The sequence below is a fragment of the Hippocampus guttulatus genome, chromosome 22 (genome assembly GCF_054856545.1).
Source record: "Hippocampus guttulatus isolate MCC_2025c chromosome 22, RoL_Hgut_1.0, whole genome shotgun sequence".
Lineage (NCBI taxonomy): Eukaryota > Metazoa > Chordata > Actinopteri > Syngnathiformes > Syngnathidae > Hippocampus > Hippocampus guttulatus.
The window spans coordinates 7,599,965-8,081,132 of NC_141282.1; the positions used below are offsets into that span (position 1 = coordinate 7,599,965).

The window sequence follows — 481,168 nt, forward strand, 5'->3', positions numbered from 1 at the left end:
CCGGAAGCGGGACTGACAGCAGGCGACTTCGAGCATCCTCCGTCCTTCTCCACTTCCTCCTTCCTAACACGCTCGCCGTCACGCCAGCTTCCCAAATGCACAAAGTCTCATCTTTCAAAACAAGCCTCGGCAGCTCCTGATGCACGCAGGCCTTTGCTGGTGTAGCAGGGTGAAGTCATCGGCGTTTTTTTTTCGTCTTCTTCTTCTCTCTGCATGATGAGTTTGGCCGAAGACTGCAAGGAGGGGAAAAAAAACTTCAAGGTGGGGGTGCGCGGGAGGAAAGAGTCCACGACATCATCTCTCCACGCCTTTTAAGGAGCTCTCCAGCGGAGGCCCGACAATGTTGGCCCACTTTCCCATCGCTGCACTTCCCAGCCTGTTCTCTCGGGAGACACACACACACACACACACACACACACACACACACACAACAAAACAGCCACCATTTCTCACTTCCTTTAGCGGCTAACGTAGCGCAAGCTCGTCCAAGTTGCGAAATTTTTCAAGCCATTAACGACAACAACAATAAGAATAGAAGCAAGATGAGTACTTTGGATGCCGTGTCCCCATCTTCAACCCACTGAGTCATCTGTGACCTTTGAACCCCCCCACCCCCCAGAGAGAAACACACACACGCACACACACACACTGGCAGAAGGATAACGGAAAATAAGAGTGATGGAACAGGAGAAGGAGGCGAGTGACACGAACAGAGGGAAAGTGGTGTTTGTCTGTGTTTGTGTACGTGTGTCGCCAAGTTTTGGCTACATGAAATTCTTAGTTTTTTTCCCCTTCTCTTTAAAAGGTAACTAATAGCACATTTCGACCACAGCAACACTGTAGTCATCTCAATTACCTTGCACAATTTTTTATTTACGGTAGTGTCATTTGAATTTTGGGGTGATTTATAGTGATGACATATTTTTTACCGGCTCAATTGTTCACCTTCTCCAGTAGTGTGGGAGTACGTTTGGGGCTAGTCTTATTTCAACCTGCATGACTTTTTTAAGTATCATGGTTGTCATATTTAACCTGGACGAAGACTGTCATCTTATTCAACACGAACAACCATGTGGGGTTTTACGGTAACTTTCGTTCACCCGTTACAACTTTTAAAGGTGATTTACAGTTATCTCATTTGGACCTGCCCAATTTGTGGATCATTTACATTTGTGCAAATGATAATTAGGTGTCCATTTTCAAGTCTCAGTTTCACTCTGCAGCCTTTTGGAGATAACGATTGGCCTTTTTGATGTTTTTTGAAGGTGCCGTCACAGTAAAATGAAATGAGGTGTAAAATTAGGCCTGTCCAGGTAGGAGCAGCCTTTCAAGTCTCATCTGTGAGGGATATAAAAGGCAAAGCGTGTTGACATCAATCCTGAGCCGGACTTTTCCGCCCGCTGAACCCACAAGAGTTCTCCCGGCCGGGTTGCCGTAGCAACAGCGCGAGTGTATACCTCACAGAGGCTCGGACCGCTCTCGTGTCCTTCTCCTCTCCTGGGTGAGCTTCAATTACCGGCAACACGTTCCCCCCAGCGCGCCGCCGCTGGCCTATTATGGTCAAAGGAGCGGCGGCGGTGGGCCGGGAGCGGCATCTCCTCTGCACTAAATCTTGCCGCGTTTGTCTCGTGCTCACGGCGCTGTGACAGACCGGGGTCAGCGGGGTCTGGCCTCCAGGTGATGTGTTTCCATACGGCCCGGGTGGTGAGGAAATGCACATATATGGCATGCTCTTTATTTACTAGTTGTGACTGTGAGACTGAAACACTGTCTTTTTAAAATGCTCTACTGTCATTCTCGTGTTGCCGGGCTTCAAACGAACGTCTGGACACCACGGTGAACTTGACACACAGGAAATTCAGTGAGGCTTTAATGTGCTTCCTATGCAGACAGCGAAGGAGGAGTGAAGGAACGTATGGGGGGCGGGGGAGGGGGCATCTTCAGGTGCCACAAAAAGAACATTACAAAATGTGTTTTGGGCTCCTGGTCCACGCAGGAAACATTATTCTTGCCACAGTAAATGCAATCTCTTCTGCAGCTAGTCACTACTTGTGTGATTACTTTAAAGTTCGACACCACACCTCAATGCCAATTCGAGGATCAGGATTTCTGGAGCCTACGTGTGCCGCGAGCTTTGCAATCAAGGTGGCACAAACCGCAGCGTGGGTGCTTGTTTTGTTTTAATTCAGCACAGCAAATTGTCATCGGTGCTCTCTTTCAAAAGTCGTCAGCTTGTGGTTGATGACACAGCTTTCGCCTCAAGCTGATTGGACATGAATAGCATTCTTGTGTCATTTTCACAACCGCTAGATAGCGCTGCTGCACCGACGACGGTCAAGAATTACGTCACAGTTTCACTTGATGTATAACAATCGGTGATGGATGCTGAATACTTTTATGATAATTAAAATTGAACAATTACTACCAAAAGGATCAGCTAATTTAAATACGAGGGGCAGAAAGGAAACAATGAAAGAGGAAAGGAATTAACGATTGATGCAGGTGGGATAGAGGAATGCAACCTAGCAATGATGGAGGGTAGGAAAGAATATAAATATAATACATGTAATTTTAACAAAGTAGTGGAAATTAATTCAAATCAAGCATGATTAAAGCATATGCGTGGTTACTTTTGTCCCACTCTGTCGGGCTCAGTCAATGTAAAATGGAGGTACTGTACAGCGAGAGCAGGCGTCGCAAAACGTTGCCGCAAATCCGCACCCACAGTCGCGAAATAGCCCTGATGTTCCGCCCGTGAAACCCCGTCGTTCTCTCCGTACAGCAACCGAGCTGAAGACGGTAATGTCCGCCACCTCAATGCGCTGCTAAAACCCAAATAAACCACTGTGAAACCTTTCCAAAGTAAGCATTGTGTCCTGTGTATTCCAGAAACATGCCGGCGAAAGGTCCTCTGCAATCTGTACAGGTTTTCGGCCGCAAAGTAAGTCAAAAGTGATGAAACGGGCTCACGTGTGACATTGCGGCTAAGTGTGGCCTGGGTACAATTAGCTCGCTAGCATCTACCAAGTTCTTTCGTCATGTTCTTAACGTTGACGCATTATTTTACAATTGCATCAACACGCGAGTAATTGTTATATAAAATTACAGTAATACATGTGCTTATTGTTGGGAAATTCGAAGCTATAATGTGGAATTCTGCTTAGTTTGTTACTAGCCGGCTACGCCGTATTACAGCTTTTTCCATAAATCAAAAACTCATTTTTATCTTGTAATTTGTTGTCTCGTAGAAAACCGCCACTGCAGTCGCCCACTGCAAGAGAGGCAATGGCCTGATTAAAGTGAACGGCAGACCTCTGGAGATGGTGGAGCCAGCCACCCTCCAGTACAAGGTGAGCAAGCCCCTTGTACATAAATATCGAATATGTATTTGATATGAGATAAAAGTGGTTGCGTCCCTCCTTTCTCGTGTAGCTTCTGGAGCCCGTACTGCTGCTGGGGAAGGAGCGTTTCGCTGGAGTGGACATCCGAGTCCGAGTGAAGGGAGGCGGACATGTGGCGCAAGTTTACGGTAAGCAAAACATTCACATTCAAAGTTTTCCTCACATTAAATGGCATTTTTATGCCTTCCAGCAATCCGCCAGGCCATCTCCAAATCCCTGGTGGCGTACTATCAGAAGTGTAAGTTGATCACGACAGCACACATTTTCATTTTATATCTAGTTACATTTTTTAAACATTTTCTTCCCCCCACCCCGCAGATGTGGACGAGGCTTCCAAAAAGGAGATAAAGGACATCCTGATCCAGTACGACAGGACTCTTTTGGTTGCCGACCCACGCCGCTGCGAGTCCAAGAAGTTCGGTGGACCCGGAGCCCGCGCCCGCTACCAGAAGTCCTACCGTTAAAGGCCGTCTCCATTTTCCTTGTAATAAAAGTGGAGTTGAACCCCAGAAAAGTGATGTTTTGTCCCGTTATGTGTAGAGTTGTTCAGAATGGCGGCACGTGTCATAACAGTTTTTATATTAAGGATGTCAACCCATGTGACAATTGGGTGGAAGGAGGGAGGGGCAAACTGACAGATGAACCAGGTCATTTCTATATGAGGTACATTTAAAAATGCATACAAATGTTTTGATTTATGAAACAACTTGACCCATTGTCTCATAAAATGTCGAACATTTAATTAGACAACAAAACAAACTGCATTTTTCCAGGTCAATATACAAAATACATTTTCAAAAGAATATTTAACCAATTACCGGTACTTTTTGAAATGCATTAAAAACATGAAATGCATTAGCAAACCTGTTCAACTATTAATCAAATGCATTTTAAATGGGATGTTTATGTAAAGCAATGTAATGATGAAACGACTTCAGTCATGGCCATAAAATGAAATGACCAGTTATTAAAGATAAATGCTGATCTCATAAACTAACAATTTTCTAATCCGCTTTTCCTTTTGAGGTTTGCGGGTGTGCTGGAGCCTTTCCCACCTGTCTTTGAGCAGTAGGCGGGGGACGCATAGACGCTCACAATCACATGAGAAAATGAAATTAGTAAATGCTTGCCGGCTGAAAGAACGCAAGCCGCACTTTGCACACTGCCGAATAGAATTTTGGTGTGCATCATGAAACAATGTTCGACCAGTTTGTCAATGCCAAAAAGACCATTTGATGCTCTGTCTTGCTCTTTCAGTATTTCGACGGCAGAGGGAGACAAAGGACACTTAAAAAAAGGGAAGCCCAGAACTGCATGACAGGGCGCCACCAAATTTCTTAAAATATTTGTTGTCAATTTTGATGCAGTTATTTTATCATAAATGTCTACATTTCAATAGAAATCAGAATTAATTATGAACATCATTCTGGATTTTTTCTGGATGTATGTAAAATAGTTTTCAGATTATGCTTTATTCAATGAAAAAGACATACAGTATATATATATATATATATATACAGTATATACACATACACACACATATGTATATATATACATACACACACACATATATACATATATATTTTTTGAGCTATATATATATATATATATAGTAATTTTTGGAAATAATTCTTTAGTTTTTTTTAAAGCTCATATACAAATGGTTTGGCCCATCTGTCCGTTTTTTAAAATCCAGTGTGTCCCTTGAGTACAACAGTTTGGCCAGCCTTCATCATGATGAGCTGATGCCCAGATGTTGCTGCTCTCTCCGCAGCAAAAGTGACGCTAGAGAGTGGCGGGTGTGGGAGATTGGGTTAACTGGTGGTGGAGGTGGGGAGCCAGGGGGGTTGGAGGGGGGGGGGGATAATAGGTCCTGTTTACAGCCTTCCCAATAATCAACCCAGCGGGAGCCCCACTCCCCCGCTGTTACTGTTGTTTACTACTGTTTACTCTTACCTCCTCTCATGGACGCTGTCATGGAGGCTGCAGTGAAGAGAAAATGTCCGAAGAACCCATGCCTGGAAAGACGCAAGAAATCTGTCACTTTACTTTGAAGTTCATTTGCACACTGTATTTAAAAAAAAAATTTAAAATAAAATTAAAATATAAAGGCAATTTTGGTTTCAAGTATCCATTTCTCTTCAGCCACACCATTTATAATTTGTTGTGAAAATTTCAGCACTCCAAGACAGCTTCTTTCACAAACATTTGGGAGGCCTATCTACTTTAGGGAGACTGACAAAAACGTTTCAAGAAGCCATGTTTCAAGAATTGTTGGCAAGAGTTGAGCGTTATTGGCAAATGATCACCATTTAACATTGCAGCTGCCCACGTCACGGCTCGTTTATGAAGCTGAGCGCCGCCGTCAGCAACTCTCGCAATCGTGCAACACGCAACCAAAACAAAATCCTGCCAATCGAGCTCATTTGAACTGCTTTTAGTGCCACACGCACACACTTGACGCCTGCCTTTCCTCTGTTAACACCTCCACTGGAAAACACGGAGGTGGCGAGCCAGGATGCATTTTGTCATCGCGTGCGCTGTGCACGCGCGCACGCACAGAGTGCAATCAACACATCAAGGCATATGAAAATGTTTCACAAGATGGTGGATGATGACAAGCGTTTTTAAGAGGGAAAAGAGTGCGAGCCTCGATTGACCGATTGTGTTGCCAGCTTCAATTCATTGGCAGATCCAAAATGTCCGGCGGTTACTGATGTCTACCCCACAATCCTCTGATCAGTTTTGCTTCGGTTATCGCAAGTAATCGAGTGATGACTGATTCAGTTCGCCTGTTATCGCGTGTGAAGTTTTTTTTAAAAAGACATCCTTTTAGATTTGGTGAAGCAGCATGTGGTTCAACATCCAAGAATAAAAAATTGTACGCTTGTGGTCATTGGGTGCACGTGCTCTGCCGCTTCCCCCGATACTGCCGCGTATCTATTACAGCGCGTGGGCTGTGTTCAGGGTGAGTCGGGTCATTCGAGGGTAAGCGAGAGCTTGACTGTGACGCCCCGACGCAATCGCTAAGGTCACACACCCCGCCAACTTTAACCTCAGCTCAAGGCCGAGCCACTCCAACCTCCGACCTTCACCCTGGAAGGTCAGGGTTCCCGGTCAGGATTCGAGGCGGCACGCCAGACAAGCTTTGAAGTCTGCAGGTTATCTTTCACTGCGTGTTGTTGTTGTTGCCGTTGAAGGCGCACGATCTTTATGAGCTTCTAATTGGAACGCTGCACCTTGACAAATTTGGCCATTCCGATTTATGGATTGGTTGCAGGACTGAGCGGCATGGCCTTCAATTAACGTAACGTGAAGCAAGCTATTTTGAAGCGGAAAGAGAGAGAGAAAAAAAAGGTCTGGTCGGACTGAATACATGGAAATCTGTGCGATTATTTTGTGCATTTTAAATAGCCCTACTCTCCCACCCATTTTTTTCCTTCATGTCGGTAAGCATTGCGGATTTTGGGGCAAAAATCCAGTTCGTGTTGCACAACAAAATGCTTGCTGCTGCTACTCTGCCCACTCACAACATTTCTCCTCATTCATGCATACTTTTTCAACCGCTGGCACAAAACGGTGGGGCGCAATTAACGAGCCATCAACCGTCGGTCGGGTAAAAGGCAAGCGACGGGACTCAGGCCAATCTTTCTTGGCAAGCCTCCCGACAACCTGTTGCGGGACCCCCCGCGCCGCACCGCCCCGCGCCGCTAAGCAGCGTTGTGGCTCACAATGTTACAAGGGCTGCGAATCGATTGCCCCCGCGACTGCTGCCAAACGCCCTCGCCGTGCCATCCGCCTCCACCGCTCCCCCTACTGCCCCCCCCCCCCGTCACAGTGATTAAAAAAAAAAACGCCACAGCTCTCACTCGACACCCATGTGTTCTTATTTCTGGGCGAGCGTGACGGAAGCAAGGGGCCCCAGGTTGAGGCGTCCCACCTGGCCGACTGAGCCGCCGGATCACCCGACGGTGGTCATGTTAGTCTTAACTGCAATTCCAGACCTTCTCCTGCCAGCCACTGTTTCTTTTTTTTAATTTTAATAAACACTCATCGGCCAAGCCTTCATCCGACATCACCCAATGAGTTGGAAGACTTGTTTGAATCCAGTCCTTCCAGGCCCATTTAGTCACGTTGCAGTTTTCAAGACAAATGTTGAACGTGTTGGTCAGGTTGGGGATGCTGCTGTGATTGACCATTCCAAAATGGGTCTGGTCGGACTGAATGTGAAAAAGCGATATCTATATATATCAAATGTGTATCTCCCAACACCTTATCCGACATCTCCCCGTGAGATGGAAGCGTGACAATCGGGAAACAACGGCTGTTAGTTACAGAAAATGCATTAGTGGCGTGAGCCGGACCAGAGGAAGTGGTGGGATTATGGTGGGCCAGAGTGGGACAAGCGCGGGCGAGGGGGGGGGGGGGGGGGGGTGCAGTTCTCTCCTGCCCTCTCCGCAGTAAAGTGTCCAGATTTACAGGCCCTCTGGGGAACCGGGGTGGGGGCAAGACACGGATACGCAGTCGTCATTCCGTCAAAAGTGGACAGCTCCTGATTTTAAGATCATCCTAAAAGGCTCGACGCCAGGTGGCCGCCCCGGGGCTTTTGATGAAACTATTGCTACCTTGGTTCAACAGCTGTAAACAAGTCCACGCGCTGACTGAGCAGCGATGCCAAGTCGCCTGTAGCCTGCTCCTTTTTGGCCCGCATGTGTTGTACAAGTCCCGGTGCCCACGCAACGCGATGATTATCTTGTCCTACACCGTTTGTCCCCCTTTTACCCGGCGTGCATGTGACAACTCGCACATCCTCCAAGCCGTTTGGCTCTGATGTCGCTGTATCGATTCGGCTCCATCTATGCATTTCCCCGTTTGGATATTTTTGGAACATTCTTATGCCATTTACAAATATTTGCACATATTGCTTGTTTTGCCAAAGTTTGTCTATTTTGTTCTTATTGTAATGACAATCAATGTCGTTTGAGCTGGAACAATTAGATGGCAAAAAAATTCCAACTCAATCCTGCCAGTTTAGATTCCTGTCCAACACCTTGCAGTGTCATTTCAAAGCCATGGCGGCGGTCCTCGGAAAAAACACCTCAGCGGAAACGGGAAGTGCGTTGGGGCGCGGGTCTTGACCCCTCTCATGAGTCAAACGGAGCCCACCCCTGAAGGGACACGGGAAGGTTCCGGTCCTGCCAACAAGGTGTGGAAGGATTTTGGGAGGGGGCGCCCTGGATGCACATCTGAACGGATGTGTGAGTCGGAGGGAAGGAGGGCACATCTACTTGCGTACGGCGCCTCAACGTCCTCCTCAAAATGACTCGAAACCGCGAGGAGCTCCACAAAAGGTTACGGCCGCATCATCCGGAACGTGAGAAAAATGATGGACAATTTTCCCGTTAATCCCGCACATGGCGAGCGGATGCTTTTAGCGCCAGGGATTGTGTTTTATTTTTTGGCCAAAACACGGATGATGTCATGGGAGCGGCGTTAGCCCTCCATCTGATATTTCACTTTAATGGAGCGGCCAAAGCAGTCAGCCGGCCCAGGGAGCCCTTGCGCCGCCGCCGCCACAGATTTGGCTCCACTAACAACGGCAATTTCATGTCTCCCTCCATGCTCCCCCCCACCCCCGGTATCACATTCCCAACACCCCGCTTGTGCTGCTGTGCCTTAGTTTTGGGGATGCTATTGTGGTCGTGTAAGACATGACAGGTCTGGTGGTGGATTTAATGCGTGTAAAAACTGTGCGATGAGTTGTGTGAATGGGGTCATAGCACATTTTTGTAAATTTGGGGTTGCTATTGTGATGATTTAAGCAATGCGGCATGACGACAAGGGTTTGGCAGCACTCTATGTGTGGAACAATTGCGCGATGAGCTGCTTCAACCAGCCCAAGCAGACCTTTTTGGTATGCTGCTGTACTTGAACATACATTGTTCACACGTTAGTAATGTTACCAATGCTCTTTCGAACAGTTACCGGAAGGGAAATATCTCCACGGGCCCGGCGGGACTGAATATGCGGATTCCAACCAGACCCGTTTAGACATGTCGCTTTCCACTTCCCATTTTGGTGAAGTTGCGGATGCTATGGTGATACTTTCAGCCGTTTTGCATGCCTAAATGGGTCTGGTAGGAATTACTAAAATGATGACTTATTTGAATCTAGTCCTGGCAAACCCGTTTTGGCATGCTGCAGAGTCCTTTTTTTTCCCCCAACAGAGTGGAATTTCCACAGCCGTCTCCCCCCGCGGGATGATTTGCTGTCAGGCGTCATATCGCGGCAGAGTCACCTCCAGTTTAAGTTACATGATGGACGACGGGGCACTCGGATCGACTTTCTGATACGGCGAGGAGCGTCTGAGATGAGGGAAGAATAATTGCAAAGGCGACGGATGGCGGGAAGAGCTGGGATCAACGTTCTCAAACTGATTGCGCGCCGAGTAGACCTCAGAATCAAACGGGATCGTCCGAGAAGAAGACGCGGATGAATTAGGAGGAAAAGGGTGGGATGGGGCTTGCGGGGGCGATGACGAGGTTAGAGGGGACTTCTATGTTGAGCCTTCATTGAGCACTTGATGGATGCTCTGTAACCAATGGAGGTAAAGAGCACCCCCCACCCCCATCTCAAAAATGAGTCTCACACTCACACGCACACACGGCAGATTAACTTTGGCTGATTTATGGCAATTTACCTCAGGAGACCAAACAGCTGGGGAAGGACAAAGACCACAAGTGGCAAAGGCATAAATTCAGGGCACTCATTTGTTCAAAAGATGATGCGGAGCAGCATGAAGCACGCTGAGGATTATATGACTGGATACCAAAACAACTTCACTTTTGGGCTTTGGCAAAATTTGTACGCATTGACCGTGTGCAGGAAAATATCAGAATGTGTTTTATGAAGAATCGTTCAACGTTTAAAAAGAGCTGACATTCATAAGCATGAGTACACATTGACAAATATCGGTATTTAATATTTAATACAGACAAATACAGTGGCATATTTTACGATACTGGTTCATATTTTAGGACTATCAATCAAGCGATCGATGACCAAATATGGACAGGCAATTTACCAATATCAGTAATTGTTTCACGAAGATCAGGTTTATCAATATTGGCATGTGTTTTACTGACAGTATCTCGGTAGGCATTTACAAATGTTTCATGAATTCTGGTCGTCATGCGGACTTCTCAGCGGACAAGAAAAAGACCACAACCAGATTCCAATGCGCTACCTTCAAGAAACGACACCGGGTACCATGTCGTTGGTGTTTACACGCATCTTACAAGCACGTCGCTACGTTTACAAGCACTTGGCCAAGTGTTGTTGCAGGTGAGCATGTCGCCTTCTGCAAACAGGAGCGTCCGACGACCACACGGGGAGTCGGCATCAAGGGGGAAGAAAGCGCAACGTCCCTGGGGCTCGTGCCGTTTCATTAGCGTCAAGCTGGGAGCAAAGATGTGCGGCGGCCACGACCCGTGCGCTCGGGACGGGGCCAACGGGGGTTAATGGGAGCTCACGGATGACTCCATCGCCTACTATTGATCATCATTTGGCAGAAGCGTGAAGACATGAGTCAAACTGACTCACTCGAAGGAATGTCTGAATGAGTGCGGGGTGCGATTCTGCCTCACAAAACTGGGAAATTACCAAGGCGGAAACAGATAACAGGAAAAGGAAAGTTGCAGGAATGTTGCCTCTCCAAAAGATGTGTTTGGAAGCGCTATGGTGATGAGCCAGAGATGGAATGGAGGGCGGTGGTGAGGGGGCAGGGTGCTTAGCTCCCTACTGGTGTTAACTGTGGGTGGCAAGTAAATAAAACCGGCAAGATGAAGCCACGTTGTTTATGTTGCCTGTTTGTGGGCCGGTTGCATCCTTATGTCTCGGCTATGTAGCACAGAGACGCTAAATGGTGCCATAATGGAGATTCGCGCTTACACAGTGGGAAGGAAATGCACTTTTTACCTCCACCGGAGAGGTTTTGTTATTCTTTGGTTTAGCTGTCTAGCAGGCCAAAAAAAAAAAAAGAAGCCAACATTTCTTCTTCTCATGACATCTTAAATGCAGAACACTCACTCTTGGATGTCCACATTAAGTATGGGGGGTCCCACCTGTCCTGCCTGCCCTGCTCCACACACACAAACACACTCACACACACTCGCACCCCCCCACCTTCCCCGTGCCAACCGTGAGCAGCGGGTCATTGAGCGGTAAAGTGGTCCTAGAGCCGTCAACGCCACGCAGTGTGAAACAACGCATTAGGACGGCTCCCCCTTCCAAATGTCGGTCAGGACGAGCCCCACCACGCATCCCCTTATCTCTGTGTGTGGGCCCCCCGCGCCCCACTCGACAGGAAACCTTATTCCACAAACAAGGCAAATATGTTGTGGATTTCATTTCGGATATACATGTCGTTGGGCATTTTTAAATAGATGGGTTGAATTTTTGCCGGTTCATGAGTGTAAACAAAGATCATTATTTGAAGACTTTTTACGATGGCTGAATTTGCTTGAATTTAAGTACATTTATCAAGACTGAATTCATTAATTCTGTATTTAAAATGACACTGTTGGTAGATATCTGAAGTTGCAAATTCCTATTTGCGATTTTTGTCATTCCCGGATAAATAAAAAAACAAACCAGAAGGTACTCACTAGTTCTGGAGTGAATGAATGGTTTTGTTTTTTTTAACCGAGTACTTACTTGACAAGTTATGTGTAGGACTACGTTCTATTTTTTCTGAAGTACTTTCACTTGAGGACAATTTTTGCCTTCGCTGCCCACCTCTGGCCCAACCATTGACACACGAACAAACCAAAAACGGATTGCTGGATGGAAGAATGTACTGCGCAGGTGGACCGAATGAAGTGTATTTATGTGGACAGATGTATTGTGGGTAATTGACGCAGCCGTGTTTGTGTGTGCGTGTGTGTATATAGTATAATGTCATTTCTATTTCTTTTTTAAAATCGGGACACTTTGCTGATATCGTGCAACGTGATCCGTGGCTGCTGCACATCAGTTTCACGCAGCGTGACTAAGCCGCAAGTAACAGGAGCTCCGGCCCACCGTCATCCCTGCGGACCCTCGTTTCCAACGCGGCCGAACGAGCACCCCCACCCGCCACCATCCCCTTCAAGACCACAACCCCACCCCCCCAACAACCGCAACCCCATTCCCAGCGGCGTCCACGGGGAACCCGTGAAAGCAAACAGTGAGGTCATCTCCGGGCTCTCATCGAGCCAGCCGGGATTACGCTGGCTGGCAAAGATGCACAAAAGGAGAGTGAACTTGGATTAAGTCATTAAAGTGCAGACTCCTGCAGCACAGGGACTCTTTACACACACTCTCATGTTTTAGCCACCATGCAAAAAAAAATATATATATATATTCTTCCAATGGCTACGGCAAGACTCATTTCCAGCTGTAATTACAGGAACCTGGAACTATATTCCTGTGGTGCTAACATGCAGCGTTCCCCCAAAAGTTCCTGATTCCAGGCTTAAATTACGCTGGAACTCAATTCAGACAACAGTTTCCAAAAAAGGTTTGAGAATCTGGAACGGGAATTCTACTGTTATCTCTCAGTACGTGAGTGAAGCATCCCATATGACTTTTGTTTTTCCCTGCATGCACCTGCGCGCGCACACACACACACACACACATCCTGAAACACAAGCTCCAATAACATCCACGAAGGTAACACTAGAATTTTTATTGTATCAAACAGGTGGCGCCGACCTTCACGCCGGCTCAAATGTTGGGCACCAGGCACGCTCTAAGTGTGCGTAAGCAAGGTGTGTGTGTGTGTGTGTGTGTGCGCGCGCACACTCTTCACACCTCTGGAACAAATAGGGGGGGGTAAAAAAATGGAGTGACACACACAAGTACACGCACACAATCGACACACAATGTGTGTTTGGACAGTAACGTTATTCCGGATGAGTTTTGGGGAAGCAACCTGTTGAAAATAATTCAAATCCTGTGTCAAAACACACGCACACAGCTGCAAAGAGGCGCTCATGAGTCGGCAAAGCGCGCCAATACCTCGGCTAGCTTTCTCCTCTCTTTGTACTTTTCTCCTCTTCGCTACAGCGCAGGTTGTTTTTAAAGTGCTCTATTAACAAAGTTGAGTGAGTTCAATTTTATTTGGACTTGCTCTGTCCAGTGACGTTCAGGCGCCGAGAATAAAGAGTTTTCTACAACCTCCCGCTGTTTGAATGGCTATTATTACAGTATTGGGATGATATCAATCTGTCATCAAGTTCATCCCAAAAGGCGTCATTAAAGACGGTCACGCCGGGTCATCATAAACGATCAACACGGAGCATCAGTGGGCTCAGACAGCGGTTTCGGATGACAAAGGTCCGTGTTCTTTACCCACTGTGGCGCGGCTTTGCGACGTGTTGTTTTAAACGCGGGCCATCGCGCCGCATGATGTCAACGCCGACATCCATCAATATTCTAGTTAGATTCTCTCTGGAGCCACTGGCATTTAAAAAAAAAAAAACAACAACAACAAAACGAAAAAATTCTGACATTTGGCCACAAATGCGGAACGTCACGTGCCCAAACCCGCCAAACAGCTTCGCCAACTCCCTGTGAAGGCTGCGATCGCAAGCTGAACGACGGATTGATGACAGCCATCTCGGCCTGCGTCATGATCACAGCGAGCCTCGGCCGTGCCGATGACATCCAAGTCTGACAGAAATGGTTTTATGCTGCACTGTCGAGGTTTTGCCGGAGTGGAAGTGCCTCCAGACGGGGGTCAGCGGGGCCAGACGAGCTGGCCTATCGTCCACATCGGTCTGGCTGGGGGTGGGGGTGTCTTAGGGTACTAATCCGTCACTTTCCCAAATGAAGACAGAATCAATCAGGACGGGAGCGCGGCTCACTGACAGGCGAATGGCCAAACGCCGCCTTGATTACGAGGGCGGCCCGGCAAAAAAGGACCAGCAGCTGCCGTCCCGCGGTTAATTAGCCCCGCCATCCATCGGTGGGGACGACGCTATTGAGTCATAACGCCAACGCCGCCAGTTCACGCAGAGTTAGTGGCTTGCGTTAAGGCCGGCTCCTCCTCACCGCTAATTGACAAACTTCAGCCGCTAGCACTTTGAAGCGCACCCCCCCTTCGAGCCCCGAGATGCAATCGGGGGCCTCCCTAGCCGGCCGCCTTTGAAATCCAAGCCCGTCCCGTCGGCCGCCATCTCGGGCCGAGAGTGAGAGGAGCCGTCTGTTAGCTTAGCTCAAGGGAGTGGGCGGGGGTGCTCGCTCCAGCTTTTGTTTTGGCTCTCTTTCGCCGCCGCTCTGGTACAAGTGAAATCAAAACACCAAATCTAACCTTTTTGATTATTTGTTACTAATTCAGTCTCACCGAGCGCGTTTAGGGATGTTACATCCCGCGCGTACCTAAACGGATCAGGCAGCAAAGGATGATAACCCCGCACACCATTTTTCACAACTTTCAGTCCTCCCAGATTTTTTTCGGTAAATGCTGGTTAAATCTCAATAATATATCGAAGTTGCCTCAAATGTTTGAAATTGATGTCAAAGCAGTAACACGCCTAAATTGAACTCCGCATTGGTTTGTGCATTGATGGCTTAGGGGGTAAAAAGTTGTTGTGGCCAGTCAGTGTCAAGTCCTCGTACTTACAATTATTTCCAGTCCCCGCTGAGGTCCCGGCGGTGCACATCCGGATGAATGAAGAGATCATTCAAGGCAATTCCTACAGACAAGAAAGCTATACGTCACAAAAGATCTTCATTCTGTGGGTTATAAACGCGTCTCCTTTATTGTTGCTTAAAACCTGCTGTCTTTATTGAGATGAGTCCACTTTTTCCCCAGCGGCCCCTTTTTTACAATGTGAATCAGTGCAACATCAGATTGGCTAATCCATTTCGCAGGTGTGCAGCCGTCTTACATGCGCGGCGGCGTCCGTCACGGTGCGACCCCGCTCGGAGATGGACGCTCTGTCGGGAAGGGAAAGCAGGTGGGAGGGCTGAGGGCAGAGGAGGAGGGGTTCCCAAAGTTCACGTTCATTAACAAGTCGGCTGCTGAGCATCCATGTCAGCACTGCCGCTAAGTGGCTCCCACCTGGAAGGACGAGAGACACACACACACACGCACACGCACACACACACCTACTTTCAGAGTCTGTGTGTTTTTCTACACTTTAGTTCTGCTATGCAATGTATGCTATGATCCTGTTGAAAGATTTGTCTCACTTTATTGATTCATTTGGTGATCATTGGAAGACGAGGTATATCATTGACGGGCATCATTCTTGTCTATGCTTGCATTACGTTATAGTTTCATGTTTGACTTCAAAGCTAAAAACAATCAAAAGGTAACACTCCGTACGTTACATGAACTATGTTGAACGTCAAGATTGTGATCTCTGATGACTTTTTGGGGGCTGTGGGACAGATTTACGCTCCGAGAGGCCTGCTTGACTTTGCGCCCAGGATATGTCATGATTCTCCCTGACAGCTGAAGCTTCACCCCCAGAACCCCCAAGCACCCCTCAACTCCCCCTGAGGCGAATCCTGGATTTACGGCACAGTAGCCCGCTAGCGAGAAGACACAATCGGGGGCAACAAAAGGAATGGGACAGAAACAATCCTTTTATGTTAAAAATGCATCTCAGGCTCAAGTATTGATCAAGTTTCAAGTTTTTTGAAATGGGTGTCCTTTATTACACGTCAGCTTGGAGCTAAGATTAGCACCGCCAGCAACAAAGGACTGGCAAAATTTCAGAAAACAGACCGATGGGTGGATGTAAAATGGTTGACTTTCACATTTTTAATTTTCTTCATAGTAAATCAATGACATAATTAATGAATAAATTGTCAGTATCAGATATATATTTACGATGGTTTATTTAAGTTTTGTTTTTTGTTTTTTTTACATATTACTCAAATGCAAAAATGAATTAAAACACAGGCCAATCAAAACGTCTATCGTTTGGTGATCTTTGATAAAATGCATCAAGTATTACACGACTGTTGGTGGGCCAGATTCAAGATTCTTGCTTGCATGATTTTAACATATTTCATCTTGAATTTACGCGCCAAGGCCTTTGTCACTAGTGCGAATCAGTGGACAGTTCGTGTTCATTCGCAGGTCTAGTGACCGGCACGCCACCACCGTGTAAGAGAGGCACATCCATTCGCCAAAGGTCCATCCTTTTTTTTTTGTTTGTTTACAGGCAAGACACAGTACAGTATAGCCATGCTAGCCGGTTAGTGGCTAATGCTAGTTCGAGCGAGGACGTCCCATCACACAAGGTCATGCGTTTGTGTAAAAATAGGAATCCACCACACGAAGAAGTTTCCAATTGTGGACCTGCAAGTGGGGCCAGATCACCACCTCCTAACTTTTTGGGGGTGCATAAGTTTAACACCGTTTTAACAAAGTCTAACATCATGCAATAACATCGGACTAAACGTTGACTGTATAAAATGATTCATCAGATTAGATCAGGTGTTTTTTTGCTTATGCTCGCCTCGGAGTTGCACCAACTGTGAAAAACACCCAGCATAGCTGCCACGACTGTTACTCAACCTTGGTTTTCAATAATAATTGGATATTTTTCTGATGTTTTTGGTCACATTCAACTCAATGGTGGGCCGGCGTTGGTAAATTTAGGTACAGCTGTAGTTTCATAGTTGTGAGTATATTGAGAATATTCACTGTTTGCCGGCACCTGTTGTGAAATGTGAGGTGACATTAGTATAGTGTGTGTATTCCCCACGCAGTGTGTGTTTAAAAAAAAAAAAAAAAAAAAGATGGTAGTGGCCAAAGCCCAGGATAGGGTTTCACATTCTATATATAAGCCTGGTGGGTGCCGAGTGTCGCGGCTATTTAAATGCCGCAGCAGTCGCGCTTGATCTAGCATACGCCACGTCGCCACAATATGATGGACCTTTTCGAGACCAACGCGTACCTCTTCAACGATTTGCGCTACTTGGACGACAGTGACCATGGTGCGCTGCAGCACTTGGACATGGCGGACGTGTCACCGCTCTACCACCCCGCAGCCGCCGAGGACGACGACAGCCCGCCATCGCCCGGCCGGGAGCGGGCGGCATCCGAGACGGGAGAGGACAGCAGCGGCGAGGAGCACGTCCTGGCGCCGCCCGGCCTGCGCGCACACTGCGAGGGTCAGTGTCTGATGTGGGCCTGCAAGGTATGCAAGAGGAAGTCGGCGCCCACCGACCGCCGGAAGGCCGCCACGCTGCGCGAGCGGCGGCGCCTCAAGAAGATCAACGAGGCTTTCGACGCGCTCAAGAGGAAGACAGTGGCCAACCCCAACCAGAGGCTGCCCAAGGTGGAGATCTTGCGCAGTGCCATCAGCTACATTGAGAGGCTGCAGGAGCTACTGCACAGCCTGGATGAACAGGACCACTCCGCTAAACAAGACACTGTAAGTGGACCAGGCCTACGAGACTTTCAACCGCGGCAACGCGTGAATCCGCTGTTGATGACCAACGCTATCATAATGAAGGTCAGGAAACTGACCTGAACTGGGAAGATATCCAACTTTGCAGCGGAAAGATCAAAACTGACCAAAAGTGGGAAAAGCAACGTGACTTAAACTTGAAGGTCTTAGTAAGAAGGAACTCCCAGAGAGCCAGAGTGCTCAAGCATCAATGGCTAACTTTCAATTGACGTATGAATCCGCTTAGGATGAATAAAGAAGGAAAAATACAGCAGAAAGAAAATCGGAATCATCTTCATTGGCCAAGTATGTAGAACACAAAAGGAATTTGTCTCGGGTAGTACAGGTTACACCGGTATTATCAATAATGAACGCAACCCGTGGCGCAAAGACTTTTGGTTGCTGCACCGCTTGCTGTGCAGTTTGACCAGGAAAAGCTATTGAGTCCAAAGCGCCGGGATGCTAGCCAACGTACCAGCTAGTTTGAGCTCCATCCCAAACCGCGTTTCTCACGACTTTGCTGCAAAAAGCTCCCAAACAGAGGCTAGCGATAAGAGCGTTAGCATAACTTTGCCTGTTATGAAGTTGGCAGACGACGGGCTTACTGGAAATCGTCAGCACACGTTTGCTTTGTGGTCGTATGTTACGCATGATCATTGCGATATTTACAGAGCGACACTTCCATGATTAAAAACATGGGGTCGTGTCTCCAGGCGATTGCTTCTGGAAACCATTGGAAAAAGTCCTGCGAGACCTGGACCAACGCGGCCGACCATTCCAGCGCTGGATCGGTGATCCCGAGGGAGGGTAAAGTGCCGCCAAACCTTTAACCATTTTTCCCGCAATTAAATGTCAATCTTTGCTTCTTTTTTTTATTTTTATTTTTTTTTTTTGCGTTCAGGGTCCGGCGAATCTTCGGCATCCTGCAGCCTTCTGCGTCTGTCGTCTATCGTGGACAGCATCAGCAGCGGCGGCGACAATGCCGCTTCGGAAAAATAATTTCCCAGAGTTTCTCCCATCTTTATCTCGGTGTACATATTTTATAACTGTCAGAATTCAGATGTATTTATTTTATAATCGAGTGAGGACAAACAAAGGAAGCTGTTGGACTATTTAATAATTTATACATAAAAATAAACGGCTTCTTTTGGAAACAGCTCTAGAAATGGGGTTCTTTTTGAATGACCGCATCGAATGGGCTCCCATACAAGAAGTGTTTAGTGCGTGAGCTGTTTTGAGCACGAAGCAGACACAAGAAACCCGATAGCACCAACAGCGATGTGATTTTTTTTTATGGTGTTCTGCACCCCCGACCCCCCCTCCCCACCGTTCCACCCACCGGACCTCGATTTCACCCACTTTGCTCACCCGCTCATGACTTGACACGCCGCAGCTCCCTTCGTGTTTTATCATCTGCTCATCGGCCTCGGGAAAGGTTCTCTGGACGTTAACGCGAATACATTCGGAAAACGGAGTCAAGAGGAAAAACGTGAGGGGCACCAAATGCGGGGTTTTCCCCAATGAAGTTTCAGCTCAGGATCACCAATTTAGCAAAAAAGTAAAAAAAAGCCGCGTTTGGGTGTCATTTGAGGCTTTGGCCTTCTCTCCTTCTCAAGCCGCGACGCGGGTTTGATCGCCGCCGATGTGTTTGTCAGCTGTGCGGGAGTAATTCGGGGGTGTCGCTGTGTTGTTTTAGGTGCGCAAAGTTCCCAGAGAGGCGAGACAAACGCTTTGACACGTTGTGAGAAATCGTCGCGCGACCGTTGACGGCACAACATGAAACCCTCGCTGTCGCTCTTTTTTGGTGATCCGAAACAATTATGAAGACGGAATGTAGGATGTAGTCAAAAGACACGAAGCCACAGAAACTCAGCATTGCATTAGAAGTGTCACATATGTGGCATGTACTTCGGTTACGCATGTGATCCCTTGAAAACACAATATCAATCTCAGCTAAAATTTTGATCATCATACACGTCAAGTGGTCACGACCAAATATATTGGTATGGTCGTCAAGATCGAGAGCGAGCGAATGTCTTCCTTTTTTGCGAAGGGAAATTATTGTTCACATTTTTATTTGTTATTTTTCCAAAATCCAGCAAATTTAAACCTTAAGAGTTGTAAAAAACAACAACAACAATTAGAGACTTTTCTGCCCTGCAAGCTTGATGACGCAAAGTCTAAATATCGAGTGAACTAACGACATAAAATTGCAATTATTGGATCCAAATCAGAGTAAATGTGCACAGTTTTGTCGGCGACTCGGAAGATTAGCTTTGCAAGTGTAAGAAATGACGGCAGGGCGCATTTGGAAGCGCCGCCGGGCCATCTGTGTGACGTCAATGAGCTTTCACGGCTCAAGTTTGGCCAAAGAAGCGCAAGTGGAAGTGGGAAAAAGTGTGGCGAGCGGAATGAAGGTTGGCGCCAACGCCTCCGAGGTGTTTGCTTGAAATGGGACACCTTTGCCTCGCAGCTGCGGCCAGTGGCGCTCACAAGTGCCACCGACGTCTATGGAACGTTGAGGTTTTGTGACTTTAGGCACTCATTCCCACTTTCACTTGAAGAAAAAAAAAAAAGGATGAGTTAACAGTTGATTGTGTTTTCCCCCAAAATAAAAGCTATTCGGTCGGCACTTTGTCATACAATAGTTCCCCGCATACTTGCAATTTGGCATTCACACATTCACCAAATAGTGGGGTGGGGGGGGGGGGGGGTACTCATCCTGCTTTGCTCTGGAAGCTCACACTATTTACTGTTGACAGTCTGAAACCGGAGGTCTGGCCTCTAAACGATACATCGATGATCAAAATAGTTGTCGATTCCTGTGACCATGTTGTCCACGAATCAATGAATTGTTGCACCTCAATAAAAATGGTACGAACGATTATGCGAACGGCCTGACGAAATAATCACCGCTTGTTCATGTGTCTCTGCCAGCGCCCCATCGAGCAATTAATTCGGCTGCGCATTTTTGATTTTCCCAAAGTCAACTTGGCGGTTGCTAAAGCGTGTCTTGAGGAGCAGGGGCAGACTCACGAGGGGGTCCGAGTGGGAAAAGATCAGCAAGGGCAGATGTGGGAATGTCAGCAGGCAGGGCATGGGGGCGTGGGGGGTGCGAGGAGGGATAGGGCAGGGCCAGTGGGCCGCGGTAATTAGATCTGGCCAATGTGGGCCCCGGGGCATAAAAGGGGGGCCCGTGGGCAGCGGACCCCTCACATCCCTCAGAGGTGGCCTGCGCTCCCAAAAGCATGGACGTCTTCTCCGCGTCGCAGCTCTACTACACCGCCCCGTCGCCGGACGCCCTCCACCTGGCCGAGGACGACTCGGACGAAGACGAGCACGTGCGGGCACCGGGCGCGCCCCCGCACCAGCCGGGCCACTGCCTCCAGTGGGCCTGCAAGGCCTGCAAGCGCAAGTCCAGCTTCGTGGACCGCCGGCGCGCCGCCACCATGCGAGAGCGCCGCCGCCTCAAGAAAGTCAACCACGCCTTCGAGGCCCTGCGCCGCTGCACCTCGGCCAACCCCAGCCAACGCCTGCCCAAGGTGGAGATCCTGCGGAACGCCATCCAGTACATCGAGAGCCTCCAGGAGCTCCTCCGGGAGCAGGTGGACCACTACTACAGCGGCTCCGAACCCGCCAGCCCTTTGTCCAGCTGCTCCGACAGCATGGTGAGACCCTCGCGCACCCCTGACACGCAAACGCCTACCAACAGTAGACAACATTTTGCCAAACTAGTGTTTCCAATTTGGAATAACTGTCAAACTAATAATGTCCCCCAGCCTCCCCACGGATGCGCCAGGAACACCGCTCAAGAAACAAATGTCCGTTTTAGAAACTGATTCCGGGTCAAAAAAAGCTAGATTTCCAATTGGGAACTCGTTCCAATCCCCGCATCTCACTTAATGCAGCCCCGTAGCCCACCAGGTGAAACACTTGAGAATGTATTTTGCGTTCACTTCTCCACCAGCCCTCAAAAGCCACCCTGCCAAGCAAGAGGGAAAAAAATTCTCCAAATATGTTTGGCAGTGGATGGAGGGTCAGATTTACCATTTGTACCCTGTATGGCCCTTGCCCCGCAATTACGGCACCCCGTGATTACCCGCATGTCAAACTCCCACCCTAATATTTCTCCTTTAAGAATTTCTAGTTCAAAAAGTTCGAGAAATTCTTTCCGGGTTTTAGAGACAGATGGACGCCCATAATTTGCGCAACCTGTCGCCATTGAGTTTGCCTCCGCCGTAGTCCTACAAACTTGTTGAAGTTTAGAAATACACACGTATGTCACCCTGAGACACAAACATCCACCATTAGCCCCTCCGTACGCCTTTCGCGGTGACTTTCCCACTGGTGCTAAAAATGCATTTTACAGAGGTCGAGGAAAAAAAATGAGAGCATTCCGACCGCCTGGCGTACCTCTGCCACGACGGGCGCAGATTTACAAGGAGAAAGTGTCATCTCGCACAAGCTGCTGTGGCTCGCACGGACTCAATCGATTGGCCACGCTGGGGAAGGAAAGGAAGGAGCCCTCGCTGTCCCGCTTTGGGCTTCAAGGCGCACCCCCCCCCGACCCTACCAGCCCAGGATTTATTAGGTTGTCCACAATCTCAGGAAGGGCAGAAATATTTATGTATTCTGCTTGTTTTTTTTTTCCTTCTTTCAGCCGGACAGCAACAGTCCAGTGTGGCAGCAGCTCAACTACAGCAGCGCTTATTCCTACGCAAAGAACGGTAAGAGCTGTCTCACACTCAGGCCTTCTCCCCCTCCCTCCATTCATCCCGGTGAATAACAATAATAATCTCTCTGCAGAGAGTCTGTCGGACAAGCCGGCGGGTGCCTCCAGCCTGCAGTGCCTTTCCAGCATCGTGGACCGGCTGTCAATGCCCCAATTCGGTCGCCGAGCGAGCCAGGCTGTCCCGTCGCCCACCAACTTGGCCGACACGCAGCCTTGTACGCCGGGTAGCCCCGTCTACCACGTCCTGTGAGGAACTCGGCAGTTGTTTCGTTGTACAGTGCGCGATCAAATTGTAAATATGAAATGTAAATGCTCATTTATTGACACACTTATTAAATGTTTTCTTTTGTACCAGGGAATCTGGTGTGGTTGGTGTCAAAAATCAAAGCAAGTGTGACCAACAGGAATGGTGAAGGGGGGGTCGGGGCGGGGGCGCGTGAGAGGAATTGGTGAGGGGCCAACCGAGTGTACTTATTTGTTCTTTCCAACCAAATGTGAGTCATCATCAACACCCTTGATGATTTCATCAACACATCCACAGTCGAGAGCAAATGGCCTTTAATGGGACGTTTTCTCGGATTGGGGCAGGGGCTTTGTGTGAAAGGGAATCACGACTTCAAGGGTGTCACCCTGAGGTGAAAAAAAATAGACAACGACCAAATAACATTAACTTGCTCAAAAACATACAACAGTACTTGATGTGGTATGGACTTGTAGTATTGCTAAACAGTGGGTGAAATATTCACTTTTTTTTTTAAAGATAAATGACAAAGAGCGACAAATGACAATTTGCCAAAAAGCATGTGATTTCACATCACGTGCAAACAGTGCAGCACTCCAGTAAAAGTTGAAACACGTGGAACAACTTACCATAGTAATATCATGTGTCTATTTTTTTCTACATGTTTTCAGCATTATTGTAATGAATGAAAATGAGACTTATGGTATATTGTGAGATTCATTTGCACTTGATAGCTTTGTTTGCGGCACTCACCAATGCAGCAGAGAGACAACGGCAAGTATAGCAGGCATTCCAGGCGTCGGTTTGAGGTCCACTGATCTCCCTAACTTTGTGTGCAACACTAAATGTCAGCCATGACATTTTTCCATGAGAAGCGTCATGTCGGGAATGGCCAGGCCTGTGTCGAACAAACCAGGATTAGTATGACAACGCCGTTTCAGAAAAATTTGCATTACCATTCTAGGTTTTGTTGGGCTTCATTTAGATAACTCATTCAATTAAACTTTGTTGATACCATGCTGATCATAGGTATAAAAATGCAATTCAAAGTGCTTCATCACCTACCTTTTTTAATATTTCCAATACATCAACCAACCAATTATTTGTCTTTCTGAATTAGCTATGTTTTAAACGTATGTGTAAATTGGTAAACCTTTTAAGTCATGTTTTCTCATAGGTTCTTTGCTACACCTTCAGCTGTTGTGAAAAATAAAGCTGAGTTGAGTCATTTTTCTTTCTTTCTTGACGAGTATGCCAGCTCTTGGCTGTAGTATCGCGTTACGCCACTGGGTGGAGCTGTTTTATTGCCATCATTCTTTCTACTTCCGTTACTTGACTCAGAACTCGAACACCAAATAAAAAACTTTACCTGACATTAATTCATTTAGTATTTTACTTTAACTTTCAAAACATTCGAATGTTTTGAGAGAAGCGTTTTCCCCCATCGTGACATAACACTGAAAAGGCCACTTGACTCGCCCATTCAAAACTAATGAGAATGATCATGCTATTAGCTTCGTCCCACGATGGTTCTTTGAGGCTCATTTAACTTTAGCAAGTTAAATAGCCATAAACTTAATATAATGCTGTTGTTGTTTCAATACACACGACAAACATTGCCAGCCAGGTAGTTTTTTTCGTGTCAACAGACAATTAGTGAGAATAATTGACATTACCTGTCACGCCGACTTCGAGATCCGGTCATGCGACGGAAGCTATTTTAGTGCGCCCTTGGCTAATGTATTAATACTAGTCTGCTGCCCCCTTGCGGTAGGGAGCATAGATAGCTAGATAGATAGACAGATAGATCGATAGAGAGATAGATCCTATATTCATCTCGTGAGGAAAATAAAGTGAAAACAAGGGCACTCTTTTCACTGTACACAAGAACATATTTATTTATACAAATATAGTATTTATAACAATTCCATATCAACAATGTATTTTTTAATTTATTTAAATGATTCCAAGATAGAAAACAACGCGATGCGACCCCAAAAATGTATCATGTTTATTATTATTATCATCACTGGTACAAATCTGGCAGTGTGTCACGTGTTACACTTTAAATGAAGTGATCACTCATGAATATTATAAAATGTGAGGATAAAGTGTATATTCTTGTGGGGGTTTTTTGGTCGGTCTGGGATGACTAGAAGACAAAATATTAAGGAAAGAAAATATAAACACACACACGCACGCACACATTCAAACAAAATTAAATGTTTGAAGAAGAAAGAAGGAACACTGGATTATTGTATCCGAGGAAAGAAACATTCCACATTTTCACCAGCAATGATTGTCAAAATACCACCACCCACATCATCTGCACAATGTAAAGATCTTCTATAATAATCTTTCAAAATGTTCACAAAGGGAACAATAAAACTCTAATTGTTAATATAAATTAACTATGACAAATAAAGATAAATCTGGTGTATTTGGGTTGGAAGAAGCTGACATTCTGCTCGTCTAATAGAGAATTATTGCACCAAAACAAGGGAGAGAGTAAATTATGACAAAGGATTTAAAAATGAAATACATTTGTGAGACAATAGGAAATACATTTATATTTTTAGAACATTATTCATCGATGAGTACAAATTCCTAATCCAAATAATAGATTTCAATGACATTTGTCTGGTTGTGTTTATTGCTAAAGCTACCGAATACAAAACGAGTCTTTTGCTACCATTAAAAACTATTTTTTTTTTGTCTCAAAAACAATGCTCAAAACAAACACTTTCAGGACTGAGGCATGATGGGAAAAAAACAATGGAAAGACAGTAATGAGATGACAAAAGGTTAAAAAAAAGTTCCTTTTTTTTCCCCCTCCCAAGCACCAAATTTGGGACAAAACGCTTGCGTTGTTTTTCAGCTCAGGAAGGCCAGGATTGATGCGAGAGTCGTGCTAACTCCAAGAACTTCGGATTGGTCGACATCTCCAAGAGATCCTGCAGACATCGCATCGGCCTTACTTTTTCTTCTTCTGGAACAACCTGACAGACAATGACGAGAACAAGCTGAGAGCAGTTGTCTGTTGTTTGGCAGGTCATCCAACTTTGGAACTTGACCAAAATGAGCCTTTTTTTTTTCCCAAGCTCCCCACCCTGCCGCAGCCATGAAGCGCCTCACCTACGACGTGTGATTCTGCTGAGTGGACATGTTGTGCTGCTGCTGCTGCTGCTGCTGCATGAGCAGCTGCTGCTGCTGGCGGCGGCGGGCGGTGCGCAGCTTCTCGAAGCGCGCCTCCATCTCCTCCAGCACCTTGGGCGTGTAGCGCACCACTAGCTTGACGCTGTCCTTGGCTGCCTTTAGCAGCTCCACCGCCTTCTCATGGTGCTCGCCCTCCACGCTCTGCAAACGGCCCAAAACGGGATGAGCAATTCTTTTGTGTCATGTTGTTAGGTCAAACTTGGTTTGGGAAACGAGGTTTCAGATCCCTGGAATCAACCACTAAATGGCTCTCTTGAATCCAAAATGGCAGGCTTCCTGTTTTGTACTTTTATCAGGACTCCATCTTACGTTTTGTGTGTACTTTTCTCGACGATACGCACCACCCCGTTGACGGACAAGAGCTGATCGCCTCGCTTAAGACTGCCGTGGCGCTCGGCCACCCCGCCGGGAATGATGCGTGAGATGTAGATGGGCGAGTTCTGCTCCTTGCCGCCCATCACATTGAAGCCCAGCCCTTCCTCCGTCTTCGGAAGCTCCACCACCCGTGGGTGCGAGTGGCCCTCGCTGGCGGCAAAAGCGGCAACCGTGGCCTGGGTCCAGAGGAGACGCTGATTAGTCGTGATAAACGTTCAATATATATAGAGAGACATTAAGGGGCGTGCCCCAATCCTTTTGTCCACATATTAGCTGATTATTTTTATCTTTTCCTGCTACGGAATCAAAAAGCGACGCGTCGACCTTCAGCCGACTTCATCGAGGCGAGACGAAACAATCTGGCGGTTGAAAAACACCGGAGGCCCTTTTTGCAGAGATAAAACACTTGGCAGCACCGCGCTGCCTCGGCGCGAATGAGTTCCGACCGCATGGTGTCCGCTCTTACCTTGGCCGTGGCTCTGGCCTGGTACTCGGGGCAGCCGTTGACGGTGATGGTTTCATGCATGTATTGGTACACCTGCAAAGAGAGAGACGCACGCAGGATTCATTGTACGAGGGTGACGACGCCGCTGCACCCGGAGGTGATATTGGGTACTCACTTCGCGGATGGCGGTGCAGAACTCGCTCTGGAGCACCTTCTTCAGCGACTGCAGCTTGTAACCGGGAACGTCGGCCGACTCCTGAAGCTTCTCCAGAAGCTCAATGGCCCTGGCCACATCTGGTCGGCAAAAAAAGAGAGCGAGAGGCACATGACTAGCCTACCTCGACAGGCATGATTAATTGAATTTGGTGGGATGGCTGTCATGTTTGTAGCAATGAGCTTATGTTGTGTGTTTGTCTGCCGGCGGCATTGATTCCACTTTGTACCACTTGCAATTAGTGAAAGGTACGATGAGCCAAAGAGGGAATAGTCACCATGAAGAAAATATGGCAAATGTTAACATATTTAACAATTTTAACTAATTGGGCTTATGTTGTGTTGAAGAATGGACTCCACCAGATGGCAGTCCAATTAATTCAGACCCGACGGGTTGGTCACCTCAACAGACAGCTGTCCTCTTCTTTTTTGGCGGCATGAGAGTTTGTGGCCAGGGAGAAAACATGACATTGTAATTGCCCTCCACTCGCTATTATGTACAAGTGGGTCATTGCGGCGGATGTGAGAGGCACGAAACATGGACGGCGCCAGCACACAAAGCAGCCAGAGGGTGAGGAAAGACCCCAGAGGACCGCCTCAAGCCCATGACATCATTGGGAAAATCATTTCCTTCAGAATTATAACAGGAAGCGCCATGGTGGACCTGGGACCACATCCGCTTACTCCGCTGCTACACAGCGCCTGGCCAAAGCTCGAGGCTTGCGCAAGAAAGGTCCCTTTTAAAACCCCAAATAGAACAATACTAGCATGATTTAACTTGCCTTTATTAGTTATAAACTGATATTTGATGGGGGTGCGCAGGAAATCAATCAATAATAATGCTTGTATGATTAAACCTGATGCCTTTATTAGTGACAAACATTTTTAAGGTTGTGGGCGCATGTGCTTTGGCATCTCAAGATGTTTAAGGGGGCGTGCAGGAGGTCGCCTGTTTATTGCCAATAAAGGCATCACGCTCAATCTTACAAGTTTTATTATTGAGCTATTGAGTTAAAAATGACATATCGCGCGCACCACCCACAGGTGCAACACGGTTGAAAGATCCCCGCGCTCACTCAGTGAGTTGGCAATTCCCGGCGCACCACATGACGTCAACTATTCAGGAGTGTTTTCTCAAACATGTCGAAACCCGAACAAAAGCATTCATCACGCAGCGGGAACTTCTTCCACGTGATTGACGTGTTGCAAAATGAGAAAGAGGAATCATAAATGTATTTATAGCCAATGCCTGTCCGGATTGGTGCGCGGAATAGCCGCGGTATCTTCTTTCCGCCAACATCATATTTGAGTGAGCGTCTTTTTGAGGCGCTATTTAAAAAAAAAAAAGACGTAAGCAAATAGAGCTACATAATAATTAATCCCTGCTGATTAATTTCAGTGCCAGTAAATCAACAGCATGTTTATTATTGGCATCAATATCGTATTGACAGCTGTTCTGAATATCGCTATTCAAATGATTAGGCACTGCTAACAGTGCAGCACACAAGAACACTTTGCAAAATGTAACACGAATCAATATCAAGCGTATTAAACTAAAAGCACACACGCGCATGCCTGGCTGGCATACGCGCGCGCACGTTACAAAATAGACATGATTAATCATAACAACGACGGCGCCACCGTCAAAATAATAAGCGTCGTCACGTCAAAGCACGTGAACGCACCATCGTGCATGCCAGCACGTGAATACAACATTTGGGATGGAGCGTCGGAATCACGACGTTGTCGGCGTACAGATCGCAACGGCACCGCGATCCGTCGCATCAAAATGACTTGACGCTGAGAGGTGGTCGCGTCGACGAGGAACAAGCTCCTCACCTCGATCCAGAGTGAGCGGCTGTTGGAGCACCGTCGCCATGGCTGGAGGACGGAAAAGGTGGAGTGGAGGAGCAGAGCCGGAGAGCGAGAGCTGGATGGAGGCAGGCAGCCAGGCAGGCAGGCAGGAAAGCAGGCTGCAGCAGCTCTCTCTCACAAACACACACACACACTGATAGAGAGAGAGGGAGAGAGAGAGAAGCAGAAATAAAATTTATAGCGTAAAATGCCACAAAATCAAGCTAATAGTTACAAAAAAAAATGACCTCCTAAAAAATTGGACAATTGTCACTCAACCGCATTGACAACACATATAAAATATTTATTCTCATCGCATCAGACCGACAGAAAAAGAGAGGTATATAGAAAGAAAACAAACATTGAAAAGAATCTTCGCATCAAATGTTTGTGGCTTTTCTTTTGACTTTGTGAGTCGCAACTAAACGTGCATTATTGATCGAACGCTGCACGGGAGGTCAACGATTGCCCCACATGCATGCACAGCTCCATCACATGCGGACCACCACCTCACGTGGCACAAGCTTAACTCATACCTAATCCAGCCAGCCAGCCAACCAGCCTGCCATTCTCCCTTCATCCGTCCATCCGTCCGCCCTGCATCCTCCCATCAGTCATCAATTTAAGCTCTTTGGGATTAATTCTCATGTTGACATCTTTACACACAGAAAAAAAAAACTCTCGCTGCCTTTATAGAACCGCCCAATCAAATCATCTCGAGATTTCTTCTTCTTCTTCTTCTTCTTCGACTTCTTTGAACAAGGTCGACTTTGGGAGAAAAAGGTTGACATTTTGAAAATCGCTTATCGTTTGCACAGAGACCAAAAGAAGTCTACAAAAATAAATTCCTGGAGGATGTCTCAAGGTTGTCACTTGTTGCTCATCAGGATTTACATCTGACGTGGAATTTCCATGATCCCTCTGGACCCCACCGGCCCCTGCACACACACAACCCCGCACACACACAAATCATACGTTGGTTGGTCACATTACAATTGATAAATGAATGTACTGTATAATCAAATATATAAACACAACAAAAAAACAATAAGGAAAAAAATTATGTTAAAAAAATGCTTAGAAATTTGAAATAAAATAAAATCACAGTGTCCTCTGGTGGATGGGAGTACGTGGTGCATGTACCATGCATCAAAAATGTCTTAGAAAGGACATATTTCGTCCTTTCAAAAACCAAATTTAGTGGTTCTCAAACTTTTTACACCACCAAAAAAAAATTATACTCCTCACGAGGGTCACGGGTATGCTGGAGCCTTTCCCCGCCGTCTTTGGGCAGTCAGTGAGGGATGCCCTGAACTCGTTGCCAGCCAACCTCAGGGCACACAGAAATAAACGACAACCATTCACACTCTTAATCGCAATCATGAACATTTACTCTTAGTTAAGTCTAAAATAAATCAAATCTGAGTACAAGTTGGCCCACCCCTCCTTAAGCCTATAACCGAATGCACTTTTGATACATTACATAGTCATGACGAAAGTTGAACAGGCGCGGTCAGAGGCGTGGTCATGAGACCAGTTCAAAGTTCGCATTCTTAAGGATGCAAGTTGGAGGAGTTCGACACTCAGGTGGCCTCTGACGTCACCGGAAGCGTCTGCGTGCGTGCGTATCCGCGCGCGTGTTTGTGAGCAAGCGAAAATTGTGCAAAAGTTTTCAAAAGTTTTCAGCGGCAGCAGCAGCAAGCATGCACGCGCAAATCTCGAAAGTGTGCACGAGGAGCAGCAGCTTTGGGAGTCGCCTATGGGGCGTTTGCGTTTGTGGGAAAACATCGACTGTGCAACGCGGCTGCGCGGGCGATTCACGCCAGGCGGAACGCTACGGCCGAGCCTTCGCGGCGGCCCGGGACCGGCCGGAGCAGTACTGGGCTGAAGTGGGTCAGGACATATGCTGGTTCGAACCATGGAGCAAAACTTTGCACGTGGAAGACCCGGTGTTCCCCAACTGGTAGGTTTATTTTTTTTTAAGGAAAAAACGACTCTTGGAATTGGAACGTGAACGCACCACTAGCCCATGACAATAACACGTCTGCTTGTAAACCTCGATTTTGAGTGCAAAACAGGATGTGAGGTTTAAATTGTCTTCCTTTTCGCTTAGGAAGGGCCTGTTGTCAAAATGTAAAACAAACGCAAAACGTCCCGTGGGGTTAGTAGAAAAACGACCCACTAAATCACAACAACAAACGAATCAAAACAAAAGCGTGAAGAGCAAAACAAAAACGATCCACTAAGGGGCGCCGACTTGTTTTGCATGCAACAGCTCACCAAAGTACTAAAGAGTTAATTAACAAAACTAACTATTTTAGAATTAGATAACCCGTGACGATCACAACCAGAAAACTGTCTGTCAAAAAGTTTGTCTCAGTCTCGAAGTCAAGTATTTTTCATGAAACTGGAAATGTTTTCATTTACAGGCCATATTCCTCAGGATTTTTAAATATAATTTGTTGTGTTGTGCCTGTCTGTATTTCATTTTTGTCTGCGAGGTTTGTGGGTGGCAAGTTAAACATGTGTTACAACGCCGTGGATCGTCACGTGGAAGGCGGCCGCGGCGAGCGGGCGGCCATCATCTACGACAGCCCCGTGACCAGCACCAAGTGTATCATCACCTACCGGGAACTCCAGGACCAGGTAACTTGCGTTTCAAACTACGGAATCCATCCACCATAGTCAATAATGACTAATTACTAATATTACAGGATTACTGTACTGTAATATTTTTGTGTGAACCGCAAAAACATGACCCAATGGTCAACGAAGAAGTGGACTGCCACCAAGAGAGGACAGTTGAAAAAGACGATAGCCGAGTCAAGCGCCAATGAAATAAAGACAATATAATGTTAAGAATGAAGTAATTCAATTTCATGGATCAAATCTTGGCTTTTTGTGTTTTGTTTTTTTTTTGAATATTTGTATTTTGCCTCAGGTGTCACGGCTCGCCGGCGTTCTGGTGAAGAACGGGGTTGGCAAAGGCGACCTGGTGGTCATCTACATGCCGATGGTGCCCCAGGCCATGTTTGCCATGTTGGCGTGCGCCCGCATCGGCGCACCGCACAGCCTGATCTTTGGCGGCTTTGCTTCCAAAGAGCTGTCGGTGCGCATCGATCACGCCAAGGTGAGACAGGAACGTCGCCAGGGTAAATGTAAATACGGGTCTTCTCATCCATAGAGGTGGTTGCAAAAAATTGCGTACGTCAATAACATGTAACGTAGGCGCAAGTGGAATTGGAAGAAGCCAAATATTTGACTTTTTTTTTTTTGCAGCCCAAAATGATCGTGACCGCCTCGTTTGGGATCGAGCCGGGCCGCCGCGTGGCCTACGTGCCACTGGTGGAAAAGGCCTTGGAACTCAGCTCTCACAGGCCGTCCAAAGTACTCGTCTACTGCAGAGACAACATGGTGAGGAACTTTTGGAAGACCTAGAATACTTGGTTTCTACATTTTTACGTCCAAGTACGTATGCAAGGTCCAGAAATGTACAGGTACCATGTGCTAAAGGTTCCAAGAACTTTGATTTCGAAAGCGTCGATGGACACAATTGAGTCCCAAGTCATATGCCAGTATGTTAAAGTGCCTGGAATGTCCGATGAAAATGTGACTCTTGATGCACGCACCGTTTGTGTCCTTGCAGGAGAAAGTGTCGGTGAGCGGGGACTTGTCTCTGGACTGGGATGAGGAGATGGCGGTCGCGCGGCCCCACGATTGCGTCCCCGTCCCCTCGGACCACCCGCTCTACATCCTGTACACGTCCGGCACCACCGGAACGCCCAAGGTCTCCAAACTGGAGTTTGTGTAAAATAAACCACATTTGGAAGCCACTGATGCAATAATTGTTGTTTTCGCCTCTCAGGGTGTGGTGAGGGACACCGGTGGGTGCGCCGTGATGCTGAAGTGGACCATGTCCAACATTTACGGACTTCAGCCCGGCGAAGTAAGCGCACGTTAGCTTATTTTGTGCATGTGTTAGCGTGGCGGCTAACCTGCGGCGACAGGTTTGGTGGGCGGCGTCGGACCTGGGCTGGGTGGTGGGCCACTCGTACATCTGCTACGGCCCGCTCCTGCACGGAAACAGCAGCGTCCTCTACGAGGGCAAGCCCGTGGGAACCCCGGACCCCGGCGCCTTCTTCCGCGTCCTCGCCGAGCACGGCGCCGCCGCCATGTTCACCGCGCCCACTGCCGTGCGGGCCATCCGCCAGCAGGATCCCGGCGCCCGAAGCGGGGCGGCCTACCCCCTCCCCAGGTAGTGGGCGAAATCTCCCGCGCCGCCCACACATCCGCCCGGGATGCTGCGATTGACGGGTTTGTCCTCCCAGGCTGCGCGCCGTCTTCTTGGCCGGGGAGCGCTGCGACGTGGAGACGCTGGAATGGGCCAAGAGAAGCTTCGGGGCGCCCGTGCTGGATCACTGGTGGCAGACGGGTAACAAAAAAAACCAACAACTTCAAACTCACGATTGCGCTCATCCTAAACACTTTTTGATTTCGGCCGATGTTTTTCTCAGTTTTATAGAAAAGCCTGTAATTGATATCTGTGTTCTGATTTGGATGTCACCATTTTGCCACACGTGGTTCTTCTACTTGCTGTTCTGCCATTTTGAAAGCTAATCCGTGCGCTATTTTTGGCGGCGGAGGTGGCCGCTGATGTCATCGGTGTTGCCGGGCAACAAATGTGCGTTTCCCAGCTGTTCTCAGACCTTTGATGGGCAACCGGCGTGCGGGTCCACCCGTCTTCATTGTGTTGCCAAATAAAATGGCCCTTCATTAAAAACGCACCCCCGCCCCGATGGTGCGCAATGTTAATTGCGGCGTGAAGTGCACTCACTTTGTGTCACGCCGTCTTTCATGGCACACGGGAGCCGGAAGACGGTCCCTGGGGGCAGAAAAATAAGAAATGCTAATAAACACGAGGCGTGAGGAAGGAAGGCAGGAGGAAAAAAGAAGAAAGGTAAAGAGAGACTCTCAAGGCAAGTGGTGGAGAAAAGCAAGGAAAAAGGAAGGAAAAACTAAAGATGAGAAAGAAGGCCTGACAATTGAAAGAAGTGGAAAAGAGAAAAAATAGACGCAAGGACTGAAAGAAGGAAGGAACGGAAGAACAGACGGGGGGTGGGGAACCACAACAGGAGTGTCATGGAAAGACGAAGGAAGGAGTTCAAAGACACGGCGGGGAATGACAACAACACAGCATTAAACCATGGGGGAAAGAGAAAGCAGGACTTCAAGAAGGCAAAACGGGAGCAGATAGGAGCCATGTCAAAATGATGAGGATTATTATTTCTTTCAGAGACGGGCTCCCCCATCACATCCACGTGCATCGGCCTGGGCAACTCACTGATGCCCCCCGCAGGCCAGGCCGGTAAACCCGTGCCAGGCTATGACGGTATGATTCAAACCCCGACCACAAGAAAAAGAAATGTATATCTAAAATAAACACCGTCTTCATTTTTGAAGTGACGGTGATCGACAACCACATGCGACGGGTGAAGCCGGGAACTCTGGGAAACATTGTGGTAAGGTAAGCGTCATCATCTTCATCGTCGTCATGTGACCCGTTTCCTGTCTGTTTTGGCCACGCGTATCCCCCACACGGAGCTACTGCCACGCGACATTTTTTAAGGCGTTATCTTAACTCATTCAGTACCAGCCAATTCTAGACAAAGTCTGAAAAGTCGTCATTTCTTGCGTACTGTGTGCAGATTACCTCTGCCGCCCGGTGCCGCTTCCTCCCTGTGGCAGAACTCGGATCTGTTCAAGCGCCTCTACTTCACGAAATTCCCGGTGGGTTTGTGGATGGAGCGGTGCCAGGTTGCCCCCCGGTGGACAAAAGCAGCAAGACTATGACTGAGAATGGAACTTACTCATCCTGCTGGCTTGTCCTCGAATCAGGGTTACTACGACACCATGGATGCCGGCTTCGTGGACCCGGAGGGCTTCCTGTACATCATGTCGCGCTCTGACGATGTCATCAATGTGGCTGGACATAGGCTGTCCACAGGAGCTTTGGAGGAGGTAAGAGTGTATGCCCGTGATGCCTCGGTGCATTCGCCACATTGGATGTGGCACAACGTCAGGGGGTTGTTATTATAATTTTTTTTTTTGCAGTCGGTTTTGCAGCACCCGGCAGTGGCCGACTGCGCCGTGGTGGGCCTGGAGGACCCGCTGAAGGGCCACGTACCCCTCGCCTTGTGCGTGCTCAAAAGCGGTGAGGGGGTGCCCGAAACTGAAGAACGTCCACAGAACAAAGCAACGGGTTTGATTGGGTCTCATTGGTGTCCTCAGGCGTGCAGCAGTGCCAAGAGGAGGTCGCGCGCGAGACGGTGAAGCTGGTCCGGGACACGGTGGGACCCGTGGCCGCCTTCCGAAAGGTTCTTTTCGTCCGCGGGCTACCCAAGACACGATCCGGGAAGATCCCGCGCTCCTCATTGGGAAATCTGGTCAACGGGAAGCCGTACAAGGTACATCCGACGTCACCTCCGCGCACACGCTTTCGTTGGGAACGTCGGGTCCTTGAAGGCAGCGGGAAGTTGCCGTGACAACCGTGTAACATTTCTACGCAGATCTCGCCCACCATCGAGGACCCCGAAGTGTTCGAGGAGATCGAGAAAGCGCTTAGGTCGCACGTCGCCTGAACTCAGCGTGGCCAACAAGTCGAGTCGAGATACCTTTCACTTCAGTTTAGCGCAGGTGTCGCCCATCCAGCCCGTTTTCCGTGTCACGCCGCTCCATCGCCCCCGATTCAAAATGATCAGGATCGTGATCAGGCCTCTGCAAAGCTTGCTGATGAGTTGAGCATTTGAGCGGGGTGTGTTGCAGGAGGGAAACTTTGAAAACCGGCTGGATGGGGGCACCCCTGAAGACTTGAAAGAGCGGCAGTGAAGACCCATCTGAAAAGGAGGAAGGAAGAGATGAGACGTAAAAAAAAAAAAAAAAAACCTGCAAAAAGAACTCAAGCAATTTTTTAAATGTGAAGAAAGTTCTAATAATCATATGAAGTTTAAAATAAGCGTATAATACATTTAAAAGAAGCCAGTGAAAATGAAAACAAAATGTGGCAGGTTCAAATCTAAATGTAAACAAAACTTCAGTAAGCAGCTCACAAATTTTTTTAAAAATTAAGCCATTTCAAATTATAAATGCAAGCTCAAGACATTTGTTTACATTTTGTACATTTTTTTAAATGAAACTCCATCCACTCACAGTAGTTCATCCTTGTATTTTTTTTTTTTTTGCTCAACACTTACTTTGAGGTTTTTCACCGACGTACAAAGAAGTCAGAAATAAATGAAAAAATATCCACACAAAATGGAACCATGAGGATGTTCTTGTTCGTGCAAATTGAAAGACTTCCAAAAACAAAACAAACAGAAAGTTAGGCCTTGCTCCCAAGAGTTTTTTTTTAACACACACACACACACACACACACACACACACACACACACACACACACACACACACACATAATGAGCTGAGGTCATTTTCCCGTTAAGTCACTTAGGGTTGTTCTCGCTCGTGTGCTTGTTAGTCCTCCGGCCACAAGAGGGCAGCGGCAACATCCTCTTATCAAGTACAATATTGCCCCCCCCCTCCAAAAATGGGGAAAAAATGACATACACACACAAAAAAAAGTTTGCCAGGGTCCAAGAGCAGCATATTATTTATCTTTGTTTCCACTAACTTCATGTTTGCTCTTTTTTTTACACATATAATTAAAAGTCATATTAATATGAATTTACATAACCTACTTTAAATACACAGTACGCTTTCGGAAAATGGCGACCAGCCCGCTGCAGGAGGGAAACTCGACGCCATTTTATTTTTGTGGCTGTGGCAGCTCATCAAAATCCCTGACTTGATCCAAAGTGGATGCTATCGGCGTTGAAAATGCAAATGTTGCACAATTTAAACTTCATTTTTTCCAACTTTTGCCAATCAACTTTTTCAAAATAGGTCTCATTGGAAACCTGGCGAAATGTAGAAAGTAAAACGAGCGAGCAACTCAAGGCCGTTTTACTTTTGTAGCAATGGGAGGCCACCAAAATCACCAAACTTTACCAAAAGCTTTGAACTTGGTTTATTCCAATTTTTGCCCATATTTTTTTTCCTCAAAATGGGGCTCATTTAAAAATTGGTGATGTGAAGAGTGTGAATCACGGAAGAGACTCAGTGCGATTTTAGTTTTATGGCAAATGGGAAGCCACCAAATTCATCAACTTGACCATAAAGCGAGTGCGGCCTCTGCCGTCAAAATGGCCATTTTGGACACGTCAAACCATATACAGTATATCTGCCAATTTGTGCCAATAACATTTTTAAAATGGCTTTTAAAAGTTCTATATATATATATATATATATTTTTTTTTTTAGTTTAGCACCGGAGGGGGCAGCAGGCTGGCGTCCACATTTGAGAAACGGGAGGTGGGCTGGTGCGATAGGCAGAGGGACGAGGGGCTTCTTGGCAGTGCAAGGTTATCCCGATGGCGTAGCCCTCCGACGACCCCCCGCCCCCAACCTCACCCACGGGGGAAACCACCCCGGGTGGGTGGGCCCATCCGGCAGCTCCGTTCAGAACTGGGCCTAAGAAAAACAAAAGAATGAGTCATACGGCCGTCTCCAACTTGGCAGGCCGCGTTTCTCAGCCGCATGCGGTTTCCAAATTCCAGAAAGCTGGGTCCTTTTTTTATTTTTTTGGGCCTTGTTGACCGAATTAGTTTTGAGTATTTTCGTGCATCTCAAAATGGCAACGTGACTCATCTGAGCTTGGCGCCCAATAAAGGCCAGCCTTGATCGCAAAGATGCGCCAAGCCTCCGGAAAAAAAAGGCTCATCTCATGCCTCGCCTCCTTTGAAATCTGATGCCAAACACGAAGAAGAAAAAAAAAAAAAAGAAGCGGTGGTGGGCGGCCGATGTTGCTCTGCGTGTTACATACAGCGGTACACTTTTAGGTCCATCTCCTCAGCACGAGTAGGTTCTCACCGTGGAGCTGTCCAGGCGCTGAATCGGCAAGGCTCCCGCTGTGGACGGGGACAACGGGGGGGCGATAAAAAGACTGCATCAGCATCCGGGCGGGCAACAATCGCACAAGCAAAGACAACACTTGAGGGCAGGGTGGGCAAAACGGAGGCTGCGCCAGCCACGTGTGGCTCATTTCTTTCCTGAATGTGCTCCGGCGAACAAGAGTGCCGTCATATCAGGAAAGTATTCGCAACAAAAAGTTCTGCCTTGAGATGTGATTTTAATTCATTCCGTGACCGCAGTTGTAACTCAAAAAACTGAAATGGAAATGTCAGTAATGAATTACAGCCTTCCCAACTGCTCTTTTTTTTTTTTTTTATAAGACACTTTTGACATATAACATTCGAATACAGTTGATCAGTTGTCAGATTTTTTTGCCTTAAGTATCTGTGGCCGGTATTGGAAGTCTCTACAAGCATTCGATACCTTAAAGTAAGGCCTGTATCGGCCGATATCGACTCGTGGTATCAGTATGGCCCATTCCTAAAAAATGTACAATCATTACATCATTACACAGACCAGTTCTAGCTATTTTTTTTTTTTGGTTTCAATCCAACCATCGTTGTGCTGCTCCTTTTGGCCATCTGGGGGCAGTATAAGAGCTACGTACGTGGAGATTGGAACAACGCCGCAACTTGTGCGTGGCATCTTTAAACTGCCATCATCTTAACACAAAACCATCTTAAAGTACGAGGTTGTTTGGAACAAAGAGGTGATTGGGGAAACGGGGCGGGGGGGTTGACCACAACACTCACGGTCTACTTTGACCAGGGGGGGCGGGACACGTCATAGCTGACCTTAGAACCAATCCAAATACACGTCGTCCAGCGCCTCGTTAAGGACTGCCGAGGTGCCGGAGGAGAACAGGAAAGACAAAGTTTGGCCGGATGCGAGACGAGATGGCGGGCGGAAATGCCGGCTTACCGTCGGGCGGGAGCCGCCGCGAGTGGCCCGACGTGGCGGTGAGACGGAAGCCAGCCGGCAGAGTCTCGGCCGAGCCGGGCATCATGCTGATGCCGTGCACGTCCCGCGGCGGAAACTGCCGCCTCCACGACGGGCCGCGGAAGTCTTTGTCGTCGCACTGTTGTGACACGTGGCGGTTGAAGGCGATCGGACGTTTACGACTCGACGGCGACGGGAGCTGCTCTCACCTCGTCCAGCCGCCGCTCGGTGCCCAGCGCCAACAGATTATTGTACTCGCGCTCCAGAATCTGACGGGCCTGATGATGGAAACGCGGACCCAAATCGGTGGGAGTTATTTTGGCTACGCGGATGCTTTTGAATGGGGAAGTGCGCGATTGCGTGCGATTACTTGAGTGTTTTGGTTGGGGATCTGGAGGAGCAGTGCCAGGCTGCTGTAGTCAAAGTTGTCGTCCAGGGCGACCAGCGCTCCGTGCACGCCACTCTCGTGCAGGATACCGGCGTAGTCCCGCAGGCCGATACTCTGCACCCAGCGGACCACCCGCTCGTTGCTCCACACCAGGACGTCTTGAAGGAAAAATACACATTTCGGAGTTGGTTTTTTTTTTTTTTTTTCCAGGTGGGGGTTTGCCTGTGGCGGAATGGCGCCTTTCTATGACCTCTCATTTCGTGCTGGCTCGTCTCCCGCCGCCGTTCCAACTCTTTCCGGTCGTAGTTGAGCTTCTTTAGACACATGATGCCATATTGTAAACTTGTTCTGAAATCACACAAAATGGTTCGACGTGACTCATCGGAAACAGCCGCGTCGCGCATCCAAAATCCCAGCGCGCCCGCGACCCCGGCGACTTTGACGCGTTACCTGTGGAAGCTGTCCACCATTTTGAGATGCACCCTCAGGTCCTTCTTGGTCAGGTGGTCCAGCATGCGCGCGTCCACCAGGCACTCCATGAAGTAGCTGCGGTACTGAGGTAGTCCGAGACTGGGCAGCCACTCGTTGCCGATCCACTCGTGGTTCATGTCGCCGTAAGCGAGCGTCTGGACGGCAAATACGGACGGTATGAACATTTGAAAAAAAATATCCGGGAGAGCGCGAGTGTCCCGGCCGAGGCCGCTCTTAATCCCGGCAGGCCCGGTTTGTTTTCGCTTACCTGCGCCCAGCTCCCCTCTTCCGACTGGGATTTCTGAGTATGACAAAGAGACAAGTCATTGTTCGCCAGCATGACCGGCTAGAAGCAGAAGCTCACCACAGAAGGGGCTCACGCGGCTCAAGGGAAAGGGCGGTAGCGTTAAAGCGTCGCAGGGGCGCCGACTGACCGTTTTGGAGGGGGCCGCCATGGTCTCCATCTCCTCGTGGGTTACCCACACGTTGCCTGACGGCTACGGGGGGGGGGAGGTGGTAGTGGATGTCCAGCAGGAGGCGCAAGCAGTGTTAAAGAAGAAGAGCAGCGCCACTGTAAGCCAACAGTGTTAAAGCATCACAGTCAAGACCACCGAAAGGCCCGGCGGCAAGGGAGGGGGGGGGGGGTTGGGGTTGATGAGACTCAACACAACACACACGCCTCAACATGCACGCTAAAGCCAATTACAGCAAATCCCCGAGTTATCGCGGGGGGGGGGGGGGGGGATACAGGCCAGACCCACCTGTGTTGCGTGAAAATCTGTCATATTGAGAAGTCCACTAGCTGAATGCAAAAGTCAAGCGAAACGCCATAAACGGGCTTACGGCAATTAGCAGGGATGTTCGCGTAAGTCTAAAAGCTGACCATGGGGCGAACCATGAACAGCGATTTAGCAGGGGTGGGGGGGGGGCAACACGACGGCGACAACACAGAGCACAAGAAAACAACAACAACAACAAGAGACAAGCCGGCTCCTTCTTTTGAGGACTCACAGTTCTGGAGGTAGGGGGCGCCGACGGGCTGGTGAGCGAGACCATTTCCTGGATGGCCAGCCGGAGTTTGAGTCTGTGCAGGGGGTTGCTGATGCCGATCTCGCGCTGGATCTCCGTGTCGGACAGCGCCGACATGATGGCGCCGCTCTTCACGTTGGCGCGACAGGCCGCCACGTACCAGGCCGGCATTCCCAGCCACAGCTCCAAACGCAGGAGAGGCCACAGGTGATTGGGCCCGCCTCGACTCGTTTTATCGCTGCCGTGCCGTTTCATGAGATGCGGAGGCGCCCGAGCGCCGGCTCACCTCCAACCAGGCGACCACGGTGGGTCCGTCCCACTGCGCGAAAGGTAAGCCCTTCCTCCTGGCTTCTTCCAGCAGCTCGTGTCTACGTGGGCAGAGGAGACAGATGGAGCGCATTTATGGTCCACTCGAGCTGGACGTGCATTCCGAATGATCTGCGGCTAAATAAAATTGGCTTCGGGGGCTGGACTTGAAAACTTTTTTGTTTTTTTTTACTCAGCTTTGACCTCGTACGCTCGACTCATTCCAGTTTCCCGTTTCACAGCAAGCCATCAAACGCCGTCGACGTACTCCACCCGCATGCAAAGACAACATCTCAAATTTCACGCACCCCCCCCCCCCAAAAATTCACACAGTATCTCGCAAATCATTCCTGGCACGGAAAAAAACAAACAGATCAAATGGACACAACACAGCACGGAAAGCGTTTCCAAACGCAAGCGCTTTGGGTCTTCTTCCATCCAGCACATGAGGTCACGGCTCATGTTTGCATGTTCAGCTCGGGTCTAAGAATGCATGACGACTGAACATAGCTGGGGAAAGGGAAGTAAGGAAACAGTTATGAAAAATTACAACAACAAAAAAAAATCATAAATCCAAAACATACCCACACACAAATAAAGACACAAAAATTGGAGCGGACGGCATTCCGGGAGTGAAAAGCAGATCCGGCTGTCAATCAGTTGTTAGAAGGAAGACGCGGGCAGGGAAAGACAGAAAGAAAGAAAGAAAGAGAAGGAAGGAATGGCCTTCTCCGAGGAGCGAGACGAGAGAGCTGAGACAGGACACGATGTATGACGGTGGAGGTCAGCGGTGCGTCCTGCCCACTTACCCGCTTTGTTAGAGGCGAAGGGAGAAGAGAGAGAAAAGTACACAGCAATTAGTTGACATTTCGAGCATCCGGCACAGACACACACAAAAAAAAAAAACAACAACCCTGACTCGAGTCTCGTGCGTTGGCGGGAAGTCAAACATCGTTGCTGCATTTCTCCAAAGAGACCCAAAAACAACAACAACAACAACATGGAAAGACGTTTTGGCGTTTCTTGCGCATCCTCAATATTGGACTTAAGGGTCCACGTGCAGTCATTCTCCGCGTCCGAGTACACAGACCTGAAGCCCGGACACGACCGATACGCAACGACGACGACCAGAGCGCAGCGATGGATGGCGCGAGATGCCCAAACGGCAAGTTGAGGAGCAGGCAGCTAGCTGGCCGGCATGCATGCGTTGTGCGGGGGGGCTCTCGGTCCCGGGTGCCGCCAAGACGAAGTCCGTGCGGCGGAAAGGGCAGAAGAAGAGCGAGGAGGAGGAGGAGGAGGAGGAGCGGCACGACCACACGCAGGGCAAAGGGCATTCGTGGTTAGGCGAGACAAACCCAGCGAAACAACCGCTTGACACGCTCCGCCCGCTTCATCGAATGATTTTTTTGGGGCGCACCTTCTCACGATCGACATGCCGACCAAATTTGCCGTTCCTCGGCGAAACGGGCTCGGGGGTGGCGAGGACAAGCAACCCCAAAGGGCCGCTTCCAACCCAAAAGCGGCAAAGCTTACTTCTTTCTCAAGCGGCGGTCCTTGTCGGCCTGCGCGCCCAGCTTGCCCGGCCCCGCCTCCTGGCCCGCCACCTCCGACTCCATCGCGGTGGCTGCGGACCGACGGCAGGCCGCTCACGGACGAGTCGCATTTTTGGGCGCGGATCGGGCGACCGACCTTGCGGATCCAGCATGACGTGTCTGTGCGGCAGCCGCGCCAGCCGGCCCTTCTCCTTCTTGCCGAAGAGGCGACCGATGGACGACTTGATGCCTTTCTTCTTGGGCTGCTTGTGCAGCGAGTCCTGGCTGCTGGCCACGCTGCTCAGGGGGCCTTCCGCTTCCAGGCTGGAGAGGAGGCACAGTGCGGAGAAGGCGTTTCGGCGAGTGGAGACGGCGGGAGATTTCCGGCCGGGCGTACCCTCGGGCGTCGTTGCGCGAGGACGCCGGGAGGGTGCGCGTCATCCGGGCGCCGCGCGGCGTGGTGGGCGGAGACGTCTCGCATTTAATGGTGGCCTTGTCCTCGCGCCCGTCGTCTTCCACCGCCGCGATCTGATCGGCGGATCGTCAAACCGTCAACTGCCGACACGTCAATCAAAGCCAAGCGCGAGAGTGTCCGCGCGCCGCACCTTTCTCCTGTGTTTCCGCAAATCGCTGGGCTGTCGGGAGACAAAGGAGGCACGAGCGCGGACTTTTTGTCACCGGGTTGTTTTTCCGCGTTAAGGAAGAAGGTGAGGTCGGTTGGAGCGGGCTCATACCGTACCAGGGTCATGACCCCCATGCGCTCCATGTCCCGGGCGGGGCTGCGGGGGTCCAGCTTGGGGGTGGAGTGCCCGCTGGGCGGCGAGGAGGACGCCAGGGAGGAGGCGGTGGCCGAGGCGGTGATGGAGGCCCCGTGGTGGCGGTGGTGCATGCGGGCCAGGTTGAGCCCCTCCAGGCTGACGCTGGCCACGCGGCTCTCGATCTCCTCGGCGCGCAGCTCCGTCGACTCCTTCTCCTCCTGGATCAACCTGCGAATGGGGTGGGGGGTGGGGGGGGGTGCCCGCGCACGCCTTCAGCATCCAAAGCAGCGGCGTGGCTGCGCTCCGAGCAGCGAGCCGACCCACCGGATCTCCTTGTTGATGGCGTCCAGCTGCTCCTGAAGCATCATGGCCAAAGTTTGCGCGTCCGAGTGGCCGCCTGGCGAGAGCAGGTCCATGGAGCTGAAGAGCGTCTCCCGGTCGTCGTCGTCCATGTCGGACATCTCCGTGTCGCTCTCAAAATGGTGGCCGCCGCCCGCCACGCCCAGCTGCTGCGAGCGCCACTCTTGCTCGCCCAGAGACTTGGCCTGACAAACAAACGCCAAGGCCACCGGGGGGCGAGCACAGCTTTTGTGAATGAATACTTTGCTCGATTTTGGCCACAAAAGCGTCCCGATGGCGTATTTCGAGCTACGAGGGAGGATTTGGATCGACGGAAAAAGACGAACGCGGTCAAATCCCAAAAAAAAAAAGAGTCGAGTGCGATTTCATTCTTCTCCTCACCTTGGTTTCGCGCAGGCCCACGCGACCTCGCCTGGGCCTCCGTATGACCTTGGCCGAGCGGTAGTGGTCCGACTGGGTCTCGGCCAGGGAGCCCAGGGAGAATCGGAGCTCGCCCGAAGTGTCCAGGTGAGACCTGCACAAGAGTTGACGCTTGACATTGCGCAATCGACAAGGAATGGGAATGGGGGTGGTTAAAAAAACACAAGCAGCCTAACCGTGACATGGTGGGCTCCGTGAGGGATCCCGCCCTCAATCTGAACTGGTCCAGCTCCGACCGCAGCTTTTCAATTTCCTCGGCCAAATGCGTCTGCAGGCAAAAAATAGTCAGACGGCGTCTAAATTTGAACCGCGGTCGTATGCCGAGCTCGGCGACGGTCACCTTCTCGTGTAAGGACTCCTCATACTGCTTCCTGTAGCCCTCCGAGTCTTGGATCAGTAAATTCTAGAGGCACCCCCCCCCGACCCCGCCCCCAAAACAAAACAAAACCCGGGTGAGGAGAAAAGGAGGAGTCGAGTGAGAGCGCGGTCGGGAGGGAACCTTCTCTTCCAGCGCCGCCATGCGTTCCTTCAGGTGCAGCTGCAAGCGCTCGTTGGACTCGGTGAGGAGGCGGTCCACCGTGTCCGAGAGACGCTTGTTGTGCTCCTCGTTCATCTTCTCTCGCTGGCGAGCCTGCGGGGGGGAGACCGAGGAGATGAGCGACGCGGCCCCCTCCCGGCGAGCTCGACGGTGGCGGCGGTCACCCGTAGCAGCTCCTGGTTTTTCTCCTCCAGCTGGCATTCCAAGTGGCGCATGCGCTCCTCGACGTTGCCGTGACGCTCTTCTGCCTACAACGCACATCTGGTCTCAGCCACACATCTGAGGCTCACACAAAAATCAAAAGGCAACATTTTGCACCTTGAAATTCGACATTTCGACAATCTTTTTCTGGAGAAAGCCACCTCGTAATTCATTTGCAAAAAAATCCCCCCCCCCCCCGAAAAAAATGTGCCCTTGACTTTGCAAAAATGCTTGAAAAAAAAAAAAAGGACCACTAAAATCAGCATTTCAAATTTCAAGAAGGAAAAAAAAAACCACCTTCAAAATTCAAAATGGCCCGAACAATTCTAGATGGGGGGGGGGGGTCGGGGACAGTTAAAAAATGGCGGCGACTTTGGGCGTGCCGCTTTCTTCTTGGAAGGAAAGGAAGGTTTTGCAAAAAGCTTTCGGGGCGTGACCTTGGTGAGCGCGGCGATCCTCTGGGCCAGCTCGGCCTCCACCTCGGGCAGCGTCTCGGCCTTGCGCATGGTCTGCTGGAGCTTCTGCTCGGCCAGCTCCAGCCTCTCTTGCAGCTGCCGGTTCTTCTCCTCCATCTGCGCCGAGCGAAAGCAAAAAAAGAGGACGAGGAAAGGCGCTTTTGAAAAAAGGGCATGCGGCCGGACACACCTGCCTGAGGAAGGCCTCCTTGTTGGCCAGCTCGTTCTCCAGCTTGTCGTTGATGTCGTGCACCGACGTGGACTCGCGCTGGGCGCTCAGGTAGCGCTTCTCCAGCGTGACGATGCGCTCCTCCATGTCCTCCTTCTGGCACATGGCCTGCGAACGGCAGACGACAAGATCCCGAGACGCCGGCGAACTCCGGCGACGCCGCCCCCGCGCGCGTTCGTCACCTCTTTGATGTCCCGCCGGTACTTGCTGTTCATCTCCTCGGACTTGATGAGGTCCTTGCGGGCCGTCTCCAGCTCCTGCTCCACCTCGCAGACGCGCGACGACAGCGAGGACATGCGCTCCTTCATCTGCGCCAGCTCGTAGTTTTGCTTCTCCAGCAGGTCCTGCAGCTCCGCCACTTGGCCGGCCTCACGCGCCGACTCCAGCGAGCCGTTGGACAGCCGCTGGGGACGGCGACAGAAGTGAGCGCGCCGCGCGACGGGGGGGGTTGACGGGGGGGCGCCGGCCGCCGCAGACCTTGCCGCGGACCTTCGGCTGCGCCTCGCCTCCCTCCGGGACGTCTTCGCCCGACGCCACCTTCCTCTGGATGTGAGCATTCTGCTCGCGTAAGGCCACGATCTGCAGGCGGGGGGGGCGTAGAAGCGTGACGAAAAAGCGCCGATCCTTGTCCGCTCCTTTGATGATTCCCGAGGTTTTCTTTTTGTAGCAAATGCGCGGCGATGGCAAAAGGTTAATTGACAACTTTTCCTACCTCCTGGTTGGCTGCCGTAAGCTCCTCCTCCAAGGCGGACACCCTCTCCAGCGACACGCGCAGTCGCTCGCGCACCTTCGCCGGGAAAACAATCGTTGGGGAAACATTCGCTCCGACAAACAAAGCACAAATTTTCCAATTTCCATTTCAAAAAAAAAAAAAAGGTCATTCAATGCTCTATTTGGCCGAGCTGAGCCACACGTGGCCGAGAGCGCTTTTGGGATGACGCCGGCCATGTTTGCGCGCCGCACCTTCTCGTCGAGGGCTTTGTGGTGTTCAAACAAGGACTTGAGGGCCTTGAGGACCTCCACCTCGCTGGAGACGCCCGAGGGCGACTGCGCCTGCCTCTTGACCACCGTCATGCGCAGCGAGCGCTCGTGCCGCGACACCAGACATTCCAGGTGCTCCAACAGCAACTGCGCACACAAGGACCGCTCGTTCCTTTTGGGCTTGAGTTTTTGTTTTTTGTTTTCTTCCCACCGCCATCGTTTGCCGGAGCGCACCCTGGTGTTGTTCCTCTCGGCCTTCAGTTCCGAGATCTCCTCTTCCTTCTCCAGCAGCTGCTCCCGGCAGGCGTTGAGCTCCTTGGTGAGCGACGCAAACTCCTAAACAAGAACCGGAGAGAAGATCACGCGTCAGGCGGACGACCAAAACACGACCGCGGGGGGTGGGGGGGGATGAAGAGCAAGATGAGCCACACCGCGTCGGGCTTTAAGCGGATAAAAGGGTCCCCGGGAGGCTCCCGCTCGTCACATTACGCCGGTTGGATGAAGGAGATGCGATCGAAACGGACGCTCGGCCCCTGAACTTGTTTCGGGCCCGTTAGCGAGAGCGTTGCCCCACGCCAGGAAAGCCTCCTGAAAGCTCGCAGCGCTGCTCAGTCGTGTGTCAAGAGCTGCCAACTCCCCCTCAAGTGCCACAGTTGGACGGGCAAGCGGCCCAAAAACAAAACAAAACAAAAAAAAGGACTCCTGGGAGAGGGGGTGCGCCGAGCCCCAAATCGGAACGTCGAAGGGTGCGCCGTTTATTAAGTCGCGGCTGCGACTTAATAAAATTGAAGATAAAAGGTAAGCCTGACGCACAGGTTTGCTTGCATGGACGTGCGACCTCGTTGACGCTTTTTGCCAGCGTCGTCATAATAAAAAATTTAAAAAAAAGAATCAAATGCATTGGAAACAAAACGAATCCCTGATTGAGAAGGGAAACCGCAGCGCTGGAGGAGAACAAAAAGAGGATCTCCTCGTTCGCATGCCGCCGCGCTCATGCGCTGGTAACGGAGCTGCGGTTGCCACGGCGAAGCACGGAACCCCTCTCTGTCCGACTCGGCTCGAAAGTTCGTCGGGAACGTTCGGAGGGGCTTCGCAAATTATCGGCCAAGGATGCGCTTTCACTTGGAAAAGCGCTTTGTCGGCCACCGACAACTTGGAATCGGGCGTCTATCGGCTTGATACCGAGAAGCGCGATGGATACTCGCCCCCTCCCGAGTTATTCCGGGCGGGCCTCCCTGGAAATGGAGCCCGAAAAGATCTGAATGATTCCCACTAGCAGCGGAAGCTTTTGACGCTACGTTAGCAAACGCGAAGCCGGTTGGGTTTCATAGCAAAGAGCGCATTTCGGTGAGGCCGCGACCGAATTTCCCCCCTCGGAGGTCTTCTTCCGATTCCGAGCGCCGCTCCATCTCGCCATTTTGGCGGCTCAGCCGCTCCCTCTTGTACTGGCAGACATCCGCGGGTGCGGCCCAGGCGCATCGTCGAGGAGCGCTCGTCTTTGTCGCCACGGCAACAGAGGCTTGAAGGGCTGCCGGCTGCCCCCCCCCCCCCTCGCCCCTCTCCGCCGTCCGTGGGGTGACGTGTCGTTCGGGGCCGATAAAATCGAATTGTCATCTTGGCTTTCGTGCGGTGCGCGTCGCCATCTTCCAAAACAAAGTCCACGTGCAGGTGAGATGCACAAAATGTCTCTTCACACCTTAATGAGAGATTGATCCGAATCAATCGATCCAACAACACCTCATTGATCAAACAAAAGTGGGGAAAAAATCCATTTTCTTCATCACCCTGCAAGGCTTTTGTGTCACGCGCCATCAAATAAAAGAGCAAGGCCGATTTGCCGAGAGCCTCCCGCAGGTTCTTTCGCCATCATGTCGGATGGGCTGTTGTCGTTCGTTTTGGGTTTTTCTCCCCCTTTTTATTTTTGAACAAATTTTAATATCATCGTGATGATCTCGGAAGGGTTCCGAGTTTGTACAGTTCGGCTAATCGAACGCTAGCGGAAATAGCGAAGGAATGTCCGAGCCGCTGCAGGGATTCATACATCCGCTACAAAGCTAACTAGTTAGCATCGCGAGGACGACATTTATGGCACAACGGAGGGAGGGTGGGGGGGCGGGGGGGGGCAGGCTCCAGCAGTGGAAAACTCGCTCATCCTTTTAATCGCGATGGAATCCAAAGTGGGTCAAACTGCATTGCCCATCTGCCCCGCGTGGATTTTAAACACTGATTAAAAAAAAGAAGATGGAAAATAGGCCAAAGGCCTCCTTGGTTCGGCATGCACAGTCAAGAGAGCAACGCCGCATGCGCAATCGCACGCGTCGTCGTCGTCACGCGAGCAAACAAAAAAGGTCAAAGGCTTCAATCGGCGGCTCCGCACGCATGGATCACGTCCGCCCTCATTTGCGCGCAGGCACCTTTGGGTCCAATCTGTGACGCGTCAGGCGGCGCGAATGGCGGCGCTTAACGGCCCCGCAGCGCAAATGTCAGTCCGCCGCGTTGCACGCTTGATTGACGCCCGTCAAACACGGGCATTTGGAGTTCAAGGTCGAGGGATGTTTTTGAAGCGCTGCCCCCGAAGCATCCCGGGTCCGTTCAAGGCGGCGCCGAGAAATAAACGCAAACGCAAACGGGAGCGAAAGGATGAAAACACACACACACGTCAAATCAAAGCGTCATAAGTCGGGCGTGTCCAGGTACCGAGACGGCCTCTCGATGGACGCGTTGTCGATTTTTAGCAAAGCGCAAAGTTTCGTCTCAAGAACGTCCGTTAGCTTGATGCTAACACAAAATGCAAAGATCAAACACGCGAGCGGCATTGACGTTGTCCACTATCGGTACTCGACTCCAAAAGCGGGCGTTTGTATTTGGCCTCGGTTGAAAACACAATTTGGCCGCCGACTTCTTTCAGACACGACGAATCGTCAACATTTTCTGCAAGGCGAGTCGAGCTCCTCCCGTGGCTTGTTGACCGCCCAAACCCACTTGGCGCCGCTCCCTGTCGGCAATTTGAGAGAATTCAACGACAAGATGGAGGTGCTGCGCTGTGGCGGAAGACATTGGTCTCCATCAGTGCCCCCCCCCCCCCCCCCCCCCGCGGGCTGTGTGCAAACAAGCTGCCGTGACGGAAGTGTCAGCGGCGTGGGATTGTGCAGCTGCGTCTCCACAGCCTCCTCGGATTCGGGTTTACGCCCAACTTTGGTGCCCCCGTGTGAGAAATCGGCAAATATTCCGCGATGAGCGGATTCCTTCAACGACGACGACTTTCCGCGCCTTTTTGTGCCGCACGAGCGCCCCCTTTTTAACCCCAGGACACCTAAGACGCACCTTGATGAGAATGGAGCAACTGGGGGGGGGGGGGGTATGAAATTGAGGTGGGGAGGGATGCCAACTCAGATCAGGCATTTTGCCAATCAATATTTTTTTTCTAATCACGACGATAAAACCAAAATAAATGTGATTCAAATCAATACCAACATTTACATTTCAAATGCATGAATAAACACAGATGAAAGATGCCCTAAAACAAAAAAAAAATGCAATAAAAGTAAAACAATGCTGCAAAAATGCAAATCAATGAATAAAACGAAAACTATACAACGAAAATAACGTGTCACCGGAAAGAAAAAAAAACAGAAGCCGGCAATCAATATGTCATTGATGCACGCAGATGGCGATCAACGCAACGAAGTTTCGGAGTGCCGATTCGGAGCCCAGAAGTCACGTGACTTGCCTGGAAAGTGTAGAACCTGGTGCCGTTGGGCGGGTGCGCCTTGGGGCAGTTGCTCCCCGCGCTCACCTCGGAGAAAATCATAATCCGAGCGACTACAACAACATCCCAGATCGGGGCACGACCGCCGCCGAGCAAACAAAAGGATCCCCCTCACCCCACCCAAAAAAAAAAAAAAAGAAAAATAAGATCTTCACAATGGGGACGCACGCACGAGCGCGCGCTAGGCGGCGGCGCGCCCGAGCGAGCCGCGCAGCATCCGAGAGGCCGAAGAGGAATCGCGCCCATCAGGCTGCATGGCGGCGCAGAGACGCGGCGCGGCTCGGACTGCAACGGCGGCGGGTCTGCGCGCGTTAAGCACGACCCAGCAACCGGCAGCCACCACCCGCCTCCCCCTCTCTGCGCGCCTCACCCCCCCCCCCCCTCCCACCCCTTCTTCCTCTTCGCGAACCAATCAGCTGCAAGAGGAACCACAACAGACGCAGTACAAAAAAAAAAAATAATGAAATCATCAACATATGCACGACTGCGATGAATCATGACAGTGTCGGACAAAGACTTTCCAACCGACACGCACGTGACGTCGGTCATTTTCCAGAAGGGCAACGAAAGAAAGGCTGTCGTGTGCACGCCACAGCAACAGGTAGCGCCAGAGACACCGATTTTGCTCTGAGCCGGTTGACAGTCGGTCCAGACAATCAATAAAGAAATACTAAGGCCTTATATATATTCTTCAAAAAATAAAGAATTGCTTGAATTAAAAAAGAGACAATCGGGGGAGTCCCCCCCCCCCAACCCCGGTCTTATTGACGCCATTTATCCTGGAGGAATTTCTGTCTCATTTTTTCATTTGCAGCAAGTGCAACACACACCAAAAAAAGAAAAGTTTCCTCCCACCGCTTCTCTCTACTTTATTTGCAACTTGGGCCTCATCGGTCTTGCGATTGACGACTGGCAGGAGGAAGAGAAAAAGAAAGAGGAGGCGATCTCATAAGTTCCTCATTAACGCCCCCTCACCAAGGAGAGCGCTCACATTAAGAAGACACACACACACGCACGCACACACACACACACACACACACAATATAACAGGAGGACTTTGTGCCAGCAAGTCTAACAAGATTTGGAGATGAAAACGCAGAGACATTGGACATAAATCACCAAAATGTGGTTTAGAGAGCCTGCGCAAAGTCTAAGTCACATCACAGCAAAAAATAGGATGTGGATTTTTGTCACGAAGACTTTCGGGGGGGACATGAGGGAGAAGATAAGGGGAACAATGTGTTCCTTTGCGCAGTGTTTCACTGTCCTCTATGAATCAAGCTGAGTTGAGTTTTGGTTATTCCTTCAGTGCTCACCAAAAGGCAGTTTGGGAGACCCAAATTCCAAGCTGAAGGTCAGTTTGAATCATTGGGCAGCTTGGGGCGCACTTTCAAAGTCCGATGGCGCCCTCTTCGGGACACTATTGGTATCGAACAAAATACTTCCGCTACTTGACAACGTCAAAATAATCCAATTGAAAAATTCCGCTTCGTGGAAGAAATTACATTTTGCACCATGATGCAAAGTGTCAGAATGTTTTGGGGAAATTGTGCACGTCGTGTTCTCCGAGGAAAAGAACTATCCGGACTGTTCTGGACGCAAAAAAACAGCATCCGCAATGGGGTGAATTTACACATCCGTGAATTTGTTATTCTTCATAAACAGTCTTCTAAATTAAGCTCATATAGAAAAAAAAATGCAAGTACAGAGATGTGGATTTTTTTTCCCAAGACATTTGAACAGAAACGTTCTGAGTTCTGGTAAACATAAAACGATGTTTGGAAAAGAAAAAAAAACAAACGAAAAGATAAAAAAAGATCAAGGAGCTTTATTCTTCTCTCATCCGTCAAAGGGTGTTTAAAAAGAAAAAAGATTGAAAGTTGAAAATATCTGCTGGATCACGGGTGCTGCTATTCGGAGATGCAACATTGAAAATTTGAAAGGTGGCAGCGTTTGTTTTCCATCTAAATAAGCGGACGCCAGCCTCCGACTGCGTTTTGAAACGGCGGTCATGCTAATGCGCGCGAACGCGCGCCAGCCTATGGTCTTGGTCTGGCTGCCGTTTGTTCTCAAAAGACTGTTAAGGCCTCGGGCTCATGCTAATCGTGTCGATCCAGCTGGCGTGACGAGCGACGGCTGATAAAAGTCATCTCTGTTGCATGCCTCCAGTTGTCATGGGTGCAGCGCGTGGCTAATGCTAAAAGAGGACAACCCGCGTGGCTAGTCACAAAAATCAACTGCAAAACGCCACAAAAGTAATGCTTTGCCGCCAACTTGTTGAAGCGGGCAGAGGAGCGTCATTTTGACCAATCTGATTCAGCTTTGCCTTTTGGCATCCGATCAACCTTTTAGTGGAGACGTCAAATTCTGCAAAACTTAAGTTCTTTCTGACGGGGCTCGGTCACAATTAGTGAGGCTGACTCTTTGTGGGGCACGCCATAAATCGGCGATGAGGAAAGTAGTAATTGGTATTTGACGGATGGCAAAACAGACACCAGTGCCTTTTCTCCGAATCAAATCATCGGTCGGCTATTTATTTTTAAGGCTAAACATGTTTGGGTGAGCGTCCATTCCTTGCAAAACTCACCGTTTTTTATCTTTGGTCGCTTCTCACCAGAGGCAACGTTTGGTCGTGACCTACATTTTTTTTTTTAGCTGTCACTCATGCGGCCGTGCGTCATGCTGCTGCCTGACTCGCGCACGCTCGACCCTTCCTCCGCGCTTTCATCGTCTTCATCTTTCCAGCTAGCGCGATTAGCGCGCCAAGGTGGCGTTGACATCCATTAGCCCGGAATTAACGGCAGCGCAAAGGCCCGCCGATCCATTAGCTCGACAGGAAGAGGCCCGCGGTGTAAGAGCTGATGATTTGAGACTTTTCTGCAGGGTCGGGTCGCGAGCGGCGCGCCGCTCCGTTCGGCGACGAGTGGATTTCGGTGGCTTTCTGCCGAAACGTTGCGTGGGATATCGATTAGCGACCATTAGCGGCGGTATCTGAATTGAGAAAGCATTCAGAAGCAAAGGTACGAGAACCTCCTTCTTTTTCCGATCCCTTCCAGGTCTTTGCGGCCGAACCCGTGACGCTCGCGTGTCAAACGCCTCTTTGTCGGGGAAAACAATGGCAACATTTTTCTAAGTGCCGTGCGAATGACTCGCTGCTGCGGTGAACCAGTTGCCACGGGACTACGACATTTATTTGCCCTCCCGCTACAACAAAAAAAAAGGCAGAGAATGTTGGGTTTTGACCGCTTCTGATGTCCACGTCGGCTAAATGCCGGCTCTTTTGCGTAAAAAAGTCTGAGACATTTGGCTGCGTGGCCATAATGCCGTCGTGAAGGTACGGATGCTAACGTTAGCCTTGGCCCGACCGGCCTTAACCGATCGCTCGTAACGGCCTCCAAATTGCTCGACGAGCCATCTCCTTTCCCCGCGGCTTGTTACTCTTGAACGTTTATTTGTTTGTTAGCGTTCATCACCAGTCAAAAGCCCAAATGAGCGCGGAGCCGTTTCCCATCTGTCGCGCGGGACCGAGCTAATCGACACGTTCGGGAGTTGCGACGCCGACGTGGCTCTGTAATTGCCGGGCCGCTAATTATACCCTCTTCTCGTTCGTCTCCAAGATGCGGAAGGTGATGCGGCGATACGCGGGCTGAAACTCTCTTGAAAAAGGCAGTCGGGCGGCCGCGATTAGCTTCGGTATATCTCACGTCAATTAACGACCGCCCCCGACCGGCGCTCGGCAAAACCCGTTCGCGGCAAGCCGGCAAACACTTAATTGCGGCGTGTACGGACAAGAGGACTCTCTGCAAATTCTACTAACGACCCAGGCTAAACTTAGCTTGTAGCAAGAGAATGAAAAGAGTCCTTGTCCTGTCAGCTGCTGGCAATGACATCATGTTCTATTCCTGGCATTCAAGTGGAGCATCGAGAGGCGAAGAGGTTAGCGGCGAGGACCCGGCGACGGATCCCAGAGCAGCTCGTCGTTTCCCGCTCATTACTTTGATAGGCTACCGTGTCGGGTTTTCCAGGAAATCTTTTCTGAGCGCGCTCCAGCACGTTGGAGGGAGAGCGACAAATCTATTATGGCCTCCGAGGTCGAGCCGGGACAACCGCGCCAAGAGGATACGCGCGCCGAGAGCGAGAGGCGGCACCAAATCTCGCTGCGAAGCAACAGGAAGCGCTCTCACATTCCAAAGGCCGCCACGGAGCATCTTCCGAACGCGGCCGCTCGCAAAAAGAGGAGCGCCGAGGGCGAAAAGTGGCAACGCGGGAACCGCTCGATAGCGACTCGGACTCCCAAAATGGACGCGGGGGGGGGGGGGGGGGGGGCGCCATCCTACCTGCGGCAGGGCGGAGCTGAGCTGCCTCTGCAGCGAGTCTCGGTCGTAGACGACGTCCTGCAGGTGCTGCTGGGACAGGGCCAGGCTCTCCTGCGTCTCCCTCAGCGTGTCCAGCAGGCGGTCGCGCTCGTCCAGCATGTTGACCATCAGCTGCTCAAAGTGCGAGTCCGGGTCGCACGAGCCGCTCTGCGAGCCGCGCTGGCTCGGCGCCGCGTCCTCGCTGATGGTGGGCATCACCTCGCACATCATCTTGCCGCTGAAAAGCAAACGTGCGGAAAACATCAAGCGGGGCGCTTTGGGGTCGCCGCCATCTGCCTAAACGGGCCGCGGAAGACGTCAAAGGAGGAGGACGCGTGGGGCACTTGAAATGCCAGGAGCCAAATATCAGTCGGTCGGACAACCCCGGAGCACGAATGGATTTAATGCTCGTTGCACTCTGACCTCTTCTGAACGCCCGTCCCCAAATCAAACAAACTAGGCCGCGTCCTCTCAAGCTCATCTTGCCCCGACCGCCACCTCGAATACCGACAGCGCGACCGACGGGGCTGGCAAACGCGAGCGTTTCCTAGCCGAGAGGCGAGCGCGAGAAGCGTGTTCGGCCTACATTTGGCACCGGCGGCGGCGGAACCTCGGTCACGGGGGGGGGGGGGGGGGGGGGGGTGCAAAGACATCGTCGGCGGCGCTGCAGCCACGCGAAGCTGCCAATCAGACGCCGCCCTCGCGCCATCCCTGGTCCTGGAAATGTTTTGGGGCCTCCTCTCACGACACAACATTAGCTACGCTGTGCGTGTGCGTGCGCGCGCGTGTGTGTGTGTGTGTACTGTATTCATGAATGGAGAGGAGCAGATTGTAGCGAGCACTCGCAATGATTCAAAAACGCGCCGCTTGCCAACAAACAACCTGTCAAGTCGCTCCAGTCTCATCCGATCAAAATACAGCCTCCTCTTGATTTTCAATCAAAGCTAACGAGCTTCGCAGTTCTGCCTCGTCTTTAATTTTAACCAACAAACAATCGTGGTCTCTGTGTAGCAAGCGTGGAAGCGTCATTCCCACAAAAGCACGAGGACACATCCAGGGAGCAAATACACACATACATGCATAAAAGGAGTCAGCGATTGGGGGGGGGGGGGGCTTGTGTGTGTGTGTGTGTGTGTGTGTGTTGACTCAAAGTGGCCCAATATTTGTGTGTGGGGCGGCTATGCAACGCCCACAAAAGTATTGGGACACACACAGAAATTGACCTGCGGGTTTTCATTCTAAAATAAAATTTGAAAAGAAGGACATCGATGCGGCCTTTCAGTCCGAGTCAGTGTGTGTGTGCGCGCGCGTGATCACTGCACGTATGACAAAAGCCTGCCAGTATCGCGTGTTTTAGGTCTGCGTGCTGCTCGTTATGACGTCTCCCGTCGGCCTGCGGCCATTGACCCGCGCGTGCACGTGAACGCGTGCTTCATGCGTGTGCGCGCGTGCGGGGGCGTGTTCATTCATCCAAACCACCCGGCGGTAGAGTACGCGTGCGTGTGTTTGCGTTCGGGGGGAGCACGCTTGGCTATTGTCTCAAGTGCATTACATCATACCACCAAGCCCCCCCCCTCCTCCTCCTCCCCCCTCCCACCAATGTCAAGCACGCACACACGGATGCACACAATCACCTTGGCGATGTAGGTCAGTAGCGCGCTTACCTTCTCTCCGTGCGCGTTCACGATGCCCGACGCTCAGCTCGTCTGCAGATCGGGCACGCACCTCCTTCCCAAATCAAAAAGGCATCGAGAAAGGAAAGGAAAAGCAAAAAAAGCGAGCTGCTCTCAGTGGTGCTTCCGCGCGGCGTGACGAAGGCGCGGCCGGCGCGCTTCCACTGCCGCCGACGGCCCCCCCCGCGGCACCTTCTTCATCATCATGGTCACGAACGACGTGCCCACGACGACATGGTTCCCGTGGCGCTTCACGGACAAGATCTCCAGGAAGAAGAGGAAGTGGAGGAAGAGGAGGCGAGCTGGAAGAGACCATTGAGAGCCACGGTGGGGGGGGGAGGAGTCTTAAAGTTGCAGCTGTGCTTTTCATCCTCATTTGGGGCGCCAGCCAATCAGGAGCTGGGCGACACTTGATTAGGAACGCCCTCCCCCCCCAATGCAGATGCTGCCTTGATGGGGACGCCCCATGGGAGGCAGATGTGGTCACCGTATCCCCATTTCGTCAAATCAGGAAATACAAAATAACCCCCCAAATATTTCAATGTGTCTGAAATATAGCGTGTGAGCTTTTTTTTTTGTGTGTGCATTCATGAAAATGTTTCAAATGGCTTCTTTGAAGAATAAAATGCACCCGCATTCAATTTCATGAGCACGAGACGGACCTAGGTGTGTGTGTGTGTGTCTTCCTGTTGCCACGGCAACAGCCCTTTGTCCAACATGCCTTTTCGGCTTCTTTTGTCAGCAAATTTCAAGTTTTTTTTCCCACCAAAGAGAGAAAACGCATCCAAATCGATCCATTGAATTATTGACGTGCTTGCGACGTCACTGTCCATGGTGCTGAAACACGATTCGGTGTCATTGTTTGCCTGGAGAATCGGACAAAATATGCCCGCTTTATTTATTTATTTTTTTTATTATTATTATTAATCGGCATCATTTGATTTACTTTAACAACCCCCCCCCACCGGCCACAATCATTTCATCTTTCAACCTTCCTGTGTGAGGTCATGACAGATTTCCAGATGTTGTGCAGGGTCGAAGTCCTGTTGCATGCAGTCCTGATTGGCCCGAGCGGGGTTGCAGTTGCCAGGCAACCAGGCAGCTGCTGCCCAAAGCCCACAGACGGCCCTTAATGAAGATTTTTTTTTTTTTGCCCATGCCTCTCACGTCCTGCAGCTGCTGCGGCACAGGTACACGCAAAGAGATGAACACACACCTCTTAGCACACCTCCTCCCCCCTTCTGTGAGTGTATCCGAATATTTTAAACGTAATTGTAGAAAAATTCATTAAAAAAACATTGGCGTCGAATAAAAAAAAAGGTATTTATCAATAATACATTGAAAAAACTGAAAGTGCAAACAAATCAATGAAGATGAAGTTTGAGGTCAAGCTCCCAAAACTCCTCTTCGTCTTTTTCCCGCATGTCGTCAGCATCATCAATAATTCAGAGTGGCGAGCAGCAGAGGATACGCCAGCCGTAAAACCACAGCAGACAATTCCTCCCTCCCTCGGCCCTTCCTTCCTTCTTTCCTTCCTGTTGTGTTGTCTGCGATGTTGTAATGAGTCATCCAATTCACGAATTCTTGATTTGATCTGAAAGAAGACGACGCCGCAGGAAGTTCCGACTCATGATTGCACTGGTGAGATTGGTCGAGATTTTAAGAGAAGAAATAATGACAATGAAAGGTCACTTTCAAGGAGTAAACCCACATAGAAATGTTTCCATTTGAGAAAAATGTGCAAAGACGCACGTCTGTATTCTGCATGTCGAATGGCTCTTGAAATCATCCAAGGCCATCTGAGTGCTGCTCACCAATGGCGGCACGGAGGGTGATGGAGGAGGCGTATCCTAGCAACGAGAAGCGGGCCGACTTGTTTGGTCACAGTGACGCCATGCAGACTGGAACCGGGTCCAGCACACGCCCCGCCACCCCTTTAAATTCTCAACCGTTGCGCATCGTCACTTTGCAGGACACGGAGCCTCCGCAACCTGGGAAAGTTGAAGACAATTGGGGATTTGAAGAAGCAAACCAAAACAATTGAGATGAAGGAATTCCAAATGAGCGAATGAAGTGGTGAAATGTGAGCTTACGCTGCCCTCTTGTGGCGGGAAAAGAAAGTGACGCAGCCAGCCTCGGCAGACAAAAAGAAGACCAAAACTTTGCGCGACTTTTGTTGCTTTGAACCACATCCGGCGACTACGAGGCCCGTCTTACAGCACGGATGCCCCGTTTTCACACTTTTTGTGAAAGATTTAGCAACGAGTTGAGTGTTGGAATGCAAGGCCGCGCATGGTGAGTGCAAGCGGGGTCCCTGCCGGACGCCTTGTTGTTGTCCCAATTTGTGCAGCTGCCTCGCGCCGCCTCCTCCTCCTCCTCGGTGTCACACACAAAAAGCTTTTTAACGGCCAGTTTGTCTCCGAGGCCCGGGGGGAAAGCGCTGGCTTTGTCCCCACCCCGGGGGCTCGGGCGGGAGAGCCAATCGGTGACGGAGGAAGTTCGGAGGCACAGGGAGGACCTGGGGAGGGATTGCGAAAGTTCGCTGGTCTCTGCTTGATTCCTGGCAGAGCGTCGCGTTCAGGTCCGAGGCATGAGGCAGAAGAAGGACGACGACGAGGCGGTGCACCTGCGGCGAGAGATCGGCCTGGTGCCCGCCGCGTCCTTGATCGTCGGCACGGTGGTGGGCAGCGGCATCTTCATCGCCCCCAAAGGGGTTCTGATGAACAGCGGCAGCGTGGGCCTCTCGCTGCTGGTGTGGACGCTTTGCGGGGTGCTTTCCTTGTTCGGTAAGAACCCCCCCCCCCCCGTCATTCATTCGGGTCACACCCCGGTCAGCCGCAGAGCTGCGGTTGATGGGCATGGCCAACCGGAAAAGTCGTTTGTGCCTCGCTTCCCTTTCCGAGTGCCTCAACGATTGTGTGTGTTGTGCGCCATGATAGGAGCGCTGTGCTACGCTGAACTGGGGACCACTTTCCCCAAATCGGGGGGCCACTACACTTATCTGCGCGAGACCCTGGGGCCGCTCCCTGCCTTTTTACGCCTGTGGGCGGAGTTCCTCTTCATCAGGTGGGGGTCTTTTGGTGCAAAAATCCCTTCCCTCCGATTCAGGAGTCGGGAATGAGAGTCCGATTTTTATTTTTATTTTTTGCCAGGCCGGCCGTGGCTTCCTACGTGTCGCTCGCCTTCGGCCGCTATGTGGTCGAGCCCTTTTTCGCCCCCTGCGAAGCCCCCGCGGCGCTCATCCGACTGGTCGGCCTGCTGGGTGTGAGTAAGTGCCTCCCGCTTTTCCTCCTCCTGCTCCGCCCTCGCTTCGCCGCCGGGCTTTTCCCCAACCCGGCACTTTTGCGGCCGCAGCGTCGGTGGTGGCCGTCAACTGCTGGAGCGTCACCGCGGCCTCCCGCATCCAAGTCACCCTGACCTTCGTCAAGACCTTCGCCCTGGTCCTCATCATCGTGCCCGGCGTCATGGCGCTGGCCAAAGGTGGGCGGCCGGAGAGAGGACTCGGCTTCCGGCGAGACCTTGAAACGGGTCGTTGCTCTCCTCAGGGAAGACGGAGAACTTCCGCAAGGGTTTCGAGCTGGAGGCGTTGACGCTGGACAGGCTGCCGCTGGCTTTTTACAACGGCCTGTACGCATACGGAGGATGGTGAGCGCGCGCGCCTGCGCAAATCAAACAAATGAGCTCATGAAGCGCCCTCCGACCTCGGAATGACACCCGGGGCTGACCTCTTTCTCTTAGGTTTTATCTCAACATGGTGACGGAGGAAATCGTCAACCCAAACAGGTAGCGTGTTCGTCCCAGCCGGCGCCGGTTTGGAGAAGCATGAGCAAGTGTCGTTTCAGGACCATCCCGCTGGCCGTCCTGGGCTCCATGCTGACGGTGACGGCGCTCTACGTGCTGGTCAACGTGTCCTACTACACGGTGATGACGCCCGGCGAGCTGCTGGCGTCCGAAGCCGTGGCCGTGGTCAGTAAGAAAGCGCGGCGTCAATGAAAGGCTCGGTGGCAAAGAGTGACGTTGAGGGCCTCGCGCGCGTCCCCGCCGCAGACGTTTGCCAACCGCGCTCTGCAGGGGGTGTCGGCCGTCATTCCCCTCCTGGTGGCGCTGTCCTGCCTGGGAGCCCTCAACGGCGGCTTCTTTTCCGCGCCCAGGTGGGCCCTCTTCCTTCTTCTAAGAATCGTGCGGGAAGAGGCGGCTAAACTTTTGCACGCAAGGGCCACGTTTGATTTTGTTTTCAAATGGGTCGGCTCGCCCGGCTGTCCCAAAAAAAAAAGGCAACCATTCCGGAACTTGCGTCTTACCGATGCCGAACGGCCACTTGTGTGTCAGGATGCTGTTTGCGGGTGCCAGAGAGGGTCACTGGCCCCGCATCTTCTCCATGATTCACATCCGGCGCCGCACGCCGCTGCCGGCCGTCTTGTTGCTGGTAAGGGCGGGCGGACGCTTCACGCAGTCGGGCGAGGCGGCGGGCCGTAACGCGCGGCTCCAACTGCCCCCCAGTACCCGTCGGTGGTGCTGATGCTGATCACCGAGGAGATCCAACACCTGATCAGCTTGGCCTCCTTCGCTCGCTGGTTCTTCATCGCTCTGGCGACGCTGGGGATGCTGCTGCACCGCTCCCGCTTCCCGCGGCTGCCTCGGCCTTTCAAGGTCAACCTTTTGGAAACGGCGGGCGGGCTCCGTTCGCGCCGTCTGGTCGGTCCGCAGCGCAAACTCACCGGTCGCGCTCGTAGGTGCCGCCGGTCGTGGCCGTCACCTTCACCGCCGTTTGCTTCTTCATCGTGGGCCTGTCGCTGTACTCGGACCCCTGGAACACGGGACGCAGCTGCGCCTTGACGCTGACCGGCGTGCCCGTCTACTACGCGGCCGCGCGCCGCTCCCGCCTGCCGCCCAGATGGAGACGCCTGCTCGGTGAGTGGCGCCCCACGCCTCGCATTCAGCAACAAAACGGCGAAGACGCTTTCTGCTTTCGACTCGCATTGAAAGGAAAACGTTCTTCTCAGGTGGGCGGCCATCTTGGCTCAAATGGACAGGCTGTGACTGAGTGCGGGGATACCATGAGAGAAAGCGCACAGTCATTTACCGTAGTAAAAGGGAGAATAGTACAAGTTGGCAATCTGTAAAGCATAAAAAATAAAAAAAAATGTAGGACGTCATACTTGGAAATGTGATGGGCGGCCATGTTTGTCTGTGACTCTTCTCCTCAGATTACTGCAGCAAGCAGCTTCAGATCCTTCTGGAAGTGGCCCAGCAGGAGGTGAAAACCTACTGAGTACAAAGCCATTTCTGTGCCCCCCCCCCCCGCCACATTCCATCATTTTACTAGAGGACACGCATAGTTTCTTGCTGTGTTCAACAATCCAAACCTTTCAATAAACTCGAGAGGAAACGTGTTTGGAGGCACCCCCGCGTTTATTGTGCTTCTCTGTGCTCTTGAACGCAAACACAATCCTACCGCTAGTAACGAAACGACTTTTTGCTAAACAGCCCGCACCGCATTCCGAACCCCCCCAAAACCGAGCGGAGGACCCGCAAAATTAAATAAGAAAACGTGCAAATCAATATCCAAAGATATTTGTCGGAACAAACAAAAGTGTCAGTGTGGCAGTTCTTCAGGAGAACAAAGAGCGATTACAAGCGCGGTCGAGCAGGCGTAAGAATGATGAAAAAGGTCAATGCGACGACTTTGTTTCGTCTGCAAAGCAGAAAAACCCCCCAAAAGGGTCCAGTTGGAAGCGCTACTTGAGCTGCGGGATGAGCTCGGACAGGCTGACGTCGGCCAAGGCCAGGTCGCCGACGTCGTCCAGGCCGAAGCTGAGGTCCACCAGGATCTTACTCAGGCTGTCGTTCAGGGTGTCCAGCACCAGGCCCTCGGCGAGCGCGGGCGGGGGCCCGCCGGCCAGGAGCGGCTCCCCGGAGCAGGCGCTCGGCGAGCCGGCCGTGGCGTCGGAGAAGAGGCCCCAGTCCTTGAAGGGGGTTCCATCCACGCCGAAGGCGCCGGGCGCGCGGATGGGGCTGAAGTCCAGCGTGCTTTGGCCGCCGCCGTCGGCCGCGGCCTTGCTGGGCGTGGAGGAGGCCAGGCGCCGGCCCGCTTTGATGGGGGTCTTGGAGGAATGGAGCCACCCGTCCGGGAGGTCCGGCTCGGCGTTCAGGCAGGTGGAGGAGGTGGCGATGCCCGAGTCGCCGTCCGAGTTTTGCGAGTAAACCAGCAGCGGTTCTTCGTGCCGCGTGCGCACCAGGCGCTGCTTGCGCCTGGAGCCGCCGGCTTGCTGCCTCCGGGCGGCCATCTTGGGGCTCCTGCGCTGGGCCGTTGGGCGCGTCCGCTCCTCCTCCCGCTCCACTTTTGGCACCTTGGCCCGCCGCGCCTCATCCTTCAGGTGTGCCCGGCGGTCACACGCAATCGGCACGCCGTCGTTCGTGCTCAACGCCGCCGCTTCGGAAAGGTCGTGTTCCTTCGTGACGTGAATTGAAATGCCATTCATGAGTTACAAACAAAACCTTTTGCCAGTTGAGATACGGAAAGGCGTTACCTTTGGCGCGGTTCTGCGCCGCTTGGCGTTGCAGAGGCCGCCGGCTGCGCGCCGAGCGGGAAGGCCGACCGCGGAGGTCGAAGGCGGACACGCGATGGCGCCGAGGGGGAGCTGGACGGGAACCAGGTAGGAGGGCGCCCGCGGGAGAAGCCGTTTCATCGGCTTTGATGAGCCTCAAAAAGGAAATCAACTCACTCTTTTGTCTTTTTTTTTTTTTAAATTGTGTTTGCAGATCAAACTCACCAGAGCCAGTCGGTGCTTTCTTGGCAACAGGAAGTGTTGGCTGCTATTGTTTATCGATGGGGTTTCCCCCCCCCATCCAAATCAACGGCACACACAGCAGACACGTAAGAGGCATTGCAAATCATAAATGGCAAAACCGGTTTTGAATTTGGTTTTCTCGGAGGAAGGGGGAAATCTTACATGGCGAGGTGATGCCGGAACAGGTCGGGCGACGGGGGCTGCCACGGGGTTGCATCCGGGCTGCGAGAGGAACATCAAAGATTTTGTAAAAAAAAAAAAAAAAAAGATCAAAGAGCCGATGGCGATGCTGCGGAAAGCACAGCGTTCCAATGCGTGTCGGACCGTGTACACCTGATCCAGTGTGAGCCCTCGATTGGCCTCAGGCCGAATGGTCCAGAAGGAAACTTTCCCATCGGGTGACATCTTTCGGATGAACATTTTATGCAGGGAGAGGTTATGGCGGACGGAATTCTGTATGGGGGGGGGGGGGGGGGGGGAGAACAAAACTGCAGCGGACGTCGTGTGAATGACGAGACGGCGCAAAGAGGGCGTCGGCACCTTCCAGCCCCGCCTGTTCTCGTCCCTGAAGAAGTCAAAGTGTTGCTGGAGCCAAGTGTAGATCTCCTTCAAGGTCAGGAGGCCGTCCCGACTGCTGTTGATGGCAAACTGGATCATGGTCATGTAGGAGAAGGGCGGCTTTATCGACGCGCCGTCTCGGGGCCGGGAAACGGGGGCGGTGCTGGTCTGCGGAAGGCAAAATAAATACAAATAATTAGGACAAAATAGGGGTGCGGCGCCCGATACGCAGCCGTTAGCTTGTAATGGAGCGCTGGAAATAACCTCGGGCAGTGAGCCGCACGCTGCTTCAGGCACAGAATGCAGCACATGAGGTCTTCCTTCCAACACGGCGGCCGCAGTCCGGTTCTCCTTATCGGACTTGTCGTCGACAGGTGCTGGCCGGAAAGCATCGCACCTTTCCAACCATTGCATGTTGGTGAGGCTGTCGTCGAAAGGGCAGCCGTCGTCGTCCTTTTTCGCTGGAACGCAACGGAGGATGCAGCTCAGTTCAGCACAATCATTCACATGGATTCTACAGACAAACAAGCAGACGCGAGTGAACCAACATGCGCTAACCACTCACCCGCCACGCCACCCTACGAATCATAAATGTTGCAGAAGAATATTTGGATGCATTTTCCCCAGCTGTATTATGTAGACTATGTGGAATCAAAGCACATTTTGATGGCCAAGTGTCTATTTGTGGTGCAAATATTAAATTCCTACGTTGTTTCACTTCTGTGAACGCTGCGGTCCGAGACACCTGCTGTACAACCGCGCTCCCCGGACGGAGGGGCTCCTTGGTAGTCTTGTTCAGCAAGCCCGAGTCCAGGCTGCCGCTCTCACCCAGCAGAATAAACTTGTTGGGCCCCTGGGCACCGTGCTCCTTGCCCTTGACCGTCAGCGCCTCGATGACGCTGCGCAGCTCGGCCGTCTTGGGAATGACCACCAACTGCGTGCCGGGGAAGGTGGGGTGATCCAGGACGCGCACGGTGTCCGAGAATCGCTCAGAGGAGGTCGAGCGCCCCGGTTGTGCTCGGGACGCATCCTGACTCACGGGAGGGGCGCTCTGCTGAAAGGGCAGCTTGCGTCTTTTGAGGATCAGGGGTCTCCTTGGGCTTCGTCTCATGATGAACCAGTAGCACAAAATCTCCCACAGATAAGCTGGAAAAAAAAAGACCATTTACAATCAGTGACTATTTTAACGTATAATTAACCTTTGGTGTCAATTGTTTGTGTGCTATGTGTCTGGATTAGCTTTGCACGATTACATACACATTTGTACTTTTCCTTTTATCTGCGTCTTGATGTTAACAGACTGTCAAAGGGTCACGTTTTGTAATGCCTACGGATAAATGTTAATGGTTTTTTTTTTACATCCGAGTCCCTTTATTACAATTGTCTTCATTGCTAAAGCACATTTAGCTCATATTTGATTAAATCCATCCATTTGTGTCTCAAATCCTGCACTATGTATTCCAGTTCCGTGAAGTACTTGACGTTTGGTGCTAATGCTAGTGGCAAGCTAAGACCGAAGTGACGTTTCAACATTTGCCAACATCTGAACTTAAGATCCGCGGATGTTAGTTTACAGAAGCGATGGAAAAAAATATACATTCCACCATGGACGCGAAAAGCAGAGTTCTGTCTATCGTTAGAAGGCTGAATGTGATCAGAGGAGACAGCTCGGCTAACTGCAATGTCACTCCAACAACAGTTAAACGGGGTCTCGGCCTCACCTTCACATTACGGCGACAGCGGAGTTTCTTGGTGGATTATTCCTTGTCACCGAACTGTAAAAATAAATACAAATAATTAGGACAAACAATGACACAGACGCCCTTTAGTGTTCTTGACACGAAGCCTCTTTCTACGTTTTCAACAATTAACGTATTTTGAATTTGGGCGCTGCGCGTGGAGCAGTCGTGCTTCTTGTCACGTGGTTTGACAGCCACCCAATGGTGGCGACTCAGGGGGTATGTTGGCCAATCGGATGTGAGATTGGAGGACAACCGAAGAGACGTTGTCTCGAAACAGCAAGCCGGATCAAAAAGCAGACCAAATACAGCACGACAAAATAACTGATGAAGATACGTCACGTTAATCTAATCAAAGCAGCGAAACAAAATATAACGTTTTAGCGATTTAACTTTAAGGTCCCGTTCTTTCTGTAAACAAACGTATATTTGAATGTTGGCGCCTCTCGATGACATTGTTCTGGTCACGTGGTTTGAGAGTCAACCACGACCGGCCGCTTAGGGAAATGTGCTGGCCAATCGGATGTTGAAACTGAGCGTACAAGGAAGTACCATGCATCGAAATTCCGGCGAACCGAAAAGTTGAGCAAAAGAGAGGAAAAAATAACAGCGAAATACACCTTACAGTGCATGCAATTCCCACAACGAACCAAAATAATGCACCTTTTAAGGTGAGTAAACGGACTGAAACACAAGAAAGGTGTCGTCTGTGTAGATCGTGGCGTCCCCCAAACTGTAATCAAGGCGATGCTAAAATGTCATTTTGAAGTGAACGGTCACTCAAATGAAGACACTTGATTTCCTTCAGGTCTTCGGATAGTTTCTCTTTTGATGCCTCGCAAAAGCTCCAAGACTGCGAAGCCTCCGTTGCTGTTCGCCGAACCGCCCGTGTGCGGCGCTAGACTCCCATCCAGTCCTGAAGTCCGGGCTGCTTTGCATCCCAAAGAGTTCTTCCCTGAGGCGCAAGCACGGAGCAACCTCGGCTCCTGGGTAACTTAACATGCATGCATGCATACGTTTCGTGACATATAGTTATACTTTTTTTTTTTTTAATAAGGTAAACCCACAGTTTGACACGTCACTGGAGGGCGCAGCTCCCACGGTGAGACGCGGCCGTCACAGGAGCTGCATCTTGGACAAGAGCACACGGGACACTTGCAGCCAGGTGTCCAAGAAGACCATCGGCAAGTTCCCCCCGCTGTTGTTCCAGTCTAACGGGCACACTCAACATCATCAGGCGGAGACGTTTCACATGAGCCGCACGCACTCTGGAGGACGTAGGTTGAAAAGTATGGCATGTCAGCAGGATGCACCAAAAAGGCAAATCCTGAAGAATCAGGACAATGGCGCCTCATGTTTTTCTTCCTCCAATCTGCCAATCGAAGAGGGAACCTCCATCTGTGCGCCACCTAATGTGGACACCCCAAAAGTACCACTACAAGGTGCTTGTGCCTCCTCTTCCACATCCTTTTCCTCTTCTTGTTCTGCACTTTGGGTCCTTGCACAGCCATTCACACCGCCACGCTGTCAGCCGCCTGACATGCTGGTACCAGACACGCCCGAACGCTACTACAACCTGAAAGTGACTTGGAGGAGGCGGACGTGGTTGATGGCCATGTTGGAGGAGAGAAAACAGCTGGCGGAATGCAACAAGCTCATCACCAGTTAATACTGACACATGTTACCACTTCTGTTGATGTGTAAGACATCCGTCCCGATTATTTTCCAGAGCACTCAGCTGAGCTGGAGCCCACCCAAGAAGGGCATTGTCCAATCGCAAGGGTACACGTGGACAGACGAGCATAGACACTCATATGCGCAGAAATGGACAATTTAGGGTCTTCAAAAAAGCTAAGAGGCTTATTTTGGAATATGGGGAAAAAAAAGCACCCTACCTGGAGAAACCACAATCTAACATTTGTTTAGTATTTTCTGGAGGGGTTCCCATTTTGACATCATCATATGGTACATGTGTTCTGCTTTCTGCGCCCTGGAACTGAGGCAGCCCTGGGTGTGTTCCCTGCATGCATAACATTTTGTCAAATGAATCATGACTTGTGTATGGTAGATGTTTCAGAAATACTTTTGGTGTAGTTTCTCTTGTATTATGTATTATGTCAACTGTTGAATAAAAGCAATTATGGACCACCAACGGTGTCCATTTAATGTTCAAACGATGCATAGCAGTACGCTGCAGAGGTGCACTTACTCTCAAATCACTTGCAAACGTTTTATTTGTCTCGCGGCGTCAAAACGTACACTTTGTGACTGAGAAAACAAACGCGACGAAAACTCGCGCAGACGAACTACACTCGCCCACTTCCGCAGCAGCAACCAATCACACGCGGCCTAGCTGAGCCATCCGCCAATGTGGGCGCGCCTTGTTAGCGCGTGCGGTAACTAGGGACGGGCTGGCTCCTCGGCGAAAAAACGTCCGCACGAAGATCTCCCTTAGCAACCGCGGATAAACATGAGTTACTACAGCATCAGGTAAGAAGAAACCACTCTATGCTCACATTTTATGTGTTTCCTGAGCAAGAGGAAAGTCGCCATGGCTACGGCGTACTTTTTGTCACGCGACAAACGAGCCAAGCGTAACTTTTGAGAGGAGAAAGAGACGACTTGGGCCAAAGCTACGTGCTAACGGTAAAGAACCAGCTATAACGTCCCGTGGCGATTAAAACTTTCGCGGCCAACGTTTGGGAACTAAAGTGAAGGCGACAAGCCCACAACGTAAATGCAATTGCGTGGTGTCTAATTGTGTTCATTTTTTTTACTTAATTTGCCGTGTTGGATATAACGTTGCAAAAGTGTTTTTCATGAACGACATTGTACTTAAATGAGTCATGCAAAAGAGGGGGTGGGGGTGTACTAGTTTATGCATGTTTGAGCTCTCGCGCCTGCTGTGTTTCGTTTCCAAGTGCGTTCCCGTGAAGCAATGTCTCTCACACCCAGACCCGCGCGCGCACGCACGCGCGTACGCGCACACACACTCTAATATGAATTTCACACCACAGCAAGGAAACAGTATGGCTGAGAGGTCCTTGTTTGTCATACGGTCCGCAGTCATGTTTTCATGAATGAAAATGTACACATTGCAGCAAGGGTTACGAGCGTGCTAATGTACATGTGGGCACACTGGCCACCCGACTGGAACATTTGTGGCTACACCCTTGCTCGCCTATCGTCCAAAGTCTGCTGGGAGAAGCTTCAGCCCGCCCACAAAAGACGACAAGTATTGTAGCAAATAGACGGACAAATGTTTAAAACAAGGCCTCCTATGCATCATTTCCGAGGTGCTTTCCGTCCCGTTCTATAGTTTGTTTTTAGAGCAGGGTGATGGCATCAGCTGTTTTTGTGGTGTGCTTTGACACGATTAAAGCGCGTACATACCTGCAAGGTGTTATTACCGCCACTTGTCACCTTTTTTTCCTTTGCAAATACTCCCGCCGGTGGGAGCCACAAGTCCCCTCGCTCCTCATCAGTTGACTTCCATGTCACTTCAACATCGTCTCTGAGGACCAACACAGAAACGGGGCTCTCGGGGCTCCTTGCACTGGCGTAAAAGGAGAGGCGTTTAGTTAGTTGTTTGTTTTGCCCCGGCTGCGTGGCTCATTCGGATGACGCGGTGTGACCGCTGAACGCTTCGGCCAGCTGATTCACCACAACCAGTCGGCTTAGCACTGCCGTCTGCTGGAGGAAAGTGGAAGTCTCATCTTTGCTTTTTGAAATATCATGAACATCGAATCTGAACTTTGACATCGGTTTATTGAATCCTGGCATATAAAAAATAGTTGAATGAATCGATTTTTCAATTACGTATTTTGTTCCATGTACTCACGTGAGGGAAAACTGCATTTTGAAAAATGTGAGGCAGTTAACGGATTTTAGATGTTACTTTCTAATGCATTGCTGGCATCGCCGGTGGCAGAAAAGTAGTCGGGCAGTCCAATTTACTTACCCGGAGAACATGCGCACCTTGAGCTTTTCCTGGTTGAGGTGCGTTGCGTGGATGTCATGGCAACGATACCCTTCTCCACCACGCCGCCAGCCCGCCAACCCGTTACTCCCCCAGGCGGGACGCAGCGTCTCTCGTTCACTCCCCCACGTAAACGAGCAGGCGTCTCAAAGCGCTCCGAGGCGGGGATGAGCGTTGCTCCAAGCCAGGATGGAGTCGCAACCCGTCTACAGCCGCTGGTCGTACAGGTTAGAAGCGAGCGTTGCGTCGGGTTTTGGCTGCTTTTCATTTTGAACGGCTGATACCCAGGAGATCAGCGGCAGGTGTTGAGACGGACTAAAACCCTCGCGTGCTCTCAAATGAAACGGGTTCCCGAAGATTCATTTCATTTGAAGTGGATTCTGAGCAGTGAAGCAAACCAATAATTCCCAACCACTGTGTATTTTTTCCTCATTTCAAATGAAAAGGACGATGATGAATTTTCTAATTTTGAGGTGTATTTTTTTTTTGCAGGTTTAATACCAGGACCGGAAGCAATGGTTTTATGCTGTCGTATTTTTTTTTGGGGGGGGGGGGGGATCACAAATGAACAACAGCCACAGGGAGGTGTATTTTAAGTGTGGTTTTATTGTTCTTAATGTCCATAAAAGTGGGTTACAACTTGGCTACAACAGGAAAATGCAGGGTGACAACAGTTGAGAACCACTGCGTTCAACTCTCTTCTTCTCTTCCTTCAACAAATTGACGTTCCCCCCCTGGAAGACCCTCCAGCTCTGCCAGCTTCACGTCCAGTTCAACATCAACAACAAGGTACATGTGACACCCCCCCCCCCCCCCCCCCCGCACCCGACCCACTCTCTGTCACCAACACCTGCTCTTATGTGGCTCTAAGTGGATGTAGAAATCCTTTCAAGATGTCACAAAAGTTCTCCGTTTCCTTGCCATCTCTGCAGCGGATTTGAAGAGCATAGCAGCATCATGCAGCAGAAGCTGGAAAAACAGGTAGGCGGCGAGGCAAGGTCGTGTCACGAACGGCCTCAGCCGAAGTCCGTCATCTCTCTCGGCGGCCCCTTGCAGAGGTCGTTGCTGGAGCAGAAGCAGCGCCGGAAACGGCAGGAAACGCTCATGGTGCAGCCCAACACGGAGGCGTGGCCCCGGCGCAACCGCACGCGCCACGGCGAAGAGCAAGCCCCGCTGGTGGAGTCGCATCTCGGCCACGCCAACGACATCGCCGCGGACGGTGAGAGCAGCGGGAGACGGGGGAGCCCCCCGCCCCAGATTGTAACCAATATCCCTTCCCTGTAGGTATTAATGGCCCGGCAGCCTTTCTGGGATCCAAAACGCCCCAAAAAGGAATGAAAATCCAAATCACGTCCGTCAACCACTCCCAGGGCCAAGCGAAGACGACTCAATCCCCACTTAAGGCCCGGCCTCCGCCGCCTCCCTCTCCCGCCGCGGCCGCCGGGGACACCGAGAAGGCCATCGACACGGAGACGTCGCACCATCCCAAGACGGACATCCACGAACTACTGCGGAAACAAGGTGACGAGACGAGACGAGACCCGGGAGCTTTTTCACAACTTCTATGTGGCTCAAAATGTCCTTGGCCAGGCCTGTCCGGCAGCATGAACTTTGATGAATCCAGCGACGAGGACGAGGACGAGGACGACGAGCGGCCGCAATCCCCGACGCCCGGCGCGCAAACCGCCAGGCCCGCCTCGGCCAGCGGCGCCAAGGACCCGGTGAGCGGTCTCCTCGACGGTGACGCTCGGCATCTCTTGCTCCTCATCTCACGGGTCTCGTGCCGCCGACTCTCGCCAGGAGGCGGTCACCGGCGGCTCGCCGTCCTCCAGAAGCTCGCCTCTTTTAGAGGTGTCCAACTTGGATGAGTTTGTGCTGCTTCCAGCTCCACGCGGCGCCACGGTCAAATGCCGAATCACCCGCGACAAGAAGGGCATGGACCGCGGCCTCTACCCGACGTACTACATGCACATGGAGAAGGAGGATGGCAAGAAGGTGAAGCCCACTCACTTCCATTCCAAGTGGTACCGCTCGACCCACTTCTTTGTTTTCCTCCTCAGGTGTTCTTGTTGGCAGGGAGGAAGCGAAAGAAGAGCAAGACGTCAAACTACCTCATTTCAGTGGACCCGACCGATCTCTCGCGAGAAGGCGAGAGCTTCATCGGCAAGCTGAGGTAAAAAAGCAAAAGAGACGCGCATTCCACGAGGTCGAGGTTGTGACGGATGTTCCTCCCGCCTGCCAGGTCCAACCTCATGGGCACCAAATTCACCGTGTACAACAACGGCGCCAACCCCTGCAAGAACATCGCCGCCATGGATGACGGCAGCACTCGACAGGAGCTGGCCGCCGTCTGCTACGTGAGGGACGCGCGGAAACCCACCGCCCGACATCAAACGGCCCCGTCCCCTCATTCGTTGTTCTCTCCGCCGCCCGCCAGGAAACCAACGTCCTGGGATTCAAGGGACCGCGCAAGATGACGGTCATCATCCCGGGCATGAATGCCAACTTTGAGCGAGTGCCCGTCAGCCCCCACAACGTGAGTCACTGACCAAAGGCCGTTCGGTCCCAGCGACGGCAACCGCGGTTTTGCCGGCTCGCGCAAGCTCGCCGCGCCGGGGACTCGCGGTCTCCCGGTTGCCACGCAAAGGACTTGCGATAACCACAACGGGGACCCGCGGTGACCGCATTCGTGACAGTTTGTCAGCTGGCCCGGCGTCAGTTGATTGTCTCCACTGCGGAGCGATTCCGGCGCTACCTCGCTAACCGTCTTTTGGGTTGAACGCCGCCTCTCTCCCGTTGCTTGTCAGGAGCAGGAGAGCCTGCTGAGCCGCTGGCAGAGCCACTCCTTGGACAACCTGATCGAGCTTCACAACAAGGCGCCCGTGTGGAATGACGACACGCAGTCCTACGTGCTCAACTTCCACGGACGCGTCACTCAGGCCTCCATCAAGAACTTTCAGATCGTCCACGACAATGACCGTAAGTGTGCGTCGAGACGCCCCCCCCCCGCGTGCTCACATGTCCTTCACCTCCGCGCGATGACCGACCCGTCTTCTCATGCGCACCTCAGCCGACTACATTGTGATGCAGTTTGGCCGAGTGGCTGAGGACATCTTCACGCTGGACTACAACTACCCCGTGTGCGCCCTGCAAGCCTTCGCCATCGGCCTGTCCAGCTTCGACAGCAAGCTGGCGTGCGAATGAACGGGAGGCCGCCGGTTAACTTTTTTCAGTTCATGAAGATTCCGGTCGGACACCGTCTGAATCAAATTGGGCCATCCTCAGGACAAATGGCCTCATAAGACATACGGCATCATTATGACTCATATTCTATTATCGTTTTGTCCTGGATGACAAGTGCATTATTCTTATGGTTATTGTGTTTCTGTGAATAGCTTTTACCTTGTGACTTGTTGGCACACTTGCAAAATTGCACAGATTATAAGTACTGTTTAAAAAAAAAAAAGTCACTATGATATCATAAATTTCAATAAAACGGTACATAATTTCGAGCAACGGCTTCTTTAATAACGACACACTTTCAACAACACTGTTTTGAACTAAAGTGCAATGCAGTTTGAACAGTAAACCAGATTTAGAGGGAAGACTTTTGAACACGCCGAGAGTGGCACTTGGGGAACACCTCTAATACGTTTTACAACAACTGGTCACAATTTGTTACCCGAATAAAACGTTTGAAACATCGAAGGGAACTCACAGTTGTTTTTTTTAACCTCTCCATGATTTTCGAACCGTCTTAAGAGAACGCAACACTCACAGAGATTTGACGCCCCTCAGATCTCGATGACGCCATCCAGGTCTTTGTACTTGATCAGGTAGTACGGGTAACACTGGCAGCTGTCGAACACCACAAAAACTTTGGGATTGGCCACGCAGTCTACGCAGGCGTCGTAGAAGCCGCTCCCCGAGTTGCACGAGGGCGGGCGCCGGTAGTGGGACTGCCCCCGGGTCACCTTCCCCACCAGGACTTTGGCCAGGAAGGTGTGGCGCAGCCGATGGGGCGCCGTCTCGGTGGTGTAATTGTGGGACACGCTGGCCGAGGTGGCGAAGTAGGAGCCGTGACCCAGGAGCTTTCCGTTGGTCCCTGCCAGGCGCGGGTCAAAGTTGTTGCGACAGATGTACTCGGCTGCCTCTTGGGAGGTCCCGTGGAAAAGGTGACGCTCCAGAAGCTCGTTGGAGCCGGCGTGCTTCTTCTGCATGTACGCCTTGTGCCTACCAATAGACCCGTTTGCAGTTTGTGAACAAAGATGACGAAATTAGGATGGGCGCAAAAAAAAAAAAAAAAAAAAAATTGAAAAAGATCTTCAAAGCCACACACATTGTTGTGACTCATTGAGGCGCGTGCATTGTTTTGCATCAACGCAAAATGGTTGATGCAAAACAATGCCAATTATATGTTTACCCCCCAAAGGTGGACTATTGACAGGATGAGCCTCTCTCTCCCTTTGTGTCCCTGCAAATGTCTTATTTTCTGAGGTAGCATCAAAGACAGGACAGGTACATTGGGTGCCCCCTTACCTTTGGTACTTGTCCCAATGAAGGAAGTTCTGGACCTGCTGGATGACGACGATATCCGCCTTGGTCTCAGGCAGGCTCTTGTAGAAGAGTTTTTGGACCATCAGGAAGGCTTGCGTGCCGATTGGAACGTCAACCACGTGGCAGTCCTGCTCCAAGGCCAGACACCAGACGGGGGGGTACCATGTGGCAAAGTCCTCCAAAGGGTCTATGTTGAAGTTGGGTTGGTAAGGATACTGGACGGGAAACATCGGGACCCATGTCCTAAGTCGGGAGACATGGGAGCAAAGTCCGTCATGGCAAAAAAGGAAACGCAAAACTTGATGGGACAGGTTACCCACTTGAGGTGAGGGAATAGGGACTCGGGCGGGCGGTATGCTGGCCGACAGCGGATTTCCCCACTTAAGCCCGAGGCTAAGTTGGTCTGCGTCATGGTGGTGAAGTCCACCTTGTATTCTTGCGAGCCCACCATGATGGAGCACTCCACCTCCTTGATGGCCATCTTCTCCAGGAGCAGTGCGGACACCCCCTGAAAACAGCACCACCTTATGTCTTGGTCAAACGGAATGGCGAAGGGGCTACCGACGTGTACGTTCGAGGAACGATGTCACCCCGCAAGGAAGTGCTCGAAAACGGAGGTTGACGGGGACCTTCAGGTACTCCACCCATCCGGTGTTGCTCCACCAGTAGACGGACCATTCGCAAGGGAAGTGCGGATTCTGGAGCCGACAGTTCGAGTTGCTCAGTCGCCTGGCGCCGCTGTACTTGAAAGTGTCGAGTATCTGCATGTCATCCAGGCTCAGTGTGAAGACGACATCCCTGCGGAGGAACATCGCAGCTATCAGAGGAGTTCTTACTTGGCTTAAGCAATCGCTCTGCCACGACAGACGTTTGGCGGGCTACAATTTGCTCACCCTTCCTGGAGGGTGACCTTCTCCCGTTTCACGTTGCAGTACATGCGCTCCAGAAGCAGCTGCGCGCTGGGCTTGATGTCCACCCAGCGTCGCAACTCGACGCTATACAGTTGCCAGTGGAAGGGCAGCGGTGTGTGGTGCATCTTGCACGTGGTCGCCAGCGGGCATGACCCCAGCAGGAACTTATCGCAGATATCCACCTCGTCACAACTCCAGGTAAAAAACAAAGGGCGGGGATGGGGGACTGGGCGCCGAACGATGGTCGGCGGAGGTAGGGGCCGAGGGGCGGTCAGCAGGCATGAGTTGCTGGCGCTGAACCAGCTCGGGCATCTCCAGGGGTACCTGGGAGTGAGGTGAGCGCTGAGGCGGTAGGGCGCCACCGTCCAGGTGACATTCACCTGGCAGGGCAGGAGGTGGCCGCTGCTCACCGGGACTTCCAGGAGGACAAACCTCAGAGGGGCGGCATCTCGGGATGAGTCAGAATTGAGACGCCGAGTCCTCTTCATTCCTGACAAAGTAATACCTTGTTTGATCCAGTGGTTCTCAAGCCTTTGGAAGAATTTTTCGAAACCTCCAAATTGTCTGCAGACCACCGGGGGTCCACGAGACAAAGTTTGGAAGTCTGCAAAGTATTTGGCAATAAGTTATTTTAAAAAGTGCATGTAAAACATCTAATGACTCCTCCCTACCTTAGATTTGGGCCCCATCAAAGGTTCGGATGTCATTACAATGTCACATTACATAAATTTGACATCCTTATTTTTTTTTTTTTTTAATTTAGAACAGATGTCATGTCGAATTAATTGTAGAAAGTTTTTTTGAAAACAAAATATATATTTTTTCATGACTGGTCAAGCTGTATTTTTGGAATTGTTCATATGTGACTTTTTTTCCTTGGTTAAAACGTTGACTTTAATATAAAAACTATAACTATGCCTTGAAATAATACAACTTTATTCTTGTAACTTTAGAACTTTTTCGATTAGTTTTTTCTTTGAAACATGCCAATTTATCAGCATAAAAAAAGTTCCTATGGTACATTCTCAACGTGTGATTGCGCAGCTCCCTCTAGTGGTGCGCTATGAAATCACTGCAGTTTTGTACCGCTAACTTGAATGGTGAAGTTCAACACATTTACGTGTAATCTTTAAGAACTGCTTATTGAGGGACAAATTAATTATTGGACATTTCTGAACAATATAAGTATATTTTAGGTACAGTTTTGTACTTTCCGATCATTTCGCACAGTGTTATTGTTTCAACTGTGGACAGTGCCAACATTTACTTCTTCAGAATAAAACCTGCCACTTTTTATTTAATATATGTATATATAGTCAGGCCTCAGCGCTTCCATTTGTATTATCGATTTTAATGCTGCTCATGAAGATAATAGTATTTTTTAAGTGGTACTTGGTGTTCAAAGTTTGAGAATCCATGCCATTTAATTAGCATTAGCATTATGGAGGGCCTTGTGAAAAAAAAAAAAATCTTCCCAAAAAGTTTTGAGAACCACCAACTGAGTCCTCTTTTTGAATGGCTCGACAGCATATCAATTAAATGTACTTAATTACTCTATTCAGAAGTGTTAGCTCGTCCGCTTAAAAAACCCCGCAAGGTAACACCTTTCGCGCGCCATTTACGTGACATTGACACAACTTGGAAGGACGAATGCACATTTACATTTACCACACACTCAACTTGGAGGCTCGCTGAGTTCATGAGCTAAAAGTTTACCTGCAGGAGTGACTGAGGTTGACAAAACGCAAAAAGACCTACAGACGAGACCAAGGGAACGAGGTAAGTGGACAAAAAGACACGCGATTGCTTTTCAGTTGACAACATCTGCCTGAAAGAAACTCCGCCCCTTTTGAAAGACGTTTTTTCCCCTCATATACAGGTATGTTTAAAAAGTTTCTTATTCGAATTATTTTATTGTAATGACAATTGATGAACAACCAATTTTAATAAAGTTTTCCCCAAAAATATACTCACCTTAGATTTTATTTAATTAATAATAATAATAATACATTTTATTTATAAGCGCCTTTTAAGACACCCAAGGACACTTTACAATAACAAAAAACACAAAGCAATACGGGTTGAGCAGCGGCAGCCAAAACGCGCCAGCGTTCACTCAACCCGGAAGTCAGAAAGCAAAGTTAATATGACTAAGTTTATGAACCTTGATGATGAGATTATGTTCTTGATTAAAACTTTGCATATTCATTTTTCAAAATTCAATCTTAGTATAAAAAGATTTTGCGGCATGATGGTCGACCGATTCGCACATCCGCAGAGGTTGTGGGTTTGAATGGTGTGGATTTTGCATGTTTTGCCTGTACCTGCGTGGGTTTTGTCAGAGTACTCTGGTTTCCTCCCACATTGCAAAAACACGCTAGGTTAATTGAACACTCTAAATTGTCCTGAAATTGGCTCTTTATCAAAAAAGACGAGACAAAACCACCTTTCCCCCCCATTTGTTTAATGCTAAAAAGAGAAGCAATGATGAAGTCTTGTCCCAAAACAAATCCTTTTCTTGTTGAGCTAACATGCAAACACCCACCCACACCCACAAAATGTAGCGTGACTTGTCGAGTCGTGTATCATCTTAATGGGATTGGTCGCCTTCTCGCGGGCCTGCAGAGACCTCCCCGAAAACTTCCTCATCCTCCACCATGCTCTGAACGAGGTAAGATAAGGTGAGATCAGGGAAGGCATTCACTCCACAATGGTTGCCTCACCGTCAGATTATTGATTCCCTCGCAAAAGGCTCCGATCTGTCTCACGGCGCCCTCGGAGTCACCCATCTGGCCCGAGACAACAACGTTATTGGCAAGGAAACTGCACCGTGCAGAAGTGACGAGCGGGCGAGGAGAGGTCGCACCTGTTCTCGCTGCTCCAGGTGGTCCTCTGGGTCCTGGCAGAGCCCCCCGCCCACGTCCATGGGGCACACATACTCGCTGCCGTCATCGTGACGTTTCTTCCGGAGTGATCCGAAGCCGCCGAACGACAGATGTCTCGGCTGCCGGATGCGGAAAAGAAAAGGGCCATTCAACAACTTTCGACGAAAAACCTCCAAACTTTCCCCAAATGCCTTGAAATGACCAATAAGACACATTGGAGCTCCATTTTCAAACTGTTAAAAAAAGATGAGTTTCAATGTCCGACCTTAACTCTGAATGACAATGCACTTTTGAACATCTTTTCATCCCCCTTGACGCGCTTTTCAATCACCTTGAATTCGTCAAACGTGAACACAGGCTGAAATGTATTCAAAAAGGTCTTGGGTGGCGTTGCCACATCTCACCTTGACCTTGGCGGCGGCGGTAAGCACGACGTAGTCTGGGTTTTCCAGACACTCCTGCTTGAGCCTCCGAGCGTCGGCTCCCACCAGCAGGTGGAAGTGCGTCGCCAGGTGGCGCCGTAGCAGCGTTTTTCCCGGCGGGATGTTGAGAAGCAGAGCCAACGCATCCACCGTGAAGCGCGGCTCCAGAACCTTGGGAAGAGCAAAAACAACAACAACAAAAAAAAGCTTGACCTTTTCATCGACAGATCGACGGTGACCCCCGCGGCCACCTCCTCACCATGAGACCCCCGTGCACGCCGCTGCCTCGCAGGTTGGGCGCATACTCGGCCAAGTCCACTGAGCGCAGCCATTCCATCACCCGGTGGTTGCTCCACTGGATCACGTCGGCCGGTTGCGTGCACTTCTGCGGAGGGAGGGTGGTGGGAGACGTCATCGGATCGGTGGGCCGGCGAGCGCCGGGACGTTTTACCTCGTCGGCGGGCCGGCGGCGCAGACAGTCGGCCCGGAAGGAGTTGAGGCGCAGGACCTGCACGGCTCGCTTGATGCTGAGGTGGTGCAGCACGCTGCCTACCTTCAGGGACAGGAGATCCTCCTGAAACAACAAGAGCGCTCAGAGCGACTTCATTTGCGTACATGATGTCAGACTTCCAAATGTCTGAACACATCACGTTGAATAAATAAACAAAGAAATAAATGAAAGAAGTCATTCAAATGTCTGACGCCGTTAAAAAGTCACATTTCATCCCGACTATACAAGCATATGAAATAGAAGATGATTAAAAATTCCGTACAAGGCATATTTTCAAGTCAACATTTCACATTTAAATGCGTTATATTTCTATAACGTCTTACTCTACAGTGTAAAAGTCTTCCAAAACATCCTGTCATAAAAATGGCGTCATACGAAGTGTGTCGTAAAAAGAGAAGGGATGTGCGTGCGCACGGACGGGCAATTGTGTTGTTCTGACCACGGTCATGTAATGGAGCATGCACGCGTCCACTCTGGCCTCGTCAAAGTGACTCTTGTACTGCGGCAGGCCCACGTCGTCCAGCCAGCCTGCAAGGCACCGGCAAAGCAGCGCTGACATCCCATCACGCTCACCCTCCGCGTGCCCGAAGCCGGGGAGAGGCCAACAACTCACGAGTCACCCAGTTGTGGTCCAGTTTGCCTTTGAGGAGGTCGTCGGGTGAGCGGAGAGCCTGAAGGGCCAGCTGGAGCTTCTTCCTGTGCAGCGGGTGCTTCATGCCCAGCTCCTGCCAAGACAAGAGCACCACACCAAGCGGGCCAGCAGGTCAGACGGCGCATTGTCTGAACACTGGTGAGGTCAGACCATTTCGACGCATGGTGAAATGGTCGTATACCCGTCCTTGAAACGTATCGCGCGACGCCTCATGTTGGGCCGATCGCGTCCACACGTTGTACCTTCTCCAGTCGGTGCTGCGAGGCCTGCAGCAGGCTCTGTCCCGACTGGACCCAGGTGCGGGCCGGTGCGGCATACAAGCCCAAGCCTTGTTCGTGGAGCCACTGGCACACGTCCTCTCGGGTCCAGCTCGAGAAGGGAACGTCGGCGACGTCCGCGGGAGCTCCCGACCGGCACAGGCGCGGCCCAGCCGTGGCCCGGACACCCCCGCGCTGGAACTGGGCCTCGTCGTCGGAGTTCAAGGATGCGGAGTGGCTCCTTTTCAGCCTGGGGAAAAGCGTCACACCTTGATGAGGAAGATGAAATGGCGGGTTGGCAGTGGGCTGGCTCCCTACCTGCCAAAAAACTTCATCAAGCCTTTGGACTTCTTCTTGCTCTCAGGCGGCGAGGGCAGAGCAGAGCAGGCCAAGTCAAAGTGCTCCGGCACTTTGCGCTCGGTCTCGGCTGCAACGAGCATTTGGCGAAGCAGAAATGGCGTCAAATCCGAACCCAGGCTGCCTTACTGTGGTGTCATAAAACGAAGCTTCTTGGAGTATGTTTTGCCTGACCGAGGTTTGGTGTGCTGCTGGCACGTTTGCCTCCCCGCATTTTGAGGAGTCCTCGACCAAAGGAAGCACGGAGCCGCTTGGCGCCCAAGGTGTCTTGGCCCTCCAACGTTTGGCACTTGGCTTTTGCCTTGCAAGGGGAAGCAAAGGCACGCATAGCAATCAATGCACACCAAGGCAGCAAAGGCAGCGGTGAGGGCGTCGCAATGTCGAGGGGAGCTCACCTGCTCATTGGTGTTGCTTGGAGACACCGCCAGCGATCTGAAATCACGTCCATACCCTTTGGACTCCCGCAGCGGTCGCTCTCGGTCCGCTTCCTTCATCTCACCCAGCGCAGAGCCGCTGGGACGAGACTGCGGTGAGGGTGGGGAAGAAAACCAGGATTGTAAATCCCGACACACTGTCCCAAAGGCGGGACAGGGGCATCTGGATTGCGGAGGAAGTGTGCAGCGACAGCGTGTGACAGTCGAGTTGTGTTTACCTCCGCCGAGATCCTTCCCGTCTCGGCCTCCGCCTTCAGCCTGACCTCGGCCACGGCAGGAAGCGAGCGATCGTCGACGATGTCGTCGTCCTCGTCTTCCTTCGGCCTCTCTGAGGGGAGTCGCACAAAAGTAGCGGGACAAGTGAGTGGCAATAGCTTTCGCTTGCTCGGGAAACCTTGCGATGCGTCAAACCTGAAGTGCTTTCTACCTTTGATTTTCTCCAGAACTTGTGCACTTTCCAACTCTTTGATCCTTTGCTCCTGGCGACACAAATAAAGAGTTGAGTTATGACGTTCGCGAAGTGTTCTTTTTTTCTTTTTTTTAGGCGCACCTTCTCATCGTTGGCCGACACGAGCGAGTCCAACAGCGTCTTCATCTCGGACATTTCGGCATCTGGAGGGGAATGCAAACGCATGAGTGGCTTTGCGTTGAGTGCAACCACAGGGCGAGATGACTACTATTTCATGTTTGTTTGAGTAGTCAGCAGAATGGAAGCTCCGTGCAAATATTCCCACTGGCATGAAGACACCTTGAAGAGATGAACCATCACAAAAGGTTGTGTCAATGTCCGATCATAAGTGGACCCATGTGTTGAGGATAAACAAGAAAAGAGGAAGTCTGGTAGCCTCCGAATGACCTTGAGCGGATTTGCTCGCTTTTCATTGGCATGACTGGGACTTCAGAGATGGGATCTGTGCAAAATATCCTCGTATTGCTCCTCATCCACTAGCGCTTCATATGTACTCTCATCCATTTCTATTGAGCTTATTCATTTTTAACCTTGTTTGTGTATTATGGACTGGGCTCATGGGTCACATCTTTAGCGATGTTGTTGTTTGTGCAACTTGACTGTGAGATGGTCTGACCTCTGTCTCTCCCCGCCGTTGCACTCGGTCTGCTCTCGTCCTTCAACCTCCTCAGTTCTGCCTCTCGCTCCTCCAACTCCCGCTGCAGCGAGCGCAGCTCTTCCTACGTGCCAATAAATCTGAATCACTCGGAGCGTGCCGAGCACCCGTCCAAACAAAAGGCGATCGTACTGAGGCGTGACGGCGACTGGTGGCAGAGTTGGAAGCACTTACATTCCGAGTGAAGGAAAGTGATGAGGAAGAAGCACGGGTTTTGAATGCCACAAAAAGACCAAGAGGACAAGGGGCTCAAACGTTCTGCTCGGCTCCCTCGGTCAACTCTGAAGGCTCGACACGACATTAGTAGCACGTAAGACGTTCAGAGTGGAAAATAGACAAAGATAAAAAGCTGTCAGCCAAGACGGAGTCCGGGTGATAGAGGATAAGGGAAGGCAGGTGGTAAAAGGGTGGAAGGAGGTACATTTTTTTTTTTTTTTTTTGAAAAGTCTCACTTTGCAAGCTTTGATTTTCCCGTCACACTGCAGATGCTCACTCTCGATGTCGGCCACAGGCAAACGCAACTGGCTTATTTCCCGGTACGAGTCCTGCAGAGGAAGAAGAGTGTGATTTTCCTGGACGTGGCCTTGATGGTGGGTTGATGCGGGATGTTTAGGCAGGAAACAGCTGTCGGAGGAGCACGGGGGGCAGCCAGGGGTTCTTTCTTGCCACGTCAGACCGATGGACCTCGGCCACACTCAAAACAATGCGCGAGATAGTACAAGAGCGCACGGAGCGGGTAAAAAGACGAGGGTTTTCACAAGCCGGGACATGTGGAATGAGATGTCGATTCATCATTCTCCAACTGTTTGTGAACCGGGTGGATTTCAAACCGCTGCGTGACAACGTCCTCTACTTGGCACCATCCATCAGAAGGCGCGGTTTAAGTCCGGTTCGGCTCGTTGGCTGGCCAAATGTAAAAGTAAGATTTGGGCTTTGCTACGTCCCGGTGGGGCCTACCACGTCATGATCCCTCTTCGCTGCGCTCAGCTTCAGCTTCAGACCCGACACCTCCGTCATCAGTTCCAGTTTTTGGGTCTCCAGTGCCGAGCGGGTCAGCAGTTCCTTCGGATGAGACACAAATCATTGTTCCGTTGAGCCGGCGTTGATGAGAGGGCCACACAATTCAGATCGCAGCAGCTCCCGGACCAGAGATCGCGGGTGGTCTCGTTCAAACCTTTTGCAGCAGCTCCTCAGTGGCGCAGAGCTTCTCCCGGTGGCGCTCCAGGCAGTTGTCCAGGTCCCGGATCTTCTCCCCTTGCACCTCCACCTGGTCTGTGAGGACGCTGACCTACAGACCATTATCGACATGACGCTCAAGCAAACGTTTCTCAATGAGTTTTCCAAAATCTCACAACCAACTCCAAACGGTCCGTAGGTTTCTGAACCAAATGAAAATGACCACTACGGAGATAGGAGAAACTTTGACTGACAAACCTGAAGGATGAGACACTCTTTGTCACTCTCCAGTCGGGTGAGCCGCTCTTGGTAGACGGCCTCTGAGCTGTGGCCATTTGTCTGCAACAATGGAATGATAAAAATATCTTTTTGGTTAGATCTTCTAGCAGAGGCGGGGGTGAGTCACATTTGCGAGCTATAAGTCTCAAGGTAGGTTTGAAGCGAGTCCCAAGTGACAAGGGCAAAATGTCCTGAAATTGACGACTTGCAGTATGTTTGACTCGACTGAAGTCATGTGACTTGAGTCCCCCGTTTCTGTCGCCCATAAATTAATTCATTTTGACGAGGCAACTCTTTGAGAAGAAGAAACACAGCACAGGTTTGGTTGGTGGAACATTTCTTTTTTCTTGTCTGGAAGCGCCATCGGTCACTCAGCACGTCACATTACAAAGCTGAACGAGGCGAGAGGGGGCCTTCGAGAGCCTGCGTAGCATCTCTGCCGACAAGTTTGTGCCGTGCTCTGGATAGCGTCCAGATAAGCTGAAGGCGTGTACCATTCGTCCCTGCAGCCACTCGGCCAGACCCTCGGCGGTGGAGTCGGGGATCTGGCAGCGCAGGTTGTCCCGCTCTTGATTGTCCATGAGGTCCAGAGCCGCCCGCAGGTCCTCCAACAGGTGCAGCGGGCGCGGACCGCCCATCAACGGCGATGTGGGCGACTGGCAGCCGAACAGCCCGTTGGAGAAGTCCATGGCCTTGGAGCCTGGCACAACAAAGAGGCACCGCTTGTCAAACGGGCGGCCAAAAAAACATTCAGCCGATTGGAAGCTTTAAAAAAAAGTCACCTGAGAAAAAGTGAGAAAAAAAAAACAAAACAAACAAAAACAATATGCAGTGAGCCCCAGGCTGGCAAGTTGCAATGTCAAATCTCTCCCAAGCAACATTTTCACATGGACACACGATCATGATTACTCTGCTTTTATTTGAGCTCAAAATGTACAGTACGGCTTTTCCGTTCATCTGAAAACAACTGCGACCGTGAATTTTGTTGGGGACAGCTGTGGTTTGGGGGGTGTCTTTTCCTCATGTGATCTTCCTTCCCATTGGAAAGCTCAGCGGAAAAAAAGTGAAGCCTGCGCTTATAAGTGCTCAAGCTTGAATAATCATTAGCATGCGTCACGCTGCGGAACAATGGAAACCTTTTTTTTATTTTTTTTTTTCCACTAAGGAAGGAATCCAGTAGCAACAGCAGGAACGTGACTCCAAAGCCCACATTCAGAGGGGCTCACATTACATAGCAGGTAGGAGTGGAATGAGGGGTCGGGAGTAGGGAGAGCCACACATTCTCAGCATGCAGCGTGATGCTTTCCAGATGTGCAACCCCCCCCCCCACCCTTTGACAATTCCTACCTGCGATGATCCCGTCCATTTGCTCCAATGCGGCCGCCAACATCTCGCTGGCGTCAGACATCATCTTCTCTTCCAATCACCTGGCAGACAAGAAGAAAAGACGCTTGTGGAAAAAGGCAAGAGTCGTTGAACCCGTTTCCACTGTTCCAGAGCACAACGGGTGGCGCCAAACGACCAAAGACACATTGACCAGATCGGATGCTTCAAGACAGTCGCTTCTGGAAAAAGGCCCCCAACCCCCCCTTGTCGCTCCAAGCATGTCAGTGTGGGACATGTCTCCGGGACGTTTGGCAGTCACAATTTTGCCCACAACAGATTCGAGCACAACTTACACAAGAACAATGGCTCCCCTTGTTTGTTTTTGGGGGCCGGGGCAGAGCAAGCTTTACCTCATTTCCTGTGTCATTACCACAACACAACACAAGACGAGGAGCCTGTCGCAAAAACGCCAGCCTTTTTGATTCCCAACAATATTTGCTGGAGACAAATTTTGTTTCTCTGCAGGTATTTCCACAGGATGAGGGAAAGCACCTCATCACAGTGGGGCGCAAGCTGTTTGGTCAGCCGCCAGCCAGAAAATCCCAGCATACACACACGGAGAAAAATAAAGCTTACCCCCCCCCCGATAAAAATGCAAATATTTTCCCTCTCGCTGGGCCAAGAGTTGAATCTGGGAGAGGACTCGTATGAATGGAAATGATGTGTGGAACGCGGCATCTTTTGGCAGAGATCAGTGGCCACGTCAGATTTTTCAACAAGACAGATATGCCCGATCACACACCCATCCTCAATGCTGATATACGCTTCACCATTTTGGCTCACTTCATTATAAACACCTTGCGTTGACGTTTGCCATGTGATCTTACATCGGATCGGCGATTGCACTGAGACAAACATTGCTTTAAAGAGGTCGAGCGCGGGTTGACGGCACACAGTGAGCCATCTCAAGCCGCCCTACGCACATTCCTGAACAGGTTCACGCTCCCAAACTCCCGAAAGTGCCTGGTACCGACATTCCCGCTGACTTTTGGGACCTTCGCCCCCTCTGCCTTCCACTGACAGACAAAAAAGACAGTTGTCAGCCAACTGAGCTCAGTTATTTGAAGCTGTAAGTGAACTCGTGAACGTCACGTGGTCTTTGTTGACACTCCAGCTTCAGTGGACTTGAGGTCAGGCCTCCTCCTGGTAATGATGTCACATTGCTGGACAGAAAGGATATACTTTGAAGCTGCTCCCCCGCCCTCCCCCTCCACATACAACTCTTTGTGTCCCGAGGACTCACATAGCGGGAGCTCGAGACACACTGATCTCACAGCATTGAGTTTTTCCACACAGAGCATGTGCGAGGGTGGGCTGGTGGGAAAGTGAGCCAAGAAAAACCGCCAGCAATCAGGAGCGAAGCGCAGAAGCTTCCCGTCCTCGCCGTGGCGGCGGCTGTCACGACTCACCAGATGGCTGAAATGCTCCCGCCTCGTCGGGACGGAACCATAAAAGGCGTTGAAGAGACCCCTAAGGAAGATCCTGGCGTGGACCCGCCAGGAAGCGCTTCCTGCCACATTGGGGAGAAACTCTCTTCCTATTCAATCGTGGAAAAACTCGTCATGGAACAAAACAGCCGATAAATGTAGTCACAGGATGGCAACAATTTCAAATCAAATTAAGATTATCAACTCATTAAAGCCAAAACTTTTAGACAACTCGATAAGTCTCAGAGCAGGAGTTCCAAGAGCAAAAAGTTGTGCTTGGAAAGGCTGAACTGGATCGACTTCGATAAGACAAGTCTTGAAGAAAATCAAGGGCTAGGCTTCATCAATGGATCCGGCGTGCGGGTTCATGTGCAGTTTTAGTTTTATCCATCTAGCGTTCAACAAATTTTGATTTTAATTACGGTGGCACTGGAGGGCTTTGTGGCTTTCTCCACCAGCAAAAGGCGAAGGACCCGACTAGTCTGCTGCCTCAATGTGTTGCCGAGCAAGTCAAAACAGACACAGGTTAACTGTATGTTAAATAGCACCACAACACACGTGAGCAGAGTTTACCCAGAAACGGTCCTCAGCCGACTATTTCGCTGCCTCCATGGGCTGTTGGGCAACTTGGAAAGCAGGGAATAACTCCTAATAAAAAAAAGTTGCATATCATCATCGCCACCCACATGAATCCCCTCAAATTATTTTTGACATGCCAAATGTCACAAAACTCTTTTCCCATTTGGATGTGCTCACTTTCGAAACACTCATCTGCTTTGTAGTCACTTAAAAAGAATACAACCACATGAAAGTCTGCTCTCAATGGGTCATGTTCATTTTGCATCCTGGAAGCCGAGCATCACCACACACCACTGCGGGCATGTTGCACATTGTAAACACAGACTGTTCAGGTAAAGTGGTTGTTAATTTATCTGAGCAAAAAAAAATTCCCCAAAAAACAAAATCCAGTTTTAATGCTCATTTATTATTTATTTTATCCTGTGTCAGTAAAATTGGGAGAGTGGTGACCACAATTGTCAGTTGTGATACCAGTACATTCTCAGCGGGGAAAAAAAGGTCAAGAAAACATGAATAACTTACCAGTTTGGAAAAAGGTCAGGTAAATATAAATTCCTCGGGGTGACGTGGCCTCGCTCGGGACACTTTGGAGCACTTTTTAGCGCAGCTTCATTGTGGACAAGCAACTTTTTGCATCGACCCCCTCCTTGCTCTGCTTCTGGAAACTCTCTGAACTGGGGTAGGACGCCATCAAGCTTGATGCCACATGACAAGGCTCAGGAAAGAAGTTCAGCTGCTGCCTTCAAAACAAAGCAGGATATGAATTAATATTTCAAAATAAAACGATTGCTCGGGTAATTCCAGAACATGCCTTTCTTTTGAATTGTTTTTGATTAAAAAAATGTTTAATGCTCTTCAAAATGCCATGTGACACGAGTGGTAAGCCATTATTAAAAAAAAAAGAAAAGGTCACAATTAGATGAACCAATGGCTATTTTAAACACTGCTTCCAGCGTACGCGCCAGCAGAGGGCGGCAGAGGCATCTTTATCCACCCATGCAGTTCCCCACGCAAATAATAATAATAATACATTTTATTTATAAGCGCCTTTCAAGACACCCAAGGACACTTTACAATAACAAAAAACCCAAAACAATACGGTACAATCGTGAGGGTTGAAGTTAATGGCAAATGTAAGGAGAACCCCCTGTACCGTACATACATTGAAATGAATCACAATAATAAAATCTACAAGAGCAATAATAATAAAAAAAGGAGAAATCATTGATTGCGTCCCATCCCCAGAATACACATTGTAACCTGCGGCGGTTTCATTTGGAAATCAGCATCATCATCAGACATGACTGGTCGTCGCTTCACTTCATTTTTTCGTGCGGGGACGCTGATCTAAAATAGCAAGAAAGAACACTCCGCCACCTCGTCCTGACAACCCCTCATTTTCTCCATATTCTCAGAAAGCTAATGACAAAGTGCTGGACCGGCCATTGTTGCTCTCTGAGAGACCCGCCGCTTAATTTATTCTCGCGTCGTCGAGTCCTGACGCATCGGCCATTAGTTCGTATCGACCATCCAATACTGTGTCCAACCGTTAGCGTGTCTCGACAATCCAGAATTCCCAACAGTCATCCAAACTGTCACAAGGTGATGAATGGCTTTGCTGCTGCCCGGTGATCAAGCTGGCATCCGTGTTTCTGTGATTAAAGTACAACAGATGTTTACTTATCATTCATGAAGTGGAGCCAAACTCTGTTCTCTCCCAGAAATGTCCATTTTTGTTTTTCCCTGATAACCATCAAGAGCAGCAACTGGGGAGCCTGAACGCAGTCAATTAGTGGATGCCCGCATGTCCCTGCCCAGCGGAGGATTATGCGCAGTTCAAGTTAATCATTGCGCTCCACTGAGCTCGGGCCAAAACAATAAGTTAGAGTCATGACTTCAAAGAGCTAGCACGCAGCATTGACAAACAATATCGCACCACATGGTGCAATTTAGCGCCCCGACCTTGCGCTGGGCTTTGAGCTTCATTACACATTGTTCGCCGGGATAACCTTTTCGATCCGACGCGATGTTCGCTCCCCTCCCAGTTAGCTTAGCATGCCTCCAGCAGCCTTAAAGGTCAACATGTTTGCATGCCTCAGAGTGAGGCAGACGCACGGGCCGTGCGAGGCAACGATGTCCTTGACGAGAAAATGACAGCTCCTGCCTTTGAATGCATCGTCCCTTTGTGTGCAACATTTGCATGTAAAACGCTCCTTTGCACTCAGAAGACGCGATTTCAACCATGACAATTTTGCCCCAGAGCAACCGCTTTGTGGGGTATGATTCCGCATCGAGTTGAGAAATTTGTTGTGACAATGCATCACGTGTTACATAAGCGACTCCGACGGAGAATGACCAAGACATTGCTGCAAAATAGAACGGATTGAAAATGACAGCCAACCAAGTCGGGGGTGTTCAGATACTGTGCACACCGACCAAGAAATCCAGTCAGGATCCCATCAAAATGGCATGGAACTTTGTCTGTCTCTAGTAGCTTGAAGTCCTGATTGTGAATCACGGTGCCGTGAGATATTAACAACTGTGCCAATTGTCAAGAGTTTCGATGACTACTGGAATTAAAAAAAAAAAAGGCCGCCTTTCTTTTTGGGTTAACTTCGCGGGCCACATTTGCATCTCGCTATAGAAATTGGACGTGAGCAGAATGAGCATTGATTCCTGCGAGCATGGAGGAAAATGCACTGCTCACTTCCGCGCCGCCACAATACTGTCTGTCTGTTAGCCTGAAAAAGCACCAGCGCTCGCTACCTCTTTGTCACGTTCTGGGCGAAGTCGCGTCTTCCATCACGAGCGCGGAATCATCCGTCCCAATGAGTAATGTTTGCGGACTATTGTGTGGAATGCCGCGGTGAATTTGTCATTTGCTGGTTCTGCTTCTTTTCTGCAGGAGTCATCTCACACCAAAATGGAAAGGTAGTAAGCGCTTAGCGCGCCCCCCCTCCCACCCAAATTTTACAACATTTGTGACAGATTGCCTTCGCACTAAAAGATTTTCTGCGCCCTCTCCAATTGGGCCTTCCAGGTGGACTAGTAAATCCATCGCTGTGGGCTGCCACCTTGACTATCCATTTGTATTCTCCCTCCAATCCATTTGCGGAACCGGTGATCGTGCTAATCAAGGTGTCATTGCGAATTTGGCGACTCTTAACAAGTAAAGAGTCCTCCCAGTGGAACCCGGGCTAAGCCTTGGCTACTGTCAGCACACAGGCAAGGTTTTTTTCCCCCCTCCATAATTCGACTGCCACCATTTCTCCTCCGTGTTTAATTGCTAATGAAGTAGCTTTGGAAATTACCAGTCATTCTGAAAAAGCATCATGTGATTGGGGTCAAATGCTAATTGCGCTGCATGGAAGCAAGGAGGGCATAAAGTACACAGTTGGTGGAGCTTGCACACATGATGAGACACACGATGCGCGAGCTGATGCAGAAGTCAAACAACGGTACTAGCTTGTCTCTGCATGTGTGATGTCTGGAAATGTAAAGGTGTCTATACGAATGGCTGCTTTAAATTAGACAATTCCGGGTGTACCTTGCCTATACTGCCCAAAGTCAGCGACCCCTGTGATGATAATGCCGTTCAGATAACAGATGGGTGGTGCCACTTCTTATGATAACTAGGGCCTTGGGAAATCCAACTTAAATTTGTCACTCGGTGAACAAAATTCCATTATTTGAGGCCATCGCTGGAATGAAGGGTGCTTACTGCATGCTGCTCTTTTATCCACGACATTGACTAGCGAGCCTTCCGCCCTGTAGCCTTCCACTCCCAGTCCGTTGGCTCTGGCTTCCCTGTAAAAATTGGACGGATCAAAGAAAGTTCACGTGACACAAAAAGCTTCAATAACTGAGGTCACCGCTCTGCTAAAAGCCTCCTCTTGGTTTTATGCCGACAAAATCTGACCTTTTACATCTCCAACCGCGTTTCCGGGGATGCGAAGGCTTTCATGTTGGTGGATGCAAGGCAAACGCCGGACGAGTCACAAACTTGACCTTTTCTCCAGCCATCTGCAACCAGGTGCATACAATACATACTTGGGCTCATGCTACGTCTGCATTTCATTTGAACGAGAACAAAATGCGGCAGCGGTTTGTACATTGTGATGCATGTTGCCCGTGACAAAAGATCAATCCTTCCCCATCCGTCACTCCAGCTTGCGTAAAAGCCGTTCACTTCGACTTGCATGCGAGTCACGAGAGTGGTCAACTCTTTCACCGTTTTGTTTGAGTTCAACGCGCATTCTTCCAAGTATGTTTCCAATCCACCAGCAAACGTTCGCAGAAAGACTTCTCCCCATCCAATAACCTCCTCTCAGAGTTACATTAGCGCAGCACTTATACAGCATCAGCGAAGTAGGCCCGCTATTATTACTGAGCCAGGAAGAAGTTGATCCCGGGGGTTGCCATGGCAACAGCAGACAATCTTCTCCGGAGTACAAGCCATGTGATTTTTAACCTGCCTGGGGAGTAGGCCCATCCCAAAAAAGATACGACGACGGCTTGTTGTTGATGTCACAAACCTAATAACAATCAGAATCTGCGAGGAATCAAACGGGATGTTTTTAGTCATTGCAATACCGTGTTCCCTCCGTAATAAGGTCATTCATTACATATGGTGCCAGGCTATTCATCAATTTTAGCGATTCATTTGAGTTCTATTGTCAGGATGATTTTTAAAACATACCGTAGATTTTAATGTGCACTGCTTACATAAACAACATGACTGTGGACTCGAGGGTAAAACGGGAGTGGATTTTCATTTACGTCCCATCTCACTCCAACAGAAAAAACATCTCGTCCCGTCTAAGTGCATTAAACCATAAACAAAAAAAATAAAACAAAACAACAACTCCCCACTGAATATTTTCAGGCTTTAGCGCCCAACACCGGGTCTTTGGAAACTTTGCAGATGGTCTTTTTTGGCCACAAGCGCTCACCAGCACTTGTTGAAAGTGCATCATTCCCCAAGGAGAGTCAACCGTTTTTGGAGAAGCTGGTAACGCAATTCCACTTGATAAGAACCTAATTGCATTTCAGACGCCTCGCCATCAATCGGCGGACAGTGGTGAGGCTCAATAGATTGCTTTTGCAGGGGCGGGATATCGGTTGATACACCGAGGGACGGAATAGCCGGCAGCTAAATGAATGAGCGGGATAATGATGAAAGCACTCGTTGACGCCTCCGTCGAATCCATTGCATAACCCATCGAGGTTTGTCTGCGGCCTTCACAGAAACCTCCAAGGAAGTCAAAGTTATGACAGGGTGAGGGTGAGCACGAAAGCTATTGAGTTGGACTATCTGGCACAAAATGACCAGAATATAAAATGGTCAACGTAAGAACTCGCTTGATTTTGAGTGATGTGAATGTGGATGTCGCGTTTAAGTCAAAATCAACAACAGGCAAGAACCCAATCAATTTTGAGCAAGACGTGAAGGTGGCTTTGAATTCAAGATGGCTGCATGTCCCCGCCAGCTGCCACCTTCATCCGGCAGGGGGGAGAACAATTTCCCATCATGCATGTCAATCGCAGCAGGTCTTAGACAACACACCTTGCTCTTATGTAACAGCAACCCCCCCCACACACAAAGATCACAACCATAATAAAGGTTCCATCCTGATAATCAATATTCATGTTTTTTTTTGTCAAGAAGAGAACTTTCCAGCTGTATCTGCAGCTCAGAATTGTGCCCCATGAACCTCCAGACGTAAAGAAAGTTGTGCAACCTATCAACAAGATGGGAAGGGGGGAAGAGATAAAGAGAAATGAACTGGCTTTTCTTGGCCGCGTTGGCCATGATTGCATCCATTGATTTTGTGCACGGTGTTAATTTTCAAGTACAAGGCCCGATTGTGCAACATCAGTTTCCCCCCCCCAAATAATTTCATTTCACGAGACACCAACTGACCCTTTGACTTAAGATGCATCCTTCTTACAAATGCAACGGTTGTGCTTCAGTCTCTACAGCGGACAGCCATTCAAAAGGTGTTTTCTTCCATATGCAGTGGTGCCTTGAGTTATGAATCTCATATGTGAACTTGACTATGCTTGTGTCTTTATGTTATTTATTGATTGTTGTAACCGCCTTTGTTTTGATGTCAGATTTTTACTTGTACAGCATTTTGTATGCAGCTATGGTTGTTTTCCAAGTCATCTAGAAATACCCATCTTACACGTTTAAACCTGGAAATGGATTTTTCGTATATACAGTACGAGACGGCTTCTGTGCATTTGATGGGCTGTAATTTGCAACATCATGCAACGGCAATTCATATTTTGAATCACCGCATAACCAGAGGCTGAGACTCACCACCCACGAAATGTTAGGGCAGAAGCCAGCGCACTGCAGTGTGCGTTGTGCAGCGGAGACTTGCACCGTTCAGCTGATCCCACCTCAGTCCTGCCCCGCGCCTCAGGTCACGGAAAAGCAACATAGGCCAGGCCGGGCCAAGCGAGGCCGGTGCGGTGTGTTGTTGCGCCATTCTGGAACCTGGAATGGAATGGCGGCTTTAGTCACTTTTACCCTCGTTTTAGCCGCTATTTAGCCTCGCCTTAGCCATTATTTCAACGAAACCTTGTACTTGTTGTTTAACACACCATCGCCAACACACTCAATGACCAATAAGATGAGTGCAAGAGTGTTTGCCCTAAGCTGCATTTAATAATAGCTTGCCGACTGCTGGCTAGTGTTTCTCTGGTGCCACCCAGTTTGTGTTGAGCGGCACCCGGTCGTCATGACGACAGCTTTTTCAAAGAGCAACGTGGCAGCCCTGGATGTCGCCGTGTTTACAACGAAAAGCCATGACTGACAAGCAATCAACCGTTCAATCATGACTTGCTTCCAAAGGACAACGGCTTCTTCAGCAACACTGCAGCCATGTGATTATTGATCCCCCAGCATAGCGACGAGCTTGATAAGTCGGGGATCAGGAAGACATTTGCACTGCAGCGTTGTCTATGGTGACCAACAATTCTTATTCTTATGCTAGACCAGGTTGGACAACTTCATCAGACACCATCGATGGAAGTCAAAGGTAGAAATGATCCCATCTGGATAAATTGTCTCAAAATTAGCCACTTCTTAGCCTCTTTTCGCAGCAAACAAAAATTGGTGAGCAATTCCCGTAAGTCGAGTCAAGCAAACATGAACAGCCCGTTTGTACCTTACCAGCGGAGCAGACGATCCGCTCAACCATCTGCAAAATATGCAATTAGGCCTGTCATTGTGAGCACCGAAAGCTGCCAGGCAAAGGTGTTGATTGTCAAAGTGCCGGGGAGGACATTGATAATGAAGCTTTCTCCTTCTGTGACATGTCGGAACAAAACAAGTCAACCCGATGTAGGAACATACAGTATGTTGGCTGTGTGTCACTCGAAGGGACTCCAGCACGCATTTGACTCGGAAAGAAAAAGAACATTCTGTGTTCTTGCTGCAATACTCACATTCCCTGTTGGCTGTTGACATTTTGGCGCCACCACAAACCGAAACTCAACCTTTTCCGGAGATATTTTATTCATCCACAAGAAACACTTCCCCCCATCTTTAGGTGTTTGTTAACCTCCCATGAGCTAATTTGTAGCCATTTCTTAGCATCTTGAGGTACCGTTAGCCACTTTCAAGTCTCTTTGTAGGTTATTTTAGTTTTATGTTACCCAAATTTAGCCTTTTATTCGCCACTTGAGTCATGATTTTGCACCTTTTAACCTTTTTTGGTTTGCTTTGTTGTCATTATTTTTTGTTGCCTTTATGACATATTTAATATGTCTAATTTGAGCCTCTTGGTGAAATTTAGCTTTTCGCAGCTTTAAAAGCTCACCCCGCCTTGATTTTATTGTATTTTTAACTCCTTAAAGATCTCTTTTAAATGCTTCATCGTCTCTTTTCATTGTTCCATGCCTCTTTTATTCACTTAGCCTCATTTGATATCCTCTTTTGCTTCTGCTTTATAGGTGCTCACCATGCTGGTTTACGACTCCTTTGCGCAGACACCCTCTTTTCTTGGTAACTAAAGTGTCCTTTTCTGAGTGGGTTGAGCGGTTACGAGGGGTATTAATTACCGTGACCATGGCAACAACAGGTGCCAAACCGTCCGCGGCCGTGTATAATTATGATTATACTTAAAATCATGAGGGGTAAAGAAGTGATCGATTCGGGGAGGATTAACGACAACCCACAACAACCTTTTGCACAGATGGAAAATAGTGTGACCCTCCTGAAGCAGATCATCAAATATTTTTTGATTATCACCAAGGTCCGTGTTTCTATTTGCTATCAGCTGATTTGCTGAAAGCTGCACGCCAGCAGACAGCATTTTCCTCCCTCTCTCTCACTGTCTCTTCCAGGAGACGAATTAACGGCAGGGGTGCTCGCTCGGTCAGACGCTTAACAAACGAAGTCCCTGTGTGTACTGTTGTCAAGGTAACAGACCGTTTTGTTTCACCTGTTTGGCTCACATTGGGAGATTTCACGTTGGGAATTAAGCTGAAATGAAACGCTCCCAGAGGGGCAAAGGGCGGGTCAGGGATGAGTGATGAAAAAACGCTTTTGTTAGCCCACGAGCAAAATGTAATACTTGTTATCTTATGAAAAACAGACAATAAGTGGCTGAAAAATAGAAAAACAATCACACACACAGTCTTATGTAACAACACAGGTGAAAGGAACATAAATACGCGCAAGAATATGTCTGTTGTTCCAACCTGTTCAGGAGAAACGGCGTTGGCGGCATGGTGCTCACAGTGCAGAGGTGCGGGGTTCGATGCCGGCTCCGGCCTTCCTGTGTGGAGCGGGGCATGTTCTCCCTGTGCCTGTGTGGCTTTTCTTCGGTACTCCGCTTTCCTCCCACATTCCAAAGACAAAAAACAAAAACATTCATGGCAGGTTAATGGCACACTCTAAAATTGTCCCTTGATGTGATTGTGAGTGTGAATGGTTGGTTGTTGACCAGACTATCATCATTTCAGTATTTAATCCTTGTGACGTGTTTGTTTGGCAATGTGATGTGATATTTAATTTTTAGTTCCAGTTTTTAGTTGGCTATATAAAAGGTTAGGAAATCATCTTATCAGCACGAGGTTGAAAATGTAAGGGGGAATCTCCTATGGCGCTCTGTAGCAGAAGCTCTTGTTTAAATATACGACAATGATTCTGCTCAGTTCAGTCGGCGCTACAGGTGGACAGTGCCCCGAGAGGAGGGGGTGGTCCCACAGAAGGTGGGAGGTTGTACTGCTGGCGCGCAACAAGTCCGCCTCACTGTCTCGCACTCAACAGATGTGCGGAGTCTGCCGGCTCTGCGCGCTGCTTGTTGCGCTCATTCGCCTCAACACCACCACCACCACCACCACTGCTGCTGCAGCGAGCGTGGATGCCGATGCAGCTGCCAGCAGCCTCCGCCTCAAGGCAGCCCTGTGACCGGTGGGCCAGATGAACCCCCGCCGCCCCGGTTCCTCCTCGGCCTCCTCTGGCATACAATGGCTTAACCGAAGAGACATGAGCGTCCGCAACGGGGACGGCGTCACACTGTGCCAGAGGGCTCTGCAGATTGTGACGGACCTTTGCCTCAACGGACATGTGGACCGGGAGAAATGTTGGGATATTTTCCCCCTGGAGAGCAGCAGCATACCAGGTAAAGGACACGCAGGTAAATGCAATCAAGTCATTACCTTTTTCTTCAGCGAGCTTCTGTTGTGCAATCGATGTTCGCGAGTAAAACAATAGAGGGAATCCCTCTCTTTTCGGTCAGCACAAGTTCATGCTCATCCGAGTCCGGCAGGAATTGATCCAGACTGAAATAATCAAGTCTAATTTCCCAATCACTCGCAGTGTCACTGATCCAGAATAATATGTTGAGCTCTCCGATAGTGCTGCAAAACATACAAACACTTTTAAAAAACTAGCAACAAGGTTTTGAGCAAAAGGCAGACGACTTCAGTGCCTTTAAGACAGGCTATCAAACCAGTTATTTTTCTGTCCATCTTCTTCACATCCTGGTTGATTTCTCCGCAGACATCTCCATCAGCCTTTTGGCCGTGGTGGTGGGCTTCTGTGGCCTCGCCTTGCTGGTGGTGTCTCTCTTTGTCTTTTGGAAGCTGTGCTGGCCTCTGTGGAGGAGAAAGGCAGTGACAGTTCACGGGGGAAATGTCGGGCTTCACGTCGCCTTTCCCGAAGCGCCTCCTAATAACTCGCCACCCTTGCCCGATAAAGTGGTGCCGCTGGAAGAAAAAAAGAAGCACTCGCCCGAGGTGAAGTTAAACAAGCGGAACTCCATCAAGCTCCTGGAGGCGGCCATGAAGATCAGCCAGACATCGCCGGACATCCCGGCCGAGGTGCAGACCACCCTCAGAGAGAAGCTAAGCCATCAGGCCAAGATCCAGAGGCAAACCACTGAGCCGACGTCGTCCTCCAGGTAGCCCCCGGTTGCGCGCTCATCAATGTCCCGGCATGATTGTCCGGGCGGGTCATGTGTTACCGGCAACGGTAATTTTCATTGTCCAAAAGGTTCGCGCTGAAGTTGCAACGCATCTAATGATCTGAATGTTTGGCAGGATTCCGACTTTTTTTTTCTTTATCTGACCGCCTGGCCCTACATTTGCCCTTTATTGTCAATCGTATGCACATCCTGGTTGTCTTCTCTGCAGACATCTCCATCAGCCTCCTGGCTGTGGCGGTGGTGGGCTTGTGTGGCCTTGCCAGGCTCACGAGTTGTGTCCCACAGGCTCGCAAGCCTACTATTAGCTGCACGTGTGAACCCAGCTGCCATGACACTGCCTGCAAGCCACCCCAATAATGAAACAATCACCCCACACTTTGCCTTTGTTTTCTAGCATGGTGTTTCAAGGCCAACGTCCATAATTAGCATTGCCGCAGGTTGGCCAAAGATGTGACGCAGCGAGGGCAGCTGTGTCTGTGTGGGTAGACCCAAACACCGCGCACTCGCCAATTAAGATCAGTGATGAAGTCACGCTGATCTGCCGGTGACTTGAACTCAGATGAGCGATTCCACCAAGTACTAACTCTCTAACCTTTTTACGAGGCCGAGCTTTTATTTACTCATGGGAACAGTAGTGTGTTGTTTTAATAACATGCACTCTTAAGTGCCTTTGTATTGAATAATATTGTCCAGAAGCGACCTCCACAAAAACAATTGCTTGGTGACAAGACTCCTTTGAGGCTAAAGCTGACGGTGTCAAAAGGACAATTTGTTTGGATAGATTTTTGGGTAGCGTTCTGAGTAATTTACACGATTGTTTGGAAGCTGGTTTAGAACATTCTCGCATCACCTCATTAGGTGCATTAAGGATGACAGGTAATTGACTCCAATATGCTCACAGCCACCTTTTCCCACAGGCACAATTCCTTCCGGCGCCACCTGCCACGCCAGATGAACGTCAACAGCTTTGACTTCAGCATGGACGCAATGCCTTTCCGACAGTCCTCCACGGCGAGCATCGGAAGAATCAAACCGGAACTCTACAAGCAGAAGTCTGTGGACTCGGAGGGCGAGCCCAGAGAGCCCGTCGAGATTTGCGGAAAGCTCAGCTTCTCGCTGCGTTACGACTACGAGGAGCAGGCGCTGGTGGTGACGATCCTAAAAGGCTTGGACCTCCCAGCTAAAGACTTCACAGGAACCTCGGACCCCTACGTGAAGATCTACCTTCTCCCAGAGAGGAAGAAGAAGTTCCAGACACGAGTCCACCGCAAGAACCTCAACCCGACGTTCGATGAGACCTTCCGCTTCCCCGTGGTGTATGACGAGCTCTGCGACCGCAAGCTGCACCTGAGCGTCTACGACTTTGACCGCTTCACCAGCCACGACATGATCGGCGAGGTGGTGGTGGACAACCTCTTTGAGCTCTCTGACCTTTCTCGCGAGGCAGTGGTGTGGAAGGACATACACGCTGCAACAACGGTGAGTCGGCGTCCATGCTGTCCAATGAATAAAATCATTTATTTGAGCCAGCGTGGAGCGGTAAACTTCGCCTCTGGTGAGAGGCAAACATCATTTGAGAGTGGCAATTGAAATGCATGACATAAATTCAAGACCACCCACGTTTCCAAAAACTCGAGCATGAGAGCAACAAAGAAGACAATCACAAAACCAAAACCTTTTGAAAAACACCCTCAGAGTACCTCTGGGCTAAAGAAAACAATTCACCCCAAACTGGAAATGTACAGCATTTGCTCTTTCGAACATCTATGATGGTGTTTTTAAGGATTAAAAAGCAAAAAAAAAACAACGTACGGCATGGTCTTATTTGCACTAGATGACTTTGTCTTCACAGCTAAATAGCTACATTTTCAAGGGCTCGAGATCAAGTCGCGTATTTGTGTTTGCTCATGTAAAGGCTTTTTCTTTTGCTCATCTCAGACTCTTCTACATCAAGGCCACGTCGATCAAATAGCCGGATGACATAACAGCTTATCTCCAGCTCAAAACAACTTTTGCTCTCTGAGTTTGAAACGTTATGTCACCAAGCGTACCTGACTGTCAACCTGTTACCATGACACATTTCACACCGGTAACATGAACAGAATCAGGACTTCCTCATCCACAGGAGACCGTTGACTTGGGAGAGATCATGTACTCGCTGTGCTACCTTCCCACAGCGGGGAGGATGACTCTGACGGTCATCAAATGCCGAAATCTCAAAGCCATGGACATCACAGGCTCTTCAGGTACACCCACGCATCCAAACGCACTCACCGAAGCGCACGCCCTACTCGACAGCAGGTGGCCACTTACGAGTGGCGTTGGGGAGAACGAAACAGAACGGCAGGGTGCCAGGAACTCATTCATTGAATAAAAGTCATGGCTCACGAGCATGGTTTCAATTATGAAGCTATTCTTAAAAAGACCCACTATGGAGTAGACAAACAAACAAAAAAATCCACATTGTGCAAAAGCACATGCCCAAGCAACAGGTGGTGCAACTACTGCGCAAAGAAGGGCCATTTTAGAGACAAATATGCCGACATCTGCCTCACGAGAGACTCGCGAGCAGTTACAGGATGTACCCCGTCTCTCACTCATAAACAGCTTTGTCTTCCAGATCCATACGTCAAAGTCCACCTGATCTGTGATGGCCGCAGGCTGAAGAAACGGAAAACCACGACCAAGAAGAGCACTCTGAACCCGGTGTACAACGAGGCCATCATCTTTGACATCCCCCCGGAAAATGTGGAACAAGTCAGCCTCTCCATCATGGTGATGGATTACGATCGGTGAGCATCGGCGCACAGCATCCACGGGCTGAGGCGAGTTGGAGTTATTGGTAACAAAGCGGCAACCGCATCTCGTTGGCAGGGTTGGACACAACGAGGTGATCGGTGTCTGTCGCGCCGGGCCGGACGCCGAAGGCCTCGGACGGGATCACTGGAATGAAATGTTGGCTTACCCTCGAAAACCCATCACCCACTGGCATGCCCTCGGAGAGGTAGGTTTTTCTTTTTAAAAATACCCTTTGAACAAGTGTCTGCAATGGATGCCTTTCAGAGCCACGGGACATTGACTGATGCTAAAATTCTATCCACAATGTGCGTTGAACACATTCTTATCCAACTCTTAAGACACAAAACATCTTCTCCTCTCGAGTCAACATCATTATCATTAAATAGCAATGAATCCGGCGCAAACCACGTTGTACGCAAAAAGTAAATACACTGATTGTGACGTAACAATAGTTAGCGCAGCCCATCAAAGCAGAAAATACAAGTCAATACAAGTTGTGTCGTTTTTGCAATCTTTTAGTGGCCTGGAAGGGAGACGAGCTTCGAGAGTCAAGCTTCATGTCCGTCACCCAAACCTCCACAGACGCCGTGACATCGTGCCATTAAGAATAGATGAAGTTGATTGCAGGTTGCATGCAATCAACCTGCATGCACTTGAATCCACCACACGACGTCATTTCTATCAACTTTCTGGCTTTCACTTTAACAAAACCTCATTCGACGATCCTTTCCTGATATTCCAGACATTTTTCACACCCTAACATTTTACTCTGAAATGGCACAAGGTGGAAGGGCTACTTGGCTCTGTGCCATCCAGGCATTCACCGAGTTAAAAAAATAATAATCCTGAATTCACGAGGGCTGGCTTCATCTCTCAGTCAGAACACAACCAGATCGCACCAATGGATCGAGAGAATGTAGCAGATACATGTAGCAGACAAACAGTATGTACAAATAAATGAAAGAATATTCGATTGACTCCCCCCATGTGATTACTCCTGCCTGTAGTGAGTTGATTATTCAGTCTACAATCAGGGTCAACGTAAAAAGTGAAGTGATTGTTCCGTGCTTTGGTTTTACATTCAACTGAATAACTCGACAGCCTCACATACAAACTAATACATAATAGATATATGCTTTATGTACCGTACAGTGAGTTTTCAATGGATGTTTTTAATGTGGATGAGATTTAATGTGTCTGTGATTCAGAAATAGGAATCGTATGTGATCAGTCTAACATCTAAAAAACAAAAACAGTCGGTGGATCAATATGATACAACAAAAATCCAGCAATGCGCTAGATACTCGCACTACAAATACATCGATTCTTTCACTTTGTTCTTTACAGACGACAGGTTATTCACTTGCAGAAAATAGCCTCAAAAGCCAACATTTGGGCTTTTAATGTACAGTAAATTTTATAGGTTGAAATTGGGAAAAATATTGAAGATGTACTTATATTTTTTATACAAAGCCATGCAAGTGTTTGATGCATCTCTAACAACTCGGTGTGTTGTCAGTAATAATAATAATTACAAAAAAATAAAAAAATAAAAAAATAAATAAAAACAACCCAAGGCTATGTACTGTTATCCTGTTAGCACAAGCACACTGTACAATGATGCTTTCTGTCCTCAAAGTCAATGTTTCATTTTGAGCATGCCTCTCATGTCTTTCTTTGGGAAAATCAAAGTTATATGTCGTGTTTACACATAAGGAAAAAAAGAGAAGAGTGTGTGGGCTTGTTGTATTTCTATTGTTTGGTGACAATGGCGTGACGTTTCTTCGCCGTTCTGGACCACAACATCACGTCATATCCTACTACGGACAGTTTGTGATAACTTTTGTAACTCAAAGTCTACATTTGGAATATCATTTACTGTATCAGTTTCATATGTATTTTATCAAAAATAAACCTACAGTGATTATATTCGAATGATCACTGGAGTTTTTTTTTTTGTTTTTTAAATCCTGGATGAGACTTACCGAATTTGCTTGACTTATGGTAGCCTGCAGAGCAGCAGCGCCACTTGGAATTTGCAGCCAAGCTAAAAATAGAACAAAATGAGTTTAGTGTTTTACATTTGTGTTTTTTGTAATCATTCATCTCACAAATTATGATTGTGGCTTTGGGAAGCCTGTGGAAGGGGAGCAACTCCAGTAGCTTGTGGACAACGAAAAATAATTAGTCTTAAAAATAAACAGCAAAGGAAAAGCGGTCGACTTGGATTGATAAGTGCTTTTAAGATCGTTCAGACAAAAAGAAAGGCATGTTTTTGATCGCCACACACGAAGAGAATATTCGCATCCACTAACACCTTCCTTTATGAAATTGTCAAAGACCTGCACAATAGGCGGCGATGCCAACGTCGGTGTCCCTTGGCAACGAGCACTACCAAAGGCCTACTTAGGATGGCCTAATTGCTCCGTACATCAATATGTGTAATTTCAGCTTAAAGGACAGGCGGCGATCCCTAACGTCTACAATGCAGCTGCTCCATTAGTCACACTTGGCTTTTGTATACAGGACTGCGCAAACATCTTTGTTCGCTCTTCATATTTCAGAAACACTCGCATGCACATTTACGAAGGAGGAAATTGTGGATTCGACCCATCAGGTGTTTGCGCTAGCGAGCGTCAACGCCTACATTTCATCATTACTTTCCACTGCACACACGGCGGGTCAGCAGTCACGATGCTAATAGCACGCTGGCACTGCGTACCCCTATATCAAGGACAAACGGCGTGGAGAGGCTAGATGGGCGGACAGTGCAAGCGGCCTTGTTGGGTGGCTTTATGGCGGCGCCATTAATGTGAATGATGGCTTCGGGGAGACATTAAAATTAAAGCTAAAAGTAGTACACATGGTCTTCTAATTTCTATACACAGTGAGAGGGAGAGACGCCATGCTAGGTTATTCCTGGCAAGAAGCTACTGTTCCAAAGATTGTATTCTGTTAGGTGAAACACGGTGTACATGACGAGTCACATACTGCTTCACCAAGTCAAAAGATCTTTATCTGATTGCATGGACAATAGCAGATTTCTCAGGAAGATTTCCATGATTCATGTTGATAGAAATGTCTTTGACTCTCACATCTTGAAATCCACCGATTTTTTTTTTTTTTTGCATGTCAGCTGACAAGGTGTACCCAATCAAGTATTTGGTAAACGCATGACCATTTCAAATAGAGTAGGCTCAATGATGATGCCTATTAGTTTGCATTTAAGAAAATGTAAGCAATCCAAATAAGCGTGTTTGCAAGCGTTGAGTGAAATGCAGGCGATCGTGAACATATTGACGTGCTGCGCAAATTATAAATAGATGTTTTACCCCATGGCTGCGAGCAAGAGAATCAGCTCTCATCACACGTCCGCCTTCGTTTGATGCATCCTGACAGCAAGAAACAAACAGGAATTATTGTAGCATTTTGGAAGCTGGCGGTCACTCGGAGGTCAATTTCAGAGATTCAACAACAACACGGTTTTAGTGGAAGCAATCCGCGGCACCGTGGAAGCAATTTCAACGACGGAAGCAGCTCCTGAAAAAAAAAAAAAAATCAACACATAAGTGTAAAAATTATTTTAAAAACAATTTGAAAAAACAAAAGATAGAGCTTGAAGTTTTCATCACGAAACGCTCTCATGTACCGTCTGAAAGTCAAGAACCACTATGAGAGTACTTTGAGTCCCAATGAAAGTGTTCCGCCACACTCCAACACATCTTACAACTATAAAGTGCTCATGAATTGTGATTCATCCATCGCTGCCGTCGTGACAAATCTCGATGATGAGCGCACGTGTGTGGGAGTGGGCATGAATCACCCGAGACTACAACAGTGGAACGTGAGCGTGAATCTAAATGCGGCACCATTCATAATCCGCCGGTCCACGACAAACCGGTTGGGAACAAGACGTGACCTGCCTCAAGTGAGCTACGGTATTAGAGGCATGATACCAAGAGTCAAGTCATGATATGAAACTTTTGTGCTCAAAGGCCATGTTTGATTTTTAAAACGGGCAGACATTTCTAGAAAAAAAAAAAAAGTTGTACTGCAGTATCTATTTATGCTCACAGCGATTAGGGTCCAAAGTCAGCTGGGATACAAATGGATGAACGGTTCATATTCGTTCCCATTTAGAGTATAGCTAATTTGATGAGAATGAAATGCAGCTATCAAAATGTTTATTTTGCATTACAATACATAATCAGTAGCAATAAATGTAATCAAGACATTTGGCTGAATACAATCAGGAGAAAATTGAACCCCAGTTGAGGCTTGTCAATCTCTGTGGCACAGATACTACTACCTCATTTGCGGGGAGCTAACGAATCTGCCCCCCAAGCGAGTGTTTTCTTTTCGAGCTCAACACGATTCATCACCATGCTTGCGGGATGCACAGCAGGTCAGGTGGATTAAGTGCACACCTCCCATCAGGTACCTGTCGTGTCATTGAGCGGAACATGCTGTTCTTTGGACGCGTGGTCGGAAAGCCCATTAAGATGTCCCTTCGGTCCATTTTTCTTGCCACCCCTTCCACGTCATCATCGATACAAAGTGCCCACTTTGAAGCTGGAGAAGCAGAGTGGACACGTTAGTGGGTAGAGAGCTGACAGCGCGGACGGACTCTCCCAGTCTCCATGGTGACCGCGTAGCATACAGCCACATCTGGGAAAGAGTTCTGTCATGGCCCATCTCCGGCCTTGAGGCATAAAGTCCATGGACTGAGAATAAAAAAATACTCAGGCGGGGATAAAGGCTGATGCACTTTAGGCTTAAGTACATGCCACTTGTGCTAGAATGGTGAACATTCCCCTTGAGTGACAACTTGCTTCAATTGTCCAGCATCAAGTATCTGTTTAAGTTCTTGAGTGTCCTTTCAGAATAGGCATTTTCTCGACCATTATTTTGCAGGAATACGTTCCCCAAAACAATGATTTGAAAAGGCACGCCACACACAAAACTGGTGTTAGACCCAGGCTACGCCAGTGTGAGTGAAGACGACAAGCGCTGAATCGGAAGGGCGGCCAAATGAATCTCAATGTTGGTCCTCTCATACTACATAACAAGGTCGAGTTGTACACAGAGGGAATTGTTAAAGTGCAAAAGTTCGTATTATTATCTTTGTAAAGGTAAAATTTGTGATGCGGCTCTTGTACTGGCTCTCAATAGACTGCAAGTATTTTTTAAGCGGCAGTAAGTTCAAATTAAATCAGCAGCGTGTGTATGTAAATGTTGCATGTAGTCACAAAAAGCAATGAAAAAAATTGTGGAATAGACAATGCAAGGCAGCTTTATTTTTTTATAGCACATTTCATACATAACCAAACTAACATGCATTTGCATCATTAAAAGCACAGCATACAAAAGCATTGACAAAATAGGGAGATGACTAAAATTATGAAAAGAATGCACAGTTCAAGAACAAATATTTTGGAAAATGTGATTTTAACCATGCTCTACGAAACCTCAATCATAGGCATCGTGTAAATGCATGCCACCAAACAAGGTTGAATATTCTTAATGTGAACAAACGATAAAGGTGAGTTCATGAGTAGCCATCAGGACAGGTGCTGGCTAAAAAAGGTCATTGTGTTTTCCCCATGCGGTCACTTCCAGGATCCGGACTTTCCCTTGGCGCCACGTGAGGTCTTGGATGCCTTGGACCCTCGCTGGTGGTCATTGACGCGGTTCCGCAGCACATGTATGTCGTACCTCTGCCGCTTGAGCTTCTCTGCGAGCTCAAACTTCTCGGCATGAAGCTGGTACAGCCACAGACACAGGTCTTGCGCCTTCTCAGCCAGCTTGTCCTGATTGAGGTGTTCGATGTTGAGCGGCTTGCGGCGCTCCAGTAGCGCCTTCTTCTTCTCCTCCCGCGCCGTCAGCTTCTTGCCCTTCTTCTGGTCCACCTTCTGTAGATAGCCGCCAAAGGACTTGTTGGTGAACATCTTCTTCTTCTTGGCCTCCTCCTCAGCACGCAGCTTTGCCGCTTCCTCCTCGCGCCGCACCCGCTCCTCCGTCACCCGGGCCTGACGTTCACGCTCTTGCTCGGCGCGCTCCCGCTGCTGTTCGGCCCGGTCCGAGCGGCGCCGCTCGATGCGGTTGCGCAGGGCTACCAGTTCTTCCTCCTCCTTTTGTCGGTTGGAGAAGTGCAACTCTATGAGGCCATGCAGGTCATTGAAGTCTTTCTCGACGCGCTTGCGGTGAAGGTCGTCAAAATCGACCTTCTCACCGTCCGGCAGCTTGGGTGGGGCGATGTTGGGCACATATGTAGTCTTGGGTCGAGGTTTGGACTCTTCCTCGTGCGCCTTTTTCTCACTCTCCTCTACCTCTTCTTCCTCGTCCTCCTCATCCTGATCATACTCCTCCTGCTCCTTCAGGCTCTCCTCAGCGTCCGACATGTCTTTCCTGGAAGCTGACAGACCACCAAGATCGGCTGATGTCTGGAGACTGACCTCTGGCTCGTGCCGATTTGACTCTTTTAATGCTTTGCTGGGATCATGTGACACACCAAATTTTCCAGAGGAAAGATTAAAAGACAGATGGGAGCAGCTATTTTCTCCAAGTCTTTCAGTCGAGCCTGCCCCTCCCCAAAGACCCCCTTGGTCCCCTCCAATCCGACGGCGCTCCTCATTCCTTTGTAAGGACACCAAGAGAGACTATTTCGGAGGCACAACAGATGCACTACACAGGTTCACAGAGGGGTTAGCCTTAATTCATTTCATCTGTCCGTGACTTTCCATTCATCCGTCTATGCATCTACACATCCATCTGTCAACATTTGCATGTCTCCGTCGCCGCTCTGGAATGTAATTAAAACTTTTCAGCTTTTCCCAGGCTCTCGGCGCAGTGGATTATCGCAACAAATTGCTCCTGCGCGCCGACATTTAAATAGTGACGTGAACGAAGGGCTTCCCAAGTCTTGCGGTTATTTGTGGAAAAGGACAAACGGCCCCTTTGGGAAGAATGAGCTCGCCAAGTGACGGCAGGGACAGGTGCTCTCTCTTTCTGGCGTCCGGGAATCCCAATTAAAATAGTCCCTCTGCACCTCCTTCTAGCCAACAGAATTCATTCAGCCTGGGTTGAGTTTCAGGCTGGCTAGAAATCTCCACATGAAAATAAGCTAACGAGACCTTATGATGCCGCAGGGAAAAGCCGGACACCCGGCGGGGACTGCCTGTTGAGCAAACATGCAGCAGTGCAAAATGAGCGCAGCAGGTGGTCCCGGCCCGCCAAGCAGAACACTCTGCTTGGCTGATTGAATATCTTGTTCATTCCTCTTGCATTGCTTGGACATATATAAAATGTAATCAATTTATTGGTGAGCGTAAGCTTAAGATAAGATAAGATAAGAAAACCTTTATTAGTCTCGCAATGGAGAAATTCCCGATTCACAGCAGCAAAGTTATGAAAGGAAGACTGTTGTACAAGAAGTAGAAAAAATCTGCTTGGGAAACCAATTTGGTCAGGGGAGGCCCTGCATAAAATCGGAGTTTAAATTTATTTTAAGGCAAAATCTATGCAGTTTGGTACCTTAGTGTTATTATGCAATGGTGCGAAAGTAACTGGAAGCATGCAGGAGGCCTTGAACGACCTCTACTGGCCAGTATTGTGTAGTACAGCACAGTCTTTTATTGTAAATGATGAAAAAGAAAACACACATTTTTATTTTTTTTCTGGAGTCTGGGCAGCTAAAATAGTCATCTGCCCATCCACCAGGAAGGCTAAAATTGACATTTGAACCCAGAACCTCATATTAGTTGCAAACGTGGGGAATCCAAAATGAGAAGTTTCACCCACCCAAAAAAAGTCGCATTACTCACCCGTCACAATGGAATTTGACTCCAGAAGTGAGGTGGAAATGTACAGATTTCCTGCTTCGTTGAGCTAGGCAAAGGATTGAAAAAAAAGAAACAGCCTTAGATCGACAACAACTAATATTCTAATATTCATTTAATTACGACAAAATGACGAACCGGAAGTACAAGGGATAGTTAACTACCATTAGCATTCATTGACAGGTTAACGGTACAGCATTCCTAACTTTTCGCCTAATTTCGTCAACTTATATCATACCAAATGTACCAACTAAAGAGGCGCATTCGTTGAACTTTATTTGTCGAATTTCGTCGTGTTTGTCGAAACGCGAATTCATAGCTTGTTCAGCTAGCATAGCTAGACCAAAAAAGCTTAAATGGAGCGGAGTGGAATTGGCGTCATATTTAATAAACTATTTTGGCAACAAAGTTTCTACAATTTATGAACATAAATATGTACATGCTGTGAAAACGTTCTCCGACAAAGTATATATGTACGGTAATTTCTTGTGTTGGCTTGCCTGATGGTGCTTGCTGTCCGATTCATTCGCCGAGTCACGATGATAGTCAGGACGATGACACAAAATGGCGGTTCATTTAGTCTTCGGACAAATAAATGGCTGACCAATATGACTATAGTTTCAACGGCGATTTTATTCTGTTTTGAAACTTTATTCTAAAATCATACAAGTGCCCTGTGACAATTTTATGCAACTCTAGCCCTGGTTTGAAACCCTATTTTTCACCCTACCCTGAGCGTGAAACCTAATCTTTTTTTTTTAATGTACAAAATGTGATTATTGTAAGTGTAAATAAAACGCATTTTGGCTCCATATTTTAAAAAAAAAGAGTGCAACTCAAGTGTATTTAAACAATTTTAATGAAACAAGCACATTTAGAAAGAGTTTTTTGCAGTTATGGGTCGGAGGTCATACACTTGTGGGTAGGTGAGGTGTGGGGCACAAGGATGTGAATTGTGGGTAATCGGCCATCATAACAAGGTCAAAGTGATTTTGCATCTACAGTGGGAAACACAACCAGTCAACCAGCACTGAAACACTTTGTTGTTAAATAGGCTCAAACAGGAGGAAATGAATGAGACAGCAAGATTTTCATGATGCGTTTTTTATCCCGTTTAATGGAGACCTTTTTAGTTGCATTTTTGGGGGAGAAAAAAAATCCCCCAAAAGAAACATCCACTCATGACTTTTGTATCATATCAAAAATATATATAATGGATCTATGACGCTACACAAAGATCAATAACGCACATACAATAGTCAAATATGTACAAGTTGTATGCGAGCTGAATTTTTGAAAGTTCTTCATATACACACGACAGCCTTCTTTGCAATGACCCGCCCTTCCAAATGCCGACATCTCTAGGGATGTCGGCATTTGTCATAACATATTTGATTACTTCATAGCAGGCGAGGGTGTCGCCGCATGAAGATTACTGCAAGACACAAAAGAAATTTGAGTGTTGTAAATTCATGGCGGCGCGTAAAAATGGAGAGAACAAAATAACACAATTTTTTTCATACATAAATTTGCTCTCTTCTGTGGTTAGTGTCTCTGGACTTTGGAGCTTTTGCCATTTCCGGAGTCTTCGCAGTGACGCTTGCTGCTCATCGGAGCGATGCTGGAGTGATGCTCCAGCCCTAGAAAGACAAATTAAAAAGTAAGAATAGATTAGAATAGAATCAATTACAGTGCAGGGTTTAACTTTTCTACATTTAAACACATGTTCAAACTGTGTATGATGTTACAATGACTTAATGTGACAATGATAATATTATATGTACCCCTTTGGAATAAAACCTCTGCTTTGTTTTTGATGAACACTGATTTAGAATTGTTTTTTTTTCTATAAAAACTAAGTCCTTCAGCTTTATTTTGATACATTATGCTCGTCCCCATCCCTGTTGCACTGTACTTTTAACTTGTAATCTATTTCAAAGGAAAAGTGACCTTTGTGAAGCGTGGGACTCTGGTGGCTGCCTTGAGGGTAGCACATCATGCTGGAGCTGACGTAGCCTGGAAAAATAAAAGCAGCGTGAAGGACTACAACTCCACGGACAATGACATATTTTACGAACAGTATTGTAGCATTTTCCTACTACCTTGCTGATGCGCGCCCACGCCGCCTTGGGAATCCCCGAGCTGGTACATCATGGCACCGCCGTTCTGCCAGTCAGCCTGCGTTTGTACCGGCATGGGATAGCCTGTAGGGACAAAAGATCACTTAGCAAGTCCGCAGAAGACGTCAGACTAAACCTTCCTACATTTAGTTTTTGCAAAACAGCGAGGAAAGCTCCGAAGGACACATTTTCAGCTCCAATGGTGGGTTAAATGAAAAAAAAAAAAAAAAACCACACCGCAATTTCATACTTTTTATAATTAGGAAGGCTGGAAGAAAAAAAGATGACTCACCGGAAGACGCAGCAGCGGTCGCGGCGGCGGCAGTGGCGGCGTCACGAGGAGCTTCAGCAGAATATCCCATTTCCTCTGACGATGGCTTATTGTTTGCATTGGATGAGGAGGGAACGGACGCCAAGAGACCTGTAGAATAACGCCGATAAAAAATAATCGCGAGGATCAGATGCGTGACGTTTGCCAGTGAAATAAATGTACAGTGTCCAATTAAAGCGAGCACGTCAGTCGGCACTCTGCATTTCTTACCGAGGCCTCTGTAGCAGGACAGCTGCTGGTAGATCTGCTTCATGCGCTCAATGTTTAGGCGGCTGGCCTCTGCGTGGTGCACCATGGGCTTGGGGTAGTGCACGCCCACGATGCAGCGCGCAGCCTTCTGCACTGCCTCCGGCGCGTTCCACGGGTCGTAGATGTACTTGGCCGGGAAGCCCCGCAGCACGGGCAGGTAGCGGCGGATGTAGTCGCCGTTGGGGTCGGTGCGGCGGCCGAACACCACGGGGCAGTAGCAGTGGAAGAACTGCTGGAAGAAAGAGCTGCAAGAGAGCCACATCCAGCTGCCGGCGTTTACGCTCCAGTCGGCATCCAGCAGCAGCTCCTCGAACACCTGCACACCGTAAAGCAAGCCATCAAAATTGCCCGACGCGCGACCTAAATCTTTTTAATTTGGCAACCGCCGTCGTTCTCGTATACGAGCTTCCAAATCGGGAGCTGTGCGACAAAATCGCTAGGCGTCGTGGGTCTTCGAAGGAGCGCTGGAAATGGCCACCATGGGCCAAAACGAAGCTTAAAACATCCGCCTTGCCGTGCCTACCTTCATGCCCTCCTCCCAGTTGATCCACAAGTCTCCGCGGGTCAGGAAGCAGGCCACGGCGTGCCGGGCCAAGTGGTGGATCCAGCCCTCCTGGCGCAGCTGCGTCATGATGGCATCGATCCAGGGGAAGCCGGTGCGTCCCTCGGCCCACTTGGCCAGCGCCTCTGCGTTGCGGTCCCACGGGATCTGCACGCAGATGGGGTTGCTCTCCATCTTGTCGAAGCACGGGTTGTTGGTCGCCGCCGTGTAGAAGAACTCGCGCCACAGCAGCTGGCCGTACAGCGACAGCGGCGGCGAGCTGTTCTTCTTCACCTTTGTTTCGAGGGACGAGTTAACAGAGTCAGCCAAGCGAGTCGTGACGAGACCTGTGCAGCTTGAAGTGGGCCTCTTTCAAAAATGAAACACCTGCCATGACATTCCACTGAGCCCGACCGCTCAGAGCGGCCCATGCGGGCTCAATAGCATAGCTCAATATTTTGTTGAGAAAAAAAATATTTGAACGTAATTGTGTTCAATGTAATTGCGTCCATCTAGAAGGAAGGAGAAGCACTCCGTACCTTCCTGTAGAGGTCGGTGAGCTTAAAGTAGAAGAGGCGACACGAGAGGCATCCGAATCGCAGGTAGGGGCTGAGGCCGGTGGGGCTGGCCAGGAGTGAGTTGGCGTTCATGCGAGGACGCTCAAAGTTGGCCACCCACGCCTGTGGCAAAGAGAAGAAACCAGGATTGGCATGTGTGCTCGCTCGGGAAATGAGCATTAAACGTCCTTTGATCTTGTCTGACGTGACAAACCTTCCTCTCCAGGTGCCTCTCGAGTCTCGTGAGGGCTTCGGACTCGCCTCCGGGCCACACGGCCGACGACAAGCCCTCAGTGTCGAAACCTGCGAGAGGAACGTCCAATGTTTCATGTGGAATTCCTGACGTCTCCGAGAACCTCTCTTCCACTCTACTGACCTAGCTCCTCCAGGGACGGCACCCCGAATTTCTCATCGTGGTCGTCCGAGAGCGGCGTGGTGCACTTCCCCATCACCTCGGCCGTGATGAACTCGGCCGGCACCTCCACGGCGTCCATACGGCTGATGAGGGTCTGGAAGCGTTTGTAGGTGAGCGGCGACTGACCGCCGTTCAACTCGATGATCCTGCGGTTTCAAATTTGAGCTCAGCGGCGGTCCAATGCTGACTGCGGGTTCGGGAGCAAGAGGCGGGGGGTAGGGGGGGCTCATCTACTTACTTGTCAAGATCATAGAGTGTGTGCGAGATGCGCACCGTCACCTCCACGCCGGCCTCAGAGGCCAGCTTCTTGATGGCGGCATCCCGCTCCTTCCCGAAGGGCTCAGAGTCGTACTCGTAAGACAGGCGGGATATGTTCCACTCCTGGAGAAACAAACGACACCAATCAGCCATGGGCACGAATGTAAACTGCACAAACAACCTTGTATGTAGCCAACCAAACAACACGGCCCAATCAACTTCTACAAATAGATGTCAGATCTACTGAGGTCAAAGTTGACAGGAGCAAGAAGAGTCGGCGGCGTTTGGCACTGCTTTGTGTCCGCCTGTCACAGGCAAATATCATGCGGGCGTCCCAACCTTGAAAAGTCTCGGAAAGACATCGGTGGGCTGGCCCCGGATCACAAACAGACGGGAGTTGAGCTTGCGCAGGTTCGAGTCCAGGTCCTCTAGACTCTGCAGCAGGAATCTGCGGGAGGGGACAGAGAACAGAAATATCAACTTGCATTGCATTGGGCTTGTGGAGGTGGCAGAAAAACACAACTTTTTATCCGCCTAACACACACACACACATGGAGCTTCCCGTGCTGTTGGCATGGCAACTAAAGTTAGGGAGGTGAAAGCCTCTCGCTCTGGTTCACAGAGCTCCATTATTGACACACCAAGCAAACTGTTCAGCATAATTGAGTGGTCGGAAAAAAATGATTAAAAACTTTCAAAGTCTTTTCTATACTTAAAAGCCTTTCGATGAACTCCCGAGCATACTTTCTTGGAAAATTATGGAAAAGTTCACCATGATGGGCTTTGTCGGGATGAGCGCTCTCCCTACTCTGCTCTGATGAGACAGTTGCGAGGCCTGGGGGGGGGGGGGGGGGGGTTCTGTGTGGAATCAGGTCACAAAGGCTCAGAGAAAGGCGAGGAGCAGGAGTTTGGGGGTAGTGGGGTCTAGTAACACACTGACCCACTTGTGTAACACCGACACAACTGGGGGTTCACCTTGAGTGTTCACTTGCTGAGATCTACAATCAAGTTTCCTCTCACGCAGCGGCCGAGGCTTTCTATTCACGCATGACAAAAGGCGTCTGCGTCAGGAGTTGCGTAACCAACATGGATGAACACTGTTACATGCTCGCGTGGGACCACCCCCGACACCATCCCCATTTAACCTGAACATTCACACACTCAGCCTCACTTTCACACTTCAAGATATTAAATATAAACTTTAATTGGCTGGCCAATGGTCATCGGAATTTTATTTTGCCAAATATCGTCATCGGCCTTAAAAAAAAATAAATAAATAAATAAAATAAAAACACATCGGTTGGGCCCACATTTGTGTGGGACAGTCACAGCGTCCTGATTCCAATTCAGTTGTGTTTAACTTGTAAGTTGAACACCTTTGCATTTCATTCTTTGGAATAGCTAGTTTTTAGTGCATGTTTCATTTAACTTTTACGTACATTAATTTATAGTGAATCACTGTAAAAGTACAGATTCTGTGTTTCTTTACTTTCCTGTCCACTGAGCAAAATCGGTGGGTCTACATATGGTGTAAAAAGTTTGTGCCCCACTGCTATGAACCCTTGCCAGTCATTCCAATGTGCATCGAAATCATATAGTTATTTGCGCGTGTACATTGTAAGTGTCCTCATACGGAGAGAGTGCATGTGAGTGTGGGGAGTTTGCGGTGGGCTCACCTCCACCTGTTGATGCCTACGTTGGACGAGCCTGCAAACCAGGGGTCGAGGATGTAGATGCAGCGGACGGTGTCGGCCCCCAGCAAAGACTCCTTGAGGGACGGGTTGTCGTGGAGCCGCAAGCCCTTCCTGAACCAGTGGATCGTATTCACGACCATCACTCAAATGGATGGAAGCCTCAAGAATGGAAATGGCCTTTGACTGATCTTCTTAATCTGGCCTTATTTACACTAACACAAATCCGGGTGCAATAATCACTAAGAGGGAATTCCAAGTAGTTTTTGTTTTTAAATCTGTAAATATGGTGGCCAAGGTGTGGAGGAGTTAACCTTGCTCTAATAAAACCTTTTCCATGGTGACGAAGAATTTAAAACGTGTCAGAGTCTGAACCATTTGGCCCTCAAGAAACTGCACGCACTCCGCGGCAACGTGACAGGGAAGCCGGCGGGTGTTAGGACCTGCGCGGCGGGAAAACAAGGCAGCCTCGTTGTATAACTTGTTTTTCGAAAACCTTTTAAAAAACAAGCAAAATTACGCCGATTCAAATTATTTTTACGCGTATTTGCAACCAAAAAATATCCTAAGTTGCAACAAGAGATGCTGTTACCGAGTTTGCTGTTCGTTCGCAATGTCCCCGCCACAACAAGGGAGAAGACGGTTATGTAAATACACGTAGCAAGAGCGATTAATTAAAAAACGACGACCGATCACAACCCAAATTTACACTTATCTCCTCTAAATCTCTCCGGGATCTTTGTGCCTCGTGTCCGACGCGGCTGGACTAGTGTTTTGGCTGTTTTTTTCGGCTGAACTCCCTCCGCAACGTTCACAAACGTCAACTTAGTCCTCGCGCTGCACCTTCTATCTTAGTCCCGCCTACTGGATGACGCATGGAGCTATGCGACCTGTGATTGGCCCGATTGCCCCCAACGCAGTCACGTTTCAACAGCGTGGATTCCTCACTGGACAACACAAGAGAAGCTTCACAATCATGTAACAGTGGTGCTGATGACGTCTTGTGACCCAATTACTGGAATATCAATCCGGATTCTAGTTTTTATTTCACTTAACGTACAACAATCGTAAAAAAATACTCATCATTAATAATATTGTCAAAGAAAATACAAATATATACGTATAAATATATACGTACTTAGGCCGGCACACTCGTTGGCGGGGGTAGATTAGACTTCCGGGTTCAGAGGTCGTGCGTGAAACCTACCTATGTGACATTTCGCTGTAATACCATAATTACATTTTTTATTTCGCTTTATTCACCTAAATGTAAAATAAAGAAAATATTACAACCATACAGTCATATTGTAACAAATTCAATAAAGTGGCTACGAAATAATTTAGTGTGCCCACTTGCGTCATTTTAGAGTCACCCTGTTTTTTTATGAATCATTTCACTTATTAATGTTGAAAATTATAATGTAGCGAAGAAGATCTTCAACGTGTAATTTAACATGTATAATTGTTTTATAACCATATTACTACTTCTTATGTCACTTTTAACTTTTTTTTCCTCCACAAGATAACCTTACATAAATACTCCCGTAATTATGTAAGGGAATTTACGCGGGCACGTGTGTGGGCATTGACGCATTTTGTCCACTGGGTGGGGGTAAAAAACAAGGCAGAGTGGAAGTAAGAAAGGACAGAAGTGAGGAAACAAGGTATGCATGGAAGGAAGGCTGAAGGATGGGGCAGATCGGCGTCACAGCTTGTACGGCTCCAAATATGGCCCTGGTTCAAGTTAGGAGAGTTGCTCTGGATGGCTAACATTTTACTGACGGGGACATAAATTGTTACGAGGTGCTCCGAGTGGCCCCGTTCGCGCCAGATGTTGCGCCAAAGTCCGCAAACCCGTAAAATAGTTTGACTACAGATTTGCGTGCCTTTGCTTTGTGGCCTAAAGTGGAGCACATGTAAGCAGGCTGCAAATGTAATATAAACATTGCAACACATACGTGATGCTTTAGGTGCAGTCTTACGATCCAACGCTCGCCTCGGAGTCAACGAATGAGTCAAGAGAACAATATAAACGTGTCTTTTTTTCGATGTGCCACACCGGCAGTTATGGATGGGTGAAAAGTGTTTCACAGTTGGGAGACGGTCGTGCAGTTTGCGCATTTCGTGCACCCCGAAATTGTGACACGTGTACGGCATCGCTATTTGTGCGGGTTGTTTTGCAGCTGTCAATCAAGACGGACTCCTCCTCCTCGTTGTTCACGAGGAGCCAAGCGCAAGCCCGCAGAGCGTCGAGGCGAAGGACGGAAGCAGGCAAAGTTTCCTCGAGTCCCCCGCCGGCCGATGTCGCAGCAAACGCGGGCAATGACGCGCGCGCCACCGTAAAGAGCCCAGCACGGATGGGTTTTTGAAACGCGCGCTGGCACGCACGCACGCAGCAGTATGCGGCGCCGCGATGGCAGGCAACGGTAAGAGCACCGCGGCGAGGACACTGGAGGACTTAACGCTCGATTCCGGTTATGGTGGCGCGGCGGACTCGGTCCGGTCGTCCAGCGTGTCGCTGTGCTGCTCCGACCCGCCGCTGCAGTCGCTTTCGCACGGCGGCAACCGCTGGCATCTGACGGGATCCATGCACAGCCGACAGAACAGCTTGGACACGGTCAACACCGTGCTGGCCGAGGACTCGGAGGCTCTGGAGTGCGCGGCCCACCTGTGCGCCAAGCTGCCCGAGCCGGAGGAGGTGCCGTGGAGCCTGGCCGAGGTGGAGGGCGCGCTGCGGCTGCGGCGGCGGCGGCCGGACGAGGAGCCGCCGCTGCCGCCGCCGTCCCCGGAGATGGTGGCGCGGCTCTCGGTGCTCGTCGGCCGCGCGCTGGTGCGCCTGGCCCGGGAGGCGCAGCGGCTCAGCCTGCGCTACGCCAAGTGCACCAAGCTGGAGGTGCACACCGCCGTCAAGGTGGTGCTCTCCTGGACCATCTCCGTCAACTGCATCGCGGCCGCGCTCAGCGCCTTGTCCCTGTACACGATGAGCGGCGCCGACAAGTTGGGCCGAGGCAAGTCCGCGCGCTGCGGCCTCGTCTTCTCCGTGGGCAAGTTCTTCAGGTGGATGGTGGACAGCCGCGTGGCGCTGCGCGTTCACGAGCACGCCGCCATCTACCTGACGGCGTGCGTGGAGAACCTCTTCCGAGAAGTGCTCGGCCGCCTGGCGCGCGGCGCGCTGCTGCAGCGGGACGGCGGCGTCCCCGACCTCAGCCTGGAGGCTCTGGAGCAGGCCCTGAATGCCGACTCGGAGCTCTGGGGGCTGCTGCAGCCGTGCCAGCACCTCGTCTGCGGGAAGAACTCCAGCGGTAAGATCCGCTGCCGTGACCACTTTTCATATGCGGTAGTGCTGAAGGGCCGGGCGGAATCTCCACCTCGGCGGCGGGTTCCCGGTTTTCACCTAGCGAGGCTCTCTTGGTATTTCCACCGAGGCTCCAGAACCTCTGTAGGATTGACGTAGCAGGGTCTGTTATCCTTTCAAAACTTGTTCCCAAGGTCCGAACACACAACGGTCCTGCAAACGTTTCTAGTTTCCTGGGTAATCTACCTGGTCCCATAGTCCCAGAAAGTTGTCGTTCTTAGTGCTTGTAGTTCCTGGAACTAAAATGCAATCGTCCCTCGAAAGTGTGCGTGTGGGTACTACAATCTGAATTTCCCTACGGAAGGTCCGAAAGTGGCAGAAGATCCAATTATTGTCTTTAACTGTTCATTTCGTACTACGGATGTTGCTGTTTTTCATTTATCGCATTGTCTCTCTGCCAGAGAAGGCAAAGGGGCGTAACTTTGTCAAGGTGAGGCGGAGAAAGGTGCGCCATTGGAGCTTGTGGTAGAGGTCAGTTGGGCGACCTCTCCGCCGACATATTTATGCCCCATCCGCGATGATGAACCGCCTTCCTCGGGGGCGAGCCGGCTGACGGAATGGCTGTCGTTCCGCCGGCCGTGGCAAATCTTTATGCGCCGGGTAATTTCACAAGACAAAATCAGCCGGATGGGGAAGTTGTTTCTTTTGTTTTATGAGCCGCATCCCGTTTGCGGCTCCCCCGTGACTTTCTTTTCTGGGCCCTCTCATTCATTTCCGCCCCCCGTTCCCCATCCCGAGGCCGCGATGTGCTGCTCATCCCCAAATGTCTCTCTTTTAATTTTGGTTCAGGAATCCACAGGAGCAAAATAAGGTGACACTCATTTGTCACTGCAGCATGTCCGCGCACTCAGCATCAACGGCGCGTCAGGAAAAGCGCTCGAGGAGCCGCAATTGGCACAAATGCATCAATCACTTGATGGCGCACAAAATCTTAGGAAAGACAGATGTCAACAGGTTCGGCTATGATTTGGAGAACGGCCCGCTATCGGCGGCGGTGGACGTTAGCGGCCGAAGGTACGTCAACTTAAGCTCGTCCTTTGCAGTCAGACCCCTTTGGTTCGTCGTCCCTTGAGCTTTTGGAAGCCGACAGGACCTCCAGCTGCCGTTTTAATTAACGAGAGCGAGTGCAGGGAGGGTTCCCGGCCCCGCTGGGGAGAACCATCTGGAGAGGCGGCGCCATGCAAAATAGGCCAGCGAGATGCGCTTTGTGGGGAAGCGCGCGCAGGCTGACTGATGTGGAGGCAGGTCGGCCTCCTCCTCCTCCTCTGACAGGCACGATGCATTTCATCACTCTGACGAAAGACAACATGTTGCAAAGGGGAACTCTCCTCGCTTTATTTAAATGTTTTTAAACCCTCATTTAAAAAAAAAAAAAAGTCAAGCATTTGGGTGATGAGGGAGTTTGTATTTTTATTATAATTTTTTTAAATAAGTGTCAATATTGGGAAAATATGTGCGCAATTGTTGGAATATTCCGGGGAAAAAAAACATTTTCAGTTGGGGGGGGGGGAAAGATCATATCACATTTCTCTCTTGAGTAAAGTTCTAAGAGATGCAATTTTCCAACTTATCGCCATCAGATTCAGGACTGGTGTCCATCATTCTCGCGAAATGTCATCGACCGCCATAGGTGCCGACCCAAATGAGGTTTTGTTCATCCTTTGTCGGTCTGTGTCAGGCCTGTGTGTGATGCGTGCCATTCCGGGGGTCTGCGCTGGTCTTATCATCCCATTTGTGTCAGCAGTCCTCTCGTCGGATTCCTGACAGTCTCGTCTTTAGCTGCCCCCTTCCAGTGCGTGTGCGTGTGTGTGCATGCTCATGCGAGAAAGAATTCACCAGCAAGCTTCTTTATCACACACGCGCACACACCAGCAACGTCAAGCCACTCGACAGCCTCCTACGGGCTCCGTGATGTGTCTACTTTAGATTCAGAGGGGGAATATTTGAGTTGAGTCTGCAGGATTCTCCTGGGATTTTATCTTCGGTCTTTCCAGTAATTATACCATGAGCATATTGACATTTGATCATTTCAGCTTCAATTTTTTTTTCATTGTGCAACAAGAACGATTATGCAGATCAACAATGTCATACACTTCTGTACATATTTGGTGATTTTAAGTCATCGTTATCAGTCACTTTTAATCATATTATCCGTCCCACTGTGCGCTCATAATCCAAAGCATACCACATCACCAACCTACCCATCCATCCTCCATCCCTCCCCTCCCTCATGCAGTATCCCTCGAGTCATCATCCATACATTTGTATTCTTAATTCCATGCATACATTAATGCACTGCTTCATGTTTGCCTCTGTAAACGTGTGTGTGCATATATGTGTGTGTGTGTGGGGGGGGGGGGTGTGGGGGGGTCGGTCGGTGATTCAGCTGCAGATGAGGTCACAAGCGAGTGCAAACAACGCTGCAGAGCATGATGAGCTTGCCTGGGGTCCGTCTAGGGAGGCACAGGCATGCGAGTTCGCGGGGTGAGGTGGTGATAGGAGGCGGGGAGGCGGGGCCAGACGGCCTCACTCTGGTTTTGGGGTGGGTTTTTTTTTTTTTTCAAAAGTAGGCCAGCTCGTAGCCCAGAGCGCCCGCAACCAAGCAAGCCAGTGAGAGGCGCCTTTTAATAGCTTATTCAAATACACTGGATCTTCCAAGGTAGCCGGCACCAGTCTTGCAGTGTGACCGCTCAAATCTATGGCCACCGATCCATAATGTACTCGGCTTTGCGCGCCAAATGTTCATTGAAGATTAGTCGGCCATAAAAAGTAGCCCGGTAGTCCAGTGGTTAGCACGTCGGCTTCACAGTGCAGAGGTACCGGGTTCGATTCCAGCTCCGGCCTCCCTGTGTGGAGTTTGCATGTTCTCCCCGGGCCTGCGTGGGTTTTCTCCGGGTGCTCCGGTTTCCTCCCACATTCCAAAGACATGCATGTCAGGCTGATTGGACGCTCTAAATTGTCCCTAGGTGTGAGTGTGGGCGTGGATGGTTGTTTGTCTCTGTGTGCCCTGCGATTGGCTGGCAACTGATTCAGGGTGTCCCCCGCCTACTGCCCGAAGACGGCTGGGATAGGCTCCAGCACCCCCCGCGACCCTAGTGAGGATCAAGCGGTTCGGAAAATGGATGGATGGATGTTTTTGTCAGTGTGAGAACCCAAAAGAAGGATCGGGGAATTCTACCCCCATGCATGCCCAACGTGCGGTGACAGTTGCTCAACCGGGGATGAGCAGACTTGATGAAATATTTAAAATATCGACGCAAAGCAGCCTATTTTAATAAACAATACATTTTTTAGCTGCCTCCATGTCTTCACACGACATCCCCATCCTGTTTGAGCGAGGCACGAATAAAAAGTCAAAATTGGTGGTGTTAGCTAGCTTCAGAAATGCTGCTGCACAATTGAAGTTCAAAAAGAAGATTAGCTACTGTCATGCCGTCAATTGCGAGATCATTGACGGCAGCGATGGCCATCTGCGTCGACCGGTGCGAGCGCAAGGGCACCGCGGTGGGAGGACTGGAAGCTGAAGTGTGTTGAGTCACCAGCCAGTGAGCTGCAGAGGAGTGTGTGTCACGCCGCTATCGGCAGCGCTGCAGTGTGACACGCATTCCCGTCCGCTGCTCTTAAGTTTGTTTGTTTGTTTTTTCTTTCCCATTTCATTCTTGCGACGCAGTTACAAATCCCACGTTTTTAAAATCTTCTAATGAAGTGTCGGGTAGCCATTGTCATGTAAGCCATTTGCAGTGCATGCGAAAGGTCAAGGGGGTCAAATGTTACTTTCCAAAAAGCCAAAGGGGGCGCTGAATGTCGTACTCAAACTTTCACCGACTTCCCGGCGCGCTTTTTGCAAATAAATGAGGCGCAAGTCTCGAAAAGAGACAGCCGCGGGTCAAATGGATGTCAAACAGTGTGGAAAAATCGTTGCCATCACAGCGGGCATGGAACGGCGGGGGCCGCGCTGCACAGTTGGCGCGTGTGGCTCATCTCCCCGAGACACCGAAACAACTCACAACAACAATTAAAACATATATTTTTTTTTTCAATCACAATTTTTTCCCTTCCTCTGCGGACTGTGCCACAGTGTTGCCATGGCAGCACTCCGAGGGAACATCGCCTTCATGTAGTCATGGCGAAGATCTCAACTCAACTCCAGTGGATTTCTCGAGCACTTTAAAACAACCAGCATTGTTTACAAAGTGCTGTGCGTGGAGCAAAAAGCATTCGTACCACAAGAATGGAAAATTAGCAAAAAAATGCATCATATAAATTGGTTACTCCATTTTGGAAAGGCCTCGCATGCTTTTTGTTTTTGCCCCAACTTGTATCGGACGAGGCGGTGACCAACAAGGCACTATTTGCGAGCAGACTTTTTGATTGGCGTGTGGTGGGCGGCAAAAGACGATTGCCTTCATCTTCTTTTCCAAGGGGCAATTTTGTTTCTTTGCGTGTCAGTTTCTCCCTTGGTGTCGGCTTCCTCCCCCCAAAAATTCCCAGCCGGCCGCCCTGAAATTCCCTCACTTTGCGCCCACTCGGCCGAAAGTGTTTCCCGCCTTCTCAAATAAACACTCAAGTCTGCAACGGGGGCTCTGAGAGCAAGGTGACAAACGCTCTCCGAGGAAAACAACCCGCAGTTTTGGCACCGTTCCTCGCTTTAGCCGCCAGATGGTAAATGGGCTCTCCCGCAAGAAGGCGTGTGCAATATTCCGGAAATTAGCATGACGGATGTCGCGGGGTGAACGCTCGTCCATCACGGCTTAATTGTTGTTTTTACTATTGAGTCTTTTGCATCCTACTTTGTTTTGTTGGTTTGTTTTTCCATGTAAAATCATTCATTGCATTGCAGGCTTGTGTTTGTGCGCGCGGTTGTGTTTTCAAAGCGCGCGCTGTAATTAACCGAGAGACTGCGAGTGACCCGGTTCAGAACGAGGCACAGTTGCGGTCAATTGCAGTCGATGAACTTAATGAATGGTGGTCGCAGCCGGACAAAAGTATTGGGACTCGGCCTACAAAATTTGCATTGTGGGCAAACAAACGGTGGCCGCTTTGCGACGGCTGCGCGACGGCCAATACGTTTGGAGTGGGGAAAAAAAATGTTGGGAGTCTACAATCCGGCAATTCAGAAAATCGAGAACAGGTAATACCTCTGGAAAAATGCAAGAGTTGTTTATTCTCTTGGTTCGTCTGCAGCACCTGGTTGGGCGTTGGCGGTGGCGCCCTTGAGTGGTTTAGGTCCATTTTGGCTGACAGAACCTTTTTGTGTTAGCCTTGGTTGCTCCGAGTCGCCAGCTGCCCTGCTTATCAAGTTTGTTCTGTTCTGCTAAGGGGATTCACATTTCGGATTGTTTCGGTGACAAACACACTTGCCAAGACAACAATTCACGTCTGTCTGGATTTTCATCGACGACATATTCGTGTCTGTAAGTGATTCATCCATCTTCTTTCCATTTAGTAAGGAGGGGGGGGGGGGGGCTAATTCCCCATCAGCTCCGATGGCTAAGATATGCTTGCGTGCGTCACCATGCGTTGCTTTCAGCCATCGCCGCCTAAGAGGTAGATCTCACGCCTCCTCTGTTATCTCGCCTTGCTTGGCTTTTTTGTCTTTTTTTGTTGTTGTTGTTGTTGTTTTTTTTTAAGGAAAGAGGCTTCACAGAGACAACGAGCAATGGCGCGGATAAAAGACTTTGGCGGAATGAAAAGATTGATGGCAGCGGAGCGCGACTGCAGGCGCTGTGAATTTACAATCTGTCGCAATGCACCCGAACGCGGCGCCACCATCGATGACATCGTGGTTGCCGTCCTGCCTCCTCCTCGCTGTCACGCTGAGGGGAAAGCGATAGAAACAATCAAGTGCTTTCCTCCCAGGGCCGCCAGTCGATATTCCACCCGCCTTAAAGCGCAGCTATTTATTAGGACGCGCTGCCCCCTTTTGGCTCGGATGACTTCACGCTGGGAGATTACAGTTCATTTCTAAAAACGACTCCAATGCTCTCATGCCCGTCTATGCTGAATTGCAAGTTCAGCGAGCATGCGCGCTTGCCAATCCAATTTTAGTTTGCCTTTACCCGAAAAAGAATGTGGCGGGAACTCCAGCTTTTCTTTTTTTGGGGGCCCGCCTTCGCTAGCTAACCCAACGTCCTCCGCTGCCTTCATGGCCCACTGCTCCTCATGCTCCTCGTGCGCCTCTTGCTCCTGACCCACTTCCCTAACTGGATGCTGCCCGCAACACGCTCCAAGCCTCAAAACAACCCCCCCCCCCCAAAAAATGCGCTTCCCCACACAGAATCCCTGCAGATCCATATCATCATCGTCCGCAGCGTTTAGCGGCGCAGCGAGCGCAGTCGCTGGATGACAACGAAGGAAAGGGGGAAGATGATTCCCAAATGGCCCTGAACTGTCCTCATTTGCCTTCCGGGAAGGATTAGTCGTCTCGCCCGCTGCGCTGAGGGCGGGAGAGGTGTCCCTGGAGGTGTCGCTTTGGGAGGGGGAAGGAAAAAAATACGACATTTAGTCTCTACCCATAATCCCCTGGAGGATTTGAAATGTGTGTTATGATATGGGCTTGCTATGAAGAGAAGTCCTTGGAACAAACAAAAGAAAGGATTCAAACAGAAAGATATGATTTTTATTTTTGACTCATTCTATAATCGAAAGTGTTTAAATGTCGTTTCAATTCTTTTGAGCCTGTCGTTTGCGCCGGGGGGGGGGGGGGGGGGGGGGTCCAGGAATGATCCTTGGCTTTGGTTCTCGTGCAAGAATTGTGGTCGGGGTGGGGGTGGGGAAACCAGACCCGACATGTCAGGTTGACACCTTCCTCCGAATGCGTGCGTCGGTCCGCCGCGCCGGGAAACGTGACCTCTGACCTCCGTCACATCACGGCCGTCTCCTGGCGGGAACGTCCCGGAGTGGCTTCCGCTTGAAGCCGGCGTCTGATTGGATGAACGCTTGAAAGTCAGCGGCACACCTGACACCTCCATTAAGGGCCCGACTGACGGGGTGCGCCGTCACCGTGACAGTCGGCGCCGCCCGAGAGCCCGAACTTAACAACGATCTCGCCGCCTCAACCTCAGTCAGCATCTGAGCCGTCAGTGGGGGCCGCGATGTCGCCGCCGAGGTGCCGACGGCGGCGAAAAGAATATGAACGTCTTAACTGCTCAGAGGTGCTACTGTCAGGACTTCTCTTCCTAACATTGTTACCTCCCCCAGGGAGCTTTTGTGTTCGTTGCCGCGTGCAACTTGCGGTTGGAAAATGACTTGAGAAAATTGGACACTGTGCTGTGCAATAAGGTCTTGCTTGACTCTGAAAATGGGGAAAATGACTTTGGGCCGTTGGACACTGGTCTGGAAAGAGATTTCCTTGATTCCAGAATGAGCAAAGGGGCCTCGATTTTTGTGAGCCAAAAATGGTGCCCAAGTCAGGAATCGGACTGATTTTATTCTTGGACATTTAGCGATGGGAATGGCCTCGCGCTCGCCCATGCAGGCGTGCGGCCGCGATGGTCTTTTGATTGCGTTTGTGCTTCCCTTACATCGAGGCCCGCTGAGCCAATGGCGGCGCAATCGCCTGTTGCCATGACGACTTCCCGTTAATATTCCAGGAGAGTTTTCTCACCGGTGAGGGCGGGCGGCGGCGAAGGGGGCTTCGGAGGGATTGCCGCACTCCTCCTGCAGAGAATCGATTCCTGCGGGGGGGGGGGGGGGGGGGGGGGGGGAGGCCGCGCGTTTGATGCGCTCGCGAGTCGCACGCCTTCGAGACGGCGGATCGATGTGACCCAATTGACCCTCGTGAGGATTATCACCTCTGTAATGCCGGCGAAAAAAAAGGATTTCTGTCTCTTTGTGTTCAACGGGACAATGCGAACGCACGCCGCCGGCATTCCGCCGGGATTGTCTCGCCATCACATCGAAGCTGGGGAAAGCGCGGTATGAATGACAAAGGGGCCTTTGGAAAAAAATACAAATAAAAAAATCATCCCCAAAGCCACTTTGAACGAGGTTTGTGTACCACGAGCAGAGCCGCTCACAAGTCATTTGCGGCCAGCCGGGAAAATTCAGCCACTTGCGCTGATCAACACGGCGGGTGTGTTTGCGGTGAAGAGACCCGCCGTCGGCAGGCAAGCGGAGGGCCCGGTGCCGATTTTTGCGCTCTGAGAGAAGGTGCAGACCAACGGTCGCGCGGCCTCGCGTGGCTTCTCTCCCCTGAGGCCTCGCGGGCAGCCGCAAAGGAATTCTGCGGGAAAGCGTCGCGGAACTCGCCAGCGAGCCAGTCTTGCCGTTGCCGATTTGATCCCTGGCATCTCCGCAGGTGTGCCGAGCCTACCCGAGAGTCTGAACCTCCACCGGGATCAGCAGCGGCGCTCGAGCCGAGGCGAAGGTCACGGCTGCTGCGCTCCAGCCGAACTCCGCACGGTGGAACAGTCGCTCCTCGCCACGCGGGTGGGAAGCATCGGCGAGCTGAGTGAGTACCTCGCGTGCGCCCGCGACATTCGAGAGTGAAAACTGACGAGATGAAGAGACTTTTTCCACGCGTCATTCTCCGACGACTGCTTTTATTTAAAGCGGGGCGGCGGCGTCTCCATGATCCGCAGGTTCTCGTTTGATGCTAATGGCTTCTTCGTCTTCTAACGGACGAGCTTCTCAACCCGCTGACAGCCAAAAGATTCACCGGCGTGCGTCGCCTTTCATCTCCCGGCCATCTAGTTTTCATTTTCGGGGGGCTTCCGACGCCGCCACGCTTCATTTTTCTTGACGTGACGCATTGAGAATGAAGGCGATGTCGAATCGAGCGAACCCGAGCCTGACGAGATGCGCTCGCGTTGACGACGGGTGACATTTGGAGTCCAGCGATTTGACTTTGCTATTTTACAGCCTGTCATCGAACTTTGCCGTTCTTTTACATGCTTGCTTATTGACACACACACACACACACACACACACACACACACACACACACACACACACACACACACTTCAAATCAGTTGAGCCTCTGAGAGCTACAGGAGTGAGCCAACTCCATTTGGGCAATAGTGGGCTAAATCATATACAGTACAGTGTGTGTGTGTTTCTCTCTCTTTCGCTCTCTCTCTGGATGGATGGATATGTACATATACTGTGTGGATGAGCTAGTCAGAGCACACCCCCCCCCCCCCAAGAAAAAAAAAACAAGCAACGACAGCAGCAGATTTAATGAAGTGACACGAAGGCGCTTCATCAAGGGAGGCATTCACAGTTTGTCTCGTTAAATATCAAAGTTGTTATTTGCAGACGTGCGTTGGCCAAAACGCTCATGAGGATCCCCCCCCACCCCCCACACACACACACACACTTCCCCCGCCTCCATCCCCCTGCCGCTTCTCGGCTTGCCAGGCTTGGATGCGTTCCACACACGCCGCTCTCACTCGCTTTTCTCTCTTTTCTTTTGTCCTCTTTATCTTCACGCCGGAGAGCAGGCGTGACCGACAACCTTCAGCAAGTCCAAGAAAACAAAACAAAAGATCAAACGCAATCGACGTCGCCTTCAATGTTTTCCCTGCAAACTTCCGTTTTGATCTCAACACGTCCGCCACTTCCGGGAAGGGCCCTCACCTGAGTCCCGTCTCGTCTTCTCAGGTGATTTGGTGTCACGAGCCATGCACCACCTGCAGCCGCTGCACGTGAAGAACTCCGCCCACTGCGCCCCGCTCCACACGAGCACCGGCGGCTCGGGCGCGGCGGCCTGCGCCGGCGTCCACTGGGAGCCCGAGGCGCTCCACACCTTGTGCTACTTCATGCACTGCCCGCAGATGGAGTGGGAGAACCCCAACGTGGAGCCTTCCAAGGTCACCCTGCACACCGAGAGGTACTTTTCGTGTCCGCCATCCGCGTGCCGATCGATGCCTCCGATTTCGGATGACACCTGCCCGCCACCTGTGGAGTGTCGCGCGCGCTCAGTCAATAGAAAAGAAGAGGAGCAGGATGCTCGCGAGTGCTCAATGACACGGCGCGCAAGTGTAAAATGAAGTGAAGATGAGAAAATAAATGGAAGTCGGCGATGAAGGGCAATTCCAGATGAGGCCCGACTTACTTCCGGGTCGACCTCGTTTGAACGGCGCACGCGGCCGCAATACACCAATAGTGGCGGGAGCGTGTTTTGCCAGGGCGTCGCGACTCGTTGCGCATTGGGATCATCCGCCGATTGACGGGAAGCGCTCTGGCGCCCCCGCAGGCCGTTCCTGGTGCTGCCCCCGCTGATGGAGTGGATTCGGGTGGCGGTGGCGCACGCCGAGCACCGGCGCAGCCCGGCGGTGGACAGCGACGACGTGCGGCAGGCCGCCCGACTCCTGCTGCCCGGCGTCGACTGCGAGCCCCGACAAATCAGGTGAACCCGGCCTGGCGTTCGGGATTCACGTCAATCGGTGAATCGAGCTTCAGACTGGAACATATTTTTCTGACCGAGGTGAAAGTAAAACCGGCGCGGGAACGGTCGCACTGCTTCTTGTGAACTTTGTTGCCATGCGCAGAGCGGAGGATTGTTTCTGCGGCGCCCGCAAGCTGGACGCCGCCTCCGCCGAGGCCAAGTTCCTGCAGGAGCTGGGCTTCCGAATGCTCAACTGCGGACGCGCCGACCTCGTCAAGCAGGCCGTCAACCTGCTGGGACCCGACGGCGTCAACAGCGTCAGCGAGCAGGTACCGGCTCGCCGCCGGCCTTCCGGGAAATGGCGCTTGTGGTAGAAGAGGCAACTCGACGCGTCCTGTTTGTTGAAGGTAGAGATTTTTTTTGGGGGGGGGGGGGGGCGGCGGAGCTCGCGGGATGTCTTTCGCGGCTCCAAGTGGAAGGAAGGCCATCGTCATCCGCGCCGTTGCGTCTCAGCTTTGCGTCCCTCCTTTCTGTTTGGCTTGGGAAGAGTTGAGAGCGCAAAGCATCTTCTGCCGGCGCCTGCCGACATACGCGGCGCCAAGTGGCCGTCTCCCACGCAAACAAGCGCTCGTCTGCCCGGCCTTTTGGGTGCGAGGCGCCGTTTTGAGCAGAAGGCCCGAACAAGCCTTCGCTTCGAGAGACGGGCGCCTCCTCTCACCGCTTATTCGCCACAAGTGGCCGGCAAATCCCTTTCGGGACGTTGACAAAAAATGAATGCGACATCACCTTACAGGGGAAAGCGATGAGTCCGAATTTCACAAAAGAAAAACTCATCTTTTTCCGTGTGCAATCATGTCCACGTGTGTGTGTGAAAAAGTACAACAGTATTGTTGTGTTCCAGGGAATGACGCCCCTGATGTACGCGTGCGTGCGCGGCGACGAAGCCACGGTCCAAACGCTTCTGGACGCCGGCGCCGACATCAACGGCGAAGTGAGTGACTCGCCGGCACTGGCGCTTCGCCACTTGCTGCTTTCTGGCCTCGCGCCGCGCCGCGCCGTCGCTGGAGCCGCAGTGATGTGGATGAGACCGCCGCGGGGGGGGGGGGGGCTTTTTTTGTTTTTGCCGCTCATCAATCATGCATGCCGGTCGTTCATGGAGAGAGCGCATGACTCACCGCCGCAGTCCAGCCAGCACGCCGCACGTTTAACGAGTTCGATCTGCTTAACGAGTCGGTGGACCTCCATCGCAATCACGAACGCCGTCAGCTCATCCTCGACTTCACCAAAGCCGCAGTTCACCCAAAACGCAATCAAATCACTCAAATTTGAATGCAAATTCAGCCCCTGAATTTTTTTTTTTCAAAGAGCCTTTGAACGCATGGCACGGTGTCACCGGATGAGGTCAAAAAAAATGTTTTTTTGCAATGCTAATCTTCATCGCGCGGCTTCACAAGCCACTAACTCACTTCAAAGTCGATGTAACCCCTGGCAACCGCGTTTCCGCTACTCTAAACGACACCAAATGACTTCCTGCAACTGCACGGCTTGTAAACGGCTTGCTAACGCCCCCCCCCCCCCCCAACTTATGTAATGTGACTTCCCAGGTGCCCGCCACAGTGCGCAAGCATCCGTCAGTTTGCCCCGACGCACGCGGCGGGACGCCGCTCACGTTCGCCGTCTTGCACGGACGCGCGCCCGTCGTGCAGGTAGTGATGCCCCCCCCCTCCCCCCACAAAAGAAATCAAATAAGAAATCTGGGAAAAGTAAAATCAACACACAAATAAAGACGACAAGCATTGTGTTATATTCTGCATCTTGAGCGTATTCCTCATCCGGCCATTGCGTGTCCATCATTCCATATTCACTGACGGCAGCGCTTCCAGAGTGTCGGAGAATGCCCGCGTTTGTGTTTTCCTCTCCTCTGACCCCGATTTTGCGCCCCCCCCCCCTCCTCTCAGTTGTTGCTGGACAACAGCGCCGACGTGGAGGGGTCGCCGCAGGACGGGGCCGACAACTACACGGAGACGCCGCTCCAGCTGGCCTCCGCCGCAGGTCCACAATTGCAATCACGACATTCAACGGAGCGCCCCGCGTTTCCGTTCGCCGCCTCGTTCCTTTACTTTGAAGCTGCTGAAGAGGATAGCGAATGACGTAGATGGCATTAAGATTTCAACCATTCATGGCGTCGGTTGACTGATTTGATGTGTTTTTTTTTTTTTTTTTTTGGTCTTTCTGAGCAGGCAACTTTGAGCTGGTGAGTCTCCTCCTGGAGCGAGGCGCCGACCCCATGATCGGCACCGCGTGCCGCAATGGCATCTCGGCGGCGCCGCTTGGCGACATGAACTCCTTCAGCCTGGCGGCGGCGCACGGACACAGGTTGCACCTGGAAAAGACACCAATCATACATACACAGTGTGTGTGTGTGTGTCGAATGTTTTAGTTTTTCCTCCGATGACAACGGGACTCACTCTGCGTTTGCAGGAACGTGTTCCGGAAGCTTGTGTCCCAGTCGGAGAAGGACAAGGGTGATGTCCTTTCGCTGGAGGAGATCTTGGCCGAGGGTTCGCCGCCAGGCCCGCAAAAGGCTTCGGCCCCGCAGGCCAACGGCGGCGGCGGCGGCGGCGGGACGCTACGAACAGGAAAGGCCAAGCTGCGCGCCCTGAAAGAGGCCATGTACCATAGCGCCGAGCACGGCCATGTGGACATCACCATCGACATCCGCAGCTTAGGTCAGACTCACTCGCAGCTGCATCGCCGCGCACGCACGCAAACGACATGAACAATGCGCCTCCAGATACGAGAGAGGCCACCACGTTTTCCTGCTTTGACTAGCAAGCACTGCCAAACGCCATAGATGGGCTAACTGCTATCGTCACAAATGATGGCGCAACGCGTGCGGCTGTTCATTCCACTGGGAAAGGTTGCTTTGAGATACGAGTACGTCACGGGTGAGCTGCACTCGTACTTCAAGGCAGCGCTGTCATCTCATCATCGTCACCGCGCTACTTTTCACGCTTTTCATTCTTCACCCGACGGAAGCGACACTCGCATCCACTTTATCGGAACATTCTCTCATTCGTTCGGTCGGGGGGAAGTTAACCCCCCCCGCCCCAAAAAATGCGGTCAAGACGAATTAATGGATGAATCGACAACTAATTGATGATAAATTAATTGATCATTATTTTTGATAATCGACTGATCGTTTAGACACCTTTTGAAATTGTCCAGACGCTCAGAATTTCAGCTTCTCAACAGTAAATATTGTCCAATTTCCATAGCGATTGATTATTCAATTGCGCGCTCGCGGCAGCCCGACTCCAGAGTTGATTTTTGTCAATAAATTGAGTGGTCCTGTTGAAAAATTGGAGGTCATTTGAAAAAGAAGGGGAGAAAAAAAACGGACTTTGGAGTTGCCCACTCACGTTCACTCGCCAACATCAGCAAGCGATGGAAACATGGCCGCCCTTGACGGCGCTTGCGCGCGCGTGGATGAGTGACGGTGCGCTTGTGACCGCTGCGCTCAGGCGTTCCGTGGACGCTGCACACGTGGCTGGAGTCGCTGCGGACCAGCTTCGCGCAGCAGCGTCGTCCGCTGATCCAGGCTCTGCTCAAGGACTTCAGCTGCATCCGCGAGGACGAGTACACCGAGGAGCTGCTCACGCACGGCCTGCCGCTCATGTTCCGCATCCTCGGATCCTGCAAGGTCCTCCCCCGGGGGAAAAAAAAGTTACAAGTTTCCAGACAAAAAAACAACATCCCATTTTATGCCCCGATGCATGCAGACGACGACATTTAAACAGAACGCTCGACACGGTTTTTCCGAACGAACTCTCGAACTGCGTGTGTGTGTGTGTGTGTGTGTGTAGAACGAGGTGATCAGCCAGCAACTGTCGGTGATCTTCACGCAGTGCTACGGTCCGTTTCCCATCCCCAAGCTGGCGGAGATCAAGAAGAAGCAGGCTTCGCGTTTAGGTGACACGCCGACAAGGCCCTTACGAAACACGAATCGGCACGTCGATCTGGACCGCGTTTGTGGTTGAAGATGCTCATTTTTGGCTCGTCGTCAAAGCTTTTGAGATGACGAAGGCGCCTTAAATGTCACTGCGCTCTTTTGGAGCAAAATAGCATTTTTCCCTCAAACTTTTTTCTTTTTTAAATTTTTATCGAGCCGCTCTGAAGTGCACTCCGATTGCTGGGTTGATCCCCCGCCCCCCCCCCCCCCCCGATATGCCATTGGCAGAGCGTGGCGCCAAAGTTGGATGACTCGCCATAAAACGGGGAAACCGCATTGACTGGCGTTTAGTCACCGCTCACAGTTTGCAGATTCCAATTGTTGTGTCGGCGCGCTTGACGAGCCGCGTCACGAAGGAGCGCATCGGTGTCGCCCGGTGCTGCGCTCAGCATTCGGAGCAGATGACTAATGAGGCGTTTTGTGTGCTCGTATGGGCAGACCCGCACTTCCTCAACAACAAGGAGATGTCGGACGTCACCTTCCTGGTGGAGGGCAAACCCTTTTATGCACACAAAGTTCTGCTTTTCACCGCATCGCCCAGGTAAGGTCTTTTTTGTTGTTGTTTGTTTTGAGTTTGCTGATGATAATGAGAAAAAAAAAAGAAGATGAAATACTTTCAGGTTTAAATCGCTGCTGCAAAACCGACCGGCGGCTGAGAACACCTGCATCGAAATCAGCCACGTCAAGTATAACATATTCCACGTAAGACGAGATGTATTCCGAGCCGTTGGGGGGTGGGGGGGGGGGGGGGGGCGGCAGTGTGGCAAGCAGGCACCCCAACAGCAAAGAAATGCTGATCTTGTTTTGTTTTGTTTTTTTTCCGTCCGATGTTCCAGTTGGTCATGCAGTACCTCTACTGCGGAGGCACCGAGTTCTTGCTCATCCGAAACACGGAAGTCATGGAGGTACGCCGCTTTGGGTTCGGTGAGCATCCGCGAGCTGGAGTTCGCGCTCGCCACTGAGATGGCCGCGTGTGTCCCGCAGCTCCTGTCTGCCTCCAAGTTCTTCCAACTAGAGGCCCTTCAGAGACACTGTGAGATCATCTGCTCCAAGAACATCACCACAGAGACCTGCGTGGACCTCTACAAGCACGCCAAGGTCAGACCGCAGCCAAATTATTGCCAACCCCAAAAAACACGCGAAATGACCTCTGTTCTTCCTAAAAATACAAATGTTGCTTTCTCACGTGGAATTTGTGTCCACCGCGCAGTTCCTGGGCGCCTCGGAGCTGACGCGCTTCATCGAGGGCTACTTCTTGAAGAACATGGCGCTGCTGGTGGAGCTGGACGTCTTCAAGCAGCTTCTGTACGAGCCGTCGCCGCCGGCCCCCGCGTCCCCCTCGCCCGACCCCGCCGCAGCCGCCGCCACCGTCCTCTGCTCGGACATCCTGCACGACCTGGAGAAGACGCTGGCCTCCCGCGTCCACTCCATCCACTTGTCCACCTCCAAAGGCTCGGTGGTGTGACGTGGCTTTTTGGGACCGCGAGGGATAAGTAGCAAAGCCAGCAAAAGGAACCAACCGCGTTACCAAAATCCTCCCACCCGGATATTTTTGCATGAGGCCCTTTTACGCACGGCCTTCCCACCGAGGAAGTGCAGGACGCCATTGAAATCATGCAAAGTGTCAATAGAGCCACGTTTGTTCTCGTCTCCGACTCTGTCGTCTCGCCCTCGAACGTGCGCGTTGCACATTTGTAGCCGGCCGCTCGCTGTCTTGCTTTTAGCGGCGCATTTTCTCCTCCGTGATATTCCGCTTGGTCGAAATCGAGCGAAAGACCTGACGAGGGATTGAAAGCTGTTGGGGGAATACGGGACTGACTGATCAGCAGGTGCACCTAATGAAGTGGCTCCATGCTGGGGCAGTAAAACGTTTCACAAATAATTTTTTTGTCATCATATTTTACAGTCTGTGCAATCTGGAGCAATCGGCAGCCATCACGAGTAGACCTACACAAAAAGTCTCAAGAAGCAGTGTCTGAAAACACAGAAACTGGCTGTTCGTAAAAATGATCCAATAAGCGGCGTGTCCAGCAGACAACCAAAAAAAAATAACAGGCATGCAGTCCTGTACTACTATTTACTGTAGGCATTTAAATGATGTAAATAATAGTCACAGAAATCCTATATTATTTCTTTATTTTCTTACACAGAGCCCCTTAGATGTCATTTGAATCTAGTTTGTTGATATGCATATAAAAAGGAACCTATTAAGAGCAATATTTCAACAAGAGTGTATATTTCCTGGTAATATGACAGCAGCAGAGAAGAGCCAGCATTGAAGATGAATGAGGGAAGAAAAGGGAAGAATGAACTATTTTTTTAAATTGAAAAGCCGCCTATGTCTTGAAAGCTCGTGTTGGAATGAAGTTGTCTCAGCGTCTTCTAATGATGTCCGCACTTTTGGTGTGCACGTATTGTCACTGCACGATTACATTTTGTGTTGAGGAAACACTGCTTTGCCGCATTACCGCTTTTGCTCCTGTAGAGGCGCCAGTGAGTCGTTGTAGCCGGAGCCAATGGCTTCCTTTTTCTTGTAGAACGACGCCCCCTGTTGTTGGGAGGCTGCGTGTACAATTAGGCGGCCTTAGGCTGTGCTCGCTTGCGCCTCTGCCGGTGCCCCGTAGCTATTGTTAAAAGTGGTGCTCAAGCGTTCGTGTGGACCCACGTGGTTCTTCTGTTGTTGCCAGTGCACTTTCTTTGTCTTGTTTTCCTGTTCGTTTGTCCCCCTGATACTTTGACTGCTAAAATGTTCACATTAGTTCGCCTTAGAATAAAAAAGTCCGTAAAAGTGAAGCCCTGTGAATACTTTCCAGATGCACTCATTCACAGAGCTTCACTTTTTCAAGTTTCTGGGGAAAAAATGATTTTACCAGGCCCTCAAAGGGACCTTTTTATCCCTTGCCTTGAAAAGAATGAATGGTGAGATATATATATATATATATATATATATATATATATATATCTATATATAGATATAGATATATATATATATATGGAAGTCAAATGAGACACCGTGAAAGAAGCAAGGATGTAGTTGAGTCCAGCAGCAGCAAAGGTTACACTCGTGCGCCACGTTTCATGTTTCTGTGTACAGACAATAAATGACCACATTTTCATCGACATGTTGCAGTCCATTGATTTTCTATGCATGATGCATTTTTCTGCCTTCCTTCCTTCCTTAACTGGTTGCTTCCACCCCAGTCCTGCTTTTATTCAAATTACCCTCTTTTCCACCATCCTTTAGACCTGCTTTTTATTTTGCATCCCGACTTGCAGTACTTCCTTAGAATCATTTTTACTCAATTTATTTTCCATTATTTACGGTACCTTAGTTTAAAATTGGTTATTTGAAAAGGTACGAAAGCATGTTGCAACGTTTCGAGAACAAGGGCTGCAATGCCCCAAATGGTTTGTAGGCGGCAGTGCTTATTCACTTCGCCACATAAATCCCAAGCAAAGAAGAGCCGTCATGGCTTTTTTTTCTCCCTTACTTTAGCGAAGGGCAAGAACATTTGCTAATATACAGCGATTCGTGGCGCTTTCAATCTTTTGTCATGTAAACGATAGATTATAAAACCCTAGTCGACTCGATAATTATTTCAGTTCAACGTTATAAATGTTCAGAGACGGCTGACCGAGGACGAGAGAAATCATTTTAGGACGACGCCTGCGCAGTCTGAAGAGAAAATCGAGGCGCCGATTTTTTTTACCTACCCGCCAACTGGCACCGCAGAGCCGGGCGGGCATCGACTCCCAATCGACCCCCGACTTCGTCTTCGTCGCTTTTTCAAAGACCCCCGTGGCAACATGGACACGTTACAGCACACCGAGAATGGTAAAGCGAACAGAAATTATAAATGCCCCCCTCTTGGCGAGTTTCTGGGATTTTCTTTTTCCCTGAGTGCGTCCGATTCGCAACATGGCGTAGCCCGCTGTGAGATGGCGCTGAGCTAACGTGTCCGTTTACTTGGCTGGAAGAAGCTGAGCGACGACTAATTATGCAAAATCATCTCAGGATTCATTTCAAATTGTCAACCGGATTTAACTAGAGGAAACACAACAACCTCATTTATTTTAGGAACTATTGGTGACTCCACTGGAAGCGAGGCATTCTTTCATAACTTCCCCCCCCCCCTCAAAAATTAAAGAGAGAATCCTTATAGATTATAATATTAAAGTCAAAAGCCTGGGTCAGGCACAAACGGCGAGTTTTGTCACACTAAAGCAGTAAATCGCGTCACCCAATGTTGACGCGCAAATGTGACGTCTGTCGTAGTGTGTTAAAATTACCACGTGTTTGTGTGTCCCTGAACGCCGCAGCAGTACAATGACAACCATCTTATTTCGTTGACCATGAATGATAAATGTTTGAATTAAATTCAAAACCCGAACAATAATTTACTTATCTGCCGTACAGTTTGGATGATTGGGGTTCATATGTTGCCTTCCTGCCTCTCAAGACTCAAATTGGTTATAGATTGAATGCTTGTTTTTCTATATGTGCCCTGTGATTCACTGGCAACCAGTCCAGAGCACCAATACAACCAAATGAAGATAAGCGGTATATAAAATGGGTATGTGGCTATACATGATTGACTTCTCGTGAAATCTTTTTTCTTTGTGTGTCCAGATTCTCCACTCCTGCTGCCGTCCCTGCGCCTCTTCATCCCGCCTCTACGCCTGGTGTCGGCCGCTATGTGGCAGGTGGTGCAGCGTGGCGACGTTTGGGACTACGGCACGGTGGAGGAGTTTGTCACCACTGTCTCTGACATTTTACCCGAGCTCTTAAATGCGGACCAGAAGGCACAGTTGCTGCTGGGGCTGCGGGCACGGGTAGGGTAGAGGCGGGACCACCTTTGAGTGACCCGTGAGCGTCAGATATGCTGCCGCTTGAGTGACATGAAAAACAAAAGTGTATTTGGTTGCGTGTTTCAGGTGGTTCTGGAATTGTGTCGATCCAAGTTAGACCCAGAGAGGGAAACCATTGAGATGCACTTGAGCCGAATCAAAAGCCTCATCTCAACATGGGCGGGGCAGGTTAGCATCCTAAACGGGGATCCAATCAGCATCTTTTTTTTACTGTTCACTTTAAACCGCTCACGCTTGTCTGTCAGCCCTGCTTTGCCGAGGTCCAATTTCCTGAATCCAACTTTGTGGATCAAATCGAGCTGCTCCTGAAAGACCCCGAAGAGAAGGACAAGTTCTTTCGGGTTTGTTTGCGTTTCTGTCAAAATGTCGGAGGGCGAATCAAAAAATGTTTGTGGGCTGATTTTAAAGCAATCCATCCCTTTGCAGGATGTGTTTCCCTCCGCCTTTGGACCCGAATATGACAGCGCTCTGCAAGTGCTCATGCTGGACTTCCTGTCCAGGCTGGAGAAGCTTCTCCCGGTGCCGGACATTCAGCAGGTACTGAAACCACAGCGAACTGGCCATTTAATCCAGTTGTGCGCAGGTGTTGACATTTTTTTATAAGACCGAAAGGACCTTCAGATTTAAGATAAGATAAGAAAACTTTTATTAAGTGGTCATTTGTGCCAAGGATGTTTGTAGGAGAGCAACACTTAGTTTATCTCGGGTTGTTAGTGGAGTGGAAAGAGCACTCTTCTGATGTAAAAAAAAATATATATGTATAAATCTAATCATCTATTTATTTTTACAAGAAATGCCAGAAGATGAATAGTGTCATCATTTTTTGTGGTGACATGATGATATTATCCAATGGTGGATTTTATTGTGCGTCCCATCCAGACGGCCGCCTTGTTGAGCGCTGCCCCGCAGGCCCTGGATGAGTGCGTCCACTCGGTTCTCGAGCTACCGCACTTGAAGGCGGCCCTCTTGCACCACACTGCGCTCGGTCATTTTGATTTAACCGGTGAGGCTCCTCGGTGGAAGACCCCCCCACCCACCCACCGACACCCCTGAATGAAAACCATCCGTTTTTGACCCTCGTCTTTGCGCTCCTTCTGATCAGATGACTCTCAGAGCATCCTGTCATCCTTCGGGAACTGCATCCTGTCCTCGCTGGCCCTCCCGCAGCTGGAGAAGGTTCTCATCAACGGCGAGCACATCCAGCTGCAGCCGGCCGCCGATCAGATGGCGGGATGCGTCACCGTGCAAGTGGAAGGCGAGACGGTCACACTCTTGGACTACATACAGATTGAACAGACACCTGGCTTGATGGATCCCGCCCCCCAAGAGGAGGACGAGGAAGAAGACGACGAGGGCGAGGAAGCGGAAGGCGAGGCTTCGTTGAAACCGGCCGCGTTCCAGCCGCTCAAGCAAAGCAAGCGTCTGCAGCTGAAGAGGCAAGCGGTGGAGGCGGGGAAGGACGACGACGACCACGACGACTCCTCCGGGTCGCCCAAGCGTCAGAGGAAGAGGCACCCCACCAACAAGACTTGCCCGGTGTGCGGCAAGAGTTTTCTGCGCGCCGCCGCAATGAGGCGGCACCAGGAGACGCACTCGGAGAACCGCGAGCTCAAGTACAAGTGCGGCCGCTGCAACAAGCGCTTCCGCGACCAGTACGACATGAAGCGGCACAACATGCGCGTCCACGAGCGGGACGATGACGACGCGGACGAGGAGGAGGAGGAGGCGGCGGCGGAGCCCGAATCGCCGGACAACAAAAACTGCGCCCTCTGCGGCAAGTACATTGCGCGCAAGGTGGACATGGAGCGCCACATGACGTCGCACTCGGAAGACCGGCCGCACAAGTGCTCCTTCTGCGAGAAGCGCTTCAAGACCCGCTACGTCCTCAAGCGACACCAGAAGGAGTTCTGCAAGAGCCAAGAGCTCAAGAGGCCTCTGGCCCAAAGGCGCCAAGAGCAGAGCCTCGACGCGCAGCCGGCGGAGGGCAAAGTCTGCCCCATCTGCGGCCGCACTCTGCCGTCCAGCGCCGACATGGACAAGCACCTGCGCTCGCACACCGAGGAGCGTCCCTTCATCTGCGTCGGCTGCGACAAGGGCTTCAAGTACCGCGACACGCTCAAGAAGCACCAGATCATCCACGGCCACGAGGGCGTGCGCGAGGAGGCCAGCAAGAGCGTGGAGGAGATCCTGGCCGAAGCCGAAAAGAACCCGGAGGACGCCGGGGTGGACGCCTCCGCGGTCGACGCCTCCGGGGCGCCCGCGCAGCCGGCCGCCCGCCGGGGGCCGCGCGGCAAAGCCCTCAAAACGTGCCCGGTGTGCGCCGGCTCCTTCGACAACGTCAAGACGCTGAACCGCCACATCCAGAGCCACACGGAGGAGCGGCCCTTCCACTGCGTGCACTGCAAGAAGCGCTTCAAGCACCTGCACGGCCTCAAGCGCCACCAGATCTACGCCATCTGCCACAAGAAGACGGCCCGCTGCTCCTGGAAGAAGGAGGCCAAGGCCGGGCCCAGCCACGGCGACGGCCAGCCGCTCCAGGTCCCCATGTGGTGCTCCAACTGCGGCAAGCACTTTGACTTGCTGTCGGCCCTCAAGGAGCACCAGGAGAACGTGTGCAAGGTGGACCTGCGCGACGTCATGACCTGCGGCGCCTGCGGCAAGGAGTTCAAGAGCCTCACCATGCTCAAGGTGAGATCGTTCGGCACGCGGCGAAGCCTTTCCGCCAGCCACGTCTGCGCTTTCGCTTCTTAGATCTCGATTGATCGACTCCACTGCCATTTCTGTCCTCCGGATTTACTGTTCAGGAACCGAGCCATGTCGCAAATTGCAAAAGTCCCCGAAGGAAGTCATGAGATGGCAGCAAAAGAACTTTTTTTGTTTTGTTTTGTTTGGCGAGGCTGTCGCCCGACTAAATGAAGCTCTTCCCTTCAGCAAAGTACGGTTGCTAAGCGCCAAGATAATCATGATAATAAGAGCGCCAAATGTCCATATATTTCACAACATTTCAGTTTGACAGCTTTTTAGCATTTGCACGCGAGGTGTAATGATGCCAAATGGATTTTGGGGAAAATCTGCAGAATAGTCTCAAAATCCTTGCTTGAGTCGTAAGGATTTAGTGAAATGTCTGCCTCTCCGCAAAGGTGCACCAGAGGATCCACGACCCGCTCTACTGCAAGGAGTGCGGCAAGATCCTGGGCAGCGAGGCGGCCTTCGAGCGGCACCAGCTGATGCACCGGCCCATGGCGTGCACCATGTGCGACAAGAGCTTCACGCTGCTGCGCCGCTTGCGCGAGCACTACGAGAAGCAGCACGCCTTCGTGGGGCCGTACCCGTGCCCGCAGTGCGACAAGAGCTTCTCGCAGCTCTCCTACCTGGCCGTCCACCTGCGCATCCACAAGGGCGAGTTCCCCTTCGCCTGCGACGCGTGCCCGGCGCGCTTCCGCTCGTCCAACTGCCTGACGGTGCACCAGCGCAAGCACACGGGCGAGCGGCCCTTCCTGTGCTGGCAGTGCGGCAAGTGCTACCGCTCGGCCTCCGAGCTCACCGTGCACATGGGCACGCACTCGGAGGAGCGGCCGTGGGCCTGCGCCCAGTGCCCGGCCGCCTACCGCACCAAGCAGCAGCTCGGCAACCACGTGGAGCAGGTGCACATCGGCGTGCGCTACCCGTGCGCCAGCTGCGGCAAGCAGTTCATGAAGGAGACGTCGCTCAAGCGCCACGAGCTCATCCACACGGGCGAGCGGCCGTACCAGTGCACCGTGTGCGGCAAGACCTTCCTCACCGCCAACGAGCTGCGGCTGCACACGCGCTACCACACGGGCGAGCGGCCGTACAAGTGCGACGTGTGCGGCAAGGCCTTCATCCAGTCGGGCTACCTCAAGTCGCACGTGCGCATCCACACGGGCGAGAAGCCCTTCAAGTGCGACGTGTGCCACAAGGCCTTCCGCATGTCCTACCACATGAAGAAGCACCGCCGCACGCACGCCGCCAAGGTGGCCAACAAGGTCAAGACCTACGCCTGCGAGCGCTGCGACCTGTCTTTCCTGCACAAGAAGGCGCTGTGGGAGCACGCCGCCGCGCACTCTGTCAAATTGGAGCAAACCTTCACGCAAGTCACTATCGAGTTCCAGTAACCAAAGACCGGCTGCCGACATGCCCCGCCCCACCCCTTATAAATCGCACATGCCTTCAATTCTTCGCTCTTTCAAGCTGTAATCTTTTCAATAAACCCAGCCAAATGTGGAATTTATGCCACTGACTCTTGTTTTTTTTCCCCCCCCCATTTGTTCACAATTCAGTTTTAAGGTGAAGAATCTATTTCCGGCTCAAATGTAGAAATTTGGTCGTCTTAAATTCTAATTTGAGCCCTTTATTTTAATCCCCCAAAATTATGCATTTGTCAAATTCCACTTGAGAGATTTCTTACCTCAAAGTAGAATATGTCGAAATTGGAGTCTGTAAAATAGAAGTAACCCCCCCCAACCCCTCAAAAAATGCAATTGTTAGCTTTTAATCTATTAAAAGAACAGCAAAAATGGTAAGTATTCCATATACAATTATAGCATTGTTAAATTCCACTTCAGTAATTCTAAAGTGTCCTGTTATTTCCCTGTCGTGACCAGTCTTCACCAGTAGGTGTCGGCACCAGAGCGGAAATCGGCACCAGGCATCTGAGCGTCTGGCGTTGTCGCCCCCTGCTGGAGTCCCGCCACGGTACAAGATGCACCCCCGTGACGCTCAGTTTGTCCTTTTTGTTCTTCGTGTAGAATCTTTCTGCCTGTGTGTGTCCCGGCTGCGCTTGGCCACGATGACCCTTTTCAATGGCCGCCTTCCGACGTGTCTGCGGCGGCGAGAATGACTCCGCGGAGCCGCTCGCTGTCGAAAGCGGAGCTCGGCTGATTTATGCCGGCCTGGAATAGCTTCGGCGTGCGGCTCCACTGCACGCTGTGAGGTATCACAACACACGCGCACATGGGCCTCGTGTACGCGTGCGTACCTATAAATATTGCAGTATGTCACATAGCCCCTCGAAGCTCACAAAACGGTCGCGTGAAGGAAATGACTGCATAGCATCTCGGCGCGGAGCGCTGCTACCGCGCACACGTTCGACGGCACTTGCACTGCTTGCCCTTTTGAACTCCGATTGATTTATGGCTCCACCCGTTCACTTTTTTTTTTTTTAACCACTGGTGGCTTTCAGATTTTGATTTTCATTTTTTGAACAAAGCTTCGTATTTTTAACACGCCTTTTTTGAATAGCGCTCAACTGTACCGTATAAAAGCACACATGAATAACATTGAGCTTCCGCAAACGACGAAAACGTGAGCAGCAGCAAACGCAAGGCTGCCTAACTTGTAGTTGTTCCTTGTTGTCCTCGAGGTGGTTGGCAAAGCATCTGGATGGCGCACGAGCGCCGCCAACCGCTATTGTCCTTCCATTGCAAGGACACTGATGTGAATCGGTTTTGGGCCGATGTTGTGAAGTCTGCTGGCGCCATTTTAAATTAAAAATTTCACTCATTTTTTTTATGGCCCCATCCAGCCACTGTTTTCATTTCGTCATTTACGTGAAGCCGCCCCAGGAATAGTCGCCATACTCGCCTTTATTCAAAGGCGGTTTTGCAATAGCAGCAGCTGGCCAAAAGGCGACATTTACGAGACTTTCGACGGAAGATTCTGCGGTGAAACGATAAAAACAATGAGCCCCCGGCTCCCCGGCCGCCCCCCTTCCCCCTCATTGTCAGACACACTAATTGACATGATGCAATTTGCCAAGCGTTCGACAAGTGCACTGAAAATTTGTTTTTGAGTTCCAGCAGGCGCGCTGGAAAAACCGCGCCGACCCTTGCGCGTTACCGCGAAAACGATAAAACACGCGCGCCTCCGCTTGGCTTCATTTCTTCCATTTGAACATCCGACAGGCAAAAAGTGGAATACTTTCAAATCCTCGCATGTGGATCAACTACAACGGAGAGCATCTTATATTTATTAGTGCCTTCTCCTCAATTTCAGGGAATAAAAATGGAACGAACAGTTCTGTATTCCAATTACTTCCTTTGGGTGGGGGGGGGGGTGAGATTTTAGTGTCACAAGCATCACATTTAATCTGGAGAAGGGAGGATTAATGGCTTTCCTAATCAAGCATCCTCATGTGACCCTGCTTGGGCGCACGGACATAACTGGCACTTTGCAACGTAGAAATCGATAGTTCCACTCAAAATAACACACACACACACGCGGACCAAAATAAATTTGCAGCAATTCCCCATATTTCCTGCCGATTTATCTATCAAGATGGACAGAATATTTTGTTGTGTAGCAGTTTTCAACCCCCTAGCTTTTAACAATCTGCAATAGAACATGGAATGATTTTTACGTGATTCATTTATTGTACGAACCGTCTTCCTATGCAGCATCCGTTTTTTTTTTCAGTACTCTCTAAAGTTGAGTTTCCTCCTTCCTAATCGGCATAACGAGCTGAGACCGAAAGCCTCATCTCGATCTTCTACTCAAAAGCTGTGCTCGTGTCAAGTCCAACGTGACGCGACGCCGTCTTTGACTGGCGCCTGTTTGTTGTCTAAGCTTGAATTTCGACACGGATGTGTGCGGGGGCAGGAAACGGTTGGGTGGATGGCTGGATTATTTATGATGAATGCACTTTGCACAAAAGAAATGACTTTGACAAGAAATGATGCGCAGGGCCCAAAAAGTCGGGAAGCGTGGACGCGCGGGCTCGCCACTTGCTGCCAAACAGGGTCATCTTGGGATCTCAAAGCAGCTTTCGGTGTCGTCATCAGCATCAGCATCATCATCATCATCATCATCATCATCATCATCATCGTGCTCCTGCGCATGCGCTTTGACCCACTTCCCCGCCTTGAGCGTGTCTTTCGGCTTCGCGGCCGATGCATGCCGGGAGGGACGCACGCTCGGCTGTCCTGCTTTGCGATTGGCTCTCGCCGCGCCAAGCGCGGCCTCCTCTTTGAAGCCCCGCGTGCGCTGTCATTGCTCAGTGGCGCCCCCTTGCAACCCCCCCCCATTCCCCACCGCCACCTCGCGCTGCAACATGTGTCAGCTTGCAAGGTGACACCGACCCGAGATCGGCCTCATGCGCGGCCACGGCGGGCGCGTTTGCGATCGTGAGCGTTTGGTCACGGAGCGAAACGTTGCGCGATCAAAACTCGTTCGCGCGACACGAAGAAACGGCGAGTCGAGCCTGTTCAGAGAAGCAGAAGGGAAAAAAAAAGCAGAAAGAGAGAGAGAGGGAAAAAAGAGCGAGAATGACGTGATTTGAACGCGTGCCCAAAAATCCTTAATGAATAACTTCGGAGGCGCGCGAGGCTGAACGCCGGCCCAGCTGTTTCCTGCTCCATGTGTGTAATGTTCGATAAATGTGAGGGATTTTCTCGCTAAATCCGTCTCCTGTTCGCTAAATCTCACTTCTCTCCAAAACGAGCGTGCGCAATGGAACAAAAGTGGGAATGTTGAGATGTGACATTGGCCCCCGGTGCGCGCATCTCGTCCGCTTTTTCTGCCCCGCTTGTTGTTCTTCCTTCCTTCCTTCCTTTCTCCTCCTCCTCCTCCTCCTCCTCCTTATTTTCTTTTTCCCTTCTTTTCTCCGTTTTTTAATGACTTGAAACAAGTCGACTTCTCGCCGGCCTTTTTTTTTTTTTTTTTTTTTTTGCTTGCGGAGACCCGCGGGGATGTCCTGCGCTCTTTCCTCCCTCCGGTGGCATTTATGGGACGTCCTCAAGGTAACTCGTACCTGCTCCGCGCGCGCACTTTTCCGATTATTTTCATGATGTGCTTTTATTTTCAGCACATGACGTGCGCATCCGTAAGTTTATTCCCACTCGCATGCAATCTTCGTGTGCATTTCTGTCTGCCGTCTCTTTCCGTTGTCGGACAAATTGCATCGCTACGATGGGCTTTTTTCCCCCCCCTCCATTGACGGGAGTAATGCGCACACTTTTGTATTGTTTGTTTGTTTTTTCAGGATTGAGGCTTCCGTTTCTGTGCAAAAGGACCCTGGGGGCGTTTATGATGTTTTATTGTATCACCGGGCCGGTTTTTCCTCTGCGCGGCTGTCGGTGCTCGCCGCGTTTCTTGCGCGTATTTACGCACGACTAGACAGCATTTTTTTTAATGGGTGGGAGGGGGCACATTCAGCCCGCGGCGTTGTTAAAGTTTCACCCAAAGTGTTTCTTCGTGTCATTCTTTGAACTTTTTTTTTTTTTTTTTTTTTTTTTTTTTTTTCCTCCAAGCGCGAGGTGGCGCTTTCCGCGCCACCTCGCGCCCGGTGATGCTCTCGCCGCCTCTCACTTTCTCTCTCTTTGCTCCCCCCGGCAGAATGCGATGTGCTGGATGTCCCGTAGCCACACCCTCTCACTACTGCTGTGCGTCCTTAGCCTGACTCCGGCGGCCTCAGGGGCGCGGCCAGAGACGCTGTGCGGGGCGGAGCTGGTCGACACGCTGCAGTTTGTGTGCGGAGAGCGGGGCTTTTATTTCAGTAAGTGCAACCGCCGGCGTGCGCGCGCGCTCCCAGCTTATTTTTTATTCATGAAGCCGCTCTGCAAGGGCTGACCGAGCTCATCAATAAAAAAGCACCCGGGTTGACATTCACATCCGTTCCGGAAGATGCTCCCCCGCCCCGCCCCGCCCCGCCCGTCCCATTTCCTCACACCTGCAGTGGACGTTCATCCCGCTGTCCTTTGCTCAATTGCTCAACACATTGGAGAACAATCTCCCGCACGCTCTCTTCTCATGCGGAGCCGTTACAGGTGAGAATCACGGTGACCTCGGCCAACCCCCGCCTTTTGGAAATGGAAAGCTTTAAAATTCCAGCCCCAGCGTGACAAAAAAAAAAAACCCTCTCCGGGCCCGTCTTTTCATTTTTGTCAATCGCCGTCTCCGGTGTTCATCGGCTGCGAACATCAGCTGAATTGAGCCGGCGTGCCAGAGAATCTCCCCCCCCCCCCCCCCCCCGCGGAGTGCGGCGCCGACGCTCGGCGGACTAGCGGGAGCCCCGAGAGCCACGCGCGCGGCACACGGGACTCGAAACCGCCGAAAGCGAGCGGAGAAAGATGATGGTGGGTGTCGAGTGGCAGATCAGGGAAAGTCTTTAAGTGGGGGCGGGGGCTGTCAGAAACTTCATGTTTTCCACCCGAGGAGAGGAAAAGTACCCAAAGAAAAGCAGGAGTTAAATCTCGGCTTGTTCCATTCCACTTGCTTCCTTCCCTGCAGTGAAACATGGCATTGCCGTCCGTCCTTGTTTCTCAACCCGGAATGTGTCCCAAAAAAAAAGAAAAAAATCCCTCACAACCCCATCACGCTGATAATCGATGGGGGCCGGCGTGCCGCTTTGACATCCATTAGTGAGGCTTTGGTCCCATCCCAAAGCTGCGAGAGATTTTTTCCACACAACGTTTGGCAGCTGCCAATTCCAGAAAGATGTTTCTGGGAGGGGGGGGGGGGGGTCGCAGGATCTCGAGTGCTTTTGCGCTTGCATTCTTTTCACTTTATGAAGTGAGCAATTAGCCGTGCCGGGTCAGGTGTTTTTTTTTTTTTTTTTTTTTTTTTTTTTTTAGTTGTGAAGCTAAAGGTCAGCTAATTGAACCAAAGCTTTGCTAACATGAGGCCGGACGATCCGAGCCACCTTCTGAAGCAACTACTCGGGGTCTCGGTACCGCCTGCGATTGACAAACGTGAGTCGCGGTGGTCCCGGGCCGCCGCCCTCTTTGGGAGATTCCGCCGGCGGAAAGCGCACTTGTGCGCGAGGCGCGCTTGACTCGCCGCCATTGCCGCTCGATTGACTTGTCAGCGGGCTCCTCTCGCGCCGCCGCCTGCTCACTTCATCAAGGCCGCACGCCTCGCCGCCTCAGACCGCCGAGGCGTGCTCGCGGGCTTTTGGGGAGGAAGGCGGCGGCCCGCCGCTCTCAGTTTTTGCACGTCACGCATTCCTCGGAGGACTTTGTGCAGGGGATGGAGTCGGCATCCGGCTGACGCGACACTTTTGCGTCTGCGCTTTGGACAACAAACGTTCCGCTGCTCGATGTGGCAGCTGGAGGAGGGAGGCTACGGGACCCCCCCCGTTTGCCCACGGGCCTGCCCGCAGCAATCTGTGAGCACTGGGGTGTCCTCAAATGGAGCGCTGCCCTCGCGGCTTTTGGGTCAGCTCACCTCCCTCTCGATGGCCAATGGCACTTGTGGCCGAATGGCGTCGGAGTGCACCTTGCCGCTCGCTCGGCCGCAGACTCCGCTGCTGGAGGGCCACCAACAAGCTTCTGAACGGCAGCGAGCCCTGCCCGTCCAAAACTCTGCCGGCCGCGCCCGCCAGTGGTGGTGACAGTGCCAGCTTTCTGCCAGTGACGCTTGTTGGGGGGGGGGGGGGGGGTTCCCCCAAACCCCCATTTGGATTCCCGGTGGTGCGCTACTCGTCTTGTCCGACAGACCCGCGAAGAACATGAGCGTGTTTTCCTCGCTCCCGTTTTCATGGTCAAACGGATGCGACGGCACCTTCACCAAAGACTCCAAATCGGTTCTGCGACCGAGCTCGGCGCTTCAATTCGCTTTTTCTCTCCTGAGATGACTTGATTGATCTGATCCAGACTTCACCCACTCAGTGATATCCGAAGCCGGGGGGGGGGGGGCGGGCAGCGGCCGAGTTGAAGCGCAAACGTTGGCCACGGCCGGCCGTTGAGCGATGGCTCATGATGCGCTCAACGCGGCGCGGGCCTTGTTTGTCTTTCCTGCGCGGCCTCGCGTGGGCGCAGCGGCCGCGCATCGCTGCCGCATTTTGCCCCGTCTTGCAAAATGAGCGCGTTTCAGCAAGGTTTGGAAAATGAGCTCCTCCTGCCGGGTCCCCGCTCGTCTCGCTTGGCGGTCGCACACACCAGCCGCCGCTGCGATCTGGAGAATCCATTTGGGCGGCGTCCAGTTTTGAGGACAGCCGGCGCTCAAGTGTTCCCATCCCGTCTGCTTGTGTTGGCCCGCCGACGTTTGCGCCTCGCGGACAGCGCCGATCCACCTTACGCGTGTCGCTCAGGCTCGAGGACGACGCGCTTTCTGCCCTGACGGGATAACCAAATACTTAGCCGGGTGGAAACAAACCGCGGTAGCGCAAGAATCCACATCAGTCGTCACTTTTTCCAATTTATTGCTCTGACCTAGAAATGGCAAGTCGCTCTTCGGAGAGCTTCTGCCGCTGGACCGGGATGCCGCTGCTGCGAATCTGAGCCTGTTCTGGGAGGCTTTTTTTTTTTGGGTTGTTTTTTCTGGCTTCAAGCGTCTCCCGTAGTGCCGGGCCACTTTCGCGTTTAAGGTGAAACGTTTGCTCTGGAGTGAGCGTGAGAACCGTTACCGCTCTCTCGATGTGCTCCGAATGAACCGTCCCGAAAAAAAAAAAGGAAAGGAAAATGATGACCAGATGGAGGAGAAAATCCCTCCGTCGTAGCGAATTGTTTTCAGCGCTTTTTCTTTTTTTTGGGGGGGGGGGGTGTTTTTTTGCACGGAGGCTCCCCGCACAGGTGGAAGCGACGCAGGAAATTGGTCTGGGCGGCCGTTGGCCTTCGCTCGATTTGACTCGGGGAAGCTCCCGATGGAGAACGTGCAAACAGCGCGTCACATGCGTGCGCGCAAACGGCGAGGCCTTGGCCCTCAGCGGCGGCGGATTAGGAGGGATTACGGGATGATCAGGCTCCCCGTCCCTCCCTGCGGCAAACCTGAATGCCCGGCCAAGTGCAAAGGAAGACCTCCCGAGTCGTCAGCATCTCAAAAGAGCTCAAAGCCCTCGTGAAAAGCAGCGACGGGGGGGGGGGGGGATTCTTTTCAACAAGAATTCTCTCCCGCCGCATACTGAAGTTGTGTGGATCCGCTGGAGACGCTCGATGGAGGATTGGCCGAGCCCCAAAGTAACGTAACGTGCGTTGCAGTCGTCCATCTGAGATGCGACGAAGGCACGAGGGACCGTTTGAGCGCCGCTCACCACAGAAACGAGAGACTCGACCTTAGCCCCCCCCCAATGGCCCGATGGATTCATGGACATCTCCTTAGCGTCGGTACGGCACGAGGGCTTTTTCAAGGGATCGTTTTGGCGGCGTTCAAAAGTGTCCCGGAACGGTTTTTGCAAACGGAGACGATCCGAAGCAAAATCGTCTCCATTTGTGACGTTTCCTCGCGTTTGCGGGGCCGCGGCTAAAACGGGTCGCGAATGGCCGGTTAATGCGATCAGCGTGCTCCTTTTGGACGGCGCCGCGCTTGATGTATTGGTACAAGCTGGCCTTGGAAGGCGATCGCGTTTTCCCAATCGACCGGGGCCTCTTCAACTTTTACACCGAGGACAAGATGTCCAAAAGATGACTGGATCTGACGCACGAAACGCACTCGTCTTTACGACGACACGGCCCGCTCCAAAACCAGCAGCTCCTCGCGCTCCCGCTCGGCCATAAAGCGTCCTCTGCGTCGGCCCGCTCCCAAGAATCTTTGGGTTTTGAGGAACACCGTGACCAGACCGTAAAAGTCAAGAAGCTCGGCGTGCCCTTCTGGAATGACGGCGGAAGGAGAATCCAAGCCGTCGATGCTTCCCTCCAGAGCCGCCGCTCGGAACCGGGACGCCTCGACCGCTACCGTTTGGTTTCGAGGTGGGCCGGGGCCCCGGCTCACCGAGCCGCTCGGAGAGGAAATCGCGCGGAGGGAAAAAAAGTCGGCGGCTCCCGAAGCGGGAAAAGTGTCAATCCGGCGACGCGCGGCTGGAAAAAAACCCAACAGCGCCTCGTCCGGGCGCCCTGCCGCCTCCGCGGATGGCACGCCGTCGGAAAACTGGCCGGGAGATGCTTGTTGTTTGCGCGGGATTACTTACGGGCATTATCCGTGGAAGCCAAAGCGTATAAAGCTTTCAGACCTGATTATTATCATCTGCATGGGTTTTTTTTTTTTTTTTTTTGGTGTGTTTTTTTTCTCGATCTGCCGCTGCTGATTATCTGACAATTTACAAGCGATGCCAGCTGATTTGCCCCCCCCCCCTCCCTCTCCCCCACTCGTCCAGCTGCTCGGCCGGCGGGGTTGCCAGCTATTTGGGGGGGGGATAACAGCGGATGTTAATTTGCGAGGCTTTTTGTAATGAGGCCTGGACGGCCGCTTGGCACGGGACTCTCGTTATATAATCTCCCGCATCGGGGGGGGGGCGATGTCACACTTCTCAAACTCAATTATTCCTCGTCCTTCTATTTCTTGAGAGAATTTGCCGATCTTTCGGGAACGACGTCCAAATCGCCGCTTAAAGCCCAACTTTGTCGCATCCGCGATGTTTGCTTGCGCGCCCGCAGGTAAGCCGACCGGCTACGGCCCCAACGCCCGGCGGTCGCGGGGCATCGTGGACGAGTGCTGCTTCCAGAGCTGCGAGCTGCGGCGGCTGGAGATGTACTGCGCGCCCGCCAAGACCAGCAAGGCCGCTCGCTCGGTGCGCGCCCAGCGCCACACGGACGCGCCCGGGGCAGCCAAGGTCGGCGGCGCCGGACACAAGGCCGACAGGGGCGCCGACCGGCGGGCGGCCGCGCCGACGGACAAGGCAAAAAACAAGAAGGTGAGCGAACGGCGGAAAGACGGAAAGCGCATCGCGATCGGTCCGCCGTGTGTGTGAATCCTCTCCGCTTCTCCCCGCAGAGACCTTCACCCGGACCCGGTCACTCAGCCTTTAAGGTACGCTCTTCGGCTCCTCCCTTCCGCCGTTGGACACTCGCGCGTTTCTTCGGAAGAGGCCTCGTGTGCGCGTTTGCTTCTGTTTCTGCTGCTTTTGGGGGAAAAAAATAAATAAAAAGCATTAGCGGGCGAAGGAACTAAGTGGTTTTGGCGGTCGAGCGAGTGGCACTCCCGCTCCTCTCTGCCACTGCGCATTCCGCACTGGCGTCGCGCCTGATGCATGCCAGGGTATCGCGCTCCTCTCGAGCGCTGACGCGACATCCTGCGGCCGGGACGGCGGAGTCGCCGGGTGCGAGGGGGGGGGGGGGGGGAAACAAATGCCTCAAGGCCTAACTCTTTGACCGAGCGTATTTGCCGGGATTCTTGCCCTGTGGATTTCGATTTGATTTATCTGAAGTCCAAACCTGGACGCCAGAGCCAGACAAAAAGTCTCCAGGAAGCGCTGCTCAAAAAAGACATCCGAAATCAATCCCTGAATTTTCTCTGAAAATTCAGCCCTCCAAACTGGGGGGAAAAAAAGTCTTCCATGTTGGTCTGGAGCAGTGAATTTAGGTTCCTTTGGGACATATCCATGTGACCCTTTTCCGGGCGGGCTCTTTTTGCTAAGTGTACTTCTCTCTACCCCCCCCCCCCCCCCCCCCTGCAGGAAGTGCATCTGAAAAACTCAAGTCGAGGTAACACCCCAGGCCGAAACTACCGAATGTAGGCGAGGAGAGAAGGCCGTGGCCTTCCCCGAACCGCCCCCCCCTTCCTTCCCCCGCTGCCCCCCCCCTGCCCCCAAACGGTTGTCCGTAAACCACGCCGGCAACGTGACGAAAGGATGGAGGGAGGGGAGGCTCCCACGGATGTTGTCTTTGTTTCGGACGCTGCAGCGTCCGAAATGCGGATCCGTTCTTTGTAAAAGCGACGCCACAGACGCTCGTTTAGCTGCTACCACACAAGTCAGTCGGCAGACAAGAAACATTTCCAATTCTCTCACCATTCACCCATCGAGCATCGCAGAGGTTGTTGTTTTTTTTTTTTTTTTTAACAAAACCCTAAAAACCGAGGTGGCTCATAGTCGGATATTTAACGCAGATAGCTTTTTTTTTTTTTTTTTTTTTCCCACGACTTTCAGGTGCAGTCTGTGATTCAAACACTGACGACAGACCTGTAGAGCAGCGGTTGTCAAACTTTTTGGGATCCGGGATGAAATACTTTTTCATGCCAATTCACCCTAACTGCCCAAAAAGTCATCATTTTATTATTTTGTACAATAATAACCGCAGATTTTTTTTTTGAAAAATATTTTTCATTATAATAATACATAAATTATCTGGGAAAAAACTAGGACTTTATTTCTGGTATGATGCACCTTCGGAGAAAAAAAACCCAAAAATTATTTCAGCGGAGATGTCACATTTTTGAGATACAATCGAGATTTTAATTGGCCCAAAGCTGAGGTAGGGAGGAGCTTGTACATTTCCAAGCAACACAACCTCATTTCGTGCAAACATTTTTTTTGTCTGGGCACCTCAGTTTGAGAACCGCTGCAAAATAGGGACCATTTCCAGCCACGCTGCACTGGTAGCCCCCCCTTAGCGTTGAAAAAAACCCCCCAAAACACAACAAAATAAACAAAACACAACTGGTCAAGTCAATTATTCTCCTTTCGCAGTGCTTGTCAGAAGTGGCTCACCTGCGGATTCAAAGTGCGCTTGGGCGGGTACTGGCAGAAGGCGCGTGCGCGCACGCACACACACACACACACACACATACGAAACGCAGACCAAATTGGATTCGGGCTCGGAAGTGAAGTGAAAAGGGGCGTTCAAGGTTGATCGCAAGGACTTCATGATTTGTGTTGGGTCCGACGCACGCACGCACGCGCGCGCGCAGACACAGAACAAACAAACTAACAAACACACCAACCGATTGTCACGGTCATCGCTCCGCCTGCGTATAATCCTGAACGCGTATGCTATAATCTATGCATTACTATTTCCTATATGAACAAGTGTCCACTGTATAATGGTGCTACTTTGTGACGGACAGGTGGGCGAGGGGGTGTAGGGGGTCGTGGAGGGGAGAGGGGGGGGGGGTGGGGGCTTCCCTTCTGCACAGCCTAGTGGCCGCCCATGGAATTGTCTTTGTTTATTTGGTGGCGAGATCTGTCAAAAGAGCAACAGATTGTGGCGGAAATGCCTTTTTTTTTTTTTTTTTTTTTCCTACTGTTTCTTAAATTATTTCAACGACGCCCGAGGGCCCGGAATGCCCCCAAAATTAACTCATAGCTCCACAAAAAGTACTGTGAAGTGAAACGAGCCCCGCTAATGCTACGGGATCGCCTGCTATGTTACAAAGGTCGAACCCAAGCGAAGGGGCGTGGTTAAAGCGAGACGACGTAACATTTGGACGCCGTTCGGCATTAAAATGAATTAGCTTAGCTTCTAGCAAAAGCAAAGCGTGAGATGGCGAAGCCCGTCGGCCGCAGTGACGTCGTCTCCCTTTCGGTCCGCCCTCGTGCGCTTTCAATGTCTTTGAGTCAACAGATCTTTGTCGGAACTTCCTGTCATTTGAGCGTTTCAAGCACTTTTGATCGCAAACGCGGAACAAGCCAAAGACGTTTTGGATTCCCAATCGGCGCCTCGTGTTGACAACTGTCATCGCTAATTGTTCAAGCGCGATGACGAAGAAGACAACCGCCGTTCTGCTCGCGGCGCCCCGTTGCCTTCCCGTCGTGATTGAAAAGAAAAAAGTGACAAATTGTTCACCATTCCTGCTGAATAAACCACTTGTCAACTTCACAGAGAGTGTGTGGAGCCTTTTTTTTGGGGGGGGGGGCAAAGAAGGGAGGAAAGAGAAAATAAGATGCCAGAAAGTGAAGGCGCAGAAGGAAGAAACCTGAGGGGGAGCGAGGCGAGGGAAACCAAAGGGGGGAAGGAAAGAAGGAAGTAAGGAAGGAAAGAAGGAAGTAAGGAAGGAAAGGAACGAGACGCAAAGTGGGCAGGAGGAAGCAGAGAAACCAAAAGGGAAAGAAAGAAAGGCGCGGGAAGGAAGAAAGAAATCCAAGAGAAGGAAGAATGAAAAGAAGGCGAGAAAGGAAGGAAAGGAAGAACGGCTCGTGCAGGGGTGGGGGACTCGGGTTCCGTCCTGCCTGCTTTGCATCCCTCGCTCCTCTGATTCAAATCACCTGATTCCAATGATCGGCTCATCAGCGAGCTCCGAAGAGGCCTGAAACGGGCGGGAACAGTCGAATCAGGTGTGGTGGGGGAGGGAGGGACCCAGTAACCCCCCCCCCTCTCCCCCTTCCCTACCCTGGGGCCAATATTTAATATTTGAAGTGGCATTTGAAGACAGTCGCGTCATCCTCAGCGTTCTTCTCCTTCCAATTATTTCTTGAGCCGATTGGCGGTGTAGCAGGCCGACGGCGGGGGGCGGGGGGTGATGACGCAAGTCGCGTGTTGAAGAAGCTTGCGCAAATGTTCGTCGGCCTCCAGACGCGGCGGCCGTAACCCGAGTCGCAGCGCCGGCTTTAAAGTGCCGCCGCCGCCAGCCAGCGATACTTCCCGAGAGGTGACGGCCTCTGCCAAGGCAAACAGAACCGCGGGGCGTGGCGGCTCCCGCCGGCCCGAGCTGCCAAGTCAGCGCTTTTTGGTGAGGGGGGGGGGGGGGCGATGCTCGGAGTCAGTCGGGACAGGATATAACCCCCCCCCCCCCAGCCCCCCAATAAAAAACCTTGAGGAGTTGGCTGGCTGACAGGCGGTAGACGGTAGACCGGCACCACCACCCCCCCTCCCTCCCTCCCCCCATTCACGCACACTTCTTCTTTCCTGCTGCCATCCTGGGTGTTATTTCATCCCCGGGAATCAATGATGTGGACCTTCTGCCCCCGTGCTAGTCTTGGAACATTTGCACCCCGACATCAACGGACAGCCGAGGAAGAACTCAACATAACCTGGTGGCATGATCGCAGAGATCTGACTTTTTGACGGTGGGGGGCGGCGGGGGGGGGGTGGTATGGTCCCGTTTTTTGAGTGTCAGGAGGCAGTGGAAATTCACTGAGGCTCCCCGGTGTTGGCTCAGCTGCGGGCTTGAAGAAGCCATGATGTCAGATCCTTGTTTTCCTTGGAGAGCTCCTCATCAGCTGCATTGTTTCCAGGAAAGCGCGGGGGCTCTTCTCAGGGGCAACCCACAAGAAACCGCAACACGTACCTACGGCGCGCTGCGCTCTCTCGCCAAAAAAAAAAAAAAAAACACACAAGAAGACGACTGGCGGTGCTGATGTCACACTTGTGAGGTTTGCCGTGATTGATGAAAATGTGAACAGATGAGCTTTTCTAGGAACGTTCGGAGAACCGCAATGGATGTGGACTTGGGGGAACTGTCGTCAGAAACGATTGAAATATTCTTGGCGCCCGATGGAAGAAACACGGCTTGGGTTCCGGGAGCTCTTTGCGCCGAGAACTGAAACATCCTGCGCTTTGGGGAGAGCGAGCGTGAAGTAGCAACTCTGGGACTTAGAGACTCCGCCGGGCCGCCCGTCAGGGCCGCGGCTGAAAAAAAAGAAAAAAGGGCACAGGTAGGGTGCAACGGCGGGAGGGCCCGACCTGGCGTTTGTTCCTCTGAGTAGGCGGCATTGTTATCGGCGCGACCGCCGTGCGGAAGAAGGCCTGCTGGTTGGCGAGGCATTCACATCTTTGCGCTCCGTAATGAAGCGCCCACCTCTCACCTTGCCCCCCCGACACCCATTACATCCGCACAAAGGGGACAAAAATGACTCCATTCGGCAGCCCATCAAAGGGGGTCCGCCGCTTCCGGGCGACCTTTCGCCGTCATCTCATCGGGAGCCGTGACGATCCTCTGCCGCGGGCCGTTAAAAACCCGGGCGAGCCGCGTCGGGGGCCAGTCGAGGACTCCGTCGTCCAAGCGACAAGATGTCCCGCGTCCGCCACGCCGTCCTGGCTCTGCTGCTCCTCTCCAACCTCAGCGGACGAACGGTCGCCGGCACCGCCGACAAGGATGAGCTGAGCGCGCCCGTGCGGGACGACGGCGACGCCGCCGCCGCCGCCGCTGCCGCCCTCCGGGCGAACTGGATGTGGGACGTCGCGGATGAAGACGCAAAGCCCAAAGTGCTCCTGTTGGCGGTAGGCGGCAGAAAAGAATGACGTGCTTTTTTTTTCTTTTCTCATCAATCAATCTTTGATTCGGAACCAGTTCTCAGCTTGATGAGTTTACTGTGTCAAGACGTTCTCGCAAAAGATAAAAGCTCCACATCTTCTTCTTCTTTTTTTGTCTTTCAGGGCACGAGGCGGAGAGGATCGCGTTTTCCCGCTTTCGACCAGCGACTTCCTGCGTTGGACGAGCCTCGCTGGAGGGAAAATCCAGTTGCGGAGAAAATCGACCGCCGGGACACCGACATCGACGGTGAGTAGCCGTCGATGCTCTCCAACAATCCGGAAACCTTCCACGCAACGTAGCCCAATTCTTCTGTGTGTGTGTTTTCTCTTTGTGCAGTGTTGCGCTGTATGATCGGACGAGTGTACCGGCCCTGCTGGGGAGGGACATAAACACGGGCAGAAGAATGCGTTCGGACAACAAGTGTGTAAAAGCAAATAAAACTTTATTGAAAATGAACTCTGCAACATCTTGACAGTGTGCAGTCATCCTTTCAAAACGAGGCTCTCCGGATTGACTTTGCCCCCCCCCCCCACATGAAAGCACCCAAAATGGCCTCAGCTCTGAATTTCAAAATAAGGCTCATTTGAGCTCCTGCTTCCACCACAAAAAAAAGGAAACAAAAAATGGGGCGGGGGGGTGCTCCTTTTTTTTTGCAGTCAAAACGTGGATAATCTTCACACGCCTCAAGTGGAGATTTTCGGCCCTGAATTTTACAGATTAGGCGCCAACCTGAAGCCCCCCCCACAAATGTCGCTCGACCTTTCGTGCGCGACGGCTTGAGCGCAGAGCGTCGAAGCGAGTCTTGCCCAACGTGACATTTTGCCACAAGTTCCGCAAACAAAATCCTCAAGAAGGATCCCGGTCAGACTCTGAAGAAGCCGGTCAGGGTCGTCTGTCCCGCGATCATTTTCTTCTTTTTGGCGGCGCTGCTTTTTACTCTCGATTTCGCCGTCTGCTTCTTCTTCTCCGGAGGCTCGTCGTCACTTGCCGCATCTGCCCGCTTCCTCTTCTTTGCCGTCTTCTTCGGCGCGCGGTCCGAAGCCGGAGCTCGGAGCGGGTTGGCGTCGCCCCTCCCGGGAAGCGGCGCGGGGAGGACCTCGGAAGGTTCGGCTGCACGAAAACATCGGGCCGGTTAAGATGCGGCTGATGTCGCAAAGGGGTGCGGCGGAACGCGAGGCGTTTACCTGCGGGCGCGGCGCCGCTTTCGGCTTTGGGTGCCGGATGCACGCAGGTGGGCACTTGGCTCGAGCTCGGGAAGTGCGGAACGCGATTGAGGGGCGGTTCTTCCTCCTTCCGGTAGGTGCAGGCAAACTGGGATCGGATGGCTCGCGGTCCCGTCTAGATTGGCGAAGCGGGAAATCTCGTGACGCGACTGGGGGTGTCCAATCAGATTTCAGCGTCACTGTCAGCGAATCCGCCTTCATCATCAGTGACGCTGGCCCATGTGATTTCAATTAGCAAATGGGACGCTTTCTCAAGAGGCGTAAAGAAGACGGCAAAGTTGTCACGCTCTCTTGGGTTTGTTTTTTTTCCCGTTCCCGCGATGGCAACGTATTCAGAAAGTATTCTCATGTGACAGACTATAATTAGCAGGCGACAAGTGCGCCGCGACAAGAGGCAACAACGTCGGCTCGGGGGGGGGGGGGAAGGAAGAGATCGGATGTCAGATCCGAAGCACTTCTCAGTTTTGCGGCGACTATTGGCGAGCTTTGGACCCCCTCAAATCCCCCCCCCCACCCGCCCCCACTCTCCCCAGTAGGTGTTTGGATGCCGGCGGACGGTGGGAAGCATCTGTGCAAACGCTAAGATGGCAACTTGGAAGTTACACGGGCGAAGCCAAAGTAAGCGAGCACCAGGCAGCAATGACGGGATGTCAAGACGTTTGGCCGTCCGATTCAATTTGAGGTGGCTCGGATCGCCGCGTTACCTTGGGCTTGAGCGGGTCCGGGCGGCTCTGGGCTCGCTTCTTCAGGGGCTCTGGAGAAGATCCCTTGGACACTTCCGGAGATCTGAGGAGGGAGGAGACGGGGGCCACAAGATGAGGAGATCCACTCCCAATTGTGTCGCCGCCGCGTGAGCGTTTGGCCAACCTGAACAAGGTGACAACGGAGGTGCCCCGGCTCCCGTCGAGTCCGGGCCGGTCCTCGGACAGCAGGTCGGCCTTGTTGGCGCACGGCTGCGCCGCGGCTTCTTCGTCCAGCAGAGCGAGCAGTACCTTCACCGATTCTCGGCCGCCGTACGCCGTGGCGCGATTCACCGCGTGCGCCTTCGGCTGCGGGCGGACGGACGGCCGAGGTCAAGAACCACTCGGAGTCCGTTTCAAAAATCAAGTCGCGAACACGTGGAGAACCGCGTTCACCGCCGGTCGACACCCCCGTCCGTACCCGCGTACGGAACAAAGTCAAGAAGCACGTCTGGAACCCGTCAAAATGGAAGTCGGGAGTTGTGTCGCCAAGATTATGCAGAACAAGCCCGAGAAGCAGTCACCAAGAAGTCGACAGCTGAGTTAGGACCCGAGCCCCCCCACAAACTCAGTCGAGACACAGGAAAGAAACAGCAACCCGACGTGTTTTGAGACCCAGGTCAAGAACAAGTTGAGAGGAAAAAAATGGAGGCAAACAGATCCCAGTCAAGAGCCGAGGTTGATGAAAAGGGCTAACGGAACTAAGTAGGAGGAGTTACCCTGGCGGGGCTGATCCCGGTCCCGGCTGCGCGAGCGCTGTCTTTCTGGACTCGGTGCAGTTTGCAGATTTCCTCCTCCAGCTGCTTTGCTATCTCCTGTGCGGCGGCGCAGACGTCTCCGGAGTCATAACCCTTCACCAGAGCCCCCCGGATGGCACGCACCAACTTGGAGCCGCACACGCTGCAAGGAGACGGCGAATGCAACCATCGAAGATTCAAGTCCAACCCCAAAAACCCAAAACCATGTCAAAGAACAGTCAGTCAAGATCCAGGCCAAGCGTCTGTCAACTTGAAGCGAGTCCAGCTCCCATCCGGAGGGAAAGGATCGCCTTGCGTTCATTTGACCAAGGTTACATCTTGGCAACCACTTTTACCCTATGGAGGGGCCGTGAACTGTCAGCGGAAGACGTTATGACGCACGGTCGCCGACTGTCCCGAGTTCATCCGTGTCTGGTGAACCGAGAGCCCCGATTTGTTTTGCTCCGAACAGTCTGCCCCTCACATGATCTGCAGGCTAAATCATTCCCGATAAGCTCTGCCAGACCCGCGTTGCACGTCCAACATCATCTGCCCTCGTGCACAATTCCATTCACGTGCGCACATAAAGTGCCGGCGTGGACACACACACACACACACACACACACACACACACACACACACACACACACACACACACACACACACGCACACGTGTGCTGTTGTGCTGTTTATGACCAAGTGATTCCAGTGTGTTTTTCTTGTTGCCAAGCAGGTGTTGTTTCCAAAAAATATGGCGCGCATCTGGTACCTGGGGTCCGCCGTCTCCCCGAGGATGTCCTCCAGGTTGTCCAGGAAGCGGACGTAGGCGGAAAGGCCCTTGATGTGCTTCCTGAGCGGGTCCGAAGGTGCCGGCGCATAACCCTTCCCGCCCAGCTGAATGGCCCTCACGAACGACGTCACCGCCTGCCAATGTCGGGGGGAGGAAAACTTTTGACTGGCATGTCCGAGACAGGTTGGCCTTAAAATATGATCTCCTCTTACCGATTTCAAATCGTTTTATTTTTTTTCTTGACTTTCAAAAATAGCAAATTCCACTCTCATATATTTGGTCATTTCATTACTTTTCCCCCACACTTCCTTTTGCTGATTAGTGATGTTTACTTGTTTTCTGGCTTACCAAAAACAGTGACATGCCAGTCCGGCCTGCCGCACGTCTCACGTCGGTAAACGTCTGGCGTCCGAGCGCCCGGCTGGGGACGTCCAGAGTCCGCGCCAAGGCCAGGTCGTCCTTGGCGTTGACCAGCAAGCTCAGGTAGGAGCAGAAGACGTTTCTCATCGCAGATTTGACCTGCCAGTTGCACGCTCGGGATTTAGCGGGTGGTGTTGACGGGGCGGCCGACACTTCCGTGCTGTCTGCTAGGAACTCATATAGCTCGACCTTTTTTTGGGGGGGGAGCAGGAGAAAACGTGAACATTTTTATTTTCACTTCAAGAACATATGACAGTTCATGCAGGATGTCAGGTTCATGTGATGATACACGTCACAATCATTTAAGAGCGTGTCATTGGCGAGCGGGCAGATTCCGATCGAAGCTCAAAAAAAGAAAATGCCCCAGAAAGACTTCGCGACATGCCTTCAAACATACACCGGCGCGCCAAAGGTTCCCGGTGCCCGGCCAGGTGCTGGTGTTCGACTCACAGGGTTGACAAGATCCCCGGGGGGGTCCGAGTGGTCTCCGAGCTGCCGGCACATGGCGAGGACGTGGACCAGATCCACGGCGTTGGAGCGCTTCAGGAAGGCCTCGTACGCTTCTAGGATGACGTCACGTCCCTGCCCAGGCGCAACCTCGTCGTCCAGGGGCCGGAGGCCAAGTTTGTCCAGCAGCAAGCGCTTCCATGCCAACAGGACGTCGCCCAGGGCCGCTCGGAACTCGCCGCCTTGCTGTCGCCAGGAGAGAAAACAGCGAGAGCTGCCCTTCGTCAGCTTTTCGGGTCGCTGCCAGAACGGGGTCACGTGCAAATGTGATGACAGTCAGCTTGAGGCATCGCGTCAAGGCCGGCACGCTGACAATGAGCGGACGCGTTCACGACTGCGAGAGCATTCAGGATTGACTCGCAGCTCTCACACGCACACGCATTCAGCGTATAGATCGCTTTATGAGTCCCAGGAGGGCCATTCACATTTAGGGCCAACCTGTCCTTACGATAAAGATACAAGAAAATACAGAAAAACTCAAGAATAACCGTAGACTGCCTGAAATTGTTTTCACTCACTCGCACTACTGAAATCCGTTCACACATCAAACTGGAGTTGATAGTCGAGTGGTCGACTGTGAGGAGCCAAAATGCGTTCATGACTGTGTGCATGAGAGCATTTCAGTAGCATGCGAGTGAGCGTTTGGTCAAACGGGAATCCTGACTGATGTCCCTCTCGGGCCTTTTGCCGTTTCCAAGTGGTTTGAACTCACCTGCTTATTGACTTGGGCCATGACCAGCTGCAGCACCGTCAGCATGGCGTCAGCCCCGTATACAGTCGTTCTCTCAGAATCCAGCAAGTGGTGGCTCTCTCGCCTAAAAATTCTCACCATCTGCTTCAGACGCTCTCCTATATCCTGCATTGTTCCCTGCAATGAGACATAAAGTTGATATGTTACACGAGTGTCATGGGAGCAGTCACTAATTTGTGATGCATTAATAACCACGTTACAAACGAAACAGCTAAACAGGTATCTCGTCAGTTCTGAGTTGACTCACAACTCACCTAAAGCACATATTATTGTCAACACACACACACACATACACAGGTATAAAAATATACATATATTTATTTAAATATATATTTATTATATATATATATACTGTATATATATATACTGTATATATATATATACAGTATATATACTGTATATATATATACTGTATATATATATATACAGTATATATACTGTATATATATATATACAGTATATATATATGTATATATATTTTTTTGATCGTATGCTACTAACCTGGTCAATTCAAACTCTAAAGCACCTTCGACGTCCACAAAGTAGCTGATTTAAAATTTTAAATCGCTGATGACGTCTCTGCCTCCGAACCAATCAGCTTGCAATAGATGTTTTGGCATCTCGCTTTTCATCTAACGTGTAATTATTAACATATGTTACACCTTAAAACATGTTAAAATTAGTTTAATAGGTAATATAAACAAAAATGACAACTTCTGAATCTGCATTTCAACGTCTTTAATTTATTTGTTCCAGAAGTGATCCCCCGAGTTTCGTCCACAGTGGTCCATTCCGAGTAGAACCCGGAAACCGGTCGAAGACAGCCCCCAACCGCGCTGCGTTTGACTCGACGGGAACCGCCTGAAAGTAAAAAGGTGACACATGAGTACGTCTCTTCTCTGTTCTTTGTATTCGGTCGAATTCGAGCCTTTTCCACTCAAAATAAGTATATAAAATGAGGTTTTCAAGTTGTTGGACCACACGTTAAAATGGTTGTGAGCTGCACCTCGTGCCACGTGTTTTCGCTCCTATAACTAACTGAATTAAAATGTCGTTTAAGGTTCACCGTCCTGTCCATTAGCCGAGCTGTTTGTAATTTTGCGATGTAGGTCATTTGTCAACGCCAATGGTGAAAAGGCGGAATTTTTCGCACACATCTTATGCTATGCTCCCCAAGGAATTGACATATGAAGACATAAAGTCTTTAAAATGGAAATGTAGTTACAGTAATGTTAATGGACACACAAAATGGCGTCCAGTGACACGACGTATGTTCCGGGATGTCTGCCTCTCATTTCTGAGGCTTCGGATTTGTTGAATCTTTAATTTTAATTTGTTTTCATTTTTGAAATGTACAATATTGACAGTATAGTCCAATGATGGGCAAGTCTTATTCTTCATCAACCTGCCAAATTATGATGATAATAAAGATTATTCTTATTTTAGGAGAAGCAGGATATAAAATGAATTCATTGAATTATATTTTTAAATTATTCCTTCCAGTGACAGTGTTCCAAGATGAGCGTTGCCAGGACACTTGGCGCAGGGGACGACGCCAGTCGGGGTCCCTCCTACACGGTGCCATGTGATGACTACGTTCACGTAGTGGAGTTTAGCCCCTTCACGTCAGGCACACCCGCCTCACTGCTGGCCTACGGCTGCAACCAGTATGTGGTGGTGGGCACCTGCCTCTTCCAGGTGAGGCATTGGACATCTCTTTATTGTATTAACACATTTCTGTGATTTCCCTGAAGATATTTACAGAATGTGGTTAATCTGATCAAGTTTCTGGAGCCTATTCAAAGTTGTACATTGGCTTAAATCGTCAGTGTCATTCCTTAATTTGACATCTCTGACTGACAATCATGTTTTGCCTTTGTTTTTACAGTATCTTCGGTTTTCCAGTGATGGATGATAAAAATGTTTTTGTTCTGTGGATGTTAAAGCAAGTGAATTCTGAGTGGGGGGGGGGCAAATTTGTACCCACCTCCCCCAATCCTCACCATGAAATATTCCCTCAGGAGGAAAACATGAACATGGAGGGAATCGAGTTCAATGTCCTTCGTGTGTTCCATCACGATTCACGAGTAGATACGCTCGCCTGGAGCCCGGAGTCCCGCCTGGACAGGATTCCCACAATCAGGTACCGGGGCTTTTCTTGACTCAAACTTCCAAATGTTTGTGATACAGGCTAGTGCCGCCCCATCCATCGCCGTGGTGTCATGCTGGAATTTGCAGTTACAAATATGACCCACAGCTAAAAAAATAAATAAATAAATAAATAAAACCCCAAAACCTTTTTTTTTTAAATCAGGAAATAGCACACTGTGATATTGACTTTATTTCTCAAATGTACAGTAATAACATGGTGAAATGAAATGTCAAGAATTAAAAGCTGTATCCTGAGTAATTCAGTGCAACTCTTGGTGCGCAAGGCTTGACCGCAAAGGTACAATACAATCGTCATTAAGACACAAATGAAGACGACTTTCACCGCAACAGTACTCTTGGGATTCAGTCGACTGCACTAAAAGTCGTGCTTTGCAGGGGCTCACGAATACATGCCTCTGAGAATTGCTCTGTTGTCCGTCTACGTGTTCATGTGCCATTTGTGTCTATAGGTCTGTTCCTTACAGGAACACATGCATTGTGCGTTGTCATTCAGCTCGCGAGAGGCAAACTTGTGTGGTTGTTTTTAAATAGACGTGTAATAGTCAGACGCAGGCAGCCCCTGGATATTCTGTGAATGGCGTATTGAAGCCATTCACGTCTCCGTCGGCGTTACGTAAGCGCACATATAAGATGTCAGACAAGCCTCGCCGTGTCCAGGTCATGATTATTCATTCATTCATAATTCCATCCAGGACAAGCAGCGGCTGTGTTGAAGTAGCTACCGCTCGCTGCCAAGGAGCCGCTAACGACGCAATTGTTCGACAAGCGCGCTTTCCCTTCCACTAATTGCCCGGCCGGGTGGGACGGTCCCGCTGTCCAAATGTCGTCGTTGCGTAACGGCGAGGCCCTGCGGCGTTCGCACCACCGCAGGCCAAGCCGCGGCCAGGCGCTGTGACGTACGCGCGTGTTATTGCGCGGAAGACTCGGCGCTCGGGTTCCATCGTCGCGCGTAAGCTGCCAGGAAAGCACTCAGGCAGGGGCCTCGCGCAGGCTGCGAGAGGCCAGCCACATTCGGAACAATACACAACGCCGTCCAATGCGGGAGATGCGTTCAAAAGAAAATAAAGCTCACTTTTGACTTTTGGTGGACATATTGATCATTTAATATTTGGAAACAGAGCCTGTGTCTTATTCTCTCTCTTTTTTTGATGGGTATTTTTCCTGGTATTTAATCCATTAATATGGAATGTATAACCTCTTGAAAAACATACACAATTACCCTATGAAATATAAATCATGAAAGGGGAAGTCAAGTCCAACATTTTCTTGACATTCAGATGTCATATGTGCCCCCACCTGTTTTCTGGGTTTGGTCATGTGACATTGGCCTTCCTCACCTTGATGTCATTTTCAGCCGACAGCAAGCGGCAAATTGGCCGCCCCCTGAGATGGATCAAGACAGGCGGATTTTTCTGCGTCTTTGGTCTTCCGCCAACGTGTACGGACCGGTGGCGGCGCATACAGTCCAATGCATGATTGGAAAGAGATTTTTTTTTGACTTGCCTTCCCCGTCAAATATGTTGGAATATGTTTTTGATATCCCGAGGGGAAATTTAATTCATTCTCTACCTGTGTTGCGTTTTTCCAAAGAATCCACCTTGCCTCAAAGAGGAGATGACCAGGTGTTGAGTCATTGAAATAAAATATTCGTCTTTTTCTAAGCTCACGGCACTGAAGACCCGACTCCAGTTTTCCCGATTTGGACCCATGCGCGTTGGTTGGACTGTGGTGCGGCACTCCGCCTAATAGCAGCTTTATTTGAGCTCGTCCCATTGTTTGACATCCATCACTTTGCTTTGACAGTCCTCCTCATAACATCCTAATGTGCGGCCCGCGCTAATATCCTCTTGTCTGATTTGCCGCGGCACGCCTTGCCAAGTCCCACAGTTCGCGTGTCTGTGTGTGTGTGTTTTTCCTGTCACGAGCCAGTCAGTGTAATTGTGTGAAAAATAATGCAGCACCTGATTAGAGGGAAGCGGAGGAGGGAATCCTTCTTGTTTCTCTCCCCTGTTTACATTAGTGCGCAATTACAATCTCCCTTACAGCCTTATCCAACATTCTACCACAGACACACAGAGGCATATACACAGAGTACATGTTTGGTGTGACATGACTCTCTTTTTTTTTTTTTTTTCCTCTTCTTCCCCACTTTTGCTTGTTTTTGTGTCGTTTTCACACGCCGCCTCCCGTGTCTTTGCAGATTTTGCACGGCCGCCCCCGACAGAAAAATCTGCCTGTTGACGTCGGACCTTCAGGATCGACACGAGGTCAAGGTACGGCGGCTAACACGCAGGAAAAATCAATCAATAAATAAATGAATAAAATAATAGAATGGAGAGTAGTGCAGTTCGGCAAAGGGAGGTTTCCTAAAGCCAGCTGTGTGTTTTGTTTGACATTCCAGGCGTACTGTTTTTGTGACGCTTTGAAATCACAAAGTTGTACTTGTACTCAAGTACACTCTTTACTCAAGTACACGTTGTACTCAAAACACTTCGCAAAACGGCATTCTCGAGTAAAGGGAAGAGAAATGCCATTTACCAGTTCCTATTTGATAATGCGTTTTTTAATAAGAAAAATAGCTTTGTAATATTGTACTTTTTCAAAACACACTTCCTTCTGGTGTGTGTGTACCTTGGCTACCGGGGGGCAGTGTAATACAGAATAGATGTACGGGGTACTCACAGAGACGGCCACAGCTCCTCAATAAGCTGCAGTAATATTAGTTGTTCTTTGCCGAGGATAAAGAATACGCGCCACTTCGTATTGTTGTGTCTATGTGTATTGATGCACCGTTTTTGTGAATTGCGAACGATTGCATTTTTTAAGTTTGTCATCCATAGCATTTCATTATTAGCTTAGCATTACCGACAGGCTTGTGAAATGGAAAAAAAACTGCATTGAGGGAAGCGAAGGAGGCATAGTTTCCTCAAAATTCCCTGGAATCTCAAAATGTTTCCACTGACGTCATTGGCCACAGTGGGAGAAGCCAGAAAATTCCCCCGCGGAAGTTGTCCAACCTGACCATGCGAAGTTTGCGTGAATGCCGTATGCTAACGCTCCTTGTCTTGTGTGTTTTTCATGAGGTGATGGAGGGCCACAGCAGCTACGTGAACCATTTGGTGTTCGAGCCCACCGAAGGGAAACAAATCGCTTCCGTCAGCGATGACCACACTTGCAGGTCCGACTGGCTTTTCTTTCCTTTTTTTTTTTTCCTGTCTTTCTTTCCGCTGCATACGCTGCAGTACGTGTGTTCGGGGCCCCCGGCTTCTGGTTTAGAGTTCTGTTCTTCTTCTTCTGTTACGGGTTCAGAAAGTCCCGGCCGTTTTTCCACAGTGAAACGTGACGCTAAGCACAACACGCTCCGCTGTGACCGTGCTTAAGCGCAGAGCTGTTTTGCGAGCTAATTGCTTAAATATGGAAACCCAATTAGCCGCAGAAGCCCCCAGTCCCCTCTCTTTGAGGACGAGCTGCGTCATGAGCAAAAAACAAGCAAACAAACAAAGAGAAAAAAAGAGCATGCAAGGAGCAGTAGCAAGGGTCACCTCCGGGACACGCCCCCAGAGAGGGCCCCATGACGGCCTTTCTTGGGCTTGTCAGCGGCTTTTTAGATACTTGTTTTGCTGCTAATGTTTCCATCCACTCTCTGCCGGAGAGCAAAACCACAGAGCAGCACATGACACATGGGGGGGGGGGTGGATCAAGCGCCCTTTTTTTTTTTTTTGCACCCCAAGTCAAACTAAACCTTCCAATCTACCAATTTGTGACTCGTTCTCTCTGGTGAAATGTTACTTTTACGAGTTGTTTGGGAAGTGTGTTCGTCACAGTTATCATCTCATAAAGTCAAACGGCTATAAACAGCTGAAGCGATTATGAAAATGAAGCGTAATTCTCTGGTCAATGCGCCTCCAAAATTCAGGTCGTCGTAGCGCGAGACTTGAGCACATCTCATGAGATTTTGCCCCAGAAGACAAACAATGGTCATGAGAATAATAGCTTGCATTTATGTGGTGCCTTTGAACAGAGCCGAGGACGATTGTTCACTGCCAGCTGTTTTACAACGCTTTGATTCATCTGTCAAGAACCACAGAATATCATGTTCTGGGACAATATGAGCACTGAACCTACCAAAAGACACTTCTTCTTTCACCAGAAGAAAAAAATATCTTGCATTTTCCATTCTTTCATAATCAGCAGGAGAAAATGAGCCCCCCCCCCCCCCAAAAAAAAAATTCTGACCAAAAAGGCGATCAGAACAGTGACTTGGTCTCGAATAATATTTTCTGCTTTTGCAATCCCTCCCAAAATAAAACGGCAAAATAAAGACTGATGCCAATCTAATTTATTTACAAATGTACAATAGAGAAATGCACTTTTATGTCGAGTGTTTCCGTGCTAACTCAAACATGTTCCGCGAGCTGAGGAAATGACGGCGGCGTTTGCATGGCACATATGACTTTTTTGAAATGCGATCGCGGTTTATCATCGCCGTGCCCCAGCAGCTCTGGGAACTCAGACTCTCACGTCGTCCTCCTCCTCTTGAGACTTTAGACTTGCTGCATGCCGCCCTGACAAGCAGTCGGTGGGACAAAGCGCCATCCCGAGAGCAAAAGGGGTAATGACATGTTCCGGCTGGCATTCTGAGGTGACTGAGTTCACTGTCAACAGCTGACAGCCACCTGCTTCTGCTTCTGCTGCTGCTGCTGCTGCAGCACGGTGCAACTCTGAGCCACTTTTCTCCTCTTCCAAGGCACTTCAACCACATCCGCTGATGTTTTTGGAGACGTTGTCTACTCAAGTGGCCCAATAACATGACACATTTCAGCACTCTGAACAGTTTGAATCCATATTTTGAAACAAGATTCACTGCCAAGTTGCTTTAATTGGACAAATTGGATTTTTGTTGACAATTTTTTTAAATCACGGTGCCTGCATGTGATTAAAACCCAGATGTTGGGGTGTTCACTATTCAGTACTTTTTGCACAATTGTTTGACGGCATTCTTCAAAACATGGCACAGTCGTTTAAATGAAGTTCACTTCTACTCGTGTGCACTGTAGGTTCATTGTGATTAATCTGCCAACTTTGTTGTGAGTACTGCTCATAGTTTCTCTTTGGTATGTAGTACATTTCCATGTTTTCTTGCTCCGACCTCAGATGTCCTTTGGAGCGTTCTGAGCGATGTAGCGTTCAGCAGGTCAGCGGTGTCGTGTGTCTTCTAGTTTTTTTTTTCCCCCCCTTCTCGCTGTTCATGTTTGTCCACGGAGCCCCGTTTGAAGGGTAGCGCGGTGGACCGCACTCTGGCGCCGGTCGAGCAGTGTGCAACGGTGCTTCTCCTTGGCTGGCGCTCTGAGAAAATCAGGCCAAGTCATTGTTTTGCTCCTGTGGTCCTGTGTGCGTGTGTGTGTGGGGGGGGGGGGCAGCCAGGAATATTCTCGCTGGGGTATAAAACTAAAGTATTTAGTGACCGGCCTCGGCATGAAATGGGGCATATCCGCAAAGGGGCTGACCTGGGAGGTCCTGTGCGAAGTGTCCTCCACCAGTTCGCGTCTTGGCAAGTTCCCCTGTGCCCCCCCCCCCCCCCCCCCCCCGTCCAATTTGCCCTCCTCTCCACCTTTCCTCATTCCGAGGTGGTTAACCAAAGATCCATGTCCCTCGGAACCACAGCACTCCTCCTTTCTAAGTCCTTTGTGACGTCTCTTTTTGTGCGTGCGTGTGTTTCTTAGCTGCTTTTGCTGTCACAACCCCCGACCCCTTTGTGATTGACATTTTCCAACTGTAAAAGTAACTTGTTCTGCAGTAAAGCCATCAAGTCCACAACGGCGCTCGACGTCCAAATGGCTGCAGCGCTTCCAAGTGTCATCAGCGCCATAAAATGGAAGTGCCCGTATCCAGAGCAAAAGATTTTGGCTGGCTTTTGAACCATTCTAGCAAGGAAGTCCAAAGGGTTTTTTTTCTTTTTTCTCCCCTCTCTCTGAGGACCACATACAGAAAAAAATCAACTTGTTTATCAAACATGCTTTAACCAATTCAAGCTAAAACAAAGGTGTCTATTGTTTAACTTTAAAACATGATGTTGCAAATCTGAAAAGATTTGTAATCAACATGATTAAATGCTTTTAAATAAGTGTTGCAGTTTGTATTGTGAAAAACACAATACAAGCTTCCAACGGTGACCGTGTTAAAGGTTATTATTAGATCATGCAGCAGCCCACTAAAATGTTTGGGACAATGCATTTCCACCGGTGCAAAATTAGGTGACGTTGTGATTTCTCGCAGGGTGTGGGACCTGGATGGAAACGAGAGCGCCATTTTCAGACTCCGCTCTCCTGGTATCAGTGTGTGCTGGCACCCGGAGGAAGTCTTCAAGGTAGGCGCCGTTAACTATTTCATGCACATTGGACAGCTCATCACAAGCATTTGTCTGATTGTGACGACACATGGATATAGAAGAAGCGGTTTTGCATATTTCAGGAGCTCGTGAGTTGCCGTCCTTTGTAGTGACTCTGAGGTCTATGTTGTGGCTCTCAGCTGATGGTGGCGGAGAAGAAAGGCACCATCCGCTTCTACGACCTGGTGAGCCAGCAGGCCATCTTGTCGCTGGATTGTGGCCAATCGCCACTCAGCGCCGCCGACTGGTGCCTGGCCAACACCATCAAAGTGGGCGCAGTGGCGGGCAGCGACTGGCTCATCTGGGACATCACCCGCTCCAGGTCACGCCCGGGCTAACTGCGTCGCGCAACCTCCACTGCCGACAACACCAAGGGAACTTGTGGTTTGGTTTTGTTTCCACCGATTCACAGCTACCCCCAGGAAAAAAGGCCGGCGCATCGAGATAAAGCCCAGCAATTCAAGTAAGAAACATTTGCTGCCCAAAAAATGTCCAAGGAGGTATTTGTACCTGCTCGCGCCGCCTGTTTTCACCCTGAACCAGCAACTCCCAGTCCCACTTATTTCACGCACAACACAAGTGGAAGAACATAACTCTTTAAATACGCTTCCTACGGGATTCAGCTGTTATGTTTGCTCAGCTGATTCTTTCGAGTACAGCCTGTTTTTAAGGGCTGGGCGGAGAGTCGTAACCTCCTGTTTATGTGCTGGATTTAGTGCGGGTAAATTGAAAAGAAAGGTGCGACAGCGTGAAAATACGCACCAAAGTATTTCGTATTTTGGAGCTACTGTATATCAACCCGGTGCTCGTGGACGTCAGCCTTCTCGACGGGCTCCTCCTATTTGCATGAATAGCAGGTAAATATGCTGCCACCCTTGAACTTTTTTCCAACAGCATGGATGTAACTTTTAATTAGTGAGGAGATACATTTCACCATTAAACGTGTTGGTCTTCCCGTGCCAGGTGGTCTCGAGCCCAAGAGAACCTTTTCGCTACCACCGGATGTCCCGGAAAGATCAGTAGTCAGCTGCTGATCCACCATCTCGGCCACCCGCAGGTCAGTCACGGATCAATCAGCTTTCTATTCTTTTTTTCCGATACAAAGTCCAAATGCGGGCAGACTAAATCAAGATACCACTCAAACACACATTAACACGTATAGTGATTACACCTTAAAAACAGTTTTTCTACATTTTCTATTATTTGTATTAGCTTTTAGAATTGGTTTGTACTAGGGCCCGGCCGATATTAGCCCTTTTTGAATCGGCAACAAAATCTTTTTTTTTCTTTTGAACCCAGCCGGTGACAGTGGGTTCAGTGCCGGTAGGCTCGGGCCTCAGCTGGCACCGCACGCTCCCGCTCTGCGTGATCGGCGGCGACCGAAAACTTTGCTTCTGGGTGACGGAGATGTAGCGTGTAGCACGTGTTCTCGCCTGTGCTGCTGTTCTTGTGGTGGGTTCAATAAAATATTTTTTCTCAGTAGATGTGGCGTGTGCACGGAATTCTGTGGACATGTTGTATTCACTTATTTTTCCCTCCTCCCCCCGGCACTATTTTTTTTTTCTGACTCTGGTGTCAGCCTCACCTCATCTCTCTTTCCCGTGAGCACTGACGTGGCAACTTCTCCGCCAAGGCTTTTCACACAGCAGAATTTCCTCACACTCCACACGAGTGAGGTTTTATTGCCTAGGCACATTGTGGTTTTCTCCCCCGAGGTGTGCAACACGCTTCAAACTTCCTATATCTTCTGCATTTTTTCCATCCCCCAGTGTCATAACTCATGGCGATATACGGTTAGCTCTCGGCCAGTCAGGTGCTTGGCAGAATATCATCCGGCTGAGGCGCGGTGTGGTTATCCAGGCGCTCGCACATAACTCAGCCTGCACCGTTTTGGCCCGCTAAGTTGTGCCAAAAGAGCCGCAGTTCAAAGGCAAGGCCCCTGTGCCAACGCCAGGCCGCCTCGCCCTCCATCCATCCATCTTGCCGATTTCCCGGCATTCCCCACCCCGTGACACATCCTGAAACGGAGAAATTTGCTGCATATTTGCAAGATCTCCTCCACGCACTGTTAAGCATAGAACCACCGCAGAGAGGCTAAATCATCCATTGCCTTGTGTTCAATGCAGGGCAAGTGTGTTGTTTTACCTTGATGCGGAAAAAATAAACCCCGGGCCTTTCGGTGAACTGAGTAATCTACAGCGTGCCAGTGACAGAAACCTGGGGGATCCGAATTTGTCCTCTACTTTCGTGCAACGGTGTTCGTTTCCAGTTCGGAGGAACTCTTTAGATTTGAAATAAGTGTTTCTGCAATCATATTGAAAAAAGAATCAGTCCCGGTCGAGGATTACTCGCCCTTTAATCCATCTGCACCAAGGCGCTGCGTGGTTCACGGTCTCCCAGGGAATCATCTTCCTGTTCTTGACATCTAATTAGCCTCCGACGACGACGCAAGGCCTTTATAGACCCTTCGCTCTTCAAAAACCAGTACGTCAGCCTCGTATGTTTCTTGGCCGGGGTGCTTCAAACCGCCGCCCGCGAAGCATAACATGCTACCGCTCTTCGCGTACGTCCTTTTATGCTTGAACCAGTCCAATGCGGTCACCACTCGGGTGTTTGCTCTGCTTCTGGGGGCAAGAGGTGCCAGAGCAGCAGCTGAACACAAGCCAGTGAGCCATAATGGTCTGTGCACACTCTGAATTGAATGTTTTCCAAATGCGATCAAACCTCTCTTTGCACACTGAGATGTTTTCTCCCCCCTGAAATATGAGTTGTGAGTCTTGCAAGCGCTGCAGGGCTGCCACAAGGACGCCATCTCAAGGCTGAAGGGAGGAACTACATGGATGCATGTAAGTCATGACCTTGTTTCAGCAAGCCTTCATTGATCCTTAAAAATCGTACTTTCTACTAATTGCTGCCGGTATTTTTAAATTTATTTTTTTCATCTTAAAACTTTAAGCTCCACAAGAGCGGCGGCGCTAATGAACAACATCATACGAAGGCGCGGAGATTAAAGCTCTTTGAGGCGGGTTTTTGGTCTAATCTCGCGTCCCGTTTGCTGTGAGTGTTTTCCCACGATGACGTATGAATATGTCAACAAAGTAAAGTTTGGAAAGCGGAGGCAAGTGTCCTCTTATTCGTCCTCCTGACGCCCGACTAAAAACTTTCATCAATGTGATATGTGTGACTATGTGTGTGTATATAATGTATGTACTGTATGTATGTTTGTGTGTGTATAATATATATATATATATATACTGTATATATATATATATACAGGTACAGTATATATATATATACACAGTATATATAGTGACCTTGCAGGAGGAACCGCTACAGCCCAACACACATGGGAATGCAGCATAGTAAGTCTTTATATACTACATGTACCCGCATTTATGATCCTCATTGTTTATCATTGACTCATTCCTTGCGTTGTCAGTCAGGATCCTCACAGTGAGTGTATGTCCTTTCGTTGAACTTGTGCGAAGAGGATTTGTTGACTGCAAGCCTCAAAGTGTTGAGAAAGGAATCATGAACTTCACACGCGTTTCACAGGACTCAGTGAACCCACCGACCCGCGCTCCATCTGCAAAGGAGGCAACCACGCCAAGCCGGCTCGGGATGTCCATGCAAACACTTCTGCTCAGAGTCAGGATGATACAGCCTTTTGGGATTTGTGGCTAGCCGCGCTGAGCGCAAGAATCTCGCTCGATCTCCTAATCGTTGCCGCGGAAACCTGCTGCGCTTTGGCCCTCGGGCAGACCCGCATCCTGGCCGTGGTTTCTCTGGGATTTGTGGCTTTGAAAGCCTCGGAAGCAAGGATTGAGGTTGTGTTTGACGTCGGCCTTGCCTGCGCTCGCCACTCCCTAATCGCTCTTCTCTTCTTCCCGAGCTTCCCGTAGAGGCCAGTGCAGGGTTTAAAACAATTGGCCATGGGAATTATTGGAAGGCTTGGGAGAAAGGCGGCTGATCTGAGGAGCTGACTGTGTTGTTAGTGGAGTGATGACTATCGATCGGCGTTGTTCTGATGTCGCCTGAGGAGATCAGAAGCCTGAACCGCGGTCGGAAGCTCAAAGAGCTGCCCGTCTCCAGTCTCGGGAGGAAATGAAAGCAATAGCACTCGCTGCGGCCGCGAGAAGCTCTTGGTCGACTGTGAGGTCCCGCTGACCTGGCCCTGTCGGCCTGCGAGGCCCCTCCGTTGGCTCCGACTCTGACCGGCGGAGGCAACTTGATACTTAAATCATTCATAATGGGCTCATTCTCCCTGCTTAACAACACATGCAAGTCAACGCCTTCCAAGAATTTCCCGACATGGAAATTGTCAAGTTTGGAGACAAACGGCCTGTGAGCAAGTGTTGCTTATGTAGTGCTCTGGTCCTGCTGGCTTTTTCCCTGACCATGTTGGCAAAAGAGACACTGTCGCAAAAAATAAACCTTTATTTCTTTTCGCAATACCGTGTGTACCAGGGACAGCAATTTGTGGCAAGTGAACGGCAAACTACGGCTCTCGTTTTGAACGGATGTCATCCATCTCCAGTCGATTTGTCTGCCCGTGTTCTCAGGAGGAGCCTAGCTTCTCCAAGGCGTCCTGCAGTATCTTCAGGTGGTCTCGTGTCTCGCATAGGACAGTTTGGATCTTGCTGGGCTCATCCAGAACGTCCACGCTGCAGGTGACGGGCTCATAGCGCACGGCGAATGGTCGCTGAATGGTTGTAGAGTACTTCCTGTGCACGGAAACAGAAGCCGTTGGGTGATTGTTGCATTAGAAGTGTGTCCTGCGAAATGGTCGCAAGGGAAATACCGCAATTTCATCTTGGCATCCTCGAAGCTTTCCGAGACATAGTAAACTGGCTGGTAGCTTTGGTCCTGGTAGGGCTGCACGGCGGTCTCCTCGGGATCGAAGGCCTTGTACTCGGGTTCGTTGGACAGGGCGTACTAGAGGAATGGTCGGCGAGCGTCAAGGCACATGGAACGGAAAGAATTTTGCGCCCTCCTGAATATTGTGGATACTCACCACGAGTTCTCCATAGGATGAGAGAAGTCCTGCACCGTAAGCTTTCACTGTCCCATTCTGTTTGCAAAGGCCAAACTCCACAGTGAACCAGTACAGCTAGTTAAGAAGAGGCAGAGCGGATGCAGCAATTAGATTTTACCACCAGGTGCGGCTCAAATCTCACACCAAAACAACTCCTCCTCCTCCAGTAGCCAAAAGCCTCTTTGGAATGTTTCCATACCAAGATTTTCATCGATCCGAGGATCACCATTAAGGGCAATAAATCTTACCGTAGATAATTTCTCAATGTCTTCTTGTGATGCTCCGAGCGAGGCCAATCCAATCTCCTGTCAGTGACCACACCCGTCAGTGGCGTTTCAAGCAAAAGAACTAATGAATACGATGCGCCGCATACCTGGGAAAACTGGGCAAACTCTTTGTCTGCCAGCATGGGGATGTGACCGAGCAGCTCGTGGCAGCAATCCCTGCGAGAGGAGATCAAACATCCGTAAAAGGAGCAATCCGGGGGGTGGACAGGACGAAGCCGGCGGGACTCACGGCTCGGGAGAGTGCATGGGCGTCGACGCGTGGCGGATATACTGCGTGCACTGAAACACGCGGAAAGCCAAACTGGCGAGGAAGTCCCTGGCGGACAGCAGGCCGGCAACCGGACGCAGCTGGAATCCTGTTTTTCCTGGGGAGGACCACATTTTCATCTCAAAGGCGACAAAAGCTTTGCACTGCGCAGCTGTGTTTGGGACCGGTTCAAGAAGAACTCGTCTTCTCTGCCCCCCCCCCCCCCCCATCACTTATCACTTGACTAATCTCGTACTTTTGAGAGGTGTTAGCTGACACCCATACGAAGTGAACAGTAACGACAATCTGGCACTTCCGCTCTTCTCTGAAGACTTTCTTCACACAATTTGGGCTGCGTCTGTTCAATCGCGCGCCTTTCTTTGTGCGCTAAAAACAGAAAAAGGCCTCCGGCTAGTTGGAAGTCTACAATTGCTGCAGTGAAGAATCCGGGATGACAAAGGATTCAACTCCAACTTCTGACGGATTTATTCATCAATAAATAGGTGTGCACCGTCGGCCAGCTACGACTAATCCGTCGCCTCCCGTTGTGAGTGGCTGTGTTTATTATTCACCTTTGAGGAAGGCAGAAATGTCTCTGAGCTGAGGGATGCGCCCCTCGCCATAGCCGCATTCGCTTTCCAGCTTCTGCAGGCCATCCAGGAACTGTCGGCACGCCAGATTGGGGTAAACGCTCCGCAGCTTCTTGTATACCTCCCTCCTTTTTGAAGACAGTCTTGGTTTAGGTCACCTGCCATCACTTTTCTGCCGCCGTCAACAGGCGCGTGTTCTCTCACCATGTGGATGTTTCTTCTGCTGTGTACTCCACCTCGGGCAGCGGGTCACCCCTACAACAAACCGGACAAAAGGAATGAACAACCGAGTGGCATTTAGGAGGTGCTCTCCTTTACCACTCACTGTTTGTATCTGTAGGCCAGCTCTGAAATGAAGGCTCTGCGCTTTCTGTATTCTGGGTCTGTGTAGCCCTGCAACAAAGGTGACACCTTGTTTGTGCACGCTTGTCTTTTCCGTCGCAAAGCTGACGCAACCTTTTATTGGGCACTCACTGGATGGTCCTTGTCCATCTCCGGATCAAATTTGGTGATCAACAAGTTGCATCTGTCCAGCTCCTTGATCTGTCGAGGAAACCAGGGGACTGCAATGGAGGTAAAAGAAGCAAATTGAGCTTCTTCGCCAACCGGATGTACCAACCCACTCACCCGCTCTGATGCAATACGCACCTTTTTCCTCTGGGATGGACCTAACGTTATCCACGACTCTCTTGAGTGAGTTGACAAAGACCTCGAGGTCAGAGCTGTGCACCTCGCACTTGACGAAGAATTCCAAGTCGGATGTGCTGTTCTTGGACCTTTTGCACGGCCGGCTCTCAACATGGAGGAGCTTGGCGTCGAACATCTGCAAAGATGACAAACACACATTGTTGAAATAGTACCCAGCAATCCCCGAATATTCCCGGTTCACCATTAGTACCTCAAATACTTTGCCTGTCTTGAAGAACCCCGCATTCTTCTCGTTGCTGAGGTTGAACAGCACGTTTAGGGTCACTCGGTCCTCCTTCTCCTTAAAAACTTGCCCGTCCACCCCCCGTGAGGTCCCTGGCTGACCTCCAGCACTGCGCTCCCGCCGGGCATCCTCGATCAAACTTTGCCTTCGGCCACCGATGGATGCCACCTGGCATGCGTTGCTGTCAGTCTTCATGGTTTCAAGATGTGCTCCGGTGTGAGCCCCGAGCCGTTTAAATAGCGCCTCATCCGTCGGCTGAATGCAGATGAGTGGGTACTCCTGTTTTCTTTTTTTTTTTTTTTGCGTCACAGAGCCAAAAGTGAGTCATTGAGCAGCCGCTTGTAACTGAACATCACAGTGTGATAGCCATTCAACCGAAACAGGTCTTCATCACGGGTTGCATCAATGTTACGAAAAATAATTCATGTGAGGAAAAAAGGCTGTGTATTTTTAGCCTCGCTGGTTGAATATAGCACAGGGGCAACACAACTTTCTACTGTTGTAAATAAGAGACTTTTTTGTTAAAATGGGACAATGGTAGACCACAGTATTAATATCCTCAGTTTATTAGTTTCATGCACAAAAGTAGGGAGGGGGATAGAATTAAATGATGCAAATCTTGTACTATATGTAAAATCACATCTTAGTATATATTACAAAACAGTATTAATGGAATAGCTTATTTAGAGCACAGCGACATTGAGAGGTTACACAGGATTCGCTAAAGTAAAAGACAAATAATATTCTTTCTTATATCCCGTTTATATTGACGTGTTTTAATACAAAAATGCTAATAGGGGAGTATAATAAGTTTCGGGCCAGTCAGTCATGACGTCACTCCAATTTCTTCAGGGCTTCGCATAATTTCCCCATTTCACCTGAAACCAACAGAAGAAAAGCACGTTAGGAAGCAGCGTATCAAAATAAAGGCCTGATCGTCCAGGATGGGAACTTGCTCTTGATGCTGTTGGCCAGATTGCTGAGCTGCTGGGTGTTGTCCAGCACCTCCACGCTCTGGGTGTACGGGTTGTAGCGCACAGAGAAGGGCCGAGGAATGGTGCCGGCAAACTTCCTGTAAGGCCCACACAGGCTCGGTGACTGTCGATCGTACGCCGCTTGCTCAAGTGTAGGAATGGTCGACTCTCGGGTGAAAACGTGGATTGGAGTTCAACATACGTACCTGACTCTGTCTTTGGCATCCTCAAAGCTCTCTGCGACAAAGTAGACCGGCTGGTACTCTGTGATTGGGTATTTCTGGACGCTGGTCTTCTCTGGGTCAAAGGGAAGTAGTTTGGGTTTGTCGGTCAGGCAGTACTGCAAGACAAGCAATGACACATTCGGCGGCTGCTCAGACAGTCAATGAGCCTTGTGATTCCTGTTGAAAACAGGAAGTGGAGTACGATTACGGCCTCTGCCCCCCCCCCCCCCCCCCACCGTGGACTCGTCTGAGCACACATCCTCTGGTGATGCAACGTGTGAACACTGTAGACGCCCTTTCGGCCCACCTGCCGAGCCACTGAACCACATTCCCGCTCCCCGCTGGCCAGGCGAAGTCAGTGACACATTAAACCCAAACGGACCACTGACCCACTGCCTGAGTGCAGAATCCAACCCACCTGCAGCTCTCCGAACGACGACAACAATCCCGCTCCAAATGCTCTCGTGTCGGAGCCCTGCTTGCACAAGCCAAACTCCACGGTGAACCAGTAGACCTGATGCACAAGCGAAGGACCGTTAACCCCTACTCGATTGAAAATCTTAAGTTTGATGCGGGAACCTACCGTCGCAAGTTTCTCAATGTATTCGTCCGGGGCGCCTAGAGAAGCCAGACCGATCTCCTGTTTGGAAGAATAAAGAAGAGAAGCCATTGAGACGCCAGGCCACAGGTGTGGGGGCAAGATTTGAACCCCTGCATTTTTTTGACATTGCCTGCAAGAAAAAGGAATTTGACATCCCTGCATTTAGGTTTTTGGTCGGGTATTAAGATTCAGAGAGGAGGGAGTCTGCCCCAGGGCCTTTTTTTTTTTTTTTTACCTGGGAGAACTGGGCGAAACCTGAATCAGCAAAGAGCGGGACATGCCCCAGGAGTTCATGGCAGATATCACTGGAACAAAAAAAAAACTCCCCCTTAATCCTTCGTGACAACTTGTGTCGTCCAATTGGACTCTACCGCCCACACTTACGGCTCAGGTGTGTAGGTGGGCTTGGAGCCATGGCGGATGTACTGCGTGGAATGGAAGACGCGGAAGGCGAGGCCGGCGAGGAAGTCCCGGGAGGAGAGCAAGCCGGCAACCGGGCGAAGCCGAAAACCAGTACAGGCTGCGGAGGGATGGAGGTGCGTCAAAAACATCAGCTGAAGAAATGACCAAGAAGATGCAACTCACACTGCAGGAAGCGGGACACATCCTCCAGCTGTGGGATGTTGTCCTGCCTGTAGCCGCAGTATTTTTCCAGCAGCGGGAAGACTCTGTTGTGCTCACGGCAGGCGTGAGTTGGGTACAGGGTCTTGAGCTCCTTGAATACGGTACCCCATGTGACCTTTTCGTCCTCTGTGTACTCCACCCGAGGGATGGGCTGGCCACTGAGAGGATGAAGACGCAAACTTGAAGCACCTGAATGGCCAATTGCCAATCAGTAAAAAGTACTTTCAGAAAGACAATTACGCAAGGGAGGTACAAAGAGCCCGTCGACCGCTGAAACCAAGTGATTTCTGAATCGGGAATATGCAAGGCAGGGGGTTGTTGTGCAAAAGTTCTTGTCAATGATTTTCAACGATTTCAGTTGGGTGTTCCTTCGCCACATAAAGTGTGGAAGCTAACGGTAAGAGTTTTTGATATAATTCCAAGTGTTCAATTACTGTCTGTAGTTGTAGGCGATGTCGGCGAACTCCTTCCTGCGGCTGCGGTACACTGGATCTGTGAAGCCCTGGTGAGCAGACACACACACACACACACACACACACAAACAAAAGGGGAAATCGTGTTAGATCTCCCAAACGATGGCCAAACGAAACCCTGCGTCCTTTGACGGCATCACGCGCTCGGTCCCCAATGAGAGCATGCAAATGTGCATTCAGATGAAGCCTTTGTAGAGGGGTTTTCAGCTTTATGATGAATATATTTCGCTTTAATGATGGTGGCAAAAGGGAGCAATTATCTATAATTATAGGGGCCCCAATGAAAGCAGTGACATCAATTTGTGCGTTTCCATGAGAATAGGCGGCCTGTCATCTCTCGCAGGCCCCGTCTTTCATTGGCCGCGTGGGCGTCGGAAGACAGACGGACGCGTGTCACAAATGAGTCACAACTTTACCGGGTGATCGGCATCCAGCTCCGAGCCATAGCTGAGGATCTGGTTGGCAAAGCGGTCCAAGTCCTGAATGTCGTTGGGGAACCATGGCACTGCAGAGCAGAGTTTTTAGGTCAATGAATGAGGGCGATACGTTAGTGATTCTGGTTCCTCGTCTTTCTCAGGCCGTTGTAAATTGCCATTTTGAGGGATTACCCCTTTCTTTCCCCAATTTCTGTTGCGAGCATGAAATTTGACTGGCATGTCTGTTATGAGTGAACCCGCCCAAAAAAAAAGTCCCAAAAATCTATTATCTGGAAAAAGTTTTTCGGTCGCTGCCATGTTTTCTGTGACTGGTAGGTAACTGGTCATATCATTGCTGTCGGTCAACCATTGTGTGGCTGGAGCGGCGCAAATGGATATTGATGATGCAGGCGCGCCTTTTGGCCCGTTGGACGTCACGGTGTCTTGGCATGTTGACACTGGGCAGAGCGGTGCACACAAGCCATCTGCTTGTTGTGCTTGTGATTTATGACCCTCAAAGACACTCGTAAATTTCCATTCGTGCCATGTGGTCCAAAGGCCTGAGGCTGCGCGGAGACAATGAGGCTCTAACAAACTTCCCTCGCAACCGGCCCATGAGTTTCGTCTCATCCACTTGACCCCGGCCGGCACAGCGGCCGCATCCCGACAGGGCCTGTCAGTCTTGGCCTGCTCTAACCTCGCCGTGTTCCCTATGGCCCAAGTTTGGACCCGCCCGGGAGGCACACAGAGCGCCCCTGTTCCCGCCAGGCCTGTTGGTAGTGAGGAGCAAAACTAATGTCATTCTGGAAACAACTAATAAAGGGATCAGCGCCGGGGTGGCGAGCCACCCGTCTCGTCGGTGACGATGGCTGTCCATTAGTGAGTGGAAACGCCACAACACGGCTCCTAAACAGAACAGACCGGCTTGTTGTCGGCGGCCCTTTTACTTCCTCTAGAGGCCACTGTGGCCCACCGTAATTTCTGTGCAACTGCGCGCCACTGGCTATCAAACCTCTGTCCAAATCCCAGCTTTTCCAACCATGGCAACCTGCGAGTCTCCCTCCGCGAATGAAGATGCTTATTCGTCTCCGGAATACTTTTCAAGGCTCTCACCGGTGTCCTTCTGTTTGTTGCGTGACAGCTCGTGCACCTGGCCGCTGATCTGCGTGCGCAGGCATTCGATGACATCATCCAGGGCCGGCGAGCAGTTGGAGTCCACGCTGATGAAGAACTCGTACTGCTCCTGGCTGACGCGCGACGGCCGGGACTCAATGTGCGTCAGGTTGATGCCCTTCTCCTGAAAAACGGCGCCGGGATAAAAAAATTGAGGTGAGTACACTTGCTTGTTCGAGTGCCTCGTTGCACTTCCCTCATTTGAGCACAAGGTAGCGGTGTTGTACCCTCATAACCCCCCCCCCCCCCCCCCCCCCCCCGTCAGGTTCCTCTTCTTGCACTTGAACTCGGTGTCAGTGGAACCTTAGCTCGCTTACGTCTCTCACTTTTGTATTGATTGGCCGGCGTTTGATGGAGAAAAAGAATAAAGCGAGAGCGATTCAATCCCTAGATATAGATATATTTTTTAAATGTTTTTTTCTACGTTTCTTAAACTCGAGAGCGAGTCAGTTTGGCCCACAACAAACACTAAGAGGAAAATGTACAAAGTGGTTTTCCAAACTGAAGGCGCCAATTATTGTTAAAGTCAACATTTTATCCTCGCCTTCATTTTTCCCAAAGGGGTTAAAGAGTCCTCAGACACAACAAATAAAATTGTAAAAAAACAAAAGCAAAAAACAAGCCTTTGGAGAAACTTGGATGCAAATCGATTGCTGTTGATTTGCATTCACTTCTGGAAAAAACAACAATTTTTTTTTTTTTTTTTTTTGCACTTTCAGTTCGGAGAAATGATGATGATCTGATTGATATAAAAATGATTTATTAGATACAATCACATAACGGGGTAGGACTAGATAAGTTTTTTACTTCTTCCTACTAACTTGAACATAATAACTGTGTTGTATGAAGATTGATTTCTTTCTTTTTTTATCTACCTTATTTTCTGTCAAATTATTACTGTATATATGTTTTATGTTCAATAAACAAACAAACAAACAAACAAACAAACAAACAAATGATTTGTACTTTTGCGAATGTGACGTCCTGAAGTTGATGATGGGATGCCAAATCTGTATGGTCGCTGCTTATCCTCCCTCAAAATTCTCAGTCTGCGCACACATTGAGCCAATTTGCGGAGATTTTCCATGTCGCCGAGAAACATGAAGTCATGAATATGACTGGTGCGGATGTTTAGGAGCCGCTGGAAGGCAACTTTGCGTGGTATACGCAGCATATGGTAGAGGGTGTATGTGGTGCTCTCTTTTGCGATAGGCCGATTGGAATGGGAGGGGGCCTCCCGTCATTGCCACATCTGGTTCAGATTGTCTTGATCGCATCTCCCTGAAAGCCATGCGCGCCGGCATCTCTCCCAAGTCCCCAGAAGAATAATAATAATAATAATAATACATTTTATTTATAAGCGCCTTTCAAGACACCCAAGGACACTTTACAATAACAAAAAACACAAAACAATACAGGTTGAGTGTGACGCTCCTGAAATGCTTGTCCATGCCAGAGGACGTGCGCAGTCAGTCTCGCTCGTCCCCTTGAACGTGTCCGACTTGAATTTGGATTTATAAACTTGAAGTCAGTGCCGCGTCAGGTTGGAGAACGCACGTCTCTGAACTTTGGCCCGGCCCCGGTAGCTTTGACCGCCCTCATCGGGGCCAAGCCGTACCTCGTGAAAATCAAAGGAGGAGAATTGTGAAGTCTTTGCAATTGAGGTTTCCAAACAACTGCACATGGGCAATCGGTGGATTTGTGAATGTGCTGAACGTGTTCATTGTATCGTCATTCCACAGCGGTTCTTCATCAAAAGCCACAAAGAGCCCCAACTATGCAGAAACGGACCATAAACGATGCCATATGAAACACGCCGCACGGGAAACACGAAGGATCGCAAGCACGGTGGCTCACATGAGCGGTGAGCGCTTGAGAATTTTCAGACTCGGTTCTTTGAAATTGATTTTCATCCCCTTAATTTGGGGATGAAACGGTGACACAGTCGTACGCGCGGATTTTGAGCCGCCTTTGGATATTTTTGAGATCGAGTTGAAGACCTCATCAAACCATTCGAAGTCATGGGGCACTTGGGCTGTTTTATGGAGGAGGCTCAGGGGGAGGATTGGGAGAGCCTGAGCTCATAGGTCCAAAGAGGATGTGTTTCCATTTAACAACTACCGCCCCTCCACCCTATGCATATACACCCCCCTCCCCCCAAAATGCAATAAACACAACGGGGGGGGGGGGGGACATATTTAACAATTTTAACTGTTGACTCCTCAATGTTGTTTTAGCCTTTTATTTATTTTTTTGTAAGTGCGAGGCCCACTTCTACGTGCGTAACCATGACACTGCTGATGATTAAATAAAAAGTGCTGCCAATCCATGTTGATTCGAGCAAAAAGTCACGTACGCAGTCTCTGCAAATCAATAAATAAAACGGGGTCAGGCATCGTCATGTTGGCGTCGTTGACTTTCTGAGCACAGGTTAATACAGCGTTTTATGCTGTAACAATGACAGAGCATTAAGAAGTCGTACTCATAGTTTACGATGGATGCACTTTCTGGTTCTCAAACTTTTTACACCAGGAGCCACCTCAACAAGGTACTTGGCTTTTCACGTACCACCATAATGACCGGCATTGAAATACAGTCACTAGTAGGCCTGTGTTCAACAAAAACGAATTTATTTATTTTTGACAGGAAGATTAACCTTAAATTCATCAAACTGCACTACCTGCGCGATTTCTTTCTTTCTTTCTTTATAGCGGGGTCAGTCAATACTGTACTGTATGTATTATGGCAACGTATTCTCAGGCGCCGTGCTCTCGAGTCACGATGGACAACTTGAAGCAGCAACGTTTTGGAGTCACCTTCAGCCTGGCCGTGTAACTCAGTGGATCGATGCGAGATAAGCGCCGTTTGTTTAGTCATGGGGCCACTTGGAAAAGGTCGCTCCAACAAAAAACAAGCCGGGATCCACATTTTGACGGCGAATGATCAGGCCTTTACTACAGGATTGTTTTTGGTTTTTTTTCTTTTTCTTGGGCTAGTTCACATGCTTACTGAAGTCGGGACAATTTGGCTTTTGGTCTTGAATGCCACCGCTGAATCACATGAAAAGTCAGCTGCCGCATTCTCTGATGATAATTAGGAAGGAATTTACCTCCATAGGCCTTACAGTTCAAAATTCTTTTTTTTTTTTTGTTTGATTTTCAGTTTCAATCGAGTTTAGCGCAAAGAAAAAAAAATCATTGCGGGACTCCAGACAGCCTCTGAATTGTCACGCAGTGCCCCTAAAATTTCAGACCGCGCAAATAAAGTGTTCATCTACTTGCATATGCGATCAGTAAATTTGCTGATCTCTCTTATTAAATTCATCAATACTCTGGGTTGCGCTCCACACTTGAGCCCAGTTGTCAGCTTCTTTCTTGTCCCGTGTTGTCTGTTTCCTTGCAGGAAATAAAGTCGCTTCCCCCCCCCCCCCCCCCCCACACACACACACACTGGTCCCTCGCGTGGAACAGAGGAATATACCTCAAACAGTCTGAGCGCTCGTGCCAAGGCGCCCACCTCCTCCTTCAGTGAGAAGATGCAGGAGACCACTTCGTTCTTCTTGCTTGTCTCCTCCTCCAGGTACATGGAGCCGCGCCGCTTCTGACGACCAAAACAACAATTTGTTATGATTATTTTTTCCTGCTGACCCAAACCGGCATCTGCATTTATGTTTGGGGAGAAGCCGGGGAATCCGACGGACACCCCCCGAAGAACCAAAGGAAAAACCGACTGAACCACAAACGTTCTTCTGTGAGTCAAAGCATGAGCTCATTGTCTGATTTCATCAGCTGTTTTGCCACAGAGAATCCGCGGACATTCCGGCCATTGTCCCCGGAATATTCAAGGCCAAATGCCCGTTCACGGCCATTCAAGTTCAGAATAATAACAGCAGTGTTTGGAAAAACAAATAATGATATGAATCAAAACAGCTTCTATTTCCGTACAGACGGACAGCTGCATTGGACAAAATTAATTTCTCTTCCCCAACAAAACATGAAGACAAATGGATCGTTTGTATTTTTGCTTGACAGGAAATGAACAAAGGTGGCATTTCCTTGTGAAAACCAGGATTGCTGGGCAAAATTCCACAATCCCAGTTGGGGAACTTGACTCCACAGTGGCGGAATTGCGCAATGCCGAGCAATTCTGACTGGTGGACAACATGCAACTCAGGTGCGACGCATTTGACAGAGACTTATACAGTAAAACAGTTTAAAAAAAAACTAAACAAAACACAAATTCTATCACGGAAAGGCACGTTTGATACACTTGAAAATAGAACTAGAGTTGCACAATTTTATCCTGGTTGGTGGACCTCATGCAGCACAAGTATGAAAGGCTTGTCAGAAACAAAATATTGAAAGCAATGATTGAACTTTTTTTTTTTTTTATTTTGCCGTGTGCCGTCTAGAAATAGAAGCTACTCGAATGATTTTCTTTGAGCTCGACTGACTTTTTTAAACTTCCTGCTGAAACGCCCATCATCCCATAAGACAGCATTTTGACCTTGTTTAACATTCAAAACCTGTTTTTCCTATTTGCAGACCTACCACTTTGTCCTGTTCATTGGGCTGGGCGTCCTGACCGGAGTTCCCGTTGACCCTCTTGTAAGCCGCGTCCATCTTCTCTGGCGTGCAGGTGAGCTGCGCGTGTTTGTGTGCGCAGCCTTTGCTAGATTCTATTGCGCGGGGCCGCCACTTCTTATTACACATCGGGTCACGTGACTCCGCACACATTCGCGCGCGCGCACACACACAGCCCTCTGCGCTGGCATGTGATGGGATGCCGCTTGTGAAACAGACCTGCGGTGGGCCCATGTGGCCCAGCTGTTTGCGCTTGTGATGATGGTGGTGACCTGCAATTTCAATTCTCGTGTTGGTTGGTCTCGGGAGTCTCAAGGAGACCTAAAAATGCCAACTTCCGATTTGGGCTTCAAGGCTGCTCAAACTCACCAAGCATTTAAACAACATTGACCAAGTTTGTATTTACTTCATGATAGAATTATAAATGAGGTACTTAAAATGTGGTCTTTGAGGACAAAAAGTTGGCCTGCTTTTGATTTACATGTTCAAGATTCCAATAACATTTGTCGCAATCATGGGGCCGTTGTAAAATGCATGAAATGCAATGTATTTCTTTTGTTATTTCTGGAATCTTATGAAATGATCGGTAAATTGACTTTTTAAAAAAAAACATACACACACAATACACTATTGAAATTTTATTCTGCAATTGGTCATAAATATTAAAACACAGTTCCTTTTATTCATGAGGCGTCCGCATTTGCAATGTATTTTAGTCAGTTCCGACTCTCGTTCTATTTCTGCGCGTTGGCTGCAAAACATCTCAGGTAATGGTCTATTTTGAGTTCAGCATGCTCGTAATTGACTCGTATTTACTCAGCAAAATGCCCGCAAAATGTTATCTTTACGGATTACTACTAACTCCAAGGGAAACAATGCGGCCCATTTGCCCCGGAAGCCGATCAGAATCGATTAAATGAGGACAAACTGCTCATTCGCTTATCGGATTCACGCAGGGATCGCGGGAAGTCGGACTAAAGCTGGATTATGTCTCTCTCTCGGACCCGCAGCTGTTGTACGTTAGTCACTCGATGAAAAGTGCGACGAGCAGTTGTGCTCCCCTTTAATCCCTTTACATTTCCTTGATAAATAAGCAGCTTGGTGTTCAGAGTAACTCATTTTTTCCCCATTGAGCCCTGCTGCTATGTCCACAGGTGCCACAAGAGGGCGGTGGAGGACTAGGCATGCACAGGTGTCCTTTTGGATGGATCAATAGGAGGTACAGATCTGTGTGTGTGTGGAAGGGGGGCGGGGGGTGTCACTAGTTGGTGTTATTGTCCCGCACGGTGGAGCTCGTCTGTACGGGGACACATGGCAAAAGTTTGAAGATGGCAGTGTTTGCTTTGTGATAAGACAATTTGACTTTTTTTTTTTTTTCTGGCAGTCATGACCCAAATGATGTTATTTCGTGCCAAAATGTTCTTATTGTTTGGAACCAAATGTACAAGAAAAACAGCAACATCAGTCAAGCACTGGATAAACCGGGTGTCGCCACCCTTTTTCGAACTGATAACCGCCGCTACTCGTGCACAGTACAGTGCAGTATTTGGTTGCAAGAAAAGGCCTGAGTATTGTCCTGGGAGGCAGAGCGTAACATTAGGGCTTCTAATTGTGTTTTTAGCGATTCCCATGATTTAACGGACTGCTCCCCTGAATGTCGTCGGCGTGTTCTCTCCTAGCGGGGGGCGGCCAATGGATCATTGTTGCGGGGAGATTGGAAGGGGGCGCGGAGAAAAGAGTGAAACTTTGAGCCGCTCGGCCACATGCGCTGTTCTCACTCGGCATAATGGTGTCTACCCCCCAACTCCCGGTTCTTAACTGCCGCCACCGTGGCTTGCTGGGAATGGGCAGCAGTCCTCCCGCACGCCGACAATCGCGCTCAATGCCTTGCATAATTGACTTTTTATTTCTTCGCACGTGGCCCTGACAGGAAGTCTCCCAGGATCAGCCTCCTCCCTCCTTCCGAATCTGGAATTGGAGCGACAAGTGTCAACAGGAAGTGCTCCCTGCAGATGCATAGTGTTTCTTGGCTAATCTTGTTAATATCCCAAACAACAGCAAGATATAGATAAGATTGAGTTGATGAAGTCCGACAAAGACCACGAGTACCAGCCCTCCCGATGAGGGGAAGTCACTGCCCCTTGCCGCCTCCCCGATCACGCACAAAAGGTGGTAACCCCTCGCAGGCGAGGGGCTCACTTTCACCTGTCACTCAACACTTCCTCCGTCACACGCCGTCTGCGGATGATGGCTCAGGTGTGCGACGGACCACGGCCTGGAACCTGAAGGGGGGCCGTGGCTACAGACACGCACGCACAGCTGGCTCCTCACTCGTCGGGCAGGTTTCATTTCCTGTCCTCAGATGTGTGTTTGCTCAGCTTTCCAAGTATAAATCGCTTCCGCTTCCTGTAACACAAAAGAAGTCAGCATCATCATCATCATCATCATCATCATCATCATCATTATAACAAGGACTTGATGACTGATTGTCGCTCAGATGAGAACATGTACGCCTCTTGACCAAACTGCCCACCAGAGGGCGACAGTCGTCCACCACTGGCGTCCTATCCTCCTCTCCCCCCTTCTAATCCACAGCAGCCCCTGTTGCCGTGGCGACACTCAACTGAGCAGGTGATGCATTGACAGCGAGCAGATGGTTCCCTGCCGAGGTGAGCGCCACGGCCGGCCCACAATGCGTCCAAATTCATCATAAAGTCCGCCCGAGCCTCCGTCAAAGTATCAACACTCCACTTGATATTTACTCACTGCGCGCTTTGTGCCAGGGCTCTTTCAAAGGCCCCAAAAGTACTTTTTGTGCAGCTGTAAAGAGCGTGACAGGTTATTTAAAGGGGTTGCTGATGAATAGAACGTGATGCATTCAGGGTCCTACTGTACATTGCGGCATTTAGGAGAGCAGATAAAGTCAAGATCAACAATCAGGCTCTCTTGCAGGTGTTTTTGGCCTCTCACTGGGAAAAAAAAGAAGACGCCACTTTTATTAGTCCCCCCCCCCCGCCCCCAGTACAGTCTCTTTCTTCCAACTAACTGGAATAATCCGGCAACAATGCGGCCAGGCGCTGTGCAGTGGGATGGAGTGCTGGTATTATGGAGATCAGCTAACTTGGCGTCGGATATTTTGTCGTGGGACACACAGAGACTGAATGACAAACCTATTTTATTGATTTTTAAAAATCTGATTCTGCCGGTATGATAACCCTAAATATTGCAGTTTAACAATTGTGCAATTTGGGCTGAGAAATGGTTTTTAAGTGGTTGAGGAAATTGCATTAACTTTCACATACATGAACTCTGTTATTGTCACAGAGACCGATCGACATAGATTGGTCAAAATTTGGGGCTTTTACTTTTTTGGGATCCCGCCCACCCTGATTGATCGGGGGGGGGGGATCCCTTCCATCGCATCAATTCAGATTTATTTATTTTGTTTTCAAAGGGGAGCTCACAACATGATGGCAGGTGTGATTTGGGATGGGAGCTGATTGGTGGCGTGGTCTTTGGTGAGGGAGGGGCCAGGCTGTATTCACGGCCGACTCTGATAAAGACTCACAGTGAGGAGCCATTGAAAAGCCCCGCGGCCATAATGGAGTCACTAATAGGTGGCCATTCAGCAGGGAAAGTGTTTTCTGGAGGGGGACAGAAAAGTTTTTTCGGGGCAGGGGGAGGAGCCACAATCACTTTGTCTGCTGTGTGTATGAAATTTATGCACCCCCCCATACATGCCCACCCCACTTCCCCAGCCTTGTCTCTCTTTTTTTGCTCTCTTTTTTTTTTTAAGTGCTGAATAGGCGACACACTGTTTGGAATCGTCCTTTCATCCTTACTTGAAAATAAATTGAATAGTTTCTTTTGGAGTGAGTTGAGTACATCCCCCTACACGACCCCCAGCACCTCCCCCCTCCACATCCATCCCATCATCAAAACAAATGGACTACCCCATCTCTTCCTTTTTTTTCTCTCTCCCTTTCACCTCCTGGAAATGGAATGGCCCAATACTTTAGTCCGCAAAGCGTATCTCCAACTCTTGAACCCACAAAAAAAAACCCATTCAGTTAGCAGATGGTTGCCTGAAAAATTTCATCCCTGCTAAAATGCCTCTTTCATTTGATTTTTTTCTCACCATTTTGCAAGTTGCCATTGAGTCAGTAATGATCAGTGATGCATCAAAACAATTTAAAAAAAAAAGGCAACACTTATAGGCCCTCACGAATGTGTCCCCTGTCAGAGCCATTAACTTCATTCCTGTTCTAATGCCTGTCACAGCTTCGAGCAACTATATTCGCCATCCTCCCCCGCCTCCCATCCAGGCGCCCCCTTCCGGTGTCCTGTGGCACCAGCCTGGGGGTCCAGACCTCTTGGGCGAGGTGACTAATCTTAAAAAGCTGCAACCATATTGAGAGAGGCCCAAATAAATGGCGGCGGCGTGTCAAAGGGCTTAGTTGACAGATTGATGAGATGAGGAAATAACGGCGCATCGCGGGGGGCGGTCGCGGGGGCGTTGGGCTCTCGCCCGCGGAGCCCGGCGCGGGTCAGTGCTCTGTGATTGTACGGGCGCCAAAGGGCAGCGCCCGGTGTGCCGCGGCGTGAAAGCCTTCGTAATGCTACCGTTAGACTTTTCTTGTGTGATGTGATGATGTGTTTATTTTGGACTTGCTTTGTCTTTCGGAAAAGAATAGCTGTCAATGCTCTTTGACCACACCAAGAAACTAAATCCACTATATATATATCTTTTTTTTCAAGGACATTATATTAATTTATCTGTCATCCATTCATTTTAATTGTATTTGTTTATTTTGCAGATACCGGGAGTTCAACAAAAACCATCCCCTTGAAAAAGTAAGTTTCACCTTTTTGTGGAGGGCTAAATAATTCATGTTTTGGGTCAACAGGATTCCAGGTGTAAAATACTGTATCTTGTTCTGATTACATTCTGACCACAAAAAAAAAGAGCCCGCATTTTTTTTGCGTGCCTTAGCAACAGTCACTGTGGTTCCTGGATGACCCAAAATGCACTGCAGCGCCTGTTCTCCCCGCAGCACTGCCCCCTCACCGAGCACTTGTCCCCCAGAGCGCTCTCAGATGTTGGCAATATGTTGGCAAGTTAAATAAAACATTTTTCCCCCCAGTGTTTACAAATGTCCGGCAGAGGTGAGAGAGAGCTTGAGATGTGTGTGTGTGTGCGCGTGTAGGAAGAAAGAGGAAGGGCCCTGGCGCGGTTGTTTGGTGTGGTTGCTATGGCAACGGGCCCCTCACTGGTCCACAGGCACAGTTAATATGACACCAGTGTGCCTTTTAACAGGATTTTGCTGGTTTGCACATCACAAAATGAAGAAGCTCCGCTTTGAGAAGCACTCTACATAATAAGCTTTGCGTGCGCGCGCGCACACACGCACACAGGCGCACACACACACACACACACACAGCGCCACTGAGCCTCTGATTTGCGTGCTTGATAGGCTGTCTTGTTTGCACACAGCTCCCCACTATATGACCTTAATGTAATTAAGAGCAGGGACATTTGTGCTATTGAAGGGCAGTCACAACCTGACCCCTGCTTTGTCCCGTCACCTCTCACCTCTGGCGCGGAAAAGCCTGGTTACCTTCACCTCATTATATTATCGCCAATGAGCGCAAACAGGCTGGACGTTGACAAATACTAAGAAAAGCTTTATGTTAAAGTTTATTGATGTTTCAGCATTGATCCAAAGGGGACTAACCGATGCTAACAGTGAGTTCAAGATCGCATTGAGGCACCTTGCTTTTTTTTTTTACCTGTACCCCAGTCACCTCGGATCGGATAGCAAGGAAAAGTCGCCAAGCAAAAGCCAGAACCCGAAGACCAGCACCGCAACGTCACCATGGTTGGATGAAAGGTGAAAAGGTATTGAACAAGTAAGAATTATCCCGTAGCCACCATTCAACTTTTGCTGATCAATTCTCCGTCAACTCGCTGAATGCAACCCCATGCCGGGTGGGGAGCCCATCGCTCAGATTGGAGCGGCCTGTCTGCGCTCCTCTGTGACACTAATGAATGTTAAGTAGGTTATCCACTGGTCCGCCACCGGCCTGATTCTTTGTCAGCTCGGCTTTTGTGGCGACGTTCCCCCTCGGAGATCCCCCGAAAATGACGCCTGCGTCGATAGTCAGCGTATTGATTACACGCTGCCGCCCCCTCCGGCTGGCAGATTTTGAAGCCTAGAAGGAGCTCTGGTGCGCCTGCAGGGGGGCCTGAGTGACTCCCGGAGCTCATTTCAGGGTCACAGAGTCCTTGCAGCTGCCCTGACCCGGACCCAGACCCCAACTGGCCCACAGCGCAACACCCGGTGCCTGAATGTTTTTTGCCGAGGAATGGTAGGAGGCTCACCTTCGCGCTTGATTGTGGCTGACCTCTCTCATGCTGAGGTGGTTGTCCTCCTTTTCTGCGGTGGAGGTCCTGGTTCACCCCCCACCCCTTTTTTTTTTTCTTCTCCCAACTCCTGAGGTCTGTTGTCTTCACCCTACTGGGCCCAATTTTGCCAGTGTGACACATAAAGAGCATCCGGAAATGAATTGAAACCATTCTGAAATACGGTGGTAACGGACCAAAATGTGTAAAACGCAAAACACTTCGATTACTCTCATTTTGCGTCACTTTTCCATTTGAGGGCAGTAAAATTTAGACAGGTGGCTAGACTGAATGGAGATCTCCTCAGGAAGCCAAGTGAATATTCTTTGTTCTTCACAGAGTTTGAAAGTGCTCTATAAATACACTTGACTTGACTTGACAGAGGAATATTTGCCTGTGACTATTGTTTTATTATCTGCCTACATGTGCGAAAGGATTATAACGTTGGTTTAGGAAAATGGCTGTATTGGAAAATTGTCAAAACAGGCCAAAGATAGTTGTGCCGAGCTCGTGGCGTTGCATCCAAAAGACCTCGAGACTGTAATTTCCGCCAAAGCAGACATGTCAAAGCACGGCGACCTGCAGCCTTTGCATGCGTCCGAACCCCCCAGGGAGAAAAGGGCCGACTGCTGGCTTTGTCTCCCAGCGTTCGCTAATCAAACCTTGATGAAATGCCTATTAATGGGCCCTGGTGGCAGGCCGTTGAGGTAATCAGGCAAATTAATAAAACATCCCCAAGTGGAAAGCGAGGCTCCCCGGAGGAGGCCGAGCAGATGGAGTCAAAGAGCAGCCGGCGTTTTGGCGATGAGCTCCAAATTGGTAATTCGATCGGGCCTCCTGCTTCACGTGGGCAGGAAGTACCTGGAGGTGGATCTGCCACGGAGCGTTGAAGGATCGATGGACACAAAGGCGCAACCGCCACACGCCCGTTGCCGTTCATTATATGACCACAGCTATGTTCATTTTGAGATTTTGAATTAGAATAGCATTATTGTCTTTGTACCCTGATGCCATTGTCCTGCTCGCATCTCCCCCACTCTGCTCTGAGGTGACACCCCGTCAAAGAATCCTGCAGCGGAGGGAGCCCGGTGAGGCAGCGTGCTCGGGCCTCGACGGACATCAGCCGTGATGGATGACTCGACGCCCTCGTGGTTGCAGCGGCGGACTCCCGGCCGGGCCGCTGACCCGCCCGGTTCGAGTGCTGGAGGAGCAGATGGAGCGTCTGCTGCGTGGGAGAGCAGACTCCATCAAGTGGTGGCGCTAATCAAGACAGAGGACTTATTAATGTACTCCTCAGTGAGGGGGGGGGGGTGGTTTAGCCTTCATCACTGGTCTACTGCTGTGACTTGCAATCAGAACCATCAACGTCAACGTGTCTGTTTTTCTGTTTGCTACAGAGACCCGTCTTTGTGTCTTTTGTCAGCAAGGCCATCTTGTGGGAAAGGCCCGTCCTGTGCCGTACTGTGAGTCATCATACACTCGCGCATTGCACAGATCTTTTTAGAATTTTGAAGAGTATTTAAAAGCCCCCCAAAAAAGTTGCCAGAGAAAGGTTCAAGCCGCAAGCTTATATATTGGCTATGCGGGTGCTACAGTATGATCAGCGTATTAAGCGAATCCTCCTATTTGTCGCTCTTTTGTTGCACGCGAGCGCCATTTAGGGTCGCCGTGGCGACCGCAGACGGCTAAACAAACAAGTAAATGGCCCGCGGCGACCTCATTTGCATACGAGAGCGTCTTCGCCACTCGTGCCCGCCACTGTGGAATAAATGGCCACTTTGACCGGCCTGCCGCTTTTGTCGCCCGGGCCACGCGTCAGAATGCACAGGTGCCCAAGCGAGCTGACAAGATGGCGGCAAAAATGGCACTCGGAATGTGAAAACGGAACAGACTTGGCTCGAATACCGTCCACGTAAAGGAACCTTTAGTCCTTGGTCCTCGTAGTCATTTGAACAACAGCTCTCTTTGTCCCATCACACAACCAAAACTTCAGGGTTGCGGTTTCAGCTAAAAAAAAAAGTGTCACAAAAATATTCTTAAAATTCCTTATTAGATGTATCAACGTACATATGGTCAAATAAAATGGAATTTGAGTAAAATTCCACCAAACTCAATTTAACAAATGTCATTTTGCTGTCTGTCTGGAAATATTACAGATGAAAAGAATAAGTCAATCTCAAAATGTCTCAAGATCAATTCAGAATGTTTGCAAATACAAATAAACATGATGGCATACTAAATGAGACAAATATATTTGCCTTTCATCAAAAAATTACTTTAATAACAATAGAATTGAAAAAGCTTTAAAAAAAAAAGTGATTCATTCTGCGACTGTGTTGTGTTTTTGGGTTTGGGCATGGCAGGGGGTCTGGCAGGGGTCTCCCGCAAAGTGATCTCATTGTCTCAAGGCAGAAAGTCCAAAGTTTCTGCTACTTGGCAGGCTAAGCCGCATGCGAGCCTGGCTTCTGACAGCGGCCCGTAATCACATTTGCGTCCTCGCCACAATGCGGCCCAGTGTCGGCCCCTCCCCGCCTGCTCACGCGCCCTTCCTCTCGCCCCGCAGCCCCTTAAACTTCATCTAGTGCTGCAGACCCCTCCAACCCTGCAGCAAAGCTAATTACACCCCGCAGAAACACAAATCTCCCTGATGTAAAAAGTCACTTTTTGGGGCTTTAACCTTGTTAGGGCCGAAATCTGCTTTCTTGCCAAGACGTGCGTGTGTGCGTGGACATAGACACGCTTGTGTCTTTGCCGGCTAATGAAGGACGTCTGCGTCGGCTCATGGACGCTGGCGTTGGAGGTGGCCCGGCGTCCATCTGTGGGCCAAACGACACGGACGCCCTTCCTGCGTGGGCTGGTCCGGCGTGGCGGCGCTGGCCCAAGATGTCCTCTAATGACATTAGACTGAGGCGGCGAGGATGGCGCGCGTGGGTTGCAGGACGCCAGGAGGTCGCCGCGTTTCCTGGGCCAGGGCATTGCCGCCATTCTTTTGAGAACACTTCAATGACAAATTCACTTGTTGGAGAAAGTCAATTTGATGGCGGTTTCCTCAAAATCAAAACCTACAGAAAAACAACTCGAACCATGCGGAAAATATATGTCGGGCTAATCGCCTATAATAGGAGTTTTACAAAGAAAAAGTTGTCATTGACACACAGTTGCTGCCCGCCTCCCCGCCTCTTTTGAGTGGCAGGTATCGAGGTGTGTGTGATGGTGACTGGCAGCGGCGTGGGGGCTGCGTCTTGTTCTTGTGCCCCATTCAGGGACATCACAAGAATGCAAATCTTTAAAGCCGCACATCTGAGAGCTTGAGATTTCCAAGCTGATCCTCCCTGTGTGAGGCTCAGACACCAAAACCCACTTGCCCCCTCCCATACACACATACACACACACCACCCGGGCCACCCCCACACCCCTCTTTCCATCCATCCCTCCATCACACTCATGCATGTCTGCTTGAATGCTGCCTCACTCGCCTAAATCCAAGACAAACACGCGGACCTTTATTCTTGTTTGCTCTGGAAAGGTCACCGTGGCTGCTGTTCACCTTTTTGGGGGGGCCATCTTGTTTACTGTGAGGCTCAACAAAACTTGTATTGGGTGGGTTGGCCACACGGCGGCGACAGAGATCCCTAATTGATATTTAAACACAGTCAACAAGCAGTGGAAACATGAGAAATTAGGTCATATTTGATATATTTGTGGCTTACAAATTTGTGCAAAATAAACTAATCCAGTAAACGAAGTTAAAAAACGAATTAAATCGAGAATGTATATCATTTAACAACTAAAACTCAAAAGAAATACAATGTATCCATTAACATAAATACATACTTTCCCCCCCAAAAAGCAAACTTGAATTAAAAGGAGCATAGGGAGGAATAAATCTTTTATTTTCTGCATGTCACATTGAAATATGTCATAAATTGTTCTGTTTCTCTCCAGGCCCACATGTGTCTCCAGCGTCCCTCCGCACTTTGTCCTCGCTTCCTGTCTGACATGAAGTCGGACTGCAAAACTTAGACCTCCGTGTTTCCTGAGCTCCAAGCCCCACCGCCCGCAGCCGCCGTCCACGCCAAGCGTCGCCGGGTAAGGCTGAATTGACAAGTGTATTTGGGCCACTCGGTGCTGAAACGGTGCAGTATGTCGCGCCGTTTACTTCAGTGCAAACACCGCTGCCCTCTCGATGGACAGAATACTAACAGGCTTCGGGTAGCTTGGCGGCTCGTTTTTGATGTGAAGGCATGTCGTCCAGCCCTCACCTCCGAGGACGAGGAAGGGGGCGTGCGAGGGGGGCCGCGCACCTCAGCACGAGCGGCCTAAAAAGTCATTATTCCGCCATATGGCGCCAGGCCCGCTCACAATTGCCCCGAAGGAAGCCGGCGTGGCTCATACGCCCCGACACATGTCATTCACACGCGCACGCTCGGACCAAACAGATGGGAATGGCGGCGCATTGTAAGGGGCCACAAGTGCAGCAATGTGCTCTCTTTATCCTCTGCGCTGACTCCTCTTGGCGAAGGAAACAAGAGGAGATTGTCCGGCACCCCCCACCCCACCCTCCATCTCTCACACACACACACACACACACGTCTAATCAGCGGGCCGCCAAGAAAGAGAGAGAGAGCAGTGAAAAGAATTGGGCTGTGCAAAAGGGCCAAGGAGAGAAAGGCCAAAGGGAAAGGGGGTGGCGCCACAAGGAGTTCATGTTTGTGCTGGAGGCTTGAAAAGGAAAAATGGAGAATTTGGCCAGGAAGAAGGATTCAAACGGTGCCCCGCAGTTTGAATTGTTGTGCATCAATTGTGGAAGCAATCGTGAACAGTTCAAAATTGCGGGCAGTGTTCGCACAAAACATTCAGGCTCGGCCACGAAAGCAGGGGGAAAAAAAATTGTGATGAAAAGCCTGTGAGAGCAGCTGAGCTTGATTTGGGTCTGGGAGAAATGTGCGGGGGCATCGGGGTCTTCAAGAAGGTGAAAGGAAAATGTCATGTCGTGACAAGCCTACTAGAACATCTGAACTTTATTTGAGGTTTGTTTCTGAGAGTGTTTTGTCACCCGTTTCAGGTAAGTTTCATTCTGAACCCGGCCTCATCCCACTGAGGAGGGAGTGGACTTTTGAGCAAGTCCGTTGCCTTCTTAAGTAGCATTTGTTAGCTTTGTGGTTTTCTTTGTGGTTGTTTTTCCCAGCTGGGAGCTGATTCGCTTCCTGCGTGAGCGTGGCCCTGCTCGCGCTCGCTATTGTAAGTTGGGAATGTCGACAGCTGCTCCTGGCCTGGCGCAGCGTTGTTGTTGTTGTTTCCCCCCCCCCCCCCCCCCCTTCTCTTTTGCCACCTTTTGTTCGCTCGCCCAGCAGGGGAACGAGTGTTCTCACTCTCAGGGCACCGGGAGCGAGAATGTTCGCAACAGATGATCCGAACGCAAAACGCCTTTCTTGCTATTTCGTCATGTTCTGTCTTTGAAGGGTCTGGCCACGTTGGAGTTGACGAAAGCGCGCGTGATGACGTCCGACGTGCTGTTGCCAGTCGACTTCACGTTCCGGCGTCATCCGCCATCCAGAACCCACAATCCCTCCGCATTCACCGGACTCTGTTGCGGTGAATTCTGGACCGGCTAACGCGGGCCGTCTGTCCAGTCCTCTAGCTGCCTCCGCAGGCACTGGCCGTTGGACCTCCATGGTGGTCTCTCCGGCCCCCGTCGCTCGCCCGTGCTGCCTCCCTGAAAGGTGAGCTCCACACAAGGTTCCTAACCCGTTCAAGCTGCATCGATATCCTTTCTGACACTGACAACAGGCGCACGTTGGTTGTGGAAACCTACGCAAAGGCCTGTTTCAATTTTGACATACCAGGAAAGTGGTTAAACTGAGAGCTTGTCCTCGCAGTTGCTGGACGTCCCCGTCTGGGCAGACAAAAAAATGCCTCCGGTCATGAACAAGGCATCGAGCGTGCGTACTTTTCCGGGGGGCGTCCGTAATAAGCTGGTACCATCCACACGGGCCGTTGCTCGCCACAATATAATCGCACCCCGTCTTTTTCCCGGCGGTCGCCGGTTTACCGTCAGAAGCCCCGACGAAGGCCCGGACTGCTGACATCTGACTCCTTCAGGAACTTTGTGAAAGGAGGCAAACAATGTGGAAATTGTGTGGGGATTTTCTTCCTTTTTTGGTTCGTGCCGGCGGTGGGCGAGCGGGGTATGGGGGTGGGGCAGGGTGAGATCGGGCGGGGGGTTATCATTGCCCGCTGTTCTCCTCACGATGAGTGTCACCGCTTCATTCATTTCAGCAGCAAAAGAATGGATCCAAATAAAAGTGTCAGTTTGAACAATCCGAAGGAGCTAAATTAAGTTTGCAGAGCTCATCTTGTCACCTCCACAGTGTTGTGAGCCTCGAAGATCAGATAAGGAAGTCGGTGCCAATTAGCTGCACACTTTTAGACTAATGAAGGCTTAAGGGCAAAAGCGGAGGTGGAGAAGGCGCGCGGCATTTGGGAAGGTGAGACTTTTGAGCCCCGGGGCCTGGAGCGGCGGAGCGCGCCTGCTCGTCACCCGGGGGTCTTCGCTCACGGAGGTCCGACCGTCTGCACGACAGCGAATTTAACTCAAACCTGAGAAGACTTCCCCGTCCAGTTCTCGGGTGCGATCACGATACGTTAGATGACGTCCTCGGGGGAGAATCTTTGCTGTTTCACCCCAAATGTCCTTGGAAGATTCATTCCTTCCCCCTACACAAAGATAGCGGACGAACAATTTTTGTTTTTTAACAAAATTTTAATCACCACCACCAATTAAAGCAGTCTTTTTTTTGGTGTTTTTTCTAACATATCTAAAAATATTAATCTAAACCACTTGTAGAATTCTGAGGGAAATAAAGTAATATATTGTGACAACAAAACAAAGTAATCGCTTCTTACTCACTGTTTTCCTACATTTTGCACTTTTTACGCGTTTTGTTATGCCACACCCACAATATTTATGTATGTGTGGGTGGGACTGATGCACTGTCACATTTTTTTGGTGCTCATCAAATGGGTGCAGTCGGAACTCCACAATGATGACATCATGGACCGACGCAATTTTTATTCCCCCCAATTCAGCTAATGTCTCAATTAGCCGCACTTCCCTTCATCATCTGGGCAACTCTCTGTGTCCGCCCAAAGTGAGCAAAGCCACTCAAAAATGTGGGTGTGTGTGTCCGTGTTTCCGTCCAAATGAAGACTTCCCTTCTGCCTAATCCCCGACAAGGTGTTTAACCTGCTTGCTTGTCCCAACCTCTGTCTGAACCCCCCGACCTTTGACCCCCAGGCTGTGGAAGGATCAGGGTGGGCTGCTGCCACAGCAACCTTAGGGTGATACAATCAATGCAGGAGCCCCCCGCCCCCCCCGTCAAAAAAATGCACACCCCAGATTAGCATTTAGTGGTGGTGGACGGGGGCGGCTGTGCCCTCACAAGTGTCCTCTATTGGGCCACTTTTTGGCTAATGAAGAAGTGGCCACAAGTGTGGCCGTCCGTTATCCTGGGATTTCCTCTCCCAAAGTCCACAAAGCTTTTGCCATGGACACATCACAAATGATCTCTGGGACTTTCTCTCCGGGGGGGCCTTCCCTTCCCGCACACTCCTGTGTCTAGAGGTGTGTGTGTCGCGAGTGAGACTGTGAGGGTGTTTGTGACTGTGTGGAATTCCACCTCCGCACCCATTCAACGTGGGTCGCAAGAGATTTGCATTGGCGCTCAGCCACACTGTCACTGATCCACTTTTAATTGGGCGTGACCACTGCATGCGTGCGTGCGCACGCGCATAGTTTCCCATTTGAGTTCATTCCAAGGCCAGAAATGAACGTTGGTTTCTCGATCACCACGTGAAAAAAAAAATGCTTCATGAGCTACCGGTAAAAATGGTTTGAAACATCATGATAAAATAGAATGTGTCTTTTGTTTCTTTGTTTTATCATGACGAAACTAAACAGATGTATTTCCGCTTGTGCATTTTGTTGCGTGTGTTTGGGAAACATCGTTGTATGCAGGGCTGACGGCGTTGACGGTGGGTTGCCAGTCAGGGAATCTGGGCTCGCTGATGCGCGTGCGGCTCCTGCCGCTGCAACGGAGAGCGCACTCCACACGGTGGCGGCCGACCGGGGTGACCACTTCCTCCTCGGTATGTGGAACCAAGATGTCATGGTGACCTCAGAGGGTGTCGTAATAGTTTCCTTAATATTTTGAGGGGACCCCCCCCCCCCCCGCCTCCTTAATTCATAAAATATTGAATATAAGAAATGTATATGTATATTTTTTAGTATATGTACTTATTTTATATTTCACGTCATTCTATTTCATTTATTTCAGACTTTTTTTTAAATAACGGTAACTTATACTATAAATTAATGTTCTGTTGTATTCTCAAATTATTGTTCAGTTTTATTTCCTATTAACAGTTTGCTATTAGTGGCCAGTCTCATGATTGATTTTTCAGTTATTGACGATTATGCAAATAAACACCCGAAGCTGACGCCAAAGTACAAACATTCTCCCCCTTCAAAGTCTGCTTGTATTTGTTTATGAAAATATGATTGCTGCGCCCAAAGACCCATTTTGCAGTCATTAGCACCAATCTCAGCCAGACGTGCCACTTTTTCGACAGTTTGAGAGAGATGGTGTGATAAGCAGGCAGGTGCGTGGTGCATGCTCTTGGGTGGCAAGGATGCGTTGGCTTTATTGGCAGCGAGCGTCTCAAATGTGACGCCCCCCCCCTACCCCCCAGGCTTAACTGCTTCCCCCGATATTCATGTCACAAATTCATAAAGATCAAACCGCTGGTGTCGATCATTAACCCCGGAAAGTCCGACGCAGATAGGCCTGTCGCGCGACCGCTGGACAAACTCGTTTATGAGGTTGTAAAAAAATAAAAATAAAAAAAGCACAAAGACACTCGGCGGGGTTCAGCGCGTGTTCCGAAGCAACGGGTGGCGCGACAAGCCTGAACGGGAGCCAACCCGAAGGCAGGAGAAAGTCTTTTGCTGTCAAACTAAACTGAACATCAAGAGAATTGCATCTAGAAAGCAGCCACATAGCTCTTTGTCTTACTATGAGCCGTTAGCCTATCACCAAGATGTCATACAAAACGCCATAGATGTGCGATCAAATAGCATCAATGTTTGAGTTATGACTCTGTTTTCTTGACAAATTTTTCTTGGCTGTGTCCTAGCTCTGCATAGCTGGTGGGCCAAACGGCTCAATAAATCTTGCCGCATTGTGACCTATATTTTCAGCTACCCCCGTAGTAATAGACGTTTTCTCTAAAGGTTAGAGGAGCACCAAAGTCACAGTGGGCCACAGCGGATGGACGACAGCCACGTGCGGCTGTGGAGCCGCGTTTTGCTCGACGTACGAGATGCCTAGCGACCAACTTCCCAGCATGCCTCGCGACGTTTTGTCAGTCGTTTGAAATCATGGATGTATGGTTTCAAAGAGGGAATCCATGTCGAGGTGTTCCCCTCGCCTTGGGTGACGAAATGGCACTATGCGCACCTCAGAGACGACTTCTCCTATTTGTATGAATGTTGATAATGAGCTTGTCCCCCCCCCCCCCCCCCCCCCGCGCCATCCATTCGAAGAACAACAATGTTTGCACCTGGCACGCTCCCGCAGACAGGTGCTCACTTTGATGGACGCTATTTGCTCACAGATTACACACGACATCAGTCCAGTGTGCTGCCTTACTCATATCTGTGCACACACTCCATTACAAAAGATAAGCGGGCGTGCGAGGCAAGCGTTTGTGTACACACAAGCATAATGCACACTCACCTGCCTGCCTGACATGACCTCACACAAATGACTTCCTGTGGCCTGAGCTGCTTTCACGCTGTTCCCCCCCCCCCCCCCCCCCCCCATCAGGTCCAGTGGGGACTCCCGAGTCTTCGTGGAAGGTCCCGGAAGGTGACGAGTCAGTGATTGACCCTACCACCACGCTCAGCCCCCCATCAGAACCTGGACATCGTAGTTGTGTTCGACTACTGTCGTGCCAGCCATGGCTCATTTCACCATTCATGAAAACCGACACAATACAAATCAACGGAGCCGCTCGAAATCAATACGCCGTATGAATGATCATGACTTGATGTGTGCATCTTTCCAGGACTGGTCCATGGGAGGTTGCGGGTCTCCTTCATCTTGCCACATGAAGCCAAGTCCATCACGTGACAGTTGGTCATCCGGGTCCTGGCCCGAACAAGGTAGCGTAGCGCTTTCGGTCTTTTGCGTACAGCACCCGCACGTCGCAGGTGAATCAAGCAAGGCTAGTCGTTCTGGTGCTCGAGTGTGTCATCCGCTCGATGGTCTCCTCGCTGCCGGTGGGCGGGCTCGTCCCCCCGCGCTAGTCGGCCCGGCGCTCTCCTCCGGTACACCTAAGCCGGCCTAATCCCACCGCCGTATATCGTCTTCACCTGTTTACGCGACGCGGAAAAAGGTCAGGAGCGCCGCCCACGCTGGCCCATCTGTTTTCCCCCGCCTTCTTCGGCAAGGAGTTTCCTCTTCCGTCACCGATCGTTTCTGAAAATACTCCAAAAATCGGTGCGGCGAGGCTTCCCGAGTTCTGACTGCAATCAGGAGAACAGATATTATTTCTCCAGCGCAAGCTTGCTTAAAACAAATTAAAACAAATCATCTCAGTTATGTATAAGAGATCAGATTCTGGGTGACCAAATCCTCTAAAAACTCAACAGTTGGCCCCCCCCCCCAAATGCTTCTGACAAGGAACCAGAGCTCGTGTGAAATGCTTTGTCACTATTCCGACGAGAGCTCTGAGAAGAGATCACAGACGGCGGCGTGGCGACTCCCTTACTTGGTCCAAATTGTCATCTACGTAACAAAGTGCTTAATTTTCCACTCGGCTGATTCTTTGGCTCCGTCCGTCTTTGCGGCGAGCCAGCTGTGACGGTCGCAATACGACCTTTGAGCTCATCGGGAATTCATAGGTGGACTAATCCCCCAGCGCTCCCTAAAACCCCCGCCGGTTAGCATTCAGCTGCTAGCCAAGACGTTATCGCGGCGACGTGCGGCCGGCCCAAAAAAAAAAAAAAAAAGAGCATTAATCTGACACGGCCGATTAGCGGCCTAAACGTGAGGACCACACACTGGCCGTGTCGCCATTGTCTTGGGCTCTAAATCTTCTCGTGGCTGTTGAAGCCCCGCCCGGTGCGCTGGGCTGCCCCCGCCTTTGATTGGCACTTGTCGGGCCTGATTGAGAGGCGGACGTGCTTGCGGGAATAATCGCTTGCGCATTCTTGGAGGTGGAGTTCTGTGGGTGACAATCAGTCGAATAGCTTGAGCCCCCGCCGATTGTCCCACCGCCGCTCATCCTTTTGCCAAACACGCAAAGAAAGAGAGACAAGTCGGAGCGCCTCGTCCCGGCCTGGTCCTCGCGTCCGAGACGCTTTTGTCCTCTGGGAGGGGATTTGGTGGCTATCTGCCGCCTTCACATGGAGCGCTTGTCATGGCAACCTGCCCCGCTGCAGGTGGTTGGAACTAAAATTGAGTCAGTGATTTGTTCGAGATGTCATTTTGGATAACTTTCCAGCTGGTCAGAAAACACTGCTTCCTGAGCCCCGCCCCCCCAAGAAGCAAAAATAAATTAAATCCTAAGTGAGAAATAGTGAGTTGCACTGTTTCTACCTCAACACCTGTCGGTTCTTTTTGTGAGATTAGATTTTATTTAACCAGTGCCTGTAAAGACCTTCCAGCGGGTTCAAAGTGCTCCTGCCGAGTTCTGATGAGAACTCGGAGAAAGGAGTGCAGTTCTGCAGTTCTGTCGTAGTTTGACTGCCCTGCAGGTGAGATGACATTTTGGACAAGCGGAGCCTTCAGAGACTCCCCTCCCGGTCCCAGTTGCTGCTTCTCCAGGAGAACAGCTCATAAGTTACCAGTAAGTTACCAGTTTGGTGGCATTGTTTCTCGAGTCGCTTTGTTTCCAGCACCATGTCGGACAAGGCAAACCCCCTCTCCCCCAAGGCTTGCATGGTCCCCATGCATCATGTGCGACATTTGCTTGACGTGGCGTACTGATGATATTCCTCATCCCGACCTTCCTGTCGTTCTCGCTGACTGGACGTGATTGTGTGCAGCGTGCCGGATGACCGCCGTTGCCGACAAAGGAGTCACGGCGCCATCAATCGAGGCGGCCAAGCCCGAGACCGTCTGGCTTTCTTGACGGATGTTAAATGCTCGAATGCTAAAATGCTTTTGCATGTTTCATGAGCACGCGCTTACGTGCTTTGTGTGCACACTTAAGGGTACTCTTAATTAGCTGCCGGGTGACAAAATGGACGCTTGTTTCGAGGGGAGCTACGTGCTGCGCTCAAGGGCGTGTGAATGCTGAAGAGCTGATCCGAAACTGAAATGCGGGGCAATTAACGGCGATGTAAAAAAAAAAGTGGAAATATTCAATTGAAAAGCCTAAGGGTCTGGAATTGGGATGGCTTGAATCGGTTGAGGAGATTGGTAGGAATGTAAACCTGTCAATGAAAATGTGATACATTATCACAGAATCTTAACATCCTGGATATGACAAGTCGCACTTTCTCACATGTTTTGCATGTCCAGGTTCCGACGTCAGACTTGCGGGTCTTCAGGACCAAACGACGACACATGCCGGATGTGGGACTGGAGTGCGGAGGCCAGCAAGAACAAAGTCCTCAACGTGCTCTCCGAGATGCAGGAGCCCTCCCAGCGCATCCCCGCTACCGTTAGCGTCTGCTCCAACTTTGATGACTGTGAGTCTGCCAGTCTTGGTCCTCATAGACTAAAACAAAAAACATCGTTTTTAACTCAAACAAAAAACAAGTTGGTAACGGACTTGATCAGTCACCTTTGTTTTCTTCTGCTTTCCACTTCCTGTCGCCCTCCCAATACTTTGGTCTGGCGGGTGCCTCCTAAAAACACATCATCTTGTCCTTCAAAACAAACAAAACCCCCACTTTTTTTTTCTTTTTGCTCCTCTCGACTCTGTCAATTAGTGCGCTTGATTTTTTTTTCTCTCTTTTTACCGGTGTGGGTCCAAGCATCACTTTAGCCAGCACTTCCTCCAGCAGCTCCTCCGCCCCTCGGCCCCCTCCCCATTGTGAGCACACGAGGCCCCGCTGGGGTCTCACACCTCAGGTCAAGGCTGTTGAGGATGACCGAAAGCTTTGAGGGCGGCCAGGTCTCTTGTAAGTGCTGCCGGCGCCGGATGCTGATTGGGCCGTCGGGCGACGACTCTTGCGGCTGGCTGCCGCCACAGATTCCTGGCGTGATTATTTCGGTATATTTCTATAGTGCTGCGGTCGCTCGGTCCTGCGTGGCGTATTATTGTGAGCCGTCGCTCATATTCTGCCCCTCACATTTTTTTCCCACTTGTCAGGTGACCGAAATACAAGAAGCAGCAAATTCAGATGATATCATCAAATTCATAGAAATGACGCACACTTCTTCAAAATTGTGTGTATTCACTTGTGTTGTTCTTCATTTATCTTATTGAAAATACAAAATAGTTCAATGGCCCACATTTAACATGTTTTCTTTCAAGAAATTACATATTCTAAATGAATTTTTTGAACTTTTTTTTCAAACGAGTTGTAGATGATATCACATAATCCCCTGCCCCCACCACACACACACACACACACACACGTTCTCTGCAATATATTGGCGCTATCCCAAATCAGGTCACTAAAATATTAGAAACAGCTCTTGTTGCCATGCAGTCTGCTTCCATGTAAATTAAGTCTGGATACTTCAAAACAAACGTTTTTTGGCATGTGTGTGCGTGTTTGCACTGTATGTATGTGTGTGTGTTTGAGATTGTCGTTGGAGAGTGTACAGGGCGTGTCATGTTTACAGAGTGTATGCTGGTACAATCTGTCATATCTTTTTTGTCCTTTTTTTGTTAGTCGCGTGTCCACACGCACCCGCAAGTTTATGTGTACGTGTGCGGGGGGGGGGGGGGGGGTGCGCGCACACGTTGCCCCACTCACATTCAGACACTTGTGGCGGCGGCCTCTCATTAGTGCTGTGAAAGGGCCTAATTGTAGGGAGTTAAGGACAAAAAGAAAAGAAAAAAAGCTGCACTCGTCCATTCATTTGGGCAGCCGTAGCAAGGACACCAACATACAAACGAGCGCGCAGTCGTCATAGCGTGACGTGACTTCAGGCGAAGCGGACTCATCGCTCAACTCACTCCGTAAAAGTAAATCGGTCAAAATAAGCTTCATTCGTTTGATTTTGTTTGCTCAGTGTTGATTCTTGATGACGCTTTGACTCTTTAGCATGTCATGCTAGCATCCTATGCCACTGTTTGTTGTCAAAATGTGAGCACGCCGCCGAAGAGGAAATGCAATTGAGCCAGGACAATTACTGCTCTGGTTTATGTCTTGAACTAGTCCACGAGTCTGTTCTGTGCAGAAGGAATGCCACTGACATCATCGACAAATTGACTTCAACTCAACTGTGGCCACGTCACATTGTCGTCGATGACATCAAAAATCTTTCGTGCATCTCTTTGTTAGCAAGTTGGACAAAAAGTATGGAAACCTTCAGTGGTTGCACGTTCAAAAGTTTACCAGAGGTCGTTATGTTCTCCTGTGAATTGTGTTTTGGGTTGTTCCTGAAATTTGGCCCCAAATCCTCCCTCACTTTTTGTGGGTTGTGTGGATTCTTGTCAAAGTCGTGGCTTTCTCTAGGCTCACCCCCAAACTGTTGTTTTTCCGTGTTGTTGCCGTCTGTTGGCCTTGGGTGCCCTGCAGCACTTTGGAGTTTTGCATAGCTAACTGTGCAGCGCACGCACCTTGTTGGTGCTTGATGATGACAACAACAAAAAATGTTGGCATTCATATCCACTCTGCTGGATTCTTTATCGTCGACCGTATGGAAGAGGTGATCGAATTCTGAGAAAATGTTTGATTTTGTAGTTCCAAGGCTCTCTCGCATGCAATTAAAGTGCCGATACAAGTTACATTCTTTTTAAACGATACCACTACGAATAATAAAGTCCTGCAATTGGCTGGCAACCAGTTCAGGGTGTCCCTTGCCAACTGCCTGAAGATGGCCAGGATAGGCTGCGGCACGCCGGTGGCCCTCCTGAGGAGAAGCCGCTCAGATAAGATGGAAGGATGATAATAAGAAAGAAAATGTAGATAGTGTAGTGACCGCACACTCCTGTGTCGAGAGGTGTTTGTGAGTATCTGTCAGAGTGTGTGTCTGTGTGCGTGTCCCTGGTCACTTCTCATGGTCTTCTGTTTTAAGAGTCAAGCGAGTTGTGTTCCACACCTCCCCCCCTCCACCTTTATGTCAACAAGAGGCTCGCAAACACCTGGCGGTCTCGCAGTCAGCCTCGCTTTGGCACCGCCCTTCTGACTTTTTGCCTGAGCAATTAAAGCAGATGAATGGAGGCCCACGCGTGCGTGTTGAGCTCCACGTCCTTTTATGTAAAGGCGTGTTTGCCCCGGCGTGTTTACCGTCGCTCGCCATTGGCGGGCGGCGTACAAAATGGCCGCCGCATCTGTCAAAAGCTCCAAATAGGCCACAATGGGCCTCGTTGACGGCGCCACGTTTAGGGAGCGGCCGTGTCATAATAGCCCGTGATTTAGCTTTTGTGGAGTCTATCGGCGCACATCTGTGAAGCCGGCGTAGAGGTGGGCGCGCGCAGCCGGCTGATTGGTCGGCGGGGGGGGAGCGCGTGCCTCTGTCAGGAGCTTGCGGTTTGTGGCGAGGCCACGAGCGTGGCGGCGACGTGTGGATTTTGTTTGTTTTGCCTTGCCACCACACGCACGTTAATAAGCACTCAACGCACGCACGCCTACAAACAAATACATAATTACACGAACACTCAAATACACACCGTCACACACCTGCACAACTCTCCTCGCACACTCTTCAACACACATACACACACTCTCTCCTTGGTACCGACGCACACATTTGCCCTCGTACGCAGTCTCTCACACAGACGCTCTCATACGAGCTCACACTCGCAATATTAATAATAATAATAATAATGATAGTGATGTCACCTGTTTGGTTTTCTTTAGTTTCTGTGAATTGGAGGCGCACGTCAATGAAATGACGCAACGCGTGTGAGCGTCGGACGGGCACCAAATCTGGCGGCGACCTCGCGTGAACACTGGCTGCGGTCAATTGTCTTCATCACGTCCTTTTGGTGGGGGGTGGGGTTGCCGAAGTAGGCCGGTGACATTCTCCCGCTATTAGAAATAAAAAGAGTGGAGAGAAAACGTGGGGTGGGGGTCGCTCATGCTGAATGTGAGCTTTGTTGAAAGGCATTGTGGGACGCTTTGGATACAGTGGTGATGAGGAGCCACAAAACAAAAGTCTGGGGTGAAGCGGGAGCACGCACACACACACATGCACACACACACACACACACCAACAACGTGAACAGGCTCCAAACAATAGCACGCTATTGTCCACTTCCATGGCTGTGAGCGGGTATGAGAGCGCCTGTGTGAGAGAGTGCGTGCAAGCGAGAATGTCTGAAAAGTGTGAGCGCACCTGAGAGTGTCCCGCGAGTGGGGAGCATTGTGTGTTTTGTGTCTGCCCGTGAGTGTGCGCGCTCACTCGCAGCCACAGGAGGTGGAAAATCAATCCCAGCCAGCGCGTGGGAGCATTTGTCCTGTTTTTCATCTGCCGTGCTGCCGTCCACGAGCAAGCGCTCAATGAGCCGCTCATGATTGACAACATCCAAAAAAAAAAAAAAAAAGACCAACAATCCCGGTTTGCAGTTTAGATTTGTTTTGACCTCGACGCTGTTATGTTTTCATTTTTTTTCTTGAATTTGCTTCCTTGTTTTCTAGGAATTTGCCTTCAAGTCGCATTTCAAGTGGAAAGACGTCACATGACGTGACATTTTTATGTGAGTAAACACTTTGGGCGAGGACCTGGCTGCCTCCAAAGTCAAGTTTGTTTGTCACATTGTCCCGTTGTTTTCCACCTAACAGGTCCATTCCTAACATGTCACGTCCACACTGTCACACCAAATACACGCGCGTGGGTTCTTTTGCATCGCCAGAGGTTCCAAGGACCCCAGAGGTGTCTCCAGCCATGCCTGCATGATGGCAAAACAAACGCAAGGATCACTGAAGTCTCAGGTTACAGATTGCCAGTGTCTTTCTCGCCCTCTTTCAGTCTCGTCTTTCTCCATCCAGTCGTCTGGCTGATGAACATTTTCTGCTCGGCTTGACAGCAAAGGCGCAACCTGTGCTGCTGCTTGGGGGGGGCGCCAAGGAGAAAAGGCGTCAGGCGTTGGAGTGGAATCAGATAAGACTCTCAGGCGGGAGCTTTTCCAGGCCGGCTTTGTCCCGCCGCCGGTCCTCCCTCAATCTCTCACTCCACTGCACCTTTTGTGGCCACGGCCCCCACCTCTTCGCCCACCAAAAAACAAAAATACGGCGCTGAGGGGCCGAGCAGGTAGTCGCAAGTTAGCTCCTCGGCATTTCAAAACCCAGCTGACCTTGGAGTTATTTGCAAACAGATGCCGGAGCGTCTTTTTTTTTTTTTTTTTTGGGAATCCATCAAGCTTCAACAAGTCAAGTTGACTGCACGCCAATGTCGCACTCTGCATGACAAAGGCGGAGGCCCGCTTTGGATGAGAACTAAGCTGATAAATGGCCCGAGCCGCACAAAGCCCGGCGGTCCAGAGGTTTAAGTCAGACGCACCGATATCAACTCGGGCGCCCCCCGCCCCCACACCACAAGGCCCTGAATGCCGCCTTTATGCAGCACAGTCACTCTCATCTGCTAAATTGAAGTGGCAGCAGCTTAAAAGCCAAAAGCACGTCCACGCGTTCCCCCCCACCACCTCCTTCGTGATTGTCACTCCCTCACTCATTTTCCCGAGTTTTCCGAGGATTCCAAGAGGCACGACTTGGGCCGAAACAAAACATAGTGCAGCAAAGGCCATGATGGTGACGAAAGGCGACGGCAAACGTCGAGCGATTCTTCAGGAGAGCCACTGTGACTCGCTTCATAGACGTTGGCTTGAGCAGTCAGCCGACTCGCTCGGTCGAGCCGGACCTGCGAGCTCACGTTCCTCAAATGTGGCGAGTCGGTGTTCCGGTTTGTGCCGATGCATTCAAGCCAAATTTAGCGTGGGGGAAATTGGAATCCGTGTTCCAACTGCACCCCGGCGCATTCGCGATGAGCTCGCTGGGCTTCGAGCGAACGCTTTCAACACGCTCGGCGAAATGGAGCTCAACAGACACCTAATCTACTTGATGTCTCATGAGTTCAACTCCGCTGCGGGCTATGTCGTCACAAAAAGTCATTTCGGCAAACCACTTGAGCTCTCTCAGCTCAAAATTCCCGATCCAGCTTTAAATGTGTTTTCTGTGTGCGGTTTATGAGACAGTCACCTTGCGCATGCTTCCTAACTTGTTCCCGATTTGGGGAGCAGTCGCGAGTGTCTGCTAATGAACTGAGCCGCCATTGTACGTCTCTCTTTGGGCCTCCCGCGTTGAAGATCATGAATGAATTACCATATTGATGATGTGGTTTCCCTTTTGGGAATTTCATCATGAATCTTTGCCGCGGCCTCCCCTGTGACTCCTCCGACATCTATTAAGCTCCCTTTACAGAAGGAACTCTTCACCCGGGCGCGCACGCGCGCGCACAGACCCGCAGGCCAACTGGACCCGCTCCTGTGAACCGCTCGCCCCGCATTGTCCTGCCTGCCTTCCTGACCCCAGAAGGGGACCATTCAGTCCCTCTCATGCGCTCGCATCCAAAGAAGTTTGCCATTCTCGTTCGTTTGAACGTTTGTCTGCCGTCTTGTTGCCGTTGCGACTCGACTTTTTGGCAATTCTCTGCATCTTCAGTCCGGAGAAGCTGTACTGCCTTTAAAGCAGTACATCCAGCAGAATAATAAGTCAGCCCCTTGTATGAGTAAAAGTATTGGCACCCCCCGATGGGATGTCGCACGTGTGTTTGCAGGAAGACTCCGACGCCGATGGTTACATCTCGTGGACGCCCTCAAGCGAATTGTCCTTGTCTGACGAGGAGGAGATCGCCGCTATGGAGTGAGTGGCTGACCCCGCCGTAAATATTAACAACACAAGTGTGCGTTAAGCATGTTTGTCGTTTGATGTCTTTCTTCACAACTGGCTTATTTAAAAAAAATGCTTCTGCATATGTTTAATTGACGATTCGTTCTTGAATTTTAAGAGGTTAGAATCTGATGAGGTCAAGAAATACACTCACACAGCACTTGACAATCTAATATTTGTCATCATCGTGCTGCCCCCCCACTTGTGTGACATTCCCACACATGGCGCCGTCTTCCTTCCCGGGGGCGCTTGGCCGCCTCATCGCCACCCGATCGTGAGGTCAAGGCCCACTCCCGCTCCCGCTCCCGGTGCCCTGGCCCCCGCCATGAGGGCTCCCACTCAGCCAGGCCCGAGATTTACGGCCGTCTCGTTGTCGCGGCCTCTCGGCGGATTTGAAAGATCCACGCGTTGCGAGGAGATGAGCGCCGATGATAGCAAGCAGGAGGAGAACAATAGCATCCTTCTGCCGCCTGGCCGCGTCCCGATCCGATCCTCTTACCTGCGGCCCGGGCTAATCCCGCTGCCTCTAATCCCGCTTTATGTGCGAGCTGCAACTGTACTTACACAATCGGCCTTTTCTTTCACGCTCGCCGCCCTTTGAAAGATGAGCGGGTGTCTCCAATTTGCATTGATTATACCCGTCAAATGCCGTTAAAAATAAATAAATAAATAAATGCGCCTGCCGGGAGGGAAAAAAAAGTGTTAGGAGGAGCGCGCAGTCACAAAAACTTCAAAGGCAGTGAGCACAATAAGAATACTGTCAATCAAAGCTCAACGGTATGCAGAAAAAAACAAAATACAAGTGTGAGCAACAGCTCGAATTGTCAGCTACACACCACATGTAGCAAAAATCAATCTACACGTATGAATAAATAGGCAAACTTTCCCGCTCACCGAACCTTGCAGAGTGCTGCCACATTGGGGCGGGTCGAGTCACATCACCTCCCTTCCCAGCGTGGCCTCGACCAAATATGGTAACAGGAAGTGTCAGTGCCGACGGACGCCGTGGTTCAAAGTAGGTCACAAGACGCTGGCGGAGGCCGCCAAAACATTTTCGGGAGCAGCTCTGCTGTGGTAGCCCACCAGGAGGCCCCGGAGAGGGAAAATGGCTTCGTTTGCTGTGAACGCACACGCGCACGCACATGACACCCCCCTCCCGGTTTGCGCGAGCCATTGCCATCCCAGTGTTCTCGGTGCACAGGAGCATTTGGACTCTTGTACCACGAACCAAGCATTATTGCCGATCGCTAGCTGCCCTGTCCTGCCCCCCGCCCCCTTCCACCCCCACAAAAAAAGAGCCCGCCACACCACAGCCAATCACGACGCAGGAGCGTTGAGGCGTAGCGTGCGCTTGCCGGCCCGCGCTCGCCCATTCTTTTGCAACCAGCCGGGAGGGGCTTGCTCGGACGTTCCGATTGTTTATTGCGGCCCCCTCGCCTCCAAAAGAAATGATTGAAAATAAAAGATATACATTTTCTATTTATTATTCTTTTTTTTAAACTCTATAACATTGCTGCGTCTCCATACTTTTGCCCAAACCTGCCATCATTTCACCTAATCGCCCACTGTTGATGACTGTCCCGCCGGACCTACTTTTTGGTGTCACCAGCTTGCCCCCTCCCCTCCCTCAGTTTCCACAACAGGAGTCCCCCAACACACCCCCCCGCCATGCTTCCCCCTTTCTCCAAAGCAGTTGTAGCCGTTATTGTGGCGGGACGTGTGCGTGTGTGTGCCCGCGCATTGTTTGGCCGGCAGGCCGCGCTGAGCAACCATAATGAACTCACAACACTTTACCATCAGCGCAAACGCAACGTGGCACGGGACCGCCCGCCCGGCCGAAGAAAACGTCAGCCGCCAAAAGCGAGCCGTTGTCTTTCTCTCTCTTGCGGTGACTTCATGAGGTCGCTGGTCGCCAACGTGGACTTTCGCTCCCTCGAAGTACAACTCTTCACAGTCAAGGTAACAAACACTTGGCCGCCAATTTTGGGCCCGCCCTTCTCCGCAATATTGGCCAGCGCCACAACCCGACTGCAAAATGTGCCGATTAACCTGACCGAGCAGGTCATCTTGATTTACCCGAGCCTTGGCTTGCCAGTCATGCCTCGTCTCCACCTTGACTCGGCCGTTCTGACCTAGCCCGCATCGCGAATCGCAACCTTGGCCTGCTTTGCGCCTCGACTCCACTCGCCGTTGACCTAGTCTGCACCTCGAGTCAGCAAAAGTGCCTGATTCACTGATTGCGAGGGCATCCCCCGTGCACGCGCCCGCCCCCCCTTTGGTTCAAATGGAATGGAATTTAGGTCAGGGCTCTGGCTGGGTTGGGTCTTCTGTTTACATTTTGTGCCAAGAGCTCCAAAATAAAACGAGTCGTCTGTGACGGAGGCGATTAATGACTGAATTTTGATTTGAAGAATTTTTATTTTTTGCCTCCTCCAACAGGGCTCCCCGGGAGAAGAAACGCGGTGTTTGCTTTTCCCTTTTTGCAGATGAGCACTCCACCTCACCAAAGAGCCACCTTGTTATCACAAAGCCACTCGCATTCACGTCTGTCCCGCCAGCTCACAGGTAGCTTTGCTGCTTTGGAGTGGCCGAGCTGTCAGAGATAGCGTTGTTATGCTGCAACCTTTTACTGGGGGGGACATTGGCTCATTGCCAAGGTGGGGATGAGTTGCACCCCCAGCCGCCCACCTCCCACACACGCAGTCTCTCTCTGCCTCCTCCTTCTCCTAGCCCTCCCCTCCTCTTCCCCAGCAATTATTCCCCAGCCTGCATTAAGTGTGCAAACAGGTGCACTCCAACAAGAGCGCAAACAGGCTGAGGTAATCTGACGCCCGCCCGACCGGCACACGTACATAACTACACACACACACACACACAATTACACAACAGCAACACGCAATTACTCAAACAGCACGCACACTTGCATGCAGAGGTGGCCGTACTTTGAGTTGTCTCCCAACATGAATTCCGCCTATTTAGGATTTCAAATATGAGCAAAAGAAGAAATGGCACACGTCCTTTTCATTCAGGTTATGCAATAGATAGTTTGCGGATTATAAATCGGACGGCTGCAAACAAATCAATGCGTATCTGGCTCAATGTACTGTATGTAAATATTGTAATTAATATGTCAAAGTCTCATTGAAAAAACTGGATGGTTATTGTAGATAAAATCTCTGAGGAAAGGTTTTTAAAATGACTTGTACATATTATTTGACCCCAAAAAAATAGCAGGAGGCGGCCATCAGGCGCCGGCTGCGAAGGTTCCGGCTCTCGACCCCCTGGACTTCCTGGCCTACCCGCCGCTCTTCATGCTCATCCACACATCATCGGTGGTGGCCAACCCGCTCGACGACGACACGCGACTCGGACCAGGTAGGCGCCACGGCGGAGACAAGCGCATCCCTATCGGCGACCTTTCGTGGCACTCGCTCAGTCACAAATCAGAAAGCCTTTTGATATGCCGTGCCGGCGGGTGTGCCCCATCCACTGTCATCAAAGATGAAATGAAAGACGATGGCGAAGCAAACCAAAAAACCAAGTCAGGCAAGGTTGCTGTCTGTGGTCCTGAAATGTCCTCAATCAGCAGCCTTCGCATGCCTCTGCAAATATCTAAACCGTGACTCAGCGATGTGGACCAAGTCTCAAGCTTGGCTATTTGTTGACTCGGCAATATTCTACCCCCCGCCCCACCCCTTCCGACGTTGCACCAAACAGGTTGCGTTGGACGTGTCGCCCGGTGTGCTCTTATCATGCAAATGCGGCGGATGCAACAATCGGTCTGCTATGAACAATGGGCCCCATCAGCTATTAGAGGGCCCCGCTGTCGCTCATTGGACCCTAACGCACTTTGACAGCCCACCGCGCGGGAACTTTGGCAAGAGTATCCGTTAATTCTCCTTCGATAACTTGCTGACACTCGGCAGGCGTGTTGCATTCAAGTGGCATCGGCAAAAGGACAGTCGGTGTGTAATTCGGTCTGCTTGCGGGGCGCTTTTTCTATTTTGTCCACCGGTGATTCGCCTTGTGGGAGAATTTCAGTCATTAGCTCGTCTCTGTTCTTACTGATTGAAAAAAAAAATGAAGAAGCGCACTTGGCGCTTGTTTTTGGGCGGGAATTTGAACGGCGGCCGACTCGCGTGGCATGACGCTGCTCGGCAGCAGGCACACGCCAAAAGCCTCCTGTCCCCTCCCTCACCTGTCAAACTTGGTTTGGGCTGAAACCACCCGCACGGACGCAACCCCCTTCAGCGCCCCCCCCCCCCCCCACCCCTGGGACGCAACCCCCTTCAGCGCCCCCCCCGACCCCCCTGCCCCGCACAGCACACGTTCTCCTCATTTTGATGCACCCACCCAAAAGCACTTATGCACATTTTTGTCGCGCCTCTGCCGCATTTTTCTTTTGACGCATGAATTCCGATTCATCCTGTACACATACATCCAATGAAGTGTCAAGTGTAAAATGTCGCACAAAATCCACAAACGGTAGCTTTCAGTCGCAAATCATTTATTGTTGCACTGTGGAAAATATGCTTCTCGTTATTGTTATTATGAGGCTGATAATAATAAGAGTTTCCAACACCTCGCTGGCTTGTTTGGACACTAGCTGCATAATAAGTTTTGATCATGGACAAAGTTGACACATTTAAATAAGACACGTCGGTGCTGCGTTGGGGGAAGGAATAACACAAGGGACACGTAATAGAATTATGTAAGCAAAATATATACAAAAATGATGTGTACAAAAAGGTCTATAAATCTCTTTACATAGAAAAATAGTTTCTGCATTTGCGACAGAGCACTGGAGAGAGAGTTTCCTACAAATTGGAAGCTGTTGTGACAAAGGCTGATTGGATTTGATTCTTCTCATCCTTACGATTATTCTTCATTTTAAATAATGTGCTGCTCGTTTTTACGCGGACCCCCCAAAGTCGGTCTTGTGTGGGTTTTCCAGTCTTTTGTGGTCGTCGGCGTCCCGAGTTGGGTGCTTCTCGAGCCTCCTCCGGGACCACCCGGGCTTGCAAATTATTATTATTTTTTAATTAAATTACAGTCCTGGGCGGAAAGAAAAGATGAGTCGGTTCTCATCTGAGGGAGAAGAGTCGGTCTGGGGAGTCTCGGTGCGTGGGTCAGCCCTTACCCGGCAGCAGGGGTTCAGAACCAGTTGGTGAAGTCGAGGAGTTCCTGCTCCTCCGGGCTGAGGGGGTCGTACGACACCTCGTCCGACGAGTAGGAGGACACGGGCGAGCCGGTCATGGAGTTCATATCGGCCGCCGGGTAGCCCTGCGCCATGCCGGGCGACGGCGCTTGCAGCACGCCCGCCTGAAAGGCGGCGCTGACGGCGTCGTGCTCGTCCAGCAGCTGCTGCAGCGCGCGGATGTACTCGACGGCCGAGCGCAGGGTCTCCACTTTGCTCATCTTCTTGTTGGCGGCGCCGTTGGGCACGTGCTCGCGCAGGGTGGCGAAGCCGTTGTTGACCAGCTTGACGCGGTTGCGCTCGCGCTCGTTGCGGCGCGCCACGGCGTGCGGCTGCTGCGGGGGCAGCGAGTAGCCGAACGCGGCGAAGTTGAGGCGGCGCTTGCAGCGGAGCAGCTCCGGGGACGACGAGCGGGGACGCTTGGCGGCCGCCGCAGCCGCGGATTTGCCGCTCGGGCTCAGCGGGACGCTCTGCGCGCTGAATAAGCAGGCGGGGGGAGCGAGCTCCATGGTGCGCTCCGCGGGGGGAAAAAAATAATAATTGGTTGTTAAATAAGCAAGGACGTGAGGGCTGTCCCCCCCACCCCTTGCCAAGAAAAAAAAAGTTGAAAATAAATCACTTTTCCCAAAGGTTTGCAATGACCAAAATGTAATTTGAAAAGAGCACGAATAAGAACATGCTGCGGGGTGGGAAAAAAAAACCCAAAACAAAATGCATAAAAACCCTACTTTTTTTTTCCAAATGAATTACAATTTTCTCGGTGCGTGTCTCGCTCGTGCCGGTCACGTGGTTAGACGCGCGGGTCTCCGCTGTCCGTGCGTGCGTGGCGCGCTGCGCTGCCTTGCGAGGAGCGTGTGTGTGACCCGCAGCAGACAGTCGGCGGCCGCTTTTCAACGGCCGCCGACTGACGGCCAGCCGCGTGGCCACACCTTGGCTCCGCCCAGCGCGCCGGTGTGATGCGCGCGCCTGACGCGTGCCACTTGGAGCACTAAACAAACAGCTTCTGTGTGTGTGTGTGTGTGTGTGTGTGGGTGGGTGGGTGTTCTTTTTGTATGTATGCGTGACGAGGGAGAAAAAAAAAAAAAGCAAGTGCAGCGACGTTAATGAAGGTCCCATTATGCACATTGAGCGAATAGCTGAATACTAATGTACATGCAAACATAACCGATATTTGCTTTTCATTGGGAAAACAAAAGCAAAATATTTCCATGATCATTTCAAGCTCTCATTTCTATGCCGCTTCGACTGCACCTTCTTTTTGATATTTTATTCACGTTTTAGGGAGGGCTCACTTGTTTGCGCAAATCAAAGTACATATTGTTCACATTTTAACGCGGTTGCTGACAAACAGTTCTTTATTGTTGTTTTATTACATTTTGCTCACGTCCATGTAAAGGTTCGATCAGGAACTGCGGTGCTTGATGGAGACGAACCACGTTTCGTCAAAGAAAATCTTTGGCTTTTTCAGTGTGTTTGAGTCCTATTTTATCCAAACCCCCACAAGTAAGAAATGCCCGTAGAGTATTTTGAAAACACCAAATTGGAACTTTTTAGGCTGTATCATGTGCTTTTTCTAAATGTTTGGTCTGTTTTTTATCATGACCAAATAGAATATCAAAGTTAATATGATGGAAATAAAAACAAAACAACACGCCTGCAGATTTTCAACACTTGTTCCTTGTGGCGCTTCAGATGTGCTTGAGTCACGTTTCCATCATAAAAGACTCGTTGCCTATCTTGTGTAACTTTCCAAAAAGAGTGCTACCCTTGGGTGTGTTGATCCGCATTCAGATTTGATTTTGTCATGGAAACGGCAGCGATGGCTTGATTCTCATTCCGATTCTTTTTCATCTTTTTCTCCAGAATGAAGAGCTGCGTCTTCTGCCGATTCTCCGGGCTCAAATGATCCACTTTGATTGGAGCAGATCATCGTCCGTGTGAGGTGGGGTGACGCGGCCGGCGTGGGGTTGTGTGTGTGTGTGTGGGGGGGGGTGTCTTTGTGTGCCCTCGGCTACACTTGATAGTGTTACAGTCGCGTCCGGCAGGCGCTGCGCTGCCTACGTTATTGTCGCTTTGGGAGAGCGCGGCATAATAAGACTTGTCAGTCAGGCTGGGACAAAACACAGCAAAGTGTAGCCTCGACCCCTGCATATCTGCCCCCCTCCACCTCCCTTCCCTGCTCCCTCCTTTATTCCCGTCCCTGCGTCCTGAAGAGGGATTGTAATAAATTGTGCAATTTTCTGCATTGGCCGTGACATTCAAAATCAGGCTTGCATTGAGGGAGACCCCCGCTCTCTTGCTCCACCAATACTTTGCTTTATTTGCCCCCCACCCCACCACCACCCCCTTCAGGCCTGCCTGTGTGTTTGGCCCAGCAAGGGAGTTTGGAAAAGGAGCGTGGGCTTCTATTCAGGCCGTGGCCACGGCCGGCCCCTGTGAAACCAATCCAGGCGCTCTCAGCCGCTCGCCGAGTCCAATTAGCGCTTTGTGGGGACTTGCGGTGCACTTGTCCCGCGGGGCCTCCCGGTTGCCGTCGTGAAGGACGGGACACCTCGACGCCCGCCCAAACGCCTTCCCGCTCACTGACCGAACTTCAATCCAATGAGATAGAAGCGGCTCCCGAAAAAGTGACACGGCAATTTGTATGCCAGATAGCAACTGAAGAGCAGCAACTGCCATCTTGAACTTGTTATGCGACAGAGTTTTCTCTGTCGCATAACAAGTACTTGAAAAGTTTTTCTTTGTTTATTGAATGCCGTTTCAGAGCTTGACAAAAATGGACTTTTGAGTCAACAAAAACACCTTGTTTTAGGGCAGGATGTGATCTCCACCAGTTGGAAAATTCTGCAGATGTGCTACCCACTCGTCCACCATGCTTTAAATGTTTGAAAAAAGTAAGTGCATATGCACCGATATCCATATGCTGCCCCCAAAACAATATGGCGAACACCGCCCTCCGGTGGAGAAAAATGTGATTGCAAGGCTATTTTGTCCATTCTGCTTTGCCATACCGTGTCCAGTCACGTGAGTGTGTACACAGGAAGAGCGTGTCCGTCGATTCGGTTACCCCCCCCCCCCCCAAAAAAAAGAACCCAAAACGAGGCAAAAGTAATCTCGTTTACAGAATTACAAAATAAAAACTATTAAATGATTGTACCTTAGGGGACAAGTGTTGACCAAGGATGCCGTTTGTTTGTTTTTTATTTTCAGGTTTCATTCAAGTTTGGCTTCTGATTTGCCGTTGCTTAGTTTAACAGCAGCCCCGAGAAGCTCAAATAGCACCCAAACTGAGGTGGAAGTCGCCACTTGGCCAAATTTCGTCGCTATGAGGTCGCTGAATTACGTCCAGCGTGTTAGTTTGGACTTCTCGGGCACGCTCTTTCCTCACGCCATCTGCCTGGGAGATGCTGACAACGACACGGTAAGCGCATCTTCATGGGGACTCGTAAGTCAATCACGTGAATTATATTCCTTCCTTACTACTACCTTCATTTCGTCACATTCACTTGTTATTCATGTATCCTTCAATCGACGTTTCTGCCTTCCTCCGCTCCTTTTTCAGACGTCCCTTTTTTCCTTCTTGACTTTGCTGTATCCCTCCTGCCTTCGTATCTACTTTAGTTTTGCAGTTAATCCTTCCTTCCCCCCTTCACTTTTTCTTCATTCCTTCTCTCCCTGCTTCCTTCCCCCCTCTCTCCATTGCTCCCCCTTCCTTCCTTTCTTCCTCCCACCGGCGCTCCATCCTTTCCTCCCTCAGTTCCTCCACTCCCTCCTTTTTTCTTCCTTTCCTTCTCCTTCCCTCCCATCCATTCTCTCTTGAACTGGCCGCCTAAGTGTGTTTTGAGATTTTCCTGTCAGCGTTTGACACGATGCATCCTTGTGCGTCCGTAGCTCAACGAGCTTGTGGTGGGCGACACGAGCGGCAAGGTGCACGTGTACAAGAATGACGACAGCAAAGCGTGGATCACCAGGACCTGCGCGGGCATGGTCAGTCAAATCAAGTCGTTTTGTTTTTGCATTTCCGATCATGAGTTATTTTTTTCAACCGAGAATTCCTTTTGTCGGTCAGCTGACGTGCGTCGCCGTGGGAGACGTGTGCAACAAGGGGAAGGTACGTCCGAGGCCGGCATGCGGCTCCTGCCCGCCGAATGCGCGCTAATGAAAGGTACCGCCTCAGAACTTTGTGGTGGCCGTGGGAGCGGAGGGCTGGTTCCACCTGTTCGACCTGAGCGCCGCCAAGGCCGACTCGACGAGTCAGCACGAAAGTTTCGCCGTGGACGAGCAGAAGCCGTTCTTCACGCAGCACATCCCCGCTAACACCAGAGTCATCCTCATCAGCGATATCGGTACTCGTCCATCTGCCGCGCAGAGCATTTACAACCTTGACTAATACGTTGCTGCATTCGTTGCAGCCATTTGACCCTCAAATTGGTGAATGAAAATGTTTCTATTCATGACAGACGGCGACGGCCGCAGCGAGCTGGTGGTGGGCTACACCGACCGGGTGGTGCGAGCGTTCCGATGGGAAGAACCTTCAGACGCCTCGGACTCGGGGTCCGGTCAGCTGGTCCTGCTCAAGAAATGGCTGCTTGATGGACAGGTTCCACCTTTTGCCTTTTTTGAAACCTTTCTTTGTCTTCAGGTCATCTCAATCCGGCTTACTTTAAAGGGGCAACTAAAATGTTGAAATTGAAATGTGTGCCGTTTTCAGGTTGAAATAGGGTCGTTTTTCAAGTTGAATGCGGGACTGTCGACTTGATCAACGTGCCTGTCTTACTTACATTGTATCATATGGTTTATCTTTTCAACTCATTTAAAATCACAAATGGATTTGAATTGAATTCTTCAATTGACATAAGATACTCATGATTACAAGGACTTTTTTTGACGTCCGATTGTTGTCTAAATGACAAAAGATGACAGTCATTAAAACTGCTGGGAAAACGATATTGATTTGAATGTTATTCGGCAAGCATCAGTAACTGTTGTAGACAACAGCCATCAATGTCAAAATCTGACTGTGCTCCGGTGGGGACAAGTAGCGCTTCCTGGTGGACGAAAATAGTATTTTCAATATTTTCATTTGGTTTAAGGAGCAGAGATGACAACCGTCGAATAAAATGTCTGTCGCATGCGTTTCAGGTGGACAGTCTGTCGGTGAACCCGGGTCCCGAGGGCCTGCCGGAGCTCATGGTGTCCCAGCCCGGCTGCGGCTACGCCATCTTGCTCTGCTCCTGGACGCAGCAGGACTCGCCGGCCACCGGCGACGAGGACGCGCCCGCCCCATCCGGCAGGTACCAAAACTTGGCCGAGGGCTTGCCGTCATGTCTACAATTTGGTCACGTTTATGGCTTTTCAGTGAGGGGCCTTCACGAGATGTCATTCTTCATCTCACCACTGGGCGGATCCACAACAAGAACGTTTCGACACATCTCATCGGGAGCATCAGTAAAGGTGAAACTCGTTTCTTTGACGAATATCACCACCGTCACTGAGGCAAGGCACTTTTCTTTTACATTCGTGACCAAAAAATACAAATTTAAAAAAGGGTGGTCCTCAATAGATGATGTGAATGAGAAGCAAATGATTTCCTCGGCATATCAGCTCTGCATTGGTGTCATGTCATTAACAGGCTCGAAAGAGGAGTCCTCCAAATGTGGCCTCTTTGCTCTCTGCACTTTGGATGGTAAGTGCATCAATAATTGTTGACGAGTGGGATGATGCGACCTACCCCAAGGCTTCCAGTGTGCGCTACGTTCAAATTAGACCACGGGATTCAAATCGAATGTCACCCGGGGGAGCGCCGACCTCTGCCAAAGCCAAATAGTTCTCATTTGTATGCAGCTGTACAAGTCATCTTGTGAATTTTGATATGAGGAGAAATGAAGAGAAAAGGCCAGTTGTGCAGCGTTTCTGGGACATTTTCATGCTTTTATGCAAGGAGAAATCGAGGAACGTGTGCTCAAATGGCAAATGGAAGGTGTAATTGTGTGCTGCAGGGACGCTGAAGTTGATGGACAGTTCCGAGCAGCTGCTGTGGTCGGTGCAGGTGGACCACCAACTCTTTGCCCTGCAGAAGCTTGACGTCACGGTTGTGTTTTTTAGTTATTTATTTTTCTCCTCACTGAAAGAAAGCAACTAAAGGTTTTGATTGTTGCAGAGGGACGGGCGCGAGGAGGTGGTAGCGTGCGCCTGGGACGGCCAGACGTACATCATCGACCACAACCGCGCGGTGGTGCGCTTCCAGTTTGACGAGAACGTCAACGCCTTCTGTGCTGGTGAGGAAGGGCCTCCACCACAGCGTCACTCACGAGTTACCCTTTCTATATTTTCAATTGAATTTCCCCCAATTTTTTTTTTAAATGATCTAAGAAATCTAACCTTGATTCAACTCCTCACAAAATGCCATTGCTTATTTTTTTTTAAACCGTTCGTTTTTTCAGTTATTTTTGGGTGATTTCATCAAAATGAAAAAAAAAAGCCACCATATTCTGCCAACAGACAGCAGCAGAGAGCCTACGCTCTCAAGCCAATCACTTTTGTGTCAAAGCGAGATCATTCGAATGGCGATTAAATGCAAATGAACTAAAACGCAAAGCAGTTATTTTAATTGTCCGTTAATAAACTAATTTCTCAAATATCATATTCAATGGTCAATTCGTTTTTTTTTTTTTTTTTTAAGAAGCTCATTAATTTTTCCATGTTGGTTTTTGGTTTTATGTGTGTATGCGTTTGCACACGCAGGACAGTACACGTGCAAGGAAGGCAAGAACAGCCCGTGTCTGGTCTACGTCAGCTTCAACCACAAGATCTACGTTTACTGGAAGGTGCAGCTGGAGCGCATGGAGTCCACCAACCTGCTGCGAGTGCTGGAACAGCGGCCTGAGTTTAGACATCAGCTGTCGGCGTTGGGGTTCGGTGAGTACGTGGCAAAAAAAAAAAAAAAATCAACCCTTGTTCAAAGGCCAGGTGTTTGTGGCATTAAAAAACAAACAAACGCAAAGTTCCGCCATTCATCTGACCAACTGTATAACCTGTGCAACACATTTGAAAAGGGGATGTTAACATCAGCAACAAAAAGAAAGTTGCGCAAGTGAGCACACCCTCTTCTAACTGGAGACGTGACCAAAAAAAAAAATAGACTGCATTCCGTGACATTTAGTGCCTTGGAAGTTCTTTTGTACCCTTCTCCTCGTCCCTGGCTCCCCCCGCTGCCTCAAGAGGGCAGCGGCGTAACGTCGGCCCCTAAGAGGTGTTTGCTTGTCGCCCCTCCTCTCCACAGGTGGCGAAAACCCGGCGGCCGTCAGATCGCTGCTGTCAGACGTTCTCTACAAGGACGCGCACTGATCTTCTTGGTCGCCTTCATTTTGTCCGCGCTCATAAACGCTTGGCGACGTGCCTTCTCCTCCTCCTCCTCCTTCTGAAAAAGCCGCCGTCAATCAAATGCGACGGGCCGCTGGAAGCGCTTCAGTCACTTGGCGCCGCCTCTGCCTTTTTCGCCCGTCAATCTTGTTTGCCTCCAACACGTGTCAGAAGCTCCCTCATTCATCCTCCTCATTTGGGAGGATTCCGTCGGCGCCCTCCCTGCTCCTTGGGCAAAATGGAGGCCGATCGGCAGCCCGCGTGCCCTTCCGGCACAGTGACAAAATAACAATGCTCGTCTCACGTTGACCTTTCTTTGATGTCATGTCGACACAACGCAACAGGCGTCACTCGCCGTGCGACGCCACCAGACCGGAGAGTCGTGCGCGCGCCGCGAACGACAGCCGGCAAACCAGTTTGTTCGTTTTCATTCATTGGTTTGGATTCATTTATCAAGAATACAAATCAAAGAGCCGAGCAAGACTCTCCTTGGCTTGGTTTGGCGGCCCAGTGAGTCGGTTACGTAAGCTTGATCCGATCGGCGGTGACAGGCAGCCGTGCCTCTCGCCTCGGGAACCTCATCACATGACACCGCCGCAATATACTGACCGCCCCCCCTTCATAGCCCAAAAGCAAGCCTCATCGTTTTACTAGTCGGCAACAAAATGAGCATCGTTAGCGTTGTAAAGGCAACATTTCTCTTTTGCTTTTTTGTGCAAATTAAAAAATGATCACCGCATCAAGGCGCAGAGTGTGCTTTTTTTCCCCCCCTGATCAAATTTGAATTAATTACTCGATTCATCGTTTCATGCAGGAAACTTCACAGCAATCTTGATCGGGCTCCAACCGATTAATCGGCCTGTTGATCTCATCAGCAGATATTGGCTCGTTTCTCTACACGGCAACACGTAAGACAAAGATAATAACATTTAACCCCCTCCCAAGCACACACACAAAAATCATCCAATTTTTCTCTCCGTTGTACAATTAAACACCAAAGGATAGCGTTTGTTCGTTAAAAGAATCACTTGTTGAGCCTGTCAAATATCAGGCTTCATAAAAATCCATCCACTAAAGATCAGAGATGGGCAATTTGAATAATGGAGGGTATGCCATCCTGAATGCGGCACACCCCATGCAGGATGCTCGAGCACCACAATGTTGAATGTGAGAGCGTGTTTTCATCGTCTGGCTGGCTCGCAGGTCTCTCTCGCTCTCTGGGGAGCGTTACATAAGGCTCTCTACCAGACGAGCCCATCAGTATTTGCCTCCGTGCTTCCCCGAGCTACACTAGCTGCAAAAGTATTGGGATGCCGACAGGAAGAGAGTTCACATTCTGCTGCTGCTGCTGCTTGTGCAGGTGTGTGTGTGTGGCTGAGAAGCAAAGGCTTTTTTTGGTGTGTGCCGAGGTGTCACTGCTAGTTCGCTAACAGGATGTGGCAAGGCGAGAGCGCAAGCGAGGCGGTGGATTGAAGCAGGGGATTTTCTCTCGCGCGCCTTCTCGTATTTCCGATGTCGCCTTCATGTTGTGCTCGGCTCATTGCCAGCATGAACAACAGAAAAAAAAAAAAAAAGCAGCCGCCGAGAGGCCCAATTTCAAGAGAAGAGCCCTAACAAGATAGAGAGCATTAAGGAGAAGAAGCCCAGTGCGGGCTCATTTTGGACACTTCCTTCGGTGTAATTCGAGGCAATACAAGAGTCTCATTAATAGCTGAGTTTCCCCGTTTTATGGGGAGACTCAAACTCGAGCACTGCCCAGCCCTCGTGCACTGATTCACACTACTCAGTGTGCTTTACGGCTCTATTGGCAGATTGTCCTGTGCCTTTTCGCCAATTGCTTCTTGAGACTTTTTTGTGGGTCTATATGATCGACCTGCCGACCAAGTTTCATGTAGCCAAGCTTAACAGGCTTTGGGAGCTGAATTTTCAAAACATTCAGGCAGGGGCTAGAATGGGGAAAACCCTCAAAAGGGTGGCTTATGGGCCCTAAATCAGTACATGTTGCTATATTGTTTTCCATCCTCGGCCACGAGTCCTAATTTAGTCGCACAGTCTGGCCTTTTTTTTTTTTTCAAGCTGTCTGCTTGGGTGCAGATAAGAGGACGCCACGTCAACATGTGTGCCCTTTAAAAGGGAAAAAGATGCAGAGAGCTAGCCAGAATACATATCTTTTATTTGTCAGCCAGAGAAAATACTGTCATACAGAAGAAGAGCAGCGAGAAACACCAAAAATAAACATCTGTCGTATTGTAACGCCGCTGGTTGACGGGGCGTGAAAGGCGGAACGTCAAACAAAACGACAACCCCAAATAACCAAAACGAGCAGCTTCACTGATTATCCGCCAACCACAGATGTGCCACCGTTAGCTGTCTCTCAAACAGGTGGTTGTCAACAAAGTACGTCATTTTGACTTCTCATCCTTGCTTAGCTCCAGAACTGAAGTGTGTGGCGGGATCCTACTTAGCTCATTTCTATTTTTCTAATGAAAAAAAAGGCAGGTGGCGCTCTATTTCCGAAGTCGGCTACCTTGAAGAAAAATATCAAAGAGGCAAATGGCGAGGTCTCACGGGCGCAAAAATGCACAAAATGATCCCAAAAAGATGCAAAGCTTTTGAAGATGTGACAAAGGCGGCGTGGGAAGGCAGCTTGTACCCTCTCGGCTTTTTTATTTATTTATTTTTCTGTGTGAGCCGGGAAAAAACACACACACGCCCATCAGACGGGTTCACGGACACGCGGGGGGAACGCCACAACGTCATGCACATAGACATTTTTCATATTTCAGAATGTGACTCGGAGATAAGCGTGCGACGGGCTATTTTTCATTGGGGGGAATTGGCAAAGTCAGCTGCGCACAGCGTGAGACCACGCGATAAAACAAACCCATTTCTGGAGAAAGTGCCTGTGAATTAATTGAAAATGTTGGGCAACTTGAAAAATGTCTCTTGATTTGGGGATATTCCAGGGAAAACTAAGGCCAACTGGGAATTTTTGGAGTGTCACAATAAGAAAGACTGAACGGAATCTTTTGAATATGTTTGAACCGCGATTTTAAAATGTTGGAATTCCGGTGAAATCCGGAATTTAAGATTGTGAAAATGTCATCATTTCCTCGACGGTTTGGACCTTTTCAAGTCGAAACGCGAATCGGCGCTTACACCTTGGAGCTGTCGGGTTTGTCACCACTCAGGAAGGGAAGCTCCTCAGCACCGCCTCCTAGCGTCAAGACCTGGCGGTTCAGGTCCAGGCAGCACTGCAGAAGGCGAGTGAGTATGAGCACGTGAGTTCTAATACCTGCATCTTTGTCCCGTGTATTTGTCTCAGTTGAAGCGTCATCTCGCTTACCTTGAATTGGAGCAGCGTGTGCAGGCCGAGGCTCAGCTCGCACGTGTCGTCCTCTGAGAGGTCAAAGATGCACGGGGGTTTGAAGATCTTCAACGATATGTTTTCTGAATGCTTTTTAGTGCCGGTACCTTGGAGCAAAGCAGAGCACCGGATCGTCCTCGAGCCCAGCTGAAGCCTGAGGCCGCTCACTGAGCCGCTTCGGTCCCGGCTTGTCGCCAAGAGGCTGCGAGAACGGAACAACGTCATCGTCGTCACAAAGTTCGACGGGTGAGAAACCGCACGTCCATCCCACGAAATGTATTTCAATTCAATGACAATCCGAGTCATGAGGAACGACACTGTAGTGTTTCTACATTTATTTAAAATGACTGGGATTGTATGAACATCGATTTCAAATCAAAATGTGATCACCGAAATACTGCACACTATTATTTCAATCATGTTTCGAGGCAGATTCGGTTGTTAAGCATTAGCACGTGCTCATTTGCCGATTGGTGTGCACTGCTGCCACCTCCGGGCCTGGAGTGAAGCACTGCCGAGCCTAACTTGAGTTATATATTGATTTGCTTATTTGAAAGATGCTTCGTCTTTTCCATTGGGATGCGTTTCAATGCTTCTCACTGTAATATGAAGCGTCATGTTTAAATTTGACACTTGGATCTGCGTGAAGTGGTAAATGAAAAGCGAAAACCAGAAGCTTGCGTGGTCATGTTCTTACCCGAGCCTTTGGCAGCAGGATGCAGAGATGTGGTTGTGCACGCTGTTGGTGTTGAAAGAAACCTTCACTTCACTTTCACAGCACTGAAGAGAGGGCACAAAATGGAGCGCGGTGTTGTCAAAGCGCAAAACAGATGCCGCCTTTGTGCGGACTATGTTGGAAAACTTTGACCTCGTAGGCAATTAGTCGTTAGTCATCTCTCATGAATGGAGTTGACCATCAAGTTCATCGCTGCGTTGTTCAATATTACCCGGGCCCGTTCAGCCAGGGCTCACCCGCTCAGTGGCTTTCATCCCTATTATCCTTATTCATTGATAGCAATTCAATCACCCCCCCCCCCCCCCGCCTCAAAAGAAAAAAAACATATCGAGCACCTTATCAGCAACACCACAAAGGATTTGTTGTTGTTGTTTGTCTCGGTGCTGAAATCTCGCACTCTTTTCTCGCAGTGAAGTTTAAAAATAGATACCGGATGAGTAACCAAGCAGCTAGAGCACTTGTAAATGATGCGTCTGAGCAAAGAAATATGCTGGATATCGCAGGAACAAAAAAAACTAAAAACTTGTGTGCACATTTTGTTTGTGACACAAAAGGTGTGATTTAGACACCTTGCAGTGAACGCGCAGAGCTGTGAGGCGCGTCCTTTCGGATGCCGCGGCCGCGTCGCCGCCACCGTCGGCGTCCGATTGAAGACTCTTGTCGCTCTCCTCGGCCGAGGAGTCATCGGCGCTCTCGTCGTCGCCGTCCGCCGGCCCGTCCTTGCCGCCGTTGTCGGCCAGCGGTGAGCGAACGTGGGCGGCGGGGTCTCGGGCCTCGCCCCGAAGCCGCGGGATGTTGCCCTCCAGGAGACGGCGCTGCACGACGCTGTGGGGTTGCTATGGAAATAAGAGTGTGATGCTGTCACGGATGTAATCAAGTCTTCTCATGTCTGGCCGTGTCTCCTATTGCTTTTCGGCGTCCATCTGGGAAGAAACTCAGCTCGACGCCGTCGTTGCACCGGGGAGTCGCGTTTGGCCGCCGTGTGACGGTAAGATGAGGAAGAGAGTACATTGTCTGCTTGGCTGAGCACCAAAATGCTTTCCCCGCCGCTTCAATTTTATCCGTGGCTCTCCATATTTGAGGCCATTGTCAGTCCCTTGATGATTTAATCCCCTCGTCATTTGCTATTCACTTTTAAATCAGTCTTTTCATCTCTCTACAGTGTTACCAAATCCTGCATGTGCAGTACCCCCCCCCCCCCTCACAGTCAAATCGAATTTGCTCTGAAAGCTAATCGCTAACTAACTAGCATACAGATAACCACCCGCTAATTGTCTTCTTGCTAGACACTTGCCAGCCAGAATAACAAGAATAATTCAAGCTCGCTCATATTTTTACAGCGCCTTTCAAGTAGCCCAAGCACATCTAATAGAGGCTAAACTGTCATTGCGCTCTGGTTTAAAGGTTTTTCAAGCACCAGCCAGCAATGCTTTAAGTTAGCATTCTGAACAGGAAGTAGTCAAGTAAATGTCATCTCTCAGACTACTGTACTTGAGAAAATACCGTGAGCGCGGTATTCCGCTCGCGATTCGAGGCTAATCGGCGCCTGCGCCGGCTTTCAGCCAGTCACGTAACCTTTCTACCTTCCTTTCGGCACCCTGTGGCGAAAAGCAGCAGGCTCCCGACGGCGGCTTTACATCTGCCGCCTACAGACCGCTATGGAATTAATACCGCTCGTCATTTGTCACTGTTGTGTATTGTACCTAATAAAGTGGCGCGACTACGATCTGCCCGCGAGCTGCTTGCCTCCTAACGTGATTTGTGGCAGGGTTGCAACCCCCCCCCGTCCCCTCGGAGCACAAACAGACGACGATGGAGCCTCAAATCGAATTGCGTTCATAAATTGAATTTATCCCAACTGTCTGCTTCCTTGCACAGAGGAAACACCTTGAAAGAGGATATCACCATTGCTTCTATTTCCCTTTTAGCAAGTGAATAGCTGCGAACCGCTAGTTCACAATTACTGTCTTGTTGTCTGGTTCGCGATTTGCTTTTGACAAGTGAAAAGCTGCGAGCAGTTATTTGGCTTTTGCTAGCTGTCGATGAGTTGTGGTTGACCTTTGACAAGTTGCTAGCAGTTATTTATCTACTGACTAGTCGTTTGCTGATACTGTTACTTAAATGTTGACAAGTTAGATGACACCAAATGACGGGGATGTATAAGCATCATCTGTCTGCACTTCACCGTTGTTGTTGGGGTTGTCTAAGTCGGTTATTTTTAGCTGCCTTTCTTCCCACGTGACACACGCACACAAACTGATGCTTAGCACCCTCAATTGTCCTGCGGCTAATAGTAATAATAATAACGCAGGGTACATTTAAGATGTCTATATTTTGGGAGCGTCAGATTTCCTGAGAGTGTGCTTGACTTTGAAGTGCTGCTCTGCTCTGCCTGCTGAAGAGGGGGGAACCTTACATTTGGAGATGAATACGAAACACCTGCTGCAGGATTAAGTCAACTCTGCACCATCTGCCCATGTGCGGCACATCTAACGGACACCATGTTCCCTCGATTCACGCTGGGCAGCAGTCGAGCAGCACCGTTGCCCTAGAAGTGGCCGATGCAACCCGTCCTGTAAAATACCAAATGCTTTCTAATTTGGCAAACGGGTTACATCCTGCATCGGTCACGAGTCAATGTCAGGGCACGCCTAGACAAACAATGGATTGGTCACCAGACATTGTTGGCGCACGCATCAACCAAAAATGAACTGCGATGCCATTTCCTTTTTATGCCGGCACAATGGGGAAAGGTATGGACAGGAAAGTATTGACGGTCTACCATCACTTACGTAAGTAGATTGATACAAAAAATATGTATCGAAGGTCTGGATCCATTTTGATGGCCAAATGTGATGTTTTGTGCACAAAATGGCGGCCTATGTAGAGCTCATGTGTTGTGTCACCGGACTCAGATGTTGACTTTCTAAACACACAATTTTCTTTGTATTTAATGCACACATGATTGCATCATGAAACATGACCCCTGAGGTCAAATGTGTCCTCCATGACCTGGTCTCATGACAACGTTTCCCTCGCATTAGAGAATAGCCTTTTTCTTTTTTTCTTTTTTTTTTACATGTTCGCTGATGCCAGCTGCACAGCACCTTAGGCAAAAGAGCACAAAACAAACGTTGCGTAACCAACACCGCTGAATTACACAGAGTGGAAGCACCGGCGGTGGTTTCTTGATGCCTTTCTCATGTAATTGTGATGTCGGACGGCATTTAGCTGCCAATTATGAAAGAAAGTTTTATCTATTTTTTTTTCTCCATCAGGAAGTGACCCTTCTATGTTCACCAATCAGCACGCTGCACTATCTACTTACCATGCTATTTTCGCCCCCCCCCCCCCCCCCCCAGAGGGAAAATGCTAAAACTGTTAACAAGATGAAAGAATGAGTCCGAATAGATGCAGGCTCGTACACGTCCATATGAGTAATCGGTATCCTTGCAAGAACCTTGATTCTTGTCATTTAATGAGCCCCCACCCCCCACCATGAGTATTCAGCGGCTAAACAGCGACAATGTCCACTCCCGCCGACTCAGGTCGTCAATGCCACGCTTGACAGATGGCAATTTTCTTTTCCCCTCCATCAGCGGCGAGACGAGCGTCATTCCAGATAATTGGTTTTATCATAAGAGGCGTCCCGCAAGTCTGATGTGGCGGCTGGAGTGCGGACAGCTAATGAATGACTTGCATGTTAAGCTCCTCAAAACTAATCGAGTTTTAGCTATTCAAAGCTTGATTCGTGATATTTCAAATTTCCTCGGCCAGAGACTTCTTTTTCTCTGAACGGGCTTGACGCCACTGCAGAAAAAAATAACCTCTTCAATTCTGTTGGGGCTTAGCTAGAAAGATTGCCAAAATAATCATGCATCAGATTTATAGATCATCCTAACGCACTGCGCTATTGTGTTTTTATGACAATGTCACCTCAAGCATGAGGTTGAGATGTTAGCTTTCAAGGTAACCTCTCCTGTCAGAGCCAAAGAAGACTAAAGTTAGCTTCTGACAACAGCTCAAACGTGAACTTTGACTTCCAACCAATGATGCCTCCAATATTATTTTTTGTAAATTCCAATGTTACCTTGAACATTCGCTTTTGAAGTTAGCTTCCAACATTGCCGTGAATGTTGGAACGAACGAAGACTGATTACTTTCCAATGTTAGACTCTGATTGAGTTCCAATGTCAGCTTCAATGTTACCACCGATGTTCTTCTTCCAACATTCGAGGAAGACGAATGTTATCACTTGGCCTTGGCTCCAACATTGACTGTCAGTCTTAGCTTTAACGTTTGGGTTTACCGCCCTGCTTTCTGCTGCCCCAGCATTGAGACCTCGACCGGAATCTTCTGTCGTGGTCCCGTTTGCTGTCAGTCTGGCTGGCTGACAGCTGGTGGCCATACTGAGCCTTTTGATTAGCACCGTGAGTTAATGTTGGGCGTCCTCAGGTCCTTTGAAAGGCGCTGTATGAATTGACGCGAGTAGGAGTGACATAATTGTTGGTCTGAGTCTACGTGAGGTTTTCCATGCTTCCTACGACTTACTGCTCTTCAACAATCATATCGAGACACCGGTGACATGGACACGTGTTCGGTCTTGATGCTCGCCGGGGTGCGCGCGCTTACCAGGTCTTTAGATGTCCCCAGTCTCTTTAGACCGTCCAGGGGCAGCAGGTCAGCCGAGTCCTTGTGCGTGAACTGAGTGGCCTGCTTGAGACGGCGCTGCTGATGCAGGATCGCTTTATCTCGGATGGCCAGCTCACCTTTTTTGGCCTCGCTCATGGTCTTTAAAACTGGAATCCCCCTCTCTGTAAAAAAGACACCAGAGGCGTAGGAATGTGGCTCTTCAAGGAGAACAGCGTTGATTTCTCGTTTTGCTCCCGGATGATGGTCTGGTTTGGTCGAGCATCCTCCTGCGTGTTTTCCCGTCTATGCCTCCTTCCAAGTGGATTCTCCTCCCTCGCCCGCTTGCTTTCTCTCTTCCCTTGACACCCCTCCCCCCTCTTCCTCTTGTCAGACGCCGGTGAAGAGCGAATGTTTGCTCACTTGTATCTGGCGCTTTGGTGGATGCTTGGTGATTAGCGCTCTCGGTCCCGCTGTGGAGGTGTGACCCACACAGCCTGAGCTGATCACTCATGCAGCAACGATTGTTTCAAACATGTCACACCGGGTCCCTTTCGCACCAGTAAATACTGAATGAAATGTCTGCGGTGACGCTAAGATGTATTTGTCAAGAATGACTTCAATCCGGTGTGGAAATTTAACATGAATTTTTAAGGCCTTTGTGAAGGTTAAAGTCGGTTGGATTTATGGGTGGTGTTTGGCGCCCTCTAACGGCCATCTGTCTACACCGCATGTGGTTTTTTTTTCAATTGGTCTGTTTTTCTCGCAAAATACGTTTAATATTTGAAGCACTTTGGATGGATTTTTATTTAACTTTGTCATGAAAGTGTCAAACAAGCTTAAATCAGACATTTAAAGCATTCAACCCAAAATTCTTCATTTATTCCACCGACTGGGGAGTGAAAAGCACCTTTGTTGAATCAACCAAAAAAGTCTACTTTAGCAACACCACAGTAAAAAAAAAAAAAAAAAAAACAGCAGTATGGTCATCGTGTGCTTTTTTTGGGGTGGAATCAAGTTGAGAAGGCACAAAATGTCAGCTTGACTTCCATCACAGGAATGCTTTTTAAGGTTTGTAGTGAATATGTCTACATATACAGCATGCATATCAGTGCATTGCAACAATAACAACCATTCTGACCCTAACTGTTGGATGTGTTGTTTTTTTTTTACATTGCTAACATGAGTTTCATCATCAATGTATGCTAACAACGTTAGTATTTCCCATCTTTTTGCTCATAGACCACCGCCCCCTGTTGGTATGACCTGTGAAATACAAAGTGCAGGATATCTCCATTTTGGAGGTGTGTTGAAACAAGCAACCCCGCAGTCTTGTCTCCGAAATTCCATCAGAGCACGTTGGGGAGGTAAAGCGAGCAAAGCAGCATGTTCTGTCCGAACGCCCGCAGGCGCCTGAAGGCCTCCCAGGCGTCGTTGAAAATGTTGTACTTGAGGAAGACGCGGTGCTCCATGCTGGTGGACAGCCCGATGTCGCGGCTCATAATGTAGATGCCGTCGTTGTGCAGCGTGCACGTCAGGTTGAGGCCCGACTTGGAGGTGTTGTCCTTGAGCTGCAGCCACTCTCCGGTGGTGACGTTGTACGACTGCACGGTCAGCACGTCCTCCGTCTCGCTGGGCCAGCGCCGCGCGTGCTCCAGTTTGTGCGTGTAGCCACCCACCAGGTAGATGGTGTCCTCCACCGACAGCATCTGCTGCTTGCGCACGTGCACCGTGCACGGGCGGAACGCCGTCCATGTGTCGGCCACGGGGCAGTAGCGCAGGAGGTTGGTGTTCCGCACTGTTGGGAGACACAAATGTCACGGTCTGGAGCGGATTATTTATGTTATGTGTTCGACTGTATCAGTCAAGTGGCTTAACTTGGCGTAAAGGGGACATTCGGGCTTTCGGCCTTTACGCCCACCTCTGGCCGTGTATCCCCCCATGACGTAGATCATTCCCTGGCACTCGCAGGCCGAGAACTCGGCCAGCGGGTCGGGCATGGACGACACGCAGGTCCAGTAGTCGTTCTCCGGGCTGTAGCACTCCACCGTCCCCAGACTCTGGCCGCCGACGGCGTACAACTTGCCTTGCGCAGCCAGAAGCTTGAAGTTAGACCTGTCCGACGGCAAAAGTGGTCAGTTCCACTTGGGTCAGGTGACAAAGTGAAAGCGCAGATTAGTGTGGAGCCAGATTGTTCGGGTCTCCCGACTGAGTAATTAGTGCCTACAAGGTTTGACTTTTAGCTCCTGCATTTAAAAACACGTCCGTGCCGTCTACTCCGAACCTGGTCAAAATAGGCTTGCCACTCTTTTCAACCGCAAGTTGTAAATGGAGAGTTGTGGCTAATGTGTTGAAAACAGCACTCATCTCATGCCAATCTTTATTGTATCTCTCATCTCATTGTACTTTATTGACGTTACCTCTTCTGGTTGAGTGGTGCCACCTGATTCCACTCGTTCCTGCAGGGGTTGTAGCAGTGCGCGGCCGAGATCTCCTGGCTGCTGGCTCGGTAGCCACCGACGACGAAGAGGTAGTTGTCCAGCACAGCCGAGCCGTACCCTCTGATGTTGATCATGTCCGCCGGCAGGTTGTTGGCCAAGGGCTTCCAGCGCTGCTCAGCCTCGCCGTACCTCAGCATGGACCAGGGCTCGTCCTGGTCCGGCACGTCCAGGCACAGGCTGCTAAAGTCGCCCATGGCCACCAGGGTGGCGGCGCCCCTCATCCGCATCTCTCTCGCCTGCTCCCTGATGGCGGGAGGCAGGCCGCGGAACTCGGCTCGCCTCATCATCCGGTGGTAAAAGCAGCTCATGAATTTGAGGCAGGCGCCGCGCAGCTCGTGGGTTCCGTAGACCTCGGAGAGGCTGTAAAGCTCCACGCAGTTGTCCGGCCGGATCTCCGCCGTCACGATCTTGAGGATGGAGGTGACCTGCAGGAAGGAGGCGGTCTCGATCAGGTCCTCCAGGGTCTCGTTGGCGATCTCCACTTTGGAGGTGTTGATGAACTCCAGGACCAGCTCCAGCCCGGGGGCGCTGAGACCCTGCAGCTGCACCGAGTCCTCCGTGGACTCCCTCATCCCCGAGCTGTACAGCGCACGAAAGTAGTCGCTCTTCTCGATAAGCTTCCTTTTGTTCACCTCGTACGTTTTGTCCTCCATCACGATGGCAATGTTTTGCTCTGAGGACATGTCGGCAAGAGTGCGTCTCGAGCAGGCCGACTTCAATGGATTTTGTTTACATCTCACCGATGTGGAGGGCCCCAAATATGGCCATGTTCGGCCCTTTGGTCGTCATCGAGCAACTTTCTGCAGTCCGGGGAAGCTAACCTGCTAACGACGGGAGACACAAACGGGCTACTAACGCGACGATTTCATACTCCGCCAGTGTCCGCTAAAGGTCTCCCCGGGTAATCAAAGTTGTGGTGTAAGCGATGTAAAAAGTATCCCAAAATCGACAGTGTTGAATTGCGTCTCACTGAGTCCGCCTTAGCTGTCAACTTTGGGGTTGTTTTGGTTCCGAGTGTTCTTCTTCAGTGGTGCTTCTACTGCGCAACTGCGTAGTGCTGCCGCCACCTGGCGGCGTCTTGACCCCAACAGCAGAGAGCCCCGTCCGGTCTGACTCGATCGGGGAGTTGTTTTTTATAAGTCGCTGCTTCTTTCACCAAAAAAAAAAAAACGAGTCGAACAGGTCTGAAATAACCCACTCGTGGATAGTTTAAGAAACCTTTGTCTCGCTGAAGGTCTTTTAATTTGAAACCAGCAACTGACATCATTGACGCAATTGAATGTTTTTTGTTGTATCTTTTATTTTTATTTATTTATTTATTTTTTGTTGCAGAAAGTCTTTTATTGTGAAACCCGGACATGCCACTTGTGCATTCCGCGCGGCTTGACGTCGGTGCGTATGCTGGCGTGTGACTGACAGACAGACGGCGGTGCATCAATGTCTTGGGCACCACACGCTCGGACCGCTTCGACTCTCCGGCTCCACGTAGCCGGCCGTCCGCCGTACGTGATCCGTGTTGAGGATGTGGGAGCCTTCTGGTCCCAGCCGTTGCCTGCTGGTGCTCGTCATCATCGCCGCTCTCAAGGCAATCTCCGCCGCTACGACGCTACCGCCGTGCGATGAGGTGAGCGCGTACGATCGATCATATTTATGGAATCTTATGATAGATACTCATTACGGATTTCTACGTCTGCCAGTCTTCTGGTTTGACGCCTCGTGCTGGCCATCATCCTCAAAAGCACATGTCATTAATCCTGGTCCTGTTCAACTATTTTCTTTCCGGAAATTAGTTGAATGGCGCTGCTTTGATGTTTGCAGAATTAGTGCAAAACATGATCGGTGGTAATAACATAAGAAGGTGACTAATGATAGCAAAATAATTTTATTGCACATGAACGCTTTAATCACGACCGTGCGTCTTGTTAATTTGATACCATCCTGCGCTCAAATGACTTAATGAGACCATTTGAAATGTGTTGCCATGAAAAGGCCCTTTCTGTGGCCACGCTTATGCTAGTCTCACCAACTATCTTCACCAGTAGTGTCATTTTTTTTTTTCATGCTGCCTCCTGCTTCCACTTGCTTCAGTTGTTGTCTCTGCTGCCTTTTTATTGCCTGCCCCTTCCAGTCTCTCCCTCCTCTGGTCCACTCATCAGTCGTCCTGGCAACCGGCACGAGTCACCCGGGAGACCAACAGATCACGCGAGCACGTCTTTTGCCTCGGCTCCTTATCGGTTTCACCGCCTGAACGCTGCTTTTAATTCGCAGATGACAGGTGCCTGTGTCTCTGCCAGGTGCCCAAAGTAGGGGTGGAGGCATGCTTGACCATCGCGGAGGTGTGTTTGTTTTCCCCAGGGGAAGTGGCGGTCATATTGAAAAGCAGTGAACACGCACGCACACAAACACTGCATAGGAAATGGGTAAAAAGGATGTCAAAAACGGAACATCTGTTCAAGCCTATCCTAATACAATCCATCCTCTGTACTGCTTCTCATTGTGTAATCTTAAAAGAAAACGAACTAGTTTGTGGTTTGTTTTTCCCTAGCACATGACCCAGCTGCTGTTTCCCTTTCCAGTCCATTAGTGGTACTTGGTTGCCACGGCGATCAGGGTCAGCCCTGCCACTCTCGCCCCAACCGCTCTCCAGTAACGATTGGCGCTCGTGAATCGACACCCGATGTTTACTACCGCCGCTTGCGTGTGTTATTTGTGCAGATGGACTACTACTACCAGTACACCGAGTGCGACGCCATGGGGTCCCGCTGGAGGGTGGCCATCCCGCTCAATCCGGGCACCTGCTCGGGCCTCCCGCCCCCCAGCAGAGGGACGGACTGCAGTGAGTCTTCATATGCTCTTTCCTGGACTCATTTTTCCTCTGTGTCGTTTTCTCAAGTCTGCCTTTCGTTCGTCTGCGTTCGTCAGCCTTCTCATGCTCGGCCGGCAAGTTCCTGGAGATGTCCACGCAGTCGTGTACGCCGTGCGCGGCCGGCTCCTACTCGCTGGGCAGCGGCCTGCGCTTCGATCAGTGGGACGCCCTCCCCGCCGGGTTCATCAGCATCGCCAGCTTCCTCAACGCCAGGCCGCCGAACGGCGACTTCCAGGCCTGTAGCAAGTATGCCGCATTCCCGTTTCCTCAGCCGGCGCTAAACAGAGATACGCTCGACTCATGCAACAGAGCCGTTATGAAAGCAAGGAAAGGAGGACGACCTGCGACTTTTCCACTTGACCCACGTGCGTCTTTTGCATGCGTGTGGCGCAGCTCGACGTGGACGCCGCAGGGCGTGTACCTGGAGTCCAACCGGGACGAGTGCACTGTGTCGCTGGTGTACGTGGTGCACCTGGAGAAGCAGGGCTCCGTCGCCTTCACCTACCAGTACCCCGACAACAACATCTTCTTTGAGTTCTACGTGAGAAAACCGTCGCGTCCGCGTGACCACGGGCCGTGTCGTTTTTGTCCCAACGCTCGCATGTGTGTGTGTGGGTGTTCAGGTCCAGAACGAGCAGTGCCAGGAGATGAGCCAGAGCGACGAGCAGAAGTGGATCAAGGTCACCAGCAATGGAGAATGGGCAACGCACGCGGTCAGTGAAAGCTTTTCACTCCCAGCCGCTTGCAACGCCACATGCAAACACGTGCACACATGCCAGTACACACACACACACACACACACCCGGTGTCCGTGCGACTGATGTGAACTTGTGACCGTTGCAGATCAACCTGTGGGCCGGCACCAACATCCTGTACTGGAGAACGACGGGCATGCTGCTGGGCGTCAAGATGGTCCAACCCGTGCTGCTCAAGGACATCATAATAGAAGGTGGGCCCTCGCCTCGGAAAGCGGCCGCCGTTCCGGCGGGACGCCGGTTTTGCTCACGATGATTGTTTTTCCCCGTCGGCCAAAGGTGTGGCCTACACGTCCGAGTGCTTTCCCTGCCGCCCCGGCTGGTTCAGCGCCAGCGCCGGCTCGTCCTCCTGCCGGCCGTGTCCCAGCGGCACCTTCTCCGGCAAGAGCGCCACTTCTTGCACCGCCTGCCCCCCAAACCACTACTCGCGTACGTACGCGTCGGCCGTGCGTCTCCTCTCTGCTGTGGAAAAGGGAAGCGCTTGACTTTTTCCCGCCTCGACGCCCCAGACCGCCATTGTGAAAAACATCTTTGTTTTGCAAATCCACGAAAAATAAACTGATAACACATGAAAAAATTTTTTTACATAGCAACAAATTGGGTGCTGCTGCCTGCAACAAATTTTGTCCAATTTGAAATAGACTCGAGCCTGAGATGTGGAAAAAAAAAAACCTGCTCCATTGCATGTGCTGAGTCATTCTCTGCCAGGAAATGAATCATTCCATTGTCACCACATGTTCCAATTAAGTGCAATTGAAGCTAAATATAAAGTTTCTCGCGATTATGTCATCTTTGTTCCATGTGTGTGTTTGTCTCAGTGGAGGGATGGGCCGAGTGCAAAGTGAGGCCGCCGTGTGAAGACCGGGACTATTTCCAGATCCACACACCTTGTGACAGCGAAGGAAAGGTTAGTGCACGCGCGGATATAGCCGCGCGCACTCGCACTTATTTTCTGCTTCTTCGCGCCAGGCCACGTGTGTGAGAAAAATTCAGGTAAAACGTGACAAGCCAGAAGCTGAGAGAATGTGTTTCTTTTGCCTGCCGCAGACGCAGGCGGCGTACCGCTGGGTGGAGCCCAAGATCTGCGACGAGAACGGCGCCGCGGCGCTGCCCGCCTCGGGGCCCGCCAAGCCGTGCCCGCCGTGCAACCCGGGCTTCTACAACAGCAACGACTCCACCTGCTCGCCTTGCCCGCCCGGGACCCGCTCGGACGGCACCTCCGGTAAACCGTCACCGGCGGCGATGTTGTCTCGGCCCTGGCATGTCAACAGACTAGTTGCTCCTGAACCCGGGGCACGAGGCCAGGGGTCAGCAATGTTGTCGCGACGCTACTCCAAGCCCCAGTTTGGTGACCCCTGCTTCGACTATGTTGTTATACAGGAATTGATGTGTGTGTGTGTGTGTGTGTGTGTGTGCGCGCAGCATGCAGGCCATGCCCCTCAGGCACGGAGCCGGTTCTTGGTTACGACTACAGATGGTGGAACATCCTGCCCTCCAACATGAAAACTTCCTGCTTCAACGTGGGGAATTCCAAATGCGATGGCATGAACGGTAACAATTTGTGCCATACGTCCACTGCTTTTACATTGCCAAAGACCCATGGGAAAGACAATCCAAAGGTTTTTGTTCTGGTCTCCAGCATGTTTCAGCGTGTGTGTGTGTGTGTGTTGACATTCAGGTTGGGAAGTTGCGGGCGACCACGTCCGCAGCGGAGCCGGCTTATCGGACAACGACTACCTGATCCTCAACCTGCACGTGCCGGGCTTTAAGTAGGCTCTGCCTGAAAGGGTCCCAAGTGTCGACCGGTGAGCGGATGCGTGAACGAGACGTGTTTTTTGTTTTTGCGTGCAGGGTGCCGGCGTCGCTGTCGGGCATGAGCGGCGGCGAAGTGGGTCAGATCACCTTTGAGTTCGAGACGCTCTGCAGCGCAGACTGCGAGTTCTACTTCATGATGGTGAGTGCAAAGGATGGCGGGCGTGGCGCCGTCGCGCTTGGGAATGGCACTCAGGCTCGTTCTCCCCCCCAGGACGTGCACAGCAAGAGCACCACCGTGGTGGAGTCGTGGAGCGGCAGCAAAGGCCGCCAGTCGTATTCGCACAGCATGAGCAGGAACGACTCGGTCACCTTCACGTGGGCCTTCCAGAGAACCAGTCACGCTCTGGACGTAAGTTTGAACGACAACAAAACTCGGATTCATTCATTCGGTGCCGCTAAACATGTCATGAAGCGGACGGCGCTCCGGTAACAGGCGTAACCCGCTTGCGCAGGTGCGCCGCTACGTGGGCGACAACGTGAAGCTCTTCTCCATCCACGTCAGCAACGTGCTGGAAGGCGTGGCCTCGAGCTGCCGGGCGTGCGCCCTGGTGCCCGACGCCGCCCGGCGGGCCGACTCCTCGTGCGTGCCGTGCCCGCCGGGCTTCTACATCCACGCCGAGACCAATCGCTGCCAGGAGTGCCCGGCCGGCACCCACCTGGCCGGACGCCACACCTACGGCCGCGAGGCGTGCGCGCCGTGCGGGCCCGCCAGCGTCAGCAACCGGGTGAGCGATTTCATTCGCCAAAAACGCCTGCCGCGAAAAGCGAGAAATGGAGATCAAGCCTCGTCTTGCAGGAGCATTCCCGTTGCTACAGCGACTGCTCCTTCTCGCACCCGCACCGCAACCGCACGCTGACCTACGACCTGGCCGCGCTGAGCGAGGTGGCCTCTCTCACCCTCGACCCCAGCTTCACCACCAAAGGCACCAAGTACCTTCACCTTTTCAACATCAGCCTGTGCGGGCACCAGGTCATCTCTCGGCGTCTCTCCGCCCCGGACAGCCGGCTTTTGGAAGCTTTCTAACCTCGATGTGCGCAGGGCCGCAGAGCGGCGGTGTGCAGGAACAACCTGACCGACTTGGGCAGCGTGTTGAGCAAAGAGGAGCGCGGCATCGGCGACGCCGCCCAGCCGGCCGACGCCGTTGATGGCTTCATCTGCCAGTCCACCATCATCCCGGCCGACGGGCGCGGCTTCCGGACGCCCATTTCCTCGCAGTCCGTCGGCCTGGCGGACACGTTTCTCGGTGCGTCGGCTTTTTTCACGAGCAGGGGGGGGCGGCCTTTTACTCGACTGTCGGTCAGTGTTGTTTTGGGCTCCCCCCTCTCGCAGGAGCATCGGTGGAGCACTTCCTCGACGGCGTGAGCGCAGACGCCGAGCTCTTCCCCCAAAACGCCAACAATATTCCTGATATTAACTTCTTCTTCAGGTAGACAAACAAAAGGTTCCTGTTTTTCGGGCAACCTTACACATCTTTATTTTGTTCTCATTCCAGGTCGACACAGGTGACGGCTTCGTGCGATCAAGGCCGCAGTTCAGTCATCGTGGTTCGCTGTCATCCCCAAAAGTCGGAACGTGGCGAGCTCTCTGTGCCAAGGTCAGTCAGTGATGTCGTGTGTCAAAAGGGACCGCGGGAGTGAAAAAACAAAAAACAACCCCCCCCCCCCCCCAAAAAAAAAAAGTTCTGAAAAGAAACATATTCCCTGAAAAAATAAAAATCATTAGGAAAAAGTATGTAAATATTGGAGAAGTATGTGGGAGAATATTGTAGAAATATCCTGTGAAAATGTCCATTTTTGTTCTTTTTAAACATATTTACATAAATGAATATAGTTTGACTTTTGTCATTGGGTTACTAGCTCCTGTCCTGCCGGAACGTGTGACGGCTGCGCCTTCCACTTCCTGTGGGAGAGTGCCAGTGCCTGCCCGCTCTGCATGCGGGACGACTACCACCGGCTGGACAGTGCGTGCAAGGGGGGCACCCAGGTACCCACCCACACACACACAAACATGCATGCATAACGGGACATCCCACTGCGTGGCCACGGTCCCTTCATCGGCCTGCTGTGTCTCCAGGAAACTTTCTACTTGTGGAATGAGCCCAAGCTGTGCAGCAAAGGCGTCCCACTACCCCCTAGAAGCTCCGCCCCTTGCGAGTCTGTCACATTGTGGCTCAAATTGGTCATGGGCGGCGGAGCGTTTTCGGCCGCGCTGCTCGTCACCCTCACCTGCTATTTCTGGAAGAAGAACAAGAGGTGAGTTCTTTTACTTCCAACCGCGTCTGACTTGCGTGATCACGTGATGTCGTGTATTTGCGGCAGGCTGGAGTACAAGTACTCTCGTCTGGTGATGTCGGCCAACAAGGAGTGCGAGCTGCCTGCCGCTGACAGCTGCGCCCTGGACGAGGACGATGACCCCGACGACAACGACGACCCCGTCTACACCCGCAAACCCTCTCTGCTGGGGAAGCTCCGCGCTATCGCCAACAAGGTATGTGCACGCCGGTTTTAGATCCTAAAAGTCAGGGGGGGTTCAAATTTTTCAGGTCAAGCAATCCCTTTCAAGGGGGATCTCCCCCCCCCCCCCCATTTAATGTCATTTTTCCACTTGAATAATGTCCTAAATGGTGTCTTTCAGCATGTAGGAGGTGAAACCAGTGAATCTGTGCAGCTCAACAGCTCCCAGGCGGACCGCTGGGTCCTGCGATAGTTTGCCTGGAATCACATAAGCAAGAAACGCTCAAGTCAGCGATTCGATGCACCTTGAGTGTCAAATGTGATGGGATGTTTGGGTTGGCATGGGGGAGAGAGGGCGGCACACGGACTTCTTTGTGTCTTTGTTTTTGTACATTTTATTTGGGTTTCTTTAGAGAGTCGTGTATTTATACCAATGTCGTTTATTAAAGACGAATAGAGTCCTTTATGACTGCTTTTCTGTAATTATCATTTAAGTTGTCAATAGGGTGCAGTACCATTCATGACCGCCGTTTTGGAGTGGCAGTGTTTACACACAAGTTGTAATTTGGACGATTCAGACAGGAAGTGCAAATTATTAGCTTTTTAAATTGTGTGAGCTGCTTTTTAATAAAGTCGCGCAAACGTAAAGGATTTATATGCTCTTTGATATGTTTAAACTGGTCAAATGCGATTTTTTTTAATCGCTTGATTTTCGGTCATGCGCACAAAACGGGTCCTTGTGCGGCGTCTTCCTCCGCAGTGTGCTCCGCCGTCCCCACGTAGAACCCGCTCCTCGTAGGGTACTGTGATTGTGCTTCGACCGTGGTTTAAACTTTGACAGGCTCTCTGTTGACTCCGAGAATTCGTTTTTTGTCGTTGATTAACTTTTGCCGCAGAAGCAGCAATGTGAAAAATGACGACTGGAAAGCAATCTGCGGAATGACGAGCTTCATTTCATAGCGCGGTAAGAAATAGTCCCTCTTTTCCCCCTACGCTTGTTGTGATTTTTCCAGGCACAAAAAACGGTCATGGCCCTCGAGAAAACTCTCGAAAGTGCACTAAAAACTATTATTTGGCCTGACTGTCTTATGAGTGCTCTACGTGGTGGAAGTGTAAAATGTACCAAAGGGTTTGAGTGAGTGTTTTCTGAAACGCAAACTTTAACGCCTCATTCGAAGTTGAGTCCAGTGACGTCGCTTGGCAAGAGTTTGTTTGGAGTTGACAATACATTTTGGTGATAATAATGAGAGTATTACTTTGTTGTAAATAGAGAAAAACTGAAATATGAAATGTTTAAAATGTCTCTCATAAGTGGATTCAAAGGAGCCCAGATTGCAAGGTATCACTTAGTGTCAATATTGATGTTTTCCAGCTCCTCCCAGTTTCTCCCGTGTTCGTATTCAAGTGGTAAGTTTCTGATGACGTTATAAAATGAAGAAGAAGAAAAAAATGCAGTACAAAAACGGAGAGTAGATAAATCTTTTGTCAAAGTGTCCTCCTTCAGGTCCATTGGTCTGCAAGATGGCTCGCGGCTGCGTCTGCTGCGTCAAGTACATGCTCTTCCTCTTCAACCTGCTCTTTTGGGTAACGGCAAGACTCTCCGGGAATTGAACCCCGTCCTGCACGTGACCGAAAAAAATGGGTGACCCGTGTCTTTGTTGCAGCTGGGCGGGTGCGGCCTGCTGGGCGTGGGCGTGTGGCTGTCTGTGTCGCAGGGCAACTTCGCCACGCTGTCGCCATCCTTCCCATCGCTGTCGGCCGCCAACCTCATTGTCACGCTGGGCACCGTCGTCATGGTGACGGGCTTCCTGGGATGCCTGGGCGCCATCAAGGAGAACAAGTGCCTCCTGCTTAGTGTGAGTCAGTTGTGAGCATTGGCTACTCTTCATTTAGCATCGCTTGAAGAAAACAACCGTGTTGTTTTTTTTTTTTTCATATATGGCACATACTGTATATTAAAAAATATTTCCAATATATATTTTGGATCAGATTTCAAACAATTGTATGTATAAATACATTTTGGTGGGATTTGCATCATTATAATTTGTGCCCCCACCCCCCCAAGTTTTTCATTGTCCTGTTGATCATCCTGCTGGCCGAGCTCATCCTCCTCATCCTCTTCTTCGTCTACACCGACAAGGTAGGACGCGCTCATATTCACCAAATCCTGTATAAGATCATAAATATGGAATTCAGCTTTCCGTCTGCCAACTCGCAGGTGAGCGAAAACGCCCGGCGGGATCTGAAGGATGGGCTGGTCCTGTACAACACGGACGACAACGCCGGCCTGAAAGACGCGTGGAACGCCATCCAGGGGGAGGTGAGACACGCCGCGATGTGGATGAATCGTAAAAAGCGCTTCATAGTGACGTCTTGATGATGCGGGCGCAGTGGCACTGCTGCGGTGTGACGGGTTTCGGCGACTGGCACGCGGCGCTCCAGGTCAACGTCGTTCCCGACAGCTGCTGCCAGCTCGTTCGTTCGGGATGCGGACACAACGCTTCCAACGTCTTCTGGACGCGGGTCAGTTGATCAAAATAGATCCCCCCCCCCCCCACCTTCGAAGGTGCTTCAAGTTCAACAAATTGATGACTGAATGAATACGTGTGATTTCTTGGTGATGTTGTGGATTTGCAAAAGAGATTGTGATGGATTTGGCACAGCGGATTCCATGTTGTGCTTGCTTCAGGGCTGCTACGAGAAGGCGGAGGAGTGGCTGGACGACAACAAGCACTTGCTGGGCACCATCGCCATGTGCGTGCTGGTCATTCAGGTGGGCAACGACCTTCGTCGGCCGCGTTTTTTTTTTTTGTGCCGTGACTTTTAATCGGCCGTGTCGCTTTCAGCTACTCGGCATGGCCTTTTCCATGACGCTGTACCAGCAGATCCACCGCGCCGGGAAGAAATACCAAGCCTAACTTTCCACTTAGAGAATGCAGTATGTACACACCACAGTATTTTAGCATAAGCTGTAACACGTGCAGTTATTACTATGACGAATCCCATTGTACCCAAAATATTTGTTACAAGTGTCCTGTCAATTCAAGCACGCAGCGGATGCGGCTTTTTGATGGACACCCGAGATCACTATAGTGAGGTCTTGAAATATGCCTGATTAAAAACCGACAGACAAATAGAATGTTTTCTCTTATTTTGCTTCAGCTCAACGGACATTGTGCCGCTCCGTCTGGCGCGCTTGCCTTGATGGCGACGGTAGCAATAATTGTCACGGCTCACAATTGCAGCTCCAAAAACGTTTCGGTCGGGTCACCGGCAGCTCGAGGCGGACGTTTGGCGTCACCAACTGAATTCGCAAGACGCAACAACTCGGCACTCCATTTCAGCTCTGGCTTTTATTCGCCCGCGCCTCTTCACAAGGCCAGCGTCCGGTCGTTGTCGTAGACGACGTCACCCTTGACGACCACGTAGCGGATGAGCTCCTGATGTCCGCCCAGCTGGTAGATGAGATGCTCCCACCTGTCGACAAACTCGGCAGTCAGAGCCCCTCGTCTTTTCATGGCAATCAACACTACGGTAATCCCTCACGCCATCTTGTGGTACTTTAGGGTGTTACGGAAGAGACAACGATGGCGTCAATGGCCGCAAATAGGTGAGTTTTCAGAAAATATTATCGTAGCCGTTTACCGCGGTGCGGCGATGACCAGCAGGTCGCCGTGTTTTCCCGCCTCCAGCGAGCCATGCGTGTGCGAGCGTCCGAGGGCATAGGCGGCGTTGATGGTGGCCGCCGCCAAGGCCTCGGGCATGGACATCCTCATGTTGACGCAGGCCAGGTGCATGACGATGGGCTTTCGGACGGGTGGTGGGGGGGGGGGGGGGGTGATAAATTGGCCATAGCTCTTGGAGCGGAGGCGACGGGCAACTCACCATGGAGCAACAGTACGCGTTGGGGTTGAAGTCGCTGCCCAGGGCCACGATCACGCCCGCATCCAACATGGCTCGTGCCCGCGGTTGAGCTAGCCTAGTCGCACGCAGGTTAGCAAAAGCAAAATAATTGACATTCTGATGTATCATCTCATGACCTTAAGATATATTATTGATAGTCCAGCATCAAATATCGATGTTGGGGATACATGGTAGCGCTATCTGTCCAGTTTCTTCCCCATCCTAGGAATTTGTATGCGTGTTACCTGAGAATGTAAGCCGTGGTCGGCAGCAGGATGGCCGCCGTCTTCGCCCGGGCCATGGCGGCGATGCCGTGGTCCGTTACTTCCTCCAGGTGGCTGACAGCCAACGCTCCCAGCTCGGCCCCCAGCTGTCGACGAGACGTTTAGAAAAACGCTCCATGACGGGACGGCCAACGGAAGCCTACCTGGGCGGCGTTCATGGGGTGCAGCTCGTCTCCGTGGAAGTTGACGTTGAGGCCCATGTCCTTGCCCGCCTGCAGAATAGCGCGTGCGGAGGGCACGTCGAAGACACCCTCCTCACAGAAGACATCGATGTTATCCACCCGCAGCTCCCCGGTTGCCATGCGCTCCTTCAACGCGGGTAGTTGAACCTGCAGGATGTCCGCGGTGGCCTCTTCCAGACTCTTCCCTCTTCAGACGTGCGGCAGAGGTCCGCAAGGCAAGGAAGTGAGTACACTTGAGTTTCAGAATCACTCCGGAAAGATTTAGGGAGCCCGCAGTCTTTGGAGAACAAGTTGAAGTGCGACATACTTGGGCACGGCATGGGCGCCGCAGTATGTGGATGAGATGCCGATGGGCAGAGTGCGGCGGGCTTCCTCCATCACCTCCAGCATCTTCATCTCGGTGGGCAGCTCCAGGCCGTAGCCGCTCTTGACCTCCGCCAGGGTGGTGCCGGCCCGCCGCATGCGCTCCAGCCTGCCGCTCAGCGAGGCCAGGAGGTCCCGGGCGGCCGCCGCTCGTGTGCGCTCCACCGTGAAGTGGATGCCACCCCCCGCGCGATGCAAGTCCATGTAAGTGGCGCCCGCCAGCTGCGGCGGAAGTGTCGTCAGTGACGTCTCCGCGATCGTCATCGCGGCGACCGGCCGGCTTTACCTTCATGGCAAACTCGTGCACGCGGTCGCCGGCCCAAATAGGGTGAGTGTGAGCGTCCACCAAGCCTGCCGCCACCGTCATCGAAAGGACGATCAATTTTATGCCGGTCGACGGGTGAGTGGAGATGGCCCGCACTCACCAGGCAGGACGCACATCCCCGTGGCGTCCATCACGCGATCGAAGGTCGCGCACGAATACTCGGACTCGATCACCTCGGCGGGCCCGACCGCTTTGATCAGACCATCGCTGACCGGCACAGAAAGGGGGCATCATTCATCGTTGAATATGAACAAACTTTGGTCATTGATGGAAAAATATCATCTTGCAGCTTGATTTCCCCCAACTAACCTGTCGACGACGACGCTTGCGTTTTGGATGATGTGAATGTCGATGTCATCGCCGTTGGCTCGCGTCAGGTATTTCTCGCCCTTGTTGCAAATCACGAGCACCTGCCGCGCGTTTTTCACCAGTAGTTTGAAGCGAGCTGTCGACATGTTGTCTCTCGCTCTCGGTGTCTTTGAGCTCTTACGCTTCAGAGAGCAGCCCGCAAAGCCAGTTTTCTTTTGCGTTCTTGCTTTTCACTAAATATTTGAGCAGCAGAGGTTGAAGTGCACAGAGGGGAGGGGGAGGGGGGGGGCGTGTTCAAAGTTCCAAAAGAAATAACGGCTCAGCCTGCAGCCCGCCAGTGAGCACGAAATGCGTCTTGTGAGTTACACGGCGTGTGTAACTCACAACTTTGTTTATTTTTAACTTGTATGATGAAGAAAGCGCAGAGCAGTCCAATCAAGTGCAGCTATTCTACTTATTACAATGTAAATGAAGATTTGTGTGGTGTTTTGTATCCCTGTTGCTCATCTGTATCTTTTGGATGCCTTTTTTTTTCTTCTGCACCCATTTATTGTTGTCCACTTGTCCCACCTTCAACCCAGAGATGGACCGGTTGTCTTTTGAAATAGCCTTCAATTTAAATTCCTAATAATAATAAATACATTTTCAAAAAGAGCATAAGAATGAGTTTTATTGCCTCAACAACAACAACAACAACAACAAAAAGTTGGTCTCAAACAGTACAAAAAGAAATCAAGCATTCATTTCGTTTCACATGGTGAAAACACAAGCACACTTTTGGATTACAAATCACACCCACGCCGTCCTTGTTGGCTCATTCTCTCATTTCTCCGTCTTCCTCCTCTTCATCCACACCTCGGATGTACAGAACATTGTTGCACCTGGAGGAGGAGAACATTGATTTTTTTTGGGGGGGGGGGGGTTGTCCGAGGAGTCACTCTTGAGCAGGGCTCCTGGCTCATTGACACATGATTTGAATCCAGACTCAATTGGAAATACCTGATGAGGACTTCCCCGAGATGACCCGCGAGCGCTCCGTCCACGTACTCTTCCGTGTTCGCCAGCTGCCCACCAACATGACACGCAACGCTCACGATCAGGTAAACTTTTTGCTGTCGGTCGATTGACGTGTTGGTCGCGCCTCACCTGCATGTTCATGTAGCCGTCCACGGAGACCAGGTAGCCTTTGTACTCCATGCCCCACTTGAGCTTCACCATCACCGGCTTGCCCGTCAGGCCGTTCAGGAAGGGCTTGGGGTTCAGTGGTAAACTCTGCAAAAAGGGGACATTTTTTATTCAAGCCTCTTAATAAGACTCTTACGAGGAGCCCAATTTAAGGCGAAAGGTCGGACTGAAAGTTAGGAGTCGAGTTAACCTACGCGTCTGACTCTTGCATTAAAAGGTTGGCATGCATAAGTGCAAGGCTTCCTCCTTCATGCCGTTAGAGTATTCAGCGAGAGCTAACGCGGCTAACTGCTAACCGGCGGGGGAAGAAAAAATAACGCCGGGAAAGAACCGCCCAGATGATGAACCTGAATCCCCCACAGCGGAGATGACCAAATAGATCGGGCTCACCATTTGCACTTGTTGCAAGCGTGTAACGTATTGCGTCGGAGTTTTGTCGCTCGCTTGTCGGCACAAAAACGCACACACGCTCTGCCCGCCCAACCGGAAGTAGTGCGGATTGACCTCGGTCAGGTCCTGTTGTTTTCTTTTACTGCCACTCACAGGCGGGAGGCTCGCGTTACAGCAAAGTCCGTTCAGCGACTCAAAAAGAGGTGCTTGGCAAACGCTTGATTGACGCGGCGAGCAAGCTTTTTTTGCTCAAAGCCAAGGGACACGTTTGATATTCAAATCGGACAGATAGGCCACGTTATATGTAAATATGGTTGGCAGAAAAAATATTGTGAGCATAGTTGTGACCATAAGTTAAAAATAAGCTGGGCAATATGCTGTCATAGGTTAAATATATAGGATAAAGCGGATCGGAAAATGGATGGATGAAGGTTAAATATATAAATAAATATATCGTTGCGCTGTGCGCGCAAAGTATTAATTTTGGAGATCATCGCGCCGCCCCCTCGACCTGCGTCAGATGCGCAAAATGGAGTTGGTGGCCCCATTTCGCAGCAGACTCACAAACCAGCGTCGACGCCAACGGTCCTGGACCCAGAGGGAAAGAGAGCGAAATCCATTCCGACGTTATGTGCCGTGAAAGGCCACCAGACGGCGACATTTCCCCGTTTCAAAGCTCACGCTCACTGGCTGCTGTCATAGGTTAAATATATAGGATAAAGCGGATCGGAAAATGGATGGATGAAGGTTAAATATATAAATAAATATCTCGTTGCGCTGTTTGCGCAAAGTATTAATTTTGGAGATCATCACGCCGCCCCCTCGAACTGGGTCAGATGCGCAAAATGGAGTTCGTGGCCCCATTTCGCAGCAGACTCACAAACCAGCGTCGACGCCAACGGTCCTGGACCCAGAGGGAAAGAGAGCGAAATCCATTCCGACGTTATGTGCCGTGAAAGGCCACCAGACGGCGACATTTCCCCGTTTCAAAGCTCACGCTCACTGGCCACTTCAATAGGGACGCAAATCTCATGATATCCAATTGGGGCGGGGCTTTATCAAGATAAAAGTGCTTAGTTTTGATGGACACATTTTTATTATGATGCTCGCAGTTCGCCTCACATCCTAAAAGCTCAAAAAGATAACCAACATATGCGGAATGTCTCTCAGCACCATGCAGCACAGCAATCGGGTCAAAACAGGTGTATCTCATGACTTGTCCAGTTCCTGTGAAAGTACGTGCTTAAAATGTTTTATTATCGCCTGTATATGCCACAAGATGGCGGCGAAGCTGGACTAATGAAGCTCCTCAACTTCCTTCAACATAGCTCCTTGACACCCGGATGCCACAAGATGGTGCCAAAGCACTACGTTCCCATTTGACAAGGCTTTGACCTCAGTGAATATGAGTCGAGTTCGACGAAAGAGTGAAAAAGTCAATACGTAACCAGAATCCTAAAAAGTCACGTCATATTGAAAAAATCTTTATTCCAGGACTTGAGCCAGTCTGGATGTGGGAGGACCTCCATTCCATTCCGCGATGTTCCTTTAAGGGAAGCGCAAGGGTGGAGGAGGAGGAGGAGCCGGCTTCCTCACACCGTGCACACCCGCGTGTGTGTGCGGGTCCTCAGTTAGACTTGCAGGACGAAGTGCTGCGCGTGGAAATGAAAGACGCTGCAGGTGGCGGAGCGGCTGCACGCGGGCTGGACTTTCACTGGACCTCGTCGATGCTCTTCCTCACGGGATCATGCTTCCTCCTCCCGCCGCATTCCTCCTCCTCCCCCTCCGCCGTGCACCTTCGCCTCAGCTGAGCGACAGACGGAGGCAGCACCGGGTTTGAACCCGCGCCCTTTTTAAATTTTTTTTTTTGCAGAACATCTCTGCCCCGCGCGCGCCCCTTCGCGGCTCGCCTCGGAGCGCTGAGCCGACAGACATGCTGCGGCTACTTTTGCTGCTGCTGAGTGCGGCCGTGTCGTCAGGTGCAGGTCAGTGTCATTCCGCGCCGTCTCGTGCGTCATTTCCATCCCGAGGTGTCGTTTTGAATCTTTGAGCACAAGTTGCGACAGAATGACGACACGCCGCTGCACTTTTTCCTCCATCATCATCTCATCAATGAGCACAACAGCGGCGAATATGCTCGCGGTTCTTTGCGTGTTGACCGCTTGTTATATTCCAACACCAAAGAAGAAATTTTTTCCTTCCAGCGTTCAACTTTTATTCGGCAGTCGCAAGACGAGCATCTCACGAACGGCCGCGATAACGGCAAATATGTCGATTTTTTATCCGCAGTCCGGCGGATAAAAAGACGCGCCGCAAGCGTTGATTTGCCCCCCTGGCGATGAGCACAATGTGTTCCTCGGGTGACCTCTCCCCACCTGCAGACAGTTACATAAGTCGCCGGCGGCTCCCGTTAAACACAAAACACGGCCCCCGACATGGCGGCTCCCCGGCCGAGGCGCGTTTTGAACGCGCTGAGTGTCTGCCGCGCAAAAGGGCGACGGCGCGGGGATTGAAGGCGCCGAACGGGAGCGGCGGCCCCTCCGGGGGCTTGCCGGCGGCGCGTCTGGAAGGCGTCCGAACGCCGCCCGGCCCCGCCGAGCTGCCAAACTCGATCCGTGTCACGGCGGGAGGCCGGCAGGTGCACAATGGCGTCCCGATCCCCCTCGGCGGAACGCTTCCGATCCAGCTCGGCCTCCTCCTTGACTCGGACGCACGCGGCGGCCGCGCGAGGTCGGCCGGGACGCCGCCCCCCCCCCCCGGTAAAAAGCGGGCCGGCCCCAAAGTAGCCAATCGAGCATTTCCTCTTGGAAATTCAAAAGCGTGTTTCAAGCCGAGGGATGCTTTGATGACGCAAGGGCTCAAGTTCACGTCTCTCCCAGCCCCCCCGTGCGCAAATCTTTCCTTCATCTGTCCTTTCATAGCTCCTCTCTGTCCTTCCTCCTTCCTTTCTTCATTGCTTGCTTTCTTCAGCTTTCCTGCCTTCCTCCCTTCCCGAGAGAAGTTCATTTCCAAACTTGATCTCGCCGCTGAGCCGACATGTTGACTGGCTTGACAATTTAAGGATCAAATTGTGAGCTCCGATGACGTCCCCCCCCCCCCCCCCCGCTCCCAACAGGCGCCCCGCCGGAGGCGCCGTCGCGCACGGGCGTGGCCCCGCGGTGCGAGAGCCGCGCCTGCAACCCCCGCATGGGCAACCTGGCGCTGGGCCGCCGCGTCCTGACCCAGAGCGTGTGCGGCAACAATGGCACCGAGCCGTACTGCGCCTACGGCGAGCCGGGCCCGACGTGCGGCGCCGCCAAGTGCGGCAAGTGCAACGCCGCCCTGCCCCACCTGTCCCACCTGGCGGGCGCCATGTCCGACTCGTCCTTCCGCCACCCCAACACCTGGTGGCAGTCGGCGGAGGGCGCCGACTCGGAGATGGTCCAGCTGGACCTGGAGGCCGAGTTCTACTTCACGCACCTCATCGCCGTCTTCCGCTCGCCGCGGCCCGCCGCCATGACGCTGGAGCGCTCGCAGGACTTCGGGCGCACCTGGCACATGCTGCAGTACTACGCCCGCAACTGCAGCGCCGCCTTCGGGATCCCGGAGGGCAAGGGGGCCGGATCGGGGCGGGACGGGGCCGCCTGCACCTCCAAGTACTCCGGAGCCTACCCGTGCGCCCGAGGGGAGGTGAGCGCAAATAAGAGCGGCGCGTTTTGGGTCGGTTGTCGCGAAAGCTTTTACGGCAACGTCGCGGTGCCAAAAAGAGCCGCGTGACGACGCGCCGGCTGGGGACCTTCGTGCACAAGTGGCGCCCGTTTTGGCGGCCCTCGCAAACGGTCCGGTGGCCGCCAGCGCCGGCAAGGGCGCGGCCGTTTCATTTTCGGCACGCGGTGGCTTTGTTAGCGCTCGTGTTGAGAGTGGCCGGACGGCTCGAATTGAGGTCAAATTCATCCCCGGCGTGAGACGCGCTCGCCATCAATCATTGATGGCTGCCGTCCTACTGGAACAAATCCGCGCAGATGCCGCAGACGCATGTACATGGCAGAGTGTGTGTGTGCCTGAGTGAGTGCTGAACAGGCACGCTTGAAGCGCCGCATGAGAGCGCCCCGCACGCCACAAATGTATCAGGCAAGCCGCGTGTGTGCACATGCGACGCGTCTTCTTTAATCTTGACTTCAGCCCAGAAAGGGATTTTAGATTTGAGATTTTCCCCACGCCCCCCCCCCCCCACCCCCTTGAATAGGTTGCGCCTTCTCAAAAGCGTTTCAACCATCCCAAAGTCCTCCAAATAACCAATCGGGGCTTATTTTTTATTTTTTTTGCTCCTCTGCAGTTGACGTGGTTTGACTTGGATGGCATTTTTGACGCCCCCGCTGAAATCTGGCAGGCTGTTACGAGTTACGCCGCGAGTCGTTGAAGTTCTTGGCACCCTCCTGCTTTGCTACAAAGCCTTTTGAAAGGTGCCGAAAGACCTGCCAACCACCACTTAGACTTGCCGTAATTTGATTTGGGGGGGGGCGATTGAATAACGAAGACAATGGCGCGGGGCTCGGTTGCGCCACGCCCGCCCTCGCAGGCCGTTATCGATCTGCCGCCGCGAGTTATTGAAACGTAACACGAGGAGGACGGCTTGAGGTGCGCGCGTGCGCGTCCCTCCCGGGCGGGCATCAAAGCCTCGTGTGAGCCTTTCGGGGATCTGATGAAGACGATGGCGGGCGAGATGGATGGCGAGCGGGCCGCCGAGTTCATCCGCCGCGAGCGGGCGCCGAGCTTTTCATCTCGGTTCTGCGCGTGCGGATTATTTACAGTCGGGCGGAAGGCCGAAACGTATTGCAGCGAAACGCTTGGAGTCAGCCGAATGCCCGCTTGGAAGGAAGCGCTCCTCTTACCCTGGTGGATGTTAGGAGCCAGAGTTGCCCCCCCCCCCACCCTCCCTTCCATCAATGCCCATTGTGCATGTTTACCAAGTTACAGTCCAGTGTGCTTTGATGGAATTAGACGCCTCAAAGCCAGACCTTTTTTTTTTTTTTTTTTTTTTTGCAGGCCGGAACTCAGGCGAGAAAGATTACAATTGGCCCAGAGTGAACCCGCTCGCCCGCCCGCTCGCTCGCTTCCCTCAGGCCTCATAAAAAGTCAAATTGGTTCTGGCTCACCCAAACCTTTCTCACCCTGAGCGCTAATCATTAATATGCGAACACGGTGCAAAGGTTTTATTTAAGCAAGAGCGACGCACGCGGCTGTCATTTAAACAAAAGGCCCAACAATAGGAAGGCTCCTCGATGTGGCCCAGTCAGCGGACAAAAAGTGCTGCGCTACCCATTAGGTCGTTTGGGAGCCCTTGAAAACGCTGCGCACAAGTCCAAAGATGTTGTTTGGGTGCCCTTCAGAAAAAAACAGAGGGGTGCCAAAAAGTAGGACGACGCGCTGGCGTTATTTTGGGAATGAGGAGTAGTAAAAACCCCAACAGGACATCTTGTGCAATTTTGTGTGCGTGTTAGTTGCCATGGAACGGGTGCGCTGTCTCAGTCCTTTTGTGGCACCCTGAGTGATGTGCGTCCGCGTCTCTGCCCCCCCCACCCACCCCCGTCTTTGTCTATGCCCCCCCGCCCCCCGACCGCTTTCCTCCTCGCCCCCTCATTTGTGGCATGCCCAACACAATGCCTTTTGCAGCCAGCGGGAAATGAATCGCTCTCCTGCCATCAAACTTTGGGTGCCCGACAGGCCGAGCAGTCGGGGAACAACGCGCGCGACAACGACACGGCAAAGCCACACTTTCCCCGGGGTGTCGGTGTGACCGGCGGCAGCCGTCGCCATGGCGACGGGAACCCAATTTTAAAGGGAGGTCTCGTTGTCATGACGACGGGATGCAACATTGAGACCCATGTCGGCGGCAAAAAAAGCGATCTGGTCCACCCACGCGACGGTCCAGATCATTTTGTACACCTGCAGACATTTATAGCCTCTCCTGAATGCATTTTATTTTGAACCCCCCCCCAGGTGATCTACCGCACCCTCCCCAAGTGGGAGTCTCTGGACCCGTTCGGCCTGGAGGGCCAGCAGCAGCTGCGGGTGACCAACATTCGCATCCGGCTGCTGGAGCGCCAGCCGTGCCCGTGCCAGGCCAAAGTCGCCGCCGCCGCCGCCGCGCCGGGCGAGGCTCTGCCCACGCGCCACTTTGCCATCTACGACCTGATCGTGAAGGGCAGCTGCTTCTGCAACGGGCACGCCGAGCAGTGCCTCCCCGCGCCGGGCTACCGGCCCGTCCGGGACCGCACCAGCCACGTGGTAAGCGCAGAGCAGCGTCTGGAAGAGTCGAAAACCGTCACGCGTGCTTGGTGAAGCTCGCTTTGGCTTTCTCCGCGTGCAACGCTCGCACGGATGAAGGTGCGAGCGTGCGAACGTGCGAGCGTGCTCGGCCGTCTTCCTCTTTCGCAATCAGTGGCAGGAAACCGGCGCCTCGATCGCTTTCCTCTTTTCGCGTGGAGTCGAGCGGCGGGTGTTTGCTTTGCCGTTTGTTTGCTTTTACAGTCTAGAAGAAGGAAAACGTGTGTTGGAGGGGCTGCGGTGTGACCGGACGAGGAAGTCGGTGGATTTTTAAGTGGCTAGGAACGTGGACTTTCCCTTTCGCTACCTTAAGTGAAGTCGCGCTAACGACAACGTTGCCAACGCCGCACGAGAAGGATATCGAGGACCCGCTAGAACAAAAGGTGCCAAAAAGTGAGACAAGTACTTTGCCCCTGGTAGGTTTTTTTTTTTTTTTTTTTGCGAGTGTCTGGCAATGCTCTGGCGCTCTGCCGGGCATATCAAAAGCCAAAACAGTCACGGCGATAATTTGATGTTTTATTGCTCAGCTGTTGCCACACTGAAAGGGCAGATATCCCACGCCGGCCTTTGTGCGCAATATTGCCTGCAAATATTTGCGTAGCGGCGCAGGTTTGAACAGTAAAGCCTCGCTCAAGTGTCTCCTCGGGCAAGAGTGAGAGCGAGAGAGAGAGAGGGAGAGGCACCTGGACAGCTTTTGGACAAAACACGGTTACGTAAGTGGCGCTCGTCGGCTTTTGTGTTACTCGTGCTGGCGCTCAAGCCAAACAAGACGACGAATGAGGGCGCGCGTCATGCCAGGAAGGCTTGTGTACTCGTCACAATGTTGCGGGGGGCCGGGGGGGGGGGGGGTGCCCGAAACACGGAAAGGGGGGAGGCGGGGTGGCTGGGCCACTGTTTGCTTGTGCACAGAGTTGCTGACAACCTCGACGCACGCTTTGGACTAAGTATTGGGACGCACACTCTGTTCATAGCGTACATGTACAGAAAGTGTTCTCGCGTGAGCTTCCTAAACGTCTGCCACTCGCGCGATGGTGTTTTTCCTCCCTCATGATGGATGTCGTAAGGCCCGGCTCACCCCCTCCTCTTTATCTTCTACTCAAAAGCTGTGCAGCTCGCACATCAAAAGCGATGGAACGCCGCCATCTATTGATGGCCGGTCATCATCGCGGCTCCGCGTAAGCTCGACATTTCACAGACTCGCCGGACGGGCCGGCCTCCGTTGATGGCGGTGGGATTCCGCTTGGCGATTCTAAAAGGTCCACGGCAGTCAGGCCAGCTGGCGCCGCCGCTTAAAATGCCGCGGATGGCCCGCGGGCCTTGAGTTGGGCCCCCACGCTGTAGAGGATCAACAGTAAGTTGAAGACGGAGCGTTAGCTTAAGTGCTAAGCCAGCATCGGTCATGCTTCTGACCGGGCTTAAGTCCCAGGAAATGAATGCAACGCCGTGTAATATCCTGTGGCTGTGTTGGGTGCTTTTAATGTGCTTTTTTTTACCAAACAAGCCGCTAACCCGACAAAAGGGTGCGACGCGACAAATGGCCTGTGTGTGTGTGTGAGTGTGTGTGTGGATGAAGGTTCGGCGTGATGACACTGTCTGTTAGTTAGCCACAAAGCTAACGCGAATACATACGCTCAGAATGACATCTGCGGACAGCCACTGCAGCACACACACACACACACACACACACACACACACAAAGATGCAGAGAAAACACACACACACACACACACGGTGGTGGTCAGACTAATTAGTCCACTTGAACATAGTTGCCGCTACCGCTTGCTTCCTCTCACTCTTCAAAATGCTGACCTGCTCATTTTTGGCCACCTAATCCAATCAGATGAATTACGTAACCTCCAACCTGTCGAGTGAATTCAGAGATCGGCCCGTTTTCTCATCGTTTCCGGAGATGGATGGCTGGATGGGGTTTTTTTTGTTTTTTGGGGTGGTGTTGTGAACGGCGTTCTCCGACGCGAGTCCAATTCGCAGGACTGTTAGTTTGACTTGTCGGGGCGAGCCGGTCAATAATCCACCTTCACGACGCGTATGCTGGATGCGAAAATCCTTTCCCCGCGCGTGCGCGTGCGTCTGTGGCGGGCCGATCCGAGGTCGGTTCAGCTAGAGGGCACGTCCGGGGCCTCTCACGTGTTCGGCTCAAGTCGGCGACACGCCTCACACATGCGCACACGCACCGTGGGAAACCATGTTGGAGTTTAGCAAGCGTACTTTTTTGTTGCCGTGTTCCGTGTTGTGCGTGTGTCCCACATAGCAGTAGCCCGGTGTAACGCAAACAAATAAAGAGCTTCCTCAGATGCCTTGTCCCCCCCCCCACCCCCCTCCTTCTCCCCTTGCCCCCCCCCTATTCAATCATTATCCAGCATACATGGCATTCCAGCTCTCAGGAATGACAAGGAGATTGTTATTGTGCTCTCGGTGCTGCATACTTGCACTCTTCTCATGCGCACACACACACACACACACACACAGAGGCCTACCAGACGCGAGCCCCTTTTATTGTTTCCAGCGATGAAGCCAAACAATCAATCCACATTCGCTCATTTCAGTGGAGGGAATAGGCCCGAGAAAGAGGACGCAAGTGGGACGATATTCCGGAAGGGTCAAAAGTTGTCAGAGGTGAAGAAGAAGAAGAAGAGTGGCTTCGCGAGGAAGATTGGGGACGCGGGGTCTCATGTGGGAAAATCGGGCTTGGCCGTCACACTGCCGTCTTTGTTGGCGCCCCCTCAAATGCGTCTCAAATCAAACCCTCTCCCGTCCGATGTGTGACAGGTCCACGGGAAGTGTGTGTGCCGACACAACACGGCCGGCGACCACTGCGAGCGCTGCGCCGCGCTCTACAACGACCGACCGTGGCAGCCCGCCGATGGCCTGACGGGGGCGCCGCACGAGTGTCGCAGTGAGTCCAGACGCCACAAACTCCGAATTGCGCACTCGCACCTGACCAATATGGCCGCCCGGCACGCCAACGGCGTACTCTGTGTCAAATCCGGGCCCGCTGAGTCGAGCGCGAAGCAGAGGTGGTCTTTGGTCTTCAACTGGAACTAATTGAGTCTATTTTGCAAGATACTGTTTGGCCCGGCATTAAAATACCTCAAATGTGTGTGTTGGGCGGCCATCTTGGTCAGGTACAAGGCTGGGGTGTTTTGATGTTATGTGGTTGGCTCACAACATTGCTTGTTAATTAGCCCGCTAATGTCAACAGGAACCATCGCTATAGATCCCGACTATTATTTTATTATGTGTGACCTACCCACTCACCTTTCTCCATATCCCCCCCCCCCCCCCCCCCCCCCGACCCTCCGCCAGAGTGCAAGTGTAACGGACACGCTCACAGCTGCCATTTTGATTGGTCGACGTGGCGGGACTCGGGCCAGCGCAGCGGAGGCGTGTGCGACTGTCTGCACCACACCGAAGGGCGCCAGTGTCAGAACTGCAAGGCAGGCTTCTACCGGGACCCTAGGCGGCCGCACACGGCCCCCGACTCTTGCAAGCGTAAGTGTGTGTGTGCGTGCGTGCGTGTGTTGGGGCCGAGCGGCGTGCTGCCGGGCCTCCCCTCCGCCGATGGGATGAGTCTTGAGTAAACACCAGATAGTCATCTATAAACACGCAGCGCTGGCTACATTCTCGCCAACAATTATCTGTCAGATGCGACCCTGCCGTGAGCTCAGCCCTGCAGGTATGCCGCAGTGCGTGTGTGCGCGTGTGCGTGTGTCCAAAACAACTGTCAAAACGCACCAGACCGTCTCCAAACACGCCGTGTTTACCCGCAATTCATTTTCTGCTCTTTTTAACTGTAACCATAGTAACCAAAGGGCCTCAGGAGGGTATCTGATTCGATTTTATGAGGTTACGTGTGACTGAGGATAAATAAGATCAAGGTTGTGAAATCCTCTCGTCTTGCGCCGACAATGAAGGAATTTCCCTCCTTGGCGAGGAACATTTTGATCATACCAGAGTCAGCGAGGGGGGGGGGGGGGCGGCGTTAAGAAAACAATCTTGTCATGCGCCACACAAGCCGGTAGGCAGCAAAACGGCAGGAAGGCTGAGCGACTTCTTTGGGGACAGCGAGCGAGTCTTTGTACGCCGCCGCTTTCGCATCGCTCTCAAATGGTCCAGAGTGTGACTTTTCGCACACACGAACATGCGTGTTGCAGCGGCGTCACATGGCGCTGCCCATAATCTCCGTTGAACATTAACACGCTAGATAAGCACGTAAAAAGCCCATAAAATGTGCTCGTAAAGTCCCCCGAAGGTGATATCCTGACGCCTTTATTGCTATTGTCTGCCTCGGGCTGTATTGTTGATCTTCTCACGTTTGGTCTTCCTGAGGTGGGCGTGATGCGTCTGTCTCAGGCGAGATTCCAAGACAAAAATGGAGACGGGCTCCTATGTTGGTTCACAACACGCAGATATTCAAAGCTACTTTGGCGAACTTTGCCCGCAACGTTGCTGAAGTTGACCCGAAGACGCGACCTTTTGGCTAACTTCCCTCCTCGCTCCCCCCAGCCTGCAACTGTCACCCGTCGGGCTCGGCCGGCGACGCGCTCTGCGACCCGAGCGACGGCGGCTGCGTCTGTAAGCCCGGCGTGGGCGGCGCCCGCTGCGACAGGTGCACGGTGGGATACTGGGGCTTCCACCGATACGGCTGCCGGCCGTGCGACTGCGCCGGAGACTGCGACCCCTTCACGGGGGACTGCGTGCTCGGGTGAGTCGCACACTCAAGTCTTTGGACACATCTCTCAGACCGCGAAAGAGTCTTCCGGGGAAACGCAGAATTCAGTCGTTCGATGCCGACTCTCGCATCGCAACACTTTCCCCTCGTCCAAGGGAGGAAAGAGGAGAAGTGGCAGTAAAACAGGCCAAAATCCCGTTGTATTGATATTGCGACTTGAAAAAAAAACAACTCTCTGAAGATGTAAGTGGGAGGGGGCGGGGGTGATCCATCATCCTCACCATATCTTTTTTTGTCTTCCGTTCTCATAACATTTGTCTCAAAAACGGCCATTTGCCCACAGGTCGGACTTGTACAACTTGGAGGCAAACGCCAGCCAGCCCGTCAGGATCTTCAGAGCGGACGAGCTCTTCTCCGCCCTGCACTACTCGGGTGCGTGCATGTGCGTGCGTGCGTGCGTTTGTCGTGCTTTTTCATCATCCAAGCAATGATTGCCCCCCCCCCACACACACACACACACATACAAGGATTGCATTCTTTGGACGCCACACATTAATGGATTGCTGTGATTGCCCCCCGCAGAGAAGTGCGAGTGCAAAGAGCAGCCGCTGACCAACAGTAAACTGTTCTGCACCATGAACTACGCCTACGGTAAGCCGTCAAGCCCTCGCGCGTGCGCCTGATGCGCCGCCCCCCCCCCCCCGCCCCGCCCTGACCTGTGTGTGGCTTTCAGTCCTGAAGGTGAAGGTGCTGTCGGCCCACGACAAGGGCTCGCACGCCGAGGTGGAGGTGAAGGTCCAGAAGGTGCTGAGTCAGGCGGCCAAGCTCCAGCGGGGCCGCGTCACGCTCTACCCCGAGTCCTGGACGGCCCGGGGCTGCACCTGCCCCATCCTCAACCCGGGTCAGTTTTCACCTTGAGACCGGGCCGCCTGCAACGGCCTTATCGCGCTGGTGTTACCGAGCGGGGCCGCGTCCTACTTTCGATCGGTCGATCATTAAATACGACGCGCTTGATCCTAATCGATGCACCCTTTTGATAACAAGAAAATGATGTTGGGGATTTCCAAGTGTGGTATTTGTGACGTTGGTCAGGTGTGGAGTACCTGGTGGCGGGCCACGCCGACAGGAAGCGGGGCCACCTGCTGGTCAACATGAAGAGCCTCGTCAAACCCTGGACGGCCACCTTGGGCCGCAAAGTGCTCGCGCTGCTCAAGAAGGACTGCAACTGGTAGACACGCACACACGCACGCACGGCTGAGACTTTTCCCGGAGACGGACTCCACGCCCGGATTATTCAATTGTGGATTATTCAACTCAGATGATCGTTTCGGCCTCGTGACCTGGATTGACGATGGTGGAGAAAAAAAAAAAAAGAAGAGATCTCTCTCTCTCTCTCTCTCTCTGTGCACTTTAACCAGCAAAATGGACTGGAATGGAACATGGCCGCACAAAGATGCGCGTACACACGCAGTCGAGTGCGTACGTGGACACGCACACACACACACAGTGAGGGAGACCAAGCCATACAAGCCACTGCAGGTGGTTCAGTCCTCGCCAGGCCAGGTGCAAGATGGCGGACAATCGCCCCCAAACGTGAATGTATTAGCCTGAGTATGTGCATGGGGATGTACAAGTGTGTGTGTGTGTTTGTGTGCGTGTGTGCACGCGTATAAGAAGAATCAAGTGAGGAGGTTTAGGCCCGAGCACAGTCCCAGTCCAGCTCTTTTTTGGTTTTCATTTAAAGACGACTCCTCATCCTTGCTTCCTTCCGTGTGCTCTTTGTACAGTGTTATTTGTATCTCGATTTCAATATGATTGTCATGGGACAGCAATTTTTCAGCTTTACGTTAGTTTGGACTTGTAGGCTTTTTGTAGCATCACGTGGCGCGCCGTTTGCCCTCCCCGAGGGCTTTTCCAATGCAATGATAATACAATTATCAATGCACCGTGACTTTTTCTCGTGTCTTTTTTCTCTCCGAGGCTATTTTGCAACTTGTCGCGCTGAACAAAAGTTAGGTTAACAGATTCTCTGGCTGTGGTCGTTGTGTGTTGTTTTGATGTGACATCTTGCTAATCTTGTTTTGCAGCGGTCGCCGCGCAGACCTTGAAATTCTTCCCACGGCTTTGTCAAATATATCCTTATCGCCCGCGACGTTCTCTCCCGTGCGCTGAAGTCAATCCATCAGTGTCGCTCCCAAAACAGCCCAGGCGGCGACCGGCCTTCTTCGCACGGCACCGCAGAATGTCGACCGTCGCCGCCGTTTGGGTTTGGGCCCTTCGCCGGCCGCGACGCGCTTTGCCGCGAGGTGTCGACCCGAGCTCGGCTCGTCCAGTTTCCATGTCGGACAGCCAGAGGTGAGCGGCTTCTCTTCTTTTTTTTTTTTTTATTCCTGCGATTGGCTGGCAAGCGGTTCAGGGTGTCCCTCACCTACTGCCCGAAGTCAGCTGGGATCGGCTCCAGCGCGACCCCTGACCCTTGTGAGGATAAAAGCAGACTTGATGCGAATTGAAAGGAAGGCCCGTTTGCTCAAGTAAAAAGTGGAATGATGTCCATCCATCCATCCATCCATTTTCCGAACCGCTTGATCCTCACTAGGGTCGCGGGGGGTGCTGGAGCCTATCCCAGCTGTCTTCGGGCAGTGGGCGGGGGACACCCTGAATCGGATGCCAGCCAATCGCAGGGCACACAGAGACGAACAACCGTCCACGCTCACATTCACACCTAGGGACAATTTAGAGCGATCAATCAGCCTGCCATGCATGTTTTTGGAATGTGGGAGGAAACCGGAGCACCCGGAGAAAACCCACGCAGGCCCGGGGAGAACATGCAAACTCCACACAGGGAGGCCGGAGCTGGAATTGAACCCGGTACCTCTGCACTGTGAAGCCGACGTGCTAACCACTGGACTACAGGGCCGCCCTGGAATGATGTCATGATGAAAAAAACAAAACAAAAGCCAACACAGATTTTCCACAATGGAACTTGTTTTGCCTTTCTGTCCTTACTTGCCAATGACCGGCCCCTCCGCATTGTGCTGTATTCTTTGTTTTGTTGAGGGAGGACTTCCCCGCGCTGGGAATCGTCCTTGGCGTGAAGACACAACTCCTCAACCGAGCCAAGAACCTTCGATTACTCCCCCCCCCCCCCCCACCTCTGCTTTTCCTATGCTCACTCGCCCCGAGTTCCAGGAGCCTCCAGCCTGTTGGCGCCGCGGCGGGAAAGCTCGCCGGCCGTCCGGCCCGCCACGTGGTGCTTTGCCGCGGTCGGTGTGTTGCGGCGGCGCTGCGTGCCCGCAAGTGCACAATGGCCCGCTTGTGCTGCCCAACAAGCCGCTTTTGGGCCTTTTGTCCCGTCAGCATTCTTGCGGCGGTCGCCCTTGGCCCCCACGGCAGCTCCCCGCAGACACGCGGGGACAATGCCGCGCCCATCGCCGTCATTCCGAGACGTAGATTGGATTTTTCCCATCGGAAAGATCATGAGAACAGAGTGATATTTTTACCCCCACCCCCCCCCCATGCTTTTTTTGGCCTTCACTTATTTCTTTAGGAGGAAAAAAAAAGGTCATATTTTTATCAGCCAAAACAATGGCCCCTCTTGGGCAGCTCAAACGTTTCCCCTTGGAAATGGCTGAGCGAGTCACGTGGCGGGAATGATCCCGTCAGATGGGCTCGGCTCCCGGTGGAAAGGAGAAGATCCAGGCGGAGGGGAGAAAGCCTTGCAGGATAAAAATATCACGCTGAGGTGCCTCCTCCCTCCAGGGAGCGACCATGCGCTACTTAATTACATCGAAACACACACACACACATACGCATGCACGCACACGCACATCAGGAATGCTTCTGTAGCATGAGAGCAAGCCAGAACAGGGAAGGCCCATCCAGACAGTGAGACACTCACTGATTATTATTACTCAAGGCCTGATGTCATCCACGCACACGCCTTTTTTCAAAAGATGAGCCAACATCATGTCGTGGGCTGAAGAAATTACTCGGCTATGTGCTTGTAAAGAAGCCGCCAGCACCTGTGTCAATACCACCAGGCTGACACCTTTCACTTCACCACTCGGTTCCACTAGATTGGCCTCTTTCACAAAACATTTGGACCCTTAGCATGGATCCTTGGGGTCTTCCTTGGGCCTCAATGTCGGACCTAAAAGCTTGTCGACACAATTGTTGTTTCGTATTGTGGAACGGTTTGTGTGTTCATAACTACTTTGGACAATTGGATGTTTTGGGGGGTTCAAAGTTAAAAGTGTCATTCATCAGCTTGTCCACTAGGTAGAGCCATAATCACACTGAAAGGGTCCCCGAACATCCCGCTTTCGTTTTTGGTGTTTTTATTTTGGTATTTTTTTAAATTTGTTGATGACTCGAAAATGTCAATGTGTTATACTTCAAGTATCCTAAACTTTATTGACAAAACCTTCATGCAGACGCAATGCCTACTGATGCACACAAATAGCTCTATTTGCCCAAAAGGGTCGAACAGGATCAAATGTGCTGTCTCACGATGAAAAAGGACCACAAAAAAATTGCGTCAAGCACGCATTTAATCGGTCGTTAATGCGACACAAAAAAATGTGTTTGGGAAGAGGAGGAGGAAGAGCTGGCGTGTACCGACACGAAGGCCCGCGAGACACGCAGCCAGAAAAACATTACGAGTGATTCACAGGCACTGCGTGGCACATCAACACATACCTCTTACTCTACTCACACACACGCACATACACACGCACACGCACGCACACACATGTGCACTCACTTCTGTGGACGTGTTGAATGAAAGTCTAAAGTCCGATTAAAAAGTACAAGTAGTGGCAGTAACCAAGCCTTGACTCGGGCTGAAATTGCTGACAAGAAGCCGAGTGTTTTGGGCAAACACTGATAGGATCGCCTGTGCCACCAGCAGCCCCCATTCGGCCTGCGTGAGCTGCTACACCTGCATCCACGCACACACACACACACACACACACACGCGCACACACAAACACATACAGTCCAACCTCAGCGGCATCGGCCTGATAACGTCCACGCATGCCGTGACCCATAACCAGTTTTGCATCACATGAATAAATTCACGTCACGACACGATGAGATCATATTAAGTCAGCCCGTTCAAACTCAGAAATGTATTCAAATCAATACGTTTTAATTAACAAACGTGAATGTTTTTTTATTTGGTTGTCATTAAAGTGGTCACTAATCTGATGAAGAAAATCTATTAAAACGAGGCAGTGTCAAAACGACTCTAGACTCCTCCAAAAACTGACCAAAACGTAGTTTTTTTTTGCACAAACTACTAATATGATCCTTGTGCGGGGGTTTTTTGCCTCACTCAAATTATCCTCAAATGAGGGTAGTTCGAGCGTGGGGTTTTTTTTCTCCCCCTCTCCCTCCCTTGTTTCTTTCTGACTTTCGGGTTGAGTGAACGCTGGCGCGTTTTGGCTGCCGCTGCTCAACCCGTATTGTTTTGTGTTTTTTGTTATTGTAAAGTGTCCTTGGGTGTCTTGAAAGGCGCTTATAAATAAAATCTATTATTATTATTATTATTATTATTGGGGGGTTGATTTGGATAATCTGGCGTGTTAACACGCGTTTAATACAACAATGTGGTTGTCCTGGCAACTGTATCTACATCTTAAATGAGTTCCGTGCATTTGCAAAGTGCAACCCCAATACGTTGTCCTGTCTTCTGACTCTTTAGGGAAGGAGTAAATAGCGCCCCCCCCCCACCTAAGGGCACCTAAGGGCATGGCCGCCTCCCTCCCTCAGGCGGTGGCCCTCCTGTAGTTGTCTGCAGGGATGGCGGGGGTTGCCCAACCCGAGTCAACGACAGCAACTTAACGGTGCAACGCTGACCTCTTGTGGTCAAATGGCAGTACTGCATCTGAACGGTTTGGACCTCCGTGACATCATCACTGTCTTCCGGGTTCGGGTTCGCTCTTCCTTCGTCCGTAAGACGATACAGTATTGTGTCACAAATGCTAATGCGGTGAAAATATTTAAGTTGTATGATATTCAGCGCACGATTGTTTTATAGCGATGTAAATAATATATGATGCCTTCTGGACTAAATATTAAAATTTTCTCCTTTATTGTGAAGTTTCATTGCATCCTGCAACATCATGAAATGAATCATGTGATGTCAGCTGTGGACAAGTGGAAGGACTTTGTGGTACGAAAGTACTTGCAACGCTTCATCCAAAAGCCAAGCCCTCATTGGAGCCCTTAAGAAGCACAAATCGTAAATTCGGAGTGTTGTCCCCCCCTAGAGGCTTCTGGGAGATTCCCGCACGGGAATTTCCCCCCAGTTGTCTCCATCCTTGGTCTGAGGCAGTGGTTGCCATGGTGACATGTACCGAGGCCATTGGCTTGTATCCGATAGGGATCACAAAGATTCCATTTGAGGCGGTCCGGTGCCTTTTAGGGTCCGGCCGGCCGTTGCGAAGCTGAGCCCGGGTGCGCGCTGACGCCACGGCAGGTGCTGCTGAAACAGGAAACGGCGCTTTTCACAATAAGAGTTTCACACGGGCCCCGAGGGAAAATAGGCCGACGCCGTCTGTCGCCGTGCGCTCGGAGTCCATGAGGAAGAACCACAGCGCCTTGCCGCTCATCTACGTGACTGAGGTAGCCTTGTTTTGTTGACTTTTAAAAGTGTCTGTTGGCAATCGGAACAATGTCAGGGTGGATGGGTGCAAGTGGCGGCGTGCGTTGCAGCCGGCAGACAAGTTCCGCCACGTTTGGGGCGACGCTGGCAAGCACCGTGGCCCTTTGCTTGCTTGCGTTATACTTCAAGAATGTGGAAGGAGCAGAGGCAGGCAGGCAGGCAGGCAGACGCACCTTTTCTCTGACTGCTCAGTCGGGGGAGGAAACAAACGCACCCAAAGAAGTCACGTGCGTTGACATTGTGCATTTTCTGTACGCTCGGAATAACGGCAGATGTGTTTAAATGCACTGGGTTGCACGGAGACACCCGCCAGTGACTATTTCAGCCCAGTCGCACTCGTCCGTGCCAGTCTAGACGGAAATAAAAACTACTCGAACGTATGTTGCTTCCATGCAAGGGAGCAGTGTAAAGGAAAAAAAAAAAACAACAGAAAAATGTTGCGTAAGTGCTCTGGTTTAATGGGGCACTTCCTGTTTTCCCACCACGCCGGCACGGACCCCCGCTGCCCCCATCTAGGACGCTCTCGACGAGGGACGTTGACCTCAAATACATTTTTTTTTTGTACATGCAATGTGAACACTGTTGGCCATTCGCGTGAATCAAAGGTCATCAATTGTGTGATTGATGACCTTTGATGATGATGATGATGATGAGGAGGAGGAGGAGGATTCCCGCTGTTCAGGAAGTAAATGTGATTGTGCCGACCCCTCATCTCCATTACCCTTGCCATGCTCAATTTGTCACTATGGAAACCAGGCAGAAGCCCCCCCCCCTCCCCACTTCCTCATTTATGACCATTCAACACACACACACAAACACAGACACAGATTCTCATTGGAAACAGGCGCAGATTTGTTTACACTGAATTTAAATCCATCACAGTGGCCCAACTGACCTCAGGAAACTTCAAAGTAACGCCGGTTGAAAGCGAACAGGCTTCTATCTGTTTGATCCATTTGATGAGCACATTTCCCCCCGGACAAATTGATTGGCCATATCTCCGTGTTGCTCTTTTCGTTTCATGATACTGAAGGCGGCGTTGGCGTTGGCGGCGTGCGCGCGTGTCCCCGCCGCAGCTGTCCTTTAGCCTGCTGAAAACTTCAAACCACTCATAGCAAGACAAAAGACCCCAAAGGTCACGAGCGCCGCGAGCGTGTGGCGTGCGGCGCCCGAGGCGACGCATGAAAGACGCCCGCATTCAACTCTCGCAGCTCGGTCTCTTTCGAACAATCGTAACCATTTTGGGAGGTGTCACCAATGAGCCGGAAGTCTTGTACGCTTCTTGGATTCATTTCGAGATTCGGATCGAGGTGCGGCTCCATGAAAACAGGAAACTTTGATTGACCTTTTCCCTCCTGAATCCAAATGACTGAAACTGAGGCAGACTGTGGGCAGGCGGAGGGCGTTTGGGAAGGTTGGCCTTGGAGGAGATCTTGTCGCGACAGTCTTGCGCAGATGTTCGGCGCTGCGCTTTGGTGGCTCCATCCGCTGCCCGAGCGCCTCGACCGAGACGCGCTTCAACGGCAGCACAAAGGGCCAAACCGTCAGCGTGAGATATGCGATGACGGCCCCGCGTCTGCAGCGTCGCTTTCAATTTACAAGCCGGAGGCACCGCGAGGCGTTCCGCGGCCTCGGCGAGTCCATTCAGGACGCCCGATGATTTAGTTCCCCTGTCAGGAACGCACAAAAGAGGCTGCGCAAAAAAAAAAAAAAAAAAAAAAGCTGTTAGCGGGAAAATGGGCGAAATTCAAGAGGCGGGGGCAAAACTGGACCGGTGTTTCTTAACTTTTATTAGAAAATTTCCATTGCCCACCGCCGAACAAAAGTGCCGCAAAAAAGCGAATCCTTTGAGCGCCGGTGCGCTCTAGCGAGCTTGCCTTGCACGCGTTTTCACATGTGGACGCGCCCTCCGGATGGCTAATACCAGGCGAGAAAGCTCGCGAGTCGTATTTGTTTTCCCCGGGGACCGCACGGCAGGTGTCACCGAGCAACATGAGCTCTTGGTTTTATTTCGCCAGATTCATTTCCTCTTTCCTCGGAGCGTCTGTGGCCGAGGATGTTGTGTCACTCGTGTCGGCGTCGCGTTTCACTTTCTGCGCCTCGTCTCCTCTCCGTCTCTGCCAATCCTTTTTCGCTGCCTGGCCCGCCCGCTATCGGCGTTCAAGTCTCTCCGGTCGGAGACGGGAAGTGAGGCAGGAAGTCCGTCGAGAACACAAACGGGAGCGCCAGCGGAGGAGAACAATGGACTCATGCGGGGATCTTGCATCTCTGCCTGCTCCTGACGCACATCTCGTATCATCGTCTTCATCATCATCGACTCTTCGTAGAATTCCGTCCGGAACGAAGAACTGTTCACCGTGTCCCTTGTCACTGTTTAGCACACGTGTATCGACCACGCTAATCAGTGCGTGGCTGCGATGGACTGGAAGTGTGCAAAGTTATTAGTATTGATCATAGCTGGGAGACCATCAGTCAGTGTACGCACACGCACACACGCACACACATATGCACAGAGCGATAACAACAGCCTGCCTGACTTCAATAATAGAGCTCAAGGCCTCAGGCAAAGCCCCCTCGGGGGTTCCGTGCTGCCAACGCTCGCATTTATTTGTCCTGGTGATTAAGATCACGCAGAGTGTCCTTTTAAGGTGGAGACTCAGCGGGTTCGAAGTTCGCATGAGAGGACGCCAAAGCCCTTCAGTGAGCTTTTTCTTTTCTTTTTTTACGCACACTTCAGGTGACAAAATGGCCAGATGAGATGAATTATTAACAAAGAGTGCGCCCTGAGAGATCCCATTACACTCGGAACACTAATTAGTTTCATTATTGTTGGGCCCACGTGTATTAACGATTCAGGACACAAAACCGACTGCAGGAAACCAGCCAGACGTTCTGTCCAGACAAACGTAAGCAGAAAATGACATGATGATAAATCAAGCCATATTTGTTGGGGGGGGGGGGGGTCGCCCCTTCTAAAAAGAAAAGAAAATCAATGAATAATTTGATGAAAAAAGCAGAAAATTTCATATAGACTCAAGAATGAAGCACACCTGATTTAAACCTTTATTTTTATACTTGTATTGAATGAAAGTGGCAATTGAATGTTGGGTGGGACGTACATTTCAACTTTGATCCTTTATTAATCGTTTATTAATCAAAACCAAATGTCCAAAACTTTTATTTATTTGTGTATTTATTTAATTTATTTAAAGCTTCTTCTTCTACTAATTTTCACTCGATTCATCAATGTGTTTTATTTTCGTGAATTGAAGCAGCGTATCTTTGATTTGTTTAGCCACACCTCCCCGCTCGGGACGCGGCGGGCGGGGCTTACGCGCGTCCCAGTAGTTTCGGCAGTTGCGGCCGGCTGGTGTGGACCGTCAGCCACGTCGCCGGGCTGCCACGGTGAGGAACCTCACCCTCACCATCGCCATCCCTTTCGGAGCCGGTGCAGTGTAGGTTCGTGTAGTTTTGTCCGGTATCTCGGCACCGGGGATGTTTTTGTTTTGTACCCGCGAACGGACCTTTTGAAAGCCGACGGCTGGAGCACCGTCGAAGCCGAGACGATGTCTGGAGCCGGTGGAGCAGCTTCGGGGAAAAGTTGACCACAAGTCGGGCTGAGGTCACCCCGTCGACGCTAATATGGTAAACGTGTTGATGTTGTTTCTCAAGAAGTTGACCGAAATGAACCGCACGTTCGAGCAATTACAAATGCACTCTTTCATTTCTAATTTGCATGGCACAAATCGGGCAACTCGTCACCTACTTGGCACCAAACAAGCGATCCTGCTCCGAAATAATTTTGTGGCATGTAGTCATGCAATATGAACAAACCGCCTGCGTGACACCTTGCTGAGCAACACTTTTCCGGAACCACAAACATGTGTCCCCTGCTCCTGAAATCATGCCACCACTTCGCGTGCCAGACCTCATTGACAAAATGACTTTTCTCTCGTGGGTGAAGGTGAAGCGTCTCAGCGACAAACGAGCAATACTTGAGACTTTGGGGGGCTTGAACGCCGATTTGTGATATTTGCTCAAGACTAAACGGTTCGCTTTTATTCTGAAGTGGCGTCACTGTTGTTTTTCTCGACACGAGCCACTTTTCAAACAGCCACATTGTCAATGGAGTTGAACGACGTCTGAAGTCTAATCGGACGGTATGAAGTGAAGTGGACCCGCAGTGATGGGGGTTGTTTGCGTGGCCAGTGTGCAGGCAGAGCAGAACAGGTTTGCCGAGTGTGCGCGCGATGACTCAGAGGGGTTCTTTGCTGCGAATGTTGTTTTCCTTCAGGTTGATGTTGTGCATTGTTGACACACAGGCCGCAGCTCACGCTGACCTGTGTTAGCCAAGCTCGAGTGGGCCTCTCTTGAAAGGTCACGACCCGGAGATGAGCGTTCCCCAAGAGGCACATCGTCCTCGTTTTGTTTTCAAGCGCATCCGCCTTCCTGGATGAGTTCCTCCGGGGGGCGTTCAGGTGATACTTTGCGCCGTCATGCTCGTACACGTTGACTCCGGGATTTACCAAGCGACGCTTTTCCATGTCGGCGAGTCCCGGAGATGCGATTGAAACGCTTCATCTCACTCTGACTACTTGATTACGTTTCGGAGGCCAGAGGTTCCCGTTGACATTTGGACAGAACGTCCAATTATGGAGGCCGCGTTCTCTCACCGCAGTCGGGAACGAATCAAACGAGACGAATCGTTCCGAACGCAGCGGCTGATTCGGGTTGCAATAACCGACTGCAGTTTACTGAGGAGTCGGGAGCGCGCTACCAAATGGCAAACTCGCTCGGGCACGGCGACGTGGCGAGGGAGTGATTCCCAACGCAGACTTTGAGCCGGGTTGTCTGCGTCCCGCGATGCATCACGCGCGCGCTGTGTACGTGTGATAAGAAGCTTCCCTTGAAGGAAATGGAGTCGCTCGACTGTGTTTGTCTCGTTATCAGGGCATCAATGCGAATGGGCTTTTAATGCCTGTTTGCTCTCCTGCGTGGAGTGAAAGTCTCGAGCTGTGTTTGCTCTTCCTGGTTTGTCTCCAGGCGCCCTGCTGGACATTTTGGAGCATTTTCCTCGTGAGTGTCCACTTCCCCTTTTTAGCTTTTTTTTTTTTTTTCCGAAAGAAAGGTACGACTCATTTTCAGGTGGCAAAATTGTGACATCAAACCCGATCGGCTAGATTTGAACGGTCGTTTTCAAGCGCCCGACTCCACTGTGCCGCCCTCTGTTGGGCCGGAGCAGTAATGCGCGCAATTAATCAGATCGTGACAAATGTTGGCAAGCTTACCTGTAAAAATTACAGCGATGAGACGAAAGCCACGGAGATCGGAAGTGACGTCAGCCAGCTCGGGGCACTGGAAATTCGTACCCCACCTTGGTCCGTCTATTGCCTTGAAGAAGCGCAACTGCGCATTTCAATCTTTTAACAATCGCTAACGATTTGCACGCCCTAGACTATAAATTTGCCACGAAATGCCAGAACAGAAATGAACAAAACCATTTTGCTCATCTCAAAATAGATCCTCATCAATTTGGAAATAATCTCAGTGCTCAATGTCGCAGCGCGGCTTTAATTAATCGATGCTGCGAGGGTTCTTCAATGCGGGCTCCAAGCGACTTCACTCCAGAAGCGTGTAATTCTTTCGAACGACATCACGCTTTGCGGCTTGAGCCATTGAGAGGCAAGAAAAAGGGGAGGGGAGAGCTTGCGACCGACGGCTTCGCTGCCGGCGCTTTTCATTCAGCTCCGTTGGCATGGCAACCGGCCCAATGGTTTTCCACGCTCGCAGCGGACGGACGCCGCTCTCGCTTCGCGCCCGTCAGCAGTGGTACGGCGACGTCGAAGGGATGCGGGGCCGGTGGCGACGGATTAGAGCGCTAATGTGGGATAATCTCGTCAATGAAAGACACACACACACACACACCAGTGGCAGCCATATTGGGTGTGTGAGTAACACGCTGTGGATTAAGAGAGGCACAAATACTCTGTCTGTTAAAGTGATATCCACACAGACACACAGCTGATTCCGTGTAAGAAGCACGTTCTGAGTTTGATTTCAAACTAGTCGAGGGCCTCGACGAACAGCTAAGAAATAGCTTTGAGTCATAGTTATTTGAACAAAAACAATTCAGCAACACAGGCATATATTCTTTATCCTCTGCTGAAAAATGACGAAAATTCCTGCCTCTTCCAGACTCACTGAACACTAGTTGTAAAATTCTTCTTTCTTTGCGTTCCCAGAAGGAGCCACCATCAATTTATCGTAACGCACGGTTTGATTCCTGACATTCTATTTTATGATGCTGTCGCTGTATGAAATGTTAATTTTCTTTTTTTTTTTTTTGGGCCACATTAGAGTGCATTTTGCTGTTCAATGGGTGACTGATGTGAGGTTGGAACTCTTCAGAGCACTTCTTGACTTTGATGAGGCAAGATGACGTGTGTGATTTACTGCGTGAAACGTCCTACTTTTTTTAAAACAGTATCTTGGTCTTCACCCAAAAATTCCGCCGAGGTGAGACGCACTGTCCTCTGCAAAACGTCCTCATTGCTTCCCTTCTTTGTCGTTGTCCAAAGTCGTCACCTGGCCTCCTCAGCATTTTCACCCCCCCCTTTAAAAAAAAAAAAAAAAGGAAGCAAGGGTTGCTGGGTAATCTTTTTCAGATTAAACTCTCGGGATTACAAGAGTAGGGAAGAGGAGGGATTACAACGTGTGTGTGTTTTTTTTTCTACATTATTTGGTTTTGAAATCCGGCGCTGCGTGTCGGAGCGTATGAAGCATGTGCAAAAAGCGCCGTGGGCATTTGAGCCGTCCGTCGATTGTGCGCGTCTTGCGGGTGTGACCGCTGTTGTCATATTCGCCGGCCGCGTGATGCCAACATGTGGATTGATTTTTAACTCGATAACGAGCCGCAATTGTTGCGCGATGTACGTGGAGTCATTCCCTGCCGCACAAGCATGCGGTGCAGCAAGAGTCTGTCTGTTGTGTGTGTGTGTGTGTGTGTGTGTGTGTGTGTGAGTTCTGAAGCTGCTGCAGGCCTCCGACTCATTTCACCTTAAAGCGTCCTTTTCTGTTTCCCAAATGAACTTTAGCAATGTTTCCAACCCTGCGTGCGAGCGTGCCCCGAATTTCAATGTGCTCTTAATTTAGACGCAGACACTTTAATGTGCGCGCTCCTTTGGCAGAACAGCTTCTTCTATCTGTCCCCTTCTTTTTGGCACAAGCGGGGATTTATTATTATTATCTTTTCCTGCTTTAATGAAGTGAGGTAGCTGAGCTGCGTCGCTCTCTCTGCCGGCGTGTTACCAACCGAGCTCGCTTGAGTGAAAGCGCCATTAGCACCAGCGGAGAGGCGTCAAAATGCGCTCGTCGACACGCACGCGTGCATATATTGGTTCTGCACACAAAGCCCGTCTTCCCGTGATGTAAAAACATTTCTTTTTTTCCATTTTATTATTATTTTTTAAATTCCCTCCGCCACGTCCGGTTTGCGTGTGCAGGCGGAGCGTAGCGGCTGCGATGTCCTCAGCATCCCGGTGCCCATGCGGCGCGGCGGTTCCGAGTCCAACCTGGACGTGGCGGACGGCGTGGGCCTGGACTTCAACAAGGGCGCGCTCGGCATCGACAGCCTGCAGCAGAAGATCCTCAAGGTCAGCGGCATGCCCAACTAGATGACTGATTCATATGCGTACTACCGTAATGGCTAGAAAAGCTGCGCGGGTTGAAATAGTATCACCGTAAGTCCCTCAAAAGTCGTACAGCTTTAAAGACAAGCATTTGATAATCGGCGTAGGTTGGTATAGCAATCCGATGTCACCGACTGAGGACGTCTTGTTTCCCGGTCACCGTGGAAACTGTCCCGGGTGCTTTAGGTGACGGAGCAGATCAAGGTGGAGCAGACGGCACGGGACCAGAACGTGGCGGAGTACCTGAAGTTGGTCAACAACGCCGACAAGCAGCAGGTTTTACTTCACGGCTAGAAATTGTCCGGCTTATGGCGCCGCGGAAATTGAGCGGCAACTTCCCACCGCCGTAGATGGTGCGCATCCGCCAGGTGTTTGAGAAGAAGAACCGCAAGTCGGCACACTCCATCGGCAGGCTGCAGAGGAAGCTGGAGCGGTACCACCGCCGCGCCCGGGACGGCGAGGCCGACGGCAAGCACGGCCACAGGGACGGCGCCCGGGAGTCGGGGGGGCACGGCAAGGAGGGCGGCCCGCGCGAGGTCGGCGCCTCGGGCCGCCACCCCGCCCTGGACAAGGTCAAGACCGTCGGGCCCGGCGTGTCGCTCTCGCCGCCGTTCTTCTTCAACAAGTCGCGCGGCTTGGCCGGCCTCATCCGCAACAAGTACGGCAGCGCCGACAACATCGCGCACCTCAAGAGCATGGACGCCGGCTCGGGGCTGCGCGGCGAAGTCGGCGGCCGCGGCCTGAGCGGCAGCGCCACCACCGTGGCCAAAGCCGTGAAATACCACAGCGACGACGAGTGCTCCACCGGGACTTCGGCCTCCGCCGACTCCAACGGCAACCCGGCCGGCGGCTCGGCGGCCGGCTCGGGCGGCGGCGGCGGCCGGCTGGCCGAGGCCCTGGAGATGGTCCGCGACATGCGCGAGGCGCAGACGCAGCTGGGGGACGACATGGAGGCGCTCAACGCGCAGTTTAAACGCGACTACGGGTACTTCACTCAGGTGTTGCAGGAGGAGCGCTACAGGCGAGTGCGCCACTGACGTCACCATTTAGATATTTGCGCGAAGATCCGCTTGAACTCCGTCTCCGTGCCTTCAGGTACGAGCGCCTGGAGGACCAGCTCAACGACCTGACGGAGCTCCACCAGCACGAGACCAGCAACCTGAAACAGGAGCTGGCCAGCATCGAGGAAAAGGTGGCCTACCAGGCCTACGAGAGGGCCAGGGACATCCAGGTAAGCGGCGCCGACGCCACTCGGGGGGGGCCGCCTTCGCCAACGTATTTGCGCCGGCGCGTTCAGGAGGTGCTGGAGTCGTGCCAGACGCGCGTGTCCAAGCTGGAGCTTCAGCAGCAGCAGCAGCAGCAGACGGTGCAGCTGGAGAACGCCGACGCCAAGGTGCTGCTGGGCAAGTGCATCAACATCATGCTGGCCTTCGCCACCGTCATCCTGGTGTGCGTGTCCACGGCGGCCAAGTTCGCCGCCCCGCTCCTGCGCAGCCGCCTGCGCCTGGCCCTCACCTGCGTGGGCGTGTCCCTGCTGGCGCTACTGTGGAAGAACTGGGAGCATCTGCAGGGCGCCCTGGAACGACTGCTGCTGCCGCACTGAGGCCGGCGCCCATCGCTCAGAGCTGGAAAGGTTTCAGCTGACCTTTCGGGATGAACCTCAAATGCACTAAAACAGCCGCAAGTTCACCCAAAGCACTGAAGTACTGTCCTGGATCAGGGGGAAAAAAAAAAAAACATAAGCTAAAGCCACTTGAACCTGATGCACAGTTTAAAATTTTAATTCGGTAATTATTTCGCGTGCCACACTTTGAGAAGTTGTGCGAAAAGTACTCAAGTGTTCAATCGTTGAACATTCGACACTTGGCCAAAGGTCAGATTTAAGATCGCGTGTCAACGTCTTTTGTCCACTTGAGGTTCGTTCTGAAATTCCACCGCGAGGTTGAATCGCCCAAACGTTTCGTGAGGTCCGTCGTGTATTTGCGTGTCGCCATGGAGACACCAGACCAAGAGTTTACATATAGCCTTTTACACCAGCACTTGTTCGCGGTCACGCGCCGGGACGGAACAAATTTCCAGATAAGCTGCCGACGGACGCCGCCGGCGCCGTCCACCGAGAAGCTGAAGACTGAGCTGGTCACGACGCTGCCTTCGGAAAAGACGCATGCCGCCTCCTGCCGCCTTTCTTTGCGCGGAAAATTGAGAGACCGTTTTTGACATCTAGGTCAAGTGCTTCACAATCTTTTTTTTTTTTGAACTAGGGCACATTTAAGAAAAAAGAACTGACAAAAATCTCACACACGCCACTCAACAAAAATGTCACTCGTGGCGTCATGAGTTTCACGTTTCAGTTGTTCCGTAACTCATATCGCTCATCTCAAATCATCTTTGCCCAACGAATGCCATTCATCAGTTTGAGCCCACCCCAAAAAATTGTAACGAGTTCTTTTAATCAGGAAAATGGGCTGAGAAATTGTTAATTACGCGCCTTCTGTCATCGAGCAGATGGACTTTGAATTATTTTGCCTGTGAGTACATGTCACTCGTGTAGAGCGATGAACAAAGAGAGAAATCTTCGGAGAAAGGTGCACTGTTTGTTTTTGTGTAGTTTTCTCACGTGTTTTTCAAAGAAATACTTTTTGACATTTTGGGGAATGGGCTTACTGTTTCTATGTTATTTGCACGGCATCGGGTAACTGCCGCGATGTGATGCGATGCATTTACAGTACTCGCGTTTGTGATCCCAAGTGGCCTTCACCACTTAAAAACCGGAGTGGCACTGTCCTGCGGCGGTCATGATGACCTGAATGATTGAGGTGGACTGCAGCGCTCGCACCAGATATCACTGTGAAGATGCATCATGGCGCCTTGTTTGTGTCCCTTTAAAAACCCAAATAAGAATACATCAGCGGGATTTTAAAAAGGCATTTACTTTTTGTTTTGCTTTTTTTTTTCTCACAAAAAGCTGTGATTTGTAAACATCTGTCTCTGTTGGTATTCCACAGCATAAAATGTGTTTGAAAAACTGTTCTCGGTGTACTCTCAGGAGCACGTGAAGTTGATATTTTTCGTAGTTTTTAATGTATAATTGACACTTTATCAATTAACAAAATATGTAATCATTCAACTAAATAAAAACAATTAAGACAAATATATTGATTTAAATTCAACAATTATGACAGGAAGCCTCAGTGTAAATGAGGGTCAGTATGCCATCCACCCCACAAGGTGGCACTGTTTCTGTTCTGTTTAACCCCTAAACGGAAGTTAGCCCAACGGAAAAAAAGTTGAAAGAAAATGCTTTCCTGTTTCTTTCACTGACAACAGCTGTTGTCTTCTTTTAACACCAGCGCTATATTTACGGATTGTTAATACTTTTAAAATAATTTTAGTTACGACCAGTGCAAGTGACGAAAGTCTGTTTCAACCTCAGAGCGCGCCAATCACTCTGCCTCGGTTGGCTATGTTGACATGTTAAGCTAAGTGAGGCTCATTTCGCTGTTTTTTTATGTATTCATTCTTTTATTCAATATTTTTTTGGGGGACGTATGACCTTAAATGGAGGAGCACATGGAAAATATTGATGGCAAGGACGTGAACGTCAAGACGGCAAATAGAGACGACGACGAGCAGGTTTGTAATGTCCGCCAATTTTATCGCGTTTAAGGCAATGTTCACACAACGAGGTGTATGTCGATGCTTGTTCATTTAAAGTATAAACAATACTACAGTTGTAGGGGAGAAAAAAAGACACTTACGAGACAAGATAATTAAATCAAGATAACTGAAAATTCAAGCCTTGGACTTTTGAACCCAATCCTGTTGCTGTGCTTTTGCCGCAGTCAAAAAAAAAAGACAAACACGACAGGTTCTTTGCGTCTCAATGAAGATTTATAGATGAAAGGTGACCGAACATTTTGCAGGGGTCTCTGAATTGAAACAAGAAAAAAGGATTTTGTGTGTGGTACTTGGAGTCATTGTAATACAATAACAAAAAGCCACAATGGCAGCATACCCAATTCGGACACATATTTAAAGTACAGTTAGACATGAATGCAAAAGTGCAGTAATATTGATCAACAAAAAAAAAAAACTTCATTCAAAGTGTCTCTATGAAATTACTCGTAGGCTTTTTAAAAGTATGATGTAATTATTCGTCAGATGAAGCCCAGCAGCACCATGTGTCCCAAAGAAGGAGAAACTCCTCAGGCGTCCAACAGCGACTTCAGCCACCCCGTGTACAAGGAGATCGCCTTGGCCAACGGTCACATCAACCGCATGTCCAAGGAGGAGTTGCGTCTCAAGCTGTCTCAGCTCAAGCTGGACACAAGGTAGGACCAGGCGCCCGGCGACGTCTCCGCATGGGAAGTGGCACTCACGTCACTTTGGTGTTTTGTTGGCAAAGGGGCGTGAAGGACGTGATGAAGAAGCGACTGAAGAGCCACTACAAGAAGCAGAAGCTGACGCAGTCAGCGGCCGACTCCGGGCCGCCAGACCTCTTCTACGACTACATCTGTGTGGTGGACTTTGAGGCCACGTGCGAGGAGGACAACCCACCAGACTTCCTGCATGAAATCATCGAATTCCCAATGGTGCTCATCAGCACGCACACCTTGGAGATTGTAAGAGGAATGCCCAAAAAAAACTACCAACTTTTCTCTCATTGTCTAATCACTTATTTTTATTTCCTCAGGTGGGAACGTTTCAGGAATACGTTAAACCTGAATTGTACCCAACGCTCTCAGATTTTTGTGTGAAGCTCACGGGAATTACGCAGGTCGGTTTTATTTCCCCTTGTGATCTCCTCAGGCTGTCAGCTGTAGTCTTGAATTTAATTTTCAGAAATGCACAATTCTTTCATCTGAATTTCAAAGCTTTGAGTGTAGAGTTCAATTCAAGTCAAAACATTGTGACATAATACTGAGTGGGCATTTTTAGGGAAAAAAAGGGGCTCTTCATTTATTTTTATTTTTTTCTTCAAATTGTCCTTACAAGGTCTTAAAATTGGGTTTGTTAAGTCTACAGATACCGTGTACGTCCTTCAACATCATGGTTCACTGCGGTTCTTTTTACAGATTTCAGCTTCGGTTGAGTTAAAGAGTAAATTGTGTTTTTATGCACCAGGACAAGGTGGACGCGGCCAAGCCGTTCCCGGCCGTCCTGAAGCGAGTTGTGAAGTGGCTTGAGGAGAGGGAGTTGGGCACAAAGTACAAATATACGTTCCTCACGGATGGGTAGGTGTCACTCTTTTGTTCTCATTTCAGCAAAGCTTGGTGAAATCCCACATCTTTTTCCCCGCCTTGTGCAGGGCGTGGGACATGAGCAAGTTCCTCAACATCCAGTGTCGCATCAGCCAGATCCGATACCCGCGGTTTGCCAGGAAGTGGATCAACATCCGCAAGTCTTACGGCAACTTCTACAAGGTTTGGATTTTGCATTCATGACTGTTAATAATAGTGCACAAATAGGGAGCTTTTTAAAATGAATGCAAACATGTCGCAAATCACATCCCAAATTGACTTCTAAAACGTGAAAAAGAAATGGTGAAATGAATTCACTGATATAGATATCTTCCATTTTTAAAATCTAAAATTTCAATAGTTATATGGAGGTCGCTTCAGTTAATGACTTTTTGGGGGGAGGAACAAAACTCTATATATTCACCACAGATCAATTAAAAAGCCCTTTCTGGCTCACTAATAATAATTAAAAAATATATAGACATGTAAAAAAAAAAAAGACTGTTCCATCCTCTTTTTGGGTGGGACAGCAAAATGAAAAAAGTAAAATACTATACACCGGAAAATCGGTTTTGTAGCATGTAGCTTCCTTCATTAAACTAACCACTTAAAATCTTTGCGTTGCGTCGAACGGCCAGCAGAGGGAGACACGCGCATGAGAAAACGTTTTGACTTGATTTTATGTCCCCCCAGCCAATATTTTCCCTCACAGTAATTCAAAAAGCAGGGTCCCGTCCTTCCCACTCCTATATTTCTGGAATCCGAAGGCGCGGCTCCTCTAGGTACTTTTGACAGGAAGCCAGTAACTCGCTGTGTGCCCTGCCAAAAGGTGCCGCGCACGCAGACCAAGCTGAGCACCATGCTGGACAAGCTAGGCCTGCAGTATGAAGGCCGCCCCCATTCGGGCCTGGACGACTCGCGCAACATTGCCCGCGTCGCGCTGCGCATGCTGCAGGACGGCTGCCAGCTGCGCGTCAACGAGCACTTGCACGACGGCCAGCTGGTCTCCGTCCCCAGCTGGGCTCCCATGGACGGAGCCCCGCCTCCTCGCTGGCCGGGCACCCGCAATAAGGGGACGCACGTCCACGTTGCCAAGAGTGAGGGGTCTTTTTCCCCCCCTTCCTTAATGCCATCTTGACGCTTCCGGGATCACACGCCGGCACAACACCAGCACAGAGTGAGTCCACATGTGATGCTTCTACATGTCCATTAAAGGCAGTTAATTTGTTCAGAATGTGAGAAGTAAACACTGTTGCTGTTGGGTTTTTTGTAAGATCTCTTTCAACAGGAATAAACACTGCTGCTAAAGTGGCTGTGGGTCAAACTTTATTTAAAAAAAAAATCCCAATAATTGATTAAACAAATGCTTCAATGGTTTTATTTTGGGAATAAAAAGTTACATTTTATTTTCCTTGTACAGGAAAGAAATGTTTTTGGTTAAGTATGATTCCACACACTAATTCCAAGAGACTTGAAACATATTTTGTCAATAAGTTTCTGAATACTATGCCTCTTAATCCATTCAGTCAAAAACTCGTATGGTGACACAAAAAATGGAGGCATGTTGTGCTTTTGTGTTGAAATTTCAGGAAGAAGGTAAAATACGCATCTCCAACTGTTGAATATTTCTGTACTTTTTGTTCTCTAACAAGAATCTGAACAGCAAAATTCACAAAGCCCGGTATCCCGAATTCTTGATGAGTAGGCTCTGCTCATTTGTTCCTACTTTGGCTTAGTGGCACAGAGGTCCGTTAGGTGTCTAGTGGTTTTGGTCACAACTCGCACGATTGACTGCAGAAGAGTCAACATGGCGACTAAAGCTGCCTCATTGGTCATGTCACATGTCTGCTTTCAGAGGAGCCTCGCTCCTTTTTTTCACAGGCAGGTGCTGTAGAGCATCACCTTGTGGCTGATGTCATCCAAGATGCGGCGGGCGGTCTCCTCCAGCTCGGCCAGCTCTGCTGCTTTCGCCTCAATGGTTCTCTGGTGGTCCTCGTAGGAGCTCTCCAGCTCTGAGAGAGCAGAATGACGATTTGTGGCTTTGTAACCATGAGCCGTGTGCCTCCAAACCTACCTTGTAGTCTCTTGAGTTTGCCGCTGCTCTGAGCCAGAAGCTCCCTGGCCTCCTGCTGCAGTTCGTCTGCTCGTCTCCTCGCCTGCAGCACCGACTCCCCCTTGTCCTCCACCAGGTCCTCCACCTCCTCCAGTTTGTCCTTCACCTCCGTGTCAAACTCCTTTTCAGCCACGGATGAAGGGTCACACACTGACGAGGCTGATTCAAGTCAAAGGGTGTGTTTGCGCGCCACCTGCTGGGCCTCGTCGGCCTCCTCCTTGGCACGTTCGCTGATCCAGTCGGCCGTCTCCGCCATGCTGTTGACCTCGAGCCCGGTCTGCCGTAGGAGGCCCACCTCGCGCTCCAGCTGCAGCAGCAGGCCCGTGGTGTTTCCAAGACGCTGCTCCGACGACGCCGTCTCTGAGTCCACCTGCAAAACACCGCTGTATGTCACGCGGAAACACGCGGCCGCCACGCGCTTGCAGAGATCACGCTCACGGAAAGGAGCAAGTCCAGAGTTCCCTTGGTGTTGCTCTGGGCCAGTTGGATGGCATCCACGGCAAGGCTCTGAGCACGCTCGGTCTCGTCCAGAGCCGTCTTCAGCGCTTGTGACCGCTCCGTCAAGTCTGATGCGTCCTGACTGATGGACAGACAAGAGCAGCAGCTCCCGCTTAATCGACTGGGGATGCCCGTCTCATCTTCGGTGAACCGCTTTTCTTACTTGGCGGCCTCGGCCTGCTTCAACAGCTCCTTCGCAGCTTTCATGTCGTCGGCACTCTGGATGAGAATGTTTTCCACGTTGGTCAGAGCCTTGACCTTCTCCTTGATTTCCCTGGTCAGCTCCTGCAGCTTCTCCGTCGACGTGGGCATATCTAGGGCTAGGACCTCGTTGGCCACTGCCTCGATGACGGATGCATTGGCCTTGTCGTCTGCGCAGTTAATGACGTGTCTCAGAGATGTTGGGGGGGGGGGGGTTGAGGGGGCAGGGAGCAGCCATACTCACTCATGAGCAGGTCTCGTATGTCTTTGATGAGGCGGCGCAGTTGCTCGTTGCTCTGCTCCACCCGCTCTTTGCTCTGGTTGGATTTGACCAGCACCCGTTGAGCGTTCACCTTGGCCTCCCTTGCTCGATTGCTGGCCTCCCACACCTGAAACCAAACTTTGTCTTTCCCAACGTCCGCCCCAAAAATGGAAGTACTGCTGACCCGTCCACTCACCATCCTGGAGAGCTTGTCCACCTCCTGCACGGCTGCCAGGATTTCCACATCGAGCTCCTTGGCTGACTTGAGAGCGGTTTGGGTGATCGCGACGAGGCCTTGACATCCTTCGCCGCCACACCGGGCGACACCGTCCTTATCCGCGCAGCCCAATCCGCCACAAGCGGAGCCGGCGCACTCGTCGCCATCGGCCGCGGCGCCGCACATCTGCCGAAGAGATGAATGAGCACCTTGTCCCTTGAGAGTCGCTTTGTGAGAATTTCACCTTCTTGCTGAGATTTGACAGATCCAGTTTCTCCAGCTCGTTCTTGAGCTTGTCCATCTTCTGTGTGTTTCGCTGATGCTTGCGATCAAACTCCTTCCGGCTGCCGTTCAGCTTCTCCTCAGTCACCGTACGAAGTACCGCCGACTGCTCCACGGTGTTCCCAGGATCACCGGTGGAGGCATTGACTCGGATTTCCGCTATGAGCGACTCTTGGTTTGCCTCTGTGATGGTGTCCATGGCCCCTAAATGAATAAATCAATCCCAGGAGCACGTCAGGTTGTTGTGCTGAAAAGTTTAAATGTTGAAGTGAGTTGAATTGTCACCCTGAAAGTTGGCGTTCTTGGCATCATACACCTTCTGCCTGAGCTCCTGGACACGGCGCTCCAAGCGGTTTGCCCGGTCCGTCAGCTCGTCCAAGTTAGCGTCGCTGGCGCTGACCTCACTCTGGAGGACGTTCAAGGTCTCCTCTGTTGTGTTAACCTTTCCGTCCACGTAGGACATAACGCCACTGAGGAGGAGAGTCCAATGAAAAGTGCTCGAGAAATCATTGAATGAAGGGACAGGATGTGCAGCCTTTGTGGACTTACGTGATCTGGTGCATCAGGTCCTGGATCTCCTCCAGCTTCACCGCTGCAGGGTTACTCTGCACAATCTCCATGACGGTCTTGACGTTGGTCTCCAGGCTGGTCACTAAGTCTTGGTACGGTGCCGTCACGCCGCTGGTCTGCAGTTCTGTCACCTTTGCCTCCAATCGCCGCGTTTGGTTCGTCAGCTCTTCGACCACCCGGTCCCACGTGGCGAAGCACTGGTGACAAGGCTGGCAGTCGGGAAAGTCCCCCTGGTAGCCCCTGGCGCATTTGTCGCACCGTGGGCCCGACACGCTCGCCACGCATGTGCAGTGTCCGCTCGCCCGATCACACTGCTCGCTGGAAATCCCACGGAGGTCGCAGTCGCAAGCTGCAAAAAAAGGGGGACCCGCATACTAAAGGCCTCAGTCATGTCGACATCTCCTCGGGGAAGAGAATCGGCTTTCATCTTTTCCTGTCCTGTAAATAAAACACTCATCCTGACTTTAACTTCCCCCACAAGCCTGCACGAGAAGTCAGACTGCTCTTATTTTCCAGATGTAGGGCGCTTTAAGGTGGAATCGCTTTGGAACGTGTGTGGACGCTTCGACTTAAAGGATGACTACTCCCACTCAACAATCTGTATACTCAGTACCAACCAGCGGTCCCGCCTCAGAGATTTAACAGCTTGGATAAACCTATAAGTGGGAATCGTGAAGGATTCTTGGGTCCCGTGAGTGCTACTGGGACGAAGAAGAAAAAAAACAAAACAGAGAAGCCTGGGATTTCTTGAACATCTGGTTCTCATGAGCAGAGAACACAAGGTCATTCCCGGAGCCAGCAGCCGTTTTGAGTGTCTGTTGTCTCATGATACCATTTTGCTCCACAAGGGCTGATGGTTAGAATGGCTTTGAAAAGAGACGAAATAGGATGCAGTCGCCGCATGGGGGCACAACATTGTTCTACTTGGTCATCAAACGATATGGAGGGCCTGCCCTTCTTTCAGCTTTAATTTACCATACCGTGACACTTGACTTCTGGATCCCCCCAGAAGAGCTCCCTGCATTCCCGACACGTCCTGCCACCGAAACCCGGTTTACACGAGCACCGTCCCGTCACCTAGAAGCCAAAGAAAACACTTTTACTTTTTCAAACAAAAGTGCCGTGTCTTTGGATCAAGATGCACAATGGACCTTTGTACTTCTATTGTCCCTTTGCAGAACTTCCTTCCTCTGATGGCGTGGAGCCAGGACCAAAAAAAAAAAAAGATACTTTGTGTCTGTGCTGGCTTTGGGTGGCTGTGTTGTTTGTGTGTGTGCGTGTGTGTCTGAGCAGAAAATCGAATCATACTGCAAAAGCGAGAGCAGCAATTCCCAACCAGCTGGACCCGGAACATGAGAACATTTCACAGGCACCCGCCCCCGCTTCTGATGACGTAGGTCACTTTGCTGTCATTGAGAATTCAAAGGATGTTCATGCTACCGGGACTCACCTCATCACAGGAGGAGCCAAAGGAGTGGACCGGGTCACAGTCACAGTGCTGGCAGCCCGCTCCGCTCGCCATGTTCCAAGTGTCCTGCGCGCAGCGCTCGCAGTTCTGGCCGACCACGTTGGGCAGGCAGGCGCATTGGCCGCTGTGCTGGTCACACTGGCACTCGTCTGCCGATGAACACGCATGTGGCGCCGTGCCCGCTGGCTGGCACATGCACTCTGCAAGACAACCAATCAAGCTTATTAAGAATTTGTGGGATGACCCCTCCAGCATCCACCTAAAAAGCATCGCACTTTTTGCAACAAACATGTCTCCACTCACTTCTGCAACTTTGAGTGGCGGCATTGCCATAGTAACCGGTAGTGCAGTGCTGGCAGGCATAGCCATCCGTGTGGTACAGACACGTGAGACACGAGCCTGTCCGAGCGTCGCAGGATCCCGGGTCTTCCATGTTGATGTTGCCGTTGCACTGGCACGCCAAGCAACGCCCGCCGGGCACCAGCGGGTTGCCGAAGTGACCTGGGGCACACTCGTCACACCTGGCACCTAAAGGAAGCGGTCCGAGAAAATGGGAAAAAAAGAAGCTTTCAGGCAGGATTGAATGACAGAGTCGCTTTCATACCTGCACCAAAGACAAATCCAATTGTCAAGTTTTGCTGCGTGCGTTGTACCTTTATAGCCGGGGCTACACACGCACACCAGCTGGTTAGTGTCGGCCTCCGTGTAGCAGCTGTCGGCAAACTGACGTGCGCTCTGCGGGCCGTCGGGGCACAAACATGGTCGACAGTGGCTGCCGGAGCCCAACTCTGGGTCACCATGGTAACCATTCAGACATCTGTGAGGTTGAAGCGACAATGACGCGATTGAGGAAGTATGCGGAAATTCCCCCTCCCTCGTACCTCTCACAGTAGTGTCCGGTGGTTAAGTCTCGGCAGCCTTGGCACTCTCCGGTCTCGGGGTGGCACGCTTCACTGTGGCCGTTGCATTGACATGGTCGACAATGAGGAAACCCCCAAAATCCTGGCAGGCAATGGGCACACTGGCGCCCCGCGGCCCCGGGAACACAGTTGCACTGCCCGGTCGATTCGTGGCAAAGGGCGCCAATTGACCCTCGAGGATCACATTCGCAGACTGGGCCAAGAAATTGAAGTCTGACTACGTCTGGAAGCGAACGGGGAGAAGCACCTCCGCAACTTCTGCCAAACACTTACGTCTGCATCCGGCGGGGCTGAAGAGGAAGGTGGCGGGGGCACAGTGGTCACAGTTCCTGCCGACCACTTTGGGTCGACAGTGACACTGGCCTCCGCTGGCCTCGCACACAGCGCTGACAGAACCTTGCGGGTCACACTGGCACGCTGGGAAAAGAAAACAAACGTGACCGTGAGATGTCCGGGGCGTAGATGATTCTGTCATTACAGAGGACACGGTTCACTTTGTTTTCAAAGAAACGTACGCATGGCTCCTTTGTGCAGCAGTGCAGAAACGCTGAAAATGTAGTCGCTGCAGATGTCTGTCATCGGGCTCTTGACCACGCTCTGGCTGCTCTCCAGGCAGCGGTAGCGTTGGAACGTAACCCAGGCTGCTTCACCCTCTGTGCCCAAGAATACTTCCAGCTCCCGGACCCGGGGCATCAACACCAGCTGCAAAGAAGAAGAGGAACGGGGGGTGGGAGGGCATACTAATCATGTCTCAAGGATGCACGGCTGATGTCTGACGGAAACGTACTGAATCGATGAGGGTATAAGGGCTGTGCATGTCGCTGTAGGACGAGTAGAGCGGCAGGCCGATGTGGACTGTGTAGTTCTGTCCCTTCTCAAAACACACGGGGGTGGGCAGTAACACGTGTCTGCAGGAAGCAGGGATGATACGGTGAGAAGGAGGATCATCCTGCATTTGTGGTGCACGCTTCGGTTGCCTGACCTTGAACCGGGTGGCAGAGAGACGTATTGCTCATCTCCATCACTGGCGGAACCACTGCAGTAGGCGGAGTAGTTGGGAGGGTTGAAGACGGGGCGCTGGACTCTGATGTCAACCTGCTCCCACTGCTCCGGAAGCTATTGCCGAGCACCAGATCTTGGTCACTCTCGATGATTAAGAGCCTCAAAGTCAGTCGAAACAAAGCGAAGAAGCTAACCTGTGGCTCGTAGCGGATGAGCACATCGTAGTCCATGGAGTCTGGGATGTTGTCGATGTTAAACTCTAAATAGGCTCCCTCTGGTACATTAACGAATCCCATTCCAGTCCACGTGGGGCTACGATCCAGAGGGTATGGTCGCTGAACCACTGCCACTCCCTATCATACGGGCACTCGTTTTTGAAAAATCATCTTCTCCGGAACAGGAGATCGGTGGTGTGTTGGTGTGCTCACAGGTCCGTGTTGGGCGTCCTCAGCCTCATAGGTGTAGTGGTCCAGAGCCGTGAAGTAGAAGCCGGACTCAAGTTGGTTGCAGCGCCTGCCGAAAATGTGCTCCCTGCATTGGCACTGTCCAGACACCGGGTCGCAGCTGTGGAATGGCACAATCAGGGATTTTTATTTGATTCTTATTGTGGTTGTTTTGTACAACCGTAATTGATGAGAGGACATACTCATTGTTGAGAGCCCCTCCCTTGTCGCAGTCACATGGTCTACATCCATCCATGTCATTGGACAGACCCCAGTGTTGCGGCTGTGGTAGAGCGCATGTTGGTCAGGATACGACTGAGCTCTAGACCTGCACAAACTCAGGCTTCCTACCAGACACTGGTCGCATTCGTGGCCGCTGACCAGACGCTTGCAGAAGCACCTTCCTGACTCCGAGTCACAGGAGTTGCTTCCCGGCAGCGTTCCCAGTGGACTGCAGGCACAAGCTGCCAAAGCGCACAACGCAAAAATTCTGTAAGGCTATTGCGGTTGTGTAGATGCGTGGTAAGAACATGAGAGTGGGACTAGAATTTTAAAACTTGAGCTATGGAAAGTACACTCTCGTCTTCAGTTGTCTTCCTCTTAGCAAGAAATTTTGGACGCATCTAACTTTGTGGGAGCAGTGTTTTTTTTTTTTCTATGTCCGAGAGTTCTTAATTCTTACTTGAGTCCATACTGTGATTTGGTGTTCTTACCCAGGCATCCTTGCGGGCCTTTTCCCAATCCATAGTGACCGTGTTTGCAGTGGTCGCAGCGCATCCCCTCAACGTGGTCTTTGCAGCGACACTGGCCCGAGATGAGTCCGGCGCCCACGTCGGTCCTGGCATCGCAAAGCCCCCCTTGCAGGGATCCCACCGGGTCACAGTTACAAGCTGTGGAGAAGATTCTCATGAGAGACGACTTCAAGAAGGGAGCGGCGATGTTACGCCGCGCGTGGGACTTGTTCATAACATACGCTCGCAGACGTTGGGGTCCCGCAGGTCTCGGTTGGGGTGCTGATAGAAGAAGGGAGCACACTGCTCGCACTGGCGACCCACCGTGTTGTGCTGACAGTGGTCGCACACGCCGCCGCTGACGTTACCCGTGGTCATGTAGACGGCCATGTCGAAGTGGCAGGAACCCGAGTGCTGGTTGCACTCGCACCCTGGAGAGGAGACGGCGGCGATGTTCAGCTCTTTGTGTTCTTTTAGGAACGTGGAAAGGTTATTAGAGGGAGTCGCAAGTCTTACTCTTGCAAGCGTGTGCGTTGCGGCCTTCGGCGGGCCTCCAGGGGAGATCGTGATGGAAGGCCTTGCATCGCTCGCAGTTCAGGCCCTCTGTGTTGTGGTTGCACACGCACCGCCCGTGAACCTACACAACGCGCTCATCAGAAGGACGTCCTTGTTGCGGACGCAGGCGAACCACGCGTGTCGCCCACCATTCCCTCGGCTCCCGTCGGTGCTCCGTCGATGGGGGCGCACTCGGAGGCGTGTCCGTAGCAGAAGCAGTTGCCACGGACGACCATGTCGTAGAGCGCGTAGTAGTACTTCTCTGTCACCTCCTTGCGCGTGTCCAGTAGGTTGTCTCCCAGCGTGTGCAGCTTCAGGAAGTTAACACGCAGGTTGGTGATCTTCAACATGTCTGCGGAGCAAAGGACATGACATGAAAGCCTTTTGGAGGGGGCCTTCATGGCCAAATGGCGAGGAGCACCACCTGGCACCCTCCGAATCCCGATTCAAGTTATCGACCAGCGGGAAAATATGTCAATAAGTTTGTCAGCACCGGAGAGGATGCAGCGATCGACCAGCTACCCCAAACAGGCCCTCACTCCTTGAGCCGGGCACCATACCCTTGGGTGCCAAGTCGCCCCCTCCTCCTCCAGTGCGTGCCACTAACAGCGTGATGGTTCATCCCCCTTATGTCTGTGTGATATTTTTTTTTTAACGCACTTGCTGTGGACAAAGATTGTTTTGAGTGAGGGGAAAAGTCTTGTGTACATGGCCATATCCTCCTCCACGTGCGAAATTCCCTCCCGGTGTTTTCTTCCCGTCTGACCTCATTTCCCAGACTTCATTTTGCTGGAATTTTCCAAGCTTCCCTTCCTGGTGGGGTTAAAAGGAAGTGCCCTGCTCGCCAGTGGGGTCAGCGGTCAAGTGAGATGGAAGGATCTCAAGAGCATCTTACTCTGAATCCTCAAGCTGTATGGGTCCTCGATCTCAAAGGCGGGCTCCAGCACCCGGAAGATCACCTGGGAAACGGTGAGGAAACGTCCATTTGATTCCTTCAGTGACTCTGCGTGTTTATTGTTTGTTGTGGTTTCAGGAAACGGACCTCTCCCTCGGTGGAGGGTTCGATGTCTGAGTAGTGCGAGTCGCAGATGATGTCGTCCACCTTCACCATGGGCCCCGGGGACACGCCGGGAAATGCCGTCCGGCAATCGTAGGCAAAGTAGCGGTACACCTGCCACGTCTTCCCAAAGTCCATCGAACGCTCGATCACCATGGCGGCCGGCCGGAACGTCTGAAGGTAAGCGACAAAGCCGCAGAAGTTCACGCACGTCATCAACGCGTCGGAATGTCGGCTGATGTCACGGGCAGCGTCAGTCCAGCTGGCCGCCATCACCCTGACGAAATGATCCGCCTTCCTCTCTTCCCACCGCTCATTCACATTCCTTCGCCACAGTTGGCCCCCGCCGGCTGTATCTCACGGGACCTTTTCCACCATTCACTTAAACGTGTGTGAGAAGCGGCACCTTAAAAGTCATGATGAGGTGGGTGAAATGGAACTCTGCCTCCAGGTCCAGCTTGATGGTCACATTCTCCACACCTGCACACAGGACACCAACAATAACACTTTCTGCGCCGCAGCGTCGACACACAGCTGGCACTTCTACGTGAATTGTAGATACAAAAAAAAAAGTCATGAAATGTTGCAATTTATTTATTTTTTAAGTGGGTTTGCTGGGCTTATCGAGGTGCCCATGATGCATAACTATACAGGATATGATCAATACTCAAATATCGACATTATTAATGAACAAATAGATCATAGGAGGAGAAAGGCAAAAAGGAGCGAGAGAGCTGGTGCGCTACAACATCCACAGACGCACGCACAACGCAGTAGTGCGAGTAATGTTGGACCGGTCGCTACGAGGGAATTAGGAAATCCCAAACGAAACTGCGCCGCATCTGCAGCTTCCTGCTGCTTCGCAGCCATCTGCCGCGCTGGCTGCTGGTCATTCCCACCACTCCCTCCCAAAAAAAGCAGATGACGGGATTCCTGCTTTAGACACACTCAAAACACGCAGGGTTCATCCCGCATCTGTTCCCATAAATTAGCGGTCCATTAATAAGCCCGTTCATGCGTGAACATGGTGACGGAACACAACGATTCGATGGATTGAGCACCTGTCACGTTTCCACACTGTTCAGTGCGATGGCTTCTTCACGAGATGAAGATCTTCCATGTTGTCAAAGGGGGCTCATGTGTCTCATTAGCACCCTTCCTAATGTGTACTTTGATACGCATGCACACCTGTTTCTCGCCCGCACGCCCCACCCCAAAACTGCGATCCGGCCGTCTTCTCATTAGTCGGCTTCTCACGGGAACGTCGCGGCCTCCTCGGACTCACCGTTTTGCGACTGCCACCACGTCTTGAGGCGGTTGGGGGCAAAGGTGGTGACCACGTTCTCGATGGTGTGGCTCAGCGTGTTGACGTCCTCGTCGTACGGGTCCCTGGAGTCGCACGGGAAGCAGTTGGTCTCCTCCTGATGGCGAAACCATGCCATGAGAGACCTCTGATGTGAATTTGCTCGATGGCACTAGCCTGACATTTAATGAGGCAACATATACCAAGTAATACATGGGTTTGCTACACATTCTGCCTTCTCGCGCAAGAGTGTTTTGTCACAGCGCATCGCTGGCATAGATGGATTAGCAAGGACACATTGGTGGGGGGAAAATATGTGATCGATTCCGAAGCACAAATTGGATCATTTTGCTTTGGAATCACTGCACTCGAGTGCATCTCATCTTAGTTCTGAAAGCGCTCGATGGGCAAATTGCAGCGAGCATGGCGCTTCCGACACGTGTGCGGCAGCCATATTGGGAAGGCACAAGTGTGTGACCTCTGGTAAACGTTTCACAATTCCTCCTAAACACAGCTGCAGCGCATCGGGGCCGCCGAACATCAACAAAGTAAATGAACGACGTTTACCGCGTCACGTCAGCCTGGTCTGTGTCTGTGCTCCAATGTCCACGCATGAGGCCTCACTCGTGCGTTTATAGTTGTGTTGAAAAGTGAGAAGAGTTCCCAAATTCTCTCTGCTCTCATTTTAGCGCGCATTCTTGAAGACGCTGCTCTTGCCGAAGCACAAAGACAGCCCATAGTGTGTGTCTGTGCGTGCGACTCCAAAAGGACACCTTTCACACCAAGCGACCAGTCGCTGCCGCCGCTTCGACGGATACAGGCCAACATTTGTGCCGCCACATAAAGCTTTTTATTGTCGACGCGCGAATGTCTGCACTCCCACTCGTCACCACGGCCAGTTGGCACTGAGCGCATGCGCCCACGTACGCATTGTGATCCACACCAAACTTACAAATATGTTTCATGAATTAAAAATGTCAACGATTTTATACTTCATAAAAACATCGCGTAATAACATGACTCAATACAATGACTTACACAGAAGCAGTGTTTTTTCTCACACTTGGACATTTCATTGAATGACCATTGGGCTGCTACCAAATATGTACTTGATTATATTACTGCAACATCTCCAGGAAGTGCGCAAATCATAAATCAACCTCCTACACAAATTTCTCAGCCTCAGGATTCTCTTCGGAGTTTTATGAGGTTTCAGTGTCCCGACACAGTTACAAGCAGTCAGGATGCATTTACTGAGCGCGTCTCCCATTTTCGTGCAAATCTTCTCACCTCCAGGTGTCCCACGATGCAGAAGGTTTCGCCTCCACGCAGGCCGCACGTGGACGAGGCGTTGAGCTTGTGGGCGCGTCCGATCAGCAGATCCCCCGTGGCCGGGTAGCAGCTGCCTTCCGTGCACACATCCGCCAACTCGGGGAACTGCGTCCAGGCAGGAGACCACAGCACCGCTGAGAGCAGAAGAGAGGACCACATCATCATCATCATCACACACACGTCCAGCTCACTCGGTATTAAACCTAAGCTCTCGGCTACTGTCAAGACAGGCAAAGTGAGTAATAGCTGGCATGTGGCTTCCATTAAGAGCCATGTTGTTGTTTCCTTTTTTGGCAACGATGAACAAAACATGACATTTCCCTCACAGACCTTCCACTATTCATTAAACTCACCAAAAGTAGTCGAAATAAGGATGAGCAGCGACATGTCGGAGCCCTCACAGCCTGTCCGGAGTCTTGATGGCTCCTGTCTATGTGTGTGTCTCTCTCTCTCTCTCTCTTTCTAGAAGTTTGTGCGTGTGTGAGAACAGAAGAAATTCTGAGGCGTGGGAGTTTTCCTTGGAGGAGTCCGTATCCCACTACCAACAGCTCCTCCCAAATGTCAGTGGTGCGCCTCCTGTTGGTCAAAATGTGTTTAAATTGGAAAAACTGTTACATATATATACACACACACACACATTAATTTATTTGTTCTGTCATATCTATCGAACAAGCTGTAAGAAGGGTGACACATTTTTAAATACTGTAAAATTAAAAAGAGCAATCGGTTTTGAAATGTATTTGATTTATTTATAAAACATAGTTTTTTCAGCCCAATTAATGTATCAAAGTATGAGCTATGAATATATTTTCAGTAATATTTTGTATTAAGTTGACTGCGTAAGCGCGTGAAAGCGGATCTTTGTTTCCCGAGCTCCCGGTTTCCGGTCGAGGGGGACTTCTTTCGCTGACGGACCCGGAAGTTTTGTGAGGTTAACTCGGTAAGTTTCGAACTTGGACATGTTTTCAATACGCATTGTGTTCCACACATGTTTATAGCCGGTTGAGTGAATGTCATGCCGCACTATTATGAAGACGTAACAAAGGTGGACAAAGACGTACATTTTGAAACTTGTTTTTGTTCAATGGCGGGAGACTGCGGATACCACGTACATGTGATGGGACTGAAAGCTCAATGTGCAATTGACCACCTTAAACAATGACCTGTTTTATTTGGGGGTGGGGAAAGCTCGTCGCTATAACATTTAGGTATTTTACACCTTTTCCATTTGCAGGTTTTCACTACAACATTCACTTTTGGGAAACCTCGAGAACATGTGGAGAAGAGGTTCAGCACAGGTGGGGCGGCAAACTAAAGATGTTTCCAAAAGAGATGTATATTATGAAGGATTGTCGTGCTATCACCAACCATCGACTTCCCGATACCGGGTGTCCAATTACACATTGAGTTACATTAAAATTGTCGCTGATTTCAAATGTCGAAACTGGAAAGTGAGAAAAATAATATTAAGAGTCGATGTGCTAAATCTCCGTGCTTTTCCAGGTGTTCAGGCAGCTGATTCGAAACAGCACCACTGACTCCAGCCTCATCCTGGAGAGATGTGAGTGGACGTCATCCATTCATTTCTCAACTCAATTTCATTTGTAACCTATTTTTAGAACAACAAAGTGCCGTATATGAGGTCAAAAACCGCTAAAAGAATGCTGAGTCAAGAGCCAAAGAATAAATATATGTATTAAGATGAGGTTTTCAAATGGACAGAGGAGGAGATCATTGCTAAGAAAGGGAGCTGCAACGGACAAGTTGCAATCCCTTCTGAGACCTCCGCTTAGTCCTTGACACCTCCAGTAGTGTCTGGTCCGCTGACCTGAGGCTCCGGGTGGGTGTGTCGGGGTGAAGGAGCTCAGATCGGTAAAGTGGGGCAAAACCATTTTAAGATTAACAAATAAAAGAATCATAATATGAACAGGGAGTTATTGAAACAATGTCCGAGTTATGTGTTCCCTCTTACAAGCACCAGTTCGGAGGCAAGCAGCAACATTGTGGAGATGCTTAAGGGAGGACTGGCTGACTCTAAAATGAAGGGTGTTTCTGTCTAAAAGCACCTGTAACTCATCAGAGTCCACTGTTTCTTCTTTGCCTGGCAGCAATAAATCGTGTCCAGTTGTTAGGCCGAGTGGGCCAGGAGCCCGTGATGAGACAAGTGGACGGCCGCAACCCCGTCACCATCTTCTCCCTGGCCACCAATGAAATGTGGCGCTCCGGGGAAGGCGAGACCAGCTCGTCGGGTAACCAAGCCAGTGCTGCTACTTGACATCACACATGGCTAGAGATTGCACACACTCGCTTCTAAATGGCCAGAAATCCTTAAAAAAAAAAAAAACGTTCTAGTTGTAATATGTCCCTTTCACCTTTGCCCTTGGTTAACTGCAAGTCTACAATCTCTCCTATAGAAGGTGCTGGTGGACAGGCTAAATGTGTAATTCAAGTTTTGTAGTCTTACAACCTGACTTGGCCTCTTATTTACATCCAATGGAAACAGAAAAATCCATCCGTATATTTTTCTAACTCTATATGTTAGTTCAAGGTAGTTCCCATACTGCTTCACTTATTGTAACAATATTTTCTTCTTCATTTACAGTATATGCTATATAAAAAAAATAGGTTGTCAAAGTGTAAGCACATGCTGTGATTTGTAATATTGAGCCATCAGATGCTCACAGTGGTCACTTTATTGAAGGAGAGGTGTTAGATTTAATCCAATTGTCTTAACCACTTAAATAGTAGAGCAAATCTGGTGTATTTAAAAAAAAATCATGTTACATTTCAATCTTGTTTTGGCTTGCCAGGTGACATCAGCCAAAAGACAACATGGCACCGTGTGTCCATCTTCAAACCCGGTTTGAGGGACGTGGCCTATCAGTACGTCAAGAAAGGGTATGAGCTACTCAGCGGTTGGGAGTGACTGCAAATCAAAAATTCGATTACCCCCCAATTGCATCACGCAGAGCCAGGATTCTTGTGGAGGGGAAGCTGGATTACGGTGAGTATGTGGACAAGAATCAAGTGAGACGCCAGGCCACGACCATCATCGCAGGTTTGGAAAAGCAACGACGAAAGCGAATCCCGCGTGCCCGCATGCTCAGCTAATAAGTTGACCTCTATTTTCTCAGACAACATCATCTTCCTGAGCGACAATGTTCGCGACAGAACATGAAGGCCTCGTTATGCGCACTTGTTTTCTTTTTTTTTCTTTTTTTTTTTTTGGTGTACCCAAAACGACGCGGACGCCGCAGTGACAGACTGTTTTCATACGACGCAATTTGAAGACACACAAAAGGCGTGTTGGACTGTGGCGCATCCTACTTGTGGGGAACATCATCCAGTCGGTACTCCAAATGAATCACACAATTCTTGCATTGATTTTGCAATGTAGTTTGTGTACAAAATGTCCCACGGATGCCGTTTTCCCTCCCAAGTGAGCAGGTAAGGTAAGAGGAGTCCATGTCACATCATATGTAAGGAAAATGACCCATCATTCAGCCTGCTTACAGTGATTTGTCGTAGGCTTAGCCAATTATTATTGAAACATTCAATGCACACATCCGTTTCTGTGTTTCATTCTTAGTCATTTGCAAGTTATTACTCTCTGGTGTGCAGCTGTTGTTTGTGTTGCATTTCCTTCCTTCAAATTTGGTTAGTTTCACTCACTATGAAAAGACTTTGGAAGTCAACATTTTGTGCGTTTATGACCTTATTTCACAATGTCGCCCACATTGACTAAAACAGCATTGAAGTAGCCAAGTGTCAAATAAAGTAGAATTAAAACGTTAATCCATCACGTGCTTTGTTTTTGACTACTTTTCATTTGAAAGCGTCAATTTCAAGATTGGAGGACTTTGGCGAGCGCAGGCGGCCTATCGTGGCTGGGATTCTTGGCCTTATCTGATTGGACGAGGTGGAGTTCAAAGTCGCTTCTCATTGGGTGTTTTGGTTGTCAGTCAAAGTCATTTCAGGTTTCAACAACGGCAACCTGATTGGACACCCGTTTACGCATGCGTAGTGTAGTCTAGCTGAACCGGAGGTGGAACAAATAAAAGATCTGCTTTAACCATCGGATCGAATCGGATTTTTTTTCGCGTCTAAGTCATTTTAATCGATGTCAGTGTAGGGTTCTTTGCCTTAACGACCCGAGTTCACGGCAAATTTTTACTTGCTCGTAGAAAAGCAGATGGAGGAAATCGAGGGCTTTACTTTGAAATCGACCACCGGAAATGTCAACATTCGTACTAGACAACAGCTGAAACTCACGAAACAGCGATTAACTTTGTTACTTTCAGCAAACGTTGTGTCAATTAGGCACGGTGACATCGAATGCATTAAAAAAAGAAAACCTAGATTAGCGGGCAGTTTGACCGCTCTATGCACGATGTGATTTCACTGTGTGGCCTGTGACTCCACCTCCGCATTCCAGGTCGTCTGGTCGGTGAGGAAGAGGAGGAGAGCCAAGGAAGGCGAGAGCGAGAGAGAAAAAAGCAGCTGGTGAGTGTCTGTGGATGTTGAGATGAAGGGAAGATGATCGACAAACACTTGGACGCTCGTTCTTGATTAGGCCACGCACAGACTTGGTCCTGCTCGCTGCGTCGACTTCCTTCCCTACAAAGCAAGTTGTGAACTTTTTGCAAACTTTTTTTGTTGTCGGAGGAGGAGAAGGAGGCCACCCGGGACGGCGTCATGGAGATCCTGGACTCGAGTGAAAGCTTCCTGCACTGGGACCGCAACCTCAGCGAGCTGTCCGAAGCCGGAGACATGGACTGCGCCCTCTACACAAACGTAAGTCATCCCCTCAATACTTGTTTTGCTATGAAAGTCATCCGTGCGGAATGCCGTCAGTGTGCGCGTGCGTGTGCGTGTGTGTGCCCTGCTCTCCCTTCGCAAGCTGAGCCTTGAGGTCCAGGATGCTCCCATCCCCCTCCTCCTTTTAAATGTTTACTTTAAGCAGAGCGCTTACAAATATGAAGAAGTAGCCGAACATCATTTTAAGTACGTTATTGATCGAGAGAAAAAACAACAACAAAACACGGACAAAACCACTGGACTGTGCTTGAGGTAAGCATGCACAGTGAATACAAAAGGAAGCTTTGCGATCACGATCGTGCTCAGTGTGACTTGGTACCACATTGACAGCTGTTTCAAATATTTTGGATACCCTAACAGGGCAAACTACAAATACGATCATGAACATTGTTCAATGAATGCCACTCAATGTGGGTATTCATGCAGTTAAAAAGACGGAAATGAGAATTTATCGGCTTTCGGCCGTTGGATGACTTAAATTTGTATCCAGAAACAATAACATTTGATCCGTAGAGACATTCACCTGCTTGTTAAATTGAAATGGCCCTTAAAGGATCCGAGTGTTTGTGCATCTGGAGGACTTTCCAAAATGGCCATTGGCCTTTCTTTCTGCTGTTACGTAACTTGCAAGCAGGCTCCGAGGAGGAACCCTGGAGGATGGGAACGCCGCCCCGCAGAACCCACAAACGTACACGCTGTTCATTTGGCAACCTTTGACGGGTCCCGACTCGCGTGCTGAAGCGCAACCGGAGGCCCTTTAAACCAGTGGCGTGGCTCTCCTCCGCTTCCGATGCCGCATTCCCGTGATAAATTTGAACTTTCTGCTCACTTTTCGAGACTTTTTGGGGACAGTTTTTCACGTTTAAGTTCACATGTGCAAGTCCGTATCCTCGAAACGATTGTGGGTGGAGATACACAACAGTCCACACGTGTGGGATATTCGAACCCCCTGCCGTGTTTTTTCGTGGAAATGTGTGGCCCACAGGCCGTGGGTTGCACACCCATGAACGATAACATAGCGCGCATGTCCGCGTATGAATGTAAAATAGACTGCAGTGTTCACAAACAGACTGGCTCGCTTGTTCCCCTCGGCTGACCCCCGCCGCTTCCTCCTCCCCCCTTAACCAATATTGCCCCCCCCCCTTTCCCTCCCCCAACTAAGCCTCCGCCTTCCTTTACAGCTTGCGGTCGCACTCAACTTGTGTGTTGACACCCGACTCGCTGCTAAACAATGCAAAGTCGGTGGCGTGTGCGTCATTCGTCCGCCACCTGAGAGTGACACCCGTCAGAATTCTCGATCTGGTTTATCTGGTTAAATGTGTGTGTATGTGTTACGACAGTAACTCCCCGGCCTTCATTGTTAACCCGCGGTGTCCTCTTGCTCGAAATGCGCTGTCACGACGTGACATTATGAAGGCCGCCATTTTGACCAACCTACTCCTTCATTTACATGCAATTCAATTCTGTTGTCGTGCAGCCATTTTCCTGTTTATAGCGCGCCGCGGAGCGCTTTGATGAACGCGCTCGCGGTGTTTGCCTTGTGGGTGGAGAAACTGCACCGGCGACATCCACAAACATTCCAAAGATGCTCCATCAAAACGCAGCGTTCGCATGCGGTTTCAAGCCTTTTCACGGTTTCAGTGGCAAGCGGCGATGCTCCTTCCTGCACTCGCGTTCACTTGCACTCAATGCACCGCACGACTGAGAAGGAGGAGCAGGAAGAAGCCTTGCTTGCGCACATGCAGCAGGCCTTTCCAACAATGTGTCCCCTTACGTAACCTCCAGCAGATGGACTCTAATGTCAGGCTCTGCTTTTGGCCATAGTAGCCCGCGCACACCGCTGCAGGCGTGTGTGTCTGTGTGAGCAAACACGCAGCGGCAGAGTAAACAAGCGTGAAAAGTGAGGTGCCTGTTCTCCGGCGGGGCAGGGCATCCTGCTCCCTTCTGGCCGTCACCTGGCGACGCGTGAAAATACCACAGTCACTTCGTCGTTCCTCGCCACCAAGATGCCGCGACATGGCGGCCAAGCAGCTTCTTGACGTTGTTAGTTTGGGAAATAATACAAAAACAACTCCACAAGTACCCGATAGCTTTTAAAATAAGGCTGCTCTCGGCCCGATAGCAAGTACGGGGACTCTGCACCCCGGGACGTTTTGCGCTGGATAGAAAGCAGTCCCCTCGCCACTTGGCCGCCGGGCCTCCACATGGCGTCCACATGGAAGCCTGCGTCTGGATTTTCAATCTGATGCAAGCGTCTTCTCCACCCCCCCCCCTCCCCCCGCTCTCGCTCTCCTTACTGGGAAAGTGGGCGGCGGCTTTCAGCGAGGGGAACGCCAAGGTGCTAATCATCTGGTTTTGAGGGCATTTTGACGACGACGGGGCGCCCGCCGGAGCCGTCTTTCTTCTGAGGCACGGCTAAATTTAAATGCGGCTTGGGGTGAGGCGGGTCAACCCGCACTCCTCCCAAAACGCAATTTCGAGCAACAGACCGCTATTGTGTTGGGGCGGGGCCTCAACTCAGATCTCCAAAATCTGATTTCTGTTGATTAGTGTCGTTGTTGTCATTGTGCGGTGTCAAATTGCAAATGATGTCTTTCGGCCGAGACGCCAAAGTGTCTCGTTTAAAAACCGCCAGGTGCCCGCATGGCGCCGACGTTCTTTTATAGGCGGCAAGCGGTCCGCTTCCCGTCTGTCGGTTCAGCGTCTTTTTGGTTCGTCCTCCGGTCGCTCGGCAGACTTTGCCGCCAAGGATTGCGCTGGGCGACGAGTCCAGACAAGTTGGTGGACGTGTTTTGTTTTTGGCGCAGGTGTTTGGCTGACCTACATTTTACCATGAGCTTAGCCGAAGACCTCCGCCAAGAGCAAACTTGAATTTAATGTTCCCCCAATCGCATGGAAACGAACGTTTAGCCGCATATGCACCAAAAAAAGCTTTTGCCCATGTTAGGTTACTTTGTCAAAAGTGGGTCGTGCGTGTGTTGGAGTGTCTGCCTTTTTTGTGCCTGTGCATGTGTGAGTGTGTTATCCCGCTTGCCAACACACACACACACACACACACGAATGACTCACTGAGTGGAAGGAGTATGTCATGACTGACGGTTGCCGTGAGGGCGAAGGGAAAGCCTCCGAGTGTGTTGCTTGACCCACTAGCGCACGTAAATTAGCCAGTCACCAAAAGTATATTCGATTTCGCAACCACTTTTGCTGTTCAAGGCCGCAAGCTCGACCGACATTATTTCATCAAAATGATCATCGGTTCAGATAAAATGTCTTCGCTCACGTCATTTTTTTCTGAAGCAAGCAGATTGTGAAGGCCCCCCCCCCCTGCAGTGAAGTCATGGACGAACGTCTGGAGGTTGTTTGGGTCTGAGGGGGGTTGGGGGGGGGGTGCGCGTAAGAATCTGGAAACTTCAGAAGGTCTCGGGATGAAGAGGCCGAGTGCAAGAATGTCAAACGCAGACGTGCAATGTGAGACCTTCACATTGCACACTTGCACGCCTTCACACGTCGATGGTCACTCCAAGACGAGCGAATGCACATGAAGACGATTCAGCCGTTAGCGGACACGCTCGTCCTCCCTCACTCCCAAGATGAGATGACGTTGGCTTCCTGGCTGCGTTATCAGCAGGCCAAGCGCGCTGCTATCTTTAGTGGCGTGACTTCATTGCGAGTGGCCATTCTCGCCACGAGTGAAAGCATCTTGCTGACTTGCTGACTATCGATCAGGCTATGTAGCTAGCCACCGTTCACGGCGGCCATCTTGATGTAGCCATCAAGCCAACGAAACATAACAACTCGCACTTTAGTTGCTGTTTTGCCAATAAGATGTTCGCTTTTACTTTAGCAACAAGAAAAAAACGTGAACCTGAAGCCAACCTTTTTTTTTTTTGCTTTGCTAATGTTGGCTTTTAGTTGCGCAGATCTTGCCGTGCGTCACCGCAGGAAGGAATCCATGCACACATGTGCCCAATCTAACAAACGTGTTGAAACAGCTCGCGTAGGCCGTGTTGACATAGCGGGTCGCGCCTGCCGTTTCGACTAATGATGCTAAACGCTCGTGTGGAAAGTGGCCAGCTGTCGAATAAAAGCAGTCCAGATAGGAAGAGGACAAACAAAAACACGCTGACTCGTCGCTTTTATCTTGACACGAACTCTGGTGCTCGTGTCATCACAAATAGGTGGCGGTCCCGGCCGGGGCTAAAGTGCACACGTGCAATCGTATCAATGCGCAAGCACACGCCGACATCATCGATACGTTTTACGGTTAAAAAAAATGCATACCGAGGAGAAGGAAGAGTATTACAAAGCCATCTCCGATTGTCACAAGCATTTCTCTTTTTCAGCGGGACAAGGGAATTCGAAAGTGGATTGTTTTGAAGGGGACGCGTTTCCTTCTTTCCTTTCTTGCCTTCCCTCACATGTTGCGTCACCAAAGTGTTGCGCTCTTTCCGCCCTTACGGGCCTCCAAACGTTGAAACGTCTTGATTGAAGACTTGAGGGCGGCATTTCTTCCCAGCCTCCCCCCCCCCCCCCCCCCGGGGACCCTCGATTATCTCTGCAGGCATGCATGGGCCCTCACAGCTGGCGGGGGGAGGGGGTTATTGCGGCAGCTTAATTGCCACCTTTTTTCTTTTCGCTGGGTTTTTTCTTTTTGCTGGTTTTTTTTTTTTTTTTTTTTTTTTTTTTTGAGGCCTTGAGAAAAGTCAGCCGCAAATTTTGTCAATCACGCAACTGTAATGAACAGTCTTTGTTTTTTCGAAAGGCATTTTATGATTGTTTGTGTCCTCTGAGGTTAAATAGTTTCTCATGAGGACTCAAAAGCCTCTTTGTTGGAATTTACTTGACAGATTCCTAACTCTGAGTTTTCCCGTTCCGCCGAGGAGAGGCAAGTGTCGGGTTACAGTCGGTCCGAAAACGACACGCCTGTGTGAGCCGCCAGTACAAAAGGGGTTCTGTTTGTGTGTGTGTGTGTGTGTGTGTGTGGTGGGCCACGGCCCTCCATTGCACACACATGCAGAAAAATGACAGGGAGCGCGCGCGCGTGTCTATTTGTGTGTTTTTGCGGTTCTGTCTTCAAACTTGCGGAGAACGAGGCCAATCCCATTTCCTGTTCTTAAACAAAGAAGTTATTTGGAGTTACACACCTTCCACGCGAAAGCGCGGGTGTCCAACTGGGGTCCTTGAGGGCAGCTCATCAACGGGGAGGGATTGCGAAACATGCCGGAGACTTTTGAAACTGAAGATGATGCTGTACGCTCGGTTACCATGGCGACACAGGCCTACACGCGCACACACACAGTGGATGACCGCGTAAATATTTGTTTCCTCATTTCGACAAAATCCCGCCAGACTGTTCACATCCCAGCTGGCGGGCCAAATATGGCGGCACACCGAGAGCCGCAACCCAAAAGTTTGATGGCAGCGAGTCCAAGCGGGTGACCGTGCAATTTTCCTTCTCCTTGCAGCACTTCTCGGAGCTTCTGGATGACCTCTCCCACGACGCTCTGCTGGGACAGCTGCTGAGCGACCCCTTCCTGTCGGGGGTGCAAGGCGGCGCCAGAGGCCTGGGGGGCGACGACGAGGATGGCGAAGACGGCGGCGACCTGTGCCCGTCCTCGTCACCGCCGCCGCACATCGCCGCCGAGCACAGCTACTCGCTCTGCGGCGACAGTCGGCCGCAGTCGCCGCTTTCGCACCTCACCGGGGAGCGCGGCAGCGACGCAGGTGAACAAAGACACAATTCGCTTCCTGGCGGATGGATGAAGGGGCGTCGCCCGATATTTGGATGTGCGGCGTCCAGACGTCATTCCCGGTCAATGTTTTTGCCGCAGAATCCGAAGGCGACTCGTCGGAGTGGCCCATGGAGCAGGACGACGGGATGGAGGGTCTCCTGTGCGACGCGCCGTCCCTCCTGCCCGCCCTGGCCCTCGCCCTGGGGACCGCCGAGGACCCCCATGTTGCCGAGGACCGCCCCGCCGCCGGCCGCAACCACGACAAAAGCGTCAAGGTCAAAGAGGAGAAGGTCTTCCCCCAGATTAAACTGGAACCGCACGAAGTGGATCAGTTCCTGAATCTGTCTCCCAAAGGTTCGAGCCTTTCCCTCTCCTTGACTTGGGGCGCTTGTGCCTTGAGATGCGCGTTTGAGTCCTTCCTTTTTCCCGCGTCAGGTCTCGAGGCACTGCAGATGCCCCCCACCCCGCCCAGCTCGCACGGCAGCGACTCGGAGGGCAGCCAGAGCCCCGCGCACGCCCCGCCGGGCCTGTCCCGCCCCACCTCGCCCAGCAGCCCCGCGCCGGCGCAGCCCGCCCTCAAGGCGTCGCCCCGCGGGAGCGCTTCCTCCTCGCTGTCCAACTCGCCTCTGCTCACCGCCGCCCACGTGAGGACCAGACGTCGGCGCAAAAGTCCACCCCATCCAGCGCTCGGTCTTCATCCGGCCCCCTGTGCGTATATGTGTAGAAACTTCAGGGCTCGGGACCGCTGATGCTGACGGAGGAAGAGCGCCGCACGCTGGTGGCCGAAGGCTACCCGGTGCCCACCAAGCTGCCGCTCACGAAAGCCGAGGAGAAAGCGCTCAAGAAGATCCGCAGGAAAATCAAAAATAAGGTGCGCCGGGTGCAAAAAAAAACTTGAGGCCACTTGCGGCCTCCAAAGTCCAAAGCCAATGTTTTGTTTTTGTCTTTTTTTTTCTTCCCCGGCAGATTTCTGCTCAGGAGAGTCGCAGGAAGAAGAAGGAGTACATGGACACCTTGGAGAAGAAGTGAGTCTGAATTTTCGATTGACCACATGCAGGTGCGTCTCAGTCCCAAAAGTCAACCATTTCAGGGCTTCGGTTGAAAAATAAAACCCGGCAATGATCTACACGACGGAATTTTGTGCAAAGTGCACAAACGAAGGCTGGAGCGCACATTTGAAGCCAGAACAGACACGCACGCCCCACCGTCATGCCCCCCCGTGTTGAAAATAAACAAACAACAACATTCTCCTTAGCCCCGGAATTTTCTTGAGCCGACTTAACGTTCTTGATTTAATTTTAGAGAATTAAAAGTCAAATAAAGATAAAATTCAGTTGTGCATGACGACTGAGATGCAGTTCTACCGCTGTCCACAGGGTGGAGACATGCTCCAACGAAAACAACGACCTGAGGAGGAAAATGGACACGCTGGAGTGCACGAACAAGTAAGAGCACACCGAAGTGCAATCATTCTTTGAATATGAATTGGTTTTTGAATTCGACTTTTCAATCTATTTTAAAAAAACAAAAAAAAAACGATGTAGGTCTCTGCTGCAGCAGCTGCAGGCCCTGCAGGCTTTGCTGTCTGGAAAAGTGTCCAAGTCGTGCCGTGTGGTGGGCACGCAGACGTCATCCTGCCTCATGGTACCGGCGCGCTTGTCTCCATCCCGTTCGCACGTGCTCACTTGCACTCACCGGCGTGTGCGCACCTCTTTCTCGTCCTCTCAGGTGGTGGTGTTGTGTTTCGCTCTCTTTTTGGGAAGTTTCTACCCAGCCGGCCCGGTCCCCAACCCCGGCGGCGGCCGGACCTCCGAGCAGCTGGCGGTCAAAGAGTCGTACGCCGCCACGGGTATGCGGACTCGGCGAGGTCACGCGCCGCCCCCGCGAGGTCATTTCTCCACATTTCACGCTTGTCGTTTGCGTGCGTTCAAACAGTCAAGTCCAGAAGTCTGCTGTCCACCTTTGAGGACGAGCCGCCGCACCTGCTGGGCCTCGGCGGCGAGTACCCCGACCGTTGGGAGGACGCGGACGCCGCCGTGGTCATGGCGGCGTGGCGGCGTTCGAGCGAGCAGCAAAAAAGCACAGCCGGCGCCGTGGCGGAGGAGACCAGCCAGGCGGAGACGCACCCGCCTTTCCGGAGTCAAAGCAACAAAACCAGCACGTCAAACGGCATCCACAGGTAAAAGTGAAGCAGCCCCTAAGGCTCGGCAGGAATCTTGTTTCATATCACTGCGATGTGACCTTGATGAAAATCAGACATTTGACGGACTTTTTGTTCAAATTATTCATCCGTGACATTGTTTAAACTAGGGGTGTCGAAACTCGGACTTCAAGGGCCTCGGGGGCCGCTGTCCTGCAGCTTTTAGCTGTGCCCCTTGCTGCAGCGCGCCGGATTCAAATGATCAAGATCGTTTTCAGGCTTCCTCGGATGAGCTGATCATTTCGAATCGTGTGTGCAGGCCTCTGGAGCAGAGGGCGAAAAGCATCGCGTTGGAGCGAAGCGTCAACGAGACCTCCTGAGAGTCGACCCCCCCCCCCAAAAAAAAACCTTACCAGTTTCAGTGTCCTTGAACAAAGCTCCCGACTGCCACTGCTGAGTCGGCTCCTGTCCGACAACTCCTGTCCAAAGTAAATGTGCACTGAAGAGTTGTGTGAGACTTGTTTTGAGTTCACCAGCATGCTCAACCTGGCAAAATCCCTTGCCGGGAGGAATCCTGACGCGTCTGTGGACAAAAGAAAAGAGGTGAGGACACCCCCCCCCCCATCATATTTATACATCTTTCTTTTTTTTAGTTCCCCCTCCAAAGATTATTACTTTCTTTTAATATTTGATGTTTTTATTCCATCCCAATTTGTGTACTGTACATCCTTTTTCTTCTTTTTTTTCGGTTAAACATTTGCATATTGTTTGTATCATTTCCTAATGTGCCTTATTGCATTCCCTGCGCTAGTTTGGTGAATCAGAAATGCAGAATATTTGTAAATGTTGACAGAGAACCGCAAATCCAGAAAAGGGATGCAGGATGTTTATGGTTAGCATTTTTTTTAGCTTAGCACGATTAGGACAGGAAACAGAGGATGGATTGCACGACGGTGCTTTGTTTTCTCCTTTTTGCCTTACAGACTTTCACGCGCAATCTTTCAGCATTTGCCAAATGACCCCCCCCCCCTCCTCCGCACCCCACCCCCCCAATCTTTTTTAGTACCTATTTTTGTAAATATGACTTGTGAATATGTGATATGCCTCATCCTCACCGTTTTGGTCACGGCCAATCACCAGTTGAACCGGTTTTAAGGACTTCATTACAACCTGAAAGATGTCAAATATTGATGTCAAGACAGATTGACGGGAAAACGATGAACTCGTCCTGACTGAAAGGAGCAGCCAGCGGAGAGCCTTCTCCCCCATATGTTCATTTTTCTGTCTTTTTTTTTGCTTGCAAAATAAAGTATTTTCCTGAGTAAAAGCATCATCGGGCGTCTTTAGGTGTGTTTTTTTTTTTTTTTTGCTGCAAAGGGAAATGGGCTTTGGGGGCGGAATTTTCAAAAACAATTGATGCCTGCAAATGGATGCTTTAAGACCAATACAAAATGGGAGACTTTCAACATGTGTTCGAGCATGGCTTTCTTGGACAAGAATATCAGATCTCACATTACAGGTGGAAACGAGCTTGAAGGGGACTGAGTGTTCAACAACTGGTAGGTGTTTGAATGATCATTCATCTCTTGCTCCTTTTTTGGACAACTTGACGGCTCAAAATTGACGAAAGGGGCTCATCATGCCGAGCTTCGTTGAAATCCCACAAGTGATGTTCGTGTCACGCACGATGACGTCACGGTCCCACTGGAGTCCTTGACCCACCATGTGTGGGCTCATTTCGAGCGCGCGTGTCACCTCCTGCCCTACTTCATGACTGCTGCTGAGGCTGCAGAAAGGATGATGAGCGGGATATCCCACAATGCCATGCTGCGTAGACTCTGCATGCACGGAGCTTTGCGTCGTGTTACCCTCTCTGCATCTCGCTCAAGAGCAGTTTTCAAACCACTCACAATTCCGACACCGTCAACAAGGACACTTCCTGTGAGTAGCCTTCACAACAAAGTGGCCAGGAACTCCGTGCGAGTGAGGCAGTAGGTTTCATTTTGACAAAAGTGGTGCTTTGCCACCATCCTGTGGAATTGTAGGACCATGGTGAAGTGAGTTGAGGAAATTTCCTTTTGACAAAAGTAGCACGTTGCCATTATCTTGTGGTATCTGTGCTCAAGTGAATTGAGGAGCTATCTGACAAGATAAAGCATGAACAGGGCGTGATTATTTTTGTGTTTAAAAGCAGAAGAATGCAAAAGGGCCCTTGCATCCTTCGATTTTGCTCGATGCGGCCGTAAAGCGTTCGCAGCGAACGCCTCGTCTTATTTTGAAGGACGGACAGTGTGCTTCCGGCAGAGTGACGTCACGTGACAGCTGCGGTTCTGTCGCGTCTCTGTTCGGCTGCCAGGCCAGCCAGCTCGCCTGAGGCTCCGGGAGAGGAGCGTCGCTTCGCGGCCGCACGCTGCACAACCTCCGCTCCGGAAGCCTCCTCCGGCGTCTGCCCGTCGTCGTCGCCGGCGTCCGCGGGTGAGCCAGCCCTGGCGGCGGCGGTGGTGGTGGCGGCGGGTCCAGTGCGAGGACCGACCGCCATGGACCGCCAAGCCGCGACGCAGGATGCGGCCCCGGCCCCGGCGGCTCCAGCGGCCGCCCTGGACGGGCGGCTCGCCTCGCTCGGAGCCGACGGCGGCGAGTCCGAATCTGGCGCCGGCTCGGAGGACACCTCGGCGGGATGCTGCAGCGACACGTTCAGCAGCCTGCCCGACATCGAACAGGAGAGCTTGGAGGACAAGCTGAGGGGGCTGGCGTTTCGGAAACAGACGTCCTATCGGTAAGTTGACGTGTCGCGGCCATTGATTGACTGACTGCTCTATTCGGATGTGGAATTACAGCCTTGCTTCCCAACCTTGATTGAGTCCATGCATGCATGTATTTTCCGTGGCCGTCGCAAAAACTCACAAAACAAACACAAGCACAACTGTGTGTGATGTTTGTGGCTGTCACTATAGGTCACTGGCGTTGATGGGACCGAATGACCTGTCATGTTTCTGAAAAATCCTAGAGTGTGTGTGTGTGTGTGAGTGTAAGTGTGTGTGAGAATGTCAGCCACAGGCTGACACCCTGGTGTGACCGGCAGCTGCTGGTGATAGTGAAAACCACACACACAAACACACACTCATTAGTTGATGTTGTCAGATGTCATCGTCAGGAATTTGTGGAATGTCTCAATCAGATCCGCCCGAAGGCCAATCGATCATTTGGCACTCCATCGTGCCGCACTTTGGGGACAGAAGTAACTTTATCGGGCCATTTGACTTGCTCTTTGACGCCCATGGAGGCGATGTTACGTTGAGCTGCATCCGGATGGAGAAAACACGCGCTGGCGTTGCCTGTTGCTCGTGTCCTGTGAAATTGCATCGCAGCTCATCGGAAGGCGATTTTGGTTTCGCCGTGTGTCGTGTGCTTCGGCATTTGGTCTTTTCCCGGCAACGTCGTCTCTAAGTTTGATGAAAAAGAATTCGGGACGAGTTTGGAAATTGCCGACAACAGCGGTGGAAAATGGCCGCTTCAAACCAGCAGGGCCAGCTTCCCGCGTCTTTTCAGCTCTGGATTCTCAAGACTTTTGCGTCGGGCCTACTCGCGATGGATGCGTTTTACCAAACGTGGCGTTGCTAAGCGAAGACGGGCTTCCGGGGGGCCGAATTTTCAAAGGCGGTTCCCTGAAAATGAGCCTTCAAATGCCTTCTTTTGAGCAAGATGGCAGACTTGTTGTCTAATTGTGGGCGTGGCTTCTCAAGACTTTTTGTGGCCGAATTTCATCCTGCTCCGTGAAGCCGGCTATGGAGGAAGGGCCCCGTGTATTCGGCAGTGCATCGCTCGGGGCCGCTGTCCCGCTAAGGCAAAGCGTTCCGTGTTTTGCTCTGCTCTCCTCCGAGGCGGCCATGCGGAGGGAACGCCGTTAGTCGGTCATCGGCGGCGGGGCGGAAGAAGGTCCTTTCAAGGGTCCCTGGCCAAATGTGGACATGCGGAGGAGGAGGAGGTTGGGAACCGAAGCGGTCCGGCACCAAATGCGCGAGGAGGGAGGGGCTTTGACTTCGGCCAAAGTGTCTTGATGGCGGCGCGCGTTACATATCTGCCAGACGTTCGTCACACTCGTGCGTGCGTGTGTGTGTGCGCGTGTGTGTCCTTCCAGAATCCTCTCCTCCTTTCATCTATTCTTAGACTTGACAGCCCACCCCAGCCTCCACAAAGATGATTTCTTTCTTTCTTTCTCTCTTTCTGTGGGTGTGTGAGAGCGATAGCGAATGAGTCAGCAAGGCACTTGGTGTGTAAAACATTCCTCCAATTAGCTGCTCCGTCACTAAGTGCGCTTCCTGTCTATGTCCGGGGCCGTTGAGAGCACAGCGACGCCGTAATTGGCCCCGGGGGGAGAATATGCACGTGTCGTCCGGCCGTTATTGCATTTCGACCTCCAGGAATCCTAGTTGTTCGTTTCCGTCGCCGAGCGAGCTCTCAGAAATGGACTCTCCCTTTCCGTCCCACATGGGCCCGCGCTTAAGTTCAGGGGATTGCTTCAAGGACACAGTCAAGTTGTTTTATTTGGGGGGGGGGGTTTAAATACCTAAGCGTTGTGATGTTTCAAGTCGTGAGAATACAGTACACGCGAGGCACAGGAGGAGACGAGTGCAACAGCATTTTTGCGCGTTTCTCTTTCTTCACTTCTTTGGGCGCGTGCATGTTCAGGCTTATTTTGCCCATAATTCACTGAGCTCGGGCCTTAAGGGGGATGGGCTAACTGGCAGGGGGTGGGCGGGCACACTTTATTAGTCGTCTGGCTGTAAGAGGCTTTTCCCGCTTTGGACGGGGAGCTAAAAAAAGAAACGGGAAAAAAGAGGAGCGAACAAAAATGAGAAGTTCCTGCGATGGCATCACTCGAAAACATTTGCAATGATTTCTCCATCTTGCGCAACGGCCACCGGAGAGTCTGCAGCAACCCCTGAACACATTGCAACTCACCACAAGACCACACCCACTCGACGCCGTCGTCCGAGTGACTTTTCTCTGTCCGGCAGTCAACAAATTGCAGGGTGTCTGGCCTCGCTCCTTGAGGCACTCCCTCCCACCTTGGCTCCCTGGCGTCCTTCCAACAGGCCCATCTGTCTGCTGCGCACTGAACCCGCTGAGGGGATGCCGAGACTCTCCCTCGCTGAAAAAGCTCGTTAACGCGCACGCACGCGCGCGCAGGCGCGCTTTCTTCTTGGCCAAGTACGGCGGAAGGTTGAAAATCCTTCTCGTTTTACAATCGTTGAATCCCGGTTCTTGTCGTCACGTTAGATTGACCGCGGAACCCGGCGTGCTGCCAGCATCCCGTCGATTCGGCCGGGTCGTTCGCAACGGCCTCCTCGGTGCCGTTTCACATTTCCGCCGTGCCCGCGACACCCAAAAGTCGTGCCGGCGGGATTACTGATCATCTCTCAGCACTCAGACGGATGAATTTCACACGCACTCGCGCGTGGAACCTCGCTTGTTGAACCGCGCGCCGCGAGCGCACTGGGACATTCTGCTGTTCGTGTGTCGGCCTTTGTAGTGGATCGTTTCATCCTCCGCTTCATTTTGGATCAAAGACGCACAAGCCGGCAGGCCTGCGCTCCAGCGATACGCTCTAATTAGCGAGACGGCATCTTGATCCCGCTACGTGCGTGCGTGCGTGCGCGCGTGTCACTAGCCGGTGCTGAATTCGATCGGGTAGAAGAGGCGCCAACGCACCTCTGCGGCGCGAATCAGAATGCCGCCATTCGGCGCTCACCATGAGACTTCTGAGGATGATTTGGATGCATTGGCTTCAATTCTCCCCCCTGCCCCCCCCCCGCTCTGTGTGTTTTACTCCTGTTTCTTTTGAGACCTCATGCGCTTCTTGTGGCGCTCTGCGTCTATTCTCAGCAGGAGAGGTCAGAGATGCGCGCGCGCGGCGTGCCGATGCGCCACGCAGCCTCCCACGCGCGTTCGAGAGGGAGGCCGAAGGACCATCATCAATTTTCTGAGATTCGGACTGCGCTTTGTTTCGCCGAGAACGCAAGAGGCATTGCCACGTTATTATTGGCGATGGCGGAATTGTAAGGGGGAAAAAAAAAACAAGAAGTCGCAGGGCTTCCTGCGCGTCACAGCAGCGCGCGTCTCTGAGTGGGAGTCTTTGGCAGGAATTAAAAAAAATGTCTTGCGTTATCATCTCTTATGAATTTGACCCTCGTTCGAGGCAGTGTGCGAAAGAGGGGGGGGAGGAGTGGGAGGATGGAGGGATGACAGAGAGGGTGTTGAAGGACGAACCAGGAAGAGAGTGCAGAAGAGGAGGAGAAGGAGGCGGATGAAGAAGAGGGATGAGTAGGAGGGAGGAGCAGCAAAGGGGGGGGGGGGTGAGTGGGAAGAAGTGGATGAGGAGCAATGGCGGATGGAAGAAGAAGAAACAAAGGAAGCGCCTGCACGGGCTTTCTTTCCTCTTCCTTTCCTTGCCACGCAGACTCTTGACCCGCCGTTCAATGAGATGCGTTTTTCTGATTCAACGCGCACGTCCCAAATCACGCGGCCGCTCGTTTCGTTAGCCCGTCCGTGGCGGTTGGCGGGTAGCTACGCGGCCTTTGCGCAGGCCGAGCTCTGTGGTTCCGATGCCCGCCTTCAGGTGGGAACGGGAGGGGCCCGCTTTTGCCCTCCGCCGCCAGTACGGGAGAGTTGCAGTTGCCGACAGCGGCGGCCCCAGACAAGCGTTTGGAAAGAGAGGGAGAGGGAGCTCGCAAAGGAAAGAGTCCCACTTCCTGAGCGCAGGAAAAACACCACCAGCCACCAAGTTTCCGCTTTTGGGTTTGCCGCCAGGCTACGGCGGCGCGACACGAGCATCTCCGGTGGCTGCCGCTTTGGTTGGCGATAGAGTTCGATTTGCCTTGACACATGCAAGAACACACACACACACACACGCGCGCACACACAGGGAGGAAGACAGACGGCAAGGAATGTCACATGACATAGTCTCAGTGTTGTGTGTGCGTGTTAATGTCTTCCTGCTATTGTGGCTTGCTAAAGGCGCGCTCCGGTGTGTGCGCGCGTTGCAGAATCATGTCAAGATTGCAGCGGCGTTTCCTGTTTGCGGCCTCGCGTGTCTCGTTGCTTCTCCGAAAGCTTGATCTCGCCGCTCCGGCGCGATGATCTCGCTCATTGTACGAGATGAACCTTGAAAATGGCTCGGGCAGGGCAGTTCCACACTTGTTCTCTTTTCAAATCCGAGGCGGACCGACCCTTTTCATGCCTTTGGATTTTATTTTGCGAAATAAACGCGCTGACGTGAAAAGCGGAAGGTGGCCTCGCTAAAAGTTCCGTTGTCGGCGGCTCTCCTTGAACGTTCGCCCCCGTCGCCGCAGCTCAGGTGTCGCACGCGGCGTCCGCCGGCCGGCTCGGATGTCGGCCGGCTCTCCGGTGTCGCTCGCCGAGCGACGCGCTCGGACGACACGCGCGACCCGAGCCGGCGCGTCGGAGGAAAGGCGGGCTGAAGGCGGCCTTCGGACGGCTGCTCGGGCGCACGTGAGTGAGCGGATCTTCGTGTAGCCCATTCTCAACGTTTTTGTGTGTGTGTGGGGGGGGGGGGGGGAACGCAGGTGATGCTCAACACGTCGTCCACTCTGAGTAGATTAGAACTCACTCAGACTTGATGCTGGCGTGAGCAGCGGGTGACATTAAAACAGCAAGTTAGTCGATGAATGCGGGGGGGGGGGGGGGGGGGGGTCCTTGTGTCCAGCATAGTCCTCGCATGTCCGCCATTGTCACCCACGCAATACTATTTTTATCCCAGGGGGCGTGTGTGTGTGTGTGTGCGCAATCGGGTTACAGGGTGTGTAAAGAGACTCCTCTTTGTCCTCCAGCTTGACAGTTTGAGACGTAGACTGAAACTTAAGCAGTCCCTTTGGTATCATTCATTCCCCCCAAAAAAGTCAATTGATTATTTTCTTCTTTTTTTTTTTAATCCACCCCCCCCCCCCCCCCTAAATATCTATCTATCTTTCAATTCAATTCAGCCCTGAGCAAAGTCGCATTTGGAAAAAGCTCCAAGACAAATCCGTCCCATCATTTCGGGAGTTTCGCGCCTGCACTAAATGTGCCGCAGCGGCGCACCGGCAGAAGGAACGTCGGTAAAGCCGAAAGCGCCGGCGGGCCCCGCCGCAAGCCGTTCCCGCAAGCCGCAAGCCGGATGCCGGCTCAGAGCGTGCCGCCGCGCCATGAATAATGGATTGCGCAATGGAGCTCTCGCCGTGATTTGCGCTTGCTCGGCAGCCGCCGCGCGGGCGGCTGTGCCGTTCCGCCCCCCGATTGACCGCTCGGAGGCTCGGCCGGCCGGGGATGTCGTTGACCTCCTGATTTCCGCGAGCCCGCCCATCGTAAAACGACGTCAATTTGTTGATTTTTGTGCCCCCCCCCTCTCCCAGGAAAGCCATCTCCCGTTCGGGCCTGCAGCACCTGGGCCCGCCGCAGGGCGCCCCGCCCGCCGCCTCCAACGGGCCCGGCAAGGAGCCTCGCACCTGCACGGACTGGACGGTCAGTCAAGGAACAATTTCAGAAAGTGTGCCTGTGCCTGCGTGTGTCTAACAATCGCACGAAGTGACGGCGGCGGCAATGGCGGCTAAACTGCTGCCGACTTCTTTGCAGCGGCCCGAACGTCAGAAAGGCGCGCGCGTCTATTTTTAGTCGACTGCGGCATCCGCTCGGAGCACAAATGGATCTTCAAAGGCGGAAGCGTTGCCATTCGCCAAGGCAGAACCCCCCCAAAAAGACCACAGAGGCGGCCTTTTCCCTTCAAAGGCGACACCGTTTCGGTTTCTGTTATTTGTAACTGAGACCGACCACTTCTGGGCACCCCGTGATGAGTTACCGAAAGGGCGCGGCTCCCCGAACCCACGATTGATTATTGATTAGAGACTGTAGATGAAGCTGGGGAGGGGGGGGGGGGGGAAACAAATATGAATGTTAGATGTTCTACAGGGAGGATAAAGAAGGTATGACTTTTTGTCTATTTCCCTGTTGTCAAATTGGCACTCACAATTCAAAGCAAAACGAATCGTCTCGCCAACGCTTGCATCTCGAGGCGCCAACCGCCGCGTGCGCCCCGATTTGGATCGGAGGGTGCAAATCGACATTCTCCCGCGGCTCCGACCGCGGGGACGCTTCCTTCCTCCACGTCACCGCCGGCCTTTAACGCTCCGCAGGACGCACGCGCGCGCGCGGCGGTGGTCTGCAATCAATGATCTGAATAATGGCTCATTAATAAAACATCAGGGCTTGATCTCGGTGGGCGGCGGGCGTCCGTCCAAACAAGCGGCTCGGCGCCGCTCGGCGCCGGCAATTACGCGCTGGACGCGGAGCGCTCTGACGAGCGACGCTGGCGGTTGGCGAAGCGAGTCACGCGATCTCACCCGGCAGGAGAACGCGGTGAACGGCGACCACCTGTGGATGGAGACCAGCTGCTCGGGCGAGCTGTGCTACCTGGGAGAGGACGCCTGCCTCGTCAAGGCCGCGGTGAGCCCCGCCCATCTATCTCTCTCTCTCTCTCTCTCTCTCTCTCGGCATCACGCGGGAGAGATGAGATGAATATTCCATCGGGGTAGAAAAGGACGTGGCGGCCCCGCGTCGACCGGCCGCCTCCCAAATAAAAAACGCCAGAAGGAGAGTGATCTGAAAAGCCACAGGAAGTCGGCCATTTTGCTTTCAGGCGGCCATTTTGTCCTTTAAAGTCGGACTCGGCGGGCCGCCTCGTCGTGAGATGCGCGAGGTCCATTTTCAAAAAGTCTTTCTCCTCGCAGAAGTCTGCGCCCAGGAGGAAGTGCGCCGCCTGCAAGATCGTCGTCCACGCCGGCTGCATGGAGCCGCTCGAGAAGGTAACGGGCGCGCGCAAAGAAGGAAAAAAAGAAAACTCCTCACGCCGCACGACCCCGCCGTGTCTCTCCCCCCCCATCTCGCACTCAAGATCAACTTCAGGTGCAAGCCGACGTTCAGGGAGGCGCCATCGCGCTGCCCGAGAGACGTGAGTCCCTCGAAGCGGAGGCGCGAGCGGGCGGGGGGGGGGGGGGGGCCGAGGGGCCGGCGTAACCCGGAGCGTCTTGTCTGTCCCGCAGCAGAACCTGCTGAGGCATCATTGGGTGCACCGGCGGAGGCAGGAGGGGAAGTGCAAACAGTGCGGCAAGGTGGCTGGCAAAATGGCAACGCCGTCCCGTCCCGGCGGCGTGAGCGCCATCTATTTTCTTTTTCCGCAGAGCTTTCAGCAGAAGTTTTTCCACAGTAAAGAAATCATCGCCATCAGCTGTTCCTGGTGCAAGCAGGCGGTAAGTGGGCGTGACCTCGCGTGACCTCGCGGATGAGAAACTGTCACGAGCGCAATCCGGTGTCGCGCTAGACCGGAAAAAACGTCGGTGTCGGCGGACGATGGTTTTCCGTGCGGACTAACCGATTTGTGTGCGGCGGCGCGCGCAGTTCCACAACAAGGTGACGTGCTTCATGCTGCGGCAGATCGAGGAGCCGTGCTCGCTGGGGGCGCACGCCGGCGTCATCGTGCCTCCGTCCTGGATCATCAAAGTCAGGAAACCGCAGGCAGGCGCGCGCACGCGCATCCCGGCGTCGCTGCGCACGGTGCGGCGACGCCGGCGCTAACCGCTGCGCTCCTCCTCGTCCCCCCCCCCGCGCAGAACTCGCTCAAGAACTCGGCCAGGAGGAAAAAGCGCACGTCTTTCAAGCGCCGGGCGAGCAAGAAGGGCGCCGACGTAAGTGACGGAGGGATTTGGCGGTGCGTCCTGGCAATCTGAAGCGCCGTCCGTCTCCTTTGCCCCCCCCCCCCCACCCGGTCTTTCCTCAGGAGTCCAAATGGCGACCGTTCATGCTGAAGCCGCTGCCCTCGCCGCTCATGAAGCCCATCCTGGTCTTCGTCAACCCCAAGAGCGGCGGCAACCAGGTCGGCCTCCCCCAAAAGCCACAATTTTTTTTGCATGAGCGCGGCATCGATGCCCCCCCTACCCCAACGAAAAGGCGGGGGGGGGGGGGCAGGCAGTCGATGTGGCCCGAGTCGATCCCCGGCCATCCGCCTCCTGTCCGCAGGGCGCCAAGCTGCTCCAGATGTTCATGTGGATCTTGAACCCGCGGCAAGTCTTCGACCTGTCGCAGGGCGGCCTTCGAGAGGCGTGAGTGTCTCTCCGCGTGACTTCCTCAACCCCCCCACCCCCCCCCCCACCCCCCGTCAACATGGCCTGGCGTATCTTCCCTCCTTTTCCCGCGCTCAGGTTGGATCTGTATCGGAAAGTGCCAAACTTGAGGATCCTGGCGTGCGGCGGAGACGGCACGGTAAACTTTGAGGGCCTTCCTTTTTGGGCGGCTTGTTGTCGGGCAGCACGACGGGAGCGTCTACGCGGCGTTTTATGCTTGCAATTGACTTTTTTAGATACTCGCAGCTCACGGTGTGTGTGTGTGCGTGCGCGAAGGTGGGCTGGATCCTGTCCACGCTGGACGAGCTACAGATGACCCCCCAGCCTCCGGTGGCCGTCCTTCCTCTGGGAACAGGAAACGACCTCGCCAGGACTCTCAACTGGGGCGGGGTGAGTTCCGAAGCTCGACTGCCGACTCGCGCCTTCAAAACACAAACCCAATGCGCTTTGTTTCGCGTGCTTCATAAATTGTTTTTTGAAAAATCATCATAAAGAAAGAAATCAATGAAATGTATCGCAACTCGGTGTCGCGCGGAGATTTTTTTTCTCTGCGTCAAAAGTCGGAACCGCGCACCAGTTGACGTTCGCCCGCGACTGGCGAATAGTCGCACGCGGGCGAGCAGAGCGCCCGATGCCGAAAGCCGGTCCGCCCCGCAGGGCTACACGGACGAACCCGTGTCCAAAGTCCTGGGCCACGTGGAGGACGGCTCGGTGGTGCAGCTGGACAGGTGGAACCTGCAGGTGGAGACCGGCGGCGGCGGCGGCGGCGAGCGGCCGCCCGAGGACGCCGCGCAGAAGGTAAGCCGGCGGCAAAATGAGATTTTTGCCCCCGTGGCGCGTCGGTGACGTGCGCTCGTGGCGTCCTCAGCTGCCCCTCAACGTCTTCAACAACTACTTCAGCCTGGGCTTCGACGCTCACGTCACGCTGGAGTTCCACGAGTCCAGAGGTGAGTCCGGCGCAAATCCCTTTTGCCCTCGCCCACTTTCGTCCTCGTGGCTCGATTTTGAATCCCACCTCCGCTATTTTGTCTCTTTTTTTTTTTTTCTCATGCAGAGGCCAACCCCGAAAAGTTCAACAGTCGCTTCCGCAACAAGATGTTCTATGCGGGAGTGAGTCGCGCTTTTGGTGTCCACATTTGCGTGCGTGTCCTGACTCGTGCCCCGCTTTGCTCTTTGACCTCCTCGCCGGTCAGACACTTCAGCGCGCGAGTAGAACAGCCGCCCGTTAAGGCAACTGGGTGCTACAACTACTCCTCGTGGGGGGACTCAATTCTACTTCTCTCTTCCGTGTGTGTGTGTGTGTGTGTGTGCGCGTGCCAGGCCGCCTTCTCCGATTTCCTCCAGAGAAGCTCGAGGGACTTGTCCAAGCATGTCCGAGTGGTGGTGAGTGTGAACGCGCTGTCGCCGGATGGCTTTTTGGGGTTCTGCTTGCAATTGCCGGTTGCTGCCACAAGAGGGCACATCCAACGCTTGAATAGTGAATTAAACTGGATAAAAAGCAGGTGGTTTTTTTTTTTTTTTTTTAGTTTTCATTCAGTGTTCTTATCTAGATTTTTTTTTCGTGGCTGCAAGACATTTGTGGCACTTCAATTCATTTTCGTGGGGAAAATCCATTTCGTTGAGAAGTTAATTGCTTGCTGATGGAACGAATTCAAGCAGTCAGCAAACGTTTGTGTTTTTTTTTTGTTTGTTTGTTTGCAGTGCGACGGCACCGACTTGACTCCGAAGATCCAGGATTTGAAATTCCAGTGCATCGTGTTCCTCAACATTCCCAGGTGGGTTCGGTTGGCCAGCCGGCGGCCATCCGGCCCGAGTGCTAATGGCGCTGGGGGCTCGTGGTTGCGCCGCAGGTACTGCGCGGGGACCGTGCCGTGGGGGAACACCGGCGACCACCGCGACTTTGAGCCGCAGCGCCACGACGACGGCTGCATCGAGGTCATCGGCTTCACCATGGCCTCGCTGGTATTTGCGTACTTTCCAGTTGGTCTTGGAGCTTTTTTTGTTTGTTGTTGTTTTGACCGCCGTCTCTCCCCGCGCCACCAGGCGGCGCTGCAGGTGGGCGGGCACGGCGAGAGGCTGCACCAGTGCCGAGAGGTGGTCCTCACCACGTTCAAGACGGTGCCGGTTCAGGTTGGACTTTTGTTTTTGTTTTTTTGCAGCGGCGTTACTCGGAGCGCGTTTCCCGCCCGGATGACATTCGTCCCTCCCCCCGTCAAGGTGGACGGCGAGCCGTGCCGACTGGCGCCGTCCACGCTGCGCATCTCGCTGCGCAACCAGGCCAACATGGTCCAGAAGAGCAAGCGGCGAACTTCGGTGCCCCTGCTCAACGAGTGAGTCGCACATGCGGAAAGTGAGGCGGTGGCGCGCGTGGCGACTAACACCGCCCCCTGCCCCCCCCCCCACCCCACCCTGCACCGCACCCACATTCTTCATGTCATTGTGAGCCCGCGCGCATGTGCGTGTGTGTGTGTGTGCACTGCAAATACTCAAATCGAACAACATGAAATATCTGAAAAGTGACGGCAATGACCAACATACACCAGTAGATGGCGACGATCCATTTTTATCCAAATAATGTCTCTTCCTTTTTCCCTCTTCTCTAAGGCCAGTTTTTGCAGTGTTTGATTTGTGCGTGCGTGTCAGCGTGACTAACGGCAACGATCTCTAACTGTGCTGCAGCAACTTTTTGTCGGCGTGCCTCGATTGACCTCCTCTCTCCGTCCTCTTTGTGCTCCTCTCTCTCTCTCTCTCTCTCTCTCTCTCTCTGTGTTCTTTCCCTCCTCCGCAACGTGTATCTTCTTTTCTTCTCCTCCCTCGCCGCGCCTCCCCCGTTTGTTTCTCTCTTTCTCTTTCTCTCCTGTGTGTGTTTGCGTGCGCGCACGTGCGGCGCTAGTATTCAGAAGGTGTGTGCAGCTGATCTGCGCCGCCTCTCTGCTCCCCCCGACTCCTTCTCTGTGTAAGTACCTCACCCGCTGTCTACGTACCGCCACTGTGCGTGTGCGTGTGTGTGTGTGTGTGCACGCGCATGGACAAATCAATTGATTTGGTGATTGATTGGTCTGCGTCTGTGTCGGCCATCTTGTGGTAACGTTGAGCGGGGGGAGGAAGCGTATCAGGAGTGTTTGCTGCATTTGTGTCTCCGTTTCCCTCCTAAAAGCGTCTCCATTCCCTTTTCGGCGAGCAGCAAGTTGTCCTCTTTCCTTTCTTGCCTTTGTGCTCGCGCTGCTTTTCTGTGGCTCAACGGCAACTTGCTTCTAATGTGTTCCCCAAAAATGGATTAACAAGCGGCACCCCTGCTCCACCCTTTTCGCTTGCATACGTGACGTCGTGGGTGTTGATCGCGGCCCCGCGCGGAGATTGACCCTGCGCGTGCGCTTCCCGCAGCCCTCACGCCGTCCCCGAGCGACTTCGGCTGCGGGTCAACCGCATCTGCCTGCATGAGTACGACCGGCTGCAGTACGACAAAGAACGGCTCCGGGACATCTGTAAGTGTCAACGAGTCGACCGGCCGCATCGGAGTTGCAAGGTTTTTCTTGTATCCAAGAAAGAATCCATCTTTGAGGAAACGCGGGTTTCAATTCACGTCTTTGGGTTGCAGCGGTCCCGGTGGGCATCGTGGTGGTGAGGGGCGACTGCGACTTGGAGACGTGCAGACTCTACATTGACAGACTGCAAGAGGTGAGACCCCCGCCCTCGCCCCCCCCCCCCCCTCGCCCTCATCTTCATCTTGTGGCCCTGACCTGACGCCGCTTGCATTCGTCACCTTCCCAAATTTGCTCTGCCCTCGCCAGGACTTGCACCAGGCGCCCCCTCTTGGCCACAGAGTGCACTACCAGGTACACTGGACTCCCTTCTCGTCACTTTGTTGATTTTTGCTGTCGGAACTCAGGTTTGTCCGAAAAGGCAGACTCAAGTGCAGATCGCTGAAAAATCCGTCATCGGTCCGTAAGAAAGCATTTGTGCTCGGTTACTTTGCGCTCCAAAGTCTCCGCAAGTACAGTGAGCAAGTCTTTGGACCTCCGTTTCTTCCCAGCAGTTTTTCCTTGTCTGCAGGATGAAAGTCGCGGGATGCCCAGGACCACCTCGGCCGGCAGACTTTCTTCCAGCTGGAGCTTCTTGGATTGTGAGTACAAAGTGCAAAGAAAAAACACGCTCTTGAGCGTTCGCAGGATTGATTTTGTGTGTGTGTGTGTGTGTGTATTTTTCTCCCGCAGCCACATCAGCCGATCGCTTCTATCGCATCGACAAAGCTCAGGTACAAAGATCAACCAGCGATGGAAGTCAAACTTTTTTGCTTCGGCCTTCCAATGTTTGAATTGGCCTTTCATCTGTAGGAGCACCTTCACTTTGTCACGGAAATTTGCCAGGAGGAGGTGTTCATCCTGGACCACGAGGCGTCGTCGGCCGGGATGCCCGACCTGGTCGTGGAGCCCAACGTTGGGTGCGTGCGAATGGCCTTCCTGCACGACTCGCTGATTGACCGGCAGCCGTAATCTGAAATCCCCCCCCCCCCCTGTGTGTTGCACGTATGTTTCTAGTGCGCCTTTGACTCCCGAGGAACAAGGTACACGCAAACACGCGCGCCAAGGGATGCGACCATACCGTCGGCATCTCGGACGCCGTCCACCTCAGCGTCGGCTCTTCGGCATTCGGCCGCCGTTCCTCCACAAATTTGACTTTGTTTGTTTGATCCACAGCGCTGTTGACGGCCGCCGGCTCGGGCGATCTCTCCATGGTACGAAACGCGTCCTCTTGGGGTCGAGGGGGGGGGGGGGGTTCCTTCTTGTTGTTATTTGTCATGCGGCATTGAGTTGCCGCTTGTGTGCTCCACGCGCAGTTGTCGGAGTGCGTTCATCACGGAGTCAGCCTGCTGGTGCGAGACGCCGCCGGTTGCTCGGCGCTGCATAAAGCCTCGCAGAAAGGCCACGCCGAGCTGGTCGTCTTCATCCTCCGGCGGGGTACGCGCGACGTCGACTTCACGTTTCGCGGACGCCCAATTGAAACATTCTGCGGGGTTGTTTTGTTATGGCGCCTTCACTTCATTCGGGCTTCCGGGTCGCGATAATGGACGAGTGTTGAGTCGTTGCGGCGCCCCCTGCTGCTGTGGCATGCTGTGCTGTACGTTAGCTCATGTTGTGTAGTAAAAAAAAAAACCATCTTTTTTTTTTCTACTTCTCAGGATCCAAAGTGCTTCTTGACCTGCCAGACAGAGAAAAGTCGGTTGAGTTGAAGCATTGTCGCCACGTCATGCTCCTCGAATGCACGGTTTGACCTCATATCGCACACGCGTGTGTTTGTGCAGAGGGGACACCGCCTTGCACAAAGCCGCCTTGGAGAAGCAGCACGCTGTGTGTCGGCTGCTGGTGGAGGCCGGCGCGTCGCTTCACAAAACCAACTTTCAGGTACACGCACATCCGCAGTGGACGGGAGTTTTTTGCCGTTTCGGCTCTCCTATTGGGAGGGGGTTGGGGGGGGTGCTAAAACCGCTCCTAGTGAGGCACTCGTATGCGTGCCGTCCACAGGGGAAGACGCCAGCGGAGCAAGCGGCGGGCGACTTGGAGCTGACCTCCTACCTGAGCAGCCCAAAAACACCTTCGCCCCCCCATGAGGACTTGGAGACGGCGGTGTGACGCACGGGCACATTTTTTTCCACACGCGGGCGGCGGCGAAGGGCTGCGTCCGAAAGCGAACACTCGCAGCTCAGACGCCAGCGGTTAGACGCCGGCGTACGGCCCGCCTATTTATTTTGTATTTATTTATTGAGATTTGTATTTATTCCGGCCGGACGCTCGGTTGCGGTGGACCCGCATCTCATCGCGAGTTTCCGAGCTGAACCGAGTGCAAAAAGTCTGTCTCAAAAGTCGGCGCATTGAAGTGTTTCCACCCATCCGAGCCTTTGTGCCAAAGACCGGGAGAGACATTTGAGTTGGATTTCTTTGACCGATATGCACATGACGATGGCTGCTGTGTGACTGCGCTTGTGGGCGAGGCCCGTTCGAACCTACAACTTCGTCAATCCAATAGAAACTTTATATTCCATTTATTCTCACTACCGTTGGTTCTGCATGGCCTTTTCTGACCTCAGCATTGATTACTTTCCAGTATTGGCGGACACGTGCATTATTATTATTATTATTATGCTTATTGTTTCAGCTCTTAAATTATTTTTCGGAGTGTTTAATGCCTGGTTTTCGTCCGGGGTTGTTTTTGTATCGCTGCTGAAGATGACTTGCAGTGTTTTGTTTGGGTTTTATTTGGAAAGAGAAGCTTTCTGTTGCATGTTTCCACTCTTTCCACGGTCACAATCATCCACACTTACTTCTGCTTTCTGGTGCCGGGATTCAAAATGTTCACAGACAATGAACACTTTACATTTTAAATAAAAGATACGCTGATCTTTGCTGAAGTTGCATCTTGTGTCATTCACTCGCGATGACCCCGTGTGCCAAAATGCGGTAGTTGGGAGGGGGGGGGGGCAGATTCTCCACTGTCTCAAATGTTGATCGATATACAGTGAATACTTTGAGGGGGAAAAGTTATCGGGACCCTCAGAAAGTCATCCGATGTTTCCTCCCCTAATATGAAACGAAGTTTGCTTTCACCCCGATCCTTTGGGTTTTGCAGGTTCTTCAGCCCCCGGCCCCGTTGGGACCAGCAGAGCACCCCGCAAGCATCCAGACGAGACTTGCGTCTCAACTATTCCGGCGGAGTTTCCCTGATCAACAAAGCATCTTGAAACAATGAATAAAGTTGGCTTGCACGTTTTGGAAGTGTGTTTTATTTGCACTTTATTCACGACCGCCAACAAAACGACACTATCTCTTTGTGCAACTCGTCTTCAATCGAAAACGAAGTTGGCTTTGCAAACTCTCTCGCCTGATCTCAGGATGGCATTCTGAAGGCAGCCGTCAGGAAATACTGGCGTGGTCGATGGGTTCTGGGTGAGGTTTTAGTGCTGTCACGTCGCCCACGAGAGACGCCAACCGGGATCAATATTTTAACCTTCAAAACCGAAGTCGTTAACCACAAAAATGTGTCCAAGTTTTCGTACCGAAATGGCCTGATGGTCAAAGACATCGCTGGCTAGTCAGGCGGATGAGTTCGACCCCCCATCTACTGTCTTTCTTTTTTATGAATCTAGCAAGAGTAGAATCCAGGTTTCGTGTTCCCTCTTCCAGGGGCAAAGTGAGAAGTTTGAACCAGAAGCGAACACTCCACAAGAGATGCCAAACGTCTCACCGAAACATGTTCCTTTTTTGAAGCTGGCATCATGAGGCTGACTTCCTATTACTACATATAAAAATTTCGAAATTTTCGCGTCCGGATGGCCTAATTGAAAAAGACATCGCGTGGTGGTCAGGCGAACCGAGTTCGAGACCAGCCATGTGCTCCATTTATAAATTAAGCAAGACTCGAACCCGTTTTACCCGGGCACCAAGTATGAGCGTTAACCATTCGACCACGGCAAGTCACAGAATTTTTTCGAGATGTTATATTCATAGAGCAATACCATTTGAACGGGATTGATGACAATAGATAGATGTAATTGTTGCTGACATCACCGTGGAAAGACAGTCCAGTGGTATACGACAGGGATTATCCACTGGTGAACTCTGATTCGAGCCCCCATACCGTCCTTTGGCAAACCCTCCGCCGCTCGGATTTTCTTCCACACATCTTCACATCCACTTCCGGTTTCAAATTAAAGGTTTTTTCTTTCCGGCAGTGACGTCTCGGCGGATACCTATTTAAGCCGGGTCATCGGGGGACTCATTCTTTCTCACCTTCGACAGCCTCCGCTCGTCCTCTCGCTGCTCCTGTGTTGCACGCCACAAAAAACTCCCAACAAGGTGACTTTTTAAACTCTTTAATTGCTTTTTAAAACACACCGCTTGTTTGCTCGAGCGTTAGCAATCAACAGCTCCTGCAACCTTATATTGCAACAAAACCTTTTTTTCTCCCCAATCTTCTAGGACGAAAGCGACGTTCGCCGAGAGGGTAAGTACAAAAAACTCATTTCCAAGTTCACAATTAAACCGAACAAATGTGCCTGTTAATTGTGTCATTTCTGTTCACGGGTACAAATCTTCAAATGGACTAAACACAGGCCACTCGCTGTGCGTTTTTATGTGGAATTTGACCGTTTTTGACAAGCCCATCTAATTTGTCTTTTTCTATCCGCAGGCTTTGCATCTGCTACAGAATGGCCAAATTGACTGCAAAACGGTACAACTGCCACATTTTAAGATACCGCCGTACGACAGGGCAAATCCCAAATGTGTCGATTGTCATTTCTGTCTCCACAGGCTCACGTCGACAGAACGACCCACAAAATGGCTGCCATCCTGTGGAGTTTGGGGCCCCGGCTTCACGAGTCTTTGGCAGGTCTTTGACATGTCGACCAAATATCGGGGTGCTGAGCCAGGCGCTTGGAAGGTTGGATATTTAAAAGTCAAGAGCTGACGTTGCCGTGTCTTTCAGGTCACCGCGCTGTCGAAGAGGCGTCCAGCTCTGCGCTCCTCAGAAGTGACGCAAACTTTTATACACGTGACTACTCATTATTCAATTGGCACGTGATTGACTAAAGATTGGGCACAGGTGTCAAAACCAGATGTGTAAAAAAGTTTGGCTTCAACCAATTCCCGGGAAGCTCGTTGAGCTGCTGGTTGAGTAGGCGCACCTGTGGTGCAGCTCTTAATTCTGGCCCTCTCACACTTGTGCAATCAGGTGCGTTGCACCAGGGAGAGAGGAGGAAACTGTCAGCAGAGTGGCACCGGCTCAACAAGTGCGTGTTTGTCCTGCTTTTGTCCACCAGATGATGCTCAAGGACCTGAGACGTTGTGAAACGGAGTCGTCCCTCAACGTTTGGACCTGTTGGTTGACGGCAGGCCCTCGGGAAACGTGGCGTCGCGATGCACCTGATGTAACGCACACGCAGACTGGTGACTGAAGCTCCAGCCAAAAAGCACTGCATATTTCGTTCAAGCACACTCGCCTGCTTTTTCTTTGACTCTGCATGCAGTGCAGCTTCCAGTCAGAGTGCTGCCCGAGAGCCTCCACCTGCTGGGCAAAGGGACAAATGCGACAAGCTTGCAGAAGGTCCTCACTGCTGCCTCCATTTTCAACGTTGCCGTTGAAAGGAACGAAATAAGAGCGACTGGTCTCTCGTTTGTGGTGTTGGCAGGTTTGACCACCTTGGTGGTCACTGGACCGGGAGCAGCTTGGCCTGTTGGTGTTGATCACGCTCGACCAACTGTTGCAGCAAAAGGTTCCAGTTAACACTTGGGAAGCAAGTTGAAAAATGAGGAGCAGAGTAAAACGGCACTGCGCTTCTGGTTTGTAATTGGTGTCCGCCGACCTGTGCTTTGTCTTTCAGATGGAGCTGTTGGAGTGCGATGAGGAGAAACGTAACTCTGTGCTCTCTGCTGGTAAGAAGTCTCATTTCAACAAGCCTCTTTTCATTTTTCAGAGTTGAAGGAAGATTGTTCTTGGGTCCTCCGTGCCACAAGAGGGAGTAACCTGCTCACCACCAATGAGCACAGACCTGCAGGCAGCACTTTTTGCTCTCGTTATTTGCCAGGTGCCGAAGTCAAACTTTGGGCCAGCCTGAAAAGTAGGAGACATTTACACTCGTTCAATGCACCATAATGACTTTTTTTATTTTTTTTTCTCCCCCCTCCCCAGGCAGCAGTAAACATGATCGGCTTCCTGCTCTCCAAAGTCCAAACAATCTGTCGCTGGTAAGTTTCACGCCCAACACATCTTTGTCTCCACAAGAAATTGACTTGCGTGTAACTCACGGATGCCTTTCCTCTCAGGTCAACACACCTGTCCCACGTTCCCCTCAAGAGCCGACCACTTCGCCGTCCAGCAACAAGCAGACTGCCATCCAACTTGCAACTTTTTCCTCTGCTTTGTGATTGTCTACTCTGCAAAATAAAGCTTGATTACAAAGAACACTTCAACTCTCAACTTCATTTTTAAACACCTCACCAATCTAACTAAAATTTTTTTTTTCAGTTTTCTAAACTTTTTTCTAAATTTTTTTCAAAAATTTTTTTCCCAATTTTTTTTCCTGGATTTTTTTTTTCGGGGCAGAAAAATCCAGGAAAGTGGGTGTGGTCTGACTGGAATAATGGCTGTTGATTCGCTCATAGCTGTGGAAGTGGGTGGAGAATGATGATAACATGCTTTGATTGGTGGAAAGTAGGGCGTTGTTATGCAAATTAGGCGTTCTCTGATTGGTGGGCGCTTTTGGGGCGTGGTTATGCTGATTGAAAGCGATCTGATTGGTCAGGAGCAGGTAAAATGGGCGTGGTTATGCAAATCCGTGTTCCTTTTGGTTATGCAAATCTGTGCAAATTAGAGCCCCACCGTGATTGGTGGATGCCAAAGTGGGTGTGGTTTGAGCGGGCTTGGCAGCAATTTTTCCCAAGTCCCACTTGAGTCTTGAGCTCAGCCTTGCACTTGGGTCACATCAGACAGTCTTTTCATTGTTCCCATGGGTTTCACATGACCCAAAAGCTCGATTCCTGCAGTTTCGAGTCATGTGGAGACCAACGGGAACAGCGAAAAGACTGTCTGATGTGACTGAGGCGCAAGTCTGAGCTCAAGACTTCAGTCTTTGAAAAGGCTTTGAGTGAGCAAAACATACAAAATAGCATTCAAGTCAAACGCTCTTCTCGATTGCCTTTTGAATGATTGGCAGCTGAAGTCTACTTGTCGGCGGCGTGCCTGCTAACTGCACCCTTTGCTGACGTTGTTTTTTACGATAACTTCCAGTGACTTGGTGAGTCACAACAACAAAATTAGAGGAGCAACGTGTCGAAATAACGCTCACCAAACGTCAACATCAATACACTCACAGATAAATGGCGAAGTCAGTTTATAATATTAACATTACTCACTGAGAACAGGGCTTGTAGACAGCGGAAAAACTTGCTCATTGAACGGGATGTGGTTCCGTTCTTGTGCTTGCACTTATTCTTCTTCTTGGTAATTGGATGTCTTTAGTTCTTATCGCCCCCTACTGTTCGGGAAACCACAAAGGCGTTTGGCAAGCAATCTGAATGTAATTTCCAGTTTTGACCAAGCGTGCAAAAAAACAAAACTAAATTAGGGAATATCTTGAAGAACCACATTTTATCTGTGTTTTACTATTGCTCTTGGTTGTACAGTGTCCTTGAGTGTTATGAAAGGCGCTTGCAAATGTGATGTATTATTATTAATATTATTAATCAAGGGCAGCTGATCCACTGACCTTGTGGAAATACCGAGCTTCCGTCTACCCCGGTTTGATCAAAGTAATGGAGAGTAGATTGTGCATTGTCGCAACATCTGTCCCGTCAGAGAGGGTGTTCTTAAAGACTGGACACATAATTACTGAGAGAAGGAGCCGAATCAGCCCGTCCAAGGTGAAGTATTTCGTTTTGTTGACTGCTAATTTAAAATAAAGCAAGGAGTAGCTTATGTTTGTTTTGTTCGCCACTACTGTTGCAGTTATACTCACTATTTTTGTTATGAAGCAGCATGGTTGATTGTTGTTGGTTGAAGTTTAATTTTAAATTCAGGAAGTTTAAATTCAGGTGGGATCTTCGTCGTGACGCTCCGTGACGTAGTACGCACGGCACTTTTGGAGTGACGCATCACCGAAAGCGGAAGTGAGCGGAAGAAAGAAGCGAGGCTATTGGAAGGTGTCTCGCTTGGACTTGTTTGAAGGCTTTAAGATGACAAAAAGGTCCCCGTGTTCTGTGAGTAATTCGTTTCATTTTAACCATTGACTGGAGCATTTATTTCGTTAATTATTAACACTGCATTTATTTATAATAACTGCTGACGTCTCGTGATTGCGCACGTACTTGTCAAAACTTTTCCAACGAGTTGCCATATGAATGAACGTTTCCTACCTAAACCTCATCTATTTTTTTAAACATTATTTTGTAACCCCATTCTAACGTCTTGACGATAAAAATGATCTTGTCTCAAAGTGAAATGTTTCTTGCTGATTGAATGGTGGTGCTGTCGTTTAGGTTCAACTAAATTCTTAATTGTATCGCAGACGATTGCATATTTTCCCATCCTCTCAGAAAACTTTCAGTTCGTTGATTTGTTTTGTCGCTTGATTGGTGACGTATATGTTTGGTGGTTTCGGTAAAGTCACAAGACGTGAGTTTTATTACCTCTAGTCGTGTTATTGCCTCTCTCGCCACAAGAGGGAGACAACACACTAAAGAAATTCACTCTGGAGGTGAATGGATTGCGAAATCGATGTTCACTTGTTGTATGCTCTGAATCTTTTCTTTCTTGTGTGTCAAAGCTACTTTTGCGTTCCTTTGCAGCAAAGCAGCATGGCAAACGCACGCGTTGAAATTCACGACCCCTTCGCCAACCACGATGACCTCAGCGGGCCGAGCTCAGACGCAGACAGCCTCCAAAACACGCTGGAGTTTCGCCTCCTGATGGCGTACACCAAGAAGAGACAGCGGCTGCGGCAAAAGAGGAGCCAATTTGTCTTCAAGGACCAAGGTCCCCTTCCGGACCGGAGCGAAGAAGAAACCACGCCGACAAAGACCAAGAAGAAGAAGATAAAGTGGAAAATTCTGCCGAGCATTTTGGTATGCGTCAAGCCCCAGACAGCAAAACGCCCAAAGGGGTCCGAGGCTGAAAACATTGTTTTCGAAGAAGGTTTTCAAAGCGGTAAGGAAGCAAGCGTCCTAATTTGAGACGTGCACCTCTTGTGACAATAAGCAAACGAGGCTGCGGCAGGGAGGCAGCCAGTAAAAACGTGTCAGTCAGCCCACCAAAACTGTGACAAAACACAAAGCGAGAAACAGATGCAATTAGCTCCTCGCAATTGAGTCTGCCTCGGTTTTCTTTCTTTATTCTCGCACCAAACGCATCCGTTTAACCAGCATGGACAAATCATTGACAAAGGAATACGTGATTGAGCATTTATTGGATTGTGCGTGTACAAAGTTTCTCCAGTGGAGTTGAACGAGTCAGAGGAGATGGACGAGGTGGCCAGCAGGCTGACCGAGATTGCCGACGACATCCCCTTCGCACCCCCGGAACTGGAGACCGATTCGCCGGATGATGGTGAGCGGGGCTTGGCAACGATGGTTCCTTGTGTTGTCTGTTCGTGAGTCATCTGCACGAGGACTCAGGTTGCTTTTTCGAACCGAAAAGTTGCCAATGGAAGCTTTTTGTGAGAGACCCCCCCCCCCCCAAAAAAAAAAAAAAGAAAACTCAATCAGAACAGTGAGTGGGTGACATCAATCGATGTGTGTTTTGTCACCAGAAGAGGACGCCAACGTGGAGAAGCTGCTTGGTCTCCTGCTGAGGGAGTGTGGAGACAATTTTGATGAGATGGTGACAAAGGTGAGTCTCCATCTTGAAAATCTCCTTTCCCACTCTGCTGCGTTTTCATCCGCTTTCACACCCCGCAGGATTTGAAGGAAGCTTTAAGGTCCACGCAGCTTTTCTGGAACTACGGCTTCTTTGAGAGGTTGATGAAGACGCTGCTGAAGAGGATGGGGCTCTTCAACGCTGACCCCGAAGCGCCGGGACCGCAGACGTCGCCCAAGACTCAAATGGCAGTCGCGTGCGAGGTAAAAACTTGCTCTCGCTCGCTGAAATTACCTGTGGCAAGCGTGACTCCCAAAACAAATCAGGATTCGCTGTTATGGAAGTGTATTCAGAAAAATTTGTCGCTGTCACAGGTGACGAGTCGTCTATCTGCCGCCAACACGCTGCCCATGAACCGCCTGCTGGGCTACGGCGCCACCTACCTTCAGAATCACTTCTCCTCCTGGGCCAAGCAGCAAGGCGGTTACGTAAGTCACACTTGGCTTCTTGTGCACTTCTGATAAATCTTGATAAAATTGATTCATTTGCAGGAGGCGGCGTTCGACGATGACGACGACGACAACGTCCAATGATGGCCGCAATCTTTGCCAGTGCTGCCGGATTCTGCGCCGTTAGCAGCGCCTCAGTGTTTCGCTCGTACGCGATGGATATTTTTTTTCCCCAGTGCTTCTTGTCTTCTTTGGATGGGAACTTTGCACGGCTTGACGCGGCATCTCACAGCCCCAACTCGGGAGAAGGTTGAGATTACATTTTAGGATAAATCTGAAGTGCACAAAAGCTTTCTGATGTGTGGTCTATGTTTTGGGATCTAATGTGAAACACAATTTTGTCTGTGTGGTGACTTTTGCCTAAAATGGAATTATCTATTTTCAAAGGCGGGTGTGTCAGGTACGCATGTTGATTTACTAGCTTGTCAGAACAAATGTACACTGAGCAATGAAAAACGTCATTAAAAAAATCCACCTATGAAGCTGTCCGGACTGATTTGTTTGTGTTTAAAGTGACGATGTGATTTTGTATTTCAGGATGAACACTGCAGGGTGTCATTTGAAGACTTGCAAAACAGCACCCTCGTGTGGTCACAAGAATTACGGCAGCATCGTGCGGCAGCAGGCAACTTTTTGCGTAAATGCTCCAAATGAGACACTTAAGAGTGGGCACGATTGATGCCGAATTGTAAACTGAAGTTCCACCAATGAAGTTATTTATTCATCCTATTCTCAAACGTTAGCGCGTGCCTTCGATTGAAAGGATTGTCTTGAAGTGAGCATTTTTTCAAGCGCCCGCCGTGTTGCGGCCGCCTGTGAAATGAGATCCAACTCGTTCTGAGCCGCGCCGACTCCCTCAACCTGCTCGCCGACCAGGAAACCCAGACGCGTGCTTCACGATTCCTGCGTCCGCCCGCGACCATGAAGGTGATGCACCACGGGGCTCGCAAGAACGTCCCGGGGGCCGACCTCCTTCGGCTGCCCGGACTTGACGCCCACCGAACGGCGCCGGCACCGAGCGACTCTCCGGAGGAAACGTCGTCGTCGCCGCCACCGGGCGCCAGGCTGCGCTTGCCAAAGGGCAACAAGGGCGCGATGGTCAAAGTGGTCCGGCGGCACCTGTCCCCTCAGCCTCCCCGTCTGGAGAGTCTGGAGGCGGCTTGGAGCGGCCGAGTCCCGCGGAGCCCGGAGCTGAGGGGCGGCGAGCGGGAGGAAGGTCACGCCGGGCGGCCTCCCCGCAGCCGGAAGAAAGGATTCAAACCCCCCGACGTCAGGACCATCTTCACCCCCGGGGAAAGGGACCCCCGGGTGAAGGAGGAGTCCGGGGAGGGCCACAGCTTCGGAGCCGGCGGGGAGGGCACCTGGTGCGACGTGTGCTGCAAATACATCTTCCAGAAGGGGCTCACCTGTGCAGGTCAGTCATGAAACGTACCGACAAACAAACAAACAAAAAAATCTGGGCGTTTTCCTCACAACCTTCAGCTCTTTAAACAGAGCAATACTCCTCTTGAAGTCAAATTGTACCTTTTGACTCTTATCTTCACCTTTGGCGAAAGGTCAATCAATGTTTTTTGAAAGCTCATTAACTATGAGGCGAAAAAGTAGGTGTTTTTTGGATAGAATGAAATTCTTAAAAATAAATTACAATATCGAATAACTATTTCAGGCTCGCGACAAAGATGGATGTTCGTTAAACTATGCAGTCAATAGGCAAAATAAAAAATGAAATGAAATCTCAACTTGTTCCTCGCCCAAAATGATTTTGAACAAGCTGGAAAAAAAAACTAGACCGCATGGGTTAAATGTCAATTATTTTTCTTTGAACTATAAATGTCAAACTTAACGACATAACCACAGCAGGATGACGTTTTTCTTTCCACTCTTCCGTCACCGACCTGGAAACGAATTCCCCCAAAGATGAGTTGCGACAAGAGACGCGAAATATGACGGCGCCACCTGGAATGCCGTCGGCATGCGGGCCGACCGGCTCCAGTCCAAAAGGAAAGCCGGCCTGACCAAAAATTCCTCGAACCCGACTCAAGTTTGTTTACGTACCGTGACCTTTTACTGCCTTAGAAAAAAGTGACTCTTGGTTCTGTGCGAGCGCCTCAACGTAGGCCCGAGTTGCTCACTTATTAACAAACGCTCGAGGTGATTGTGAAATATTCCAGATTTTTTTGAACCTGTCCTTTTACTTTGTTTGTTTTTTTTGTGCTCAGGCTGTACCAAGAAGTGTTGCACCATTTTCTAGCATTGGGGCCAAGAGACTATGCCAAAGTCAATTGAGAAGTTTCAGTTACCAAAAAAAATAAATAAAATAAAACACGCAACTTTTGTTTTGATGCCATCTTGTGGCATCTTCCTGCCAGGGAACTATGTTCAAGTGAGTTGAGAAGCCTCAGTTGGACAAAAAGAATGCTTTGCATCCTCGTACCAAGGGATGATGTGCAAGTGAGTTGAAGAGCTTCAAATTGGACTAAAATAGCTTAAAGCTCCTCGTTGTGGGATTGAGTTCCGTCGAGGTTCCCGAGGTCCACTCGTACGTAGAATTTTGAGTGCGGGTGAGAAACTTTCCCACAAAATGTGCGTGTGGGTGTGCGGGTGTGTATTTTGTGGAGCCCAAGTGTCACAATGGCTGAACAAACAAAGGGAAGCAGCTGACCCTCACAAACGGGGGTCGGCATGTGAGTGTGTATCAGGTGGGCGGTGCCGCTGTCGACTGTGAGAGACACGCACGCACGCACTGGGACCATGGACGGTTGCTCCAAGCTGACGCGGCGTCGCAGAGGAGCCTCCGTCAGGGCGGCATGATGGGCTTCGTTAAAAACTTTGGGAGGACTCTCCGGAGAATATCGGGCTTTTTCTTGCACTTTCCCGCCACCATGAGGCGCTCGGGACGACTGGAGGTCAGTTCGCTGTGGCGCAACTCTGGTGAGTTTCCATCTTTAAGGAGCCCCTCAACCGACACGCATGGTAGACTTCCTGTGTCTTTTGGAGCATGGCTTCGTGAGATTTATTTGCTGGGTCTGCTTGGGATAGACATTCCCAGACCCAAATTCTTGTTGTTAAGTGGAAAATTATTCCAGATTGGGCCCGGGGATCCTTGGGAATGATCTCGCAAAACTGTGGTTTAATGGCAGGCCTCCTGTGGCTTTTTGGCTTCTTGAGTCTTTCTTGTGGGTCTTGTTTGTGGTAGACGTGCCTCCCCAAAATTCTGGTTACTAAGTGAAACTGACTCTTGACTTTTGTAGCACAATTTCAGGCAGCAACGATCCCCGAAAGAGAGAGGCCCAAAGGTTTTGCTTCATACCAAGGTGGCAGACTGACCCTGGTTTTTGGCCATGGCTGCTTAAGACTTTTTTTGGTGGTTCCACTTGCGATGGACACCTCTGCCAAATTTCTTGTTGCTCAGGTGAAACGGCTTCGGGGGCTAAATTGCTTAAATTTTGCTGGAGTTTTGGTCGGTTGAAGTGCTGACGGCCGGCGACCTTTCAACCCCTCCGTGTGCTGTGCCACTGACCCCAAGAGCTCCCCAAATGAAAACGATGGCCTCCACGTTGCAGAGAAGGGGAGGGGGGGGGGGTCGCTTCCGCTCCCACGTAAGCTGCGCTCTTTGGTGTGTGAAATCCGACGGACGCCCGCCAGTCATAACAGGAGACGTCAGTCGGCCAGGCCACAGAAAGCATGACTCAGCGCTCCCCTCGCAAACTGCCCACTCGGCAAAACTGCACAGCGGGCCCCGCGCACGCACGCAGTGACAGTGGCGGCCGGACCCATCACGCAGAAAGACGGTTGGGAACGAGCGAGCGGGCGAGCGACCTCCAGGACGTGATTGATTGGTGGAGGCGGGCAATGGGTGGCGCCTTGTGCAGTCTCGCGGATGGACGACAGGTGCCAAAAGCAGGTAGGGAGTGTGGCCGCCCAATCTGCACGCGCTTCTCCCCACCTGCCAATGGGCTACCTGCACACGTGGCGGCCACTTGCCAAACGAAGTTGGGGACCCGCCGTCATAGCGGTGGAAAGTGATCAAGAAATCCTTCGTGGACAGGGACAATGCAGTCCAACCGAGGGACGGGCTTGCAGCTGATGTGATGTGGCTAATGCTAATTCTGAACTCCGGGCCCACTTGGGTTCTTCCGAAACATCGCAGCACAATAGAAAATGTCAAATAGGCGTCCGGTTAAAAAAGGCCAAAGAAACCACACATTTTAATCCTCAATCATCCAATATTGCGTTTACAGTTTAAGACATCAAGCATTCACTCAATGGCAACCTCACAGCCCAGTACACAATGTAGACCACTTTCAAAATCAAGAACAACAAAACATATACCATTCCGTTTTACCACACGTGAGACACACTATTTATAGGACAGGACAGCATTGTGTTTTGTTTTGTTTTTTGTCTTGAGCCAAGTTTTAGTCTTGGAAGTGAGCATCTTCAAATCCGAGATGCATTTTATTTCTGATGGCAGAGTGGTCCAGAGTTGAAACGGATGCAGACTGAGAATCCGGGGAACGAGGTGTGTTTTTCACAAATTTGTGCGATTCTGATCCGCCGTCGCTTGTGCGTTTGCAGGCTGCAAGTACGCGTGTCACGCCGCCTGTCGAAGCCGCGTGAGCCTCGACTGTCACCCCGCCGCGGTCGCGGTGCCGCTGGCGACGTCGCCCGTCACTCAGGACCGGCTCAACAACAACCACGACGACCCCGCGCCGCCAACGCATGTGAGTGGTGTGCGTCACCTTTTAATTGTTCACTGGCAAAGGCTCACTTTAAGTAGATAGTTTTTTGTAGTTTAGATTGATTAAAAATTAGAAAGATAAAAATGATCCATCTATACAAACAGACTTTTTCTTGCAATGCCGTATAGAGCCACAGGAGGGCGACAGATTCACACGCATAGGTTGACCGCTGTGCTTTCTTATTTAAAAAATAGAAAATCATTCTTTTAAATGGGAAAATATTTAATTAACGAAGAATATTCTTAAAAGAGATGCATTTAGAAACAACTGTATTAAAAAAATATGTTTGTCAAAGAAGCGCCACATCATTTAGCGCATCTAAGGAGGAAAACATGTATTTATATTGTAGTTTTGTTTTCTGTTTGGCAAACATTGTGTGTGTGAGCGCAAGCGTGTGTGAATGCGTGTTTTGCTTGTGTAAACCAGTGGACTCCCTCTCAGTGAGCTCACACATCCCATCATGTGTCAGTCTTTAAGAATGGTGAGCATGTGTGTGTGATTCCTGGAAGGCGAGTGTGTGTGTGTGTGTGTGTGTGTGTATATTTCTGCTTTGTTAACGCGCTTCAGGCGTTACACAAGGCGTGAGTTCATTTTCTGACAAAGACACTGCTCACGCTGCAGGGAGTGTTATGTTCTTCCAACGTGTATGCTGCTTTGGCAACGGAGGAATCAATCGATTGATGTGAGAGGTCGACAAAACTGATGACGAGGGCAGCAGGTGCTTTGTCTCCCAAAGGTCAAAGTTCAACCCCTCGAAAGGGTCACATTGCAGCGCTGCCCGGGGGTGAGGGTGGAGCTCTGGATGATAGTGATGATGACGATGATAATGATGGCGATGAGGAGGAGTTCACAGGTGCTGATGGAATGGTTGAGGTGGGTCGTGTTTGTTTGGCTTTCCCCTTTCAGCAAGACCAAGATTAAAAATGTGCACTTCCTCGGTTTTGCTGCGTGCGGTGCATGCGTGCGTTCGTGTACGTCGGTTTGTGCTTTCCATATTTAGCAGCACGGCAGCCACGCCGCAACCATTAGTGGTCAATTTGTTCATTCAGTCAACAACTTGATTGGATTTGCTCTAATGACTGAATGATGTTGGAGCGAATGTAATCACGTGTCAACAGAGCGCACGTTGTGAGCGTGTGACGTCCGCCCGGCTCGTCCAACCATGCTGAGCGGCTTGCATGCGTGCGCACTCGTTAGCATGGCAGACACACATCTAGTATGGAGTTCGCTCCTTCAAATTTGTGATTTGAAATTGGACTGGACAATTGGTGCTGTTGTTCAATGCAGCTTCATTCATCTTCGCCAGCTGGCTCAGGTCAAGCCTCTCCTTTCCCAACAGCACGTTGAAGCAGTCATTCGTGCCTTTGTCACACCCCGGTTGGATGACTGCACTTTGTCAGCCAATCCTCCATGAGGCGTCTCCAGTTGGTCCGGAATGCCGCCGCTCCCCTCTTGACTGGTACTCGTAAGAGGGAGCACATCACTCCTACTCTGGCATCCCTTCACTGGCTCCCTAAACGTTTTGGGCTTCTTTTGAAGATTGACTCTTGTTCAGGCTTGGCTCGTATTCCATCGGGCATCTTTTGTGTTTGGAGCGATAAGATTCATTGAGATGGTAAACTGTGTGCAACCTGCAAGAACATGTCCTCCGCACACCAAATATGTCACAATTGAACTGTGCACATGTATTGTTGTCCACTGTGCGTGTGTGTGTGCGCAAGTGTGTCAGACATGAATTATGGCAGACGCTGAGGAATAATCTTTGAGGATTAAGCGGGTCGCATGCGGGTCAGGACAGACAAAGCTTCCCTTTTTGCGGGTTTTGACAACAGACGCGCTGCTGACTGCTTTGCAGCATCTTTTTGTTTTTTTACGTCGAGCAATATTTTTATCTCAACTTTAACTGACTTTCCGATCATGACATCGCAGAGATGATCAAACTTTTTAAAAAGGTCAAATAAGAACTCCTTATGGTGAAATGAGGACTTTCCAGAGTTCTGATTTATATTTCTTTGCTTCCATAAACGACGGCTTCGTTCAAGTGTTTGAATGGCGTGTTGGTGAGGGCGGGCTCGGACCTGCGTCTCCCCCCTCCACCCCCCTGCCTGGCTGGCAGTTGGTTTATCCGCCAAATGTAATCTCCTGGCAGATGATGCTGAGGCTATCGCCGGCTGGCTTGCAGCTCCACTCAGACATGTGGGTCACCCCGCTGGGCTTCCATGCCGCAGGATTCCCCTCGCAGCTCCACCTTGGCCACTAACCTGCTTCTGCACAACTTTTAGGAAAGGCCACACCTCGGCCCTAAAAGTGATTTTTCCAGCTCGGTTTGGGGGAGGTCGAAAGAGAAACGATGATCTCTATCAGGGTGGGACCTGAGACTCGCTCTGTGTGCGCATAAGTGTTTGTCTTTGTGTGGATTTGCTGTTATCTTCAAACCTCAGTTTGAGATTCGCTTCCTGCCAATCAAAATATTCAAAACAGAGCAAATTAAGATAAGATAACCTTTATTAGTCCTACACAGGGTAAATCTGCCAAGGGGTCAAGGATAATTCCGTTTCATAGTGGCTGCATGCAAAACGTAACATGCATAGACATGTCAGGGAAAAGGCAAATGAAAAGGGACACACACACACACACACACTTTGAAGATCGGCTTCCGAACTCCTGAGGCCTTTTGGCAGGAGATCTCAGTTATTCAACACCTGGGAGCGCACACACAACCGTAAATCACGACTTTTTTTTTTCACGTTGAGGCTAAAGTGAATAAAAGGAACAGCCTCAAAAAACCAACAAAGACCCCCCACCACAAATGACATGTCCCACTTTGCAGACACTGTTGCACAGATGAATGACAGAATTGTTTCTTCTGTCTTGTATTCTTTATTGCAAAGGGAAAGGTCAAAAGCAAGGCCTGCTTATCTGAAGCGTGTGTGCGTGTGTGTGTGCACACCAGTGTCTACACGAGCTTGTGTGCGCCTGTGTGTTTTGGATTTGGCGAAAAGACAAGACGATGGATGGCGGCTTGGCTGCGCCTTTTGTGCCACGTATATTTTTGGCCCTTTTAAATGAACGCCTTTCGAAACATCTCCTGGGGTGGTGCTGGTGTGTTCTGCATGATTTAGTGCATACGCACATTTTGTTCCGCACCTCAACTTGCTCAACCTGTGTTTTTGTGGCTTGTGGCTTTTTAGTGCACCTGTGTGGGCTGTTTTCGTAGTGAAATAAAGGCCAGGTGTCAGCCCAGTAAGAATGAAGTCTTCCAACTCAGACAGTCTCATTGTGACATCATTTGAAGTCAGCAAATGGGTGTGAAGTGGCCACGATGACGAAGAAAACTTTGTTGTATCCTTCTGTGAGTGAGTGCATGCAATGCTTAATGTTGCAGCAGTGGCACGCACAGCTGTGGCAAACTGCTGCTGACCTTTTATTTTAGGAACGTGGGTAACCGTATTCCTCTCTGTAGTGTGCGCGCGCGTGTGTGTGTGTGTGCGCGCGCGTGTGTGCGTGTGTTTAAAGACCTTGTTGTGAATATGCAGAATTACACAGTCGCCTGATGTATCAGTTTCCGAAGAAAACTGCATTGCCTCTGGCCTTTGCGCTGGTTAATTTTCACTTAGTCTGACATTTTTTTAACGGTTTAATATTGTGGTTACTTCCGGAGTGGTGTTTCCAGCAACAGCTATCCGGGCGCTGATTGGTTGGTCGTCATGTATCAGGGGGGGGACTCGGTCGCTTGTTTGCTATTGGCTGGTCTACCCGATAGCTCTCGTAGAGGGCGTGGTCTTACTGTATACGTTCTTGAGCGTTGAGTTTCTAACAGTCGGCACCAACTGTTCCAATGATCCTCGTCAAGGTGAAACTGCAACTTCCCCAAGGTATATCGATTTGAAAGTCTACAAACTTCGATGAATGTATGTTGGTGTGAAAACCAACAGTGGCACTTTTCTTTCAAAGATGGGGACGGTTAAATGAGTCGCGCCTGCGGAGCGGAGCGACGGCGAGGAGGAAGGCTGGTGAGCGGCTTGGAAGGCGGAAATGATCGCGAAACAAGCAAGCGTCGACCTAAGCGAGCGTTTGAACTGCGCCTAACTACGTTTTAGTTTACTTTTCAAGTGAATGGCCACTTTTCTTTTACCGGCAAGTAGTTTGATGCGGCCGAGTTGGAGACGAGAAGATTGTCCTCGCCAATGACGTGGAAGAGCACAATGAGCAGTGGCTACAGCAGCTTGGAGGACGACTCCGAGGAATACTTTTTCACGGCCAGGACTTCTTTTTTCAAAAAACCTTTGGGCAAAGTCACAGAGAGCAAGGTAAACATTGACGTACACCTCGCCAACTTCCGTGTAGAACGTTCTGACGTGACGTCTGAAGACAGACATGAAGCGCCACCATTTTAAATGGACTTAAAGGGGGGGGGCTCCACCTGTCCCTCCCAGCATCACTCCTAGTAACGCAGGAGTCAAGTGATAAACCTGTTAATTTGAAGGACGAACTCGCTAGATTACCCTCATCTTTCCATACTATGTCTATTTGATTTTCCATAATACCTCCAAATGTCACGAATGTGTCAGTCATTCTTCAATGGATCAAATGTCCAACGCAGTTTGGATTGCATGGTGACAAGTACCGCTGAGCAACCAGTTTTGAGGGTTACGAACGCCCCATCCCACCCGTGCCCCATTCATGTTGAACCTGAAAGTCTGGTGGCCACAAAGTATCACGTTGCCCGCTGTTACTATGACTTTTCACTGAACTCCACCCGAAATGTAGTTTTTGCTTGTAAAGTCCTAGAAGAGCGTGCGGCCTTCAGGTCATGGACTGCGTGTTATCCTTGGTAATGCATCAACACATTCCCAGGATGCTCACTGGTTTCTTGCACACTTTGTGGATCTCAAGGCTGTGACGGAAAGTGATTTGTGGAAATCTGTGTGCCAAATGTGCGCTCCTTCATCCCGAACAGACCCTTTAATGCAACCGCGCGTGTGCACGCACAATGCGGCCCACAGAGTTCTCCCCAAGGGAGGTCACGGCCGGCCGCCCCCTTAAGATGTGGCCTCGGGCCCACAGTGGGACGCCTGCCGTCGTTTGGCGGTCAGAAGCCCCCCCCCCCTCCCCCCACGCCAGCACTAATTACAGCCCCGGTGGGGGCTGGGACCCCAGACAGCATTTGTGTGAAATGACTGCCTGTGACTTCTTGAGTGTTGTTCGTCTATGCAGTTAAAGGGCATCGTGTGCTCTCACGGCGGGGAATGAAAATCTGTGATTAAGAAAGAGAGGTTCCTTTGATAGTTTTACTCGCCCCAATTCCACCCTTCAAGCAAACCATCCACTTCAATCGATCATAAGCCCACGAGCTTAATGCTAACATATGTGAAACCGTCTGACGGCAATTAGCACACATGTTTGGGTGATTCTCAAGATTCTACTTTTCACACATGAAGCAACACGACCTACAAACTGAGCAAAACTCGGCGGGTTTTAATCGGCACGTCGCCCGGGCGAAGGCAAAACTTTGTGTGACATTTAATAAAGCGAAGGGGAGCGTTAAGAAACACTGAGAGACCGAAAGAGCGCATTCAAATGAACATCACTGTCACATTCTTCGTTAACAGAAGGGGGTGGGGGGTGGAAATGCCCTGGAACTAAATAAACAAGCGGTTCATTTAAATCCCGTCGCAAAGACACAAAATGGAGAAAATCTTACAAATAACACACACATTGTCAAGCTCCGTGTACAAAGGCGTCTCTGTGTGCAAATGTCACACTGACTGACAGCTGTGCGCGTGTGTGTGTGTGTCTTGCCAGACGATCTTCCGTATCTTCATGACACACACACACGCTCACACAGACTGGTGCGTGTTTGTGGGTTTTTCTGATCGTAGTGATGCATGGCAGTGTGTTTTGGCGCATCTCAACCGCTTGTTTGGGCCCTTTCATGTGGTTTACTAGCATGCTGCGTGCGTGTGTTGAGCGGGAGCTGGTCCGCTTCGTCGTCGGTGTGCTCCTCACAAAACCAGGCAAAAGTCAGCTGATGTTAAAACAAACCAAAAAAAAAAAGCCCAAAAGCAGAATATTTCGAGTGAATTGCTCCTTTTTGCCAACATTTCCACGTATTCAAAGGTGAATTTGGCAGAGCTCAAGCAGCAAGGTTGATAGATGAGCTGAAACGTAAATCATTAACACCCTGGTGGTCTCATAAAGACGCGGAGGACGTTGACTCCCGTACTAGTTGGTTGGCCTGCAAAAAAAACCCCAAAACAAAAACTCAGTGAACTCGGGGCGGTGATTTTTATTTTTTTTTGGGCTGGTATTTGGGGACATGAAAGCGAGCGGTTTTGTGTGAGATCATTTGTTATCTGCGCATCGCCTCTGCGGGCCCAAGTGCGTGTTTCGCGCGTTTCGTCTGCAAGGGCGATTGCCAGACAGGGTGGTGGCGTGCCTGCGCCATGGACATATTGCCCCATCTTTGTATTGCTTTCAAGCTTCCTCTTTTTTATTTTTTTTTCTCCCCCGTCCCCTTTTCGATCATCACGGCCCAGAACCTTCCACCTCATTCTTCCGTCGTCAGTTTTTCCATCCGGCGGTGCTCTTATCAGTGACTGCGTCTTTTCACGCCTTCGTCGTCCGCCAACGCCAGTGCCATTGCGCTTAGGGCCTAAAATTGGACATGAGAAAAAACACTGACTTAACATCTTGGACTACAGCGGAACCCTGTGAGATCATCCTCCATGCCCCGTCTCACATTCTCCCGCTCTAGATTTCCTTCCTTCCTCCATCTGTCTATTGTACGTCACTTCCTGTTGCTTGCACTCGGCCGTGTTCTTTGCTTTTGTGAGCATGCAGCCTCCGCTCTTTTAGATTTTTTTTTATTTGCTTCCGACCTTAGGTTTTGATGACGGGTTATGTAAACGGTTTACGAGATTGTTTGTTTGCTGCAGGTTTCCCAGGCAAACGCAAGAGGTGTCTTTGTATCCTCAACAGCGGCTGCGCCGCAGTGCTCGAAAGAGATAAGAGCGCGTGCCCCGAGCTTAAAGTGGCTCGAGGAGGGCGGCAGCAGACGCACGCCACGGAAAGCTTAGTGATTGAAAGCGACGCAAAAGCGCAGTTAAAACCTCACCGTGTCATTTGGCGCCTCGGCATGGCCGACAAATTGCCCGGGGTGCCGTCTGTCGTCCGTTGTTGATGATGATGATGATGGCGGTGGCGCTCGTGCAGTTTCGGGAGCATCCGTCAGCTGGTGTTTTGGTTTACTTGTGGCTGCGTGTTCAAGGGGGGTTTTCCCCGCCGCTGGATGACTGACATTAGCGCCGCCGTCGTCGTCACCGGCAATCACAGGGCGTACTTTGAACATCTTTGTGATTCGATCAGATCGGCGCGTCTGCCTGTCGAGACGTTTTCCAGAAGGGAGACTCAAACGGTCTGCCATGTTGAGATGTTCAGGAACGCTCTGTGCGTCCCAAGTTGCTTTATTAGAAACGTGCCTTTGATCTCGTGAATGATGGCGCTTGCGTCAGATGTGACTCGCTTGCCATTTGAGTCTCCTCATAAGGCAGTCTTGCACAAGGGCAAATGTTTTTACTTGGCAATGATCTCAAGGCGCACCAGTCCACACGATGAACCTTCTACCATCTAGTGGTCCATCGCCGAATTGGTCTGCCTGTCGCTACACGCCACTGGGCGAGATGGAGGACCAACGATAACATTGTTCGTAGTCAGTTAGCTCTGCACCGTCGTTCGCTGACCCCCACGTCACTCACCAGGCTGCCCTCCCTCCCCTTTTAAAGCCATACACACTCCCAAATCACAGAAAAACTAAACTATGAGTGGCAACTCACCTGCAGGTTTTTTTAAATTTATTTTTTTTAACCGTTTAAAAAATCTTCAACAGCTGAAGCCCGAGTTTGGAACATTTAAGTGAGATTGTCTGGCTTCCCGCAGCACACTCGCTGTGAATGGCTGCATTAAGGTGACCGACTTCCTTAGTCTGGTCTTGATGTTTACTCTTCTTGCCCACCCGTGTCGTCTTCCTGCTTTAGGTTCTCCCCTTTTACTCTCGTGAGCCTTTTTTTTTTTCCCTTTCTTTTGCTGGGTGGTCCGGCAGTCTGTTATGGCTTTGTGTCAGTAGACTGCGTCGCTTGTAGTTTTTTTGTTTGTGGTCTGCACTTCATTTGGCAGCTTTCACTTCTACTTTCTGGATTTTTTATTGTTTTGCTCAGTTTCTTGGATGGAAGCGTGTGTGTGTGTGTGTGTGTGTGTGTCTGTGTTCACCAAATAATGGAGGAATGTGGAAAGGTGTGGTCCATCTTGACTTCCCCCCTGTGGACGCAACAGGAAGTAACATAGTCAGGAGGAGGAGGGACACTTTTACACCAAAGTAAATAAATAACATGAAGTCAGAAGTGGGTTGCTGTTTAAAGTTACATTTTAGCAGGTCAAAGACAGTGTTTGTTGTTCCCACAGCGTGGCGGAGCGTATTGTAGCCTGGCATGTGATGACTTCATCGGTTTCCGTGCAGACAGGCACATAAAAGGCGGCGATGCCGCAGGTGTGTGTGTGTGTGTGAGCGAAGATAAGAGGACATCCAGCCTTCAGACTGAATTCAGCCGTCAAGGTTAGCATATGTGAGATGATTAAAACGTGACTGTGAGCTCACATGACTCTTGACTGCCTTTGGCCAAAGGTGGCTTTGACTGAAACGCTCCCCAGCCGAGTAGTTTGAACCCGCTGTTAAACGGAATGAAACGCAGCCTTAGCATCTCCTTTTGTTGGAAAGAAATGGGAGGCGATCACGTCGCGTCACTGCGAAAATGAAGACTCTCACTCGCAGTTCTCCAAAGAAGAAGCCAAGCGTGCTTGCTTCCACGACCTCCTATGCAGGTTATTGTCCTCCGATGAAAAGGCTGATGTGTGTCAATAGTTTAAAAAAAAGGGCTCACGCACACCACGTGTTTGCGTTTGCAAATGTGCCCGTGCGGTGCTCCTCCAGCTGCGTCTTTGCCATATAAGGATCCCATCCCAAGCACACTCCTGCTGTGTGTGTGTGTGTTTCAATCGAGCAGAACAGCGTGTTGCCCTTTTAAGCGCAGACAACGCGCACGCACACAAAAAAATAAAACCAGAAACTTGGCTTCCGTTACAGCGTGCCGGGTGCGTTTGTGTGGCGTCATGTGGCCACGTCCTGCGGGGATGCACAACACGCCACATGATGATCTCGACCGGTACCGTGGCAGCCCCGAAGTTTCCTTCGATGCGTTGCGTTAGCGAGATGCTAGCATAGCTTAGTCTAAAATCAAGCGCACCACGTTGTAATTGCGCTTACCGTCAACTCCGCTTTAACCTGCCCGCGTCACTCACCAGGCCAGGCCCCGCCTTGCAAAAGCCACACACACTCAAAAGTCAGCAATAAAACTGTCTGAAACAGACCGTTTTTGTTGTTTAGTAAGACGACTTCTAGTTTTAGCCTACTAGTTGATTGGATCATCCATTTAGTTGACAGGAGCTGTGGCAATGGAGACACTGAAGCGCAAGCGGACGGCGGACAAAAGTTTTGGGAGACGGCCGAAGTCTCCGTTGGCATCATCCGAGCTTTGTCGCTGTGGGCCGCCGTCTGCGTTTGCGTATTGGGGTGGCGTTTGTTGCCACTGACTAATGGCGACGTTTGGTTTTGCACTTGTGCTCAGGATGTGGACAAGGAGAGCAAGCTGCGCACCGAGTTCAGCCGAGAAGAAATCAGTCAGAAGATCGAGGAGTACAACACGCTGACCAGAGACCACCTCAAAATGACCCTGGTGAGCATCCGTCTTCCGTCTTTTTCGTTTCATCTTGCCGTGCTCTTTCGCGCTTCCTCCTTTTCCGTATGACGTCCTGTTGATCTTGTTGTGTGCACTCGCAAACGCTCACACGCACAAACTCCTACCCGGGGCCTCTAATGAAGTAATGAGATTAAAAGGCCGACGGCGCGCGGCCCTCCGAGGCCATCTGTCCTTGACGCACTCGAGTCAGCGGGCCGCTGACGGCTCTGTGTTGGGCTCAGGCTTCCGGCGGCGTGTACACGGGTTTCATCAAGGTCCAGATGGACCTGCGGAGGCCGGTGACGGTGCGCGCCGGCCGGAGGGCACCGGCGGCGGGAAGCGGGGACGCGGCGGCGGGGGCCGGCGAGGCTTTCTACCTGCCGAGGGGAGTCAGCAACACCCTGCACATCAGCTCACACAACACCGTCAGACAGGTGCGCAGCATCTCTTCTCGGAGCGTCCTTCCAAAGCCGACAGTCCAAAGCGCCAAAGTCATTTTTTTGCTGTCTTCAGGTGATCGTGGCCCTGCTCAATAAATTCACCGTCGCCGACAACCCCGCAAAGTACGCCCTGTACAAACGATATCGGCGAGAGGAGCAGGGTAAGACGCTCCGTACGCGCACACGCGTGACTGTGTGCATGCAGGGCATGGCATGTGTGCCTGAGTATATTTTATACATACCGTACATATACAATATAAATTGTAAATAGCACATCCACCTTATACCAGTTGCATATGGACAAATAAAGTATATCTTAATTTGTGGCATGATGTTGAATGCTGCCTGTAAATTGAAAGATGGTGATTTAGTTTAGGGTTTCAGCTTTGATGAGCATTTAGTGGCTAATAAAAAAAAAAAAAAAAAAAGATCTCGACGGCTTCAGAAAAGTGGCGTTGTTCAATAAAGCAGCTCACCACCAACCATATTTGTGCGTGGGTGCGTGTGTAGTGTACGTGTGTAAATTGTCAGATGGGGAGCAGCCGCTGTTTCTCCGTCTGGTGGCGGGACCCGACCACGACACGCTGGGCTTCGTCCTGCGGGAGCAACAGACCGGGGAAGTCTTGGTAATGCTCGTTCACGCTCGCCGTGCACCCAACGCTGCCTCCTTGACTTACCAATTGTTTGCATGGAAAGTGCTCGGTTGGCATCCATAGGCCGTTAGAAACCTTTTCAGGGGAGCGTCAATTGCGCCCTCACAAATAAATTACGGATCAAATTCAACTTGTAAGTCAAGGTGCCGCTGTTGGTGCTGAAATGCAGTGTTGTTGTCGCGGGAGTTCCTGATTTTGCGACTGTTGCGCCATCAGTGGGACGCCTTCTCCATCCCGGAGCTACGCAACTTCCTGCGTATCCTGGACAAGGAGGAGGATGAACAGAAGGAGGCGCTGCTGCGTCGATACAACCTCTACCGCCACAGACTGAAGGAGGCGCTGCGAGAGGTGCGGGGAGGCGCCCCATAAAACTTGGAAGAGCCACCCGCCCCAGGAGCATGGCGTTATTCCCCCCCCCCCCCCCATAACGTGGCGAAGAAGAGGCGTGTGGACTTTTCGGACCGATGTGCCATGAAGCTTACAGAAGACTTATTTAATTCCCTCACTACACTCTGCACAGATTTTATTTTCCTAATTTATATGGGTGGAGCGTTTTCATTTTAGTTCAGCACAGGCGGTGAAACAATCACCAAGCAGAGAAGAGGAGAACAACAAAGAGCAAGAAGTTAAGATGGGAAGATGAGAAAGTTGGATTTGATGGAACACTTGATCACGCCCTCGGGATGATTGTGCTTTGTATGGAGCGGATTCAGGAGGTAGATGACGCGGAATAGAGAAAGTAGAATAGAAACGTCACTCAATAGACGACCGAAAAGCATCTGATAGCGTTTGGCGACACCGTGGCTTTCGTCCCATCTGGCAAGCGAACGCTGATGATCTGTCAAGGAACACCCGCTGCACGCCTCTTTTTGGGTGGGATGACGCAATTGTGATGAACAGCCAAGAGAAATAAGGCATGAAATGTGTGTGAAGTTGGGCTTTTGAGTGTATTTTTAGTTTGAATCCAAAATGTGCTTTTACCTTAAGCTACGCATCTTCGGTTCATCCTGAAATTTCGCCCAACTTTTTGTGAGGAATGTGGAGGCCATGGAGGGTGATTCGCCGAGACAAACGCAGCGACGACTCCAACTTGTCTCTCTTAGTGTTGTATTCTTTTTCTTATATTCGCTCGATGTAACCAAAGATTATTTTGTGGTGTTGCCTGGTGCAAAAAAAGAAAAGGAAAAAATAGTAGATGCAGAATATATCGAATAGAGCTTTATTTAAATGATTTCTATGTCTATTAAACACTGGCTTTACACGGAAGCACCGAATGGTCAGAAGCAGAACGAAAGAGGGCATTATGACATTTTTAGATGGTTACAGGCTAGGTCAAGATAACGGGGCATTTAGGCGATTGTTTTTCTAGTTTTCTTTTTAATGCTGGATGGTATAATTTGCAAGTTTGTTTTTATTTTGGCCTTTCTGTGCTTCCGTATTTGATTTGAACGTCTCCATGGAAACGCGTATCACCCGTGGTGTGTTATTGTAAGCTGAACTTGACATCAGTTGTATCAACTTCAAGTCTTATGTTTTTGTTTTTGGGGGGCGCTTTAAATGATTGAAATACAGGGTCGATGGGTTGTTTTTTGGGGGGGCTTTGTACGCGATGTTAACTTTTTGTTTTGATCAATTCAAATCCTATTTTTATTCTTTTTTTGAATGGCTTTCGTATGCAGCCATTTAGAGAGTACAGTATACACTGAATCAGTTCTTATTGTGTTACTTTGGCAACGTGTGATCCAAAGGCTGTTTTATTGTTTTGGAACTGGACATTCAACAAGTGTGAGGCGACGAGAGACGTCGCGCAGCTTGTCATCCCAATTCTAATGGACGTTGATTTATTGCTGATTTCAAAGCCTTTAAGCCATATTCAAGGAAGAAGTTAGTCCCTCAGAAAACCTCAGCAGTGCCTTTCTATTTTCGTTCAATAGCATCTGCAGAAAAAAAAGTTGTATTTTGTTGTGATGGTCACCTTTCGCTGGAAAGGAGAGCTGTGCAGCTATTAAAATGACATTTAAATTAAGAACAATGCGTTTATCTTTGTTTGAAAAAGTGTTTTTGTTTGAGAAAGTCCTCCTCTTGACCTCAATTTGACCTCGCTCTGAATTCACAGCCTCGCCCCCTTTGGCTCCACACGTGCAACGCCAAGTAGTCAAGTTAGACGTTTTGAGCAACAGGTAAACGCCGTTTAGCCTTTAAAAGAAAAAGATTATGGTCTTTGTTACGTATTTAGCGGAAGTAATATCTGTATATAAATTATATATACATAATTATACTAATAAGCACACGACTCTCTTGTATATGTATTTGATCATGTTGAGAAAGAACACTTTATTGTGAAGGTCATATGCGGATACGTGCCTTGTACAACCATTCAGACTTGATGCCATCTGACGTTCTTTTCATTTCAAGAGTGTAACAGTACAAACATTTGCCAGTAATGTAAGTTTTCACGTTTTTTATCGTCGTTTGTCTCGTTCAAAACGGTCGGCATGTTTCGTCAAAAGACTGATGACAGCACTGTGTTGTTTACGTTTCGTATCGCTATATAAATCAGCATGTATTGTATTGTTAATTTTTTTTCAATGGCGCGAAGAATTTTGTCGCCAAGCAGAAAAAGTTGGTTGACCAATTGGCTTCGCCCAACAATGCGAATTGAATTTGATCAATATTCTACTCATAATTTATCGTTTTATGACAATTTAACGATAACTAATTAATTTTAGGATAATTTTGGGACCGAGGACCGAGTTTGGACAACAATGAGTCGTATTGTGTGTGTGGTATTAAGGCACAGATGATAATTTAAATTCATATTGCGCGGCAAACATGTCGGAGGCTCGATTAGACTCTGTTGCAACATTTAAGATAAGATAAGAAAACCTTTATTAGTCTCGTAATGGAGAAATTCCCAATTCACAGCAGCAAAGTTATGAAAGGAAGTAGAACAACAAAATACTGTATAGGAGCTGCTGAAAAGGCAGCCACTCTCGCGGCGCCATTTTGAAGTCAAAATAACAAAAATAACACAACACAACAGATAGGAAAGACCCGTAACACGCTTACTGAAAGCAGTTTTATTCACAGCTGTGATTTAAAGTTTGAGGAACTAAGTCTTGTCGCAAATGGTGAAAATCTGCACATGATTAATGCCAAAAAAAGGATTAAAATTGCCTATATATGTGGTGTCAAAGCACGACTTGGGTCTAGGTGATATGGCTCAGTTCACATCAACCGAATTTTAACACACCGGACAAAAACGGGTGTGTTTCTCAGTACTGTAATCCAATCCGGTAAGATCTTATTTGCATGGGACACGTACACACCGCAGTCACTTTGTTTGGCTGTGAGACTGTAAACCTGGTGGCCGTAATTGCTCCTTGGTCAGGTGGCGTGGACGTTCAGTGTGCGTGGTTATGTTGGCGCTCGCCGTAGGCCTGTACCTGCTGCCTTCACCCATCGACCCCAAGCCGCACGTGTAAGTACGCGCACGATCCTTCAGCCCTCACCTGTCTGGGTCCACACTCCCCCACGCACATCTTAGACACAGTGATGTGGTGCAACAGGCTTCCAGGTCCTCCCCCAGCCCTTGAAGGTCCGCTGGCCGCCAATACGCGCTTGCAGAAAGGCCATAGACTCTTTGAGGGGAAATTACACGGACCAGAATCCTTTGATGCTGACAAAGAGGGTGAGCGAGAAACCTTTGCACCCCTTTGTCTTTATCCTCTTGTTTCCCCTCCCAGACAAGTCCAATATACCTTTGTGTGTTTTTGTTCAGGGAACGTGTACACAGGCACGGTGGACGGGAAGCTGTGGCGAATCGGACCGGACGACAGTCTGACCTTCATCACACAAATGGGGAGCGACTTGCCTGAATGCGGTCGGTGGCCTCGTCCTTTTGGTCGCCGGCGAACACCGGCCCGCAGGTGACCCCCAAACGTGTTTGCGCATAGGCAGCGGCACACATTTTGAGCCGGCGTGCGGCCGTCCTCATGGCGTGCGTCTGGATCGCCACGGCAACCTGATCGTGGCCGACGCCTACTTGGGACTGTACAGCGTGGACCCGCGCAGCGGACGCAAGACGCTGCTGGTGGCCAACTCGCAAGGTCGACACGCAATAACGTCTTTGTATGTGGACCACCTTTCACATTAAGGAAGTTAGCTGACATGACTTTTTGTTTTGTTTTTATTTCTTTGTCTGCAGGCGCTGACGGCGTCCCCTTCGCCTTCCTGAATGGCCTGGAAATCTCTTCCCAAACGGGGATCATCTACTTCACCGACTCCTCCAGTCGCTGGGGACGCAGACATGTCAAGCTGGAGGTGAGACATCAACCACAAAACGCACAAACAAGAAGAAAAAAAAAAGATTGAGGAAAATATCCTTTTACATAAGGCTCCTTTACAACTTGGTAACAATGGCATTAATTAGGGAGGGGCAGATACCTGGGCAGAAACGGCCATATTTTAAGGTATCAAGTACTCTTGGAGGCTGCCCTTCGTTACCAGCCATCGATTAAGGAAAAAAAAAAAAAAAAGAGAGATTGAGTACATCCTCTTCGGCCTGACTTGATTTAATCAGTTTTCATTGAATTATTATTTATGTTGTCCTCATTGATCCTTGAGGTGATGGAGCTGAACCGCCTTGGTCGCCTTCTGTCCTACGAGCCCGAGACGGGCCGAGTGAGCGTCCTGCTGGACTCCCTCTACATGGCCAACGGCCTGGCGCTGGACCCCAACGGTCGATTCCTCCTGCTGGCCGAGACCAGCGTCGCACGCATACTCAAGTAGGCTGCGCGCTCAATTCGCAGGCCCACGCGGTGTCGATGAAGTTGTCGGTGTGTTTGTGCGCGCGCTCCCCCCTGTCCTCTCAGGTACTGGTTGCGAGGTCCGAAGGTGGGCACGGCCGAGACGGTGCTGGACAACATGATCGGTTACCCGGACAACATCCGCGCGAGCAGGCGCGGAACCTTCCTGGTGGGCATCACTACGCCGCGGTTGCGCTCCGTCCTGCCTCCCTTCCTGGACGCCTTAGCGCCGTACCCCTCCGTCAAACGCTTCCTGGCCAAGGTAGGTGCGCGTCCTTTGCGTTCAAATTCTCTTGCTGGGAGAAGAGCATGTGGGAAATCTCACATTGGAACCCCCCACCGTCTGTACGGTGAGGTGGGACGGGCTCACCAGGTGACCAGCGCGTCACGATATTTTGGTGTGTGCGCCCCGTCCTTTTCAGGTGGTCCCGCTGAGCTGGTACGAGGTCCTGCTGCCGCGCTACGCTCTCGTTCTGGAGCTGGACGCGGACGGACGTCCGGTGGGCTCCATGCACGACCCTGAGGGACGCCTGACGTGGGCCATCAGCGACGTGTTCCAGCACGGCGGACGCACCTTCCTGGGGAACACCGACTTGCCCTTCCTGCCCGTCGTCACCCTCGACTCGTGATGGCGACGCCGTTGACGCGCCAACTCATTTCGGACAGAAAAAAACCCCCAGAAACAAACTTCCGTGGAGGATGCAGGTTGGTTCCGTGTTCTAAGCATCACTGTGGAAAGTCCATTTAACACTAGTCGCCTTGTGATGGGGGATTCTTGAGCCATCCCTTTTTATTGGTGCCACTTTTGGCCTACTGTGGCCTTACTCGTCACGTACTCGTATCTTTGATGACAAAAGCTTTCAGTCCATCTCCTCGGCATTGTGCTTCTGGTCCGTGTACTTGTCCGGTATTTGTCAGTGTTCCAGAGCGCCACCACATGGTGAAAAATGTGTACTACTCATGTCTAACGTGAAGCTGTTTCTAATTTTCAGACCTGAGATGGGACATGAAACTTTTCTTTTGGTTTGTTTTATTGAAACAATAAACCACGTGATGTCTTGATAGATTAAATATATTTTATTTGCACAAAACCGAGACAAGCAAAAGTGCATCCGCTGAACACAAAATACAATTTTCGAGACGAGGTTTTGTCTGCTGACATTCCAAGTCATCGGTGCTCCTTCCAGCAACGGTACAGTTTCCTTGCATCTTTTCACAGTTGGGGAAAGTTTAGTTGGTTTTTCTTTTTTCATCTTTTTTATTCTCCTTATTTTGAAACATTTTTTGTTTAAAAAAAGAGTGAATTGGTCATCGTAACTTTTTTGTCGCGCATCAGTCATCTTTATGGGTTGTGTTTAATTGGCGTAACGATGATGATGAGGCCCTTCACCTACTGGACCCCCAAAACTTGGAGAAGCTCTCCCCCAAAATGCATCCCTTTCAGTCTTCCAAAATCAAACTTTTAACAAGAACAATCTGTAGCAAAACGAGAGCAAAAATATCCATTCAAACACTTTGGACTCTTTCACAGTGAAAAAGTGACACTTTACCTTTCGCTTCTGAACAATGCAACAAACCTACTCTAGAGTCTATATGAATGTGTGTATTGTGAACAAGACCGTGTCCAGGAGGATGCTATCGGACATCCTTAGCTGTACTGTAAGTATGACATTTGGATTACTTTTGTGTGTCACAAAAAAAAAAAAAAAAGCAGATATCAAACGCACAGTTAGACTCCACATCGATGCTAATGTAGCTCTTTTTTGTTTGTTTTTAGCCTGTGCATTTCAACGATATCCCTTCATCCAGGAAAGCAAGGCAACAAGAGGGGGGAGTCCTCAGTTTGTGGCGTCATCGTTTTCACTTCATCTTCTGTCGCAGTGTGCTCAACTTCCACTTGTGGCTGCCAAACATCTGACGGGGCTCAAATTTGAAGCTGATGAGAAAACAGAACAGGTGAGTCGCAAAATAGTTTTTTTTTTTCAATTATTCTTTGTGTGGATGAGTTCAAGATAACTGAAATTTACTAGTTTAAATATAGGATTTTAAAAAAAACATATACACATTGTATTCCAAATGTATTGCACAACAGTGCTGCGATTGACTGGCAACCAGTTCAGGGTGTAGCCCGCCGACTGTCCAAAGACAGCGGCGATAGGCTCCAACACGCCCCGCCATCCTTGAGGAGAGGTGGATCACAAAATGGATGGATTTAAAAAAAATAAAATAGAAAAGTACAAAAATATTTGAAAAGATCAAATGCAAGTGTAAATTTACCATACAAAAAAAATAGACAGGATGTCAGGCGAAAGGCTTCATTTTCGTGCGGCGTGCACATTGCCAGTCACTGAGCTACAGTCCTGTAATCGAGGTTACGTTTTGGAAACGCACCGATTGTCGTAGACGCCGGGCGTGCGGCACGCTTGCCCCGCGCACGACTGCAGCATCATGAGCCGATGGTTCATTTTCTCCAGGACCTCCTGGTCGATGGTCTTGGCGATGTTGCTAAGCTGGAAGGGGTCCGCTGTCAGGTTGTAGACCTCCACAAACACCTGCCACCAAACGCCAGACTGTCACGCCACGGAAAACTCGGAGGGAAAAAAAAAAACCACGTCGCTACCTCGTTATCGTCAAACTCGCAGTACTGCAGGTTGGCTGAGGACGCCACGGTGCGCACGCAGGCGTACGTGTTGTTGTAAGAGTCCTCGCACACGCAGTCTGGGAAGCACTCCTAAAGACGGGTGGGCGGGGGAACAAGTCAAATGGAGTAAAAGTACAAATGCTCATGTAAAAAGCCAACGGTGGTGCCTTGACTTTCAAGTTTATTTTGTGCCGTGAAAAAAACGTCACCCCAAACAAACAATGACTGGACAGGCTATGAAAAGAGCCAAGTTCTTACGGACACTCCGGGGCCCAGCAGAGGGCAGGCGGGGTCGGAAACATTGCTTCCTTCTCCTTCGTACTCTACCAGGATGTCGCTCCTCCAAGAGCTGCTGTTGGCTTTGCCTTCCTGAAAGCCACACGACATGGACATTGACAGCGTTCTCGTCCTCCACCTTTAGGGCGAAGAACGCGGCGGCGGTGGCGGCTCACTAGCACGGCCCGGAAGGAGCTGCCGTCCATCTGTGTCTTGCTGACGTCGAGTCCCGCCAGGTCCAGGATGGTTGGGCCCAGGTCCACGTTGGCCACCAGAAACTGTCAAAGAGCAAATATTGCCAGCGCAAAAGTGTAACGTGACTCCCCCCCCCCCCCCCCCCCCCCCCCCCCCCCCGGTCGAAATAAGATGCCGTGAGCGAGTCACCTGGCTGGTCTGGCCGGCTTTGATGTTTGGTCCTCGCACCAGGAGAGGAACGCGGATGTCGAACTCGTACAGCTGCCGCTTGTCCAGAGGGAGAGAAAACTGACCTGCAGGTAAACACATGCGACAAACGCCTGCATGACATCCACGCCGCAGGAAATGGGCAGGAGTCTTCGAGAGACAAGTACATGTTTCCTTAGAGCATGAGGTTTTGGTTCTCATATTTTATGATGTGGATATGACGTAGTGGCGTGGTCCGATTTTTATTTTTTGTTCTCGCATGGATCGTCTGACTTTAAAAAAAAGGCATGTTTAGTTCGGCCTCTGAGTGTCTGTTACCCATGTGGTATCCGTTATCCGAAGTGAAGAAGATGTAGGTGTTGTCTAATTCTCCTCTGGCCTGCAAGCTGCCGACGATCTTCTCTACCAGGTCGTCCACCGACAGCAATGTCCGCCATCTGCACCCAAAGCGCAGCGTTACACACAGCAGCGTGTCCCCTCGCCGCCATGCGGGGGGGCGGAGGCGGCGGCGAAGGCGGACCGCTTCTTGAAGGCGTCGTCGAGGAAGCCAACCGACGAGTTGCTCATGGGAGTCCGAGCCTGTCGGATCAGCCAGTGTTTGTCCTGCGGCGCACACGACAACGACATCGTTTTACGTGCGTTCGCGAGTCGTCTTCCCTCACCGGGCCCGCCGACTCCAACCGACCTTGCCGTGGACGTTGAAGTTGGGATCCCTGGGCGCCTTGGTGCCGTTGAAGCGGTCCCGATACTGAGGGGCCGCCGTCCAGGGTGAGTGGGGGGCCGGCGTGGACACCATCATGAAGAAGGGCTCATAGCTAGATTTGGACTGCAGGAAGTTCAGTGACATGTTGGCCTGCAACACACACGCGTCACATTTTACACCTCGTCATCAAGCAGTATTTAAAACACTCTTTCAAAATATAAAAAAAGAGGGCCATTTTTTAAAATGAGACTTATTCCGTAACATAAATGATTTAAATATGACAAAATATCAAAGTTCGCAGTTTTTATACACAAAAATAAGTTTTGAAAAAATGTCATCTTGTTGTTGTTGTTTTTTTGTTTTTTTTTACCAGCACGTCAGTCAGGTAATCTTTGCTGTAGTCCGCCCCGTGTTTCTGAGCCTTGCCGTTCACCGACAGCGTGTAATTGTAGTACTTTGAATTCTTCTCCTGGGGGCCAAAGAACATGACGGTAGTCGTTAGAAAACTCGCCAACAGTTCAGCGATGTTGGGCTTTTGAGTGCAATCCCGCAGGGAATTTGCATCCACCTGTATTCTAATTGCAATATTTGTGTGAAGCCTTCTCTGCAGATTTTCTTACCAGTCCAATCCAGTAGCTCCAGCCGAGAGGAACGTGCTCCACGCCGCCAGCCTTCGTGTGGCCGTACTGTGACACAAAGCATCGGCGTGCGAATTCATGCTTACGACATTGGAAGGCCTCATTGGGGGCCTCACCTGATTGAGGTACTTGCCGGCGAAAAAGGTCTGGTAGCCCGCCAGATTCTTGAGCAGAGCCGGGAAGGTGTGCGCCTCCTGACTCTTCTGCCAAGCCCCGCTGCTGCAGTTGCCCTCCAGCGTGTTGTTGGTGACGTGGTGGTTGTGCGGGTATTTGCCCGTCAGGATGCTGGCGCGGCTGGGGCAGCACAGCGGACTGGCTACAAACTAGCAACGCAGAGGAAGGGCGTGGGTGAGTACACGTGGAAACCACCTCGCCATTTTGTAAGTTGTGACGAGCTCTTACTGCGTTTGTAAACGAGATGCCTGCATCACCGATGAGTTGCTTGGTCTTGTTGAGTGGAGTCTGAGGAGAAACAGGAAATCTAGCTGAAAGTTTATTTGTGAAGCGACAGAGGGGAGCAGTGACTCTGTGGCGGGTGAACTCATCTCGCTGGCATGTGAGTGAGTGATGGTGAGGAGTTAGTTGGCTTCCCCTGCCTTGTCAGAGTAAATCATGTCTGCACAGACAATGCTCACGCATGATTACATGACCGTCATTGGTATGTACTGTATTTTAGACTCATTTATTTTTTTAATATGTCATGGGTGTTGAAAGTATAGTGTTAGGTTAAAACACATTATTACACCAACAAGCCGTTCTTTCGCTTCGTCTCTCCAATTAAATTAGTTAAAATGATATACTGTCGTGTTTCCTCACTTTTTTGCCCTGTGGTGTGCGATTATTATGAAGACCTGGGATACTCATATTAGTGATTAAGTACGCAGGCTTTATTCCTCATACGGTTCCCACTTACAAACTATCAAGATGTTTTCTAATTATTTATTCGTAGAGAAAAGGAGCTGAATTAGGGTCTCACCATGCCCCCCATGGCGACGTCCAAGTCGTCGGTGAGGATCAGAAGGATGTTCGGTTTGCGATACGATTTGGCAAAAACTCCGTTGTGGCCCGTCTGGCTGCTCACGATAGTGACGCAGGTGAGGAAACACTTGATCCACAATCGCGACATTTTCGCCTTCCAAATCTGGACGACGGGCCTTCAAGTCGCGCGGCACACAGTGCAGTCGCGACGCCAGAAGAAGCTCCGATGCGTTGTTCTAATGAAAACAAATGCACAAGCAAGCCCGCAACATGAATGTTTACAGCGGCCCTTGACTTCCGCGTTGACTGGTCACGCGGTGCTTGGCTACGGAAGCCTCGACGTCAACGGTTGTGTAATTACTGTATACCCGTACTGAAATCGAGGAAATCCAATACACTTTAAAATAACACAAGAATGTGTGATTATCTTCTTAATTTTTACTTGTAAATTGATTTGATTACAAGTATTTGAATATGGAGCTCAAACATGTTACTGCAAAGTATTCGGCCCAAAAGTTAGTTGAGCGTCAAAATCAAGGAGAAATGATCATATTTGGTCCATCTGTGTTTCTTTGTCGTTCTTTTTTACTCATTTCTGTTCATTTTTGTATTTTTTAAATCAAGTAAAAAGATCGGACGAACTCGGCACCAACATGGTCACTTTGTGATTGTAAGTGTATTACACGTCTATTTGGATGGATAGATGACTGTTGCATCAAAACAAAAGTAATGGTAGATATGTTAAAATTAAGAGTCAGAAGCGGTGAGTTCTCGTGCACCCGCTTGCCCTCAACCACGCGACAGTTGCTGACAAGATGGCGACCCTCAGTGGAGTAATAAAAGCGCAGTAGTGAGTGTCCTCAAGTACAAGGGAAGCGTGGTACGTTTCCTTTTGCACGTTATTCTGACATGTTCGCCGACGAACCTAGCTCTGGTCCTACGGAGCGCCGTTAATGTTGGGCCCGGAGCCGACACTATTTGTCGGCATGAACGGCAGCTAGCCCGGCTCAAGTTAGCCTAGCATCCTCACTAGTTGGTCGGGTTTGACTTAATGTGACAAACTGTGACAACCACGTGGACGTCAACATTCTCCTTGTGTGTGACACAGTTCGATATGATCATCTTTTCAGTCGTTTTTGTTGTCTTTACGCTTGATTCGAGAGTTTGTTTACTGCTGTGTCAAGTCCGCGCGAGCTGTTTATTTCCCCTGAGTTTTTCCCACACCTCTTGTTTTTATTTTGTAGCTGAGCGACAGACCGAATTTGTATTAGATTGAAAAGAAAAATGGCACCTTGTATCGTCGTAGGCGCCAAATTATTGAGTGGCTCGCATCCCAACTTGGTTACAGTTGTTTTCCAACTTGTTGCCACTCGTCAGTCTGCGTCATTTGCCCAAGACGAGGTGCATTTGTTGTGTGGCGATGATGAGTCAGTCCTTCTACTTTTGGTTTTCTTGTCCTCATTAGGGTTGTGTGTGAGTTGGGGCGCACCCTGGATTGGTCGCCAGTCAATCAAACAAGCATTCATCTTCATTTCCTTTTTTCAGAGTCCCCAGTCGTGGGAGGAAGCTGGATCAATGGCTGACAATTCTTAGTTGTTGGACAGTTTCCCCTAAGCACGTCTTGTCAATGTGATTCCCGCCCTCCGCAGACATCAACATGCCCTTGGAAGGTGTCCCTTTCTCGTCGCCGGGGTGATATGAAGCCAGTGTGACACGGGCCGGCGGCATGCGACAGGTTTGAGCGAGGGAGGGAGCGGCGCAACACCGCTGCGATGGACCGTTGCAAGCACGTGGGGCGTCTCCGGCTGGCGCCGGACCACTCCATCCTCAACCCGCAGAAGTGGCACTGCGTGGACTGCAACACCAGTGAGTCCATCTGGGCCTGCCTGGGCTGCGCTCACGTGGCGTGCGGCCGCTACATCGAGGAGCACGCCCTGCAGCACTTCAAGCAGCAGCGGCACCCCCTGGCCATGGAGGTCAACGAACTCTACGTCTTCTGCTACCTGTGTGACGACTACGTCCTGAACGACAACGCCACGGGGGATCTCAAGCTGCTCCGCAGCACCCTCAGTGCCATTCAGAGCCAACGCTACGAGGTCACCACCCGCAGCGGGCGCACGCTCCGCTCGGCCGCCGACGCCCCCACGCCCTGCGGCGCCAGCGAGCTACAACTGCGGGACGAGGACCGCATGTTTACCGCCCTGTGGCACCGCCGCCGCGCACTGATGGGCCGCGTCTTCCGCTTTTGGTTCAGCCTGACGGACTGCGGCCGGGCCAGACAGGAGGAGGAGAGCCGGCGCGAAGTGGAGGAGGCGCAGAAACGGCAGGCCAGAGAACGACGGCGGACCCTCAAGAGGCAACTGCAGGAGCAGCTGGAGAACGCCCCGCAGAGGAAGAGCCGCCGCTTGCGTCGGAGGGCTTCGGCCGCCGCCGCGAAAACGCCCAGAAAGCGGAAATCGTCCGCACCCCGCTCTCTAACTCCCGTCGTGTCGACAAGCAAGAAAAGCGTAAGAAAGACGCGATCCAAAGCCAAATCCAAGCGTCACTCATCTGCCGGCGGCCAACACAAATCCTTAGGCGGCCCAACCTCGGCTCGGCCAAAGCACGCCACCAAAGAGGGTGGCTCGCCCTTCAAGCGGCGTCCCACCGTCACCCCCGGTGTGACAGGCCTGCGCAACCTGGGCAACACGTGCTACATGAACTCCATCCTGCAGGTGCTGAGCCACCTGCACATCTTCAGGGAGTGCTTCTTGCGCCTGGATCTCACGCAGGCCCTGGAGCTGCTGGCTTCGGCCGTGCACGGACAGTTGGCGGCTAAGCCCTCGGGCCACAGGAGGGGGGCCCAGGCGGGGGCGGGCCTGAGCGGCGGTGCCTCCTCGCGGGGCCGCAGCATGGAGCTGATCCAGCCCAAAGAGCCCAGCTCCAAGCACATCTCCCTGTGCCACGAGCTGCACACCCTCTTCCAGGTCATGTGGTCGGGCAAGTGGGCGCTGGTGTCGCCGTTTGCCATGCTGCACTCCGTGTGGCAGCTCATCCCGGCGTTCCGCGGCTACGCCCAGCAGGACGCGCAGGAGTTCCTGTGTGAGCTGTTGGACAAGGTGCAGCAGGAGCTGGAGAGCACGGGCGCGCGCACGCCCGGCGCCGACGTGCCGCACATGCAGAAGCGCCTCATCAAGCAGGTGCTCGGCGTGGTCAACACCATCTTTCACGGGCAGCTCCTCAGCCAGGTAACGGGCAAAAGCCTGCACGCACAGGCTGGTCTCCAAACGGCCGTTTTCCGCCTGCAACCTGGAGGCTCGTTGCGGCTGACGCTTTTTCACGCCGTCTTGCGTATTTGCCGGCAGGTGACGTGCGTGGCCTGCGAGCACCGCTCCAACACGGTGGAGCCCTTCTGGGACCTGTCGCTGGAGTTCCCCGAGCGCTACCACAGCAACAGCAACCGCGAGTCGGCCACGCAGGCCTCCTGTCACCTCACCGAAATGTTGGCCAAGTTCACCGAGACCGAAGCGCTGGAGGGCAACATCTACGCCTGCGACCACTGTAACTGTGCGTAAGGCACACTTTCACACCGTTGGTTCAGATAGCTTTTATTTGTTGCGTTATTTTTAGTCAGTTTGGGGATTTATCCCATTTTTAAAAATCTTGCTGTTTTATGTGAATTAAAATAGGAGTGAGCACGAGTGAAAGAAATCAAACATTTGTCGCACTAATTTAACGACTTTCTTCAAAAGCTGGACACACATTATTAAATAACAATTATGCATACTCATTTACAGTCAGGGTTTTATTTTCATTGGTTGTACTTTTTACCTTTTCGACAAATACACTTGCATCGTAACTCATCCGTCCTATTTCATCATCATAATTCTAAAAAATGTGCTCCTTGCGCATCAGGTTTGGCTAGCCCTTAACCATAGTTCCTGCTCCAAACGCTCATTGGTCCTCCCGTGGAAATACGCTTGAACCAACAAGACATTTTGCCATATTGACGTACCTCTCTTCTTCTTGGTCAGTAGCGACGCGAAGGCACTCTTCGTCCAAAGCCGTCCTCCTCACCGAAGCACAAAAACAGCTGATGGTCCGCAAGCTGCCTCAGGTGCTGCGGCTGCACCTCAAACGCTTCAGGTAGGACCACCGTGGCACTTTTAAACAACCAGCTGTGTACAAAGTGCCGTACGTGCAGCAAAAATCATTTATGCAACAAACGATGCCTGAATAACAGACAGCGGAAAGCACAAAAATGGTCAAACTAAAAGAAAACAAGTCTCCTGCTGAGTCAAAAGCCAAAGAATAAAAAAGAGTTTTAAGACGAGATTTGAAGATGGACAGCGAGGTGGGGGGAGGGGCTTGACTTGAGCCAAAGTTCGAGAGTGTTGGCTTCAGATAAGGAGTCAGGGGGCCCAAGTCCGCAGACTTTTGATCACATTTCCGACCTCTTATTAAATAAAGTGGGGGGGACATCAGTTATAATGTTGAATAATAAGGGTTTAGGAAAATGTGTGTGATCCTCAGGTGGTCCGGTCGCAACCACCGGGAGAAGATCGGCGTCCACGTGAGCTTCGACCAGGTCCTCAACATGGAGCCATACTGCAGCGGCGAGCCCTCGGCCATGCCGGGCTCGCCGCGCGCCAAGCGCTTCCTCTACGAGCTGTCTGCTGTGGTGATGCATCATGGCAAAGGCTTCGGTTCGGGCCACTACACCGCCTACTGCTATAACTCGGCAGGAGGTGAGCTTTTAACTTTTGTTTACATTATGAAAAGAGAGAGCAATTAGGATGATGGTGTGCATTTGTCCTGGCTTCCCCGCTAATGTGCCACGCCACTTCCCTCCCGACAGGTTTCTGGGTTCACTGCAACGACTCCAAGATGAATGTGTGTGCCGTGGATGAGGTTTGCAGAGCGCAAGCCTACATCCTCTTCTACACGCAGAGGCTAACTCAGGACAAAGACCGGCCCGTGTAGGCCAGCACGTCAGTTGGAAAGGACTTTTTCCGCATGCGGCAGTGACGATGTAGCTTCTACAACGTGCAGTTGTACGTTTAATCCGCGATGAGAGAGGATGGAACACAAAGGCAACATGTCGTAAATGGGGAGGCTCAGTCCTGCTAACTCAATTTTTTTTAGTTTGTTTGTATGCAGGCAGGCATTGGCAGGACCGGAAAGCACGGGACAAAGCTTCACTTTTAGTCCTCATGTGTCGGATCATGGCAGGTAACTTTTGTTCCATCCCTGACAGATGAGTTTAAGTGCCCCCCCACACCCCTTTTTCTTTTTCTTAAATGGAGATCTATTTTTACAGGCCAAACTTTTTACTTGAGGAAAGTAATTCTTGACTCAACACCACCTGCATTTTTTTACACGGCACATGGGGATTGATTGTACTGAATGGAGCACACTCCTGAGATTTTACCTCCCTATGGGAGGACGCTGAACGCACACACACAAAATGTCAAACGTGTTTCCTTGAAAGCAGTCAAACATCAGCTCCTTCTCCATTTGTGTGTCGCACTATGCAAATTGTTACCTCACTTTTTTTAGCCCCCCCAGAGAAAATTACCTCAATAAAGGAGAATATTTTTCCACTTTTCTACAAAAACTTGTCGGCTGGTCAGTGCTTGCGCATGTCAGGACAATGAGACATAGATGAGCAATTTATTTATTTTCCCTTAGAAAAAAAACCAAAACATTCAGGGCAGTTGAAAACGGGAAGCGAGGCATTCATTCCCTGCTCTTAGCGACAGAAGCCAAACGTACTGAATGCAGGCACCCAACGTAGTGGCGAACGTAACTTCATCCGAGTTGGACGTGCCGGAAGGCAGTTAACAGTTTTCCATCTTGGGAAAATGAGACAAACTGAAACCTTCCTGCTTGTTTAACCAGGAGAAGAAGTGATAGAAAAGTCAAAAGGCATGTCCTCGCCGTTTCGTCTGTTGTTGGTGGTGGTGCGTGCTGTCGTTCAGTAGTCGTCGCCGCGGCTGACCACCTCCTTGCAGGTGGGCCTGAGCAGGATGGTGTGCTCGAACTGCGCGGTGTAGCAGCCCTTGGTGTCGCACAGCGGCGGGTAGGGGTCCAGGATGCCCAGGTCGCACAGGTTCTTCAGGGCCATCAGGTACTTGCTCTCGCCCAGGCGGTCCAGCCAGCGGCGGCAGAACGCCAGCGTGCCAAAGTTCTCGTTGATCACGTTCAGGAGGTGCTTCGCCCGCGGCAGCCTGCCAAAGAAGCCAGGTCAGTTTTCCCTCTTCTTCCTTCACACTCGCAAACAAATGTACTTTCATTTCGAAAAACCGAGGAATACAAAAAAGATACATTTGTTGTTGACCGGTTGTCATGTCGAAAAGCAAGAAAAAGCTGACCTGATGGGCACGTGGCCCACGTCGAAGTTCTTCATGTAGTGCGAGCACTCCATGTCGTCATGGACCACGCCTTTGCCTGTGCTGCCAAACGTCTCGATGGCGTACACCTCGCCTTCCTAACCACAAAAAAAAAAAGTTCAGCAATCTTAACCGGGGAATTTGGAGAAAAAAAAATTAAAGTCATCCTGTTGTGAAGCCCACCTCCATTTTTGTGGCTTCGCCTCCTTTGACGATGGGCACCGTCTTCCCGGCGTGTATCCTGTATTGACCGATGGAATGGCCGTTGAGGTTTCGGATGGGTTTGACTACGGAAGCAAGCATCTTAAATGTTAAAATACACTAGGGGAAAAAAAGATCCGTGTTTTTTCATTGAAGTGAGAGCGTAGAACCCACCAACATATGTCCTTCGGGTCTAGACAGAACTCAACATATGCGCTACCTTGGTATGTTTTGCCATCCAGCTCCACCTCATAGGACTCCATCACTTCCTGAATGGCTTCCCCGACATCACACAGACGCACATCGATTCCGGCGTTCTGGGGGGAGAAAAAAAAATATCCAATGTGGTTTTTGTGTCTTCAAAAGACCCCAAACATTCTTTGCGCGTGGCGTACTTTGATGCCAGTATTGGTGGCGTCTCTGACGGCTTCCAGTAGCTTGTCGTACTTTGGGTTGAAGGTGACGGTGAAGGCACAGTCAATGATTCGCCCTGCGGACACGAACAAACATATCACCGGCGTTGTGGAGACGCGATCCGCTCCACGTACCGTTGATGTGCGTGCCGAAGTCGATCTTGCACACGTCGTCGTATTGCAGGACGGTGGGGTCGCCGGCGTTGGGAGTGTAGTGGGCGGCGCAGTGGTTGAGCGAACAGCCGGTGGGGAACGCCAGGCCGGCGTGCAGTTTGTTCTCCTTGATAAGCTTGCGGGAGCAATCCTCCAGGCGCTCGCTGGCGTGTGGCGGGAGAAACGGTGTCGTTGATGGGGAGAGAGACGGAAGGAAGGGCCAGGGTGCAGCCTCACCATATTTCAATCATGGTCATCCCAGGTTTGAGGAAGCCTCTGACGTGCTGGCGGACCTGCCTGTGAGCCTCGGCCGCCTGCCTGAAGTCATTCCATACTTCCTCGTTGGCTTTGTCCAGCACTCTCCTCTCTTCGTTGCTGCTGCGCCACGCCGCGCTGCGCCTGCCGCACACGAGCGCTTTAAGACAAAAAAAAAAAAAAACACCGCAAATTGTCCTGGCCTGACAGGGCCCTTACCCGTCCTGCGAGGGGGGGTATTCACACTCCTGTCCGATGGGGAAGGCTCCACCAGGATACAGCTCGCAAATGGGAATAGATGGTGGATCGGTCTGACCTTTGGCTAGTGGGGGGGAGAACAAAATTATGACAAAACCCTCCCGGATGAGTCGCCGCCCTTGTTACTTTGAAGGCGCACCAAGCGCCGATTTACATCCTTTCTTCTTCTTTTTCTTTTTCTTCTTCTTCCCTGCCAAGTTCTCGCCCTCATCTGCATCTGGAAAGGTGAGAGGTATTTTGTAAAATACAAGCACAAAGGAAAAGGGGGCAAGTTTTTTTGGGGTCGATCACCCACCTTCCTCGCCCTCCTCCTCCTCCTCTTTGCCCTCCATCACTTGCTTCTCCAGCTCCTTCGTCACCTCGGCAACACTGTCGCCCTCTGGACCTGCAACAAGTCACAAACTGGTTTGAAAATACTTCTGTGTGGAAACCTGCTCTGTCGGCAAACTGCATCAGGACAGTGATGTGCACAAATTAACACTTGGCCATTTATTGATTTGAACTACTTCGTGTATAAGGAGTAATGAGGAAGTGACGCAAGCTTACATAATTGAACGCCCAATTACAAAACCGGAAAACTTGGTGAAGATTCAGGGAAATGTAAGTCGTTCAAGCGGTGGGATAAACTTTGTAGCAAAATCTATTTCATTATTTGGGCGGCTTGCATTTGTTTTTCAGAGGATGCGGGAGTGCACCTTGTCCTTCGGTAGGCCTGACTTGAATTCCAAAAGTGATCCTGAACCCGCATGGCGAACGGGGAGAACCGACAATTCCAACTCAACAGGTCAGAGTACTTCCGGCTAAATTTCCACAATAAGCCATTCCGATGTTGAATTTGTTTCCTAAGCTGTATCTTCTAGAATGCATCCACAATACTCAGTGTACAGCGGAGCGACAGTGGTTTCGCTACAGTGTTCTGACTGGAATTCCAACATGTACAACAAATCCAACAGTGTAGATGGTTTTATTTTGAAGACAGATTCTGATTGTTTCCGGGTTTGCACGTTATAAAACTGTCGCAGCAGCACCACCAACAGGTAGCATTTGCTATGCTAAGCCTTATCGCGACAGTCTCACCGGCTGCACTTGACTTGTTCTTCTTTTTCTTTTTCTTCTTTTTCTTCGCGGCCGCCTCTTCCACCGGGTCGCCGTCCTCTCGATCCGCGGTCTCGCCGTTCATCTGGGCTTCCTGGACCTGTTTTAGATCCGCAGACTTCTCCGCGAGCACTGCCGCCATGATGATGACAGTTTGCTGCTGCTAAGGTAAGCACGAGGCATTGTGGGTACTCGGGGTAAGTGGCTGCGTCATCCGAATGCGTTCAGGGAACTTCGTCATTTTGACGATTCGGAACGTTGGCTTTCGAGGCAAAAATGCACTCTGAGGGGAATTGAATAGAATCGTACAAATGATTAATGTGCGACGTCATTGGTTTGTGGCCCGATCATGTTCTTTTTGCGTTGTGTTTGAAAATCACAAACCTGCCAACCACATGCACGGGCAGTTATGTCATGCCACGGGGTTACAGGTTGGGTTCCCCACCAGTGTGATAGGACTGTAAATGACTATTGACGCTCTTGGTTGAACCATCTATGCCAGAGACATAGTGAAGCAGAACAAAATTGCGGAAGGTGTGATTACCCCGTTGCTATTCATATCAAAACAAACCCGGGTAATAGCTTAGTGTTCAATAAAAGGGGCAAAATTTTCATGCTGAATAAGTAAACGTGAGAGGAAATTGAAAAAACAAGTTCAGACTACCGTATATCCTTTTTGTAGCCTTTTCGTGAAATGCTGTGCTGTGACTTCCCAAATTTAAAATGAGCCTTAATTTGGCGGTTGTTAAAGTTGCGCGGTAGGTGCTCATAATCATCCTGTAAATTTGTTAAATGTGAAAGTCATTTAAATCTACTTTGTCAGGTTTCTGACTATAGAACAAAAAGTCAGAGGTTGCTTTGTTTGGGAGGTCCAGCTGTTGTAGGCCAGGCATGCCCTTTGAGGGTGTGTGTGGTGGTGGGGGGCAGATATCAAGTGATCCCCCCCCAGACCTGTTCTTCGGGGGCCCCGTCTTTGCAGCCCAGGAAACACGAGTAGCAAACTGCTTTGTGAATAACAACTCGATCCACCAAATGCTTTTTTGGAACCGTCTTTTATTTCAGGCTGGAAAAAGCACAAGGTGTGTACACCTCACCCGCGAGGCAAGGCAGGACAGAGCGGAGTGAGGTGAGGAAAGACTGTCTCATCGGTGACTGTCCCTCACTCTGGAGAAATGATTCATTTTGTGTATGTGTGTTCAATTCCGAGCAAGCAATCCAAGCAGTTTGAGGAATAGTCCATGCACATTGGTGATGTCACGATGAATGCGCAGGCTTCCCTCCTGAAATTAAAGCGCTGATGGTTAAAATAGCCTCCTCACTTCCTCTTCCTCTGCGCAACAAGGTCACGCTTTGAATCAGAGAACCCAACCAGATCACTCAAGAAACAAAACGTTAACAAGACACACTACGGCACGTTTTTGGCCCTAGATTTGCCCGATGCGATTTATTGGAGGAGTTCCACGTGATTCTAAACCGATCCCGCTGTAGAATTGAGTCTCCAAACAAGACCGGAACCACAAGTATTCATTTTGCGTTGACGTGAGGGAAGTCTTCACAGATTCGAATGGCTCTGCTACCTGAGCAATCATGAACGGTAACTTGCAACGCCTCCACAAGCTCAAGAAATCAGTGCTCCTCTTCGCTGCCCTCGTCCTCTTCATCTCCAAAAGTCTGTTCCTCCATCTTGACCAACGAGTGCGATCGCGCCGCCACCTGCGCGGCCACGGCCGAGCTGAAGCTGAGCGACTCGGAGCTGTGGATCTCCTTCAGTCTGTCCATGATGGAGACGGCGGGAACTCCGGGCTTGAGGAAGCCGTCCAGGTTCTCCTCGCCGTCGTACTGATGCAACTCTGACGCGCCGCCGCCGCCTCCTGGGCCACACGCCGAGGATCCGGTCGCCTCCTCCTCTGCCTCCAAACCGCAGCTGAACTCGGAGGGGTCAGGGCTCAGCCGCTGCTCTTTTCCTTCCCGCTCTCCCTCTTCGTTTCCTGCCGCGAACTCGGATAGTTTGTGTCCTCCGCCAAGGCCTCTTTCTGCCGAGGCAGCGGGTGCGGCCGACGGCTCGGTCGCAGCATCGGAACAGCAAATGGAAGCAGCTGCAACAACAGTAAATGCAAACCAGCTTCGAAGAATCAGTCACTCGTCGGGATTTTTGATTGCCAGTTGAAAATGGCAACAACCGCTGGCACACTGATTCGGAGCCGACACATTCCAGACCTCGGTCGCTGAACAGCATCTGCTTCCTCTTCATCCTCTCGCCCTCGGACGTGCGGACGCCGAGCACCGCCTTGAGCTCGGACAGCACGCGGCGGGACTCTTCCCGCTCGCGTCGCTGACGTTCTCGCTCCTCCGGAGTCAGCATGTCGCACCAGGAGTCCTTTCCTTTGTCTTCAGAGTCTGACTCCGACACGTAGGCCTCAAACTCCTGTCACATTCGAGTCATTTTGGTCAGGCAAAGAGACATAACAGAATTGTCTTGTGGTCCTCCCCTGATCATTTCGAGTCAAAGTGAACCCGAGATATAGGTGTCGAGATGAAGTCCGCTCGTCAGAGCGGGTCATACAGCCGTTGCGGCTTCACGTCTGGGACTGGGAATTTGCTCAAATTCTCGTCACAACTTTTGTGACAACATCAGGAGCCGTCATTCACACGTCGACCTCAACCCCACTTGGGACAGTGAGCGGGACAAAGACGGCACTCACCAGCTCTTCCGGAACAGGATCTCTGTCCAGGATCAAAGGATAGGACGGAGGAGGATCAGGCATCTCGGACATGGGGGTCCCACACTGGTCCGGACCTTCAATGTTACCTGCAGGAGGAGCGTGGGCGCGCGTGATCTCAAGGATCAAAACTTTGCCGATGCGACTCTTCCCTACCTGGACAGTCGTTGGCCCGCCTCAGCATGCGCTCCACCTGCACGACGGTGTCGTCCCAGCATCCGGCGCTGGCCTGCATGTGCGGCTGCAACTGGCTGAGCCTGTCGCTCAGGTCCCGGTAGCCCTCCAGAGTCAGCTCGCCGGGCTCCTTGGACACCATCAACTTCTCGAGGTCATCCTCCAGGATAATCATCCTGACGGGAGACATTCGGCTCCGTCACCTGGAGATGTACGCCGAGCGTCGGTGTGCGTCTTACTCGCTCAGCAGGGCCTTGAGGTGCAGCTGCAGACTTCGGATGGACGTGTGGAGGGTGTTGAGCTCCCGGCACTTCTCTCGCACCCGATCGCCGCGGTCAGAACCCGACGTCCTGGCCTGCGTCTCGAAGTGGCGGTGGAAGTCGTAGCTCCGCCGCACCTCCGCAAGGCAGGCGGCCAGCGCGTGATGGAGAGGCTCGGTCACACCGCCGATGGAGCGGTGCAGCGGTGCAGCAAGAGGCGGGGCGGAGGAACCTTCTTTGGGGACGAGGCCTTCCTTCCCTTCCTCCTCTAGTCGGCGAGGTGACATTAGAAGGGCTAATCGGCGGAAGCACTCGGAGCTTTGCCCTACCCAGAGTTGGAACAACATCTGGAAGAATACAAAGTGTGATCAACTCACTTTGCATGTTCAAAGTGCACCGCATTTTAACAACCGTGGGCGCAAAAATGAGCAGACCATTTGAACGTTTTGAAAAACGCTGAGCGATCGGCCAAAATGTATTTATTTTGCTTTGAGATTCCAATTCAACGATACCTTGAGGGCAGGCAAGCTGTAGTCGTCAGTCAGCTCCTGGGCCTGCTCATCGCCCAGGTGTTCAAGGCCCAGGCCCAGGCCCAGCTCCTTCAGAGGCACCGCCGATACATAGTTTGTCACGTTGTCCACCTCCAAGCTCAGCGGGAATGTTGGGAGCCGTTAAGGGGAACAAAAACTCAACTTGGCGACCTCTTGGAAAAATTCAGTGTCAACGGACCGCAACAACTTTTGTTAAGACGGTTTTTTTCCTTTCGCATAAGTGTTTCTCTTCAGACTTAACTCTGCTAGCTTTTTGCTTAATATTGCTAATATGCTGTAAAAATTGACTACGGGTACTCTGACTGCAGCTTATTCAGATACACGGTGCCCAACGAATGAATGCATGAAATGATGAAGAAAGTTATTTTTTATCTACATGTAAGACAAAGGGATATTCCTTGAGCATGTGACAGGTGGCCCGTCGCGAGGCTCTGAAGCCCGAGCGGAGAGCCCGGTAGAGTGCCTTGCGGAGTCCGATCAGCTGCTGGCCTCGGGGTGCCAACGCTCCCAGCCGCGCCCTGCTAAAGGTGCCGGCCGCACTCACCCTGTCGAGCAAACTTGACAAGTGAAATGTAATACAACTGTGGAGACGTCCCGAATTGGTAAGAGGCAGACACACAAATCAAACACGAGACGGAGGACCAACCACAACACGGGACAACATGAAGCGCCGATAGCCCCTTTCACACTCTCCGTTTGAGTTGGCTTTTTCTCGGCTTTTTCCTCAAAAGTACCAACATTGAGGTCGACGTGCAAATTTGACATCATCCGGGCTCGTGTCAAACAGCAAATGAATGAAACGAAGAAAGCGTGCTACAACCTGCTTTTCAGTTTCATTCCGTATGAAAGTATGAAAAAGCGATCAAATGATCACGAGTGATGTCGGTACTGATTTTGTTTTCATTCTTGTCACCCACTCCTGGTGTAGATGGAACACGGCACCGTCCTGCCAGCACTTGGCAAATGAGGGCTGGGATATTTTAAAGTTATCGGAACGTCATCAGACACCTTTTGAGTATCAGCGGGAACCCGCTATCCTTATTTTGTACTTGTTCTATTCTGATACTGATCTAATTATTTCGATGCAAGGAAGCCGCATCGGTTACTGGGTCGTATGTAACGGGCACCAGATGCTAAGAATTGTTGTTGTTTTTTTTTCCCTCTCTTTCCTCTTAAACCATGCAGGTTTGGACCCACCATGCAGCAGTCGGACACAAACAACAACGCCACCGTTTGCATGCAACCTTACAGGGTGAATCCTCGCGAGATGACCTCCGTCTCCTGCACCAGTCGCAGAGCCTTGCGGGACATCCCTGTCAGCGTCTTGCTGTTGTGGATCAGCGCCCGCAGCTGCGAGACCCGGGCGTGGATGGCCCGCTGGGCACCGCCCCGCCTCCACAGGGCCGCCGCCCAGCACAGCGTGGCCAGGACCAAGGGGGCGGCCGCCAGCGACCACGCGCCCCCGGACGCCGAGCACAAACCCAGCAGGACTGCCGCCAGGCCCATCAGACCTGCCAAGTCCCTAAGTGGACACAGGTGTCTTTCTTTGTCTTTTTACCGTACACCCCAAGCTGTGATCCTAAAACACTTGATACCATTCCAAACTCATCCCCCATCAAAATAAATGTGAAAACTGGACCACGCAGGGAATTAGTGTACCACGCTGAGGGTGTGGCGAAGACGGCGGGTCGGGGCAGTGCGGCGGCGCTGGTACGGTCGGGCGACGAGTGGAGCGTCAGCAGGCCGGGCTCCAGCAGCTCAATCAGCTCCACGTCTTCTTGCAGCAGCACGTCCTGATCCAGGATGCAGCGTACAGAGTACTCGCCCAGCATGCTGTCCTGCGAGTGAGCGAGCGTGGGGAGGACATTGGCAAAGGCAGACTGGCAAGGGAGGCCTGCCGATTTCTTTGCAAGTTGGACTCACCAGCTGCTGCTCCAGTGTGTGAGAGGAGGACACCTTCTGAAGTGGGTTCCATTTCCACACAAGTTCAGCCAAGGTCTGCATGACTCCCTCCTACACACATTAAAAAAAAATCATTTTTCTTTTTTTAAGAAAAGTAAAAAGAAAAAAATTCTGTTTTTCAAGATGCACTGACACTTTAGGCCTTGTATTTTTTTTACTAGACCTAAAGTCATAATACTACAAGTTTAAAGTCAAAATACTTATGAGAATGACATTTTTACATTTTTTTTTGTATTAAAAAGCTCTCGTAGTACTTCTAAGGGAAAAATAACTTGGTTATGATATGAGAAAAATTCTTATTGTCAGTCAGCGTCATCAATCCCCTCTTGCGGGCCCGGCGTCCGACTCATTTCCCCAGCGCGACGGGGGTGTTTTACTAGCTGTATCGATTACCAATTGGGTAAGTAGAAGCGCAAAGAATTCCTTTCACAAACGTGGCCATTTGTTCCGCTTGCAAACACTAAGCAGGCTTTAACGTCGCCTGTCGTCCATACAGCCGTCGTTAAGGGATTAGTCCCAAAATCGTCGTCTTTGGCAAGCAGGGGACGTAAGAGGGACGCAAGACATTTTAGCAAAAGCGAAAGTCGAGTGACATTCCCGACTCAATCCGGCTTTATCTGACATCCGGGAAGCGACACGCTGACCAAAGACTTCCTGTCCTGAGCAGCACAGAGGAAATGTCACACAAATGCGAGCGCATCATTCCTCCCACCACATGCAATAGCTTAGCGATAAGTAGTGCTTGCTGCATCAGCTCATAATATGTACCAAGGCAGCTCCACACTTTGTGCGTTATTTACTTCTTTTTGACGGGTACCGTGAAGAACGAGATGCCGGAAAAGAAAAAAGAGGGAACGGAGATAGGCAGGCAGGAAGGTATTTAAAAAGAAAAGAAAAAAGAAAGGAAGGGTGCCAAATAAAAAAGCAGCTCTGAAAGAGAACAAAAGGAAGGCTGGAAGAAAAAAGAACAGATCAAAGGTGTTTGCTTAAAGCAAGTTTAAGCAAAGGAAGTAAGGATGCATAAATTGGGTCTGAGGAAAGTAAGGAAGAAAAGATTGGGAAGGAAATTATGTTTAAAAGGGTGGAAGGGAAGGTAGAAAAGGGATGGAAGACCAATGGGATGCAAAACAGCAATGCAGGTCAGAGGGAGAAAGGAAGGAGTTTAGGTAGGAAAGAAGGCAAGAGTGAAATTAAATCATGGAATAAAGTTGTTCTCCCCGAGGTCTCAAATTCCCGTTTCAGATCAGGACTCATCTGAAGGACTCACCTGAGCTTTCCGGGGAACATCCCCAGATGCCAGGTCGCCGTCTTGGTCTCTCGCCGCCGTAGGACATGTCTCGAAGTCTGTGTGTCCTAAATCGTGCAGGTAGCGGAAAAGCGGCGAGTTCTGCAAAGCAAACGCCGAGGTGAGAGTGCTTCCCATCTTATGCTTACCTGTTGAGCCATCTTCTATGAAGGCCCCCCCCCCAAAAAAAAAACCCAAACCTAATCTACTCAGAGGACGCAGACGTGTCCGGATTGTGACCAAAAACTTGAAATCAGACGTAATAATCCTCCTCCTTTCCCATCTTTGAAAGATACCTGACCTGCTTGTTGTTCCCATGATTGTATTATAGTACCCCGGACATTTAACAGATGCATCATGGGAGCATCTGTGTAATTACCATCTCATACGTGCTCATAAGATAATATTCACTTCCATAATCACACCGAGCTCATTTTGTCGCAATCCAATTTTGAGAATGTGTCTGTGCGCGTTTTTAATCAGAACCGACGTCTCGGTTGCGTCTGTCTGGTCCTCCCCGCCCCACCCACTGCAATCAATGATCGTCCCCAAACTTGCCCCCGTTTATCAGAAGCACGGTTTTGTCATAAGCCAGCCAAGTGTCGCAATTTATCTCGCAGTTTTAAAAAGCGACATGCATCTATTTTTATGTATCCCAAGCGAAGCTATCAGCAAGTGTCTACTTGCATCAGCATGACAAAGCAGAGGTTAACAAGTGACACATATGCGATACGAACCTCGAACACGACATCTTCGTCAAACTCCTCCGTCATGGCGCTCCTCCATCCACGCGCGGCTCGCTCTGCATGCCGAGTTTCAGGGATGACTGGACGGCAATAGTCGGGCGAGAGGGAGAGTTGGGAATTTAGCCGGGTTGCTAAAACAAAAGAACTACAATTCCCACGCAGGCGCACCCGCTCGCGCTTCTTCCTCGCGAGAAACCACAGGGGAGCCCTGGCTTACAGAGCGCCCCTTTGTGGCCACGTGAAACACAGGGCCAACCGTTAGAAAAGCCCGGCGAGAAAAAGTAAAACAATGAGGCAGAAATACAGAGAACCTTACTTCACAATAAGAAAACAATGATTTATAACAAACACGAGAAGAATCGTAGCAAAGGCAATCGATTGAACTTGAATATCGTTTGCATCGTAGTTTTTAGGTGACATTTTATACACGGCAATGCTCCAAAGGCATCGCGCCGTTCGCAATCTGATGTAATGCTGTTATCCACAACAGGAAGTCGCTTGTTCGCAGTGCTTCTGGCTTGACAAAACCGACAAACTTTGCCGAAGCCGAAAAACTGGGGAAAATGGTAAACGCAAAAGGCATAAAGTCGTTATCGGCGGATGTACGAGCGAGATAAGGAGTAAGAGCGGCGGCCCGCGGTTTGTTTGAGCTCGCCGTAGTGGATTTCGAAGTGACAATGCTGTGGAGACAGGAAAAAACCAAGACCTTGTCGCGCTTCCATTGAAAGCGAATTTACATTCCTCATGGAGAAAGCAGGAGCAACGATTCGGGAGTCATGAGCACAGGTTTGTTTCTTGCGGGGGCGAACTGCAAAGTACCGACATCTCTATATACTTTTTAGTAAAATGCTCATTGTAAATACAGTACACCGTCGTGAAAAATAACTGTTAGAAGTAACCATCCACTGATTTTTTTTTTTTTTTTTACCATTTAATTACAGCCTTTTCCTGAAAAAAAATCGCCTCCACATAAATAGTACAATAGGACACACCAGGCGTCGTTTTGGGAGGCCTCCATAACTGACAATAATAGTACACTAAAAAGCGGCTTTCCGTTTTAAGCGGCCGACTCACAGCTGGGGATGGTCAAAAACTTCTTTGTCTTTAAAAACATCTGTCCCGCTGCTGATGCTACACGTACGAATATTCAACAATGCGACCTTGACATCTTTTGTAAAGCTTCATATAAAGCTTTGTTTCAATAAATGTTAGTTTAGCCATCATATAGAGTGTGCCGTTCTGTGAAGGTCGTTTTGTGTTTGTTTTCTGGTAAGTTCGCATTACCTGACTGACGCTTCCTGCGAAACTCCGTTCAGAAATCAGCCAAACCTGGGACGTCTCGCTCGTCTGTTGTCGTATAAAGTACGCGCGGGACTTTGATGGGATCGTCGTCACAACTGGATGATTTCGGCGAGTTTTAGTTCACATTTAGGTCCTATCGAACACCAGGACCATGACATCTTTTCGATCCTGCATTAATAAAGTTTCGATAGAGGTCGTTATTACTGCGTTCTGTGATGTCGACCGCAGTTACATGTTAATACGGCTCATGGCTAGTACACCGCAAGACATTCAGTTCCTCTGCAAAACGTGTTTATTATGTGTCAGAATCAGCCATATTGGGAGTTTGGCGTCTCGCCTCACTCTGTGGTCATTGGCCCTTTTTGTCACATCACTGCAGGACGCAGTGGTGTCCTCCTGTAGATAACTTTTTCATTGGGGACATTTTATTTTCTGTGTGCGTTTGTACAACGAAACTAGCTTCAGAAGCTTTGTGAGAGGAATTTTGCCACGGGTTCCTGTCGGAGTGAGTCAGCCACTACTTCCAGCTCTTCCATTCAAATTGTGATTCATGATGCATTTCACACATTACCCCCGTTGAACCTCTCTTGTAACTGCATCTCACAGCTGTCTCTGCTGATATTTGAGGAAGGAAGGATGTACAATGCCTTAACGCGTGCGTGTTTTTAATTCTGTTCTGTCTTGTCTTGTGCACACGCAGATGTGAAGAAGCCTCCATTAGCTCCCAAACCTAAACTTCCCGCCGTGGCCAAACCCTCACCTCCCCCGGCCATTGCCCCCAAACCAGGCCTGCCCACCACATCCCCGGCTTCCTCCCAGGCTTCCCCCGCCACTCTCAAGAGGACAAAGCCGGCCCTCGCCCCGAAGCCCCGCATCCCAAAATCCACCGGCCCTTCTCCCCCCGCTGCTTCGCTACCCCTCAAAGCTCGCCTTATCTTATCCCCTGAGCAGGATCTTCTCGAGGACAGCCTCTCGCTGCTCAACATCAGAAATGGGATTTTATCGGAGCGGGAGTCGGACTACATCATTCCCACGCGTGCCGGCGGGTTGCGGGACTGCCGTCGGTGCCGGCGTGTGGAGAACAGCGTGCACGGCGAGCACGAGCACGAGCCCAAGAACGGGATTCACGAAGGAACGCCGACCGGACCGGAGCGATGTCGGTGCGGGAGCGCGGGGGGGAGCAAAAGGCCCCGGGACAAGCCTCGGAGACAGAGACACTCGGAGAGGGTGGGCAGAGAGGGGGACAGGATCGATGCCGACGGAGACGAGGGGCTCGTGGGCATCAGCTGTGATGTCGCGGGCAGCGTCGTCGCCTCCTCTCCGCCTGCGGAACATCTGCGGCCGCAAGAAGGCGGCGCGGTCCCCGCGCCCCCGAGTAAGCCCCTCCCCGTCCCGCAGCCTCGCAAGCAAAAGAAGCCCACCCTGGTGAGGCAGGGCCACGTGGAGGTTGTGGCTCGGGATCCTCAGCGGGTAGACGATCCAAGAGAGGAGGACTCGGTTCCCCGGGAGGACGATGAGCCCGGCGCTCCCGTGCCGCCTCCCCGCCAGACCTCCCTCTCTCCTCGCCTCCACAGAACACAACATCCCTCCCCGAGACTGAAAAAGAGCGCCTCGCACTCGCTCAGCCTGCTCTCCCGCCCTCATGCGGCCGGCGAGCGAGAGGGCGGGGGGCGCGGCGGCCGGGAGGAGGAAGAAGACGGCTACGGCGATTTTAAGCGCTACCCCGTCACCCACAGCCTCCCCAAGCAGATCAAACTGGGATGCCCGCCGCCCCTGCGGCACGCCGGCAAGGCCTTCTCGGCCGAGGAGCGGCAGCCCGCGAGGCCGCCGCCCCGGAAACCTCAGAGGCACAGTCTGCCCGCCCCACCGCCGCCCTCCGTCTGTCCTCCGGCGCCGCCTTACGGCCCCACGAGGGAGCTGCCCGCGCCCCCCCAGGAAAAACCTTCCTGGCGCTTCGCCCGGCCCTGCGTGACCTTCTTCAGCCGCCAGATGCCCACCAGGAGCAGCGTGCCGCCCAAAAGTCGGGCGCCGTCGCTGGGAGGCAAGCAGCGGGCGCAATCCTTCTCCGCCGCCGACCTGGCCACCCGCTTGGACCCCGGCAAGCGGAGCCTCTCCTTCCGGAAGCTTCTGGAGCTCGGCGTGTCCGTCAAGATGCTGCCCAAGCTGCTGGCTAAGGGAGGCCACTCGCTGGACTGCGCCCGACCCGAGTCCAAACCGGCGGCGCGGCCCAACAGCTGCATCGGCGAGGTCGGCTTTGGCGTCGGCGACGACGGCGGCGCGGAGTACGAGAACGTGCCTCTCTACGAGGAGATCCCCGAGTACATGAACCTGCCCTTCCACGGCAGCGGGCTGAGCTGGTCGCGGGATGGCGAGGCCTCCGACGTCTACGAGGCGCAGGACCCCTACCGCAAGTTCCAGGAGGACCGCTGCGCCAGGTAGGAATTAGCAGCCCGGGCGGGGTTTCCCGGCCTTCGCGGAGCAGAGGCGAATATTTTACCGCCGCGACTGAAGGTCGAAGGTCGACAAACACCTGCGCTTTTGGCACAGCCGTTCGTTGGTCTGTGACTTGCCATTCTGCATAACAGTGGATGCAGAATGTCCCTTCCCCCTTCTTTTTCTGGAAATGACTTGTCATTTGTCATTTTTGAGTCACTCTCCTCGCAAACTATTTGGTGGAGGGAACACAAGAAGCAGGAGGCAGGGCTGCTGCGCTTCCCGGTCCAGGCGGGCCGCGCTCTTGCGGTGGGCGACGGGTGACATCGGCACGAGTCGGCGGCGCCTCAAACATTGGCAGCGTGTTGGCATGCTGCAGGTCGGCCCCGTGCGCTTCCCGTGTGTTATTTTCAGCGTGCCGGGCAGGAAATGTCTGAGCGTCACACAAAAAAATGCTGCGCGGCTCTCCGGGAGTGGGAAAATGAATGCGCAGAAACCACCAGCCTCCTCCTCCTCCTCCTCCTCCTCAGGCTGGCCTTCCTCGCTCTGTGTTTAGCCTTCTCGTAACCTCAACACTCTACTCGCCCCCCCCCCCCCCTCCCCTTTGACTTGAAGAGAAAATGTGAGCTCGTCACTTTGTTTGCACGTTGCTAAATATTTAATGAAGAGCAGAGGAGCAACACTTGGGGCTTTGCTGCATATTTAAAATTATCCATGAGGTTTAAAAAAAAAAGTTTTTGGTTTTGTTTGTTTAGTTAATTTGGTGAAAAACCCGGTTGAACTTTTTGGGCTGGAATTCCAAACGAAACGTTGGGGCGCAAACACCACACTGCTCATCACCATAACAACAACAATACCGACGCTGATGCCTGGTGGCGGCGGCAGCATGCTTGGGTGGGCTGACACCCTAGACAAGGCGGAAATAATCAGCACCCATTGGAAAGTCACTTTGTGTGTGTGTGTGTGTGTTTCACAGCGACTGGCCGAGGAGGGACGTCCCCTCGGAGGAGGAGGAGGAGGAGGACGAGGACGAAGAGGCCCGCTGTTGGGACGAGGAGGACAACAGCTCGTCATCCAGCAAGGAGCACGCGGGCGAGGCGGACAGACGGGTGAGCGCGGCGCCTACGCCCGGGTCGGCACACCGGGGGACCTTCCGGGGAAAAGAAAAAGCGCATCTTTTCATCGCCACGCATTCAAGCGGGCGAGGGAAATGCGCCAGAATGATCTGGGGACCGCCTGTTAGTCTGCATACAAGTACACACACCACTTCGAGTTCTAGTTGTTGAATTTATTTCTTGTTGAAAATCAAAAATCTGAGCAAAGAATGCAATTTTCCTTTTACAGCCAGCATTTTTTTAACCAGATTTAAGAAATGATTGGTTTGTTGATTATTTTAAGTTACAAAATGATCAAATACATCATTTTACATCGGCACAATGCTTTTTTGTTGTTGTTGTTGACATAAGTGGCAAAATGATGGTCGATAAATCCAAACAATGCGGTGAGCTTATTTTTTCATAACTACGATGATTAAAGAATCCCGTCTCCAAGCCAAACAAGCACTTGTGGTGCCTCCCATCGCCACTGCTGCCGCATGGAGAGAAAATGCGCACCAGTAGGTTGAAAGGGATGTCACTCGCAACAAAAATGGCGTCTGATTGCACCCCTGCTCTCTCTCTTTCTTTTGCAGCTGGAGGATGAGACCAAGCGCAAGAAGGTGGCGCACATCGCACAGGAGATCATGAGCTCGGAGAAAGTGTGAGTTGCGCCCTGGCAGAACAGAAATCATCACGCATCGGTTCAAAACTGAAAAAGCAAGTCACGTGAAAAGCACCCTGACGAGTGCAGCTTCCCCAAAAGGTTCACTAGGTCGTAGTGAGTGGGAGTGCGCTCCTTTTCAAATGACGGCGTATCATTGGTCATTTTCGGGGGGGGGGAGCTGACACCCCTTTCTTGTGCCCCGTCTTTCAGGTTCGTGGACGTGCTCAAGCTTCTTCACATCGTAAGTGTCACCTGAGCCGGGCTCAAGCGCCATCCTGTGGCCGGGAAGCCATTTCTGTCCCAGAAATCGGGTCAGCCCGCATTCTTTTCTGCCCGCGGATGCAGCGGACGCTTCCTCCTGCCACTGAGCTGACCTCCGCACGCACGCACGCACGCGCACACACACACGCGCGAGAATTCTATCGGTGTGCGCCGCGCACATTCTTGTGGCAGAACCGGCCAGCTGACGTGGCACTTGAATGTTTTTGAAGTTTCTGGCCAACATTCATATTACGTAATGAGATCATCACGACTTTGCATTCGCCGCCTGGGTCGACCTCATCCGCAGCTCTTACGACCACCGCGATCGCGGAAAAATGCTCGAGCGCATGAAGATCATCGACATCGGATAGTGACGCCGAGGCAATTTCAAATTCATTGCCCCGACCGAGACCCGCTTTTTCTGCCTCAGGACTTTCGGGATGCCGTCGCCAAGGCGACGCGTCAGAACGGCAAGCCGGTGGTGGACGAGCGCGTCCTCAGCCAGGTCCTCTACTACCTGCCTCAGCTCTACCAGCTCAACAAGGACCTGCTGAGGGAGCTGGAGGAGAGGGTGGCGCGCTGGTACGTGCCGGCTCCCGCGTGAATTCCCGCTCCTCGCGTGACGGCGTACGACGGCGGCTTCGTGCCTCCCGCAGGAGCGAGCATCAGCGCCTGGCCGACATCTTCGTGCAGAAGGGCCCCTACCTGAAGATGTACTCCACCTACATCCGCCAGTTCGACGACAACGTGGCACTTTTGGATGAGCAGTGCAGGAAAAACCCGCCCTTTGCCGCCGCGCTGCGAGAGTTTGAGGTGACGAGGCTTCCGACTCCCTCCGGCCGAGCCGTTCCCATCGGCGGGCTGACGGTGGCGCCTGTTGTTTGCTCGGCCGCAGATGAGCGCCCGATGTGCCAGCCTCGCCCTCAAGCACTACCTGCTCAAGCCCGTCCAGAGGATCCCTCAGTACCAGATGCTCCTCACAGGTGGCTTCTGCTTCTCAAGCGCCGGCGGGGGCCGGGGCGGGGCGGGGCCGAACTTTCTCTTCTCTCATCAATATCCAAACTCCTGCCATAGCGACATTGAGTTCATCGTAGCCTTCTTTTTTTTTTTTTTTTTCTTTGATCGTGCACCGACTTCCCGCCGCCAAGTGGACGGCAACAAGAATGATGTCCCCTCTCTGCCCTTTTCTAGATTATTTGAAGAATCTGCCTCGGGACTCGGAGGACTACAAGGACACAGAAGGTGAGACGCAACGCCGCCGCGAGGCACCGTCCGGGAGGAAGGCGTCGCTAAAATTGTTTTCGTCCGCGCAGCGGCTCTCGGCGTCGTGAAGGAAGTCGCCAACCACGCCAACGACATCATGAAACAAGGGGTGAGCCGCTACCCCCCCTCCCCCCCCCCCGAATCCCGGCTTCGTTGTAGTCTGCCTTCGCATCTCGTCACGCAGTCATTTCCTTCTTCCAGGATAACTTTGAGAAGCTGATGCAGATTCAGTACAGTCTGAACGGCCACCAAGAGATCGTTCAGCCGGGCAGGGTAAGGGCCCCGCTCGCTCCTCCGCCGTCCGCAAGCCTCCGAGGCCGCCAGAGTTGACTTCCGACGGGTGCCGGCAGGTCTTCCTGAAGGAGGGAACGCTCATGAAGCTCTCCAGGAAGGTCATGCAGCCGCGGATGTTCTTCTTGGTGAGCGACGGCGGCCTCTCTCCAACTTTTTCCCTTCTCGACTTTTTCAACCTCTTTGCCCTTTTTTGGTCCGTCGCAGTTCAACGACGCGCTCATGTACACCACTCCCGTCCAGTCGGCCCAGTACAAACTCAACTGCGTGCTCTCCCTCGCCGGCATGAAGGTGAGACGGCGAACGGCGCCGCGGCGCGTGTTCGTGCCCGCTGACGGCGTGCGCCTGCCAACAGGTGAGCAAGCCCAGCCAGGAGGCCTACCAGAACGAGCTCAACATCGAGAGCGTGGAGCGCTCCTTCATCCTGTCCGCAAGGTGGGACATCGAGTGCTCGGGGCTGAGCTGCGCCGCGGACAGCAGAACCCCACCCCGCCCCCCCCAAAAAAAAGTCTCATTCAATTGTCACCACGTCAATTGGGAACGAATGGCGAACCACAACTGCGGAGGTGTTTTGCATTGATCGCATCCCGCCGATTTTCCGCCTCCAGTTCGGCGACGGAGCGAGACGAGTGGCTGGAGGCCATCGCCGCCGCCATCGACGACCACGCCAAGAAGAAGATCAGCTTCATATCCAGCCGCAGTCAGGAGGAGGTGGCGCTCTTGTTTTCCCCGCGCCGACGTTTTCAAAGCTCCCCCCTCCCCGATGACTGACCGCTCGCCCGCGCAGGCCGACGGCGTGCCGGACAGCGGCGCCCCCCTGGGCTCCAAGGCTCCCATCTGGATCCCCGACCTGAGGGCCACCATGTGCATGATCTGCACCTGCGAGTTCACCCTCACCTGGCGCCGCCATCACTGCCGCGCCTGCGGGAAGGTGCCCGACGTGGACCTCGCGGGGCCCGACGGCCTCCGCGTCTCCTCCTCACGGTCCGCCATCTTGCATTCCGACAGGTGGTGTGCCAGGCCTGCTCGGCCAACAAGTACTACCTGGAGTACTTGAAGAACCAGCCGGCCCGCGTGTGTGACCATTGCTTCGCCAAACTGCAGGAGAACAGTCAGTACATGTGTCCGGGTGCCACAAAAACAAGAGTGGAGGGAGACCGTTTAGTTTTTCTTCTTCCCTCCCATGGCAAATATGATCGCACTGACCGGGATGCGCGTTTTCTTAGTTTTCTTGCCTTCCCTGTCCTTGAAAGAAGACGCAAATGCAATTCCTTTTCCCATCCGGGCACGGAAAGCCCCAAATTCTCTTTGTCATGTCATGATTCCCAGGCGACCGCCGCGCCTCCTCGTCCGTGTCTCCCATCAAATCCGGAGCCTTCTCCTTCACCAGGAAACAAAAAAAGATTCCGGCCGCACTAAAAGAGGCAAGCGCCGAGCGAGCGAGCGAGAGGTGAGAGAAGAAGCGGCGGCGCGGTGGCCTGACCCGCTCGGCTCTCCTCCCAGGTGTCGGCCAACACGGAAAACTCCTCCATGAGCGGCTACTTGAACAGGTCCAAGGGCAACAAGAAGCAGTGGAAGCGGCTGTGGTTCGTCATCAAGAACAAAGTGTTGTACACGTACGCCGCCAGCGAGGTGACCGCCGCCGGCCGGCCGTCTCTTCTTCGCTTCGCTCGCCTTCCGCTGGAGCGTGCGGGTCTTTCTTCCCGGCAGGATGTGGCGGCGCTGGAGAGCCAGCCGCTGCTCGGCTTCTTCCTGCGGGAGGAGAAGAACGGGCCGGCGCGGAAGCTGCAGTTCAAGCTGTACCATAAAAACACGCTCTTCCACATCTTCAAAGCCGACGACATCCCCACCGCGCAGAGGTAAAAGCGCGCCGGGGTCAAAGCGCCCCGCCAAACACGCTTTGACCTCGTCGCCTTCTCGGTTTAGGTGGATCGAAGCCTTCCAGGAGGCCATGATCCTCGAGCAGTGAGCATCTAGTCGACGACGACAGAGGAGATGGGACGGGGAGCTTTTTTTTTTTCTTCTTCTTCTTTTCGCTCCAACGTTGCAGCTGTGGCTCAAATGCCACACAGTGTGCGTGGAAGTGGACCGTTTTGCACCAGGAAAGCCCTGGGAGGGGGAGAAAAAAAAAAAAAAGACAATTCAAGCAGGTTGATGGACATGTCAAACACTCAAGTCCAGCTGGTGGTGCACAGTCCCGAGCAGGAGGTTGCCGCTGTTCGTCTTGGAGACGTCATTCTTCTGTGTTTATATTGCCAGTAACTGCCATAGATTGACGCTCCAAGAGCGTTCCTGGACATAACTGGAGGGGAATCTATTTTTCACACGCTTCAGAATGTCCACTCTGAAGACTTCGAAACGAACCGCGAGATTGTGGAAGTCACAGAGCAACGTTGACATTTTGATATGCAAGCCCAGAGCTGATATCTATAATGGCCGAAGAAGCAGGTCACCGTTTCATCGCCGGGGTCTGTAGAGTTTCTTTTTTTGTTTAGTTTTTCTTGGTTTTCACCCCTCAGCCTTCTCTGATCCACAACGTCCTGCGACGTGTGTTCATTGCCACTCTTGATTTCTGCTTGTCTTCCTAATTTCAACGTTTTCGGGATCGCATTTGCTTGTGTACATTCCCAGTGACTCTTTTTTTTTTTTCCAAGCTCAACTGCGGGGAGGGAGGTCGAGTCTCCTGGAAAACAATCGGAAGAAACTGTCAGGCAACAGTTTTGAAGAAAATGTCAAAATATAGTTTTGCATGATTGAAATTGATTTGTCATATTTAAAAAAAGAAAAAATAAAGAATTTTTATGATGGGATTTTTTGAAAAGATCACCAAATGTACACACACCCTCCTCTCGGTTTATCTTCAATTTGATCCAGATTGTGAGTGTAAACATTGAGATTCAGACCAATTTATTTATCCCCGTGGGGCAATTAGGACTTAAGAGGCACGCTCTGCACAACTTCCGGATATAGTAAGGGAGCGTCCGACCTGGACAGGGCGCCCAGCTAACAGCAACAAGCCGATCATATTGCAGCGGGGCGGAACTGGCCCGTCCTGATCAAGCGTGGCACTGGCGTGGGGTCAAAACAATTTGAACCACTTGAACGTTTGACGAACAGCACGAAAGTTCGCAGTCGACGCGGCAGAAGCGCTTGATCGACAGGTCGTCCGAAAGAAGGCACAGGTCCCGGGCTTTGTCGTCCTCGTTGCTGCCGCCGCCGCCGCCTTGGTTCTCCGACAGAATTGGAAACTCGCCCAATTTCCTGATGCTCGGACTGGGTAAGACTTACCTGTCAACTCATACGGTTTAGCCATAGTTCATACGGATTTTGTGGTGAATCTTACCTATATGGCCGTATCGCACAAATCATACGGATTCTGAACATTTCCGTTTTTTTTTTGACCAACTCAATGATTTGGAGTTGGTGAAAAAAGTAACGCAGGAATACAACTCTGAACACAGTAATGCCACTAAGTAGAATGATGATTAGACATTAACCAGACATTGTTTTATGGAGATCTACAATAAATATCATTGTGGGGTTTTTTCTGCCGTTATTTTGACATATAAAATGCTTTGGTATCTTATAATGATTGTTTGGGTAGTTTATACAGGTTGGCGCTCCAAAAAGTTGACAGGTATGGTAAGTACGCGCTATTTGTTTGCCCTCGAAGCATTTAAACGTTCTTAACGGTAAACACGGGGACGTTGCGCTTCCAAGGACAAGTGGAGTTCAAAGATACAGAAAAGAGGGCGCTTGAAAGAAGAAGCTGTCCAAGTGGTAGCGTTGCACCTCCTGCTCACGCGCAGTCCGTCGTAGGGATTTCAACCTTGCGTTCGACTAGGCCATTTAGGAACGAAAAAAAAAAATCCCTCAGATTCGAGTGAGGGCACGTTTGGAAATGGACGGGTTGAAAGTAAAAGTCTGCCACTTTACGAATAATGACACTAAAAGTAAAAACACTTATTTATAGATTAAAGAGTGTGACTCTCCACTTTTATTTTTTCTGCTTGATCAGATTGAAGAAGCTACTGGGCCAAAGTCGCAGCCGCCAGACTCTGAGGACATGCGGAAGGGACGCCAACCCTCATTTGGACACATGCGCGCTTTTTGGTTGCTGTGCCAGTTGCTCTGCTTCAAAGAAACAATCGAGGCATGCAGAAAACATTTTTATTTATTTAGAAAACGGACACAAATGCACATCATCCAGGGGCGCTCATGGCTGCAACTCATAGCCGAGCGGGTCAAGTCCCTGGTCCAACAGCGCGAGGGACGACTCCCTCAATTTCAGGAGGAAGCGTCTCAGCTCCTCTTTCGAAAACACCTGAGGAAACCCAAAGCGACCGTCGGTCTCAAAACAAGGCGGAAAACGGGAAACGGCGGCGGCAAGGTTACCTGGTAGAGGCGATGATGGTCGGAGGAGATGATGTCGGCGAGCCGCAGCGCCTCTTGGTGCCTGGACGAGCTCTGCAGCACGCTGAGCAGCAGGAAGCTGAGGCGAGGCAGACAAAGCGAGCGCAGCGCTGACATTTGATGGCTGCGCTCCGCATCCTGCTCAGAGTCCTGGAAAAAAAAAAAAAAAAACAAAGTCAGAAACTCCTCACAGATCCTTCCTGCTCGCTGGCGTGGACAGAAAGCCGCTGGAGCGTTTCTTCCGTCCGTGGTCCATCTACGAGGACCCCCTTTGTTCTCGTAATCGTCAACCGCGTGTTTTTCCGACCTGCGCGTTGTCCGCCATCCAGCCCCCATCGACAAACAGCAGCACGTTGTAGATTCTCTCCTTCACGTCTTCGGTCAGGACATCCAGGCGGCTCGACCAGGCCGACAGCGCGACCTGACGGCAAAGGCGCTTTTGAAAAGCGTCGCCCCAATTTCCTCAGGCGGGGCGGGGTGCGTATACCTGGTACTCTTTTTCTCTCATTTCATTGGCTACTCGCTCTGTGAATTTCACTTCCGGTGCAGGTGTTGGCTTCTGCGGGGCCGAGTTACTGTGACTGAACCAGTCGGAGAAGGCTTCGTGGGCTTCCTGGAAGAACATTTCCGCTTAAACGATACACAACATCGGTGCATAGACCAGACAACAAATGCCCGTGAGTATTGTTGGATGCTTTCTTTGTCTTAGTTGCTGCTCCTTAGGAGTGACGGGAGCAACGAGACTAATTTCCAGTCGCCAGTCGATGGCAGTATATGTCGGCATCGGGCGAGCGGACTTTTGTGACTCAACGGTTTGGTCGAACAATGTAGCGTTCGACTTTGCCTCCCATTCGGAGGACTGCGGTGCCAAAGAGTGGGGAGGAGATAAAACCAATCGAGCAACTTGTAGTTGCCGGACACGGACCAGGTAGGCTCTGATGCACAGATGCTCTCTGATGGCGTTCTCATCCTCGGCAGGCAGAGGCGAGGTCCGGCCGAGCGCCGACCACTGGCAGTAGATTTCTCTCATGGAATCCTCGGGCACTTTGGAGAAGACCGCCTTGGCCGCGTCGTGTTTCTCCAGAGCTGCGAGGGACGCGGGCGGACAGAAGCGGTGCGTCGCGGTCCCGCCGGGTGAAAGACGAGTCACGCGATGACATGAATGGTATTCCTAAACGCTACTGCTCGGCGGTGATTTTGTTGGTTGTTTTTTACCCAGGAATCTCCTCATGATTGCGTTGGACTGCTTCAGGGCTTCCCCTCGATGGGCCGGCTCAAACAGAAGCCAGTCGATGACGTCGATCTTCTTTTGGTCCTCCTGGAAAAACACCGCACGCATCCGGACACTGTCGATTTGGACCGTGACACCGCCACTTTTTCTTTTTTTTTTTTTAAACGTTCAAAACAAACCTTTGTGGTTCCCGTCTCCAGCGTCTGGCTGTGAGGCGTGAACTCGGCGTCATCTCTCTCTCGCACCGTCTCCACCACCAGTTTGGTCACGGCAGCCACGTCCAAACCTTCGCGACCAAAACGACTCCAAATTTGCTTGCGGTCTTGCCGTCGAAAGGCAAATTTGTGCTCTCACCGGCCTCCGCGGCGAGCTGCAAGCAGCGGGGACGGAGCTCCGGCTGGCCGACCGTCTCGAGGAAAGCGGCGTACTGCGCGGTGGCCAGGTCGGCCGGCAGCTGGCTGACGTAGCTCGCCACGAGCTCCGTCCGCTGGTCCCGGATGAGCAGGGTCACGTACGCCTTCAGCACATCCACGCACACGTCCTCCTTGCGCACAACACCAAGGACATTTAGGCCGCTGTGGATTTTTCATTCATTTTTTTTTGGTCACGTTGGAGCCTCTTCCGTCTGCTGCTTTACCTTCAGGGCCAAACCCACAGAGCGGAAAAAGAGCAGCAGGTGACTCATGAAACGCAGCAGGTGCGAGGGGAGCACCTTGGAGGCCGTCAGCCAACCACAAAACTCCTCCAGAAGACCTGAGACAAAGGTCGCAAACTTCTACGGTCCTCTGAGGGCTCACAAGTGACCTCGAGCAAATCTTACCATCCAGGTCTCCCAGGATGATAAACTTCTGAATGACGTGGTAGTGCTCTTGTGTCTCCTCCAATACCCTCTGCACACGCACGCGTGCGTCAATCATGCGAGTTCAGTCGAGTCAGCTTCGTGGGAACCGATCGCATTCAGTTGACGTTTTACCTTTGACTCTGACGCTTGGAGCTCCTCAAACACCTTCTCCATTGTCCAGCTGAGGTGACGATCAAGAGCGATCGTATCAAGAACTTCCTTTGCGTGGCAATATCACAGGACGAAACGTGTGTGTGTGTGCGGCAGTTACTTGGCTTCCAGGTATTCCCGTGGCAGCGTCTCCACTTCCTGGTGCGCCATCCCCGATGACATCAGATGCTTTTCCACCAGTGTGTCCACCATCACTCTGAAGTACGCCCACACACAGTCCTCCCACGATTCACACACAGCCAGCACCTAACACACACACACACACACACACACTTTCAGGATACACGGCACCTTCTTCATTTAGCTTAGCATGTTAGCACACTGATGAAAACTAGAAATTGGGGATCCTACCGGTTTAAGATTTCCACTCAGGCTGGCATAGATGGCTCGCTCGTATCTGTTTAGCTGCTCCTGGTAATTGGGGGGGGCAACCCACACATTAGCACAAATTCATTTTGAGGGTTTGGAAGACTGTCTTGTTGAAATGTCATGCTAGTGCGTGTACCTCCTCAGCCATTCTCCAGCTGCAGGCCTTCCAGATGCCTCTTTGAGGGTTTCCTTCAACAGGGTGCAACTCGGCGCTGCCTGCGAACAGGGAGACAAACATCCCCAAAGTGAGCTGGAGGACGTCGCCGCGCGGGGGCAGTAGCCGAGTTGTTTTTAAGGAGCCGATGGAGAACCTGAGTTCATGTTGGGATCGTGGTAGAGCTTCCAGCCCTCCAGAGTGGCTGCTCGCCAGGCCTGACCGCAGCGTGTGCACAGCCTCTGGGCCTACACACACAAGAGTGGAGGGTGAGAGCACATTTTTACTGATATTTTAAGTGCGTTACTTAAACCGACCAAATTCGGATTAACCAATAAGAGGGGAAAAAAACTGTACATACAAAATTGCTGCAAATAAAAAGGAACTCTGATACTGTAAATGTTTGGTTCAAGAATGCCCCCCCCCCCCCCCCCCCCCCCCCGTTTTCAGCCAGCGTGCCGACCCTTTAACTACCTCCTCGGTCATCCCGGCCCGAATGAGCACGAACAGGTTCTTCAACAGACGGACGTCGTCTTCCCGGTCCAGGTCGGCCAGGGGTTGCCGTTGGCGGAGCGGGGCGTCCGGGTCCTGAAAGCACGTTCGCAAACCTTAAGCGTTGGCCCTCGGTGGTCAGTCGTCATAGTAACGGCTCTCACCAGCTCAGTGACCAGGGGGACGGTGAAGACGTTGCCGCTCTTGCGCCTCAGCTTCAGTGAGTGCAGCGTGTTCTCCCTGACGCACACAAACACACTTTACCGTTGCTCCAGCTATGCTAATAACCACAAGGTCAATGCTACTTTACGGAGTTAGGATGTAGTGGGAGGAGCCGTTTTCTTCTTTGATTTACGACCAAAAACCACTTGAAATCCCACCGGCCGCCACTCACCAGCAGACGCTTTTGGCGTAGTATTCGATATTGTCCGAAAAGTCTCCCATCTGATCCTTGGCGATGCTTTCCAGCCAATCCACAACCAACTGTGAGTGAGGGAGGAGACGCAGACGTGAGCCAAGCGCTAAAAAAACCACAACAGGGGCCGAGCGTGCTCGTTACCTGACTTTGACGTACGAGTGCATCGCGCTGGAAGAGCTGCTCCACCGTCATCTTTTCGCTTTCACTGGGAATCTGCACGCAAGAAGTCAGCCAGATGGACATGAGGCATTGCTCGCACTTGACCCCCCCCCCCCCCCGAGTTCGCGGCGAATTCCCATGGAGAGCTTCCAATTTGTAATCTTTCTAGAAATATCCCCATCTTGAATTCCAAAGGAAGTTTTTGCCACCCCTTGGTCGAGCGTGCGCTGCCACGACAAGGTGTCGAACGGCACGAGTCAATCACTCACGGCCACGTCGACCATCATGTCGTCTTCCAGGGCCAACTGGACGCGATCCCTGCAAAGCGAGCGAGCAGACGCACGCTGATCAGACGCGAGGCGGTCTCGGGCAGGACGCGGACGTCCGCCTAACCTGTATAGGGACGAGATGAGTCTCCAGGAGTGGTTCTCCTGCTGCAGTAGCCAGCGCACTCCTGCCGTCTTACTGTTCTGACCCGCTCGCAGCACCACCGACTGGAGGACGTCCACCTCGAGCACCGGAGAAAAGGTGCGGACTAAGTCTTAACCTTCAATCGAGACTCGCGTCGCGACGTTGCTGACTCATGTCTGATTCTAGTCACCTCATGTGACTCCAGTCCCCCTACCTTGTCCTGACAGAGGGTCTGGTAATCCTCCAGCAGTTCGAATACGGCAGAGGAGGAGTGTTTCAAAAAGGACGCTAGGAAATCTGGGAAAAGACTGGTTGCCGCTGCGAGAGCAAGAAGCTAAGAATCGGATGGAAACCAGAGCGCGACAGCGGCCGGGGTGCCGCCGTTTCACTCACCGGCCTCTCCGGGGTCGTCGTCCTTGAGCAGGGCCGAGGCGAGGTGGCTGACGTCCTCCGTGAAGAAGCTGGTGTTCTCCAAACCCGTTGTGGGTGACGCGTACACGCTGTTGGTCCAGTCGCTGTCGTCCAAATTCTACACGCAGCATGGACGTTGTTTGGCACATTTTGCAATCTGGCCCCGCTTTCTTGTGTGCCTCATGATATTAAGCCCGTTGAAGTGTTTGTTTTTCTCACCAGACTGCCGAGTGTGTTTCTCGGTGTGTGCACGATGCGAGGGGTTCGGCCCGCGTAAGCCAAAATGGCGGAGACATCTGGAACCCGGGGAGTCCCTGGAGGGAGAGGATTTGACACTCAACAGGAAATGAGGCTTGCTGTCATCTGAATAGGAATCTCACATTTTGGGCTTGCGAAGGGCTGGAAAAGTTCCATTTCCAGAAAGTGGGACATTATTATATTAAATCTAATATTTGATTTTCCCCAACTGTATTTCATTTCCCTATTCGAAGCCAACCTTGGATGTTGTAAATGTCCTCATTATTGCCATGGAGATTTTTCCAACTTTGACCATTCTCAAAGGTTTGTCCTACCAGCTTGTCTGAAGAGTGAGGCAGGCGTTTTCCTCAGAGTGGAACGGGCCGGCGTTACCAAGGAAGCACTAGCATTGCCCGTTTCGGGTGAGGGGACTGAGGTCAGCATTCAGGAAAACAACAACACTAAAAGTTGTGACATGAAATCCAAATGGAGTCAGGCATCATCAGCGTCATGCAGAACAGACAACTCAACACACACACTTTCAGGATACACGCCACCTTCTTCATTCGACGGGCAGCAACCGTCACCAAGTCATCTCGGACCACCGGAGACAGCAGCTCACTTTGACCCCTAAACAAGAAACAAGTCAGAACCATCAATTGCACTCACATATATTTAAATATTTCCACGTGTGGAGTGTCCCTAAAGGCAGGGCCATCATCAACCCGTTCATCACATCTCTTGGTAAAAATAGTGTTGCATTTCCAATGTTGTATAAAATGTCATTTCTTGTCAATATATATGTGTCCAAACTTCAGGGGGTTGCCACCTTACTTTAATTCTCTTTAATTTTGTTTTGCTCATACGCTAAGTTGACCACTGTTGTGATCACAACATTAGCCGGTTAGCATCTGCGATCATTGTGGACGAGGAGGGCGGCGTTAGCTTCGTTAACCCCCCTGAACGCACTCAAAGAACCGAACTAGGGCGAGCGGATTCTTCAAAACATAGACGAATGACACGCTGGCGCTCTCTTAAAAGAAGTCGAAGCCGTTCGGACTTAAACAAAAGAGTTTGAACGTTATTACCAGTCCATGTTGGCAAGATGTCACTTCCCGCTTCACGAGGTTCAACGACATTCTTCTTCGCGGGAAAATGAAGGTACTGTACACGACTGCCACGAATGTGTTATAACTTGTATAACTTTAGATAATAGTGCACTCCCTTTTTTTGTGTCCTACATAATCACGCCACAATACTCAAATAAATAAAGGCGTATTTGGGGAGGGGAGGGGGGCTTGTTGTGCTGTTTTAGTTGTTGCAATTGTTGAATCTTTCAGTTTGATTATTTTTGACTGCCGTGCGCCATTAGGCCTCATGGTGCCACTGTGGTTCAAAGGCAGATTTTTTTTAAGGCGAAGAAGACAGGACCGAGCACTGATGTACAACTTGATTGATTACAACCCATTACCACTCGTTACCGGTAGATGGCGGCAATGTACCATAAAGGTATTTGCCATCATCCCTTTAATCTTGAGTGAAGAAGAAAAACCCGGAAATGGAATACAGAGCACTCTTTCTTCAGGTCTCTGACGGCCACTTTAAACAGGCTCTGGAGTCGAGGAACGCGGCGACAAAAGTTCCCCAAGTTCTCGATTGGTGTGGGACCAGCTCAGCACTTTCAGGTTTGAGCATCACGGGAAAAAAGGCCTGTAACTTTCGTCAGGCTTGCCCACCGTTAGTCAGATCCACGGATAAGCAGTTGGACAGCAGCCATAAGAAGATGAGGAACCAAGGTAAAAAAAAAAAATGCTGGTTGCGTGGCAAAATTCCTTCTTGCCCTCTTGTCACGAGGTCAACATTGTCATTCTTGCTCACTCTGAGGAACACTTGACTTGGGGCTACTTCATTGCTTCCGTCCTGCATTATGATTAGGAGGATAGAGATCAGTGTTTGCATTTTCTGATAAATTATGTGACGCGCAGTGAGGTTCTTGCCTGGTGAGACACCGAAAGACTCAGTTTTACAAATTTATGTGCCAAACAGAATGGCATATTTGCTGTTGGATTAGCAGCCAAAAATAATCAAATGGTGCAAAACATTTGCCTGTCAAGTATAACTTTTTAAAAGTGTCATGTATTTCCTTGAAAATAAATTAATAATTCTTGAAAACAACAAAAAAAAATCCCCCTGCTCATCACTCACCCTCCGGGCCGCCCCATTTGAAAGTTAAATATACAAATTAATCAATTTTAATGGTAGTGATCATGAATATAATTGCATTCAACAAGGGATACATTCAAAGCCCAGATCAGAGAAGATAAATGGGAAAAAAAGTATTTCCTCTTCTAATTGTCGTTTCTGGACAGTTTGAGCGTGTCATTGTGAAAACCTCAAACGCGCCATGGCCACCAAGGCGCTTCTGGACCTGTCGGCCAACTGGCGCATCGTGGTCGGAATGCTGGCCAACCTGCTGTCGTCCATCTGCATCGTGTTTATCAACAAGTGGATCTACTTGCACTACGGCTTCCCCAACATGACGCTCACCCTGGTGCACTTTGCGGTCACCTGGCTGGGCCTGTTTGCGTGCCAGACAATGGATGTTTTCTGCCCCAAGAGGCTGCCGCTGCGCAAGATCGGATGGCTGGCGCTGAGCTTCTGCGGCTTTGTGGCCTTCACCAACTTGTCGCTGCAGAACAACTCCATCGGCACGTACCAGCTAGCCAAGGCCATGACCACGCCCGTCATCATCCTCATCCAGACGGCCTACTACAAGAAGACCTTCTCCAACAAGATTAAGCTCACGCTGGTCAGTTCTTTTTCAGTTTCTCTGCCGTTCACTCAGTGGTACCATGACTTGCGAACTGACTCATTCAGATCTCAACTCAACATCTTTTGTGACAGTAGTGAAATTCTGACTTTGATACTGTACCTGCAAAAAACAAAATTTGGGGTGCTCCGATGTGAAAAGGTAGCGCTGTCGTTCCTTTTTTGTCTTTTATTCACTGCAGGTCCCAATAGCAATCGGTGTGGTATTGAACTCGTACTACGACGTGCGCTTCAATGCGTTGGGGACAATTTTTGCCACCTTGGGTGTTCTTGTGACATCACTCTACCAAGTGGTGAGTGATTTTTTTTTTTCTATGATTAGTAAGATTATTATTATCTTTTTTTAAGTATCTGTACTTTTTGTTTGTTGTTTTTCACTTTGAGTTAGATGAAGTGGAATCAGTACATATTTTACTTTTTTTTTTTATTATTATTTATTTTAAACACACAAATATCTGTTACTTCTCCTTGGGAACAAAATGTGAGTTTGAGATTTTTTGTCTTTATCATTTTATCTTTAATTTGCGTTTTTCATTTTTTCGTCACTTAAAAAAAAGGGGGGGGAAGCTATTCTTGTCCCCCCCAAGTATGACAATTAAGCTGTGACTCCCTGTGTGTCTTTTTAGTGGGTAGGAGCAAAGCAATACGAGCTCCAAGTCAACTCCATGCAGCTTCTGTACTACCAGGCCCCTTTGTCGTCGGGCGTCCTGCTGGCCATTATCCCGTTCTTTGAGCCGCTCACAGGAGACGGAGGAATATTTGGACCGTGGTCCCTTCCCGCTCTGGTTGGCCTCAACACACTCGCAGGCTGCTTTTCACGCCTGACGTTTGGGGCTCTGCGTTGAAGGTAGGTCCTCTTGTTTTCCAGATGACGGTGCTTTTCTCCGGGGTGGTGGCGTTCCTGGTCAACCTGTCCATCTACTGGATCATTGGAAACACGTCAGCGGTTACGTATCCTTGACAACATTTCCATTGAGAACAGCCGAGTGAAGAAAGATAATTCGCTTACTGCAGCAAATGGTTTGCATCACAATTTGTTCTTGGGAATCGTATTGACATTTGTTTGCCTTGAGTCCAATTTTTCCAGCTACAACATGTTTGGCCATTTTAAATTCTGCATTACCCTGGTAGGAGGATATGTTCTCTTCCAGGACCCTCTGTCACTCAACCAGGTGAGAATTTTTGCACCGTTGTCAAATGTTTTGGAATAACACAGTTGTACCTTGACCTGGAATTGTCCCAATGTTGGGGTGTTTTGATACAACAGTGCTAATTTGTATTTTATTTTTATTTTTTGTTGGGGGTGCTGGTACAGAAAAATGTTTTTTTTCCTATTCATTTTGATGTGGAAAGTTTATTTGAGAGCCAAGTGATTGGACCGATGGAGCAAACGAAATTCAAGGTACCACTGCATTTTCCTGCAACCGACTGTCTGTGGCTACATGTCGCTCCCAGGCTATGGGGATCCTGTGTACTCTGGCGGGAATCCTGTCGTACACTCACATCAAGCTGGCCGAACAAGCGGAGGGAAAGAGTCGTCTGTTTCAGACGCCACAGGCCTACCCAGCTGTCACTCGCAAGCGGGAAATCCCATGAGGGATGTTTATTTTGTGATGAGTATTTTTTCTATACCGGTATATATTTTTTTGACAGGATGAAATGCGTGGCACTTCTCCCACGGTGCTGTGTTCCAGAAGAATGAAATAAGTATCTCACAATATACAAGGCTGACTGTGGCAGCACACAAGTTGTGAGATTGGAAAAAAGTGATGAAAATGATGCTTTATTCACCACAAATAATGAATCCTTGTCCACCTATGCCAGTGACTTTCAGAAATGGACAGAACAATTCCATGCTCCTCAACTGGATGGCGGAAGATACAATTGACATATCTTTCCAGTCCACCTGCTATAATTTGGGGAGTAAAGTAACACTAGAGCATTACTATGTCACTGTACTGTTTAACTTGTGTTTTTGTTTTTTTAACTTGTATAAATGTAATAATGTGCCTCTCACCATATGACACGGGCATAAATAGTTGAACAAAGATACGTTATTTGTAGAAATTACGTGCATTTTAAGACTAATTAAGGGATATGGGATAATTTCCCAAGGCACACTATCTTGATAGTCATTTAATTGAAAAAAGGAGATCCTCAATAAGTGTGACGTCGGGGAACACGGAGAAAAACAACAGTTCACACTTACAATTGGAAACGACAATATAGAGTGTCCAATGAACATATAATGCATGTTTCTGGAATGTGGGAGGAAACCGGAGAGAACCCCACACAGCTAGGCAGGAGCCAGGAATCAAACCCATGACCGCTGTACTGTGAACATTCATGATTCCATTCATGTTTGGTAAACGATTTCACAGTGCAATGACCTAAGCAAAATAAGGAAGTATCAAATGTTCGCTTTTAAACTGTTTTTATGCTTTTACTATGTGACGTTATAACACCTTGATATGTACAGTGACGAGTCGCCTGTCAAAATTGTGAAACGCCGAAAATTAAATATTTTTAAAAACTGAAATGGTCCTGAAAAATAATGGGATATCAATTTTAAAGCGTCACCTGTTTGTTGAATATGTTGGCCAAATAAAAGAGGGAAATAAAAGTAAATATTTGTAATCAGGCGGAATCTTTATGCTACGTAGGGGTCCTTTATGTCACACGGAAATCAAACGTCGAAGACCGATGTTTGTTTTCCTCTCACCCATAGGTAAACTTGTTATTTTCAACATTATATTGAAACATTTGGGACCCCCCGCGCTGAAAGATGAACTTAGTTGCATATAGTCGTACTTTAATACTTTAAAACTCACTCTAATGAGCACTTTAACCTCGTCAGAATGCTTTGTTTACATCTTTTGCTTGGCGTCCATTAGAGTGGCCTAGCGAAAAGTATTTGCAATGCTGGGTTATTACCGTGGGGAATATCTCGACAAACGACGTCACGTCAGCGAAATTGGCGGTTAATCGTTTTTTGTAGTAACATAATTGTTAAAAAAAACAATTATCAAAAAATGTTTCCCACGCTGTCTCGTTTGAGAGGAAATAGTGGCAACCCTGGATCGAAGCTAAGTGGCTAACGACGAATCGTGTTTTGGCCATGTAGTTAGTTAGCGGTCACTTTCGTCAATTTCTTTCCCAATATTTTCACATAATTAGACTGCTAGCGCGTTTGTTGATTACTTTTGGGATAGTCGGGTGAGTTCACTTACAATCCAATTTATTTCGTTTTAGAGTTCAGAACAGGAAATTACGTCAAGTCAAGTACAAGTTTAAAGTTACACTTGGTAGGCCAGTGTATGTCACAGATACGAGTATGGGTTACCTGTAGAGATTTGGTCGTCTAAGTCATAGACGTATTTTAAATATAAAACGAATATGAAAACGATATTATATCCCTCCTGATAACTTCCCATTTTGAACTTATCGTTCATACATTCCCTTACCTCGCATAATTAGTCTTCCATTTATTCCTACTACATACTAACATGCAACATTGTAGTCATGTTTTTATTCCTCTCGCTTACACTAGGTTGACATGCCATTTCTGAATTTCCTTCACATGATAAATAGGTCAAGTCAAGTCAACAGTATTTATAGAGCACTTTCAAACAGCCATCGCTGCATACAAAGTGCTGTACATGGAGCAATTTAACATGCACAATAAACAGTAAGACAAATCGGTAATAAAGGCGGTAGAAAGCAGCAAACAGTAAAACCAAGAGCAAATCTAAGTCATGCTGAGTCGAATGCCAAAGAATACAAGTGAGTTTTGAGGAGGGTTGCCGAATGTTCAGTGGGAGGTCATTCCAGAGAGAGGGACCAGCAACAGAAAAGGCTCGATCCCCTCTGAGCCTCAGTTTAGTTCTTGGTACTTCTAATAAGGTCTGGTCCACAGACCTGAGGCGCCGGGCAGGTGTGTAGGGGCGGATGAGCTCAGAGAGGTAAGGTGGCGCGAGATTATTCAGAGATTTGAAAACAAATAAGAGGATCTTGAAAATAACTCTAAAATGAATGGGGAGCCAGTGAAGGGATGCCAGAGTAGGAGTTATGTGCTCCCTCTTACGAGTACCAGTCAAGAGGCGAGCGGCGGCATTCTGGACCAGCTGAAGGCGCTTAATGGAGGACTGGCTGACTCCAAAGTAAAGGGCATTGCAGTAATCGAGCCGGGATGTGACAAAGGCATGAATTACCGTCTCAAAGTGTTCATGTGAGAGGAGAGGTTTTATTTTGGCCAGCTGTCTAAGGTGAAAGAAGCTGGATTTAACAACGGCACCAATTTGCCGATCGAGTTTGAAATCACTGTCCAGTTTAAGGCCCAAGTTTGAGACTGTTGACTTAAGATAAGGAGACAGGAAAGTGTCTACAATTTCCCATGAGAACTGACGAGTCACCCTTGTCTGCTTTTGTCAGTATGCCTGCTGAACGCAAGCGCTCAGTCAACATGGACGAGAAAGATGCTTGTTCCGCCAGCAACAAGGATATAGAGAAGGACAGAGATGCGGAGCGGAAAGCGGCGGCGGCAGCACCAGCAGCGCTACGGGACAAAGCCAAAGACGAGGCCAAGATGAGTGGCAAAAAGGATGGTGGCAAAGACGAGAAGAGGAAGCGCCAGGAGGAGGAGAAGAAGAAGAAAGAGGAGAAGGAGCGGAAGAAGAAAGAGGAGGAGAAACAGAAGGCTGAGGAAGAGCAGAAGCAGAAGGAAGAGGAGGTGAAGAAGCAACAAGAGGAGCAGGAGAGAAAGTTTCAAGAGGATGAAGCTAAAAGGCAACGCGAGGAGGAAGCGGCTATCCTGAAGTATGGGAATTTGTCATATCAGTCTGAAATTATTTGGTTTGTTTCTGAACCTATTGAGTAGGTTATTATTATTTTTATTTTTTATTCAACACATCCCTGCTCATGCAATCACATTTGGGGACCTTCTTGGCCTTGAAAGTTAACACCTAATTCATGCAGCACAAGTACGTTCTCGGTTACAGGGGTCGTTTAGCCCCGGGTCATATTTTATTGTACATGCAAAGAAATCGTCCGTTGAATTCCGGCCAATTCCAATTAAGAATATTTAGATTGTTCTGTCAGACCTCCTGTCTGATCCCGATGATTTGTCGTAGGGAACAGGAAGAGGGTCAGCAGCTGCACCAGGAGGCCTGGGAGCGCCACCACTGCCGGAAGGAGCTGCGCAGCAGGAACCAGAATGCCCACGAGGCCCGTCCGGAGGAGGCCTTCTTCAGCCGCCTGGACTCCAGCCTGAAGAAGAACACGGCTTTTGTCAAGAAGCTGCGCACGCTCACCGAGCAGCAGCGCGACTCGCTCTCCAACGACTTTGCCTCCCTCAACCTCAGCAAGTATATCGGCGAGGCGGTCGGCTCCGTGGTGGAGGCCAAGCTGAAGATCTCGGACGTGGGCTGCGCCGTACACCTGTGCTCGCTCTTCCACCAGCGGTACGGCGAGTTCGCCCCGCTGCTCCTGCAGGCCTGGAAAAAGCACTTTGAGGCACGCAAGGAGGACAAGGCCCCCAACGTCAGCAAGCTGCGTACCGACCTGCGCTTCCTGGCCGAGCTCACCATCGTGGGCTTCTTCACCGACAAAGAGGGCCTGTCCCTCATCTACGAGCAACTCAAGAACATCATCGGCACCGACCGCGACACGCACACGCACGTGTCAGTGGTGATCAGCTTCTGCAAGCACTGCGGCGACGACATCACCGGCTTGCTGCCCCGCAAGGTCAAGATGGCCGCCGACAAGTATGGCCTGGCCTTCCCGCCGAGTGAGATCATCAGCGCTGAGAAGCAGCAGCCCTTCCAGAACCTGCTGCGCGAGTATTTTACGTCCCTCGCCAAGCACCTGAAGAAGGACCACCGGGAGCTGCAGAACATTGAAAGGCAGAACAGGTGAGGGCACACACGGTGTCCTGGCACAAATTGACACACGGTCAATTTTCAATTACGCTTTATGTAACCTGTTTTTTTTTTTACATTGTCCACTGTGTTCTGCAGTAGGGTGGTCTTATTATTTGTTGAATTATAGGTTGTTTTTGTGAGGGGGTGGGGCTGGGACAGGAACAGATTAAATTCAAGTTGAATTTATTTCTATCGGGAGCATTGATTTGACATTCAGTGAACCTTGCATATTTGGCATATTTCCTTTCCTTTGGCTCAGGCCAAAGCAGCGTGGTAAAGGTAAAGGTAACGTCTGCTGTGGTCTTCAGGCGCATCTTGCATTCCAAAGGGGAGCTGAGTGAGGACCGCCACAAGCAGTACGAGGAGTTCGCCACGTCCTATCAGAAGCTGCTGGCCAACACGCAGTCGCTGGCTGACCTGCTGGATGAAAACATGCCAGATTTGCCTCAGGACAAGACCGTGCAGGAAGGTGGGCCATACTTTCCCTCCGTCTCGATCTCACTTGGCTTCAACTCGGTCAAACAAAGCTGCCGCGCTTCCTCCCGCAGAACACGGCCCCGGCATCGACATTTTCACCCCCGGCAAGCATGGAGAGTATGACCTGGAGGGCGGCCTCTGGGAGGACGAAGACGCACGCAACTTCTACGAGAACCTGGTGGACCTGAAGGCGTTCGTCCCCGCCATCCTCTTCAAGGACAACGACAAGGGCGGACAAAGCAAAGACAAGGATGAAGCCAAAGGTCATCAACTACAATCCTGCCTTGAATTTTGGTTGCAGCATTCCAGGAATGCTTATTTTTATTTTAACTTGAAGATAATAAGGAACGTAAATATAGATTGTAACAATCAAACACATAAATCCAAAATGAAGACACTCACAAGGATCAACTCCAACTCCACTTCCTGACGTCGCTCACGAGGCCAAGCCCCTAATTGGCACCCATCCAAAGCAAATACTTTGCTTTGTGTAGTAACTACACGTACCCCCTTGTCTGCGGCAGATGGCCGAGAGGCGAAGGAAGCTGCCAGCGCCACGGAGGAGCTGGAGCTAGAGGCGCTGGACATCGCCGACGAGGCTCTAGAACTGGAAGGAACCGATGAGGCCGAGAGTGAAGAGCTGAGCAAAAAGCTCATCGATGAGCAGGGTGAATTTTCATACCTCCTGCGTTTATGATGATCGATATGATTTTTAAAAAAGAATTGTGTGACATTTAGAGCAAGAGGACGAGGAGACCAACACGGGATCCCACCTGAAGCTGATTGTGGACGCGTTCATCCAGCAGCTCCCGAACTGCGTTAACCGAGACCTCATAGACAAGGTGAGCGCAAGCGAGTCCGCGCAAGCGAGTCCGCGCAACCGAAGCGCGCCTGCCGCACGGGCAAACGACGACGTCTGTTCACTGCGTTCCCCCCACGCAGGCCGCCATGGACTTCTGCATGAACATGAACACCAAATCCAACAGGAGGAAGCTGGTGCGAGCGCTCTTCACCGTGCCCCGGCAGAGGTGACACACGACGCACACTCAAGACCGCGTGGATGGAAAGCCATTTTCTCCATGGCATACTAGTGCGCTGAGCTGTCTCTTTTATGAGCGCACTCCTTTTCAGCTCCAAGATCAATTTTGGAGGATGTGACCGTGCTTCTATGACTGGCCACCAGGAGGCGTGTTTTCAAGTTTGTGACTTGAGTCCCTATGTTTCAGGTTGGATCTTCTGCCTTTTTACTCCCGCCTGGTGGCCACTCTTCATCCCTGCATGTCGGACATGGCCGAAGACCTCTGCTCCATGCTGAAGGGAGACTTCAGGTTTCACGTAAGGACCCAGGCTCATTCCACTTGATGCATCAGAAGCCCGTTTGTCCTTGAACAAACTCTGTTGGTTTCGTGCTCCAGATTCGCAAGAAGGACCAGATCAACATTGAGACCAAGAATAAAACGGTCCGGTTTATCGGGGAGCTGGCCAAGTTCAAGATGTTTTCCAAGACGGACACACTTCATTGTCTCAAGGTGACCGACGTCTCATTTGATAGGATCAGCGGGCGCTGGATTTACCGTAAAAAAAATGTCAAGTTACATGCCAGCGAAGAAAAAGTAGCCCAGCTGTGGTTCCTCTAATTTGCACTTGCGTTCTGAGATGGCGCCCAAGCCATGTCTAAATGCTAATTGCCTTATCGGGGTACCTTGAGTGTAATGACTTCCCCTTCCCCATAACGATACATATTTTTTTCACGCTGTTGTCTGAGTGGCGACGGGTTAATGGGTTAATTTTCTGCCTCTCGCTGTGAGAAATTGACACCACACTACTTGTAGTCAATGATTGTCCGGATGAATTTACACCCCCAGATGTTGCTGTCTGATTTCACGCATCACCACGTGGAGATGGCGTGCACCCTGCTGGAAACCTGCGGCCGCTTCCTCTTCAGGTCGCCCGACTCTCACCTGCGCACTAGCGTCCTGCTGGTCAGCCCCTCTTCTGCGTTTAATTCCTCTCGCTTGGATTATGTCAACGATTTGCTCGAACTTTGGTTCTCTATTACTGTTGCGAGCGCGCACGTGTGACACTCGTGTGGTCCCTCCAGGAGCAAATGATGCGTAAAAAGCAGGCTCAGCATCTGGATGCGCGCTACGTGACCATGGTGGAGAACGCCTACTACTACTGCAACCCGCCGCCCATGGAGAAGACGGTGAGGAAGAAGAGGCCGCCGCTGCAGGAGTACATCCGCAAGCTACTCTACAAGGACCTGTCCAAGGTCACCACGGAGAAGGTGCTCCGGCAGATGCGCAAGCTGCCCTGGCAGGACGCCGAGGTGAAGAGCTACCTGATCTGCTGCATGGTCAACATCTGGAACGTCAAGTACAACAGCATCCACTGCGTGGCCAACCTGCTGGCCGGCCTGGTGGCCTACCAGGAGGACGTGGGCATCCATGTGGTGGACGGCGTCCTGGAGGACATACGCCTGGGCATGGAGGTACACCCGTTTTGAAAATATGCGCGCGCAGGATGACGGTAAATTGTGCAAAGAATAAAAATGCATTTTCAGCAAACCGCCGACTCATACGTACACAGTGCAGCGAGGGCGGGGCGATTTCATGTCATATTTTTGGCCACCAGGTCAACCAGCCCAAGTTCAACCAGCGGCGCATCAGCAGCGCCAAGTTCCTGGGCGAGCTGTACAACTACCGCATGGTGGAGTCGGCCGTCATCTTCCGCACGCTCTTCTCCTTCATCTCCTTCGGCATCAATCAGGACGGCAGCCCCAGCTCCCTGGATCCCCCCGAGCACCTCTTCCGTGTCCGCCTCGTGTGCACGCTGCTCGACACCTGCGGCCAGTATTTTGACCGAGGCTCCAGCAAGAAGAAGCTCGATTGTTTCCTCATCTACTTCCAGGCAAGTCGCACCTGCGCCGTCGACTAAACGACGAGACTGCCACGATCCGACGGCGTGTTTGGGGAAAACGGGGCTGATGCGTGTGTGCGGGTGTGTGTACGCAGCGCTACATCTGGTGGAAGAAGAGCGTGGACGCCTGGACCAAAGAGCACCCCTTCCCCATCGACATTGACTACATGATCAGCGACACGCTGGAGCTCCTGCGGCCCAAAATGAGGATCAGCTCGTCCATGGAGGAGGCTGGCCGGCAGGTGCTGGACCTGGAGCGAGAGATGCTCGTCAAACTTGGTGAGGGCAAAATCAATCTTCCAGTCGATGGCCCGAAACATTTTTTTATGGTATTGACACCCAAAGAAAAAAAGAAATCTGAGAGCAGGAATGGAGGAAAATACTTTGAGACACTGCACGTTTGTTCCATCCTGTATCACTGGTTGAGCCGCTCTTTTGCTTTTGGCCCAGCGGCATTCCTTTAGTCGTTAAAATCTCGTTCGAGGCCGCCCTTCGTCCTAATTTGGGACCGAGATGAACAATGAAGTCATCCGCCGTACTAACAATGGGGAACATTTGCCTCCTGATTACGAACGAGAATGAATGAAAGTCTTCTGTCAGCCAATCAGCGCCTGGCCTTGGGTACTCCTCAGAGGGTGTTGCAGCAATAAGAGGGAAGCAATGCCTGAGGCTGCTGTTGGAGTTGCGCGTCACTTCAGGAGAACGGCGGCTTTGTTTGCCGGTTTCGAGGTGTAGACTGAGGAAAATGTCAACCGCCTTCTCCGCCCTGTGAGAGCGTGACACAAAAAAAAAAAATAATCATTCTCGGATCATTCTTCGCAAAGTGTTTGGGATATTGTGCTTTTAGGGTGACATTTCAGAACTTTTATGAGCATGACCGGAATTTAGTAATAAGCTGCCCTTTGTCCGGTAAGTGTTTTCATGCCACATTTGAAAAAACAGAAATGTGCACATGTGGAGTGACGGAGGCCCCGAGGTGAACACTGCTGCTATTGTGTCAGCGTGATCAGATATTCCTCGTCTGCCGGGTCGGTTCAGAAGCTGTCGGACTGCTCTGCCTTGTTGCTTCTCTTGTATCAAAATCTCACAGATGGTCTCAGAGATGAGGAGAAGATGACCAAGTGCTGTGTTCATAACTGGGCTCAGATTCCAAACTGAAAACTTCCCGTGTGCATGAATGGAATTTAAGATTTCTTGTGGAGGAAGTGTTTACAAACATTCTGTAGAAAATGGGAACATGAGCATTTTTTTTTAAATCTTTTCCTGGTGTCTCCTGTCTCTACAGGTCTGGCCATGGAGAAGGAAGGCCGCTCCAGCGCCATGAGCGAAGGGGAAGTCCTGGACGAGGATGAGGACGACGAAGACGAGGAGGGCGGCGCCGAGACGGAGGAGCAGTCAGGCAATGAGAGCGAAATCAACGAACCTGAGGAGGACGTGAGTCTGTGATCTCAAACCCTACATACAGTATATATAATATATACTGTATATATATATATATATTTTTTTTTGGGGGGGTGCACACAGGAGGCGTCTGACAATGAAGAGGAGGAGCGGGATGAGGAGGAAGAGGAGAACACCGACTACCTGACAGACTCCAACAAAGAGAACGAGACGGATGAGGAGAACAACGTGAGAGCTCTCGTTCTCACTTGTTCCTCCACTTGCTTGATATATTTTTTTGCCGCAGTAACTTGGAACTTGCTTGAAAGGCGAAGGTGAAGCCTTGAGACTCGCATCTATGTGACTTGCGGTTTTCTGGTCTGCGCTCGTAGGAGGTGACCATCCGCGGCGGCGGACTGAAGCACGTGGCCTGCGCCGAGGACGAGGACTTCATCCAGGCCTTGGACAAGATGATGCTGGAGAACCTGCAGGTGCAGCCCGGTGCTCCGACCCCCACTGGTCCACACGCGTGGTCTCGCGTGACCTCTGAAATGTCGGCCCGCCGGTTTGCTCCCCGCAGCAGCGGAGCGGCGAGACCGTGAAGGTGCACCAGCTGGACGTGGCCATCCCTCTGCAGCTGAAGAGCCAGCTGAGAAAGGGCGGCTCCAGCCAGTCGTGCATCGGCGAGCCGGACGCCGACGTCTCCGACACCATGCAGTTCGTCATGCTCACGCGCAGGGGCAACAAGCAGCAGGTGAGTGTCGCCCGATTTGCTCCCATCCCCTCCAAGGCAGGGCCGGCCGGCCGGCCTCCATTCTCTTCCAAGGGCCACGTACAAAAAGTCACAGAGGACGCTCGGGTCACTTTGGTCACGTTTGTTCACCTGGAATTTCTGCTCGAGGCACTTCAAGCGCTCATTCCGTGTTGTTTAGAAAATGGCGGCCACTTGTCATGCTGCCATCAAATGCCTTTGTTCTCCCTGTAGCTCGGTACCAAATGGCCCATAGGCTGGCCTAATAAACACACCTGAGCGGAGAACATGCGATACGTCCAGTGAAATACGCACACGCAGCAATAATATTGACTCTCAAAATCCGTGTGTGTTTGTGTGCTGGCAAGCTGGGGAATGTGCGGTTTGGAGTTAGAGGCAGCCTCTCATACTGCGTTGGGTGTGTCCAGTTTTTGGACGTGAAACCAAGAAAAATGGCTGGAAAAGTACACAGTACGCACACACACACAATTCTTTATGTGGTGGGCGTGTGTGAGTGTGTGCCCTGCTGTGTGGTTACTTCTCCAGTCACACCTTCAGCACATATGTTGACATTGGACTGCGATACGAATTCATTTTAAACAGCGCATATGTGTGGATCCCACTCTCTAAATATCATGGCAAGAATACCGGGCCGTCATTTTTTCAAACAAATCTCTTCAGTTGGCATGATGACCAGTCCCCAAAAATACGTTTGACCCACTTTCTATCTTGACAAACGGCACCGTATATCAAATTGACAGTGCAGGAAGCTCACAAACACACCGCTTACGATTCGGTGACTGCTCTGGGCCATAATGTGTCAGAAAATTGGCAAAAATGTTGCTCAGAATTTACCCAAGTGAACGAAGGTGTTTGCAAATGTCTTATTTTGAGGGAAACAATTCATCCACTGTCAAAATAATTATTGGTCAATTTGATAATCCCTTCCTTGTTGATTCATGGATTCATTGGTCCACCTCGACTATCTCTCGTAAACGTTGGACAAGTTTCACAAATACAAATCCCCAGATGAAATAATGGCTTACTTGCTTTCCCCCCTTGACGTACAAACGAGCGGTGTTTGTGTTGCGCAGTTTAAGATCCTGCACGTGCCGCTGTCGTCTCACCTGGCCGCCAACCACTTCAACCAGCAGCAGGCCGAGCAGGAGGAGCGCATGCGGATGAAGAAACTCACCCTGGATATCAACGAGCGCCAGGAGCAGGAGGACTACCAGGGTATGAGTCCATGTGAGCCGCGTGCTACTTCGAGGCGGTCGCCGACCGCCAACGTTTGCGTTTGTGTGCTGCAGAAATGCTGCAGTCGCTGGCCCAGCGCCCGGCGCAGGCCAACACCAACCGTGAGCGACGGCCCCGCTACCAGCACCCCAAAGGCGCGCCCAACGCCGACCTCATCTTCAAGACCGGAGGAAGGTGAGATGCTCCGTTGCATTGCTTTTGAATAGACCCGTACAGTATATATTTTAGTCTCATTAAAAAGATGTACCACTATTTAAAAAAAAAAAAAAAAAATTTTTTCAGTTGAATGTCACAAGAAAAAAAAAAAGATCAGTCAGAATCTGAAATGTTCAAACGGATGGAATTTGTCGATTGTCGCCGTTAACCAATGAATCTATTACAGCTTGAATTGATTTCATCAGACAGTATGCTTGCAGCTTAGCGAGTGAAACTCTCGAACGTTGAAACCGAATGTCGTCACGTGCTCTCATCCGGTTTTGGTGCGCCTCTCCCTCCCCAGGAGACGCTGACGAGTCCTCGGCCGATGAAGCAACAGAGCGACGGAACGAGCAAGAGGATGGAGAAGATCGGAGGGAAACCCGTGCGGCAGGTAGGAGACGCCCAGCGATGCCCGGGACAGAGCCAAGCCATGACCTCGACACCTCACCCCCCTACCAGAGGGGGCCCGAGGAGAACAGACAGACCAAAGCGGCCGCTGGGGATCAGAGGTTTTTCTTTTTGTCTGTTGCCTGAAATGACAAACAGAAACGAAATACTAAAAGTTGACTGGACGCTGTGGCGGGCTGACCCTGGCGAGACGGACCGAAAATGCATCAGTACAAATCACACGCAGGGGATAAACGCAAGATGTGCAAATGGACAAATTAGATGAAGGGATGCAAATCCCCCCCGCCCCCCTTTCTGGCATGTGGGGGGACAGGGGTCTGGTTGTAGTGAACTTGGAACACGCCAGTGAGGTCATGATAACGACCAAGTGCTGTCATCGATGTTTGCAAAAGTAGCGCGACTAATTTATGCTTCTTATGGGAAGATGAGAATTTGAGGTTTGGCGGCTAAAATTTCAGGATGAGCCTCAAAAGAACTCAAAACCTTTCCAGGTGAGCTTGCTTTGACCTTGTGTAAACTTTGGAATGTCCAACCCCCTCAGTTTAGGCTCATCTGGAAAGCTTCTAGTGCATGTTCAGTTCACCCTTAAATTTCATCCAAAATCCACAATCTCCCAACTTTTTTCAAGAAGCGTATGCGCATTGTTACGGCATTGGCGCATTGGCAAGCGAGAATTAAGCGAATACCATATCCTGATGTATTAGCCGTCACACGTTAGTGGGCGTGTTACTATGTTTTCGCTTCCAGTAACATCGTCCTTGCATCCTCTTGCATAACCTCGTGTTGTTGGGTGATTGTTTTTTTTTTTTAAATGAATTCCCCGAAGCTTCTCGTTGATAACCTCAATACACTCTACGTGTCCTATTCAAGTGTCTGACTCTGATTTGATTGGCTTGATTTAGCTGTGGCAAGTCCAAAAACAAACAAAAAAAAAAAAGTGGGTTGGTTGGTGAAGGAGGCCGGGTGCGCCCGTTTGTCCAAAGTCTAATTACAAGGCGGCCAACACAAGCATGTGCTCATTTCCTGCCCGGTGCTCCTCCGAATGGACAACAATGCCGCGAGTGTGTTTTGCATCTGATATAACAAGGGGCTTCAAAGTTGAATTATTGGTTACTACAATTAGGAACCTGACCAATAAGTAACAATATCATTAAAAAAAAAGGACAAGTCATCCTATGGCAGTCATAGCGACCTCGAGTTCGTGAATGCAAACGCAGCGGGGCGTATCCGAAGCGTTATCTTCAATCTGATTCAAGTGTTTGCTGCCCACACAAGTCAATGAAGTTGCATTCATTAAGAGTCAAGTCACAAAGCAAACTCGTGTAAACTCTTCAAACACAAAACTTTATTATTATTTTTTTCTTTAGTTTTCTGGATTTCCGTTCTTTAGTAATGAGTAGTGGAAATTGGTTTGGGTTGATTCTGACCCAAAAAGCTTTTGGAAACATGTCAAGCTGAACAGTGACTCTGACGCTAATATTATTTTGATTTTGACACGAAAACAAGACTTCTGATGGTCAAATATTGATACAGATATACAACAAAGAAATGCGCCAAGAGGAAACGCTCTTTTCTTTTTTCTTTTAAACTGCCCGTTTCCACCATACATATACGTACTCTGTCCGAGTGTAAGGTGGCGAAGCTTCCAGCATGTTGCCATCTACCGGACAAGCCCAAAATCAACACCGAATGTATCGCCTCGGCAGCGCAGAATGTTTAAGGCGTACCTTCACACCTGCCACGCCTGGTGAAAAATTCCACCCGCCCAGCTCATTCTTTACATTCCACAGGCACTCCAAAGAACTATATATTCGTCACCAAGGAGACGCACGATTTGCTTTATTGATTGCCACTGACTTTCTACAGGACTCTGTACGCGCCATAGGTCCAACTCTTTGCTTAGAAAGCGCAGTAGAGGACACACTTCATACAAACTGTAGATGCCCTACAGGAAAAAAACCGGAGTCTGGAAACAACATTCACAAGTTCCCACAGAAGCAACACTGCTGTGGAACCCTGTGATAGCACTCAAAATATACTTCATTAGTTACTGTAGCTTAACTACAGCGGCCGGAGTCTGAAAGATAGAAACGCACGCACGTACATAAATATGGGTTGGCGTACAGCGGCCCATAGAATAGTCACCAACTGCCAATTAGCCAGGAGAGGCGCCAGTCACGGAAAGACTCTGCGGTCCAAGTGCTTTTGCGCAGTACAATGCCTTGGTGTTCCCTGCACAAAGTAGAAAATATTCCTTCTGCACAGTGGGGAAAAAAAAAAAAAAAAGCCCTTCCAAAGTTTGTGGTTAGTGTCGGAGGCTGGGCCGACGAGTAAAAGTAACCTTCGCCCCAGTCACATAATCGCCCCCGAAAAAAAAAAAACGTTTGCCCTACAGCCACCTATACTTGCTCCCAAATCAGTTGACAAAAACTTGAGTTCTTCTCGAAAGAGAAGCGCTCAGAGCTTTGCTCTTTCCCGAAAGCACAAAGAACCAAGTCGGTAAACAGAGCAGTAAAAATAGAGGTTCCCTTTGCAAACACGAGGAATGGTATCATCATAACAGTCCTGACAGCAGTCTTTAAATTGCTAAGAAAGCAGAACTGGCTGTGCTGGTCTGCCTTCTCCAGGTAAAAAGGTCTCCGCAGCCACACCTTAACCTTTGGAGAGGCACGAAAAACTTTCACGAAAGCGCCGCCAGCAGGAGCGTTGCCAGAGTACGTCACGACTCTTTCAGCAGCCCAAGTTTCTTCAGTGCCTGCTTGCGAGATTCCTCGGTTGCCCCCCGGCCAGAAAACTGCACGGTGATGCCTTGGGGACGAAACATGGGGGCAGCGGCTCTTGGTTTGGCATCCGGCACAGCCGCTTTGCCGGCATTGGGATGCGAGGTCTGAGGGTTTCTCGGTGCCGGCGTCGGGGGAGGCCCTTTCAAAGCCCTTCCTGGGCTGTCTGCGGGGCGCTGTACCCCAACAGATGGGTTGATGGTCCGGCTCTTGCCCCCGTAACTGTTGAGCTTGGCGGGCAGCGGCTGGGGTTTGACCGGCACGTTTTGATTTACGTCAATGTGGGAGCTGAGGATGTCGGGAAGGTCGCTCCTGGTCAGGGCTTCGGTTGCGGGGTTCAGAACTTTGGACTTTTCTCCGTAGCTGTTGAACTCACTGGGGTTTGCCAACATGGAAAGAAGGACTTTGCCATCAGAGCCCGTCGGGGGCGTCACAGGTTCGTTCTTCGAGGGACCGGGAGCGACCACAATGGATTTCCCCCCAAAACTGTTCAATTCCAGCGACAGGATGTCTGACTGAGGCGCAGCCGCTAAGGTTTTCTCCAAATGCGGTGGGCTCGCTGGAGGCTTTCTGTTGTCAAAGCTCCTGGGGGAATCGAAAGGCGGAGTCTCCACCTTTTGGACAGGGGTGTGGCTTTGTGGCGATGTTGGGACCTTGGAGTCCGGCCCGTGGATGCTGGTCACTGTTTGGCGAACACTGGTCTCCAAAGCACTAGTGAGACTGGTCTCTCTACTTGGCGCCAAGCTGTCGAGGCCTAACATCTCTCCTGGCAGGTCGCAGTTTCTGGCCAGGCCCAGCTTAGACAATGCTTCCATCCTGGTTTTCTCAGGTGTGGGGTCCTTGAAGGAAGCGCTGCGGGAAGGGGCCTTTCGCAACTTCTGCACCAAAATTGGCTTGGAATCCTCCTGAAGGAGAGCCTGCGGCGCTCCCGTTAGATTCGACAGCATCAGCGCCCGCCTGTCGTGGAGGTTCACGTTGGATCCCAGCTGATTCCGCAGCTCTCTGTTGCCAATAACCATACCGATGTTGGCCGGGTATCTGGTCGGCTTAGCCAAGGTTGGGGGCCCCTGCTTCGTGGGGGGAACCCCGTCGAGGCCGAGTGATTTCACATCTTCCTGGCTGCGCCGGCGCTGGAGTGAGGCCAAAGTGTTGGGTGCGCCCACTGCCTGGTTCTCAGCTATCTTCTTGGCAATGAGCACCGGGGTGGGGACCGAGCCAGCCGGGTGGTAGGAGTGACCGTCTGCCAGCTCGTAGCCGGCAGAGTGGTGCGGAGGATCATGTCTCGGTTTGATCTCAAAGTGGCTCTCGGGGCTCATTGTCATTTTCTGGAAATCTGAGCAGAGCAAAATTCAACATGCTAAGACTCCATTTGAATTGATTTTACTCAGCATAGGAAATACAGTATGTGCAGTACCTGGACTGGTAGGCTTGAAGACCGGTAATTTGGCAAGCATCATGTCCGGGTCCGGGCGTACGAGGTCTATAATATCCTGGTCTTTAGCGCTGAGGCGCCTGGCTGTTATAGGGTGCACGCGATACAGATCTGGGCTTTCGGGCGGTCCGTCCATCTCGTGGCCAAGCAGGCGGCTTGCGCTTGCTGGAGACTTGGCCAATCCGGCCCTGAGCCCGTCCTCCTCGAGGCTGTTCTCCAGAGATCCGATGGTCTCTTCAAAAAACTGGAGGCACTCCTTCTCCTCTGGGCTCAGAAAGCGCAGCGTGTCTTCATCCTGCGAAGGTCAATGAAAACGACCGTCGTCAGTCACTGCGTCGGCTGGAAACGGCAGGAGGTGAAGACGCAAGCACCGCGCCCGGCCGGCGTCTGTGATCGTGTGGCTCGGCACCCAAAAAGGAGTGAGGTGGAACTGGTTGGGGCGGCCTCTTGTGCTGTTAATAGATGTGGTCCCTGAGGCGTGTGAAGGTTGTCAAGCAGGTGTGATTACCGCAACCGAGTGCTGACTGCGTGTTGTGTGTAAACAGCCCGAATCACCCGCAGATCATCCGATGCGGTTATTGTTTGGACAATAGGAGGACAGAACAAAGCTCCTCAGTCACACCGTCAGTCATCCCCCCCAACACAGACCGACTTGAGTGACACCCTGAGCGCATGCCCTTTCCCTGACCACTCTCGCTTTGCAATTGAGAAATTCTCCCAGTTCATTCCTCTGTGTCAAAAAACATGTCATGCCGGAAAGAGACTCTGAGTTCATGTGACAGTTGAACAGATGTTGGGGAAACTTGACTGACCCGCTGCCTGGTGCTCCGGTCCAACGCGCCGTTGACTCGGGAGTGCCGCGGATTGTTGGCCATGTCCAGGATGAGGGCCGAAGGGCTCGGCCGGGCTTCGGACATCTCCGGGGGGGGCGGCACTTAGGACGGAAGCGGAATCATGTCTGCTCCTCGCTCCGAGGAGTCAGCGGATCATTGCTTCCCCTCTGTCTGGAGAGGAGACATCAAGGTCAAAAGTAAGACCGAAAGCTTTTTGGTTTCGGCATCGTTTCCCTCACGAGATGGGACAAAGAATATCTCGCTGTCTGTCCTGTTAGATGAAGAATTTTCTTTTAAAAGACTATCAAACTTGATAAAGCGGCAAGCGGTACCTCCATTTACGAGTGCCGCCACTTAGTCTTTGCTTGTTTTCTTGTACATTCTGTATGACTATACGGAGCTGCGGAGGGGGCAGGAATCAGTCACCACGATGAAGAAAAGTTGCATTTGTGCGAAGACATCTGAGTAAATTTAGTTACGAGCTTGGTCGCGGATCCAATGAAACTCCTAGGCCAAGGCGGCGCTGGTATGACTCCTGAAGCAACAACGTGGCGGCAGCCGGGCCGACCTGTTAATCCGGAACAAACTCAGCTGCACAACCGGCTCCTCTGCCCGAAACTACACAACTGCGCATTCCTCTGGAAAACAACACTTGGACTTCACGGCTCGCTCGGTGCGTCATCAAATGCTGCTGCTTCTCCAACATCATCATCATAAGGGTACGGCCCCAGTTCAACATTTCTGTTTGTGAACAGCACATGCATTGGAGTCGATCCATCAGCGGCGTGCGTATCCGTCCGCAACCCGCTTCATCTTGTTTGTGTAAATAGGTTGATGGTTTCGGTTAGTGTTGACATCGACGCACACAACCAAAATGAACATTTACCAACATTTCCTCATGAAAATTGATGCTGGCTAGTGGAGTTAGTGAATGGAACTAAATGTTTTCAAATGGGAAAGAGGGTTTTGTTTTGTTAAATACTTGACAAAATAGGTCATGTCTAATTGAGGCTATGTTCAATTTTACTACTCCTTTGGGTAAACAAGCTCAAACGTCAAGAATACTACAAAGAAGTTGCTCACTTGTCCAAAAATTGATTAAGGTTATCTCAGAGAAGACCTGAAAAAAAAAAGTTTTGAGTTTCGGAAGAAACCCATTTTGCACATACGTTTTAGGATTCAATCCAGTCAAAAGCAAGGAATTAAGTGGAGGGGGGTTCTCCCATTGTTCCAGTTAGCCAAATGTGACACAATACAGTATAAATAAATGTAAGTTGATGTAAACATCATTTTATTGAGCTGATTTATTTAAAGAACTTAAATTGCAAATGACAAAATCAGACAGATGAAAAATAATTTGCATCAACGTGGTATGGGGTGGGGGGCAAGGTGGAGACAAATCCGAGAGACCAGAAGTGAAAGACAATTTACCTTCAAATGTGTAGGATCCATCCTCGTGGAAGTATCTTGACGGACAGAAATAGATTTTTTTTCTGCTGAAAGAAGTCCCACTTGTGTTGCCGCCTGCTGACTCCACCTTGACTGGATGACGCGTAAATTTAAGATGGTCCAACAACACAACAAGCCCCGCCCGTTGTTGCATAGCGCATGCGTGTGGCAGACGCACGCGTGTGTGGAGGAAGGCGAGCCAACTTGTGGTTTTGGGGAAACGGCCAGGAAATGTTGCTTGTTTGTACTCAGGTGTGTAATACGTTCCATGGCTTGCTTTCTTCTGCCTTCAAGCATCCCCCAAATTCTTGGAGGTCGTTGGTCCTTTAGCCAATGTCGCCACCCTGTGGAGAAAATGAAGACCTACTGGGGCTGCAGCCTCGTTTTTTCACGCCAATCGCAGGGCACACTGAGACAAACCAACATTCTCACTCACAATCACACTTACGGACCATTTGGGGTGCGCTATAAACCGAACGTGCATGTTTTTGCAATGTGGGAGGAAACCCACGCAGGCATGGGGAGAACAAACCTCACACACATCTCGTGGCTATACGTGAAAAATTGATACATTTTATGAGAAGTATAGTTTTTAATCAATGTAAATATGGAATGACTATGTGTTACTTGATCGTGTCAGCCATGATTATTTTATTAGTCGAAATCAGTCGCCCCATTCCATCTGAAAACAATAAACCCGTCTTCAAGACGTTTTGCTGCTTTCCGAGCAGCCGTTGAACGCACCATCCCGGAGTTATTTACGCCGGGTTAAGGGGCTGCGTCGACGAGCGTTTCCATTGGAATTCCCGAGTCGAGGCGGCCCGACGCCCGGCTTCTGTCCACGCACTGGTCCGGTGAGTCTACCGACACTTCCACCACAACAGAAAAGATAGATGACAAGAATATACTCACTTTGCCAGTTAGCCGATGAGCTCAATGGGTTGCATGTTTCCGTTACCGGACATGCACTTTGACAGCTCAAGTGTTTGCACGACGCTTTCGCTGGTGATGGGTTGTTGTTTTTTTCATTAAAAAATCCACACGGTCAATATACAAACATCGTCAAGCAGCCCCTCGCACAAAGACGAATACGTCATTACTTTGTTGGCGTTTGGGACATTCGCCAGTTGACATTAGCCGTCATAGTGGGGAGTTAGCATGTTAGCTGGGAGCTAACTCTTAGCCGCAGGCTAAGCAGGTTTTAATTATAATAATGACGTTTATTTATCGACGCCTTTGGAATAGCTCGAGGACACCGCAAGATAAAAAAAAGAATTAAAAGAAAATGATACAAAATCAGTAATGTAGCGTATTAGCTTAAGACTTGTTTATCCGGTGCGTTCAGGTGACTCGATCAGCCTGTCAGTTGACGTGCAACTCACTGTCTAGTAAAGGATTTGGATAAAAATAGTGAAACATTTGCAGACCGAATTTTTTTGACGGTTCCTTCTTTCAAGGAGAGTAAAACGGTCTCACGGGCGTGTTGATGAACTGGCAAGAGTGTGTGTACGTATTGCCAGCTGATGAGTTGCTAATGCACGCAATGGGACTCAAGTGGGATGCAAGGCACACATTTGCAGCAAAAAACAAATGTCTGTCTCGAAAGCCTCGCTCCACGTCGCGCGACTTAGTCACTGGATCCCTACCCGGCATCCTTTGCAGTGTCAGGTTACCCCGCGTTCTCAAGGACTCGTCTCCATGGTGATGGACCGGAGCCAGAATCCATCAACATGTCTATGGCAAGCCGCTGAGGTTTTTTTTTTTTTGTTTGTTTTGTTTTTGTGGCTTGAGCTCCATGTACTAGTATGCGCTTTGTCCGCACTTGTGGCATGGGTGTAACTTGCTGTTCACCTTTTTCCTCTTCTGTGCCAACGATCAGTGTGAAGGATGAACCAGAGCAGCAGCCGCCATGGCCTGCAGCAGCGCTCCCAGTAACGCCGAAACTCTGGAAGGCTTCCATGAGGTCAACCTGGCCTCGCCCACCACGCCCGACCTGCTGCAGGTATCGACGGCCGCCTCTCCTTGCCGCCCACCGTCTTCAGCGCCGCGTCGGCCGACGCTTTTGGCCTCCTCCATTTTATGTGTGGAGTCGTGCGCGCGCAAAAGGCTGAAAAGACGAATGGCGGGAAAACAAAAACACACCGATGTACAATATGATGATTGAACGGCCGTACGTTGCATGCTGATCAAAATGAGGAAAATGTGGAAAAAGCAAAGCCGAGGTTTGACCCGCCGGCGCCGTCGTTGTGGCCGCAGAACCAAGCGGAGCAGCGCCCCGCCGCCTGCCGTGGCGAGCCGCCCACGTCCCTGTACCGCACGCACTCGCTGGGGGCGCCGCCCCCTGGGCTGCGCTCGTCGCTGCGGGCCGACCTGCTCCCCACGCGGCCCGTCTACTCCACACCCACGCACGCACGCAATGGCAGGTGAGCGCCTCGCGCCCGCTTTGCGCCTGCGTCAGGACACGACAATGTAAAATTGTCTGTCTGGCGCGTCCAGCGTGCAGGGCGCCGAGGCGGACGTGGCCGAGGGCAACTTCCTGTCGGCCGATGACGGTGGCGACTGTGGCGCCCTGAACGACAGTTTTTCACGGCTACGTAGCCCGTCCGTCATGGAGGTGCGAGAGAAAGGATACGAGCGGCTCAAGGACGAGCTGACCAAAGCGCAGAGGGTGAGCCTGCGCGCAAACGCATTCGGGCAATCGCTGGTGCGTGTGTGCATGTGCGCAGGCGTGTGTGTTTTTGTGATTTTACCCGAGTTGTTTTTCCATGTTTGATCAGATTTTTTTTTTGTTGTTGTCATCGAACATGCACATTCCGATATTTTTTACTTATGTATTTGTTTATTTTGGGGAGCTCGCTCACCATTTTCTTCATGCCTTTTGTTGTGATGTTTGATGCCGCCAAGCCATTTTGACTTAGTTGACTTGGTTTCGATGTCATGCAAAATGCAACTCAAGTTTTTGGTTTGTTTCTCCTTCATGTCTTTGTTGTCACGTTTGATTTGATCACGATTGGCTGCGTGTTGTCTTGTGTGTTTGTGTGTGCGCGCGCGCTCGTGTGCGTCCGTAAGGAATTGCTGTTGAAGGATGAGGAGTGTGAGAGGTTGTCAAAAGTACGAGATCAGCTGGGCCAGGAGCTGGAGGAGCTGACTGCCAGCCTCTTCCAGGTCGGTGCGCCTCCTCCCTGCCCGTCCGTCCGTCTTGGCGTCTCCACTTCTTTCCTTTTGACGGGAAATTGTCACACTATCGGTAGTTGTCTTTGCCGTCGGCGTGTTGGTCTTCTCGCTCTCACTTGATGTGCTTGGAGGACTTTTTGGGCGGGGGCGACCTTTCAAGCAGTCTTCGCCAAGCTTGCTTGTGCTGAGGAGCATAGTTCACATGAGGAAAGTCTCACGGCGTTGCCCCGTTGCCAAAAACGTGTTGGATGCACCCAAAAAGGTGTCAAATTGTCATACGCAACTTTGGTCCAAATGAAAATCTGAACTCCCTTCAACAAAGTGCCTTGACACCACGAAGCTACAAAATGGCAGCGCGAAACGCCCGAACTCGCATCAACATAGCGCCTTAACACCAAGATGCCCGTTGAAATCACGACGACGACGCGGTCTCAAATGGCTTCCTGGCAGTAGGTGCAATCACCTCTTTATTCTGTGCCTTCTGCCACCTCGTGGAAGCGAATCCAATTGTTGCTTGAAAGTGTCGTGGTGACGCGTGGTGACGCGTGCTGACGGTGCGTCGCGCTTGTGACCTTTCAGGAGGCCCACAGAATGGTGCGGGAGGCCAACGTCAAGCAGGCCAACGCCGAGAAGCAGCTGAAAGAAGCCCTGGGCAAGGTGAGCGCACTCCATAGCCGCAAGTCTTCACCCGCCTGACGTTCCTCCGGGGGGGGTCCGACGCGGCGCCTCTTTGGAATTGCAGCCTTCAACCAGCCCCCGCCGCGATATCGCACGGCACCTTTGGTCGCTGCGCTTCGACCTTGTCCTCTCCCCGGTCAGATTGACGTCCTGCAGGCGGAGGTGCAGGCCCTGAAGACGCTGGTCCTGTCCTCGCCCACGTCTCCCGTGGGCGAGCTCCCCGCCGTGGGCGGCGGCGGGAAGGCGGCCTTCCGGAAGGGCCACAGCAGGAACAAGAGCACCTCCTCGGCCATCTTGGGAACGCAGGCCGACGCGTCGGCCACGCAGCCCATCGTGCGAGAGTGTCGAGAGGTGCGACAGGGACCGCGGCGCTCGCCTCGGCGCTCGCCTCGGCGCTCGCCTCGGTGGCTTTCCGCCGCCGCGTCACGGCGTCTCGCTCTTCTTGCAGGGGGACGCGCAGCTGTTCAGCGAGTTCAAGGCGTGGAAGGAGGAGCCCACGCTGGACCGCCGCTGCTGCTTCCTGGAACGAGTTTACCGCGAGGACATCTACCCGTGCCTCACCTTCAGCAAGAGCGAGGTGACCTCAGCGACGCCGCACACCAAATCGGGCCCGCCACCTCATTTTTTGGTGGGCCCACCAAAGCAAATCACGTGTGGGTTTCCATGCGTAAATGACATCAAATGATCACATGAGCAAGCTTCAGATGTGCCGCTGCTCAAAGTTAAGTGGGGCAGGGGGCGGGCTGTTAGTCCAGAGTGGCCAGGGCGAGATTCTCAACACGACTGTTTGGACTTTTTTTTCCCCCCTCCTCTTTTCTTCAGCTGGGTTCGTCCATCTTAGAATCGGTGGAGCAGAACACACTCAGCGTGGAGCCGGTGGGCTTCCAGCCACTGCCCGTCGTCAAAGCCTCGGCCGTCGAGTGTGGCGGACCAAAGTGAGACCGCACGCACACACAGTTGCTCACTCGGCGGCATGGGGGGGGCGGGGGGGGGGGGGGGGGGACAGGTCGACTTCTCCTTTTGTTCACTCACCGTGTTTGTGTGTGTCACAGGAAGTGCGCCCTGAGTGGCCAGACCAAAACCTGCAAGCACAGAATTAAGTTTGGGGACTCATCCAACTATTACTTCGTGTCTCCATACTGCCGATACCGAGTGAGTAGGATGGGAGGCGGGCAAAAAAAAAAAGAAATAAAAAGTAACACTCTTCCAAAACGCAAAGTGACTGAAATTGTCGTTGCTTGTTTGTGTATCAGATCACGGCGGTGTGTAATTTCTTCACATACATTCGTTACATCCACCAGGGGCTCGTTAAGCAGCAGGACGGTAAGAAGCAACACTGACCAGTCACGTAGGAATAGAAAGGGGGCCGCCCCATAAGAAATTCAAAGAAGAGGCGTAGAAGAGCCACGGCATGAAACCAGAAGGCCAAAGTTGCACAGACCTGAGACAAATCCAAACCAGACTAGACCAGTCGGCGGTCGACTCCCATTGGCTCTTGTCACGCACATTTTGGCCATCTTTGATGGAATAGATAACGCTCGCAGCTGATGACTGCAATTGGTGGGGTGGGGGGGGGGGCGTGCCAACACAAAACCTGATTGCTTGATGGACTGGTTTTAGCGTGAGAACTTGTGAGAGGAGGGATGCTCAGTGTGTGTGTTTGTTTGTTTAGCGGAACAGATGTTCTGGGAGGTGATGCAGCTGCGCCGGGAGATGTCCCTGGCCAAGCTGGGCTACTTTAAAGACAACCTGTGACTGACTTGATTGTCTTCCGGAGGGCCCCCGCCGGATCAACCCGCTGTTCGGCATTTGTTTCTCACCACACCAAACACTCGGCAGTGTTACGTTGACAACCGTTTCAATTAACATTTCATTCCACCCTAGAAAGAATGAATAGATAAGTAAATAAATAAGAAGAAGAGTAATAGACCTTACAGTGACGGCATTTCAGATTTTTTTTTTTGGATGTTTGAGGGTCTGACAGCAACACTTGTGTGCAGAGTTGCCGAAAGTGGAAAGAAATCCCAGAAAAATTCATGTGACTTTCCTTCCGCTCATGTTGCAGGGCAAGCGCTTCAATTTTGGAAATGGTTTCCAGATTGGAAACTCTCCTTTGGAATTGCGGCCAAAATAACGGAATACCCGAGCAGAAAGAGGAACAATGACAGAATTCCCCTTGCCCACATGCAAGGACATGGCTAGTGCTCACTCGCTGTTGTGTGGATTCTGCAAACGTATATTTTTTTCACAACTACAATGTCTAACTTTCCAATGAAGAATTTCAAATTTGACAATGTTTTAATATGGTATCGTAATCATACATTATGTATAAAATGATTCCAGTCAAACGCATTTATATAAGTTCATAAGAAATGTCAACTTTACACGCTTGGAAGTCCCTGGAATTTTGCAACCCCAGTTATGCCACAGAATGATGCCTCCCAATTTTGAAGCGCGTTTCAAACTTGATTTGAAAGACGGACTTCGGCCGGTGCAACGATCATCTTTTCATTTTGTGAAAAATGTTAATTTCGTGTGTTTGTAACAAATGAAAACAAACACTGAAGGGCGTTTGCAATGGTTATCCTCCCCACCCGCCTGACTTGACCTTGTTTTTTTTTCTGTGTGCACGCGTGCGTGACTGTAAACTTTCCATTTGCTCAAGTGAATGTGACTTTCTCTGTCATTCAAAGTCAACGTCACTCACTCGTCTCCCACGTTGGTTGCGTGCCTTTTCTCTCACTATGAAATAAATGCAAAAAAAAAACCAAACAAACACTAGTGCTTCGAGTCCTTATACGCGATGTTTTGCACTGAATTAATATTGTCCTTTTCATTTTGGCGGAAATGCTGTCATGAAATGTCCACTTTTTTGTTTTAAATGTGTTTTCAAACATTCATATTCACATTTTGACCCTTGTGAGGATAAAGCGGATCGGAAATGGATGGGTGGTAGTGGGTGTATGTATCGAGATCCACGTGAACTTTGTTGACGATGGACATAATACGTGGAGGGGGGGGTGGAAACATTACTTGGTAGCTTGTTGCTGTTCGGACAAATTACTGGTTGGACCTGTCGCTCCGTTCAACAAATAGTTCCGTCTCAAGATGGCGGAGTACCTCAGTGTAGTCCGAAGGGCTTTGGGACAACTCGGAGGTCACGGCGGTGTCCGGGGGTTTCTTCTTCAACTCGTTAGGTGAGTTGAGAGTGATGGTCTGGACGCTTTCATTTTGAACGACTGACAACCAAAATACTGTCCTAAACGCCCACTGTGGTTGCGCGATCGGAGCCGAACCAAGTTAGCATTAACTAGCGGCCCAGCAAGCTAGCTTGTCAACAGAAGTCCATTGACTTGAAACTTGACTGGTTTTCTCTTTTGTTCCACTCCTCCTCCCCTCCGATATATATATATATTTTTTTATGTGGAATTCATCAAAAACTTTGAACGTTCGTATGTGACAGGGTAAACGATGTGAAGACAGGAGCCCTCATCGGCGTGGACAAATATGGCAACAAATATTACGAGGATAAGAAGCATTACTTCTTCGGTAAGAACGCGAGCATTTTGGATGGGAAGGGACGTTGTGCTGCGAATCGTTTGGGTGTCATTGGAGCCACGGGTTCGCAAACTGGGGCTGCTGGATCCGTCACGTTTGACCACCCCCGTCTGCGTCAAATCTCTCCAGGACGCCATCGCTGGGTGATCTACACCAAGGAGATGAATGGGAAGAACACTTTGTGGGAGGTGGATGGCAGCATGGTGCCCGCCGAATGGTACGGTTACTTTCGAAAAGGCGAAAAGCAATCTACAGTGTTGTACTTTTGTAAAACCGACAATAGCAAACATAATTGGTCAGAATGTCAAGGATGAGCCCGCTTGATTGAGATTTTTGTTCTTTGTCCCCCCCCCCCCTCCCAGGCATCGCTGGCTCCACTGCATGACAGACGACCCCCCCACCACACACCCGCCCGAGCCCAAGAAGTTCCTTGCTGAGGTGCACCAGTTCAACGTGAGCGGCACTTCAAAGCAGTATGTGCCCTACTCCACCACGCGCAGGAAGGTCCATGAGTGGGTGCCCCCTAAAGCCCAGTGACCCCAGAGCCCCCGCTCATGTTCTCTGTACACAGTTGCACCTCAATAAAAACCTGTTCAATGTTTGCAGTTAGCGCGCTTTTCCATGACAGTGCTGTTGAATGACGACAAAACAGGTAAGCTTGCATTTTCAGTGTCATGTGATGACGATGGATCCGGAGGATTCCATACCACTTTGATTGACCGTGGGTTTGATTGACATGACCCAAAAGCTCGATTCCTGGAGTTTCGAGTCATGTGGAGACCAACGGGAACAGCGAAAAGACTGTCTGATGTGACTGAGGCGCAAGTCAGAGCTCAAGACTTCAGTCTTTGAAAGGGCTTCGAGAGAGCTGAGGATGGAACAGCGAAAAGACTGTCTGATGTGACTGAGGCGCAAGTCAGAGCTCAAGACTTCAGTCTTTGAAAGGGCTTCGAGAGAGCTGAGGATGGATTTGGTCATGAAAGGCAAAGACTCAAATTCAAGTTGAACAATTTATTGGACAGAAAAGCGAACATGACAACGTGAAAGCATTTGACCAGTCAGTCTTTGTTTGGGCCAGTTCAAGTTGCACGCACACAAACACTGACGACAGGCCCGAGATGGAAGCATGTGCTTGAAATTCAAGTACAGTTACAGTACAGTGCGGGTCAACTTGTTGGAGCCATTGATGCAATGTCAGTGGTTGGCCTGTAGAGGTGCTCTCACACGGACGGAAGACGTAAACACGAGCACCTCGAGCGGAAGTCTAAACTGTGGAACAAACCACATATTGGACTAAAAACGTTCACTGGACGATACGGGTACGTTAATTACGACCATTACATCACATTGTTCTCAAATAAAGCTCGCTCGTAACACCCGGAATTGGCGGCTGTTCGCGTGAATTGAGCCGAGCGCTAGTAGGCCCTGGAGCCACGGATTTTCCTGGCTGACTAGACGGAAGCCAAGGGCACTCGAACGCAGACGTTTTCGATCGGCTGTCTGGTGGTTTTGAGGACTCCCGCGTCACTATTCGACGTTTGTGTCGAGTTAGCACCCGGGGAGGCGCGTCGTAGATTGGCTTTACGTCAAAGACGAACTCGTTTTAAGGTTTTTGTTCTGTGATCAAGCACACAACGTGCTTGAAGATCAATTGAAGTTTGGGTGTTCGTTTTCCGCCGGTTGCGGCGAGAGGCACTTAAACAAGCATCACTTTGTGGTTTGTAAATACTTTTTGCGCCGCTCCGCGACGTCCTTGCGGGTTTTGGAGCGTTGGCGCTCCGACTACATTCAAGGAAGGGAGTCTGATGGAAGTCGAACACGGACGCGCACAAACACGCGCGCCGAGACATGTCCGGGCGTATTTCGCCGTACTCTGGTGACGTCATCCGCAGAGCCCGTGGTGGAATCGCAAACTTTTTGCCTTAACCGAACTAACCGAACAGCTTCGTTGTGGGCCACCGGGGCCAATTGTTTTTGTTTGTATATGCATACATATTTTTTTGATATAAGAACTAACAGATGATCTTGGCATACTTTATATTCCCGCTGTCGTATGCTCCGTTTGCATGCGCGTAATTGACAAGTAGCAGTTTTTTAATTACGATCACTCATTTCTGCATCGATGGCATTTTGCATTACACGTGCATATTATTAGCATGAAGCGAGCGGACCCGTATGGTTTGGTCAACAAGTTGGTGTTCGGATATGCGATGTGTAATTCTCTTTTTGTGTCAAATTTGCAGTCACCGCCAAATGGGAGTAAGAAACGGCTTGAAGCAAGCACAATTTGCCTCGCATTTTAAGAGCTGCGGGAGCGCGTCTTCTTTTCGGCCCCTCAAAGTGATGTTATACAAGAGTCTCACTTCTTGAAACTCAGAACACGGATGTGTCGCAGTCGACATCTACCTCCGTTTGGACCTGGTTAGCTTGGTTTGGGTTAGTGTTGAGTCATTTGATCGGACTAGTCCCGGCATGTCTGTGTGTGTGAAATGTAATCAGCTGTTCCAGTTGGTGGCGTGCCGCTGAGTCAGCTGGGCTGGCCGTGATAGGTCCACTTGACTTGACAGAGTACTCACACTCCAGTCTAGTCCTGACATGTCCTGGAGGCTCTATAAGAGCCAGCCGCAGTCTTTGCCTCAACTCTCTCTCCCTCCACTCTGCACTTTAACTCTTTGCACTCGCACTCATGGACTGCTGACAGGCTCGCCGGTAAGAATTTGTCATTTCTAAAAGCTTTTCACGCAGCAAGACGACGGCATGAATGCTTTGGTGTCGGTTCTGACGATTGTTGCAGGCAGGGCTCGTCAAAGATTTTGCCAACGAAACTTTTTTTTTTTGGCAGCATCATTGCCAAAGTTTTTTTTTTTATACTTTTGAAAACGAGGGGGGGAAAAAAACTTTTCGAACACGTGTTTTTCCTTTGGCTAACTTGTTCACCCATCTGGTTGCCGTGACTGACATCGTGTTTGTGTGTTTATGTGCAGATTGCCCGCATGTCAACCGACAACATGGACACCTCTGATGAAAACAAAGTGGTGAGTCTCTCCAGTCAATTCCTTGTTTTCGCTTCTTGCCACGCGCTGGCCGTTCTGCGGTTAAGCTATCGCACACGATGAGCCCTGATCTGAGGGCGCGAGAGAAATGGATAGCGCCTAATCTCGTTGGCATTTAGGCATGTCTTTTGTTTTGCCATTCGACACAATCTTGCGTTTGTCCAGCGGCCGAAAGCGTTCCAAGGCAACGGCGCTTTCCCCACCCACATGAAAGTCGTTACACGAGCTTACTTGTGTTCAGGTGCGGCCCAAGTTGGAGCTCTCCGCTTTGCTCAAGCTGGCGGGCGCCACCAAAGACGTCCTGACCTTCAAGGAGGTAGGACACGGACGGACGGCTCAGCCCGATCAGTGGCGCCGAGCGGGCCGCGAGTTAGGATCAAGTTTGCCAATGTGCTGTCGCCAGGTGATGTTCTACCTGGGCCAGTACATCATCCAGAAGCAGCTGTTCGACAAGAAGCAGCAGCACATCGTGCACTGCGCCCAAGACGCGCTGGGCCGCATCCTGGGAGTCGACACCTTCTCTGTGAAAGAACCTCGGTGAGGTGCAGGACAAAAACGCAAACCCAACGGAAAACACGTTTCACACTCAACCTCACCTTTTTTTTCGGTGGGGGGGGGACAGGGTTTTTTTCTCCATGCTCTCCAAGAACTTGGTGATCGTCAGGAGCCAAGAAGGTAGGGCGTCCTCTGCGAGTGTTGTTCCGTTGCAGCACCGGCACGCCCAAAAAGCAACGCAAAGGAGATTCATAAGCGGTGTCTGTCTGTGTGGTGCAGAGTCGACACGAAGCTTCGCCGAAGCGGCGAGCGGCAGCCAGACGCAACAACCCACGCAGGTCAGACGGCGGCTCGACTTCCATTTCAACAAAACAAAAAAAATGGATGCACGTGGCGAGAGGGCGTCCACAAAGTCTCTTTACAAGAACAGACTGTGAAGAAGCCGTCGCGGAATAACGCAAAAGCCGCACGATGGAGAGCGGATATAAAACATTTTTTGTACACATTGTAAACGTATTCACATACACACACAAAAAAAAAAAACCCACGCTCTTCTGACTTCATTTTAAACGGTAACAGCAGGAAGGGGCGAGCAGAGCACAACAGAAAATCCTAATCTGCATAAAAGATGATGGCCATTTTTAGGAGATGGATGGGGGTCTTCAATATTGGAGGTTTTTTTTTTTTTTGCAATTCTTTTGATACCAATTACGATCCGGACAAATAGCTCATCGCTTGCTTTTGTGGACACCCCGTACACTCTTGTGAAGGTGCACGTTTGTGCGCGTGAGTCATTGTTTTCGCTCCTTTGCGCTCGTCGTGTTAGGAAAGCGTGGCAGGAAGTGGCCCTTCGTCTCCCGACATCCGCCGCCGGCGCCGAAGGCGCACCAGGAGCTCCAGGAGCAACGACGCAGGTGAGTCGTCATCACCTCTTGAACGCTTCCTGTTCAGATCTAAAGAGCCCCACCCTCCGCGCAGGTCCCTCTGCCGGCTTACCAGGCGAGGAAAAAGACAACGGGTCCGACGTGGACGACGGCGACGGCGGCGAGGGTGCAAAGAGGAGCCGCTCGGACAGCTACTCGCTCACTTTTGACGACAGCCTCTCCTGGTGTGTGATCGGTGGACTGGCAAGCGGGCGGGACAGGCGCAACAGCCATTCGTCAGAGACTGCGAGCAACGTGAGCCCGAGACGTTTACATGGGGTGCCCCTGTCGTGGAATTGACCGAAGGTTTGAGTTGGCGCCTTTGTAGTCCGCCAGGTCCGACGCGACGGCCGCCGTCGCCAGCGACTCGGACAGCGACAACTTCAGCGTGGAATTCGAGGTGGAGTCCATCGACTCGGATGATTACAACGAAGACGACGACGACGCTTTCTCCGCTGACGATCAGGTAGGAAAACGCAGACGGCCGCGCTCCTTTCCCGCCCAAATTGCACTCTAGACACTTCAATTTAATTTTTATTGATTTATTTTTGCCTGCAGGTGTACGAGCTCACCATATTCGAGGAGGATGACGACGACTCGTTTGACGAAGACACCGAGATCACCGAAGCCGTGAGTACCGGATGAGGTCAACGAGATTGTTGCGCCGGACTCGCCTGATTTTGGCCGGCGTCGTCAGGACTACTGGAGCTGCGACGGCTGCAAGGAGTCCAACCCGCCTCTCTCGAGGAACTGCCTGCGCTGCTGGCGCCTGCGCCGGGATTGGCTGCACGGCGCCTCGCTGCCAGCCCAACCCGAGGCTTGCGTCGAGGCTCCGGGTCAGTTCGACGACATCCGTCCTCCCGTCGGCTCAGGAACGTGAGCCGCGCGTATTCACCGGCGTGGTTTGTGTCCTCCTCTCCCCCGAAGCTTTGGACGCCGAGGACGGCGTGGACGTCCCGGACGGCAAAACGCTCAAATCCTCCTCGGCTCCCGACCCGCAGAAGCCGCGGGAGCCGCCGGCCTCGCGGCCGCCCTCGTCCTGCGGCTCGTCCTCGCAGGAGAAGTTGTGGACATGCGACTCGCAGCAGTCGTCGCTCGCCAACTCCCAGGAGACGGCGGGCGCGCCCGAGCTGGAGCGCAGCGTGTCGGCCGAGATGCGGCTGCCCGAGTCGTGCCTGGAGCCGTGCCTCATCTGCCAGTCGCGGCCCAAGAACGGCTGCATCGTCCACGGCAAGACGGGACACCTCATGACGTGCTACGTGTGCGCCCGCAAGCTGAAGAAGCACAACAAGCTGTGTCCCGTGTGTCGGCTGCCCATCCAAGCCGTCGTCTTCACCTACTTCAGCTGAGACGCTCGTCTCTCCTCCCTCCCGCGCGCGCGATTCAGCCTACCTCAGCTGAGATGTGCCACTCGCCTTAGAGACATCTTTCTTTCTTTATTTATTGATTTCGGCACACACACACTTTGTTGTTGGGAAGAGTAAGATTGAAACGATTATTCTATTGCTGAGATTTCTAACGTTATTGAAAGTTGCTGTTTAAAAAAAAAAAAAGCTGTTGCTCACACTGTGCTCGTGCTCATCATTTACTAACCTGTGCTCTTAGTTTGCACACAATCGGGCTTATCAATCAATGCATTTTGAATGATCTGCTCGAAAACGTCTTCGTAATTCTCCAAAAGTGTTACACGAGCTCCCTCTTGTGGTACGCTAAGAAATCTGACGAATGTTGAAAACGACGTCGGCTGTCACTTCATTTTGGTTGAATCCCTTTGAGAACCAGTCATGACAGCTGCTTGTATTGCACCGTGAAATGCAAAACATTTTCATGCGATCTTCGACAACATTTTGTGTAAAAAAAAAAAATTAACGTTTTGCATTTTGATTTAACTTATGTGCAATAGATTTTAAATGAATTGTTTGAATCGAGTTATTATCCCGCATTTGATTGCAGTGCTATCGTTCAAACTGCACAATTTTACATTGTGAGAAGCTCAGGATTATGAAAGGACATTAAATGATTTTTAATAGGTCAACATCAGGTTCAGAGGCTTTTATTTTTTTAACTGTTCCAGTCACATCCTAAATATGAATCGTGTACTTGTGAGGCAGCGCTGAGCGTTTTCTCGCCTCCTGTGTTGCTGTCGCCGTTGAACTCGCGCTTGCCATCTTTCCGAAGAAGCGGACGGAGGGATCAAGAGTGCGGCCGTGCGTACACAGGAAGTGACGGCGACCGGTCTCGGGTGAGAAACATTTTTATTTCATTGGCGGTTTCCAGGATTTGGTACCCACAAGTCCTTTACTGCTCCGCTGCTTTGGGCTTCTTAAAAGTCTCGTCTTGTGCCCATTTGGTCCATCCAAACGCTTTTATTCCCAAAACGAGTCAGGGGCCGAAGTGTATTTGGCCCCCGACGTGATAAGAGGAAAGAAACGGAAATTCTGGCCCACAACATACACATTTGTGCTAAATACTAGATCGCGGCCAGAAAATACTGTTTTGGGGTCACGAAAAAGGGTGTAGGGTGTGCATGAAAAACTAACACGACTCCCACAGCCCGCATAGTCACATCTCTTGAACGGTGACACGTCCGTACCGCTTTCGTCTTCTTTTTCCACATTCAAGTCGCTTCCACAACCGCAAAATAAAATCGACTGCCGCAAAACAAGTCGCAAACACATTCCAGACCAAGTCTCTAGCTGCTCTTTTCAAGGCACTCCACGGTGTCAGAAACAAACATTCAGGTCAAATAAATGAAGCCAATGGAGCTGCAGAATATGATGTGCGGGGGGTGCGGATCCAAACCAAAACATTTTACGTTTTTTTTCGTCCGAGGCTCCGTTTAAGTCAGCTGTGACAAGCCGTCAAATATAAGCCACTAAACGTGTCTGAATATCAGAACCCAAGCTTCACATTTCGAAGTTACAAAAAGAGCACAAAAGTACCACAGAGCGGCTTCTTATAAAATGAGCAAATAGTGCACGTGGGGAAAAAAAGCACGATTCAGTCTTTCGTCAAGGGATCCTACATAAAGAGAACGCTTTTGTTTGTTTTCAAGCTGACAGGATCTTTTGACTTGGATGGTTAGTCATCTCCTTCCCGTGACTTATTGTGAAGGCGCCTCGCACACAGGAAGTGCCACATAATCGAAAAATAAAATGGCGCGGGCCTCTCATTGGTCCAGTGGTGTAAAAAAAAAGAGGGGGCGGGGCTCTTCATCATTTTTCCTTCTTCTGGTTTGGTCCGATTCAAGTCAGTTTTGTAACCGTGTCGTTGTGCGCCTCAGAGATCCGTGACTTTGTTCTCCAGGGCGGCGGCGATCTGCTGCAGTCTTAGCGTCAGCTGTCGGTTCTGGGCGGCCGGGTCTTCGTCCAGGGACTGAATGATCTGGGAAAAGTCGGGCGGGAGAATCAAATGAATCATCAGCGAGCTCATGCTTTCCGAATGGCTGGACGAGCGCAGTTTGCCGAGGAACTTCTCACCGCGTCGTAGTATTTGCTGGCGTACTGGTACAGCTGATGCAAGGCCAGCTGCGTGTTCAGCTCGTCCGTGTGTTGCTGCACGCACGCACACACACACACACACACGCACACAGAGTGGCGTCAAAACTTTCACGCGCGCTCACACGCTCACGCGCATGCACATACCCGGGACACCTCGGCAAGGTACGTGTTCATGTCCTGGTCGCTGACAGAAACCATCTGTCTGATTCCTTTGTAGTAACTGCGCAAGAGAAAAGTGGGCGGGCGTGACATGGGGGTGTGCCTTTGACGTCATTTTGCGCACGTGAGCGAGAGACTTACTCGTCCACCATCTTCTTGTAGGTGGAGATCTCCTTGGCGTAGAGCAACTTGTTGCTGGGCGACTCCTGCGGGGGGACACGGAAGAGGCCGATTGGCTTTCGAGCGGACGCGGACGAGTTACGCGGATGAGGCGGAGCGGACGGGCGTACCCGGCTCAGCTTGTGCTCCGTCTTGGTGCAGGCGTCCATGAAGGTCTGGGCGATGACGTGCAGCGAGGCGTCCACCACCTCGTTCACGTGCACGTCAAAGATGAAGTGAGGGTTGCGCAAGATGTTCACCCAAAAGCGCAGCGGCAAGCTGAGGGCGAGGGGCGGGCCGGGCCGGCGACGTCAAACGCCACTTTGCGGCGGAGGTCTCGTCACGCGCGGCGGGGCCGGCGCTCGCACCTGTTGGTCTTCCAGATGTGCAGCGTCTCCTCGTCCACGTTGTCGTGCCGCAGCGCCTGCTCGTCCAGGAAGTCGAAGAAGTACTTGACGGCGGGCGGGACGGCGGCGCCGGAGCACAGGACGCTGCGGAAGAAGTCATCCACGAACTGCTGCAGCGTGCCCTGAAAAAGACACGCGGCGCCGAGCGGTCCCGCTCACATTTGGGGACTCTGCGTGAGGTTTGCGGGCGGCGGTGTGGGCGTCGCACCTTCACGGAGAGCAGGCGCGTCAGGTAAATCTCGGTGATGGCTTTGGTCTTGTCCTTCACGCTGCCTCGCTTGGACTTCCCCTCGTCCAGCTCGTCGGCCGCTCGCACCAGGTGGAAGGTGTTGTCGTCCTCCAGCAGGGCGTCGCCTGATGGCGGGAGCGCAGCGTTCTGCACCGCAATCCCGACCTAAGGTACGTACGCGCGCGCGCGCCGGCCAACGCTTACGCTCTTCGTGGTTGTCCGGGTGCTGGTGGAAGGACCGAGCGTGCAAGACTTTGGAGAGAACCAGCGTGGCGTTGTCCCGCACCTGCAAGGACGGCGTGACGGCGTCACGTGATCGTTAAGACCTCGGCACTCCGATTCTTACGTTGTAATGCGCCAAAGTGTTGAGTCGCTTCCAGCGTCCTTCCTTCTGTGAAGTCAGGTCCAGGTCGGACAGAATCTGACCCGTGGAGCCGGGACGCCACTCTGGACCCGTAGCAAAAAATAAATAAATAAATAGCCATCACCAATCCGTCAATCAATCAAACAATCCCGAATCACTGCGAGTGTGCGTTGGCTACCGAGCGCCACGCTCTCCACTTTAGGCCGCTGCGAGAAGGGAAGATTCCTGTAGACTTGATCGATGATCTTCTCCTTCACCTACGCGGTGGGACGAGCAAAACAAGTCGATTGATCGAACGTCAAAAGGAAATTAAGCTCAAATATGATCCGGACTCAAATGGAATCGAGAAAGCCTCACCTGAGAAATGGTGTCGCAATTGAGCACCTTGACGGGCGTCACGTCCGGGCCTTCCCCGTGCACCAGCACCTGCAGGGTCTAGCGCGCGCGCGCGCACACACACAACAACGTGGCACAAAGACAAATTCTTCCAAATCTGCGACTTGCATGTGCATTTTTTGTCCACTGACCAGCACGGAATACTCCACGTCGTCCCCCAGCAGCCCCGTGTCGTTGAGCGTGTATTTGGCCTTCTTGACCTTGGCGTCCACGGGACCTTTCTCCACCTGATGCTTCAGCGCCTTGAACAGCTTGTACAGCGGCTCGCCGGCGCTGTCCTGCGACGCGGACGGTAAACGCACACACCGGGGACAGACCTTCAAAAGTCTGCACACCCCCCTCACGTCTTTTGGTATGGATTGCATTGTCTATCCTTGTGATGGGCGACGCTGATGAAATGAAATGACGCTTGTGTGTGTGTGTGGGGGGGGGGGGGTGCTCACTTTTGTGAGATGGTGCAAACATAAAGCATGGATGTGCGTGCGTGCGTGCGAGAGCGCTTCACCCTGAGAAACTGGTAGAGGCAGATGGACATCCAGTTACACAGCATCCTTTCCACCACCGTCTCAGCCCTGCGGGAGCGCACGGCGCCGTTTGGTTTGTCACGCGGTGGGAAAAAAGGACCAAAAGCGACGAGTCGGCCGACACGGCGGCGCTGGCCGACCTCCTGAGCATGAGCTTGGGGTTCTTGTTGTGCACGTGCTCGTCCATCAGCTCCAGCAGGAGCGTCCTGGTGATGTCGGTGTAGTAGACCAGCTTGCCGTGCAGCGCCACCGTCAGGAGGGAGGCGAAATCGCCGCGGGCTCGCGCGTTGAAGTCGGGCCGCCTCTCCAGCGTGTGGATGAACTACACGGACGAGGAGGAGACTTTGTGAGCCGCGGCTCGGTGGGAAAATAAGCAAACGCCGAAGAGCGGCTCGAAAGCCCCGCCCCTCGCGTCCAAACGCCAAAGTGCGCGGGACCAACGTTGATGAGGAAGGGCTTGCTGTTCAGCAGGTTGGAGAACTGGTTGAGGGCCTGCGCCACGATGGCCCTGCGGGACTCCGGCACGTGCACGCGTCCCGCCAGCACCGTGGCGGCGTCGGCGCCGTCCTTGGGGGGCAGGAAGAGGTTGCGCTCCGTGTACGTCTTGTAGTCCAGGAAGGGGATGCGCGCCTCGCTCGGCTCGCTTGTGTGATCCTCCATCTCCATCATCAGGTCTGAACCGGCGGGGCGAAGCGGGGGCGGAGACAAAAAAAAAAAGCTTGAAATATCGCCGAAACATCAGAGCGGCAAAGAAGGGAAAGACGCCGCCCAAGATTTCCCGCTCGTACCCGTGAACTCCTTCTTGCATCGATCCCTCACGCTCTCTTCCAGATTCTCCAGCTGATGCTTGACCTTCTCGTACTCGCGCTCGGCCTGCCGACTCTTCCTCCTGCGGAGCAAAGCGGGTTTGCTGGGTGGCCGCGGGCGGGGCGGGGCGGGGGCGGGGCTTCAGGCCTCACCTGTAGCAGTACACCGACACGGCGATGAAGAGCAGCATGGGCACCACCACGGCGGGCACGATGATGGCCAGAGGGATGTCGTCCTTGCGCGCGTAGTACACCGAGCCCACCATCCACTCGCCGTGACCGAACTTCACCTGGACGAGGAGCGCGTTAGCCGCCCCGGCCGGTCAACGGGCGTCCCGGCCCGGCGGGCGTTTACCACAAGCTCCAGAGGGTCGTTGGCCGCGTCTCTGCGTTGGCGTTTGGACCGAGCTCGCGGCCGAGAGGACGGCGCGTCCAGGATCAGCTTGTCATCCTGAAGGCATCCACAAGGGGGCGCGCTGATTTCCCTCCCGGGCGGCAGCCCCCCCCCCCCCCCCCCCCCCAGCTCGGCCACTCTTACCTGAAGTATGCTGACGTTGCAGGACGCGTCCCCGACGAACGCTTGCGCCTCCGCGGCCGTCATGGCCTTGGCGAAGCCTCGACCCTGCGCTCAGAAGAGGAAGCCGCCTGAGTGGCGGGCGGCGGATCGTCGTGACGGGGGGGCGGCGGCGCTCACGGTGACGATGATGACGCCGGTCTCGGTGATGACGGTCTTGGAGAGCTCGTTGAAGGCGGGGTCCGGGTGGTACGTGAAGGCCTTCAGCTCCTCCTCGGCGTTGTCCAGCTGCAGGACGGCGCGCAGCGAGCGGCTGTCGCTCCAGATCACCGCCGGCGACAGGAACTCCACCACGCTGTCGTTCTTGCTCAGTGACTCTTGCGCAAACTGATTACCAAAAAAAAAGGCGGGGGAGCTGTCCAGCGGCTGAACGGAAAGATAAGGATGACGGACGGGCGCGCGGGCGACGCCCACCTCAACGGTGGCGTTGTCCGGCGAGAAGTCATCGGCGGCGGGCAGCGCCTTCAAAGTGGCCCTCTGGATTAAATCGAAGCCGCTTCCCGTCACGACGATCCGCCGCCCGCCGCTGAACAGGCAACAAAAGTCAGCGAGAAAAAAAGGCGCGGCACTCCAAAAGCCGTCCGAGGCGCTCACCACACGAAGCTGGACTTGGGCGAGTAGTCGGCGACCTTGGGGTTGTCGGCGTACTGGAAGGCCGCCGCCACCTCCTTGCTGGTGTTGCGCCCGTAGTTCACCTTCACCGCCAGCAGGTCAGAAGGAACCTTGGCTCCGCGATACTTTCCCGTCTTACACGTGATGAGCTCGCCGAAGGAAAGGCTGAACAGAAGGCGGGCGCTTGAGTACTTCGCAGCGCCAAACGCGTCTTCGTCCGCTCGCGACGTGGCTCTCACACTTGACACGGAACTCCGCCCACCGAGACGGCGACGTCGTCTATGGTGGCCGTGTCCAGGTCTCGGCCGCCGATGGTGATGACGGTCCCGCCGGCCGCCGGGCCTTTCCCGGGATGCACCGTCTCCGGTTTGGGGTCCTGGACAAAATGGACGCGCATCACCAGCGCATTTATTGGCCAAGTGGGCAAAAGACACGAGGAATTTGCCTTGCCGGCAACAACGAAAACAGTGACGGAGGGGGGGGGGGGCAGACTGATTGACTGACATCCTTGCGCCCTCGCCTCACCCGATAGGTGAAGACCACCTGCGACCTCCCCGCGCGCCCTCCGTCCACTTCCACTTCCACCACGCCGCTGTTGCTGGGCTCCACCGGGAGGTCGGACGGCGGCGTCCGCTTGGCCGGCCCGATCTCGCACACCACGCTGAGGGAGGGGGGGGGGGGGTCATGCACGTGGTGATAAAAGCTTTGAAATGATTTGTTTTGTTTTTCTTCCCCGCAAAAAAAACCCATCACTCGTCAAGGGGTGTGCAGACTTTTGAAACGCCACCGTCGACGCGCGGCACCTGGTGGAGACGGAGTATTTGTCCTGCAGGTGTTGACACTCGACGCCGGCCACGCTGATGCGCTTGACGTCATCCTTCTTGATGCCCATGTTGGAACCCTTGATGGTCACCGAGATGCGCCCGCTCAGCGGCCCGAAGCGAGGGACGATCTGGACGCAAAACCGCGGCCAACCTCCGCCATCAAAGTCCAACGGCAAACGTCGATAAGGTGGGTCTCACGTCTGTAATTTGGGGCGCGGGGCAGGAGGCGGGCGGCGGCGCCGGGCACAGCCGCCGGTAGACGCACGTCCGCGAGGCGGCGCACCACACGCACTCGTACTTGGCGTCGGCGTGCTTGCACAGGCTGCAGTCGTCTCTGGCCACCGAGCAGTTGTACACCACCACTGGCGCGCCACACGTGGCGGCGGGACAAAATGGTTTTCATCAGTCCCGCGAGCTGACCGTAGCTCATGATTTCATCGAAACAATTTGATTCGAGGAGCGTTTCGTGACGTCCGGGACGGATTTTGCCCCCCCCCCCCCCCCCCCCTACGGCGCTCACCTGTGAGCCTGCTGTCGATCTTGCGCTCGGTGTCCCGTTCGATGACGTGGAAGGAAACGTTCACCTCCTGCCGCTGGTCGTAGGAAAACTGCAGGGGGTGTCGGCGTTTTTGGCAACGGAGCGCCGAAAGCCCAGGAAGGGCGACGCAAATGGGGCGTTACCTCGTATCCTCGGAATTTGAAGTTGGAGCCGCGCTCCTGCGTCACCTCCTCCTCGGTCTGCTTCATCAGCTCCGTGCCCATCACGAACCGGCGACCCTGAGCGCCACGCCACACCTTCAACCGTCGCGCGCTAGCAATTCCGACGCGCCGGCGCCTCAACGCAAAAGCGTCAAAAACGGTTTTGCTGACGTCAGACTAGACCAATGCACACCGATCTCGTGCCGACAGATGTGTCGCAGACAAACGCGCTGTAAGATTCAATCCGGTTAAGAAGAAAGAAAAAAAAAGTCTTTCAAAGTTTCATGACGTTTGCGTTGACACGCTTGCGTTCTCACCGAGTAGATGTCGAGATTTCTTCCCTGGAAGCTGATGGGGACCTCGACGCCCACGGGGATGAGCAGCGGCTCCGGAGACTCGAACTGAGGACAACGCTCCGGCTTGAAAACACACACACACACACGAAATTCCCAAGTTAGCGGAGAGTAGCCGTTTTTGTTGTCGTTTTTTGCGCGCGAGAGCTAACGCGGTTGCAAAAAGGGAGCGAGCTCGAACCTGTTGAGGTTTGACCATGTGACTTCCGTCCAGTGCGTCGTCCATGTCGCTGCATCGGTGCTCTCGGGCGTTCCACTGACAGCCCCACTTGCTGGTCACGCACGAAATGCACCTGACACACACACACACACGGGCTCGAAATGCACAATGTAGCTAGACACATTCAAAAGTTGCCCCCCCCCCCCTCCAAAAATAACTAAATAAATCTTCACAACAGTTGAATGCAGGACTCGAGCACTCAAGTCCTCTTGCATGCTCGTTTGCGACTCCTCCAGCCACTGTCACCGGAAAGTTGCAAGAGAGAGACTGGAGGAGTCACAGAAAGGCATGCAAGCGGTTGTCTGTTTGTCTTACGGTGTTTTGGGATTCTTCCGGACTGTGGCGGCGCAGTTGTAGAAGTGAAAGTCTCCCGACGTCACCACGATCCCGTTGTTCACCACAATTTTCACCGGGACCGACACGTAGTCTGGACACACGGGCACACGCCGACTTTGTACAGTAGCAGCGAGCTGATGCCGCCAACACCCCTGCCCCCCCCCCCCCGCCCCCAGGCTAAGTAGCACGGGACTGCTTATTTTATCAGCTGCAGACTTTACTTACCCTGTTGCATGGGCGTGGCCGGGATCTCGGCGGGGTCCGGCAAGGAGCAGGTGACGACGGCCGGGCTGCCCAGCGCCACGGCGCGGCTCGGCGAGCCGTCGAAGACGCAGTGCAGCCGGTCCGACTGCCTGAGCCTGGGCAGCGCCGGGACGCTGATGTCCACCTGAGGGGGGGGACGCCGCTCCATCAGTCGCTCGCCCTCCTCCGCCGCCCCCGTCCGAACGCGGGCGTACCTGCTGCGTCTTGCGGCAGCTGAGGTTGGGCGGGTCGAAGGCCCGGATCTGCACGCACTGCTGATTGGGCGACCACAGCCAGGTGTTCTCCTCCGTCCACCTGCTGCATTCCTGCTTCCTGGTGCACCTGCGACGAGAGGTCACCAGATGAACCCTCAGGCCCGCCCGGCGCCCTTGGACGACTTTTGCAAAAGCTGAAAGGCTTCGAAAACGCGAGGCGGCGCCCACCTTCCCTCCAGAACGCACCAGCCGCAGTACGGATCCCTGAGGGACACGCAGGACTGGCAGTCCGTCTTGAGGTGGCACGACTGCACGGGAACCTTGGTGATCTAAGACAGTTTCCAAATGGTGAAAAAAAAATTCGACAATATTACATTTTGAAGATGATCGTAAATAACGCAAAGCTGAGCGTGACTCATCGATACGAGAGGAAACGGGAGCACCTTTTTCTCGCTGGTGATGTACAAGTGGCGCAGTTGCGAATCCAGCAGCAGGTCCTTGTTGACCCTGTCGCCCGTCACTTCGCCCGACGCCCGGCCGTAAACCTCCGGGTGGGCCGCCAGGTGCAACTTCAACACCTAGGAAACAAGGCGGCGTGGGCTCCCGTGCCTTTTGACACGTGGCCCCGGGGGGGGGTCACGGCGTACCTCTCCGTTGGCGGTGCCCAGGAAGGCGACGGCGTGGCCCATCTCCACCGCCACGGCCACGGCGGTCATGACGCCCTTGCGGACCAGGGAGGGCTCGGCCGGCAGAGCCGCGTTGGCCTTGCTGGCCAGCGGCGACGGCAGGAACTCCTCCCCGCACTTGTACTTGAACACCATGTCGCGCTGAGGGCGGCGGAGAAGAAGCCGGCGTGACGCGGCGTCAAAAGCGACGGAGCTTCGCGCGTTACGGCTCACCTGGTTGGCGGTGCCGCACACGCCGCCCGACTTGGTGGAATACGGCGAGTAGACGGCCGGCTCGTCGCCGATGAGGCCGCCGTCGCTGTAGCAGGCGCCGATGATCTCCTGCAGCCTGGTGTTGATGGCGCGCAGAGGGTACATGCCTGGCGAACGCAAGGCCCAAGCCGCTCAAGCCCACGATCGCGCCGCTTCGCAACCTGCCCGGCGCCCAACGAGACCTACACATGGCCGAGGTGCTGGGATCTTCGTCGGAGGAGAAGGTGACGAAGAGAACCTTGTCGGAAGCCAGGACGGGCCCGTACTTGCCCGACCTGGTCAGATTCTGAGCCAGAACCTCGCCGGGTGTCGTGACGTAGGCGGCCTGCAGGGGGCGGAAGAGCAGCGACGCGGTCCTTCAAATGACATTGAAAGAAAGAGAAAGCGGTTCGGGCGACTTCTATTTTTTGTTACCTGAACTTTATTGAATCGGTTGGAGGCGCTGCAGTTGAGCTGCAGCTCCGTGTACGAGTAGTAGCTCTGGTCGTCCTCGCACAAGCGCGAGACGAAGGTGAAGTTCTTGGTGTCCTGCACGCCGAGGGTGCGCGAGAAGAGGAAGTAGACGAAAGCGCCGTCCTTGAAGGCCAAGCGAAAGTCGTGCAGGTAGCGCAGCACGAAGGGGTTGGCCTGCACGGCCGAGGCGTCGATGACGTTCTCGAAGATGTTCCACTCGCCGTAGTCGCGCAGGATGCGGGTGGAGATCAGCTTGGTGCTGTCGTGGCTGCCGTAGCCTTTGGCCACCTAGCCGGAGGCGCGAGGGAGACGCTGAGTTTCGGCGCGCGCGCCAAACGAACAAACGTCGTCGGCTCCTCACCAGGAAGACGGTGAAGTTGTCTCTCTCCTTGGTGAAGTAGGACATGACGCCCACCACCGAGACGCTTTCCTCCGTGCTCACCACGTAGGACTTTTCGCCCTTGTTGTCGCTGAAGTAGATGACGCGCTCCACGTCGCTGAGGTTCCTGAGCGAGCAGATGCCCCTGAAGATGCTGCCGCACACCACCAGCCCGTCCCGGGCGCCGTGCACCAGGAGGAGCTTGTTGTGGTTGTCCGTCTGGACGGCGTCCTCGCACGCGTCCGTGATGGGCGGCGTGCACTGCCTGTGGTCGCGCCGGGGCCCCGTCTCCACGTGGGCTTCCGCCACCAGGTCGGCCGACAGCTGGTAGAGGGCGTTGACCGCCCCCACGTACAGCCGCCCTGTGCGGGGGTCTCGGACCACGTTGTTGATGAGCGTGTCGGACGGGAACTCGGCGTGCTTTGCGCAGGAGGCGCAGAGGAACGCGGTCGCCGCCGCGACCAGGAACGGCCACGCCCGACGGCGCTCCATCGCCGCTGCCGACAGACCGGCGAGGGAACCTGAAGAGCCATCCGGGGAAAAACTTTCTTAGACTTTGAATCAAAACTTTGCAACCGTTCAAGGCGTGACCTTCAAGACCGCCTTCTGGTGGGAAAATGCCGTTGAAGTCGGGGGGGGGGGGCGGGGTTGGATTTGCACACCAATCGAAGCTTTTCAAGAAGTTCTGGCCAGTACATCTTCCATCACGCTGGGACCAAGTCATTAGGAGACAATTGGGTAATTCTCGCGGCCGCCCGTGGCTGTTCGACGCCAACGGCGTCATCGTGCCGCAAATATGCAAGAACGCGCCGGCCACTTCATTAGGTACCCAGCCTCGGGAGATCGCGACTCGACCACGCGCACTTCGGCGCGATCGCAAAACGAAAACAGCTCGGAGGCGACGCGACGGTACCACGGGGTAACAACTTGGACGGGGGCCCAGACAAAGGGGGCGACACAGGCGGCCTGACACTGACCACATTCAACAGCCCTCCCCCCCCCGCCGGCACGGAACCGAAACAACGGCCGCAAGTACGGCGTTGGACAGCGTATGTAATGTAAGAATCTTAGGGACCGCCACTCCAAAACAAACCACAGACAAAAAAAAGCTCGTTCTAAGACTGGTCCCAAGTCGATCGCGAGCACCGTCGAGCAAAAAAAAAAAAAAAAATTGTGTGTCTGTGCATGTTCGTAATCTATTTTTCGTGTTAACGCACACTGAACCCCAATCATCCTACCAGTCTCACTTTCACAAAAAGTCTTAAAAAAAATAAAATAAAATAAAGCAGGTGAACTTTGACTTACGAGGGGGCGGGCTGGTGAACTGCGTCACCGGAAGTTGTTACCCGCAGGCCGCGATGGCGTCTTGCGGCGGGCAAAGCTGTTGCGATATAGCTTTTATTTTGCTTATTCTCAGTCAAAGCTCATTTCGTGTACAAGTCACCGATGGCGCTCGCAAAGAATGGCGATCTGGAGGCCCGAGAGAAGCATTTGAAAAACGGGACGAGAGTGAACAGGCTGCCCACGAAGGTAGGCACTCATTTCAAGTTGTCATCGTTTTTAATGATTAGTTCGTTGAAGAAACATGTTGATGTGCTGAGTTGATTTGGGCCTGATTGCATCAAGCACACAACGGGGCGTTTTGTTCGCCTCTGCCACAGAACGTGTGTGCGCGTGTGTGCGAGTGTGTGTGCAAGCGAGTGTCTTTCTCGTGACGGTGCAGATTGGGATCTTTTTGAAGCCTCGCTCCATTCATCTTTCTTTCCAATATGAAGTGCTGACCACGCCAGCAGCCGTGGGAGCTCAAGGCCTGCCTGGGCGAGAGATACAAAGGGGGGGGGGGGGGGGAGGCAGCAAAAGAGAGAGGCGGGGGGGGGGGGGCATGCGTCTCAATATTTCTTGCGATGAATTATCAAAAGATGAAAAATGTCAAATTGCAACGATCCCATGACGTAACCAGCACGCGGGCTAATGAGCTGGGCTGCTGAAAGGGAGGTGGAGAAGTGACTGGCAAGTTCGCCATCATCAAGCAGCCGGTGCAAAGTCAACCGGCGGACACGAGAAATGCGTTTGGCCCACGTCCAACTTCATCGAATCATATCCGAGGAAAGTGTGGTCACGTGGTTCTTTCCGGACCTAAAAACGCAGCACGAGGTGCTTTGCAGTGGGAAATATTCCAAATAGCGACACAAAAAACACGGACACGCGAACGCACTCGGAAAGGCCGGCCTCGGAATGCGGCTGGCGCAAAGTGGTCCGGGAATGCGCCCGGGATGGAAAGCGGCGAGGAATGAGAGGAAGCCGACTTCCTGTGCGGATGGCCGTCAACGACTTCCTGAGCGAGGCTCGGAAGGTCGTGACCTCGCCAGGGGGGGGACGAAGAACTCAAACGGCACGACCGAGGACTTTCACGCCGCCTCCCGAGGGACTCCCGGAACGTTTAAAGCAACGACGCAAGCGGCCCCTTCCTCCATGTCAACATGGGAACAAACGCATGCGCTGGCTTTCGAGCGCCACAGGTGGCGCTACAACCCCAAACTGAAGAATAAAAAGGACAGAATGCAATTGAAAACCACAATCACTTATTGTGACCGTCTTTTTTTTATGTTGAAGCGCACTTTTTTTGCTTTCTTCCTGACCGGTGAGACATCGAAAAGTACCCTCCCCCTTTTTGCGTGGACGACAGCCGACGAGCGACCGTTTTTGGGGCCTTCAATTAACCCTTTCACCCTCTCGACCCGAACACACACGCACACTGTCGTTGACGTAAAAGGGTGTGCGAAGCGCTGAGGCGGGGATGGACGAGGCGAGCGGCTGCCAAACTCCAAATGTGTTCCGCGTTAACTGACGTCAGGCTGGAATTCCAAAGGGACGGCGGGGGCTTTCCCCCCCCCCCCCCCGCCCCCATGCGAGCTGCGGGGAAAGTCGGACCACCAGTCTCGAAGGAGGACTTCCGATGATTCTCATTCCTTCCGGATGCTCGCTTGCGTTTAGCCCCAATCGGCGCATCTTCTCACGCGCTTGTTTCAGCTTGATGCGTTTTGATTTGTATTTTTTTTCGGAAGCGCGCCTCTTGGCCCCGACGCCGTTTTCAGGATGTCGTTTTTTTGCCGGAGGGGCTGGAAAGTGTGCGTCGAAAAGATGAGAGGTCACGGCGGGAATGGCAAACTGACGTTCAATTCCAGACACTCGTGGAGCATTTCTGAGCTGTCGTTTGAATAAATGAAAGTCATGAAAAGCCCTTTTCATACTTTGAAGTGTCAGCAGAGAAAAATCCGTCGGCCTGAAAGCGTTCCAACAAGCGCATTCCGTCCACTTTTTGCTCGGCAACCGCGTTTTCGGTCAGATGAGGAAGTCCGCTAAAAACGGGAAGAAGGTTTGCTGGGAAAATGTTGCCGCGAGCTAGCCAGTCAAGTTACGTTCTTCAAGTTCTGCTTTTGGGGAATTCCCCCCCGCCCCCCCCCCCTAAATATAGAGTGCGGTTTCCCAAATTGTGATTTATCAAGGTCAAGTGTGATTCATGCCGTCTATACCGGCTTTCGTGACCGTGATGGTTGCAACTCGTCGAGCTTTTTGTGAAGTGAAGATCACGGCGGGGGGGGGGGTTAAATAAATAAGCAATTGCCGGTCAAGACTAGAAAAGTTTTCACTCTTGGATGCTTGTCGATGCTGCCGCTGGTCCGTGACTAGTCCTCGGGGTGTTGCGACGAGGTGAGCGGCTTGCCCGCCCGCCCGTCTCGCAGTGACGAGCGTCGTCGCCTTGAGTATCGCTCGCCGTCGCAGGTTTCTCTTATTCGCGGCGTTCCCACGCGGATGACGACGACGACGGCGGCGGCGGCGGCTCCGGCCTGAAATAAGCCCTCAATCCTGCCGCAAGTTGAACAATGGCGCCTTTCTCACGATCAGGACCGCGCTTTGCTATATTCGTGCACGTCGCCACCTCCATTTGGAGGCCTGAGCTCGGTCAAAAGACGACCGCGGGGGTTGGGGGCCGGGGGGGGGGGGGGGCGAAAACGGCAAATTCTCTTCTTGGCTGACAAGAAACACGTTTGCGATGAGCATGGACGCGCCGCGGCGACGACGACGCGCGCGGGCGGGCCACCGTTGGCTAGGCGGGCGCGCGCCACACGGAGCCGGGCCCTGGATGGCATCGCGCGAGTGCAACTGCACCACTCCAATGTGCAGATTTACACACGCAATGAAGGGGCTGGCATTTGCTTGGAGGTCATCCAGTCGGCTCTGTGTCCTTGAAAAGCGTTGCGTGTGTGTGTGAGCGACTGGCAGCTTCCCGCCTGGCACAGACAACGCTAATGAGATGCAGCTTCCCGCCGAGCGTCTTCCACTCGGTCCTCCGCTCCACACACACATTTCCATATCAAGCGCTGTCGTTTCCCTCGTCGCGGTTTCCCTTCCTGACATCCTTGTGACTGATGACATCGGCGACTGTACCCCGAGTTAGCTTTGAGCCCCGCGCGGGTGTGCGAGGATGTGAGGAAGACGACATCCGAGTGGCCACTGCGAGTCGTGGCGCAGAGCGACACGCGGCCTCGCCGGCAAACGCGACCTTCGAACGCTTGCAGGAAAACCAAACAGCGGCGCCGCACGCCCCGCTCATGTGCAAACACGCGCGCCGAGGCCATCGACGCTCACCCTTCCCTTGCAATACTGCCAGCAAAAGTGGCAAGTCGAAGAAAATGCTCCTCCTGAACATCTGGCTCTTGACTAGTAGCGCTAGCAGCATGGCCGTGTTAACTTGTGCACAGTTTGGCTTCCTTCCGCATCCACTTGGAAACCAAAAGTTGCGCCGGCGCCTGACCGACAGCTCATGGACAAGGGGACGGGTTAGCCACGCCCACCGCGGCGCCATCGCCTTCCATCACATTCCACGCACGGCGACGACGCCGCAGACGCTTTTCATACGCGGATGAGGAGTCATCGCAACTCAAACTCCAAAACCAGTTGGGAGTCTTTCAGTATTTTCCCGACGCCGTCATGGGATTTAAAAAAGAAAAACGAGGCGAAAACAACTGCCTGGTTCTGCATTGTCATCGGATGAGTCACCTCAGAAAACAAACTAACAGTACAGTAGCGGGGAGGATGCGTGGCAGGGGAGTTGCCTTTTTTTTTTTCATACACTTATACGGTTTCAGCTTTTGTCCACATTGTTTGGTGTGCGGTGGACCTTCCTTTCCGAAAGAGACAATCCAACATTTGCTGCACTACAACGGCGCAAATGAATGACGTCATCAGAATTGGAAGACACACAGAGAAGAATTTGAGAAGTGGAAGCGCCTTCTGCTGGCCAAATGACCGCATAACATTAGCAACCCCCCCCCCCCCCCCCAGGTCATGAATTGACATCAATGTCAGTCTTGGAATGCAACAAAGTATTTCAGTAGTGTAGTTGATTTTTTTGAATGTACTGTACTGTATTTTTGACGTAGACTCTTCTACTCATTACTTTGAAATCATTTTGACTTTCAGGACCAAAGTAGAATTTATATCCGAAAATTGGAATTGTTTTTATCCCAGTGTTGTTTCTTGGGGCTTCAGACAAGACTGATCGTGGCCACTTGGTGGATTTCAATGTGGTTCGCTAACCTTCTTTAAATTGAATTGAATACAACTTTATTGTCAAATGTGCTATACGTATGGAGCTACAAAAAAAAAAAACGGTCCTTATCCGGCCTCGATTCCAATCGAATTTCTTTTTAGAGGACGTGACGACTTTCTCTTCTTTTAAGAATGAATTTGGTATGATATTCCGACGTCAAGCGCTGCAATCAATCGAGGTGTTGGCTTTCTCGAGGCTGTTTGCAGACTTGCTCAACAGGATCAGCCCAGGGAGCTGCGCGGAGAGGCTCCAGATGTTCTGCGTACTGATTGGTCCCAGACACATTCCACTCGTCCCCTCGTGCCAAACTCGAACGAGGGAAAAAAAAAAAAAAGCTCACATCTAGGTCGCCTTGTTAAACAGCAGGCAAGGCGCCCGCACATCCAGGTCGGCGCGCTGTACATCATCAGCGCGCCCGACGTAAACCAATCGGCATTCGTGTCAAAGTTCACGCCAGACGAGATCCGAAGTAAATAGTAGCAAAAAAAAAAAAAAATCAACGCAGCAACAATTCAGCCACTCCTTTCGGTAAAAGCAGCGGCGGCAGCCCGCTCAGTCAAGGCAGTGCAAGGGGGATTGAAACGCGTGCCGATCATCCCAAATCTCTCACCAACGACAAAACTTTTGCTCGGCGAGTCAACCGTCGCTTGACCGCGTCCAAGCGGACACCGAATTGGGTGTTTTGTAACATGAGTCCGGTGTGACGCTCGCTGCTCACGCACTTCTTGTGAAGGAGCGGACTATTTCCTGGATAAACTGCGCTTTAATAAAATAAAAGTGTCGACTTACCCTCGCGCCGTCGTCCTGCGGCTTCGCTACTCCCCCCCCCCCCCCCCAAAAAATGTCACAGCGGTGGAAAAACCGGGTAAGTGTTTACATCCTGGTGTGCCCAAACAACTTGGAAAAAGATTCCCAGGGGAAAAAGAAAGGGGGTTAAAAACGGGTCCCGAGAAGCTCCGACTCGGTCTGCTCCAAACCTCTGCGAAGTGTGTCCGGTGAATAGCCCGGCGAGGAGCGCTCGTGCGCGTCGTGCTCGGCTCGAAGGTCGCGCTCTTGTCAAGCCAAGCGAGCGCGATGATGATGATGATGAAGAAGAAGCTTCCTCCTCACCCTCCCCGGCCGTAGCGCCCCCGCGCGTCTGTCAAGTTACCTTCAACAGCCGTGAGCCGCAGCGAGCCCCGGAAGTCCTTTCATAATAAACGACGCGCATAGGGTTTTTTTTTTTCTTCGGGTTGCACTTTGCGCCTTCTTTCTTCTGGATCATGCACAATTCTTGTCATTACATTCGTCAATCAAAAAAGAAAAGGCATTTTAATTGTATTCACAATGATTTCGTTTCAGAAAGTTCATCTTTATTTTGTTATTTTCCAAATTTGTTGGACTTTTTTATAATTCCATTCCACGGTCATTTTTTTATCATCTGGACACAACTGCAAGAGCATGAATGTATTCTTGTTTTGGTTTTTTTGAACTGCATTCTTAATTTTTGTCTTGTACTGTAATTTTGCTTGTACCTTCGATTCTGATCTTTTCTCACACATTTGTCATTTTTACAAGAATTATAAACGTTTATTTACTACTTATTATAATTGTTCATTGAAATTTAAGATGTGGTCGTAAATTAAATTGTGTGCGGAAATGTATGATTGTTGTTTTTGAAATTATTTTTCAATCTTTGTCATTGTCATTGCCGTTTATTATTTGCCCGTGAATGTGATGGAGTCCACGTGTGCTAAGGCGTCTGTAATTTATTTTGAAAATCAAACCAGGAAACTGCACTCTTACCGTCCCACTCGGTAGCCACCCTCGGCACACTTTTTGATTGTCCAACGAACATGTCAAGCACTGGAAAACTTGCAAAGCATCTGCGCTGCTTGAACACGAACTCGGTTCATCATTTGGAAGGACAATCCTGATGCTTTTCCTCCCTAGTGTGCCGTGAGCGTTGAGGCGCAATCGTGGCCTGACTGCTTCTGTCAAAAGCCACTTCAATGTTGCTGCGGCCCCTGCTGCTAATTGGGGGCGTCCTGGAGAGGGAAGGGGGGCCACACTGAAAAACAATGGAGGCTTTGTAGTCGGGGAATTAGTCAGAGGAGAAATCTTGTTTCCCAACTCCTGAATGTTGTGGGCAGGGAAGGGAAGAAGACTCCGTTTAGATATCAACACATGCGCGTGTTAAGGGAACGCGGAATGGAGTCCTGCCATGCGTGACTGGCCAGACAAAGTTCAGAGGGTCAGCAGTCGAGATATTGCCCTTAGCTAAGCCAAGGCGAACTCTAATCTGTTGAAAGTGCATTTGTGGTGTAAATGAGAGGCTCAGTGGGGAACTCCGTCACTCCGTTCTGCTTTTGTCTGAAAATGACTTCTCACACCTCATTAGAACACTGCCCAAAGCACAAGTAGGTGCGCGTGTGTGTGTGGGTGTGAGAGAGGGAGAGAGCAAAGTGTCGCTCATGAATGATTTATGAGCATGTAAATGAATAGAGTGGCAGCACACGTACACGTGCGAACTGCTCATTTTGAGTGTGTGGGGGAATATGCAGACTGCGTGAAAAAATTCATCCTGGAAATGGGGTAAATGAAATGTAAATAATGGCCATAATATGAGGAATGAAACTGCATTTAAATTAAAGCTGTTTTGGCGTTAGCCTTGCGGCAACGAAGCACGCGGGTGTCTGATTCTGATGAACACAAATATTTTAAAAGAATTGGAAAACGTTGTTAATTCTGACTGATGCCCCAAAAAAATGCTTCCAAGGAGTGTGATGCAAAATTCCAAAATATGGACTGTTTCGAATTGAAAAGCGACCAGGATCAAACGTTGATCGATAACGCTCTCTCGTGGTGAGAAGAAGACATGTTTAGCGCGTTCCCAAAAGGGGAGACTTGTCGCCGTCTTGTGGCTCGATGGTGAACCGCACGTGACCTCAGGCCTGCACTTCCCGTGTGAGGGCGATTGCTCGGCCAGACTTCAACTTTCTCACACTGCGTGTGCGTGTGCGCGCGCGCGCGTGTGTGTTTGTGTACGTGTATGGAAGCAGACGAAGAGCAGTTGGTGAGGGTTGAGTGGGAGTTTTTGTGACTTCTGTGGGAGACCATTAAATGTGTCTATGCACGCATGCACACGCACGCGCGCCTGCTGGGGGGCAGTTGACAGAATTCTTAATCCCATGTGGATGTTTTCCGGCGTCTTTAGTCCCTTCCAAATGATGTTTCCATGGCGACAACATGAATGTGGCAATCTCCCGATGCTCGTGGATTCAACCTCACAATAATACTGGAGTCAGTACGACACTTCTTACTCCAGTACTACATATATAATGACATGTACTTACTCTCTGCATTTAGACAGTATTAATGACTTTGTAAAGCTTCTTTGACTGTCCGGAAATGTGCTGTATAAATGATTAGAATAGTGCAGTGGATTATGTAAGATTCTCTTCCACAGATGTGTATTCGTTAGTTTGACAGCGCCCCCACGCCGGAGTGGCCTGTATAGCACTCTTTGTGCCGTCATGTGCGATATTTTGACATTGGTCCGGTAAAAATATGCAGTAGGAAAATGCTAGAATCGATAATCGATCTCAATCTTTGGGGAATGAATTGCGAGTCGTTTGTCATGCTTTCCCACCCATTGTTTACATTCATATGGGATCGTTGTGGATTCTGATTCTTCTATTTCCGGCGCAGACAAACGCCATCATCGAAGCCCCCTCATTGGCAGCACCGCATCAATTTGGTGGCCCCAAACCCTGCGTCAGACGCCGGGTAAGTGTCCCGCGTGTCCCACCCGTGCTTCTAATGACGATAGTCCGAAAATTCACCTTACGACGTGCTTTGTCCCCAAAAGGCACTCAGGCAGCGCAAACTGCTCCCCTCCAAACCCCATCGATCAAATAATCTCAATATAAGACAGTCTCGTCACTGCGGGACAATGCATTTTTTCAATAGACACACAAATAACATATTGATGTCACTTGAAGATCTATCTGCTATCGGCATCACAATAAGACAGTTAAAATCGTGTTTATGCGCAAAACGGGGATTGAATATGTTGTGTCTTGAAATGACGAGGCACACACGCGTTTTCTATTATGTATTCGACCGTCGAGTTCCGCCATTAACCTCGTGGGGGGGGGGGGAGACTTAGACATTGCAGGTAACATTTCACACATGCGCAGTAGATGGCAATACAAAGTACGGGAAGTCATGCGTCCAAACAACATACAAATAACTATGATGGTTAATACACCACAGAATATAAAATGTTCTCCCTTGTGTTAAGCGAACGGAAGTGAGGGCTGTTAACAAGCGGGACAGTTCAAAATGTGAACGCGTTGCAGCTTTCCTCTCGTTGAACGTTCGGTTTCAGCATACCGAATACAACCTTTCATCCGACTCTCACCATATTGGTTGTATTTTATGTGCAGTAGCCGTATAATTATTTACAAACGTAAGCATCTTTAAATCGGTATGTTTCGGAATGGAGCTGCACTGCGTCCAAACATGAAGCACGTCGTAAACTACAATAAAATTGCTTTATTGTTTAAGCTGCCAATCAAAGAGCAATCTTTTTAATGAGGAGTGAAGGACTTCAAGTGGCATTTGCATTTGTTAGACACCAAGACAACTCCCTCCAAGTGGTTAAACTGCTTCAATTTTGGAAATTTGATCGGCGACTATTTGTTAAGCTAGTGGGAGTTAAGCCCGCCTGAACCGGAAGCTGTAAATCAGATGCCTTCAAATTAGAGTGACGGTTGGAGCGTAACAGCGGTAACGTATTCGCGAGGGTCCGGAGACATCTTCAGTGTTCCCGCTCACACGGGAAGTGAGTATTTTCGAACGAGGTGTGAGAGGATTTAAGTATGATCTATTCACAGTTTCCAAAGTATGTGCAGAGCATTTTATTATTGTGTGTGTGTGTGATGTACTCCCGACTCATGTAACCTGCAGCCTCTCATAGGTATTTGTGTAGTACTGTACATGTCAGTGTTTAGTCCTGTTGGTCTGTTTCGATTGATTTTAAAGGATTTTTGTTTCGGACAATAAATAACTTTTATTTTGAAGGCAGCCGGGGTACTGTGTGTGCATTTCGTTTGATAAATGAGGGTCGTCAGAATGCGGAGCAGCTGATCCTGGCGCAAGCCTAAAAATAATCAACTTTTCCCTCCCCGCTCAGCTCGCACCACATCTTTTTCGCCTTTTTTATCGACCGTATTTTTCATTTTTTCCCCCCCTTGGTAGGAATGAAAATGTGTCCGTGAGGATTGTGGGATTTCACTCATCTTGTTGAGGTAAATATTGGTACTTTTAATTTCCACTTCTCTCACGAAAAAAAAAGTGAAGACTCCACTCATAAATTGCGTGTGTGCGTGCGTTATCGTGACTTTTACCCGAAACTATGACGTCATTGTAGGCACGCCGTCGTGGCTGGCCAATTAAAACCTGTGTACTATGTTTGGAACATTTGAAGTGCACGGAGATATTTGAGTCATGTATGGAGGAGGGTGTCAAGTGTCTTTAACGCTCACTTATTGCTTCACAAAAAGTCAACACTCGACAACGCCCGGCCACCAGTGTTAACTAGCAGCCATATTTTTGGGGGGGACTCGTCAGCGTCACATTTCTCGCAGCTTCTTTTCGTCTCGTACATGTTGAAGGGTTTTCTTGGTTCTGGTCTAGCGAATGTCGACTGGTCTAGTACACAAGTAACGTTCTTGTTGTCAGGCGGAGGTCAAGCGGCGTGGCCATGGCCTTGTCGTTTTGCGGCAATGACGTGAACAAGAGCGGCTACAGCGTGGACGACGGCATGCTGAACAACGGCTGCTTTGTGGACGCCCTCAACCTGGTGCCTCATGTCTTCCTGCTCTTCATCACCTTCCCCATCCTGTTTATCGGTGAGAACACTTAGCAGTTCCAAATTCACTGTCGAACAAAACCTAAAACGAAGCAAATGATTTGACTCGGCTTCACTGCTAATCAATACCTGCCTCAATGTTACTTGTGACTAAAATAGCAACAGTGCTCTCTGGCATATTTTCTTCATCCTCTGCGAAGAGCAATTAATAATATCGCAGTCGACTGAGTTATGTACAGTCTTCATTCGTGTCCTCCAGACTGTATAATACTGCCCTCCGGTGGCCAGGTTGGGCTCAGCAGAAGGACTCGTAGTGGCTTCTGTTCCTCAAGACTCTCAGGTGATTCCGTGTCGTTGATGAAAAAATAAAAAAACTTTCTGTGTGTGTGTGTGTGTGTGTGTGTGTGCCAGGATGGGGCAGTCAGAGCTCCAAGGTGCAAATCCATCACAACACGTGGCTGCACTTCCCGGGACACAACCTGAGGTGGATCCTCACCTTCTCGCTGCTCTTTGTTCACGTGTGCGAGTTTGCCGAGGGCGTGGTGTCCAACAAGTGAGCGGCAGCCACCGGGGAGGCATCTTATCGTGGAGGGCGGCGGAAAATGATACCGTGTTGTGTTGGCGCCTCACTGTAGAATGATGGACACCAACCACCTGCACCTCTTCATGCCAGCCTTCATGGGATTCGTGGCGGCCACCACGTCGGTGGTCTACTACCACAACATCGAGACCTCCAACTTCCCCAAACTTCTCCTCGGTGAGCTCCGCGTTCAATTGAAAAAGACGGTTTACCCTGCGCTTGAATAAGGCAATAAATAGACCTCGACTTAAGTCAACGATTCTATTCAAATGGATTGCACGCATTTAATCCAAATGATCATCTTAAATAAGTTTCGAAAATTTGCTGCTGGGTCCAACGCGCGCTCCAATTTTTGCTGGGATTGTCCACAGTGCTCTTCATCTACTGGGTGCTGGCCTTCATCACCAAGTCCATCAAGCTGTGGAAGTTCGCCATGTACAAGGTGGGCATGCGCCATCTGAGATTCTGCATCACGGCGCTGCTGGTGCTGCTCTACGGTCTGCTCATGGCCGTCGAGATCAACGTGATCAGGATCAGGGTGCGTGTCGCCCACCCTGAATGTTGATTAAATTGATGGATTTGGGAATGGGCTTTTGTTTGTCTGCAGCCATCCGACCTTGTCGTAGGTTCAAATGAAGGATGCCTGATTTTCATTTCTTTCTTTCTTTTTTTTTTAATGCGGTGGGCCATCACATGAGTTTATTTTTTTTTTCCCCACTCGTCCTGGCAGAAGTACGTCTTCTTTGCCAACCCTCAGAAGGTGAAGCCCCCCGAGGACTTGCAGGATCTCGGGGTCCGCTTCCTGCAGCCCTTCGTCAACTTGCTCTCAAAGGTAAGAGGACGCCGATACCCCATTTCGGTCGAGGGTCGAGCTCGGCCTTGTTTCTTCTGTGGCCAGGCGACGTATTGGTGGATGAACCCCCTGATTATCGGGGCGCACAAGAGGCCCATCGAGCTGAAGAAGATCGGCAAGCTGCCCATCGCCATGCGGGCGCTCACCAACTACTTGCGACTCAAAGACGCCTACGAGGACCAGAGGGTTAGTCCAGATACGTACTTGTGGAAAAAAAAAAAGTAGCGTCATGCGAATTATCATCACAAAAAAGGAGCATCCATGCTAATATTGGTTAGCCGGTCTCTGGCATTTCGAATGATGAGTTAGCATGAAGCTAGCAGACCGTCAAGATGAGACGTCAGCGGTTGGCTCCTTTTTTTTCCGCGGCAGACGGCCGAGAACCCGGAGCGGGCGCCGTCCATCTGGCGCTCCATGTATCGGGCGTTCGGGCGACCCATACTGCTCAGCAGCACATTCCGCTACCTGGCCGACCTGCTGGGATTCGCCGGGCCGCTCTGCATCTCGGGCATCGTCAAGAACCTGACGCTGGAGGAAAGCGGAGGCTCCGCTCCCGACAAGATAAGGGCGAGTCCGTCCGACTACGGCCGAACCAAATTGAATTGTTCCACTCGAACGTGGAACGCTCTTCCAAGGTTGAAGAAAAGTATCAAATTGTCTTCCATTGCAAAGCTCCACACCCTGAGTAGAAACGCGAGCAAACCACTTAGCATGTTTACACAAGTTGATTTTATTAGCGTTAAGATGGGCCGCTGGGTGGTCCCACCGACCAATCAATGACTCACTGGGTGTGAGCACAAGACTCTGGGAAAATATTTGACCCTTGTTTGCGTTGGGAGCCCGCGCGCTCGCGGTTAGCACGTCGGCCTCGCGGTTCCGAGGTTCACGTTTGCAACCGAGTCCTGGACTTCCTGGATGGAATTCGTTTTTTGTCTCCCCGTGGCCTGAGAGTGACCGGCGACCAGTCCATTGTTTGTCCACATAAGTCCTGCCCTTGACTGGCGACCCAAATGACAGGACCAACGGCGCGCGGGGGGTCCGGCAGCGACTCTGCTGAAGGTCACCGCGTTGACGAGGACCCGCCGAGCGGTCGCTTGTTGTCACAGCTGAATGGCGGACGTCCAAGAGCCAGCGCGCCACCGGCGGCAAAATAGTGCGAAGCGAGTGGGAATGACGCGGGAGATTCCTCTCACTGACTTGAGAGAACGAGAAAGCGCATTCACTACACCTGAAAAGGAAGAAAACGACTTCCTCGAAGAATTCAACTCGCGATGTGTATGGCGCGTGTCGTTGCAGGACACTTACTTTGACGTCCACTTCATGCCGTCGAGCGAGCTGCTCCAGAACACGTCGGTTCTTGCCGTGCTGCTCTTTCTGGCGCTGGTGCTGCAGAGGACCTTCCTGCAGGCGTCCTACTACGTCACCATAGAAACTGGCATCAACCTACGCGGAGCCCTGCTGGTGAGGCGCACGGCGCCGCGGTTTGCGGGGTGCCCCTCAGCTCACGACTCGGTCCCCTTTGGAATGTTTTCTCCTTCCTCCCAGGCGATGATTTACAACAAGATCCTGCGTCTGTCCACGTCTAACATGTCCATGGGCGAGATGACGCTGGGGCAGATCAACAACCTGGTGGCCATCGAGACCAATCAGCTCATGTGGTTTCTCTTCCTTTGTCCCAACCTGTGGGCCATGCCCGTGCAGGTATCATCGCCAACGGTTAAAAAAATCCAAATAAAGCAGAAAAATCTGACCTACTTTCAGAGCGAGCCGTGACCAGATTGTCATGCCCGACGGCAACCGAAACGCGAACCTCGTGTTGGTGGTGTCCCCAGATCGTGATGGGAGTCATTCTCCTCTACTGTCTGCTGGGCTGGAGCGCCGTCGTCGGCGCGTCTGTCATTGTTCTTCTGGCCCCGGTTCAGTACCTCATCGCCACCAAACTGGCGGACATGCAGAAGAGCACCCTGGTGAGCGTCACGGCCTTTTTTCCCAAGGTTGAAGGTGAGAGCGGCGAGCGATAATCCCCGGGTGGCGTCTCGCAGGAGCACTCCACCGATCGGCTGAAGAAGACCTCGGAGATCTTGAAGGGCATCAAGCTGCTGAAGCTGTACGCTTGGGAGAATATCTTCTGCGACAGCGTGGAGGAGACGCGAGGCAAAGAGTTGACCAGCCTCAAGACCTTCGCCTTCTACACATCCTTGTCTAGTGAGAAGACGGTCGGAAACAAAACGAGGACGCCGTTGTTGTCGGAATGCCCGGCGTGATCATCTCTTCTGTGCTTGTGCAGTCTTCATGAATGCCGCCATTCCCATCGCCGCTGTCCTGGCGGTAAGCTCGTCCGGGCCACCCGGAAAATGATTTGCAACAAATTCTTAGGCGGCACCACAACGATTGTGATGTTTGGTTGGTGTTTGGATCAGATACGGTCCACTCAAGGCCTGTTTTGCCTCCTCGCAGACTTTTGTCATGCATTACTTCATCACCAAAAGCGGTCCGAGTCCCGCGGAGGCCTTCGCCACACTGGCGCTCTTCAACATCCTGGTCACGCCACTCTTCCTGCTCTCCACCGTCGTCAGGTTCGCCGTCAAGGCGCTCATAAGGTCAGGCCATTTTGTCACTTGTCGTTGCCACGGGGTGCATTACAGTGCTGTGAAAAAGTGTCGCAAGTTGGGGTTTTTTTCCTCAGCGGGGTTTGACACACTTCCGGAAACTGTTTCCCGAAGAAAGTCGAGTTGGCGTCTGCTGGAAACATTTGATAAGATGCTACCAACAGTCAAACCTAGTGGTGGCAGTGCGATGCTTTTCTTCTTCAGGGCCTGGACGACTCGCTACGATTAAGAGAACGATGGGGAAAAGGCCAAAAATCAGGAAGAACGTGAATGCGTTTTCACTTTCGATGTTTGCTTCAGTGTCCAGAAGCTGGGGGAATTCCTCCAGAGCGACGAGATCGGAGACGACAGCTGGAGGAACGGAGAGATGTCCGTTCCCTCCGAGGCAGCCAAGAAGCACCCCGCAGCGGTGAGCGCTCCCGCCCGGCCTCAACATCGCCCCGATAAACTGCCGCCGCGCGAGGCTGACGTGTCCCGTCTTTGGTCTTCTGCGCGCCGAAGACCAAAGCCATCAACCGGAAGCGGCCTCTACGTTACCAGATGGACAACTACGAGCAGCCGTCCAGGCGGCAGATGAGACCCAGTGAGACGGAGGACGTGGCCGTCAAGGTTAGAAAAAGCTCGTCTTGCGTAGCAATCGGGAGCCTGTCAAAAGCGCATCATATGCCTCCGTCAAGAAAATGCGGAGGTGCCCGTAATTTTCTCCGGCTTTGACGCGCCGAAGCTCGGCTCGGCTCCTCAGCAGCTGTTTGTTCTCACCGCCAGCGAGCGCGTGACTTCTCAGCGAGTGGAGGATTCACACGAGAACGCCTTGCCCCGAGCGCGGCCTCGCTTAAGGCGACTCTTCCTGTCGCATCCCCGCGGGGCGATGGCCCGCTCATTAGGCGGATGCGGGGCGAGTGTGGGGGGAGGGGGGGGGATCGCTTGACAGACGCGATGGAGTCTGCCTCCCGGTTTGGAAGCTCTCGCTTTTCCAGCTCGGTCCCGAAGGCATTAGCCCGGGTCGAGGTCAGCTACGCTGGGAAAATGCGCCGTCCCTTCACCGTGCCGCCGTCACTTCCTGTTCTTGCTCTTGACGTTTGGCGGGCCGCGACGCAGTCGACGCCGCGGTTCCCGTGTTGTGGATCCGGTCTCTCATTCCTCCCGTTCCCGAGTGCTCTCGGTCCCAGAGGCGGGAGGCGCGAGTCACACGCTCCGTCAAATGTGTTCGCCTCGCGCTTACACACAATGGAAAAGGCCATTCCGCATTACGACGCGCAAAGCTTTCGGAACAAACATCCGTTTTCACGGGGGAGCGATCGTTTGCGCTTTGAGTTCGGAGAGGAAAGGTCGAGTGCTTTGTCAGAGAGGTCAGAAATTGGAAGCCTAAGTCACCCCCCACCTTTGGCAGAAAGAGGTCACTCGGGCTCCCCGCTCGCCTCCGCTGTGGATGCTCCAAAGTAATTGTCCCACCGTTGAATGGCAGCTGTGTCAAAGTAGCGTGGCTCTTTAGTTGCGCGAGGCTCTCACGACCCGAGACGTTCCGGCCGAGATGCGCCCCTGGGTCGGTGGCGTGCGGAGAAGGACGCTGGGGGGAAGCCGGCGGGGGGGTGGGGGGGTCGCTCAGATAAAATAAACTGAACGGGAACAAATAAACCAAACAAGAGGAGAGGAATGCGACCGCCGGGAAGCGACGTGCCAGATCATCCGCCCGGCGGGAACGGAGTCTCTTTTGGGGAGGGTCGGCCGTGGCGGCAAACGGGAAAAACAAAAGGGCAAAGAAATGCTGGTGAAAGGGGATGATTGATGTCTTTTATGTTCAGGTGAGCGGCGGTTGCTTCACCTGGGGGAGCAACCTGTCCACGCTGGCCGACATCAACATCCGCATCCCGACAGGTGAGGATCACGAAACCGAGGAACCGCAGAACGCAGTTTCCCATATCATGTATGATGGCAAGAAAGTCTCACAGCCGCAGCAATATTGGGAAATATCATGACGACAACTTGACTTCTATCGTGAGCTTCCAATGTGAGGCGATGAGATGACGCCAACGTCATCCCGCTAAAATGCGCGAGTCGCCCCGTAACCTCTGAACTTGCGCTTTCAGGCCAGCTGACCATGATTGTGGGCCAGGTGGGCTGCGGGAAGTCGTCGCTGCTGCTCGCCATGCTGGGCGAGATGCAGAGCATCAGCGGCCGTGTCCACTGGAGCAAGTAAGTCGGCGAGCACGCCGGCCCGTGCGCAACGCTCGCTTCTTTGGAGCGGCACAGGGAACGTTCACCGACCGATGTTGGTGGGGGTGGGGGGGGGGGGGGGCGTGACTCGGCGCTCGGAGCGGGTCGTCCGCCAAGCGGAGGCTCCGCTGTTGGATTTTGCGCTTTGTTGGAGTCGTGCGCCGTCGTGCCCTTGGGCAAGACTCTTCACCTCTCTTCAATGTTTCCCATCGTGCAACCGCAGCAAGAACAGGAACTCGGTGGCCTACGCGACTCAGAAGTCTTGGCTGCTGAACGCCACCGTGGAGGACAACATTACCTTCGGGAGCCCCTTCAACAAGCAGAGGTGCGCCAATCCGTCGACGAGTCCCGAGTGCCCAAATTGCAGCGCGTCATCATAATTAATGACGTTTCTATTTGCCGGCGCGTGTTTTTGCTTCAGGTACAAGGCGGTGATCGACGCCTGCTCTCTCCAACTGGACATCGACCTGCTCCCCTTCGGAGACCAAACGGAGATCGGCGAACGAGTAAGCCTCGGGGACGATTCCGGTCCCGCTTTGGGAATGCGTTGGCGTTTTGTTGACCGTACGCTTTCTGGGCAGGGCATCAATCTGAGCGGCGGGCAGCGTCAGAGGATCTGCGTGGCTCGAGCGCTCTACCAGAACACCAACATCGTCTTCCTGGTCAGCGCAAACGGACACCGCTGCCGCTAAGTCACTAAATCAATGAACGTAATCGCATTAGACGAATTCCGCGCGTCCGAAGGAAGCGACGCCCTTTTTCCGGGGGAGACGACGTGTTTGCGCGCTCGCGTCATTTTCCCCGTCGCCGCGGCGATGTCGGCTCCAGTCGGCTGCTCGCAGATTCCGATCCGCTTAAGGAAATGTTGTTTTGGCCGGAGAAAAGGCGGCGAGGTTAAGCGGTGACGGTGACCTTGCGATGACAAAGGGATGCGTGAGGGGGGGGGGGGGGTGGAAAAAATGACGGCGCTGCGGATTCACTCGTCCCCAAATGTTTTTCGGTCCCGAGCACAACTCAGGTGAGCTACTCGTCCTCTCGTATCCGTAGGACGACCCCTTCTCCGCCCTGGATATCCACCTGAGCGACCACCTGATGCAGGAAGGCATCCTCAAGTTCCTGCAAGACGACAAGAGGACGGTGGTTCTGGTTACGCACAAGCTGCAGTACCTCATCCACGCCGACTGGGTCAGTGAGAAGTGGGAAGTCCGCCTGAGCAGATCAGTGGCATGTTTTTTTAATTTTTTTCACGTGACGATGTCAGGATTTATGTCATCATTTCAATCTTTGCTTCAGATCATCGCCATGAAGGACGGCTCCGTGCTGAGAGAAGGAACTCTGAAGGACATCCAGACGCACGACGTGGAGCTCTACGACCACTGGAAGACGCTCATGAACCGGCAGGACCAGGAGCTGGAGAAGGTTGGCGTGGGGCGTCTTTCCCTTCCTTTCCTTCCTTCTTCGCTGGGCTCTCTGATAGGAACTCTCCACGCAGGACATCGAGCAGGACAGCCAAACCACGCTGGAGAGGAAGACCCTCCGACGAGCTTTCTATTCCAGAGATGCCAAGAATCAAGCAGATGATGAGGATGAAGGTAGGCGTTGCGCTCTTTGTCAACCACGGCTTCGTATCCTCAATCAAAGTCGTTCGTCCCTTCAGAGGAGGAGGAGGAAGAGGAGGATGAAGACAACTTGTCCACCACCACAAGCAGAAGATCCAAGGTCCCGTGGAAAGTGAGACCATCTCGATCCCGAGGTAGCGACCGTTTGCGTTGGTCTCCGGCCGTCCCGAGCAGAACGGCCGCTTTCTTCTCAGGTCTGCTGGTGCTACCTGTCCTCCGGTGGCTTCTTCATGGTCTTCCTCATGATGTCCTGCAAGCTCCTCAAGCACTCGGTCATCATGGCCATCGACTACTGGTTGGCCATCTGGACCTCCAACCACTCCAACCGCACCGCGGTGCCGAGACCCAACGGAACGTGCGAGGTCATCGAGGTCGACGGAAGCGCCGTTGACTCGGAGGTCCGGTATCGCCCACTTGTTTTGTATCTCGGAGCCCGATCGATAGGATGTTTCACCTCGCCGTCACGCCGCCGCCCGGAGGTGAGGCGCGGCGTCGCGGTTGTCAAAGATTGCGGGGGTGCGCGGCTTTGCAGGACTCCTTTTACCCGACGGTGTTCATGGTCCTGTGCGCGGCCGGGATCACGCTGTGCCTCGTCACCTCGCTCACCGTGGAGTTCTTGGGGCTGTCTGCAGCCACCAACCTACACCACAACCTGCTCAACAAGATCATCCATGCTCCTCTCAGGTAGCCCCCCCCCCCCCCCCCGCCTCCTTTCTTGGTTGTCGCGCGGCGAGGGTTGAGTTCTCTCTCTCTTCCGTCAGGTTTTTTGACATCACCCCCCTGGGGCAGATCCTCAACAGGTTCTCGGCCGATACCAACATTATTGACCAGGTAGGAGCTCGCCCGGCGTTGCCGACGGGATGTCCAGCCCTTTCCTGACGTCGGCGCTCCTTGTCCTCCAGCACATTCCTCCCACCCTGGAGTCTTTGACGCGATCCACCTTGCTTTGCTTGTCGGCCATCGGCGTCATTTCCACCATCACGCCCTACTTCATCGTCGCCTTGGTGCCCCTGGCCGTGGCCTTCTACTTTATACAGAAGTACTTCCGCGTGGCCTCCAAGTGAGTGCAAAGCTGCTCGAGGCCTTTTCATGTCTTCAGACGCCTCCACGGGAGTGCGACTGACGTGGACCGATCCTTCGCTTTTTTTCTACTAGGGACCTTCAGGACCTGGATGACTCCACGCAACTTCCTCTGCTGTGTCACTTCTCCGAGACGGCCGAAGGTCTCACCACCATCAGAGCCTTTAGGTACAGTGATGAACCGAAGCCAAACAAAGTTCTTTGAGTTTCCGATGGACTTGGCTTTCTTTTCGCTTCAGACACGAGGCTCGCTTCAAGCAGCGCATGCTGGAGCTGACCGACACCAACAACACGGCGTACCTGTTCCTCTCGGCCGCGAACCGCTGGCTGGAGGTCCGCACGGTGAGGGACTCGGTGAGGTTCACCTGCGAGAATCCACTCGGAAGCCTCGCTGACGTTTCGTCCCTTCCATTCAGGACTACCTCGGCGCCGTCATTGTGCTGGCCGCGGCGGGGGCGTCCATTTGGGGTTTGGATTGCGGTCGGCCATCTGCGGGGCAGGTGGGCCTGGCTCTCACGTACGCCCTGACGGTCGGTTTCCCTCGCCGTTATTTGCGCGGACGTCCCCACGAGCTAACGGCAAAAAGATCCGCTCGCCTTTTGATCAGGTCACCAACTACCTGAATTGGGTGGTGAGGAACCTGGCCGACTTGGAGGTGCAGATGGCGGCGGTGAAAAAAGTCAACAGCTTCCTCAACACGGAGTCGGAGAACTACGAAGGCTCCATGGGTAAACGTCAACGCCGCTGCAGCGGGGCGCCGGACCGCCGCTGACGTTGCTTTGCTCCTGTCGCGCGTCCCGCAGATGCTTCTCAGGTGCCCGAGACGTGGCCTCGGGATGGAGAGATCAAGATCCAAGACCTGTGCGTGCGCTACGACCCCATGCTCAAACCCGTGCTCAAGCACGTCAACGCCTTCATCCAACCGGGCCAGAAGGTAATTGAACATCGCGCGCCGCCAATCGTGCGTCCGAATGTGCAAAGTCTTGCGGCGACTCGGGTCGCCTCCAAGTCGCGAGCGCCGGGAGTTGGCGCGCGGCCGCTCGCTGGTCTTATTCTCAAGTGTTTGAGCTGCGTCTCTCCTCCCTGTCACCTCCCCGCCAGGTGGGAATTTGCGGCCGCACGGGAAGCGGCAAGTCCTCGCTGTCCTTGGCCTTCTTCAACATGGTGGACATTTTTGAAGGTGAGATGAGAATGGCATCTCCTCTCTCCTCTCTCCCTCTCTCTCTTTCTCTTTCTCTTCTCCCATTGTGTTTACATCTCCTAAAAACAAAACGTTCCCAAGTTCCCCTTTTTTGGGAATAGTGGCGTGAAGGCTTGAAGACTGTTGACACAATGAAGCGATAGGAGATGATTTTGGTTTCTGGGGGGGAAGTAAACGGCGCATTTCTTTCCATATGTCAACCACTGGCCTAGAATGGCTTGTTATTTTCATCCTCTTAACAATGCTCATCATGTATGAGCAGATTGTACACTTGGCCCATCGAACGCATTCCTCCCTGCAACCATTTGATCTCCATTTTATGGCTGAGAGGAGGCAGGAGACTTTTCCCCTGAAAATGACGTCGGTCCATAAAGGCTCGTTTGGATAAGTTGGGCACTTCTGGTCGCCGGTGCACAACGGCGCACGTACTCTATCGACAAAACAAAATCCTTGCCACTCACTTGTCGCACGTGGAAAAACAGTTGAACTTCGAACACAGAACCTCCGAACAGCATGGCGGACGCGCCGACCACTTGTCGCACCGTGCTGCCACTTTTACATTGGAATGTGTGTGTTTATTGTCGCCTCGCAGTGATTCACTCTTGAGAGGGATTTACTGGAAGAGTGCTCGCTGGCGCTAAATGGGGTGATGTCAAGTGACTCCTGATTGTCCCCCCCCTCCAGGAAAGATCGTCATAGACGGGATCGACATCTGCAAACTTCCCCTGCAGACGCTCCGCTCTCGGCTGTCCATCATCCTGCAGGACCCCATCTTGTTTAGTGGCTCCATAAGGTAGGCGCACGCACACGTGCTTCCTGGCTGAAGAGGCGACTTCCCGTTTACGCTCCAGCCTGGCCGTTTGCTTTAAGTTGGAGTCTTTTTTTGGGAGCTGTCGTGCTTCCAATAAATCCAGGTTGTTTTATTTCTATTGTTCTGGCTTTTAGTGATGAAGGGAGCCCAAACACAGCACACTTTGCCCTTTAAAAACAACAGAGGCTCTGGAATTGGTCCTTGTGGAACACCTCTCTGCTCCATTGTGTGCGAACAAGTAGCATGGATTTTTTGTGCCGTCGATGTAACGCAGCAGGAAGTCAGTCAGAGACCTCTTTGACTTTTTTGCCTCTGTCGCACATCCTCGCTATGTTTGTTTGGACCGTGTGTGCGTGTGCGTGGGTGTGTGGGGTGAATGGTCGAGTTTTTTCACACGGCTCCGTGAGATGCGTTTGTCGCCCCTTCTGACGGACTGGTTATGAAACTAGAAATGATCTTCTCGCTTGTGGAGACGCAGTCAATGTGGGAATCAAATATTTTTCGCGGCAACCGTAACCAAACAAAATGACCTCTCGCAGGTTCAATCTGGATCCGGAGCGGACGTGCAATGACGAGCGCCTGTGGGAGGCGCTAGAGATCGCTCAGCTGAAGAACATGGTCAAGGCGCTACCGGGAGGACTCGGTACGTGCGTGCGCACGCACACATTTGTTTTGTTTTGGTTTTGAGGTATCTGTGACTTAGTCCACTTTCTGATTGGCTGCTGTCCGGTGTTGCAGATGCGGTGGTGACAGAGGGCGGCGAGAACTTCAGTGTGGGTCAGCGGCAGCTCTTCTGTTTAGCTCGGGCGTTTGTACGGAAGAGCAGCATCCTCATTATGGACGAGGCCACTGCCTCCATCGACATGGCAACGGTGTGTGTGTGTTTGTGTGTGTGTGTGCGTGTGCAAAGACAAAAAGTTGACACCAGAAGGAGAGCGCCAGGCACCGATGCTCTTGCAGACATTGTTGACCGCAACAAACAGTCAAATGAAGCGCACGCAAGGAACATGAACAGCAATTGTGTTTTTTGTGTGTTCAGGAAAACATCTTACAGAAAGTCGTGATGACGGCATTTGCGGATCGGACGGTCGTCACGATTGCTGTGAGTCATTCTGTTGCGCTTCGTTTTCCGGTTTCCCTTTGTTTGTTTTTCCAACGCCTTCTCATTTCCTTCAAAGACTTCCCAGCAGCATTATGACCATGAAAATGCTTTTCTTTGTCCTGTCCTATTGTGTCTTGTTTTCATCTTTCCTGTCCTATCTTGTGCCATCCTATCCCACCTTGTCTTGTTCTGTCCCTTCCTATCCTGTTCTTTCCTTTGTGGTATTTCCTTCTGTGGTATTCTGTGCCCTCACCTCAGCACCGCGTCTCCTCTATCCTGGACGCCGGGCAGGTGCTGGTCTTTTCCTCTGGGATTTTAGTGGAATGTGACTCGGGTCCCAACCTGCTAGCACAGGACGAGAGCCTCTTCAGTGTGCTCGTGCGGACACACAAGTAGACCGGACCAGACGGCCGACTCGGACTCGCCCCCCCAACCCGCCTTTACTCGCTTTCTGTTTCTTCCTGACGTCTCTCTTCTGCTACTCGCCACCGGCCGGGTAGGGGATGGAGGTCCGGGGCTGGTTCTGGTCCAGGTTCCGCCAGAGACAACCTGGTTGGTACCCGGGAGTGCGGATTTTGTAAACCCAATCGAGAGCTGGGGTGGGCAACGGCCAGCTGCGTTCTTTAATCCAGAACGCGGAGCAATTCGTTCTCAACGCGTGTCCTGTCGCCCCCCTTTAGCACCGCGTGTACACCATCCTGACGGCCGACTTGGTGATCGTCATGAAGCGCGGGAACATCCTGGAGTACGACAAGCCTGAGACGCTTCTGGAGCGGGAGGACGGCCTGTTCGCCTCCTTCGTCAAGGCCGACATGTAGACGCGCGGGGGAAGCGGCGATACGGACGACGAGGCGCGTTTGCCACTGGCGCATATGGCAAAGTTTATCATCAATGGGCGCGGGTCGAGTTTGAATTGTGCTCACCTTTGTTTCTTTCAAACCGGAACTGCGCCAATGAAATCGATGCGAGCAATAGAACGCTCATCCTGTCTCCGAATGACCACGTCAACGACCGTACGTCTATTATGGTATCAACTTGGCTGTTTGTTGTGTAAATTGCGGCCATTTTCACGTCGTTCTTGGAGGCAATTCACCCCGTGTCACATTTTTTTATCGGACTCGAGGCAACGGAGAAGAGGTCTCGGGCTTTGTTTACTTGTCGGAGCTCGCGTGACATCTTGGTGAATTCACAAGTTGACTTAAGTGTTTTCTATGTTGTTGCTTTTTTTTTTTAACCTCGTGCATCACGTCTTTCTTTGGTTCCAATTCAGCATTTGCTACGATGCAATTGCGAAACGTGCATTAAAGTCCTTTTATAATCTTGCAATGCTGATTGTTTTTTTTAATTTTTTTTAACTAATAATACATTGTGACTTTTTTTTCTTGAAATGCACATTTTAGTTGGTGCCCCACCAGCCCGGTCGTTTTTGGAACGTCTCGTTCGGTGTATGCTATATGTTGCTCAATAGCACCACCTGGCGGCTCCAAAAAGAACCCACTGACGAACCTGTCACGTGAACATTTCAGGTAAAAGACACCGGTTCGAATGGAACATGTCGGGGTTATGTGCGCATCTGTGGCGCGCGTTCGGTGGTGTTTTAGCGCCCGGGAGGCTTTGGATCGGCGCCGAGCCGGGTCCGGCCCGATGAGGTCGAAGGGCCGTCCCAGCCCTCCTCAGAGCAGAGGCGGCTCCCGAGCCAGCCCGAAAATGTGCGCGCACACGGAGCGCGCGGCAGAGGCGCACAGACGACTTGGTTTCCGTGCGTAAGAGGCGCGCCGGGAACGAAGCGAAGCGAAACCATCATGCTGGCTCGAAAAAGCATCATCCCGGAGGAGTTCGGGCTGCCGGGGCTGGTGTCCCGCATGCCCCGCAAGCCGGTCTTCCGCGACCGCGTCAACAAGGCGCGCTTCATCGCCAAGAACGGCTCGTGCAACCTGGCGCACAAGAACATCCGCGAGCAGGGCCGCTTCCTGCAGGACGTCTTCACCACGCTGGTGGACCTCAAGTGGCGCTTCACGCTCGTCATCTTCACCACCACCTTCGTCAGCAGCTGGCTCCTCTTCGCCATGAGCTGGTGGCTGGTGGCCTTCGCGCACGGAGACCTGGACCCGAAGCGTCTCGGCGCCGTGCATTGCGTCACCCACGTCAAGTAAGAGTCTTTGCCGACACGCTTTCTGCTGACGTTCAAGTCAGGAAAGTTGAGAAAGTGAGAAAATGGCTTCGTCCCGCCCAGTCGGGCCTCTCTCCCCTGATTGGCTGCTGACGCACGTCAGCGATAAAAAACGTCAAGCGCACATGCGTGTGACTGGAGAGATCGCGAAAATGGGGATTTACCTTTCATCTGGGACCATACTCGCATCGGACCCTGCGCCTCTGACGAACAAACCCGTCGACCGTGCCGCCGTCCTCAAAATATTCCCAGAAAAATAAAAGACAGCAAAACTGCTCTGCACGCAAAATGTGCATGCAATGTGCAATGTGACGTTTCCGTCCTGTCCAGGTCGTTCGCGTCGGCCTTCCTGTTCTCCATCGAGGTGCAGGTGACCATCGGTTTCGGCGGGCGCATGATCACCGAGCAGTGTCCCGCCGCCATCACGGTGCTCATCCTGCAGAACATCGTGGGCCTCATCATCAACGCCGTCATGCTGGGTAGACGCCGTTTGGCCGTCACCTCGCGCGTTTCAACACGGACTGAGCTCCGCGTTGCTTTTGCGTCGACGCGAGACGATGACGACGCAATCGCGGACGAGAGCGTGATCCCGCCCGCTTTTGCTGCAGGTTGCATCTTCATGAAGACGGCGCAGTCGAACCGCCGCGCCGAGACGCTCATCTTCAGCCGCCACGCCGTCATCGCCGTGCGCAACAACCTCCTGTGCTTCATGATCCGCATCGGCGACCTGAGGAAGAGCATGATCATCGGGGCCACCGTCCGCCTGCAGGTCGGTCGCCGGAGGCCGCCGACTGTCGCATTTCCTCTGCTTTGAGGACGCCGCGGACGCCTTTGCAAAGTGTAACAAGTGTGCGGTGCCGCGGCGCAGGTGGTGAGGAAGACGACCACTCCCGAGGGCGAGGTGATCCCCATCCACCAGATCGACGTCCAGACGGAGAGCGCCTTGGCCAGCAACAGCCTCTTCTTGCTCGCCCCGCTCATCATCTGCCACGTCATCGACAAGAACAGGTGATGTCGCGGCCCCGCCCGCTAGCGCGCCGACGGCGCTCATGCGTCATTTGGTCCCGTGCGCGCGCGACGGCAGTCCGCTGTACGATCTGTCGGCCATGGAGCTCCAGTGCAGCGACCTGGAGGTGATCGTCATCCTGGAGGGCGTGGTGGAGACCACCGGCATCACCACGCAAGCCCGCACCTCCTACGTCTCCGAGGAGATCCAGTGGGGCCACCGCTTCGTTCCCATCGTTACCGAGGAGGAGGGCGTCTACTCCGTCGACTACTCCAAGTTCGGCAACACAGTGCGGGTTCGTTACCCGCCAGCCATATTTGTCGTCCGACTGACCCATTTGACAAACTATTTGCGCGCTATTTAGTAGCCGTGGCATTTCATAGTCTGCGTGCCTGCGCGTGTGTGTGCCGGCGTCCCTCTCAGGCTTATTGAGGCCTGCTTGAGGCATGTTGTTTCAATGATGCTCAAGTTGCGACTGTGCACTACGACCATAGGTGGCCACGCCCCGCTGCAGCGCCCGCGAGCTGGACGAGAAGCCGTCCATCTTGATCCAGACCCTGCAAAAGAGCGAGCTGTCCCACCAGAATTCCCTGAGGAAGAGAAACTCCATGCGGCGCAACAACTCCATGCGCAAAGGCGGCGGCGGTAGCAGCGGGAGCCTGCGGCGAAATAACTCGGCCATGCTCTCGCCCAAGGTGCAGTTCTTCACGCCCGCCGAGGGCAGTCAGAGCGTGAACGCCGTCACCTGACGCGAGGCCTGCGTCCTGCTGCTTTGCCTTCTGTGCTTGGGCGTGACCTCTGCCACCCCGGGACTTCTTATTCTTTGTCTCTTTCTAACTTTATCGCCACCATTTCTAAAGCTAACACCTGCAACCTGTAAAGACTGCAAAACTGAGATGAAGGAGATGCTTCCTGGTTGACATGGTTACGCTTCACTCAGCAATGATGCAGGGGGTGGGGGGGAAATCTGATTTGCATATGTTTTTTCAGGTGAAAATGTTGTCTTCGCCTTCACAATCATCACTTTTTGCAATAGTCCATTGTTGCCCCCCCGCCCCATTGTCACTGTATATGAACATGAATGTATTCATCAAAGAGGCACAAATTCACATTCCTTGGCTTTGTGTAATAAAGATTCAATCTAGGTTGGCTATAAATTTTTGCTGTTTGAAAATAAAAGAAATTACACACAAAAACACTTGAGAAAACAACCAGGCTTTGTTTTCATTAAAGATGTTTCTTTAATGTTTTCTTAACTCTCCATTCTCCTGTTTTTTTAAATCGATAAATAGATCCACATAAAATACATCAATAAATGCATTGAATGACCATATTGATAAAACTTTAAAAAAACATGGCCACATAAACGCTGCATAACATGACGACAGTGGTCGCACATGGTTGACGTCACTGGGTGGTGACGTCAGAAACCCGGAAGTGTCTGGTGTTTGTTTTGAACGGGTCAAACATGGCTGCTGCTCTTCCTAGACTACTGTGCAGCCACGCGAAGTATTTCGGCCGTACACGTTTGCTCCCCGGACGCCGGTTCTTGTCTGGCACGACGGAACCGGAACCACTGACCGTGCGCAAGCAGGAGAATGGTATCAGGTGACGAAACTCGGTTGAAAAAAAGAGCGACATTTCAAAACTTTTGAAAGTATTTAACACTGCAGACAGGATGTGTAATTGATGGATGATGCATCAGCGCAGCTACTAGATGAAATTAAATCGGCGCATCTTGTGAAGTATTTTGTTGTTTTGAAGTGCTTTCTGGACACTTTGTTAGAGCACGCTGACGTTTGAGGATCCTCCTCCTCCTGCTTTCTGTTTGTCCTAACTTGACGCCAACACATTGTGCATTTCTGAATGTCTGTAGACGAATAAAACTGAACAATCCCAAAAAGAGGAACGCCCTGTCTCTGTCCATGCTGGAGTCTCTCCGAGAGGACATCCTCACTGATGTGGACAGCCCAGATCTTCGGGTTATCATCATATCAGGTAGACCGTGAAAACGATGCGCACTTCGCCACCTGCAAAGATGTTTCTTTTCGGCTCTCACTTGCTGTTTTGAGCTTATTAAAAGCTACTCGCTTTAGCTTTGGCATCGTGGTGCCAAGCAACTACAGTGTATGTTTTCAATGAGTGGAGGAGTTTTAATTTCGACAAAAGATATGCTTTCCCACCACATTACGCAGGGTTTCAAAAAATCCAATCAATCTTGGTGCCAAGGAATTGTGGTGAAGTGAGTTGAAGAGCTTCATGGAGGAAAACGTTTTGCTGCCATCTTGTGGCAACTCGAGACATTTACTGGTAGAACATATCACGGCGCTATTTCATTTGTGCCTGAAAGCTGAAGGTCCCGTGTTTTCCTCTGGCCACGACTTGAAGGAGCTGACGTCGGCCCAAGGTCGAGAGTATCACACGCGTGTGTTTCACACGTGTGCGCAGGTTAGCTCGTCATTAAACTTGTGTGTCTTGATTTATTTCCTGTATTTATTGGGAATTTTGTGGTGCGGCCAGGTGATGACTCTGATACAAGATGTGTCCGTCCCCGTCATCGCCATGGTGAATGGCGTGGCCACGGCGGCGGGCTGCCAGCTGGTGGCCAGCTGCGACGTGGCGCTGGCCTCCGACAAGTCCACCTTCGCCACCCCGGGTGTCAACGTGGGGCTCTTCTGCTCCACGCCGGCCGTGGCCATCGGCCGGGCTGTGCCCAGAAAGGTGCCAACCGCCAACGTCAATGATACTTGAAAAAACTAGTCTGTCTGTATTGAAAGCAAAACGTGGATTTGTCTCTGTTTTATGTTGAATCGAGAACACTTGAGTTGACTTCACTGCCACGATACGGCACTTGTATCTTAAATGTTTACTTGGGTGTCAAACCGAAAAAAAACGGCGCATATCTCGAAAAACTCACGAGTCACATCACTCGTATCTCAGGGGCTCGAGTGGATTTGCTGGATTTTTTTCCCTTTGCAGTAGCTTTCTTCAAACTTGACTGTAAACACTTGTGACTCGTACCCGCCAGGTTGCCATGGAGATGCTTTTCACGGGCACTCCGATCTCGGCTCACGAGGCTCTGCTGCACGGACTGCTCAGCAAGGTGGTTCCGGAGGAGCGACTGGAAGCGGAGACGTTAGCCATTGCCCAGCGTGTGTGCGGGGCCAGCCGACCCGTGGTGGCCCTCGGCAAGGCCGCCTTCCAGAGGTGCGCTCCGTGACGCTCGAAAGACGACGTCGGCACGTGTGCTTGGCCGACCTCAGGTCTGCTCTGTCTTTCTTCCCCCAAGACAAATGTCCCAAGGTCGAGATGCGGCATACGCCAGCGCCTCCAAGGTCATGGTGGACAACCTCGCTTTGAGAGACGGGCAGGAGGGAATACAAGCCTTCATCGAGAAACGCAAGCCGGTGTGGAGCCATCGAGTCGAAAACGTCCACGACTGATGCGCGCTGCGCAGATGTCTATTTCTGATTGATACCATCCACTGATCCTGGCCCACAGCCCTGCGGGCCTGAAAGAGCTAATGTGAAAATGCCATATGGAAGTAGAATGGGCTCATAAAGCGACAGAATGATGCCTTTTATCGTTGCGGCTTCGTTGTGATTTCCAATGTAAATAATTACGTTTTAATTAAGAATAAAACTTATCACTTTTGATGAACACTAATTTTACTATATCTTATTGTCGGTTATTATGGTGGTACTTGGAACGCTAGGTGTTTTTTTTTTTTTTTTTTAAGCCGGTACTGTATTTGGTGAAAAAAGATGAAGGTGGTGTCCTGTTATCCAATTTTTCTTGCGCGCCCATGAAGGCATCACCATCCCTGCGATTCGCTTGATTGAGCGCATGCGCAGTGCTGCCTGTCTGACCTTCACTACCGTGAACATGTTGGCCAGGACCAGCGCCTTGGTGTTCTCTCCACAATGGTAACCGAGAGTCGCACTCTTCCTCTCTTTTCTCATTCGGCCTTCTTGCGTTGTGCCTCAGAGGGCGTATTGTGCTAAACCGGTCGCATTAGGCGCGAAACGTGTCGTGTGTAATCAAAGTTATAGGACGCTAAAGGACGTGCTAACGTGGAGGCCGCGGCTAATGAATGACAGCGGCTAGGTGGCTCATGCTAAATAAGCCGATGACATTGACAGGAGAATCATAAGAGTAATAATCGCGCAACACTTTTCACCCTACACATAACCAAATGGTTTTAAAACAAGCTTCGCCGAATCGCTGTGCTAAGTGTTAGTTTGTCTACAGCGTTGGCATTAAAAGCCCGCCGCCCCCCGCGTTTCCGTATAAACATTTTGCAAATAAATCAAACTTTGTACGCGTGTTTCTGCGCAATGCGACGTTTTACTTGTGCACAGATTGCAGCCGTGTGTGTGTGTGTGTGTGTTTGCTTTTACAGTGGGCAAATCAGGAACATGGCCACCTTGAAGGACAGTAAGTTCACTTCTACTCTTTCCCTCACAACATTCCACCGAACGGTTAATTGTTTTATTTCAAATTAATTGCACGTAAAAAGAAGTGTGTCCTTTTTTTTTTTTACCTCCTTTTTTACTACCTGAAGTCGGAAGTCCCATTTGCTTTTAGTACCAACGATGTGAAATTGCAGAATTTCCTGCAGCATGTCGATTGGTCACGACTGAACTAAGAGCCCATTCTTCTGTGTTTAGTCACCATCCGGCTGAAGTCCATCAAGAACATCCAGAAAATCACCAAGTCCATGAAAATGGTGGCCGCCGCAAAGTACGCTCGGGCTGAGCGGCAGCTGAAGCCCGCCCGAGTCTACGGCACCGGAGCCCTCTGTAGGTAGACGTCGCTCGGCGGCCCCGCTCGGCTTTGAAAACGTCCGAAAAAGACGGACTCGTCCGATTTGTCCCGCAGCTCTTTACGAGAAGGCCGAGATCAAGGTGCCCGAGGACAAGGCGGCCAAGCACCTGATCATCGGCGTGACCTCCGACCGCGGCCTGTGCGGCGCCATCCACTCGGGCGTGGCCAAGACCATCAAGAACGAGATCGCCAACCTGACGGGCAGCGGCAAGGAAGTGATGGTGGTCAACGTGGGCGACAAACTGAGAGGCCTGCTGCACAAGTACGTTCCGGCCGCAATGCTGCGCCGGCTCGCGAACGCCACCAAAATGTTTTTGCGCTCTCTTGCGTCAGAACTCACGGCAAGCACATCATGCTCAACTGCAAGGAGGTAGGCCGCAAGCCTCCCACTTTTGGGGACGCCTCCCTCATCGCCAGTGAGCTGCTCAACTCCGGCTACGAGTTTGACCAGGGAGCCGTCATCTACAACCATTTCAGGTCGAGCGCACTTTGACGTTCTCCTGCTGAAACCTGCATTAAAAACCACAAGTTACTTTTTTTGCGCTGCCATGTTGTGGTACCTCGCTGAATGCGCGCAATCGTAAATCCCGACTTGCAAGCCGGCGTTGACTCGTGCCGGAACTTTTCCTCACGCAGATCCGTCATCTCCTACAAGACGGACCGGAAGTCCCTCTTTTCCAACGACGTGGTCGCAAACGCGGGTAAGGTCTTGGGTCACCCCGGTTCCCGTCAAACATTGCGATGCTGAAACTCTTGGCTGGCAACCGCAGAGACCATGGCCGTGTACGACGACATCGACGCCGACGTGCTGAGGAGCTACCAGGAGTTCGCCATGGTCAACGTCATCTACCTGGCGCTGCGCGAGTCGTCCACCAGCGAGCAGAGCGCCAGGATGACCGCCATGGACAGCGCCAGCAAGAACGCTTGTAAGCCGGGCCCCGAGAAAAAAAACGACGCGCCGCAAAACGCGGCCCCGCCTTGAGCATTTCATAGGAGTCCCGCAGGGTTTAATTTGGGTTCGGTGCCCATGTCAAATACATACCAGAGAACAACAACAGCAACCAGAGTCCCCCCCAAATTCATGAAATGCTCCCTCTTCTATTGATCTTGTCTAGCTACATAGGCAGTGACCGATTCTTTGTGGTTTTTATTTTTTTCCTTCCCGCTCCTTCCTTTTGATGGACATCCCGCCCGGTCCTCAGCCGAGATGATTGACAAGCTCACCCTAACCTTCAACCGCACCCGACAGGCCGTCATCACCAAGGAGCTCATCGAGATCATCTCCGGAGCCGCCGCTCTGTAAGTTTCCGTCTTCATGGTCAGCATTGCCGTCGTCATCAAAATGTTCTAATGGTGTCGCGCGCCTTGCATCCACCCGCCAAATCAGGAATTGAAGCTTGCAGGAGGTAACCTGGTAGAATGTGCTTGGCAGTCGGTTAGCTGACTTTAGCCATTAGTCGAGTCGTCACTCACGCTTTTTTTTTTTTTTGGAATGTTTTGTATTCTCTCTTTGCAGGTAAGCGGCGAGACGAGACAGATGTTGACACTGAGGAGTCTAGCGACGTTTATGCTTGTGTTTGTAAAATATACTGAGAGAATAAAGAGCTTACACCCTCTGCTCAACTTGCTTTTTTTCCAAAATTTTGCAAATTTTGTCGTCGTTATAGTCGGACTGGACAAACTTAGTTCACATGCGTGTCAAATAGTTACAAGTCACAAAAATCATGCTTGCTCAAGGATCGTTCATTTAGTTGCACACAATTGACCTATTTCTCCATTGTGAGACAAAGTTTTTCTTATTACAAAATGAATATAAAATATCTTTTCTGTGTCATGGACAACATTTTTTTTCAAATGAATCAATTCTCATAATTTTAAAATTTCGATTTGAGTCGGCCTGGGCAAACATACAGTTCACATGTAAAATGCTTTATTGGGGAGATGATGCTAATTTGTATTAATAATAATACGTTTACCAAGAAGTGAATAGATAGTTTTTATTTACAACCAATTTCAGAAAGGCCATTCTTTGACCACCCCTGCGTCAAATGGCAAACTCAAGCCGTTGCATTTTTTTATACTCATGACACCTCTGGAGGAAGGTCAATGTGAACTGTGCTGTACAATAAATAGTTGGAATTGTTGTCTTTTTAATAACAAAAGCGAACGGCTGTCACCACACTTGTAAAACCACAATCATGAACATAAATAAGCGTTATTACCATCAAGGCAGAAATGTTGGACGGAGCGCTGCGGCGCAGTTTCTGATCAAATGTTCTTCGAGTTGCAGTTCTACTTTCTGCCACCAAGAGGCGCCGTCGGATCGTAAATGCGTCCACAGTTGGAACAACAGTTCAAACGCGACCGTAGTCGGTGAGTAAACGATTCATTTTCACAGAAATATATAAATATGTTACGTTTTCGTTGAATTTAGTGTAGTGTTACATTGATTGTGTATTTGTGTGCGCTAATGGCCTTGCATGGAGGCTCAAGTGTGTTCCGTGCACTCTGGTCTCTGTTTGTTATGCCTGGAGTTAGTGGTGACGTAAGAAACATGCGACGTAGTTAACAGCTGTTCTGTGTTGGCGAGATCTTAGAAAGCCCTCGAAAATGATCTGAAGAATGTGTTTACTGTCTGCGCACAAAATAGAAACTATTTGGAGGAAAAATTTGGTGCATCAAGTCTCTATGTTGCCTTTTGGGAACTTTTGTGCAGTCAAGCGCACTTTGTGGTTAAAAAAGGAAGGCGAGAAGGAGGGAGGAGCGCCCTCTCGGACTCCTAAAGCAGTACTGCAGGCCACACCACACCTGCGTCCGTTTATTTTAATAAACCTGGCGCATGACCTGGTTCCCTCTGAAGGTAAACGATTTTTTTTGGTATTATGAATTTATATAGTAATATTAAAAGTAAATTGAATGATTTATTTGATACATTTTTCATTTAGTGAGGTGCTCCAGTAATTCGATGTGGCTCAAGAATCACATCATGGCGAGTTTACGTCTGCTTTTTGGGTAAGTTCCACTTCGTTCCTTTGACGTGAATTTAATTGAGAGGGATTCCAATTTAGTTTTCACAATCATGTGGTGTTAGATTGCGTGTTAAGACCATGACGAGATCAATCCACAGTTCAGTTCCCACTGTTGTTATTGTGTCTTTTCCTGAATCGCTTCCTTCTGTTTTGTCATTGCCCAAAATGGTTTTAGTGCCCCTTAATCTGTAGGATGAAATGTATTTTGAGATGCGAGCCATCGCTTTGGTATTTTTATTGATTTATTTTTGCTTTGACTTGAGATATGAGCACTGTATGGTGGCAGGTTACTGTCAAACTAAACAAGACTGAAAGAATGACACGTTGGTGTTTGGAGTAACTATGTCTGCAAAAAAAAAAAGTCACTTCATCTTCATGCTAATACGCAATGCTAAACTCCATAGACAGTCTGCGATGGTGTTATAATCCTTTAAAGCCATGGATATTTGGGCATTCAAAAAGCTATCAGCTGTGTTTTTCATTTGGACAAAAGTAGTGTGTCGCCACCATCTTGTGGGGTCAAAAGAAATTTGTCAATTACCGTATTGGCAGATTTTTTTTTCTTTATGTTGTAGGTCCCTGTTTTTGTGCTGTAGGTTCGTGGAAAAAATATTGCTGTATTAATACAAAAAAAAGAAGAAGATATATTCATGTCATATTCATTTGATAATGGATCACAATGCTAACTTGAAAAAAAAAGGGGCGGTGCAGTCATTGATTTCTTTTGTTTGTGCCAGTGCCAGCATATAGGCGCACACTTTTGAATAATGCTCCAAAGTCCAAAATGTGTTGCGCATGATTTTGTATTGCACCCAGTTTGAGGACCGGTGCGCTCGCGGACGTCGCAGTGGTTGCAAAGGAAAACATTTGCTGAAGATTATGAATTGGCTCATTGACAGAATATTGACATAAGTGTGTACGTGCGCGTGTGTTGTGCTGCCAATCAAGTGTTGGGTTCCAGAATTTCTGGCGCTATGATAGATGGCCCGGCCCAACCTCGGAGCCCCCGACCCTGGATGGATGGATGCATGTCCCCCCGCACTTTGAAGTGTGTGTGTGTGAGCGTGTGTGTATGGCCCGATGTCAGGGTCCCGCTGAGCAAAGTGGCCCCCAGCCTTTTCCTGTCCAGACCACACGTCTAACCAAAACCCAATGTGTGTGTGTGAATCATTGATTGCACACAGAGTGAAGTTACAAATTTGTCCAAGATTTGCACATTTTTTAGCAATCATTCATCATTTGCTGATAAAGCTCAGTCCTTTGGTGTTCTTTCTTCTTTCTTTTTTTTTTGTGCAAGGCGATCTGAGCACAATTGAAATGCTTGTCAAAAGAGGTCATCTGGGTCCTGATAAAGCTCGACGGCGGCCTCCCCTCAAAGCCGCACTTAGGACTTGGGCTCGCGTCCTTGAAATCTTCCCTGTAAGCATTTTCCAGACTCTGACTTGCGTATCACTTCCTTATAACCCGTCCTCACTTCCTGCCACTTCCTCCCTTGCAACCCGTTGTCCGATTACGTTGGCTTTCTTCTCTTCGGGCCTATAAGCTGTGATCTCACGCTTCTAACCGGTGATCACTCCCTCATAACGGCGATCGGTCACTTCAAATGACTCCTTCATCCTCAGCGTGGCCTCCCCCTGCGTTGATTTCCTCAGAATCTTCCTTAGAATCGGCCATCGCTCGCTTCTAACTCCGGCTCGCATCCTTCTCGCCTCGCTTATAAGCCGCGATCGCTCACTAATAGCGCTCCAAAAACTGCAATTCCTCTCCAATCCTTTTCGGGCATTGATCTTATGATAGGTGTCGCGTACGCCGGGGAGGAAAATAAGCGGTTAAGAAAATCCCCCTCTTCGCGGCCCCCCCGCCGCCGTCGTCGTCTCCCTCGGAGTGTCTGCTGCCAGCAAGCCGGCGTGTTTGTCGGGCGCGCGGGAGATTAGAGACACCAATGACAAGCGCGGCGTCTGATAGCGTATCCGCTCTGAATTACAGATCCGGCCTTTTTTCAAATGATATTTTAAATAGTCGCCGCGGGCCGCCACTTCTCATTGTTATGACACTAGTAGCGCGTTTGGGCGGGAGAAGCCGCGCTTGGCGCTTATTTAAATGAGGGAGGCGAGAGAGACGCGGACGCGCGCGCAGTGGCGGCAATGAAAAGGAAGTCTTGTGAAAGGGACAAAAGAGAAAGGACAAATTGTAATTAGTTAGATTTTTTGTGTGTGGAGTCCATTAAGTGTTTGGAGCGACGAGGCGAGTCTTTGATTGCTTCCCCGGCGTGTCGCGCCTTCGCTCATTTTGATCACTGAATTAATGCCACATTCCCTCGCTTAAAAAAAAAAAAAATCTTTTTTTCCCCGACTGACAGACATGTCAGGAAGGTGTGTGTGGGTGGGGGGGGCTGTTGCAGTGGCGTCAGCGGGGGCTGGGTGGCGCTGTTGGCCCGCTTGTCGTGGCGCCTCTTTGTGTTCATGATGGAGGGGACAAGGCCCCCCTCCTCGAACCCGCGCTTCATCTTCACAAGGCGTGGAATGAAAACCTCAGAGCGCGTTGTCCCTCGTCGGCTAAATGATGAATTTGCACGCGGCGCACCAGCGAAATGTCGGAGAAAAAAAAAACATTTCCATACATGCCGCGTGTTTCTTTTGTGCGTGTTTGAGTGCGGGTGACACGCGCGCACCCGCACAGCGGCGAGCGGGCTAATGGTGCCTGTTGTTTGTTTACTTGCGTGCGATGGAGCCACCAGAGAGGAAGTAGACAAACAAGCTTCCTGTCTTCCATTTGCATTTCGCCGGCGGCAACAAAGCGGATGCTAGCACCCGCGCTAACGCGACGCTCCTCCAAAAGACCCGTGCCAACCTCACCCGGATTTTTTTCCGTCCTTCCTTTTCGCTTTCTTCCCATTAGTTTGGCTTCCTTTCCTAGCTCCTCATCTTCTGCCTTTCGTCTTTCCTTCCTTAAGCCTTGCCTAGCGCGCGATTCCCTTTCTTTCCCTTCCTTGTCGACCACCTTCTTTCTTTCACCTTCCCACCCCCCCCACCCCCTCCCAATGGTTCCCCTTTTGCTTTTCTCACGTCATCCTCCGGACCCCCCCTTCTGCACCCTTGCTCGTGCATCCTTTCCTACCTTGTAATTCCCTTTTTTGTTTATCTTCCATTCCTATATTGGGACTTCATTTCCTTCACGCCCCCCCTGCCCGTTGCCTTCCTTTAGCATCCTTTGCTAGCCTTTCATTTCCTTTGCCATCCCGCAGATAAGAAGAGTGAGTCCACCGGCACCAGCGGGAGGATATTCCCCCCCCCCCCCCCCCAAAAAAAAGATGACATACATGATGAAATAAACACGCACGCCCGCACGCTAACATTCAGTTCCGTACAGCAAAGCGGCGGAGCTCCCGGAGGCCCCGGAAAAAGAAAAAAAAAGCAAAAGCCATTAAATCGGCCATTTTTCACCTCGGCTCGCACGTTGTCACGGATCAGAGGCGAGAAGAAAATGACTGGATGGCCAAGGAATGGAAATAAATGTGTGTTTTCACATCAGGCGCATGTGCATTTTGACGCTTGATGTGCCGTGATGGGGGAGGGGGGCAAAAAAAAATAAAAAGGCGGCGGAGGGCATTTTATTGTTCCGGCGGCGCATACATTGGGTGCAGTTGACCCTCGGAAGCTTGGCGCAAAGTGTCGCATCCGACAGCGTGTGAACAAACTCACAGCCCGCGCGGGTTTCACCGAATTACTCTCCGTTGACGCCGGCGCCCGAGGCCCAAGGCGCAACTTTCGTGCTCGTAAATATTCAAGACACTTTTCTTTTTTTTTTTTTTTTTATAACCTTGGACTTTTCCCAGGGTTCGCGCAGTCCGGCGAAGATATTCACGGCCCCCGCCGGGCGGCATAAAGACGGCGACCTTTGACCTCCGACATTTCATTAACCGTGCCCGCGCGTGTTCGTGTGCGTCGGTCCGTGCGGCGACGCGTGAAGCCGAGCCGGACCGAAGGCGCGGCTCAAAGCTAGCGAAGCCGAAATCGTCCCGTGACGTCACGGAGTCTCAATCTATTTTTTTTAGCCCCGTCGTCGCGCCCGTTGTTGTCGTCGTCGCGCCGGACGTCTGTCAGCGTTGCGCGTCGGGCCGCGCTGACTTTCTGACGAATCGCCGGCTGCTTGATGGCGGGGACCGTCGGGGACAAAAAGTGTGTTGAAAACGGCGCGGCGCTTCCGGGGCAGGTGCGCGCGATCGCGATCGCGATCGCTTTGCTTTCAATGGCTCCCTTCATGGTGATTGCTGACACAGACCAAACAAAAACACGCCGGCGGCCGGGGGGGAAAAAAAAAAAAACAAGTTCATTTGGCAACGCAATTATTTTATGAAGGCAAGTGTCGGGCGAACACGATATCAAGCCTTAAAAATCTGCCGTTTAACCGCGGCCGACAACCGGCGAACGTCAAGGTAGCGGCGGTCGGCCGTTCGTCCGGTCGCCAAGCGGCTTCCTCGTTTCCGCGGCGGCGCATCGGTCGGTCCCAAAGTTGACGGAGTGTGACGCCACGTAATTGCTTTGCGGAACCTCACGCCGTCGATATGAATAATCTGTCAGCCGAGGTTGGAGGCCGCCGCGGCAATCGCCGGCGTGCACCGCCAGAGCGGCGGAGCGCGGCGTGAACCCCCCCCCCCCCCTCCACCACCCGACCCACCCCTCCGCCTGCGCCGGCCATCCGGAAAAACATATTTGGACTTTACTTCTTGGCCACACACGCGCTCCTTATCTGAGTGTGTGTGTGTGTGTGTCTGTGGGAGAGCGTGGGTGGGGGGGGGGCGGTTGGGTGGGCATGGTTAGCCTTCTATCTGATTAGCTGTTAGCAGGGAGGCGTGTCCAGAAGTTTCTTTTTGGGAGGAATGACGATATGAAAGGAAGGAAGGAAGCGAGGGAGCGAGGGTGAAGGAGAGAAGGACCAAGGGCGGGTGGAAGAGGGAAGCAAAAAGCAAGGAAGCCGCGAGGAAAAGAATCAGGGTGGGGGGGGGGGGGAGACTGCCAGTGAGGAAGGAAACCAGGATGGGATGGAAGGAAGCATGGAAAGGAACATGAGCTGATGAAGACTTTTTTTATTGGTCTCATCAACATGTGTGAGAGTGTGCGCATTGTGTGTGTGTGTGTGTGTGGGGGGGGGCGGGTTACAGTATAGACAGCGTGTTTGTTTTTATCAGAGATCTTGAAGCTGGCTCCTGTGTTGTTGCCTCACATTTCATCATCCTCCTCGCTTATCTCCTCTTCCCACACACACACACAATCCAATGTTCGGAAGCCGCTACAAGCGAAAACCCGCGACGAGCGTCCGGTCGCATCGTAGCCGTTCCTGAAGGGCCCGATCTTCTTTTGCCCTTTGTCTCCGTCGGCGCCCCCTTGTGGCTTCCGTTTGAACTTCCCGTTCCCAACCATCACGTTGTCATTTCAAAGATGAATTTCCTTCTGCAAATTTCTTTCGATCCTTTTGTTTTTGGAATGGACTCTTTCTTTTGAACGTGACCGAGATTACAGGAAGTTGCTCTTTAGTTGGGGCGGGGGTGGGGGGGGCGTAAACGTTTGAACTTTGCACGTAGCGGCTCATGTCTTGTTTTTACGCAGAGGGAAACATCAGCAGTAGACCAAACACACGCACACACACGGCACTCAGTCATTGACACACTCACTTGCGCACCCCCCACCCCCCCTTCCCGCCCCCCTCTCCCGCCTCACCTGTAAGCCTTTACCTGCGGCCCCCCGTGCCCCCCCCCCCTGCCGGCTTGTCTTTCCGATGCCACTCAGCCGTTACGTTCTCAAGGGAAGCGCAGACTTCTGGCGCCGCGCTGTTTAGGCTCCCACGCGCGCACACGCAGCAAATTAGCCGTATTGTTGCATCGAGCGGGCGAAAAGTCATCTGGAGGTTTTGTCCTCTCCCGCACGTGAGGGCGCGGCGGGCCGTCGGCGGCCCGCCGCTTCCTTCTACCGCGCAAACGGCAACGAAAATTCCTTGACGGCAGAAGAGCGCAAACGTTTTGGAGATGGAAAATAAGCGCTAGGGAAATGCCATCGCGATGAAAACGTTGCTTTTACAAGCGAAAAGTTGTTTTGGCGACAAGAAATGAAGGTTGAAATTGGAGCGATTATTGCGTGGGCCGGCCTTAGTTTGTGGCGGAATGTTTTGGTGCCACTTCTCGGAGCGTCCGTGACCCCGTGGTGACGACGCGGCGTCACGTTGGCCGCGCTGCCGTTTTTGGCGGCTTCGGCAGCTTATTTGACTTTTGACAATACGTTTAAAAGGCCGCGTCCAGGGCGGGATTATTTTTCCAGACTAATTTGAAGCAGTCGGCTCCTTTTCCACCGCTCTTGCCCCCCCGAGTAATCCGGCCATCTTGATCAGAGGCAGACGCTGGCATTTGATGGAAAATTAAACAAATAAACAGCAATAACGTTACCCTGGCGCTGACCCGACCCGACGACCTCAGAGCCACTCTGGCCGGGGTCGTGACCCGAAAACGTGGGTGGGGGTGGAGGGGCTCCGTGGGCTTTTTGCCCCCCCCCCCCCCCCCCTCAAAAGCTTGGCCCATTAGGATGCCGAGCGCCAACACCGGCAGTTGACGAACTACCGCGACCGTTGCTTCTCGAGACCCAATAAGTGGCAGGAAAAATGCCACGCTGGCTTCTCAGGTCACACTTTGGTGACCACTAAAGTGGCACTCAATGTCAGCGCGACCGTTCCGGTGCCCCCCCTTCCCACCAAAGTGACATCACGCCGTCAAGCCTCCAGGCAACCTGTCGCACTGGAGTGGCAGTCGGGTGCCACAGCTGCCAGTTGGTGAGCTCGTGTTGCGCTTTGTTTATGGGCTGGCGCTAGAAACGCTACGGTGCCAGCCTCGCCACTGAGGTGCCAGATGTGCTCCCGGCGTCGATTTTGAATCGGCTGGAGTGACACTGAATTTTCGGGCGCTTTTGTTGCAGAATACAATTCTGATCTCGGCACTTGAGAACAAGTCTTTGTGGTTTCTCACCCAACAACCAAAAGGAGGGCAAGGAGTGCCACTGGGACGGGGGGGGGGGGGGGGGGGGTGGTGGTGCGGGAGCAGAGCCACCCACTTTAATGGCGTCCTCTAATAAGCGTCCATTTGCGTCCACATGGACGATTCTTATCAGCCTCCCAAGAAAATGTTTGCCTTTGAAAAAGTAGCTTCATGTAAACAAGATAAGCCGGCGGCGCCGACGTCGCATTTTCTTCCCCGCGTTTGTGTACTAATAGGCCAAATGCGCCACTACAGTAGAAGCGGAAGAAAAGACATGACTCGCAAGACACAAGGGGTGTACTCGTACTCGTGCAATTGGCTGACCGTGGAAGCTACATCTTCGGACAAAAAAAAAACATGGCGCCAAAACACTTCAAAAAAGAGGCACGGTGGTCGAAAATTTATCAGTGTCCAGCTTTCAGGTTGAAGAGCTTTGTCCCAATACTTTTGTCCACAAAGTCCCTTCTTTGCCCCCCCCCCCGTGTGGAATAACATACCTTTCTTCCACACCCCAGCCCCCGCCCCATTTCCCCGAGTGGTGATGAGGGCGTCTGATAGCATTTACAAAAACCACACACACACACACACACACACATGCACACCCACACACTGGCAAAAGTGTTTTTCCAGGGCCCGGCGCCACCCGCAGCAGCGTAAACAATAAACAGGCAAGTTGCGTACGTGCCGAACCACGCGTGTTCCGGACTCGACCGGCACACCATCGTTCGCGCCGCATGTCAACAAAGTTGTTTTGTTTGGCACCTCCAGTGTTAAAAAAGGCCCCCCACGCAACCTCTGGGTCGCCCCCGACTTAGCCCGCCACCCTCTCCGTGCTATCTCGCCATCTGTCTGGCGGCGGCGACGACGAGGCGCTCGTGTTACACGGCGGACTCGGAGCAAATTGTCTATCACTTCAAAGTGGCCGGCGATTACCTCCGCGAGTGATTAGGGGGCCGTTAAGAGGCGACCACTTGAGCATTGCCAGTGAACCCGTGAAGGAATGTCGCCCGGGCTCGGTAGCGCGCCGGGGAGAACGCCCCCGGAGATGCACAAATCCCAGAAAGACTCGGCTCGGACGCTTTCTTTTCCTTTTGCTCCGTCTCGCGTCTCGCAGACGGGAAACGAGCCAGCGGCCGGGGGAAGAAAAAAAAAAAAAAAGAGTCTGGAGTCGAGAGTTGAGGCACTTGCAGAAAAGCGCCACTGAAATGGGGAACTATTGAAATGTTCGTATTGCTGATTTGCTTTTGAATTATCTATACCTGCAAGAAATTGAGGTCCAGTTTGTTCCATATTTTCTAAATGCACGAAATGCAAGAAACATGACCGAGACAATTTGCTTTCTTGGACCGTCCCAAATTGCAATGCTGAGCTCAATCTGGCCCGCGGGCCTCGAGTTGGATAGCCGTCCTTTTCAAGGTGTCGTTGTAAAAAAAAAAAAAGCACACTGTCGACACGGCGACATTAGCGCGCGCACTCTTGAAAGTCTTCACGCCTCGTTTAGTTTTTGCTGTCGTCGTACAAAGAAGAAGAAGAGGAGGTAGCGGAGGGTGCGTTTGATTGCCGCGCCATTCGAGCGAGGAGCGCGGAACACGGGGAGCGCTTCATTCACACGGCGGCCGACATTAGCGCGTAATGAATGGCGCGCGTGCGTCGCCGCAGCCGGGCAGGTGTCGTCGTACATCATTAGCGCCGGCTTCCCCCGCCACGAAGACTATTATTCTGCCAAATTGATTCGGATTCCGCCGCCGTCATAAGAAAGATGGAACCATCAACCGCGTTTTCCCCCGCCGAGAAAGAAAGAAAGAGAAAGGAGCTAAGCCTTCCTCAAATGACTTTTTTTTTTCCCCTTCTTCTCCGACCCGCCTATCATGAAATGTTGGCGATTATCTCCCATATGAAATGCTCAAATTGAATTCCGTCTCTTTTTCATTTAAGTAATAATTGAGTCCGCGTTTGGGAGCACTTCAAAGGCGGCGGGGCCTCCGGGCGCCCTCGTAAATGACGCTATCAGTTCGGGATTGGCCATTAGCTCGGTGTCAAGTGCGCGCCAGGTGCCCCTCCTCGTCATCGCCGTCTTCATCCTGCTTTTCGCTTTTCTTTTCATCGCGCGGCCCTCCGCCAGTCGCGCTCTTACCCGCTCTGGGCGTGCGTGAGAGTGACGGCGAGAGAGCGAGGGCGCTCCGCCCTGCGAGAGACTGCGCCTGAGTACAAGGGACTTTCGCCAGAGAGTGTTTTCGTGGGTGCAAGACGGGGGGGGGGGGGGGGGGGTGTTAGTAAAGCACGAAAGAGCGAACTTGGGTGAAGCATATGTGGGAGTGCGCGTGAGAGTCCAAGTGAAAACGAGAGAGCGAAAGAATGTTTTAGAGTGTGAGAGCGAGACTATTTGAGAGGTCAAATAACGGTGACAGAATGTGAATGAGTGTAAGTGAGTGAGTCAGTGAGTGTGTGTGAGAGCACTTGTGTGCGCGCGAGAGAGATTTGAACGTAACACCACAAAGACTTTTGTGTGTTTAGTACAAAACATCCGACACCATGTTTGATGTCTAAATAAGTCCACACATACGTAGACTGGCCAGTTCATTAGGTACACCCCTCCCGACGGTGTTGTAGATGCCAACGTCTCGGACGTTGATTTGATTGACGAATCAACCCTAATTCCGTGCCAGTCAATCTCTATTTTTATAAACGTCCCTTTTCACGATCACTTGGCTCGTTTGTCCAGGCGTCCCTAACCAAGTGTCGGGCGAGCGGTTCCTCGCTTTCCACCTTGTGACCGTCACCCGAACGGCGGCGTAATCTGGAGGTGAGGCGCATTGTCTCGGATTAAGGCGCGTGTAAATACGCGGCGCCCTCCTTCGCCCCGCCCCCGCTCCTTCCTGTTAAGTTATTCATAGAAGTGCTGATTGCAGCCGCTCGTCGCCGGCAAATGAGCTGCGCGTTTGTTATTGCGGAGTAATTAGGAGCGCCATCACGCCGCTCCGAGATGACAGGGTCACTTAAATACTTTCTCTCTCCGTCTCTTTCTCGCCCGATTTACGGAAGCTGAGGCGGCGAAGACGCCGAGCGCGAGCGGAGCGCGAGGGAGGCAGTCCTTATCTCGGGCAATTAATCGCAGCCGCTCATATTGTGGCACAATTAGTCAAAGCTCCTGCACGAGTCGGCCCAAAGTTGCGCCAGCGGCCTCGCCGTCTCCGCGCGCTCCACGTGAACAAAAACTCCACCGGCTCGCCGGCAGGTAGCAAAAA

General features: G+C 51.1%; 59 protein-coding genes and 4 long non-coding RNA genes across 123 annotated transcripts; 39 read left to right on the forward strand and 24 right to left on the reverse strand.

Moving 5' to 3' along the window:
* Positions 1–2,711: 2,711 nt before the first annotated feature.
* Positions 2,712–3,915, forward strand: rps16 (ribosomal protein S16). The gene is made up of 6 exons (XM_086103802.1): positions 2,712–2,799; positions 2,890–2,941; positions 3,249–3,350; positions 3,433–3,529; positions 3,592–3,639; positions 3,720–3,915. Exons 2-6 carry the CDS (start codon positions 2,894–2,896, stop codon positions 3,863–3,865), a joined length of 441 nt encoding a protein of 146 aa, XP_085959928.1. The 5' UTR covers positions 2,712–2,799; positions 2,890–2,893; the 3' UTR covers positions 3,866–3,915.
* A 13,399-nt stretch (positions 3,916–17,314) lies between these two features.
* myf6 (myogenic factor 6) lies at positions 17,315–18,853 on the forward strand. The gene is made up of 3 exons (XM_086103235.1): positions 17,315–17,839; positions 18,568–18,661; positions 18,756–18,853. The coding sequence occupies exons 1-3, from the start codon at positions 17,330–17,332 to the stop codon at positions 18,851–18,853; spliced, it is 702 nt and encodes a 233-aa protein (XP_085959361.1). The 5' UTR covers positions 17,315–17,329.
* Positions 18,854–21,102: 2,249 nt separating this feature from the next.
* On the forward strand, positions 21,103–22,887 carry myf5 (myogenic factor 5). The gene is made up of 3 exons (XM_086103274.1): positions 21,103–21,522; positions 22,515–22,581; positions 22,661–22,887. Exons 1-3 carry the CDS (start codon positions 21,103–21,105, stop codon positions 22,834–22,836), a joined length of 663 nt encoding a protein of 220 aa, XP_085959400.1. The 3' UTR covers positions 22,837–22,887.
* A 1,811-nt stretch (positions 22,888–24,698) lies between these two features.
* lin7a (lin-7 homolog A (C. elegans)) lies at positions 24,699–33,063 on the reverse strand. Of its 3 annotated transcripts, XM_086103793.1 has the most exons (9): positions 32,926–33,063; positions 30,179–30,260; positions 29,467–29,868; positions 28,916–29,084; positions 27,039–27,157; positions 26,885–26,956; positions 26,385–26,594; positions 25,967–26,184; positions 24,699–25,826 (listed from the first exon to the last, which is right to left on the reverse strand). In XM_086103793.1, exons 4-9 carry the CDS (start codon positions 28,953–28,955, stop codon positions 25,802–25,804), a joined length of 684 nt encoding a protein of 227 aa, XP_085959919.1. In that variant the 5' UTR covers positions 28,956–29,084; positions 29,467–29,868; positions 30,179–30,260; positions 32,926–33,063; the 3' UTR covers positions 24,699–25,801. The 3 variants fall into 3 exon arrangements, with proteins under 3 accessions (XP_085959919.1, XP_085959918.1, XP_085959920.1); XM_086103792.1 differs by lacking the exon at positions 32,926–33,063 and having other exon boundaries at positions 30,179–30,402; XM_086103794.1 differs by lacking the exon at positions 32,926–33,063 and having other exon boundaries at positions 29,292–29,868; positions 30,179–30,402.
* On the forward strand, positions 30,634–36,186 carry acss3 (acyl-CoA synthetase short chain family member 3). Its single transcript, XM_086103791.1, has 15 exons — positions 30,634–30,893; positions 31,432–31,576; positions 31,872–32,060; positions 32,210–32,344; positions 32,577–32,717; positions 32,796–32,876; positions 32,938–33,185; positions 33,259–33,362; positions 34,224–34,319; positions 34,391–34,454; positions 34,636–34,717; positions 34,826–34,948; positions 35,042–35,141; positions 35,219–35,394; positions 35,497–36,186. The coding sequence occupies exons 1-15, from the start codon at positions 30,634–30,636 to the stop codon at positions 35,566–35,568; spliced, it is 2,016 nt and encodes a 671-aa protein (XP_085959917.1). The 3' UTR covers positions 35,569–36,186.
* A 182-nt stretch (positions 36,187–36,368) lies between these two features.
* On the reverse strand, positions 36,369–56,676 carry ppfia2 (PTPRF interacting protein alpha 2). 7 transcript variants are annotated; one of them, XR_015099377.1, is made up of 32 exons: positions 56,350–56,669; positions 54,668–54,923; positions 46,796–46,897; positions 46,544–46,708; positions 46,293–46,367; positions 46,058–46,159; positions 45,763–45,984; positions 45,542–45,688; positions 45,334–45,468; positions 44,860–44,943; positions 44,657–44,788; positions 44,498–44,560; positions 44,334–44,425; positions 44,119–44,251; positions 43,702–43,922; positions 43,359–43,605; positions 43,225–43,254; positions 43,017–43,147; positions 42,777–42,943; positions 42,621–42,711; positions 41,068–41,149; positions 40,764–40,964; positions 40,187–40,249; positions 40,021–40,053; positions 39,732–39,907; positions 39,532–39,629; positions 39,264–39,439; positions 39,103–39,171; positions 38,876–39,032; positions 38,749–38,793; positions 37,866–37,950; positions 36,369–37,513 (listed from the first exon to the last, which is right to left on the reverse strand). XR_015099377.1 is itself a non-coding variant. In XM_086103785.1 (32 exons), exons 2-31 carry the CDS (start codon positions 54,914–54,916, stop codon positions 37,892–37,894), a joined length of 3,705 nt encoding a protein of 1,234 aa, XP_085959911.1. In that variant the 5' UTR covers positions 54,917–54,923; positions 56,350–56,670; the 3' UTR covers positions 36,369–37,513; positions 37,866–37,891. The 7 variants fall into 7 exon arrangements, 5 of the variants coding, with proteins under 5 accessions (XP_085959911.1, XP_085959914.1, XP_085959913.1 ...); XM_086103785.1 differs by lacking the exon at positions 38,749–38,793 and adding an exon at positions 41,897–41,899 and having other exon boundaries at positions 56,350–56,670; XM_086103788.1 differs by having other exon boundaries at positions 37,913–37,950.
* A 1,807-nt stretch (positions 56,677–58,483) lies between these two features.
* Positions 58,484–61,751, forward strand: LOC147186386 (cystine/glutamate transporter). 3 transcript variants are annotated; one of them, XM_086103048.1, is made up of 12 exons: positions 58,487–59,144; positions 59,298–59,424; positions 59,511–59,626; positions 59,713–59,838; positions 59,904–60,003; positions 60,097–60,141; positions 60,201–60,324; positions 60,406–60,509; positions 60,688–60,784; positions 60,859–61,008; positions 61,092–61,269; positions 61,362–61,751. In XM_086103048.1, exons 1-12 carry the CDS (start codon positions 58,949–58,951, stop codon positions 61,400–61,402), a joined length of 1,404 nt encoding a protein of 467 aa, XP_085959174.1. In that variant the 5' UTR covers positions 58,487–58,948; the 3' UTR covers positions 61,403–61,751. The 3 variants fall into 3 exon arrangements, with proteins under 3 accessions (XP_085959171.1, XP_085959174.1, XP_085959172.1); XM_086103046.1 differs by having other exon boundaries at positions 58,488–59,144; positions 61,566–61,751; XM_086103045.1 differs by having other exon boundaries at positions 58,484–59,144; positions 61,092–61,751.
* foxm1 (forkhead box M1) lies at positions 61,752–69,057 on the reverse strand. Of its 4 annotated transcripts, XM_086103044.1 has the most exons (10): positions 68,840–69,052; positions 65,429–65,482; positions 64,416–64,853; positions 63,972–64,168; positions 63,690–63,875; positions 63,474–63,602; positions 63,312–63,371; positions 63,132–63,174; positions 62,889–63,061; positions 61,752–62,810 (listed from the first exon to the last, which is right to left on the reverse strand). In XM_086103044.1, exons 3-10 carry the CDS (start codon positions 64,816–64,818, stop codon positions 62,097–62,099), a joined length of 1,905 nt encoding a protein of 634 aa, XP_085959170.1. In that variant the 5' UTR covers positions 64,819–64,853; positions 65,429–65,482; positions 68,840–69,052; the 3' UTR covers positions 61,752–62,096. The 4 variants fall into 4 exon arrangements, with proteins under 4 accessions (XP_085959170.1, XP_085959167.1, XP_085959168.1 ...); XM_086103041.1 differs by having other exon boundaries at positions 63,312–63,602; positions 68,840–69,057; XM_086103042.1 differs by lacking the exon at positions 68,840–69,052 and adding an exon at positions 66,514–66,656 and having other exon boundaries at positions 63,312–63,602.
* On the forward strand, positions 65,996–67,592 carry rhno1 (RAD9-HUS1-RAD1 interacting nuclear orphan 1). Its single transcript, XM_086103058.1, has 3 exons — positions 65,996–66,117; positions 66,255–66,436; positions 66,504–67,592. The coding sequence occupies exons 2-3, from the start codon at positions 66,278–66,280 to the stop codon at positions 67,113–67,115; spliced, it is 771 nt and encodes a 256-aa protein (XP_085959184.1). The 5' UTR covers positions 65,996–66,117; positions 66,255–66,277; the 3' UTR covers positions 67,116–67,592.
* tulp3 (TUB like protein 3) lies at positions 67,827–73,133 on the forward strand. Of its 7 annotated transcripts, none has more exons than XM_086103054.1 (12): positions 67,827–67,936; positions 70,167–70,214; positions 70,358–70,406; positions 70,482–70,644; positions 70,710–70,946; positions 71,016–71,146; positions 71,226–71,420; positions 71,486–71,598; positions 71,668–71,782; positions 71,863–71,961; positions 72,233–72,404; positions 72,496–73,133. In XM_086103054.1, the coding sequence occupies exons 1-12, from the start codon at positions 67,917–67,919 to the stop codon at positions 72,627–72,629; spliced, it is 1,476 nt and encodes a 491-aa protein (XP_085959180.1). In that variant the 5' UTR covers positions 67,827–67,916; the 3' UTR covers positions 72,630–73,133. The 7 variants fall into 7 exon arrangements, with proteins under 7 accessions (XP_085959180.1, XP_085959177.1, XP_085959179.1 ...); XM_086103053.1 differs by lacking the exon at positions 67,827–67,936 and adding an exon at positions 69,168–69,652; XM_086103051.1 differs by having other exon boundaries at positions 70,358–70,644.
* LOC147186390 (protein mono-ADP-ribosyltransferase TIPARP-like) lies at positions 72,932–76,693 on the reverse strand. Its single transcript, XM_086103056.1, has 6 exons — positions 76,610–76,693; positions 74,876–75,383; positions 74,612–74,780; positions 74,303–74,490; positions 73,965–74,225; positions 72,932–73,658 (listed from the first exon to the last, which is right to left on the reverse strand). Exons 2-6 carry the CDS (start codon positions 75,379–75,381, stop codon positions 73,220–73,222), a joined length of 1,563 nt encoding a protein of 520 aa, XP_085959182.1. The 5' UTR covers positions 75,382–75,383; positions 76,610–76,693; the 3' UTR covers positions 72,932–73,219.
* Positions 76,694–77,335: 642 nt separating this feature from the next.
* Positions 77,336–95,842, reverse strand: LOC147186391 (liprin-beta-1-like). 3 transcript variants are annotated; one of them, XM_086103360.1, is made up of 27 exons: positions 95,098–95,842; positions 92,708–92,887; positions 90,302–90,405; positions 90,104–90,189; positions 86,905–87,122; positions 84,338–84,417; positions 83,485–83,690; positions 82,970–83,050; positions 82,710–82,823; positions 82,493–82,597; positions 81,988–82,080; positions 81,497–81,599; positions 80,962–81,023; positions 80,839–80,890; positions 80,630–80,739; positions 80,373–80,501; positions 80,152–80,278; positions 79,939–80,047; positions 79,606–79,870; positions 79,325–79,436; positions 79,151–79,239; positions 78,652–78,774; positions 78,460–78,585; positions 78,183–78,371; positions 77,760–77,897; positions 77,617–77,682; positions 77,336–77,555 (listed from the first exon to the last, which is right to left on the reverse strand). In XM_086103360.1, exons 6-27 carry the CDS (start codon positions 84,399–84,401, stop codon positions 77,484–77,486), a joined length of 2,535 nt encoding a protein of 844 aa, XP_085959486.1. In that variant the 5' UTR covers positions 84,402–84,417; positions 86,905–87,122; positions 90,104–90,189; positions 90,302–90,405; positions 92,708–92,887; positions 95,098–95,842; the 3' UTR covers positions 77,336–77,483. The 3 variants fall into 3 exon arrangements, with proteins under 3 accessions (XP_085959486.1, XP_085959485.1, XP_085959484.1); XM_086103359.1 differs by having other exon boundaries at positions 79,130–79,239; XM_086103358.1 differs by having other exon boundaries at positions 78,460–78,774.
* On the forward strand, positions 95,669–101,578 carry syt10 (synaptotagmin X). The gene is made up of 7 exons (XM_086103361.1): positions 95,669–96,038; positions 96,404–96,803; positions 97,745–98,306; positions 98,953–99,073; positions 99,448–99,619; positions 99,702–99,831; positions 100,146–101,578. Exons 1-7 carry the CDS (start codon positions 95,822–95,824, stop codon positions 100,215–100,217), a joined length of 1,674 nt encoding a protein of 557 aa, XP_085959487.1. The 5' UTR covers positions 95,669–95,821; the 3' UTR covers positions 100,218–101,578.
* Positions 101,579–104,893: 3,315 nt separating this feature from the next.
* tnnt2c (troponin T2c, cardiac) lies at positions 104,894–106,186 on the reverse strand. The gene has a single exon (XM_086103244.1). It carries the CDS (start codon positions 106,025–106,027, stop codon positions 105,236–105,238), a length of 792 nt encoding a protein of 263 aa, XP_085959370.1. The 5' UTR covers positions 106,028–106,186; the 3' UTR covers positions 104,894–105,235.
* A 2,119-nt stretch (positions 106,187–108,305) lies between these two features.
* Positions 108,306–114,487, reverse strand: LOC147186394 (cryptochrome-1-like). The gene is made up of 12 exons (XM_086103193.1): positions 113,612–114,487; positions 112,275–112,383; positions 111,916–112,058; positions 111,639–111,823; positions 111,477–111,565; positions 111,245–111,385; positions 110,688–110,999; positions 110,126–110,480; positions 109,877–110,005; positions 109,567–109,668; positions 109,415–109,480; positions 108,306–109,104 (listed from the first exon to the last, which is right to left on the reverse strand). The coding sequence occupies exons 1-12, from the start codon at positions 113,767–113,769 to the stop codon at positions 109,010–109,012; spliced, it is 1,884 nt and encodes a 627-aa protein (XP_085959319.1). The 5' UTR covers positions 113,770–114,487; the 3' UTR covers positions 108,306–109,009.
* Positions 114,488–115,740: 1,253 nt separating this feature from the next.
* On the forward strand, positions 115,741–134,444 carry LOC147186395 (ankyrin repeat- and BTB/POZ domain-containing protein 3-A-like). Its single transcript, XM_086103512.1, has 16 exons — positions 115,741–116,928; positions 125,281–125,433; positions 126,586–126,814; positions 127,181–127,333; positions 127,476–127,641; positions 128,214–128,303; positions 129,271–129,364; positions 129,553–129,688; positions 129,794–130,041; positions 130,837–131,015; positions 131,179–131,284; positions 131,763–131,865; positions 131,945–132,026; positions 132,161–132,229; positions 132,309–132,422; positions 132,535–134,444. The coding sequence occupies exons 1-16, from the start codon at positions 116,040–116,042 to the stop codon at positions 132,787–132,789; spliced, it is 3,066 nt and encodes a 1,021-aa protein (XP_085959638.1). The 5' UTR covers positions 115,741–116,039; the 3' UTR covers positions 132,790–134,444.
* Positions 134,445–134,777: 333 nt separating this feature from the next.
* LOC147186396 (uncharacterized) lies at positions 134,778–140,442 on the forward strand. The gene is made up of 8 exons (XM_086103511.1): positions 134,778–135,159; positions 135,955–136,157; positions 136,260–136,361; positions 136,439–136,534; positions 136,620–136,730; positions 137,073–137,196; positions 137,296–138,881; positions 139,334–140,442. The coding sequence occupies exons 1-8, from the start codon at positions 135,132–135,134 to the stop codon at positions 140,324–140,326; spliced, it is 3,243 nt and encodes a 1,080-aa protein (XP_085959637.1). The 5' UTR covers positions 134,778–135,131; the 3' UTR covers positions 140,327–140,442.
* A 203-nt stretch (positions 140,443–140,645) lies between these two features.
* igf1 (insulin-like growth factor 1) lies at positions 140,646–152,674 on the forward strand. Of its 3 annotated transcripts, none has more exons than XM_086103515.1 (5): positions 140,646–141,144; positions 144,543–144,702; positions 149,516–149,772; positions 149,853–149,888; positions 150,535–152,674. In XM_086103515.1, exons 2-5 carry the CDS (start codon positions 144,549–144,551, stop codon positions 150,592–150,594), a joined length of 507 nt encoding a protein of 168 aa, XP_085959641.1. In that variant the 5' UTR covers positions 140,646–141,144; positions 144,543–144,548; the 3' UTR covers positions 150,595–152,674. The 3 variants fall into 3 exon arrangements, with proteins under 3 accessions (XP_085959641.1, XP_085959640.1, XP_085959639.1); XM_086103514.1 differs by lacking the exon at positions 140,646–141,144 and adding an exon at positions 142,257–143,947; XM_086103513.1 differs by lacking the exon at positions 140,646–141,144 and having other exon boundaries at positions 143,964–144,702.
* A 2,117-nt stretch (positions 152,675–154,791) lies between these two features.
* Positions 154,792–155,510, forward strand: pmch (pro-melanin-concentrating hormone). Its single transcript, XM_086103388.1, has 3 exons — positions 154,792–155,014; positions 155,171–155,294; positions 155,385–155,510. Exons 1-3 carry the CDS (start codon positions 154,805–154,807, stop codon positions 155,435–155,437), a joined length of 387 nt encoding a protein of 128 aa, XP_085959514.1. The 5' UTR covers positions 154,792–154,804; the 3' UTR covers positions 155,438–155,510.
* parpbp (PARP1 binding protein) lies at positions 155,470–160,327 on the reverse strand. Its single transcript, XM_086103387.1, has 9 exons — positions 160,178–160,327; positions 159,409–159,651; positions 158,887–159,147; positions 158,518–158,672; positions 157,731–157,911; positions 157,139–157,320; positions 156,976–157,057; positions 156,233–156,386; positions 155,470–156,158 (listed from the first exon to the last, which is right to left on the reverse strand). Exons 1-9 carry the CDS (start codon positions 160,325–160,327, stop codon positions 155,911–155,913), a joined length of 1,656 nt encoding a protein of 551 aa, XP_085959513.1. The 3' UTR covers positions 155,470–155,910.
* Positions 160,328–160,977: 650 nt separating this feature from the next.
* Positions 160,978–170,258, forward strand: nup37 (nucleoporin 37). 3 transcript variants are annotated; one of them, XM_086103741.1, is made up of 11 exons: positions 160,978–161,091; positions 161,720–161,914; positions 162,238–162,359; positions 164,589–164,661; positions 165,472–165,566; positions 168,665–168,755; positions 168,917–169,098; positions 169,189–169,239; positions 169,493–169,633; positions 169,740–169,833; positions 170,076–170,258. In XM_086103741.1, exons 2-11 carry the CDS (start codon positions 161,735–161,737, stop codon positions 170,187–170,189), a joined length of 1,143 nt encoding a protein of 380 aa, XP_085959867.1. In that variant the 5' UTR covers positions 160,978–161,091; positions 161,720–161,734; the 3' UTR covers positions 170,190–170,258. The 3 variants fall into 3 exon arrangements, with proteins under 3 accessions (XP_085959867.1, XP_085959869.1, XP_085959868.1); XM_086103742.1 differs by having other exon boundaries at positions 161,020–161,102; XM_086103743.1 differs by lacking the exon at positions 169,493–169,633.
* A 2,940-nt stretch (positions 170,259–173,198) lies between these two features.
* th2 (tyrosine hydroxylase 2) lies at positions 173,199–176,259 on the reverse strand. The gene is made up of 12 exons (XM_086103508.1): positions 175,834–176,259; positions 175,584–175,758; positions 175,410–175,498; positions 175,261–175,328; positions 175,140–175,190; positions 174,918–175,063; positions 174,328–174,463; positions 174,185–174,254; positions 174,060–174,116; positions 173,791–173,886; positions 173,578–173,711; positions 173,199–173,500 (listed from the first exon to the last, which is right to left on the reverse strand). The coding sequence occupies exons 1-12, from the start codon at positions 176,059–176,061 to the stop codon at positions 173,335–173,337; spliced, it is 1,416 nt and encodes a 471-aa protein (XP_085959634.1). The 5' UTR covers positions 176,062–176,259; the 3' UTR covers positions 173,199–173,334.
* Positions 176,260–176,414: 155 nt separating this feature from the next.
* On the reverse strand, positions 176,415–185,069 carry pah (phenylalanine hydroxylase). 2 transcript variants are annotated; one of them, XM_086103507.1, is made up of 13 exons: positions 184,902–185,069; positions 183,832–183,951; positions 180,292–180,475; positions 179,179–179,267; positions 178,724–178,791; positions 178,251–178,447; positions 178,050–178,185; positions 177,901–177,970; positions 177,648–177,704; positions 177,483–177,578; positions 177,047–177,180; positions 176,823–176,938; positions 176,415–176,744 (listed from the first exon to the last, which is right to left on the reverse strand). In XM_086103507.1, the coding sequence occupies exons 1-13, from the start codon at positions 185,061–185,063 to the stop codon at positions 176,701–176,703; spliced, it is 1,473 nt and encodes a 490-aa protein (XP_085959633.1). In that variant the 5' UTR covers positions 185,064–185,069; the 3' UTR covers positions 176,415–176,700. The 2 variants fall into 2 exon arrangements, with proteins under 2 accessions (XP_085959633.1, XP_085959632.1); XM_086103506.1 differs by having other exon boundaries at positions 177,483–177,704.
* On the forward strand, positions 183,946–223,101 carry itfg2 (integrin alpha FG-GAP repeat containing 2). 2 transcript variants are annotated; one of them, XM_086103509.1, is made up of 33 exons: positions 183,946–184,101; positions 184,383–184,524; positions 184,896–184,989; positions 186,089–186,153; positions 186,865–187,603; positions 189,752–189,788; positions 190,736–190,833; positions 192,386–192,623; positions 192,735–192,800; positions 195,283–195,426; positions 196,800–197,060; positions 199,355–199,485; positions 201,225–201,562; positions 203,928–204,097; positions 208,169–208,227; positions 208,313–210,388; positions 212,216–212,374; positions 212,855–212,980; positions 213,146–213,234; positions 213,647–213,790; positions 217,476–217,554; positions 218,823–219,033; positions 219,504–219,599; positions 219,682–219,723; positions 219,790–219,958; positions 220,073–220,212; positions 220,755–220,906; positions 220,972–221,066; positions 221,245–221,298; positions 221,612–221,703; positions 221,773–221,890; positions 222,357–222,530; positions 222,895–223,101. In XM_086103509.1, exons 22-33 carry the CDS (start codon positions 218,938–218,940, stop codon positions 222,957–222,959), a joined length of 1,293 nt encoding a protein of 430 aa, XP_085959635.1. In that variant the 5' UTR covers positions 183,946–184,101; positions 184,383–184,524; positions 184,896–184,989; positions 186,089–186,153; positions 186,865–187,603; positions 189,752–189,788; positions 190,736–190,833; positions 192,386–192,623; positions 192,735–192,800; positions 195,283–195,426; positions 196,800–197,060; positions 199,355–199,485; positions 201,225–201,562; positions 203,928–204,097; positions 208,169–208,227; positions 208,313–210,388; positions 212,216–212,374; positions 212,855–212,980; positions 213,146–213,234; positions 213,647–213,790; positions 217,476–217,554; positions 218,823–218,937; the 3' UTR covers positions 222,960–223,101. The 2 variants fall into 2 exon arrangements, with proteins under 2 accessions (XP_085959635.1, XP_085959636.1); XM_086103510.1 differs by lacking the exons at positions 183,946–184,101; positions 184,383–184,524; positions 184,896–184,989; ... (16 more) ...; positions 213,647–213,790; positions 217,476–217,554 and having other exon boundaries at positions 218,773–219,033.
* ascl1a (achaete-scute family bHLH transcription factor 1a) lies at positions 214,942–216,254 on the reverse strand. The gene has a single exon (XM_086103404.1). The coding sequence runs from the start codon at positions 216,119–216,121 to the stop codon at positions 215,570–215,572; it is 552 nt and encodes a 183-aa protein (XP_085959530.1). The 5' UTR covers positions 216,122–216,254; the 3' UTR covers positions 214,942–215,569.
* A 2,025-nt stretch (positions 223,102–225,126) lies between the features above and the next one.
* Positions 225,127–232,284, reverse strand: nrip2 (nuclear receptor interacting protein 2). Its single transcript, XM_086103918.1, has 6 exons — positions 231,710–232,284; positions 227,647–227,913; positions 227,039–227,121; positions 226,449–226,543; positions 226,321–226,373; positions 225,127–226,228 (listed from the first exon to the last, which is right to left on the reverse strand). Exons 1-6 carry the CDS (start codon positions 231,863–231,865, stop codon positions 226,130–226,132), a joined length of 753 nt encoding a protein of 250 aa, XP_085960044.1. The 5' UTR covers positions 231,866–232,284; the 3' UTR covers positions 225,127–226,129.
* On the forward strand, positions 227,908–242,563 carry LOC147186406 (endosome/lysosome-associated apoptosis and autophagy regulator family member 2-like). The gene is made up of 23 exons (XM_086103914.1): positions 227,908–228,065; positions 235,540–235,831; positions 236,923–237,043; positions 237,130–237,319; positions 237,467–237,614; positions 237,697–237,786; positions 237,917–238,022; positions 238,108–238,257; positions 238,647–238,735; positions 238,876–239,050; positions 239,251–239,379; positions 239,507–239,597; positions 239,680–239,782; positions 239,855–239,992; positions 240,096–240,368; positions 240,440–240,613; positions 240,683–240,887; positions 240,974–241,070; positions 241,137–241,238; positions 241,501–241,627; positions 241,718–241,896; positions 241,963–242,131; positions 242,279–242,563. The coding sequence occupies exons 2-23, from the start codon at positions 235,730–235,732 to the stop codon at positions 242,348–242,350; spliced, it is 3,030 nt and encodes a 1,009-aa protein (XP_085960040.1). The 5' UTR covers positions 227,908–228,065; positions 235,540–235,729; the 3' UTR covers positions 242,351–242,563.
* Positions 232,567–235,221, reverse strand: klhl42 (kelch-like family, member 42). Its single transcript, XM_086103915.1, has 3 exons — positions 234,127–235,221; positions 233,628–233,821; positions 232,567–233,504 (listed from the first exon to the last, which is right to left on the reverse strand). The coding sequence occupies exons 1-3, from the start codon at positions 234,888–234,890 to the stop codon at positions 233,056–233,058; spliced, it is 1,407 nt and encodes a 468-aa protein (XP_085960041.1). The 5' UTR covers positions 234,891–235,221; the 3' UTR covers positions 232,567–233,055.
* A 304-nt stretch (positions 242,564–242,867) lies between the features above and the next one.
* Positions 242,868–245,236, forward strand: LOC147186408 (tetraspanin-9). 2 transcript variants are annotated; one of them, XM_086103920.1, is made up of 9 exons: positions 242,868–243,061; positions 243,470–243,504; positions 243,602–243,681; positions 243,762–243,953; positions 244,163–244,237; positions 244,316–244,417; positions 244,489–244,620; positions 244,787–244,870; positions 244,944–245,236. In XM_086103920.1, exons 3-9 carry the CDS (start codon positions 243,619–243,621, stop codon positions 245,013–245,015), a joined length of 720 nt encoding a protein of 239 aa, XP_085960046.1. In that variant the 5' UTR covers positions 242,868–243,061; positions 243,470–243,504; positions 243,602–243,618; the 3' UTR covers positions 245,016–245,236. The 2 variants fall into 2 exon arrangements, with proteins under 2 accessions (XP_085960046.1, XP_085960045.1); XM_086103919.1 differs by having other exon boundaries at positions 242,869–243,061; positions 243,589–243,681.
* A 195-nt stretch (positions 245,237–245,431) lies between these two features.
* amdhd1 (amidohydrolase domain containing 1) lies at positions 245,432–247,723 on the reverse strand. The gene is made up of 9 exons (XM_086103917.1): positions 247,464–247,723; positions 247,255–247,361; positions 247,116–247,180; positions 246,774–247,051; positions 246,428–246,653; positions 246,246–246,370; positions 245,983–246,076; positions 245,743–245,903; positions 245,432–245,574 (listed from the first exon to the last, which is right to left on the reverse strand). The coding sequence occupies exons 1-9, from the start codon at positions 247,607–247,609 to the stop codon at positions 245,469–245,471; spliced, it is 1,308 nt and encodes a 435-aa protein (XP_085960043.1). The 5' UTR covers positions 247,610–247,723; the 3' UTR covers positions 245,432–245,468.
* A 390-nt stretch (positions 247,724–248,113) lies between these two features.
* snrpf (small nuclear ribonucleoprotein polypeptide F) lies at positions 248,114–249,182 on the reverse strand. Its single transcript, XM_086103921.1, has 4 exons — positions 249,039–249,182; positions 248,610–248,735; positions 248,463–248,527; positions 248,114–248,344 (listed from the first exon to the last, which is right to left on the reverse strand). The coding sequence occupies exons 1-4, from the start codon at positions 249,039–249,041 to the stop codon at positions 248,278–248,280; spliced, it is 261 nt and encodes an 86-aa protein (XP_085960047.1). The 5' UTR covers positions 249,042–249,182; the 3' UTR covers positions 248,114–248,277.
* A 1,424-nt stretch (positions 249,183–250,606) lies between these two features.
* Positions 250,607–261,985, forward strand: ntn4 (netrin 4). Its single transcript, XM_086103196.1, has 10 exons — positions 250,607–251,023; positions 252,154–252,707; positions 255,018–255,305; positions 258,132–258,258; positions 258,669–258,854; positions 259,869–260,067; positions 260,378–260,466; positions 260,617–260,685; positions 260,768–260,935; positions 261,127–261,985. Exons 1-10 carry the CDS (start codon positions 250,972–250,974, stop codon positions 261,264–261,266), a joined length of 1,872 nt encoding a protein of 623 aa, XP_085959322.1. The 5' UTR covers positions 250,607–250,971; the 3' UTR covers positions 261,267–261,985.
* Positions 261,986–266,559: 4,574 nt separating this feature from the next.
* Positions 266,560–277,419, forward strand: LOC147186412 (transmembrane and coiled-coil domain protein 3-like). 5 transcript variants are annotated; one of them, XM_086103202.1, is made up of 6 exons: positions 266,562–266,661; positions 274,204–274,353; positions 274,576–274,665; positions 274,740–275,410; positions 275,485–275,620; positions 275,687–277,419. In XM_086103202.1, the coding sequence occupies exons 1-6, from the start codon at positions 266,617–266,619 to the stop codon at positions 275,990–275,992; spliced, it is 1,398 nt and encodes a 465-aa protein (XP_085959328.1). In that variant the 5' UTR covers positions 266,562–266,616; the 3' UTR covers positions 275,993–277,419. The 5 variants fall into 5 exon arrangements, with proteins under 5 accessions (XP_085959325.1, XP_085959328.1, XP_085959327.1 ...); XM_086103204.1 differs by lacking the exon at positions 266,562–266,661 and adding exons at positions 270,355–270,931; positions 271,024–271,179 and having other exon boundaries at positions 275,485–277,419; XM_086103199.1 differs by having other exon boundaries at positions 266,560–266,661; positions 275,485–277,419.
* A 217-nt stretch (positions 277,420–277,636) lies between these two features.
* eri1 (exoribonuclease 1) lies at positions 277,637–290,067 on the forward strand. 4 transcript variants are annotated; one of them, XM_086103207.1, is made up of 8 exons: positions 277,637–278,022; positions 278,551–278,720; positions 278,795–279,011; positions 279,083–279,166; positions 279,514–279,623; positions 279,698–279,812; positions 280,459–280,806; positions 289,925–290,067. In XM_086103207.1, exons 1-7 carry the CDS (start codon positions 277,948–277,950, stop codon positions 280,765–280,767), a joined length of 1,080 nt encoding a protein of 359 aa, XP_085959333.1. In that variant the 5' UTR covers positions 277,637–277,947; the 3' UTR covers positions 280,768–280,806; positions 289,925–290,067. The 4 variants fall into 4 exon arrangements, with proteins under 4 accessions (XP_085959333.1, XP_085959332.1, XP_085959334.1 ...); XM_086103206.1 differs by lacking the exon at positions 289,925–290,067 and adding an exon at positions 289,670–289,812; XM_086103208.1 differs by lacking the exon at positions 289,925–290,067 and adding an exon at positions 288,354–288,492.
* Positions 280,939–293,058, reverse strand: LOC147186414 (laminin subunit beta-1-like). 2 transcript variants are annotated; one of them, XM_086103195.1, is made up of 33 exons: positions 292,937–293,058; positions 292,542–292,717; positions 291,234–291,369; positions 290,355–290,428; positions 289,934–290,122; positions 289,787–289,850; positions 289,041–289,243; positions 288,853–288,973; positions 288,579–288,767; positions 288,319–288,495; positions 287,957–288,069; positions 287,809–287,888; positions 287,591–287,726; positions 287,357–287,515; positions 287,143–287,276; positions 286,948–287,068; positions 286,676–286,862; positions 286,434–286,577; positions 286,122–286,353; positions 285,894–286,057; positions 285,544–285,768; positions 285,223–285,440; positions 284,753–284,849; positions 283,752–284,121; positions 283,488–283,672; positions 283,165–283,406; positions 282,900–283,106; positions 282,686–282,830; positions 282,404–282,611; positions 282,181–282,322; positions 281,936–282,112; positions 281,704–281,863; positions 280,939–281,641 (listed from the first exon to the last, which is right to left on the reverse strand). In XM_086103195.1, the coding sequence occupies exons 1-33, from the start codon at positions 292,968–292,970 to the stop codon at positions 281,505–281,507; spliced, it is 5,346 nt and encodes a 1,781-aa protein (XP_085959321.1). In that variant the 5' UTR covers positions 292,971–293,058; the 3' UTR covers positions 280,939–281,504. The 2 variants fall into 2 exon arrangements, with proteins under 2 accessions (XP_085959321.1, XP_085959320.1); XM_086103194.1 differs by lacking the exon at positions 292,937–293,058 and having other exon boundaries at positions 292,542–292,774.
* A 320-nt stretch (positions 293,059–293,378) lies between these two features.
* ssbp1 (single-stranded DNA binding protein 1) lies at positions 293,379–296,378 on the forward strand. The gene is made up of 7 exons (XM_086103209.1): positions 293,379–293,523; positions 293,818–293,881; positions 294,087–294,144; positions 294,692–294,832; positions 295,394–295,481; positions 295,553–295,641; positions 295,718–296,378. Exons 2-7 carry the CDS (start codon positions 293,858–293,860, stop codon positions 295,759–295,761), a joined length of 444 nt encoding a protein of 147 aa, XP_085959335.1. The 5' UTR covers positions 293,379–293,523; positions 293,818–293,857; the 3' UTR covers positions 295,762–296,378.
* Positions 296,379–296,427: 49 nt separating this feature from the next.
* creb3l2 (cAMP responsive element binding protein 3-like 2) lies at positions 296,428–306,606 on the forward strand. 2 transcript variants are annotated; one of them, XM_086103197.1, is made up of 13 exons: positions 296,428–296,502; positions 297,019–297,086; positions 297,249–297,377; positions 302,867–303,125; positions 303,233–303,487; positions 303,569–303,777; positions 303,858–304,004; positions 304,100–304,158; positions 304,510–304,578; positions 304,678–304,777; positions 304,862–304,982; positions 305,069–305,312; positions 305,593–306,606. In XM_086103197.1, exons 3-13 carry the CDS (start codon positions 297,279–297,281, stop codon positions 305,651–305,653), a joined length of 1,623 nt encoding a protein of 540 aa, XP_085959323.1. In that variant the 5' UTR covers positions 296,428–296,502; positions 297,019–297,086; positions 297,249–297,278; the 3' UTR covers positions 305,654–306,606. The 2 variants fall into 2 exon arrangements, with proteins under 2 accessions (XP_085959323.1, XP_085959324.1); XM_086103198.1 differs by having other exon boundaries at positions 296,430–296,502; positions 297,252–297,377.
* A 978-nt stretch (positions 306,607–307,584) lies between these two features.
* On the forward strand, positions 307,585–322,850 carry dgki (diacylglycerol kinase, iota). Its single transcript, XM_086103386.1, has 34 exons — positions 307,585–308,049; positions 313,685–313,793; positions 314,676–314,771; positions 315,056–315,130; positions 315,220–315,276; positions 315,368–315,436; positions 315,506–315,574; positions 315,723–315,839; positions 315,935–316,009; positions 316,102–316,197; positions 316,341–316,423; positions 316,523–316,583; positions 316,721–316,834; positions 317,102–317,242; positions 317,313–317,391; positions 317,499–317,554; positions 317,765–317,827; positions 318,146–318,219; positions 318,295–318,406; positions 318,488–318,574; positions 318,662–318,774; positions 319,338–319,400; positions 319,829–319,929; positions 320,043–320,122; positions 320,236–320,280; positions 320,498–320,567; positions 320,659–320,699; positions 320,779–320,885; positions 320,983–321,008; positions 321,142–321,179; positions 321,282–321,402; positions 321,624–321,660; positions 321,747–321,846; positions 321,967–322,850. Exons 1-34 carry the CDS (start codon positions 307,811–307,813, stop codon positions 322,072–322,074), a joined length of 2,922 nt encoding a protein of 973 aa, XP_085959512.1. The 5' UTR covers positions 307,585–307,810; the 3' UTR covers positions 322,075–322,850.
* Positions 322,851–324,175: 1,325 nt separating this feature from the next.
* LOC147186418 (uncharacterized) lies at positions 324,176–326,403 on the forward strand. The gene is made up of 10 exons (XM_086103844.1): positions 324,176–324,294; positions 324,418–324,442; positions 324,629–324,670; positions 324,751–324,880; positions 325,260–325,367; positions 325,467–325,543; positions 325,629–325,712; positions 325,821–326,024; positions 326,129–326,184; positions 326,263–326,403. The coding sequence occupies exons 3-7, from the start codon at positions 324,648–324,650 to the stop codon at positions 325,681–325,683; spliced, it is 393 nt and encodes a 130-aa protein (XP_085959970.1). The 5' UTR covers positions 324,176–324,294; positions 324,418–324,442; positions 324,629–324,647; the 3' UTR covers positions 325,684–325,712; positions 325,821–326,024; positions 326,129–326,184; positions 326,263–326,403.
* A 1,689-nt stretch (positions 326,404–328,092) lies between these two features.
* Positions 328,093–330,779, forward strand: LOC147186419 (uncharacterized). Of its 2 annotated transcripts, none has more exons than XM_086102907.1 (7): positions 328,093–328,194; positions 328,783–329,140; positions 329,420–329,539; positions 329,742–329,821; positions 329,890–330,051; positions 330,163–330,276; positions 330,340–330,779. In XM_086102907.1, the coding sequence occupies exons 1-7, from the start codon at positions 328,171–328,173 to the stop codon at positions 330,379–330,381; spliced, it is 900 nt and encodes a 299-aa protein (XP_085959033.1). In that variant the 5' UTR covers positions 328,093–328,170; the 3' UTR covers positions 330,382–330,779. The 2 variants fall into 2 exon arrangements, with proteins under 2 accessions (XP_085959033.1, XP_085959034.1); XM_086102908.1 differs by having other exon boundaries at positions 329,745–329,821.
* Positions 330,780–330,996: 217 nt separating this feature from the next.
* LOC147186420 (uncharacterized) lies at positions 330,997–332,437 on the reverse strand. Its single transcript, XR_015099166.1, has 2 exons — positions 331,822–332,437; positions 330,997–331,703 (listed from the first exon to the last, which is right to left on the reverse strand). It is a non-coding gene; the product is annotated as an uncharacterized LOC147186420 (long non-coding RNA).
* On the forward strand, positions 331,219–347,968 carry rassf3 (Ras association domain family member 3). Of its 3 annotated transcripts, none has more exons than XM_086102897.1 (8): positions 331,219–331,711; positions 334,876–335,021; positions 339,185–339,349; positions 344,720–344,827; positions 345,073–345,264; positions 345,344–345,431; positions 345,781–345,896; positions 346,140–347,968. In XM_086102897.1, the coding sequence occupies exons 1-8, from the start codon at positions 331,219–331,221 to the stop codon at positions 346,290–346,292; spliced, it is 1,461 nt and encodes a 486-aa protein (XP_085959023.1). In that variant the 3' UTR covers positions 346,293–347,968. The 3 variants fall into 3 exon arrangements, with proteins under 3 accessions (XP_085959023.1, XP_085959024.1, XP_085959025.1); XM_086102899.1 differs by lacking the exon at positions 331,219–331,711 and adding an exon at positions 333,013–333,228 and having other exon boundaries at positions 346,140–347,966; XM_086102898.1 differs by lacking the exon at positions 339,185–339,349 and having other exon boundaries at positions 346,140–347,967.
* LOC147186422 (uncharacterized) lies at positions 340,317–342,700 on the reverse strand. The gene is made up of 2 exons (XR_015099165.1): positions 342,157–342,700; positions 340,317–341,694 (listed from the first exon to the last, which is right to left on the reverse strand). It is a non-coding gene; the product is annotated as an uncharacterized LOC147186422 (long non-coding RNA).
* A 264-nt stretch (positions 347,969–348,232) lies between the features above and the next one.
* Positions 348,233–352,036, forward strand: LOC147186423 (adipocyte plasma membrane-associated protein). Of its 2 annotated transcripts, none has more exons than XM_086102906.1 (9): positions 348,233–348,368; positions 349,315–349,404; positions 349,493–349,614; positions 349,705–349,806; positions 349,880–350,032; positions 350,131–350,246; positions 350,559–350,710; positions 350,798–350,993; positions 351,154–352,036. In XM_086102906.1, coding segments are annotated over exons 1-9 (1,140 nt in total). In that variant the 5' UTR covers positions 348,233–348,366; the 3' UTR covers positions 351,361–352,036. The 2 variants fall into 2 exon arrangements, with proteins under 2 accessions (XP_085959032.1, XP_085959031.1); XM_086102905.1 differs by having other exon boundaries at positions 348,235–348,368; positions 350,550–350,710.
* Positions 351,794–356,672, reverse strand: gnsa (glucosamine (N-acetyl)-6-sulfatase a). The gene is made up of 14 exons (XM_086102896.1): positions 356,368–356,672; positions 355,794–355,853; positions 355,508–355,714; positions 355,374–355,439; positions 355,124–355,222; positions 354,736–354,903; positions 354,571–354,653; positions 354,369–354,487; positions 354,033–354,136; positions 353,825–353,926; positions 353,631–353,741; positions 353,352–353,462; positions 353,123–353,283; positions 351,794–352,667 (listed from the first exon to the last, which is right to left on the reverse strand). Exons 1-14 carry the CDS (start codon positions 356,515–356,517, stop codon positions 352,592–352,594), a joined length of 1,617 nt encoding a protein of 538 aa, XP_085959022.1. The 5' UTR covers positions 356,518–356,672; the 3' UTR covers positions 351,794–352,591.
* Positions 355,602–361,965, forward strand: usp44 (ubiquitin specific peptidase 44). Of its 5 annotated transcripts, none has more exons than XM_086102893.1 (6): positions 355,602–355,739; positions 358,019–359,596; positions 359,714–359,915; positions 360,383–360,494; positions 360,882–361,096; positions 361,207–361,965. In XM_086102893.1, the coding sequence occupies exons 2-6, from the start codon at positions 358,142–358,144 to the stop codon at positions 361,329–361,331; spliced, it is 2,109 nt and encodes a 702-aa protein (XP_085959019.1). In that variant the 5' UTR covers positions 355,602–355,739; positions 358,019–358,141; the 3' UTR covers positions 361,332–361,965. The 5 variants fall into 5 exon arrangements, with proteins under 5 accessions (XP_085959019.1, XP_085959017.1, XP_085959021.1 ...); XM_086102891.1 differs by lacking the exon at positions 355,602–355,739 and adding an exon at positions 356,694–357,249 and having other exon boundaries at positions 357,915–359,596; XM_086102895.1 differs by lacking the exon at positions 355,602–355,739 and adding an exon at positions 356,694–357,249 and having other exon boundaries at positions 357,915–359,596; positions 360,386–360,494.
* A 44-nt stretch (positions 361,966–362,009) lies between these two features.
* On the reverse strand, positions 362,010–365,297 carry LOC147186426 (methionine aminopeptidase 2-like). Of its 4 annotated transcripts, none has more exons than XM_086102902.1 (11): positions 365,098–365,297; positions 364,316–364,405; positions 364,160–364,237; positions 363,982–364,084; positions 363,745–363,900; positions 363,490–363,671; positions 363,337–363,431; positions 363,162–363,258; positions 362,924–363,027; positions 362,723–362,838; positions 362,010–362,578 (listed from the first exon to the last, which is right to left on the reverse strand). In XM_086102902.1, the coding sequence occupies exons 1-11, from the start codon at positions 365,255–365,257 to the stop codon at positions 362,326–362,328; spliced, it is 1,434 nt and encodes a 477-aa protein (XP_085959028.1). In that variant the 5' UTR covers positions 365,258–365,297; the 3' UTR covers positions 362,010–362,325. The 4 variants fall into 4 exon arrangements, with proteins under 4 accessions (XP_085959028.1, XP_085959030.1, XP_085959026.1 ...); XM_086102904.1 differs by having other exon boundaries at positions 364,175–364,237; positions 365,098–365,296; XM_086102900.1 differs by having other exon boundaries at positions 363,745–363,906; positions 365,098–365,296.
* Positions 365,137–371,035, forward strand: LOC147186427 (uncharacterized). Its single transcript, XR_015099164.1, has 2 exons — positions 365,137–365,283; positions 366,178–371,035. It is a non-coding gene; the product is annotated as an uncharacterized LOC147186427 (long non-coding RNA).
* vezt (vezatin, adherens junctions transmembrane protein) lies at positions 366,742–372,973 on the reverse strand. 2 transcript variants are annotated; one of them, XM_086102890.1, is made up of 12 exons: positions 372,805–372,973; positions 372,050–372,169; positions 370,744–370,833; positions 370,480–370,658; positions 370,070–370,342; positions 369,214–369,365; positions 368,782–368,927; positions 368,249–368,616; positions 367,992–368,185; positions 367,818–367,924; positions 367,333–367,540; positions 366,742–367,211 (listed from the first exon to the last, which is right to left on the reverse strand). In XM_086102890.1, exons 1-12 carry the CDS (start codon positions 372,838–372,840, stop codon positions 366,742–366,744), a joined length of 2,343 nt encoding a protein of 780 aa, XP_085959016.1. In that variant the 5' UTR covers positions 372,841–372,973. The 2 variants fall into 2 exon arrangements, with proteins under 2 accessions (XP_085959016.1, XP_085959015.1); XM_086102889.1 differs by having other exon boundaries at positions 369,214–369,377; positions 372,805–372,964.
* Positions 372,974–373,346: 373 nt separating this feature from the next.
* On the forward strand, positions 373,347–382,934 carry fgd6 (FYVE, RhoGEF and PH domain containing 6). 2 transcript variants are annotated; one of them, XM_086102888.1, is made up of 21 exons: positions 373,347–373,599; positions 374,816–376,550; positions 377,525–377,657; positions 378,239–378,306; positions 378,520–378,550; positions 379,001–379,152; positions 379,227–379,383; positions 379,466–379,553; positions 379,762–379,812; positions 379,884–379,942; positions 380,035–380,106; positions 380,184–380,252; positions 380,332–380,415; positions 380,480–380,559; positions 380,733–380,835; positions 380,912–381,055; positions 381,133–381,235; positions 381,454–381,548; positions 381,628–381,756; positions 381,835–381,983; positions 382,051–382,934. In XM_086102888.1, exons 1-21 carry the CDS (start codon positions 373,590–373,592, stop codon positions 382,091–382,093), a joined length of 3,555 nt encoding a protein of 1,184 aa, XP_085959014.1. In that variant the 5' UTR covers positions 373,347–373,589; the 3' UTR covers positions 382,094–382,934. The 2 variants fall into 2 exon arrangements, with proteins under 2 accessions (XP_085959014.1, XP_085959012.1); XM_086102886.1 differs by having other exon boundaries at positions 381,628–381,983.
* A 1,346-nt stretch (positions 382,935–384,280) lies between these two features.
* nup107 (nucleoporin 107) lies at positions 384,281–390,685 on the reverse strand. The gene is made up of 27 exons (XM_086103738.1): positions 390,520–390,685; positions 389,982–390,061; positions 389,767–389,862; positions 389,414–389,508; positions 389,177–389,312; positions 388,998–389,101; positions 388,766–388,881; positions 388,642–388,690; positions 388,355–388,426; positions 388,190–388,278; positions 387,960–388,035; positions 387,778–387,891; positions 387,461–387,551; positions 387,286–387,365; positions 387,132–387,191; positions 386,881–387,026; positions 386,742–386,790; positions 386,589–386,658; positions 386,406–386,521; positions 386,123–386,312; positions 385,948–386,054; positions 385,753–385,855; positions 385,463–385,623; positions 385,025–385,150; positions 384,845–384,958; positions 384,520–384,687; positions 384,281–384,448 (listed from the first exon to the last, which is right to left on the reverse strand). Exons 1-27 carry the CDS (start codon positions 390,525–390,527, stop codon positions 384,341–384,343), a joined length of 2,724 nt encoding a protein of 907 aa, XP_085959864.1. The 5' UTR covers positions 390,528–390,685; the 3' UTR covers positions 384,281–384,340.
* Positions 390,686–390,988: 303 nt separating this feature from the next.
* On the forward strand, positions 390,989–394,799 carry slc35e3 (solute carrier family 35 member E3). The gene is made up of 7 exons (XM_086103553.1): positions 390,989–391,227; positions 391,801–392,240; positions 392,443–392,553; positions 392,887–393,045; positions 393,129–393,211; positions 393,348–393,432; positions 393,716–394,799. The coding sequence occupies exons 2-7, from the start codon at positions 391,836–391,838 to the stop codon at positions 393,854–393,856; spliced, it is 984 nt and encodes a 327-aa protein (XP_085959679.1). The 5' UTR covers positions 390,989–391,227; positions 391,801–391,835; the 3' UTR covers positions 393,857–394,799.
* A 123-nt stretch (positions 394,800–394,922) lies between these two features.
* On the forward strand, positions 394,923–406,432 carry upf2 (UPF2 regulator of nonsense mediated mRNA decay). Its single transcript, XM_086103545.1, has 21 exons — positions 394,923–394,988; positions 396,692–397,075; positions 397,390–398,169; positions 398,487–398,647; positions 398,727–398,918; positions 399,180–399,323; positions 399,394–399,497; positions 399,598–399,683; positions 399,882–399,990; positions 400,071–400,184; positions 400,521–400,637; positions 400,757–401,146; positions 401,290–401,565; positions 401,670–401,853; positions 402,860–403,008; positions 403,099–403,203; positions 403,347–403,445; positions 403,535–403,708; positions 404,800–404,941; positions 405,016–405,136; positions 405,462–406,432. Exons 1-21 carry the CDS (start codon positions 394,933–394,935, stop codon positions 405,469–405,471), a joined length of 3,897 nt encoding a protein of 1,298 aa, XP_085959671.1. The 5' UTR covers positions 394,923–394,932; the 3' UTR covers positions 405,472–406,432.
* A 461-nt stretch (positions 406,433–406,893) lies between these two features.
* Positions 406,894–412,150, reverse strand: proser2 (proline and serine rich 2). The gene is made up of 4 exons (XM_086103546.1): positions 412,045–412,150; positions 410,593–410,784; positions 409,763–410,075; positions 406,894–409,681 (listed from the first exon to the last, which is right to left on the reverse strand). The coding sequence occupies exons 2-4, from the start codon at positions 410,695–410,697 to the stop codon at positions 408,288–408,290; spliced, it is 1,812 nt and encodes a 603-aa protein (XP_085959672.1). The 5' UTR covers positions 410,698–410,784; positions 412,045–412,150; the 3' UTR covers positions 406,894–408,287.
* On the forward strand, positions 410,838–418,690 carry rab3ip (RAB3A interacting protein (rabin3)). 5 transcript variants are annotated; one of them, XM_086103550.1, is made up of 12 exons: positions 410,838–411,332; positions 413,942–414,064; positions 414,319–414,485; positions 414,559–414,730; positions 415,132–415,227; positions 415,816–415,893; positions 416,056–416,265; positions 416,363–416,491; positions 416,737–416,849; positions 416,967–417,066; positions 417,168–417,237; positions 417,587–418,690. In XM_086103550.1, the coding sequence occupies exons 2-12, from the start codon at positions 413,972–413,974 to the stop codon at positions 417,667–417,669; spliced, it is 1,311 nt and encodes a 436-aa protein (XP_085959676.1). In that variant the 5' UTR covers positions 410,838–411,332; positions 413,942–413,971; the 3' UTR covers positions 417,670–418,690. The 5 variants fall into 5 exon arrangements, with proteins under 5 accessions (XP_085959676.1, XP_085959673.1, XP_085959678.1 ...); XM_086103547.1 differs by lacking the exon at positions 410,838–411,332 and adding an exon at positions 412,139–412,916; XM_086103551.1 differs by lacking the exon at positions 410,838–411,332 and adding an exon at positions 412,925–413,814.
* A 286-nt stretch (positions 418,691–418,976) lies between these two features.
* ndufa12 (NADH:ubiquinone oxidoreductase subunit A12) lies at positions 418,977–420,073 on the forward strand. The gene is made up of 4 exons (XM_086103752.1): positions 418,977–419,111; positions 419,378–419,463; positions 419,602–419,689; positions 419,835–420,073. The coding sequence occupies exons 1-4, from the start codon at positions 419,023–419,025 to the stop codon at positions 420,007–420,009; spliced, it is 438 nt and encodes a 145-aa protein (XP_085959878.1). The 5' UTR covers positions 418,977–419,022; the 3' UTR covers positions 420,010–420,073.
* A 152-nt stretch (positions 420,074–420,225) lies between these two features.
* Positions 420,226–425,978, forward strand: mdm2 (MDM2 proto-oncogene). Of its 2 annotated transcripts, none has more exons than XM_086103751.1 (12): positions 420,226–420,791; positions 422,457–422,507; positions 422,767–422,841; positions 422,929–423,062; positions 423,148–423,200; positions 423,300–423,358; positions 423,847–423,934; positions 423,999–424,198; positions 424,272–424,409; positions 424,502–424,573; positions 424,641–424,779; positions 424,871–425,978. In XM_086103751.1, exons 2-12 carry the CDS (start codon positions 422,466–422,468, stop codon positions 425,290–425,292), a joined length of 1,422 nt encoding a protein of 473 aa, XP_085959877.1. In that variant the 5' UTR covers positions 420,226–420,791; positions 422,457–422,465; the 3' UTR covers positions 425,293–425,978. The 2 variants fall into 2 exon arrangements, with proteins under 2 accessions (XP_085959877.1, XP_085959876.1); XM_086103750.1 differs by lacking the exon at positions 420,226–420,791 and adding an exon at positions 420,812–422,181.
* Positions 425,979–426,181: 203 nt separating this feature from the next.
* plxnb2a.1 (plexin b2a, tandem duplicate 1) lies at positions 426,182–436,825 on the reverse strand. The gene is made up of 40 exons (XM_086103749.1): positions 436,316–436,825; positions 435,916–436,242; positions 435,688–435,826; positions 435,463–435,608; positions 435,211–435,390; positions 435,007–435,141; positions 434,792–434,892; positions 434,564–434,690; positions 434,331–434,493; positions 434,085–434,196; positions 433,731–433,842; positions 433,514–433,615; positions 433,179–433,274; positions 433,018–433,105; positions 432,696–432,859; positions 432,477–432,625; positions 432,199–432,334; positions 431,913–432,049; positions 431,656–431,838; positions 431,476–431,587; positions 431,182–431,388; positions 431,026–431,109; positions 430,843–430,938; positions 430,641–430,777; positions 430,470–430,570; positions 430,123–430,355; positions 429,822–430,003; positions 429,663–429,729; positions 429,289–429,435; positions 429,119–429,196; positions 428,940–429,018; positions 428,744–428,844; positions 428,602–428,683; positions 428,377–428,522; positions 428,130–428,290; positions 427,893–428,040; positions 427,744–427,808; positions 427,588–427,663; positions 427,423–427,497; positions 426,182–427,327 (listed from the first exon to the last, which is right to left on the reverse strand). Exons 1-40 carry the CDS (start codon positions 436,823–436,825, stop codon positions 427,223–427,225), a joined length of 5,589 nt encoding a protein of 1,862 aa, XP_085959875.1. The 3' UTR covers positions 426,182–427,222.
* Positions 428,421–432,581, forward strand: LOC147186438 (uncharacterized). Its single transcript, XR_015099371.1, has 3 exons — positions 428,421–428,567; positions 429,292–429,449; positions 432,435–432,581. It is a non-coding gene; the product is annotated as an uncharacterized LOC147186438 (long non-coding RNA).
* An 8,643-nt stretch (positions 436,826–445,468) lies between the features above and the next one.
* On the forward strand, positions 445,469–461,199 carry abcc9 (ATP-binding cassette, sub-family C (CFTR/MRP), member 9). 3 transcript variants are annotated; one of them, XR_015099277.1, is made up of 42 exons: positions 445,469–445,715; positions 447,192–447,241; positions 447,675–447,844; positions 448,216–448,357; positions 448,440–448,561; positions 448,756–448,922; positions 449,115–449,216; positions 449,283–449,423; positions 449,610–449,804; positions 450,534–450,698; positions 450,783–450,938; positions 451,070–451,204; positions 451,280–451,442; positions 451,525–451,565; positions 451,695–451,837; positions 452,147–452,255; positions 452,348–452,455; positions 453,649–453,721; positions 453,934–454,039; positions 454,284–454,385; positions 454,482–454,566; positions 454,642–454,722; positions 455,108–455,245; positions 455,354–455,479; positions 455,553–455,652; positions 455,718–455,791; positions 455,874–456,077; positions 456,212–456,363; positions 456,441–456,510; positions 456,582–456,739; positions 456,835–456,927; positions 456,999–457,113; positions 457,176–457,289; positions 457,367–457,487; positions 457,563–457,693; positions 457,861–457,939; positions 458,645–458,753; positions 459,311–459,414; positions 459,510–459,643; positions 459,811–459,873; positions 460,132–460,425; positions 460,554–460,659. XR_015099277.1 is itself a non-coding variant. In XM_086103373.1 (41 exons), exons 3-41 carry the CDS (start codon positions 447,697–447,699, stop codon positions 460,689–460,691), a joined length of 4,695 nt encoding a protein of 1,564 aa, XP_085959499.1. In that variant the 5' UTR covers positions 445,469–445,715; positions 447,192–447,241; positions 447,675–447,696; the 3' UTR covers positions 460,692–461,199. The 3 variants fall into 3 exon arrangements, 1 of the variants encoding a protein (XP_085959499.1); XR_015099278.1 differs by having other exon boundaries at positions 456,999–457,101; XM_086103373.1 differs by lacking the exon at positions 460,132–460,425 and having other exon boundaries at positions 456,999–457,101; positions 460,554–461,199.
* Positions 461,200–461,511: 312 nt separating this feature from the next.
* kcnj8 (potassium inwardly rectifying channel subfamily J member 8) lies at positions 461,512–464,194 on the forward strand. Its single transcript, XM_086103252.1, has 6 exons — positions 461,512–462,022; positions 462,374–462,522; positions 462,652–462,812; positions 462,912–463,051; positions 463,128–463,344; positions 463,544–464,194. The coding sequence occupies exons 1-6, from the start codon at positions 461,676–461,678 to the stop codon at positions 463,796–463,798; spliced, it is 1,269 nt and encodes a 422-aa protein (XP_085959378.1). The 5' UTR covers positions 461,512–461,675; the 3' UTR covers positions 463,799–464,194.
* A 292-nt stretch (positions 464,195–464,486) lies between these two features.
* echdc3 (enoyl CoA hydratase domain containing 3) lies at positions 464,487–466,715 on the forward strand. Of its 2 annotated transcripts, XM_086103522.1 has the most exons (6): positions 464,487–464,657; positions 464,926–465,047; positions 465,400–465,497; positions 465,570–465,770; positions 466,078–466,256; positions 466,339–466,715. In XM_086103522.1, the coding sequence occupies exons 1-6, from the start codon at positions 464,518–464,520 to the stop codon at positions 466,490–466,492; spliced, it is 894 nt and encodes a 297-aa protein (XP_085959648.1). In that variant the 5' UTR covers positions 464,487–464,517; the 3' UTR covers positions 466,493–466,715. The 2 variants fall into 2 exon arrangements, with proteins under 2 accessions (XP_085959648.1, XP_085959649.1); XM_086103523.1 differs by having other exon boundaries at positions 464,514–465,047; positions 465,245–465,497.
* A 113-nt stretch (positions 466,716–466,828) lies between these two features.
* On the forward strand, positions 466,829–469,494 carry atp5f1c (ATP synthase F1 subunit gamma). Of its 3 annotated transcripts, XM_086103519.1 has the most exons (10): positions 466,829–466,975; positions 467,452–467,486; positions 467,720–467,851; positions 467,931–468,138; positions 468,210–468,353; positions 468,513–468,577; positions 468,647–468,802; positions 469,079–469,175; positions 469,264–469,282; positions 469,393–469,494. In XM_086103519.1, exons 1-9 carry the CDS (start codon positions 466,896–466,898, stop codon positions 469,268–469,270), a joined length of 924 nt encoding a protein of 307 aa, XP_085959645.1. In that variant the 5' UTR covers positions 466,829–466,895; the 3' UTR covers positions 469,271–469,282; positions 469,393–469,494. The 3 variants fall into 3 exon arrangements, with proteins under 3 accessions (XP_085959645.1, XP_085959647.1, XP_085959646.1); XM_086103520.1 differs by lacking the exon at positions 469,264–469,282 and having other exon boundaries at positions 466,830–466,975; XM_086103521.1 differs by lacking the exons at positions 469,264–469,282; positions 469,393–469,494 and having other exon boundaries at positions 469,079–469,179.
* The last annotated feature ends 11,674 nt before the right edge of the window (positions 469,495–481,168 follow it).

Bases quoted from the DNA above. Each gene is read 5' to 3' on its own strand.
- rps16 (XM_086103802.1), top strand. From the start codon at position 2,894: ATGCCGGCGAAAGGTCCTCTGCAATCTGTACAGGTTTTCGGCCGCAAA. The intron at 3,351-3,432 runs GTGAGCAAGCCC...TTTCTCGTGTAG, and splicing joins CAGCCACCCTCCAGTACAAG to CTTCTGGAGCCCGTACTGCT. The intron at 3,530-3,591 runs GTAAGCAAAACA...TATGCCTTCCAG, and splicing joins ACATGTGGCGCAAGTTTACG to CAATCCGCCAGGCCATCTCC.
- myf6 (XM_086103235.1), top strand. From the start codon at position 17,330: ATGATGGACCTTTTCGAGACCAACGCGTACCTCTTCAACGATTTGCGC. The intron at 17,840-18,567 runs GTAAGTGGACCA...TCGTGTCTCCAG, and splicing joins ACTCCGCTAAACAAGACACT to GCGATTGCTTCTGGAAACCA. The intron at 18,662-18,755 runs GTAAAGTGCCGC...TTTTGCGTTCAG, and splicing joins ATCGGTGATCCCGAGGGAGG to GGTCCGGCGAATCTTCGGCA.
- myf5 (XM_086103274.1), top strand. From the start codon at position 21,103: ATGGACGTCTTCTCCGCGTCGCAGCTCTACTACACCGCCCCGTCGCCG. The intron at 21,523-22,514 runs GTGAGACCCTCG...TCCTTCTTTCAG, and splicing joins CCAGCTGCTCCGACAGCATG to CCGGACAGCAACAGTCCAGT. The intron at 22,582-22,660 runs GTAAGAGCTGTC...ATCTCTCTGCAG, and splicing joins TTATTCCTACGCAAAGAACG to AGAGTCTGTCGGACAAGCCG.
- lin7a (XM_086103793.1), bottom strand. From the start codon at position 28,955: ATGGCGACGGTGCTCCAACAGCCGCTCACTCTGGATCGAG. The intron at 27,158-28,915 runs GTGAGGAGCTTG...TTTGCCGACCAG, and splicing joins GCCGCTCACTCTGGATCGAG to ATGTGGCCAGGGCCATTGAG. The intron at 26,185-26,384 runs GTGCGTATCGTC...GGCCGTTTGCAG, and splicing joins TCTTGTCCGTCAACGGGGTG to AGCGTGGAGGGCGAGCACCA.
- acss3 (XM_086103791.1), top strand. From the start codon at position 30,634: ATGCACGCGCAAATCTCGAAAGTGTGCACGAGGAGCAGCAGCTTTGGG. The intron at 33,363-34,223 runs GTAACAAAAAAA...TATTTCTTTCAG, and splicing joins GGATCACTGGTGGCAGACGG to AGACGGGCTCCCCCATCACA. The intron at 34,320-34,390 runs GTATGATTCAAA...TCATTTTTGAAG, and splicing joins ACCCGTGCCAGGCTATGACG to TGACGGTGATCGACAACCAC.
- ppfia2 (XM_086103785.1), bottom strand. From the start codon at position 54,916: ATGATGTGCGAGGTGATGCCCACCATCAGCGAGGACGCGGCGCCGAGC. The intron at 43,923-44,118 runs GTGAGGAGAAGA...TTTGTTTGTCAG, and splicing joins TGGGCCTGCGCGAAACCAAG to GCCAAGTCTCTGGGCGAGCA. The intron at 39,033-39,102 runs GTGAGAGCAGCT...GTGTCACAACAG, and splicing joins CCGAGCGGCGGCTGGACGAG to TGCGACGACAAAGACTTCCG.
- LOC147186386 (XM_086103045.1), top strand. From the start codon at position 58,949: ATGAGGCAGAAGAAGGACGACGACGAGGCGGTGCACCTGCGGCGAGAG. The intron at 59,425-59,510 runs GTGGGGGTCTTT...ATTTTTTGCCAG, and splicing joins GCGGAGTTCCTCTTCATCAG to GCCGGCCGTGGCTTCCTACG. The intron at 60,510-60,687 runs GTGGGCCCTCTT...CTTGTGTGTCAG, and splicing joins GGCTTCTTTTCCGCGCCCAG to GATGCTGTTTGCGGGTGCCA.
- foxm1 (XM_086103041.1), bottom strand. From the start codon at position 64,818: ATGAGACGAAGCCCAAGGAGACCCCTGATCCTCAAAAGACGCAAGCTG. The intron at 63,175-63,311 runs GTAAGATTTCCC...GATAAACAATAG, and splicing joins TTCCGGCATCACCTCGCCAT to CAGCCAACACTTCCTGTTGC. The intron at 62,811-62,888 runs GTAACGCCTTTC...CACGTCACGAAG, and splicing joins GGCGCAGAACCGCGCCAAAG to GAACACGACCTTTCCGAAGC.
- rhno1 (XM_086103058.1), top strand. From the start codon at position 66,278: ATGCCTCGCAAAAGCTCCAAGACTGCGAAGCCTCCGTTGCTGTTCGCC. The intron at 66,437-66,503 runs GTAACTTAACAT...TTTTTTAATAAG, and splicing joins GGAGCAACCTCGGCTCCTGG to GTAAACCCACAGTTTGACAC.
- tulp3 (XM_086103049.1), top strand. From the start codon at position 69,615: ATGGAGTCGCAACCCGTCTACAGCCGCTGGTCGTACAG. The intron at 70,215-70,357 runs GTACATGTGACA...CCATCTCTGCAG, and splicing joins AGTTCAACATCAACAACAAG to CGGATTTGAAGAGCATAGCA. The intron at 71,421-71,485 runs GTGAAGCCCACT...TTTCCTCCTCAG, and splicing joins AGAAGGAGGATGGCAAGAAG to GTGTTCTTGTTGGCAGGGAG.
- LOC147186390 (XM_086103056.1), bottom strand. From the start codon at position 75,381: ATGAAGAGGACTCGGCGTCTCAATTCTGACTCATCCCGAGATGCCGCC. The intron at 74,226-74,302 runs GTGGGTAACCTG...CTCCCGACTTAG, and splicing joins TCCCTATTCCCTCACCTCAA to GACATGGGTCCCGATGTTTC. The intron at 73,659-73,964 runs GTAAGGGGGCAC...GTCTATTGGTAG, and splicing joins CATTGGGACAAGTACCAAAG to GCACAAGGCGTACATGCAGA.
- LOC147186391 (XM_086103358.1), bottom strand. From the start codon at position 84,401: ATGATGTCTGACGCCAGCGAGATGTTGGCGGCCGCATTGGAGCAAATG. The intron at 82,598-82,709 runs GTTTGAACGAGA...TCTCATCCGAAG, and splicing joins CTGAGGAGCTGCTGCAAAAG to GAACTGCTGACCCGCTCGGC. The intron at 79,871-79,938 runs GTAGGGAGCCAG...GCTTTTCCCCAG, and splicing joins TTGATGAAGTTTTTTGGCAG to GCTGAAAAGGAGCCACTCCG.
- syt10 (XM_086103361.1), top strand. From the start codon at position 95,822: ATGAACCCCCGCCGCCCCGGTTCCTCCTCGGCCTCCTCTGGCATACAA. The intron at 96,039-96,403 runs GTAAATGCAATC...ATTTCTCCGCAG, and splicing joins ACCAGGTAAAGGACACGCAG to ACATCTCCATCAGCCTTTTG. The intron at 99,620-99,701 runs GTGAGCATCGGC...TCTCGTTGGCAG, and splicing joins ATGGTGATGGATTACGATCG to GGTTGGACACAACGAGGTGA.
- tnnt2c (XM_086103244.1), bottom strand. From the start codon at position 106,027: ATGTCGGACGCTGAGGAGAGCCTGAAGGAGCAGGAGGAGTATGATCAG.
- LOC147186394 (XM_086103193.1), bottom strand. From the start codon at position 113,769: ATGGTCGTGAATACGATCCACTGGTTCAGGAAGGGCTTGCGGCTCCAC. The intron at 111,000-111,244 runs GTACGGAGTGCT...CTCGAAACAAAG, and splicing joins TCACCGACCTCTACAGGAAG to GTGAAGAAGAACAGCTCGCC. The intron at 109,481-109,566 runs GTAGTAGGAAAA...TTATTTTTCCAG, and splicing joins CGTGGGCGCGCATCAGCAAG to GCTACGTCAGCTCCAGCATG.
- LOC147186395 (XM_086103512.1), top strand. From the start codon at position 116,040: ATGGCAGGCAACGGTAAGAGCACCGCGGCGAGGACACTGGAGGACTTA. The intron at 125,434-126,585 runs GTGAGTACCTCG...TCGTCTTCTCAG, and splicing joins GGGAAGCATCGGCGAGCTGA to GTGATTTGGTGTCACGAGCC. The intron at 127,642-128,213 runs GTACCGGCTCGC...GTTGTGTTCCAG, and splicing joins TCAACAGCGTCAGCGAGCAG to GGAATGACGCCCCTGATGTA.
- LOC147186396 (XM_086103511.1), top strand. From the start codon at position 135,132: ATGGACACGTTACAGCACACCGAGAATG. The intron at 135,160-135,954 runs GTAAAGCGAACA...TTGTGTGTCCAG, and splicing joins GTTACAGCACACCGAGAATG to ATTCTCCACTCCTGCTGCCG. The intron at 138,882-139,333 runs GTGAGATCGTTC...CTCTCCGCAAAG, and splicing joins AGAGCCTCACCATGCTCAAG to GTGCACCAGAGGATCCACGA.
- igf1 (XM_086103513.1), top strand. From the start codon at position 144,339: ATGGGTGGGAGGGGGCACATTCAGCCCGCGGCGTTGTTAAAGTTTCAC. The intron at 149,773-149,852 runs GTGAGCGAACGG...TTCTCCCCGCAG, and splicing joins ACAAGGCAAAAAACAAGAAG to AGACCTTCACCCGGACCCGG. The intron at 149,889-150,534 runs GTACGCTCTTCG...CCCCCCCTGCAG, and splicing joins CCGGTCACTCAGCCTTTAAG to GAAGTGCATCTGAAAAACTC.
- pmch (XM_086103388.1), top strand. From the start codon at position 154,805: ATGTCCCGCGTCCGCCACGCCGTCCTGGCTCTGCTGCTCCTCTCCAAC. The intron at 155,015-155,170 runs GTAGGCGGCAGA...TTTGTCTTTCAG, and splicing joins CCAAAGTGCTCCTGTTGGCG to GGCACGAGGCGGAGAGGATC. The intron at 155,295-155,384 runs GTGAGTAGCCGT...CTCTTTGTGCAG, and splicing joins CCGGGACACCGACATCGACG to TGTTGCGCTGTATGATCGGA.
- parpbp (XM_086103387.1), bottom strand. From the start codon at position 160,327: ATGCAGGATATAGGAGAGCGTCTGAAGCAGATGGTGAGAATTTTTAGG. The intron at 157,321-157,730 runs GTAACTCCTCCT...GTCCGCCCGCAG, and splicing joins CCGGGATCAGCCCCGCCAGG to CCGAAGGCGCACGCGGTGAA. The intron at 156,387-156,975 runs GTAACGCGGCGA...TCGCCAATCTAG, and splicing joins CGGACCCGCTCAAGCCCAAG to ACGGGACCGCGAGCCATCCG.
- nup37 (XM_086103741.1), top strand. From the start codon at position 161,735: ATGAGCGTTGCCAGGACACTTGGCGCAGGGGACGACGCCAGTCGGGGT. The intron at 162,360-164,588 runs GTACCGGGGCTT...GTGTCTTTGCAG, and splicing joins GACAGGATTCCCACAATCAG to ATTTTGCACGGCCGCCCCCG. The intron at 169,099-169,188 runs GTCACGCCCGGG...ACCGATTCACAG, and splicing joins TGGGACATCACCCGCTCCAG to CTACCCCCAGGAAAAAAGGC.
- th2 (XM_086103508.1), bottom strand. From the start codon at position 176,061: ATGAAGACTGACAGCAACGCATGCCAGGTGGCATCCATCGGTGGCCGA. The intron at 175,064-175,139 runs GTGAGAGAACAC...GTCTTCAAAAAG, and splicing joins GCAGAAGAAACATCCACATG to GAGGGAGGTATACAAGAAGC. The intron at 174,255-174,327 runs GTGAGTCCCGCC...CTCCTCTCGCAG, and splicing joins CCCATGCACTCTCCCGAGCC to GGATTGCTGCCACGAGCTGC.
- pah (XM_086103506.1), bottom strand. From the start codon at position 185,063: ATGTGTAATAAGAAGTGGCGGCCCCGCGCAATAGAATCTAGCAAAGGC. The intron at 177,971-178,049 runs GTAAGTGTGGGC...TTTTTGTTCCAG, and splicing joins CCCACCTACACACCTGAGCC to TGATATCTGCCATGAACTCC. The intron at 177,181-177,482 runs GTGGGTTGGATT...CTTGTCTTGCAG, and splicing joins CGTCGTTCGGAGAGCTGCAG to TACTGCCTGACCGACAAACC.
- ascl1a (XM_086103404.1), bottom strand. From the start codon at position 216,121: ATGGAGCTCGCTCCCCCCGCCTGCTTATTCAGCGCGCAGAGCGTCCCG.
- itfg2 (XM_086103509.1), top strand. From the start codon at position 218,938: ATGAGGTCGCTGAATTACGTCCAGCGTGTTAGTTTGGACTTCTCGGGC. The intron at 220,213-220,754 runs GTTCCACCTTTT...CATGCGTTTCAG, and splicing joins AATGGCTGCTTGATGGACAG to GTGGACAGTCTGTCGGTGAA. The intron at 221,891-222,356 runs GTGAGGAAGGGC...TTGCACACGCAG, and splicing joins CGTCAACGCCTTCTGTGCTG to GACAGTACACGTGCAAGGAA.
- nrip2 (XM_086103918.1), bottom strand. From the start codon at position 231,865: ATGAGCGAGGCCAAAAAAGGTGAGCTGGCCATCCGAGATAAAGCGATC. The intron at 226,544-227,038 runs GTAAGAACATGA...CCGTTCTCGCAG, and splicing joins TCCTGCTGCCAAAGGCTCGG to CCTCTTGGCGACAAGCCGGG. The intron at 226,374-226,448 runs GTACCGGCACTA...TTGACCTCTCAG, and splicing joins GTGCTCTGCTTTGCTCCAAG to AGGACGACACGTGCGAGCTG.
- klhl42 (XM_086103915.1), bottom strand. From the start codon at position 234,890: ATGTCCTCAGAGCAAAACATTGCCATCGTGATGGAGGACAAAACGTAC. The intron at 233,822-234,126 runs GTAACGTCAATA...GCCGTCGGACAG, and splicing joins GCACCACTCAACCAGAAGAG to GTCTAACTTCAAGCTTCTGG. The intron at 233,505-233,627 runs GTGGGCGTAAAG...GTCTCCCAACAG, and splicing joins GGGGGGATACACGGCCAGAG to TGCGGAACACCAACCTCCTG.
- LOC147186406 (XM_086103914.1), top strand. From the start codon at position 235,730: ATGTGGGAGCCTTCTGGTCCCAGCCGTTGCCTGCTGGTGCTCGTCATC. The intron at 238,736-238,875 runs GTTAGTGCACGC...TGCCTGCCGCAG, and splicing joins CTTGTGACAGCGAAGGAAAG to ACGCAGGCGGCGTACCGCTG. The intron at 240,369-240,439 runs GTGAGCGATTTC...CTCGTCTTGCAG, and splicing joins CCGCCAGCGTCAGCAACCGG to GAGCATTCCCGTTGCTACAG.
- LOC147186408 (XM_086103920.1), top strand. From the start codon at position 243,619: ATGGCTCGCGGCTGCGTCTGCTGCGTCAAGTACATGCTCTTCCTCTTC. The intron at 244,621-244,786 runs GTCAGTTGATCA...TGCTTGCTTCAG, and splicing joins CCAACGTCTTCTGGACGCGG to GGCTGCTACGAGAAGGCGGA. The intron at 244,871-244,943 runs GTGGGCAACGAC...TGTCGCTTTCAG, and splicing joins TGTGCGTGCTGGTCATTCAG to CTACTCGGCATGGCCTTTTC.
- amdhd1 (XM_086103917.1), bottom strand. From the start codon at position 247,609: ATGTCGACAGCTCGCTTCAAACTACTGGTGAAAAACGCGCGGCAGGTG. The intron at 246,077-246,245 runs GTAACACGCATA...GCGTGCGACTAG, and splicing joins ACCACGGCTTACATTCTCAG to GCTAGCTCAACCGCGGGCAC. The intron at 245,904-245,982 runs GTGAGTTGCCCG...CCCGTCCGAAAG, and splicing joins ACGCGTACTGTTGCTCCATG to CCCATCGTCATGCACCTGGC.
- snrpf (XM_086103921.1), bottom strand. The intron at 248,528-248,609 runs GTGAGGCGCGAC...GTTGGTGGGCAG, and splicing joins ACGGCTACATGAACATGCAG to CTGGCGAACACGGAAGAGTA. The intron at 248,345-248,462 runs GTATTTCCAATT...CTCCTCCTCCAG, and splicing joins CTCGGGGAAGTCCTCATCAG to GTGCAACAATGTTCTGTACA.
- ntn4 (XM_086103196.1), top strand. From the start codon at position 250,972: ATGCTGCGGCTACTTTTGCTGCTGCTGAGTGCGGCCGTGTCGTCAGGT. The intron at 260,068-260,377 runs GTGAGTCGCACA...ATTTGCCCACAG, and splicing joins ACGGGGGACTGCGTGCTCGG to GTCGGACTTGTACAACTTGG. The intron at 260,467-260,616 runs GTGCGTGCATGT...TGCCCCCCGCAG, and splicing joins CTCCGCCCTGCACTACTCGG to AGAAGTGCGAGTGCAAAGAG.
- LOC147186412 (XM_086103199.1), top strand. From the start codon at position 266,617: ATGAGGAAGAACCACAGCGCCTTGCCGCTCATCTACGTGACTGAG. The intron at 274,354-274,575 runs GTCAGCGGCATG...CGGGTGCTTTAG, and splicing joins TGCAGCAGAAGATCCTCAAG to GTGACGGAGCAGATCAAGGT. The intron at 274,666-274,739 runs GTTTTACTTCAC...CCACCGCCGTAG, and splicing joins ACAACGCCGACAAGCAGCAG to ATGGTGCGCATCCGCCAGGT.
- eri1 (XM_086103207.1), top strand. From the start codon at position 277,948: ATGGAGGAGCACATGGAAAATATTGATGGCAAGGACGTGAACGTCAAG. The intron at 278,721-278,794 runs GTAGGACCAGGC...TTGTTGGCAAAG, and splicing joins CAGCTCAAGCTGGACACAAG to GGGCGTGAAGGACGTGATGA. The intron at 279,167-279,513 runs GTCGGTTTTATT...TTTATGCACCAG, and splicing joins AGCTCACGGGAATTACGCAG to GACAAGGTGGACGCGGCCAA.
- LOC147186414 (XM_086103194.1), bottom strand. From the start codon at position 292,754: ATGATGATGATGATGTGGTCCTCTCTTCTGCTCTCAGCGGTGCTGTGG. The intron at 287,069-287,142 runs GTCAGGCAACCG...TGCTTCCTGCAG, and splicing joins TCTCTGCCACCCGGTTCAAG to ACACGTGTTACTGCCCACCC. The intron at 282,612-282,685 runs GTGAGTATGGCT...TTAACTGCGCAG, and splicing joins CATACGAGACCTGCTCATGA to ACGACAAGGCCAATGCATCC.
- ssbp1 (XM_086103209.1), top strand. From the start codon at position 293,858: ATGTGGAGAAGAGGTTCAGCACAG. The intron at 294,833-295,393 runs GTAACCAAGCCA...TTGGCTTGCCAG, and splicing joins AGGCGAGACCAGCTCGTCGG to GTGACATCAGCCAAAAGACA. The intron at 295,642-295,717 runs GTTTGGAAAAGC...CTATTTTCTCAG, and splicing joins GGCCACGACCATCATCGCAG to ACAACATCATCTTCCTGAGC.
- creb3l2 (XM_086103197.1), top strand. From the start codon at position 297,279: ATGGAGATCCTGGACTCGAGTGAAAGCTTCCTGCACTGGGACCGCAAC. The intron at 303,488-303,568 runs GTTCGAGCCTTT...TTCCCGCGTCAG, and splicing joins CCTGAATCTGTCTCCCAAAG to GTCTCGAGGCACTGCAGATG. The intron at 305,313-305,592 runs GTAAAAGTGAAG...TCGTGTGTGCAG, and splicing joins ACGTCAAACGGCATCCACAG to GCCTCTGGAGCAGAGGGCGA.
- dgki (XM_086103386.1), top strand. From the start codon at position 307,811: ATGGACCGCCAAGCCGCGACGCAGGATGCGGCCCCGGCCCCGGCGGCT. The intron at 317,392-317,498 runs GTGAGTCCGGCG...TTTCTCATGCAG, and splicing joins GGAGTTCCACGAGTCCAGAG to AGGCCAACCCCGAAAAGTTC. The intron at 320,700-320,778 runs GTACAAAGATCA...TTTCATCTGTAG, and splicing joins ATCGCATCGACAAAGCTCAG to GAGCACCTTCACTTTGTCAC.
- LOC147186418 (XM_086103844.1), top strand. From the start codon at position 324,648: ATGGCCAAATTGACTGCAAAACG. The intron at 324,671-324,750 runs GTACAACTGCCA...CTGTCTCCACAG, and splicing joins GCCAAATTGACTGCAAAACG to GCTCACGTCGACAGAACGAC. The intron at 325,368-325,466 runs GTAACGCACACG...CTCTGCATGCAG, and splicing joins GGCGTCGCGATGCACCTGAT to TGCAGCTTCCAGTCAGAGTG.
- LOC147186419 (XM_086102907.1), top strand. From the start codon at position 328,171: ATGACAAAAAGGTCCCCGTGTTCT. The intron at 329,540-329,741 runs GTGAGCGGGGCT...TTTTGTCACCAG, and splicing joins GACCGATTCGCCGGATGATG to AAGAGGACGCCAACGTGGAG. The intron at 329,822-329,889 runs GTGAGTCTCCAT...CACACCCCGCAG, and splicing joins TTGATGAGATGGTGACAAAG to GATTTGAAGGAAGCTTTAAG.
- rassf3 (XM_086102897.1), top strand. From the start codon at position 331,219: ATGAAGGTGATGCACCACGGGGCTCGCAAGAACGTCCCGGGGGCCGAC. The intron at 339,350-344,719 runs GTAAACATTGAC...ACTTGTGCTCAG, and splicing joins GCAAAGTCACAGAGAGCAAG to GATGTGGACAAGGAGAGCAA. The intron at 344,828-345,072 runs GTGAGCATCCGT...TGTTGGGCTCAG, and splicing joins ACCACCTCAAAATGACCCTG to GCTTCCGGCGGCGTGTACAC.
- LOC147186423 (XM_086102905.1), top strand. The intron at 349,405-349,492 runs GTAAGTACGCGC...GTGGTGCAACAG, and splicing joins ATCGACCCCAAGCCGCACGT to GCTTCCAGGTCCTCCCCCAG. The intron at 349,807-349,879 runs GTCGGTGGCCTC...GTTTGCGCATAG, and splicing joins GAGCGACTTGCCTGAATGCG to GCAGCGGCACACATTTTGAG.
- gnsa (XM_086102896.1), bottom strand. From the start codon at position 356,517: ATGTCGCGATTGTGGATCAAGTGTTTCCTCACCTGCGTCACTATCGTG. The intron at 354,904-355,123 runs GTAAAAAAAAAC...TGTGTGTTGCAG, and splicing joins ATTACCTGACTGACGTGCTG to GCCAACATGTCACTGAACTT. The intron at 354,137-354,368 runs GTAACAGACACT...GTTTACCTGCAG, and splicing joins GGATAACGGATACCACATGG to GTCAGTTTTCTCTCCCTCTG.
- usp44 (XM_086102893.1), top strand. From the start codon at position 358,142: ATGGACCGTTGCAAGCACGTGGGGCGTCTCCGGCTGGCGCCGGACCAC. The intron at 359,916-360,382 runs GTGCGTAAGGCA...CTTCTTGGTCAG, and splicing joins CGCCTGCGACCACTGTAACT to TAGCGACGCGAAGGCACTCT. The intron at 360,495-360,881 runs GTAGGACCACCG...TGTGATCCTCAG, and splicing joins CTGCACCTCAAACGCTTCAG to GTGGTCCGGTCGCAACCACC.
- LOC147186426 (XM_086102900.1), bottom strand. From the start codon at position 365,257: ATGGCGGCAGTGCTCGCGGAGAAGTCTGCGGATCTAAAACAGGTCCAG. The intron at 364,085-364,159 runs GTGCGCCTTCAA...CCCCCCCACTAG, and splicing joins AGGATGTAAATCGGCGCTTG to CCAAAGGTCAGACCGATCCA. The intron at 363,259-363,336 runs GTACGCCACGCG...TTCTCCCCCCAG, and splicing joins CCACCAATACTGGCATCAAA to AACGCCGGAATCGATGTGCG.
- vezt (XM_086102889.1), bottom strand. From the start codon at position 372,840: ATGACGGAGGAGTTTGACGAAGATGTCGTGTTCGAG. The intron at 372,170-372,804 runs GTTCGTATCGCA...TTTGCTTTGCAG, and splicing joins ACGAAGATGTCGTGTTCGAG to AACTCGCCGCTTTTCCGCTA. The intron at 368,186-368,248 runs GTAAGACGCACA...GTCTCCCGTCAG, and splicing joins CTCAAGGCCCTGCTGAGCGA to GATGATTATCCTGGAGGATG.
- fgd6 (XM_086102886.1), top strand. The intron at 378,551-379,000 runs GTAAGTGTCACC...TTTCTGCCTCAG, and splicing joins TGCTCAAGCTTCTTCACATC to GACTTTCGGGATGCCGTCGC. The intron at 380,836-380,911 runs GTGGCGCTCTTG...TCGCCCGCGCAG, and splicing joins CCAGCCGCAGTCAGGAGGAG to GCCGACGGCGTGCCGGACAG.
- nup107 (XM_086103738.1), bottom strand. The intron at 389,863-389,981 runs GTATCCTGAAAG...TGCTGACCTCAG, and splicing joins TCGAATGAAGAAGGTGGCGT to TCCCCTCACCCGAAACGGGC. The intron at 386,791-386,880 runs GTAACTGCCGCA...TCGTCACCTCAG, and splicing joins CGGGAATACCTGGAAGCCAA to CTGGACAATGGAGAAGGTGT.
- slc35e3 (XM_086103553.1), top strand. From the start codon at position 391,836: ATGGCCACCAAGGCGCTTCTGGACCTGTCGGCCAACTGGCGCATCGTG. The intron at 392,241-392,442 runs GTCAGTTCTTTT...TATTCACTGCAG, and splicing joins ACAAGATTAAGCTCACGCTG to GTCCCAATAGCAATCGGTGT. The intron at 392,554-392,886 runs GTGAGTGATTTT...GTGTCTTTTTAG, and splicing joins TGACATCACTCTACCAAGTG to TGGGTAGGAGCAAAGCAATA.
- upf2 (XM_086103545.1), top strand. From the start codon at position 394,933: ATGTCACACGGAAATCAAACGTCGAAGACCGATGTTTGTTTTCCTCTC. The intron at 399,324-399,393 runs GTGAATTTTCAT...TGTGACATTTAG, and splicing joins AAAGCTCATCGATGAGCAGG to AGCAAGAGGACGAGGAGACC. The intron at 400,638-400,756 runs GTCAGCCCCTCT...TGGTCCCTCCAG, and splicing joins TGCGCACTAGCGTCCTGCTG to GAGCAAATGATGCGTAAAAA.
- proser2 (XM_086103546.1), bottom strand. From the start codon at position 410,697: ATGTCCGAAGCCCGGCCGAGCCCTTCGGCCCTCATCCTGGACATGGCC. The intron at 410,076-410,592 runs GTCAGTCAAGTT...TGACCTTCGCAG, and splicing joins ACCGGAGCACCAGGCAGCGG to GATGAAGACACGCTGCGCTT. The intron at 409,682-409,762 runs GTACTGCACATA...TGCTCTGCTCAG, and splicing joins CTTCAAGCCTACCAGTCCAG to ATTTCCAGAAAATGACAATG.
- rab3ip (XM_086103550.1), top strand. From the start codon at position 413,972: ATGGCCTGCAGCAGCGCTCCCAGTAACGCCGAAACTCTGGAAGGCTTC. The intron at 415,228-415,815 runs GTCGGTGCGCCT...GTGACCTTTCAG, and splicing joins TGACTGCCAGCCTCTTCCAG to GAGGCCCACAGAATGGTGCG. The intron at 416,266-416,362 runs GTGCGACAGGGA...CTCTTCTTGCAG, and splicing joins TCGTGCGAGAGTGTCGAGAG to GGGGACGCGCAGCTGTTCAG.
- ndufa12 (XM_086103752.1), top strand. From the start codon at position 419,023: ATGGCGGAGTACCTCAGTGTAGTCCGAAGGGCTTTGGGACAACTCGGA. The intron at 419,464-419,601 runs GTAAGAACGCGA...AAATCTCTCCAG, and splicing joins TAAGAAGCATTACTTCTTCG to GACGCCATCGCTGGGTGATC. The intron at 419,690-419,834 runs GTACGGTTACTT...CCCCCCTCCCAG, and splicing joins AGCATGGTGCCCGCCGAATG to GCATCGCTGGCTCCACTGCA.
- mdm2 (XM_086103750.1), top strand. From the start codon at position 422,068: ATGTCCTGGAGGCTCTATAAGAGCCAGCCGCAGTCTTTGCCTCAACTC. The intron at 424,574-424,640 runs GTGAGTACCGGA...CGGCGTCGTCAG, and splicing joins ACACCGAGATCACCGAAGCC to GACTACTGGAGCTGCGACGG. The intron at 424,780-424,870 runs GTCAGTTCGACG...TCTCCCCCGAAG, and splicing joins GGCTTGCGTCGAGGCTCCGG to CTTTGGACGCCGAGGACGGC.
- plxnb2a.1 (XM_086103749.1), bottom strand. From the start codon at position 436,825: ATGGAGCGCCGTCGGGCGTGGCCGTTCCTGGTCGCGGCGGCGACCGCG. The intron at 431,389-431,475 runs GTGGGCGTCGCC...TTTGGTAATCAG, and splicing joins CGGACAACGCCACCGTTGAG to TTTGCGCAAGAGTCACTGAG. The intron at 428,845-428,939 runs GTAGCCAACGCA...CTACGGGTCCAG, and splicing joins AGTGGAGAGCGTGGCGCTCG to AGTGGCGTCCCGGCTCCACG.
- abcc9 (XM_086103373.1), top strand. From the start codon at position 447,697: ATGGCCTTGTCGTTTTGCGGCAATGACGTGAACAAGAGCGGCTACAGC. The intron at 447,845-448,215 runs GTGAGAACACTT...TGTGTGTGCCAG, and splicing joins CTTCCCCATCCTGTTTATCG to GATGGGGCAGTCAGAGCTCC. The intron at 452,456-453,648 runs GTTAGAAAAAGC...TTTTATGTTCAG, and splicing joins CGGAGGACGTGGCCGTCAAG to GTGAGCGGCGGTTGCTTCAC.
- kcnj8 (XM_086103252.1), top strand. From the start codon at position 461,676: ATGCTGGCTCGAAAAAGCATCATCCCGGAGGAGTTCGGGCTGCCGGGG. The intron at 462,523-462,651 runs GTAGACGCCGTT...CTTTTGCTGCAG, and splicing joins CATCAACGCCGTCATGCTGG to GTTGCATCTTCATGAAGACG. The intron at 463,345-463,543 runs GTTCGTTACCCG...CTACGACCATAG, and splicing joins AGTTCGGCAACACAGTGCGG to GTGGCCACGCCCCGCTGCAG.
- echdc3 (XM_086103522.1), top strand. From the start codon at position 464,518: ATGGCTGCTGCTCTTCCTAGACTACTGTGCAGCCACGCGAAGTATTTC. The intron at 464,658-464,925 runs GTGACGAAACTC...GAATGTCTGTAG, and splicing joins AAGCAGGAGAATGGTATCAG to ACGAATAAAACTGAACAATC. The intron at 465,771-466,077 runs GTGCCAACCGCC...CGTACCCGCCAG, and splicing joins GCCGGGCTGTGCCCAGAAAG to GTTGCCATGGAGATGCTTTT.
- atp5f1c (XM_086103519.1), top strand. From the start codon at position 466,896: ATGCGCAGTGCTGCCTGTCTGACCTTCACTACCGTGAACATGTTGGCC. The intron at 466,976-467,451 runs GTAACCGAGAGT...TTGCTTTTACAG, and splicing joins TTGGTGTTCTCTCCACAATG to TGGGCAAATCAGGAACATGG. The intron at 468,578-468,646 runs GTAAGGTCTTGG...TGGCAACCGCAG, and splicing joins CGACGTGGTCGCAAACGCGG to AGACCATGGCCGTGTACGAC.